The sequence below is a fragment of the Oncorhynchus keta genome, chromosome 10 (assembly GCF_023373465.1).
Source record: "Oncorhynchus keta strain PuntledgeMale-10-30-2019 chromosome 10, Oket_V2, whole genome shotgun sequence".
NCBI classification, from domain to species: domain Eukaryota; kingdom Metazoa; phylum Chordata; class Actinopteri; order Salmoniformes; family Salmonidae; genus Oncorhynchus; species Oncorhynchus keta.
In genome coordinates, this window is record NC_068430.1 from 18,336,050 (window position 1) to 18,818,171 (window position 482,122).

Sequence of the window (482,122 nt, forward strand, 5' to 3'; positions counted from 1 at the left end):
AACTAACACGTTAGTAAACCCGCTACAATCATGCAGTACAGTTTAGCAGTTACACCAGCGGGCTCCGGTGGCAATACATTTATAAAATCAAAAGCTTAACTTGACTTGGAAGAGTTCCAGTGGTGGATAGCCATAGCCACCTAGCTAACCTAGCACCCCTTTCTCATTGAGCTGTGTGTTGGAGTAGGCTAAAAAAGTGAAGAAAGAAATACAACTAAATATAGCTACCTCTCTCTCTTGCTTCTCCTTCACTTTGGAAGAAATTGATTTGTTCAAAACTTTATTTCTCTCTTTGAAAAACCCCCTCAGCATATGTTATGCACTGCAGTGCTAGCAAGCTGTAGCTTATGTTTTCAGTACTAGATTCATACTCTGATCCTTTGATTTGGTGGACAACATGTCAGTTCATGCTGCAAGAGCTCTGATAGGTAGGAAGACATCCTCCGGAAGTTGTCATAATTACTGTGTAAGTCTACGGAAGGGGGTGAGAACCATGAGCCTCCTAAGTTTTGTATTGAAGACAATCTACCCAGAATTAAAGTCAATGTACCCAACAGTTGTCACAGTGACATTCTATTGAAATGGATACTTGCATACTACCCTGCATGAATCTGCAGATAGCTAACCAACCAGGTTCTATGTTAGCTAGCTGACATTCGGCTACAACTCACAAAGCAAATGGCTCTGAGATATGAATAATAAGATCATACTCATAACATTAGCTAGCGAGCCAGCTAGCTAACAGTACACTTTAACTTGAAATGAAAATGACTTTCTGTTGGTTTACCGTGTAATATCTGTAAACGTAGCTAGCTGGACTATCTTATCCGTATACGTAATGGATGGACGCCTCTTCCTGTCACGGATGCAATGGTTGCCCTTAGTTTGAAGATGTAATCCGGAGACAGGTGTTTTCTCCATCTCCTTAGCTATCATACTCTAATTCCACTGATTTCAAAACTCGGTCCAGAAGGTGGAGAGCAACGCTTATGCAGTTCTACTACTCGATACATTTAAAAAAAGCCACGTTAGACAGGATTACCTGCACATACTGACCAACTCAAATAGACAGAAGCGTGCTATATGGCAGACCAATCTGAACTCATCTCTTGGCATGTCCAGCTCGCTCATTAGCTCAGCCAATCATGGCTAGCGGGAAGGTTGCTGACTTTTTCTGTGGCTAAACCAACTAGGCTCTTAATTTAAAACCTCTAGGGTACGGGGCAGCATTCTGAATTTTGGATGAAAAGCATGCCCAAATTAAACTGCCTGCTACTCAGGCCCAGAAGATATGATATGCATATAACTGGTAGATTTGGATAGAAAACACTGCGAAAACCTGAGAAAAATCCATTCAGGAAGTATTTTATTTGTTGGTTTTGTAGTTTTCTATTCAATGCCATTACAGTATCCATTGACTTAGGACTCCATTTGCAGTTCCTATGCCTTCCACTAGATGTCAAAATCAAATCAAAATCAAATCAAATTTTATTTATATAGCCCTTCGTACATCAGCTGATATCTCAAAGTGCTGTACAGAAACCCAGCCTAAAACCCCAAACAGCAAGCAATGCAGGTGTAGAAGCACGGTGGCTAGGAAAAACTCCCTAGAAAGGCCAAAACCTAGGAAGAAACCTAGAGAGGAACCAGGCTATGTGGGGTGGCCAGTCCTCTTCTGGCTGTGCCGGGTGGAGATTATAACAGAACATGGCCAAGATGTTCAAATGTTCATAAATGACCAGCATGGTCGAATAATAACAAGGCAGAACAGTTGAAACTGGAGCAGCAGCACAGTCAGGTGGACTGGGGACAGCAAGGAGTCATCATGTCAGGTAGTCCTGGGGCATGGTCCTAGGGCTCAGGTCAGTTGAAACTGGAGCAGCAGCATGGCCAGGTGGACTGGGGACAGCAAGGAGTCATCATGTCAGGTAGTCCTGGGGCATGGTCCTAGGGCTCAACATTCTTTAGAAATTGTTTCAGGCTTGTATTCTTATAAATGAGGGAGTAAGACCAGTCTGAATGAGTGGACCCTGACGTGTCACAGAGCTTTTTCATGTGCAATCCCGAGAGAGTGCATTTCTTGTTTACCTTTTATATTGACAACGTTATTGTCCGGTTGAAATATTATAGATAATTTAGGCTAAAAACAACCTGAGGATTGAATATAAACATCGTTTGACATGTTTCTATGAACTTTACGGATACAATTTGGATTTTTTGTCTGCCTGTTTTGACTGCGTTTGAGCCTGTGGATTATTGAAGAAAACGCGCAAACAAAACTGGGGTTTTTGGATATAAAGAGACATTATCGAACAAAAGGAACATTTATTGAGTAAATTAAGGTCTTCTGAGTGCCACCATATGAAGATCATTAAAGGTAAGGGATTAATTTGATCTCTATTTCTGATTTTTGTAACGCTTCTGCTTGGCTGGTACCTGGGCTATGTTCTCAAATAATCGTAAGGTATGCTTTCGCCGTAAAAGCATTTTAAAAATCTGACACCGTGGTTGGATTCACAAGAAGATCATCTTTAAACCTATCTAAAATATGTTTTGTTTTCTGAATTTTTCTAAATGAGTATTTGTGTATTTGAATTTGACGCTCTGAAATCTCACTGGATGTTGGCCAGATGGGACGCTAGAGAGGTTAAAAATTAAATTCATATTTACAGATGGCATACAAGAAGGCACATGAAAGTTCACATGTTCCAGAAGGCATTTCTGCCCAAAAACGCATTTTGATTTAAAAAGAAAAGTTGTAGTGATCCGCGACATATGCCTAGTTTCCTGAATTGGGTCACATTTGTAAAAGGAAAAAATACTATTGAATTCATTTTATAATAAGGCTGTATATAGGGCAGCAGCCTCTAAGGTGCAGGGTTGAGTAGCCGGCTGGTAGCTGGCTAGTGATGGCTATTTAATAGTCTGATGGTCTTGAGATAGAAGCTGTTTTTTAGTCTCTCGGCCCCAGCTTTGATGCACCTGTACTAACCTCGCCTTCTAGATGATAGTGGGGTGAACAGGCCGTGGCTCTGGTGGTTGTTGTCCTTGATTATCTTTTGGCCTTCCTGTGACATTGGGTGCTGTAGGTGTCCTGGAAGGCAGGCAGTGAGCCCCCGGTGATGTGTTGGGCAGACCGCAACACCATCTGGAGAGCCCTGCGGTTGCTAGTTGTCCTCCGGCTACACTATAGTAATAGGCTACTGTATACCTTCATTGCAAACAGTGTGTTTTAATCAATTATTTGGTTACATTAATATATTTAGTATAGTTTTATCTAAAAATAACTTTTTCAATGTTGCACTATTGAAAAAAAAGTAATTCAATAAGGATGGTCCTACCCCTTCTCTGACGATCCTCCAGTAACCTCAGGGATTCAGTGATGTTAATTGGTAGAAGAGTTGAGTAGTTGTGTGTAGCTCAGTGCAGCCAGTGAGATCACTGCAGAATGTGTTTTCCTGTTGTCGGTCTCTGATGTACATTCATAGGCCTATACACTTCAGCAGTCCCTGTGACCTCAGCACCGTTTCATCCTTCCGCTGTGAAAAACATCAGATTTAATTAGCCTGTCAGGAGAAGAGCAAGTTTAAATCGGTGCTCATGTAAACTGGGACATTTGATTAGTGTCACGTTTGTTTATATTTAAGATGATGGAGAGTTATCACAAGGGCCAGCCTCTACAGTTGCTCTACATTTTAGCAGACGCTCTTATCCAGAGGGACTTAGAAGTTGAGTTCAAACGTTCTCATACTTTTTTCATAGTGGTCCACTGTGGGAATCAAACCCACAACAAATAAAGGACATTTTTCAAGGGGTTGATATATTTTTCACATGTGAAAATCAAGTCTGACATTTTAAAGTAGAAATGACTAACTTCAGAAGCCTTTTTAAACCTCAAATACACAACACGTTTTTAACCCTCCTGCTGTGTTTCGGTCGATTTGGACCGATTTACAAGTTCTCTCTGAAAAATGTAGTTAATTTAATCTGATTGTCATAAGGTTCCATGACTTAACATTTTGGGTGTTTTATTTAACTTTTGTACACCTGTGGTGTTCCCGGTCAAAAATGACCGGTCATTAGAAATGAATGGGTGAGACTACACTTAGTGTATGAAATTGAGTTCAGGCAAATTCCCATTCCTCATTGAGCACACGTATACACACACACCTCACTTCCCTTCTTGGCTTCCATGGCAACCCCCAGGGGAACCTTTACCCAATAGAATCTTTCCCCCACTGGAACCACAATCACAACATTGTTTCAATAATATCTAGAACTTTTCTCGCAGCTCCGGTATGTAAAGCTTTTTGAGGCCTTGCTCACAATACATTCTGTGGCAACACTGCGTGCCGGAGGGAAGGCAGGTGTGCGTAATGCTGGGGAGCCTGGCGCTCGCCAGGGAGGGGGGGGCTGGAGCAGGTGTGACAGTAGGCCTGTAGGGAAGATAGGCCATATGGAGATGTTCATATTGAAACATATTATATATTTTTTAAGTTCCTAACTTGTTTGGTAAGATTAGTACAGATTTTCTCAGGGGAACCCACATGGGGCCTGACTCCAAGTTTGGGAACCACTCTACTAACCTCTCCCCCTGCTTGCTTCCTCTCTCTGTCTCCTCTCTCGGTCTCCTCTGCTTCCTCCTGCATGCCTGCAGCCTGCCTCAGCCTCACCACTGAGAGCCACATGCTCACATCACTGTCTCCCAGTAGCTCTCTGCAGGAGTCACAGGACAATTTTAAAATGGCCTTTTGTCTGACATCTAGCAAACACACTGTCAGCAGCGTCTCTAGTGGCCTACCTTAGCGGACTGTGAGCTGGGGTAGTTCATATCACATCTCAGGTCCGTGCTGCATGAGGGGGGAGTTAGCTGTTTGAGAGAGTGGTGAATGTGCTGCTAAAAAGGCAAATCTGGGGACGCAGGCTAATATAACAAACAAACCACTGTTTATGATTCCACTGGTTCGCAAAGAAGTTGGCGCGATTAAGCTCCGTCAGATCAAAAATATAAGCTTCCTGAGCTTTGATCAATGCTGGGAGCAATATTTAGATATTGATTTTCTTTATTGTGTACAAAATATATATTTCTGTTATTATTTTTTTCAAATTAGAAAAATAACTAAGGTCCAGACCTCTGTTTTCATATGTAGTTACGGCCATAACTTAGATATATAGGCAATGTACGGGATTATTTACAAGATAACCAAGGCCAATGTATGTGTGAATGACAGTCTCATGTAATCTCTCTTTTGTATGTAGTGTGTGACTGTGAGATGGGTGAGGTGTCTGCAGCCTGTTATTACACCACAGTGCTACTTCACCCCTGATGCCTGACACAAAGATATCTCCTCTATCATGATGATGGTCATGAGCACAGCAACAAACAGTATCTCAAATCAAATCAAATGTATTTATATAGCCCTTCGTACATCAGCTGATATCTCAAAGTGCTGTACAGAAACCCAGCCTAAAACCCCAAACAGCAAGCAATGCAGGTGTTGAACCACGTTGGCTAGGAAAAACTCCCTAGAAAGGCCAAAACCAAGGAAGAAACCTAGAGAGGAACCAGGCTATGAGGGATGGTCAGTCCTCTTCTGGCTGTGCCGGTTGGAGATTATAACAGAACATGGCCAAGATGTTCAAATGTTCATAAATGACCAGCATGGTCAGATAATAGGTCTGGGACAGGTAGCACGTCCGGTGAACAGGTCAGGATTCCATAGCCGCAGGCAGAACAGTTGAAAATAGAGCAGCAGCACGGCCAGGTGGACTGGGGACAGTAAGGAGTCATCATGCCAGGTAGTCCTGAGGCATGGTCCTAGGGCCCAGGTCCTCCGAGAGAGATGAAGAAAGAGAGCATTAGAGAGAGCATACTTAAATTTACAGAGGACACCGAATAGAGACAGGAGATGTACTCCAGATATAACAAACTGATCCTAGCCCCCAGACACATAAACTACTGCAGCATAAATACTTGAGGCTGAGACAGGAGGGGTCAGGAGACGCTGTGGCCCCATCCGATGATACCCTCGGACAGGGCCAGACAGGAAGGATATAACCCCACCCACTTTTCCAAAGCATAGCCCCCACACCACTAGAGGGATATCTTCAACCACCAACTTACCAGCCTGAGACAAGGCCGAGTATAGCCCACAAAGATCTCCGCCACGGCACAACCCAAGGGGGGGCGCCAACCCAGATAGGAAGATCACATCAGTGACTCAACCCACTCAAGTGACGCACCCCTCCTAGGGACGGCATGAAAGAGCACCAGTAAGCCAGTGACTCAGCCCCTGTAATAGGGTTAGAGGCAGAGAATCCCAGTGGAAAGCGGGGAACCGGCCAGGCAGAGACAGCAAGGGCGGTTCGTTGCTCCAGAGCCTTTCCACTCACCTTCACACTCCTGGGCCAGACTACACTCAATCATATGACCCACTGAAGAAATTAGTCTTCAGTAAAGACTTAAAGGTTGAGACCGAGTTTGCGTCTCTCACATGGGTAGGCAGACCATTCCATAAAAATAGAGCTCTATAGGAGAAAGCCCTGCCTCCAGCTGTTTGCTTAGAAATTCTAAGGACAATTAGGAGGTCTGTGTCTTGTGACCGTAGCGTACGTGTAGGTATGTACGGCAGGACCAAATCAGAGAGATAGGTAGGAGCAAGCCCATGTAATGATTTGTAGGTTAGCAGTAAAACCTTGAAATCAGCCCTTGCCTTGACAGGAAGCCAGTTTAGGGAGGCTAGCACTGGAGTAATATGATCAAATATTTTGGTTCTAGTCAGGATTCTAGCAGCTGTATTTAGCACTAACTGAAGTTTATTTAGTGCTTTATCCGGGTAGCCGGAAAGTAGAGCATTGCAGTAGTCTAACCTAGAAGTAACAAAAGCATGGATTAATTTTTCTGCATCATTTTTGGACAGAAAGTTTCTGATTTTTGCAGTGTTACGTAGATGGAAAAAAGCTGTCCTTGAAACAATCTTGATATGTTCGTCAAAAGAGAGATCAGGGTCCAGAGTAACGCCGAGGTCCTTCACAGTTTTATTTGAGACGACTGTGCAACCATTAAGATTAATTGTCAGATTCAACAGAAGATATTTTTGTTTCTTGGGACCTAGAACACTCATCTCTGTTTTGACTGAGTTTAAAAGTAGAAGGTTTGCAGCCATCCACTTCCTTATGTCTGAAACACAGGCTTCTAGCGAGGGCAATTTTGGGGCTTCACCATGTTTCATTGAAATGTACAGCTGTGTGTCATTCACATAGCAGTGAAAGTTAACATTATGTTTTCGAATGACATCCCCAAGAGGTCATTGACCAAATACTTATTTTCCATCATAATTTGCAAATAAATTCATAAAAGATCCGACAATGTGATTTTCTGGATTTTCTTTTGTCATTTTGTCTGTCATGTACCTATGATGAAAATTACAAGCCTCTCTCATCTTTTTAAGTGGGAGAACTTGCACAATTGGTGGCTGACTAAATACTCCCCCCCCACTGTATAGTGAAAACAATAGTGATCCTAAAACAGAACCTTGAGAAACACCAACATTTACAGTTGATTTGTCAGAGGACAAACCATTCACAGAGACAAACTGATATCTTTCCAACAGATAAGATTTAAACCAGGCCAGAACTTGTCCGTGCAGACCAATTTGGGTTTCCAATCTCTCCAAAAGAATGTGGTGATCGATGGTATCAAAAGCAGCACTAAGGTCTAGGTGCACGAGGACAAATGCAGAGCCTCGGTCTGATGCCATTAAAAGGTAATTTACCACCTTCACAAGTGCAGTCTCAGTGCTATGATGGGGTCTAAAACCAGACAGAAGCATTTCGTATACATTGTTTGTCTTCAAGGCTGCGCAACAGCCTTTTCTAAAAATTTTGAGAGAAATGGAAGATTCGTTATAGGCCAATAGTTTTTAATATTTTCTGGGTCAAAGTTTTGGCTTTTTCAAGAGAGGCTTTATTACTGCCACTTTTAGTGAGTTTGGTACACATCCGTTGGATAGAGAGCCGTTTATTATGTTCAACATAGGAGGGCCAAGCACAGGAAGCAGCTCTTTCAGTAGTTTAGTTGGAATAGGGTCCAGATTGCAGCTTGAAGTTTTAGAGGCCATGATTATTTTCATCATTGTGTCAAGAGATATAATACTAAAATACTTGAGTGTCTCTTTTGATCCTAGGTCCTGGCAGAGTTGTGCAGACTCAGGACAACTGAGCTTTGAAGGAATACGCAGATTTAAAGAGGAGTCTGCAATTTGCTTTCTAATAATCATGATCTTTTCCTCAAAGAAGTTCATGAATTTATTACTGCTGAAGTGAAAGCCATCCTCACTTGGGGAATGCTGCTTTTTAGTTAGCTTTGTGGTAGTATCAAAAATGCATTTCGTATTGTTCTTATTTTCCTCAATTAAGTTAGAAAAATAGGATGATCGAGCAGCAGTAAGGGCTCTTCGATACTGCACGGTACTGTCTTTCCAAGCTAGTCGGAAGACTTCCAGGTTGGTGTGACGCCATTTCCGTTCCTATTTTCTGGAAGCTGTATATGGCCCAGGAGGCCTGTAAACAGTAGCTATCAAAAGTGATTGAGTAGGCTGCATAGATTTCATGACTAGAAGCTCAAAAGACGAAAACGTCATTTTTTGTTTTTGTAAATTGAAATTTGCTATCGTAAATGTTAGCAACACCTCCGCTTTTGCGGGATGCATGGGGGATATGGTCACTAGCGTAACCAGGAGGTGAGGCCTCATTTAACACAGTAAATTCATCAGGCTTAAGCCATGTTTCAGTCAGGCCAATCACATCAAGATTATGATCAGTGATTAGTTCATTGTGCAGAAAACAGTTTTCAACCAGCGATTGAGTTGTGAGACTGCTGTAGAGCTCATCACTCCCCCTAACTGGGAGGAGACCAGAGACAATTACTCGATGCCGACACATCTTTCTAGCTGATTTACACGCTGACGCTATGTTGCACTTGGTGACCTCTGACTGTTTCATCCTAACATCGTTGGTGCCGACGTGGATAACAATATCTCTATACTCTCTACACTCGCCAGTTTTAGCTTTAGCCAGCACCATCTTCAGATTAGCCTTAACGTCGGTAGCCCTGCCCCCTGGTAAACAGTGTATGATCGCTGGATGATTCGTTTAAAGTCTAATACTGCGGGTAATGGAGTCGCCAATGACTAGGGTTTTCAATTTGTCAGAGCTAATGGTGGGAAGCTTCGGCGTCTCAGACCCCATAACGGGAGGAGTAGAGACAAGAGAAGGCTCGGCCTCAGACTCCTACTCTCTGCTTATTGGGGAAAACCGGTTGAAAGTTTCTGTCGGCTGAATGAGCGACACCGGTTGAGCATTCCTACAGTATTTCCCTCCAGAAACCATGAGAAAGTTGTCCGGCTGCGGGGACCGTGCGAGGGGATTTATACTAACATTACTATCTGTACTTACTGGTGGCACAGACGCTGTTTCATCCTTTCCTACAATGAAATGACCCTTACCTAACGATTGCGTCTGAAGCTGGGCTTGCAACACAGCTATCCTCGCCGTAAGGCGATCGTTCTCCTGTATATTATGAGTACAGCGACTGCAATTAGAAGGCATCATGTTAATGTTACTACTTAGCTTCGGCTGTTGGAGGTCCTGACGAACCACGTTCAGATAAAGCGTCCAGAGTGAAAAGGTTGAATGAAAAAAAGTTGAGTGAGGGAAAAACCCAAAATATAAACGGTAATTAATAAGTAAAAACCGTAAAGTTGTCAGGTAGCAAAGTAAGGTTGGCAACAAAATGCACAGCAACACGTAAACAAGTCTGCAAGTTGTGACCGGAAATGGCATCAACTGAAGCCAAGATACTTAGCTGTATCTCTATGGACTCCGCTACATTCTCTACTCTGCTCTTTCTCCCTTCAGACAAAATTACAATGCCAACCCACTGGGCACAGACGTCAATTCAATGACTATTACATGTTGGTTAAATGTAATTTTATTGAAGTGACGTGGAAACAATGTTGATTCAACCAACGGGTGCCCACTGGGAACTTTGGTCCTGGAATACTCAAATGGGTTAGCAGTGTTTTCAGAAAGTATTCAGACAATTTACATTTTTTTCGATTTTGTTACATTACAGCCTTATTCTAAAATTGATTAAATTATTTTTTCCCCTCATCAATCTACACACAATACCCCATAATGATGAAGCAAAAACGTTATTTTTTTGTTGCTAATTTATAAGAATAATGAATGAAAATATTTCATTTACATAAGTATTCAGACCCTTTACTGAGTAATTGTTGAAGCACCTTTGGCAGCAATTACAGCATCAAGTTTTCTTGGGTATGACACTACAAGCTTGTCACACCTGTATTTGGGGAGTTTCTCCCATTGTTCTCTGCAGATCCTCTCAAGCTCTGTCAGGTTGGATGGGGAGCGTTGCTGCACAGCTATTTTCAGGTCTCTACAGAGATGTTTGATCGGGTTCAAGTTTGGGCTCTGGCTGGGCCACTCAAGGACATTCTGAGACTTGTACCTAAACCACGGCTGCATTGTCTTTCATGTGTGTTTTGATTCGTTGTCCTGTTGGAAGGTGAACCATCGCCCCAGTCTGAGGTCCTGAGCGGTCTGGAGCAGGTTTTCATCAAGGATCTCATTGTACTTTGCTCCATTCATCTTTTCCTCGATATTGACTAGTCTCCCAGTCCCTGCTGCTGAAAAACATCACCACAGCATGATGCTGCCACCACCATGCTTCACCGTAGGGATGGTGCCAGGTGTCCTCCAGACGTGATGCTTGTCAAACTGCAGCAACCTTGTACTTGTTCATATTAATTATATTTAGGCTAGATTCGGAGGAGGATTTACTCTACCCAGACACAACAACTGATAAACAATAGAACTCACAGGGCTGAGCTTGCTTTATGCATGTTTGCATAATGCAGGCCTATGCAACTGTAGGCTTTATATAAAATGTGCTCACTTCTGTCATCACTATGTTGATTTGATTAATTCCAGTTAATCATTTTGGATTGAAAGCGTATAGGCAGCCTAGCCAGCCCAATTCTAAATATAAACCAAATTTAATCACATTCACATTTTCTCATGACCCACAAATGGACTATAAATACATAACGTTACCAATTAGTTACCCTGATCAAATGGACGGCGCACATAGGCTGTATGCATCTGCTCTTGTTAGTAGCCTTCAGACAAAAAAATGGTCTCGTTTTCATCCCATACAGCATGTCAGATCTCTAATGTTTAGGTGTAGCCTAGGCTGCTACAACATTTATGTAATGAGTTTTTGCTTGTGTCTTTCTAGAGTGATTATGTGTTATCATCATTGATAAATAAATTCCCGGAGGAAAGTGGAAAGCCTACTTGAGCGCGCACAAAGAAATGCACTACGTCAACCTCTCTCTTCAATCTAACTTTTAATGGATGGCGCGATGGAAGCTATAAAATCATTCTGAATTGATTTCGACATCCCAGAAAAGACAGTAGTAGAAAGTTCCATATGTTCAGCAAGTAAAGCATCGTAATGTGCAAGAACCTTCCCTCTCGTTGTGTCCCCTAAAAGCCAATTATTGCATGCCCTAAAACACAGTGGTGTTGATAAGCCTCTTGAGAACATCCCTGTTTCTTCTTACTTTCTTGTTGTGCTGCGCAGTTTGAATACGTAGACCTCATGATCGATGTGGCTTTTCTCCAGAAGCTTGCATTTGATGTGGGCATTTATATGCTCCCTGCTTTTGTTTTGTTGTTTAGGGGTTCTTCAATAAAAAGTCAACTAAATTTGCGGCAGCATTGGCAGCGACGGGGGCACACTCGAGCTGATAGCTAGCCAGCTACTGCACTTTCTACTAAAGTTAGCAAGGCAAGTTGAAATAAATTGCACTAACTGGATACAAAAATAAAGTTATGAAAACAATGTATAATCTACCTCCTCCGTCTCCTGTAATTTGAATAAACTAATTTCAACTGAATAATATCCCAAAAATGCTCAACTATCACTTTTCAACCTCTATCCAATAATGTCACCAACTCACCAAGCTTCTCAACACATAGAAATATGCTCTGCAGCACAACCCCAATACAACACAGTAGGTTTATTCTCTGATCCTAATCCTATGATTGGATGGACAACATGTCAGTTTTTTATTTATTTAACTAGGCAAGTCGGTTAAGAACAAATTTTATTTACAGTGACGGCCTACCCCAGCCCAACCTGGACGACGCTGGGCCAATTGTACACCGTACACTCCCAATCACAGCCAGATGTGATGCAGCCTGGATTCAAACCAGGGACTGCAGTGATGCCTCTTGCACTGGGATGCAGTGCCTTAGACTGCTGCGCCACTCGCAAGTCCCTTTTCATACTGAAAAAGCTTTGATTGGTTGGAGGACGTCCTCCAGAAGTGGTCATAATTACAATGTAGGTCTATGGAAGGGGGCGAGGCCTACCCAGAGGAGGACAGAAGCTAGCTGTCCTCCGGCTACACCATGGTGCTACCCCAGAGAGTGCTGTTGAAGTTACTATAGACCTTCATTGCAAAATAATGTGCTTTAATCAATTATTTGGTGACATATTCATATATTTAGTCTAGTTTTATCTAAAAAGGATAATTTTTTTAGTGTTTCACAATTTTTATTTGTATGAAATTTCACTGAGGATGGTCCTCCCCTTCCTCCTCTGATGAGCCTCCAAGCGGGCTGTCATGTGCCTTTTACTGAGAAGTGGCTTCCGTCTAGCCACTCTAACATAAAGGCTTGATTGGTGGAGTGCTGCAGAGATGGTTGTCCTTCTGGGAGGTTCTCCTATCTCCACAGAGAAACTCTAGAGCTCTGTCAGTGACCATTGGGTTCTTGGTCACCTCCCTGACCAAGGCCCTTCTCCCCCGACTGCTCAGTTTGGCCGGACGGCCAGCTCTAGGAGGAGTGTTGGTGGTTCCAAACTTCTTCCATTTAAGAATTATGGAGGCCACTGTGTTCTTGGGGACCTTTAATGCTGCAGACATTTTTTGCTACCATTCCCCAGATCTGTACCTCAACACAATCCTATCTCGGAGCTCTATGGCTTGGTTTTTGCTCTGACATGCACTGTCAACTGTGGGACCTTTTTTAGACAGGCGTGTGGCTTTCCAAATCATGTTCAATCAATTGAATTTATCACAGGTGGACTCCAATAAAGTTGTAGAAACATTTAAAGGACGATCGATGGAAACAGGATGCACCGGAGCTAAATATCATAGCAAAGGGTCTGAATACTTATGTAAATAAGGTATTTCTGTTTTTATTTGAATACATTTGCAAACATTTTGAAAAAAAAAAACGGTTTTTGCTTTATCATTATGGGGTATTGTGTGTAGATGGATGAGGATATATATATTTTTTAATCAATTTTAGAATAAGGCAGTAACGTAACAAAATGTTGAAAAAGGGATGGGGTCTGAATAATTTCCTAATGCACTGTATAATTGACTTTAATATAACAATAGGTGTGAGTGCCTCGCCGTTATAACTCATTAAAACTCACATGCTTCTTATGATCTATAATCCAGAACAGACACCCCCGTCCAGGGTAAAGTTTCATGATTCCATTTCAGGCATTTTGTTCCTCATAAACGGGGAGATTTTACTGGGGCTATTAGAGCTGAGGTTAAGTGTCTTGGTCAGGAGCAGGTCAATGCTGAACCACTGAGGACGTCAGCCCGTAACCATTATATAACATTCTCTTGAACATGTAGGCTTCACTAAAACTCTGTTAAAGGATTACTGAAAGAGAGTGATGTGATTTGATAACAGTGTGCGTGGCAATCCTGATTGAGCAGTAGACTAACACTAATGTTTTTAAATAACTTCTCCTCTGCACTTCATATCAACTCAAAACTGAAACGGGTGAAATTATTTGATAACATTATTGTAGTTTAATTGTGTGACTTTGACAATTCTCATGTGTATAGCAGTCAATGATTAGGGGAGTTGTTTGTGTTGTTGTGCTCACCGATGCACTCAGGTTGTTATAAGCAGTTGGAGAAAACAGAGCTCTCAGTTCTCCTCAGCACCTGCATGCAGAGCTAATATAAACCACTCAGTCATGTAGAGAGCACACTCAGTCATGTCGAGAGCCCACACAGTGTCGTGTTATGAGTGGCACCCTATGGATGAATCACTGCAGGCTTTACTAACTGTAATATCTAGTAATTGGTAGTTAAGTCAGTTAGTGTAGATACGTAAGTACTAGTAGTCTTTAGGTCAGGTGAATTTCCCCTATACATTGTAAAGCCCTTTGATCAACTCAAAAAGTTAAGGGCAATTCCACATATACAGAGTGATGCTGAGACTCAGAATTTTCACTTTAAAATGTCACATAAAAACCAATTGCAAACCAATCACTGGAAAGGTAAACAAACCATACAAATGTGTCATGGACTTCACCAGTGACATTATCAGATCCCGATTCATGCTGAATGCGGAACGAAAGAGAGTTCGGTTTGTTTTTGAAGGTTTCTGAAAAACTTTTCTTGAAAAATGTTTGTTTACTAGTCTACAGTTTTACCTGCCTACCTATTTAGCCTCAGTTGCTGGGACTGCTACTATATGTCCCAGGATACTGCCAAACTGCAAAGTCTGAAGAGCTACTGCTTGGTGAAGCAGCTAGCCTAGCTGCTAGCTATCAAGCTAGCCAGGTTTCCTTGACTGTTTGAACATAGCCCGCAACGCGGTTAGCCTTTGTGACTGGGACCACGGATAGTCCCGGGCTTGTGGCTGTTTAAATCCCTGCTGTTTGTTGCTGTTTCCATCAGCCCTGCCAGCTCTGCTGGCTGGAATTGTGTGGAGTACCAGCGTTAGCCTATGTTGCTACCATGACAAAGATCAAAGCCGGTGAGAGTACCATCGAAGACAATGGTGTCTCTCTTTCACAAGTGAAGGATCTTATAAAACAAACAAAAAGAGTTCTACAAAAAAATAGCTTCAAGTGTTGTGCCCAAATACTGGTAGAGTCAACTAAAGAATGAACCATCTGACCAGAGAGGTCCAGGACCTGAAGAATAGTTTGCAGTGCTCCCAGGGTCAGCTCACTGAATTTCAACCGGATAACAGCAAGATGACAGCAATCTGTAAGTCATTTAGAAAGGACATCAGTTCTGTATGTGAATCCATGATAACACTGACAGAGAAATCAGATTATCTCAAGGGGCAATCAAGGCAGAACAACATTGTTGTGGACAGAATTGCAGAATCTCCACATGTGACCTGCACAGAGCCAGAGGACAAAGTGAGGTAAATGATCACTGATGAACTGAAGATTAACCACAGGACAATTGAGGTGGAGCGTGCCCACAGGACTGGAAAAACCCACCACCGGTCCAGGTGACAGGCTCAGGCAGATAGTGGTCAAGTTCCTAATGTTCAAAGACAAGGTAGCTATTCTGGAAAGAGCCAAGAACTTGAGAGGAATGCACATATTCCTCAATGAGGACTATCCTGAAGCTGTGTGGCAGAGGAGGAAAGAAATGTGCCAGAGCGCGTGGGAACATTGCTTACATCCGCTATGACAGGCTCATTGTCCACTCTCCCACCCTAAAGCCTGGAAGGGATGAGGTAGCCAAGCCTGTGGGTTCACAGCATCAACCCCGCAGCACATACACACTTACACAAACCAACTGGTTGATGGACTGCTGAATGTTTTTTCTTGCTTTGTTTGTTCTTTTCCATATTAGGTCTATCTCTGATAAGCTACCCAGGAAAGGGTTAAATAGCCCAGGAGAGGACCAAAGCGCAGCGTTGTTAGTGTTCATCTTATTTAATAATAATCCAAACTGAACACTTCAAATTACAAAACAACAAAGTGAAAATCGAAACAGTTCTGTCTGGTGCAGACACACAAAGACTGAAAATAACCACCCACAAAACACAATGGAAAACAGGCTACCTAAATATGGTTCTCAATCAGGGATAACGATAGACAGCTGCCTCTGATTGAGAACCATATCAGGCCAAACACAGAAATAGAAAATATAGAAAAAACTAACATAGACTTCCCACCCCAACTCACGCCCTGACCGTACTAGATAAAGACAAAAACAAAGGAATAAAGGTCAGAACGTGACAGTTGCCTTAGAAATAAGGTTCATGAAATCAATAACTTGTTAACATCAGACAACATTCACATATTAGCCATTTCTGAGACTCAATTAGATCATTCATTATTTGATGATACAACAGTACCAATACAAGGATATAACATCTATAGAAGAGACAAGAATTCCTATGGGGAGGTGTTGCTGTATATATTCAGAGCCATATCCCTGTAATGCTTAGATAAGATCTCATGTAATGTGTTATTGAAGTGTTGTGGTTGCAGGTTCACCTGCCTCCTCCAAAGCCTATTATTTTAGGGTTTCTTTAGGGTTTCTTTAGGTCACCAAGTGCTAACAGTCAGTATCTAAATAAAGTGTGTGAAATGGTTGACAACAGAGTAGTCTATGTTCTGCATGACCTGAACATTGACTGCTACGCAACTAGTTGTCCTCTCAAGAGGAAGCTTCTTACTGTGACTAAGGCCTGTAATATGACCCAGGTTATCACTCAACTAACTAGAGTGCGTACCAATAGTAATTTATAGGAGATCATAGAAAAGGTTTTCTCTGGACTCTTTTGTTGAAGATGTAAACAACAATATTTTGGTCTGATGTGTATGAGGAAGTGAATCCAGATGCAGAACTGAAACTTTTTGTAAAATTATTCATGCCAATTGTTGACAAGCATGCACCTGTTAAGAAATGTACTGTGAGATCTGAGCCTTCTGTATTGATGATGAATTGAAACATGTTATGGTTCAAAGAAATTATGGAAAAGAGGTGGCAAAGAAGTCAAGCTGCTCAGCTGATTGGTTCACAGACTGTAAATTGATTTATAACAAAACCTTTCGATATTGCCAATCGTTTCAATGACTATTTCACTAGTAAAGTGGAATGACTCTGAAGTGAAACAATAACATTGAACAGTGAACCATTGTATTTTAAAAATAAAATATCTAATAATGAAAGAGAAGTATTGCAGTTTTGCAGTTTTAATTTGGTTTAGTTTGTTTGGGAGAGGTGGATAAACTATTGTTATCCATCAATAATGATAAGCCACCAGGTGTAGACAACCATGATGGGAAACTATTCAGAATGGTAGCAGACTGTATTGACACCCCTATTTGCTACATACAGTGCCTTACAAAAGTAATCATCCCCCTTGGCTTTTTTCCCTTTTTTTGTTGCATTACAACCAGGTCATTTCAATTGATTTTTATTTGGATTTTATGTAATGGGACATATTCAAAATAGTCCAAATTGAAATGAAAAAAATTACTAAAAAAAAAAAAAAAAAAAAAGAAAAGTGGTGTGTGCATATCTATTCACCCCCTTTTCTATGAAGACACCCTAAATACGATCTGGTGCAACCAATTACCTTCAGAAGTCACATAATTAGTTAAATAAAGTCCACTTGTGTGCATTCTAAGTGTCACATGATCTCTCACATGATCTCAGTATATATACACCTGTTCTGAAAGGCCCCAGAGTCTGCAACACCACTGAACAAGGAGCACCACCAAGCAAGCGGCACCATGAAGACCAGGGAGCTCTCCAAACAGGTCAGGGACAAAGTTATGGAGAAGTACAGATCAGGGTTGAGTTATAAAAAAAGATCAGAAACTTTGAACATCCCAGGGTGCACAATTAAATCCATTATTAAAAAATGGAAAGAATATGGCACCACAACAAACTTGCCAAGAGAGGTCCGCCCACCAAACCTCACGGACCAGGCAAGGAGGACATTAATCAGAGAGGCAACAAAGAGACCAAAGATAACCCTGAAGGAGCTGCAAAATTCCACGGCAGAGATTTAAGTATCTGTCCATAGGACCACTTTAAGCCGTGCTCTCCACAGTTGGGCTTTACAGAAAAATGGCCAGAAAAAAGCCATTGCTTAACCTCTTGCTCCTACCTGACACGCAGGCGTCCCATCTAGACATCTGGAAATGCAAATGCGCTACGCTAAATGCTAATAGTACTAGTTAAAACTCAAACGTTCATTAAAATACACATGCAGGGTATTGAATTAAAGCTACACTTGTTGTGAATCCAGGCAACAAGTCAGATTTTTAAAATGCTTTTCGGCGAAAGCATGAGAAGCTATTATCAGATAGCATGTAACACCCCAAAAGACCCGCAGGGGACGTAAACAAAATAATTAGCATAGTCGTCGCTACACAAACCGCACAAATAAAATATAAAACATTCATTACCTTTGACCATCTTCTTTGTTGGCATTCCTAGATGTCCCATAATCACTATTGGGTCTTTTTTTCGATTAAATCGGTCCATATATAGCCTAGATATCGATCTATGAAGACTGTGTGATAAACGGAAAAAAATTGCGTCTTATAACGTAACGTAATTTTTTAAAATTAAAAAAGTCAACGATAAACTTTCACAAAACACTTCGAAATACTTTTGTAATGCAACTTTAGGTATTAGTACACGTTAACCTCTTCAGACTCTAGGGGCAGTATTTCATTTTTGGATAAAAAGACGTGCCCGTTTTAAGCTCAATATTTTGTCACGAAAAGATGCTCGACTATGCATGGAATTGATAGCTTTGGAAAGAAAACACTCTGACGTTTCCAGAACTGCAAAGATTTTCACTGTGAGTGCCCTAGAACAAAAGCTTCAGGCAAAACCAAGATGTTTCTGCAACCAGGAAATGAACAGGATTTCTGAGGCTATGTTTTGCATTATCTCCTTATATGGCTGTGAATGCGACAGGAATGAGCCTACCCTTTCTATCGTTTCCCCAAGGGGTCTGGAGCATTGTGACGTATTTGCAGGCATATCATTGGAAGATTGACCATATGAGACTACATTTGCCAAGTGTCCGCACGGTGTCCTGCGTGGAAATTGGTGCGCAAAACTCAGCTGCTGGTATTTTTCCATGGGATTCTGAGAAAAACCATGCTTCCACGAACGACATATCAATGAAGAGATATTTGACAAAACACCTTGAGGATTGATTCAAACAACGTTTGCCATGTTTCGGTCGATATTATGGAGTTAATTCGGAAAAAAGTTCGACGTTTAGGTGACTGAATTTTCGGTTCGTTTGGTAGCCAAATGTGTAGTCACAAAACGGAGCGATTTGTCCTACACAAAGAATCTTTCAGGAAAAACTGGACATCTGCTATGTAACTGAGAGTCTCCTCATTGAAACATCTGAAGTTCTTCAAAGGTAAATTATTTTATTTGATTCCTTTGCTGGTTTTTGTGAATATGTTGCGTGCTAAATGCTACGCTAAATGCTAAGCTAGCCATCAACACTCTTACACAAATGATTGATTTTCTATGGTTCAAAAGCATATTTTGAAAATCTGAGATGACAGTGTTGTTAAGAAAAGGCTAAGCTTGAGAGCAGGCATATTTATTTCATTTCATTTGCGATTTTTATAAATCGTTAACGTTGCGTTATGCTAATGAGCTTGAGGCTGTAGTCACGATACCGGATCCGAGATGGCTCGGCGCAAGAGGTTAACTTCTTGCGCGACCCATCCCGGATCCGGGATCATGACTATGGCTCAAGCTCATTACCATAACGCAAAATGCAAAAAGATATTCTTAGAAATATTTAACATCCACACATTAACCTGTTAAGTCGACCCTCTACTTTTTTGAACATTCTGTTAAAAATCGCGCAACATTTCAGCGCCCTGCTACTCAGGCCAGGAATATAGTATATGCATATGATTAGTATGTGTGGATAGAAAACACTCAGACGTTTATAAAACTGGTTAAATCACGGCTGTGACTATAACAGAACGTGCGTTTCATCGAACAGTGCAGGAATATCTGATCACTGAAAATGGAAAAAAATATCCATCCAAGGAATTGTTCAAAGTGAATCGAATTAAATGAGGCCGAGGTTGCAGTGCCTACAGCTTCCACACGTTGTCTAGAGTCTTGTCATTTGATTCGCAATTGATTCTTGGTCTAACCGAATCAAGGGAATCGATTCCCTCCGGTCTCCGACCGGATGTTTTGGTCGAGCTCTCTCCAAGACATTTTTTCGAAACAGACACCTATAGAATAGACATCGCCTCCTGATGAATTTTATCGCCTATTAACGTGTACTAATACCTAAAGTTGCATTACAAAAGTATTTCGAAGTGTTTTGTGAAAGTTTATCGTCGACTTTTTGAATTTTAAAAAATGAAGTTACGTTGTGAAACGCTATTTTTTTCCGTTTATCACACAGTCTTCATAGATCGATATCTAGGCTATATATGGACCGATTTAATCGAAAAAAAAGACCCAATAGTGATTATGGGACATCTAGGAGTGCCAACAAAGAAGATGGTCAAAGGTAATGAATGTTTTATATTTTATTTATGCGGTTTGTGTAGCGACGACTATGCTAATTATTTTGTTTACGTCCCCTGCGGGTCTTTTGGGGTGTTACATGCTATCAGATAATAGCTTCTCATGCTTTTGCCGAAAAGCATTTTAAAAATCTGACTTGTTGCCTGGATTCACAACGAGTGTAGCTTTAATTCAATACCCTGCATGTGTATTTTAATGAACGTTTGAGTTTTAACTAGTACTATTAGCATTTAGCGTAGCGCATTTGCATTTCCAGAGCTCTAGATGGGACGCCTGCGTGCCAGGTAGGACCAAGAGGTTAACAAGTCCAATAGCTCAAATGAAAGATAAACACCTTGTTCATCTACCCAGCAAGTCAGATTTTTAAAATGTTTTACGGCGAAAACATAGCACGTATTTATATTAGACCACCACCGAAACAAAAGACGAGAGGCAGCCATTTTGTCCCAGAAAATATAAAATTATAAAAGCAGGATTAAAAAATAAATCATTCATTAACCTTTTGAAAATCTTCATCAGATGACAGTAATAGTACATGTTACACAATACATTTTTTTTTTCAATAATATGCCATTTATATCCATAAATCTCTGTTTACAATGATGACATTTTCAAAAAATGCTACTCAAATGTCCGGAGAAATGATGATAGCTCCGACAGATAACGTCAGATAACAAGCAATAAACATGACTAAATATACATGTTCTACATATAGTTACAAAGATACACTTCTTCTTAATGCAACCGCTGTATTACTTTTATTTTTAACGTTACAGAATTCGTTCACTAGGTGTCACGGTTTTCATATGGTGAAGGAGAGTCGGACCAAACTGCAGCGTGTCGATTGCGATTGTTTATTTAAACAACGTAAACACGAATAAACACAAACTCTACAAAACAATAAACGTAGTGAAAACCGAAACAGCCTTAACTGGTGCAAACTAACAAGGACATCAAGACACTCAGGACAATCACCCACAATACAACCAAAGAATATGGCTGCCTAAATATGGTTCCCAATCAGAGACAACGATAAACACCTGCCTCTGATTGAGAACCACTTCAGACAGCCATAGACTCTCCTAGAACACCCCACTAAGCTACAATCCAACTAAGCTACACTCCACATACAAAAACCCATGTCACACCCTGGCCTGACCAAATACATAAAGAAAAACACAAAATACTTCGACCAGGGCGTGACACTAGGCTATACTATGAGTCGGCGCTCAGATATTAACAGTATGTCTCCTCTACGTTTGGAGTCCACAGAAACCCAAAATAACCACATAAATATTCCCTTACCTTTGATGTTCTTCGATCAGAAGACGTAGAAGGAGTCATACTTACCCAATACATCGTTTGGTTTCACATTGTGTGTCTCTGTATTAGCATATGCTAACAGCTTCAGCTGAAATGCACCCAAAATGACTTCTGGTCCCGCACTCTTGCGCATCAAAACTTCAAATTTACATATTATATGTCGACTAAACTGGTCAAACTATGTGCAGAATCGAGCTTCATGATGTTTTTAACATGTAAAACAATGATCAGCGCGAACAGACAAACCGCCTTCAATTGGTGTTTCTTGGAAAAGAATGTGCCCCAAATCGGCCGCGCGCAATAGAGTGCATGTATTTGAGAGTGACCCGAACATTTTCGCCCGCCAAACGACGAGGGCTCGCGAGATTCTCACAATGAACGCGCCATTTGAAAGCAGGCATCGCGCTGAACACATACATACTGTTCCCAGATCGGTAGCTGCCTGGGAAGGGTGGGGGCGATGACGTCAAAGTTGACCCAACTTTTCTCTTGACAAGAGAGAGTTTGGGAGAAAGGCTGCCCTGAGAGTTCTGCTTTACATACAGACATAATTTAAACGGTTTTAGAAACTTTAGAGTGTTTTCTATTCAATAATAATTATTATATGCATATATTAGCAATTTTGGGGAAAAATATTTTCAGTTTACTATGGGCACGCACTTCCTCCAAAGGGGGCAGTATTGAGCCCTAGTCTTAAGAGGTTAATAAGCGACCAAATTGATCACGAGGCGATGTATATTCTTTAGCTGTCCGTCTGGAAATAATGTCCGGATAAATCTCAACCAAAATATCCGGTCGGAGACCGGAAGAACTGCGCTGCCTTGCGTCTGTTTGACCAAGAAACAAATAGTAGGCAAATGACAAGACTCTAGACATCGTGTGGAAGCTGTAGGTATTGCAACCTCAGCCCCATTAAATGTGGTTCACTTTTGCGCATGGATATATTTTTCCATTTTCAGTGATCAGATTTTCCTGCACTTTTCGATGAAACGCACGTTCTGTTATAGTCACAGCCGTGATTTAACCAGTTTTATAAACGTCTGAGTGTTTTCTATCCACACATACTAATCATATGCATATACTATATTCCTGGCATGAGCAGCAGGGCGCTGAAATGTTGCGCGATTTTTAACAGAATGTTCGAAAAAGTAGGGGGTAGGAGTAACAGGTTAATAAGCAAACACGTTTGGTGTTCACCAAAAGGCATTTGGGAGACTCTCCAAACATATGGAAGAAGGTATTCTGGTCAGATAAGACTAAAATGGAGCTGTTTGCCATCAAGGAAAACGCTATGTCTGGCGTAAACCCAACACCTCTCATCACCCCGAGAACACCGTCTTTCATCACGGTTTTGGACTGGGAAATTGAAGGAATGATGGATGGCGCTAAAAGGGAAATTCTCAAAGGAAACCTGTTTCAGTCTTCCAGAGATTTGAGACTGTGACGGAGGTTCACCTTCCAGCAGGACAGTGACACTAAGCATACTGCTAAAGCAACATTTGAATGGTTTAAGGCAGGGGTGTCAAAGTCAAATGGACGGAGGGCCAAATAAAAAATTTAGCTACAAGCCGAGGGCCGGACTGTTCGAATGTTCATTGAAATTTTTTTAAATGACGCATATAGTCTAGTGAACCTAATTGAACCTACTGAAAACCTAACAAATATATTCCAATATGATCAGATAAATAAAGCAATATTTTCTTATGGCTCTGTCAGTAATCTTTAATTTTCAACAGACACAAAAGACAAATTTCCTTTATATAAAAATCCCCATAACATGAACATTAAATGAAAGAAACCGGTATTCAAGGCACCATCAGTAGCCTATATTTTCTATTTTAGCAAAAGTGGGCTAAATTTACTTCAAAGAAAAAAACAATAATAGCAATTTTCTATCATCCACTCAACTGAAATATTTTTAAAATATAATTGGATTGAAATACAATAAAATAAAGTGCAAAAATCTATTAATCAAAAACAACACTTTGTTTAAGGAGAAGTAACATGCAGTGAAAACAAATATTAAACTTTAACTTTTAAACTTGAACTGAGTAAAAACTCTAAATATGTGATTGCACAGTAATGTTCACTTGTTTGAGGTTGAGGGTGATACTTGGTGGTGTCCCATCTTTTCCACAAGTTCATCAATGTTCGGGGTAAGGCTCTGAGCTGAGGAAATCCTCAGAATTGAGTGGAGGTGTTCAGCAGTAAGTCGACTTCTGTGTGATGTTTTGTTCAAGTTCATCAAAGAAAACAGTTGTTCACACAGGTATGTGCTGCCAAACATAGACAACGTTTGAGCAGCCTGGATGCGCAGCTGGGGCATTGTGTCGGGAGGAAACGGGCGAACTCCGCAGCACCCACTGCCGCATATTTTGCCCTCAGTGCATCATTGCATTGGAGGTCAATCAACTCCATTTGGAGGTTTGGTGGTGAGCTTTCCACGTCAACAGCAAATGGGTTACCGAGCAGTTCCAACCTGCTTTTTTGTGCTTCAAAGTCAGCAAATCGGCGTCGAAAGTCAGCGGCAAGCATACCTATTTTATCAGCCAACTGTGCGCTCGGGAACGCACTGGTAGAGAGCTTCTCTTTCATGGTCTGGCAGCTGGGAAAGTGGCTCAAATTTTCTTTCTGCATCTGCGTCTCCCACAGAGTCAGTTTGGTTTTAAATGCCTTCACTGTACTGTACATATCAGAGATGACACGATCCCGACCCTGCAGCTGCAAGTTCATTGCATTCAGATGACTCGTAATGTCACACAGAAAAGCCATTTCACACAGAAACATTTCGTCTCGGAGTTGTGTTGTGTCTTTCCCTTTGCTGTCCAAGAACAGACAAATCTCCTCACAAAGCTCGAAACATCTTTGAAGCACCTTTCCCTGGCTTAGCCATCGCACCTCTGTGTGATAAGGCAAATCACCATGCTCCGTTTCTAACTCCGTCAGAAATGCCTTGAACTGGCGGTGATTCAAACCTTTGGCTCTGATAAAGTTAACTGTGCGCGTGATGATGCTCATTACATGCTCCATTTTCAAGGCTTTACCGCACAACGCTTCCTGGTGTATGATACAATGATAAGCTGTCAGCTCACCTGTCGCGTTTTCCTCTTGCATCTTTTCCCGTATCTTCGCCACCAGTCCGCTCCTGTGTCCACACATCGCAGGTGCTCCGTCGGTTGTCAAACCCACGAGTTTTTCCCAAGGCAGCTCCATCTCATTTACACATCTTGACACCTCTTCATACAAATCATGCCCCGTAGTTGTGCCATGCATAGGACGTAAAGCCAAAACTCCTCTGTCACGCTTAGGCTGGAGTCCACTCCGCGGATGAAAATTGACAACTGGGCAATGTCAGAAATGTCGGTGCTCTCATCCACAGCCAAGGAATATGCAATGAAATCTTTTCCCTTTTTCACAAGCTGCTCTTTTAGATTGATGGACAACTGGTCTACTCTCTCGGCAATGGTGTTTCTGCTCAGACTCACATTTAAAAAGAGTTGCCTTTTTCTGGGCAAACTTCGTCACAAACTTTAATCATGCAGTTTTTGATGAAATCCCCTCCGTAAATGGCCGGGCTGATTTAGCGATCTCTTCTGCCAAAATAAAACTGGCCTTGACAGCAGCCTGGCCTTGTGATTTGGCTTTTTTGAACAGAGCCTGTCGAGATTTGAGGCCTCGTTTTAATTCCTCTGCCTTTTGTAGCCTTTGTTCCATGTCCATATTCTTGTTTTTGTCCGCGTGTTTCGTTTCATAATGTCGTCTCAGATTATACTCTTTCAGTACCGCCACACTTTCTCCACACAGAAGACACACAGGTTTTCCAGCTACCTCCGTGAACAAATACTCCGACTCCCACCTTGTTTGAAACCCCGGTTCTCAGTGTCCACCTTCCGTTTTGCCATTTTTGATGGGTATCTGAAAGTTAATTTTACTGTGATGCTGACAACTGCTGTGCCAATAAATATTGAAATGAAGCAGCCTACTGCTCGGTGCGTCACCGTTGCATTGTGGGAAATGTAGTATTGGTGCGTGTAAAAGATCTGCGGGCTGCCGGCTTGCTGCGGTCTGCGGGCCGGTTCTAATAATAAATCAAGATCATCCCAGGGGCCGTAAAAAACCTTCTCGCGGGCCGGATGTGGCCCGCGGGCCTTGACTCTGACATATGTGGTTTAAGGGGAAACATTTAAATGTCATGGAATGGCCTAGTCAAAGCCCAGACCTCAATCCAATTGAGAATCTGTGGTGTGACTGATTGCTGTACACCAGCGGAACCTATCCAACTTGAAGGAGCTGGAGCAGTTTTGCCTTGAAGAATGGGCAAAAATGTCAGTGGCTAGATGTGCCAAGCTTATAGAGGCATACCCCAAGAGACTTGCAGCTGTAATTGCTGCAAAAGGTGGCTCTACAAAGTATTGCCTTTGGGGGGGTGAATAGTTATGCAAGCTCAAGTTTTCAGTTTTTTTGTCTTATTTCTTGTTTATTTCACAATAAAACATATTTTGCATCTTCAAAGTGGTATGCATGTTGTGTAAATCAAATGATACAAACCTCCCAAAAATGTATTTTAATTCCAGGTTGTAAGGCAACAAAATAGGAAAAATGTCAAGGGGGGTGAATACTTTCGCAAGCCACTGTACAGTATTTAACCAAAGCCTAAAGGAGTGTGTCTGTCCACAGGTGTGGAAGGAAGCTAAAGTAATTCCACTGCCTAATCATAGTAAAGCCCCCTTTGCTGGCTCTAACAGCAGCCCAATCAGTTTGCTGCCTGTTCTCAGTAAACTGAGAGACTTGTGTTTGACCAAATACAATGCTATTTTTCAGAGAACAACTACTGACTTTCAGCATGTATATGGAGAAGGGCACTCAACTTGTACTGCACTGACTCAGATGACAGATGACTGTCCTTGTCTATCAGTGTATGAGTGTTTTGTTATTTGTCATGTTTTGTGTTTTATGTGGACCCCAGGAAAAATAGCTGCTTCTTGAGCAAAGCTAATGGGGATCGGAATAAACCAATAATAAAGCAATGAACTCTATGCACAAGGACTTCTTTTAATGATTTCCAATTAAATGTTACAAAAACACATTTACGTGAAGAACAGTGCAGATGCAATGTTTGTTGACAAAATGCGGCACAAACAGCACAGCCCGTCATTCTGTTACCGAACTTTGCAACAAAAAATCACATTGTTGTCATTTAAGCTCAACGTCTCAAAACAGGTAATAAACATTTGTTGTCATTTAAACTCAACATCTGAAAACAGTTTTCGCATGTGAAACTGCAAATTTTACGTGTTTTCTTTGTAATGGCTGTTTTTCAAGTAAATGTTTTTTTGTTAAAAATATATTGGATATCGTTATAAGTAGTCCTTGTGCATAGAGTTGTATGTTTTGTTTAACTTTGCAATCATTGGTTTTTGATTGGCATGCACTTTAAAGTGAAAAATCGGAGTCTCTCAGCCTCACGCTTTTAAGGTGGAATTGCCCTTATATATATCTAATCCATTATTAGTATTAATTGTATAGTTCCACAGTTTGAGAGCCTCCCATTTGTTCTGCTCTGCACACAGATATGTATGTGATTCTCTGTGATACATTGATTCTTAACATGAAAAAAGCCAAAGGGTCCTTGATAATTATGAATCATGATGTTGAAGCGTAGCCCTATGGTACCAGTCTGCTGATAAATATGCCTGGTGTTTTTTGTTTTGTTTAAGACTACCAATAATCACTCTGTGTGATGCTGATTTATCCCACTGCAGTAAAAGGTTAAACAAGACACTGGTTTACTGGATTGACAGTAAGTCTTCAACAGTTAGCTCTTAGGCTCGGTAGTAAAGGCATTGACTGGGTAACTCTAAGTTAGGCCTCTCTGTGCTTAGATGCCAGTCACATTGAGCTCCCTGTTCAGCCCCTTTACTAGCTCCCTGTCACTGACACCAATATCACACAGAGTCCCTTTAATTTCTTCTCAGCGATGCTCTGATCCTAATAAGGAGATGAATGGCTCTATACACACAGGAGAGTGAGTCGAGCTGGAACTGGACCCATGCCCACTTCTAGCTTCTCCATCTAAAATCCTGTCTCTCTCCCCCCAGAGCCTCTCCTCTCAGACTTTCCCAGCTTCTCCCCCAGCCTCTCCCAGCCTTAGCCTCTCTGCTCCCAGCTCTCTCGGTAGAATGACCAGGTCCCATGTGGCTGGACTCAGGATGTAATAACTAGGGACATTAATGTAGCCTGACAAGGAAGGAGAGAGGACAGAGAGGGCGATAGGAGAGGGACTAACTAATATCGCCACAAACACTTGTCCCCCATCACTCCCTGACTTTCTCCTTCCCAGGCAGACGGAACAAAACATGCTAAATGGTACCATTTGACAGAGAAAGCCGAGACTCTTTTTCTGCTAAAACGGCTCTTTAGTGACTGTCAGCAAATGACAAGCTTCATGTAAGAAGTCATTGTTTTCATGTTTCCAAGAAAATGGGATAGAGTTCACTGTGACAATATTTTCATTTGTCAGTAGAGCATGTGCCAATCAGGGATAGGATGTCCCAAGGCAAGCCTGTTCAACTGTCTCCCTCATACAGAAGAGTGCTCTTCTCTTTGTTGAATGTTTTATACGCTTTAGCTCTTTGTCTCTCTTAGTTGACATCTTAATTTCTTTTCATTTAAGATGCATTTGAAGAATGTGTGCGTGTGTGTGCGCACACTTATAGACTTGCCAATGTGTGAAGTCTTAAATTATCTTTGAATGTGCCAGAAAGGAGAGGTGTGGAAAGGAGAGGTGTGCCAGATGAACACATTCATAGCAAGGGAAGTGTTGACTCATTGTATGAGTACAATGGCAACACAGCAGAGAATGATACAACACTGTACACACAGAAAGAGTTAATATACTGTACTGTACTGTACTTTTGAGCTTTTCAGATTAGGTTCAAATAGTATTTATTGACACTTCTTGTTCTTCTGGTATTTTCACTTTTTAGAGGACAAAACTGTAAGCCTTCATACCTACATGTCTATTGGCTATTGTTGTATACAAAAATGAAAATCCTTAATTCCCTCACACTCTGTGGTATGTTTTGTTATATTCTGGTTTTTCATCTCTATGGATTAGTCTAACATGCCATCGGCCCGAGCCTCACATGTCCTTCTCATTTGTACTCTTCAGAAGAGGTCCTTGAATACAGTAGTATACTGTACCATCAGGCTGGCAGACTGAATGTGTAGATCTTCTACTATTGAGTTGGTGAAGCTAATATAAGTGGACAGGCACCTTTAACTCCAGACCACAGACCAGCAATTAATTCCATTCCCAGCCAAGACAACAGGGAGGCAGTCCTCCTGTGTGCTGTTTGTTTTTAGTGTTGGACTCAATGTAGCTTAAGGCTCCAACTGCCAGTGGGTATGTATGCAGATGCTTGAGTAAACACCTGTCTGTGGCCACTGCCTCCGTCTAAACTCATAGATGCTAGATTCTGTCAACAATGGAGTAGTTACTGGTTTAGCCAGTAGACTACATGTATTTGTGATTCCTGGGAAATTATGTTGTGGCCATAAAGATCATCAAGGACAACAACCACCCGAGCCACTGCCTGTTCACCCCGCTATCATCCAGAAGGCGAGGTCAGTACAGGTGCATCAAAGCTGGGACAGAGAGACTGAAAAACAGCTTCTATCTCAAGGCCATCAGACTGTTAAACAGCCACCACTAACATTGATTGGCTGCTGCCAACACACTGACTCAACTCCAGCCACTTTAATAATGGGAATTGATGGGAAATGATGTAAAAATATATCACTAGCCACTTTAAACAATGCTACCTAATATAATGTTTACATACCCTACATTATTCATCTCATATGTATATACTGTACTCTATATCATCTACTGCATCTTTATGTAATACATGTATCACTAGCCACTTTAACTATGCCATTTTGTTTTACATACTCATCTCATATGTATATACTGCACTCAATACCATCTACTGTATCTTGCCTATGCCGCTCTGTACCATCACTCACTCATATATCTTTATGTACATATTCTTATCCCCTTACACTTGTGTCTATAAGGTAGTAGTTTTGGAATTGTTAGCTAGATTACTTGTTGGTTATTACTGCATTGTCGGAACTAGAAGCACAAGCATTTCGCTACACTCGCATTAACATCTGCTAACCATGTGTATGTGACAAATAACATTTGATTTGATTTTGATTTGTATTGATTGAGTGTACAGATGTAGGATATGAATATGAGCCAGTTTGTTACAGCAGGAAAACAATCCCACAGAAGCAGGAAATGTGAATTAGTATGTGGATTATATATATGTGGATTATAATGAATGCACATTTTTGTAGGGGTTGATACATTTTTTGTAAAGGAAAATCCATTTCAAAGTGGAAATTGCAAACTTCGGAAGCCATTTTAAACATCAAATACACTACACGTTTTACATTTCATGCATTGCTGGAAAGTTCTCCTGCGAAAGGGTGATCTACAGCAAGGCCTTTGATCTCACACCATTGCAATGAAACACCTTTAGAAACTATGTGTCCGACCAGAGATCATGCCATGGATTTGTAACTTCCATTCCAGGTGTAGCCAGGGGATAAGATACCATGAGACTCTATCCCAGGCCCAAGATCAATCCTGTGGCGTCCCCCAGGGCACACAGTTCGGTCCAATTGTATTTTTGGCTCACGTCAATGGTGCATCAGAGGGTACCCTATCCAACTCCTGGGCCTTTGTCATTGACCTAAACCTCATCGAATCAAGACCAATATGTGACACTTCTACCATACAGCAGGACCTCAACCAACTAGCCGACTGGTCAGAACAAAACAAGATGAAGCTCAAACCGACAAAGTACAAAGTCATGTACACCTGTTTCAACCACAATCATGACCCACCTCAGCCATTATCCATCTCCGGACACACATTTGAGGTGGTGTCCTGCGCCAAAGCGCTCATTGTGACATTCCAAGGCAACCTAAAATGGGACACACATCTCAGACATTACTAGGGCTGTTGCGGTGACCGTATTACCGCCACACCGGCGGTCACGAGTCATGAAGACAGTCAATTTCCACGTGACTTTTTAGTCATGGTAATTAGGCTTCTCCAAAATCTGATGCTGCTGATGTTCATTAGTAACCTAGCAAACTTGCTAACTGCCTGGTACTCAGCACTCTAATGTCCCTCTAATCGCTCTGACATCAATGCAAATGTATTTGAAAATCTAATCAAACACTTAATGAGAGCCCATGCTTTGTGTACACTAGGCCCACTATATTTTTTTCTCAACTTTCCTAATATTAACCACATTGTTTATCTTTACAACAGTATTATAGCCTACCTGGCTTGCATGAAAATAAACCACAAGGAAAAGTGTCCTCCATTTGCTATTTAAGTGCATAGATTACATGTATTTTATCCCACTGCCCTTTTTGAGACAAGTGCATGATAATGGTCCATTCTAAATCAAAACAGATTTCCCACATATATTATTTAGTATATGTGAAGACAAGATTAAATCAAGAATAGTCTGATGGGTGACAATATTAGCCTATCACTTGTGAATTATACATTATCACTTGTGAATGATGCCCAGCATAAGAAACTACCTTTTTTTGCAACTGCTTCTAATCATAGTTTCACACCTCATGTAGCCTAGCCCATAGGCCTATATGTTTTGATAAGGTCTGTATCACAACTAGAGTGGCCAATAACTTCTTACAATTAAGCACATTAATCCACTTTACAAGGGGTTTAGAGCCTGACTGGCATACATAAGCAGCGCATATGTTTCAAGATTGGGGAAGACAATTTTCACAATAAAAATGCACCTTACATGCATAATCAAATCAAATCAAAATTAAATGTATTTATATAGCCCTTCGTACATCAGCTGATATCTCAAAGTGCTGTACAGAAACCCAGCCTAAAACCCCAAACAGCAAGCAATGCAGGTGTTGAAGCACGTTGGCTAGGAAACACTCCCTAGAAAGGCCAAAACCTAGGAAGAAACCTAGAGAGGAACCAGGCTATGAGGGGTGGCCAGTCCTCTTCTGGCTGTGCCAGGTGGAGATTATAACAGAACATGGCCAAGATGTTTAAACAAGATGTTTTAGCTATTATACTCTAATTCCAATGTGCATTCCATTGATCAATCCTCCAGAAAGTGGAGAGCAACACCTTTGCAGTTCTACTATGTGATATATTTAAACAAAAAGCTGCAGTAGAAAGAATTACCTACACATACTGACCAGCTCATGTTATAGACAGAAGCGTACTACATGGCAGGCCAATCCAAACTCATTTCGCGCCATGTCCAGCCCATTCATTATCTCAGCCAATCATGGCTAGAGGGAAGGTTAGGCTTGTAATTTAACAATTTTATTCATATTTACAGATGGCATACAAGTATGTTAATAAGGCACATGAAAGTTCACATGTCCCAGAAAGCTTTTCTTCCCAAAAAAATGCATTTTGATTAAAAAAACTAAAAAAACATTCAAATGCCATTCTTGTGAAGTAGTGACGTGCAACATATGCCTAGTTTCCTGAAACAAGTCACATATTGTCTGCTGGAAGGCTGACCTAGTCAGCCATAAGATCCTCCATTTCAAACAGCTTGCCTTTATGGATTCTTCATTCAGCTGATGGTGGAACACACACAAAAACATGCGCACACACAAACTCACATGTATTCGTGCATGCATTCACGCGCACACACACACACACACACACACACACACACACACACACACACACACACACACACACACACACACACACACACACACACACACACACACACACACACACACACACACACACACACACACACACACACACACACACACACCACCCTCCTAATAGCCTCAGGATGAGCGTTGGATGACTGTGTCAGCACCACCATACTGCTCATGTCAGTCTCTTCACCATTGGGAACGCTGTGAGCTATGATCACTGCTGCCATTAGATGGATGGAGGGTGCGTGGATCTCATTACACACAAGTCTCTCCCTCTTTCTTTCACTGTCCCTCTTCCTATTTTCTTGGTCTTATCTTCTGAATTAATGCTGATCAGATGGTTTCTCTGTCTCCAAGCTACTCCCTGGCCAAGCCTATGGGCCTGTGCAGAAGTGTGAGCATGTGTTTGTGTTGTGTGTGTGTTTGTGTGTATATCTCAGTGTGTGTTTGTGTTTGTCCAGTGGTACTCTTTCCCCTTCACGGACAAGGCCAACAGGACAATTAGCCTTTCACCTGATGTGCAGCGCCAGCACAACCGGATCCTTTTATCCCAAGGGGCAGGCAACGAGTCGTCCCACTGAAAGAGAGAGAGGGACAGAGAAAGAGAAAGAGAAAAAGAAAATGAAAGGTGTGTTTGTTTTGGTTGATAGTTGCCCTTTCTGGTTCCATGTGTTTCAGTGTGTCACAGGGATGTACAATAGTCCTTTGTTCCCAGGTGTTCCCTGTGCTGCCTGCCCTGCTGTTACAGCTCTGACTGAGGAGTGCTGCAATAAGAGGTCATGTTCAGAGGTGTGTGTGTGTGCAGTGTTTTCCACTGGCGCCGGCTGTCGGCTATACCGCGCCCTCTCACTAGAAGGAACGATATGCATCGAATAGCGATCTATTGATAGGACAGGCGCCTGTTAGTTACAAAATGAGCGATGACAGGGAAACCCTGTTGATGCTTCTTCGTCTATGTGAGTCAATTTGCATGTCCCGTATAATGTGGTGACGATGAGTCGAAATCCACTTAGCCTATTGTTTTCTGGCACACTCATTTATTTTATTTAGCGTGTTTCATATGCAGCCATGAAGAGCTGACGCATAGGCTTACCCGATGACCAAACCGGCGCCACACGTGTGTCCGCGTGCGCATGTTGAGTTTATCTAGCCCCATCAGACACGTTCATGACACGCAGCTGTGAACCAACTGTGAACCAACTATATTAATTTGGGGAGAGGTCGAAACACATATGAAACATTCATGGACATTTAGCTAGCTTGCTGTTGCTAGATAATTTGTCCTGGAAGATAAACATTGTTGTTATTTTACCTGAAATGCATATGGTCCTATTTCTGCTGGATCTTTGTAGAATATTTACCCATTTTGAGTCACACAAAATCATGTGTACTCCGACTATTAATCCACAGATAAAAGGGGAAACCTGGTTAGTTTTATTTAGTTTTCTTTGCTTAAACTCTCCTTGCTCATTTTTCTTCTTCCACCACCACCTGGACTGGAGTGTGGACCTCATTCATCTTTCAATATATGCTCGTAAATGGGAGATGCGGGACTTGCAGCACGCCAAGTGTCTACGCAGACGTGCGCCTGGCTACGCAGACGCCCTTTGATGCGGGCAAACAGTTTAGATTAAATTATTGAATAACATGTATGTGTACATTTATTTTGTAATGCTCGTGCACACAATGCGGGCGGTCTGGTCAGCGTGTTATTGTGCTTTGATTGAAGGCAAGCTTGACTAATTTAGAAATTGTGTCGAACTGACTGAATAAAGTCAATCTCATATATCCTTGCCATTCATAAATCATACAACGTAGTGATATGGCCATGGTATCGCACCGGGACAAGTAAAGTAAAGATTTAACTGATGTCGTTGTCTCTTCTCTTAACACATATGAACCTAAAACTTAATTGAGCATTGGTTCTGTTTATTGTAGACCAATTTTTCGATTTGAAAAAGTACCCATCACACAATCTGTGTGATTTTCAACTTAACTTAACGTGACATTTAAAAAAAATATATATAATTTTGGCTAATTACTTCATTTTTCTGTATTAATAGAATTCACGATTTGAAAAATAAACATAACTGTGGCTATTCATATCTTGTAGTAAAATATAAAGAAAACGAGGACAGGTTAAATGTAAACAAATATTTAATGTTCTCTTACTTACAAAATAGCATCACAGTGCTTGAGGCGTCACTACAGACCCGGTTTCGATCCCAGGCTGTGTCACAACTGGCCGTGACTGAGAGTTCCATAGGGCACTGCACAATTGGCCGAGCAACGTCCGCTCTAGCGACTCCTTGTGGCGTGTGTGTGTATGTGTGTGTGTGTGTGAAGGAGCTGCAATAGAGGTTCAATTATTGACCTATCATCATTAATATAATATTTTATTTACAATTACGAATAAAACTTACGGGTACTTTTTCTTTTCTTGTTTTTGGCAAAAAGTAAACATCTAGAGAGTCTCTGTATTGCCCAACCCCCCCTCCTTGCGAGTGAGGAGTGCCGGTGGAGCATCATGTCTCAGTTTCTAAAGAAAAATCTAGCTTCCAAAAACGAAAAAGAAATTTAAAGAAGACAGGACAGAGAAAAGAAAGAGCGTCAGTATGTCACACAATTTTTCACAAAGGAAGGTGGGTGTAGTCCGTGAGAGGTGGAAGTTAACCTGCTAGCTTAGTCCATAGAAAAATAGGCAACTTTTGCTCCCCTAACATTAGTTACTTAATATCTATACAAAAAATTCAGAGTGTTTACATTTCGCTCCTCTTTTAGCCGTCATTTAATCAATGCAGGCAAACTTTTATCAAGCTATTCATGCTAATTGGGTGTCTGGTGCCAGGCGCAACAGATGCAGCTTCAGGCTCAGCAGCCCTGTCTCCTCATACCCCTGAACCAGCCCCGTCTCCCCATCCCCATACCCCTGAACCAGCCCCGTCTCCCCATCTCCATACCCCTGAACCAGCCCTACTCCCAACTGAAGGAGGTGAGCAGCATTGTGTTGAATGACATGTCATTTGGCATAATTGTAAGTACTGCAATGCATTGAGGACAGGGATGTGATTCTCCAGTCAGGAAAAATCTCCCTTGACACAGAGGCAGCCAATATCAGAGCCTTAAAGGAAGAGATGCAGGCTCTTAGAGATGGATGGGAGTCTCCTGTCTGAGGCATCGCTGATTGCTACGCAAATGGATGTTGCACTGCAATTTAGCAAGGAACACAGCCACCAGAGGAAAGGGAAGAGATTCCATGATGAGACTTTTCAAGAGGAGACAGCTCAGGACAGTGCAGCAATGGTGTTTCGGAACAGTGTTTTTTACTGCTATTGACAACATCATAAGTGACTTGGACACTAGGTTCCACACCACTGCACAAATGGTAGAATAATTTTCTGCTGTTCTGAAAGTTGGGCAGATTAGTGAGGATAAAGTCCCTTCTGTGTGCCAACCACTGATCATGAACTATTCCAGAGATCTTACACCTGAGTTTCAAAATGAAGTATGACACCTGAACACTGTATATGCTGCCACTTTCCCCCCTAACTTGTCCTCTCTTGGTCTTCTGAATGCAATTTGTAAGATGCAGCTGCAAAGCATTTTTGGAGAAGTGTGCATTGCTTTACGTATATTTTGCACACTGCCTGTGACTGTTGCTGGTGGTGAGGGATCTTTCAGTAAGATAAAACTGATAAATAAAACTATTTGAAGTCCACTATGTCCCAGGACAGGCTTTGCAGTCTTGCCATACTGTCCATTGAAAGTCAGTTAGCTAGAAAACTGGACTTCAAAGACTTGATCAGTGACTTTGCTAGCAAGAAGGCTCGGCGCTGGGCTCTTGGTGGGTAAGGCTGAGCAAGGGCCAGTGAATACTGTTAAATGTCATGGCTGTGGATATTGGATCGCTACGCACATGATGACCACAGACTGAGAACAAGATATATCTCAAAGTAATGGCTGGATTGCCATAAAATTTGTGGTGCACAGTCAAGACCCCAAGTGGAAGAAACCTATTGATTTGGTGACCTCATGACCTTTCCTCTAGCGCCACCATCAGGCCTTTTCATTTACATTTTGTTTTCCATTTTCCATTTCCACTTTTATAGCTGCTTATTTTCTAGTTGGTATGTATACTTAGTTCCAGAATCTGCTGCTGATTTTATTATTTTGTTTGTTATATCATTCTATAGATGATAATGTTAATTTATTTTAATTGAAGAGGTTAATGTATATTTAAGTTATATTTATTTTAAATTGTTCATTAATGTTAAGAGAATTTTCCAAGCAAGAATTTTACCATGAATATTACATTTACACTGTAAAAGATGGCCTTTAGCACATTTCTTATAGGGGGTATCAGTCTTGCATCAAATAGTGAATTCCACTGTATGCAGAATCTTGCATGCATGTCTGCACAGTGTTATATTTTCACAGCTTACTGTCAGTAAGTATAGTATAGTATAGTAAATATTGGACTACAAGAGAGTTGCAAGCCTGCAAGGGTAGAGTTATTTAAAGCTTTGAATGGGTCGATTGGGTTCTGGAGGTGTGTGGTTACAGCAATTGGGCAGGGTTGGTGTGGCCTGTGGTGGTGGTGCCCAATGTGATATATTTTCATGGGGCCCAAAATCCCTGCACCCTTGCATACACGGGCCTTACCTGAGACATGCATCACACACAGCCTTTAGTTATAATTATGCATGTTTCTTATTGAAAAACAGCCTGTTAAATATCAGAGATGATTAAAGCAAACAGAAACTCAGTCCTGTAAGCAAGGAGATAGTTAATAATAATAATATATTAATATATGCCATTTAGCAGACACTTTTATCCAAAGCAACTTACAGTCATGTGTGCATACATTCTACGTATGGGTGGTCCCGGGAATCGAACCCACTACCCTGGCGTTACAAGCGCCATGCTCTACCAACTGAGCTACAGAAGGACCATGACGATGCAGGACGGTATGGAGAGAAGTGGCAAATCACATCCACCACACAAACCCACAACTCATTTGTGTATCCTCTGACATACTGTATCTTAGTAGGATGAAATAGTAACTACCATCAATCTGAATGTGGATCATCACTACTCTACACACATAAAAAAGCATTTTGTGAACTAACACTCGCACTTGACTTTTTCTACCTCTTAGTTGATAGCTACTTTATTGAGAAAGAATGTACTTACTATGACTGTGATATGTGATTTTCTCACCTAGGTATCTTAAGATGAATTCACTAACTGTAAGTTGCTCTGGAGAAGAGCGTCTGCTAAATGACTAAAATATGTAAATACGATATGAGAGATCAGAACATTGGAAACCCTAGCGTGACTTGACTAGCAGTTTGTGCCCCCGAGTCAGGTCTTGGATAATTTAGTAGAACCTTAGTGAGAGGCATTATGGGTAGCATGTTGGCCATGACTTCACCCCCGCCCGTCCTCCCTACCCTCCCTCCCTCCTCTCTCCTCCACCCTCCAATCTGACTGTGAATCATCCCTCATTCAGATCAGATTGATGGTTTTATAACTGACAGCATTTCACTAAGGGTTCCAATTACCTGGGAATCAGGGCCGGCATACTAAACAGGCAGGTATATGTGAGAGGGTTGTCTGCTATCGATTCCCTCTGCTCTGATCTGACAAGCAGCCCATGTAGGGAAGGGGGAAGGTTGCGCCGATGGCCATACTGATATGCAGGATCAGGATTAGTGAGTTTTAAGTTGTATTGGGGCACTGTGAGTGGTGTATTAGGGTTGGTCCTCCCCTGCCTGTATGCGTGTGTGTACGTGTGTGTGTGTATGTGGGCTAAACTGCTATAAACTGAACCAAACAGGTTTATTTTGGAGCTGGTTTGGTGTGTGTGTAGTCTGTCTCTTACTGCACAGTTGGTCTGGAGGGGAGGGGATGGTCTGGATGAAGGTCTGGAGAGACAAGGTCAGCCAGGCTATCACTAAGGCCCCTGGGGTGGAGGTACTGTTCCATGAGTAGCACTTTGTGGAACAGCTTGTTGGCTGTGAAGCAGTCAGCTCCCTATTCTGCCGGAGAGCTCACACACACACGTATCAATACACACACACACACACACACAGGCCCTTTGCCGCAGTGACGCATACCCCCAGTGGAAGGAGAGGTGCAGACCATGAGATGAGCCTCCACACACTTTCTCTCTCTCTCTCTCTCTCTCACTTATAAACACACAACAGTGTGTGTGTGTGTGTGTGTGTGTGTGTGTGTGTGTGTGTGTGTGTGTGTGTGTGTGTGTGTGTGTGTGTGTGTGTGTGTGTGTGTGTGTGTGTGTGTGTGTGTACATGGTGCCTGTTTTAGAGTTCGGCTGCACTCACTGTTTGTGTACATTTGAGAGCTCCCATGTGAGAAGCTGCAGTACTGTAGGTGTGAGTCTGTTGAGAGGCTGTGAATATGCTGGCTGGCCCAGTGTGAACTATATGACTCAATCTCAGTGTGAGATTGTTATGCAACAGCGAAACCTTCAGTATGGTCTGTATTTATCTTTGTCTTTGCGCATGGATTCGTGTAGCCTATCTGGACAGCTTTGGTTTGTGTGTGGGGGTGTTTGAGTGAAACAGAAAGACATGGTCTCCTGCTTAATAAGGACATGATTAGGAGGGAGCTGGCTGGCACTTGTGCAAAATATGTGTGAGTTCAGTCAGTCACTGCTGTGAGAACAGGGTGGGCTCTGAGTCTAGGGAATAGGGCCTGCTCTACGTTAACACACCAACACACAGAGCCAGTGGATATACTGTAAGCTAGTAGAGTGTACACATCTTTCACACTGCAGGGGATGAATGTCAATAAAAGTACAATCACTTGTATTTATACATGTTACACAGCTAGCTCAAGGACACCTGCCTCGTTTCACCATGCTGCTGCTTCTAGTGATGGATTTTTACTTGTCTAATGTTAGATACTGCTGTGAGATACTGCTGTGAGATACTGCTGTGACATACTACTGTGAGATACTACTGTGAGATACTACTGTGAGATGCCGGCAGCTGTAGTGGAGAGTATTATTTTCCCATGGCACAGTGCTGTTGTTATTAGGCAAACATCAATGAAAACAAAACATATTTCGGTACATTTTTTGTTATTCTCATTCTGTTGAAACGTTTTACAGTTTAAAAACATTTCTTCAGGAGTTTTTCTAGAATACATAATTCTATTATGGTTAGACATGAATGTAAAGTACGGTATATGGCTTTGGTAAGACTGAATGTACACATTGTAGTAAACTAAAACTGAAACTAAAACTAATCATGAAAAAACTATTTAGTAAACTGAAATAAAATAATTAACAAACCCTTTTGAAAAACTAAAACTACACTGAAACTATTGTCTTTGACTAAAATAAAATACAAACCATCATGAATTATGTTCAGTTTCTGTTTTTTTGTGGGGCAGAAATTAAATGTGGAGTGTTTCTTTTTATGGGGCTTTCAAGCTTCTGATGGGTCACATTGAGATTGACTGTATAATTTAATGGTAGATTCAGCGGGAAGATGTTGCCATGAGCAGCACCACAGATATTGGGAGCATTTGAGTGGTAAAGCTAAAGAAACCGGCCTGACGAAAGTCGAGGAGTGAAGTCGGGGCGGTGCATCTGCGACCACTAATGTGGTTTTCCAACAGCAAGGCTCAGTTCAACATGGCAGTTTTGCCATTGTTTATAAAAATAAATAAATGATAATGTCGAAATAAACATGTCTCCAACCCCCATATAACACACTCACTAACAGAAATCATAATATAATATTGTGTCTGTACACATTGTACAATCATTTAGTGAGAGAGAGCCTCAAATATCACATTTATTTGCATATATCTACTGCACACATAAATCACAGCAAATTTGTTCCTGTTTCATTCATGTCTCTGGTCACGTTCGCGTGCGTCAAACAAAAACACCCTAATGATTGGTTGACAATAGAGCCTCCCAAGTCGGTCAGTTTTTATCCCCAAAATGCAACAAACTTTGAAAGGTGTTAGTCACCAACTTAACAAAAGTGATCAGCTCAAACCCGCCTATTGAGAAGAGCATGATGCAAGACTTTGCTGCATGGGAGTTTAGCCTCGTGATTAAGCGCTCCAGCTTGTTGTTGAAGTTGACCCACTGCTACAGTTTAACAAATAGTCAAGGGGATCTGAAAACTAACTGAAACTAAACTGAATTTCAAATAAAAATCTTCAAACTAAATAGAAATAAAAACGAATATAAAAACAAATCTATATTAACCTTGATGTACCGTATAGGGCTTTGTAGAAAGCTATTATGTAGTCTGAACTTAATTTAACCTTTCAAAAAAAGACTCACAAGCTCTTGCAGTTTAATTACAGTTGCTTAAAGGGGAACAGCACCCGCTGATTAGGCCTAATTTTTTGGCTTGCTCTTCAAGAAATGCTGGCGGCTATGACCGAAGCCAAACGGGAGTTGGGGGTGTGGTTTGATGTGTGTGTTTGTTGGGTGTGTCCTTGCCTCCACCAAGACACACCCATCTGTCAGAACCTTTTCCCCCACTCAATCACAACAAACAAACCTCCTGTAGGTTGAGTTCAAAAACTACAGGCAGATAGATGTATGGGTGATATGCCGGAGGAAGCTTTGAATAGGTTAGTAACCTACAGAGTAATATGAGAAAAATGGAATGGCTGAATTTATGTTGATATTTTAAACTACGTGTTTTGATAACTTTCAAATGTAGTAACAGGTCCATGTAGTAACAGATACATGTGCACCTTTCACATGTCATTGTCATTCCCAGACAATACAGATACTGTGCCTATTGGCATTTTGTCTGGTGGGAATGGGGCTACCTTGGCAAACATGTCAGAGTGGTCATACCTTCCTGTGTGGTGTCCGGTATACAACAGTAGTTCTCTGATCCTGGTGCAGAATACACAGGATTTCTCCGTCCCAGTATTGACTGATAGCATTCAATTCAATAATAAAAAAAGACAATACAAGTGAAAGTTGTGTCTAGTCAAATGTTTATGCCTTGTGCCAGGTCTCTCCCTATTCACAGACGTCAGTATCAAGTTTGTCTGTCGGTCAGGACTCCATCACATCATCTTGCAAGTGCTGGCTCAATAGATGCATCTGTGAACACATACGCACATGCTCACTGTTCTATTACCAATGGCAGTTAGGATAGGTGATAGCTGATAAACAAACATATACTATGTTGAAGTTTGAACAGGTCAGACTAAACCTACTCAATTCTGGTCTCCCCATCGACGACCATTGGTGAGCAGGCTAGAGGTGAGGCTGGAGGTAAGGTCTTTGCCAGAGCCCCATTGATGGGCATGGCAGCTTAGATCGTCTCCTGGTCCCTCATCAAAGATACTGGTTGGTCTCACACACAAACACACACTCAGAGCACTGATTACATTATCAATGGTAGTTATGATTAGCATGGTGGAACCAACCTGGTCACTGCATTCACCTTTCTATTTCACTTCAGATATCATGATGTGTGAAGTGAAATAGGTAAACTCAGCAATCAGGCTGGTGTCACCAGGCTAGGCTATATGAAGTAAATTGGGACAAAACTTAAAACTGTCACCAACTTGATTCAAGTGTCCTCTCTGTTCCATTTATAGCCAAGTGGTAAATTGCATTTTGTTATAAAGAAAAGACAAAGCTTTTAGATAATGCAAATCTGAACCAAAATTACTACTACGTGTATCTGCTTGGCTTGTTAATTAACCTACTAGTTTATCAAACCGGGTATTTTTTGTGCAACTTTTCACATAACACACATTACTGTTGTTGACGAAGCTGTCTGTGTCATAAGGGCAGTAACTCGGGTCAAGCTAAATCCAGGTTGTCACTAGTTACCACAGCCACAAAGTCATACAAGCTGCATATTTCTACAATTTCTCTTCTTAAAATGTGATTTCAAGGGTTCCTAACCTTAAACCTTTAGACCAAAAAGGACATTTTTGTTTTTATATATTTTTTTTACGATATAGTTCATTTAGACTTTGTGGCTCTGGTGGACACCCTAATTATATGCTTTACAGATGTAGACTGATTGTACCTCCAGATTGGATTAGATGATTCAGGCTGGTGACGCCGTTACGGTCTGTTGCTCCTATTTCACTGTGTTTTCTGACTCAGACATAGAGTTAGATAACATCATAACTGCATCCATTATTTTGTTTCGCCCTAGACAATACACTTGAATGACCTACGAACTAATTTGCAAATCTGACTTGTAGGCTAATATTAGCTAGCCTGTAGCTAGATAGCTAGCCTGCCTTGGTAGTATCATCAAATGATAACTTTACATAACCAGCAGTATGTAAACAATACACAATATATAAACAATACACAAACTTATATGAGCTACAACCTAACTAATTTGTAATGATGTAGCTATAGCTAGTTAAGTTATCTAGCTAGCTAGCTATGCTAACGATAGCTCAAATGTTAGTTAGCCTGCCTCGCTTTATCAAAAGATAGCTACCTACATAACCAGCAATAACGTTAGCTGTACCTATTTCACTGGTCATCCCCAAAGCCAACAGCTCTTTGGCCACCTTTCCTTCCAGTTCTCTGCTGCCAATGACAGGAATGAATTACAAAAATCACTGAAACTGGAGACTTATATCTCCCTCTCTAACTTTAAGGATCAGCTGTCAGAGCAGCTTACCGATCACTGTACCTGTACACAGCCAATCTGTAAATAGCACACCCAACTACCTCATCCCCATATTGTTATTTATCTTCTTGCTCTTTTGTACCCCAGTATCTCTACTTGCACATCCGCATCTGCACATCTATCACTCCAGTATTAATGCTAAATTGTAATTATTTTGCCTCTATGGCCTATTTATTGCCTTACCTCCCTACTCTTCTACATTTGCACACACTGTACACACTGTTCTAATGTGTTATTGATTGTACCTTTGTTTATGTGTAACTCTGTGTTGTTGTTTTTTTCGCACAGCTTTGCTTTATCTTGGCATGGTCAGCTTTGGCCTTTTATCTTGGCCAGGTTAAATAAAGGTGTTCTCAACTGCAGGTTGTAAATGAAAAAAGGTGTTCTTGGCCTTGGTTAAATAAAGGTGTTCTCAACTGGCTACCTGGTTAAATAAAGGTGTTCTCAACTGGCCTACCTGGTTAAATAAAGGTGTTCTCAACTGGCCTACCTGGTTAAATAAAGGTGTTCTCAACTGGCCTACCTGGTTAAATAAAGGTGTTCTCAACTGGCCTACCTGGTTAAATAAAGGTGAAATAAAAATGTAAAAAAATAAAACATTTACGTCACTTTTGTTTTGAGCCGATTTCGTCGTGGGCTTTGAACGGAGCACCTGGCTCATGCCCGGGAGGCAGCCCGATTCCAAAACAAGTAAGGAAGACAATGAAAACATTGAGATATTCAATAACATTCTGTATATATGTTTTCACATAGAACCCTTGCAATATTAACAGGCACAGAATGACTAACCAGATAAAACAATACTGTTACCTGTGTTTCCTCTAGTCACATCAATTGAATGAGAACGCATGCAATGACTAAGTAGTGCACGATATAGGTAATAGACTGTGACCTTTGTAGTGAGAGTGTGATTTGAAACTGGAACTTTGAGTTAGGTTGCCCTTCTGCAACATTACCATAGCTCTGAGACAGATAGAAGGAGTCAAGTCAGTGGAGGTTGCTGAGGGGAGGACGGCTCATAACCATGGCTGGAATGGAGTGAATGGAATGTTATCGAAAACGTGGTTTTCATGTGTTTGATACCATTCCATTTACTCCATTTCACCCATTCCACTCCATTCCAGACATTATTATGAGCCGTCCTCCCCTCAGCAGCCTCCAATGAGTCAAGTGTAGTGCACTATATAGGGACTAGAATGGGATTTAAGAAAGTTATCTTGAGCTTGCACCCTTCTGTAACATTACCATAGCCCTGAGACAAAGAGGAGGAGTCAAGTGCTGCTGACCTTGTTTTCACCTGCTGTTTCCTCTGAGCTCCCAGCATGCCGCAGTAATGAGAAGCCCAATGGCTGTGATTATTCATGTGAGCTTCAACCTGCGCAGAGGTCACAAGCATGCCACATGAGCGTGCAATAGTAAGCAGAGGAGTCGTTGGGTAACAACCAGAGCTAAGCTGTGAATTTGCTCAAGCTTCTTTTGCAGTCAAGTACTTAAAGTGATGCTCCACAGCTTCTGTATCATTTCACTCACAAGCCAAAACCATACCCTGAAAATTGTGCACAATTGTGTACTATTTCACCCGTTTCGTATGACATGTTACGTCCTGCACATTTTGTATTTTTTTGTTGCAATTTGTATGATATGTTCCGAATTTGTAAGTGCTTAAGAACCCAGACTACATCTTTAACACAGTTAAACACAGAGGAGGTAAGACATCAGTTACAGAGACAGGCATCCACTGTGTTATAATAACAACGTCATGAGTATCCACGAGCCACAACGCAATTTACTATTGTACTCATAGGACTCATACACAGTGTGGACTGCATGGGCCTCTATGAAGCTCTGGCAGTGGACAATCAACATGTAAAAGCTTTGGAAATGCTTTACCACGGAAGTGTAGCCTTCAGTGTGACCACAATAGCAGGCAAAGCCTGGCCTGGTTGAGCACAGATCTGAATGTTCTTCAGCCAACTCGTTTGTCATGTGTTGTTATGACTGACAATACAAAATGATGGAGCAGAGGAGTTGGCTAAAGCACAAGTTACAGTACCAGGCTAGGAAAAGCCAATGATGAACAGACAGATGGAAATACTACGCTTTGTAAATATATTTGTTACAGTCTTCTTTCTTTGGGCCTTTTCCCTCACTAGGCTCTTTGTCTCTGAGCCTCAGTAGTCATGTCTAGTACAGTTCCTCCCTGGATGTAAGTATGCCTGTTAGCTGTGAAAAACAAAGACTTGATCCAGCATGATTCCTCATAAACTTGCATGGCTTTGTACAGTATGACATGAGTGATGTATACAGTATAATTTGATGTCCACTTGGAACTCAGTTAGTCCGTTACATTTAAAGAACATTTTCATATTCTCACATCTATATATACTGCCGACAACCGTAAGGCTCTCCAGAGGGTAGTGAGATCTGCACAACGCATCACCGGGGGCAAACTACCTGCCCTCCAGGACATCTACACCACCCGATGTCACAGGAAAGCCATAAAGATCATCAAAGACAACAACCACCCGAGCCACTGCCTGTTCACCCCGCTATTATCCAGAAGGCGAGGTCGGTACAGGTGCATCAAAGCAGGGACCGAGAGACTGAAAAACAGCTTCTATCTCAAGGCCATCAGACTGTTAACTTCTTGCGTCGAGCCATCCCGGATCCGGGATCATGAATACAGCCTCAAGCTCATTACCATAACGCAACGTTAACTATTCATGAAAATCGCAAATGAAATGAAATTAATCTGTTTGCTCTCAAGCTTAGCCTTTTGTTAACAAAACATTCAATAAATCATTTACCTTTGAAGAACTTCGGATGTTTTCAATGAGGAGACTCTCAGTTAGATAGCAAATGTTCAGTTTTCCTGAAAGATTAGTTGTGCACGAGAAATTGGTCCGTTTTCTGCGTCATGTTTGGCTACCAAAAAAAAACGAAAATTCATTCATCCAAACGCCAAACTTTCTTCCACATTAACTCCATAATATCGACTGAAACATGGTAAACGTTGTTTAGAATCAATCTTCAAGGTGTTTTTCACATATCTCTTCATGATATATCATTCCTGGAAGTCTCCTCTCTGTCCCAATCACATGGATGAATGCGAGCAGCTTGGAGATTACGCAACAATTTCAACAAAGGACACTGGGCAGACCCCTGGTAAATGTAGTCTCTTATGGCCAATCTTCCAATGATATGCCTACAAATACATCACAATGCTGCAGATAACTTGGAGAAACAATAGAAAGGGCAGGCTAATTCGTGGCGCTTTCACAGCCATATAAGGAGACAATGGAAAACAGAGCCTCAAAAATCCTGCTCATTTCCTGTTTGAAGTTGCATCTTGGTTTCGCCTGTAAGATCAGTTCTGGGGCACCCACAGATAATATCTTTGCAGTTTTGAAAACGTCAGAGTGTTTTCTTTCCAAATCTGGCAATTATATGCATAGTCAAGCGTCTTTTTGTGACAAAATATTGCGCTTAAAACGGGCACGTTTTTTCATCCAATAATGAAATAGCGCCCCCCTAGCTTCAACTGGTTTTAAACAGCCACCACTGACATTGAATGGCTGCTGCCAACATACTGACGCAACTCCATTCACTTTAATAATGGAAAAATGTATGTAAAAAATGTATCACTAGCCACTTTAAACAATGCCACTTAATATAATGTTTACATACCCTACATTACTCATCTCATATGTACATTCCGACAATGCAGTAATAACCAACGAGTAATCTAACCTAACAATTTCATAACAAGTACCTTATACACACAAGTGTAAAGGGATGAAGAATATGTACATAAAAATACACTGCTCAAAAAAATAAAGGGAACACTAAAATAACACACCCTAGATCTGAATGAATGAAATATTCTTATAAAAATTTTTTTTTTTACATAGTTGAATGTGCTGACAACAAAATCACACAAAAATTATCAATGGAAATCAAATTTATCAACCCATGGAGGTCTGGATTTGGAGTCACACTCAAAATTAAAGTGGAAAACCACACTACAGGCTGATCCAACTTTGATGTAATGTCCTTAAAACAAGTCAAAATGAGGCTCAGTAGTGTGTGTGGCCTCCACATGCCTGTATGACCTCCCTACAACGCCTGGGCATGCTCCTGATGAGGTGGCGGATGGTCTCCTGAGGGATCTCCTCCCACACCTGGACTAAAGCATCCGCCAACTCCTGGACAGTCTGTGGTGCAACGTGGCGTTGGTGGATGGAGCGAGACATGATGTCTCAGATGTGCTCAATTGAAATGCCACCCCACACCATGACTGACCCACCGCCAAACCGGTAATGCTGGAGGATGTTGCAGGCAGCAGAACGTTCTCCACGGCGTCTCCAGACTCTGTCGTTTGAGCAGATACATGCACATTTGTGGCCTGCTGGAGGTCATTTTCCAGGGCTCTGGCAGTGCTCCTCCTGCTCCTCCTTGCACAAAGGCAGGTAGCGGTCCTGCTGCTGGGTTGTTGAAGTGGTCTGTGGTCACCCACCTGCAGAACCACTCCTTTATTGGGGGTGTCTTTCTAATTGCCTATAATTTCCACCTGTTGTCTATTCCATTTGCACAACAGCATGTGCACTTTATTGTCAATCAGTGTTGCTTCCTAAGTGGACAGTTTGATTTCACAGAAGTGTCATTGACTTGGAGTTACATTGTGTTGTTTAAGTGTTCCCTTTATTTTTTGGAGCAGTGTATATGAATGAGTGATGGTACAGAACGGCATAGGCAAGATGCAGTAGATGGTATCGAGTACAGTATATACATATGAGATGAGTAATGTAAGGCATGTAAACATAGAAAAGTGGCATTGTTTAAAGTGGCTAGTGATACATGTATTACATCAAGATGGCATCTTGCATTAACATCAGCTAATCACGTGTATGTGACAAAATACAATTTGATTTGATTTGTGTGTGCATGTGTGTGTGTGTGTGTGTGTGTGTGTGTGTGTGTGCTCCTTCCCTCCGACTCGTCTCTGTGGCAGTGACCTTGTGTCATAAACGCTTGATTCCACTAACAGATTGCATCACAGATGTCACATAGTGCTGGGGGCTGCAGAGATTGGCTAACCAGGTTTCTTCAGGAGTAAGAGATAGGTGAGAGGAGTTGGGCACACTTTGTGAAAGTGAGAGATTGATAGAAAAAACAGTGTTGCGCTGCAAATCTCCTCCAGGAAAAAACAACAGCCAAACCTTCCCTGTTATTTCTATTACAACGAGTGAGCATTTATCTGGATGTGTTTCAATCAATGATCATCCCCAGGTCTGAAGTGAATATACTTTGTTTCTGGTGGAACCGAGCATGTACCATGTATTATGTCTGATTAGATTCAGCTGCTTCTCCTGGGTTATGACTTTTACACCCTGTTGGAATGGTGCCTCAGATGTAAGACTGTAACATACTCTATGACTGATCTGGTTTGGTCATGAATGATTCCTTAGGGTGAAATATATTTCAGAGCTCAGAGATAATTCAACTTGAACCCTACTCTACATTTTAAAAGTTTTGGGTCTCTGTTCATATTTTTGTGGGTTTCTGTATGTGTGTGTGTTTATGTGTGCGTGTGAGCAAACGACTCAAGTGTGTGTCTGTGCATGCATGCTTGCCTTGTAGCCGCTGCCTTGTAGCCGCTGCCTTGTAGCCGCTGCCTTGTGTCCCCTGCTGATAAACTTGCCAACACAAAGGTAATATAAATGCTAAGCATGAGATGGCTGGTTTTAGTTCCTGATGTACTGATGATTTCTCTTTGTCAAGTGACTCTGGTGTGCAGCCTTAGCACATGATAATTACAATGTCACCCCAAAGTGCTTCACTGTTATTATTTGCGGTAGTGCAATGCGGTGCAGCTGCAGAGATGTGCCTCTATCAGCTGCTTGCTGTAATTGAGCTGTCAACAGATAGCTAACTGCTCATTATTCCAGCCCTATCAGATCGCAAAGGGCACCAAGCTTAACCAGCTTAACCAGCATCACCACACCTCCTTCCACCCAGGCCCAGTCTCACTGTCCTCATCTGCAGTCAAGGTCACACCCACCACAGAGAAGCACCATTTGTACAACATGCAGACTAGTACAATTGCTCTCACACGGTTGGATCGGACTCTTCTGACAAATCTGTTGTACACTCAGTGAATGAGGGTATGAGATCTTAGGACACATCCATCCGTCCAGGATCACAGAGTTTTTAATTAGTCAAATGGACAGGTTGGTTTCTTCCTCAGCCCAGAGACCAGCTCTTTATCCCTGTACTGCTGGCTATGTGCCACCCCTCTACAGCCCCCCACACAAAGAAACCCATATGGCATGGCCCTGTGCCACTCTCGGCCTGCCTGCCCGAGCACTAGGGCAACATGCTCTAAATGGGCTGTGTGTGTGTTGTACGTATCTATGCGTGAGTGAGTGGTGTGTGTGTATATGTGTGTTTGAGAGAGAGAGACTGAGTGAGTGAGTGTGTGTGGTTAGTGCTTCAGGCTCATAGGGATAATCTTGTGATAATCTTGTGATTTGTTGCAAAGAAGAGTTGAGAGCTCTCTCCCCTGCCATAGAGGCTCCTCCCCTCTGTCCTCCTCTCTTCTCTTCGCCTTCCGTCTGCTTGCCTTCCCACTGTGCTCTGGTTATGTCAGCCAGCATGAAGCTCCTCACCCACAGCACCCTGCAGTATTTTGCATGCTGATGGAAGAATGGCTGTAGATCGGTATGCCATATACACTGAGTATACAAAACATGCTTTTTCCATAACATAGACTGACCAGGTGAATCCAGGTGAAAGCTATGATCCCTTATTGAGTTCACCTGTTAAATCCACTTCAATCAGTGTAGATGAAGGGGAGGAGACAAGTTAAAGAAGGATTTTTAAGCCTTGAGCCTATTGAGACCTGAATTGTGTAGGTGTGCCATGCAACTCAATATTAGGAAGGTGTTCCTAATGTTTGGTATTCATAGGTCGTACCTCCGTCACTCAGTCTCGTCATGCCATTTTTATGAACGCTCTCCGCTTTCTACCGGTGGCACAATAGTGGTGCACTAATATTGGGATAAGCCCAGCCATTCTGGACGGAGGCTAACAACTGCTTAGTTTAAATGACATTATAGTGCCTGGAAATACGAAGTGACAAGTAGTCAAAAATATATAGCAATGCTAATGTTGACCTCCCCCCAATCTTAGCTAACTTGCTAACGTTATACAGTATCTAAAGTCAATCTAGTGACATAAAAATTATAACAAAAGGTTATACAAAACAAAAAATTCCTACAAAAGGTTTTCCTACTTTTGAATGGCATTGTATTTCCAAGCCACTGTAATGCACTTTTGATGACATCTTCATCAGCACTCATTAACTATGCATTGAGTAGAATGCTCAGTCGGGCATCAATACAAAACGAACGTTCAAAACAATATTGTGACAAAACATGCAACCCATGAATACTCAGTGTATACCTTCTATAATGTTGGTAACTGTGATAAGGGAATGTGATGTGGAACTGTGCCAAAATATATTTGGTGTGTTGACTGCTCTCCCTGGGTGTTCTGGGAAATGCTTAGCTGGGGCTGTATGGAGAGAAATAGGGGGAGGCACACTCACACATACACTCACACACAAATCAAAGTTTATTGGTTGCGTACACAGATTCACAGATGTTATGGCAGGTGCAGCGAAACGCTTGTGTTTCTAGCTCCAACAGTCCAGTAATACCTAACAACTACCACTGTCCTGCTGTTGCCTGCTGTTGCTTTGTGTCACAACTTCCGCCGGAGTTGGCTCCCCTTCCTGTTCGGGCGGTGCTCGGCGGTCGTCGTCACCGGCCTACTAGCCGCCACCAATCCCTTTTCCTTTTTCTGTTTGTTTTGTCTTATTAGTTTCACCTGTGTCCTATTATTTTTCCTGATGGGCTTCCTTATGCTAGTAAACCTGCCCGTGTTTTGTGCGGGATTATTCTTGTGTTACGTGTTGTGTTGTTGGGTGTGTTCGTGGTCTGGACCGGGTACCCTGTGTTTTGGGCATTGCTTTTTGGTGCCATATTAAAGTCCACTTCTCCCTTTGGAACTCTCTGCTCCCTGTGCCTGATTCTTACCTCACACACCTAGTCCCTCGTGACACTTTGTCTGGATTCTGGATGACTCAGTGGCGTATGGCGATTCGCAGCAACTTCATACAAGTTTTTTAGCTAATCTCACGATTAGCTATAATAATTATAGCTAATCTCATGAATATGTTGCTTTTTTAAAGCTAATTTCCTGAAATTCGACACATATTGCCATGGGGCAGAGAGAATACATTTCAGTTTTATAGCTAATCTCATTTTTTTCTTCACATTTCCATTATTGAAGCTAATTTCCTGTGCAATTCTGTACATATTGCCATGTGGCCAAGGCTCTAAAGTGCAACCAAATATTTAGCTGTGCGACCAGCAGTTTATTTTGGGTGCAAAATAAACTGCTGGTCGCTTAGTGTGTCGTTGATAAGTGTGTGCTGATACTGACAGGATCAAAAGAAGGGGAGCGCAACACTCGGATCAAGTTTCTCCATTCAAATCTTTCCTTTAACATTCAATTTATTTCACAATACTGATGATAGATCAGCGCTTAGAGAGATATTACTGCCTACAGCTGCAAATATTGACAATCTAATAACTTTACCAGCATATCCAAACATTTTGGGGGCTTCTTCAGGAGATCAAGGATCATTGCAAAAAAATAATGATAGATCTCTTGCACATCTTCATCACAAACCTGACGTTTTTAAGAGACGGTGTACAATTTTCTATTTAATGCATCTTAATATGAAAATAGTGCTTTTACACAATGAAGAAACCTTATATTCCACAAATGACTTTGCAATTTCAATGACAGTATAAACATTTTAGCTTTCCTAATAAACATGTCTTTACAGTGTTACATATTAGTTTCTAGGCCACAACATGTGCTTCAAAAATAGTTAGAAGTGCCCCCCACGCCTTGCAGAGGCTGCAGGGGTGTGTGGTACGCCAGTGGGATGACACTTTGTGTTGTTGTGGCTAGCTAGTGAGAGCTCTAGGTCAGCAGCATCCACTGAGCCAGCAAGCCATTTATCCTCTCCTTCTGTGAATTTTCTATTACTCCACACACAGCAGGAAATGCAGCATGCCCACCCCAGGTTTCTGCTATACAGTGTGGTGTGTGTGTGAGTGTGTCGTGGGGTACTGGCAGGAGTCAGCTGCCTCTGGGCAGCAGCAGGATGGCAGTCAGTTTGTGCCTAGATGGCACTCCTACACCAACCGTCCCAATGGACCCATGTGTCTGCACTGCAGATTTCCCAATCTGAGCATAGTGCACCGTCATTCTGATGGTGCACATATGCAAATGTGTACCCATTCACTTTGGCACAAAACGTTTCGATTCCGGCGATCAAGGCTAAATGAGTTCCGCTGCACCATCTCTGCACTTATTTTTAAAAAATATATTACTGTCATAGAAAAATCAGACAGTTTATATTTTTATTTTGTTTATGCATCCCCTTACAAAACAACCCTGATCAATAGAAGTTTTTGTCCACTTAAAAGTAATCTTACTAAAACAAAGTCAAGTGAAAAACACTGTCCTCTCTAATTTCCTTTGATATGCTAAGGTTGTGTTGCTGTGATGAATGATGTCAATGCTACATTGATCCCTTAACTAAATTCCCCAGTCAACCGTTTCTGATGCTTGACCCGATATGCTCTAGGATGTATCAGCAATCCCACAATAACTCCTGTGTATCGACCCCTGATCTGCCTTGATCCCTGAGATACATACAGTAAAAACATGTCCCTGTAACTTAAGCCGGCCAGTGAGGAGATGAAATGTGCTGTGAGGCTTCTGACACCCACCATTTTCACCTTGATGTATGTCTCTCACTAAATCTTCTAGGGTTGAAAGGAAATGGGAAAAGACATCTTGGAGGTGACCATCTATCAACAGCAGCAGCAGCTCTGGTCTGAGAGAGAAGCGCCAAGCTCTTCCGCAACTAGTGGAGCATGTTAGCTCATATTAGACCCAGTATGGAAAGCTCCTTGTAGGCACACAACATTAGCTTTCACAAGGACATGGATTATGCAATATATTAGCATAGAAACACATTAATTGTTGGGAGTAGGCCATTTAAATCACAGTTAAAACATAATTTATGTGACCCTTGCCTACCTGTGGAGATATCCTCTGTTAAAAAAAGTGGAGATAATCTGAGCTGTGAACTAGCCAGGCTAACAGTGTTGGAAGGAAACAATGTTGGCATTGTTTCATTGCTCACAGCAGGGTCATGAGAGGAGGCTTGGATTTCATAACAAGCATTTGTATCGTAGCGGGAAATGTTTTTTAACCATAATGTCATTAAGGCCCAGGTAGTCGATACATGGATGCAGGGTCTTGTCTTTCTTCTCCACAAAGAAGAACCCTGCGCTGGCGGGGGAGGCAGATGGGCGCATAATCCCTGCAGCGAGGGAGTCCTCAATGTACCCTTCCATCGCTTTGGTCTCCGGACCCGACAGGGAATAAAGTGCCCAGGAGAATGTTGATTGCATAGTCGTAGGGCCAATGCGGAGGAAGAGATATGGCACTGGCAGAGTTGAAAACCTTCCGTATGTCCTGGCACTCCATGGGAACGGTTGAGAGATCCGAGGCTTTACCCAAGCCCGCCGAGAGACGTCCTGGGGCAGGTTGCACTGACTTCAGACAATGTTCATGGCAAAATGGACTCCAACCCATGATGGAACCTGTAGCCCAGCGGGTTAGGGGGTTGTGCCTCTGGAGCCATGAAAACCCCAAAACCATGGGTACATGAGGAGACACCAGAAGTAGAAACTGCATAGCCTCACTGTGGTTGCCTGACACTCTCGCAGGTTGATAGGAACCATATTGTGGGTGACTCTGCCAATAGAGCACCCATCCAGTACTCTGACGTCCATACGGATGGAAAGGGGTTGAGCGGAGATACCCAGCTCCGACACCAGGGTAGTGTCCATAAAGCTCTCGTCGGCCCCAGAGTCATTGAGCACTCGGATGAATTTGGACTGGTCTCCCGAAAACAGGGTAGCATAGAGGGGGTTATGAGTAGTGAGAGATTGGAAACTCCCCGTACGCTCACAAGTGCACTCGTACTTACTGATGAACCTGGTCTTTTAATGGGCAGGTAGATAAGAAATGTCCCATAGCTCCACAATACAGACAGATCTTGGTGTTCAGTCTACGTAAGCGCTCAGCAGGAGAAAATCTATCCCCGCCCAGTTGCTTGGGCTCCGGAGGAGGCGAGTCGACAGACTAGGGGATCTCAGAGGGAACTCGGGTGACACCGGATTCTCTCAGAAATGCAGACTTCAGGGATTTCAGGTATTCTTCGGAGGGGAGGTGGAATCCGAGAATGAGTGAGGGCGACAGGGAACAGATCCCCTCTTCCTCCTACGTTCACGTAGCCGCCCATCGATCCGGATGGTCAAGGCTATGAGAGAGTCAAGGTCTATGGGCAGCTCCCGGGCTGCGAGCTTGTCTTTAAATCACCTCCGCTAATCTGTAAAGGAACATGTCGAACAGGGCTTCTCAGCCGCCAACAGGAACTCTCAGCCGCCAACAGGTGAAAATCACACACTTTTCGTACCTTTGCTCTAAAATTCCACCAGACTGAAGCAAACAATGGACTGTTGATCTCACACCACCGTAGCCCAGGCAAGGGCACTCCCGGACATCAGAATTATCAAGTACGCTATCTTCAAGCGGTCCGAGGGAACGAAGAAGGCTGCAGCTCGAAGATGAGGGAGCACCGGGAGAGAAAATCCCAGCCGGTTCTAGAATCTCCAGCGTATCGCTCTGAGGAGTTAAGCGAGGTTCTCGGCACACCGGCGTAGGCTGGGAAGAAGTACCGCTAGTGGCGGGATTGCTGAGAGTCTGGGGGATTAGTGTTGTGGAATTTGTCTAGCAATGTATTGAACACATGGTCATGGCGTTCTGTCAAGGTATGGAGTCCCTCCATAAGGTAATGCAGTAACTCCTACTGTCTTCCAATTGTGGCTCCTTGGGAGGAGACAGCGTTGCGGAGATGGTCCGAGTCTGCTGTGTCAGTCATGGACAGTTCGTATTATCACTGATCAGGCTAAGAGCAAATTACAGTGCATTCATCTTAAGATAGATGGGGCGGCAGGGTAGCCTAAATAGCTCACTAGCTTTAAGCACCAACTGTCAGAGCAGTTCACAGATTACTGCACCTGTACATAGCCCACCTATAATTTAGCCCAAACAGCTACCTCTTTCCCAACTGTATTTAATTTATTTATTTATTTTGCTCCTTTGCACCCCATTATTTTTATTTCTACTTTGCACATTCTTCCATTGCAAAACTACCATTCCAGTGTTTTACTTGCTATATTGTATTTACTTTTCCACCATGGCCTTTTTTGCCTTTACCTCCCTTCTTACCTCATTTGCTCACATTGTATATAAACTTGTTTATACTGTATTATTGACTGTATGTTTGTTTTACTCCATGTGTAACTCTGTGTCGTTGTATCTGTCGAACTGCTTTGCTTTATCTTGGACAGGTCGCAATTGTAAATGAGAACTTGTTCTCAACTTGCCTACCTGGTTAAATAAAGGTGAAATAAAAAAAAATGAAAAAAAATGTGGAAGACACATTTCAGTTGAATACATTCAGTTGTACAACTGACTAGGTATCCCCCTTTCCTCTGTCGACAGCCGTCAGCAGGAGCTCAGAGGAGTTGCAGGAAGTATTTACTGATGGGAGAGAGGGGGAGGGCCACAGAGGTGTAAGAGTTGGAATTTGCTCAGGGCCGGGGAACAGCGGAAGCACAATAGCTCAGAACACACATGACGGCACCTTGTATCTCAGAACAATGCCTCAGGCAGTGTTTGAATACATTCCATCAGTGTTGAAATGGGTCCGTTAGAATGCACTGTGTAGTATGTGTGTGATGATCAGAGAAATGTTAGTTACTGTGAGTTACATTTGATACGTTACGGTGAGTTACATTTGATAGAGAAAGTTACTGTGAGTTACAGTTGATAGAGAGTTACTGTGAGTTACAGTTGATAGAGAGTTACTGTTAGTTACAGTTGAGAGCCCTGAGGCTATACAGCTTCTTCAAGAAATCAATATGAATGTGGTCATGCCTCTAAATTAAGTCATGGTGCTGTGTGTGTGTGTGTGTGTGTGTGTGTGTGTGTGTGTGTGTGTGTGTGTGTGTGTGTGTGTGTGTGTGTGTGTGTGTGTGTGTGTGTGTGTGTGTGTGTGTGTGTGTGTGTGTGTGTGGAGATGGATATGAGCTGGCATCAGGTGAGGTGACAGGTTGGTAGTCTCAAAACCCAACTCTAAGCAACACAGTGACTAGCATCTGGTTTCACTGATGGACTGTTGTGGCATAGATGAAGTATCACTGCCTACTTCGATAAGGAGGGGGGTGAATCAGGGGACTCTCTCAATAAATCACAAGGTAGACATGCCAGAACGTTACAACTCAAAACCAAAGTTTTAGTTAAGTTAGTATGTAGACCCGTCCCACTGGGCAAAAACTCTTTGAAACAACATTGTTTCCATGTCATTTCAATGTGATGATGTTGAATCAACGTGGAAAACGAATTGGATTTGCAAAATCATCAACGTAGGGAATTTAATATTAATAATATTTTAATATTTTTACCTAAATCCAATGACATGGTAACATTTTTTTTGAGTTCATCCAAATGTCAATCTAAACTAGATGTTGAAATGATGTCCGTGCCCAGTGGGTAGTCACTGTGTAGCCTAGGGTCAGGTTTTTTGAGACTAACAGGTTGGAAGGCCAGGCAGAGCTGGGGCTGTGTGTGAGAGAGTAAATGCTTTAACTCTGAGAGGAGCTGAGACCTGGCATGGGACGTCTCTCTCTGTCCTAAACCATCAAATCACACACACAGCAAGCATCAAGCTCAAATGTACTACATTAGATGGGGAATGGGGTGTAATCCTTTCAGATGTACCTCCAGTCTCTTCTCTTTCTATGCAGTGATGCTTTATCTTTTGATCTGCCTCTGTGATACAATTACTGTGTGTTCTGGCTCCCCATCTCTCTTCCTCGCCTCTTCTCTCAGCATGCCAATATAGGTTTTAAATAAATAATTATTTCACTTGATTGCAATGACCTGACATTGAAATAGCAGATCAGGCAAGCTAGCTTTAACCTTCCCAATTCTTGCGTGTGCTAATGAGAGAATTAAGGAGGCAGGGGTTCACGTGAGAGAAATGATCATTTATTCCCTCATTTCTAAACCAGTTCCTCCTCTACACCATGCAGCTACAGCATGGAAATGGACAAAGGTGATTATTCATTGACGACCACTGAGAAGAATGGATTTGCAATGGGATTTGAGGGGAGAATTGGCCAGCCACTTGTAACAGCCCTCCCACTGCAGATGACTGTGTCTTGGCAGGTTCTACCTTGGTCAGGAAAGAGATGAAACAGTGGAGCAGGTTGTCAGTGCCAGTGAATGACTCCCAGCGGTTGGTCCACAGTGGGAGGGATGTACTGTGTGTGTGGCTAGGCCCAAGTCCTGTTGTCAGCCTGGCGTCTAGACAAAGCAGATTGTTGGTCCCCTTGGTAAGGGAGCTGTGTGGTCCTGACAGAGCAGAATAACACTAATGTTTGGCATTCCTTTCTGTCGTAGACTAATCCCTATTTCCCCTACCTATCTTTTAAATCAGCTTTCTCCCTCTTTCCTCATTTCTTATTTTCATCCTTCCTCTTGATCCCTCCACCCTCTTCCCTGCCTCTTCCGCTGGCCTCCCATCCTTCTTTCTTCCTCCATCTCTTGTCTCCCCTCAACGGACAGCGCCATCACATACACTGCGCCGGAGGAGAAATGGTGTTACCATGGCAACTGAGACTCTGAACTGAGCCTCTCTCTCTCTCTATCTCTCTCTCGCTCTCTCTCTCTCCTGTGTAAAGAGAGAAAGAACGGGCCCCAATACACAATTATGACAGCATGCTGAATATCTTAAATACTCTATTGGGTAATATATAAGAATGTGCTTCTCTTTTTAATGAATAATTACAAGATACTGTACATCTAACCATTCAATTGCTGATTAGAGACAAATATAGCCTACATACAGTATTGTATAGAAACACATGGGCTCCCGCGTGGTGCAGTGGTCTAAGGCACTGCATCTCAGTGCTAGAGGTATCACTACAGACCCTGGTTCGATTCAAGGCTGTATCACAACAGGTCGTGATTGGGAGTCCCATAGGGTGGCACACAATTGGCCCAGCGTCGTCCGAGTTAGGGTTTGACCGAGGTAGGCTGTCATTGTAAATAAGAACTTGTTCTTAACTGAATTGCCTGGTTAAATAAAAATACAAATAATAAATAAACATGCCAGTGTGCTGCTTGTGGGGGTAGATGAACAGGTGTTCTCCTCTGCAGAGATCCTGGTGCTGCATGTTTCCCAGACAGGGCTGTTATATGGTTAATGGGTGTGACAGGAAATGAATGTGCACCAATGTGTTCTGAGGGCTCCTCTGTGACATCAGCCAGGGTTCATTTAGTAATTTATCTGAATCCATAAAAGATCTCCGGATAGGAGACCCAATTAGACCTGAGGAATGAGGCGGTTGGCGATGACAATGCAATAAGAATGTGTATGTGTGTGTGTATTCAATGCACTGTAACTCTTACCCAATCAGAGTAAAGCAGTGCCATATTGGATTGCATAGCTCCTTAAATCATGCAGGGCCAATACACAGCTAGTTATTGATCTGGCCAAGAGGCTAGGTGTGGTTGTCATACGTTAGTGGATGGGAATTAACATGGAGTGGTTGTATGCTTGTTAATGCTGTATGTGGGATGGAACTAACAGTGGTAGTTTGAGCAACCAGGAAGATATTCTGGCTGAGGTGAAGATGGGAGCTAAGTTGGTGCATGGCTTTCAAACTGGTGTCTTTGTTGTCAGATGCATGTGAACAACTCCAAAGCCAATGTACACACGTTCACATGGTTCCCTCAACCCAACCACAGCTGTAGTTGAATCCCTCATGTCATGTACCACATAGGGATGTTCAGAGGAGATGTTGGCATGTGTCTGAATTGTAGAAATGTATGAGATGTGCCACATGGGGGAAAGACGGAGACCCACATTGTTTGATTTGTGAGATTCCCCTGTAGCACTGAGATTCTGAGAATTGACAGTGAGGTGGTGATAGATAGATGATGTTAAAGACACACACGACTGTTTACATTGGAACAGTATCCACATAGGAAGTTACGGCTGCACCGTGTGTGTGTGTGTGTGTGTGTGTGTGTGTGTGTGTGTGTGTGTGTGTGTGTGTGTGTGTGTGTGTGTGTGTGTGTGTGTGTGTGTGTGGGGGGGTTCTTTGCAGTAATTTCCGTGATTCAGCCACAGAGGGGAAATTGATTTAGCAGCGTAGCCCAGAGACTCAGCTGGATCAGACAGCAAGGGACAATTAGCCCCCGGTGCAGAGCAGTCACACACCACTCACAGTCACACACACTGCCAATTTGTCCCACAGAAGGGGAATTAATGCCTGTCAATTCCATGTGATTGTAAGTGATGACACAGAGGAGGATTGCCTGTCACGGTTGTCTCTTCATTCTACTTTAAGCACGCTGCTGCATGGACTGTATGTCACAATCTTAAACCTTCAGCCTCTGTCTGTTCCTCTAACCCTGAGAGAAGTGGTCATATGTTTCGGTTATTGTCCACTGGGGATGTTGACAGCAGCCCACTCGCTCAGCCTACAGTACCTTACCCACAGTGCATTATGGTGATGGGATTTGTGCCGTGAGGGCAGCAGGACCGCAGGGGTCAGATAGAGATTGGATTAGAGACAAGTTTTTCTGAGTTGTGTGTGACACTGAATATAACTGGCATCAGATTGGCTTATGGTGGCCCCAGCAGGGTTGGCTCGTTTGGGGATACTGCCATCGTGGATGGGTAATCTTTTACTTGATAGAGTGTCAGTGGAAAATGCGTCCCTGTGTCAGATGCCTGTCTAAATGTGTATACCCTGACAGAGTGTAGTTATGGGGGAGGACTAATTGGTATACTGGGAGTTGCCATCCACACCCTCACCTTCCTGGATTAACAGCCACAACCTATCCCATCCCTCTGGCATCCCAAATAACAACTATGTTACTATATATGTTACTATAGATATAGATACAGTGCATTCGGAAGTATTCAGACCCCTTGACTTTTTCCACATATTGTTACGTAACAGCCTTATTCTAAAATTGATTAAATAGATTTTTCCCCTCATCAATCTACAAACGATACCCCATAACGACAAAACAAAAACAGGTTTTTAGACATGATTGAAAATGTATTTAAAGTAAAAACATGAAATATCACATTTACATAAGTACTCAGACCTTTTACTCAGTACTTTGTTGTGAGCACCTCTCCAGAAATGTTCGATCTGGTTCAAGTCCGGGCTCTGGCTGGGCCACTCAGGGACATTCAGAGACTTGTCCCAAAGCCACTCCTGCGTTGTCTTGGCTGTGTGCTTAGGGTCATTGTCATGTTGGAAGGTGAACCTTTGCCCCAGTCTGAGGTCCTGAGCGCTCTGGAGTAGGTTTTCATCAAGGATCTCGCTGTACTTTTCTCTGTTCATCGTTCCGTCAATCCTGACTAGTCTCCCAGTGTCTGCCGCTGAAAAACAGCCCTTCTCCCCGATTGCTCAATTTGGCTGGGCGGCCATCTCTAGAAAGAGTCTTGGTGGTTGCAAACTTCTTCCATTTAAGAATGATGGAGGCCACTATGTTCTTGGGGACTTTCAATGCTGCAGAAACGTTTTGGTAACCTTCCCCAGATCTGTGCCTCGGCACAATCCTGTCTCTGAGCTCTAAGGACAATTCCTTCGACCTCATGGCTTGTTGTTTTCTCTGACATGCACTGTCAACTGTGGGGCCTTATACAGATAGGTGTATGCCTTCCAAAATCATGTCCAGTCAATTGAATTTACCACAGGTGGACTCCAATGCAGTTGTAGAAGGTCTCAAGGATGATCAATGGAAACAGGAGTCACCTGAGCTCAATTTCAAGTCTCATAGCAAAGGGTCTGAATACCTACGTAAATAAAATATTTCTGTTTTTTATTTTTTATATATTTGCAAAAATGTCTAAAAATCTGTTTTCGCTTTGTCATTATAGGGTATTGTGTGTAGATTGATGAGGAAAAAATACAATTGACTAAATTTTGAATAAGGCTGTAGCATAGCAAAATGTAGAAAAAGTCAAGGGGCCTGAATACTTTCCAAATGCATCGTATCTTATCAATTCTATATGTATTTCTATGTGACTTACTTTTACTTCATATTTTTATTATTTTATGATTATGATTTACTCATTATGATTGGGTAATTACCACTATTACTCTATGGAGAGGATTTCTCACTATTCATTCTATATGCTCAGAATCATAATGCTGTTGAACTGACCAGTGACTATCAGAGCTCATAATATTCAGTCCATGATCTTGCCTGCAGCTAAATTAATTACAGGACCATCTCTGTGATTATCGTCTCGAACGGCTGAAGTGCTGCTTGCTTAAATAAAATATGGATTGTCTGATTTGAGAGATTCCTGAAATAAAGTGAGTGTCCTTGACGACAAGGCGGTTTTCAGTGACCAGTCATCACAGGAAGCAGAACTAACAGTGATGCTGTGCTCCTGGCAGTAGATTCTTATTGAATGAGGTTGGGGTTCTTTCACTGCTACCACATGCAGTACTGGTTATCTGTCACACACTCTGTGATTGCTGTATATGGCTCTGGAGGCAAGGGAATAACTGCTACCACAAGAGATGAATCACATTAACATATGCTATTTTGAAATGTAATCTTGCTATGTCATGCCTTGCCATCACTACTGCCTGAGGAGTACCTCGTTGGTATTGGCACCATCTTGGCACCACCTACTGTTTAGCAAACTCTCTTTTTGTATCATGCAGGCCACTTTACTTTCATATTGATAAGACTAAGGATTAGACTAAAACGTTTTTTTTGTGTGTGTTATTTCCCCCCAGGTTAAAGAGAGGTTGCTATGCCAACAGAGCTCGGCTCTGAGTCACAGGTGAAGAAGGCAGCCGAAGAGTCCTCCTGGCAGAAGGGGGCAGCAACAGGCATGCAGGACTCGGCTTTAGACGCAAACATGGCCAAACAGGTAGGAGAGCAGAGGAAGTTCAATCTATACCACAATTAGGGCCTTGTGTTTTTCTTGGTTAGATCACACACAATCTCGTCCTACATCAACCATTGACAGATATTTGCACATGTTTAGTGGCCATAATTATAATAGACATCCATTTATTGTCAATTTCACCTGTGACTATGACTGTCCCTATGTAAAGGACCAGGACTCCAAACTGATCGACGACCACAGGGAAATAGACAACGTGTCAGAAAAGACCACCCCAAGCAAGACCCCCAAGTCCCCCCAGAAGACTTCCAAACAGCCAAAGACTGTTCCCTTCAAGGTCACCCTACTGGACACCTCTGACTATGAGGCAGGAATTGAGGTAAGCATGGATAAAGGGAAGAATTTCATCCCTGAACAGAACCATGTTGGAGGTTACGTCCAGAATGGGTTTGAATGAATCAGTCAAAAAATATAACAGTGAGAAATGTTCCTCTAATTGTATTATTTTTATCCTTTTGGCTCCACCAGCAGATGCAACTAGTTCCTTTACTTTGGAACACTGTGTCTTTTTTGTGTTTACTGTATGTTATGAAGCTGCTGAGTGCAGATAAGGCCGTTATAAAGCAGATGAAAGAGAGGGCGTCATGCGTGGTGTAATGGTGTGTGTGGTGTAGCACTTCCACTGTGAAGCTCTCCACACGGAAAGGCCAATGCAAGGTTACACATTCTCTGCCACAGACACAGATTCCAGTCATTAGAATAAGCGACACATAGAATATAGTGGAGGAAAAGCAGGCTCACCCGCTTACAATGCCTGGTATCACAGCACCATCACCAAACAGGACACGTCTTCACGATGGTAGGGAGTGCTTCATGGTGGTAGGCAATGCTTCGTGATGGTAGGGAATGCTTCATGGTGGTAGGCAATGCTTCGTGATGGGAGGGAATGCTCACTGTATTCAGTTAGAAAATGGGTCAAGAGAAGAATCCTTTGTTGAAGGAGTGATGTGTGAACTCTTAGAGATGGAGAAACCTGTATTTATTGGCAAGAGCACTATACTGTTGCTGTCTCGTGTCTTCTAATGGTAGCTAGTAATGCATATACTGTATGGCTTTATCACCATGCTTCAGAGGGACTGTTTTGTGATGCATAACAAGGATTAAGTGTCTGTCTGTCTGTCTGTCTGTCTGTCTGTCTGTCTGTCTGTCTGTCTGTCTGTCTGTCTGTCTGTCTGTCTGTCTGTCTGTCTGTCTGTCTGTCTGTCTGTCTGTCTGTCTGTGTCTCCCTCCCTCCCTGTGTCTTTGGGATGGTGGATGTAAGTCTCCTCTCCCTCGCCAATCTGTGTTATCCTGGCAGGCTGTGCCACGCTCCTCTTCCATAGCCCCTCCTAAACATAGCTAGATATGGGCGATTCCAGCATTATGGATGTTCCATTTGCATGCAAAATCACAACTTGAATTTCTCACAGAATGAACAAACAAAATATAAATTAAACTTTTTGTTGGGAGTGTATACCCAACTTTACTATTTTGTGATTTGTTTGATGTTTATCTTAACCTTTTTGCACAAAATGTAGACACTATAACTATTATCGACCAGAACAAATGAGAATGGCAGTTACTGACCTCAATTCCGGCTTCAACTTTGACTTTATTGCCCTAGGCTCATTGCCTAATTCCGACCCAGGTTTTGGGCTATCTAAGAGGAAACGCCAGCAAAAAAGAGGCAGGAGAGGGGGAGCCCTGCCGAGATTAAGGCGAAGGGAAAACCGGCCACCTCTTCTCTCAGTTCTATTGGCCAAAGTGCAGTCTTTTCATAATTCAAATGGATTAACGCCGATCGCGGATTTGCTATCAATGGGACTCTCGTTACTGCAATATTCTCTGCTTTTCTGAAACATAACTTTCGGACAAGAAACCCCCCATGGCTATCCAACTCAAAGGATTCAAGGAAATGGTGTGCTGACTAGCACAGTGGAAGTCTCGACTCATTGTTCACCCGTCTTGGAATACCTGATGGTCAAATGCCAACTCTTCTACCTCCCGAGAGAGTTTCTGTTATCGTGACTGCTGTATATATTCCATCTCAAGACAAGAAAATTAACAAGATGGCACTTAACGAACTGTACGAGGCTATAAACAAGCATGAACCCATGCACCTGGAGGCTGCTTTCCTTTTAATTCCCCATCATTAAGTCACATAATGCCCAACACATCAACACATCTCCTTCTCCACTGTGGGCGATCAAGTCCTAGACCACTGTTACGCTATCCACAAGCAAGCAAACAAGGCCCTCTCTCATCCCCCCTTCTTGCAAATTAGATCATGACTATATACTCCTGCTTCCTGTCTACAAGCAAAAGCTCAAACAGGAAGTACCCATGACATGCTCCGTTGCTCCGATATGGTCCTCTGAATCGGAGGATATGCTACAAGACTGCTTTCCTAGCGCTGACTGGAATATGTTCAGGGACTCCGCCGATAGCATTGATGAGCTAACCACGTCCATCACTGGCTTCATTTGGAAATACATTGCCATCATTGTCCCCACAGTGAAGGATCACTGCTTCCCCAATCAAAAGCCCTGGATTAACACAGAGGTTGGTGCTAAGCCTAAGGACAGGGCTACCGCAGCCAACCACAAGGCTAAGGCTGGGGGCACAAACAAGCACAATAAGAACCATCAAACAAGCAAAATTACAATATAGGAACAAGGTGGAATCCTATTACAGGCTCCGCTGCCCGCCGAATGTGGCAGGGACTACAGTCCATTACGGATTACAAAGGAAGACCTAGCCATGATCTGCCCCGACGTACTCAATGCATTTTATGCACACTTTGACAAAAACAACACAGGGCCGTACATGAGGGCCCCCTCTGACGCAGGGGTGATCTCGCTCTCTGAGGCCAACTTGAGGTAAGGTTTTTAATCAGGTCAACACTCGTAAGGCCACGGGCTGAACGGTATTCCAGGGCGCGTTCTCAGAGAATGCGCAGAACAGCCGGCAGGCATATTCACATTAATTTTCAACCGCTCCTTGTCCGAGTCTGTAATCCATACATTTGTCAAGCTGACCACCATCATTCATGTTCCCAAGAGCTCTAAGGCTACCTTCCACAATGACTAGCACCCTGTAGCACTCACATCTGTAATCATGAAGTGCTTTGAAAGGCTGGTTATGACACACATCATCCCAGACACATCATCAATTGCACTCCACACTGCCATTACACACCTAGATAAGACAAATACCTATGTGAAGCATTGGATTCACCATAGTCCCCTCTAAGCTCGTCACCAAGCTTGGGACCCTGTCTGTGTAGTGCGTGCGTCTGTCTAGCACTCTGTGTGTAGCCATTTGATATGATAACCATTTTGTGGGTGACACAAGTACTTTCCCCAAAACCTTCTCAATTAAAAGTTAACTGCAAAGTAGGCTTACCTGGCAGAATAATATCATGAGTAAATATATCATGTGTATCTATTATTTGCTGTATGCAAACTTTGCCATGAAATGAGCAGCAGCAGTACAGAGCCATCGCTAGACCGGCACATTAGACAGCACATTTCTCACTCGCCAGATGGCAATTAAAGGAGAATTACACTCAAATATAAAAATGTGTTATTTTATTTCAGACCTTTATTTCAGGTTTAAGCATTGACATGGACTCAGAACATCCAATGTCTTTGTTTCTCTATGAACAATTGTAATTGTAAATCTAAATCAGGAAATATTAAACTGAGAACATATTTTTGGAAAATATAAAACATAATTTGGAGAGAAAAAATCGTAGATTGATAAGTTTGTTTATGAACCATTATTTTACCAGGTATATTGACAGAAAATATAGAGCACTACTTTAAGAGTTGCAGGGGACAGGAGAAGAGAAGAATGTGCCTATTTGAAAGCCAGAAAAGTAGCTCTCATGCTAAAAAGGTTAAAGACTAGTCACCCAAGACAAAGACGGTTCTCTCTGCTTCCGCATAACAAGTGGTACCAGAGCATCAAGTCTGACACCAACTGGCTCCTGAACAGCTTCTATCCTCAAGCCACAAGACTGCTAAATTGCTAACAAAATGGCTACATGGGCTATCTGCATTGACCGTTCGATTGTATTTTTATTTATGCACACTCAACACACACTGAAACTCCAACACACACACATTATGTTATTCTATCCTCATGGGGATCTAAACTGTATTTCCATTCAAAATACTATTTTTCCTTCACCTAACCCGTAACCCAAACCCTAAACCTAACTCCTAAACCTAACCTCTAACCCCTTAGCCTAACCCTAATTGTAACCCTAACCCTAAATCTAACCCCTAAGCTTAAAATAGCCTTTGTCCTCATGGGGATGTGGGAAATGTCCCCACAACAGAGAATTTTCCTTGTTTTACTATCCTTAGGTACCCACAAGGATAGAAGGACCAACCCACACACAACGCGCACACACATTCATACTAACTCTACACACACACACACATGCAATTATTATACAGTATACACGGCTGCTACTCTGTTTATCATGTATCCTGATGCCTAGTCACCTTACCCCTATGCATATCTAACCCTACCACTCCAGTATCCCTACATTTACATTACATTACATTTAAGTCATTTAGCAGACGCTCTTATCCAGAGCGACTTACAAACTTACAAATCTTTTTAGGGGGGGGGGGGTGAGAAGGATTACTTACCCTTACTTACCCTATCCTAGGTATTCCTTGAAGAGGTGGGGTTTCAGGTGTCTCCGGAAGGTGGTGATTGACTCCGCTGTCCTGGCGTCGTGAGGGAGTTTGTTCCACCATTGGGGGGCCAGAGCAGCGAACAGTTTTGACTGGGCTGAGCGGGAACTGTACTTCCTCAGTGGTAGGGAGGCGAGCAGGCCAGAGGTGGATGAACGCAGTGCCCTTGTTTGGGTGTAGGGCCTGATCAGAGCCTGGAGGTACTGAGGTGCCGTTCCCCTCACAGCTCCGTAGGCAAGCACCATGGTCTTGTAGCGGATGCAAGCTTCAACTGGAAGCCAGTGGAGAGAGCGGAGGAGCGGGGTGACGTGAGAGAACTTGGGAAGGTTGAACACCAGACGGGCTGCGGCGTTCTGGATGAGTTGTAGGGGTTTAATGGCACAGGCAGGGAGCCCAGCCAACAGCGAGTTGCAGTAATCAAGACGGGAGATGACAAGTGCCTGGATTAGGACCTGCGCCGCTTCCTGTGTGAGGCAGGGTCGTACTCTGCGGATGTTGTAGAGCATGAACCTACAGGAACGGGACACCGCCTTGATGTTAGTTGAGAACGACAGGGTGTTGTCCAGGATCACGCCAAGGTTCTTAGCGCTCTGGGAGGAGGACACAATGGAGTTGTCAACCGTGATGGCGAGATCATGGAACGGGCAGTCCTTCCCCGGGAGGAAGAGGAGCTCCGTCTTGCTGAGGTTCAGCTTGAGGTGGTGATCCGTCATCCACACTGATATGTCTGCCAGACATGCAGAGATGCGATTCGCCACCTGGTCATCAGAAGGGGGAAAGGAGAAGATTAATTGTGTGTCGTCTGCATAGCAATGATAGGAGAGACCATGTGAGGTTATGACAGAGCCAAGTGACTTGGTGTATAGCGAGAATAAGAGAGGGCCTAGAACAGAGCCCTGGGGACACCAGTGGTGAGAGCGCGTGGTGAGGAGACAGATTCTCGCCACGCCACCTGGTAGGAGCGACCTGTCAGGTAGGACGCAATCCAAGCGTGGGCCGCGCCAGAGATGCCCAACTCGGAGAGGGTGGAGAGGAGGATCTGATGGTTCACAGTATCGAAGGCAGCCGATAGGTCTAGAAGGATGAGAGCAGAGGAGAGAGAGTTAGCTTTAGCAGTGCGGAGCGCCTCCGTGATACAGAGAAGAGCAGTCTCAGTTGAATGACTAGTCTTGAAACCTGACTGATTTGGATCAAGAAGGTCATTCTGAGAGAGATAGCGGTAGAGCTGGCCAAGGACGGCACGCTCAAGAGTTTTGGAGAGAAAAGAGAGAAGGGATACTGGTCTGTAGTTGTTGACATCGGAGGGATCGAGTGTAGGTTTTTTCAGAAGGGGTGCAACTCTCGCTCTCTTGAAGACGGGAGGGACGTAGCCAGCGGTCAGGGATGAGTTGATGAGCGAGGTGAGGTAAGGGAGAAGGTCTCCGGAAATGGTCTGGAGAAGAGAGGAGGGGATAGGGTCAAGCGGGCAGGTTGTTGGGCGGCCGGCCGTCACAAGACGCGAGATTTCATCTGGAGAGAGAGGGGAGAAAGAGGTCAGAGCATAGGGTAGGGCAGTGTGAGCAGAACCAGCGGTGTCGTTTGACTTAGCAAACGAGGATCGGATGTCGTCGACCTTCTTTTCAAAATGGTTGACGAAGTCATCTGCAGAGAGGGAGGAGGGGGGATCAGGAGGGAGGAGAAGGTGGCAAAGAGCTTCCTAGGGTTAGAGGCAGATGCTTGGAATTTAGAATGGTAGAAAGTGGCTTTAGCAGCAGAGACAGAGGAGGAAAATGTAGAGAGGAGGGAGTGAAAGGATGCCAGGTCCGCAGGGGAGGCGAGTTTTCCTCCATTTCCGCTCGGCTGCCCGGAGCCCTGTTCTCTGAGCTCGCTATGAGTCGTCGAGCCACGGAGCGGGAGGGAGGACCGAGCCGGCCTGGAGGATAGGGGACATAGAGAGTCAAAGGATGCAGTAAGGGAGGAGAGGAGGGTTGAGGAGGCAGAATCAGGAGATAGGTTGGAGAAAGTTTGAGCAGAGGGAAGAGATGATAGGATGGAAGAGGAGAGAGTAGCGGGGGAGAGAGAGCGAAGGTTGGGACGGCGCGATACCATCCGAGTAGGGGCAGTGTGGGAAGTGTTGGATGAGAGCGAGAGGGAAAAGGATACAAGGTAGTGGTCGGAGACTTGGAGGGGAGTTGCAATGAGGTTAGTGGAAGAACAGCATCTAGTAAAGATGAGGTCAAGCGCATTGCCTGCCTTGTGAGTAGGGGGAAGGTGAGAGGGTGAGGTCAAAAGAGGAGAGGAGTGGAAAGAAGGAGGCAGAGAGGAATGAGTCAAAGGTAGACGTGGGGAGGTTAAAGTCGCCCAGAACTGTGAGAGGTGAGCCGTCCTCAGGAAAGGAGCTTATCAAGGCATCAAGCTCATTGATGAACTCTCCGAGGAACCTGGAGGGCGATAAATGATAAGGATGTTAAGCTTGAAAGGGCTGGTAACTGTGACAGCATGGAATTCAAAGGAGGCGATAGACAGATGGGTAAGGGGAGAAAGAGAGAAAGACCACTTGGGAGAGATGAGGATCCCGGTGCCACCACCCCGCTGACCAGAAGCTCTCGGGGTGTGCGAGAACACGTGGGCGGACGAGGAGAGAGCAGTAGGAGTAGCAGTGTTATCTGTGGTGATCCATGTTTCCGTCAGTGCCAAGAAGTCAAGGGACTGGAGGGAGGCATAGGCTGAGATGAACTCTGCCTTGTTGGCCGCAGATCGGCAGTTCCAGAGGCTACCGGAGACCTGGAACTCCACGTGGGTCGTACGCGCTGGGACTACCAGATTAGGGTGGCCGCGACCACGCGGTGTGGAGCGTTTGTATGGTCTGTGCAGAGAGGAGAGAACAGGGATAGACAGACACATAGTTGACAGGCTACAGAAAAGGCTACGCTAATGCAAGGAGATTGGAATGACAAGTGGACTACACGTCTCGAATGTTCAGAAAGTTAAGCTTACGTAGCAAGAATCTTATTGACTAAAATGATTAAAATGATACAGTACTGCTAAAGTAGGCTAGCTGGCAGTAGCTGCGTTGTTGACACTACACTAATCAAGTCGTTCCGTTGAGCTGGCTAGCTAGCAGTGTTGTCTACGTTACGTTGCGTTAAAAGAACGACAATAGCTGGCTAGCTAACCTAGGAAATCGCTCTAGACTACACAATTATCTTTGAAACAAAGACGGCTATGTAACTAGCTATGTAGCTAGCTACGATCAAACAAATCAAACCGTTGTACTGTAATGAAATGAAATGAAAATGTGATACTACCTGACCGGTGATTGAATTCGAATCAGTAGACGTGTGGTGACGTTGGCTAGCTGTTAGCTGTTAGCTGTTGGCTAGCTAGCAGAGTCTCCTACGTTAAGGATGACAAATAGCTGGCTAGCGAACCTCAGTGAATTAAGATAATCACTCCAAGACTACACACACTAAACTACACAATTATCTTGGAAACAAAGACAGCTATGTAGCTAGCTAACACTAAACTAATCAAGTCGTTCAGTTGAGTGAATAGCACTACAGTGATGCTAATCTGTGTGCGTTAGCTAGCGTTTGCTAGCTCCTGGGCGAATAGCAGTGAAGGCTACGTTAGGGCGACGAAATACGATAATTATGCAATTATCTCTGATACAAGGACGGCTATGTAGCTAGCTAAGAAGAATTGCTAAGATTAGACAAATCAACCGTTGTACTATAATGAAATGTAATGAAAAAGTTATACAACCTGCAGAGCGAAGTGCGAATGCGACCGCTCGCTCCAACCCGGAAGTACCTACACATTGAAATATGTTCTTGACCCTGTATACAATATAACTGACTTACATTCTCGTGCTCTTTTTTTATTTATATTTCTAGTGTTTTCGTTCTACTTGACTTAAAAATGTTATAGTAAAAATCTAATTACATTTTATTATCACATACACACGGTTAGCAGATGTTAATGCGAGTGTAGCGAAATGCTTGTGCTTCTTGTTCACAAATTAACAACAACAACTACCTTATACACACAAATACACACACATGTAAAGGGATGAATAAGAAAATGTACATATAAATATATGGATGAGCGATGGTGTCACGCCCTGACCTTAGAGATCCCTTTTATGTGTTTATTTTGGTTCGGTCAGGGCGTGGGTTGGGGTGGGCATTCTATGTTTTGTGTTCTGTGTTTTCTCTTTCTGTGTGTTTGGTACTTAGGTAGCCTTTTCCCACCTGTGTTTTGTGGGTAGTAATTTTATGTTTTGTGTGTCTGCACCAGACAGAACTGTTTCGTTTGGTCCGCTTCGTTATTTTTTTGTTCTAGTGTTCAGTTTTATTAAAAATCATGAACATGTACCATGCTGCACCTTGGTCCTCTTCTTAAAACAGCCGTTACAGATGGAGTGCGGTATAGGCAAGATGCAGTAGATGGTGTAGAATACAGTGTATACATATGAGATGAGTAATGTAGAATATGTAAACATTATTAAAACTTCTTATGGATGGGGGCAGTATTGAGTAGCTTGGGTGAATAAGGTGCCCAGAGGTGCCCAGAGTAAACTGCCTGCTACTCAATCCCAGAAGCTAAGATATGCATATTATTAGTATATTTGGATAGCAAACACTCTGAAGTCTCTGTTTGAATTATGTCTGTCAGTATAACATAACTTATATGGCAGGCAAAAACCTGAGAAAAAATCCAACCAGGAAGTGGGAAATCTGAGGTTTGTAGGTTTTCAACTCATTGCCTATTGAAGATACAGTGGGATATTGGTCACATTGCACTTCCTAAGGCTTCCACTAGATGTCAACAGTCTTCAGAACCTTGTTTGATGCTTCTACTGTGAAGTGGGAGCGAATGAGAGGGGAATGAGTCAGAGGTCTGCCAGAGAGCCACGAGCTGGCCACGCTCGTTCACGTGAGAGTTAGCTTGAGTTCCATTGCAATTCTGAAGACAAAGGAATTCTCCGGTTGGAACATTATTGAAGATTTATGATAAAAACATCCTAAAGATTGATTCTATACATCGTTTGACGTTTCTACGAATTGTAACGGAACTTTTGGACTTTTCGTCTGCTCCTAGTGATCACGCGTCATGAATTTGGATTACTGTACTAAATGCGCAAACAAAAAGGAGGAGGAAGCAGAGGAGACAGAGAGAGGAGACAGAGAGAGGAAGCAAGCAGAGGGAGAGGTTAGTAGAGTGGTTCCCAAACTTGGAGTCAGGCCACATGTGGGTTCCCCTGAGAAAATCTGTACTAATCTTACCAAACAAGTTAGGAACTTAAAAAATGTATAATATGTTTTAATATGAACATCTCCATATGGCCTATCTTCCCTACAGGCCTACTGTCACACCTGCTCCAGCTCCCCCTCCCTGGCGAGCGCCAGGCTCCCCAGCATTACGCACACCTGCCTTCCCTCCGGCACGCACATCAGCGATTATTGGATTATTACCTCCCCTATATCTGTTTGGTTCCCCACTCCAGCATTGATTGTCATATGTCCTTGTATACCCGTGTGCTGACGCTGTTACTGTCTTGTTTAATGTCTGTTCCTGATTAAATGTCTCGGTTGTTGTTGTACTGATCACCTGTAGGGTAAGTAAGGGTAAGTAATCCTTCTCACCCCCCCTTCTCACCCCCCAACAAGATTTAGATGCAAGTGGCTGTTCCACTGGTTGTCATAAGGTGTATGCACCAATTTGTAAGTCGCTCTGGATAAGAGCGTCTGCTAAATGACTTAAATGTAATGTAAATGTAGGTTTCGGTCGGGGATTCTGTAAGGTCCTGGGTGTCGTGAGGGTGAAATCAGGCGCAGGAAAGCAGAGTTCAATAAAGTGCTTCTTTAATGCACACACGGTGAACTACGGTCACCCCACTTTCGGGTGCTCAAACAAAATGCCCGAGACACAGGGAACGAAAACAGTCTAGCACAAACTACACGAACACGTACATCAAATGTAAACACCAGGGTTACAATAATCAACCCCGCACAAAGAACCAGGCAGGCCGGCTGACTAATAAAGCCTCACTAATTGCAACTAACTCAAAACAGGTGTACTCAATAAACACATAAGGAGGGGGAGAAAATAATCAGTGGCAGCTAGTAGGCCGGTGACGACGACCGCCGAGCGCCACCCGTACGGGAAGGGGAGCCGCCTTCGGTCAGAGTCGTGACACGACCCTTGTACAGTGAGGCAAAAAAGTATTTAGTCAGACACCAATTGTGCAAGTTCTCCCACTTAAAAAGATGAGAGAGGCCTGTAATTTTCATCATAGGTACACTTCAGCTATGACAGACAAAATGAGGGAAAAAAATCCAGAAAATCACATTGTAGGATTTTTAATGAATTTATTTGCAAATTATGGTGGAAAATAAGTATTTGGTCAATAACAGAAGTTTATCTCAATACTTTGTTATATACCCTTTGTTGGCAATGACAGAGGTTAAACGTTTTCTGTAAGTTTTCACAAGGTTTTCACCTGTAGAGCCTCCACTGTAGAGCCTCCAGCCCTGCTCAATATGCCTTAGCGAGCCCTTTTGTTACACCCCCCACACATGCGGTGACGCACCTATCTTAAATGATGCCTCAAAACCTCTCTCATCGTCACTCAATGCCGAGGCTTACCTCGACTGTACTCACATCCTACCATACCCTTGTCTGTCCACTATGCCTTGAATCTATTCTTCCGCGTCCAGAAACCTGCTCCTTTTACTTTCTGTTCCTGAACGCACTAGATGACCAGTTCCTTTATCCGTACTCTTCTCCTAGGCCCTGCAACACCCAGCATCACTCTCATTCCCCAGGCACTCACGTTTGTTGACTTCTGTAACCGTAAAAGCATTGGTTTCATGCATGTTGACCTCCCTAAGTTTTTTATTCACTGCTTTAGCACACTCCGACAACCCGGATACCCTAGCCGTGTCTGAATCCTGGCTTAGGAAGGCCACCAAAAACCTGATATTTCCATCCCAAACTATAACATTTTCCGTCAAGATAGAACTGCCAAAGGGGGCGTAGTTGCAATCTACTGCAGAGATAGCCTGCAGAGTTCTGTCATACTATCCATGTCTGTGCCAAAACAATTTGAGCTTCTACTTTAAAAATCCACCTTTCCAGAAACAAGTCTCTCACCGTTGCCGCTTGTATAGACTCCTTTCAGCACCCAGCTGTGCCCTGGACACCATATGTGAATTGATCGCCCCCCATCTATCTTCAGAGTTCGTACTGTTAGGTGACCTAAACTGGGAAATGCTTACACCCTGGCTGTCCTACAATCTAAGCTAGATGCCCTCAATCTCACACAAATGATCAAGGAACCCACCAGGTACAACCCTAAATCTGTAACCTTGGGCACCCTCTAAGATATCATCCTGACCAACTTGCCCTCTAAATATACCTCTGCTATCTTCAACCAGGATCTCAGCGAGCACTGCCTCATTGCGTGGGTGCGTAATGGGTCCGCGGTCAAACGAACACCCATCATCACTGTCAAATGCTCCCTAAAACGGCCTCCCGGGTGGCGCAGTGGTTAAGGGCGCTGTACTGCAGCGCCAGCTGTGCCACCAGAGACTCTGGGTTCGTGCCCAGGCTCTGTCGTAACCAGCCGCGACCGGGTGGTCCGTGGGGCGAAGCACAATTGGCCTAGCGTCGTCCGGGTTAGGGAGGATTTGGCCGGTAGGGATATCCTTGTTTCATCGCACACCAGCGACTCCTGTGGCGGCCCGGGCGCAGTGCGCGCTAACCAAGGTTGGCAGGGGCACGGTGTTTCCTCCGACACATTGGTGCGGCTGGCATCCGGGTTGGATGTGCGCTGTGTTAAGAAGCGCACATCCATTGGTTGGGTTGTGTATCGGAGGACGCTTGACTTTCGACCTTCGTCTCTCCTGAGCCCGTACGGGAGTTGTAGCGATGATACAAGATAGTAGCTACTAACAATTGGATACCACGAAATTGGGGAGATAAAGGGGTAAAATAAAAAATAAAAAAAAAGCTCCCCAAAACACTTCATCGAGCATGCCGGGTATCCTGGAAAGATATTGACCTCATCCCGTCAGTAGAGGATGCCTGGTTGCTTTCCTCTCCATCTTAAATAAGCATGCCCCGTTCAAAAAATGTATAAAGATAGCCCTTGGTTCACCCCAGACTTGACTGCCCTTGAACAGCACAGAAACAGCACAGAAACATCCAAACATGCATTCGCATCGAAAAACCCCCGTGATATGCAACTGTTCAGGGAAGTCAGGAACCAATATATAGTCAGTTAGGAAAGCCAAGGCTAGCCTTTTCAAACAGAAATTTGCTTCTTGTAGCACTGATTCCAAAAAGTTTTGGGACACTGTAAAGTCCATGGAGAATAAGAGCACCTCCTCCCAGCTGCCCACTGCACTGAGGCTAGGAAACACTGTCACCGCCAATAAATCTACGATAATCAATCATTTCAATCAGCATTTTCCACAGCTGGCCATGCTTTCCACCTGGCTACCTCTACCCTGGCCAAAATCTCAGCACCCCTGCAGCAACTTGTCCAACACCCCCCCCCCCCCTAAAAAACCCTACAAATCGGCTGGGCTAGACATTCTGGACCCCCTCTTTCTAAAATTATCCGCCAAACCTCTCTTCCATATCGCCTGACATCCCCAAAGATTGGAAAGTTGCCGCGGTCATCCCCTCTTCAAAGGGGGAGACACTCTAGACCCAAAATATTAAAGAACTATATCCATCTTGCCCTACTTTTCTAAAATCTTCGAAAGCCAAGTTAATAAACAGATCACCAACCATTTTGAATCGCACCGTACCTTCTCCACTATGCAATCTGGTTTCCGAATTGGTCATGGGTGCACCTCAGCCATGCTCAAGGTCCTAAACGATATTATAACTACCATAGAAAAAATACAGTACTGTGAAGCCATCTTCATCGACCTGGCCAAGGCTTTTGACTCTGTGAACCACCACATTATTATCGGCAGACTCAATAGCCTTGGCTTCTCAAATGACTGCCTTGCCTGGTTCACCAACTACTTCTCAGAAAGAGTTCAGTCTGTCAAATCGGAGGGCCTGTTGTACGGACCACTGGCAGTCTCTATGGGGGTGCCACAGGGTGCAATTCTAGGGCCGACTCTTTTCTCTGTATATATCAATGATGTCAATCTTACTGCTGGTGATTATCTGATCCACCTATGCAGACGACACCATTCTGTAAACACCTGGCCCTTCTTTGGACACTGTACCAAAAAAACCTCAAAACGAGCTTCAACGCCATACGACACTCCTTCCGTGGCCTCCAACTGCTTATAAATGCTAGTAAAACTAAATGCATGCTCTTCAACTGATTGCTGCCCACACCATCCCGCCCGACTAGCATCACTACTCTGGACGGTTCTCACCTAGAATATGTGGACAACTACAAATACTTAGGTGTCTGGTTAGACTGTAAACTCTCCTTCCATTCTCACATTAAGCATCTGCAATACAAAATTACATCTAGAATCGGCTTCCTATTTCGCAACAAAGCCTCCTTCACTCATGCTGCCAAACACACCCTCGTAAAACTGACTAGCCTACAGATCCTTGATTTCGGTGATGTAATTTACAAAATAGCCCACAACAATCTACTCAGCATGCTGGATGTAGTCTATCACAGTGCCATTTGTTTTGTCACCAAAGTCCCATATACTACCCACCACTGCGACCTGTATGCTCTTGTTGGCTGGCCCTCGCTACATATTCTTCACCAAACCAACTGGCTCCAGGTCATATATAAGTCTTTGCTAGGTAAAACCCCACCTTATCTCAGCTCACTGGTCACCATAGCAACACCCACCCATAGCACGCGCTCCAGCAGTTATATTTCACTGGTCATCCCCAAAGCCAACACTTCCTTTGGCCGCCTTTCCTTCCAGTTCTCTGCTGCCAATGACTGGAATGAATTGCAGTGCAGTGCCACTGAAGCTGGAGACATATCTCCCTCTCTAACTTTAAGCATCAGCTGTCAAGCAGCTTACCGATCACTGTACCTGTACATAGCCAATCTTTAAATAGCACACCCAACTACCTCATCCCTATATTATTACTTATCCTCTTGCTCTTTTGTACCCCAGTATCTCTACTTGCACATCACCATCTGCACATCTATCACTCCAGTATTAATGCTAAATTGTTATTATTTTCGCCTCTATGGCCTATTTATTGCCTACCTCCCTAGTCTTCTACATTTGCACACACTGTACATAGACTTTTCTATTGTGTTATTGACTGTACATTTTTTTATGTGTAACTCTGTGTTGTTTTTGTCGCACTGCTTTGCTTTATCTTGGCCAGGTCGCAGTTGTAAATGAGAACTTGTTCTCAACTGGCCTACCTGGTTAAATAAAGATGAAATAAAAAAATTCTAAAATTCACCACGATGTCTGTGTGGGTGGACCATTTCAGTTTGTCTGTGATTTGTACGCAGAGGAACTTAAAACTTTCTACCTACTCCATTACTGTCCCGTCGATCTGGATCGGGGAGTGCTCCCTCTGCTGTTTCCTGAAGTCCACGATCATCTCCTTTGTTTTGTTGATGTTGAGTGAGAGGTTATTTTCCTGACACCACATTCCCAGGGCCCTCACCTCCTCCCTGTAGATTCGTCGTTGTTGGTAATCAGGCCTACCACTGTAGTATCATCTGCAAACTTGATGATTGAGATGGAAGCGTGCATGGCTACGCAGACATGGGTGAACAGGGAGTACAGGAGAGGGCTGAGAACGCACCCTTGTGGGGCCTCAGTGTTGCGGATCAGCGGGTGGAGATGTTGTTTTCTACCTTCACCACCTGGGCATGGCCCGTCAAAGTCCAGGGCCCAGTTGAACAGACCCAGGGTCTCGGGCTTAATGACGAGTTTGGAGTGCACTATGGTGTTAAATGCTGAGCTGTAGCAAATGAACAGCGTTTTTACATACTGTAGGTATTCTTCTTGTCCAGATGGGATAGGGCAGTGTACAGTGTGATGGCAATTGCATCGTCAGTGGACCTATTGGGGCGGTAAGCAAATTGGAGTGGGTCTAGGGTTTCAGGTAGGGTGGAGGTGATATGATCCTTGACTAGTCTCTGAAAGCACTTTATGATGACAGAAGTGAGCGCAAAGGGGCGATAGTCATTTAGTTCAGTTTGCGCGAATGCTACCATCAATCCACGGTTTCTGGTTAGGGAAGGTGTTAATGGTCACATAGGGAACGACATCTCCGATGCACTTGCTAATAAACTTGCTCACCTAGTCAGCGTAGTCAGAATTTGCTTGGAAGATAATGCGGTCGGCATTTTATTGTAAGGAATTCTAGGTCGGGTGAACAAAAAGACTTGAGTTCTTGTATGTTGTTGAGATTACACCATGAGTCATTAATCATAAAGGCATACACCCATGCCCTTCTTTTTACCAGAGAGATGTTTGTTTCTGTCGGCGAGATGCGTGAAGAAACCGGGTGGCTGTACGGACTCTGACAACATATCCAGAGTGATCCATGTTTCCGTGAAGGCAACTCGTGCTCTAATTACGTCCACCTTGTTATCTAGAGCTTGTACATTGGCGAGAAATATGCGCGGAAGAGGTGGATGGTGTGCTCGCCTTCTGAGTCTGACCAGTAGGCTGCTCCATCTGCCTCTGGGATAAGATTGCATGGCCAGGGTGACCTTGTTGTTTTGGGTCGGCCGCTGGGATAAGATTGCATGTCTAGGGTTGTGGTCCGAACAAACGATCTGCTTCGGGAAAGTTGTATTCCTGGTCTTAATGATGGTACGTTGACATCGCTTTTATATCCAAAAGTTCTTCCCAGTTGTATGTAATAACACTTGAGATTTTCTAGGCTAACAATGTCAGAAATAACACATAAAAAAAACAAATAACTGCATACTTTTCTAAGGACCTGAAGCAAGGCAACCATCTGTGTCGGCACCATCTAGCTGTTTATTATCAACCAGTACTACTGATATTGAAGACTGCATTGTTGGGAAAGAGCAAGCAAAGAAGGCATTTTTTCCCAACAAAAGGCACGTTATTACAGACAGACATAGTCCTCAGCACCAGCCCTCCACCAGACGATCCCGCAGGTGAAGCCGGATCTGGAGGTCCTGGGTTGTGGTTTGCAGTTGTAAGGCCGGTTGGATGTACTGTCTAATTCTCTAAAACTACATTTGAGGCAGTTTATGGTTGAGAAATGAACATTCACTTCTCTGGCAAAAGCTCTTTTGGACATTCCTGCAGTCAGCATGCCAATTGCGCTTTTTGTGCATATGGAACATTTCTGGGATATTTTATTTCAGCTCATGAAATATGGGGCCAACACTTCACATGTTGTGTTTATATTTTTGTTCAGTATATATTATCAAAAGCTAAGGCTTGGCTGAAAGCCTCCTGATATATATATATGCAACATAACAGAGCAAAAATATTGTACAATTTGAGGGTAAAATGACATCCCTCTTCTGCCCAATAAAATCCCTCAACAAAACCCAGTGACAGAACAATGGGAAATCTATACTCATTCAATTTTGCAACCCAGGTGCAGTAAAGTAGAAATTAGAATATTGTGTTATTGTGAGCTGCCCTTAGGATACTTCTGGTATGTGAGTGTGTTTCTGATATTATAATATCTAGAACATTTCCCTTGCTTTTATCAATCTTTCTCAAAATAAAATGTCACAATTTTTTCAATTTCAAATACTCTCAAGCAACTCAAGCTGTTCTCAGCACTGGAAATAAAACTCCACATTATGATTCTCAAAGCCTTTATGCAAAGAAGTATCATTTGCTTCCTTTTGTACTTCCACTCATTGCTACAAAATGATGTACAAATCAACCCTCTCGTTTTACTCATCCCTGCTGCTGCTGCTGCAGTACAACGTTTATCCTCACCTCACTCCTGGCCTCCCACCGAACCCCTTCCTGTGTTTAATTGGTGGGTTGGAACGTCAGGCCTGCCATATCAAACCTCCTCCATGCTCCAGGAGTTGATAATAATAGCGTTGAGGGAAGGCAGGCACCCCTTTGTGACAATTCTCACTGGAGGAGTTGCCCCATCCAAGGGTTAATTAGCCTGTCTTGTCATGGCTGCTTGGCTCTGGCTCCCAAGGGGCCACAGTGGAGAGAGGGGAGACGGGGCTACGCACTCCCACACTTCTCTCACCCCTTCCTCCAGTTCCCTGGTGTATACTCTACCAGGTCATGCATGGATGAGCTGCACTCTGTTATTGTGCAGAATGGAGCTATTTTGGGAGCCATATATTTTTTTAAATGCTCTGTGACTCTGACAATGAGTTTGTTTGTACACTTTGCAATGGTTTAAGTGTGTTACTTGTGTTTATTTTGAGAGAAAACGGTTGTCATTTGCTGTGAAAGTGCTCAAAGTGGAGTTAAATGAATTGCACTGTTAAAGGGAGTGTCCATGGAGAAACGCCTCAATGCCTTCGTCACTGCATATTATGATCCTAAACATGCCCATACATACTGTATCTTTAAAGGTCCAATGCAGCCATTCTTTAAAATATCAATATCAAATCATTTCTGGGTAACAATTAGGTACCTTACTGGGATTGTTTTCAATTAAAATGGACAAAAATAATAATTTCTCAAGCAAGAATTTTGCTAGGACTGTCTGGGAGTGGTCTGAGTGGGAAGGGTAAATCCAAAAACGAACTGTTGGCAGAAAGGTTTACAGCTCTCTTTCTTATTGGTCTATTAACAAATTTACCTCCTGGTGATGAAATTTCAGGTGTTCTTTTCAAATAGGTTACACTAAAATGGCATCATTATTTTCACAATTTTACAGTATTATTCCAACCTCATAATGGAAAAATATATAAAACACAGGAAAATCACGTTTTCCTGTGAAACTGGGCTTGCACTGGGCTTTTAATAGCTCATGCTAAAGCCATACAGTCCACTCCATACAGACCCCACAACCACATCCATGTCTTCTCTCCACAACCATGGGGACTGTGGTGAGTGACAGTAAGAGTTCATAAGTGCTTCCAGAGTCTTTCCCCACCATCTCTTCAACCGTAATGAGCCAAAGGAGACACTCCCTCCAGTTCTGGCCTTGAGATATAAAGGAACAAAAAAAGAGAGGGAGGGAGCATACATCTGCATCTGTTTCCCTGGCAACGACTTGCTCTGTCTACCTGCCACCACGGAAACCAGGCTCTAGGGAAAGCAAGCAGTGAGCAGCACAGAAGCTTGCTCCCTGGAGAGCAGCACACACAGTTCACACACACACACAGCTCGCTGGCTATGACCCCAAGGTAAAAGCGTGTGTGTATCTGTGTGTGTGTGTGCAGCAGCACCCATAGTCTGAACTCTGGGATCTACAGACCAGGGTACCATGCTACTGTGCTGGTTTCAGAGTGATGTTTTGTTATGTACGAATGTGTATTTGAAATGACACACAATCGTTTTTCCCTATTTTTGTTCAAGTTACTTGAAGGTATAACATCGCTAGAATGATTTGCGAAAGTGCCGCCCCATCAGTCAACTCTCTTGGCGAGAATTTCTTTGGACATTTGAGTAACTTCACAACTATCTTCACACGTATTCTGTCTTTCCTTCCCAGGAATGTGATCAGAAAGTAAATCATTTGGATACAGTTATATGAGTGACATTCGACAATCCACTGTTTGTTCGGACCACGTATCATGCTGGAAGCAATCTTACTCTAAAATTCTGTTTTCATTTTCCAAGTCAAGTATTTGATGAATTCTGACTGTAACACAGCACTCAAGGGAATATCTGTTATAGTCTGTAGACAACATTAGATAGTAGCTGGTGTCAAGATGGCTTCCTTTTCTGGTTGGGGATGATGTTGGGGAGAGACACATTCTGTTGTGTTGATACGTTTGAAGTTACATGACACTCTAATAAACGTAATTCCAGTAATAAAAATGTGTGCATGTCAACAAAACAGCAAAAATTGACCATGGTAGTACAATGAAAAAAATAACCCCTAACCCTAACCCATAACCCTAACCCTAACCCTATTTTTTTGGTCACGACCATAGCAGGAAACCCTATTTTTTTGGTCACTACCATAGCAGGAAAATACCATGGTACTGTTGCAATACCATGATATTTTCCTGCCATGGTACTGACCAAAAAACATGATAGTACCATGGTTGTTCTTTCATTGTACTACCATGGCAGGGAAATACCATGGTATTTGCACCGGTACCATAGTATTTTCCTGCCAAGGCAGTGACCAAAAACCAAAAACAAGCTAGCTTGACTGGCACTAACTTTAGCCGACGTTAGGCTCTATGCTAACAGACTTTTATAAATTATTTCATTACACTCCGCGTAACTGGGTGTTTCACATCCTATGCTTTACAATTGCTCACCGTGATGATAATGTTTAAAATATTACATTTATCTGGTGCTTCTCTCTTCAGTTGGCTCTCTCATTCAACTGACTCATTTACTAGGCAGGTTAGCGTGAGAGTGAGAGCACGTGATGCAACCACTAGAGCGAGCAGCTCCCTCTGTGGGCCGAAACAAGCGCAACACCCCTTGACTATAAATACAGTATATGATTACAAAATACCAAGGATTAGGCAGCCATATATTTTACATTCTCCCACATTTTAGTTTGGCAAAAAAGGGAACCCAAAGATGAGCAAAAAAACGGTACTATTAATACAGAAAGCATTACCCCTATTTCCCTTTTTCTTTGATGTTACAGACACATTTGGACCAACAGTACTAGCCTGCCTCTGACTTTATCAAAAACTTTCCTATACTGGTATATAAATTCATCAATATAATACCGACCAAACTCTTTTGACCTTGTTTTTATTTATTTCATGTATTATACTGCCATTGTGCTATGGTAACAGACAATTAATAAGGATGGTACCATATGATAATTATTGGTACCATTTATCATAATTGTGAGTTACCGTGGTATAATGTAGGATGCCGGTTAAAACCATGGTATTTCCAGGATCCACGTCTACCGTGTTATGAATGATGCAATACCATGGTATTATTTAGGTGCATGGCAGTAACATCATAATTGAAAGCTAAAACCATGGTACATTTCCATGATTCAGATTTATACCATGGTATAAATGATTCAGTACCATGGTAATATATAGGTATAATGGCAGTACCATTGTAGTACCATCATGATTCAGACTATACCATGGTATAAATTATGCAGTACCATGGTAATATTTAGGTATAAGGGCAGTACCATTGTAGTACCATAATGATTCAGACTATACCATGGTATAAGTGAAATGACCATAGTAGTACCATGGTATGAATGAAAGTACCATAGTAGTACCATGGTATATTTTTGTAAGGTGTGCCGTAATGCTTTAATTAGTGAGGCCAGGTCACATGGTCAGAAATGACCTGACCCTTGATTAAATAACACTTTATTTGTGGCACGTGTGTTTGTGTGTGTGTTTCTGCAGAAGCACTGCAAAGGACAGGCCTTGCTGGACATGGTGTGTGAGCACCTCAACCTGCTGGAGAAGGACTACTTTGGCCTGATGTACAGCGATGCAGAAAGCCAAAAGGTCAGTGCTTTGTCATGGAGATGCTGTGACCATTAATTTACCACTCCTGATCCTTTTTCCTCCTTTCCTCCCCTGCTCTCTTTATCCCCCATTCTTACTTCTTCCTCTTATGAAATACTGTATTCAGAAAAATCATAATAACAGATGACATAGCTGGAGGAGGAAACATGGCACCCTAAACTGGCGATGGTGAAAACATGGCACTCTAAACTCCTTAGAAAACATTTGCACACTTCATCATCATAGCCTACATTAGAAAGGCTGACTAGTGCTCCTCTGATGTCTGTTGACTCTCCAAACGACACCAGGAAGGGTAATTGTACTAGAATGGATGTAATTAGTTATTACGCCACTGGCTAAGATTTGGCACTGAGACAGAACTGAATGGTCATGACAGGGTTGTTTTGAGGATGTGTGTTTTGGGTTTACCTTACCTCTGTACACCTCAACCACAGGCAAAGTATGTAATGCAGGCCCAGCTCCACGAGGGGGAAAAGAGGGCCTAGCCCCCTCAATTAAAACTTATGCCACCTCAGTTTAAGTTTTATGTCCCTATATAAACATAGCAAAAAAGACCAAATGATTGAGTGACAAGGTTGTTGCAAAATCTGTTGAGGAGGAGAGGGTTGAGGAGGTAGGCTTGAAGTGCTGGACATCTTATTATGACATGAATTATCTGAATTAAGTTCACAGAATTATACCTAGGAGTAACAGCTTCTATTAAGGAACTTTTCATGTCTTTTGAGCTAGCTAGCTAACAAGCTTGTGTGCACAGCTGCACCAGAATTAAAAACACGTCTTACCTTTTTGTAGTTGATAAATCCAACATAAAACGTGATAACTAGGCCTATAGTATCCTTAACTAGTGTTGAAAATATTAATCCATTCACTATCTTCTGAATCATGCTTGTAACGTCAGTACAGTAGTCTATGCTTTGGAGGAGGGAGGGGCAGATGGCCTAAACACAGCTGGCAGGCTGAAAATAAGTTTCTCAGTGACAATCAAAGCTTTGCATAGGCGCTTTGTTTGGTTTCTTTGTGGGACTAGAAAAAAAGGCCTCGAACATAATATAATGTTACTAATCCCATACGTAGAATGTATGCACACATGACTGTAAGTCGCTTTGGATAAAAGCGTCTGCTAAATGGCATATATATATATATATATATATAATATATATATATATATATATAATCAGTTCCCATTTTTAAAAATAACGGTTCTGTTCCGGAACAGTTTTGATGACTTTCATTTCTGTTTCTGTTCCTTGAAAAACGTTGTTATTTTACGGTTTTTGGTTCTGTTCCATGAACCGGTTCCAACTCCTGGGTATTAGCCTTAGCCTATTTACCAAGCTTGAACCAGGTAATCTGCCATGATGGATATCGGAAATTGGCTTCGCCAAAGTACCCAAACAAAGCCAAAAGGAGAAGGAGAGCAATGAGCAGCAGCAGCAACAGCATCAAACCACCATGATGCCTGCTGAGCTCCAGCTAGCTCCACGTGCAGATCCTCCCCACCCTTCCACAAGCACCATTAGGATAATGGCTTCACATCCCCCTCCAGCGACTGTTTCTGATGATTTTGAAACAGAGGAGCCAGCCCAGGTTAAATCAAATCAAATTGTATTTGTCACATACACGTGTTTAGCAGATGTTATTGCGGGTGTAGTGAAATGCTTGTGTTTGTAGCTCCAACAGTGCAGTAATATCTAACAAGTAATATCTAACAATTTCACAAATATACACACACATCTAAAGGTAAAGGTATGGAATTAAGAATATATAAATATTTGGGGGAGCAATGTCAGAGCGGCACACACTAAGATAGAATAGGTAGAATAGGATAGAATACAGTATAAATATGAAATGAGTAACGCAAAATATGTAAACATTATTAAAGTGACTAGTGTTCTATTTTAAAGTGGCCAGTCTATGTTTATAGGGCAGCAGCCTCTAATGTGCTAGTGATGGCTATTTAACAGTCTGATGGCCTTGAGATAGAAGCTGTTTTTCAGTCTCTCGGTCCCAGCTTTGATGCACCTGTAGGGACCTTGGCTTCTGGATGAAAGCGGGGTGAACAGATAGTGGCTCGGGTGGTTGTTGTCCTTGATGATCTTTTTGGCCTTCCTGTGACATCGGTTGCTGTAGATGTCCTGGAGGGCAGGTACTTTGCCCCCAGTGATCCGTTGGGCAGACCGCACCACTCTCTGGAGAGCCCTGAGGTAACGGGCGGTGCAGGTGCCATACCAGGCGGTGATACAGCCCAACAGGATACTCTCAATTGTGCATCTGTAAAAGTTGAGGGTTTTAGGTGCCAATCCAAGTTCCGTCAGCCTCCTGAGGTTGAAGAGGCGCTGTTGCACCTTCTTCACCACACTGTCTGTGTGGGTGGACCATTTCAGTTCGTCCGTGATGTGTACGCTGAGGAACTTGAAGCTTTCCACCTTCTCCACTGCGGTCTTCTCGATGTGGATAGGGGGGCATGGGTGAACAGGGAGTAAGTACAGGAGGGGGCTGAGCACGCATTGTTGGCCCCAGTGTTGAGGATCAGCGAAGTGGAGGTGTTGTTTCCTACCTTCACCACCTTGGGGGCGACCCGTCAAGAAGTCCAGGACCCAGTTGCACAGGGTGGGGTTCAGACCCAGGACCTTGAGCTTAATGATGAGCTTGGAGGGTACTATGGTGTTGAATTCTTATTTATAGTCAATGAACAGCATTCTTACATAGTTATTCCTCTTGTCCAGATGGGATAGGGCAGTGCGATTGCAACTGCATCGTCTGTGGATCTAACGGGGCGGTAAGCAAATTGAAGTGGGTCTAGGGTGTCAGGTAGGGTAGAGGTGATATGAGCCTTGACTAGTCTCTCAAAGTACTTCGTGATGATAGAAGTGAGAGCTACGGGGCAATGGTCATTTAGTTCAGTTACCTTTCTTTCTTGGGTACAGGAACAATGGTGGACATCTTGAAGCATGTGGGGACAGCAGACTGGGATAGAGAGAGATTGAATATGTCAGTGACTCTCAGCCCTGAGATATGTGATTAAAATGTCCTTCCCAGCTAGCACATTCCATGGTTCATTTGAATTTGTTTGAATGTACGTTTTTGGATTCCCATTTGTTTTTGGAATGAAGTCATAAGTTTCCTTTCCGGTAAAACGTAACGTTTTTTTTAGATGTTCTGAAAACAGAAGTGAACATTTTGTCTGTTCTGGGAACGTACAATTTTAGGTTGCAGCGACACTGCTAGCTCAGGTTAATTGTTTTGAACTCCAAGCACAGATAAGATACATGGAAATGTATTTGATTTGCTTAGGCATAAATCATACAATATATTGTGGCACAATAAATCACTGAGATGCACAAGGCCATCAGACTGTTAAACAGCCACCACTAACATTGAGTGGCTGCTGCCAACACACTGACTCAAATCCAGCCACTTTAATAATGGAAATTGATGTAAAAATATATCACTAGCCACTTTAAACAATGCTACTTAACATAATGTTTACATACCCTACAATTCTCATCTCATATGTATATGTATATACTGTACTCTATATCATCTACTGCATCTTTATGTCATAAATGTATCACTAGCCACTTTAAACTATGCCACTTTGTTTACATACCCTACATTAATCATCTCATATGTATATACTGTACTCGATACCATCTACTGCATCTTGCCTATGCCGTTCTGTACCATCACTCATTCATATATCTTTATGTACATGTTCTTTCTCCCTTTACACTTGTGTGTATAAGGTAGTAGGGTTGGAATTGTTAGGTTAGATTACTCATTGCTTATTACTGCATTGTCAGAACTAGAAGCACAAGCATTTTGCATTAACATCTGCTAACCATGTGTATGTGGCAAATAAAATTGGATTTGAGATTCAAGGATGGAGATAGCATGCCGTGTTTTTTTATATTCACACAAAGCTGTTCATTTTAGTCTATTTAAACAGACCCAATTTCAAAGGAAACAAGCACTCATTAAGATCAGGTGTGGCCAACAAAACTAAACGCAATAAGATAGAGGGTGTTTAGTTGATGCTGAAAAGGGAATGTACTGTATATGTTTTTACATAACATTCTTAGAATGTTCTTTGGATGTTACTATAGTTTTCTTGTGATATTTTATGGAAAGTTTTCTTAATGTTCTTGGAACAATTTGAGAACATGACTTTAAATGGAACCATGAGGGAACTTGTAGGAAACGTTACTCTGAAGTACACCAGTTGAATTATTTTATATATACAGTGCCTTGTATATACTCCGACCTTGCTGGGGATCCAGAGAAACAGTATTGCACCAGTGCCTAGAACCATTACCAAAAATGTAATTCAAGGTGACTATGTTTGAACTTTTAGGAAACGTTCTGTTAAAGTAATGTTCTGTAAAATAATGTTATTTTGTCAATTTCCTTAGATGCACTATGCAGAAATCCTTTGCCGTTTCCTGGTTGCAAATATTCTATTAGTTTGCCTAATTCCAGGTTATGTGACAAAACAAGGAAGCATAGTGTAGATAATTATTTTACCATCTAAACTGCTGTGAAGTACCTGTTCCATAACCAAAAAGATTGTATTTTCAGTCTTTTGACGCCAAAACGAAACTTAAGAATGGGAAGCATAGAAATAGCGCACATAGAACAGATCTACCTTTTCTTAGACTTCCTTTCAATGGGAATGACAGCCCTATAACACTCTGTTATTCAGTTTTATACACAAGACAACACAAAACAATATATATACTCAACTAGAAAATTATACTCAATTAGAAAAAATACTACAAAAAAATTGCTTTAAAAAGATACCATACTTTAGAGAAGTTTAACACACTGGGAAGAAGGCTACACAAGTTAAAGGGCAATCTGTAGTACAGGGACAGAGCAAACACCTCACCATTGTTCCTGTAAACAGTCAAGTGATAGGGGTGGAGAAATGCAAACACTCACAGACTGTCATGGAAAACCCACCGACCATCCACTGGACCAAAAATAACGTTTACAATGTTTTAAAAGAAGAAAAAATATAAAATAATTGTATGTAAGCGTGAACAAAATGTTTTTTTTAAAACAGAGCAAAACAAGCTCACATTATAGTCTCTGACCGGGCAAGATGAACAAGGCATCCGCAGGTCACAATCAATAAGTACATCATCAACCTTAATGCCCCACCCCGCCCCCCCAAAAAAACCCAGAACGAAATGCTCATCCAAACCTTAAGTCACAGGGGAGTCAAATACAGACTTATTTTTGTTTTAATATGAATGCCATCACTGGATGGACTGTTTAAAGTAAAACCGGAATGGAGCCCAAGCTTCATAAAACAGTTTGGGGTTCCCACGTGTATTGAATAGAATTTTTTCTAGTTTCAGAGAGCACAACACATCTCTCACCCACTTTTTATAAGATGGGGGAGCTGCCATCTTCCAGTTCTGTAGTATTAGCCGTCTAGCTAAAAGTGTTGTATAAGCAACAGTGTCCAACTGGATTCTTGACAGGGGGGTACCCATGGGCAGTACTCCAAAAAGGGCTGTAAGGGGAGACGGATCTATAACAGTGTCATATATGTCAGAGAAACATTTAAATATTAATTCCCAGAAACCTGACAGTTTATGACAGCCCCAAAACATATGCAAAAGTGTGGCTGGTTCCGTTTTACATCTGACACTGAGATTGATCCAAACTCTTTAAGAACAGATAAGGCAGTTGGCAATGAGGTATCAGGGTTAGAGATAAACAAAAGGAGGTTGTCAGCATATAGCGAGACTTTCTGCTCTAAGCCCGTCCTGATTATACCTTGAATGGCATCATTAGAGCATAGTCCAATGGCGAGAGGCTCGATTGCCAAAGCAAACAACAGGGGGGAGAGTGGACAACCCTGTCCGGATCCGTGGTGCAAGGGAAAATTGTACGGACAAGTTGTTAGTCCGTACCAAAGCCATGGGGGAAAAAATAAAGAATCTTTATCCACGCAATGAATTTGGGGCCAAATCTATAAAGGGCAGCTGTTAGGTAGTCCCACTCAACACGGTGAAAAGCTTTTTCTGCATCAAGTGAGACCACCATCTCTGGGTCCCCCGATGCTGGGGAGTACAGTATATTCATAAGGCGTCTAATATTGAAAAACAAATGCCTATTTCTCACAAAGCCAGTCTGGTCAGAGTGTATTACTTGGTGCAGCGAACCTTCCATACAGATGGCTGACAGCTTGGCTAGGATTTTGTAAGTTTAAAAGCAAGATTGGGCGATAGGATCCACATTCCAGGGGGTCTTTGTTTTTCTTTAATAGTAATGAAATTGAAGCCTGTGAAAGACTAGGCGGTAGCTTTGAGGTATTAAGGCACTCTGCAAATAATCGAGAAGAGAATGGGCAAAGCAGACCAGAAAACGTCCTGTAAAATTTGGTTGGAAAACCGTCCAGACCCGGTAATTTACCACTTTTCATTGCGGACACTGCTGTTGCAATCTCCTCCAGTGTAAATTCTTCTTCTAGACAGTCATGGGTGTCTGTATCAATTGAAGGCATATTCAAGCCATTAAAGAATCAATCAATCAGCAAAGGGTCTTGAGGATATTCAGAGGTGTATAGCGAAGAGTAAAATTGTTTCAATTGATCATTGATCTCTTTATGTATAAATGTGATGGCAACAGACAGGGTCCTTATTTGTGGGATTAAACATGAGGCCTCAGATTTACGGATCTGATGTGCAAGGTGGTTACTGGCCTTGTCGCCTTGTTGATACACTCTGTATTGAGCTCGCAAGAGTAACTGTTCAGCTTGCCTGGTAGAAAGCTCATCAAATTCAGATTGGAGTAGTTGTGCACTCGAAGAATTATGTCACGGGGCCTCTCACCGTCCCGGGGCTTTGGGAGCAGCGACCGGTGGGCACAATCAATCAGGGGCTTCTCATCTAAGGCAAGAACATCCTTCAGCAGCCCAGAAATGAAATCCATGGCGCGAGGCATTTCTGCAGACTCTTCGACCGATACCAGTCTCAGATTATTGTGGTGAGAGAATCCCTCTAAACTCATACAACTCTCCTGCACCTTTTTGAAATCCACAGCCAGGCGTTTCACGTCAGACTCCAGGGAGGTGAATAAGTTGGAGACATTGGTAGCGGAGATCTCCAGTGCTGCAATCGTTGTAGTGTGCAACTCTGTTGTTGTTTTGAGTGATGTGATTGCTGGCACTGTCTCGTTCCACAGGATGGTTAGATCTACTTTTAAAGTAACAGAAACCTGTATTCGGGCCTCAATCGTTGCAACTACCTCCGTTTTCATTTCAACTGTCTCAGAGCGTAGTAGTTTGATGGCCTCGAGAATGTTCATTTCAGCGCCACCAGGCCAACCCCCGGGTAAAGTGTGAGTCCCCGGGCCCTCAGACTCGGGAGAGGGCGGTGATGAGAGTGGGTCTTGTGGGCTGGGTTTTCTCAAAGTCATTGAAAGCAAAGTAGTCTTGGTTTTTATGGAAAGGTATCACCAAACTAATATTTGAAAATAAATACGGTCCTGCTGCAAAATGTACATAAACTCTCACCAAGCTCTAAGAAACATGGTTTCAGCTTTAAATGTGCTGAGAATGTTCCAAAGCCAAGTAACTATCCTGAAACCATTCCCAGGGCGTTATGGGAAGATTGTATGCAAAATAACCCTAGGATAACCAGGCTCTCACCAAGCTCTAAGAAACATAGTTCTCAGACACTCCTCTCTGCCTCTCTTTGAGAATATTATCTCCACACCATTTGGGAGAACATTAATTGTGTTTATGATTGCTTTGTGAACTATGCCTGCAGTCTCCTTTAGCAGAACAGTGAGAACAGTTGTTATTACTAATGGAGTGCTCTACAGAGAGGAGACAAAAGACCCAGGGCCTTTTTCGTAATTGAGTGGTCTTTGGCCCAGGCCGACGTTAGATAGATTCTTGAGGATAATAAATTACTGCTGCTTATTAATGTGTTTAGCACGCTGATTTAACACTGGAGGACCAAAGCTTTTCTCTGCCCTAGTACCCCAATGGTTGAACCAGCTTCCCCCTGATGCTAGGACAGCGGGGGTCCCTGACAATTTTTTGAAAACGTCCGAAACCCTCAAATGTCTGAAACACTTAAGAGAGTATCTGAAATAAGACATGTCAGTCTAGTCATGTCATTCCCTTCCTTTTCCTACTAGCTCTGACTTTGCTGATATATTGAGGAAAATGTACAGTCGTGGCCAAAAGTTTTGAGAATTACACAAATATTAATTTTCACAAAGTCTGCTGCCTCAGTTTGTATGATGGCATTTTGCATATACTCCAGAATGTTATGAAGAGTGATCAGATGAACTGCAATTAATTGCAAAGTCCCTCTTTGCCATGCAAATCCCCCCAAAATATTTCCACTGCATTACAGCCCTGCCACAAAAGGACCAGCTGACATCATGTCAGTGATTCTCTCATTAACACAGGTATGAGTGTTGACGAGGACAAGGCTGGAGATCACTTTGTCATGCTGATTGAGTTTGAATAACAGACTGGAAGCTTCAAAAGGAGGGTGGTGCTTAGAATCATTGTTCTTCCTCTGTCAACCATGGTTACCTGAAAGGAAACACGTGCATTCGTCATGGCTTTGCACAAAAAGGGCTTCACAGGCAAGGATATTGCTGCCAGTAAGATTGCACCTAAATCAACCATTTATCAGATCATCAAGAACTTCAAGGAAAGCAGTTCAATTGTTGTGAAGAAGGCTTCAGGGTGCCCAATAAAGTCCAGCAAGCACCAGGACCATCTCCTAAAGTTGATTCACCTGCGGGATTGGGGCACCACCAGTACAGAGCTTGCTCAGGAATGGCAGCAGGCAGGTGTGAGTGCATCTGTACGCACAGTGAGGTGAAGACTTTTGGAGGATGGCCTGGTGTCAAGAAGGGCAACAAAGAAGCCACTTCTCTCCAGGAAAAACATCAGGGACAGACTGATATTCTGCAAAAGGTACAGGGATTGGACTGCTGAGGACTGGGGTAAAGTCATTTTTTCTCAATTGTTTGGGGCATCCGGAAAAAAGCTTGTCTGGAGAAGACAAGGTGAGCGCTACCATCAGTCCTGTGTCATGCCAACAGTAAAGCATCTTGAGACCATTTATGCATGGGGTTGCTTCTCAGCCAAGGGAGTGGGCTCACTCACATTTTTGCATAAGAACACAGCCATGAATAAGAATGGTACCAACACATCCTCAGAGAGCAACTTCTCCCAACCATCCAGGAACAGTTTGGTGACGAACAATGCCTTTTCCAGCATGATGGAGCACCTTGCCATAAGGCAAAAGTAATAACTAAGTGGCTCGGGGAACAAAACATCAATATTTTGTGTCCATGACCAGGAAACTCCCCAGACCTTAATCCCACTGAGAACTTGTGGTCAATCGTCAAGAGGTGTGTAGACAAACAAACCCTACAAATTCTGACAAACTCCAAGCATTGATTATGCAAGAATGGGCTGCCATCAGTCAGGATGTGGCCCAGAAGTTAATTGACAGCATGCCAGGGCGGATTGCAGAGGTCTTGAAAAAGAAGGGTCAATACTGCAAATATTGACTCTTTGCATCAACTTCATGTAATTGTCAATAAAAGCCTTTGACACTTATGAAATGCTTGTAATTATTTTTCAGTATTCCATAGTAACATCTGACAAAAATATCTAAAGACACTGAGGCAGCAGACTTTGTGAAAATTAATATTAGTTTCATTCTCAATAAGTTTGGCCACGACTGTAATTACTACGACTAAGATATGTGGTTTACTCACCTAGCCATCTTAAGATGAATGCACTCTAATTCGCTCTGGAGAAGAGCATCTGCTAAATTACTAAAATGTAAATGGACCTCACCCGGGGTGTGTGTGTGTGTGTGTGTGTGTGTGTGTGTGTGTGTGTGTGTGTGTGTGTGTGTGTGTGTGTGTGTGTGTGTGTGTGTGTGTGTGTGTGTGTGTGTGTGTGTGTGTGTGTGTGTGTGTGTGTGTGTGTGTGTGTGTGTGTGAGTGAGAGAGAGAGAAAGAGAGTTTGTGGTTGGATCTCAGTTTATTAGTGTCTATTTTTCATGCTGTGTGTTCTGAAGTTGTCAGGAACACTTGTGGGTTTCCAAAGAAGATGTTGGAGACTGCTGTGCTGTTTCAACCTTTTCCACTCCTGATTTCACTCTGGCAGAAGTGAGAGTGACTGCCAAAAAAGCTTTCAGCCTTACTCAGCAGCTGGGATGTGCCACTCAGGTTCGGGATGCTGGGAAGCTCACTGTTTGTGGTTCGGCATATGGCTGCCTGCGTTATTAACCATGCGATAGGCTTATTTACTCTTCCTGTCCAACTACATTAACAGTACACATTGTCAAAGGGCAGGGAATGATCTGAGAGATTTCACAAGGTAAACGAGGGTGTGCGTTGAAGGAGGACGTTTTTTAGCACAAGGCAGCAGGAGGAGTGTCAGAAACAGCGCCTCTCATGCTGAATGATGTCATTGTACAGATCTGGTGTGATACAAGCTGATAGGATATTAACTGGCCGGTGGTCATTTACTGTCACAATGGGCAAACAGATGCTGGGCCTGCCACTCTCATCTCCTCATGCTGAAAGTCTCAATGGGGGAGGGTTCCTCCTGCATCCCTCTCCTCCTCTTTCTATTGAACCATATGCAAATGCTTTCACTAGAATCACCATCTGCAATTAGAATTGCAGGGTGAATGAGTGTGTGGCAACAGGGTGTGCATTAGCCACTTCTCTCACAGATCCCTGGGAATTCTTTCTGTCTCTCCTATATGTCTTTCAGAATTGGTTGGACCCCTCCAAGGAGATCAAGAAGCAGATGCGCAGTGAGTATCCTCGGCCCACACGCAGCACACACATCATGGTTCGATTCCTGAATGCTGATTGGCTGAAAGCTGTGGTATATCAGACCGTATACAGTCGGAATGACAAAATGATGCTATTTACTGGTCTAATTACGTTGGTAACCAATTTATAACAGCTATAAGGCACATCGCGTTTGTGGTATATGGCCATTATACCATGGCTACGGGCTGCATCCAGGCACCTGTTGCGTCGTACCTAAGAACAGCCCTTACTTAGCCTTGGAATAATGACCATATACTGACACCTCTCCTGGCCTTATTGCTTAATTATATACTGTTTGTATATAGAATCTGCTAAATACTTACACAGTAGAATCAGAAGCTTTAGTCCCATTATGCAAGATGATATAATGAGTTTGTTTAACACAAGTGTATTACTATGCTGCTGCTGGAGAATGTTCACACAAATAGATCTTTATTGGGACACATGTTATGGTGATTTTATGACTATGTCATACATGTGACCCCACTCTCTGAGGGTGTCTCAGGGGGAGTTGGGATACGCACATTTCCAATTCCCACATGTGTTTTAATACACACTTGTACATGTGTGAAATAGGACAAATATAAGCACCCTCCTAATTATTACTATTATTATGGTTGTTATTATTACTACTGTTATTATTGCATGTGTGTCACTCACACCTTTGTGATACATGTCCAGTCCACATGGGGAGTAAACTCATCACATCTCCTGTGTCGCTCCTCAGCTGCTCCCTGGCACTTTGCTTTCTCTGTCAAGTTCTACCCTCCAGACCCCTCCCAGTTGACAGAGGACATCACCAGGTACTGTTGTACAGCAGAGCAGTGTGAAGAGGCCCCCATAGCATTCTCACATACTGTTTTTATATACACACACACATATTGTACATACATATAAACTGGCAGCACCTAAAGTCTCTCATAATTATCAGTTCTCACATTGAACTATCTCTGTCAAACAACAAACGTTTCTACAGAAATACTTTTTACGATTGTAATCATTTACAGGGCATATTTCACTGCAACGGATTCAAAAACATACTCTATTTACAGGTTTAGCTACATTTGGAGTTCCACTGGCTGTTATGGATTAACTCCTCAACATTCTCATTGGAGCTTGCCTTTGGTGACAACTTATTTGAACTAGTCCCTCTCGCCTTGTCTCCCCCACACTCTCTCTCTCTCTCTTTTATGACAGGTACTACCTGTGTCTTCAGCTGAGAGATGACATGTTGTCAGGCCGTCTGCCCTGCTCCTTCGTGACCCACGCCCTGCTGGGTTCCTACGCCGTGCAGGCTGAGCTGGGAGACTATGACACCGATGACCACGGTCCCGACTACGTCAGCGACTTCCGCTTCGCACCCAATCAGACGCGAGAGCTGGAGGAGAGGGTCATGGAGCTCCATCGTAACTACAGGTAGGAGTTATGGTCAGGGTCAAGAGTATCTTCTGACCACCAGAAAAATGATAGGGCCGTGACTATGGTCACATGATCAGAATAAATGCTCTTGGCCCAGTTAGATTTATTTCAGTTGCATGTTTGTAGTAAATCCATTTTGGTTACATCCAGTGGTGTAGTGGTGCCTGGAGAAATGGGATTACTCAGATCAAATGGCCCGTCTGGCAAAGGAAAGGGCCCTGTTTCAAAATTCTATGTTTTCCTATAGTTTTTTTCAGGTTTAATAAAAAAAATAAAAAAATAAAAATATGATGTCATTCGTCCACAACAATGCTCTTAAACAATATCAGGAAAACATTTTTGATGTTTGGGAATTTTTGAGGGGGAGGGTGTAGTTGCCCTTTAATTCAGTTATGCACCTATCAAGAGACAGTTTGGCTAGCGGTGTTTCTATAGGCCAACTGTACAACAATGTTGCCCTACAGAGTACATGCGATGGCAGAGTTTGAAAAACAAGCGCCCTCCCATTGATACAAATCATCACGATATCATTCTGCCAGGAGACGTTCTTTGCAGTTAGCATTTAATTGGGAAGGTTTTTTGGGAAAGCCTTTAGAAATATTCATTCAAACAGAGCATGTTGACTGAATTGCACATCGCAAAGATTTAACTAAGTATAACAGGTAGAAAATAGCTGTTTTGGTAGGGTTTTTTTCCTCAGATAACAACCAGAGCTGCGTCTCTACTGTCCAACACATTTAACCTCACCACAGTACTTAGTATTAGTGGCATCTTTCCTAATAGCATAGGGTGAAACGTTAAAAAAATAACTCACTCAGATTATGTGGTTAATAGCATGGAGCATCCACCTGCAATACATCCCAATACCTAAGACAGGTTAGGCCCCCTACCCCAAGGCAGTACTAAAGAAAATACAATTCTGCTTTAAAATAATGAAAATATATTGTCTGTTTTAGGCAACAACAAAACAGGCACAATTTCACAGTTCACAGAATAGCCTACTGTAATCTACCTCACCTGCATGTGTAGCCTAGCTTGAAGACAACCATTGAAAACATAGCAATACAACCTAGCAGTCGTATGGCATTTATCTCAGATATCACAATAACAAACAAATAAACAAACAAAAAATAAAGAATGACACCTGTTACTATGTTCATGGAGTCTGTATGAGGGCTGGCAGGGACTAAAACAATAGAAGTAGTCTGCAACGTTGTCACGGTAATATTCTTCTCCTTTGAATGGCCAATTAGGCATGAATGTTCACATTAACAAATCAAATCAAATCAAATCAAAGTTTATTTGTCACGTGCGCTGAATACAACCTTACAGTGAAATGCTTACTTACAGGCTCTAACCAATAGTGCAAAAAAGGTATTAGGTGAACAATAGGTAGGTAAAGAAATAAAACAACAGTAGTGAGGCTATAAAAGTAGCGAGGCTACATACAGACACCGGTTAGTCAGGCTGATTGAGGTAGTATGTACATGTAGATATGGTTAAAGTGACTATGCATATATGACGAACAAAGAGTAGCAGTAGCATAAAAAAAGGTGTTGGCGGGTGGGACACAATGCATATAGCCGGGTTAGCCACTGTGCGGGAGCACTGGTTGGTCGGCCCAGTTGAGGTAGTATGTACATTAATGTATAGTTAAAGTGACTATTCATATATGATAAACAGAGAGTAGCAGCAGCGTAAAAAGAGGGGTTGGGGGGGGCACACAATGCAAATAGTCCGGGTAGCCATTTGATTACTCTGTTCAGGAGTCTTATGGCTTCGGGGTAAAAATGTTGAGAAGCCTTTTTGTCCTAGACTTGGCACTCCGGTACTGCTTACCATGCGGTAGTAGAGAGAACAGTCTATGACTGGGGTGGCTGGGGTTTTTAACAATTTTTAGGGCCTTCCTTTGACACCGCCTGGTGTAGAGGTCCTGGATGGCAGGCAGCTTGGCCCCAGTGATGTACTGGGCCGTACGCACTACCCTCTGTAGTGCCTTGCGGTCAGACGCCGAGTAGTTGCCGTAGCAGGCAGTGATGGAACCAGTCAGGCTGCTCTTGATGTTGTAGCTGTAGAACCTTTTGAGGATCTCAGGACCCATGCCAAATCTTTTTAGTTACCTGAGGGGGAATAGGCTTTGTCGTGCCCTCTTCATGACTGTCTTGGTGTGTTTGGACCAACAGTGTCCCTTCTTATACTTGCACTACTATGTAACTTTAGTGTCCTCTTCTTTCAAAAAACATAAACAGAAAGGTCAATCACTTTCACAGAAATCTTTTATAACAAAATTACTTCAACTCACAGCTGTTATTAACAATTCCTTGATGTCCATCACTCCGATGGGTAACTAGCTACAGTAACATCATTCTGGCTGGTAGCTAGCTCCATCGATTGAAAAAATAAATATATATTTATATACATATTTTTATTTCACCTTCATTTAACCAGGTAGGCCAGCTGAGAACAAGTTCTCATTTACAACTGCTACCTGGCCGAGATAAAGCCTAGCAGTGCGTCAAAAACAACAACACAAAGTTACACGTTGAATAAACAGTCAATAACACAATGTACAAGTCTATGGCAATAAATTTGCCATAGAGGTGAAATAATTACAATTTACACTGGAGTGGTAGATGTGCAGATGATGATGTGCAAGTAGAGATACTGGGGAGCAAAAAAAACAAAAAATAATATGGGATGAGGCAGTTGGGTAGGCTATTTACAGATGGGCTGTGTACAGGTACAGTGATCGGTAAATATTTATATTTAACTAGGCAAGTCAGTTAAGAACAATTTTTTTATTTTCAATGACGGCCTAGGAACAGTGGGTTAACTGCCTGTTCAGGGGCAGAATGACAGATTTGTACCTTGTCAGCTCAGGGGTTTGAACTTGCAACCTTCCGGTTGCTGGTCCAACACTCAAACCACTAGGCTACCCTGCCGCCCCAAATATATTGATTGCAATTGTTCCCGAATGACTGAGCGTTCATGTGCAAAGGATCAGCATTTAAATTATTATAATTATCAACTGTTTGTTGTCTTATCTCAGTCGACCCCCATTTCCCTTTTGTACACCAAACAGCCGCGATGCCAGTTTATCCCACTAGGGAAACTCCGTTATCATTTCCTTGTAACTATCTACTGTTTGTTTATGCATTTCTATGAATTACTTAGTTTGTAAATAAATTATTTTAAGACAATTGATGCATGGATGACTCATAGTGAAGACTGGGTTCATGCAGATAACCAACAATTTACAATGTTTGGAATGAGACTAACGTGAGGTAAATAATTAATTAATCAGAAGACTATTGATCAGATATGAAAATATCTGAAAAGTTATATATTAGGAAAATTATAACTTTGTAATCTGAATATTTTCTTTGGTGCCCCGACTTCCTAGTTAATTACTGTTACATAATTAATCAGTTTAATAGCGTAATACTAATTACAGAGAATCTTTGATGAAAACTAAAAGTATTTTAATGATAGTAAAGACACGACAGAGGCTTTGTTGCAAAATAGGAAGCTGATTCTAGATGTCATTTTGTATTGGAGATGCCTCTGAAAGGAAAATTTACAGTCTAACCAGACACCTAGGTATTTGTAGTTGTCCACATGTTCTAAGTCAGAACCGTCCAGAGTTGTGATGCTAGTCGGACGGGCGGGTGCGGGGCAGCAATCGGTTGAAGAGCATGCACTTAGTTTTACTTGCATTTAAAAGCAGTTGGAGGCTACGGAAGGAGAGTTGTATGGCAGTGAAGCTTGTTTGGAGTTTTGTTAACACAGTGTCCAAAGAGGGGTCAGATGTATACAGAATGGTGTCGTCTGCGTAGAGGTGGATCAGATAATCACCAGCAGCAAGAGCGACATCATTGATATATACAGAGAAAAGAGTCAGCCCGAGAATGGAACCCTGTGGCACCCTCATAGAGACTGCCAGTGGTCCGGACAACAGGCCCTCCGATTTGACACACTGAAGGAGTTGGTGAACCAGGCGAGGCAGTCATTTGAGAGCTGTTGATTGTGGTGATTGACAGAGTTGAAAGCTTTGGCCAGGTCGATGAAGACGGCTGCACATTACTGTCTTTTATCGATGGCGGTTATGATATAGTTTAGGACCTTGAGCGTGGCTGAGGTGCACCCATGACCAGCTCGGAAACCAGATTGAATAGTGGAAAAGGTATGGTGGGATTCGACGTGGTCATTGATCTGTTTGTTAACAGATCTGTTTGGCTTCCTAGATTTTAGAAAGGCAGGGCAGGATGGCTATAGGTCTATAACAGTTTGGGTCTAGAGTGTCTCCCCCTTTGAAGAGGGGGATGACCGCGGCAGCTTTCCAATCTTTGGGGATCTCAGATGATACGAAAGAGAGGTTGAACAGGCTAGTAATAGGGGTTGCAACAATTATGGCAGATAATTTTAGAAAGAGAGGGTCCAGATTGTATAGCCCAGCTGATTTGTAGGGATCCAGCTTTTGCAGCTCTTTCAGAACATCAGCTGTCTGGATTTGGGTGAAGGAGAAGTGGGGGGGGGGCTTGGGTAATTCTCTGCGGGGGTGCAGAGCTGTTGGCCGGGGTAAGGGTAGCCAGGTGGAAGGCATGGCCAGCCGTAAAAGAAATTCTTGTTGAAATTATCGATTATCGCGGATTTATCGGTGGTGACAGTGTTTCCTAGCCTCAGTGCAGTGGGCAGCTGGGAGGAGGTGCTCTTATTCTCCAGGGACTTTACAGTGTCCCAGAACTTTTTGGAAAAGATCTGTTTGAAAAAGCTAGCCTTAGCATTCTTAACTGACTGTCTATATTGGTTCCTGACTTCCCTTAACAGTTGCAAATCACAGGGGCTATTCGATGCAAATGCAATACGCCACAGGATGTTTTTGTACTGGTCAAGGGCAGTCAAGTCTGGGGTGCACCAAGGGCTATATCTGTTCTTAGTTCTGCATTTTTTGAACAGGGCATGCTTATTTAAGATGGTGAGAAAAACACTTCTAAAGAGCAACCAGGCATCCTCTACTGACAGGATGAGGTCAATATTCTTCCTGGATACCCGGGCCAGGTTGATTAGAAAGGCCTGCTCGCTGAAGGGTTTTAGGGTGCGTTTGAAAGTGATGAGGCATGGTCGTTTGACCGTGGACCCATTACGGATGCAGGCAATGAGGCAGTGATCGCTGAGATCCTGGTTGAAGACAGCAGAGGTGTATATAGAGGGAAAGTTGGTTAGGATGATATCTATGAGGGTGCCCATGGTTACAGATTTAGGATTGTACCTGGAAGGTTTCTTTGTAAATTTGTGTGAGATTGAGGGCATCTAGCTTAGATTGTAGGACGGCCGGGGTGTTAAGCATATCCCCGTTTAGGTCACCTAACAGTACGAACTCTGAAGATAGATGGGGGGTAATCAATTCACATATGGTGTCCAGGGCACAGCTGGGGGCTGAGGGTGTCTATAACAAGCGGCAATGGTGAGATACTTATTTCTGGAAAGGTGGATTTTTTAAAGTAGAAGCTCGAATAGTTTGGGCACAGACCTGGATAGTATGAGAGAACTCTGCAGGCTATCTCTGCAGTAGATTGCATCTCCGCCCCCTTTGGCCGTTCAATCTTGTCGGAAAATGTTGTAGTTGGGGATGGATTTTGGTGGCCTTCCTAAGCCAGGAGGAGGCATCTGATGTTAACATGCATGAAACCAAGGCTTTTATGGTTACATAAGTCAACAAGTGAGAGCGCCTGGGGAATAGGTGTGGTGCTGGGGGCTACAGGACCTGGGTTCACCTCTACATCCCCGGAGGAACAGAGGAGGAGTAGGATAAGAGTACGGCTACAGGCTATAAGAACTGGTCGTCTAGTGCTTTTGGAACAGAGAATAAAAGGAGCAGATTTCTGTGCGTGATAGAATAGATTCAGAGCATGATGTACAGACAAGGGTATGGTAGGATGTGAGTACAGTCGAGGTAAACCTCGGCATTGAGTGACGATGAGAGCGGTTGCGTCTCAGGAGGCACCATTTAAGCCAGGTGAGGTCTCCTCCGCATGTGTGGAGGGTGGGACAAAAGAGCTATCTCAGGCATTTATGGCGGGGTAGGGGGCTCTTCAGTGAAATAAAACAATAATAACTAACGTTAACAGCAGTAGACAAGGCATATTGACATTAGGGAGAGGCATGTGTAGCCAACGTTAATCCCGAAGGCGAAATGACTTGGTGGTATGGAACAATCATTTTCCAGAACTCCAGCACGTCCTATTTCTGCAACGATACTCCAACTGAAGTTACTTTCTGAATTCAGCTTCTGTATACTTGTTATGATTCTCTCACTTTCTCCTCCTTTTGCAACACACTTGCCTGTGCACTCCCTCGCTCCACCTCTACCCAGGACCATTTTAGAGCCGGCCGTGACGTCTTCTGGCTCATAGTAGTCTTGTAAAGTCCAGAACAGCAAAGCCATATTCCTAGACTCCGCCACACAGGACTCGGACCAAACCTTTTCAATACCTGCTTTTCATACCCATTGTTGCCTTTGTTAGCATTTACTGGTAGATATCATACATTGAAATGTCTTTCCTTCCCTTCATTACCAACTACCGATGTCGTTCTTCTGTGAGCTGCTCCATGTGCCCACCAGTTGAGAGCTGCGCACTGCGCCTGACAGATGGTGTTCCGCTGAAATTACTAGGCTATGTGTGCGACTTGCATGAATATATTTCATGTACTTTGCATTTGTGTAGGTTACTTTGTGCATGATTTCTCTATTGTTCTACAGTACATCATTGATACAGCGTATACCTCCACTATACTACTTTGATGCGCATCAGTGGGGATTAAGAAGTGAGTATACGCAATGACCACTGAGTGGGTATAGAGCATATACCTGCATAATAGTCCCCACTACGTTACTGGTTTCATCTCCATCTCTCATTCATATGGAAACATTGGAGCCTGTTGAAACAGCTCTACTCATACAGTGTCCAACAACACATCATACATATGTTGACAAATGCCACCACATTGCCCTGGCATCTGTCATGGCTGTCTACATGGAGGCCTTGCCAACACTATCAACACTTCCCCAGTCTCAGGGTCTCCTCCCTCCTTGTCCAGGCATGGCAACAGCTCTTGGCTCTTGGCCAAAGGTGGAGGAAGAGACATGGGAATGGATATATCAGGCCTACCACTCTAAAATATTAAATGTGTTCTCCTGTGTGAGTAGATGTATTTTTGTTTCAGGGGTATGACGCCAGCTGACGCAGAAATCAACTTCCTAGAAAATGCTAAGAAGCTATCCATGTATGGGGTGGATCTCCATCATGCCAAGGTATTCTGTTACATTAGCCTGATCACTAGATATTGACTTTGATTTCGGACTTTTGAAAAGGCCCTGAGAACGTTGATATAGGCCTGGGCGGAAATTTACTGCGCGCAAATTCATGATGCTCAGAGCCAGAGCGAGCTGCTTAGAACACTGCTCCACCGCAGTTCACAATGTTCTAGCAAGCCGTGAGATTACTTGATGATACTTTGAGTTGTTTCTGTTTTAACCCTGTAACCACGTGGATTTAAGGCTGTAACTACGTGGAATTAAGGCTGTATCCACATGGAATTAAGGCTGTAACCACATGGAATTAAGGCTGTATCCACATGGAATTAAGGCTGAAACCACATGGAATTAATGTGTAAAACATAGATGTTAATCCAGTTTCAAACTATGCGATTTTATTGGTTACACAGGACATTTTGTGCATCTATGTTCCTATGTGACTGTGCAGGATGATTTATTTGACCCTATACACCAACATATTACTTTATTTCCTCTCCTTCCCTCTCTTCTTCCTCTCTTTTCATCATCCTCTACTCTACCATGCTGGTGCTTGGCTGCTCCAGGATTCAGAAGGGATTGACATCATGCTGGGCGTATGTGCCAACGGCCTCCTGATATACCGCGACCGCCTGAGGATCAACCGCTTCGCCTGGCCAAAGATTCTCAAGATATCCTACAAGAGGAGTAACTTCTATATCAAGATCCGGCCCGGAGAGGTAAGCTGAACCAAATGAGAGAATGGCTGCACTGTAGTTGAGGTTTTACCACCTTACAAAATTATGCGTTGAGAAATGTATGCACTCCATTTCTGTTATAACTGGAAATACGACCAGCTAAAGACAGTGTGGAAGCTGATGTGTGACCAGAGAACTAACCACGTGGAAATAAATCAACTTCCTGGAAAATGTTATTTGGACCATTGCTCTGGAACAAGCTGGACTTATCTACATGACAGCTAGCTAGCATTTCCGCCTTCAAAAGAGCAGTACACATAGTTGTAATGTGTGCTTGGATTTGTATGTATGCTACCGCGTGTGATGTGTATGCTGTGATTTTAGATGTGCTTGTGAATGTATGCCAATGGGTATGCTGTATATGTTTTATTGATTCTATGGAAGCCAGGACTCCCTGGAAAACAGTGGCAAGTATTACTGAGTGGACTATCCTGGCTAAATAAATGCAAATTAAAAATCGTATTCCCCCCACAATTTTGCTGCTCCACAGGCTTAGAATCTATAGCCTGCCTCTCTCTCCAAGTCCCTGTTCAGTTCTTGCAGCGCTGCAGCCTCAACCTCTGCAGCCTACTGAGCTGAGCCCCAGCCCAGTGTGACAGGCTGTCTGGCCAGGCCTTCTGAAGTGACAGAGCCCCATAGTGAGCCAGTGGAAGAGAGGGATAAAGGGAGCTTTTAACACAGCCAGTGCAGCTGCAGCAGCACCCAGAATATAGGGATGAAAAGTATAATATAGAGCCATGAAATGCCACCCTCATGTTTGTCCCTGCTGTCTGAAAACTGCAGTTTCTTAGTCCTTTGCTCAGCTCAGTGCAGGAATCTGTCTGGTGGTCACAGGGCTGTAATTTCAGGGAGAGCAGATTACTGTAATCTTAGAAAAAAGTGTACCAAAGGGGTTATTCAACTGTCCCAATAAGATAACTATTTTTGGTTCCAAGTAGAACCATGTTGGGTTCCATGAACCCTCTTTAGAAAGGTTTCTACATGGAACCAAAAAGGGTTATTCAAAGGGTTCTCCTATGGGGACAGCCAACGAACCCTTAAAGGTTCTAGATAGCACCTTTTTTTTCTAAGAGTGTCGTGTGCATTCTTGGGAGTGTTAACCGTCCGGGGATTTACAGTAGTGAATAGTTTCACACGCCGTCTTTTTGCTTAGAGCTCATTGCATCTCCTGAGTGACAAGCGGGCCGATTCAGCAAATGTAGTTGAACAGCATATAACTTAAAATTGTGACAGTTTGGAATATGAAATAAAGTGATGATGCATGTCAAGGTTATTTTTAAGAATGTATCATGTCATTCAAAACTGCTGTCACTCCCTCATACTCAAATCTATGTAACCACAGTAAACAACTGCCCATCCCTCCCCCTTTTCCTCTGTTTCTGTCTCCCTCTCTGAAACCAGTACGAGCAGTTTGAGAGCACTATTGGCTTCAAGCTTCCAAACCACCGGGCGGCTAAGAGACTGTGGAAGGTCTGCATCGAGCACCACACCTTCTTCAGGTATCTTTTCTCCTTCAAGGAGTAGGACTCTATTATGTTACACCTAGCAAGCCATTTCTCCTCAAGTCCTCTTCATCTTAGGCAGCCAAATATAGCTACCATCTCACCACTCACATCCCTCCTGTCCACATCCCTCAGTAGCTTCTTCCCAGCAGCCTACAGCACCTGCTGTATCCGGCTACAGGGGAAGCTCAGGAGTGATTAGAGCACAGCTCTGATCAGGGCTCCGTCTCCCTATAGGCACCATCCACAGCAGCATTTTATTCCACAGCAGCCAGCACTACACTGAGGTTCAGGGTGTTTCCCTCTCTGTTTCCTCCTCATGTTACTTTGTATCTCTGGTGCTTCTCTACTCCTGTTACCTCAGGCTTTGAGGAATTCACTGTAAGGGGAATAGGGAACCACATACAGTAGTATAGAGCAATGTTTTCAACACTGCAACAGTGCAAAGATCAGAGTCCAATGTTCTCAGCATTTTACAAAGTTATTTATTACATCCAGTAACTAATCTCATACTAACATCTGGTCTTTCTCTCAATCGTATTGCTGTAAAGCAAGGATGGGGAATTTCTCTTTCCCCAGTATTTTAAGTTAACCCTTGTTGTTTTTATATTGTTGCAACCAAAATGCCAGGTAATCTTCAGGTTAAAGTCCCCAGAATTAGGGCTGATGAATTCCTCTCTATCTGTGGACTATACACCTCCAGGTTAGTGTCTCCAGAGCCTCCTCCTAAGGGCTTCTTGGTGATGGGCTCTAAGTTTCGATACAGTGGGCGAACCCAGGCCCAGACACGGCAGGCCAGCGCTCTCATAGACCGGCCAGCGCCACACTTTGAACGCTCCACCAGCAAGAGGTACCTGCTGTCCCGCAGTCTGGACGGAGGTAGGTACCATAGTGGTGTTCCTCAGGGGCTACTCACACAATGAACAATTGTGAAAATATTGAATGATACATTAGTGGCTATGGGATATTTTTTCATACCTAAAGACAGTGTCTTAAGATGTACTGTAGATGTGGCCATATACTTACTGTATGTATATCTAATGCTGGACTGTTCTCTCGTAATAAAACAGTCCCACTGTGCCTTGGTGTAACTAGCAGAGTTCTCCCGGCCAGTGTCGGCCATGTGTGAAAACCAGGATGGTCTGTCCCAGCACAGTGGCAGTGAACACCCCCACCTCCACAGCCCCTCTGGGGACGAACAGGAGACAGAACTGGAACCACCCAGTTTGGAGCAGGACCAAGAGGAGGATCAGGATGAGGAACAGGATCTAGAGGAATACCACGACCAAGAGGAGGATGAGGATGGTGTCCCCACCCCCAGCAAGAAGAAGGAGATCAAGGTACTGTTAGGGTTATCACGTTACTGTTAGGGTTAGGGTTATCAAGTTACTGTTACTGTTAGGGTAAGGGTTAGGGCAGTATTTCCCAAACTCGGTCCTCGGGACATAAGGGGAGCAAGTTTTGGTTTTTGCCCCGAACACTACACAGCTGATCTAAATGATTGAAGCTTGATGATTAGTTGATTATTTTAAATCAGCTGTGTGTAGTACTAGGGCAAAAAACAAACAAATAATGCACCCTTTGGGGTCCTGAGGACTGAGTTTGGGAAACCCTGGGTTAGGGCAAGGTACTGTTAGGCAGATGGGAGGAAGCCTTTAGAGGGTAGCTATATGACTTAAGATACTATGGTGGTCATATTTGGTTCAGAGGGTAAATGGCCCAACCTAGCCTGGTTGATTGATCTGTATGTGCTTTATCCAACTCCAAAAACATTCCCTAGGCTACATGACAGAGGAGTTGGATAAAACACAAACGGATTTGTGGACCCAGGCTCAGCCTACTTGTTTCTCAGAATCAAAAACATTAACATTTGATGGGAAGCGCCACTCTAGGATGGAAATAGGCTATAAGTAAGGATACAACGCAGTATAAGTAGGATGATACCTATGGAAGCTTAGAGAGCCACACATCTTGTGTGGATATGATGTTTGTGTCAGGGTGGAGGTGTCCGTCAGTGCAGATTGTCAGATGGCAGTGACTGCAGCGGTACTGCTGGTGCTAGTGTGTACCGCTGGAACTTTGGGTACCACTGTGACATTCTCTGCTGAGGTTTAAAGCTAAAGATTTAAAGCAAAATGAACTCTGCTCCCTCTATGCCACTCAGAGGCTAACCAGTATAGCTCACTATCATCACTAACTGCTGTATCGAACCTTCGCTTATCTCTCATGCCAAGCCAACCTAACTTCTCCTGCTGCTGTTCTTTCTTGCTCTCTCTCCCTGTCATTCACTAATATGCTCTCTCTCTCTTTAACCCTCGCTGGCAAAAGGAGGATGCTGGGTCCCCACTTGACAATATACAGGAGGTATTTGGTGTCTGGTGGCCTGTCTGTCTCTCTGTCAGTCTGTCTGTCTGTCAGTCTGTCTGTCTGTCAGTCTGTGAGATGGCCCTATGCTTACCAGTCTTTTTGTGTTCAGTAATCCCACATATTAGTGATAAACTAGCAGTATGCCTAATTGACATACAGTGAGTAATCTTCTGCACCATCATATCTTTGTTTGCACCCAAAGTATTACATTGAAGCTGCAAAGCATTAATTTGATGCTGTTCATTGGAGAGCCAATATTTTAAGGGCTGTCAAATGAACACGTTAATAACGGGTTAAGGCATGACATGCTTATCGGAGGTAAATATTTTTGATGCAATTAATCGTGTCTCCATTTCACCGCACGGAACATTTTAAGCGCAGAACACAACACGGAACACAGCTACAGTCTTAGCTTGCACCTTTACATGGCTGAAGACCGTGGGCCTCCAGGCAAAATGATGCCAAATATCACCAGAGCTATGTTTTTCTTTCTGCCTGAAATTGGTGCGTGTGTCGTAGCCCATTTTAAATTACTTGCGAGACAATTTATATTTTATTGATATATTTTATTTATTGTTTAACTATCTAGTCATGTTAACTAGCTAGCTAGGAACCTGATAACTTGACCCACTGACTAGGCTATTCACAAAATGTAGATGGCACAGGAAGAACTGAAAAGGAATATGCCACTAAAAGAGATGCTTCAAAGTTAGGCTGCATTTGCAAGAGTGGGCATGTATGACTGTGTGTGTGTATGTGTGAAAGAGGATGTGTGTGAGAATGGGAGTATGTGAAAGAGAGATGTGAGGGAGAGTGTGTAGGCCTATATCAAATCAAATTTTATTAGTCACATGCGCCGAATACAACAGGTGTAAACCTTACAGTGAAATACTTACTTACGAGCCCCCAACTGAAAATATACGAATAAGAATAAGAGATAAAAGTAACACGTAATTGAAGAGGAGCAGTAAAAAATAACAATATACGTATACAGGGGGGCGGTACAGAGTCAATGTGTGGGAGCACCGGTTAGTTGAGGTAGTATGTACATGTAGGTAGTTAATTAAAGTTATTTAAAGTGACTATGCATAGATGACAACAGAGAGTGGCAGTGGTGTGGAGAGAGGAGGGTGAGGGCAATGTGAATAGTCTGGGTAGCCATTTGACTAGATTTTCAGGAGTCTTATGGCTTAGGGGCAAAAGCTGTTGAGAAGCCTCTTGGACCTAGACTTGGCACTCTGGTACCTCTTGCCGTGTGGTAGCAGAGAGAACAGTCTATGACTAGGGTGGCTGGAGTCGTTGACAATTGTTAGGGCCTTCCTCTGACACTGCCTGGTATAGAGGTCCTGGATGGCAGGAAGCTTGGCCCCAGTGATTTACATTTACATTTAAGTCATTTAGCAGACGCTCTTATCCAGAGCGACTTACAAATTGGTGCATTCACCTTATGAGAACCAGTGGAACAGCCACTTTACAATAGTGCATCTAAATCTTTTAAGGGGGGGGGGGTGAGAAGGATTACTTTATCCTATCCTAGGTATTCCTTAAAGAGGTGGGGTTTCAGGTGTCTCCGGAAGGTGGTGATTGACTCCGCTGTCCTGGCGTCGTGAGGGAGTTTGTTCCACCATTGAGGGGCCAGAGCAGCGAACAGTTTTGACTGGGCTGAGCGGGAACTGTACTTCCTCAGTGGTAGGGAGGCGAGCAGGCCAGAGGTGGATGAACGCAGTGCCCTTGTTTGGGTGTAGGGCCTGATCAGAGCCTGGAGGTACTGAGGTGCCGTTCCCCTCACAGCTCCGTAGGCAAGCACCATGGTCTTGTAGCGGATGCGAGCTTCAACTGGAAGCCAGTGGAGAGAGCGGAGGAGCGGGGTGACGTGAGAGAACTTGGGAAGGTTGAACACCAGACGGGCTGCGGCGTTCTGGATGAGTTGTAGGGGTTTAATGGCACAGGCAGGGAGCCCAGCCAACAGCGAGTTGCAGTAATCCAGACGGGAGATGACAAGTGCCTAGATTAGGACCTGCGCCGCTTCCTGTGTGAGGCAGGGTCGTACTCTGCGGATGTTGTAGAGCATGAACCTACAGGAACGGGCCACCGCCTTGATGTTAGTTGAGAACGACAGGGTGTTGTCCAGGATCACGCCAAGGTTCTTAGCGCTCTGGGAGGAGGACACAATGGAGTTGTCAACCGTGATGGCGAGATCATGGAACGGGCAGTCCTTCCCCGGGAGGAAGAGCAGCTTCGTCTTGCCGAGGTTCAGCTTGAGGTGGTGATCCGTCATCCACACTGATATGTCTGCCAGACATGCAGAGATGCGATTCGCCACCTGGTCATCAGAAGGGGGAAAGGAGAAGATTAATTGTGTGTCGTCTGCATAGCAATGATAGGAGAGACCATGTGAGGTTATGACAGAGCCAAGTGACTTGGTGTATAGCGAGAATAAGAGAGGGCCTAGAACAGAGCCCTGGGGGACACCAGTGGTGAGAGCGCGTGGTGAGGAGACAGATTCTCGCCACGCCACCTGGTAGGAGCGACCTGTCAGGTAGGACGCAATCCAAGCGTGGGCCGCGCCGGAGATGCCCAACTCAGAGAGGGTGGAGAGGAGGATCTGATGGTTCACAGTATCGAAGGCAGGCGATAGGTCTAGAAGGATGAGAGCAGAGGAGAGAGAGTTAGCTTTAGCAGTGCGGAGCGCCTCCGTGATACAGAGAAGAGCAGTCTCAGTTGAATGACTAGTCTTGAAACCTGACTGATTTGGATCAAGAAGGTCATTCTGAGAGAGATAGCGGGAGAGCTGGCCAAGGACGGCACGTTCAAGAGTTTTGGAGAGAAAAGAAAGAAGGGATACTGGTCTGTAGTTGTTGACATCGGAGGGATCGAGTGTAGGTTTTTTCAGAAGGGGTGCAACTCTCGCTCTCTTGAAGACGGAAGGGACGTAGCCAGCACTCAGGGATGAGTTGATGAGCGAGGTGAGGTAAGGGAGAAGGTCTCCGGAAATGGTCTGGAGAAGAGAGGAGGGGATAGGGTCAAGCAGGCAGGTTGTTGGGCGGCCGGCCGTCACAAGACGCGAGATTCCATCTGGAGAGAGAGGGGAGAAAGAGGTCAGAGCACAGGTTAGGGCAGTGTGAGCAGAACCAGCGGTGTCGTTTGACTTAGCAAACGAGGATCGGATGTCGTCGACCTTCTTATCAAAATGGTTGACGAAGTCATCTGCAGAGAGGGAGGAGGGGGGGGGGGATTCAGGAGGGAGGAGAAGGTGGCAAAGAGCTTCCTAGGGTTAGAGGCAGATGCTTGGAATTTAGAGTGGTAGAAAGTGGCTTTAGCAGCAGAGACAGAGGAGGAAAATGTAGAGAGGAGGGAGTGAAAGGATGCCAGGTCCGCAGGGAGGCGAGTTTTCCTCCATTTCCGCTCGGCTGCCCGGAGCCCACCCTCTGTAGTGCCTTGCGGTCGGAGACCGAGCAGTTGCCATACCAGGCAGTGATGCAACCAGTCAGGATGGTGCAGATATAGAACCTTTTGAGGATCTGAGGACCCATGCCAAATCTTTTCAGTCTCCTGAGGGGGAATAGGTTTTGTCGTGCCTGCTTCACGACTGTCATGGTGTGTTTGGACCATGTTAGTTTGTTGGTGGTGTGGACACCAAGGAATTTGAAGTCAACAACCTGCTTCACTGCGGCCCTGTCGATGAGAATGGGGGCGTGCTCGGTCCTCTTTTTCCTGTAGTCCACAATCATCTCCTTTGTCTTGGTCACGTTGAGGGAAAGGTTGTTGTCCTGGCACCACATGGCCAGGTCTCTGACCTTCTCCCTGTAGGCTGTCTCGTTGTTGTCGGTGATCAGGCCTACCACTGTTGTGTCATCAAATTTAATGATGGTGTTGGAGTCGTGCCTGACCGTGCAGTCATGAGCGAACAGGGAGTACAGGAGGGGGCTGAGCACTCACCCCTGAGGGGCCCCTGTGTTGAGGATCAGCGTGGCAGATGTGTTGTTACCTACCCTTACCACCTGGGGGCGGCCCGTCAGGGAGTCCAGGATCCAGTTCCAGAGGGAGGTGTTTAGTCCCAGGGTTCTTAGCTTATTGATGAGCTTTGAGGGCACTATGGTGTTGAACGCTGAGCTGTAGTCAATGAATAGCAATATGGATTTCTTATAAGCTTCCAGGTAAGAGTCCCGCTTCTTGAAAGCAGCAGCTCCAGCCTTTAGCTCAGTGTGGATGCTGCCTGTAATCCATGGTTTCTGGTTTCTGGGTATGTACGTACGGTCACTGTGGGGAGAACGTCGTCGATGCACTTATTGATAAAGCCAATGACAGATGTGGTATACTCCTCAATGCATTGGAGGAATCCCGGAACATATTCCAGTCTCTGCTAGCAAAACAGTCCTGTAGCTTAGCATCTGCTTCATCTGACCATTTTTTTTATCGATCTCGTCACTGGTGCATCCTGCTTTAATTTTTGCTCGTAAAGGGGAATCAGGAGGATAGAATTATGGTCAGATTTGCCAAATGGAGGGCGAGGGAGAGCTTTGTATACATCTCTGTGTGTGGAGTATTGGTGGTCCAGAGTTATTTTCCCTATGGTTGCACATTTAACATGGTGATACAAATTAGGGAAAACTGATTTAAGTTTCCCTGCATTCAAGTCCCCGGCTACTAAGAGCGCTGTCTCTGGGTGAGCGTTTTCTTGTTTGCTTATGGCAGAATACAGCTCATTCAATGATATCTTAGTGCCAGCCTCTGACTGTGGTGGTGTGTAAACAATTACAAAGAATATAGATGAAAACTCTCTCGGTAGGTAATGTGGTCTGCAGCTTATCATGAGAAACTCTACCTCAGGCGAGCAATAGCTTGAGACTTCCTTAGATATCGTGCACCAGCTGTTGTTTACAAAAATACATTGTCTTACCAGATGCCGCTGTTCTATCCTGCTGGTACATCTGATCACCAGCCAGCTGTATGTTGATATTGTTGTCATTCAACCACGACTCCATGAAACATAAGATGTTACAGTTTTTAATGTCCCGTTGTTAGTTTAACCTTCCCAAAAACGAGTTATTTTTATTGTCCAAAGATTGCATGTTTGAGAGCAGAATTGAGGGGAGTGGGGGTTTATTCGATCGCCTCCTACTCCTCAGAAGGCAGTCCGCCCTCCGGCCTCTCTTTCTCCGCCTCCTCTTCATGCAGATCACGGGGGTCGGTGCCTGTTCCCGAGGGAGCCGTATATCCTCTGCCTCGGGCTCGTCAGAGTCGTGAAAGAAGAAAAAGGATTCTGCTAGTCCGTGGTGAGTAATCGCAGTCCTGATGGCTTTTCGGTCATAAGAGACGGTAGAAGCAACAATATGTATAAAAATACCTTTAAAAATCAAATCAAATCAAATGTATTTATAGAGCCCTTCGTACATCAGCTGATATCTCAAAGTGCTGTACAGAAACCCAGCCTAAAACCCCAAACAGTAAGCAATGCAGGTGTAGAAGCACGGTGGCTAGGAAAAACTCCCTAGAATTGCCAAAACCTAGGAAGAAACCTAGAGAGGAACCAGACTATGAGGGGTGGCCAGTACTCTTCTGGCTGTGCCGGGTGGAGATTATAACAGAACATGGCCAAGATGTTCAAATGTTCATAAATGACCAGCATGCTCAAATAATAATAATCACAGTAGTTGTCGAGCATGCAGCAAGTCAGCACCTCAGGAGTAAATGTCAGTTGGCGTTTCATAGCCGATCATTAAGAGTATCTTTACCACTCCTGCTGTCTCTAGAGAGTTGAAATCAGCATGTCAGGGACAGGTAGCACATCCGGTGAACAGATCAGGATTCCATAGCCGCAGGCAGAACAGTTGAAACTGGAGCAGCAGCACGGCCAGGTGGACTGGGGACAGCAAGGAGTCATCATTGCAAACTGACCCTAGCCCCCCGACACATAAACTACTGCAGCATAAATACTGGAGGCTGAGACAGGAGGGTCAGGAGACACTGTGGCCCCATCCGATGATACCCCCGGACAGAGCCAAACAGGAAGGATATAACCCCACCCACTTTGCCAAAGCAGAGCCCCCACACCACTAGAGGGATATCTTCAACCACCAACTTACCATCCTGAGACAAGGCGGAGTATAGCCCACAAAGATCTCCGCCACGGCACAACCCAAGAGGGGGCGCCAACCCAGACAGGAAGATCACATCAGTGACTCAACCCACTCAAGTGACGCACCCCTCCTAGGGAGGGCATGAAAGAGCACCAGTAAGCCAATGACTCAGCCCCTGTAATAGGGTTAGAGGCAGAGAATCCCAGTGGAAAGAGGGGAATCAGCCAGGCAGAGACAGCAAGGGCAGTTCATTGCTCCAGAGCCTTTCTGTTCACCTTCACACTCCTGGGCCAGAAGAAAAAGTTACAAACAACGCAGATAAACAAACAAAAACACACAATCGGTGTATATATACAGTGGTTACAGTGTTTTCATAACATTGTGGGACAAGTGTAAAAGCTCTTTGTTCTTTGCATTCATAGAGCCAGTTCTTTTTTCTCCTATAGTCACACTCGTTTAGAATGCCTGAAGTTTTAACAAATAAAATGTTAATTGTCACTTGCGCCGAATAGAACGGGTGCGGACTTTACCGTGACATGCTTACTTACGAGCCCTTTCCCAACAATGCAGAATTAAAAAGTAAGAACAATTTGCAAAACACAATAAAATAACAATAGCATATACAATGAGGACCGGTACTAGGGTTTCAGTGGCGGGAACCCGGTTACCGAGAATTAACGCCCCAAATCAACCTGGTTACCGAGAATTAACACCCCAAATCACTCCTTTTACTCGGGATAAAAAACTGTGAGAAACCGGTGAATTATAATAAATCATGTATATGAAGAGCATGGCGTGAAATGGAACTGTTAAATTATATGTGATGTCTATATCTGGCTTCTTTAAGGCTTGCATGATGAATCATCAATTCTCAGCGTGGGGACAGACAGGCCATCTCAGTATGGGGCACAGTTCACAATGCATGTCGACCTGTCATCTCTTCATGGTAACTTCTTTTCTTGTGACAGGTAGGCCTAAATTTAGCAACATAGCCTATACTACAGTAATATAAAGACTGACTAAATTACCCATCTTAATCTGTATTTCGGAGGTCATCTGATTATTTTATTGAAAATATATATATTTTTTATTGCAGCAGTGGAGTTTTAAAACAGCCTATCACTCGAGTATCTTGCTTTAAATCGTTTCTTTAACTCTCGCAGTTCAGTCGTTCTCACTCTCCATCAACTCCATTCAAATTGCATCCAAAATAGATAATAATTTTCTGGATTGATATATATAGCCCTATATACAGATGTCCTAGACTACCTCTTTCAGGTAATACATTCAAGGCAGTATTAGCTTTATATTTAGCTAACTAATGATTTGTTATGCATAATAAGCTTCTATTTTATAGCCACTGTCTCTTGCTCAATACGCACACACCTGTGCTCCAATGGCTTCTCTCCTTAAAAAACGCTCCTTAGCACTTGGACTAGAATAGCTTGCTGAACATATATATTTTTTTGCATTTATTATACCAATAGACTATTTGAAGTGTGTTAAATACGGCAGCCAATAGAACTCATGGGTAGTTTGAAGTGCGAACACGCAATGGCGGTAGGCTGTAGCAGTTACTCAGCTAGCAATGAGGAATCGGACCAGAAGCGGCCCTTTTCAGGGGCCGGAGCTAATTGAATCGGCCAGGAGTTGGGTGTCATACTTGGTGCAGAATGAATATGAATGACCCCCCAGAATCGGACCAATTAAATTGGGCGGTTTCCGGTACATCGGAATGTTTCTGTCTACCGGAATTCAGCCGACTTACCAGAAACCCCCTAGAAGCGGCCCGATGCAATTTTAAATAATTGTAGACAAGATTACCGATTTAGTCATTTTAATATTACTATTATACATTTTAAACATACAAATTATACCCATCCACAAAATGTTTTTATCTATTTATTCATTTTATTTTTTTAATTTTACCCCCTTTTCTCCCCAATTTTCGTAGTATCCAATTATTAGTAGTTACTATCTTGTCTCATCGCTACAACTCCCGTACGGGCTCTGGAGAGACGAAGGTCGAAAGTCATGCGTCCTCCGAAACACAACCCAACCAAGCCACACTGCTTTTTAACACAGCGCACATCCAACCCGGAAGCCAGCCGCACCAATGTGTCGGAGGAAACACCGTGCACCTGGCGACCTTGGTTAGCGTGCACTGCGCCCGGCCCGCCACAGGAGTCGCTGGTGCGCGATGAGAAAAGGATATCCCTACCGGCCAAACCCTCCCTAACCCGGACGTCGCTAGGCTTCTGGTGTCTCTGGTGGCACAGTCTCTGGTGGCACAGCTAGTGCTGCGATGCAGTGCCCTAGTAGGCCCACAAAATGTTTTTATAATATTTTTTACCCCCTTTTCATCATATCCAATTGTCTTGTCCCATTGCTGCAACTCCCATACGGCCTCGGGAGAGGCGAAGGTCAAGAGCCGTGCATCCTCCGAAACACAATCCCACCAAGCCGCACTGCTTCTTGACACAATGCATGCTTAACCAGCCCCACCAATGTTTTGGAGGAAACACCGTACACCTGGTGACAGTGTCAGCATGCATGCACCTGGCCCGCCACAGGAGTCGCTACAGTGCGTTTGGACAAGGACATCCCAGCCAGCCAAACCCTCCCTAACCCAGACGATGCTGGGCCAATTGTACGTCGCCTCATGGGTCCCCCAGTCGCGGCCAGCATGGCTATTGAACCAGCATCTGTAGCAACGCAGTTTGAACAGTATGCAGTGTCTTAGACCGCTGCGCCACTCGGGAGGCCCTATCCACAAATGTTTTAATGCTTATTAATTTCCTTGCGGCTCATATCAAAATGCTAAAATACTACTAATACTAAAACTTAATTCTTTATTTTTTGATCACAGAAACAATGAGAAAATATGGAAAAATAAATAATAAAATGTTAATTACAGTGGGACAAAAAAATATTTAGTCAGCCACCAATTGTGCAAGTTCTCCGACTTAAAAAGATGAGAGAGGCCTGTAGTTTTCATCAGGTACACTTCAACTATGACAGACAAAATGAGGATTTGTAGGATTTTTAATGAATTTATTTGCAAATTATGGTGGAAAATAAGTATTTGGTCACCTACAAACAAGCAAGATTTCTGGCTCTCACAGACCTGTAACTTCTTCTTTAAGAGGCTCCTCTGTCCTCCACTTGTTACCTGTATTAATGGCACCTGTTTGAACTTGTTATCAGTATAAAACACACCTGTCCACAACCTCAAACAGTCACACTCCAAACTCCACTATGGCCAAGACCAAAGAGCCGTCAAAGGACACCAGAAGCAAAATTGTAGACCTGCACCAGGCTGGGAAGACTGAATCTGCAATAGGTAAGCAGCTTGGTTTGAAGAAATCAACAGTGGGAGCAATTATTAGGAAATGGAAGACATACAAGACCACTGATTATCTCCCTTGATCTGGGGCTCCACGCAAGTTCACAAGAATGGTGAGCAAAAATCCCAGAACCACACGGGGGGACCTAGTGAATGACCTGCAGAGAGCTGGGACCAAAGTAACAAAGCCTACCATCAGTAACACACTACGCCGCCAGGGACTCAAATTCTGCAGTGCCAGACGTGTCCCTCTGCTTAAGCCAGTACATGTCCAAGCCCGTCTGAAGTTTGCTAGAGAGCATTTGGATGATCCATAAGAAGATTGGGAGAATGTCATATGGTCAGATGAAACCAAAATAGATAAAAACTCAACTCGTCATGTTTGGAGGACAAAGAATGCTGAGTTGCATCCAAAGAACACCATACCTACTGTGAGGCATAGGGGTGGAAACATCATGCTTTGGGGCTGTTTTTCTGCAAAGGGACCAGGACGACTGATGCGTGCAAAGGAAAGAATGAATGGGGCCATGTATCGTGAGATTTTGAGTGAAAACCTCCTTCCATCAGCAAGGGCATTGAAGATGAAACGTGGCTGGGTCTTTCAGCATGACAATGATCCCAAACACACCGCCCAGGCAAGGAAGGAGTGGCTTCGTAAGAAGCATTTCAAGGTCCTGGAGTGGCCTAGCCAGTCTCCATATCTCAACCCCATAGACAATCTTTGGAGGGAGTTGAAAGTCCGTGTTGCCCAGCAACAGCCCCAAAACATCACTGCTCTAGAAGAGATCTGCATTAGAGGAATGGGCCAAAAAACCAGCAACAGTGTGTGAAAACCTTGTGAAGACTTACAGAAAACGTTTGACCTCTGTCATTGCCAACAAAGGGTATATAACAAAGTATTGTGATAAACTTATGTTATAAATTCATTAAAAATCCTACAATGTGATTTTCTGGATTTTTTTCCCTCATTTTGTCTGTCATAGTTGAAGTGTACCTATGATGAAAATTACAGGCCTCTCTCATCTTTTTAAGTGGGAGAACTTGCACAATTGGTGGCTGACTAAATACTTTTTTGCCCACTGTATATAAAGCAGCCCGCGTACATTTACATTTACATTTAAGTCATTTAGCAGACGCTCTTATCCAGAGCGACTTACAAATTGGTGCATTACCTTATGACATCCAGTGGAACAGCCACTTTACAGTACTCATCTGCCAGAGAATAGCCCCAATCGGCCCGAGCCCCAAGTACTACATTTTGGCCAGATACCTCACACTGGAATCGTCCCGAGCTCAATCCCCACACCCTAGCCATAAGTAATACTGCCGAAGGCGGCCCACTCCCACTCAGCTGAGTGCCCCGACTCTCAGCCGGAGTCTGCCAAGATCCACTGTGCTACCTGGGTATTTATTCAAACCCATAACCGTTCAGTCTTCGTGAAGAGAAGTGAAAGCCTTCTGCATCTCTTTTTTAGTCATATATTATTCAAGGATTTCATTAGAATGATGAAGATAAGGACAACAAAACGTATTTCATTTAACTGTGGAAGGAATGAACAAACAATAGAGAAAGAAGAGGTAGGCAAATAACATTAGGAGAAATATTATGAAAGGTATAAATGTCTCGGCCAACTAATTATAAAAATAGGCTCTATTATATTTCAAAATTAAAATCTAATTTGCTAGCCTATACTTGTAACTTTGTAGGCTGCATGTGCTGCACCAGAATCACATGTTCTCTCCCTGCTTCATCATGGTTTGAATGATGTGCTTAATTCCAGTCCATATAATACAGTATAATACAGTACAGTAATACAGTTCCTCTCAAAAAGATTAGCCTACTGGAGCTTGAACCCTAACCGGTAACGAGTCAATGTGCTGGGTCCGAGGTAATTGAAGGAATTTAGGTAATATTTACATGTAGGTAGGGTTAAAATGGACTAGGCAATCAGGATAAATAATTAACAGAGTAGCAGCAGCTTATGTGAACAGTGTGTGCGTGTGTGCGTGCGTGCGTGTGTGTGCGTGTGTGCGTCTGTGCGTGCGTGTGTGCGTGTGTGCGTGTGTGTGTGTGTGTGTGTGTGTGTGTGTGTGTGTGTGTGTGTGTGTGTGTGTGTGTGTGTGTGTGTGTGTGTGTGTGTGTGTGTGTGTGTGTGTGTGTGTGTGTGTGTGTGGCATCAATATGCATGTGTGTCTGAGTGTATGTAGTCGTATGTCGTCTGTGTGTGTACAGTGAATTCGGAAAGTATTCAGACCCCTTTATTTTTTCCCACAGTTTGTTACATTACAGCATTATTCTAAAATGGATTAAATAACTTTTTTCCTCATTAATGTACACACAATAACCCATAATGACAAAGCCGAAACATGTTTTTAGATATGTTTGCAAATGTTATAAAAATGTAAAACTAAGTTGTTTAGGTGCCTTTTGGCAAACTCCTAGCGGGCTGTCATGTGCCTTTCACTGAGGAGTGTCTTCCGTCTGGCCACTCTACCATAAAAGCCTGATTGGTGGAGTGCTGCAGAAATCTCGAGCTAAGTCAGAGTGACCAATCAGGTTCTTGGTCACCTCCCCGACCAAGGCCGTTCTCCTTGGTCGGGAGTGGCTAGAGTTGAGTCAGTATGTTGGCAGCAGTCACTCTATGTTAGTGATGGCTGTTTAACAGTCTGATGGCCTTGAGACAGAAGCTGTTTTTCAGTCTCTCCGTCCCTACTTTGATGCACCTGTACTGACCTCGCCTTCTGGATGATAGTGGTGTGAACAGGCAGTGGCTCGGGTGGTTGTTGTCCTTGATGATCTTTTTGGCCTTCCTGTGACATCGGGTGGTGTAGGTGTCCTGGAGGGCAGATAGTTTGCCCCTGGTGATGGGTTGTGCAGACCTCACTACCCTCTGGAGAGCCTTATGGTTATGGGCAGAGCAGTTGCCATACCAGGCTGTGATACAGCCAGACAGGATGCTCTCGATTGTGCATCTGTAAAAGTTTGTGGGTGTTTTTGGTGACAAGCCGACTTTCTTCAGCCTCCAGAGGTTGAAGAGGCACTGCTGCGCCTTCTTCACCACACTGTCTGTGTGGGTGGACCATTTCAGTTTGTCCGTGATGTGTATGCCGAGGAACTTAAAACTTTCCACCCTCTCCACTACTGTCCCGTCGATGTGGATAGGGGGATGCTCCCTCTGCTGTTTCCTGAAGTCCACGATCATCTCCTTTGTTTTGTTGACATTGAGTGTGAGGTTATTTTCCTGACCAGGGCGGGGTCGAGACCCAGGGTCTCGAGCTTAATGACGAGTTTGGAGGGTACTATGGTGTTAAATGCTGAGCTGTAGTCGATGAACAGCATTCTTACATAGGTATTCCTCTTGTCCAGATGGGTTAGTGTGCAGTGTGATTGCGATTGCGTCGTCTGTGGACCTATTGTGGCGGTAAGCAAATTGGAATGGGTCTAGGGTGTCAGGTAGGGTGGAGGTGATATGGTCCTTGACTAGTCTCTCAAAGCACTTCATGATGACGGAAGTGAGTGCTATGGGGCGGTAGTCATTTAGCTCAGTTACCTTAGCTTTCTTGGGAACAGGAACAATGGTGGCCCTCTTGAAGCATGTGGGAACAGCAGACTGAAATAAGGATTGATTGAATATGTTCGTAAACACACCAGCCAGCTGGTCTGCGCATGCTCTGAGGACACGGCTGGGGATCCCGTCTGGGCCTGCAGCCCTGCGAGGGTTAACATGTTTAAATGTTTTAAGCGAGCAAAGACGCTTTCTGGGAGCAAGACATCGTGGTCCGCGATGGGGCTGGTTTTTCTTTTGTAGTCTGTGATTGACTGTAGACCCTGCCACATACCTCTCGTGTCTGAGCTGTTTAATTGCGACTCTACTTTGTCTCTATACTGACGCTTTGCTTGTTTGATTGCCTTGCGGAAGGAATAGCTACACTGTTTGTATTCGGTCATGTTTCCGGTTACCTTGCCCTGATTAAAAGCAGTGGTTTGGCTCTCAGTTCTGCGCAAATGCTGCCATCAATCCACGGTTTCTGGTTGGTGAAGGTTTTAATAGACGCTGTGGGTACAACATCACCGATGCACTTGCTAATAAACTTGCTCACCAAATCACCGTATTCATCAATGTTGTTGTTTGACGCAATGCGGAATATATCCCAGCCCACGTGGTTGAAGCAATCTTGAAGCGTGGAATCCGATAGGTCGGACCAGCGTTGAACAGACCTGAGCGCGGGTGCTTCCTGTTTTAGTTTCTGTCTATAGGCTGGGAGCAACAAAATGGAGTCGTGGTCAGCTTTTCCGAAAGGAGGGCGGGGGAGTGCCTTATATGCGTTGCGGAAGTTATAGTAACAATGATCTAGGGTTTTGCCAGCCCGGGTTGCGAAATCGATTTGCTGATAGAATTTAGGGAGCCTTGTTTTCAAATTATTTAAATCCCCAACTACAATAAATGCAGCCTCAGGATATGTGGTTTCCAGTTTACATAGAGTCAAATTAAGTTATTTCAGGGCTGCCGATGTGTCGGCTTGGGGGGAATATAAACGACTGTGCTTATAATCGAGAAGAATTATCTTTGTAGATAATGCGGTCGGCATTTGATTGTGAGGAATTCTAAGTCAGGTGAACAGAAGGACTTGAGTTCCTGTATGTTGTTATGATCACACCACGTCTCGTTAATCATAAGGCATACACCTCCGTCCTTCTTCTTACCAGAGAGATGCTTGTTTCTGTCGGCGCAATGCATGAAGTAACCAGGTGGCTGTACCGACTCCGATAGTGTGGTTTGAGTGAGCCATGTTTCCGTGAAATAAAGAATGTTACAGTCTCTGATGTCTCTCTGGAAGGCAACTCTTGCTCGGATTTCGTCTACCTTGTTGTCAAGAGACTGGATATTGGCGAGTAGTATGCTTGGGAGCGGTGCGCGATGTGCCCGTCTACCGAGCCTGACCAGAAGACCGCTCCGTCTGCCCCTTCTGCGTCGCCATTGTTTTGGGTCGCCGGCTGGGACCCGATCCATTGTCCTGGGTGGTGGGCCAAACAGAGGATCTGCTTCGGGAAAGTCGTATTCCTGGTCGTAATGTTGGTGAGTTGACGTTGCTCTTATATCCAATAGTTCCTCCCGACTGTATGTAATAAAACCTAAGATTTCTTGGGGTAACAATGTAAGAAATAACACATTGAAAAACGAAATACTGCATAGTTTCCTAGGCCATCTCTTTGTCGGCGCCGGAAGACTGGACAGATGGCTGACAGCGTGTATGGCGTCGTGTGGATAAGCAGTTTGCTAATGTCAACATTGTGAACCGCGTGCCCCATGGTGGCAGTGGGGTTATGGTATGGGCCGGCATAAGCTACTGACAAAAAACACAATTGCATTTTATCGATGGCAATTTGAATGCACAGAGATACAGTGATGAAATCCAGAGGCCCATTGTCGTGCCATTCACCCTCCGCCATCACCTCATGTTTCAGCATGATAATTACACAATTCCTGGAACCTGAATATGTTCTTCCATGGCCTGCATACTCACCAGACATGTCACCCATTGAGCATGTTTGGGATGCTCTGGATCGACGTGTACCACAGTGTGTTCCAGTTCCCCCCAATATCCAGCAACTTCACACAGACATTGAAGAGGATTGGGACAACATTCCAAAGGCCACAATCAACAGCTAGATCAACTCTATGCAAAGGAGATTTTTCGCGCTGCAATGAGGAAAATGATGGTCACATCAGATACTGACTGGCTTTCTGATCTATTCCCTCGCCTTATTTTTTTAAGGTATCTGTGACCGCAGATGCATATCTGTATTCCCAGTCATGTGAAATCCATAGATTAGAACCCAATGAATTTATTAAAATTGATGAACTGTAGCTCAGTAGAATCTTTGAAATTGTTTCATGTTGTGTTTATATTTTTGTTCAGTGGAAAATAATGTAACAGGTGAAATGAAGAATGTGATCTGCTTTATTTTCTAACGTATTGCACAAGTTGCCTGCACGTATTTACATAAAAAGTAGCTACAAATACAACAATTTGTTGAAAAACTATCCTGTGGCTATTTCCAAATACCCAGGTATGTGGTACATACAGTATACCGCCCGGGCTTACAAAACAATACACACAAATAAAGAAAATAAAGAAATCAAGATATATCAGAACCAGCAATTTCAGAGTCCGGAATATACACTGAGTATTGTGTTGCACCCCCCCCCATCCCTCCCCACACACACTATTGTGTCAAGTTGACTAGATATCCTTTGGGTGGTGGCCCATTCTTGAGCAAATCTGAGCAAATGCAAAAATTAACTAATGCCTTTAACTCCATTAATTAGTTGTATCGTTTGACAGCCCTAAATATTTTACTTCCTTCTAGAATGAACTACGGTTTTGGTGAAGCTGTATATTGAGTTGTTATTTTGTCTTTTATTTTTAGCATGAAGTAGTACTCCAAATCTAATAGACATAATGACAAAATCCCCCAATGATCATTCAACCATCAGAGCAAGAGCTTGACTATACGGATTTTTACAGGCACTCCAATCTGAAAATCTGAAGTCAGCCTGCATGGTTGCGTGTGTGTGTGTTCCTGGTGTGTGCTTGTGTGTTTGTGTGTACAGCTATTCCTTGGCTGTGTCCAATTAGGGTTGTTCAGTCTGTCTGCCTGCCTCCTTGACTCAGTCTCCGCTCTTCCTCTGTCTCTGCATCCTCCCCCACTCCCCTTACCCCAATCCACCCCTCCCCATTCACCCCTGTCCCTGCTTCTGCCCCAACTCTGCCATCTCAGTTGGACCAGGAGACAACCCTTCGACACAAGGAGGTATAGCTCATTGTGCTGATCTGTCCAGAGTTGGAGTCAGTTCCACATCTATTCCTGTCTATTTCTTTCGCAGTTCAAAACAGTTCCGCAATTGACTGGAATTCAGATGGAATTGCCTTCAACCCTGGTTCTGTCCCAGTGCTTTGTGACCCACTCAACTGAACAAGTGGCTTCAACCAAAACATCTAGGAAAGCTCATGACACTCATTGCAGACTATTGAACAACATAGAACATTACAATGTATATGTATTTTAGGATTAGGATAGTCCACTGAAGCTCCATTTCCTCTTTAAGTGCCTGCATCATCAATGCAATGTCCCTATTGTTGTATGGAGATGCAACACAGATTGCTCTGGATTGTCAAGGATACTGAACAACATTCACTTAAACCAGCCTCAGTGTGAATAACAGCATTCACTTAAGTCAGCCTTCAATTGATGTAATGTATGATGTATGCAGCTACAGTAGTCAATGAAAATGAATACTAGACAACAGAGAACTAGCTAGCTATTCACTAAATGTATATATTAGCACATTCAGAGTCGTTTTCATTTGGTGTTTGTTTCCTCCTAATAAACATCCAAATCAATAATACTTTCATTGGCAAAGGGTTTTAATAGAATCCCAAATGCCATATTCATCCATTGACAAAATACTGAATGGAATAGAAATGCAATCACATTCGCAGCCCACAAACACTTGATCCATGTGCTGAATCGCTGAGCATTAAGACACATTAGTGTAAGTCATTGTGTTTGTGTCTTTTCCTGTGCGCTGCTTACGATATTAATGTCACAGTGATATATTATTTCAGATCATGTTTTGTTCGTCCACGCATAATGCTATTTCATTTAGTTTGTCTGTGATTACTGCAGTTGTAATTTATATGATGTCATACTAATGCATATTACTCTATCCTCCTCCTCCTTCTCCTTTCCCTGCCCTCTCTCATTCTCTCTATCTATCCCTTTATTCTGTACAGTTTTTGGATAAGTCAGAGGATGTCTTACTGAAGCACCAGGCCAGTATCAATGAGCTGAAGAGAGCCCTGAGGGAGCCCAACAGCAAGCTGATGAACCGTGAGAAGCGTCTGTCAGGGACGTCACCTGGCGGAACACCCGAGAAGAAGGCTGTGAGTGTGGGATGAGGGTGGTGAGGACCTGGGGTCCACTGGAGCATGGGTGGCAGTTGAGATTCATAACCTTTAACCTATGTACCACCTCTCCACTGTATGTCATGAATATATCACTGATAATGCCATACTACTCCTGTTTAAACTGCCCTGACATCTGACAGTGAGTCTGTGTATGACAACATTGACATTCCAGTCTTGCATTAAGTTTCCTAGCACCTCATACCTTTGACTCCCCTTGAACCCAGTAGGCTTGGAGATCAAGACTGGAGAACAGTCACTACTCTGGCTTTATGTTTGTGTGCTTTGTCGTCTATTGGAATATTGTTAACCTGAATATTTACAGTCTGATATTAAACCAAGAACTGTATTTTTGACCGTGACTTTTGAGGACAATAATATTTCTTCAAGGTATTGTAGGTGGTTATTTATTGGAAATATATACTGCTGCAGACTCAGATTATTGGATAGCGTGATGGTATTGCAAAAAGAGATCATAAGAACACATTTAATTAGAAAAATAACCTGGAAAAATTGTCCTACATTTATCATTAGAGATATCTCAGTTGTATTTAAAGATACAACTCTCTCTCTCAAGTTATTGCAGAAAGTGATTCTGCAATAACTTGAAGAGATTATGTGAGGCCCTCGAGCAACAATCATCTCTAGCGTCTTCCCACCTTGATTGCCTGACAGTTAAAATGCTTCCCTTTGTGTCAGAACACAAACGCCATGCTCTTTTGATCACTTTCACATTGTGATTGTACTGTTAAAATATAGTACGAAGATAATATTCTCCAGTCTAGCTCTGTCAATGCAGTCTGTTACCAGGTATTTTCGTAGTCTACGGAAGCTTTCTCATCTGCTGTCTGAGAACAATCGGATTATAGCCGTGGAGAATATCATCAGACATCCTTGAAGACATGACAACTCGATCTGTCATGTACTTAAGTAGATCTGAGGGAGAGATGCTAAAGTCCTGAATGAATAATGGCAAAGTGTGGCCTGAGAAAATCCCACTTCTCAGAGAGATCCAGAGGAAATCATAAAGCCTTTGATGTAGTTGCAAATGTTATTTTTGCATTGAAAATACCTCCTAATTTGCTTATGCAGATTTGGCAGCCGCAGGTGGAAGCTAACTAGGCCCACGTTGCTCTTTTGCAATAATCTCATAATTCGATTCAAGATTTCATCTTGATTGGCTCATATATTTTAACTCGGACTTCAATTCAGGAGAGACGTACAGTATGTTTGGAAAGTCCCTTGTCTCCATTGAATCAATATTTCTTCCCCATTTCTACCTGTCTCTTTCCTTGAACCATTTTCCCCACTTGCATGAAATTACCAACATTTAAATAGTATGCTTTGCCAAATAACCATACAGTTGGTTTCTCTCCTTGTCACAAGAGTGACAGAGTTAGGGCTCCTCTAATAGCTGTTCTCCTCCCTCTCTCTTCCCCCTCCACCCCTCTTCTGGTGGGAAACGCTCGGCACCCCATCAGGTGGTGGGCAAGGAACTAGTAAACAGCTTCTCTGTAGAGGGCTTCGTCCAGAAGACTGTGGTGACTTCCCCAGAGGTTTCCCTTCTCTTCCTCCTCCTTTGTCTTCTAATGTCTGCCTTGTAACATACTGACTGTACTGTAGTTGGCCATTTATCTGTAATGAAACTGAGGCCCGGTACCATTTTATAGACATACTGCACACTCAGCTACAGCTGATATCTCTTGCATCCTGTTTTATTTGATCTGCTGCAGTCATTGTGTTTGAGAAAATCTTTAAGAAATGCAATAACCCACATATAGGCCTACATTTGGATGCAAATGTAAACATTTCTATGTATGATTGCAGCAATTGTGGCGGAATAGATTGAGAGGAATGTAGAGGTTCTGTTTGTACTATGAAAACACATTACTGTACTGTAGCTGTTAACCTAAATTATGTTACAGTTCAGTTGCTGCCTCTAACTGTGTTTAATCTGTATCAACATGTAGGGCTCTGAGGAGTGGGTATTGATTGAGAAACAAAATACTCACCAACACGACTATAACTGGAAGGCAGAAGAACAGAACGAAGCTTCCACCTCGCCTCCCCCATTATTCCCTGATTCCTCTTGGGAAAGAAAGAAAGAATTGGAAAAAGACATAGAAGTGGCCAAGATGATTCATATTGAGGTTACAGGGGAGGATGGGCAAGAAATGATAACAGATGTTGATAACTTTCCATTGTCCAAAGCCACAAGGGAAGCCCAGGATGAATGTTCTGAACCACGGTTGACTAGCAACAGCCGGTTCGTGGTGGAATTAGCTGAAACCACAGAATCTTCTGAAGAGGATTCACAGTGGAAAGTACCTCCAGCAGAACACTCTGGTGCAAAGAATGACATATTCCCAGTGTCAGACCCAGTCTCAACCCAAGCCCCAGCCCCAGTCCCATTCCGAGACTCTAAGAAGGATCATCAACCCAACAGACACAGAAAAAAGAAGAGACCTAATAGTTTAAACCTGGGATTGTCAACAGAATTCATCTATGAGAAAGAGGGCGATGTTTCAAACGCTGAAGAAGACAATGGGGGATCAGACTGGGAGGATAGTCCAACAGAGAAGACAAAGGTGGGACAAATAGATCACCCTGTGTCCAGAGAGGAGCCAGACGACCAGTGTTGGGTGACGAGTCCACTGATGAAAGATGATGAGAGATCACCAGAGGCAAAATGGAAGGAGACAGTGGTGTCTGCATATGAAGATAAGAAGAAGGAGCACAATACATCAATAGGAGAAGACAAGGCAACTCAGGGAAGTGTTGTGGATGATCCTGCAGTGTGTGATGGAAGAGACCAGGTTAAGCACTTCATCACTGAGGTCCAGCCAGCAGATGAAGGGCTGGGCTCTGTCAATGGTCCTGGGAAAACAGAATGTGATAGTTTAGCAGAACAGGTTAGAGAACCGGTTAAAGGGTTTCATCTCACAGAGAGGTGCATGACTGACAATAGAGAACACATAGAAGAGGTCAAGTTGAGGGAGGTCAAGACACACAAGAGACAAGCCAGTAACTCTGGGGGGGAGGAAGTGGAAGGCCTCACATCAGAGGTCAGGGGTCAGAGAAGGTCTTTACAGACACTATCAGGCAGCAGTCAGTCAGAAATCACCAGGATCGTTCCGCTCAAACCTGAAAGATCAAAGAGCTTAGCATGCAAAGATGAGCAGGACAGAGAGAGTCAGGAGTCAGAGTCTGAGCTGAGTAGTGTTTTTAGAAGAGAGTACAGATGGTCAGGGGGTTCATCAGAGGGACATTCAGACATCAACTGGAACAACGAGTCCACCTTCTATCAAACACCCACCCTGCCTACGTCATTCATCTCAACCGACGTTAGTCCAGCAAGACGGACCCACTCCCCGACTACCACACATAGAGACACCCCACAGGAACAGGGCAGCTTCTGGGGTCTGGAAGGCTTGGCAAGAGTTGAGGCTAAAACTGAAGAGCTGTTTCAGCAACAGAGCAGAGCTGACCGTGATGATCACTTTCAGACGTCATTCGTCTCAACCAATGCTAGTCCAGCAAGACGGACCCACTCCCCGACTACCACACACAGAGACGCCCCACAGGAACAGGGCAGCTTCTGGGGTCTGGAAGGCTTGGCAAGAGTCGAGGCTAAAACTGAAGAGCTGGTTCATCAACAGAGCAGTGCTGCCTGTGATGATCCCTTTCAGGCTGCTAGAGAAGCCATAGAGAGTCATCAGTTTCTCAGCTTCAAGGTTTCAGCCTCAGCGCTCCCCAGGACAGTTCCTCCTGCCCCTCCAGTTAAAACACAGAAGGCCAGAGAGTCTGGACTCATACTCCGGAACATCAACCGCAATATTAGCAGGGAGCCTGGCCTGGACGCAACCAAGAAGAGACACTCGGTAACTCTGCTTGCCATCTGCTTTTCAGTCATTTGGAAACAAAAAGCATCGCATGAGCTTCAGACAGAGTCGCACAGTCCCATTTTCTTATTTTCCTGTTTTCATTGACTTGAATATACATACATGTAACTTACGTGCCTGTATATGAAGAAGGGGGGTGGAGTTTTACTTTTGACACACTTGTTTTGGCTGTGTCTGATTGGCTGATTCAGCCAACAACGCATTTTGTCTGCTATGAGTTTGGACCCTCTCCCTTTCGGCCTCTCCATTTATCCCCCCTCCTCCTCTCTGCCTCTCTGCCTCCCTCCACCCTTATTTGTATACTTCACAGCAAACCGGAAACACAACTGCTTGTAAATCTGTAGCAATCACTACAGAGCTGTGGTAAAGATTGTCAAAAAGACAAAAACAACCTTTCATGCTTTGGCTCATGTCTTCTATCCCCCCTCTCTTCACAGGGCGGCGCACAATTGGCCAAGCGTCGTCTGGGTTAGGGTTTGGCCGTCATTGTAAATTAGAATTTGTTCTTTAACTGACTTGCCTAGTTAAATAAAGGTTAAATAAAAAATAAGAAACATTTGAACCTTGATTTTCCTTCCAATTATCCCTGTAGCAAGTCTCCTCTTTTGCAGAGAGTTGCAAGGAAACAAAGGGTTTTGCATATTGCCATGGAGATGTTTTTGCACTTCTCTTCCATGCTGTTTCCAAGCTGACATGTGGAGGAAGGCATGGACTTCAGACATGGTTTCATACATGTTTTACAGCTCAATTGACTGTGACAGGATCCGTGTGAGGGAATGAAAGAAGCGTGTCATTATCTCCCATAAAGGCACTATATGCTACAGATATGCTCATCCGTCAAATGCCGACCATTCATCTCCTGACGTCATGGATACTTGTTATAATAAGTCACATATGATACCAACTCAGTAGTTTGCGTCATGTCATGTAGATGAGAAAATAGTTTGTCATTTGACATGTGATTTCAAATGATCAACTTCATTAACATGAATTTGAATGACATGAGCATTGAGCTAAATGTGGCTTACAGTACCTTATTGGGGGATGATTATTTAAAAAACAGATCAAATGCTTTACAAGGATCACACGTTGGATGCTATAATGCTTTCTTGTAAAGCAAAAGAACCCACACAGACTGTGAAGAAAGAGGCAGGAAACAAGCTGTCCAACAGCAATGCCCAGGCTGCTGTACCCACACAGACAGACCAGCTATCAGTAAGAGATGTCGCCACGTTCATTTTACAGGTCGTGTTATTAGGAGTTTGCACGTATTTGGCAGTGAAATCCTTTAACATTAGGCTTCGGACCTTACAGCTTAAATACTTTTCAGTCTTTCATCTGCGTCTAGGTCATGGACACATTGGCACGGCCATGTATGGAAAGAGGTGTGAGATCACTTTGTGAGCTGCCCCACCCAAAAAGTGAAAAACAGCATGTGAGAGCACCATCCGTTCTGTATACTGGTTGTGCAAAAACAGAATGGGCTTCCAAACATGTCATTAAATCATAGTAATCATAGTACAGCTGCTTACTTTTACCTCCAAAACCGCCTTTGATGTCATTGAAACCAAACCCCATTCTTTGGCCATTTGAACATTTGAGCCTCATAAAAAAAATCAGTCTGTGTGGTTTGCAGCATTCTCTGATTCTGTCCTTGGCCAATGATTGGCTTTTGCGATGCTGCTATGGCTCCTCTATACTACCATATCTTACAACCTGTCCATAATACATTCTGTATGACACTCTAGTTTTTACTAATTCAATCCAGGATAACTGGTTTTACCTGGTGGATTCTTCAAGGTTTTGCTCATTTCGAATAGAAGGCAGTGAAATCAGGAAATAAACTAAAATTACAATTCAATGGCATTTATTTTCAATGACTTCTCAATAAATGTAGAAGCTATTTATTTCAAAAGGTTTTACATTTCTGAATTTTAAATTCAAACCACTTCCTGAATTGGCTACCTTCAATTTGAATTGAGCCCAACCCTTGGGTTAATTTCTCTTGTCCAAACTGGTAGTAAGCATACCTGTTTTCTGTACTCATTAAATAATGGAAGGGGGAGGGGACTCCCCTTCTGTGTTAGAACCGTATTGTACTGTTGTTCTTATGGTTTGTTAGTAGAAACCCAGTCTCTCTACTGATGCTTACACTCTTAGAAATAAAGATGCTACATAGAACTTAAAAAGCTTCTTCGGCTGTCCCCATAGGAGAACCCTTTGAAGAACCCTTTTTGGTTCCAGGCAGAACCGTTGGGTTCCATCCAGAACCCTTTCCACACAGGGTTTTACATGGAACCCAAAGGGGTTCTACTTGGAACCAGAATATGTTATCCTTGGGGGACTGCCCTTTTAGAACCTTTTTTTCTAAGATCGTAGTAGTCTGTCTCTCCAGCTTGGACTAACCTCTGGCTGTTCTCTCTGTTCCTCTGCTCTCTCTGTTCCTCTGCTTTCTCTCTTCCTCTGCTCTCTCTCTTCCTCTGCTCTCTCTTCCTCTGCTCTCTCTCTTCCTCTGCTTTCTCTCTTCCTCTGCTTTCTCTCTTCCTCTGCTTTCTCTCTTCCTCTGCTTTCTCTCTTCCTCTGCTCTCTCTCTTCCTCTGCTCTCTCTTCCTCTGCTCTCTCTCTTCCTCTGCTCTCTCTCTTCCTCTGCTCTCTCTCTCTTCCTCTGCTCACTCTCTTCCTCTGCTCTCTCTCTTCCTCTGCTTTCTCTCTTCCTCTGCTTTCTCTCTTCCTCTGCTCTCTTCCTCTGCTCTCTCTCTTCCTCTGCTCTCTCTCTTCCTCTGCTTTCGCTCTTCCTCTGCTTTCTCTCTTCCTCTGCTCTCTCTCTTCCTCTGCTCTCTCTCTTCCTCTGCTCTCCCTTTGCAGGAGCCACTCTCCACTCCTGTCATCTATGAAGATACAGTAGATGATGCCAAGGTCACTTAACATAATGAATTTAACCATATGCCTCCCCACATTCCCACTTTTGCACTGTTCTCTCTTGTGATAGTACAGTCTCCCTACAGTCATCCTTGGGTATCTCTATGCCTGCTGCCCATATAACAGAGGCTGAACCGTGACTATGCCACGGGCATTTACCCTCCACTAAATTCCTGCCTGTAAGGCTTCCCCATTCATCTTCTCTCTTCTCCATATTGGTCAATACTATGTGTAACAAATTGCGTGCCCGGAGAAGACAACGTTTTAATGGTCTTGTATGCATGTATTGCATGTACTGTATAATGGCCTTGAGCAAAGATCCTACATGAATACTTCTACACACCCCCAGGAGACATATTTACTTCCAGAGGATCATTTGTCTCCTGTCATCATCATTATCTTCACCTCTTTCATGGCCAATCCCTGCCCTGAGCAACTGCTAGACTGGCCCTGTGTTGTGACAGCCATCTTTGTGTAATCCCCTCTCTCACCCAGAGGGAACCCTGGGAGAGGAGGCCTCGGCCGGGCTCCGCCTCGGAGGACCACGAACGTGACACTGTGGTCTGCATGAAAGAGACCCACCTGGGCATCGAGAGGAAGTGCTCCAGCATGACGGTCAGCTCCACGTCCAGCCTGGAGGCTGAGGTGGACTTCACCGTCATCATGGACCTCCATACGGGCGTGGAGGAGTTCTCCAAGAGCATGTCTAAGCTGGGGGAGCGGCTGCCCGAGGTGGGCCAGGACGACTTTGAGGAGACCTCCAGGTTCTATTCAGCCCGTCTCATGGTCTCCCATGACATGTCCCCTGTAGAGGAGATGCCTCCTGTGCACAATGAGGTAGACACAGGCATACTGTACCCCATCCCTGATCATTGCAACTCTTTGCTTCAAAAGGCCGGAACTGCCCTACCGCCCTACTATGCCTGCCACCTTTTCTGTTGGACCATTTTCAGTTACCATTTTGTTACTTTTTGTCAATGTTTTAACTTTCAGGTTTATAAAATTACAAAATCATTTTATCCATTTGCTTCTGATGTTTTTTTTATTTTCCTATGGTTTATCCATGTTTTTTAAATTCCTTTTCCTATGGTTTATCCATGTTTTTTAAATTCATTTTCCTATGGTTTTTCCATGTTTTTAAAATTCATTTTCCTATGGTTTATCCATGTTTTTAAAATTCATTTTCCTATGTTTTTTCCATGTTTTTAAAATTCATTTTCCTATGTTTTTTCCATGTTTTTTTATTCATTTTCCTATGTTTTATCCATGTTTTTTATTCATTTTCCTATGGTTTATCCATGTTTTTAAAATTCATTTTCCTATGTTTTTTCCATGTTTTTTATTCATTTTCCTATGATTTATCCATGTTTTTAAAATTCATTTTCCTATGTTTTTTCCATGTTTTTTATTCATTTTCCTATGATTTATCCATGTTTTTAAAATTCATTTTCCTATGTTTTTTCCATGTTTTTTATTCATTTTCCTATGATTTATCCATGTTTTTAAAATTCATTTTCCTATGTTTTTTCCATGTTTTTTATTCATTTTTCTATGGTTTATCCATGTTTTTAAAATTCATTTTCCTATGTTTTTTCCATGTTTTTATTCATTTTCCTATGGTTTATCCATGTTTTTTATTCATTTTCCTATGGTTTATCCATGTTTTTAAAATTCATTTTCCTATGTTTTTTCCATGTTTTTTATTCATTTTCCTATGGTTTATCCATGTTTTTAAAATTCATTTTCCTATGGTTTTTCCATGTTTTTAAAATTCATTTTCCTATGGTTTATCCATGTTTTTTAAATTAATTTTCCTATGTTTTTTCCATGTTTTTTATTCATTTTCCTATGGTGTATCCATGTTTTTTATTCATTTTCCTATGGTTTATCCATTTTTTTAAAATTCATTTTCCTATGTTTTTTCCATGTTTTTTATTCATTTTCCTATGGTTTATCCATGTTTTTAAAATTCATTTTCCTATGTTTTTTCCATGTTTTTAAAATTCATTTTCCTATGTTTTTTCCATGTTTTTTATTCATTTTCCTATGTTTTTTCCATGTTTTTTATTCATTTTCCTATGATTTATCCATGTTTTTAAAATTCATTTTCCTATGTTTTTTCCATGTTTTTTATTCATTTTCCTATGGTTTATCCATGTTTTTAAAATTCATTTTCCTATGTTTTTTTCCATGTTTTTTATTCATTTTCCTATGATTTATCCATGTTTTTAAAATTCATTTTCCTATGTTTTTTCCATGTTTTTTATTCATTTTCCTATGGTTTATCCATGTTTTTAAAATTCATTTTCCTATGTTTTTTCCATGTTTTTATTCATTTTCCTATGGTTTATCCATCTTTTTTATTCATTTTCCTATGGTTTATCCATGTTTTTAAAATTCATTTTCCTATGTTTTTTCCATGTTTTTTATTCATTTTCCTATGGTTTATCCATGTTTTTAAAATTCATTTTCCTATGTTTTTTCCATGTTTTTATTCATTTTCTTATGGTTTATCCATGTTTTTAAAATTCATTTTCCTATGTTTTTTCCATGTTTTTTATTCATTTTCCTATGGTTTATCCATGTTTTTAAAATTCATTTTCCTATGGTTTATCCATGTTTTTTATTCATTTTCCTATGATTTATCCATGTTTTTTATTCATTTTCCTATGTTTTTTCCATGTATGTTTTTATTCATTTTCCTATGGTTTATCCATGTTTTTTATTCATTTTCCTATGGTTTATCCATGTTTTTAAAATTCATTTTCCTATGTTTTTTCCATGTTTTTTATTCATTTTCCTATGGTTTATCCATGTTTTTAAAATTCATTTTCCTATGTTTTTTCCATGTTTTTATTCATTTTCTTATGGTTTATCCATGTTTTTAAAATTCATTTTCCTATGTTTTTTCCATGTTTTTTATTCATTTTCCTATGGTTTATCCATGTTTTTAAAATTCATTTTCCTATGGTTTATCCATGTTTTTTATTCATTTTCCTATGATTTATCCATGTTTTTTATTCATTTTCCTATGGTTTATCCATGTTTTTATTCATTTTCCTATGATTTATCCATGTTTTTTATTCTTTTTCCTATGGTTTATCCATGTTTTTAAAATTCATTTTCCTATGTTTTTTCCATGTTTTTTATTCATTTTCCTATGGTTTATCTATGTTTTTAAAATTCATTTTCCTATGGTTTATCCATGTTTTTAAAATTCATTTTCCTATGGTTTATCCATGTTTTTAAAATTCATTTTCCTATGGTTTATCCATGTTTTTTATTCATTTTCCTATGGTTTATCCATGTTTTTAAAATTCATTTTCCTATGGTTTATCCATGTTTTTTATTCATTTTCCTATGGTTTATCCATGTTTTTAAAATTCATTTTCCTATGGTTTATCCATGTTTTTTATTCATTTTCCTATGGTTTATCCATGTTTTTAAAATTCATTTTCCTATGGTTTATCCATGTTTTTTATTCATTTTCCTATGGTTTATCCATGTTTTTAAAATTCATTTTCCTATGTTTTTTCCATGTTTTTTATTCATTTTCCTATGTTTTATCCATGTTTTTTATTCATTTTCCTATGTTTTATCCATGTTTTTTATTCATTTTCCTATGGTTTATCCATGTTTTTTATTCATTTTCCTATGTTTTATCCATGTTTTTTTATTCATCTTCCTATGGTTTATCCATGTTTTTAAAATTAATTTTCCTATGGTTTATCCTTGTTTTTAAAATTCATTTTCCTATGTTTTTTCCATGTTTTTTATTCATTTTCCTATGGTTTATCCATGTTTTTTTATTCATTTTCCTATGGTTTATCCATGTTTTTAAAATTAATTTTCCTATGGTTTATCCATGTTTTTAAAATTCATTTTCCTATGTTTTTTCCATGTTTTTTATTCATTTTCCTATGTTTTATCCATGTTTTTTATTCATTTTCCTATGGTTTATCCATGTTTTTTATTCATTTTCATATGGTTTATCCATGTTTTTATTATTTTCCTATAGTTTATCCATGTTTTTATTCATTTTCCTATGGTTTATCCATGTTTTTATTATTTTCCTATGGTTTATCCATGTTTTTTATTCATTTTCCTATGTTTTATCCATGTTTTTTATTCATTTTCCTATGTTTTATCCATGTTTTTTATTCATTTTCCTATGGTTTATCCATGTTTTTTATTCATTTTCCTATGGTTTATCCATGTTTTTAAAATTCATTTTCCTACGGTTTATCCATGTTTTTAAAATTCATTTTCCTATGATTTATCCATGTTTTTTATTCATTTTCCTATGGTTTATCCATGTTTTTTATTCATTTTCCTATGGTTTATCCATGTTTTTAAAATTCATTTTCCTATGTTTTTTCCATGTTTTTTATTCATTTTCCTATGGTTTATCCATGTTTTTAAAATTAATTTTCCTATGTTTTTTCCATGTTTTTTATTCATTTTCCTATGGTTTATCCATGTTTTTAAAATTCATTTTCCTATGGTTTATCCATGTTTTTAAAATTCATTTTCCTATGGTTTATCCATGTTTTTAAAATTCATTTTCCTATGGTTTATCCATGTTTTTAAAATTCATTTTCCTATGTTTTTTCCATGTTTTTTATTCATTTTCCTATGTTTTATCCATGTTTTTTATTCATTTTCCTATGGTTTATCCATGTTTTTTATTCATTTTCCTATGGTTTATCCATGTTTTTATTATTTTCCTATGGTTTATCCATGTTTTTTATTCATTTTCCTATGTTTTATCCATGTTTTTTATTCATTTTCCTATGTTTTATCCATGTTTTTTATTCATTTTCCTATGGTTTATCCATGTTTTTTATTCATTTTCCTATGGTTTATCCATGTTTTTAAAATTCATTTTCCTACGGTTTATCCATATTTTTAAAATTCATTTTCCTATGATTTATCCATGTTTTTTATTCATTTTCCTATGGTTTATCCATGTTTTTTATTCATTTTCCTATGGTTTATCCATGTTTTTAAAATTCATTTTCCTATGTTTTTTCCATGTTTTTTATTCATTTTCCTATGGTTTATCCATGTTTTTAAAATTCATTTTCCTATGTTTTTTTCCATGTTTTTTATTCATTTTCCTATGGTTTATCCATGTTTTTAAAATTCATTTTCCTATGGTTTATCCATGTTTTTAAAATTAATTTTCCTATGGTTTATCCATGTTTTTAAAATTCATTTTCCTATGGTTTATCCATGTTTTTAAAATTCATTTTCCTATGTTTTTTCCATGTTTTTTATTCATTTTCCTATGGTTTAGCCATGTTTTTTATTCATTTTCCTATGGTTTATCCATGTTATTATTCATTTTTCTATGGTTTATCCATGTTTTTAAAATAGATTTTCCTATGTTTTTTCCATGTTTTTTATTCATTTTCCTATGTTTTTTCCATGTTTTTTATTCATTTTCCTATGGTTTATCCATGTTTTTAAAATTAATTTTCCTATGGTTTATCCATGTTTTTAAAATTCATTTTCCTATGGTTTATCCATGTTTTTAAAATTAATTTTCCTATGTTTTTTCCATGTTTTTTATTCATTTTCCTATGGTTTATCCATGTTATTATTCATTTTTCTATGGTTTATCCATGTTTTTAAAATTCATTTTCCTATGTTTTTTTCCATGTTTTTATTCATTTTCCTATGGTTTATCCATGTTTTTATTCATTTTCCTATGGTTTATCCATGTTTTTAAAATTCATTTTCCTATGTTTTTTCCATGTTTTTTATTCATTTTCCTATGGTTTATCCATGTTATTATTCATTTTTCTATGGTTTATCCATGTTTTTAAAATTAATTTTCCTATGTTTTTTCCATGTTTTTATTCATTTTCCTATGGTTTATCCATGTTTTTATTCATTTTCCTATGGTTTATCCATGTTTTTATTCATTTTCCTATGGTTTATCCATGTTTTTATTCACTTTCCTATGTTTTTTCCATGTTTTTTATTCATTTTCCTATGGTTTATCCATGTTTTTATTCATTTTCCTATGGTTTATCCATGTTTTTATTCATTTTCCTATGGTTTATCCATGTTTTTATTATTTTCCTATGGTTTATCCATGTTTTTTATTCATTTTCCTATGTTTTTTCCATGTTTTTTATTCATTTTCCTATGGTTTATCCATTTGCTTCTGCTGTTTTTTTTGCTTTAGATTATTGTGCAATTTGTATGTTTCCTTGTATTTTCCCTTCCATTGTCAATCATGCTTTCTTTACTGAATGTTTGGTCTAAGTTATATAAGTAAGTTATATACAATCACCAATTGATACAGTAGTATGGGCATACTTGTATTGTTTCATTGTCTGTTTGAAAAGTATTGTAATCTTTGAATAATAAATGTGTTGTAATTGACCTAAGGATAAGCATTTTCAGTACCATGTTGAAGCCAGCACGTATTTGACAGAATATACCGTACTCAGACATCTGTTTTGACCATGTCAATTAGATCATCTGATGGATTTTCATGTGTCTCAAAGTCATTCAGCAACCCAAAATGCTTCCCATTATTGACCCCCAACACATTTTGGGGGTCAATTTCAGGCCATTTGTTGACAGTTGTTTTACTGCCAGGGAATATTGATGAAGTTAGACCAGAGACATTATATTGTTCTCTATTTACATAGTCTCACTGTACCTTTCTGTCTCACCCTGCTGCAGCCCCCAGTAGCCAGGAAAGACCCCAGTGCTGTTAGCGCTGCCCAGATGCTGAGGGAGGCCGACGCCAAGATGGAGACACACACCAATGGGTCAGAGGTCACCAGCACCAACATCATGGACATGTCAGAGCAGGTATACTACATCAGGCCATGCCTATGGACTCACATCTGTCCCCTGTGTTTGGTGGATGATTCAGCCTGGTACAGTAGTCTCATCTGTTTGTGCTCCAGCCAAGACCTCTGCCAACAAACACGACAGAGGAGTTTGCTAAAGCACAGATCTACTTTCAGTGCTGTGCTAGTGCATACTAATTAGGGTACATACTAATAAGGGTGCATACTACTGAAGGTGCAAACTAATGATCAAATGTAGCAGAGGGGTCTAAATTGTTTGAACAAAACATGTGTGAAATGATCTTGAGCAGGAAATTAAAACATTTAGTGAATATGACAACAGTAGGACCATTATCTAGTCATTTTGACCCCATCAATCTGCCATTTGGTTTGGTATTTTTGTCGTTTAAAAAGGAGTAGCCTATATCCATTTATGTATACGGCCGAGGCAGGCGCCAGAGCAAATCAGTTTTTTTCACGGCACCTGTTCAGTGCAGGTGTAGGTTCAGGTTGAGGCTCAGAATCAGAAGAAAACTCATCAGAGATGTCATCATAATTTATTTCTTCCATATCATTGGAGTCATTTTCATTCAAAATGATATGTACTCTATCGGTCTGCTCTGGCCTACTTGGAAAACACATCCAGAGCTTGCGTAATTTACAATGGCAAAAAGACCATGGACAACGCTAACGAGTGCATCCATTCGTCTTGGTCTTCTTGCAGTTTGTAAATTATGCAAGCTCTCAATGTGTACTCCAAGTAGGCCAGAGTAGACTGATAGAGTACATACCATTTTGAGATTATAATTAGAATAGATCAATACAATAAAATGGCCCGCACGGTTCTTCATTCACAATAAGTGATTACATAATTGTGCATCGTTGCTTCCCCTTGCTCATCAACTCTTCCATTCTCCCTCATCATACTTTAGCATACTTTATTTATTTCATCTGTTATTATATGTGTGAAATTAGTTTCTGTAACGGCGTTCGTCTGTTGAAGGAGAGTCGGACCAAAATTTAGCGTGGTGGTTACTCATGTTCTTTAATGAAGAATAGTGATACATGAAATAACTAATAAATACAAAGCAACAAACGGAACGTGAAAACCTATACAGCCTGTCTGGTGAACACTAACACGGAGACAGGAACAATCACCCACGAAATACACAGTGAAACCCCGGCTACCTAAATATGGTTCCCAATCAGAGACAACGAGAATCACCTGACTCTGAATGAGAACCGCCTCAGGCAGCCAAACCTATGCTACATCCCTACTCAGCCGCAATCCCAATGCCTACAAAACCCCAATACGAAATACAACAAACTAAACCCATGTCACACCCTGGCCTGACCAAATATATAACGAAAACACAAAATACTATGACCAAGGCGTGACAGTTTCAGTATAGTTTAGGTTCTTGGTCAAATAAATTATCAATATTTTAATATTTTATTTACAGTGGGGCAAAAAAGTATTTAGTCAGCCACCAATTGTGCAAGTTCTCCCACTTAAAAAGATGAGATAGGCCTGTAATTTTCATCATTCATCAACTATAATGGACAAAATGAGAAACAAATTCCAGAAAATCACATTGTAGGATTTTTAATGAATGTATTTGCAAATTATGGTGGAAAATAAGTATTTGGTCACCTACAAACAAGCAAGATTTCTGGCTCTCACAGACCTGTAACTTCTTCTTTAAGAGGCTCTGTCCTCCACTTGTTATCTGTATTAATGGCACCTGTTTGAACTTGTTATCAGTATAAAAGACACCTGTCCACAACCTCAAACAGTCACACTCCAAACTCCACTATGGCCAAGACCAAAGAGCTGTCAAAGGACACCAGAAACAACATTGTAGACTTGCACCAGGCTGGGAAGACTATCTGCAATAGGTAAGCAGCTTGGTTTGAAGAAATCAACAGTGGGAGCAATTATTAGGAAATGGAAGACATACAAGACCACTGATAATCTCCCTCGATCTGGGGCTCCACGCAAGATCTCACCCCGTGGGGTCAAAATGATCACAAGAACGGTGAGCAAAAATCCCAGAACCACACGGGGGGACCTAGTGAATGACCTGCAGAAAGCTGGGACCAAAGAAACAAAGCCTACCATCAGTAACACACTACGCCGCCAGGGACCCAAATCCTGCAGTACCAGACGTGTGCCCCTGCTTAAGCCAGTACATGTCCAGGCCCATCTGAAGTTTGCTAGAGAGCATTTGGATGATCCAGTAGAAGATTGGGAGAATGTCATATGGTCAGATGAAACCAAAATATAACTTTTTGGTAAAAACTCAACTTGTCGTGTTTGGAGGACGAAGAATGCTGAGTTGCATCCAAAGAACACCATACCTACTGTGAAGCATGGGGGTGGAAACATCATGCTTTGGGGCTGTTTTTCTGCAAAGGGACCGGGACGACTGATCCGTGTAAAGGAAAGAATGAATGGGGCCATGTATTGTGTGATTTTGAGTGAAAACCTTGAAGATGAAACGTGGCTGGGTCTTTCAGCATAACAATGATCCCAAACACACCGCCCGGGCAATGAAGGAGTGGCTTCGTAAGAAGCATTTCAAGGTCCTGTAGTTGCCTTGCCAGTCTCCAGATCTCAACCCCATAGAAAATCTTTGGAGGGAGTTTAAAGTCCGTGTTGCACAGCAACAGCCCCAAAACAACACTGCTCTAGAGGAGATCTGCATAGAGGAATGGGCCAAAATACAAGCAACAGTGTGTGAAAACTTTGTGAAGACTTACAGAAAACGTTTGACCTCTATCATTTCCAACAAAGGGTATATAACAAAGTATTGAGATAACCTTAAGTGGGAGAACTTGCACAATTGGTGGCTGACTAAATACTTTTTTGCCCCACTGTATATGGGCACGGAGGTACGGCAGGGTGAGCCAGGAGGTATGCTAGGGCAGGCCCCCTAAGGCCTGTACTAAACGCCGGCCCTGAGTCTATGGTATAGCCTAATATATATTAGTCTTATTCTCTTCATATCTCTGCAGATGTTGATTAGACTGAGTGCCTTATTCTCACAACCACAATGACATAATTGCATCATTATGGAGGGATTAAAGTATTGACAGGAAATTAACGAGAATGATGAAAGAATGCGGGAGTTCCATTTCTCTGCAGTCTGAGTAAGAAGCTGTGGCAGCCCCAACAGGTGCCTGATTAAAATGTAATTAGTGCCTCTCTGGTGTGCCATTCATCTAATGATGAGGATGAGCTGTGTCAGTGATCTGGAGAGGGTGCCTTTGAAGTGGAAACTCAAGTCAACATTTTTACTTCTCAGTGAAAGACATGCTAAGCATGGAAATAGAATGTCTAGAATAGGTGGATAGTCTAATAGATAACAGATGGATATTTATATGGTGTAGTTCTTGATTTGTAATAAGCCACGACACGTGTGTGTGTGTGTGTGTGTGTGTGTGTGTGTGTGTGTGTGTGTGTGTGTGTGTGTGTGTGTGTGTGTGTGTGTGTGTGTGTGTGTGTGTGTGTGTGTGTGTGTGTGTGTGTGTGTGTGTGTGTGTGCAGCAAATGGAGACTGACATCAACTGTAATGACACTAAGGTCTCCAGCAGCACTGACGTGGCTCAACCACCAGAGGGAGTCCTGGTATGTGTCAGTTTCTCTTGACAACAGCTGAAAGGCTGAACGCTATGCTATGCTTGCTCTGGCTGCAGTCTGATTTTCTGCTGTACATTCTCACCCCTTCTCTCTGAACCGCACACTCATTAACTCCCTGATGGATTTGACTGGAGCTGGACTGGTGTAATTATTGTGGTCATGGGGGATAAGGGTATAGAGAATCTCTCTAATCTGCCATTACAGGTTTTGCATGTGCAAATAATGGGCTGCAAGTTTAGAGAGTATATTTAACCAGATTGTGGCCGGATTGTTTCGTTTTCTGCCTTGATATGATATTGCCTCAAAATATTTGCATGCACATCCTTTTAAAATAAGCTTGTTAAAATGAAGACTTCTCCCATGTTCTCAACTATGCAGGGCTCTTTAGTTTATATCAGACTGATACCCTATAATTGGCTTGTGTTGTCTATGATACTTAAAGGGGCAATCTGCAGTTGCGACATTCATTTTTGGACTTATAAATTAATGATATGTACCCATTGATTCTTGAAGAATGTAACTTATAAATGCCTCATGAGCTTAGTTCAACTGTCATACCCCACCAGAACCCCAAATATAAGCTTGTTTTACTCCAATGTTGGTAAATAAAGTAAATATAAACAAACACTATATAGCCTGACGTCAACTGTAATGACACTAAGGTCTCCAGCAGCACTGACGTGGCTCAGAACATGGTTAAAACGATCATGTTCATATCATGCATCCAATGCTCTGTCTATGGATTTGAGAGTGGTTACATTTCTCCAGCTCCATCCATCAGCTTTTTCCTAAACAGAACCAAGGCAGAACACTTTGGTATTGTTCAGCTGCTGATTGCCACTTTAATATTTCAATGAACTCCAATTTATATCACAGTGCCAGCAAACATGCTGTTTTGATAATGGCAGGAGGATCTGTTGAGTTGAACCTCACTAGTTGGTACATAACCATGTTGATACCATACTTCTGTAGGGCGGCAGGTAGCCTATCGGTTAAGAACGTTGGGCCAGTAACCGAATTCCCTAGCCGACGAGGTCAGAAATCTGTCGTTGTGCCCTTGAGCAAGGCACATAAATCTAATTGCTCCTGTAAATCGCTCTGTATAAGAGCATCTGCTAAATGACTCAAATTGAAAATGTAAGTGGTTATGCTACACTTTTGCTTGGCTGCCTATTGGTTTATAACTTGCTTATAGGTTCATCCTAATACCTTGCTTCTGATTCCCTACGGTCAGGTTGAGGACTGTATGTCCCCATATGGACACATTGCTCTTCTACCTGATCAGTTTAATCTGCATGAACATGATGACTTCATCCCTTCATCCTTGTGACATTTCCTCTCCTCCCTCTCTTCATCCCAGAACCAGAACCAGGGAGTTGGCAGTAGGAAGGAGGCTCCTCTCCCTATTAAAGAAAATTGCTCCCCTGTAAGTACCTAGTTCACCTCACCATCCATCCCCTCCCCTCACTCAATAGACTGACTATTACTGTCCTACAGTATGGCAGAGCACAGCATGGCCCCAATGTAGCGATTGATTTATTGAGCGAGAGGTGGGAAAAGATGCAGTTGTATTTTGGCTGGACTAGAACCAGCAACATCGTTTTTGTGTGTCTGTGTCTGTTCCTGAATTAAATTGGGAATACAGATGTGGGGAGCCCTATTTAGAGGGGTAAGGGTTTAGCCAGGGTTGAACATAAAGCTAGGGTTAGATTATACCAAGATGTGTATGTTTAGTGTTATATCTGGTCTATGCCATGTCCCTCACTGTATTGCAGTGTATATCTGTGTAAATCAGACATGAAAGAAACATAGAATATAATCTAAGATTAGAGTTCTGAATAGGGTTAGGGTTGAGCTAGGTTGTAGACATGAAGCTAGGGTTAGGCCGGGTTAGGGTAATGGTTACTCCTGTAAGTACAATTTATTACCTTTTTAAGGTTAGTGTTTGGGGTTTGTACTCTTATCCTTTCTATTCTACTCCTCTTTGGACCAGTAAGATGACGGAGCTCAGCCCAGGGTAACTCTGTAACTCTGTCCCCCAAAAATGTGTGTCTCAGTGTTTGAAGCAGCTGTGCTTATAATGAAAGTGACCTCTTCCTCCTAATGACAATGCTGCAGGTGAAGGCAGGCACCCTGGGGAGAGAGGCTGTAGAGTCCCCCCTGAATGTCACCACTGACAACATCACAACTCAAGTTACCAAGGTAACCCCCCCCTGTCTCATTTCCGCCCTTTAAAAATATAAAATAATTGACACTACTGAATATGTAACTTCATTTAAAAAACATTTTACCTTTTCTCCCCAATTTCATTGTATTCAATTGTTAGTTGTTACTATCTTGTCTCATTGCTGCAACTCCCCGTATGGGCTTGGGAGAGACGAATGTCGAAATCCATGCGTCCTCAACCCAACCAAGCCGCACTGCTTCTTAATACAGCGCGCATCCAACCCGGAAGCCAGCCGCATCAATGTATTGGAGGAGACACATTGGTGGATATCCTTGTCTCATTGCACACTAGTGACCCCTGTGGTAGGCCGGGTGCAGTGCGCACTAACCAGGTCGCCAGGTGCACGATGAGACAAGGATATCCCTACCGGCCAAGCCCCTCCCTAACCCGGACGATGCTAGGCCAATTGTGCGTTGACCTCCCGGTCTCGGCCGGCTACGACAGAGCCTGGACTCAAACCCAGAGTCTCTGGTGGTACAGCTAACACTGCGATGCAGTGCCCTAGACCACTGCGCCACCTGGGAGGCCTCCCAATATGTAACTTTTGGGGCAACCAAATTCACGTAGAAATGTGAGTTATAGATCTATCATTCTACAGTTGAAGTCAGAATTTTACATACACTTAGGTTGGAGTCATTAAAACGAGTTTTTCAACCACTCCACAAATTTCTTGTTTAACAAACTATAGTTTTGGCAAGTCGGTTAGGACATCTACTTTGTGCATTGCACAAGTAATTTTTCAAACAATTGTTTACAGACAGATCATACCGCTCAGGAAGGAGACACATTAAGTGTCCTAGAGATTAACGTACTTTGGTGTGAAAAGTGCAAATCAATCCCAGAACAACAGCAAAGGACCTTGTGAAGATGTTGGAGGAAACGGGTACAAAAGTATCTATATCCACAGTAAAACGAGTCCTATATCGACATGAATTCACTGATAATTTCACTGTATCACAATTCCAGTGGGTCAGAAGTTTACATACACTAAGTTGAAGGTGCCTTTAAACGACTTGGAAATTTCCAGAAAATTATGTCATGGCTTTAGAATAATAATATAATAATATATGCCATTTAGCAGACGCTTTTATCCAAAGCGACTTACAGTCATGTGTGCATACATTCTACGTATGGGTGGTCCCGGGAATCGAACCCACTACCCTGGCGTTACAAGCGCCATGCCCTACCAAGGAGGCTTTGTTGCGAAATAGAAAGCCGATTCTAGATTTGATTTTGGATTGGAGATGTTTGATATGAGTCTGGAAGGAGAGTTTACAGTCTAGCCAGACACCTAGGTACTTATAGATGTCGGAACTATCCAGGGTGGTGATGCTAGTCGGGCGTGCGGGTGCAGGCATTTGGTTTTACTAGCGTTTAAGAGCAGTTGAAGGCCAAGGAAGGAGTGTTGTATGGCATTGAAGCTCGTTTGGAGGTTAGATAGCACAGTGTCCTAGGAAGGGCCAGAAGTATACAGAATCGTGTCGTCTGCGTAGAGGTGGATCAGGGAATCGCCCGCAGCAAGAGCAGAATCATTGATATATAGAGAGAAAAGAGTCGGCCCGAGAATTGAACCCTGTGGCACCCCCATAGAGACTGCCAGAGGACCGGACAACATGCCCTCCGATTTGACACACTGAACTCTGTCTGCAAGGTAGTTGGTGAACCAGGCAAGGCAGTCATTAGAAAAACCGAGGCTACTGAGTCTGCCGATAAGAATATGGTGATTGACAGAGTCGAAAGCCTTGGCCAGGTCGATGAAGATGGCTGCACAGTACTGTCTTTTATCGATGGCGGTTATGATATCGTTTAGTACCTAAACCGGCTCGTGACCGGCTAGGAAACCAGAATGCACAGCGGAGAAGGTACGGTGGGATTCGAGATGGTCAGTGCTCTGTTTGTTGATTTGGCTTTCGAAGACCTTAGATAGGCAGGGCAGGATGGATATAGGTCTGTAACAGTTTGGGTCCAGGGTGTCTCCCCCTTTGAAGAGGGGGATGACCACGGCAGCTTTCCAGTCCAACTGATTTGTACGGGTCCAGGTTTTGCAGCTCTTTCAGAACATCTGCTCTCTGGATTTGGGTAAAGGAGAAGCTGGGGAGGCTTGGGCGAGTTGCTGCGCGCTGGGGGGTGGAGCTGTTGGCCTAGGTTGGAGTAGCCAGGAGGAAGGCATGGCCAGCCGTTGAGAAATGCTTGTTGAAGTTTTCCATCATCATGGATTTATCGGTGGTGACCGTGTTACCTAGCCTCAGTGCAGTGGGCAGCTGGGAGGAGGTGCTCTTGTTCTCCAGGGACTTTACAGTGTCCCAGAACTTTTTGGAGTTAGAGCTACAGGATGCAAATTTCTGCTTGAAAAAGCTGGCCTTTGCTTTCCTGACTTCCCTGAACAGTTGCATATAGCGGGGACTATTCGATGCTATTGCAGTCCGCCACAGAATGTTTTTGTGCTGGTCGAGGGCAGTCAGGTCTGGAGTGAACCAGGGGCTAAATCTGTTCTTAGTTCTCCATTTTTTGAACGGAGCATGCTTATATAAGATGGTGAGAAAGTTACTTTTAAAGAATGACCAGGCATCCTCAACTGACGGGATGAGGTCAATATCCTTCCAGGATACCCGGGCCAGGTCGATTAGAAAGGCCTGCTCGCAGAAGTGTTTGACAGTGATTAGGGGTGGTCGTTTGACTGTGGACCCGTAACGGATACAGGCAATGAGGCAGTAATTGCTGAGATCCTGATTGAAGACAGCAGAGGTGTATTTGGAGGGCAAGTTGGTCAGGAAACGTCTATGAGGGTGCCCTTGTTTACAGATTTAGGGTTGTACGTGGTGGGTTCCTTGATGATTTGTGTGAGATTGAGGGCATCTAGTTTAGATTGTAGGACTGCCAGGGTGTTAAGCATATTCCAGTTTAGGTCACCTAACAGAACAAACTCTGAAGCTAGACGGGGGGCGATCAATTCACCAATGGTGTCCAGGGCACAGCTGGGAGCTAAGGGGGGTCGGTAGCAGGCGGCAACAGTGAGAGACTTATTTCTGGAGAGATTCATTTTTAAAATTAGAATATGGACTTGGTCTTTTCCCAAATAGGGCTATCTTCTGTATACCACCCCTACCTTGTCACAACACAACTGATTGGCTGAAGCGCATTAAGAAGGAAAGAAATTTCACAAATGAACGTTTAACAAGGCACACCTGTTCATTGAAATGCATTCCAGGTGACTACCTCATGAAGCTGGTTGAGAGAATGCCAAGCATGTACAAAGCTCTCATCAAGGCAAAGGGTGGCTACTTTGAAGAATCTTAAATGTAAAACACATTTTGAGTTGTTTAACACTTTTTTTTGGTTACAACATGATTCCATATGTATTATTTCATGGTTTTGATGTCTTCACTATTATTCTACAATGTAGAAATTAGTAAATATAAAGAAAATCCCTTGAATGAGTAGGTGTGACCAAACCTTTGACTGGTACTGTGTGTCACAGTGGTTTAGACTGTACATTGATTCTCTGCACAACACTAGCATATTTTGTCACATAAACTGAAATTGAGCGAATTATTCGAGTTTTAGCAACCAATGGCAGAGTGATTTCAGCATAGTGCAACTTTAATAGTCTATACATGATTGAGCTATGACATGAATTATCTGATCTGTAGCTTGATCTGTAGCTGTTGTTGAATGGACATGTGTGTGTTGTGTTTCAGACAGTGAAAGGTGGCTACTCCGAGACCAGGATTGAAAAAAGGATCATCATCACAGGAGATGATGACGTGGACCAACATCAGGTGAGTCAAAATCAAATGTTATTTGTCACATGCGGCAAATACAGCAGGTGTTTCACCTTACAGTGAAAGGCTTACTTACAGGCCCTTAACCAACAATGCAGTTTTAAAAAATCCTATAAAAAATAAGAATAAGAAATAAAATTAACAAATAATTTAGAGCAGCAGTAAAATAAAAATAGCGAGGCTATATACAGGGGGTACCAGTACAGAGTCAATGTGCGGGGGCACCGGTTAGTCAAGGTAATTGAGGTAGTATGTACATGTACAGTTGAAATCGGAAGTTTACATTCACCTTAGCCAAATACATTTAAACTCAGTTTTTCACAATTCCTTACATTTAATCCTAGTAAAAAATGCCCTGTCTTAGGTCAGTTAGGATCACCATTTTATTTTAAGAATGTGAAATGTCAGAATAATAGTAGAGAGAATTATTTATTTAAGCTTTTATTGCTTTCATCACATTCCCAGTGGGTCAGAAGTTTACATACACTCAATTAGTATTTGGTAGCATTGCCTATAAATTGTTTAACTTGGGCCAAATGTTTCGGGTAGCCTTGACCAAAAAATGACGATCTTTGTCCCCATGTGAAGTTGCAAACCGTAGTCTGGCTTTTTTTTATGGCAGTTTTGGAGCAGTGGTTTCTTCCTTGCTTCCTCCTTGCCTTTCAGGTTGTCGTTATAGGACTCGTTTTACTGTGGATATAGATACTTTTGTACCTGTTTCCTCCTGCATCTTCACAATGTCCTTTGCTGTTGTTCTGGGATTGATTTACACTTTTCGCACCAAAGTTTGTTCATCTCTAGGAGACAGAATGCGTCTCCTTCCTGAGCGGTATGACAGCTGCGTGGTCCCATGGTGTTTATACTTGCGTACTATTGTTTGTACAGATGAACGTGGTACCTTCAGGCGTTTGGAAATTGCTCCCAAGGATGAACCAGACTTGTGGAGGTCTACAGTGTTTTTTTTCTTTTAATTTTCCCATGATTTCAAGCAAAGAGGCACTGAGTTTGAAGGTAGGCCTTGAAAGACATCCACAGGTACACCTCCAATTAACTCAAATGATGTCAATTTTCTGGAATTTTCCAAGCGGTTTAAAGGCACAGTCAACGTAGTATATGTAAACTTCTGACCCACTGGAATTGTGATACACTGAATTATAAGTGAAATAATCTGTCTGTAAACAATTGTTGAAAAATTACTTGTGCAATTCACAAAATAGATGTCCTAACCGACTTGCCAAAACTATAGTTTGTTAACAAGAAATTTGTGGAGTGGTTGAAAAACTAGTTTTAATGACTCCAACCTAAGTGTATGTAAAATTCCGACTTCAACTGTAAGTAGAATGATAGATCTATAACTCACATTTCTATGCAAATTTGGTTGCCCCAAAGGTTACATATTGGGGGGCCTCCTGGGTGGCGCAGTGGTCTAGGGCACAAAGTAGATGTCCTAACCGACTTGCCGAAACTATAGTTTGTTTTACAATAAATTTGTGGAGTGGTTGAAAACCAGTTTTAATGACTCTAACCTAAGTGTATGTGAACTTCCTACTTCAACTGTAGGTAGAGTTATTAAAGTGACTATGCATAGATAATAACAGAAAGTAGCAGCAGCGTAAAGGTGTGTGGGGGGTCAATGCAAATAGTCTGATTAGATGTTCAGAAGACTTATGGCTTGGGGGTAGAAGCTGTTTAGAAGCCTCTTGGACCTACACTTGGTGTTCCGGTACTGCTTGCCATGCGGTAGTTGAAAGAACAGTCTATGACTTGGGTTGGCTGCAGTCTTTGATCATTTTTAGGGCCTTCCTCTAACACTGCCTGGTATAGAGGTCCTGGATGGCAGGAAACTTGGCCCCAGTGATGTACTGGGCCGTACGCACTACACTCTGTAGTGCCTTGCGGTCGGAGCCCGAGTAATTGCCTTATACCAGGCAGTGATGCAATCAGTCAGGATACTCTCGATGGTGCACCTTTTGAGGATCTGAGGACCCATGCCAAATCTTTTCAGTCTCCTGAGGGGAATAGGTTTTGCTGTGCACTCTTGTTTGAATTAGTTTGTTTGTGATGTGGACACCAAGGAACTTGAAGCTCACAACTTGCTCCACTACAGCCCCTTCGATGAGAATGGGGGCGTGCTCGGTCCTCCTTTTCCTGTAGTCCACAAATCGTTTAATTTGTCTCGATCACGTTGAGAGAGAGGTTGTTGTCCTGGCACCACACCCCCTCCCTATGATCAGGCCTATCACTGTTGTGTTATTATTATATCATCTGCAAACTTAATGATGGTGTTGGAGTTGTCCTTGGCCGTGCAGTCATGAGTGAACAAGGAGTACAGGAGTGGACTGAGCACGCACCCCTGATGGGCCCCCGTGTTAAGGATCAGCGTGGAGGATGTATTGTTACCTACCCTTACCACCTGGGGACTGCCCGTCAGGAAGTCCAGGATCCCGTTGCAGAGGGAGGTGTTTAGTCCCAGGGACTTTAGCTTAGTGATGAGCTTAGAGGGATGCTGATGTTGAATGCTGAGCTGTAGTCAGTGAATAGCATTCTCACTTAAGTGTTCCTTTTGTCCAGGTGTGAAAGGGCAGTATGGAGTGCAATAGAGATTGCATCATTTGTGGATCTGTTAGGCCAGTGTGCAAATTGGTGTGGGGCTAGGGTTTCTGGGATAATGGTGTTCATGTAAGCTCTTCATCGCTTTGAGTGCTATGGGTCGGTAGTCATTTATGCAGGTTACCTTAGTGTTCTTGGGCACAGGGACTATGTTGGTCTGCTTGAAACATGTTGGTTTTACAGACTCTGACAGGGAGAGGTTGAAAATGTCAGTGAAGACACTTGCCAGTTGGTCTGCTCATGTTCGGAGTACAGGTCCTGGTAATCTGTCTGGCCTTGTCAATGTTGACCTGTTTAAAGGTCTTACTCACATCGGCTGCAGAGAGGTTGTGATCACACAGTCGTCCGGAACAGCTAATGCTCTCATGCATGTTTCAGTGTTACTTGCCTCGAAACGAGCATAGAAGTAATTTAGCTCATCTGGTTGGTCGTGTAACTGGGCAGCTCTTGGCTGTGCTTCCCTTTGTAGTATGTAATAGTTTGCAAGCCATTACTGAGTGATAATACTGTTGTAATACATTGTAAGGAGTCTTTGATGACACTCAAATACACTAATATTGTTGATTGCAAATTAATATGGTCCATTAATGTGAACTGTGGCCTTTGTCACACAGGCCCTTGCGATGGCGATACAGGAGGCCAAGCAGCAACACCCTGACATGCTGGTGACAAAAGCAGTGGTTGTCAGGGAAACAGAGTCTCCCACTGAGGAGCAACATAGGACATCTGAGGTACGTACAGAGCTGCATGTAAACATCACTGTCATGACACCATAGTATATTGCCTCAATAAGTAGAGATAGTGATAGAGTAGAGATAGTGATTTAGAGAGAGTGTGTTTGTGTATGTGTTTGTGTATGTACTGTGTGTGTGTGTTTGTGTCTGTACTGTGTGTGTGTTTGTACTGTACTTTGTGTGTGTGTGTGTGTGTGTGTGTGTGCGTGTGTGTGTGTGTGTGTGTGTGTGTGTGTGTGTGTGTGTGTGTGTGTGTGTGTGTGTGTGTGTGTGTGTGTGTGTGTGTGTGTGTGTCTGTACTGTGTGTGTGTTTGTGTCTGTGTGTTTGTGTCTGTACTGTGTCTGTGTGTTGTGTGTGTGTGTGTGTGTGTGTGTGTGTGTGTGTGTGTGTGTGTGTGTGTGTGTGTGTGTGTGTGTGTGTGTGTGTGTGTGTGTGTGTGTGTGTGTGTGTGTGTGTGTACTGTGTGGGTGTGTGTGTCTGTACTGTGTGGGTGTGTGTGTCTGTACTGTGTCTGTGTGTTTGTGTCTGTACTGTGTCTGTGTGTTTGTGTCTGTACTGTGTGTGTGTGTCTGTACTGTGTGTGTGTTTGTGTCTGTACTGTGTGTGTGTGTTTGTACTGTACTTTGTGTGTGTGTGTGTTTGTGTCTGTCCTTTGTGTGTGTGTGTGTGTTTGTGTCTGTCCTGTGTGTGTGTTTGTGTCTGTACTGTGTGTGTGTGTTTGTGTCTGTACTGTGTGTGTGTGTGTGTGTGTGTGTCTGTACTGTGTGTGTCTGTACTGTGTCTGTGTGTTTGTGTCTGTACAGTGTGTGTGTGTGTTTGTGTCTGTACTGGGTGTGTGTTTGTGTCTGTACTGTGTGTGTGTGTGTGTGTGTCTGTACTGTGTGTGTGTGTTTGTGTCTGTACTGTGTGTGTGTGTGTTTGTGTCTGTACTAGGTGTGTGTTTGTGTCTGTACTGTGTGTGTGTGTGTGTGTGTCTGTACTGTGTGTGTTTGCCTGGAAACCCTATGTTGAATTACATTAAATCAGCCAGAAATTAGCATTTGATTCAGCATTTGAAATTAGCATTTGAAAGTCCTCTCACAATCTCTACAAGCCAGAATCTTGAATAAAATATTTTAACTTACTTTACCGTTTGCCCTTGGGTTGGTCCTTCTGGCGCTAGGAATGTGAGACAATATAATTACATCAACTTTTCAAAGTTGTTGTTAATAAGTAGAGATAGTAATAAGCAGAGATAGTGATAATGTGTTCAGATTCCTATCGCCTGAAGCATGTGCAGGACCATGTAAACACGTGGACTAGCTAGGCAAGTATGCATGCATATTCTGCACCCGGTTCAGGTGATTGAAATCTGAACGCACTACCAGCACTTTGAAAAGTAGATGTAATTATACTTTCCTGTGGATACATTGTCTCTCATTCCTACCTTCAAAAGGACCAACCATAAGGACAATCGGTAGAGTAAGTAGAATTCAATGCAATTCAACATCAGGCTTTGTGTGTGTGTGTGTGTGTGTGTGTGTGTGTGTGTGTGTGTGTGTGTGTGTGTGTGTGTGTGTGTGTGTGTGTGTGTGTGTGTGTGTGTGTGTGTGTGTGTGTGTGTGTGTGTGTGTGTGTGTGTGTGTGTGTGTGTGTGTGTGTGTGTTTTATAGGTTATTAGTTGGCTTTAGATATGTCATGTTATTAAAAACATCTTGTTTATCCCATTGGTTTCAGTCTGTTTCACAGGGCTGTCTGTTGCTTTCTCTCTGTTTCAGTCCTGATCGCTCATAGTGGTTCCTGGGAGTGGGGACAGGAAATTACTTGATCCTCCCGTCATCTCCATGACCCCCCCCACGCCAACGCCGCAAGAGGGCTACAGCAACCTGCCCACAATGTATACTACAATACAACAGACCGACCGCGCTCCCAGAAACAATCCCTGTCTCCTCTACAACACAATATGCCTCCTCTCCTGTCCCTTTAACCAAAACCGACTGTGACGCCGCCTCTGACCCACGCTCAACCCCCCCCCCCCAACCCCTCTTCCTCTGGGAAATTCCCTTTTCCCTGGGATTTTTAGAACATGACCGTTCTCACAAATCTGAGAAATAGACTGCAGTGTTTATATCTCCCCAAGAGGTCTGACAGGAATTGGGCTAATATGTGTTGCCCCATGTTTAGCCATGGGATCTGTGAGAGATCAATATGGTGGTTCTGGTGTTCTACACCCCCAGACAGACTGTACATGTACGAACATAATGACATGTTAACGATTCATCACCCTTGATCAATGTAGTTCAATTAAATGATTAGTGATGAGGAAGTAATCCATCTTGAGTTAAATCAGATCAACCTTCCCCCAGAACACATTGACTTACCTGTGACTACTGGTCATTTATTCGCCAGGAAGTCAATAATAGTCCAACCTTCAAAATTGCTCTCAGAAATGGTCACCATGGCGATGCCTGCTCAGTGCTGACATCATGCATGTAGCATGGGGATCGGGAATGGAGTGTGAGGAGAGGGGGTTGGGGGAGGGCTGCTCTGCAGGGGCCTGTGGGATGGCTAGCCTTTAATGCTTGTTGTCACCAGTGTGACACATATATAAAACAGCTGTCTTACTAGCTTTTTAAACATTTGTAACAATAGAAGAATCCAATTTAAAGTCCAGTGTTTGCTTGTTTAAGAAATAAATCAAATAAATGTATCGATTAGCTTCTCATACTCACATGCATGGTTCTACATAGTTGAGGTAATGAACGATGCGATACCGACCTGTCTAGGAACAGACGTCCACAGGAAGTGGTCATGATGGCAGAACATTCAGACAAATCTATATCTGAAAGATTCTGTGGAATATACTTCTGCAATGTCTAGACACTGCATGTCAACCAAAGCTGATGGGACTATACTGATAGGAGAGTCAACTGAAGGAATACGTGGACAGACACTTCTACAACATCAAGAGACTATGAGTTGGGACTCCGCTTAGCATTCAGGGTATACTACTTATATAGGCTCTGACTGTCGTTCTCTGGCTAACAACAAACAGAATCCCCCCCACTCTCCTCATCATGTTCTCCTTCCTTCGTCCTGCTGTTATAAATTCAGTCTAAAACGCTGGTAATGTAGGGCAAAAGTCAAATCACACCCTATTCACCATGTAGTGCACTACTTTAGACAAAATTAGTACACTCTACTGGGAAAAGGTTGTCATTTGAGACAAAGCCATAGTAGGACTCTTGAAGCAAAATGAGCGCTTTTCATTTAAAGTTTCTAATTATTTTATGAAATGTGAGGATATGTTTAAAAAAAGCTCTTACTTATTTATAAGAATGGTGGTGAATGTGTTTTTTTTCCTTCCCTAAAAAGTATGTGTGTACCCTCACAGACAAAGTTTGGATTCTTAAAGTGACAAGTTTAAGCCCAAACTCCATCCTCTTGGATAGTTAGACAGGAGATGAACCAGAACAGTTGGAATCTCTTTTATGTTCCAGAACAGCAAGCAATGCCTCCATAACCCTGCCTGGCTTAACCTTGTATACACATAGAAAAAAGGGTTATTTGGCTGTCCCCATAGGAACACCCTTTTTGGTTCCAGGTTCCATCCTTTTTGGTTCCTCTTTTGAAAGGGTTCTACATGGAACCAAAAGTGTTCTTACCTGAAACCAAAAAGGGTTCTTCAAAGGGTTCTTTTATGGGGACAGCCGAAAAAACACTTTTAGGTCCTAGATGGCATCTTTTTTTCTAAGCGTGTACATGTTCATAAATACTCTCTGCATAATATCCTCTTAAGCTATGCTGAACTGCTGAATATACACCAACCAGTCAGTCCGTTCAGTTTGAGAAAAAAAAAAACAATGCTGGAACAAACTGTTGAATTGACATACTATGCATTGTTCCCTGTGTGGACTAACTATGAAACATAACTGAGGATAACCAGATTCATTTTTGGAGCGTCGATCTGCGCTTATCATCTCCGATGTGATATTAATTAATTACAGCGGTCAATTTTTAACTGCTTGTGAGACTTGCAATAATTGTCTCTCTGTAGCCACCTGATGCTATTGTAATCCATTATCAGTCTACTTAAAGGAGAAAACTGTGAACTGTCTGCATATGAAAAGTATTACCAAAATGTTCCAAGATGGAGTTGAAACTAGAAGTTGAGCTCATCCACACGGAGTCTCCGTGGCTTTGTCACCGTGCTTGTCAAAACGACTCCACTCTCACTACACCCTGAAGTAACAGAGGGGATCCCTTGGACGTTGTCTTACCTGCTGTAGAGTTGTCTTTGTGAAACAGACAGTCTCAACACGTCTTTTGTATATTTTATTTCATTTTATCTGGTCAAATGACACTGGATTGTTGTTTAGGCACTTGCTTGTGGTGATAGGCAGCGACGATATTGTTAGAAGTGTGTGGTGTCGCTATATTGGACACACACCTCTCAAAATGCTATATAGACAATAAGAAAGAAGTTGCCCTTGTAAAGCTGATGTGCTGTTTTTTAAGGGTGGGAGTCATATTGTATGCAAATGAACATAAATACTTCTATGTGTGCATATAATTACAAATATACCGGAAGAGTGGGATGAAGTTGTGCTGATTTCATAATAGAGGATTAACAAATGTTCTATGTTAAGACTGCAGACCACTTGTGCGGTCTTATACAGTGCAATGGTTATACTGATGATGGGTGCCTTACTGTTGGATTCACCGCCACTGGAAACCATGTAATTGATTATTTTGTCTACATGTGATCTACTGACATTTCAGCCATCCACTCTCCATGTGGTGAGGTCTCGCCTCTTCCGGAGCCCTGGATGACATCACCTTTACTGTCAAAGGTGTGGGCCGTTTGCAGTCTCTTTACCTGCTCATTAATGTCCCATATAAGGATTGGGCAATACTTATGATAAGCTATGCTACTCGTTCAGTGGTAGGAATAATAAGAATTGGAACTAAAATCCATTGAAGAGCAGAAAGATTACAAACACAAGGCCTAATAGGACAGAACAACTATGAGTGGCTGATTCCATAGACTCTCGTGAAGCACTATCCGTTCCACTCTTCCTCTTCCATCCTTCAATTCACCTCAACCTTTTGCTCTTCATTCCCAAGTGTGTGGTGGTGTGTGTTTGCTGTATTTGCATTCAATTTAAATGGAAAACATACATAAATAAATGTCTCATTGCGATTCACATTGTCTCTGTAATTTCATGATGAAGACAAATACTGCAAGATGTGAAAACAGGTAAAGGTCTTGAGACTGTAAGCACAGTACATTTCATTTGTTTAGTATCCTGCATTGCCATCTTGTGGCTCTTAACAGAATTGGAATTGATAATAAGATTACAGTAGTATAACATTCCATTGAGTATAATCATCAATATCCTCAAATTAAGATATTAATTCAAATGGTTATTGCTCTACCTTATTACTGCCAAGTGCCAATTTATATTTTCTTCTCATTTTGAACATTTTGACTGTCACTGGATATCTCGAAATGAAGCATGCGGCACTCCCTAGTGGATTCATGGTGAATGACAAAATTATTAATACAGATTACAGTACATTGAATAAGCATAGAGAAATAAATCCATTGAATTTCACTCACTTCTATAAATCAATAAACTTTATTCAATAACACAGTATAAACAAACAACAGCAAAAAAAACAGAACTTGACATGGAGTAAATGGATAGTTGTACTGGTAAATCCCAAAGGGTGTAGGCCTACAGGAGGACATACCTGTCTGAGACAGAAGCCCAGACATAGTGGGTTAACGGGTAGAGATGCACAAACCTGCTCTCTTTGCGTGGTCTCAAGCCATTCAGTCAGTTAGCAGATGTACAGAAAAGGGCAAACACATTCATGCTAAGCGACATTTAGCTACTGTATGAAACATTTGTGCTATTACATAAAAACCAAGTTAATCAGCTCTTTAGAAAGGTTTTCATTGTATACAAATGATCTGAAGTGTACAAAAAAGTATATTACACATTTCTCGATGCATGATTCCTGCCTAAACTTCCCTTTGAACGTACTACAAACTACCTGCACTTTTGACTTCTTCACTGGACTACAAGCTACATACGCAATGTACTGTACCAGTTTCAAACAGCATCAGAAGACTATGGGAAAGGAAAGGATCATCAGCAGCATTTGTCTTTTTGTAAGGATGCAGTCAGTGAACCCACTAAAATGTCCCAAGCTTCCCACGTTGCCCTTAAACCATACTGAACAGCACCATGCTGTTGAAACACACCACTCCTTCATATAGAATGACAAGAGCCAGGAGGTTTTCCTGGCGAGGCCACAGGGTCAGGAAAAAACCCTGGCCCTAACTATAATATATAACTAGGACAAGGAGATTTTCTTGACTACATAACTTGGCCCTAAGAATGACCATAGGAATATACATTGGATGGTAATAACTCAAACCCCTACAACCTGTCTATTGATGCAGTGTGAAGCTACACATCACACAGCACCTGTATAACAGACTTCTAGGTTTCTAATAGTTATTGATATATATATATATATAAGTTTAAGGCTCTTTAAGGACCTGAGGGTTTTGAACATATGATGAGGCACACACAAGGCAAAGAATAGAATAGCTACAGAGTAGACACACGGTTAAATGAGAGGATGAATAGAATAGCTACAGAGTAGACATACGGCTTATCAGAGGATGAATAGAATAGCTACAGAGTAGACACACGGTTAAATGAGAGGATGAATAGAATAGCTACAGAGTAGACATACGGCTTATCAGAGGATGAATAGAATAGCTACAGAGTAGACACACGGCTAACTGAGAGGATGAATAGAATATCTACAGAGTAGACACACGGCCAACTGAGAGGATGAATAGAATAGCTACAGAGTAGACACACGGCTAACTGAGAGGATGAGATAGAATAGCTACAGAGTAGACACACGGCTAACTGAGAGGATGAATAGAATAGCTACAGAGTAGACACACGGCTAACTGAGAGGATGAATAGAATAGCTACAGAGTAGACACACGGCTAACTGAGAGGATGAATAGAATAGCTACAGAGTAGACACACAGCTAACTGAGAGGATGAATAGAATAGCTACAGAGTAGACACACGGCTAACTGAGAGGATGAATAGAATAGCTACAGAGTAGACACACGGCTAACTGGGAGGATGAATAGAATATCTACAGAGTAGACACACGGCTAACTTAGAGGATGAATAGAATAGCTACAGAGTAGACACACGGCCAACTGAGAGGATGAATAGAATTGCTACAGAGTAGACACACGGCCAACTGAGAGGATGAATAGAATAGCTACAGAGTAGACACACGGCTAACTGAGAGGATGAGATAGAATAGCTACAGAGTAGACACACGGCTAACTGAGAGGATGAATAGAATAGCTACAGAGTAGACACACGGCTAACTGAGAGGATGAATAGAATAGCTACAGAGTAGACACACAGCTAACTGAGAGGATGAATAGAATAGCTACAGAGTAGACACACGGCTAACTGGGAGGATGAATAGAATAGCTACAGAGTAGACACACGGCTAACTGAGAGGATGAATAGAATAGCTACAGAGTAGACACACGGCTAACTGAGAGGATGAATAGAATAGCTACAGAGTAGACACACGGCTAACTGAGCAGATGAGATAGACAGCCATATGAGGGTCCAGTCACCAGTGCAATTAAATGGCCAAGGTTGAGGAACCTGTGGAAGATGGGACTTCAAAGCAGTGAGAGTGAATAAAGTCACTCTCATCCTTTAACATAATGTCACATTTTTCCTTCAGGCATCAGTGCAATGTTTTATGGAGTAATAAAAAAATTGTTAGCAATACACACATCATTTCAGTGTTAAGTGTCTTTGCTTGACATGAAACCACTGTTTTTTTGACCAGAAAATGCTCTTCACTTTAGACAACAAAAGTGCTCTTTCCAACAAACTGAAAACTTTAAAAATGTATCTGTAAGTAAGTATGGGCATACACTGAACTCCACTCAACCTTGCCTTTTCTAAAAAGCCCAGACTAATTATGAATTGGTTTCAAAATAAATCTATAAAAGCTAGACATATCATACAAAAGATGCATATAAGACATTTTAATGAAAGCTGCTTTGGTAACAACAGAGTCAAGACATCGGTGGATTTCCTGTTCTCGCCGGCCGGCAGGGTGTTGAAAGCGGGGCCCTTTCTCTCCTTCTCATCTCAATGACTTTGCTTTCCAACGCTGCTCGTCCTCCTGCCTCTAAAACCTAAATGAATGGATCTAGTTACACCAGACGGAGGGTGTTTGTGTTCCGTTCCATTGTTGAGTTGCCTCCACATCAGATGCAATGTTCACTGGGAGCGCTTTGTCATAACGATGTTCGCGCTGTGAAAGACAATGCTATTGTACTGAGGGCTGATAAAGTAGAGACCTTGGTCGCCGAGCCAATTGCATTGGGACCTGAAAAACATGAAAATAAATGGGCTTTGTTAGTCTGTCCGTTTACGCATAAAAAGACAAGCAGCCTAGTTGGCAATTCATTGTTGAAGGCTTTTTGTGCTATTACATGCTTTGGTGATCAAACCTTGGGCATATTTACATACATTTCTGAATACAAAAATGTATTTAGGCCAGGATTCAATCCGATCGCGCTTTGTCAGCTATCCACCTTTTAAAGGCAATGTTCCCGCGATCATATTGAATCCTGCCTGACTAGATGTTGTGTGTGTACCAAATAGTCCCCACACTATCTGTTCCTTTTGAAGGCTGAGGGACACAAAACATTCAGGTCCCTAGTCATGACAATAAACCAGTATTGGCAATAGCTCTAAGCAACACCATTGAGATCATTGAAGTGTGAGGGAGCAGTCCACTATTGACTGACCTGGTATTCTGGGGATGGTGATCTGTCTGCTACTGCTACCCTCTCCTCCTTCCCCAAATGGTTTGATCTGGATGAAGTACTCCTCATTCATAGGCAGGGAGAGCTCCACCGTTGTTGTGTTGGTTTCCATGACACTAGGGCGGCTGTGTCGGTTACGCTTGTAGAGCACCTAGAGACGGACCACACAGGTAAAAGGTCACTGGGAGAAACCATGACAACAGGGACTATTTCTAACTAAATCATTGTAGTCAATGCTTCGGTTTCCACTAGATAGCACGAACACAAAGTCAAATTTGAAAGGTCACCTAGGAGAAACCATGGCAACCAGCACTATTCCTAACTAAATCAATCAAGCACTATTCCTAACTAAACTAAGTCAGGGCTTAGGTTTTCACTAGATAGCACAGCCACAAAATTGAAATTGAAATCAGATAAATTGTGGAAGCAGGGTTTATGACTTTGTGGCTGTGTTAACCAGTGACGACAAAATGGTTCCTTACTTTGTAGCCAGTGACCTCTGACTCATTTTCCAGGGCCTTGACTTGCTCCCAGTTCAGGATTATCTTGGAATTCAATGTGTTCCACATCACTTTCACCGGGGGCTGGCTGGGCGCTGAGGGACACAGACACATGTAGATGAAGATCACATGATCTCCAATAAGTCAGTGGAAACAACCTCTCTAAGGCAGGGTTGATGCTTACGTGGTTTCTTGGTGGTGACATTGACAGTGACACTAGGAGGCCCAGCCCCGGCCGTGTTGTATGCTCTCACTGTGACGTAGTAAGTGTTACTTCCTCTCACCCCTCGGATAATGGCTGACGTCTGGTTCCCTACCGTCCTCTGGACACTGGCTGCCTCCTCCTTCTCTCTCTTCTCCCAGTACCTCAACTGAGACCAGACAGACAGAGGATAACCAGGGACATTAATGCAGACACTAGTCTGACAGGACAACTGTAAACTGGAACTACAGTTTTTCATTGTATGGTGTCACCTCATACAATGTCGTCTTTCCATGGGTAAGGTGCTTTGGTTCTGGTTACTTAGCTCATGAAGTGAGAGAGTGTTTAAATTGCGTGGTCACAAAGAAATCACCATGTGTAAAATGTCCCAGCACTCAAGTTGACTGATTTTCAGATTTTCTGTGACACCCGAATGTCCAGGCTGAAATAGCTGGCACGGTTGACAGGACAAATATAATTTGTCTTACCTCACAGGAACAGTTTGCTCAGGCCCACTTCCTTGGTTACTTTAATTGGTCAACAATTCATAATTCCAGTACTTTATGCATCCCATGAATGAAAATAGGCAATTTGTTTATATACTGTAAAAGCATTTGAAAAGTGAGCTGACAAAGCCAACCTACAATACTGTGTGGTTTATAGGCTAAACATCCCCCATGTCTCCTGACGCATTGCATCACAAGACTGTTCGAATAATCAGTATAGTTAGCAACGACAGACAGACAGACAGACAGACAGACAGACAGACAGACAGACAGACAGACAGACAGACAGACAGACAGACAGACAGACAGACAAGGCTGGATGGACCATTACACATAACAAGCTATTAGATCTGAGATGCCCAATGTGCATGAGCTTTGCCCTACCACCTGCCAAGTGCTCTTTTTCCCCATTTTGGTTGGTTGCACCTGTTGGTCTGCCCAGTACAGAGCTCGCACGTGCCCTGTTGTGTCTGTTTCCCAGTCTGCCCTGTTTGGAGATTGCACACACTCGGTAAGCAAATATAAATGGCTTGAGAAGCGGTCACCGGTCGAGTGTGTGTAGAAAGTTATAACAGTACTGCCACAGCAGCGGCAGCATAAGATTTGATTAACACTTGATAACACTTGATTTACATCATCATCAATATTCGGTCAGGTTGGTTGATACGCGCAGCAGACAGAGGCAGAAAGACAGAGAGGAACGGCTGCATCTATGACCCTCTGACCCAACTCCATCTCTTCTTCAATCAGGAGGTGCACGTGTGTCTGGGCAGCAGCAACACTGGTAGTGTCGACCAGGGCTCTCCAACCCTGTTCCTGGAGAGCTATCGTCCTGTAGGCTTTAGCTCCACCTCTAATTTAGTCCACCTGATTCTAATAATTACAGTAGCTGGTTGATAAGCTGAATAAGGTTCATTACAACTGGGGTTGAATTGAAAACCTTACAGGAAAGTAACTCTCCAGGAACAGGGTTGAAGAGCCCTGGTTTAGACTAGCTAACCACCATATATAAAATATACACACAAGCCACTAGCCAGCTAGCCATATATCATGAGTTAGACGATTATTCATATTATAAGTTAAATAAAAGCATTGAAGATAAATCACAGTCAACAAAACAATTATCATCAACAATTAGCTGATAGCCCACCATCTTTTCCCCATGTCAGTCATGTCTTTCGGAGGCACTGTAACTTTCTAATGAAAGTAGCTTCTTTTTTCAAGTCGGTGGGGAGGGGTGGCACCCTTTATTTATGCTCCTGCCCCTGAAAGTTCTGTGCACAGCCCTGCAAACACACACACACACACACACACACACACACACACACACACACACACACACACACACACACACACACACACACACACACACACACACACACACACACACACACACACACACACACACACACACACACACACACACACACACACACACACACACACAGGTAGAGAGAAACAGGGAAGAACTTGACTTACCTCATAGCCTAGAACTCTTCTCTTACTGGTGTTCCAAGGCAGGGCTTTCCATGAAACCTCAATCTCAGACGCAGACAGACTCTTGGCACGGATCCTGGTGGGCGCTCTGCCAGGCTCTGGGTTAATGAAAAACATACTTTTAATTCGTTTTAAAGTATTTCAGGCTTTGATGACCCTTAAAGTGGGTCCATCTCTTTCATCAGCGGTACAGAGAGAGAACCAGAACCAGCAGCAACAGTAGGAACCAACCAACTGCAGATGTAGATAGAAGTGCAGGGGTGTTAAAAGATAACTGTAATGACCGGGAATAAACAATCCAGAGACGCCTCTCCATTGGCCTTTAAACACACTGCTGCTCCTCTGCGTCTCAGACGGACATGACATTATTCTTTACCAACCTTCCTCTGCAGAGTAGATGGTGATGACAGGTCCGAAAGGGCCTTCCCCCTCGTTGTTGTACACTCCAACCTTCACTTGGAAGGGGGAGAAGGGCTGGATGCTCTCGTTCTTAAAGACATATTTGGAGGCTTCTGATGAGGGCACGGCAGCCTGCATCCAGCCTGTGGCTCCGGACGGTCTGAAGGCCACCACATAGCCAAACCCTCCTCCGTTCTGCAGCTCCTCAGGAACAGGCTGCAAGAAAACACACACACACATTGAAGCTGGTGCACAAGTAGTGAACACACACAGCCGTCCATAATAACACGCCCTCAGCATGACAGCTTGTTAAGACATATTTCATATATTTCTGGGGACTGACTTTTATTGTTTAAGTCAACACTCCTCTAAAGATGGTTATATACATTTTATTTTACAACGCTTGGGAAAAGAAAGACATTGACTGAGAGTCATATCTATTGTGTAGTATGTAGAACTGTGTTAGAACTTTGTTAATGTCGAAGTTAAACTTGAATTTAACTCTCAAATTGAAACCAGCATTCAATAGCCATTCAGCAAAACTTTCACAACAGTGGATGATTTTCAAGCAGCTGGAATAAATATGAGTCTTCAAAACGGGACTGATTAAGAAGGAAGCTTCATATAAAAAAAGATAAGTCAAACAAAATCTTTGAAAAGTTGCTTGTGACTTTGTGAAGAACCATTCTGTTTAATTATATTATTAAAACCTCAAAGGCATTTTTCTCTCCCTAGGGTGACAGCAGCAGTTATTGCTTCTCTGTTCTTAAAAATGAAATGCCATACTTTAAGCCTGCCTGCTGTTATTAATGCAACAACGGCCCGATTCCTTAGAGAATCATGACGTCTGGCTTCCCCTCCAAGTGTGAGGGAGTACGGAAGCAGGCGGCTTGCTTACCTCCCAAGTGATGACTAATTCTGAGCGACTGCCTCCACCTCCACTCACATTAGCTGGTGGGACCTTCGGAGCTGGGGAAACAGAGGGTCATTTTTATCCTGCTCAAGTCAGTTGACACCAGCCATCAATGATAACATGATAATAACACATTCGGATAAGATTTTTTTTACATTGAAATAGCTTTCCACCATACCAGACCAACTAAATGGCAAGTAGACTCACATAAGAAACACAGAAAACAAACATGCAGAATTGAAGGGATCCATGAAAACAGTACATACATGTCTCCTTTGTCCTTGCTTGTTTGGATGGTTTGCTGGGCTCCCCGGTCCCAATGGCGTTGCTTGCCAGGACTCTGAACTCATATTCCACCCAGGGGCTCAGGTCTATTACTGTAGCTGTCAGACTGCGGCCCCCCACCACCTCAGGAACTGGCACAAAACAAAACAGCCCCCTCCCCTCAGAATGAAACAGGTAGCAGGAAAGTGTCCTCTAGGCTGACAGGCCCACTGAGCACACTCCACAGGTGCAGGGGACTAATCAGTCAGAAGGACACATGTTGTACTCACACGCACACGTACACACACACACACACATCTCAAGGGTGGAGTTCACTTGGTTTCCCTGTTTGCTCATACTTAGAGCTCTGTTTGTCTGGATCATAAAGGCAACTCTCCAAACTAACAGGTTTCTGCACAAAATAATTAGAACAGTACCAACCATGTAACTTTATTTAACTAGACAAGTCAGCTAAGATCAAATTCTTATTTACAATGAGGACCTACCGGGGAACAGTGGCTGCCTTGTTCAGGGGCAGAACAACAGATTTTTACGTTCTCAGCTCAGGGATTCGATCCAGCAATCTTTCGTTTCCTTCCCAAAGCTCTAACCACTAGGCTACCTGTCTCCCCCCTCTAACCACTAGGCTACCTGTCTCCCCCCTCTAACCACTAGGCTACCTGCCTTTAACCACTAGGCTACCTTCCACCCCCCTCTAACCACAAGGCTACATGCCACCCCCTCTAACCACTAGGCTACCTGCCTCCCCCCTCTAACCTCTAGGTTACCTGCCTCTAACCATTAGGCTCCCTGCCGCCCCCCTCTAACCACTAGCCTACCTGCCGCACCAGCACCATGCATGCCTACACCCTGTTCTATTGTAGATGATATAGTAGAACTGGGTGATATGAACCTACACCCTGTTCTATTGTAGATGATATAGTAGAACTGGGTGATATGGACCTACACCCTGTTCTATTGAAGATGATATAGTAGAACTGGGTGATATGGACCTACACCCTGTTCTATTGTAGATGATATAGTAGAACTGGGTGATATGGACCAATATTGCTATAAATTACCTGAATTGAAGTAATAATGATAAATAGAACGATAAGTGCACCACAGTTTTTTAAAATGATCCTTTAAACTCCTACTATTGTTGTAGCCATCAATTGTCCCATTAAATATCACCCATTAGCAAACTTATTTCATTTCAACTTCACATTTCTCTAGTATAGGCTACTTATTGTAATGAACGATATCAGCAAAATGCCTGCGATGAGTGATCGGTATGGATCTTTTTTTGTTTATCGTCCCAGCTCTACGATATAGAATCCGGCATCCAAACTTTCGTATGGGGCACTTTTCTATGCTATCAAATAGCTCCCTTCACTGTAAGTCAGAAATGTATCCACGTTTCAAAAAACCCTGCAGTCAAGTAAAACTGCAGTCAACCCGGTCACTGAACAATCGAGTGCCATTTTGCATCAAAGTAAAATCACTCACAGGCCTATATATATTCTCACAGGGGAGAAGAGAAAATGGAGATCAGACCCCTATATAACACTTTGATGAGGCAATGGCTGGTTGGAGAGCCTACCTGTGGTGACAGCCTGCCAGCCCAGGGAGAAGGGTGTCCTGGCCTGGATAGTGTATGTGGTAATTGGACTGTGATTATCAGGCCCCGGTCTCCAGGAGAGAGAGGCTGTGGTGTCACTGATTTCTTCTACATGGATGCTGGTAGGTGGGCCTGGGGGACCTGCAGATATGGGGCACAGCCAGGCAGGGAGCCAGAGAGAGGGGGTTGGTCAGAGAGAGGGGTGGGGGAATAGAGAGGGAGGGAGAGACAGTGAGGAAAGGGAAAGAGAGAGAGGCAGAGAGAGAGTGTGTGTGAGAGCGAGAGAGATATCGAGAGAGAGCGACCAAGAGCGAGAGAGAGCGCAAGAGAGAGAAAGAGCGAGAGAGAGAGTGAGACAGAGAGAGAGAGCGAGAGAGAGCGAGAGAGCGCGAGAGAGAGAAAGAGCGAGAGAGAGCGCAAGAGAGAGAAAGAGCGAGAGAGAGAGTGAGACAGAGAGAGAGAGCGAGAGAGAGCGAGAGAGCGCGAGAGAGAGAAAGAGCGAGAGAGACAGAGCGGATTGTGATAAAGGCAGAGCAGGGAACAGTGGTGTCCTGATCACTGTCCACCTTCAGCAGTGGGAGTACAGCTGGCAAAATCAGTTTGGTGAGCAAACCGCAGGGAGCCTTTGTATCTCATTAAATTCAATGATATTTTCTCAACCTAAAGAGAGAGAGACACATCTCAATCTGACCATCTTTTCAACTGATCAGAGTACAATGCCTTCACGTCACAATTAGAGGCATAAACAGAGAATAAAGAAGAGAATAAACACATACTGCGTTATGTTTCACCAGAGGATTTTAGCTCCACGGATACATTGTTAGTCGGTATTAGTGATTTAAATACTTGGATGGCTCACAACTTCATCCAGCTAAATCAAGACAAGACCGAGGTACTTATTGTGGGAGTCAAAGCACAGAGAGAGCATCTAGCCGCACATTTTAATTCAGGGGCAATGAACATTGCTAAGGTGTGGCCGTTTCTCTCTCAGGCTGATACAGCGAGACTCATCTATGCTTTTATTACAAGCAGGCATGACTACTGTAATGCTCTCCTGTCTGGTCCCAAGAAAGCCATTGGTCAACTGAAAAATACATACAGAATGTTGCAGCATGGGTACTGACCAAGACCAGATGGAGAGAACAAATTAGTTTTAGAATGAATTTCAAGTTTCTTCTTTTGGTTTTTAAATCCATTCATGATTGTGCACCCCAATACATGTCAGAGATGCTTTTAAGTTATGTACCCAGTAGGTATGTTGCCATGGATAACTGAACCAATAAAGTGATCCAAAACTATTTGAGTGGGAGAGTTGCCTAGCAAATTGCATTTTCTATTGCTATGACCTTCAATTATCTTTCAAGGACACGAGGATGGCTTTTCACTGACTTTCCAACATAGAATGGCTTCTGTGAGGTTTACAAGGTTTTTCCTTGACAGTGTTAACATTTGCTTGATGCTTTATCATACTAAACAAGCATTTATAACATAATTAGTAAATACCAATCATTGATAGCATAAATAAAAGTATCTTTCATGAAATATTGCTTGTCCTGTATAGACACCTCGGACCACCAGGTCTGCTGCGATGGAGATACTGTCCACCTTGGTCTGCACTGCACAGGTGTACTTCCCTGCGTGTCTCAGCTGGATGTTCCGAATCATGATGTCCCCAGCGGAATGCTGCTAACATGCAACACAAACATGAACAAATAGGCACACAAACGCACACACACACACACACACACACACACACACACACACACACACACACACACACACACACACACACACACACACACACACACACACACACACACACACACACACACACACACACAATGATTAATATACTGTAGTAACATTTTAATATATGTAATTCAAATACATCAAATATGCGGATTTGACAACAATATGTGAGCAGAAAAAAATATTTGAAAAACCTATTCAGGGTCTTCGTATGCTTATTATTGTATTATAATTCTAGGGTTTAAACTATTATGTTTTTACAGGTTCTAAAAGGGTGATGGGCATTCCTATAATTGTGAGACAGGCAGAATACTTACATTTAATCATAATAATTACACAAATGTATTCATACAAATGTGCTGATTTTAGCTGTAGAAGAGTGGCCTCATTATTTCAATGTTCAAGCAAAGCTTAATAGTCTAAGTTCTCAAGTTCTTTTCATTTTGTTTCTAATCCCACTATCATTTAATCAGCCCACCACTGAGTGGAGTCAGGACCAGTGTTAAATTGGATGTGGCAAGAGCTGCTGTATCATCACAGGGATCCATGACGTTTCAATGAAACAGAGTACCAATGTATTTAACTCCAGAGATAGTGTCATTTATCGTGGTGTCATTTATCATGGCAAAAGGAAAACGCAATTTAGATTTTAAAATATAATAAAAAACATGACAACCTGACCATATACTGTACATGTCTCCACTAATCACTTCTGGAACAATGTTTATCATCACTCTTCTTCAGGCAGGGGAGCTAAACAAGGCTATTTGAAGGGTTTTGTTGTTACCGTAAAATGTAAATGAAAGAAGGGAAGAGTTTTGAGCCTGGTAGGTTTTTCGGGAGCGGTGGGGAATATGTAATGTATATGTCATTTCAAAATAAACTAGGTGCAGCACATTTTCAGCCCATTAATACACATGATCCAGACATTCTCTACACTGCACTCCCTTCTCTTCATTGACCTCACTTATACTAAAGGAAGGGAAATAGTATCAATGTTCCAATGTATCACCAGCTTCACCCTTTGACCTTTCTCAGTGACATTTCTGAAGGGGGTTGAAAAATATCTCTCTTTAATTACAATTATTTCCTTTTTTTCATGGGAGAGCAGTGGCATAAATAAAATATAAGCAATCTCCAACACAGTGTAGTAAAGATGTGTGTTTCTTCCTATTCATTATGCATTGCAGTGCTCCTGACAAGCATGGTGTAAAAGCGTGGTACTCGGCACCATTTCTCAGACATGACACTTTGATTATAAATGGGAGCCTTTTGATGGCCCCGCAGGTTCTTAGAACCGGGAGGGAATATTCAGAGGCTTATGCACTTACACCGCCCACTTTTTCAAAGTATCCGCCGTGGTTGCCAAAGTGGATCAGCTGCTCGTTGAAGAACCAGGTGAACATGAGCTTCAGAGACGGGTCATGAGTCACCTGACACGGCAGCACGATGCTCTCTCCTACAGTCACGTCCAGTGTGGACGGTGCCGTTGTGATAATGGTCGGCTCTGGAAAACAGCACACACACTACTGTTAGTGTGAATGAAACAAAAACAACAAGCATTACATGATGGAGTACTATGTGAATTCCCCAAGCTAAGAACACTGTAAACGATTATTCCAAATGTTTTGCAAAAGGAAATGTTCTAATAACTTACATGTTTTTTAAATGACTAATTCAATGAACAGATGGCCACATGTGGAAGTAAAAACACACTAACCCAGGACAAAAAACTACTGTCATTACCAGAGTTAATCAGTTTTAGCCAGCCAGAGGTTACAGTGTGGGAACTAATGGCTTGTCTCCCTGTACAGATGTAGGACTTCATTTGATCCCCCTGATGCAGTTGAACTTTCCAGAAAAGCAGGACATGTAAAACTTGTAGTGTATTTGAGGTTTAAAAAGATTTCTGAAGTTTGTCATTTCCACCTGATATTCCCTTATGGAAAATGCATCAACCCCTACACAAATGACCATTAATTATAATACACATTCTCTGTTGCTTCATTATTATTTTCCTGCTGTAGTAAACTGGCTCAAGTTAAGATCCTAAATATGTAACTATATGTTAACTTGAGCCAGTGTACTATATATATATATATATGTCACTGTGAGCTCAGCCTTCAGTTAGTAGGTAAGGTAACTCCCCCATCTGCAGATTGCAGTGCAGAACCCCAGACTGCTGCAGCCAGTCAAAGAACAATAAACACAAGTAGGGCTCCTCCTTCACAACACATTCTCTATTCAAGTCTCTGCATGCATGTGGTGTGTTGCTGTTGTTTCACTGGGGAATTAGACAGCATCCCTCATCTCCAGCATGAGTGTGAGCAGAGACAAGGAGGATAGGAGCACGAGAGCAGAATGATCAGAGAAATAGGAGCCGCTTTGTTCTGATGCTGTACGATGCTTGTCTCCCTCTTGGGGGTGCTGTGAGTACTCGGTTGAAATATCCACTGAGCGCCGACTAAATTAACCACGGAAAATGATCCCTGGACAGGCAGCCATAGATTCCTGCAGAAAATGCCGGCAGTGCAGTCGTCATCCAGAGTAAATTCGATACCTGCATTGTGTTTCCTTTATGTGATTTATCTAGTCTCTTTCTATTATCAGAGCAGAGTGATATCAGCTGGTAGGTTTGGTTAGACTACAATGTGATGGTGTTTTAAAGGCTCAGCCCTATTCCAGGGAAGATGAAATGTGGGGCTATCACGTGACACAGTCAGACCCTTACAAAAGGGACATTTGCAGAGAGAACACATTTATTAAATGTCCATCAATGCCAAAAGGGTTGAAAGGGAGAAAAAAGGAGACAAATCTACGCCTCCTCTTTCCCGACAGGTCCCTTGGGAGAACATGGCAAGAGGAGCGTCAATGTTTTTTGGTTCCTTACAGTAATGCCAATGGGCTTTTTTACAGTCTTCTGATCACATGTTTTTTGCACTCTTCTCAGTAAGGTATCCTTATCACGTTTTTTTTGTTGTACCAATTTATACGCCTAATGACATGTCAATGTCAAGCCGAAGTGCTGAGAACATACAGGTGAAACGTCCAATGCAAACAGACACAGCAGCCTCTCCCCTAATGTGACAGCAGGTGTTCTAAAAAATAATGGGGCCAGATGTATGGTCATGCCTAGTTAGCTCTGAGGCTGACCAGAGCAATTCATTCACTGTAAAGATGGGAAAACTTCTCCTATTACTCAACTCAATCATCATTTGCGACAGGTCGTATGGATAACCCTGGTTGGTTACATGACCTCAGCTGACTGAGCAGAGCTCTCCAGCATCATTTGATTGATATCTATATTGTATAATGCCTTGTTACCTGCTGTATAAAAGTGAGGAGAGTACCCATCTCACTAAGCAGGGTCAATCAGAGACAAGACAGAAAGCTTGTAACCACCCCGACAGATAGACAGATAGATCTCACTACTCCGGGGACGGTGGGGAGGTGGAGCAGCAGAAAAACCGGAGGCAGAAATGGCATAGTAATAATGTTAAAGGGGGGAGAGCAAGGCAAGAGAGAGAAAGCTGGGCTGTTTACAGTGTGAATTAATGTGGGCTCCATCCTCTCCGGTCTCTGTGGCTCGCGGCTGACACGCTTCACTCTGCCAGTGCCTCTGCCCAGCCGCTGCTCATCTCACAAACAGCCAGTCATACATGAATAATGCTCTCCGATGAAACTGTAGATACTGTCACTGAGGAAGAGACGCCCCATCAACCCCTGTGGAGACTCCTCCCCAAGTTGAATGGCCTTAGGTGGGGTGTGTAAATGTGTACTCCTCTCTGGTGTACATATTCTTAAGGCCCTCCGCTTAAGGGTGGCTGTGTGCACTTGAATAATGCATTAGGAGCATTCCAGAGTCACGTGGTTGAGGAGTCTTCAGATATAACAGGCAGAGCGAGGCAAGACCTTCCAAGCTCAGAGCCACACGGCTGCTCCCCGGTGAAGAGGGCTCAAAGAAATACAAACACCATGTGTAAAGGGTTTTCACTGGGAGGTCACAGGGCCTTTGTTAACATACCAACCTGTTTGAATAGGTGAGGGCTACACAAAGTATCTTTGAACAGAACGAGCTGGCGCTCATAGTACCAACCTATATGACCTGAGTAGTACTTTGGTTCCTCGTTATTGTCCCTATGCATTCCATAATGTCCCTCAATACTTCAGAATAAAGTATACTGTAAATAACTAACTTCTTATAGGGTGTCTGCAAGAGATAAATTGTTCAAACCCAATCTTAATTTCCCAGCCTTTTAGATCAAGGAAACACATTGGAAGTCCTTTATCATGCTGAGCAAAACAAATTCTTCCAAAGCCATTCAACATGAATACTCCACATTTTCCTCAAGACACAAAAATGATTCTCTCAAGGACAAACCTCAATGGAGCATTGGTTGGTGAGCAAACTTTGTGTAAATAATGAGACATATTCTAGTGAGCTGCTCTCAATACTCTATTCATACTGTCTATAATAGTACATTTGTAGCTAACTACTTATAAGATATTGGGTTATATTAACATTTTACATAAATGTTCCTTCGGCTTCAACAAGGCATCAATAACCACAGTCTGAATCTCTGACTCATTGCAGATTAATAGCTTGTGCAGTCGAAACACCTTACAGAAGTCAGTCTGAAATCTATATGTTTTTTGGATAATTTTCTTCTGCCCACAACCCTTGAAAGAGCACCACATAAATCGTCCAGACAACTTATCTTCTGTCCTGCACCTACGAAAAATCACACCACTGGTAAGTGACAAAAGCAATGACCACTGCCACCTCTCTGAATTGAGTTTTAGACTTTTGTGATAACCTGCTGATCCAAGCAATCCTTTTTAAAGCACAACACAAGACAGAAAGACACCTTCAAATGTTATTGGAGAGGTGACATGATGACAGAAAAACACATTGTTGAAAAAGAAACATGCTGAATAATCTCATATACTACTGAGTCTCTGCATTATTTCTCAGACAAAGTAATATAAGATGAATTGCCATCTCAGACATCCACAAACTCAATGTTGAGGAGTTTTGAGGCCATTGATCAGCTGTACCGTTACTAATTGCATGATTCCATCTCCACTGTGATCAATATTCCGAGAGTCCATTTCCTAATCAAGACTGATGAACGTGGTTAATATCCCCTCAGTGTTGAACTAACGGGGACATGAACAGGGTTCATCTGTTTTGACTCCTCCTATGCTGTTGTCTAGGTGGTTTATTCACATCCACAATAAATGAATGCATTGTGACACGTATTTCTCAGTATCCATATAGCCACAGTCAATTTGAATATCTCCTATAAGAGATGCTCTCGCTGCAGAAATTCCCCCAACAAAACAGGTTTCCAATTCTCAATGAAATAGTGCATGTAAATGACCCTGTCCCATTTTCCCTACAGTATCGATTGTGACAGAAAGGCTCAAGATCATATAGGAGAACATTTGTACATCAGCCCCAGAATGCAGCTGTCACATACAGTACTTACTGTATGATGACAGAAAGTAAACCATCAACTTAAGCTCATATATTGCCTTTCATGTGAATAATTAAGAGGATAACAGCTGGGCCTATTTACAGAGCAAAGATACACACAATAATATTTCTTTAGAGTCAGGTTAAAAACTCATAGATGGGTCATCAACCTGAACCCAGAATGACAGTTACATGCTTTCAGAGCCCCTCCCTCTCTCTGCACAGTGAACTGTTGGGGGGAACCTCCATGTTCATTCACAGTGGGTGATAAATGGTTAAAGGGGCTCTGTAGAGTGTTAATAAATAACGCTCAACTCTTTATGTCAAATAGAGTGTCATGCTGTAGATTGAACAGCAATGCACTGTACTGTACATAGCCATTTATCCAGGTGGGAATACTGATATGTTTTCATTTCTTCACTTTAATTTAAGCAGGGTCATTCCAGTTTTCTGTGGTAGCAGATGATTATAGAGATGAAACGAGCAGGGCATGCAGTGAATGAGGCATGCAGTGAATGAGACATGCAGTGAATGAGGCATGCAGTGAATGAGGCATGCAGTGAATGAGGCATGCAGTGAATGAGGCATGCAGTGAATGAGGCATCAGCAGAAAGCTATCCGTGGCAAGGTGCACTTGAAGCTCTCTCTCCACATCCTTGACGGCTGACTTTCTAGCATTTATAATATATGAAATATGTCTTTCATTATTAATCAGGAGAGTAAACAGTGATGGGCTGTTCGCTCTTTTAGAAGTGCTCTTTTTGGGAACCGAATCACATCGGTGAAAGAACCGTTCATTTGGCTCCCTGATTTGCATACAGCTACTACTGCTTGTTGAGCTTCAAACAACAATTATCTGCAAATAAGTTACAAAATAATTATCTGAAGATGGTAAATGCTCACTGCAGAAACAATAAATAGTTGGAAGAGCAGTGAGTCATGTTTTAAATTGTAATGTGCATATCACATCTGGCATAATGGTAGCCTACTTTTTGGGCTTTAGATTAGAGATTAGCACATTTTTCATGGTTCAATGTTGTTTTGTTTGCGAGCTAAATTATGCATCTCTTTTATTTGGAAAGCCCATCACTAGTGGACATGCTGTAATATGCATTATCTGCAGGTACTATCAGTGCTTCATTTTATAGCTAGAGGACTCCCGAAGTATAATTTGTGTCTAAATCTGTTGTCATCTATTATTTATTTTTTTGCTAGCTTGGGCCATCTACACTACTTGACCTGCTCGTTGAACATCTCATTCCAATATCATGGGCATTAAAATGGAGTTGGTCCCCGCTTTGCTGCTATAACAGCCTCCACTCTTCTGGGAAGGCTTTCCATTAGATGTTGGAACATTGCTGCGGGTTCTTGCTTCCATTCATACACAAGAGCATTAGTGAGGTCAGGCACTGATGTTGGGCGAATAGGTCTGGCTCGCAGTCGGCGTTCTAATTCATAATAAAGGTGTTCAATGGGGTTGAGGTCAGGGCTCTGTGCAGGCCAGTCATGTTCTTCCACACCGATCTCAACAAACCATTTTGTCTCTTGTATAATATATTCTACACATTAGTTTATACTGGATTAAGCATTCATTTTTCTTAAGTGCAATTTCATTAGTTATGATTCCAACTTTCCATCCATATTGTGCCAACATTAGTTCTTTCTAATTCTTGGTTCCAATAGTTAAGAGATTGTCAGATGGATATGCTTTCTGCAATCTGCAAAGTTGTATATATCTTCCCTATCACATGAACATCCTTTTCTGACTCAAATAAGATTATCTTAAGGTTGTCCAAGATTTTGTGATATGTAACTTTTAAGTTTCATATATTCGAAGCTTCATTGGTCAGTCCAAAATGACTTTTTAATTCTGTCAAATACATGTATTTCCTGTTACCAAGTAATTTACGGTTTCTATGCCTCATCTTTACTACAGGCTGTTCACCTACTAATCTCACCGCTACCCCCCCCTGGGTCTCTGATCACTACTTTGTTTCCTTTTTTCTGTCTCCCTCTCCTCCAACCAACCCTAGCCACTCAGCCCCTACCCAGATGGTCATGCTCAGTGGCAATCTTCGCTCTCTTTCTCCCACTACTCTATCCTCTTCACTCCCTTCTGCTAAATCCTTCCTCCTCCCATCTCCGGATTCTGCCTTTTCGACCCTACTCTCCTGCCTTTCTGCATCCTATGACTTGCAAAGTCTCCTTTCCTCTTGGCCGGCTCGGCCCTTCCCTCCTTCTAAGTGGCTGAATCACTTATTGCGAGCTTACAGAACAGGGCTATGGGCAGCTGAGCAAAAATGGAGGAAAACTAAACTTCCGGACAACCTATCATCCTTTCATTCCCTTTTATTCCTATGTAACCCATCCCCTCCTCCCTTCTCCAGATCTCTGGAGACCTCCCATTCCTCACTTCCTTCCTCAACTCAACCCTGACCCCTGGCTGCATCTCTTCAAACTTAAAAATGGCCAGAGTTCCTTGCCTCCTAAAGAAACCAATACTTGACCCCTCTGATGTCAAAGACAGACCAGTATCTCTTTCTTTTATTTCCAAAACACTTGAGTGTGCTGTCTTTAACCAACTCTCTCGCAATATTTCTCCGAATTATCTTCTTGACGCTAACCAGTGAGGCTTCAAGACTGGTCACTCAACCAAGACTGCTCTCCTCTGTGTCAGGGAGGCTCTCCTCACTGCTAAAGCTTACTCTCTCTCCTCTGTTCTCATCCTCCTAGATCTATCTGCCACCTTTGACACCGTGAAACCATCAGATCTTTCTCTCCATCTGTGTCTGCACCACGTACTTACACTACTGGTGTCCCCCAGGGCTCAGTTCTAGGCCCTCTCCTCCTCTCTGTATACACCAAGTCACTCGGCTCCCTCATATCCTCACATAGTCTCTCCTAACCTTGCTATGCTGATGGCACGTAACAACTTTTCTCCTTACCCCCTTCTGACACCCAGGTGGCAACACGCATCTCTGTGTGCCTGGCAGATATCTCAGCACGGATATCCGCCCAACACCTCAAGCTCAACCTAGAGAAGACGGAGCTGCTCTTCCTCCCGGGGAAGGCCTGCCCACTCCAAGGCCTCTCCATTACGGTTGACAACTCCACAGTGTCCCCCTCCTAGACCCTGGACAACACCCTGTCATTCTCTGCAAACATCAAAGCAGTGACTCGCTCCTGCAGGTTCATGCTCTACAACAGTGATCACAAACATTTTCTGAGTCAAGATCACTTGAGTAGTCAAAAAGCAAGCCCAAATCTACTGCTCAGATCTTTTAATAAACATTACTTAAATGTAACATTAACCTAAAAAAACACAGTTGTGTAGGAATTAGGTTTGTTTAGTAGGCCTAATACATTATTACAGCATATTGGCTATATGTTTATACTGCCAATATTGTTCTTCTCAGACCATATTATACTTCAAAATGATTTTTCCCAGTCAGATCTCGTTTTTCCCCCCTCAGTTCTCAGTTGTAATGAACGCACTAAAATCAGAGATTTCCGGGTTCCCAGTTGTTTTGAACACAGCACTATTCTCAGTAGAGGGAGAGAGTAGCAGATGGTCCACCTCTCATGGTCCCTGCTCTCTCCTTCCTTTCCTCTGGTGAGACTGACCAGAGAGAGGGGACACCATCTTCTACCTGCTCTCTCCTTCCTTTCCTCTGGTGAGACTGACCAGAGAGAGGGGACACCATCTTCTACCTGCTCTCTCCTTCCTTTCCTCCGGTGAGACTGACCAGAGAGAGGGGACACCATCTTCTACCTGGTCTCTCCTTCCTTTCCTCCGGTCAGACTGACCAGAGAGAGGGGACACCATCTTCTACCTGCTCTCTCCTTCCTTTCCTCCGGTGAGACTGACCAGAGAGAGGGGACACCATCTTCTACCTGCTCTCTCCTTCCTTTCCTCCGGTGAGACTGACCAGAGAGAGGGGACACCATCTTCTACCTGATGGCGAAACTCAAGTCGCACCTCATCTGCCTCATGCACAAATTCATGTTGTTCCTTTTACCAGAGAAAATGAAATATTCATTGATATTAAAATAGACACGCCAAGCTGCTAATAATAATACAAATGCAGGGCTATCGATACACTTGGCTACTCATTCATTGCAGATGCAGTGCAAGTGGAAGTTGGGAGAAGCACGTTTAGTTTTGAAATAGTGTTGAATAAAAACAGTGTTGACAGTTCTGAATAAAAAGACACAAACTCACTCATAAAAACAACAGCTCTTTTCTGTATTCTTTGTATATCTCTCATCACGGTTTTAAAAGTCATGAAATCTCACATAGTGTCAAACTTCACTGTCGCATAGTCGTGGAATCGAGCTACCCGATCTCCCTGTCCGCCGGGGAGGCGGAGTATGTGTTTTTAGACAAATTAAATGGTTAAACTGGGAACACTTTGCCTACCCGGTGCGCAGGGCTTCTGAATTAAGTGGTTGATTGGATGTTGTAGTTCTCGCATGTCACCCCACTGCTCTGCACATTCCATTGGCTTCCAGTCGAAGCTTGAATCCACTACAAGACCATGGTACTTGCTTACAGAGCAGCAAGAAGAGCTGCCCCTCCCTACCTTCAGGCTATGCTCAAACCCTACACCCCGACACGAGCACTCCATTCTGCCACCTCTGATCTCTTGTGAACTAACACTCACACTTAACTCCCCCCCTTACTAGCTCTGACTTTGCTGAAAGCTACATTATTGAGGAAAAATGTACTGAATATGAATGTGATATGTGTTTGTCCCACCTAGCTACAGTATCTTAAGATGAATGCAACTGTACATCACTCTGGATAAGAGCTTCTGCTAAATGACAAATGTAAAGGTAAAATGTATCAGGACACCTCACTTATGCAGTTACAATCTACAGTATAGGATAAGCTGTTTTCAATAGAACAACATCAATCATGAAATAATTGCACCTATGAGATTTGTTAGGGGCCACAAAAGGTGACCGATCAGTGTTTCTATGGCAACCATTTTGCAATGATAAAACGCAAGGGAATTCCAAAAGGTATTTCAACCGAGCACCTTTTAACTCTGCATTTCAAGGGACTTTGGAGATCGCTTAGTTGTAGAGGGAGGAAAATTCAATGGACCCTTGAACAAACATGACACAGTACTCCACAGCAGCGACTTAGTCTTCTATGCTACTGTAACATTACACTTTAAAGGGAGACAAAACTTATAGCATTTCTCATCGCACTGTCACATGCGTTAAAAGCCTCTCTGTATTATTGAGATATCAAGACTCATCCCATCCCCTAGTGCCTTCAATAGTACCATTCAGGATCAGCAATATACTGAGCTGACGTCAAGGGGTGGGAGTGTGTGTTTTACCAAGTGTTTTACCATTCGTTTTCATTCAATAATGAAAACGTTTGTCTTTCACTCAGACCATCCGATTTCTGTCTCAGCATCACGGTCAAATGTTTAAATGACACTAAACGTTCAATCTCAAATAGACCTTAGACAAATACATTTAAAATAAGTTTCACAACTCCTGACATTTAATCCTAGTAAGAATCCCCTGTCTTAGGTCAGTTAGGATCAACACTTTATTTTATGTGAAATGTCAGAATAATAGTAGAGAGAATGATTTATTTCAGTGTTTATTTCTTTCAGCACATTCCCAGTGGGTCAGAAGTTTACATACACTCAATAAGTATTTAGTAGCATTGCATTTAAATTGTTTAACTTGGGTCAAATGTTTTGGGTAGCCTTCCGCAAGTTAACAACAATAAGTTGGGTGAATCTTCACCCATTCCTCCTGACAGAGCTGGTGTAAATGAGTCAGGTTTGTAGGCCTCCTTGCTCTGTAAACTCCTTCCAGACTCATAATAACTTCTTATGGCTGGGGGCAGTATTGAGTAGCTTGGATGATTAAGGTTCCCAGAGGTGCCCAGAATAAACTGCCTGCACCTCAGTCCCAGTTGCTAATATATGCATATAATTAGTATATTTGGATAGAAAACACTCTGAAGCTTCTAAAACTGTTTGAATTATGTCTGTGAGTATAACAGACCTCATATGGCAGGCAAAAACCTGAGAAAAAATCCAACCAGGAAGTGGGAAATCTGAGGTTGGTCGATTTTCAACTCAGCCCCTATTGAAGATACAGTGGGATATTGGTCATGTTGCACTTCCCAAGGCTTCCACTAGATGTCAGCCTTCTTTAGAAACTTGTTTGATGCTTCTACTATGAAGGGGGGCTGAATGAGAGGGGAATGAGTCAGAGGTCTGCCAGCAGTCACGCGCTGGTCACGCGCATTTCACGAGAGGTATCTCCCGTTCCTTTGCTTTTCTGAAGACAAAGGAATTCTCCGTTTGGACTATTATTGAAGATTTATGTTAAAAACATCCTAAAGATTGATTCCATACATCGTTTGACAAGTTTCTACGGACTGTAAAGGAACTTTTGGACATTTCGTCTGCAACTAGTGAACGCGCTTTGTGAGTTTTGATTTGTTTACCAAACGCGCTAACAAAAGTAGCTATTTGGACATAAATGATGGACATTATCGAACAAATCAAACATTTATTGTCGAACTGGGATTCCTGGGAGTGCATTCTGATGAAGATCATCAAAGGTAAGTTAATATTTATAATGTTATTTCTGACTGCTGTTGACTCCAACATGGCAGATATATGTATTTGTTGTCTGAGCACCGTACTCAGATTATTGCATGGTTTGCTTTTTCCGTAAAGCTTTTTGGAAATCTGACACAGCGGTTGCATTAAGGAGAAGTGTATCTAAAGTTCCATGCATAACACTTCTATTGTCATCAACATTTATAATGAGTATTTCCGTAAATTGATGTGGATCTCTGAAAAATCCCTGGATGCTTTTAGAACTACTGAACATAACACGCCAATGTATACTGAGATTCTTTGATATAAATATGAACTTTATCAAACAAAACAAACATGTATTGTGTAACATGAAGTCCTATGAGTGTCAGCTGATGAAGATCATCAAAGGTTAGTGATTATTTATTCTCCGTTTCTGTTTTTGTGACTCCTCTCTCCTCATATCTTATATTCTTGGCATGAGTATGAGGAAGTTGAAATTGGGCACGCTATTTGTCCAAAAGTTAAAATGCTGCCCCCTATACCTTAAGACGTTAAAAAGGTGGCAACCCTACTTTCCAATTCCAACCTAAATAAATACAAAGAGACAGAAAGATCTACAGCATAATAAAGATACAGCTGGCTGTCATTAACACTTGTTTTATTCCAATAATAAATTGTAATATTAATGTACAATGAGATCAACATCAGACACTTTGGACTGTGAATCAGGCCTAACTGACAACTTTTTATCCTTGGGAACAAAGCAGTGGAAAGGGGGATTAATAGCAAAAACATTATAGACAAGCAAAACACACCACCAACAAGGAAAGCAATCATATCACAACCCAACTGAACCAAAAAAACAAAGAAAAAAGATCAGAAATACTCCAAGCAATGAAAAACAGGTGAGAATACCACTGCCCCCTTACAGCAGCAGGACAGAAAAAACAGCAGCATGCACAAAACAAAGCCTCCCAATTCACAACACCTAACACCCGTCTCTCATTCATTTTTAATGAAGTATAATAAGTTCCAGCAACAGAGCAGAAACCCGATCTTCGGTCCCACAGGGTGACTCCTTCAGATGATCTCACAAACACTGCTCTCCTTTTAATCCCTTCTACTCTTTCTTTATACTGTACCGAGAACCTGTTTGGTCTGAAGGTCTGTAGACAGGGCTGAATATTCACTACAGTACATGGCGAGGGCAACAGTGCAATCTCCAACTCTGTTTCTTAATGAGCGTTCAGCGCAAAAACCCATTGAAATCGTCATTCATGTTTAGAGGACAAAAGCTTAGGGACTGTACTCATCTCAGAACCCAGAACCACATCTCCTTTGAACAGTCTGTCGCAAGAAAGGTTCACTAGTTGCATCCTATGAGAAATCACAGCCTTATTTAAAGACTCCATAAGCCCATACAGTATAATAAAATTACAAATAGGCTTACCTTTGACCATGAGAGTCCCGGAGCTGCTTGCCACTCCAAACTGGTTTCTTGCCACACACGTGTAAAGGCCTGCATCTGGTCTGGTTGAATTCTGTATCCGGAGGTTTCCGTTATCCAGAATGGAAACTCTGCAAGCAGAAAAAGCAGAACGATTATGTAACAGATACATTTTATGTTCATTGCATTACCACAATTCTTTCCCACATGTATTGCAGTCTGTGAATTTGTCAAAAAAATGTAAGTACACTTTTTGCATTGTTCGTCATGCATGGGCATTCCTTGGAGAGAAAGGCAATTAGTCTAGCAGTGCACTATCTTCAGAAATGGTATATCAATAGCATTGGTTTGATTTGCTTCTTTCTATTCTAACAGGTGTTAGATAAACATACATTTGAAGTGGGAAGTTTACATACGCCGTAGCCAAATACATTTAAACTCAGTTTTCACAACTCCTGACATTTAATCCTAGTAAAAATTCCATGTCTTAGGTCAGTTAGGATCACCACTTTATTTTAAGAATGTGAAATGTCAGAATAATAGTAGAGAGAATTATTTATTTCAGATTGTATTTCTTTCAGCACATTCCCAGTGGGTCAGAAGTTTACATACACTCAATAAGTATTTCGTAGCATTGCCTTTAAATTGTTTAACTTGGGTCAAACATTTCGGGCAGCCTTTACATAAGCTTCCCACAATAAGTTGGGTGAATTTTGGCCCATTCCTCCTGACAGAGCTGGTTTGTAGGCCTCCTTGCTCGCACACGCCTTTTCAGTTCTGCCCACACATTTTCTACAGGATTGAGGTCAGGGCTTTGTGATGGCCACTCCAATACCTTGACTTTGTCCTTAAGCTATTTTGCCACAACCTTGAAAGTATGCTTGGGGTCATTGTCCATTTGGAAGACCCGTTTTCGACCAAGCTTCAACTTCCTGACTGATGTCTTGAGATATTGCTTCAATATATTCACATAATTTTCCTTCCTAAAGATGCCATCTATTTTGGAAAGTGTACCAGTCCCTCCTGCAGCAAAGCACCCCCACATGATGCTGCCACCCCCGTGCTTCATGGTTGAGGTGGTGTTCTTCGGCTTGCAAGTCTCCCTCTTTTTCCTCCAAACATGACGATGGTCATTATGGCCAAAAAGTTATATTTTTGTTTAATCTTTGTCCCCATGTGCAGTTGCTTCATTATGGCGGTTTTTGAGCAGTGGCTCCTGCTGAGCGGATTTTCAGGTTATGTCGATATAGGACTCGTTTTACTGTGGATATAGATACTTTTGTACCCGTTTCCTCCAACATCTTCACAAGGTCCATTGCTGTTGTTCTGGGATTGATTTGCACTTTTCGCACCAAAGTACGTTAATCTCGAGGACACTTAATGTGTCTCCTTCCTGAGCGGTATGATCTGTCTGTAAACAATTGTTAGAAAAATTACTTGTGTCATGCACAAAGTAGATGTCCTAACCCACTTTTCAAAACTACAGTTTGTTAACAAGAAATTTGTGGAGTGGTTAAAAAACGAGTTTTAATAACTCCACCCTAAGTATATGTAAACTTCAACTTCAACTGCAAATATCTATATCATGCATTGACTGGAAATAACACAATTTAAATGTAAATATATAATCATTAAATATATCATAATTGTTCTCTCCGGCTGGAGCAGTCTACTATTTTGAATTAACCAATAAATTAAATCAAATCAATCAATCAATCATCAATAAACTCCCACTATTGGTCTTCTTGTATGTCTAGGTGTCACTCAAAGAAATCATCAAAACTACGAATAAGACAATCGAAATGTAACTATGGTGACTGAGAAAGTTCTCAAACATTTCTAATTGTGCTTTGTTCTTTTATAAGTGATAAAATGAGACAACGTGTTCAAACAGCTGATTTATGACTTAATATGGAACAGGCCAACACTAGTCACTTTAAACAATGTCACTTTAAATAATGCCACTTTAATAATGTTTACATATCTTACATTACTCATATCACATGTACATACTGTATTTCATGCAGTCTACTGCACCTTGTCTATGCCGCTCAGCCATCGCTCAATCATATACTTACATGTACACATTCTCATTCACCCCTTTAGATTTGTGTGTATTAGGTAGTTGTTGGGGAATTGTTGTATTACTTGTTAGATATTACTGCATTGTCGGAACTAGAAGCACAAGCATTTCGCTACACTCGCATTAACATCTGATAATCATGTGTATGTGACCAATAAAATTTGATTTGAACAATCACTTCATATCTCTATGGCCTTTACACAATGGCCACTTGTACTACGAATGGTTAATGATTCTTAACCAAACTCCAGATTTTCCGAAATAAGAGGCAACAAAAATTAAATAGTGAACTTGGAAGCAGGGCAGTGTCGGAAAAATGGAAAGACCAATTTATTAAACTGTGGTGGATTCTAATTATCTGAAACTCTGCTGAATCTGCAGACTGTATATATATATATATATATATATATAATTAAAAAAACATAGTCCCCTATTGTAAAGCAGACAAGAAAAATGGTATGTGGTCTTTGCATTGTGATACGCTGTGTTTTATAAGAGACAGTGTAAATCAAACTGTCATCCACAGCTCTGTGTAATAGCAGGTCATGTATTAGAACTCTGGAAATTGCTCAGTGAGTGAAGCCTCTTTTCTAAGATGCTCTGATTACATGAGGTGAAAGATGTTTTGAATTTGTGTTGATAAACACCACACTCAAATGTTTGTTTCAACCTATTTAAAGTAAAACGATTAAGGCAAGAAACAGTAAAATAACATGTTTTGAATTGAGATAATACGTATCTTAATGACTGAATGTGTTTCACTCACCCTGACTACTTCACCTGACAAAGCACTTTAAATGACCCACTATCTTGTTAATTTACTATAATCAAGTGAGAGAATCACTATCTGATCTATACCGCTCTATAATGGATAGGTGAAGAAGGACATACACATGACGAAAGTGAAAGTACTGCAGCAGTCACAGCACTACCATACAATGTATTTAATTCATACAGCACCTCATTGTTCAGTTGTAAGAACTGAACAATGAGGTTGCTAAAATTAGAAGTGTCTTAGTGGCTGGTCTAGGAAGATGCCCTGATCTTTGGATAGCTGTGTCAAGAAAAATAACAATTGTAGTGCACATCAACGTTGGTATAGTTCTGGTAAACAAAGAGACTGAGTAAATAGGGCAACAACACATTGTTTTAACTAGATCAAGCTCCGACCTGATTTAAGACTACATCTCCAGCACATGGCTCACAGTAATGCCTCATATAACTCAATACCTGCATTTGTGTGCTTGGCTCTATATATTTCCACAATCCCCATATCCCCTGGGACAAAGGGACGAGTGCATATTATGAGAGACGCTCTACAGAGAGAATACAAGTGGGACTATACACAAACACTATGCCTCATAGTATGCCTCTCTTACTGCAAGATACATCTCTTGACGGACTTTCTCCTCGGTCACACACTGAAATGTCTGTACACTGTGTCCTTACGGCTTGTTATCAGACTGACTCATTGACTGACATTACATGAATGGGAAAGGCATTATTAGTAGACCTTGAAGTTGGCTTTGAAGCTGGTGTTAGAGGAGCTGAGGTAAACTACAAGTCAAGTAAGGGAAGTCTTCCAGTTGTACTCCTCCTCTCCCTCGTGAATCAACCTCTAGATAACATGTCTGTCTGATCTGCCCACGGTCTCAGGAGAGCCTTCCTCCCTTCCCACCTTCCTCCCTGAATGAGAGGATGGTGCGGAGGAGGATGTATCAATAATTCACAGGTTAGATGAACACAAGTGCTACTCTTTTCATCTCAGCCTCACACAAAGTTAATGGCTGCCGTTATAAACCTTTCCGAAGAAGAGAGACAATTATTTCCAACAAGATGGGAAAAGCCCCCCAAAACTACTCATGTTATAAAAACAATAAAAAACAAAAATCATGTACTGGGGAAGTAACAGGGAAAGAGACTGGACAGTGTTCATCTTTAATGTCCTGTAAGAAGATGAAAGACGAATAACATCAGTCGTAGAGAAACCATTGCTCCTACTACTGTTTATTGCAAATTGCAGGAAACTGTAACTATGGTCCAAAGTAAAAATAACAACACTTCTTTTTTGACATTCTCTTTGAGACATCACCGCTACGACTGAAGACTAAATTACGGTCCGTGAGACAGAAGCTTTCAGCTGACAGTACTTGTAAAACAAGCTTTGTTTTTACTACCTCCTAATTCAAGGACATTTTGCATTTCCATTTGTGTCATTTAGCAGACGCTCTTATCCAGAGCGAATTAAAGAGGCAGTTTGAGTTAAGTGCCTTGCTCAAGGGCACCGGCAGATTTTTCATCTAGTCGGCCACAAGGACATTGCCCTTTGATTTTAGACAAACAGCAATTTGATGTGGACAATTGTCTGTACTGTAAAAAAAAAAGAAAAGAAATGAAAAGCACATATGTATTGTGCAAAGGAAGTGCTAGAATGCTAGATGTGTGTTGGATGATTTCATGACAAAACCATTAACCAGAAATGATTAAAAATGATGGTGGCAGCACTACACTGAAATGAAGAGAGTGTTTCATGTTGGGTTTGATGCACACAAACAGTTAGAATTGCTGATGATGTCAATATTGGCATAACAGAAATATAACGAATTTACCGAATGTCCTAATAGGTGCATATATGAAGGTAGCATTGGTAAACACCACCATTCACAAATACACAAACACACCCTCGCCATCTCAGAGCCCGATTGAACGGGTGACTGTATGGTCTCTGTGTGCTCTTCATTAGCAGAGTAAATAAAACAGGACTGTAAAAATTGGGGTTAAGATTCTATCAGTAGAATTACTCAGCCATGAGGCCATGTGAAAAAAAGGCTTCACAAAATAATGAACCTCGGCTAAGGTGCGTTACACTCAGGAGTGATTGTAGAGATGCAATACACACACTAATACTCATTTCTCCTCATCTGGTTTAGTCCAACCACCACTCGCGCCATGCAATTTCCAAACACAAGCCTCATCCACCATTCATCCGGCACATTAAATAGTATTTCAGGGCATGGGTTTCACTGTGTCTGCCACTATAGCTGTGTGCACCCTGTATTTAGTTTACAGATAAGGAGAGATATGCATTAAAGAATGTTGCTTGTCCTGGTCCACGCTGACCTACCTGCAGGTGGTGTTGGTAATCATGATTGTATCAAAGCGTCAGTGGTAGTAACACTGCTCCAGGGGAGAATAGGAAAGGCTTGGATGAGGTGTCTACGGGGGCAAAGGCTAGGTCACCCTATCCTCTGAACGGGACAAAAGGTTGGACCCAACTCTGAAGTGTACGGAGGGAAAAGTCTGACATCCCAAGATAAACGGACAGTCTGTCTCTCCCCAGGTTCCCCACAGAGCTCTGTGTTTGAGAGGAATGGCCTTGGCAGACATTTAAATCAAGTCAAACTGCACAGATTTGACAAAGCAAAACCACAGCTGGAGTGTATGGTGCAGAATGCACTATGTAGTTCATCTGAATGGGGAAGGTTCTGAGAAGTCTATTTTCACAGTTCCATCAAGACAAATCCGGAGTGCGTACCACTGCTTCCCATGTTGTCAACCCCAAGGTTAACAGGCATTACAATCCACAATAATATGTGTGACAATGAGGTGGTTTTTTTCATCACTTAGACAACAAACCAATTGCCTGATGTTGGTAAAATAGGGACACCTGGGCATTTACCTGGGACAATTCTCCAATAGCACTGTATTTGATATAGATGTTTGACTTACGCAGGATTGTCCCAATACCTTGTAGCTTGCCACATGCATTATTAGTTCTACCAAATTATTCAGGAATTTATGTTATGATAGAAAGTGAACTCGAACGTGTAACGGTTTTCGTCCTCCTCTTCTGTGGAGGAGTAGGAAGGATCGGACCAATACGCAGCGTGGTAAGTGTTCGTCATATTTTTAATCAAAACTGACCACTACACAAACTGAAAACAAACAGTTCTGTGTGGAAAACACAGACACAGAAAACAATCACCCACAACCAAAATGGGGAAAACAGGCTACCTAAGTATGATTCTTAATCAGAAACAACGATCGACAGCTGCCTCTGATTGAGAATCATACCAGGCCAAACACAGAAATACAACATAGAAAAACGAACAGACTACCCACCCCAACTCACGCCCTGACCAAACTAATACAAAGACATAATAAAGGAACTAAGGTCAGAACGTGACAGAACGTCACTCAAACTTCAAAGCCTACACATTTCTTAAATAGAAGAAAGTTGGAATTGTTGCACTACTTATCAACAATAATGATGTGATGAACAGAGCAGTACGTCATGAAGAGTGATGCTGAGAATAACAGCCATGAATAAAACACAATGCTTGGAAGTGCCTCAAGCCACTGTTAAAAGGCCTACCCTATAGAGATCCTTTGCCTACGTCAATCAGAGTAGAATAACAGTATGAGGAGTGCATCTGGAGCCAGGGTTACACAGAGCTCTAGCTGAGTGTACACGTCTGACAGAAGGAAGAAGTATGATTGACAGTAAGTAAGGACTCATTCCCCTTGACACAGTACAGATGACTTACCCTGCAACTAGCAGAATGCAATGAGTGGGTTCTTTTTTATTTTTTCAGTTACATTAAAATGGAGGAAGAAAGAAAGAGTGAGTGCAGGCTATACGTTAAATTACATTTCATTTCAGTTTTCACTGGGTTGACCCTTGTCTCCAGGGTACTCTGTAGCATTAAGGTTTCCATGGAAATACACAGCTTTCTGAAAACACAGCCAGGGGACAGTGGTGTTAGCTTGAAAAAGAAGCAATAATCTCTACTTTGTGAAACAAATACACTGCAGTGCCAAAAGCTCCCTCTGACACCACCTTCACATAAAATGAGACATGACAAGTGATTCCACATGGAGCTGACAAACACGTTTTCATGGCGAATGCAACCTAGGCCTGCTATAGTAACATGCCATAATTCATAGGCCTTTCTAAGATAATACTTTTACATGTTTTGGTATAATCATTGACAATCATTGTTTTAAACTATGCCAGCTGGAACATATACCTTATACCAAAAGCATGGGAAATCACACACTTTATAGTCAAACTCTACAGAAGAGAAGTACACAAGAAAAACTTTATTCTACAGCACATACTGTCCCCGGGCATAAAGTCTGTTTACTTGTTATCAGCCCCCTCCTCATAATGAAACTATACCAATGCAATCTGAATGAAAAAAAAAACACTTTCTAAGGAATTAGTGTGTGTTGGAATTAAACACTGTGCAGAGCACACTGCTTATTACAGGTAGCTGTCTTAATCAAACCTCCTGATTTAGATTGTCTTAATTCCCGGCTGTGGAACAGGAGAACAGGATGGGATTGTGTGTGTAATTGCATTGAAAGGAGAGGAGTGTATATCTGTCTGGTCCACAGAGGGCCATGTGGATGTGCTGCTACAGCTACATGATCCTTCCTCTAATCACAAATTGCCCTCAGAGTTTATTTCCTTCCACTGATATTCATCTCCTCCTCATGCGCTGGCTGAGGTATCCTTCAGGAATTAAAGAGCACTCACACACGTGTTCCAAAGAAATTGTCGGAGGAACCAAGATGGATTACTTGTGCTGTGCTGGCGGATTCTCTCTTTGAAAAATGATATCAGCAGCAGTCTCTCCCAGATAAAAAAAATAATCCCAGAGAGGAGAACATAGGACGTAGACAGGTAAAGAGGGTTTTGACCTAATCTCAGCAAACATCTTTAAATTCACTTTTGCTCCAGGTCGAGATTTATTTGGGTTAAGCCGATCAACTATTTTTGCTTGAGCTTGTTTTACAAGCCTTACAAGAAAGGGAACAAGAGTTCCGCTAACTAGATATGGTACAGTTGGTTGAACTAGTGCAAATAATCAGAAATAGCTTGATCATTAAGGGTCAAATCAAATAACTGAAGTATGCGAGTGCATCTCATGTTTATACATACACCTTTCACTGACATCAATGAACATGATAAGCTAATAAAAATAGTTAATCGATTTTTATACTCATTATAATAGTCTGTAAATATGAAATCATCCATGATCAATTTGATGTGTGTCTTATTAATTTACTTTTTGGCAAATTAAATCATCAATACACATGAATCCTCTACACAATAGCACTGTACATATTGATAGATCAAGCAAAGGTCAGCTGTTAAAATGATTTAAGACACATTTAAGCAGTGATAAAAGCCACAACATAATTTAGGGGAAAATCAAGGCTGTACAGGGGACAGTATATGTGTGTGTCTGTGTTAGCATGTGCTCCTGTCAGTGTGTCCATGCATCTGTGTGTGTGTGCAATTGAACATGTTTGTTTGTGCGCGTGTGTGTACTCCGGCAGAGCGGTAATCCTAGGCCTGTTCTCGTCCTCAGGTGGGAGGGCCACTCCCCTTCATGTGACATTCCCAGCCCTGCCAACATCAGACTGACTCTGAAGAGGGAGGCAAACGCTAAATGAGCATGAGCACCATCAGCTGCCCACACAACCTATCAAGTGGTGTGTCTCCCTTCAAAGTGAGATACATTTCTTTGGCTGCAGAACCTCTCAAAATTTTGTTCGGAACATGGCGTGGTACAGACACCTCCACAGAGCTCCAGATCCTCACTTTATCCAAGCAGATGTCCAATTAGAATCAATCAAGGACACTTAATCATGTCTGAGAACTGACTGAGTGCAGAATCGTTGATACTAAGTCTATGTAAGTAAATGCATCACAAGCTTCCTCAGCGGATGCTAATAAAAATGTGCTGATACTTGTTCCACGTTTGGTTTCCTTCCTGACATTGATTCATTCTGGAGTGTGTCTGGCATAGCAGATGGGGTGTGTGAATTGGAGTTCACTCTGGCAGACATTTATGCGAGAGCCATCTCCATGTCCTCCTTCTTTGTAGGTAGAGATATCGATGGGTCATAAGCATGGCTACATCTGAGGCCATCTCACTCCCGTCCTTGTCTCCCTCAATACGACGGAGTCAACACCCTGATGCAGAAATTCCTGCTGTGCCTTTTACTTCCACCACTCAACCCATTATCCACTCTACAGGGATGTAGGGAGTATATTTGCAAGTAGAGCCCATTGTATGTTAAACACCCCCAGCCAGGCATCAAAGCCTGACAGCCATCAATTACGTGATAAAGAAAGAGTGGGAGGAAACAACTAACTCAGACCAAGTCCTAAGACAGACGAATCACAACGCACTTCTTTAAAGTGAACAGAGCATTCAATATGACCTTGTTCTATACTGTCGGAAGGTAGAATAATTACATCTGGCCTTTTATTTAAAAGCCCAAGGGCTATATACAGTATAATAAAGGTCAATGTTATAAGAAAAGATTTAAAGTGAGGCTAATTTATAAAAGAAGATGTCATGCAGAGAAGACCTTGAAAGTTAACTTCATTTACTGTATCATTATTCCTTAATTTGATAAACCTGTCATGTGTTATTCTTAACTGGCACTAACCTCCTTCCGTACACAACATCAAAACTAATACAGAGCCACAGAACAGATCTCACCATGGCAATAAAACCCCTGTGGTTCAAAGCCAATGTGTTACAGCATCGGAGCACACCAAAGCACGCTGGTACAGTATATCTGTACCACCAAAACATCTGAAGTGTCCACTCACATATCAGTCCACAAACTGTTGACACAAAGTTGGAATCATCTAGAATGTCATTCTATCCTGTAGCTTTAAGATTCCTCTCTACTGGAACTAAGGGGCCTAGCCTAAACCATGAAAAACATCCCCAGACCATTATTCCTCATTACAGTTGGCACTGTGCATTGGGGCAGGTAGCGTTCTCCTGGCCTACGCCAAACCCAGATTAGTCAGATGCAGAAGCGTGATTCATCACTCCAGAGAACACATTTCCTTTGCTACAGAGTCCAATGGCGGCGAGCTTTACACCACTCCAACCGATGCTTGGCATTGAGCATGGTGATTGTCACGTAGAGTAGGCCAGAAGGCTAAACTGGATAACCTAACCTCTATCAAAATAAAAAGATGGCGGAACCGCAAAAGTTCTTCTGTGCAAAGGTGTTTATTTACAAGTGATTCCGGAACAAAAAAACAACAGTACTGCCATCAACGTCTACCTTATGGGACAGCTTAAAAACAATGTTGCCCCATCCACAGCTCAATCCAAAAATGCCCTCCCCATGACTGAAAGAGAGGCTCCTTTTGTAGGGCTAGCCCCTCCCCTCAGAACAATTAACCCTGGTTAATTAATCAATTAACAATACAAACCTACATTTTCCATGAACTAAACATACTAAAGGATATACATTGCAACACGGTTTTAAACAATATCACAACATAACATTTACAACATTACATCACTACTGACAATATCTTTCAATATGCCCATATGCATTAATGAGCCATTTAGGACAGGCACTATAAAGCCAACCCAATTCCCTTAGCTCGGGTCCTTTTCCAGCATACCCGGAAGCTACAGAGATGGAGAGAGAGGAACAGAACAAACAAACAATGCGCTCATCCACAACATTGATAAGTATAATAATTATTGTATCTCTCAAATATGAACATTGACCAGTGTGAAATGCATGCACCAAGACAGAAGTTAATTTGTGTGTCGACCCACATTGTTAACTTATCTTATAATGGCGCAGGGAGGAGTGATGAATATGTGTGTGTATATGTGTGTGCGTTAAAGAACCAAATGCTGCCCGCGGCCAGTGACGGACTTCTACGTCACAGTGATCTTAGGCTTGTGTGCTGCTGCTCGGCCATGAAAACCCATTTCATGAAGCTTCCGATGAACAGTTATTGTGCTGAAGTTGCTTCCAGAGGCAGTTTGGAACTTTGTAGTGGGTTGTAGTGAGCGAGCCTACAAGACGAGCTAAACGCCTCTTATGCTCGCTTCAAATCAAGCAACACTGAAGCATGCAGGAGAGCACCAGCTGTTCCGAACGACTGTATGATAGTGCTCTCGGTAGAGGACCAACTGGCAAGTGTCTTCACTGACATTTTCAACCTCTCCCTGACCGAGTCTGCAATAAATACAATAACTCCCACCATTGTCCCTGTGCTCAAGGAAGCGAAGGTAACCTGCCTAAATGATTACCGGCCGTAGCACTCACGTCGGTAGCCATGAAGTGCTTTCAAAGAATGGTCATGGCTCACATTAGCAGCATCATACCAGATATCCACTCCAATTCTCATACCACCCAAATAGATCCACAAGTAACACAATCTCAATCACACTGCTCTTTCCCACCTGGACAAAAATAACACCTATGTGAGAATGCTGTTCATTGACTACAGCTCAGCGTTCAACACCATAATGCCCACAAAGCTCATCACTAAGCTAAGGACCCTTTGGGGAGGCAGCGTAGCCTAGTGGTTAGAGTGTTGGACTATCCCCGAGCTGACAAGGTACAAATCTGTCGTTCTGCCCCTGAACAATTCAGTCAACCCACTGTTCCTAGGCCATCATTGAAAATAAGAATTTGTTCTTAACTGACTTGCCTAGTCAAATAGAGGTAAAATATATACATTGCCTTGCGAAAGTATTCATCCCCCTTGAACTTTGCGACCTTTTACCACATTTCAGGCTTCAAACATAAAGATATAAAACTGTATTTTTTTGTGAAGAATCAACAACAAGTGGGACACAATCATGAAGTGGAACGACATTTATTGGATATTTAAAACTTTTTATCAAATGAAAAACTGAAAAATTGGGCGTGCAAAATTATTCAGCCCCCTTAAGTTAATACTTTGTAGTGCCACCTTTTGCTGCGATTACAGCTGTAAGTCACTTGGGGTATGTCTCTATCAGTTTTGCACATCGAGAGACTGACATTTTTTCCCATTCCTCCTTGCAAAACAGCTCGAGCTCAGTGAGGTTGGATGGAGAGCATTTGTGAACAGCAGTTTTCAGTTCTTTCCACAGATTCTCGATTGGATTCAGGTCTGGACTTTGACTTGGCCATTCTAACACCTGGATATGTTTATTTGAACCATTCCATTGTAGATTTTGCTTTATGTTTTGGATCATTGTCTTGTTGGAAGACAAATCTCCGTCCCAGTCTCAGGTCTTTTGCAGACTCCATCAGGTTTTCTTCCAGAATGGTCCTGTATTTGGCTCCATCCATCTTCCCATCAATGTTAACCATCTTCCCTGTCCCTTCTGAAGAAAAGCAGGCCCAAACCATGATGCTGCCACCACCATGTTTGACAGTGGGGATGGTGAGTTCAGGGTGATGAGCTGTGTTGCTTTTTCGCCATACATAACGTTTTGCATTGTTGCCAAAAAGTTCAATTTTGGTTTCATCTGACCAGAGCACCTTCTTCCACATGTTTGGTGTGTCTCCCAGGTGGCTTGTGGCAAACTTTAAATGACACTTTTTATGGATATCTTTAAGAAATGGCTTTCTTCTTGCCACTCTTCCATAAAGGCCAGATTTGTGCAATATACGACTGATTGTTGTCCTATGGACAGAGTCTCCCACCTCAGCTGTAGATCTCTGCAGTTCATCCAGAGTGATCATGGGCCTCTTGGCTGCATCTCTGATCAGTCTTCTCCTTCTATGAGCTGAAAGTTTAGAGGGACGGCCAGGTCTTGGTAGATTTGCAGTGGTCTGATACTCCTTCCTTTTCAATATTATCGCTTGCACAGTGCTCCTTGGGATGTTTAAAGCTTGGGAAATATTTTTGTATCCAAATCCGGCTTTAAACCTCTTCACAACAGTATCTCGGACCTGCCTGGTGTGTTCCTTGTTCTTCATGATGCTCTCTGCGCTTTTAACGGACCTCTGAGACTATCACAGTGCAGGTGCATTTATACGGAGACTTGATTACACACAGGTGGATTGTATTTATCATCATTAGTCATTTAGGTCAACATTGGATCATTCAGAGATCCTCACTGAACTTCTGGAGAGAGTTTGCTGCACTGAAAGTAAAGGGGCTGAATAATTTTGCACGCCCAATTTTTCAGTTTCTGATTTGTTAAAAAAGTTTGAAATATCCAATAAATGTTGTTCCACTTCATGATTGTTTCCCACTTGTTGTTGATTCTTCACAAAAAAATACAGTTTTATATCTTTATGTTTGAAGCCTGAAATGTGGCAAAAGGTCGCAAAGTTCAAGGGGGCCGAATACTTTCGCAAGGCACTGTATTTTTTAAATCATGGACTTCCTGACTTCCTGACGGGCCGCCCCCACGTGGTAAGGGTAGGCAACAACATGTCTGCCACGCTGATCCTCAACACTGGGGCCCCTTAGGGGTGCGTGCTCAGTCCCCTCCTGTACTCCCTGTTCACCCACGACTGCGTGGCCAAACACGACTCCAACACCATCATTAAGTTTGCTGACGACACAACACTGGTTTTCGGTGTCAGAGGAAGGCCCCAAAAATGGTCAAGACTCCAGTCACCCAAGTCATAGACTGTTCCGGCAAGCGGTACCGAAGCGCCAAGTCTATGACAAAAAAAGGCTCCTTAAGTTAATAACCTCTTAAGACGAGGCCTCAATACTGCCCCCTTTGGAGGAAGTGCGTGCCCATAGTAAACTGAAAATATTTTTTCCCAAAATTGCTAATATATGCATATAATAATTATTATTGAATAGAAAACACTCTAAAGTTTCTAAAACCGTTTAAATTATGTCTGTATGTAAAGCAGAACTCTCAGGGCAGCCTTTCTCCCAAACTCTCTCTTGTCAAGAGAAAAGTTGGGTCAACTTTGACGTCATCGCCCCCACCCTTCCCAGGCAGCTACCGATCTGGGAACAGTATGTATGTGTTCAGCGAGATGCCTGCTTTCAAATGGCGCGTTCATTGTGAGAATCCCGCGAGCCCTCGTCGTTTGGCGGGCGAAAATATTTGTGTCACTCTCAAATACATGCACTCTATTGCGCGCGGCCGATTTGGGGCACGTTCTTTTCCAAGTAACAGCAATTGAAGGCGGTTTGTCTGTTCGCGCTGATCATTGTTTTACATGTTAAAACATCATAAAGCTCGATTCTGCACATAGTTTGACCAGTTTAGTCGACATATAATATGTAAATTTGAATTTGAAGTTTTGATGCAAGAGTGCGGGACCAGAAGTCATTTTGGGTGCATTTCAGCTGAAGCTGTTAGCATATGCTAATACAGAGACACACAACGTGAAACCAAACGATGTATTGGGTAAGTATGACTCCTTCTACGTCTTCTGATCGAAGAACATCAAAGGTAAGGGAATATTTACGTGGTTATTTTGGGTTTCTGTGGACTCCAAACGTAGAGGAGACATACTGCTAATATCTGAGCGCCGTCTCATTGTATAGCCAGTGAACGAATTCTGTAACGTTAAAAATAAATGTAATACAGAGGTTGCATTAAGAAGAAGGGTATCTTTGTAACTATATGTAGAACATGTATATTTAGTCATGTTTATTGCTTGTTATCTGACGTTATCTGTCGGAGCTATCATAATTTCTCCGGACATTTGAGTAGCATTTTTTGAAATGTCGTCATTGTAAACAGAGATTTATGGATATAAATGGCATATTATTGAAAAAAATACATGTATTGTGTAACATGTACTATTAATGTCATCTGATGAAGATTTTCAAAAGGTTAGTGAATGATTTATTTTTTAATCCTGCTTTTATAATTTTATATTTTCTGGGATAAAATGGCTGCCTCTCGTCTTTTGTTTCGGTGGTGGTCTAATATAAATATGTGCTATGTTTTCGCTGTAAAACATTTTAGAAATCTGACTTGCTGGGTAGATGAACAAGGTGTTTATCTTTCATTTGAGCTATTGGACTTGTTAATGTGTGGAGGTTAAATATTTCTAAGAATATTTTTTTGCATTTTGCGTTATGGTAATGAGCTTGAGCCGTAGTCACGATCCCGGATCCGGGATGGGTCGCCGCAAGAAGTTAAAACCTGTTTGGGATAGGTGGCAGCATTTTCACTTTGGATGAATTGCGTGCCCATAGTGAAATGCCTCCTACTCTGTCTCATATGCTAATATATGCATATTATTATTACTACTCCAAACAGGAAGTTGAAGTTGATTTTCAACTCATCGCCTATTCACATCCAAATAAGATATGGATCTGTTCGCACTTTCTACGCCTTCCACTAGATGTCAACAGTCAGTAGAACGTGGAATGAAGACTCTAGTGTGATGTAGGACCGGATGGGAGGGGAATAAGTCACTGGTCTGGCAGAATGCCAGTTCCTGGTTATGCTCAGTAGTCATTATATGCCTTGAGTTCCATTACTGTGGAGACAAAACGAATGCTCCGGTTGGAACGTTATTGAATATATATGATAATAACATCCTGAATCCTGAAGATTGATTCTCTACTTAGTTTGACCAGTTTATTCGACCTGGAATATAACTTTTTGAAGTTTTGTGAACTAAACCTGCTAGCAAATGTAGCTAATTGGAGACTAGTAATGGACATTATGGAACAAAACAACGATTTATTGCGGAACTAGGATTCCTTGCACTGCATTCTGATGAAAGATCATCAAAGGTAAGGGAATATTTATGATGTAAATTTCATATTTCTTTTGACCGCCAACATGGTGGAGAAATATATTTACTTCTGAGCGCCGTCTCAGATTATTGCATGTTATGCTTTTTTCGTAACGTTTAAAAAATATATGACAGAGCGGTTGCATTAAGAACCCATGTACCTTTAATTATATGTAAAACATGTATCTTTCGTCAAAGTTATATTTCTGTTATCTGAAGCATTTCTGAACATGGCGCCAATGTAAACCGTGATTTGTGGATATAAATATGCATATTATCTAACAAAACATAAATGTATTGTGTAACATGATGTCATATAAGTGTCAACTGATGAAGATTATCAAAGGTTAGTGATTAATTTTATCTCTAATTCTGCATTTGTGACTATCTTTGGCTGGGAAAAATGGCTGTGTTACTTTTTATTATTTTCTACTCTAGTTAATTTGGTAAATATTTTCTTAACTCTTTCTTGAACTGCATTGGAGGTTAAAGGCTTGTAAGTACGTATTTCACGGTAAGGTCACCTGTTGTATTCTGCGCATGTGACAAATAAAGTTTGATTTGATTTACAGGACGCACTACACGCTTCAGCACTCAGCGGCCCCATTCTGTGAGCTTTTGTGGCCTACCACTTTGCGGCTGAGCCGTTGTTGCTCCTAGATGTTTCCACTTCACGATAACAACACTTACAGTTGACTGGGGCAGCTCTAGCAGGGCAGAAATTTGACATACTGACATGTTGGGAAGGTTGGCCTCCAATGACAGCGCCATGTTGAAAGTTACTGAGCTGTACTGCCAATGTTTGTCTATGGAGATTGCATGGCTGTGCGCAAAATTTTATACACCTTTCAGCAACAGGTGTGGCTGAAATAGCCCGAATCCACTCATTTGAAGGGGTGTCCACATACTTTTGTATACAGTATATAGTGTATTTGTTCGAGTGCCCCTGTCGCATAAGATAACTCCAAACAGGTCTTTGAAAGACTGCCTTTAATTCAGAGAGAAGAGAAAAGGGGAAAACAGAATGCCAGTACATCCAGCGGGCGGGCAGGCAGGCAGGCAGACGGTGGCCACTCATTCAGAGACAGTTGATTGTGTGGGTCTGGTGTGAGGGGCCAAATTTTTTTTCTCTCTCTCTTCCAATCCAGTGGTGACATATTGAAATGGGATATTTTTATACAGCGGTCCATTGCCTGACACGGCCCACTTATACACTCATCGGCAAGACCCTTCTCTGCGTTCTCAGCTGCTTTGTTCCAGCTGATGTCATCTAAACCGGGTCCCTGCAGGGTTGTCTGGGAGAGATAAGACCCCCCCCCAACACCCACCTCTGCTGGTTTCCTGCAGAAAAAAGGGTTGCTGCTAAGAAGATGGATTACCCAGCTGGTGACACTGGCTCCCCTCCCTCTAAAGCCACAGTGGAGCACTAACACAATTAAGCCAATTAATTTTGAACAACAAGGGGTTTTCAACCCCCCCCCCTTGATTATGCATGCTCCTGAGCAAGTGTTCCACCACATTCTGCTCACACATTATTTAGATAAAACAATGGGATTATTAATTATTCTCAAGTGCAGTAATTGTGCAAATGGTATAGTTGACCAGGGACAGACAAAGCAAGGCAGTGGTGGTCCACTCGATTACATGGTGATATGTCGTGAATTTTTGAGAGAGAGAGATTTATATTGCTGTTCATTTTTCTATTGCTTATTTCACTTTTGTTAATTATCTATTTCAAACATATGTTTCCCATGCCAATAAAGCCCTTAAATCTTAAATCGAAATTTGAGAGAGAGAGTGTGTAATGTATAATGTTCTCATAACACAAAAACTGTGCAGTTGTGCTGATGAAAATACAATGTTTTAATGTATAAAATATTTGCCTGATGTTGTAATAGCGTTCCCAGAACATATGTCTGATCTTTAAAAGGTTCCCATAATGCTTTATTGGTTTTTAGGAACATTCTGATGATAACATTGTGGGGACATCACAAAAGATAAACTGTCCAGTTGTGCAGATGATTAAACAATTTAATTTAGTGTACATTCACCTTCACTTACAAGACCGTTTTCAGAAAATGTTTTTTTTATTATGTTCATAAAACATTTCTTTAACCTCTCTAGGGTAGGGGGCAGCATTCTGAATTTTGTATGAAAAGCATGCCCAAATTAAACCGCCTGCTACTCGGGCCCAGAAGATATAATATGCATATAACTGGTAGATTTGGATAGAAATAAAGTTTCCAAAACTGTTAAAATCATGTCTGTGAGTATAACAGAACTGATTTGGCAGGAGAAATTTGGCAAGAGAAAACCATTCAGGAAGTATTTTTTTGTTGGTTTTGTGGTTCTCTCTTCAATGCCATTACAGTATCAATTGACTTAGGACTCAATTTGCAGTTCCTATGCCTTCCACTAGATGTCAGCAGTCTTTAGAAATTGTTTCAGGCTTGTATTCTTATAAATGAGGGAAGACCCGTCTGAATGAGTGGACCCTGACGTCTCACAGAGATTTTTCATGCGCAATCCTGAGAGAGTGCATTTCTTGTTTACCTTTTATATTGACAACGTTATTGTCCGGTTGAAATATTATAGACCATTTAGGCTAAAAATAACCTGAGCATTGAATATAAACATTGTTTGACATGTTTCTCTGAACTTTACGGATACAATTTAGATTTTTTTGTCTGCCTGTTTTGACTGCGTTAGAGCCTGTGGATTACTGAAGAAAACGCGTGAACAAAACGGGGGTTTTTGGATATAAAGAGACTTTATCGAACAGAACATTTATTGAGTAAATGAACGTCTTCTGAGTGCCACCATATGAAGATCAAAGGTAAGGGATTAATTTTATCTCTATTTCTGAGTTTTGTAACGCTTCTGCTTGGCTGGTTACTGTTTGTTATAATTTGTCAACTGGGCTACGTTCTTCGCTAGGTATGTTCTGGGCTAGGTATGCTTTCTCCGAAAAGCATTTAAAAAATCTGACACCGTGGTTGGATTAACAAGAAGTTAATCTTTAAACCTATGTAAAATATGTTATGTTTTCTGAATTTTTATAATGAGTATTTCTGTATTTGAATTTGGCGCTCTGCAATCTCACTGGATGTTGGCCAGATGGGACGCTAGCGTCCCACATACTATAGAGAGGTTAAGTTGTGGGAACAACAAGAGCTAATTTACAAAAACACAAAAACTGTCCAGTTGTGCTGACATGCAGATAATGTTTGTATCAGGGTGCACAAAACATTGCTTTGATGGTGCAAGAATGTTGACAGAACAGTCTTTGAGTTCTTTAAAGAATCATAGAACGTAACATTAGGTTGTGGGAACAGTGTGGGTACATTGCAAGAGATATGTTCCCAAAGCACAAAATATGCTCAGTTGTGATGACATTCATACAGCGTTTAAGTTAGGTTGAACAGAACATTCCCTTAATGTTGTAAGAATGTTTACAGAACACCTGGTCTAAGTTCTTTAAAGGTTCCCAGAACATTTACGTTTTGGGAGTTGTCTGGGATGTTGCAAGAATATTCTTGTGATATTCACATATTGTACTGAAGAGGTTGTGCATAACATTCCCACAATGTAGCACAATTTCCAAGTCAGTTTTCATAGCAGTTTAACATACTATTCCATTGAGGTTCACACAATATACATTTGACCTTGACTTGGGAGGTCCACAGAACATTTCAAGAACATTTAGAAAATTGTGTATTTAAGTTTACATAATAGTACCACAACATTTTCAGCATGCACATTTCCAGTTCCTTAAAGCATAATGCAGATTGGAATACATCCCCCACTATGTTTCTCTCCATATTTAATGGTCATTCACATTTGAGGATTGTATTGTAGGCCCACTAAAAAAGTTATATAGACAATCATTTAATTTAATTCATAGGACCTTTTAACAAAATTGTAATCATACAAACACAACCATATAAAGATATATATTTTGGGGAGCAGACAAACAAGCTCCCTTTAAATGCCTTAGAGTAAAAAATAATCTCAGATCTTGTTATGATAAGAAATCAGGTCTGGGCCATGGCTAGAAAAACTGACTCTGTAGCCAATTATATACTTTTAACTACGGAATGTATTCTAAATGTACACCAGTCAAGTTTCAGAACACGCCAAAGCACCATCTCCACTACTTCTTTGGTTTTAAATGATGGTCTAAATGATGACCCAAACACAGTGTGTATTTTCTGGACATAACAAAGGGTGTCCCACAGGGATGGATTCTTGGTCTGGTTCATTTCACTATTTACATGAACAATATTGGTTTATCTGTAAAAAAAGAAAGATGCTATTTCCCCCACAGCTGACCAGGCTCTGTCAGTGCTGCCAGGCTCTGTCAGTGCTCTGTCAGTGCTTCAGTCTGACTTTAATGCCCTGCAGAAAGCCTTTGTTGAACTGGAATTAGTACTTAATGCAGGTAAAATCCAAGTGTATGTTATTTTCCAAATCACTTAAAAATGTATCTGATGATTTATGCCTACGTACTTTGGATGGGGCCCTCATTGATTGGTGTCCCTGCCTATTACTATCTGGGCATCTGGATTGCTGAAAAAAACATATACTTTAAAAAGCATGTTGATGCGTTAGTTAAGAAATTAAGAATTAAAATAGTATTCTACTATAGGAACAGACCCTGTCTTTCGTTAAATAGCAGAAATCAAATAATTCAGTCAACATTCATTCCGGTTATCGACTGCCACTGCATTGAAGCCATTGGACACCGTTTATCAACACGCTTTGCACTTTATTACAGCCGATAGGTTCAGGACACACCATTGCACATTGTATCAGAATGTGGGCTGGCCCTCCTTGAAGTCTGATGGATTGCTTTTGATGTATTATGTAATTGATGTGTATATAGATATGTATAGTGTAATTGATGTGTATATAGATATGTATAGTGTAATTGATGTGTATATAGAAATGTATAGTGTAATTGATGTGTATATAGATATGTATAGTGTAATTGATGTGTATATAGAAATGTATAGTGTAACTTATGTGTATATAGATATGTATTATGGAATTGTTGTTTATTGGTGTGTTCATGCAGGGCCTCTCTGCGAAAGAGACTGATCTCAGCATAACTTCATGCTTCAATAAAGGTAAAAAAAAATAATCAAAATAAATATTAACAATCTGCACGTGGGGTTGGAACATGCAATCTTCAGCCAGATCATTAACGCTCTGCACCACAAGGGGACAGCTGTGGTATTGCAGTTTTTCAGTCTATGTACATAGGGTAATATGGTCAATCAGGACACAGAACACAGTTTCTGAGTTATTACAATGCTATGTATCTTTTCAGAATGTGTATTGCATGCATTTGTATCTGTGTTTCGATTGAAATTGAGAAAGGGTCAAATTGTTTCATTATTTAGTTTGAAGGTTCTGAGTCTATATTTCAGAAGCATGCGATTACACAATAATACAACTTATTTAAATTAAAATTTATAAATATCGACCCAACTTAAATAACATTTCATAAGTCTTTCAATATGTGATGAACATTTTTAAAAAATCATAAAATGCAGTGTTACAAGTATAATCAAAATTTGGTGGTGGCTTATATTTGTCCTATTTCACACATGCACAAGTGTGTACTATACACATGTGGACTCAAACTGGTGACATTTCGGTTACTGGCCCAATGCTCTAAACACTAGTTTACCTACCAGAAATTATGGTTGGAGGATTTCGGATTTCCTGCTTATTGCCTCCTGATTCTGGGAATCTTCCGAATTCTGCAACCCTAGTCCTAATTAACCATTCATTTCCCTATCTATATAGATTGGAAACAAATGTGTAATACCACAGCTGTGGTATTGGATGTTGGATGTTTGTATGTTTGTATGATTAATTGCTACTCAAATGATCTCTGAATGATCTCTGAATGAAATTAAATGCAAGGTTTGTCTATATCATATTGTAGTGGGTCTACAATATAATCCTCAAATGAGAATTATTAATAAATATGGAGAAGAATACAAAAGGCATATATTCCGATATGTTTTAAATAACTAGAAATGTGCATGCTGAGAGTATTGTAGTAACATTAGGTCAAACTTAAATATAAAGCATGAAACCCCCCCGAGAATCTGACTGCCGATAGGTACAGCACTTATCACAGAAGGAGGTCGTTCCTTCTCTTGCTAGAACAAAGGGTGTACGTCCCTGTAGAACGCAATGCTCAGCAACTTGACTTTGAGTCAATCAGAGAGCATGAACCTCCAAGTGGGGGAGCCGACAGGAGTGACAAGAAAATGGAAGCATCATAATTGTCATCATAATTGTTCTAACTAAAACAATAAAGCTGCATAATAACTATTTTTTCTAGAGCAATTCTTTACATATTTTATATCTTTCTAATGAGTTGTGCTTGAAGGATGTTTTTGTTAGATTTGATAATGTGCACTAGCTTATTAGTAAGCTAGCTAGCTAACGTTAGCTTGCTAACTGAGCAAGGCAGTCACACACACCCTATTCGTTTGATATGAAACGAATAGGGTGGTAAGTGCAACACAATGCACACAACATACATGCTTTACCAAGCTAGCCATCTGGCCACTGTGGCTAGTAACGTTATATTTCAATCAGAATGGATTTGTTTCCATGAAACAGCTGCCTGTGGCTGGCTTCCGAGAGTCAATGCAGTGTATTTACATTTACATTACCTAGCTAGTACAACAGCTAGCGAATGATGCTAACCATTTAGCTAATGTTAGCCAGCTTGCAAAAAAAGTAACTATGGAGCTGTATGTGATTATGGAGAGTGAATTAAATGTTTTCCTTTTCATCTTGCTAGCTAGTTATCTAGTTGTGGTCATCTGGCTAGTAGTACCATTAGCGCAGCTAGTTAGCCAACATTGACTAGGCCATAAAGAAACACACACACATGCATTACCAAACAATGTTACTGCCACCTTCTTGTATTTTAACAAGGCTGAGTGGCTGATGACATCAAGGTCTTTGCTGTGGGATCACAAAAGAGATTGACTGGCGACACTCTGTTCAGAGGTGCTAAGTACTGTTGGCAGGCAAATGTTTGACAATCCTACTGGTGTGTCTGACCTTTAACATTTTCAAAATGTTCTTGAAATATTCTGAGGACCTCAAAGACACGGTATAATTTATAATGTGTGAACATCAATGGAATATGATGTTAAACTTAAAATACATTTAGGGGAAATTGTGGAACATTGTGCAAAATTTTGGGAATGTTCGGTGCAACCTCTTACGTACAATATGTGAATATCACAAGAATATTCTTGCAACATTCCAGACAACTTTCATAACTTAATTAAATGTTCTGGGAACCTTTAAAGAACTTTGAATGTTGACAAAAACACATAGTCTAAGGGAATGTCCTGTGCAACCAAACTTTATCATTGTATGAATGTCATCACAACTGAGCATATTTTGTGCTTGTAATCTCTTGTAATGTAATCACACTGTTACCACAACCTAATTAAATGTTCTGGGAACCTTTAAAGAACTCAGAAAGGCTGTGCTGTCAACATTCTTGCAACATCAAAGGAACATTTTGTGCACCCTGATACAAACATTCTCTAAATGTCAACACAACTGGAACAATTTTGTGTTTTGGGAACCTTTCTCTCATATCTCTGTCATATCCCCACAATGTTCACGCAACCTAAAGAAATGTTGTATGAACATTTAAAGAGCATACATGTGTTCTAGGAACATTCTTGTAACATCAGGTTAATGTTTTTTGCACCCCAAAATAATCCTTGTATAATCATCTGCACAACTGAACAGTTAATATTTTGTTCCCACCAGGCCTTTTGGGAACATTTAAAAATACTAAATGTGTTCTGAGAACATTCTTGCAACATAAGGTGAATGTTTTATAAAAACATTGTCTCTCTGTTCATACTGTAGGCGCCACTGGACATTTTTCTGTGTTATGAGAACATTTGCCACAACCGAACAAATGTTCTAAATCAAATTAAAATCAAATCAAATGTATTTGTCACATACACATGGTTAGCAGATGTTAATGCGAGTGTAGTGAAATGCTTGTGCTTCTAGTTCCGACAATGCAGTAATAACCTAATCTAACCTAACAATTCCAAAACTATCACCTTATACACACAAGTGGAAAGGGGTAAAGAATATGTACATAAAGATATATGAATGAGTGATGGTACAGAACAGCATAGGCAAGATGCAGTATATGGTATTGAGTACAGTATATACATATACATATGAGATGAGTAATGTAGCATATGTAAACAAAAGTGGCATAGTTTAAAGTGGCTAGTGATACATGTATTACATAAAGATGCAGTAGATGATATAGAGTACAGTATATACATATACATATGAGATGAGTAATGTAGGGTATGTAAACATTATATTAAGTAGCATTGTTTAAAGTGGCTAGTGATATATTTTACATAAATGTCCATCAATTCCCATTATGAAAGTGGCTGGAGTTGAGTCAGTGTGTTGGCAGCAGCCACTCAATGTTAGTGGTGGCTGTTTAATAACAGTCTGATGGCCTTGAGATAGAAGCTGTTTTTCAGTCTCTCGATCCCTGCTTTAATGCACCTGTACTGACCTCGCTTTCTGGATGATAGCGGGGTGAACAGGCAGTGGCTCGGGTGGTTGTTGTCCTTGATGATCTTTATGGCCTTCCTGTGACATCGAGTGGTGTAGGTGTCCTGGAGTGCAGGTAGTTTCCCCCCGGTGATGCATTGTGCAGACCTCACTACCCCCTGGAGAGCCTTACGGTTGTGGGGGAGCAGCTGCCGTACCAGGCAGTGATACGGCCCGACAAGATTCTCTCGATTGTGCATCTGTAGAAGTTTGTGAGTGCTTTTGGTGATAAGGTGCTGCGCCTTCTTCACGACGCTGTCTGTGTGGGTGGACCAATTCAGTTTGTCCGTGATATGTACGCCGAGGAACTTAAAACTTACTACCCTCTCCACTACTGTCCCATTGATGTGGGTAGGGAGGTGCTCCCTCTGCTGTTTCCTGAAGTCCACAATCATCTCCTTTGTTTTGTTGACGTTGAGTGTGAGGTTATTTTCCTGACACCACACTCCGAGGGCCCTCACCTCCTCCCTGTAGGCCATCTCGTCGTTGTTGGTAATCAAGCCTACCACTGTAGTGTCGTCCGCAAACTTGATGATTGAGTTGTAGGCGTGCATGGCCACGCAGTTGTGGGTGAACAGGGAGTACAGGAGAGGGCTCAGAACGCACCCTTGTGGGGCCCCAGTGTTGAGGATCAGCGGGGTGGAGATGTTGTTACCTACCCTCACCACCTGGGGGCGGCCCGTCAGGAAGTCCAGTACCCAGTTGCACAGGGCGGGGTCGAGACCCAGGGTCTCGAGCTTGATGACGAGTTTGGAGGGTAATATGGTGTTAAATGCTGAGCTGTAGTCGATGAACAGCATTCTCACATAGGTATTCCTCTTGTCCAGATGGGTTAGGGCAGTGTGCAGTGTGGTTGAGATTGCATCGTCTGTGGACCTATTTGGGCGGGAAGCAAATTGGAGTGGGTCTCGGGTGTCAGGTAGGCTGGAGGTGATATGGTCCTTGACTAGTCTCTCAAAGCACTTCATGATGACGGAAGTGAGTGTTACGGGGCGGTAGTCGTTTAGCTCACTTACCTTAGCTTTCTTGGAAAGATGTTTGTTTCTGTCGGCGCGAAGCGTGAAGAAACCAGCTGGCTGCACCGATTCCGTTGTCACGCCCTGACCGTAGATTGCTTCGTATGTTTCTATTTTTAGTTTGGTCAGGGTTTGATGTGGGTGGGTATTCTATGTTGTATGTCTAGGTGTTGTGTTTCTATGTTTAGGCCTGGTATGGTTCCCAATCAGAGGCAGCTGGTTATCGTTGTCTCTGATTGAGAACCATACTTAGGCAGCCTGTTTTCCCACTATGGGTGTGGGTAGTTGTTTTCTGTATTTGTGTGTCTGCACCAGGCAGAACTGTTTCGTTTGTTCCGCCTTGTTGTTTTTTTGTTCTTGTGTTCAGTTTCTTTATTAAATTTACCATGAACATGTACCATGCTGCACCATGCTGGGAACATTTGAGTGAATGTGAAGAGAACATTCCAAAGATATTTTATTAGAAAAAAAATGTCAAACCCTAATTTCAATTTAATGGGAATCTTAGCTAATGTTCTGGGAATGTTCCCAGTTTGCTGGGTCAACATATTCTATGCCTCACACATACTGTATTTTCCGTACCGTGAAAAGTAACATGGGAGGGTTCCACCTATTGACAATGCATCCTGACAAGATTTTATCCTGCACAATACAACCTGGGACAGACACGAGCAAACTTGTGACCTGCACATTTTTCTTTTTAATTACCTCCGTGTCAAAAGCACACCAGGTGGTCTGCGCTGAATACCATTTACAAAGTAAAAGCATGACAATTTACTTTTCAAGTTCAAAAAGTCCCAGGACTCCACTAGAATACAGATCTAGAGATATTGTAATATAATTTCCTCCATGACTAGCACAATATTTTGAAAGATTGTGTTTATGACATTAAGGGCACTGGTCCAGGTTTAATAATCCACATTTGCCTTGGTTTCCAGCAATTCCCTATCAGAACATTAAAATACCATACAGTATGTGAGTTCAGGTAGGCGTCAGCGCTACAGCAAACGAACAGTATATCTCAACTGTCTATCTACTTGTAACAAGCTCATAGTTACACAAAGGGAAACAAACAAGGACCGACAAACCAGCAGGGAAGAACAGGGGAACATGGCAACATCCATCCATTCAAGCCTAATAGAGCCACTGATATTGAATTAATCATCCCATGGAAACATATACTGTACCAGTGTCACAGTGGTGCAAAATACCAAATCAATCAACAACAAAACTCTCCGTTCCAAACATATCCATACACTACAAGCAGGACATTAAATCAAAATGATCAGTTACTGTAGCTCAGGGAATATCTGTGTTAGAAACCATGAAAAAGGAAAAGCATAGTCTATCGCTATCGAAACAGTTCTATCAGGATTCAAACTGTCAGTTTAACAGGGGATGACAAAACAGTAGAATAGAAAAATACATATTTTATTAATAAAACTTGATGCGTTTCAGCATTTCAGCCTTGATCCGTCAGCTTGGGAGACAGCATCATGTACGTAGGTACACAGTGTAGCTGAAGGGCACCAGCAGAGTAACCACTATGCAAATGCAGGATTCTTTGTTTGACAAGCAACAACACCTCTTTGTGTATATGTAAACCATGACGAGTCGTACCAGACACTGTGCACACAGTCCTGCTGCCAGAGTCGTGCCACCAAAGTGGTGTAGCAGCTGTGTCACCGAATGGGTCACCCCTGTCTGGATCAGCACTGTCTGACTGACCCCTGACGCCACCCAGCCACACCCCTCACCCACACACACACACAGCTCTCCTGTCACTGTTAGCAGTAGGCTGGCTTAACAATTTTGCTCAGAAAAGCGTGGATATATGTCAGCAGACAGTGGCTGGTATGGTCGCCCACACCCTCCCACAGAGGGCGAAAAGTGCTTGATTAGCACCCAGACTCTGCACAGCGAGTGGCATGTCGGGTGACTCCAAGTACTGGCCAAACCAATTTTACTTTCAGTCCTCACATTGGTTTGTTTGTGCAGATGTCTAAAGTGTGATTAAACCAGGAGTTATGTGTCTGGGATATGACTGGAATGAGTGGGAACCTTTACTGAATATAGGCCTATAGGAATCTACATCGAATGCAGGTACTGTAGGTAAACAGACAGATATGATACTTCATATATTTCTCCAGATGCACTTTCAACCCAAAGCTGGAGATAAATGTTAACAGTCAGAGAGATTCTGTAACAGTGAGGAATAGAATCAATATGACCAGAGAAATAATATCAAGTTACAAAGCCTGACCATACAATAATCATAGCCAGGGGTGTCTGGCATTAGCTCTTTATCAATACTACAACAACCGTTCCTCCAGGGTACCATACCTGAACAAATCCTACAACAACAGTTCCTCCAGGGTACCATACCTGAACAAATCCTACAACAACCGTTCCTCCAGGGTACCATACCTGAACAAATCCTACAACAACAGTTCCTCCAGGGTACCATACCTGAACAAATCCTACAACAACAGTTCCTCCAGGGTACCATACCTGAACAAATCCTACAACAACAGTTCCTCCAGGGTACCATACCTGAACAAATTCTACAACAACAGTTCCTCCAGGGTACCATACCTGAACAAATCCTACAACAACCGTTCCTCCAGGATACCATACCTGAACAAATCCTACAACAACCGTTCCTCCAGGGTACCATACCTGAACAAATCCTACAACAACCCCAGTGCTTAGGAAAATCAACCCCTCCACAGAGAGAGCGATCAGACAATAAAGAGAGAGATTGTTACATTACCTGTGGCTCTCTCGAAGAGCCTCGCTGCCCTTCCTCCAGGAGATCACGCCCCAGGGGGACATCTTGGGCCGGCACTCGATCAGCACGTCTCCTCCCTCCTTCACCATGGTGGGGCTCCTCAGCTGGTTCTGGGAGAAATCTGGGGCAACAGCTGAAACAAGACATGCATGTTAAAAACCCTTCGCTGCCCTTTTACTTTCCTATATCTAACTTTCAACATGCATTACATGAGCGTAAAGCCATGAGTTTATCACATGAACTGAACTAGGAAAACCTCAGGGCCTTAGTATAGTGGGCCCAGAGTCGTTCCCGGTGATGTCGCGTTGTCCCCCCAAAAATATATATATTCAGCAAGGGAAAATGACACTCCCGATTGGCAAGGCCTGGAGATAGTCATTGGGAGTATTTAAATTGAATTTCCTTGACTCCTCATGTCCTCTCTCCTTGCCAACTTCTTAAAACCAATTGGAGGAGAAGGTCAGAAGGGAGGGACCTCTGTCTTTATCAGCCAACAGGTTTCAACCATGTACACCTCAACATTCCTGTACTTCATATACAGTATAACCACGTACAGGTGAGGTGAGGAGAGAGGACATGAGGAGCCAAGCAAATGCAAGTGAGATTCTCCCATTGCCATTGGCCATAGCTAGAGGAGGTCTCAGCCAGGGTAGAAAAGGATAAAAGAGATATATAACCTCTCCACTCCAGCATGTAAGGAATAGAAAAGGCAGATACTGAAAATGCACAAAACTAAAATAATAATGAAATTGAATGTTATCTGTATAACCCCTAAATGGTTTAATAACAGTAGCATGGATAAATCATGGATATTTTAAACACATCCTCACATGACTGCTGTGTACTTCAAAGTGAGGCATGTACTGTGTGTGTGATGTTGAGCAGAAATGTCAGGGAAGGTAGGAGACTGCTACACTGCACTCATTAATTAACGGAATCATTTTCTCTGCAAAGAAAAACAAAGAAAAAATGTCATGTCCTTCAGTTTTTCAGCTCGATTTAGTTCTACCATGATCATTTCCTTTTCACTCCTGGATCATCCCTCCCTGTGCTTTTATAAAGCACTTCAATTAGTGCATTTCTGCCAGGGTCTGTCAATTATATTTTTTACCTCCTCCAAGTTCAATTTAACCTGGGCTCATTGGCTGTGTTTGATCTAATTTCAATCAATGACAAAACAATGTTCAAGCTTCATGGGAGATGGGTTGGGGAGTGAGAGCTGGAGGCCATCCCTGACATGACTCACAGGGTAGAAGGGTGGGACTGGGGAGAGTGGCATGGTCATACATCAATAGCACTCCAGTGCATTCATCCTGTAATTTATGGTTTTTAATTAGGGGGAAATCACAGAGATGCTGGAGGTCACACTACAGTGGTAGGGAATGGAAAACAAATGTCGCAAATAACACTAAAACATGCACACGACAAACAAACGTGCATACTGTACTACATTCTTTGGAAAAAAAGGTGCTACCTTCATATGTCCCCACAGGAGAACCCTTTGAAGAACCCTTTTTGGTTGCCAGGTAGAACCCTTTCTTGAACCCTTGGAACCAAAAAGGGTTCAACCTGGAACCAAAAAGGGTTCTCCTATGGAGACAGCCGAAGAACCCCTTTGGATCACTATTTCCTAAGAGTGTACATAAAATATATTCAGTCAGGCAGGCAGGCACACCAACACACATCCAGTCTTGTATTGCCTTACCAATGACTCTGAGCTCTGCATTGGAGTATACCTCCCCATGTTTGTTTCCAGCCACACATTGATACATTCCAATGTCGGACAGTGTCAGCCGGCTGATTGACAACGCTCCATTGGCAACTTGTATGCGCTCCTATAAACAGAGAGACAGAGACATGCCCTTTGATATACCTTATTCTGATTGCTAATTTGCATAAAAGCATGCAGCCAATGTGCCAGTGAATTATAGTGTGGCAGTGACGGACGTGGCAATGAATCTAGGTTTTCATCACTAATGGAGGGAAAGGGCAGGGTGGAAGGAGGCAGGCTACCAGAAAATGACCCTAATCAATCTGCATGTTTATGAGAGTGATATAAAACCATTCCCAATGTATATCACTGGCTTCACCACTGGGCCAGTTTCCCCTTCAGCACAAGGACTGGATGTGAGGAATAGGAATCTTAACATCAGAGCTATACAGTATTGTGAAAATTGGTTTCCTGATAGGTATTCCCTATACATACTAAGTACTGTACGCTGTTATGTACACTTCAGATCACACACTGTACTGGGCCACCGTTGCCCCCGTGGTGAAGATATACTTCTGTTGTGACTAGCCCATCAAAATAGACAGGCTTATTAGCCCAGATGGGCTTAATGCACTCAAACCCAGACACTTAGCTACTTTATCTTCAAGGTAGGTTTACATTCATGAACTTAAGTACAAATATATATCTTTATTACGAGAACGGCATAAAACCGACAACAGTTTTTAGGGAAGGAATTTTGGCAGAGCACTTTGTGACATTTCTACAGAGTTCTGCCTTCTGCCCTTCATCTCCCCTGTTTTCCAGAGGCTCACCCTTAATGTCATTAGAGCACATTTCCATAGGGGTGTCGACTCGGCTCAGCTTAGGTTTGGCACAGCCGTGACTCCAGGCAGTCTGACGGGATTAAGGTACTGTCATATGAAAAGAGGAGCTGTCCTCATTGAAACATCAGTAGCTAAGCCCGTGTTTGAGCAGGTTGCGTTGTGAATTCCCATAATGCTCAGTGGCTCATAGCTCGTCGGATGCACCATGGTAAACGTGCCTGCTGGCAAGAGTGGCAGAATGGTGGTGGCGTAAATCAGTCAGTGCGTAGAAATCACTCTGTTTACGGGCTGCTATTAATTAAGCATGACGTTCCTCTTACATCAGCAGTTTTCCATGCCGGGACCTTGGGGGACCATCTGCATGCCTTATGCTGAATGGAAGTGATTGGCAATGTTATTGCCAACGCAACCAGGTTTCTTCATTTTATATAGGACAGTATAAACAACAAGCCACTTGTTTCAATTAATGTCACAAACAAATTAATGTAATGGTTGTTTTTGAGATACCTTGATTTTCTTGTTTTTGATTATCGTCCCTCTCGGCAGGTATGAGAAATGCATTAACATTATTGACAGTATCTATCATAACTATTCATAGTCTACTGTGTACCCATGCACTTTAGCTCCGGACAAAACTTGACAACGGACAAAAAGTTATTTGCAAAAATGAAGGTAATATCATAAGCCATTGCAGTCAGCTCCTATGTCCAAATGAGCAGAACAAGCAGAAAAGGTCCATATTGATTTACTGTAATGAATCACACCAAATGGTATATCCTCCCCTTTCCTGCCCTCCCTCCATGAATGACCTTTAGTTATCAGATTGATGAAGCTGCACTGGTTGCTGGTGACATTTAAAACAATGTAACACTTCTGCTTGATTAATCTAATTATCCAAGTGCATTACTAATCCTCCCATTTATGTCCATATTAAGGAAACCCTAGTCCATGAGAATGAACACATCGATGTGTCTCACCTTTTATAACAGATACACTCAGAGGCTTCAGATAAACTCAGAGGCATCAGATACAGATGGTCCCCAAATCTGTACATTTGAACTAGTGTTGGAATTATATGTTACACTCTTTGGAAAAAAGGTGCTATCTAGAACCTTAAAGTGTTCTTCGGCCGTCCCCATAGGAGAACCCTTTGAAGAACCCTTTTTAGTTCATATCAAATCAAATCAAATTTTATTTGTCACATACACATGATTAGCAGATGTTAATGCGAGTGTAGCGAAATGCTTGTGCTTCTAGTTCCGACAATGCGGTAATAACCAACGAGTAATCAAGCTAACAATTCCAAAACTACTACCTTATACACACAAGTGTGAAGGGATAAAGAATATGTACATAAAGATATATGAATGAGTGATGGTACAGAGCGGCATAGGCAAGATGCAGTAGATGGTATCGAGTACAGTATATACATATGAGATGAGTATGTAAACAAAGTGGCATAGTTTAAAGTGGCTAGTGATACACGTATTACATAAAGATGCAGTAGATGATATACAGTACAGTATATACGTATACATATGAGATAAATAATGTAGGGTATGTAAACATTATATTAAGTAGCATTGTTTAAAGTGGCTAGTTATATATTTTACATGAATTCCCATCAATTCCCATTATTAAAGTGGCTGGAGTTGAGTCAGCAGCAACCACTCAATGTTAGTGGTGGCTGTTTAACAGTCTGATGGCCTTGAGATAGAAGCTGTTTTTCAGTCTCTCGGTCCCAGCTTTGATGCACCTGTACTGACCTCGCCTTCTGGATGATAGCGGGGTGAACAGGCAGTGGCTTGGGTGGTTGTTGTCCTTGATGATCTTTATGGCCTTCCTGTGACATCGAGTGGTGTAGGTGTCCTGGAGGGCAGGTAGTTTGCCCCCCGTGATGCGTTGTGCAGACCTCACTACCCTCTGGAGAGCCTTACGGTTGTGGGCGGAGCAGTTGCCGTACCAGGTGGTGATACAGCCCGACAGGATGCTCTCGATTGTGCATCTGTAGAAGTTTGTGAGTGCTTTTGGTGACAAGCCAAATTTCTTCAGCCTCCTGAAGTTGAAGAGGCGCTGCTGCGGCTTCTTCACGATGCTGTCTGTGTGGTTGGACCAATTCAGTTTGGTCCTTCTCCACTACTCCACTACTGTTCCATCGATGTGGATAGGGGGGTGTTCCCTGTTTCCTGAAGTCCACAATAATCTCCTTAGTTTTGTTGACGTTGAGTGTGAGGTTATTTTCCTGACACCACACTCCGAGGGCCCTCACCTCCTCCCTGTAGGCCGTTTCGTCGTTGTTGGTAATCAAGTCTACCACTGTTGTGTCGTCCGCAAACTTGATGATTGAGTTGGAGGCGTGCGTGGCCACGCAGTCGTGGGTGTACAGGGAGTACAGTAGAGGGCTCAGAACGCACCCTTGTGGGGCCCCAGTGTTGAGGATCAGCGGGGTGGAGATGTTGTTACCTACCCTCACCACCTGGGGGCGGGCTTTCAGGAAGTCCAGTACCCAGTTGCACAGGGCGGGGTGGAGACCCAGGGTCTCAAGCTTGATGATGATTTTGGAGGGTACTATGGTGTTGAATGCAGAGCTGTAGTCGATGAACAGCATTCTCACATAGGTATTTCTCTTGTCCAGATGGGTTAGGGCAGTGTGCAGTGTGGTTGAGATTGCATCGTCTGTGGACCTAAGTGAAGTGAGTGCTACGGGGCGGGGCGGTAGTCGTTTAGCTCAGTTACCTTAGCTTTCTTGGGAACAGGAACAATGGTGGCCCTCTTGAAGCATGTGGGAACAGCAGACTGGGATAGGGATTGATTGAATATGTCCGTAAACACACCAGCCAGCTGGTCTGCGCATGCTCTGAGGGCGCGGCTGGGGATGCCGTCTGGGTCTGCAGTCTTGCGAGGGTTAACACGTTTAAATGTTTTACTCACCTCGGCTGCAGTGAAGGAGAGTCCGCATGTTTTGGTTGCGGGCCGTGTCAGTGGCACTGTATTGTCCTCAAAGCGGGCAAAAAAGTTATTTAGTCTGCCTGGGAGCAAGACATCCTTGTCCGTGACTGGGCTGGTTTTCTTTTTGTAATCCGTGATTGACTGTAGACCCGGCCACATACCTCTTGTGTCTGAGCCGTTGAATTATGATTCTACTTTGTCTCTATACTGACACTTAGCTTGTTTGATTGCCTTGCGGAGGGAATAGCTACACTGTTTGTATTTGGTCATGTTTCCGGTCACCTTGCCCTAATTAAAAGCAGTGGTTCGCGCTTTCAGTTTCACGCGAATGCTGCCATCAATCCACGGTTTCTGGTTTGGGAATGTTTTAATCATTGCTATGGGAACGACATCTTCAACGCACGTTCTAATGAACTCGCTCACCGAATCAGCGTATTTGTCAATGTTGTTTGTTTGACGCAATACGAAACATATCCCAGTCCACGTGATGGAAGCAGTCTTGGAGCGTGGAATCAGATTGGTCGGACTAGCGTTGAACAGACCTCAGCGTGGGAGCTTCTTGTTTTAGCTTCTGTCTGTAGGCAGGGAGCAACAAAATGGAGTCGTGGTCAGCTTTTCCGAAAGGAGGGCGGGGGAGGGCCTTATATGAATCGCAGAAGTTAGAATAGCAATGATCCAAGGTTTTACCAGCCCTGGTTGCGCAATCGATATGCTGATACAATTTAGGGAGTCTTGTTTTCAGATTAGCCTTGTTAAAATCCCCAGCTACAATGAATGCAGCCTCAGGATATGTGGATTCCAGTTTGCAGAGTCAAATAAAGTTTGTTCAGAGTCATCGATGTGTCTGCTTGGGGGGGAATATATACGGCTGTGATTATAATCGAAGAGAATTCCCTTGGTAGATAATGCGGTCAACATTTGATTGTGAGGAATTCTAAATCAGGTGAACAGAAGGACTTGAGTTCCTGTATGTTGTTGTGACCACACCACGTCTCGTTAACCATAAAGCATACGCAGGTTGAACCCCTTTGGTTCCAGGTTGAATCCTTTAGGGTTCCATGTTGAACCCTTTCTACAGAGGGTTGAACATTGTACACAAAAGGGTTCTCCTATGGGGACAGCCGAAGAACCCTATTGTAACCCTTTTTTCTAAAAGTGTATGGAAATAAAAAACAACTTTGAGTAAAACAATCCCTCAAACAGATGGGGGTAAATTTGATCTAATCCTTTCTTTCAACAAGCGATAGAACAATGCAAACCATTTCAGTAGACCTTGTAAAGGTTTTTAATAAAATGTGATGCAATGACTAGACAGATTGTTAATTATGCACAGCTGAAGGCAACCCTAATCGGGCTTTATGGGCAAAGGAGAGAGACAGAGCCTGCTGCTGCTGTTTGGAGCACTGCCTCTGGTAACAATAAAACAGGCCTGCGTCTCACATTTCTCCTGCATATATAACATCGACGGAATGATCGATACCCTCTGTTTTGTTTGTGACCATTTTGCATAATGAAGAAAATTTACATAAAGTCTGTTTACTTTTTAGTCCAAGCTGTGCCTGAGTGCTCACCATCAATCTCCAGCAAATATACTGGCCACGTACTGTAGCACAGGGGACCTATCGCACTCCCATTCAGGTATATTGAATCATATTTCCACAAAGCCGTAATAGATACTCCACTCTGACCCTGCACTTTTATAAGCTGAACAAATAACCTTGCAGTTGCAGTCTACACTGTACAGTATCTACTGTAGGTGTTCAGCTCTCATTATTGTGTTCATTATGGGTAATCTGAGAGAGGCACGTGGCTATAGTACAGTAGGTATAGGATGCACAATAGTCAATGTGTTTTTATAAAATGGGTTGTTTGGATCCTGGATGCTGATTGGTTGATAGCAGGGAGTCACAATCACAATGCCTGTCGTGGAAATTCTTACACAGGGACACTCAAAGTTTAAATAAATCATTGTTTACTTGTCAGCGAGCTGGAGAGGTTCCAACCAACTCAATGCACCATAGTACACATGTCAATCAGGAGCTCTGCTTGGGCAGACCCAGCAGTTGTCTTATATACAGCTATACACAAACAAGTTATATTTGCATGATTTAGCATAATTAATTAATCATTACCGTTTTGTTTCATTCATGTGACCAACCAATACTGTTTCATAATGTGACAGACCAACACCTCACGAGGCTTCTCCTCTCTAAGCTGAGACCTTGAAACTGAGATATCTTTAATTTGTTCTCAAAACATGGTTTGGCTGGGCGTATTGCCAAATTGTAGCTACTGATAAGAGGAGGATTTGTTCAGTCAACCACCTCCATGAGCACAGCAATTGGTTTATAGAACAGCACATGAATAGAAGACAGAAATCAGTTATAAGAAAAGCACAAACATAAACATGTCCCTTACATGCCCATGAACAGTTCCATTAGATGTATCAATGTGCATCCACTGTCAAACAGACCAGCCAGTCAGTTTACTGTATAAACTTAATCTCCCCTGGAAAAAAACGTCTAGACATATTTCCCCAAGCTACTAGCCTGCATTTGGTTTGTTAGAGTGAGGGTTAATATAAGCTGTGTGCCTATCCAATCTTGTTTTTGCGATCTCCACTGTGCCATGCATTTGAACGTGGCAATACTGACAGCTTCTCTGATCCAGGCAAATTCATTTATCAGGATCATTATAATGGATATATCCAAAGAATTGGCTATAGAAACAAAGGTAAAACAAACAAAAACGCACATAGTTTGCTGTCATTTCAGCTGCTTAATGTGATTGTGTGACAGCTTTAGTTGGCTAGCTAGCAAAGGAGAAGAAACGTTAGCTTAGCTATCCTCAATAGCTATAGTATTAACTCAACAATCAGTTGGTTGTTGCCTATTTATACATTATTTATTAAATAATTATTTATTGAAGTTCTTGTCTCTCGTCATCATTGAACCTCTGCTAGAGCTACATGCCAATAACTTGTTTACATGGAAATGAAAAGAATGACCAACTAGGTCAAAACATGAGAATAGAATTAACAACTAGCCTGTTTTGTTAGCGTCTTCAGAACCTCAGCACTAACAACTGACTTTTGCTCTGACTATATCATCTGGTGGAAAGACTAAATAAAATAAATTGACTCATTAAAAAATTTTTTTTAATGAAAATATGTTGTTAATATAACATAAAAAAAAAAAAATATATATATATATATATATATATATATATATAAAAGCAATAATACAATTGAACCCCCTTAGTTGGGAGCTATCACACAATAATCCCCGGGTTCTCATGCCTTATTGCTTAAATAACTGGCTAGCTACAGTCGATCTAGGATGCACAAAAGTCACTGTGTTTAAGGGGCTCTTCTCCTTTTTCTCCATTGGTGGTACAGGAGTAATGACTTCACTCTAAGAAGAGAGATTTTACTAGAAGATTACGACGCTCTAAGACCAGCATAAAATTGTAGACACTTAACAAACCAGAGCCAAGCAGACACTTTCAGGATAATCAAAATCCTGTTAGATAAGTGTTGTTCTGGGGAACTGAACAGTTTAAAGCCATGCACTAAAGGAATAAAGGTGATATCTAGCCAAATTGTGTTTAGATCTTTTCCTTTTTACAACGAAGTAAACCATGGACCCATATACTAGGAAAGCAGGCTGAACAAGCCAAGTGGGTGCACACTGCTTTTGCAAGGTTTATAACAGTAATTTAAGTTCATAAAACTATCTGCAGTGAAATGAGAATGGTGTCTGTTGTGCATGATGCCTTTCTATCTGAACACACTAACGTTGCATCCGCCTGAATCAGCACAAATTCTGAGCATCTATACATTAGGTAAAGAGATAAATCAAACTCGAGAAAAACAATGGGGCAGCAGGGTAGCCTAGTGGTTAGAGTGTTGGACTAGTAACCGGAAGGTTGCAAGTTCAAATCCCCGAGCTGACAAGGTCCAAATCTGTCAAACCCTGAACAGGCAGTTAACCCACTGTTCCTAGGCCGTCATTGAAAATAAGAATTTGTTCTTAACTGACTTGCCTAGTAAAATGGAAATGCCATGGAAACAAGATGCCGTGGGGGAAACACCCCAAATCTCCTCATTGCCCCCCAGCAAAAAAAAAATGTGCCTACATTTACGCTATTGTTTCAATGTTTATTTCACACTATGTTGAGGTAAAAGTCGGAGTATAATGCTTGTATAGATGTCAACTCCAATACATGTTCATGTCATCGTCACCTACACACTGCATTACAGTTAAAAATGACTTTCTTTATGCTAGCTATACTACCAGCATATTCAAACGGGTGTTAGCATTTAGCAGTCACTTCTTCCATACCTGAAAAGGGACAAATTCTAAATGTTATGCATTGGATTTTAGCAAACACATTGTGGGCCTGTTACAATATTTCAATCATGACGGATTTGACGAATATCCACTTTGTTAGAACAGATTGGTTGAATGTGCACCAATCCAGCATCCTTCTTCTATCCCCCACTGTCTGCATTCCATTGACCTCTTTAATGCATCTATACTGTACACTTCACTCCATATAGGTCTCACCTCCAGTGACTCCAGGTTCTCTCCGTTCTTCATCCACCTATAGGAGGGCTTGGGCTTCCCAGTGGCCTTGCATTCCCACACCAGAGAGTCGTCAATGGGCTTCTGCACATCCTCAGGTTTCTCTATCAGATGTGGAGGGGCTGCAGGGTCAAAAAAACATTGTGGTGAATTAGAACATACTCACACAGATAATATATCTTACAGGTAGACTATACTCCTTATATTTCTAAAATAATGTACAGGATTTTGAAATTATACAATATATATAATTATACTGATCCTATACTAAGATACATTTGTGTTATCTATTTCAGTAGCACATACAAATGTAGGATCTTAATTTGTAACAGTAATTTTCTACAGCAGGAAAATAATCCTGAAGCAACTGGAATTCTGAATTATTATGTGGATTATAATTATAGACATGTTTGTAGGTCTTGATACATTTTTCAAGTCTGAAATTTCAAAGTGGAAATGACAAATTACAGAAGCCTTTTTAAACCTCAAATACACAACACATTATACATTTCCTGCTATGCAGGAAAGTTCTCCTACAACAGTGATCAAATGAAGATCCTACATCTGTATAATGAACCTAACACTTGGATAGTAATGCACCATTTACTCCATCTGCTGTATTTTTAGGTTCCTCTACTTACGTCCAAGCATAAGATCAATTTGCATTGCATTGACCTTATGCTTAAACAGAAGTACAACCTAAAAATACAGCAGATGGGGTAAATGGTACATGACTATCCAAGTGTTAGGTTTATTAATACAAGCCAGATGTATTAGTGTGTCCATGGGTGGAAAAAAAGGTGGCATCTAGAACAAAAAAGGGCTCCTTGGCTGTCCCCATAGGAGAACACTTTAACTGTCCCCATAGGTGAACCCTCTGAAGAAGCCTTTTCTGTTCCAGATAGAACACTTTTGTGTTCCATGAGGTACCCTTTCAACAGAGACCCAAAAGAGCTCTACTTGGAACCAAAAAGGGTTTTCCTATGGGGACAGCCACAAAATCCTCTTGGAACACTTTTTTACAAGAGTATACAGTACAGTGCCATAAAATACCTCTCCCAAAACCATTGAAGTAAATGATGGTGCAATTATACAGGAGATGCATTGATTCCTACTCTAACTTCCAAGTAACTCATGACTGGTTAACGAATTAGTGAGGAGCAAAATGAGGAATATAAACCTCCAGATTTACTATCCTCATAACTATCCATGTTGTGGATGATGCTATAATCCTCTATCACACCAGGCCATTGTCACACCATACGTTTCCATTACACAGAACCTAAATAATGCCATACTGCCCGACTGACCTGTGAGGTGATTTATCTGTAATAGTACATACAAATCCAACTCTAATTGTGTTCCTGCTTCAGCTCAGCTTGCTTTCAACAATTTCAAGATGACACAGTGAGGAATCCAATAGTAATTGCAAATGTATCCCTATCCCTTCTGTGTGTATTTGTGATGCATGTGTGTGTGAGAGCAAAAATAGAGAGAGGGAAAGAAATGTCTGTGGGTCTCTGTGTGTGGCTGGGTATTAAGAGGGTAGCCAGTGTGAGATAGCAGAAAGAGAGAGAGGGGTACTTTGAGACTCCATTATCACCAGTCATTCAGCATCACATCCATGCCAGTGCAATCTAACAGAGGATCCTCGTGGCCATGCTCCAACCTCTCCACCCCCCACGACCCCATTGTTGTTGTTGTTGTTTTTATCCTTGTCAGGGCCGCTCACTCCATCCCTCACCCACTGTGAACGTATCGACTCTCAGTCAAAGATCACAAAATGAAAACAGGCAGCCCATCCCTGGCTGCATCAGGCCCGGTGTGCACACAATCAGCCAAAACATTTCAAATCAACCGGCTAAAGCAAAGAGGGAGATTGGGGATAGGCAAAAGGGGAATCAGAGAAAAGGACTTAGGACAAAGTTTTTACGTGCATTATCTTGAGATACTACTTATTGTAGGAAAGTATGAAATAAACTGCAGTGGCATATGCATATTTAGTTGTATTAATCTCCAGAGTAGGCAACCTTTTAGAATGCAAATGATCCATGATCATTAGTCGCTGTGTTTTGATTTAATACTCATAATCATTATACCTGGCAAATATCGACATGTCAAAATGATCTCTCCAATCAAGAGTAAGACAATAGAGATGCATTTAAATGTAGCTTTGACTAACATTTATTTTTTATTTTTTTTATTTCACCTTTATTTAACCAGGTAGGCAAGTTGAGAACAAGTTCTCATTTACAATTGCGACCTGGCCAAGATAAAGCAAAGCAGTTCGACAGATACAACGACACAGAGTTACACATGGAGTAAAACAAACATACAGTCAATAATACAGTATAAACAAGTCTATATACAATGTGAGCAAATGAGGTGAGAAGGGAGGTAAAGGCAAAAAAGGCCATGGTGGCAAAGTAAATACAATATAGCAAGTAAAACACTGGAATGGTAGTTTTGCAATGGAAGAATGTGCAAAGTAGAAATAAAAATAATGGGGTGCAAAGGAGCAAAATAAATAAATAAATTAAATACAGTTGGGAAAGAGGTAGTTGATTGGGCTCAATTATAGGTGGGCTATGTACAGGTGCAGTAATCTGTGAGCTGCTCTGACAGTTGGTGCTTAAAGCTAGTGAGGGAGATAAGTGTTTCCAGTTTCAGAGATTTTTGTAGTTCGTTCCAGTCATTGGCAGCAGAGAACTGGAAGGAGAGGCGGCCAAAGAAAGAATTGGTTTTGGGCGTGACTAGAGATATACCTGCTGGAGCATGTGCTACAGGTGGGAGATGCTATGGTGACCAGCGAGCTGAGATAAGGGGGGACTTTACCTAGCAGGGTCTTGTAGATGACATGGAGCCAGTGGGTTTGGCGACGAGTATGAAGCGAGGGCCAGCCAACGAGAGCGTACAGGTCGCAATGGTGGGTAGTATATGGGGCTTTGGTGACAAAACGGATTGCACTGTGATAGACTGCATCCAATTTGTTGAGTAGGGTATTGGAGGCTATTTTGTAAATGACATCGCCAAAGTCGAGGATTGGTAGGATGGTCAGTTTTACAAGGGTATGTTTGGCAGCATGAGTGAAGGATGCTTTGTTGCGAAATAGGAAGCCAATTCTAGATTTAACTTTGGATTGGAGATGTTTGATATGGGTCTGGAAGGAGAGTTTACAGTCTAACCAGACACCTAAGTATTTGTAGTTGTCCACGTATTCTAAGTCAGAGCCGTCCAGAGTAGTGATGTTGGACAGGCGGGTAGGTGAAGGTAGCGATCGGTTGAAGAGCATGCATTTAGTTTTACTTGTATTTAAGAGCAATTGGAGGCCACGGAAGGAGAGTTGTATGGCATTGAAGCTTGCCTGGAGGGTTGTTAACACAGTGTCCAAAGAAGGGCCGGAAGTATACAGAATGGTGTCGTCTGCGTAGAGGTGGATCAGAGACTCACCAGCAGCAAGAGCGACCTCATTGATGTATACAGAGAAGAGAGTCGGTCCAAGAATTGAACCCTGTGGCACCCCCATAGAGACTGCCAGAGGTCCGGACAGCAGACCCTCCGATTTGACACACTGAACTCTATCAGAGAAGTAGTTGGTGAACCAGGCGAGGCAATCATTTGAGAAACTAAGGCTGCCTAGTCTGCCGATGAGGATGTGGTGATTGACAGAGTCGACAGCCTTGGCCAGATCAATGAATACGGCTGCACAGTAATGTTTCTTATCGATGGCGGTTAAGATATCGTTTAGGACCTTGAGCGTGGCTGAGGTGCACCCATGACCAGCTCTGAAACCAGATTGCATAGCAGAGAACGCATGGTGAGATTCGAAATGGTCGGTAATCTGTTTGTTGACTTGGCTTTCGAAGACCTTAGAAAGGCATGGTAGGATAGATATAGGTCTGTAGCAGTTTGGGTCAAGAGTGTCCCCCCCTTTGAAGAGGGGGATGACCGCAGCTGCTTTCCAATCTTTGGGAATCTCAGACGACACGAAAGAGAGGTTGAACAGGCTAGTAATAGGGGTGGCAACAATTTCGGCAGATAATTTTAGAAAGAAAGGATCCAGATTGTCTAGCCCGGCTGATTTGTAGTGGTCCTGATTTTGCAGATTTTTTCAGAACATCAGCTGAATGGATTTGGGAGAAGGAGAAATGGGGAAGGCTTGGGCGAGTTGCTGTTGGGGGTGCAGTGCTGTTGACCGGGGTAGGAGTAGCCAGGTGGAAAGCATGGCCAGCCGTAGAAAAATTCTTATTGAAATTCTCAATTATGGTGGATTTATCAGTGGTGACAGTGTTTCCTATCTTCAGTGCAGTGGGCAGCTGGGAGGAGGTGTTCTTATTCTCCATGGACTTTACAGTGTCCCAGAACTTTTTTGAGTTAGTGTTGCAGGAAGCAAATTTCTGCTTGTTAAAGCTAGCCTTGGCTTTTCTAACTGCCTGTGTATAATGGTTTCTCGCTTCCCTGAACAGCTGCATATCACGGGGGCTGTTCGATGCTAATGCAGAACGCCATAGGATGTTTTTGTGTTGGTTAAGGGCAGTCAGGTCTGGGGAGAACCAAGGGCTATATCTGTTCCTGGTTCTAAATTTCTTGAATGGGGCATGTTTATTTAAGATGGTTCGGAAGGCATTTAAAAAAAATATCCAGGCATCCTCTACTGACGGGATGAGATCAATATCCTTCCAGGATACCCCGGCCAGGTCGATTAGAAAGGCCTGCTCGCTGAAGTGTTTCAGGGAGCGTTTTACAGTGATGAGTGGAGTTCGTTTGACCGCTGACCCATTACGGATGCAGGCAATGAGGCAGTGATCGCTGAGATCTCGGTTGAAGACAGCAGAGGTGTATTTAGAGGGGAAGTTGGTTAGGATGATATCTATGAGGGTGCCCGTGTTTAAGGCTTTGGGGAGGTACCTGGTTGGTTCATTGATAATTTGTGTGAGATTGAGGGCATCAAGTTTAGATTGTAGGATGGCTGGGGTGTTAAGCATGTTCCAGTTTAGGTCGCCTAGCAGCACGAGCTCTGAAGATAGATGGGGGGCAATCAGTTCACATATGGTGTTCAGAGCAGAGCTGGGGGCAGAGGGTGGTCTATAGCAGGCGGCAACGGTGAGAGACTTGTTTTTAGAGAGGTGGATTTTTAAAAGTAGAAGTTTAAATTGTTTGGGTACAGACCTGGATAGTAGGACAGAACTCTGCAGGCTATCTTTGCAGTAGATTGCAACACCGCCCCCTTTGGCAGTTCTATCTTGTCTGAAAATGTTGTAGTTTGGAATTAAAATTTCAGAATTTTTGGTGGTCTTCCTAAGCCAGGATTCAGACACAGCTAGCACATCCGGGTTGGCAGAGTGTGCTAAAGCAGTGAATAGAACAAACTTAGGGAGGAGGCTTCTAATGTTAACATGCATGAAACCAAGGCTATTACGGTTACAGAAGTCGTCAAAAGAGAGCGCCTGGGGAATAGGAGTGGAGCTAGGCACTGCAGGGCCTGGATTCACCTCTACATCGCCAGAGGAACATAGGAGGAGTAGAATAAGGGTGCGGCTAAAAGCAATAAGAATTGGTTGTCTAGAACGTCTGGAACAGAGAGTAAAAGGAGGTTTCTGGGGGCGATAAAATAGCATCAAGGTATAATGTACAGACAAAGGTATGGTAGGATATGAATACAGTGGAGGTAAACCTAGGTATTGAGTGATGAAGAGAGAGATATTGTCTCTAGAAACATCATTGAATCCAGGAGATGTCATTGCATGTGTGGGTGGTGGAACTAATAGGTTGGATAAGGTATAGTGAGCAGGACTAGAGGCTCTACAGTGAAATAAGCCAATAAACACTAACCAGAACAGCAATGGACAAGACACATTGACATTAAGGAGAGGCATGCTTAGTCGAGTGATCAAAAGGGTCCAGTGAGTGGAGCGGTTGGTTGGGGGTCACTGTGATTTAGACAGCTAGCCAGGCCATCGGTAGCAAGCTAGCATAGGATGGAGGTCTGTTATTAGCCACCTCTTGCATTCCGTCAGTAGATTAGTGGGGTTCCGTGTGGTAGAGTTGATTAATCCAAATCACACAACAACAACAAAAATAAAAACAATAGATATAGTTATAAAGACCCAAGAAGAAAACATAATAATAATAAAAATAAATAAATTGTCCGATTGTCTATTCAGATAGCAGCCGGTAAGACAACTAACGGTTAGCAGGCCGCAGATGGGCTTTCAGGTAACGTTGCGACGGTGGAGCCAGCCGGATCTCCTTCGGGTAGATAACGTCGGCAGTCCAGTTGTGAAGGGCCGGTGGGGCTCCGCGTAGGCAGTAAAACGGGTCCGGATAGGTGACTGCAGCCCCGGAGTGATTGATGGAACTCAGGAGTGATTGACGGAGCTGGCTAGCTCCGGAATAATTGATGTTTGCTCCGGAATCGACGAAAGCCACACACACACACACGGATAGCAGCTAGCTAGCTGTGAGATCCGGGTATGAATGTCCAGAGAGCAGTTGAAATCCAGGGACATGGAGAGAAAAATTGGTCCGGTATGTTCCGTTCCGAGCCGCGCTGCGCCGTACAAAACTGGCGATAGATTTTCGAGCTAAAGGATAGCTGATTACCACAAACCGTGGTTAGCTGAATACTAACGATTTGCCAGTAAAGAAGCTAACTAGCTTCTGAACTAGCTTCTGATTAGCTTCTGGCTTGCTCCTGGCTAGCTTCTGGCTAGTTTCTGGCTCGCTTCTTGGAATTTCTGGCTAGCTTCTTGGAGGATTACAGATTTGAGGTAAATAATACTTTTTTATAAATATAAATTGGTAAGGCATGAAATAATTATTATCATTTACCTTGTAAAAACACAAGATGTGCAAGACCCAGAAGAACCCAATTAAAGCATTAGCATATAACTGCTAAGAAACTCTCAAATAATGCCTTCATCTCTTTTCTAGGCAGAAAGCTGATGCTTTCACAGCTTTGTGGCTGCAGGTTGTACTGATGTACACAAGATACATTTTTCCATTCCATGATTCTGACACACTGCTGACGAATGTCTCAAAAGCTTAATTCAAGCAGACTTAAAAATAAGATTACGGATGTGTATCAACCTGGCAGAGAGTTGGAGAGAGACAGAGAGAGACACTTTTTACTTTTTGTCTTTCTTTAATGAAACATTCTCATTTCATTAAAACCTCACCCCCCCCCCCTTAAAATAAAACACCAAAAATATATCCTGTACTGCGTACATGTGTACCATACTCACTTTTCCCTCTTCCACACGATACAAAACCACACCACACATCACAATAACCCCCACAAAAATCACCACTTCTACAACCGTATATCCCAGCTATACAGACAGCACCCTCAACACATCTCCTTATCATTTTATAGAACTCAAATTCGACCCTAAAGCGCAGACCATCCCATTAAACAATAGTAAAGGGTTTGTTATCCCCCATACCTTTGACCATGTTCCTCCTTGTTATCCAAATAACCAACTTTGCCTGAGCAAACAGAAAATTCAACAACAAACATTTGGCCTTTTCCTTATTTGAATACCTGTACCCCATTATAAACATCCCAACAGTAAAAACTACCCCCAACCTCTCACACAGACACAGACATTCCAACAGAGACATTAATGGCATTAACCTGGCGCACACAGAAAACACATGAAGCACAGTTTCTCTCATAACACAGAAAGGACTCCCCTGCCCGACTCCCGGTTCAATCTGTGCCAACCAGCTGTTAGTGGCCAGGGCTCCATGTAGAACCCTCCACTGGAGGTCCCCTGACCTCTATGGTGCTGGGGGTTTGTAGAGCCCCCACCATCTAAAACCCACCATACTCTCCTCCCCACATACCCCCTGCCACTGATGTTCCTTCACTCCTGTTAGGCTCCTAATGTTCCTCACCTTAATGCAGAGGTTGTAGAGGGCTTTACCCTCCCCCCTCAAACTCCCCCAGACTCGGAATGTTAAAATCTAACAAGTCCTCCAGACCCCTTTGCCAGTCCCCAGTCTCTGCCATCACATGCAGTGGCGGAAACAATGGTGGCCCCTCCCCCTTTGGCTGCTTGAACATCCCCCTTACCGGCTCAGACAGTGCCTCCTGGACCTCCTCCAGGAATCTCTCCAACAGCCTAAGATACGTTATTCCTGTTTGTTGTGCCAGGACTTCCGGAGTTTTCCACCCCTCCTCTCCCATCAGTCACAGGTCACCCAGCCTTAGTAAGCCCGCTGCCATCATTTGCCTCTGCAGGGTGGCCGACTGAACCGATTTCAAAGGGATGGCTGGGTTGTGGAAGATAGGCTCCTCCCACATCCACACCCACAGCCCAGGCTCCAAACCCCCTTCTCATGTGGGCCTTAGCAGCTGCCAGGCCCTCAGAGTAAAAATCAGAGAGAACTGCTGTACTCAGCCTCTCCAGCCTCATGAGGAACAGCTGCCGGTCCAACCCTAATCCGCCAGCTCTTCTCAGCAGTGCGCATGCGGGTTCCCTCAAGCCAACATTAGTGTGGTACAGCAGTCTCTGTGCCGCCTTTAGTAGGAATGCAGCCATCCTGCTCTCCAGTTCCACCAGGCCCTGTCCTCCTTCATGGATGGTAATGTACACCACTGCCGCCCTCAGCCAGTGATGGACCGACCAGAAAAAGTCCACCAGCTTGCGAGGGGGGGGGTGAGGACAGGAAGTTGTCACCAGGTTGTTGATTATCAGCAACCTCCCTCCTTATGGCACTTGGGGCTGGAGCCACCTCCACCTGGCCAGTCTTGACACCACTGCCTACGACAGAGCTTTGCTTTTGCAGTTTACCTTAGTTGACGAAGCTCCTTTGTACACCTTCAGACTGGTCTCTTAATGCCTGCATATCTTGCCCATCCCTGACCATCACAGAAATGTCATCTGCATACACTGACACTGCCATGCCTGTCACCACACCCATTCCTGTACAACACACTCCCTGCAGTTTCCGGCGTAGCAGGCCCAAAAAAGGCTTAATGGCTTAATAGTGTATAATAATAATAATATATAATAATAATAATAGTGTATATAACTGCCCCGATAGAGGGCATCCTTGTCTAATGCCCTGTCTCACCCAGATTGGCCTACTGAGCCCCCCTCCCACCTTGACCATACATGACGCCCCAGCGTACAACAGCTTCTCACAGGTCAAAAAACTCAGACGCATTCAATCAACACGCAATAGAAGTCTAGTCCAATTATTCCCCAGAATTGTTTATAAAACTCCACTGGGAGTCCATTGACCCCTGGTGCACGACTGGGGGACATCTGGGTTATGGCCTCTGCCAGTTCATGGGACACCAGAGGAATGTCCAATTCATCCCTCTGTGTCAGAGAGAGCTTAGGGAGTTCTACAAACAAGACCTGAGCACACATAGGATCACACATTTCTGCCCTATACAACTCAGTATAAAACTCCACCGTTCGCTAACACATCTCACCCACCACAGAGGTCACCCGCCCATCAGACAGCCGTAGACAATGCATACCCTTGGCTTCACCGCTCTGTCTTTCCAAACCAAAGGAGGAAGAGCTGGGAGTATCCATCTCCTTGAGCATGGAGAACCTAGCTCTTACAAGTGCTCCCTTTGCTTTAACCTGTTGAGTGTAGGGGGCAGTATTTTGATGTTTGGATGAAAAACATACCCAAATCAAACTATTTCTCAGGCCCAGAATCTAGAATATGCATATAATTGTCAGATTAGGATAGAAAACCCTCTAATATCCAACCCGGAAGTGCTGTTTTTCCTGAAAGCTCTCTGTTCCATTGCCTGCCTTCGCTCCATTTAAAGAGATATCAACCAGATTCCTTTTCCAATGGCTTCCACGTGTTGTGAACAGTTTTTAGACATAGTTTCAGGCTTTTATTTAGAAAAAAGAGCGAGAAAGAACACATCGCGTCATTGTATGGCTGGGTGCCAGCAGCGTTTTGCATGCGCAACAGCTTGAAGCAGACATTTTCTCTCTCTCTCCTATTGAAGAAGGTACAGTCCAGTTGAAATATTATCCATGATATATTGTAAAAACAACCTGAGTATTGATAATAATAAACATTTGACATGTTTCTACGAACTTTACGGATACTATTTGGAATTTTCGTCTGCCCGGTCGTGACCGCTCGAGCATGTGGATTTCTGAACATAACGCGCCAACCAAATGGAGGTATTTTGGAGATAAAAATAATCTTAATGGAACAAAAGGACCATTTATTGTGTAACTGTGAGTCTTGTGAGTGCAAACATCCGAAGATCATCAAAGGTAAGCGATTCATTGTATTGCTTTTCTGACTTTTGTGACCAATCTACTTGGCTGCTAGTTGTTTCTAATGTTTTGACTGCTGAGAGAGATGTCCTTACATAAACGCTTGGTATGCTTTCGCCCAAAAGCTTTTTTTAAATCTGACACGCCAGGTGGATTAACAACAAGCTAAGCTGTGTTTTGCTATATTGCACTTGTGATTTCATGACAATTAAATATTTTTAGTAATTTAATTTGAATTTGGCGCTCTGCAATTCAGCGGATGTTGACGAAAATGATCCCGGTAACGGGGTGGGTGCATCAAGAAGTTAACAGACTGATTGCCTTGAGATAGAAGCTGTTTTTCAGTCTCTTGGTTCCAGCTTTGATGCACCTGTACTGACCTCGCCTTCTGGATGATCTGTAAAAGTTTGTGAGGGTTTTAGGTGCCAAGCCAAATTTCTTCAGCCTCTTGAGGTTGAAGAGGTGCTGTTGCACCTTCTTCACCACACTGTCTGTGTGGAAGGGCCATTTCAGATTGTCAGTGATGTGTACGCCGAGGAACTTGAAGCTCTCCACCTTCTCTACTGAGGTCGTATCGATGTGGATAGGGGGGTGCTCCCTCTGCTGTTTCCTGAAGTCCACAATCATCTCCTTTGTTTTGTTGACATTGAGTAAGAGGTTATTTTCCTGGCACCTCACTCCCAGAGCCCTCACCTCCTCCCTGTAGGCTGTGTCGGCATTGATGTTAATCAAGCCTACTAATGTTGTGTCGTCTGCAAACTTGATGTTTGAGTTGGAGGCGTGATTTGAAATGCAATCATGGGTGAACAGGGAGTACAGGAGGGGGCTGAGCAAGCACCCTTGTGGGGGCACAGTGGTGAGGATCAGCGAAGTGGATCAGCGAAGTGGAGGTGTTGTTTCCTACCTTCACCACCTGGGGGCAGCCCGTTGCACAGGACGGGGTTCAGACCCAGGGCCTAGAGCTTAATGATGAGCTAGGAGGGTACTAGGGTGTTGAAAGCTGAGCTATAGTCAATGAACAGCATTCTTATTCATCTTGTCCAGATGGGACAGGGCAATGTGCAGTGCGATGATGATTGCATCGTCTGTGGATCTATTGGGGCGGTAAGCACATTGAAGTGGGTCTAGAGTGACAGGTAAGGTAGAGGTGATATGATCATTGACTAGTCTTTCAAAGCACTTCATGATGACAGAAGTTCTGACGTGGAAACTCTGACGAAGGCCATGTGGGGACATCAGACTGGGATAGGGAGAGATTGAATATGTCTGTAAATATTTTGGCCATAATGACCATCGTTATGTTTGGAGGAAAAAGGGGGAGGCTTGCAAGCCGAAGAACACCATCCCAACGGTGAAGCACAGAGGTGGCAGCATCATGTTCTCGGGGTGCTTTGCTGCAGGAGGGACTGGTGCACTTCACAAAATAGATGGCGACATGAGGAAGCAAAATTATGTGGATATATTGAAGCAACATCTCAAAACATCAGTTATAGTTTGGTCGCAAATTGATCTTCCAAATGGACACTGACCCCAAGCATACTTCCAAAGTTGTGGCCAAATGGCTTAAGGACAACCAAGTCAAGGTATTGCAGTGGCCACCACAAAGCCCTGACTTCAATCCTATAGAACATTTGTGGGAAGAACTGAAAAAGCGTGTGCGAGCAAGGAGGCCTACAAATCTGACTCAGTTATACCAGCTGTTAGGAGGAATGGGCCAAAATTCACCCAATTTATTCTGGGAAGCTTGTGGAAGTTAAACAATTTAAAGCCAATGCTACCAAATACTAATTGAGTGTATGCTAACTTCTCACCCACTGGGAATGTCAATGAAAGAAATAAAAGCTGAAATAAATAATTCTCTCAACTATTATTCTGACATTTCACATTCTTAAAATAAAGTGGTGATCCTAGCTGACCAAAGACAGGGAATAGGGAATGTTTACTAGGATTAAATGTCAGGAATTGTGAAAAACTGAGTTTAAATGTATTGGGCTAAATTGTATGTAAACTTTCAACTTGTGTTGGGATGTTTACTTCTCCAAACATCCACTAGGTCGAACTGATTAATGATGTCCCTTAACACTCCCACTGATATTGAATGAGGCTCTTCCCCATTTCTGTCTTTCGTAAAATCCATTTTACAGTTCCAGTCCCCGCCGACCACCAGCATTTCCTCAGGCGCTACCTGTGAGAGTTCCTGTCTAAGACTCCCAAATATAATCCCTCTCTCTCTCCCCATGTTAGGTGCATACACATGTATAAAGACAAAACAATATTGTTAATTTCTGATTTTACAGCAAGCAGCACACACCACCTTTGAGGAGCACATTTTTACAGACAGACCCAGTACAAAAAGGACTGCCACCCTTGCACTAAAATTTGCCCCATGGCTCAACACGCTTGCTCCTTTCCACAAGAGCCTCCAATCGACTTCATTCACCACATCACTATGCGTCTCCTGCAGAAACAACAGTACTTTTTTTGTTTTACATATTCACCCAACACACTCCTCTTTCCCGTATCTCTGGCGCCATTTATATTGAGCGAGCCTACCCGAAGTGTCTCCATCAGAAGTGGGAGAAAAGCCAGCAAAGAAAGAGACCAATAACAAAGCTCAAAAATCCCCAGTGCCAGAAAGAAACTATTAATCTAAACAGTGTCTGAAGGTTGACCCTTACGCACTGTTGTGACCCACTTCCAACCTAAACCGTTTCCTGGGTGAGAGGACACCATGCCCCTCATTTTTCATAGTATGTACTGATCTTACAAACTTTCTCGGATCAGAAAAAAAAGCCTCAAGATTAACTTTTTTCCCCTTGGTCTCATTCCGGAACCTTGTCAGTTCTCTCAATGTGTACTTTGACCCCTTTGCTTGACTGGCTGTCAGCTCTGGACCCATTGAAGAAAAAAAACCTCATCATTCTTTTCCTCAGACTCACTTTCCTCCTCATCTCCATCTCCCATCCTGACCACCTGCCCTTCCTCTCTGGTCAGGGCATCCCCCCCAGCACCAGGCAAAGGTTCCATGGTGCCTTTGATCACACCAGCCTCTCCCCTCCCACCTCCTTCTTCTCCCCCTTCTCCACACTTCCCCACTATACTCTCCTCATCCACTAGCATAACCTGACGAGGCCCAGCCTCATCCACATCACCCTCCATAGCATGACTAGGCCCAGTCTCACCTACACCACCATCCATAGCATGACTAGACCCAGCCTCAGCGACCCACCATCCATAGCATGACTAGACCCAGCCTCAGCTACACCACCATCCATAGCATGACTAGACGCAGCCTCATCTACCCCACCATCCATAGCATGATTAGATTCAGCCTCCACTACACCACCATCCATAGCATGACTAGACCCAGCCTCATCTACCCCACCATCCATAGCATGATTAGATCCAGCCTCCACTACACCACCATCCATAGCATGACTAGACCCAGCCTCAGCTACACCACCATCCATTGCATAACTAGACCCGGGCCTCAGCTACCCCACCACCCATAGCATGATTAGATCCAGCCTCCACTACACCACCATCCATAGCATGACTAGATCCAGCCTCCACTACACCACCATCCATAGCATGACTAGATCCAGCCTCAGCTACCCCACCATCCATAGCATGACTAGATCCAGCCTCAGCTACACCACCATCCATAGCATGACTAGATCCAGCCTCAGCTACACCACCATCCATAGCATGACTAGATCCAGCCTCCACTACACCACCATCCATAGCATGACTAGTCCCAGCCTCAGCTGTCTGCAGCTCATTGTCCCCTGCACGTTGACCTCGATTAGAACCCCTCCCCATGCCTCACTTTAAAATGCACATTTAGCTGTTGCTCATTGTTTTCAGAAACATAAACACTTGCCTCCGGAATGAAACAACGTGCTTAACGGCATTTGCCTGAAAACCTCCCAACAGTACACGAAAACCGCTAGCAAACTTACCGAACGACTCAGCTCTTTCCTGATTTGATCATCCGTAAAATACGGAGGCAAATTTGCAACTACCACCCTTGTCGAAGGGGTAGAAAGAGGCGAAATTGGCACCAACACGCCCCTTACAAATATACCACTAGCAATTAGCCTACCAACCAAATGTTCCCTTTTCATGAACACAAACACAGCTTTGTTCATTCCGGAAGCGGAATGTATAAATTCAGCTCCTACCTGTTCACTGACTGTGAGCAGAACCTCCTCTACTTTAACTCCGTTCTCAGGAATGCACCTGAATCCATGCCGTATCGACAGCGTCTCCTCCACGCTAGGCTGAGAAGCCATCGCACACACCACACCTTCCAAACCCCAGGAAACTAACAATGTCCTCTTCCACCCTAACTTTGAAAAAACCTGTGGATACCGCTAAAACAAAGTGCATTAACCCAAGATAATTAATTAGAACTGAGCCCTTCAGACTAAACACTCAAACTCCAAAAAACGTCCAGCATGCACTGCAAGAGATAGAGAGAGAAAGCACATTGAAATAGGGCAGACCTGCTGCTAATATGGTCAACCTATCCCCTGTAGCTCACAGCCAGAGCAACACTGCAGGGAGCTTGGAGGCAGGCACGTTGTAAATAATGCCAAATTGTTTAATGCACAGAAAGAGTTATTCCTGACAGCTGACAGAGCCTGACTTACACATCACAGGGGCATAGAGATGGGAAACCAATTGAAGGAGAGATATTCAGTTGAATTTGGAAGAAAATCAAGAGATCATAAATATTTACCCGCACGGAAATAGATGGCCTGCATAGAAGTATGTATGTTAGTTATCACCTGCTGTGCTCAGTTTAAAAAAAAACGTTGTTTTGCAATCCCTATAACTATACTGTATATCGTTGCTGCTACAAAAGCGAACATACTTTCATATAATTAGTCCAGACGGCCATCTTTCTTTAGAGTATTTTCCAGCATTTATTTGTGACTGATGCACATTGTGGAATATAAACAATGAAACAACAAGTGTAATAAAAAATGCAGGGAGCCAGACAAGCTATTCTTGTAAATGGGCCATTAGGCATGCAGCGGAGAACGACCCCAGAAGGCAGAGGTAAATCTCAGTGGTGAGGATAGCCTACAGGTACTTACTTAATAAAAGGACGTCTTGTATGAAGAATGCAATCGTATGACTAATAGAGAACAACGGAAGGTCGCAACCCTTCATTTGACTAGACTCCACTCTGACACTGACAGAGCCTTGAGACTGCCTGCTGTGTTATTAGAGGTTAAAATACGGTCTAATGCTGGGGCCAATAGTGACAATAATATTGGTCCTAACAGGGGGAAAAAAATCATTTAGCTAAACTATTTTATTTTTCTCTCAGCTTGAAACATCCTGAATAGACAGTGATGTTTTTGATGATTTTATCTCAATAACCAAGAGAAAGGTTCAATGATAATACAAATAATACATGCATGGGTGACAATGACAGCAAATCCAAAACAGAAATATTCAGCCGCAGGGAATCAGTTGAAGATCTACTTTATTAATTAGAGGATATCACCAGAATACTATCTGAATGAAACAGACAAGAATACAACTAATAACACTAACAAATACATTTCACAACTACTCTTCCTCATCTTCATCCAGATGCTGCACTGCGGATTATTCCGATGGCGTATGTGGCCCTGGTCTAAGTATAGTACATTTAACAGCTTTGATCTCCAGTCAAGTTGGATGTCAATCACAATGCCATCTGGTGGAGACCAATACAAGTCCCACGCACAAGGTCACATCCAAGGTCTCCTCCTCATCCACATCATCATTGCTTTAATCTGGATCAAAATATTATGGGCATCATGGCCTTAATCATTTGGGATGCTCTGTTAAAACAATGCTCCCCCGTGCAAAATGGCCACAGTTGATTACCGATGGCTGTGTTTTAAACCCAGTTAGGTCTCCCTTAGATGCATTTCAATCTGAGCGAAGCTGACACATGCAGCCTTCACTGGTTCAAATACTTATGTGGTTCAGGATCACCTACCGTAGAATGAGAGCTTTCCTTTTACAGTGTTCTTCCCCCTGGAGTTCTCTGCCACACACTCATATGTGCCAGCGTCTTCCTGCTGGAAATAAGGGATTTCCAGGACGCCGCTGGCTTTCCTCACGTCCACTTTCCTAGAAAAGGGGATTCCGTCCACTCTACTCCAGTTTACAGAGGGGACAGGGCTGGAGTAAAGAGGAATGGAAAGAGAAACCTTGTAGCATGTTCATATTACAAACACAAATCATTTGTAATATTACAACCTCACCACAATACTTAACCGAGATGGATTCAATTGATCAGACAAAAAAAACTGGCATGTAGGTAATACACAATTCAGCTAATGTACCAGGAGTCACAGCCCCAACTCTACGAGAAATCTCAGATGTCCAGCACAGCTTCAATCAGAGGAGGGTTGGAGGCATGCAGTGATACATGAAAAATATATCGCAGTTTGTTAATAACTTTTATGCTTTTCATGTATTTGTGTGCCTGTTTAACCAAGCCCAGAGTCCACTTACTTTCCTAATGCAAAACATTCCAGTTTCACTGTCAATCCTTTGGCTACATGGACAATCTCTGGAAACTGAACTTCGATCTTCGGCTCGTATTCACCCATTATACCTGAGGAGGAGTAATTCACAACCAATTATAAGAAAGCAAAAAACAACAACACAGATAATATGATATGTCATTATGTCCGTTGTGTCTACATATGTCCTATAAGCGATTACAATCATACACCTGAGAAGTGGTTCTTTTGGAAAACCAATAACAGGTTCTCATTGTTGCTGGTATTCTCTATCTGCAAATCACATTTCCAGAGGTTTCTCAGCCCAAATGGGCTCTTGAAATGGGAGAAACAAGCCAATTTCATCTCCTTGATATTGTGAAGCACGGTTCCCTGACTGACTGTGAAAGCTCATTTAGATCTGTATCTCCATTGTCTAATACAGCCAGGTAGCCAAGGCCCTATCAGCCATAGTAAATGAGACAGCTGGATGAGGCTCTAATCAGTGATGTAGTCAAGTCACTAAACCTTGAGTCCGAGTTGAGTGCCAAGTCCCTACACTATTAGAAAAAAGGGTTCCAAATGGGTTCTTTGTGGATTAATAGGGTTATACCAAGAACCATTTTCATCTGAAGAAACCTTTTTGGAAGACGATGGTTCTTTGTAAGGCAAGCTCACTGGGCACAGATGTCAATTCAACATCTAATTTTGATTTAAATTTGTTGAGTTTTTAACTAACCTGAATTCAATGTGAAATCAACAACCAAAAATCACCATGTCATTGGATTTAGGTTAAAAGTTGGGTGAAATAAATTCCATTACTGAGAGATGAATTCACCTTTCAGCAGGACAATAACCTAAAACACAAGGCCAAATCTACACAGAAGTTGATTACCCAGAAGATAGTGATTGTTCCTGAGTGGCCAAGTTACAGTTTTGACTTAAATCTGCTTTAAAATCTATGGCAAGACTTGAAAGTGGTGTTTAGCAATGATCAACAACCAATTTGACAAAGCTTGAAGAATTTTGAAAAGAATAATGGACAGATGTTTCACAATCCAGGTGTGGAAATCTCTTAGAGACTTACCCAGAAATATTCAAAGCTGTAATTGCTCCCAAAGGTGATTCTAACACATATTGACTCAGGGGGTTGAATACGTATCTAACAAAGATATATTAGTCCTTTATTTTTTATATATATATATATTTATTAATGTTACATTTTTCTTCCACTATGACATTACTGACTATTTTGTGTTAATCATTGCTTTAAAAAAAAAAAAAAAATGGAATCATTTTAATCCCACCTTGTCAAAACGAAATGTGGAAAAAGTGAAGGGGCACTGTATGTGTGGGAATACTTTGGAACAGATTTTCTAAATTAAAATCACTTGGAGCTGATTTACGGGAGTTTTTACACTCTTTTTTGGGGCTCAGAACACTTTGGGGTCAAAAACACTTGACCCAAATTCAGCACAGAGGCCACCAGTTGGGAAACCCTGCTTTAGAGGATAAAAGGGTTTTTGGTAAAACCCTTCATAGAGGGTTCTAGATAGAACTATTGACAGTTTTTTTACTGTAAATGTGCACAACTGAGCACGGGGACAAGTACATTAGAGTGCCTCACAAGTCCTCAACTGGCAGCTTCATTAAGTAGTACACGCAAAACACCAGTCTCAACATCAACGGTGAAGAGGCGACTCTGGGATGCTGGCCTTCTAGGCAGAGTTGCAAAGAAAAAGCCATATCACTGTCAAGTGTTTGTGTTCTTTTGCACATCTTAATCTTTTATTTTTATTGGCCAGTCTGAGATAATATTTAATGAAGAAGCCAGTTGAGGACTTGTGAGGGGTCAAACTAGACACTCTAATGTACTTGTCCTCTTGCTCAATCTGTAGGTAGGCAGCCGCCTTTCTGTGCTAGTGGTGGCTGTTTAACAATCTGATGGCCTTGAGATATAAGCTATTTTTCAATCTCTCTGTCCCAGCTTTGATGCACCTGTACTGACCTCGCCTTCTGGATGGAAGTGGGGTGAACAGGCAGTGGCTCGGGTGGTTATTGTCCTTGATGATCTTTCTTGCTTTCTTGTGACATTGGGTGTTGTAGGTGTCCTAGAGGGCAGGTAGTTTGCCACCGGTGATGCTTTGTGCAGACCGCACCACCCTCTGGAGAGCCTTGCGGTTGTGGGCGGTGCAGTTGCCGTACCAGGCGGCAATACAGCCTGACAGGATCCTCTCAATTGTGCACCTGTAATGGTTAGTGAGCGTTTTCGGTGACAAGCCACATTTTTTCAGCCTTCTTCACCACACTGTCTGTGTGGTTGGACCATTTCAATTTGTCGATGATATGTACACAGAGGAACTTAAAAGGAACCTTCTCCACTGCTGTTGTGTCGATGTGGATAGGGGGGTGCTCCCTCTTCTGTTTCCTGAATTCCCCAATCATCTCTTTTGTTTTGCTGACATTGAGTGAGAGGTTATTTTTCTGACACCACACTCTGAGGGCACTCACCTCCTCCCTGTAGGCTGTCTCGTCATTGTTGGTAATCAAGCTAACCACTGTTGTGTCATCTGCTAACTTGGTGATTGAGTTGGAGGCGTGCATGGCCATGCTGTCATTGATCAACAGGGAGTACAGGAGGGGGCTGAGAACACCCACCTGTGGGGTCCCAGTGTTGAGGATCAGCAGATTGGAGATGTTGTTTCCTACCTTCACCACCTGGGGGCAGCCCGTCAAGAAGTCCAGGACCCAGTTGCACAGGGCGGAGTCGAGACCCAGGAGTTTGGGTATACACTATAGTGTGGAATGCTAACCTGTAGTCAATGAACAGCATTTGTACATTTGTACATTTGTACATTCCTCTTGTCCAGATGGGATAGGGCAGTGTGCAGTGTGATTTCATTGTCTGTGGAAATATTCGATCGGTAAGCAAATTGAAGTGGGTCTAGCGTGACAGGTAGGGTGGAGGTGATATGATCCTTGACTAGTCTCTCAAAGCACTTCATGATGACAGAAGTGAGTGCTACGGGGCGATAGTAATTTAGTTCAGTTACCTTAGCTTTCTTGAGAAGAGGAACAATGTTTGCCATCTTGAAACATGTGGTATTATTTCATGATAGGTCGGCTGACTACACATAAATGTTTCCCCTGATTCAACCAATTATAGTTGTCTTCATGACCATATTTAATAGGGAGGGTTAATTTACTCATGATCATATCTAAGAGGGATGAATAATTAGCAGTGGTAGTTTTCATGCTAACATACTGAATGTAACACGTGGGTTATGAACCGGGGTCTCCCACAGGATCAACCAACATATTAGCCCATTAGACCAAGATGAAATTCCCTCATGGGCCGAGGGCCGATGCTGGTTTTTGATGTTTGCAGGCGGGTTACATCATCCTGTGACCATGACCAACTCATGTCCGGTACATGTACTTGCGCCTGACATATCAGCTAGATATAACGATTAGAAAAATATATCTGATATTTGTTAAAAGGACTCTTCTGGTTTCAGATTGAGGCCTAAACAGTTGGAGTAAAATATCTACTCATGGCCATGCAAGAAAGCTTTGTCAAAGGCTCTCCAATGAAAATGTATTTTGTCTGAGTGATCTAATTGTTGGCTTTCTCTAACTAATGTTTAACACTATGCAGAGATACAATTATTCATATACTGTATTTTATGATGTATTAATGGTATAGTAGTGTAGTTAATATTACTGACATTTCACCTACTGATTGTGAACAAATTACACTATTCTAATGTGATAGTATTGCACACATTACACAGCACAACAGCCAGAAAATGAACATATGAAATAGCAATATACTGTTTTGATAGGGTGTAAGTGGTTGTCGTAGAACTGGATCTCACCATCACTGCGGAGCACCAAAGGCGTGGGCGGGCCCTGGACTCTGGTTTTGGTGACAGTATTGGTCACCACACAGGTGTAGTTGCCCACATCAGAAGGCTCCACTTTAGCGATGTATAGATTGCCCGTCTCCTGGGAGATAAAGCGTCGTGTGTCCTGCTTCACAAACGAGGGATACTCATTAAAAATCCAGGAGAATGTCAGATCTGTGGAGAAAGGAGAAGAATTGTGTGAGATCAAATACAACTAAAATTACACCAGGGTTTCAGGGTCACGCTGACTCTCCTTATTAGAATAATAACACGGGAGAATAGGGAGAATACCAGTTTTGTCTGGTTGGAATTGATTTGGTGGAGTAGCAGGTGTGTAGGGTTGTTTGATTCTTCACCCTCCAAAGGGGTTGCAGAATCATCACAGAGCTACATGCTAGGGTGAAAATTAATGATGGTCTGAGTGTGATGAGTTAGGAGGTGCTCTAATTATCTGGACACATTTCAAAATGAATATTGTTTGTGTGGCAGGGTTTCTTTGATAAAAAAAAAATATTGCATTTTGACAAAATCAGAGGACATTTTGTAGATAATACAAGGCCTTGAGATTGGCTGAAGGTTTTATTTCACAGAGAAAACAAACTTTAAACATTCTAAGTTGTTAAGAATGACCGACCAAGTTCGGGTTTGGTTTTTCTAGCACACAGTTGGACAGCAGAGTAACATGACCAAAAATAATGGTTTTATTGATGCAAAAGTGCGAGAAAACAAATTCATTTGGGGAATGCGTAAGGGATAGGCCTACTTTCTAAGGGACGATGGGCTTGAGCTCAGATCGTCACAAAATACTGGGTTAATTGTATTGTAAGTAAATGTTAAAATAACTCTCACCATGATGGTAAAAATAACAATACAACAATCATACCCTGATGAAGACAGCTTGTCTGTCGAAACATTTCTTATTCGGTTATTCAATTATTGCATCTGAGCTCCTAGAGTGGGTTGCTCTACTTTTATTTTTCAAATGTTCTACTCCGCTCGCCAGCACCTCGACTAAACAGGTGTGCATTACATTCGCCTCCACAAAATTAACAATACAACATATAGTATACAGTACATTTGTAGGATCACAGGACAAGGCAGGATCTCAGATCTGCTATGATTCACAGGATAACGAGCATCATGTTGGCTGGTAACTGTCAGGTGGGTCTCTCCAGTCATTTTCTTACTGTAAATGTCAGCATCTTTTTAATGTCACATCTTTTGTGGTTTGAGTCTTTCAAAAAGAACAAAACACACATTTTGAAGAGTAACCTTTGAAATAAACACTTTGTTTGGCTATTTGTCTGGTGATTCAGTAACTTTATGTGCCCAGAGACTTTGGTTCCTTAGGCCAAAATGATTCACAGAGGAGTACATTTAAAATTTAAAAAATCATTTGTATGCGTGACTGAGGCAACTGAAATACTGTACATTCTTGAAAAACCTTTCCCATTCTGCATCTTTTGTAGTGCTTTGTGTTAATCCAAGCTCACTGTTTGAACGTTTCATAAGCACCACCAGCATAATCATCATTATCACCACCATCATCATCATCGTCGTTGTCGTCGTCGTTAGCGTCATCATCATCACCATCATCATGTAATTTAAAAGGTATAGAAAATCAGTGGTGATCCCATCTGCATTGCTTGCTGTCTGCTTTCCTTGCTGTTTGGGGTTTTAGGCTGGGTTTCTGTATTGTATCTGCTGATGTAAAAAGGGCTTCATAAATACATTTGATTACACAAGCAGTACCCTACAGCTAAACCATACTTCTAGGTTTCGATCTACTGCAAAGAACAAATGATAGACAGAGCCAGTGTAAAACGCATTGTGATTCGTGACAGTTTGATCTCAGCTGGGGTACTTATCAAGAACACTGCTTTCAGGGTCATGTTGTTTTTTTCTGTTGCCGAGCTCTCGTTTGAAGCTTTCAGGGACAAATGATTATTTCTGAATGTTCTGACATTCTAATCAGTGGAGGGCGGCCTGAGTTTTCCAGGCCTTCTAATTGACAGGCACGTACCTTTTCCCGCTGAGCCTAATCAAACCCATTCACTTGTTAGCTGCTTGGTAATTAAACAAAACAGTCTTGAAGGATTCCTCCTTTACCCTTTCTATCTGCCTGGTCATTTATCACAGCAGGCTTCAATGCATGATGCAGCTCACTCACTGTTAGGAGCAGGTATAGGCTACAGCATGAATCAGAGCAGGCCAATCAGCCTCTTCAGAAGTGTATTTTGGCAGAGTCCTGAGGGTATTAGAACACAGAAGGTGATGGCACAGCAAGCGGAGAGGAGGGGAAAGGACAACAGAGACATGGAACATTCTGCTCTCCAAGGCAGGACAAGGCATATTGTTTTGGCTCGTTTCCTCTCCAGTGCTCATGGGTTGTGCTTGCACCTGCTCACACAAGTGTTTACTACTCATAAGTTTAATGGTGACTACAGTATGGGATAATAAATAATGGCAAGAAAATATAATGATAATGCAGTGTTGAACAAGGCTAGGAAACATGACTGAAATATATTCAGTTATGTTACTCACCAGCACTACCAGCATTACCAGCATTACCACCAGGAATACAACTTTCCAGAATCGGATCCTTTATTTCTCACCCTGCAGAGCAATTGAACTGAATCCAGAGGCCGACCAAAAACACAGCCGGCGGAGGAGAGGTACTCGGAGTAGTCTTCTAGTCCGACTTCGGAGGCGCACACACCATCCACCGCTTCCAAGTATATTACTCGCTTATGTTCAATCTCTGGGTAATAAAGTTGACGAGCTCAGGGTGAGGATTTCCTTCTAGAGAGACATCAGGAATTGTAACATACTCTGTTTCATGGAAACATGGCTCTCTCAGGAAATACTGTCTGAGTCCGTCCTGCCAGTTGGGTTCTCAGATCATCGTGCAGGCAGGGATAAATATCTCTCCGGACGGGAGATGGTAACTATAATCCGTTACGTTACCAGCAAAAATATTGTAATCAGATTACCGATACTTTCGAAAAACTAGATGATTACTTTAAGGATTCATCTATAATTCAGAAAGCATGTTTGCAATTTGTTTTGGACACTTTTCTGTTTTCTCAATGACATTCAAATCAGCATCGGAAAAAGGCGAAAGTTTAAGTTTGTTCCACCTGAGCAAGTCTAACCACAAGTCAGAGACCACTATGATGACACACCAAATGTATATTTGATAGATCGCGGGAAAAGAGCAGGAATAGGCTTTTGTAGGTTACTGTCCAAGCTATGTCTTCCAATGGTGCGACTGCTGCTGGAATCCAAAGATTATCCTACTTGAATAAATGCTTGGAGTTAAGGATGACAGCAGTGATGTAGTCTACGGCAATACGGATATCACTTATTATTGATATTTACATAGCGCATTCATGTGAATCTAGCTATTTGCGCCTTACAGATTGTGGTTGTTGTGGATGGCTGTTCACAAATCTAAATGTGTATTTGAACCCAATAATGCTGCTTTCTCATCTAGCTATTTGCGCCTTACAGATTGTGGTTGTTGTGGATGGCTGTTCACAAATCTAAATGTGTATTTGAACCCAATAATGTTTGAATTCTAGATGTCTAAACTGCCTATCAATCATCAATGAAAAATGCACTGTTCCAACAGCTGCATAGTGCGGATCCAAGCATATTGAATTAAAGTGGGGCTTTTATTGCTCAATCTAATTCATGCTGATAAAAATAATCCATTGACTAATGCTCCAACTTGCACACTTTTGATGGATTTAAAGGGGCAATCTGTAGGTGCTACATCCATTTTTGGATTTATAAATTATATATATTTTTTTACATTTTTAAATTTTACCTTTATTTAACCAGGCAAGTCAGTTAAGAACATATTCTTATTTTCAATGACGGCCTGGGAACAGTGGGTTAACTGCCTGTTCAGGGGCAGAACGACAGCTCGGGGGTTTGAACTCGCAACCTTCCAGTTACTAGTCCAACGCTCTAACCACTAGGCTACGCTGCCGCCCCATATACAGTACCAATCAAAAGTTTGGGAACACCTACTCAAGGGCTTTTCTTTATTTTGTAGAATAATTGTGAAGACATCAAAACTATGAAATAACACATAAGGAATAATGTAGTAAGCAAAAAAGTGTTAAATAAATCTAAATATATTTTATTGTAGACAGCTTTGCACACTCTTGGTAAAGCATGCCATTCCATGAGCGCAGCATTTATTTTTAAACTCGAATCAATGAGCCCAATCAGTCCTCCGTGACAACAAAATCATAAACAACAGAATAGGGCTGGCCAATAAGTCCTTAGTTCTGGGGTCATTCTCAGGTAAAACAAATTGGCTAATCTATACTTCCATATTTCCAAGTCCTATTCTTGAAGATCAAGGGGTATAACATTTTTTGGAATGACTGGAATTCTGATAGACTTAATTTATACATATTATACTTAATAATACATAATTTAATCGTATTATTATATGTAGTAGAAAGCGATGGATTAGAATAAGCCTACATAACCAACCCATAAAGTAACATTTAAAATCAATATATGGCCAGCTATGTAAACTTTAACATTGATTTTATCCTGCAACAGTTGCCGTTCAATTGGTAACATACATTTTCATCTTCTTCTAATGCCTCTTAAAGGGAAGGTAATCTAAAAGTAACGGAATGTAATCAGATTACGTTACTGAGTTTGGGTAATCCAAAAGGTACATTACTGATTACAATGTCAGGCAGGTAACTTGTAACTGTAATGGATTACATTCAGAAAGTAACCTAGCCAACCCTGCTCTCCGGGAAGAAGAAGGGTAGGGGTGTATGTTTCATGCTTAATGACTCGTTTTGTTCATCTGACCTAGAACACCTCACAATCAAATGTCGACCGTATCATCTACCAAGAGAATTCCCTTCGGTTATAGTCACAGCCATGTATATCCCCCCTCAAACTGATATCACTAAGAACTTCACTGGACTTTATGCTAAATGGAAACCACATATGCTGAGGCCACATTTACAATAGCTGGGGATTTTAACTAAGCAAATTTGGGAGAAAGGCTACCGAATTTTATCAACACATGGACTGTAGTACTCGCGCTGCTAAAACACTCGACCACTGCTACTCCAACTTTCGGGGTGCCTACAACCCTCCCCGTCCTCCTTTTGGCAAATCTGACCACGACTCCATTTTGCTATTCCCTTCCTATAGGCAGAAACTCAAAAAGGCAGTACCCGTGCTAAGGACTATTCAACGCTGGTCAGACCAATAGGAATCTACACTTCAAGATTGTTTTGATCACGGGGACTGGGATATGTTTCGGGTAGCCTCGGATAATAACATTGATGAACATACTGATTTGGTGACTGAGTTTATCAGGAAATGTATAGGAGATGTTGTACTTGTGTTGTTGAACCTACCCCAACCAGAAACCATGGATAGATGGCCGCATTTGCGCAAAACTGAGAGCGCAAACCACCGCATTTAACCATGGCAAGGTGACTTTGTGTATGGAAGAATACAAACAGTGCAAGGCAATCAAACAAGCAAAACGTCGGTATAGAGTCGCAATTCAACGGCTCAGACACCAGACGTATGTGACAGGGTCTACAGACAATCATGGACTACAAAAGGAAAACCAGCAACGTCGCGGACACTGACATCTTGTTTCCGGAACAAGCTAAACATCTTATTTGCCCGCTTTGAGGATAACACAGTGCCACCGACGCGGCCCTCTACCAAGGACTGTGGGATCTCCTTCTCTGTGGCCAATGTGAGCAAGACATTTAATAATTTTAACCCTCGAAAGGCTGCCGGCACAGACGGCATATCTAACCGCGTCCTCAGAGCATGTGCAGACCAGCTGACTGGTGTGTTTACAGACATATTCAACCCCCAGTTCGCTGATCCTCAGCACTGTGCCCCCACAAGGGTGCGTGCTCAGCCCCCTCCTGTACTCCCTGTTCACCCATGACTGCATGGGTGTGGATTTCCATTGTCAAATCACGCCTCCAACTCAATCATCAAGTTTGCAGACGACACAACATTAGTAGGCTTGATTAACAACAATGACAAGACAGCCTACAGGGAGCAGGTGAGGGCTCTGGGAGTGTGGTGCCAGGAAAATAAACCTCTTACTCAATGTAAACAAAACAAAGGAGATGATTGTGGACTTCAGGAAACAGCAGAGGGAACACCCCCTATCCACATCGACACGACCTCAGTGGAGAAGGTGGAGAGCTTCAAGTTCCTCGACAGTGTGTTGAAGAAGGCACAACAGCACCTCTTCAACCTAAGGAGGCTGTAGAAATTTGACTTGGCACCTAAAACCCTCACAAACTTTTACAGATGCACAATTTTACAGATGCACTGCCCGCAACTGCAGGGCTTTTCAGAGGGTGGTGTGGTCTGCCCAATGCATCTCCGGGGCCAAACTACCTGCCCTCCAGGACACCTACAGCACCTGATGTCACAGGAAGGCCAAAACAATCATCAAGGACAACCACACTAGCCACTGCTTGTTCACCCCGCTACCATCCAGAAGGCGAGGTCAGTACAGATCCATCAAAGCTGGAACCAAGAGACTGAAAAACAGCTTCTATCTCAAGGCCATCAGTCTGTTATGTAAGGACATCTCTCTCAGCAGACAAAACGTTACAAACAGCTAGCAGCCAAGTAGATTGGTTACGAAAGTCAGAAAAGCAATAAAATTAATCGCTTACCTTCGATGATCTTCGTATGTTTGCACTCACGAGACTCCCAGTTACACAATAAATGTTCATTTTGTTCCATAAAGTTTATTTCTATATCCAAAATACCTCCATTTGGTTGGAGTGTTTATGTTCAGAAATCCACAGGCTCGAGTGGTCACGACCCGGCAGACAAAGATTCCAAATAGTATCCAAACGTTTTTATAATCAATCCTCAGGTTGTTTTTAAAATATATAAAGGATAATATTTCAACCGGGACTGTAGCTTCTTCAATAGGAGAGAGAGAGAAAATGTCTGCTCCAAGCTGTAGCGCATGTAAAACGCTGCTGGCACCCAGCCATCCAATGACGCGATGTGACCTTTCTCGCTCATTTTTCAAAATAAAAGCCTGAAACTATGGCTAAAGACTGTTCACACCATGGGGAAGCCAGAGGAAATTGAATCTGGTTGATATTCCTTTAAATGGAGCGAAGGCAGGCAATGGAAGAGAGAGCTTTCAGGAAAAACAGCACTTCCGTTTGGATTTTCCTCAGGTTTTCGCCTGCAATATGAGTTCTGTTATACTCACAGACAATATTTTGACAGTTTTGGAAACTTTAGTGTTTTCTATCCTAATCTGACAATTATATGCATGTTCTAGATCCTGGGCCTGAGAAATAGGCAGTTTAATTCGGTACGTTTTTCATCCAAACATCAAAATACTGCCCCCTACACTCAACAGGTTAAATAGCACATTAAAGGCTGCTGCCTATATACATAAACTTGAAATCACTGGCCACTTTAATAAATGGAAAACTTGTCAATTTAATAATTTTTTACATATTTTGCAATACTCCTCTCATATGTATATAATGTATTCTATTATATTCTACTCTATCTTAGTCTACGCCTCTCTGACATTGCTCGTTCATAAATTTATATTTTCTTAATTCCATTCCTTTCCTTAGATTTGTTTGTATTGGGTATACAGTATGGTGTGAAATTGTTCGATATTACTTGTTAGATATTACTGCACTGTCAGAGCTAGAAGCACAAGCATTTTTCCCTACACCCACAATAACATCTTCTAGACACGTGTATGTGACCAATAAAATTTGATAGATAATGGATTTCCATTAAAAATCCTATTTTCCCTAACTCCTTAACCCTAAACCTAACCCTTAACCAAAACCCTAACTCTAACCCTAACCCTGATTTGTGAGCATAAAATTGCCTTTTTCCTTGTGGGGACTGGCAAAATGTTGCTACTTGTCAGACTTGTCCATATTTTACTATCCTCATGAGGACTTTAGGTCCCCACAAGGGATAGACTTCTGGTCCCCACAAGGATAGTAACACCAAACACACATGCTAATATAATGTGCGACTTAGTATTTTTATACATGACCCTAAGCATGATGGGATGTTAATTGTTTAATTAACTCAGCAACAACAACTGTGTGGAAGCACCTTTCAATATACTTTCGATCCCTAATTTACTCAAGTGTTTCCTTTATTTAGACAGTTACCTATAGATAAAGCATTCTGTAGCGTGTGGGCATATTCTAAGAGATGATACATTTGAGAAGAGAGGAGTTTCCACTTTGAGGAGTCCCCCGAGGGGCTTGAGAGATGCTGACAAATTATGGTGCTGTGTGTATCTAGACTGCTGGGCTTGCACAATACTTTGGAGAAGTCACAATGAAATGAAGAGATCTGCAAAAACAGAGACCAACAAGTATATCGTAAATAATCTGTGAAAATGTAAAAATTATGTAAGAAGGCATAATAAAATCTGTCATACTTTGAGACAACACAGCTGTGTCGTAAGCCTCCAATACAGAGCACAGCATACAATTAATTATTGTCACACTCAGGGAAAATAACATACTGTATGACTGAAGGAGGATTTTTTCGTAGGATTTTGTAGGATTTTTTATGAATTTATTTGCAAATTATGGTGGAAAATAAGTAAGCTCTCACAGACCTGTAACTTCTTCTTTAAGAGGCTCCTCTGTCCACCACTCGTTACCTGTATTAATGGCACCTGTTTGAACTTGTTATCAGTATAAAAGACACCTGTCCACAACCTCAAACAGTCACACTCCAAACTCCACTATGGCCAAGACCAAAGAGCTGTCAAAGGACACCAGAAACAAAATTGTAGACCTGCACCAGGCTGGGAAGACTGAATCTGCAATAGGTAAGCAGCTTGGTTTGAAGAAATCAACTGTGGGAGCAATTATTAGGAAATGGAAGACATACAAGACCACAAATAATTTCCCTCGATCTGGGGCTCCATGCAAGATCTCGCCCCGTGGGGTCAAAATGAACACAAGAACGGTGAGCCAAAATCCCAGAACCACACGGGGAGACCTAGTGAATGACATGCAGAGCGCTGGGACCAAAGTAACAAAGCCTACCATCAGTAACACACTACGCCGCCAGGGACCCAAATCCTGCAGTGCCAGACGTGTCCCCCTGCTTCAGCCAGTACATGTCCAGGCCCGAGAGCATTTGGATGATCCAGAAGAAGATTGGGAGAATGTCATATGTTCAGATGAAATCAAAATAGAACTTTTTGGTAAAAACTCAACTCGCCGTGTTTGGAGGACAAAGAATGCTGAGTTGCATCCAAAGAACACCATACCTACTGTGAAGCATGGGGGTGGAAACATCATGCTTTGGGTCTGTTTCTCTGCAAAGGGACCAGGAAGACTGATCCGTGTAAAGGAAAGAATGAATGGGGCCATGTATCGTGAGATTTTGAGTGAAAACCTCCTTCCATCAGCAAGGTCATTGAAGATGAAACGTGGCTGGGTCTTTCAGCATGACAATGATCCCAAACACACCGCCCGGGTAAGAAGCATTTCAAGGTCCTGGAGTGGGCTAGCCAGTCTCCAGATCTCAACCCCATAGAACATCTTTGGAGGGAGTTGAAAGTCCGTGTTGCCCAGCAACAGCCCCAAAACATCACTGCTCTAGAGGAGATCTGCATGGAGGAATGGGCCAAAATACCAGCAACAGTGTGTGAAAACCTTGTGGAGACTTACAGAAAATGTTTAACCTCTGTCATTGCCAACAAAGGGTATATAACAAAGTATTGAGATAAACTTTTGTTATTGACCAAATACTTATTTTCCACCATAATTTGCAAATTAATTAATTAAAAATCCTACAATGTGATTTTCTGGATTTATTTTTTTCGTTTTGTCTGTCATTGTTGAAGTGTACCTATGATGAAAATTACATGGCAAAATCTTGCTTGTTTGTAGGTGACCAAATACTTATTTTCCACCATAATTTGCAAATAAATTCATTAAAAATCCTACAAAATGTGATTTTCTGGATTTTTTAAAAATAATTTTGTCTCATAGTTGAAGTGTACCTTCAATGATGAAAATTACAGGCCTCTCTCATCTTTTTAAGTGGGAGAACTTGCACAATTGGAGTACTTTTTTTTGCCCCACTGTATCTCATTTACATAAGAATTCACACCCTTTGTAGAAGCACCTTTGACAGTGATTACAGCTGTGATTCTTTCTGGGTAAGTCTCTAATGAGGTTTCCACACCTGGATTGTGAAACATTTGCCCATTATTCTTTTCAAAATTCTTCAAGCTCTGTCAAATTGTTTGTTGACAATTGCTAGACAACCAATTTCAGGCCTTGCCATACATTTTCAAGCAGATTTAAGTCAAAACTGTAACTCGGACACTCAGGAATATTCACTGTCTTCTTGGTAAGTAACTACAGTGTCTGGTGGAAAGCCGACTGAACCAGGGTTTTCTGTAGGATTTTGCCTGTACTTAGCTCCAGTCCTTAACGATTACAAGTATAACCATGATGCAGCCACCAGTATGCTTGAAATAATGGAGAGTTGTACTCAGTAATGTGCTAATTTGCCCCAAACATAACACATTGTATTTGGGACAAAAAGTGAATTGCTTTGCCACATTTTATTCAGTATTATTTTAGTGCCTTGTTGCAAACAGGAATATTTGGAATATGTTTATTCTGTACAGGCTTCCTTCTTTTCACTCTGTCAATTGGGTTAGTATTGTGGAGTAACTACAACATTGTTGATCCATCCTTGGTTCTCTCTTGCCACAGGAATTGAACTCTGTAACTGTTTAAAGTCACCATTGGCCTCATGGTGAAATCCCTGAGCGGTTTCCTTCCTCTCCGGCAACTGAGTTTGGAAGGATGGCTGTATCTTTGTATTGACTGGGTGTATTATACACCATCCAAAGTGTAATTAATAACTTCACCATGCTGACTGGAATATTCAATGTCTGCTTTTTATTTTAATTTTACCAATGGGTGCCCTTCTTTGCAAGGCATTGGAAAACCTCCCTGGTCTTTGTGGTTGAATCTGTGTCTGAAATTCATTGCTCAACAGATAATTGTATGTGTAGGGTACAGAAATGACGTAGTCATTAAAAAAGTATGTTAAACACAATTATTGTAGACAGAGTGAGTCCATGCCATTTATTAAATGAATTGTTACTCCTGAACTTATTTAGTCTTGCCATAACAAAAGGGTTGAATACTTATCGGCTCAAGACATTTTAGCTTTTAATATGTAATTAATTAGCAACAATTAAAATCAAACATTATTCCACTTTGACATTATGGGGTAAGGTCAGTGACAAATTTTTTTTTAAATTTAAATCTAAATTTAATCCATTTTAAATTCAGGCTGTAACAACAAAATGTGAAAGAAATCAAGGGGTATGAATACTTTCTGAAGGCACTGTACTAGCACATCCAATCACATGGCATAATTGGGCATCTCTAAATTCTTCCCAAAACACAAAAATCACAATGAAAAAAATATATATAATATGTTGATTCATCATCAAAGTGCTAGTGCAATGGTGTAATTATTCCCTTCAATGGGCATCCAGATTATAGAATATAAATAGTGCTTAATGACAAATGATTGGATATGCTTACACACACATTGCTTTATTTGTGTATTGCTTACACATGCCATCCTTTATGTGTGTATTATTGTCAGTGTTCTGAGCCAACAATTAAAAGCCAACCAACCTCTTGGCTTTGTTCAGAGTAATATCTACACACTGCAAGACGGCAGGCCTCTGCACATTCTACACTGAACCCAGTTGTAGAGCCCCCTGGGATCCCCCTGTGGAGTCAGCGTGCTATAAAAACAATATATATTCATCTAAACATAGGGAATAATTAAGACACGGGTGAACAACATGTGCAGTGTAGGCCTGCATCAACAGACAAAACAACCCATCTATCATTACAATAGAGTTGCTAAGGTGTATTATAAGGACATATCAGTTAATCAGATACTGAGATTCTGAGTTATGAGCTCTATCAATGTTAATACTGCCGTGTTAATTCTGAGGAGGGGGGAGTTGTGTTTGTATCTTCATCATGCATTATCAGTGTCAATGCTTTAAATTAATATTAATCATACATGTAAAGTTTACTGTGACAACAATATGCATTTTTAATTACCGTGCTACAAAAACAGGCAAGAGCATCCTGGCGTGAACGATGAACAAACTTTAAACAAAGAGGTTACTAATAGCCATGTTCAAAGTTTAATATATCCACAGATGCAAGGAGGATGCGATACGTGTGGAGCTGTTGGATAACCCATGGAGGGGTTATCCAACAGTCAATGTCCACTGATTCATAGAACTAGGGTCTCCTCCAATAGACTGCCGGTCCGCACTGCTGAAAACAAAGAAAAACACCCCCTGAAAGTACGCCACTCAAATTGTGTTAAAGTGCAGTGCTCCCAAGTTTGCTCCAGGCTACAAAAATGATCCTCCTCCCTACATTCTGTTCATGTACATGAGTAGACAGAGTGCACATGCCCTGTGTTCTCAAAGCCTGGGGTCTTAGGACAAAATGAACCAGGGGATACACAATGCAGCATCCCTTTTCTTAGTGGATGCGCACAAGTGATTTCAGTCTTGAGTGCCGCTAAAAGGTCTCTCTCCATTAGAAAATGGAGGTCAGCTGCATCCGGTCCAGGACTAAACACAGTAGTTGAGTAATACAAAGACCAAGGCTAGGTCACACAGGCAGCCCATTAATCTAGTGTGTTTTAAGAGAGAGCGGAAGTGACAGCCTTTCAGCCTCTCTGGCTTCTCTGACTGTGGGAGCCCGGGTGAAGATCATTTGACTCTCCACTGCCCATTTCTGGAAACACTAGCAGCACATTCAGCAAACAGAGAGTATCGTAACATCATCATTAAAAGACCATTTCAACAATGCTAATAATGTAATGTGTCTGCTCCAAATCACTGTGTTTTCTTACATGATTACAACACATCCCCAGCCTGTTCCCAATACTAGAACATTGGCCTGTCAAAACAGGAAGTGCATCAGTAGAGACACATGCTTCAAGAGGGCCACCATTGTTCCTGTTCCCAAGAAAGCTAAGGTAACTGAGCTAAACGACTACCGCCCCGTAGCACTCACTTCCGTCATCATGAAGTGCTTTGAGAGACTAGTCAAGGACCATATCACCTCCACCCTACCTGACACCCTAGACCCACTCCAATTTGCTTACCGCCCAAATAGGTCCACAGACGATGCAATCTCAACCACACTGTACACTGCCCTAACCCATCTGGACAAGAGGAATACCTATGTGAGAATGCTGTTCATCGACTACAGCTCGGCATTCAACACCATAGTACCCTCCAAGCTCGTCATCAAGCTCGAGACCCTGGGTCTCGACCCCGCCCTGTGCAACTGGGTACCGGACTTCCTGACGGGCCGCCCCCAGGGGGCGGGGGTAGGCAACAACATCTCCACCCCGCTGATCCTCAACACTGGGGCCCCACAAGGGTGCGTTCTGAGCCCTCTCCTGTACTCCCTGTTCACCCACGACTGCGTGGCCACGCACGCCTCCAACTCAATCATCAAGTTTGCGGACGACACAACAGTGGTAGGCTTGATTACCAACAACGACGAGTTGGCCTACAGGGAGGAGGTGAGGGCCCTCGGAGTGTGGTGTCAGGAAAATAACCTCACACTCAACGTCAACAAAACTAAGGAGATGATTGTGGACTTCAGGAAACAGCAGAGGGAACACCCCCCTATCCACATCGATGGAACAGTAGTGGAGAGGGTAGTAAGTTTTAAGTTCCTCGGCATACACATCACAGACAAACTGAATTGGTCCACTCACACACACAGCATCGTGAAGAAGGCGCAGCAGCGCCTCTTCAACCTCAGGAGACTGAAGAAATTTGGCTTGTCACCAAAAGCACTCACAAACTTCTACAGATGCACAATCGAGAGCATCCTGGCGGGCTGTATCACCGCTTGGTACGGCAACTGCTCCGCCCACAACCGTAAGGCTCTCCAGAGGGTAGTGAGGTCTGCACAACGCATCACCGGGGGCAAACTACCTGCGCTCCAGGACACCTACACCACCCGGTTTTACAGGAAGGTCATAAAGATCATCAAGGACAACAACCACCCGAGCCACTGCCTGTTCACCCCGCTATCATCCAGAAGGCGAGGTCAGTACAGGTGCATCAAAGCTGGGACCGAGAGACTGAAAAACAGCTTCTATCTCAAGGCCATCAGACTGTTAAACAGCCACCACTAACATTGAGTGGCTGCTGCCAACACACTGTTTCAACTCCAGCCACTTTAATAATGGGAATTGATGGGAAATTATGTAAAATATATCACTAGCCACTTTAAACAATGCTACCTAATATAATGTTTACATACCCTACATTATTCATCTCATATGTATACGTATATACTGTACTCTATATCATCTACTGCATCCTTATGTAATACATGTATCACTAGCCACTTTAACTATGCCACTTTGTTTACATACTCATCTCATATGTATATACTGTACTCGATACCATCTACTGTATCTTGCCTATGCTGCTCTGTACCATCACTCATTCATATATCTTTATGTACATATTCTTTATCCCCTTACACTGTGTATAAGTAGTAGTTTTGGAATTGTTAGTTAGATTACTTGTTGGTTATTACTGCATTGTCGGAACAAGCACAAGCATTTTGCTACACTCGCATTAACATCTGCTAACCATGTGTATGTGAAATTTGATTTGATTTGACAGGCAGCTCCAAACTCAGCCTGTGTGCAGCTCTGCCTATGCTTGAATCTGGCTTGGCAGGCTGTGTCGTTCCTGATCTGCACCCACCCGTCTCGCTGCCTGTCTCTCTTCTGCTGACGAGCAGGAGCAGGTGGGCTCTGGATGCAGACATTGACCTTCGGCAAAAAAGAACAGCCAATGTCAAAATATCATTGTTATTCTATAATGTCGCAAAATTGGTAATGATAATGTTAATTTAAATGACCACTTCAATCCATACCACAAGATCCACAAATGAAATTTGATGCTTCTGATTTAAAACCACATCAGCAAAGTATTAGTCTGTGTTATTGAACCTCAGTGTCTTTGACATAAAAGCATACTGATACTGCAAAAATATCAGATATATATTTTAAATTACAAGATCACTTATAAGCAAATGACTCGAAGATGTAGGTTGATAAGATATGTTTGGCCATTGGCTGCCCATCTCATTATGTCCTGGGCTAGACAGGCCTGAGTGTATGATGAGCAAATATAATGTAGATGTTAAATAGATCAGAAGCATAGTGATGACATATTTAGATATGAGAAATATTATAGCAAAAGCATAAAATATTTAGATCAGAGAATATTATTACAAAATCTTAAAAGATTTAGATCTAAGGAATTTTATTGCAAAAACATACAAAAACCCTGGGATGTATAATTGTTTATAAAGTGGTTGGTTTTGAGCCCTGAATGCTGAATGGCTGAAAGCTGTGGTATATCAGGCCATATACCACAGATTATTTTTACTGCTCTAATTACATTGGTAACCAGCTTATAATAGCAATAAGGCACTTCGGGGGTTTGTGATATATAGCCGATATTTGTATTTGTATTTATTAGGGATCCCCATTAGCTGCTACCTTTGCAAAGGGCTGTGTTCAAGCTGCGTTGCTTCGTCCTTAAGAACATCCCTTAGCTGTGGTATATTGGCCATATACCACGCCCCCTCGGGCCTTATAGCTTAAGGAGTTATTAATCATATCGAGAGCTTCCACTTAATCAAAGCTTTTCCAATACTGAACTGCAAACAAACTGGCCAAATCTGAAGGCACATAAAGTAATAGATTGGAGACACAAGGAATCCAATGTGTTCCTGCCTCACCTACTTTCTAGGCTGCTACTGTACACCACAACATTTAATAAAACACTATGCACCACACAGAAAAGCAATGAGTGAAAGCAGTGCACTCCAATAAAATTAAAAGCACAGGAATCATGATGGGCTCTATAATTTGTTTTATTTGTTATTTTATTTAACCTTTATTTAACCAGGTAGGCCAGTTGAGAACAAGTTATCATTTACAACTGTGACCTGGCCAAGTTACAGGAAAGTAGTGAGACAAAAACAACAACACAGAGTTACACGTAAATAAATGTACAGTCAATAACACAATAGAAAATAAAAATAGAAAAATATATGTAAAGTGTGTGCAAATGTAGAAGAGTAGGGAGGTAGGCAAAAAATAGGCCATAGATGTGAAATAATTACAATTTAGCATTATTACTGGAGTGATAGATGATGTGCAAGTAGAGATACTGGGGTGCAAAAGAGCAAGAGGGTTAGTAATAATATGGGGATGAGGAAGTTGGGTGTGCTATATACAGATTGGCTGTGTACAGGTACAGTGATCGGTAAGCTGCTCTGACAGCTGATGCTGAAAGTTAGAGAGAGAGAAATAAGTCTCCAGCTTCAGTGATTTTTGCAATTCGTTCCAGTCATTGGCAGCAGAAAACTGGAAGGAAAGGCAGCCAAAGGAAGTCTTGGCTTTGGTGATGACCAGTGCAATATACCTGCTGGAGCGCGTGCTACGGGTGGGTGTTGTTATGGTGACCAGTGAGCTGAGATAAGGCAGGGCTTGACCTAGCAAAGACTTGTAGATGACCTGGAGCCAGTGGGTTGGGAGATGGGTATGTAGTGAGGGCCAGCCAAAGATAGCATACAGGTCGCAGTGGTAGGTAGTATATGGGGCTTTGGTGACAAAATGGATGGCACTGTGATAGACTACATCCAGTTTGCTGAGTAGAGTGTTGGAGGCTATTTTGTAAATGACATCACCGAAGTCAAGGATCGGTAGGATAGTCACTGTTACGAGGGTATGTTTGGTAGCATGAGCGAAGGAGGCTTTGCAGCGAAATAGGAAGCCGATTCTAGATTTAATTTTGGATTGAAGATGCTTAATGTGAGTCTGGAAGGAGAGTTTACAGTCTAACCAGACACCTAGGTATTTGTAGTTGTCCACATATTCTAGGTCAGAACCATCCAGAGTAACGATGCTAGTCGGGCGGGATGGTACGGCCAGAAATCGGTTGAAGAGCATGCACTTAGTTTTACTAGCATTTAAAAGCAGTTGGAGGCCACAGAAGGAATGTTGTTTGGCATTGAAGCTGGTTTGGAGGTTTGTTAGCACAATGTCCAAAGAAGGGCCAGATGTATACAGAATGGTGTCGTCTGTCGTCTGTGGTGGACCAGAGAATGACCAGCAGCAAGAGCAACATGTTTAATATATACAGAGAAAAGAGTTGGCCCGAGAATTGAGCCCTGTGGCACCCTCATAGAGACTGACAGAGATCCGGACAACAGGCCCTCCGATTTGACACACTGAACTCTGTGAAGAAGTTGGTGGACCAGGCGAGACAGTCATTTGAGAAACCAAGGCTGTTGAGTCTGCCAATAAGAATGTGGTGATTGACAGAGTTGAAAGCCTTTGCAAGGTAGATGAAGACGGCTGCACAGTACTGTCTTTTTTTTTTTTTGGCGGTTATGATATCATTTAGGACCTTGATCGTGGCTGAGCTGCACCCATGACCAGCTCGGAAACCAGATTGCATAGCGGAGAAGGTACGTGGGATTCGAAATGGTCGGTGATCTGTTTGTCAACTTGGCTTTCGAAGATTTTAGAAAGGCAGGGCAGGATGGCTACAGGTCTATAACAGTTTGGGTCTAGAGTGTCTCCCCCTTTGAAGATGGGGATGACCGCGGCAGCTTTCCAATCTTTGGGGATCTCAGACGATACAAAATTCATAGTAATAGGGGTTGCAATCATTTCGGAGGATACTTTTATAAAGAGAGGGTCCAGGTTGTCTAGCAGAGATGATTTGTAGGGATCCAGATTTTGCAGCTCTTTCAGAACATCAGCTGTCTGGATTTGGGTAAAGGAGAAGTGGGGGAGGGGGTATTGGGCAAGTTGCTGCAGGGGGTGCTGAGATGTTGGGGCAGCCAGGTGGAAAGCATGGTCAGCCGTAGAAAAATGCTTATTGAAATTATTAATTATAGTAGATTTATCGGTGGTGACAGTGTTTCCTAGCCACAGTGTAGTGGGAAGCTGGGAGGAGGTGCTCTTATTCTCCATGGACTACTTTCCAGTGTCCCAAAAAATGTGGGAATTAGTGCTACAGGAACCAAAATTTCTGTTTGAAAAAGCTAGCTTTAGCTTTCCTAACTGACTGAGTATATTGGTTCCGGACTTCCCTGAAAAGTTGCATACCGTGGGGGCTATTCGATGCTAATGCAGAACGCCACAGGATGTTTTTGTGCTGGTCAAGGGCAGTCAAGTCTGGGGTGAACCAAGGGCTATATCTGTTCTTAGTTCTACATTTTATGAATGGGGTATGCTTATTTAAGATGGAAAGGAAAGCACTTTTGAAGAGCAACCAGGTATCCTCTACTTATAGGATGAGGTCATTATCCTTCCAGGATACCCGGGACAGGTCGATTAGAAAGGCCTGCTCACTGAAGTGTATTAGGGAGTATTTGACAGTAATGAGGGGTGGTCGTTTGACCCATTACGCACAAGGGCAATGAGGCAGTGATCGCTGAGGTCCTGATTGAAGACAGCAGAGGTGTATTTAGAGTGCAAGTTGGTCAGGATGATATCTAAGAGGGTGCCTATGATTACGGATATAGGGTTGTACTTAAACCCTAAATCCATGTTCATTGATAATTTGTGTGAGATTGGGGGCAAATCTTAGATTGTAGGATAGCTGGGGTGTTAAGCATGTCCCAGTTTAGGTCACCTAACAGTACAAACTCTGAAGATAGACAGGGGGCGATCGATTCACTTAAGGTGTCCAGGGCACTGCTTGGGGCTGAAGGGGGTCTATAACAAGCGGCAACGGTGAGAGACTTGTTTCTGGAAAGGTGGATTTTTAAAAGTAGAAGCTCGAAATGTTTTGGCATAAACCTGGATAGTATGACAGAACTCTGCAGTAGATTGAAACTCCACCCCCTTTGGCAGTTCTAACTTGTCGGAAAATGTTATAAATAGGGATGAAAATTTCAGGATTTTTGGTGGACTTCCTAAGCCAGGATTCAGACATGGCAAGGACATCAGGGTTGGCGGAGTGTGCTAAAGCAGTGAATAAAACAAACTTAGGGATGAGGCTTCTAATGTTAACATGCATGAAACCAAGGTTTTTACGGTTACAGAAGTCAACAAATGAGAGCGCCTGGGAAATGGGAGTGATGCTGGGGGTTGCAGGGCCTGGGTTAACCTCTACATCACCAGAGGAACAGAGGAGGAGTAGGATGAGAGTACCGCTAAAGGCTAAAAGAACTGGTCGTCTAGTGCGTTCGGAACAGAGAGTAAAATGAGCTGATTTCTGGGCTCAGAAGAATATATTCAAGGCAACATTTACAGACAAGAGTATGGTAGGATGTGAGTACAGTGGAGGTAAGCCTAGGCATTGAGTGATGATGAGAGAGGTTTTGTCTCTAGAGATACCATTTAAGCATACTTCCGGCGCCGACAGAGATGGCCGCCTCGCTTCGCTTTCCTAGGAAACTATGCAGTTGTTTTTTTTTTTTACGTGTTATTTCTTACATTAGTACCCCAGGTCATCTTAGGTTTCATTACATACAGTCGAGAAGAACTACTGAATATAAGATCAGCATCAACTCACCATCAGTACGACCAAGAATATGAGTTTCGCAACGCAGATCCTGTGTTCTGCCTTTCAACCAGGACAACGGAATGGATCCCATGCGGCGACCCAAAAAAACAACTCCATAAAAGAGGGAAACGAGGCGGTCTTCTGGTCAGACTCCGGAGACGGGCACATCGTGCACCACTCCCTAGCATTCTTCTCGCCAATGTCCAGTTTCTTGACAACAAGGTTGATGAAATCCGAGCAAGGGTAGCATTCCAGAGGGACATCAGAGACTGTAACGTTCTTTGCTTCACGGAAACACGGCTCACTGGAGAGACGCTATCGGAGGCGGTGCAGCCAGCGGGTTTCTCCACGCATCGCGCCGACAGAAACAAACATCTTTCTAGTAAGAAGAGGGGCGGGGGCGTATGCCTTATGGCTAAGGAGACATGGTGTGATCAAAGAAACATACAGGAACTCAAATCCTTCTGTTCACCTGATTTAGAATTCCTCACAATCAAATGTCGACCGCATTATCTACCAAGAGAATTCTCTTCGATTATAATCACAGCCGTATATATTCCCCCCCAAGCAGACACATCGATGGCTCTGAACGAACTTTATTTGACTCTTTGCAAACTGGAATCCATTTATCCGGAGGCTGCATTCATTGTAGCTGGGGATTTTAACAAGGCTAATCTGAAAACAAGACTCCCCAAATTTTATCAGCATATCGATTGCACAACCAGGGGTGGAAAAACCTTGGATCATTGTTACTCTAACTTCCGCGACGCATATAAGGCCCTGCCCCGCCCTCCTTTCGGAAAAGCTGACCACGACTCCATTTTGTTGATCCCTGCCTATAGACAGAAACTAAAACAAGAAGCTCCCACGCTGAGGTCTGTCCAACGCTAGTCCGACCAAGCTGATTCCACACTCCAAGACTGCTTCCATCACGTGGACTGGGATATGTTTCGTATTGCGTCAGATAACAACATTGACGAATACGCTGATTCGGTGTGCGAGTTCATCAGAACGTGCGTTGAAGATGACGTTCCCATAGCAACGATTAAAACATTCCCTAACCAGAAACCGTGGATTGGCAGCATTTGCGTGAAACTGAAAGCGCGAACCACTGCTTTTAATCAGGGCAAGGTGACTGGTGTAACGATCTGAGTGTAATGGGTGAGGAGTCAAGCGCAGGAAGCAGAGAGTTCAGGTGAGTGCTATTTTAATGCACCGACAAACGGCGAACATAAGCCAACCCTCACGAACACACAGGGCGTAATGAACACACAAATGCCCCCAAACAGGGGGACTTAAACGGTCTAGGGAAAACCCACAAAATGGGAAAAACACAAAACCCATAGACATGCACACAAGTACACTAAAACAGATGTTCACAATAATTAATCCCGCACAAGGAACTCTGCGGGCCGGCTGACTAATAAAGCCTACTACCTAATTCAAAACAGGTGCACTCAATCAACACATAAGGAGGGGGAGGAAATAATCAGTAGCAGCTAGTAGGCCGGCGACGACGACCGCCGAGCGCCACCCGAACGGGAAGGGGAGTGTCCTTCGGTCGGAGTCGTGACAGTACCCCCCTTGACGCGTGGCTCCCGCAGCGCGCCGACATCGGCTTCGAGGTCGACCCGGAGGACGAGGCGCAGGGCGATCCGGATGGAGGCGATGGAAATCCCTCAACATTGACGGATCCAAAATGTCCCTGGTGGGTACCCAGCACCTCTCCTCCGGACCGTACCCCTCCCAGTCCACGAGGTACTGCAGGCCCCTCACCCGGCGTCTCGAGTCCAGAATGGCCCGTATCGTATACGCCAGGGACCCCTCGATGTCCAGAGGGGGAGGAGGGACCTCCAGTACCTCACCGTCCTGTAGGGGACCAGCTACCACCGGCCTGAGGATAGACACATGAAACGAGGGGTTAATACGATAATAGGAAGGGAGTTGTAATCGATAACACACCTCGTTTATTCTCCTCAGGACTTTGAACGGCCCTACACACTGCGGCCCAAGCTTCCGGCAGGGCACGCGGAGGGGTAGGTTTCGGGTCGAGAGCCAGACCCTGTCCCCTGGTACAAACACGGGGGCCTCACTGCGGTGGCGGTCAGCACTCCTTTTCTGCCGTACACTAGCCTGTTGAAGGGATTCCTGGACGGCCCTCCGGGTCTCTTTGGAGCGCTGCACCCATTCCTCCACCGCAGGAGCCTCGGTCTGGCTCGGATGCCACGGTGCCAGGACCGGCTGGTACCCCAACACACACTGAAAGGGGGACACATTAGTAGAGGAGTGGCGTAGTGAGTTCTGGGCCATTTCAGCCCAGGGGATGTATGTCGCCCACTCCCCTGGCCGGTCCTGGCAGTACAACCGCAGAAACCTACCCACCTCCTGGTTTACTCTCTCCACCTGCCCATTACTTTCGGGGTGATAACCGGAGGTCAGGCTGACCGAGACCCCCAGACGCTCCATGAACGCCCTCCATACTCGGGACGTGAACTGGGGGCCCCGATCAGAAACGATGTCCTCCGGCACCCCATAGTGCCGGAAGACGTGGGTGAATAATGCCTCCGCGGTCTGTAGGGCTGTTGGGATACCGGGCAATGGGAGGAGACGGCAGGACTTAGAGAACCGATCCACAATCACCAGAACCGTGGTGTTGCCCTGAGACGGAGGAAGGTCGGTCAGGAAATCTACCGATAGATGTGACCATGGCCGTTGTGGAACGGGGAGGGGTTGTAACTTCCCTCTAGGAAGGTGCCTAGGAGCCTTACTCTGGGCGCATACCGAACAGGAGGAGACATAAACCTTAACGTCCCTAGCCAAGGTAGGCCACCAATACCTCCCCCGAAGGCTCCCCACTGTCCTCCTCACCCCAGGGTGACCCGAGGAGGGTAGGACGTGAGCCCACCGAATCATTTGGTCCCGAACACCAAGCGGCACGTACCTCCGCCCCGCCGGACACTGAGGAGGCGCGGGTTCAGCCCGTAACGCCCGCTCGATGTCCGAGTCCACCTCCCATACCACCGGTGCCATCAGCTTTGAGGCCGGAAGGATGGGAGTAGGTTCGGTGGACCTATCCTCCGTGTCGTAAAGGCGGGACAGTGCGTCCTCCTTCACATTCTGGGAGCCCGGTCTATATGATAAAGTGAACCGGAATCGAGTGAAAAACATGGCCCACCTTGCCTGCCGCGGGTTCAGTCTCCTAGCTGCCCGAATATACTCCAGATTTTGATGGTCGGTCCAGATGAGAAAGGGGTGCTTAGCCCCCTCAAGCCAGTGTCTCCACACCTTCAGAGCCCTGACCACCGCTAACAACTCCCGGTCCCCCACATCATAGTTACGCTCCACTGGGCTGAGCTTACTCGAGAAGAAAGCGCAGGAGCGGAGTTTTGGTGGCGTACCCGAGCGCTGTGATAGCACGGCACCCACCCCAGCCTCGGACGCGTCCACCTCCACTATGAATGCTAGAGAGGGGTCCGGATGCGCCAACAGGGGTGCATCCGTGAACAGCGCCCTCAACCTGTTGAAAGCTCTGTCCGCCTCTGCTGACCATCGCAACCGCACCGGGCCCCCCTTTAGCAGTGAGGTAATTGGAGCCGCTACCTGGCCAAAACCCCGGATAAACCTCCGGTAGTAGTTGGCAAAACACAAAAACCGCTGCACCTCTTTTACCGTGGTTGGAGTCGGCCAATTACGCACGGCCTTACTGCGGTCACCCTCCATCTCCACCCACGAGGTGGAAATGCGATAACCCAGAAAGGAGACGGCTCGTTTGGAGAACACACACTTCTCAGCCTTGACGTATAGGTCATGCTCCAGCAGTCTACCAAGCACCTTGCGTACCAGAGACACATGCGCAACGTGAGTGGCTGAGTAGATCAGAATGTCATCGATATAAACAACCACTCCCTGCCCGTGCAGGTCCCTGAGAATATCGTCTACAAAGGTTTGAAAAATGGCTGGAGCATTTTTTAACCCATACGGCATGACACAGTACTCATAGTGGCCCGATGTGGTACTAAATGCGGTTTTCCACTCGTCTCCCTTCCGAATACGCACCAGGCTATACGCGCTCCTGAGATCCAATTTTGTGAAGAACTGCGCTCCCTGAAAGGATTCCACTGCCGTAGCAATGAGAGGTAGTGGGTAGCTGAACCCCACTGTGATGGCATTTAGACCTCTATAATCAATACACGGACGCAATCCTCCCTCCTTCTTCTTCACAAAAAAGAAACTCGAGGAGACGGGTGAAATGGAGGACCGAATGTACCCCTGTCCCAGAGACTCCGTGATTTACATTTTACATCTAAGTCATTTAGCAGACGCTCTTATCCAGAGCGACTTACAAATTGGTGCATTCACCTTATGACATCCAGTGGAACAGCCACTTTACAATAGTGCATCTAAATCTTTTAAGGGGGTGAGAAGGATTACTTTATCCTATCCTAGGTATTCCTTAAAGAGGTGGGGTTTCAGGTGTCTCCGGAAGGTGGTGATTGACTCCGCTGTCCTGGCGTCGTGAGGGAGTTTGTTCCACCATTGGGGGCCAGAGCAGCGAACAGTTTTGACTGGGCTGAGCGGGAACTGTACTTCCTCAGTGGTAGGGAGGCGAGCAGGCCAGAGGTGGATGAACGCAGTGCCCTTGTTTGGGTGTAGGGCCTGATCAGAGCCTGGAGGTACTGAGGTGCCGTTCCCCTCACAGCTCCGTAGGCAAGCACCATGGTCTTGTAGCGGATGCAAGCTTCAACTGGAAGCCAGTGGAGAGAGCGGAGGAGCGGGGTGACGTGAGAGAACTTGGGAAGGTTGAACACCAGACGGGCTGCGGTGTTCTGGATGAGTTGTAGGGGTTTAATGGCACAGGCAGGGAGCCCAGCCAACAGCGAGTTGCAGTAATCCAGGCGGGAGATGACAAGTGCCTGGATTAGGACCTGCGCCGCTTCCTGTGTGAGGCAGGGTCGTACTCTGCGGATGTTGTAGAGCATGAACCTACAGGAACGGGCCACCGCCTTGATGTTAGTTGAGAACGACAGGGTGTTGTCCAGGATCACGCCAAGGTTCTTAGCGCTCTGGGAGGAGGACACAATGGAGTTGTCAACCGTGATGGCGAGATCATGGAACGGGCAGTCCTTCCCTGGGAGGAAGAGCAGCTCCGTCTTGCTGAGGTTCAGCTTGAGGTGGTGATCCGTCATCCACACTGATATGTCTGCCAGACATGCAGAGATGCGATTCGCCACCTGGTCATCAGAAGGGGGAAAGGAGAAGATTAATTGTGTGTCGTCTGCATAGCAATGATAGGAGAGACCATGTGAGGTTATGACAGAGCCAAGTGACTTGGTGTATAGCGAGAATAGGACAGGGCCTAGAACAGAGCCCTGGGGGACACCAATGGTGAGAGCGCGTGGTGAGGAGACAGATTCTCGCCACGCCACCTGGTAGGAGTGACCTGTCAGGTAGGACGCAATCCAAGCGTGGGCCGCGCCGGAGATGCCCAACTCGGAGAGGGTGGAGAGGAGGATCTGATGGTTCACAGTATCGAAGGCAGCCGATAGGTCTAGAAGGATGAGAGCAGAGGAGAGAGAGTTAGCTTTAGCAGTGCGGAGCGCCTCCGTGATACAGAGAAGAGCAGTCTCAGTTGAATGACTAGTCTTGAAACCTGACTGATTTGGATCAAGAAGGTCATTCTGAGAGAGATAGCGGGAGAGCTGGCCAAGGACGGCACGTTCAAGAGTTTTGGAGAGAAAAGAAAGAAGGGATACTGGTCTGTAGTTGTTGACATCGGAGGGATCGAGTGTAGGTTTTTTCAGAAGGGGTGCAACTCTCGCTCTCTTGAAGACGGGAGGGACGTAGCCAGCGGTCAGGGATGAGTTGATGAGCGAGGTGAGGTAAGGGAGAAGGTCTCCGGAAATGGTCTGGAGAAGAGAGGAGGGGATAGGGTCAGGGGGCAGGTTGTTGGGCCGCCGGCCGTCACAAGATGCGAGATTTCATCTGGAGAGAGGGGAGAAAGAGGTCAGAGCACAGGGTAGGGCAGTGTGAGCAGAACCAGCGGTGTCGTTCGACTTAGCAAACGAGGATCGGATGTCGTCGACCTTCTTTTCAAAATGGTTGACGAAGTCATCTGCAGAGAGGGAGGAGGGGGGATATATGTCTCCATGGCCAACGTCTCCTCTTGGGACAATGGGTACACGTGACTCTTGGGAAGCGCAGCGTTACCCTGGAGATCTATTGCACAATCCCTTCCCGGTCGATGTGGTGGTAATTTAGTCGCCTTCTTTTTACTAAAAGCAATTGCCAAATCGGCATACTCGGGGGGAATGCTCACTGTGGGACCCTGGTCTGGACTTTCCACCGAGGTGGCACCGACGGAAACTCCCAGACACCTTCCAGAACACTCCTCTGACCACCCCTGGAGAACCCCCTGTTTCCATAAAATTTTAGGATTGTGCCGGGCCAGCCAGGGAATCCCTAACACCACTGGAAACGCAGGCGAATCAATAATATAGAGACTGATACGCTCCTTATGAATCCCCTGCGTTACCATGTCCAGTGGGATCGTGGTCTCCCTGACCACCCCTGACCCTAATGGCCGGCTATCTAGGGAGTGCACGGGAAAGGGAGAATCTATCGGCACAAGCGGAACACCTAATTTAATAGCAAGTCCGCGATCCATAAAGTTCCCAGCTTCGCCTGAATCGACTAGCGCCCTATGCTGGGAAGAGGGAAAAAATGTAAGAAAAAAAATCAAGACAAACATGTGACCAACAGGGGGTTCTGGGTGAGTTTGGTGCTGACTCACCTGGGGTGATCGAGAAATGTTCCGCCTGCCATCTCGACTCCCAGACGGACCCCCCCAGCACCGATCGGCCGTGTGTCCTCTCCGACCACAGTTGGTGCAGAGGGAGCCTCCTCCTCCGGTACCCCTCGGCAAAGCCCCTCCCAACTCCATCGAAACAGGAGTGGAGGTGCTGGGTGGTGGAACACACAGGACCCTCTCTCGAACGCCCGCGGGCAGCCAGCAGATTGTCCAGTCAGATGGACATGTCAATTAGCTCATCCAATGAAAGAGCGGTGTCCCGACACGCTAGCTCCCTGCGGAAGTCCTCCCGGAGACTACACCTGTAGTGGTAGATAAGGGCCCTGTCGTTCCACCCGGATCCTGCTGCCAAGGTACGGAACTCCAATGCGTAATCCTGGGCGCTCCTTTTCTCCTGCCGAAGATGGAATAGTCGTTCTCCCGCCGCTCGGCCATCTGGAGGATGGTCAAACACGGCGCGGAAGCGGCGAGAAAACTCGGGGTAGTGCTCCTTAGCTGAGTCTGGGCCATTCCAAACTGCATTTGCCCACTCCAGAGCACGACCCGTGAGGCAGGAGATGAGGACATTCACCCTCTCCGCTCCCGAGGGAGTAGGTCTGACGGTGGCCAGGTACAGTTCTAGCTGGAGTAAGAACCCCTGGCACCCTGCTGCCGCTCCATCATAGACCCTCGGGAGCGTAAGACGGAGGGTGCTGGAGTCGGGAGATGGGGAGTTCTGAGGAGGGAGGGCCGAAGGTGGAGAGTGGAGACCGCTTCTCTTCCATCGGTCCATTCTCTCCATCACCAGATCCATCGCCGTTCCGATCCAATGGAGAACGGTGGTGTGATGTAGAACCCTCTCTTCAATCGATGGGAGGGGAGTGGCTGTTGCTCCTGCTGACTCCATTCCAGTGGTGCGGGATTCTGTAACGATCTGAGTGTAATGGGTGAGGAGTCAAGCGCAGGAAGCAGAGAGTTCAGGTGAGTGCTATTTTAATGCACCGACAAACGGCGAACATAAGCCAACCCTCACGAACACACAGGGCGTAATGAACACACAAATGCCCCCAAACAGGGGGACTTAAACGGTCTAGGGAAAACCCACAAAATGTGAAAAACACAAAACCCATAGACGTGCACACAAGTACACTAAAACAGATGGTCACAATAATTAATCCCGCACAAGGAACTCTGCGGGCCGGCTGACTAATAAAGCCTACTACCTAATTCAAAACAGGTGCACTCAATCAACACATAAGGAGGGGGAGGAAATAATCAGTAGCAGCTAGTAGGCCGGCGACGACGACCGCCGAGCGCCACCCGAACGGGAAGGGGAGTGTCCTTCGGTCGGAGTCGTGACAACTGGTAACATGACCGAATACAAACAGTGCAGCTATTCCCTCCGCAAGGCTATCAAACAAGCTAAGCGTCAGTATAGAGACAAAGTAGAATCTCAATTCAACGGCTCAGACACGAGGTATGTGGCAGGGTCTACAGTCAATCACGGACAACAAGAAGAAAACCAGCCCAGTCACGGACCAGGATGTCTTGCTCCCAGGCAGACTAAATAACTTTTTTGCCCGCTTTGAGGACAATACAGTGCCACTGACACGGCCTGCAAAGAAAACATGCGGACTCTCCTTCACTGCAGCCGAGGTGAGTAAGACATTTAAACGTGTTAACCCTCGCAAGCCTGCAGGCCCAGACGGCATCCCCAGCCGCGCCCTCAGAGCATGCGCAGACCAGCTGGCCGGTATGTTTACGGACATATTCAATCAATCCCTATACCAGTCTGCTGTTCCCACATGCTTCAAGAGGGCCACCATTGTTCCTGTTCCCAAGAAAGCTAAGGTAACTGAAGTGCTTTGAGAGACTAGTCAAGGACCATATCACCTCCACCCTCTACCTGACACCCTAGACCCAATCCAATTTGCTTACCGCCCAAATAGGTCCACAGACGATGCAATCTCAACCACACTGCACACTGCCCTAACCCATCTGGACAAGAGGAATACCTATGTGAGAATGCTGTTCATCGACTACAGCTCGGCATTCAACACCATAGTACCCTCCAAGCTCGTCATCAAGCTCGAGACCCTGGGTCTCGACCCCCGCCCTGTGCAACTGGGTACTGGACTTCCTGACGGGCCGCCCCCAGGTGGTGAGGGTAGGCAACAACATCTCCACCCCGCTGATCCTCAACACTGGGGCCCCACAAGGGTGCGTTCTGAGCCCTCTCCTGTACTCCCTGTTCACCCACGATTGCGTGGCCACGCACGCCTCCAACTCAATCATCAAGTTTGCGGACGACACAACAGTGGAAGGCTTGATTTCCAACAACGACGAGACGGCCTACAGGGAGGAGGCGAGGGCCCTCGGAGTGTGGTGTCAGGAAAATAACCTCACACTCAACGTCAACAAAACTAAGGAGATGATTGTGGACTTCAGGAAACAGCAGAGGTAACACCCCCCTATCCACATCGATGGAACAGTAGTGGAGAGGGTAGTAAGTTTTAAGTTCCTCGGCATACACATCACAGACAAACTGAATTGGTCCACTCCCACAGACAGCATCGTGAAGAAGGCGCAGCAGCGCCTCTTCAACCTCAGGAGGCTGAAGAAAGCACTCACAAACTTCTACAGATGCATCCTGGCGGGCTGTATCACCGCCTGGTACGGCAACTGCTCCGCCCACAACCGTAAGGCTCTCCAGAGTGTAGTGAGGTCTGCACAACGAATCACCGGGGGCAAACTACCTGCCCTCCAGGACACCTACACCACCCAATGTTACAGGAAGGCCATAAAGATCATCAAGGACAACAACCACCCGAGCCACTGCCTGTTCACCCCGCTATCATCCAGAAGGCAAGGTCAGTACAGGTGCATCAAAGCTGGGACCGAGAGACTGAAAAACAGCTTCTATCTCAAGGCCATCAGACTGTTAAACAGCCACCACTAACATTGAGTGGCTGCTGCCAACACACTGACACCGACTCAACTCCAGCCACTTTAATAATGGGAATTGATGGGAAATTATGTAAAATATATCACTAACCACTTTAAACAATGCTACCTAATATAATGTTACATACCCTACATTATTCATCTCATATGCATACGTATATACTGTACTCTATATCATCTACTGCATCCTTATGTAATACATGTATCACTAGCCACTTTAACTATGCCACTTTGTTTACATACTCATCTCATATGTATATACTGTACTCGATACCATCTACTGTATCTTGCCTATGCTGCTCTGTACCATCACTCATTCATATATCTATATGTACATATTCTTTATCCCCTTACACTGTGTATAAGACAGTGATCCAAGATTTTGAATTGTTAGTTAGATTACTTGTTGGTTATTACTGCATTGTCGGAACTAGAAGCACAAGCATTTCGCTACACTCGCATTAACATCTGCTAACCATGTGTATGTGACAAATAAAATTTGATTTGATTTGGGTGGAACAAAGGGCTAGCTAAGGCATATTGTGCAGGGCTGGAAGCTCTGCAGCGAAATAAGACAAAAATCACTAACCAAAACAGCAGTAGACAAGGCATATTGACATTAGGGAGAGGCATGTGTAGCAAAGTTATCATAGGCACGGCGATTCTGACAGCTAGCAGGCCGGGGCTAGCAGGCTAGCAGATGGGCCTCAGGGGTACGTCGCAATGGAAGAGCCTGTTGAAACCCCCACGGACGGTTACGTCGGCAGACCAGTCGTGATGGATCGGCGGGTCTCCGTGTCGGAGGCAAAGGGTCCAGGCTAATTGGCAAAAGAGGTATTGAAGCCCAGGAATTTTCTGATGGATCTCTTCGGCTAGCTGGGAGATGGGCCTAGCTCGAGGCTAGCTCCAGGCTAACTGGTGCTTGCTTCGGGACAGAGACGTTAGCCAGGAGTAGCTACTCGGGATAGCAGCTAGCTAGCTGCGATGATCCGAAGTAAAGGTTCAGAGCTTGCGGTAGGAATCCGGAGATGTGGTAGAGAAAAAGTAGTCCAATATGTTCTGGGATGATATCGCGCTGTGCAGACTGGCAGGAATTGACCGGGCTGAGGCTGGCAGATGTTCGCGTTAACAGTGATGACAGCTAGCAGTGGCTAACTGACTACTTGCTAGTAGCTAGTTAGCTGGCTAGCTTCTTTATAATACATTGAGTTACAGAATATGCAGTACATGATTAATGTTATGCCCCACCGAAACTGTTTGAAAACACTGGTTCAGATAGTGCCTCGTCCATGGTTTCTATGCCAAGGATAAAAAAACATGGCTGCACCCTATCCTTTTGTCATATACACTTGAGGTCAATCAATATAAATGAGAGGGATTTGTGTACAATGCACATCTGAGAAAAAAAGACAGTATATCAATGCAATCATTCCAAGGAGTCAAGGAAACATCCATCTATTGTTTAGATTGTACCATAACCACTCTTCCAGACAGCCAACTCTACATCAATCTCTTAGTTTATTAAATAAAGCGACCATTAAGGAAAGCAATATTATAATCATACATGCAGCTACAATTTCACTTAAGCAATATTTTCTATACCTTTGAATAAAGACGTAGAAAATGTATCATACACAAGCCTAAATAATCTTACACGAGAAGGAAAAACACATTGCAGTTGAGTTAATATTCTTTGCAACACTGAAAGCTGAAATGTTGTCATCGTCATGGTTAGCAACAACACCGTATTCAGTGCAGAGGCACAAGCCTGCTACCCAAGCTTGGTGTTGAAAACACAACACAACTGAGCTGTGTGTTGTTTTCCAGGATTGTTATTTTCTCCTTGCAGAGCAGATGACATGTAATGTATTCCTCAAGGGATGAAATCCCCACTGGCATTGAGGGATTTGTGTTTATGTACTGGGGCACGGGAGACTGGGGACATGACGTGTGACTGGTGTCCAGCAGAGAGGAACGAGGTGCTTACACACAGCCAACTAGATAGCATAGCAGAAAAGGCACCTAGAATACACTCCCCCCATACACACCAGACAACGACAACAACAACTCAATGCTACTTACTGCACACTCTGAGAAGCAAAGCTTGTGTCATTCACGGTTCCCTCGAATATGACATGTGTTTGTGTATTCCCATCCACACTGGCAATGGGCCTCTACTATAGGTCTTTCTATAAACTAAGGTGTCAGTGAGGATTTCCCTACGCTGGACAACTTGTTACACCTGTTGATAAGTCATTAATAAAAAATCAGCACTTTTTTTGTCATTACATTAAGATATAAAGGGGGAAACATAGCTATATACAATCTAATTCACAAGTTGATTTAAAAGCTGTTTAACCCTTTCTCATGGTTGACAGATTTTTCCAAAATTGTGTGTGACAAAAAACATTATTTTTCTGTCCTTGCATTAATGGCAGTGTAAGTTGTCATTATATCATCTATTAAGTATTGATCGGTTAAATTAGACATTGAACTTGAACCCTGTAAGAACCTGGATCTAGCTGTCGGACAGTTTTTTGTATAGAGATCTAAGAAATGCAGTGTAACTACGTAACATTTAGTGTCTCCTTATGTTACAGGTTGAAAGCAGTTTTTAAGAACAGTCAAATCCCCAAAAGGTGGTTTCTTCAATAATTATGCATAATACTTGTTGGGTGCTCATTTGGTGTCACACTGTTTATTTGCGCCGTGATATTTTCACAATCCTCATCTGATCAAGGAAGGAATTTTCTGAGTGACGAACAGCTGTTGTGATAGTGCATGCGATTCGATTTGATTTGATTTGATGCACCAACAACCCAAGTGCTGGAAAAAAGGTGTTCGTGAGGAATGTCCAGAATATTTTCAATCGTTACACCAGTGAAGACAGTTGTGCCTAGATCAATGTTGGATATAATATCCCTAACGAATTGATGTTGATCATCTGTTGTAGTCTGCTTGATTTACAGCAGGGTCGTATTAGATTTAACCGAAAAAACATCAAGGTAATGAGTTAATATTTTCATGTGTTTTTGTGCCTCGGATTGGACACCGAGTCTACTGTGTGCAATTGTGTAGAATAGACTATTGTGCAACACCAAACGCTATTCCTATAAACTATTCTAAATATAATGACAATAATTTACATAGTTTAGTGGGCATCTTCACATCATGATCTGGTAATGAAATAACATGACAAATACATTTTGCTTTCCATGTTAAACCTGTAATTTGAAACAATAAAAGGGGTTTGAAGTAGCCTACTTGAACTTGAATTTGGAGCTCAGAAAATCAAGTACTAGAATAGGCCTACCTTGAAAATCAGACATTTCCTCAATTTGGTGCTTGAATTATTGTATTAAGTCATTGTAATTATTGTAGCCAGTTAATAAGTTCTCTTGCATCCTTATATTTATTTTTGATTACATTTTGTGTGAGTTATGTGGCCACTTTCAATTGTTTCAATTGTTGAGCCACTCTGTTGCGGTAAAAACCTGTGGGGTTACTTTTAGCATGACAGCATCTAATGCTGGCTTCAACTTGGCTTTTCATACAAATCCGTCCGTTACAAAAGGAAACTGGTTTTTGGTAACTTTCTCATTATAAAAACAGCGATGGTGAGATTCAAATCTGAGAGGCTACAGAATAGGCTACAGAATAATTTGTATATCAATGCATTGGCAAGGCCAAAAAGATTCATTATTCTTAAAGTGCTAATGGCCTACTTTAAAAAAAAACATTTTTTGCATGTTTGTTCTTTTTTTTGGGGGTCTATATTAGGCCCTATACGTACAATCATATACAGTGAGTTATACAACTGTATAACATTAAGGACAATTATAATTAAGGGCTTGAAAAAGTCCCTGAAAGTCCTTGAATTTACCTTGCCAATGTTTGTATGAACCCTGCTTAAAGGATGTATAGTCCTAGACCTATGTTGTTGTGCAGGTGGAGTTACAGTATTTGCATATATTCCTCTAAGTACACACGTGGAACTATATACAAATACTTTATCAAGAGAGTGCAGTAGCACTGTCTCTGTATGTCTAGTAATGGAGAACAATACAATTATTGCAACATGTCTTGTAGTGTATGTCTGTATGAAAGACTTTTCCTTGTACTTGATTTTCATCTTGGAAAGGTCAATAACACCATCACAGGAAACGCATGCATCTCACCTGTAAGTGTCATTAGTATGGTAGGACGATGCTATTGCAGTGCTATTGCAAATGGCTGTGGCAAATTACATTCTGTGGGTATTGATCCTCTGGCAATAGCCAGGGTGTAAAAAATGTGTTTCAATACAATATTTAAGAGTTAACAAGTCAGGAGTTTATTTATGGAGATGATAAAATGTGCCATCCACTGATCAGATTATACATAAGCCCTGACAGCAAAAACCCTCTGAAATACAGTCACAGATGACCTGTAAATGCATTTCAGTAAACATTCTGCTGGTGTGTACGTCGCTAACCCACAAGCTGTAGGGCACACACACACACACACACACACACACACACACACACACACACACACACACACACACACACACACACACACACACACACACACACACACACACACACACACACACACACACACACACACACACACACACACACACACACTCCCTCGCTCCCTTGCCAGTAGATCGTATAGCTCAATCTGCATTTTTGAGCCCACTAAGTATGCACTCTCCAGCACAGGGAGCTTGTGGACAGCTGTCTGCTACTTATGGGTCCCCTGACAGGCACTCTGGCAGGCAGAGGCTCAGCAGAGCCCTGGGGATACACTGGCACTGAGGGTCCTCAAGGCTGGTACCCATGGCCTGGCCCACCAACATACGGTAATGAATAAGGCAAAGGAATAAGGCTGGAATTCTCATCTAATACTGCACCACCCACATACAGGATTTGTGAGATACAGTGTGGCATGATAACAGATTGTTCTCATCATCACATGTCATAGGTTGTCACCATCTTGAAGAGATGAGTGACATACAATGTAATTGCTAATTATTTGATGGATCCAGGGTTCGTACTAACCATTACATCACATTGGTGTGGCATCACCTCAGTATGCACTCATGGCTTGCCTACATTCTATATACAGGTGTTCTATCTTAATATGGCCAGTTTCTCACAGCAAGAAAATAATCCTGCAGCAATAGGAAATGTGGATTATAATGAATGGACATTTTTGTAGGGGTTGATGCATTTTTAGTTAGGATAAATCAAGTTTGACATTTATAGTGGAAATTACACATTTTAGAAGCATTTTTAAACTTTAAATACACTACAATTGGAACAAAAGAGTGATCAAGTTAAGATAGCACATCTGTTTTCAACAGAGTCTTTCCATGATCTCCATTCCGTGTATTCATGAGCTACTACAGTCGGTGCCTCTCGTTTTATTATTACACCACAAAGACAGCAACATAATACAACTTAGAAGTACAAAGTCTTCCTTCTGTACAAACCCAGCACATCAGCTAAGTGGCAAGGACCCCGCAAAGACACTCACGATAACTGACTGCGCCAGCACAGGGAAATACTCTGAGGCATACTATTTTGTTTTGTTCCTAGCATATGACAGACACTAACTTTGAAATGAATTTTATCTGATCTTCAAGGACAACAGTGGAAAACCTTGCATGAACAAACAATGGAAACCTATATTCCATGAAGAAATGTTCACTATCTTTGAGATGAAATATCACCTTCGAGTTCAGTATAACTGTATGCTTTCTGAAACAACATTGTGACAATAAAACTGATGTTCCACTTCTCATTACTAAGAAGACAAGTAACTCACAGAGAAACATTTTTAATTGACAGGCTGAGATGGTACCGTGCATCGGTAGTGAGTCACAAGCCTCGAAGTGGCCTCTATTAGATGTACGAACATGTCTGACGAGTTTGAAATGTTTTCTCTCCTGTCTTTGATAAGAAGTAATAGGTTTATTAAAACACAAACTAAAGTGTAGATGTCATCCCCGAACAGGGTCTTTCAACCAGCAGCCAGCCATCCACTGAATACATTAGATATTGAATTATCAACACTGAAAATATGAGGGTAGATCAAGTTACTATTAACAATGCCTGTATTTATAGATGGAGGACTATGATAAATGTTAGTGGGAAGGGTTGAATCCTAACTTGTTTCAGGCAGTTTTCTGCACCTTTGTTTCAGCTTAGACACATTGGCACCAAAATATGAAAAATGCACATCTGAAATTCTAATTGGCCATGGAGCCTGTCAAGCATTTGTTAGGAAGAATCCCAACAGGCTACAAACTACAAATTGCTACTTTTTAAAAATCTCAAATAATTCCTCTGCAACCGCCGCCTATGCTTAGGGACTGTACAACTGAAAATCAGACCTCTCTGAAATGAAAATGGATAGCCATCACTTCAGTAAAATATATGATTGAAAAGAAAAATAGTGACCCACCGTATACCCAAAACAATCATTAAAACATAAAGTGGACAGCAGAGAACAAGCCTACCATTTAATCTCACGCCTAGGACAGAGTAGAGTATAAGATATACTGTTCTTTGTTTTGTGAGCATTACATGGCAAAGTAGCCAGAAGGTTGTGGATTCGCAGACCCCCGTGGACAGGTGGGGGGGGGGGGATTATCTCCTTTATAATAAAAGCACTGCATGAATCTATCATCTTATTAGCAGCCAGAGAAAAAAAATGCCTTTTATAAACACATTTCATGCAATTCTCCTTCACATGACTGGAGACAAGCAGAATCTGTGGGTAAAATCACTTGGGCAGCCAGAAACCAAATCTATATTACAACCTATGTGCTGTATTAATTGTGATTTTGCTCTATAACCTATTAGTTCATATGCCTTGCGACCGTGATATATAGGCTTGAAGGCCATGACAATAAGTAGTCACAGTGGCAGAATAAATTCAACCACACCGTTTCATCACAAAACCAGAGAGCAACCTCTGTCCAGTGAAGTCCACAAAGCATATTGCATGTAACAAACAGTTACATGACCTACAGAATGGTCAAGCAAGTTAATGTTTTCAACATTTTTGGACCACTGAACAACTATTGATTTAGAACCACTCAGAGTTACCGCAAGTCGTAAAGAAAAAAGGAGCTGCGTCCACTATTTCAGGACCATTTCAACTTCAACATCCTCAAATCACCTATGCTTAAGTCTAATACAGTGACAACTAAAATATACCAAAAATAATTTAGTCCTATAAACATGAGCTAAATATGATGTGGCTGTCCATGTTTCTGATTTTGTGTGCGTGTGCATTCATGCATGTAGAAAAAACATGCTGAATACCCTACTTGTAGAGAAATGACAATGCCATCTTCCTCTCGTTCATGTTGATGAAACGGTCTGTCACTCTGTCATACAGTACACACTTTTATTTTTTGTTGGCTACCTGGCTGAAATGCTGGCTCGCCAGCCTAACTTAATTTCATGGGTAACGTTAGCTAGTTAACATTAGCCTTCTACATCTAGCTACATAGGCACTGTAGATGGATAGCCAAAGATTGTTTTAGGGCGCCCTATTGACGCAGCGGTCTAAGGCACTAAATCTCAGGGCTAGAGGCATCACTACAGACCCCGGTTTGATCTTTGGCTGTATCACAACCGACCGTGATCGGGAGTCCCATAGGGCGGCGCACAATTGGCCCAGCGTTATCCAGGTTAGGGCAGGGTTTGGCTGGTGTAGGCCGTCATTGTAAAATAAGAATTAGTCCTTAACTGACTTGCCAGGTTAAATAAAAATAAATCAAACATAAACATATTAAACATCTATCCTCACAGGCCAGGGGCACAATGTATGAACTAACGGTTGGATCAGAATTGCTGTTGTCCAAATCCCCATTTCCATCCATGGCTAATTTAGGAAAGTGCCAATTTTATCTAGATAGCTAGCCACCGGAGGACAACAACACAACAAGATGCAAATGTAAAATGTCTTCTCGATGCGATTAGATAGGAGTGACGCCAAATCCAAACTGGCTTCCATTGACACTTTGTTGGGGTGCGCCAGGACCATTCACAGCTGAGCTCACTCAGTTGAGCTCAATGCTGATTGGCTATTATTATCTACTTTTTTTATCAAGGGAGGCCAAATGCTATCTGGCTTCCCTTGCATTCAATACTACCGCTGGCAACAATGTCATACTTTTTTGGACCAGACAGCATGAGATAGACGACATCATTAAACTAGGACGGTGAATCTTTCTAATAAGTTTGGTTTTAATATTTTTCATAATTTCATTTATCTGCTTCTTTAAAAAATAATAATAATCATAAATAAATGTAAAATGTAACGATATCATAAAATCTGCAGAATAAAAAGAAAACACATTACTGTTGAACCAGCCTTCGTTATAGTAGGCCTAGGGGTAAGGGTAGTTACGGAGGCCTTGGGTTTTAACCATATCAAACTTAAAACAAGCAATTGTTACAGAAAAATAACTTCTAAATACAAAGTGCATGGACACAAGTAGCCTACATCATGGAGGCTGTTTTATGTACATGCAGAACAGGAGCTGTATTTTATATATATTTATTTATTTAACTAGGCAAATATTCATATTCATATATTTACAATGACGGCCTACCAAAAGGCAAAAGGCCTCCTGCGGGGACGGGGGCTGGGATTAAAAATAAATAGAAATGAAATAGAAATATAGGACAAAACACATCACGAGAACAGAGACAACACAACATCACATAAAGAGAGACCTAAGATAACAACATAGCATGGCAGCAACAGATGACAACACAGCATGGTACTGTAGCAACACTACATGACAACAACATGGTACTACAGCAACACAACATGGCAGCAGAACAACATGGTAGCAGCACAAAACAGGGTACAAACATTATTGGGGACATACAACAGCACAAAGGCCACAAAGGTAGAGGCAACTATACATCACGCAAAGCTCCACAACTGTCAGTAAGAGTGTCCATGATTGAGATTAAGACATTGAGATAAAACTGTCCAGTTTTGAGTATTTATTGCAGCTCGTTCCAGTCGCTAGCTGCAGCAAACTGAAAAGACGAGCGACCCAAGGATGTGTGTGCTTTGGGGACCTTTAACCGAATGTGACTGGCAGAACGGGTGTTGTATTTGGAGGGAGTGAGGCCTGCCTAAAATATTTAGATAAAAAGGGAATGTCAGCTCCCTGTTTTGCTCCTCTCAAAATGTATCTTTTAATAATTGGTGATTAAGATTTATTTTCAGTCTCATGAGCCAGACCGTTTCTATGTGTACAGGCACCAAAAGCACATTACTTTCCGCTGTCAAAATTCATGCCATAACCAACAGCTAAAACCAGAGTTTGTCTTAAATATCCCTACTAACGCTGCCTAAAATGAGTACTTTCAATCATGTTTTTAAGGACACACCTCAAATATTTCCACCCCTCCAATCTAAACGCAAGCAAGCTGATGTAAGAAAGGTCTAAGGCACTGATATGCAGTGCTTGAGGTGTCACCCCTGACCTGGGTTCGATCCCAGGCTGTGTTGCAACTGGTCCCATATGGCGGCACACAATTGTCGAAGTTAGGAGAGGGTTTGGCTTGGAGGGCTTTAATTGGCATATTGCGCTCTAGTGACTCCTTGTGGTGGGGCGGGCACCTGCAGGCTGACTTGGTTGTCAGTTGAATGGTGTTTCCTCCGGAACATGGCGGGTCATGTTTCGGGAAGACGCATGACTCGACTTTCGTCTCTCCCAAGCTTGTTGGGGAGTTGAGGCGACAAGACAAGATCGTAATTGGATCGCAATTGGATATCATGAAAAAGGGGGTACAATACGAAAAAAAGAAGACAAATTACCAATCCAAAAGTTTAAAAATAGCTTAACAGGGACAAAGGTGACAGCCAAAATGATAGCGCATAAGTGATTGGAAATCTGTGGATACCCTATTTTTACAGATGTGTTGTCACGTTCTGTCCATCGTTCGTATGTGTTTTCCTTGTTTTAGTGTTGGTCAGGACGTGAGCTGGGTGGGCATTCTATGTTGTGTGTCTGGTTTGTCTATTTCTATGTTTGGCCTGATATGGTTCTCAATCAGAGGCAGGTGTTAGTCATTGTCTCTGATTGGGAACCATATTTAGGTAGCCTGTTTTGTGTTGGGTTTTGTGGGTGATTGTTCCTGTCTCTGTGTTTGCACCAGATAGGACTGTTTAGGTTTTCACTTTTCTTGTTTTGTATAGTCTGTTCATGTATAGTCGTCTTTATTAAAAACCTGAATAACCACCACGCTGCATTTTGGTCCGCCTCTCTTTCACCAGAAAACCCTTACATGTGTGCCTACAGTAGCAGTTAATGCTTATAGTCATAGCAAGAGAAAATGCAATTGTTTTCTCATGTAGGTAGCTTCTGAATAAGTAACACCAGAGACCCTTTTCAGCTATAGGGAATACAAAGTTATTTTGAGTATTATTATCACCTCTGAGTATTATTCACTTCCTCAGAAGTGGTGAGAACTAAAGCAATTCATTTTCTCCTTTGACCTGTTAACAACTGATGAACATCTGTGTGACATCAAATAGAAAACACAACAGAAGCAACATGCTGTATGCTTCACTATGGAAACTAGACACAAATTCAATTTGCTTTTAAAAAGTAATGAATTACACTGTTTCATCATGTAAGGATATTCAGTAGAACTGAAAAATTACAATTCTCAGTTCTGAAGCGCTTATAGTGTGAAAGAAACTAACATCAACCAATGGTAATTTGATGAGAAAACATGTTTTGGATATGAAGCTAATAAAGTGCTTATAATTGAGAAACACTGTCAACACCAGGAATAAGCTGCAAATACACATTCTACTCTCTTAATGAATACAATGTAATCACACTGATATAGGAAATTATAAAATATAAATAATATATTCAACTTAGCAGACACTTATATCCAAAGTGACTTATAGTTGTGTATGTGTGCATACCACAGCTGGCTGGTGGCACCTTTAATTGGGGAGGACAGGCTCATTGTAATGGCTGGAAGGAAATTAATGGAACGGTATCAAACACATGGTTTTAATATCTTTTAATACCATGCAATTCACTCTATTCCAGCATTATTATGAGCTGTCCTCCCCTCACCACCCTCCTGTGGTGCTTACATTTTACGTAATCAAACTCACTATCCTGACGTTGCAAGTCCCATACTCTTCCAAGTGAGCTACAGAGGACCATGGAAGGCACAGATAGGGTGAGGCCTGAGAGGCACTCACATAAATCCAATAAATGAGAAGGAGAGGTGGGACTTCAAGGCTGTTAGGGAGAGAAAACAGAACTCCCTACAGAGAAGAATGGCTTGATCCCCCATGGTTAGCAGAAGAAGATAATGTTTGAGCTACAGTATCTATTGGATACCGGGAAAGATCTGTTGGAGATCACTTGGCCCCCCACAGAGGCTGGTGATGAGGGTGTTGGTTGAACTTAGTGAGCTATAGGCTAGTGGCACACAAATACCTGTCTCTCCAGAGGGCAGTTTGGCAAGCTAACACTTGCTGACGGTCTTAGAACCATGAGAAAGAGTAAGATAAGCAGCTGCAGCAGCTGAAAGCTGCAGAGAGGAGAAGCCTGTCTGGAAACCCCACTCTCCATTTCTGATGCCTCAGCCTTAGACATTTCTGAAAACAGCTGTTTTAAAAGTTTAAATGTGTTCGAGAGAGAGAGAGAGAGAGAGAGAGAGGGTATAGCCTGACAAGTGGGTGAAATAGCATTGCTCAGTTATCACTGCAAAGAGTCTGTGTTTGCTGTCTTACCTCCAGAGTGAGATGGGGGACCACACAACAGCACCACCCCCTGTCCCTCGCGAACTGACACTGAGTTTCTTCGGTGGGTCTTGAAGTTCCCCAAGTCTGAAAAACAATAGGTATTATGTAAAACCCCCTGTTGGATTGTGGCCCAACAAATCTTTGATAGTTTGTAAGATAAAACCGAGGGAAAAATAACATGTTTGTGCAGAGCAAGAAAACAGAGCCTACAAATTAGAGGGAAATCAAAAGAGGAAAGACTGACTCTTTTATTCAAAATTGAAAATCTCATCTTTGCTGCAGCTGTGCTGTGCATCCAACTTATCGAAAGTAAACATTGGTCAGAAAGAAAAGTGGTGAGAAGTGTATTTAGCTGGAGATGAATAGTCACAATGGAAATCCTTGTGAGCATTGTCTTGTGCAGTAAGTATACACATTTGGGGGTGGTAAACAACCTTAAGCTGAAAAAAAAGATACCTTAATAGAAAAAGAGTCAAGTAAAAGTGAAAGTAACCCAGTAAAATATTACTTGAGTAAATGTCTAAAAGTATCTGGTTTTAAGTGTACTTATTAAAACCTGTTGTGACTAGGGGGCAGTATTTTAATTTTTGGAAAAATAACGTTCCCAAAGTAAATGGGATATTTTGTCAGGACAAGATGCTAAAATACGCATATTAATTGACAGCTTAGGATACAAAACACTCTAAAGTTTCCAAAACTGTAAAAAATATTGTATGAGAGTATAACAGAACTGATATTGCAGGTGAAAAAATCCAATCCGGAAGTGACTCATGTTTTGAATGCTCTGCGTTCCGATGCGTCCCTATTGAGCAGTGAATGGGCTATCAACCAGATGACTTTTTCTACGTATTCCCCAAGGTGTCTACAGCATTGTGACGTAGTGTCATGCCTTTATGTTGAAGAATAAGCGTAAGCGGCTACATTGCGCAAGCGGTCACCTGATGGCTCTCAGAGTGATTATTACGTAAAATACAGAGGTAGCCATTTTTCCTCTCGCTCCTACTGAAAAAACAATTGTCCCGGTGGATATATTATCGAATAGATATTTGAAAAACACCTTGAGGATTGATTATAAACAACATTTGCCATGTTTCTGTCGATATTATGGAGCTAATCTTTCGGCGTTGTCGTGACCGCAATTTCTGGTCGATTTCTCAGCCAAACATGAAGAACAAACGGAGCTATTTCGCCTTCAAAAATAATATTTTTGGAAAAAAGGAACATTTGCTATCTAACGGGGAGTCTTGTGAGTGAAAACATCCGAAGCTCATCAAAGGTAAAAGATTTAATTTGATTGCTTTTCTGATTTTCGTGACCAAGTTACCTGCTGCTAGCTGGACATAATGCTATGCTAGGCTATCGATAAACTTACACAAATGCTTGTTTTGCTTTGGCTGTAAAGCATATTTTGAAAATCTGAGATGACAGGGTGATTAACAAATCACTTGTGATTTTCATGAATAGGAATATTTTCTAGTAATATTTATGTCCGTTGCGTTATGCTAATTTGTGTCAGATGATGACAACGATGCCGTTCATGGCATGGGAGTTACAACAAGTTAACAGAAAATTCCACCCGAAAACTATATTTTGGTATTTGTTATATTAGTCCCAAAATGTTTTGCTCGTCAGCAATCGAGTTTTCAAGACATGTAGCTTCCAAAATACAAAAATCATCCCCATATGATGCTGCAAAACGCATCATACAGCAATGATGTCTGTATTTTCCTTACATTTTCCTTACATTTTCAAGTACAGTCATACTTGAGTCGAAGTACAAAGTGAAAGTACATGCCATTCATCAAATTCCTTATATTAAGCAAACCAGACATAACGATTTCCTTTTTATTTGCGGACAGACAGAGCAAAGTCAGTATTATTTTTAGTGAGTCTGCCAGATCAGAGACAGTAGGGAGGACAACTGGTTAAATTGATAGGTGCGTGAATTGGACTAAAATTCTGTTCTGCATGAGGAGGATGTAACAAGTACTTTTTGGTGTCAGGGAAAATGTATGTGAGTAAAAAGTACATGCGTTCTTTAGGAATGTAGTGGACTAAAATTAGAAGTTGTCAAAAATAAAAAATAAATGTTAAGTACAGATACCACCCAAAAACGACTTAAGGAGTAGTACTTTAAAGTATTTTTACTTAAGTAATTTACACCACTGCTGTTTACTGAGGGATCCCAAGTCTCAATGTGAGAATATTGTCACCAATAATGCCAAGTGAACAGAAAGCTGATGAAAACTACCATTTGTCTAAAGATGGAAGCCAACATGTCTATCTTCCAAACATTATGAACACTGCACACAGTAAGCATTCTAAATTCACACGATTAAGGAATAACATCTTATCAAAACCCATCATTTTAATGACTCCATTAATCAATACAATTGAGGGAGAAAGAAAGGAGTGTCATTGGGCTGAAACCAAGTTTGATTTCATCAGAAAATCCTCAAACACAAAGAATAATCTATCTATGAAGCCACCCATTGCAGTAAAATGCATTTGTCTAGGGCAAAGCTGAACAGATTGAAACATTTCAGTGCTGTGAAAGCTTTTACGTTGAAGATGATTATTACTGCTTCATGCAGTAAAAGTAATTCTTGTACTACATATTAGATATTTAATAGTTTCAAGTTTTAATTTCACATGCACAAGTACAGTGAAATGCCTTTCTTGCAAACTCAAAACCCAACAATGCAATAATCAATTATAATGTAATACTAGAAAAACAGACGAGAAATAAGACGAAAGGGTATCAAACAGTATATACAACACTGTGCAACCATGTAGGAATCACTACCACATGAGAATGTTATCACCACTAGATTAGATCATTGTAGCACGGCTGAGCCAGACGGAAAAATATCACAGCTGAGGCAGACGGCAAAATAACTGTGATCATGTAATTTTACATCTGAAATTATGAACTCATAGTCCCCAAACATTAAAAAGTCGATATTGGACCCAAAGTGTTGTGGATAAAACCAATAAGGCCCAAATCAATATGGGGCTCCAGTAGGCAGAAAGTATTTTTCTTAGCCCAAGTCACACATGAAGGATTTTAATGGCTCCAGTGGTTATCAGGTTGCCATTGTGGGTTTTTTCATCACTCTTACTACCGCAAACATTACAAAGCAATTTCAAAATGGCTTAGAAACTAAAATTACCTTTTTATTGAAACTAATTTATGCTTGACAATTGATGGAAAACAATAACAGGTCACAACAGCTTCCTGCAATTCTCCCTGCTATTGTTGCCCAGCAGATCTGTGTAAAGGTAATTCGGGGAGCACAGAACAGTCTTCATGGATGAGTGTGTAGAGGAGTCTCGGGTGGGAGCTGGATAAATACATTGCAATAGGAACTTCTCAATGCCTTTCAAGAGGTTGTAAGCAGTGATTCAATTTGGAATAATGCCACAGCTACCACAGACATGAAAGGAGCAGCTCCACAAAACAGATACATTAGTTTGGAGAAATAAAAGCTGCACAGACAGGTACTGTAGATATCTCACAAAGACAAAACAGCAACAGCGAGCTTGTGGACAAGTAACTTTTGAGTTAATTACCTCAATACAAGATAAAATATCTTGGTAATATTTGTTGTTGTTATTGTAGTGTACTGAATGTTGCATTTTGTTTATATGTGATGACACAGTATTGATAAAATTAAGTTGAAATGACTTGTTTGAGTTGATTTACCTAACCCAGAAAATGCATTTACTTGTTTTGAGTTGATTTAGTTTACCCAGAAACTGCATCAAGATCATTTGTCTTGGATTAAGATATTCTGATTTGTTTCAAGCCTTTTATTACTGTAGGTTAAAATAAGCTAAATGATCTGGAGTCTTATCAAGGCAAATTATCTCAGTGCACTGGCAGATAATTTAGCTTATTTTAACCTACAAAAAGGCTTGATACAAGTCAGAATATCTTAATACAAGACAAAGGCATTTTCAGGGTAAGCTAAATCAACAAAAAACAAGTAATTTTGACTGAATTATCTCAATACAAGATAAACAGAAATCTAGGTGAAGTCTACAGTAGGTAAGATTTTCATTTTTTTTGCAGTGTGGTAACTTACTGCAAGTGGCTAAAATGAAGCCTGTCTACATAAAAATGGCCAAATTTAGAAAGACAGCTGGTGACACAAAATACATTCATACTGTATCTTTCTACCACTGGGAACAAAGAGACATTTATTTGATAACGGGTGCAGATTTAAGAGCACATATTGTTCCAATTGGATTAATTAACCTTAATTAACCTCTGTAATATGCTCCATATTGTCATGTCACCTCGAGCATCAATGCTGGAATGAAAGCTCTCTCTTTCCAGGGCGACTTGATGGAAAGTCCTGAGCATCTCTCTCAGCAACCAACCAAACCTGCTTTCAAACTAGATTGCTGTTAGTTCTGCTCCAGGAGCAGATTTAAATGTAAAATTACTGGGCTCACTGATTTATTAAGAGGACTATAAGGTCAGCTAATATATGTCATACTGGTTATGGGACAAGTCGATTAGGAGGCAGGCTTTAATTATTTCTTCAAACATAAATCTCCTCTTAACCCAGGAACACACTTTTGCTAATAGCTATTTGAGACTCTTAAGCTCTATTAAGAAAAGCAATTCTTTGCAATTTCTCACAGATGAATGTGAGATTTGGCAATTAAGAGTCAATTAGCTTTATGCATCTACCTCAGCAATTTAACTGATCTCTAAAAAAAGAGAGATGATTTTCTGATACCATTGAACCGCAGACTGATAGAAATAAGTAGAAAGTTAATTCCATTTGTGAATAATTGATGTTGAATAGTATTCTGAACACATTTGTCTACATCCAAATTGGTTTCATGTGCTATGGCAGTTCAAATTTCACAATGATATTCTAGACAGTTTTACAGGTAAAAGAGAATATGATATAAAACATGAATCTCTGACTGACTGTTTGGGCTTATTGTCTGCAAGTGAACTCCTCATTTGGTAAGTCTAGACTCCTTGACTTTTCTCTATCAAAACACAGTTTTAATGAATGGCTTGCAGATGTCCCGTACATGTGGGCCCATGGAGGTAATTCTTTGTCTATAGTGGTCCAATTTGGGAACCAGGGGATTGGTAACAAAAGGTTTGGAGTGACACTGCCACCCTCTTTCATCTCAACACAGGATGGGGTGCTAGATAAAAGCCCCAGAGAGCCTAGGAAATAGAGAGCCTGAAGGAACAAAGTGGACAAAAGCATTGGACATCTAAGGTGCTGAGTAAATTTTACAAAGTATATTTTTGGGCATTATTTAGGATAAAAGCCGTTGTAGTAACACGAAGCGGTACTGGGGCCACTTCACTGCCAGTGCAGGAGGCTATGTTTGATCATCCCGATAAAATACACATGCACACACCCATGTGCGCGCAGCCCCCCCCAAACACACACACACACATAGAGAGAGAGATAATGATAGCGCTAAAATCAAACTGTGCCCCCTCCCGTCCTAAAATCAGAAGCAGAGCAAACAAACCATTGTTGCAAAAAGGTCCTGAAGATCCCAGCCAAAATACTTATTAAGGAATGATACAGCCAATGCCTCAAGAAGAGCCTGTAAGGTCAGAGGGGACAGTGCTGGAGACTTGACCAAATGCATGCTCCTCTGAGCACACATCTGTGCACATGGGCACTTTTTGTTCAAAAGAAAGCATGAAAGCATGCAGTCAGCCTTCAAGAGATATGCCTAATAATTCTCATCTCAGTCGCAAGAAAAGAGGCAGGCCTTGTAAATGTTGGTATTGAACTACTCTTCCTAAGATTTATTGAGAAATTAAGGTAAAGTAATATACACTGAGTGTACAAAACATTCGGAACCCCCTTCCCAATGTTGAGTTGCAACCCTTTTGCCCCCAGAACAGCCTCAATTCGTCGGGGCATGCACTCTACAAGGTGTCAAAATCATTCCACAGGGATGCTGGCCCATGTTTACTCCAATGCTTTCCACAGTTGTGTCAAGTTGGCTGGATATCCTTTGGGTGGTGGACCATTCTTGATACACAGGAAACTGTTGAGCGTGAAAAACCTAGCAGTGTTGCAGTACTTGACACACTCAAACCGGTGCACCTGGCAGCTACTACCATACCCATTCAAAGGCACCTAAATATTTTGTCTTGCATATTCACCCCCAATGGCACACATACACAAAACCCTCAAGTAAGCATTTCATTTCACAGGGGAGTTAATTTCGCTTGAAAGATAGATTCATCTTTTCACGCTTAACTTACTGTAACTGGGGTTAACTGTGGCTGACATTACATCATAACGTAGGTTTAAAAAGCGTAAGTTCAAATGTACAGTAATGAAAGTAATTTACTTTAATTTTGTTCTTATCATAGAAGAACCATTTAAAGCCACAAAGGGGAGACAAGCACATGACATCGGATGCAATTGCATACAGTCTATGCAGGTAAAAAAGTTCTAAAGCCAGAATATAGCTGGTAGCTATTTACACTTAATTAACTCAGTTTACCGTACTCCCTCTATTCACATTATCACAACAGCTGGAGAGTAGTGTTCAGGAAATATTTGCATTTAAACGAGGGATTCATGTAAATCCTTCAGGAGTTACGGGAATTTTACACCATGTTTAGCAACTCTAGTAGGATTCTCAAATCTCTGGATGCGGGGGGCTCGTATAAAAGATGAAAAAACGGAAGTTAAAAAACAGCACATCTGTCTGCATAATTGCACATGCTCTGTGAGAGCAATACAGCTGTACTCTTTGAGTACAAACTAAAAACGACTGAGGACTGTATTGTGGCAAAATGTATACAGTATGTATAAAAATGTCTGCACTAACATAGTTTTAATCTGGACCCACATTTCCATATTCATTTACAACAAATACATCCCATAGCTTATTATTGGTAAATCTTTGGTCTAACTCTGTAGTCAAACAATAATACACTGTAGAACAATGTATCACATTAAAATCATGACCTTTGAGGTGGCACCTCTGTGACTCAGAAACATTGTATATACAAGCTATTCATCCATATGAATTATGGGTGTGCATCTTCTACATAATCACTGATAAAGAATCAATAGAAATAATAATCAAGGGAAGACGGTATTGAGTGAGAGAGCGGCCCTCTAATCCATCAGTTAGCCATGCGTCAGGCAGCAGACAGGGCCAACTCCTCACTGGCAGCACCACCATCCATCACAAGTTCATGGGAGGAAGGGTAACGTCAGATTATTTGGAGCACTGCTACTCAGGGGGGTAACATTGACAATCCTGGAAAATATCTAGAGGAACAAAACTTTCACCAACTGAAGAATATGTACATATACCTATTCAGAGTGCCGATTGTTGTCCATATTGAAATTCAAAAGCTGGGTGTTGGTTGGTTGTAATTCAAATCAAATCAAATGTTATTGGTTGCGTACACATATTTTGCAGATCTTATCACAGGTGTTGTGAAATGCTTATGTTCCTAGCTCCAAAAGTGCAGTAAACAATACACATGGGGCATTACTAGAGAAAAAAGGATATCTAAGCAGTGGTGTAAAGTACTAGAGTAAAAATACTTTAAAGTACTACTTACGTCATTTTTTGGGGTATCTGTACTTGACTTAACTATTTATATTTTGGACTAATTGTACTTTAAATTCACTACATTCCTAAAGAAAATATTGTATAGGATTTTTTCCACAAGGTACTCGTTACATTTTGAATACTTCGCAGGACAGGAACCTATGACAGTTGGGTACTTTTTCCACCACTGTATCTAAGCATGACCGCCAAATCTCTTACATGTAAGCAGACGCAGATGATATAACACAGGGATGGGCAACTTTGATGTCGGTGGGGGCAACAAAAAATCTGAACTCATCATGACGGGCTCGCGGGTCTGCTTACCCAAATTCATGCTCACACATGCAGTCAGAGCCTAGCTTAGCCTTTTGGGGGACCTAAGTGAAAACAAATGATGTCTTTTGCCATGGGGGTGTAGAGAAAATGTTGCAATTTTACAATTCTACAAATTTTGTCATGGGGCGGAGAGAAAAATGTGCAGTTTTACAGCTGATTTCCTACAATTCTATTCATTTTGCCATAGGGTGGAGAGAAATGTTTGCAGTTTTTAATTTGATATTTGAGTGAGAGTCACTAATAACATCAATGGTGTACTACCCATTTGGTAATTCGACCATGACTACTACAAGTTTAGATAGCTGGCTAGACTAACTTACCAATCTAAAAAATGGTAGTTGACATAGGCTAATTGAGTGACTCTCAGTGACTGACATAACAATTGAGAGAAAACTGCTGATGCACAACCAAATGTCAAAATTGCATCTTCTGTATTCTTCTAAATCTCAACAGTAAGTTGAGACCCCGACTGAGTTCCTAAAATTATTATTATTTTATTATTATTATTTTTTTGGGGGGGGTTGATCCGTAGGCAGCCCGCCGTAAAAGATATTCCATTTATTTCTGACAGCTCTTTCCCTGTCCCCACTGTCACTTCAAGTTCATAGACAGGGAAATGAGCAGATGGAAAACTAGCCATCAGTATAAACTAAAGTGAGCAACAGTTCCAACGTCAGAGGATTTGTATCCACAGAGCAAACAGATTGAACATTACATCAACCAGGACAAGTCTATCCTGAGAGTGAGAGGTTGTGAGGAATAAATGACAAATCCCATGAATATTGAGACAGAATGAAATAAACATGAGAGTTGTTGTACCAAATGGAAAAGCAGTCCTAGAGGGAGAATAACTATCCACAGTGTTGAAAGGGCCCGGGTGACATGGACATGATATACAGTACAGAGTTTGAGAGATTGCTATTCATTTATAAATAATGTAGAAAACCTTCTTCTTCTTATCTATTGATTCTTGACATTCTTAAAATATTTGTACTTTTAGCCATTGAGACCTTGATAAACCCAAGGAAATGTATCACAACACCAACAAAGTATTGCAAAAATAAATCACAGTACACAAGAAACATGATTAAGACACTATGCATGAGTTTTACTATCAATGCCTATTTCAATAAAAAAATACTTTCTATACCCAGAACCCAATTACTGAAATAGGAGGCAGAGCTTGTTCTTCAGACACCATCAGCGCGTCCATTATGAAAATTATCTATTTCCTACGGATCTTACTGAAAAGGCTTTCGGTATCTATGCAATTAAAGCAAGCCAATTCAAGAGGAAAGGCAGAGAAAATCATATCTCCTTAAAGTACTTTGGGACCATTTGATGTTCACTGTTTTTTAATCCTTTTTAAACTGAACAAAAATATAATCGCAACATGTAAAGAGTTGGACCCATGTTCATGAGCTGAAATAAAGGATCCCAGAAATGTTCCATGTACGCACAAAAAACGTATTTCTATCAAATGTTGTGCAAGCATTTCTCCTTTTCCTAGATAATCCATCCACCTGACAGGTGTGGCATATCAAGAAGCTGATGAAACAGCATTATCCTTACACAGGTGCACCTTGTTAATATAAAATTACACTAAAATGTGCAGTTCATTTCTCTACCATAAGCCTTCACCAACATTGTTGAGAGAATTTGGCAGTACGTCCAACCCGGCCTCACAACCGCAGGCCATGTGTAACCACTCCATCCCAGGATGTTCACGTCCGACTTTTTCACCTGTGGGATCATCTGAGACCAGCCACCCAGACAGCTGATGAAACTATTGGTACAAACTAAGAATTTATGCACAAACTGTTAGAAACCGTCTCAGGGAAGTTCATCTCTGTGCTCGTCGTCCCCACCAGGGTCTTGACCTGACTGCAGTTCGGCGTCATAAACAACTTCTGTGGGCAAATGCTCACCTTTGATGGACACTGGCACACTGGAGAAATCTTCTCTTCACAGATGAATCCCGGTTTCATCTGTACCGGGCAGATGGCAGACAGCATGTATGGTGTCACATGGGCGAGCGTTTTGCTGATGCCAACATTGTGAACAGAGCAGGCATAAGCTACGGACTACGAAAACAATTGCATTTTATCGATGGCATTTTGAATGCACAGAGATACTGTGATGAGATCGCGAGGCTATTCGTTGTGCCATTCATCGGCACACTCGCCTAATGTTTCAGCATGACAATGCACGGCCCCATGTCGAAAGGATTTGTACACAATTCCTGGAAGCTGAAAATGTCCCAGTCCTTCCATGGCCTGCATACTCACCGGACATGTCACCCATTGAGCATGTTAGGGATGCTCTGGATCAATGTGTACAACAGCGTGTTCCAGTACACGCCAATATCCAGCAACTTCCCCCAGCCATTGAAGAGGATAAGTCGCTCTGGATAAGAGCGTCTGCTAAATGACTTAAATGTAAATGTAAAACAACATTCCACACGCCACAATCAACAACCTGATCAACTTTATGAGAAGGAGATCTGCTGCGCTGCATGAGGCAAATGGTGGTCACACCACATGATTTCTGATCCATGCGCCTAGCTTTTTTAAAGGTATCTGTGGCCAATAGATGCATATCTGTATTGCCAGTGAAGTGAAATCCATAGATTAGGGCCTAATGAATTCATTTAAATTGACTGATTTCCTGATATGAACTGTAACTCAGTAAAATCTTTGAAATTGTTGCATGTTGTGTTTATATTTTTGTTCAGTGTATTATCTCAACTCTACAAGGTCAAGCTCCAGCAAATTCATCACAGAGAACATTTTCAAACACATAAATAGCCAACTTTCATTACGCTTCTCTGGAAGAAGATGGTATTGATTGATGCATACTGCCATCGAATGTATTTTAAGAGCATTATTTTAAGAGCTGACAGAATGTATTATTGATTGAGCTGAACTGGGCTGCACCACTTAAGAGCATTAAATATTGTATGCATGTTACAGTGAAAAGATGGTTCAAATTTCACTGTGAAATACCATTCAAAGATTGAATCTGAATCAACATAAAACCATTTTCAAGGTCAAGAACAGACAACATGGAAACAGGTAAGAAATGAACTCATGGATTATTAATATGATGTATAGTATATTTGTCCTGCAGGCATAACAGGGCCAAATCCATCAATAATCACTCATATCTAAAGTATTTATGAGATCAATAAACAGTGTATTAAATGTCCTCTTCTCCAATGGAATTAATTTAATGTATCAATGCTTTCTGCTCTAATTTTACAATCAAATCTTTCAATGTTGACATGAACCACATATTCTAACAGATTGAAAGATCCACTCTCTAATAATATCAACTGCCCTTTAAAGTATTGTCTTGAACCCGCACCATTCAATCATCATGTGGAGTTATTTAATCTATACCAAGAGTAATAAAGAAGACAGATGACAGTCACAGATGCAGGTCCTTACTATGTGACAACATCCCAAGACTTTAAGGTCAGGCCCGGACAATTGATGGAACTGTCACTGTTTCGCCTTATAGTGACAGTGGAGATCCCTACAGAATCGGATTACTCTTGCTCCGGAGTGAGACTGGGCCCGGCCAGGGGGACAAAATAAATGGCCTGTGAGGGATGGGGCGGCCTTGTTCCCACTGTGGGGCATCAGAACTGAATCTGAAGAAGCCATCATTCACTTCACTGTCCATGTCGTCATTTTAGGATGTCCAATAACTGGAGAAGCAGCAAGGAGTATTGACTTCCTCTTACTCAAAAGGAAAACAGTTAAATTGAGACCTTAGTCTGTCAGTTATGTGCAGAAATTCTGCTATCTTTATTCACATTTGAGTCATTTAGCAGACATTTGCATCCAGAGTGACTTGCTGTAGTGAGTGCATACATGTTCGTACTAGTCCCACATGGGAATCAAACCCACAACCCTTAGTGGTGCAAGTTCCATGCTCTACCAACAGCCACATGGGACCATTTATCCTCTTCTACTCAGGTATGTCAGTTATAATGTCCAAGAAAAATAATAATATAAATATATACTGCTTTATCTTATCTTTATCTTATTCTTCTATTCCCATTACTTTCACATGCTGAGAGAAGATGATTTCTGTTCGGTTTTTGTACTCACTATGACATTACATTTGCTCAATATACTTTAACTGAACATCTTTGAAAGTATGTCCTGTATTATCAAGACAGTATGTGGTAGTGTAGGCATTTATTGTTATTTATTTTGAGTTGAAGCTTGAGGAAAGTGATGAAGAGGTATTTTTATGCGTTGGAGTTGTAGTTTCATGTATTAGCTCTATCAGGATTAAGATCCTGAGTGTTGAGTCACAGCACTAGCAAATGCTGCTCCCCAAGGAGACGCTTCCATGTTGATTGCTTTATCAGACGGGACACAAGACACTATGACAAGTCCCACTGACATATATTTTCTGTCACATGCCTTCACACTGCTGGCTAGTACAGTATGATCAGAGAGGGAATAAAATATTAGTTAGTGACTTACATGCAAAGGTTAGACTGGCCTCTCGGCTCACGATGGTCCCAAAAGAGTTGGAGGCGAGGCACTGATATGTTCCAGCATCTTGGTCTTTGTTTAAATGGCTGATTCGGAGGTTGCCTCCAGACAGGCTATAGTGTGAGCCTGATTTGGGAGTGATCGCGGTGCCATTCAGTTTCCACCTAAAAACAAAATGAAAAGCAGTCAGATCCAGATCCACTATTAACTTCAATCTATTGTAGATCATGTACTGTACCTTTATGGAAATATGAGATTCTGACAAAAACCTCAAAGAAGGCAAATGCTGATTTTACCTTAATTTGAGTAGTAAAGGATCAAGAGAGCCCTCAAACCATGCCCCACAGTATAGCGTTAATCTAAGTAGTGAACTACACTGACGGCCGACACAGCACAGAGCAGAAAATACCTCACTCACCAAGAATACACAGCCTCTGTGGCCATCCATCTTGCTAGACACCAAGTCAAACAGCATAAATATGCAGATTAATCATTACGCTGCAACAAATAGAAATAATGGCTAGCACACTGCATTCTGCACTTTTGCATTCTACACCAGGCTATGAGATTATAATTGGTGTTAGAGGTGATCAGTGAATGATATAATTCACCTATGAAGGCAGCAGATTCCTCAATCCCTCCACATAGAGCAGAAAGGTGGTTACGATACCAAACTAAATTTCACAGATGAGTAAGCATTAGGGTTGAATGGAGGGAACCCGGTTACTGAGATTTACCTGGATTTACCACCCAAAACCACTCCCTTTTCCAGGGATAAATAACTCAGAGAAACCGGTAAATTATAATACATTATTTATATGAACAGCATGGCGTGAAATGGAACTGTGAAATAATGTGCAGTGTCTAAATCTGGCTTCTCTACGGCCTCTGCAGGGTGGGGACAGACAGCCTATCTCAGTATGGAGCGCAGTTCACAATCTATGTAGACCTACAGTATCATCTCATCATCATCATCATCATCATCATCATCATCATTTTTCTTGTGACAGATAGGCCTAAATTTGCTGCAGCATAGCTACAGTAATATAAAGACCAAATTTACCCATCTCCATCTGGCTTTTATTTTTAATTGTAAAGATTTTTTTTTTATTGCAGCTCCAGAGTTTTAAAACAGCCTATGACTGAAATATCGTTGCTTTAAACCAGCACGTCTTTTTCTCTCTCCATCAACTCAATTCCAATTGATAACCCTGTTCTAGATTGATATAAAGCCCTATATAGATGTATTAGTCTACCTCTTTCAGGTAATATATTCAATGCAGTATTAGACTTTGTTTTACGGATACAGGTATCCTGTGTGTGTATCCTGTGTGTGTATTTCTTTTCTCTCCTTCTCCCCTCACAGGTGGCATTCATCATTCCCCAATCAGTCATCAATCAGTCGATAATTAGAAGACACACCTCCTCTGTTTCCATTACCCCATCACATTCCCTTTCCCTTGGTTTAAAAACCCTGTCTGTTGTTTGCTCTAGAGAGCAATCTCTCTGTCAATGCCATCTGTCTGTAGATCTCTTGTTTGGTTTTTGCAACTACATGTCACTTTGTCCCCACCTGTGAGTATTGGGTTTTGTTATGGTGTTTGTTTGATGGTGGGAAAAGGGGGTACCAAGATAAGTTGCCCATGAGCATACATTACCCGTACGAATACTTTGTATAAAAACACTAGTTAGAACTGGGCGGACCACCCCCTGTATTTTTGGTTAGTTAGCTGTTGGTGAAGTAGGCTAGTTTAGGTATGTTTTTGGATACTTATTTCTTTCCTTGGGTCCAGCTCAGCCCCTTTTCTTACTGGTCTGTTACCACCCCCCCCCTAGACTGTCGGGCCAAAAGGGATTCGTAACAACTTATATTTAGCTAATTAATGATGGCTTATAGCCTCTGTCTCTTGTGCAATATGTACGCACCTGTGCTCTGCTAGCCTCCTTAGCTCTTGGCGTCCCATGTAGGAAAAGCTAGACTAGAACAGCTTGCTGGACATAATGTTTTGGGCATTTCTTATACCAATAGACTATTCGAAGAGTGATTCAAGCTCTTGTTTTGAGTTATTTATTCAGATTCATAACCATTCAATCTCTGTGCAGAGGAGTGAAAGCCTTCTGCATTTAATTCTAGTCCTATATTATTCAAGGATGTCATTAGCATGATGAAGATAAGGACAACAAAACGTATTTCGTTTAACTCTTGAACGAGAGGAAGGCATGACCAAACAATAGAGAAAGTTGAGGTAGGCTAATAAAATTAGGGGAAACATTATGAAATGTATATATGCGTCCCACCTACTAATTATACAAATAGGCCCTATTATATTTCAACATTAATCTAATTCGCTAGGCTATACTTGTAACTTTGTAGGCTGCATGTGCTGCATGGTCTCACTTCTTTATCATGATTTGAACGATGTTCATAAATCCAATCCATATAATAGTGTAATTAAGTTTACACTCAAAGATTATCCTACTGTAGCTAGTTTCATTTATTTACCCAAGAGAGCACATAGCTAGCTACATCTATGGGATTGTGTTTTTTTTTGTCGTATGTAATGTTGAGTTGCCTATAAAATGTATTGGATAAAGGCACAATCATTTGGACTTTTTTGGGCTTGGGTTCAGGAAATGTCTTTAAGGCTCATAAAATGTATTTAATGTATGCCTCATCAGACTCAAGTAGCATCAGGCTTGAATTTTTGATCAAAACTCTAATCTAATCCAGACAAAGACCTATTTATATACTTTATAATGCTTTTGAATGACAATTCAAGGTTTTGGCGGGAAATAGCGGGTTACCCGGGAGAAGTTATTTATTCTCGGGAAGGGACATTTGTAAAATATCAGGAAAATATTCAACCGTACAAACTATGATAGGTATTAAGCACTTTATTGGGATATGGACGATGCAGACCATGATTAGGGTCCAGAGCAATTAATTGCTGATTATTTATTTGGAGTAAAGATGATAATTGATTGGCTTTATGGATTCTAAACAGCTCAACAAATAGTGACTTTGTCAAAGCATTCGTGAGATTATCCTTATCAGGTTGGTGTAGCTCTGCTTGACTAGATTTAAGGTGTTTTATTGTACGATTCACCTTAGAGAAGGCATAATAATAAAGGGACAAATGTAAAAGGTTAATGACAGATCAAAAGCAAAATACATTCAATCTTTGTTCTCTTTCATCTACCATTTAGACAACTACCAACCATATCAAGCATTTGAATAGAAACTGGGCCTGAGGGTTATCTCTCTCAGGGCTTCATTATAGAGAGGGAAGAATAACTCAGATCCATACACGGTGTTCTTGTGCTATGGCAATTATGACTGGAATAAAGAGGCTAAATATCATTCCTTAAGCAAAAGGGAACATGTAGTTCAAACTAAAAATATATGATTACAAACAGTTCACGGTGGCTTTGTTCTCACAGAATACAATATGCCTTTAAATACATAGTGCTTATGGGGGTAGCACCATGTACAAACAACCTCTTTAACTACTTTACAAGCTGGTACTGTAGACACTGTAGATATATAATAGTTCAGTGATACATCACCATGCCTACTCCAAACCAGCCTTACACAACGTACACAAGTCTGGTCTCCAGTGCCTCATTACTCTACACTACAGTATGGTAAAGGTCCTCACCGACCGTCTCATAAGGCAACTCAAGCCATTCGCTTACTTCCAATGCAAGAAAAACAAAAACAGCAATATTTTACTGCACAGTAGTGAGTCTACTCTAACTACTCATGCTTTCAGAAAGAGAATCTGCAATTGATAAAATGAGAAAAGCCTCTAACATGATCTGTTATCTCAGAGAAGTGGTACTCATCAGCTCGCATACCAGGCTGTTTCTGTGTTAGAAAAAAATGTTAGTCCATTAAAAATGAAAGCAGTCTGCCTATTCAAAGTTGTTATTATTCTTCAACAGAGAGTGATTCAATAGAGCCAATATTGAATATCACATTCCTGCAAGTTCTGGATGAGAGAAGACAGAGCTTTGACTGATATGGTAATACTGAGAAAACAAAAAACGCCACTTCCCTTTAGGCCAACATCGGAGTATATTAAGCTGAACAAGGAGCTTTCTGAGGGAAGGAATAAGTGAGTTAGGTCAATATACTAAGATGAAAATCCATTGTCTTGCCACTAGATATTGACCTGACAATGACTGTTGTATTGAATTGAGATGGCTAATATCATGGCTATTATACAGTGAGCAATAAATTAAACCAAGTACATGTTGCAGATAATCTAATAATCTAATAGACTATTAATCATTCTAGAGGGGGACACTGGTTTTAGCAGCTCTGTTAAGCACATGCTTTATGCAATCATGTCCCAGTAGGCCATCCATACAGTGCAATAATATCATGCCATCTGGCTTATGAGTTTGTAGAATGTTACACGGTCTGTTCCTTTCCTTTATCCTTCCGCCTGGCGCTTTAATTTTTGGGAAAACCAAATAGACCCAGTGCCACAGAACAAAGACTCTTTTATCCAGAGTAAATACTCTGTTTTAAGCTTTATGCTTGTAGGGACAGACCGTTTTAAAGCATATAAGAGGATGAGCCACATTTAATGCCCAACCTCTGAGGTCAGCCTGTCACAGTATACGATTGTGTGATGTGCAGTTAATGAACTTTGAAGATGATTTAGTCTGCAGCTTCCCTCAGGAAGATCGTCTTAGAAGGCAGGCAGGCAGCCCATCCAGGGCCAGGCTCTGTGCTCTGACAGGACTGTATAGTGACCTTGACAGGAAACAGCTGATTAGGTCATCCTTTAAACTGGCTCAATCCCAAGTGTTAAATGTACCAATCCTTCTAAATCTCACCCCAGCAATTTCATTGAGCAAACATGATTGATTTGAACCTTGTAGTTGCCAGAGATACAACACACAACATTTTCGATAGACTAATGAACCGTGCAGAGAGGAAAAGAGTCACTGGCCATGTGTGAATATCCACACTTGCATCCTAAATGGTATGCCGTTTGGGTCTACAAAAAAATAGTTTAATAGTGTTTGACATTTGGAAAATCAAGTATGCTTCAAATGCCTGGATGTCTTCCTCATTTCGGCTTTGACGACAGCTGACCAATTAGATACACAGTAGGGATGAGGCGTACCCCAATTTGGGAATACCTGTACTAGATGAAGATCCTAAATGAGAATAACATCCTGGCATTTAAACCCCACTCGAGTTTCAAAATTTCACATACTATTAACATTTATTTTCACATGATGAGAATGCGTCATGCGTGATTGCATTGTTTCCCATTATTTGTTGATTTCGGGAAGTGGCGCAATGCCATCGATCAGGGTACGCCAAATAAAAATTAGATTTTTTCTTTTTTTCTCCAAAGGGGCTATACATTTTTCTTTTCTTCACATTTTCAAACAGTCCATTTATATTTTCCAATGGGGCTATACACTTGGATGAGATTTTTTTCTGCCTGAGTAGCCCCATTTCACTGCCAAAAATAATACTAAACCATCTAGTGTTCAGCGAAATAACAACACAATGTTAAATACAGGAAGCGGTCTGTATGTAGCCAAACGTAGCTGCTGCTCATTCCGTTGCTCATTGCTCATTCAAATGTATAAATGGTAAAAATAAGGCCATAGAGACACATACCAGCTCTACTGGTAGTACTGCTACTACCAGCAGTATTACAGCTGCACCTGTCGATGACACAAGTTGTTCTGCTTCCACGAGCACATCCAATGCTAGCATCAGTAATTCTACATTTGTTGTTATCCCAGCTAGGATGAACACTGACACTTGTGAATCTGATGCACCTGAAGAGCTACTGCCACCTTACCCGGGAAAGCACCGAACAAAATACAAATGAGAACTACATTGATTTGGGGTTCACTTATATTGGGAGTAGTGCCTTTTCTCAGCCAGATTGTACAAAAGTACTTATAACACAATCTTAACTCAATGAAACCTTCACTCTTGAGCAGAGATTTAGAAACAAAACATGGCAATTTGAAAAATAAGCCACAGGAGTTTTTTGAACGCTAATTAAGACAACTTTCGTGTAGTCAGACATGTATAAAAGCAACAGATACCATTAATAATAAGGTTCGAGAAGGATCTTATATGGTGAGCTACTGAGTGGCTAGGACAGGCAAGCCCCATGCTATTGTGGAGGACTTAATTCTTCCTGCTGCAGCGGATATGGCTGGGACAATGTTGGGGTAAAAGGCCAAAAAAACTATACAGACAATGTCTTCATCAAACACTGTTTCACAACGCATCAGTGACATGGAAGGATATGTTTTGAAACAATGACTGCTTTGCATATGTAACCGGTGTGAAATGGCTAGCTAGTTAGTGGGGTGTGCACTAATAGCGTTTCAATCAGTGATGTCACTCACTCTGAGACCTTGAAGTAGTTGTTTGCCTTGCTCTGCAAGGGCCGTGGCTTTTGTGTAGTGATGGGTAACGGTGCCACGAGGGTGGCTGTTGTCGATGTATGCAGAGCGTCCCTGGTTCGAGCCCATGTTGGGGCGAGGTGAGGGACGGAAGCTACACTGTTACACATACAAGCCAGTGAATTATATGCGTTACAGACTTGGCGGGCCTGGCACAGCTCCTGGTATATGTCCTATAGTAGATGGGGAGTCAATTAAGGAAGTCATCCTCTTGTGCAAACCACTGGAAACCAGAACAACAGGCGAGGATATTTTTGAAGTACCAGACAGCTTTGTGACATCAAACAGACTTTGGTGGTCAAGATGTGTTGGTATCTGTACTGATGGCGTAAAAGCCATAACAGAGAGACATAGTGGAGTGGTAACGTGTGCGCAAGCAGTTTCTCCCGATGTCACTTGGGCACACTGCAGCGTCCACCGAGAGGCTCTTGCTGCCAAGGGAATGCCTGACAACTTGAAATACATTTTGGATACTACAGTGAAAATGGTTAACTTTGACAAAGCAAGGACCCTGAACTCGTGTATTTTCTGCACTGCAAATGATCTGGGCAGTGACCATGTAACGCTTTTACAACATACAGAAGTGTGCTGGTTATCAAGGGGAAAGTATTGACATGTTTTTAAATTGAGAGGCGAGCTTAAGGTTTTCTTTACTGACCATCAATTTCACTTGTCTGACTGCTTGCATGATGACAAGTTACTCACACAACTGGCCTTTCTGGGTGATGTTTTTAATCGCCTGAATTATCTGAATCTAGGATTAGAGGGACTCTCCGCAACTATATTCAATGTGCGGGACAAAATTGAGGCTATGATTAACCTGTTACTCCTACCCCCTACTTTTTCGAACATTCTGTTAAAAATCGCGCAACATTTCAGTGCCCTGCTGCTCATGCCAGGAATATAGTATATGCATATGATTAGTATGTGTGGATAGAAAACACTCAGATGTTTATAAAACTGGTTAAGTCACGGCTGTGACTATAACAGAACGTGCGTTTCATCGAAAAGCGCAGGAAAATCTGATCACTGAAAATGGAAATATATATCCATCCGCCACTTCAACCCATTGATAAAGGCGAACCACAATAAATGGGGCTGAGGTTGCAATACCTACAGCTTCCACACGATGTCAACAGTCTTGTCATTTGCCTAGGCTTTGTTTCTTGGTCAAACAAAGAAGAGACAAGCCATTTGTTCAAGTCTCTGACCGGATATTTTGGTTGAGATTTACCCGACATTATTTCCAGACGGACAGCTAAAGAATATACTTCGCCTCGTGATCAATTTGATCGCTTATTAACGTTTACTAATACCTAAAGTTGCATTACAAAAGTATTTCGAAGTGTTTTGTGAAAGTTTATCGTCGAAATTTTTAATTTTAAAAAATTACGTTACGTTATAAGACGCTATTTTTTCCGTTTATCACACAGTCTTCATAGATCGATATCTAGGCTATATATGGACCGATTTAATTAAAAAAAGACCCAATAGTGATTATGGGACATCTAGGAGTGCCAACAAAGAAGATGGTCAAAGGTAATGAATGTTTTATATTTTATTTGTGCGGTTTGTGTAGCGACGACTATGCTAATTATTTTGTTTACGTCCCCTGCGGGTCTTTTGGGGTGTTACAAGCTATCAGATAATAGCTTCTCATGCTTTCGCCGAAAAGCATTTAAAAAATCTGACTTGTTGCCTGGATTCACAACGAGTGTAGCTTTAATTCAATACCCTGCATGTGTATTTTAATGAACGTTTGAGTTTTAACTAGTACTATTAGCATTTAGCGTAGCGCATTTGCATTTCCAGATTGTCTAGATGGGACGCCTGCGTGTCAGGTAGGAGCAAGAAGTTAAGAAGTTGGAGCTCTTCTGTGTCTGAAAATGAAATCAAGCTTACGGACAATGTCAAATGTGATATAGCGAAGCACCTCAATGAGTTGGGTGTGCAAGTACGCAGGTACTTTCCCAAAACGGACGACACAAACAACTTGATTTGTTATCCCTTTTATGCCCTGCCTCCAGTCCACTTACCGATATCTGAACGAAGCCACTGCCAGATTTCTGAATTGGGCTGCGCTCCGAGTATCCTGCCTTGGCAAATCACACTGTTAAGACACTGACACCCTTTGCAACCACGTACATATGTGAGAGGTGATTCTCGGCCCCCACTAGCATGGAAACTAAATGCAGGCATAGACTGTGTGGAAAATGATTTAAGACTGAGACTCTCCCCAATATGGAATGGAAAGGTAGCCTAGTGGTTAGAGCGTTGGGCTAGTAACCGGAAAGAAGTAACCGCAAGTTCAAATCCCCGAGCTGACAAGGTACAAATCTGTCGTTCTGCCCCTGAACAGGCAGTTAACTCACTGTTCCTAGGCTGTCATTGAAAATAAGAATCTGTTCATAACTGACTTGCCTAGTTAAATAAAGGTACATAAAAAATATAAAAAATACAAGCCAACATTGCAGAGTTACATGCATCCTTTCAAGCACACTCTTCTCATTAACCTGTGGTTAGTTATTCACAATTTTCAAATAATGAACGGTTTTATATGTAAGATGGTAAAATAAAGAGCAAAATTATTGCTTATTATAATATTATTATTTGTGCCCTCGTCCTATAAGAGTTCTTTGTCACTTCTCACGAGCCGGGTTGTGACGACAACTCATACTTACGTTTAATAAATGTATTGTATAGTGTGTGTGTGGAGACTTACAATGATGGGAGAAAAAAAAATGTTTGAGTGCGCTGACCTTGTTGCTAGAGGGGGTACACAGCTGGAGGTTGAATGTTTGAAGGAACCACTGATCTAGTAGAATTTGATGCACACTTTTCCACAATGCATTGGAAGAGGTGGGCTGAGAATGATAGGCCCTAGTTTTCTTCAAGTAGCCAACAACAAATATACACTACTTAATTGGGAAGATGCCCGAAGCTTCTGCGGTGGTGTGGAAATGTAGGATAACAAGGCGATGACTGAGATGGGAGCATCGGGACGAGCTCTTGGGAAACTTTGCAGAATTTATTTTTTATGTACTTTTTTTTATTTTTTATTTTTTTACATTATTAGCTCAGGAAATGTTTTGTGTCATTACATACAGCCAGGAAGAACAATTGGATATTATAGCTGCGGTAACTCACCAGAACTACCAGCACATCGACTAGGAATATGACTTCCCTGGAGGAGATCCTTTGTTCACTCTTCCCAGAGCAATTTAATGTATTCCAGAGGCCGACCCAAAACATCGCCGGAAGGAGAGGCAATCGAGGAGGCCTATTGGCTAGACTTAGGAGGCGCGCATACCAACCACCGGTCCGAGTATATTACTTGCTAATGTTCAGTCTTTGGATGACAAAGTTGATGAGCTTAGAGCAAGGATTTCTTTCCAGAGAGACATCAGGGCCTGGAACAAACTGTTTCATGGAAACATGGCTCTCTCTCGAGATACTCTGTCGGAGTTGGTAAATCCAGCAGGATTGTCAGTACATCTCGCAGACAGGAATATATATCGCTCCGGGAAGCAGAAGGGCGGGGGGTGTATTTCATGTTTAATGACTCATGGTGTAATTCTTGGAACATATAGGAAGTCCTTTTGTTCAACTGACCTAGAATACCTCACAATTAAATGCCGACCATATTATCTCCCAAGAAAATTCTACGGCATTGCCCCAGCCGTTTACATCCCCCCTCAAGCCGATACCACGACGGCCCTCAGAGCTTCACTGGACTTCATGCAAACTGGAAACCAAATATCATGAGGCTGCATTTATTGTAGCTGGAGATTTTAACCTCTAGTGACACCCCATCCCGGATCCGGGAGCGTAATCATCGACTGACACTAATTCGCATAACGCAACGGACATAAATATTACTAGAAAATATTCCTATTCATGAAAATCACAAGTGAAATATATTGAGACACTGCTTAGCCTTTTGTTAATCACCCTGTCATCTCAGATTTTCAAAATATGCTTTACAGCCAAAGCAAGACAAGCATTTGTGTTTGATAGCCTAGCATAGCATTATGTCCAACTCGCAGCAGGTAACTTGGTCACAAATCAGAAAAGCAATCAAATTAAATCGTTTACCTTTGATGAGCTTCGAATGTTTTCACTCACAAGACTCTCAGTTAGATAGCCAATGTTCCTTTTTTCCAAATATATGCTTTTTGTAGGCGAAATAGCTCCATTTGTTCTTCACGTTTGGCTGAGAAATCGACCGGAAATGTAGGTCACGACAATGCCGTCGTTGGCTCTATAATATCGGCAGAAACATGGCAAACGTTGTTTATAATCAATCGTCAAGGTGTTTTTCAAATATCTATTCGATAATATATCCACCGGGACAATTGTTTTTTCAGTAGGACCGATTTGGAAAAATGGCTACCTCCTGTATTTTACGCGAGAATCACTGAGCCATCAGGTGACCACTTACACAATGTAGCCACTTATGGGTATTCTTCAACATAAAGGCGGAGAACTACGTCACAATGTTGTAGACACCTTGGGGAATTTTCATGAATAGGAAGATTGTCTAGGAAGATTTATGTCCATTGTGTTATGCTAATTAGTGTCAGATGATGATAACGGTCCCGTTCACTGGCTGGGCGTCACTAAAGGTTAACAAAGCAAATTTGAGGACAAGGCTGCCAAAGTTCTATCAACATATCAATATCGAGGCCCTTCCCTGCCCTCCTTTCGGCAAATCTGACCACGACTCCATCTTGCTCCTCCCATCCTATAGGCAGAAACTCAAACAAGAAGTACCCGTGCTAAAAACTACTCAATGCAGGTCAGACCAATCGGAATCCACGCTTCAGGATTGTTTTGTTCACGTGGACTGGGATATGTTCTGGGTAGCCTGTGAAAATAATACAGTATGTATGTAATGCTGTTCATTGACTATAGCTTAGCATTCAACACCATCGTACCCTAAAAGCTCCTCATTGGGCTTGAGGCCCTGGGTCTGAACCCATCCTGTGCAACTGGGTCCTAGAATTCCTTACGGGCCACCCCCAGGTGTTGAAGGTAGGAAACATAACCTCCACTCCACTGATCCTCAACACTGGGGCCACACAAGGGTGCATGCTCAGCCCCATCCTATACTCCCTGTTCACCCATGACTGCATGGCCAAGCACGCCTCCAACTCAATCATCAATTTGCAGATGACACAATAGTACTAAGCATGATTAGCAATGATGACGAGACAGCCTACAGAGAGGAGGTGAAGGCTCTGGGAGTGTGGTGCCTGGAAAACCATCTCTCACTCAACGTCAACAAAACATAGGAGATGATTGTGGACTTCAGGAAACAGCAGAGGGTGCACACCCCTAACTACATTGACGGGACTGCAGTGGAGAACCGACAAACTTAAATGGACCACACACACAGATACAGTGCCTTGCGAAAGTATTCGGCCCCCTTGAACTTTGCGACCTTTTGCCACATTTCAGGCTTCAAACATGAAGATATAAAACTGTATTTTTTTGTGAAGAATCAACAACAAGTGGGACACAATCATGAAGTGGAACGACATTTTATTGGATATTTCAAACTTTTCTTAACAAATCAAAAACTGAAAAATTGGGCGTGCAAAATTATTCAGCCCCCTTAAGTTAATACTTTGTAGCGCCACCTTTTGCTGCGATTACAGCTGTAAGTCGCTTGGGGTATGTCTATCAGTTTTGCACATCGAGAGACTGACATTTTTTCCCATTCCTCCTTGCAAAACAGCTCGAGCTCAGTGAGGTTGGATGGAGAGCATTTGAACAGCAGTTTTCAGTTCTTTCCACAGATTCTCGATTGGATTCATGTCTGGACTTTGACTCGGCCATTCTAACACCTGGATATGTTTATTTTTGAACCATTCCATTGTAGATTTTGCTTTATGTTTTGGATCATTGTCTTGTTGGAAGACAAATCTCCATCCCAGTCTCAGGTCTTTTGCAGACTCCATTCTTCCAGAATGGTCCTGTATTTGGCTCCATCCATCTTCCCATCAATTTTAACCATCTTCCCTGTCCCTGCTGAAGAAAAGCAGGCCCAAACCATGATGCTGCCACCACCATGTTTGACAGTGGGGATGGTGTGTTCATGGTGATGAGCTGTGTTGCTTTTACGCCAAACATAACGTTTTGCATTGTTGCCAAAAAGTTCAATTTTGGTTTCATCTGACCAGAGCACCTTCCACATGTTTGGTGTGCCTCCCAGGTGGCTTGTGGCAAACTTTAAACAACACTTTTTATGGATATCTTTAAGAAATGGCTTTCTTCCATAAAGGCCAGATTTGTGCAATATACGACTGATTGTTGTCCTATGGACAGAGTCTCCCACCTCAGCTGTAGATCTCTGCAGTTCATCCAGAGTGATCATGGGCCTCTTGGCTGCATCTCTGATCAGTCTTCTCCTTGTATGAGCTGAAAGTTTAGAGGGACGGCCAGGTCTTGGTAGACTTGTAGTGGTCTGATACTCCTTCCATTTCAATATTATCGCTTGCACAGTGCTCCTTGGGATGTTTAAAGCTGGGGAAATCTTTTTGTATCCAAATCCGGCTTTAAACTTCTTCACAACAGTATCTCGGACCTGCCTGGTGTGTTCCTTGTTCTTCATGATGCTCTCTGCGCTTTTAACGGACCTCTGAGACTATCACAGTGCAGGTGCATTTATACGGAGACTTGATTACACACAGGTGGATTGTATTTATCATCATTAGTCATTTAGGTCAACATTGGATCATTCAGAGATCCTCACTGAACTTCTGGAGAGTTTTCTGCACTGAAAGTAAAGGGGCTGAATAATTTTGCACGCCCAATTTTTCAGTTTTTGATTTGTTAAAGTTTGAAACATCCAATAAATGTCGTTCCACTTCATGATTGTGTCCCACTTGTTGATTCTTCACAAAAAAATAGTTTTATATCTTTATGTTTGAAGCCTGAAGTGTGGCAAAAGGTCGCAAAGTTCAAGGGGGCCGAATACTTTCGCAAGGTCACTGTAAGTGTGGTGAAGAAGGTGCAAAAAAGACTCTTCAACCTCAGGAGGCTAAAGAAATTTGCTTGTCCAACTTCAAACTTTTACAGATGCACAACTGAAAGCATCCTGTCGGGCAGTATCCCCGCTTGGTAACGGCAACTGCACCACCTGCAAGGCTCTCCAGAGGGTGTTGTGGTCTGCATTACCGGGGGCAAACTACCCGCGCTCCAGGATACCTACAGCACCCAATGTCACAGGAAGGTTAAAAAGATCAAGGAAATCAACCACCCGAGCCACTGCCTGTTCACCCTGGTATCATCCAGAAGGTGAGGTCAGTACAGATACATCAAAGCTTGGACCGAGAGACTAAAAATCAGCTTCTATCTCAAGGCCATCAGACTCTCAATGGCCACTTTAAGGAATGGAACACTAGGCACTAATAATGTTTACATATCTGGCATTACCGTTCTCCTATGTATAAACTGTATTATATACTATTCCACAGTATTTTAGTCACTTATTAATAATGTTTACACATCTTGCATTACTAATCTCATATGTATTCTTTACTATTCTAAGGTATCTTAGTCACTTAATAATGTTTACATATCTGTCATTACTCATCTCATATGAATATACTGTATTCTATACTATTCTACTATTCTTCTGCTCTGACATCGCTCGACCATATATGTATATAGTCTTAATTCATTGCTACTTAGATTTATGTATATTGTGTAATTTGTTCGAGATTACTAGTTAGATATTACTGCACTGTCGGAGCTAGAGCACAAGCATTTGGCTACACCTGCAATAACATCTGCTAATCACGTGTATGTGACAATCAGATTTGTTTTGATTTAAGTATTTTTTTTTTTTCTCCTTACAATGATCATGAGTATTGCATAGCTGGCTAAATCTTTGAAAACAGTTTTTACATATTTTTTTAACATGTTTTCTCACTGAAAAGTGTTTCTTGTCCTCTTGGCCTTCATCAGAGCTTTTAAACTAAATACTAAACCATATTTTGATTTCTGATTGTGTCGGTACCAGTACTCGGGATGTGGCTGCGTTACTGATGTCATGTTAATCAGGCCTTTTGATTTGAGCGGATTGTTTTAGGCTAGACTACCTACTCAATTATTTAATGTATGGATCAAGCCCTAGCAGTCATTCTGATCTCGTTCCCAAATGATCAGCGCTTTAGTTTATTATAAATTTGCAATGTACCCAAACTGTCAGTTTTTCTGCGCAATAACCTTTTGATTTGAACATTTGAAAAGTTTTGGTGTGTGTACTAGGCTATTTGTTTTAATTTATATATGAGTTACAGTACTGGTTTCACTAACTATGTTAAAATGGAACCAAATTATCTGTTTCGGTCTTCAGGGCTTTTTAAATAGGATTGATGGGCTATATGGTCTACTACAGTATAGGTCGAATGTGATAGTCTGCCTATAACCAGCCTGAGTAGACCTATAAAAATCCACCTGCACTCGGCCTTGCTTCACACTACTGCGTTGCGGCCGTGACATACTGCATACTTTTTACTAAACAGTACGGGCTAAATAGAATGTGACGATGAGTAAATAGTATGCAGTTATGCAGTTTAAGTATGTAGTATGGGTATTAAGATACGACCACTCTCTTTGGGCCTCTGTCTTCACAATACGTGTGAACCATATAACGCATAACCAGATCCACACTTTGAATTTCCCAAAATAGGAAATATAATGTTCCATACTATATTTTGAGTAGAATTAATGTTTTTATCCTTAATGAATCCATAATTCCAATGAGATTTCAATAGAAGGCGAAGATGGCGCAATAGAGGCCTCTACCCGCTGTTCTATTGTCGAATGTGCAATCGCTGGAAAATAAACTGGACAAGCTCCGTTCGAGACCACCTTATCAACATTAAGAACTATACTATGCTTCTAGTTGGTCTAATTGGTTTTTCTATGCATTGACAGGACAGAGTGTCATAGTCCGGTAAGATCAGGGGTGGTGGGGCAGTAATAAAGCCTCTCTTGAAAAAGCCAAACCTTGACCTAGAAAATCTAAAAACCTATAGGCCTATATCAAATTTTCCATTCCTCTCTAATAGAAAAGCTGTTGCGCAGCAACTCACTGCCTTCATGAAGACTAACAATGTATATACGAAATGCTTCAGTCTGGTTTTAGACCCCATCATAGCACTGAGACTGCACTTATGAAGGTGGTAAATTACCTTTTAGCATCTGAGCATCTGTCCTCATGCTCCTAGACCTTAGTGTTGCTTTTGATATCATCGATCACCACTCTAATTCGGAGAGATTGGAAACCCAAATTGGTTCCACACGGACAAGTTCTGGCCTGGATTAGATTTTATCTGTCTGAACAATGTCAGTTTTTCTCTGAATGGTTTGTCCTCTGACAAATCAACTGTTCCTTAAGGTTCTGTTTTAGGACCACTATTGTTTTCACTATATATTTTACCTCTTGGGGATGTCATTCGAAAACATAATGTTAACTTTCACTGCTATGCAGATAACACACAGCTGTACATTTCAATGAAACATGGTGAAGCTCCAAAATTGCCCTCGCTAGAAGCCTGTGTTTCAGACATAAGGAAGTGGATGGCTGCAAACCTTCTACTTTTAAACTGGGACAAAACAGAGATGCTTGTTCTAGGTCCCAAGAAACAAAGAGATCTTCTGTTGAATCTGACAATTAATCTTGATGGTTGTACAGTATCAAATAAAACTGTGAAGGACCTCGGAGTTACTCTGGACCCTGATCTCTCTTTTGACGAACATATCAAGACTGTTTCAAGGACAGCTTTTTCCATCTACGTAAATGATGCAGAAAAGTTAATCCATGCTTTTGTTACTTCTAGGTTAGACTACTGCAATGCTCTACTTTCCGTCTAACCAGATAAAGCACTAAATACATTTCAGTTAGTGCTAAATACGGCTGCTAGAATCCTGACTAGCAACAAAAAATGTGATCATATTACTCCAGTGCTAGCCTCCCTACACTGGCTTCCTGTTAAGGCAAGGGCTGATTTCAAGGTTTTAAAGCATTACATGAGCTTGCGCCTATCTTTCCAATTTGGTCCTGCTGTACATACGTACGCTACGGTCACAAGACGCAGGCCTCCGAATTGTCCCTAGAATTTCTAAGCAAACAGCTGGAGGCAGGGCTTTCTCTTATAGAGCTCCATTTTTATGGAATGGTCTGCCTACCCATGTGAGAGATGCAGACTCTGTCTCAACCTTTATGTCTTTACTGAAGACTCATTTGTTCAGTGGGTCATATGATTGAGTGTAGTCTGGCCCAGGAGTGTGAAGGTGAACGGAAAGGCTCTGGAGCAACGAACCGCCCTTGCTGTCTCTGCCTGGCCATTCCCCTCTCTCCACTGGGATTCTCTGCCTCCAACCCTATTACAGGGGCTGAGTCACTGGCTTACTGGTGCTCTTCCATGCCGTCTCTAGGAGGGGTGCGTCACTTGAGTGGGTTGAGTCACTGACGTGATCTTCCTGTCTGGGTTGCCCCCCCCTTGTGGGCTATACTCTGCCTTACCTCAGGATGGTAAGTTGGTGGTTGAAGATATCCCTGGGTGGGGTTATATCCTGTCTGTTTGGCCCTGTCCGGGGGCATCATCGGATGGGGCCACAGTGTCTCCTGATGCCTCCAGTATTTGTGCTGCAGTAGTTTGTGTCGGGGGGCTAGGGTCAGTTTGTTATATCTGGAGTACGTGTCCTGTGTGAATTTAAGTATGCTCTCTCTAATTCTCTCTTTCTCTCTCTTAGAGGACCTGAGCCCCAGGACCATGCCTCAGGACTACCTGGCATGATGACTCCTTGCTGTCGCCAGTCCACCTGGCCGTGCTGCTGCTCCAGTTTCCAGTTTCTACTGCCTGTGGAACCCTGACCTGTTCACCGGAAGTGCTACCCGTCCCAAACCTGCTGTTTTCAACTCTCTAGACAGCAGGAGCGGTAGAGATACTCTTAATGATCGGCTATGAAAATCCAACTGACATTTACTCCTGAGGTGCTGACTTGCTGCACCCTCGACAACTACTGTGATTATTATTATTTGACCATGCTGGTCATTTATGAACATTTGAACATATTGGCCATGTTCTGTTATAATCTCCACTCCACACAGTCAGAAGAGTACTACCCCTCATAGCCTGGTTCCTCTCTAGGTTTCTTCCTAGGTTTTGGCCTTTCTAGGGAGTTTTTCCTAGCCACCGTGCTTCTACACCTGCATTGCTTGCTGTTTGGGGTTTTAGTACAGCACTTTGAGATATCATCTGATGTAAGGGCTATATAAATACATTTGATTTGGTGGTGTGGGTCTCTTTATTAACTATAGCTGGTGCGCAATCTCTAATATTAAGGAAGTCTCAAGGTTCTGCTTACCTGAGTTTGAATACCACACGATAAGCTGTAGACCACACTATTTACTATTTTTTTTATAGCTGTCTTCACCACCACAAACCGATGCTGGCACTAAGACCTCACTCAACGAGCTGTATAGGGCCATAAGCAAACAAGTAAATGCTCCTCCAGAGGTGGCGCTCCCAGTGGCCAGTGATTTTACTGCAGGAAATCTGAAATCCATTCTCTCTCATTTCACTTTGCCATTTCTTCAAACAATCATCTTTATTCAATATCGATTAATTATTGCAATAATAAGGCTGGTTGACCCCACACCCTTGAGTGTTAGACCGAGAAACCTAACCTTGACACAAATGCGGAGTACTATATATATCTGACACTAACAATGCTCAGTCATGGTTGGTTCAACCCCTCCCATGCAGACTAAGGAGCATCATAAGCCACATCCTGTTCTTATCTGCACGAGGTTGTTGTCTTAACCCCACCTTGGCTTAGTTTCCCAGTTGCAAGGATGATTCTGAGACCCAGAGATTGTTATAAACTCCTAAGCTGTCCGTAGTAAAATGCATTCTTGTCTATGTAATGCAGTCTTTAACTCATTTGTCAGCTTAAGCCATCTCTGGTGACCTTATGCCCAGATTAGCTGCAGAGAACTAGAGTGGAGACCATAAAAACACAGATACTAGCAGGACAGACATGTCTTAATATTAGTTAAATATTAATTGTTAACCATTAATATCAAATAAGTCAGGGTAAATACATCCTTTTTCTCTGATATTCCACAGACAGAGACGCATAAAAAGCTCTCCCCCGCCCCCCATTTGGCATTCGGACCATAACTCTATCCTCTTAATTCCTGCTTACAAGCGAATAACTCAAATAGGATGTACCAGTGACGCGCTCAATACGGAAGTGGTACAATGAAGTGGATACTAACCTACAAGACTGTTCGCTAGTGTAAGAATATTTTGAAGATGAATACACAATGCAGAGGATGAGAGATCAAGAGTACTAACGGTCAATAGGGAATTCTAAATTAAAATAGTTGCTTTTCAGTTCAACATCTGTTAGGAATGTCAGTCCTTAACTTATAGCTATCATTGGTCCAATCAGAAATTGAATACTTGTTTTTTGGCCATTGGCCCAGTTTTATTGTAAGGAATTATAATTGGTCAACCACAGGCTAGGGCTGGGTAAAAAAACTACAACCTGTCCCATTGTTCGGTGGAGAGAACCACAGGAGAGAACCTCAGGAGAGAATCACTGAGGACAGGGGAGCATGAACATCTACGTCCCCGCATGATTCGTCCTCTTTGAATAAGAATAAACCTATTTCCTCCCCTTGATTTGCTTTGGGGTCTGTGGTATTGAAGAGTAACATCAACTGCTAACACTAGCACAGACTGGAATATGTTCCGGGATTCATCCGATGGCATTGAGGAGTTTAGCACATCAGTTACTGGATTCATTAATAAATGCATCAATGACGTTGTCCCCACAGGGACCATGTATACATATCCCAACCAGAAGCCATGGATGACAGGCAACATCCGCATTGAGCTAAAGGCTAAAGCTGCCACTTTCAAGGAGCAGGACATTAATCCGGACGCTTATAACAAATCCCACTACACCATCAAACAGGAAAAGCGTCAATACAGGACTAAGATTTAATCCTACTTCAGCGGCTCTGATGCTCGTCGGATGTGGCAGGGCTTGCAAACTATCATGGATTACAAAGGGAAACCCAGACGAGAGCTGCCCAGTGAAGTGAGCCTACCAAGTGACCTAAATGCCTTCTATTGTCGCTTCGAGGCAAGCAACATTGAACCATGCGTGAGAGGACCAGCTCTTCTGGACGTCTGTATGATCACGCTCTCCGTAGCCGATGTGTGTATGATTACCAGGACACGTACTCAGAGCATGTGCAAACCATTTGGCAATTGTCTTCACGGACATTTTCAATCGCTCTCTGACCCGGACTGTAATGTTTCAAGCAAAACATCATTGTCCCTGTGCTTGAGAATTCCAAGATAACCTGGTAACCTGTCTAAATGACTACTGTCCTGTTGCATTCACCCCTGAAGCCATGAAATGCTTTGAAAGGCTGGTCATGGCTCACATCAACACCATCATCCCCGAAACCCTCGACCCACTACAATTTGCATACCGCAACAGATCCACAGATTGCACTCCACACTGCCCTTTCCCACCTGGAAAAAAGGTACACCTACGTGAGAATGCTGTTCATTTACGACAACTCAGCGTTCGACACCATAGTGCCTTACAAGCTTATCCCTGAGCCAAAGACCCTGGGACAACACCTCCCTCTGCAACTGGATCCTGGACTTCCTGACGGTCCGCCCCCAGCTGGTGAGGGTAGGCAACAACACTTCCGCCACACTGAACCTCAACAGGGGGGCCCCTCAGGGGGGCGTGCTCAGTCCCCTCCTGTGCTCCCTGTTCCCCCATGATTGCGTGGCCGCACACGACTCCAACACCTTTATTAAATTTGCATACGACATGACAGTGGTAGGCCAGAGACATGGAAGTGTGGTGCCAGGACAACAACCTCTTCCTCAACGTGGGCAAGACAAAGAACCTTATTGTGGACTACAGGAAACGAAGGGCTGAACATGCCCCATTCACATCGACGTGGCTGAAGTAGAGTGGGTCGAGAGCTTCAAGTTCCTTGGTGTCCACAGCACTCTAAGGACCTATCATGGTCCAAACACACAAACACAATCATGAAGAGGACACAACAACACCTCTTCCTCCTCATTAGGCTGAAAAGATGTGTCATGGGCCCACAGATCCTCAAAATGTTCTACAGCTGTACCATTGAGAGCATATTGACTGGTTGCATCACCGTTTGGTATGGCAACTGCTCGGCATCTGACTGCAAGGTGCTACAGAGGATAGTGCGTATGACCCAGTACATCACTGGGTCCAAACTCCCTTATCTCCAGGACCTCTATACCAGGCGTTGTCTGAAGAATGCCCTAGAAATTGTCAGACTCCAGCCACCCAAGTCGTAGACTGTTCTCTCTGCCACCGCACGTCAGGCGGTAACAGAGTGCCAAGTCTGTGACCAAAACGCACGTAAAAATATTCTAAACACAAGCCACAAGATTGCTGAACAGTTAATCAAATGGCTACCCAGACAATTTACATTGACCCTCTCTATTTATCTTAATTGTTTTGCACTGAATCCCTTGCACCGGCTCTATGCACACTCACTAGACTCACACATACTACACTGACACTCCAACACACACACATACATACACACACATACACACATACATACACACACATACACACACACACACACACATACACACACACACACACACACACACACACACACACACACACACACACACACACACACACACACACACACACACACACACACACACACACACACACACACACACACACACACACACACACACACACTTCACATACGCTGCTGCTATTCTGTTTATTATATATCCTGATTGCCTCACTTTTACCCCTACCCACACGTACATACTATATTACCTCAATCACCTCAACTACCTCGTACCCCTGCACATACTGGTACTCCTTGTATATAGCCTCATTATTGTTTTTATTGTGTTACTATTTCCGTTTTTATTTATCAAATAGCTGTCACTTTTTAACTCTGCACTGTTGGGAATGGGCTCGTAAGTAAGCATTTCAATGTAAAGTCTACACCTGTTGTATTCAGCGCCTGTGACCAAAAACCTTTGATTTGAATCCAGGTGAAAGCTATGATCCCTTATTGTCAATTGTTAAATGCTCTTCAATCAGTGTAGATGAAGGGGAGGAAAAAGGTTAAAGAATGATTTTTAAGCCTTGAGACATGGATTGTATGCCATTTAGAGTGCGAATGGGCAAGAAAAAAGATTTAAGTGCATTTGAACTGGGTATGGTAGTAGGTGCCAAGCGCACCAGTTTGAGTGTCAAGAACTGCAACGCTGCTGTATTGTTCACACTCAAGAACAGTTTCCCATGTGTATCAGGAATGGTCCACCACCCAAAGGAAATCCAGCCAACTTAACTCAACTGTGGGAAGCATTGGAGTCAACATGGGCAAGCATCACTGTGGAACGCCTTCTCAAATTAAGGCTGATGGCAAAAAGGGGGTGCAACTCATTATTTGGAAGGTGTTCCTAATGTTTCTTACACTCAGTGTATACTCACCGATAAAGGGGAGATGGGCTTCCCTGGGCCTCACAGCTGAACACCACGTCTCTGTTGTTTTCCTGGGAGTCAACAGGAAACACAATGCTGCCAGGCTGCTTGGTGAACACTGGTCTCTGCAGGACACTGCTCTCTATAGGGGACACACAGTCAGGACAAAACAACACTCAGCTTACACGCAGACTCAGACATCAAACCTGCTTGAAAAACAGACAATTAGTCAGAGGCAGAAAACAGGCCAGCCCTGGTAAAACCATTAGAGGGCCAAACCCCAAGCAGACAAAACATATAAATGAATTCTGCCTGTCACAGCACCGTGGCAGAGAAAAGAGTTATTGGAGGTGAGACGTGTCTTCAAAAGCTATTTAGGCAGTAATAGGATAGCTACTGATTTATACCGAACAACAGTCGGGGACACATTTTCATTTGCCTTTTGTCAACTTGAGTCCTATTTTCCAAGAGTGCTATTGGAGTAGTTGTGTCCCTGTTGACGTTTAAGCATTTAGTTGTGCAGTTAGCCTTCCTTGGCTGTGGTTTGTATTCTCTCACTAAAATGACACACAGAATGGAAATCTCCATTACTCCATGGGCAGCTGGGAATCCAATGTGCATGACTTCACACAGCCTTTAGTGTCATTAAAGCCATGGGATAAAGAATAAGTGACTGCATTTGCAACTATTCTTACCTTTGGCCGAGAATGGCTGCGTTTACACAGGCAGCCCAATTGTGATCTCTTTTACACAAACTGGTTGTTTGACCAATCACATTTCACATCAGAGCTGATCTGATTGGTCAAAAGACCAATTAGTGAAGAAAAAATCTGAATTTGGCTGCCCGTCTAAACGCAGCCAATGTGATTAGATGTGATTCAAGGGTTATACACCACATTACCCTTCCAATGTCCAGCCATTTTCACTATAGGCTGCAGTAAGCAGCAGACATACTGTAACAAGATACTTCAAGATATGACTGTGGATTGCCTGTGGAGTCATTTTGAAACAACAAACAAAATCAGAATGTATTTAACACCTGCCTGTGGCTAACTTGGCTAAAATATACTAATGGCAGATTCCTGAATTGTTTAAAACATCAAAGGTCAGTGTTCTTATTGGCATGCGGTAGGGGTGTATATTGCCATGTACAATGGAGAACCAGGCCACTTATTTTGTGTCCGGAATAGAAAAGCTTTTCAGCAGCAGGGTGTATCGATGCTACATTGTGCAGTACATAACAAAACCACTCAAAACACGACAATTTGCATTATTCAATGCAATGTTTAAATAAACAATAACAGCCAAAATACCTTACGGGTGGAATGATTTCCTGTGTTTGTGACCGTAGCTTTTGTGCTACCCTCTCAAATTGCACAATTTGTTCAATGACATGCTTCAGATATCCTGTGAGCAGTCATTCAGATATTTTTTGGGGAAAGATGAACTGTGTTTTCCCGAGAACTTTGCATTGTTAATGAACACATTATTTTGTTGTTACGTGTTTGGGATCTTCTCTAAGGTACCTCCCCTGAGGAAAAAATGAAAAACATGCTGGAGATGTGACGTGACTGATAAGGTAATGTGACAAAATGCATTTCAAAACAAAAACCCTAACTACAATACAGTTCCCCCTGCAAACCTAAAATATTTTCTTCCTGTTTTCAAACTATGCCTGTTGCAAAAACGATTTGGCAAAATAATGTACGAAAATTCAACGACTGAAGATAGCTTGCAATAAGTTACCTCAAGTCTAAACTCATATCACCTATGCAACAGATTTGACAGTCAGAATGGGGTATGGTTCTGTAGTAGGTGCCAGGTGCACCAGTTTGTGTCAAAAACAGTTCCCCATGTGTATCAAGAATGGTCCACCACCCAAAATACATCCAAAAAAACTTGACACAACTGTGGGAAGCATTGGAGTCAACACTGGAACAGCATCCATGTGAAATGCTTTCCACACCTTGTAGAGTCCATGCATTGATGAATTGAGGCTGTTCTGAGGGCAAAAGGGGGTGGATTGTACAACTTAATATTAGGAAAGTGTTTGTAATGTTTCCTCCAAACATAACGATGGTCATTACGGTCAGTGTATAGTGAACTGTACATCATATTCTACAGTACAGGTAAAAATAACTCACAATTAAAACCGAATATGTTCATGGAACACATGCAGCTATCTTTCCTGTACTCCCTTTTGACCTCACATACCGTACCCAAGACACACGAGACTGTAAAAAATATATAAAGTCAGAAGTTTACATACACCTTAGCCAAATACATTTGAACTAAGGTTTTTCACAAATCCTGATATTTGATCCTAGTAAAAATTCAGTCTTAGGTCAGTTAGGATCACCACTTTATTTTATTTTAAGAATGTGAAATGTCAGAATATTAGTAGACAGGATGATTTATTTAAGATTTTATTTCTTTCATCACATTCCCAGTGGGTCAAAAGTTTGCATAAACTTAATTAGTATTTGGTAGCATTGCCTTTAAAATGTTTAGCTTGGGTCAATCATTTTGGGTAGCCTTCCACAAGCTTCCCACAATAAGTTGGGTGAATTTTGGCCCATTCCTCCTGACAGAGCTGGTGTAAACTGAGTCAGGTTTGTAGGCCTCTTTGCTAGCACACACTTTTTCAGTTCTGCCCACAACTTTTCTATAGGATTGAGGTCAGGGCTTTGTGATGGCCACTCCAATACCTTGACTTTGTTGTCCTTAAGCCATTTTGCCACAACTTTGGAAGTATGCTTGGGGTCGTTGTTCATTTGGAAGACCCATTTGCGACCAAGCTTTAACTTCCTGACTGATGTCTTGAGATGTTGCTTCAATATATCCACATAATTTTGTTTCCTCATGATTCCATCTATTTTTGAAGTGCATCAGTCCCTCCTGCAGCAAAGCACCAGCACGACATGATGCTCCCACCCCCGTGCTTCACGTTTGGGATGGTATTCTTTGGATTGCAAGCCTCCCACTTTTTCTTCCAAACATAACGATGATCATTATGGCCAAACAGTTCTATTTTTGTATCACAAAGACCTGACCTCAATCCTGTAGAAAAGTTCTGGGCAGAACTGAAAAAGCGTGTGTGAGAAAGGAGGCCTACAAACCTGACTCAGTTACACCAGCTCTGTAAGGAGGAATGGGCCACAATTCACCCAACTTATTGTGGGAAGCTTGTGGAAGTGAAACTGAAACGTTTGACCCAAGTTAAACAATTTAAAGGCAATGGTAACAAATACTAATTGAGTGTATGTACACTTCTGACCCACTGAGAATGTGATGAAAGAAATAAAATATGAAATAAATAATTATCTACTATTATTCTGACATTTCACATTCTTAAAATAAAGTGGTGATCCTAACTGACCTAAGACATTGAATTTTTACTAGGATTAAATGTCAGGAATTGTGAAAAACTTAGTTTAAATATATTTGGCTAAGGTGTATGTAAGCTTCCGATTTCAAATGTATATATATTTCCCAGCACAAGATTATAGCTTCATACATCTGCATGATATGTGGCAGAGGAAACTTGTCAGGTGAAAGCACCCGGGTATACTGCCTCTGGGTGCTACAGCGCTCTGAATTCCCACCAGGCTCAAATTGGTGACTGCATTTATTATTGTGATATTCACACATGCTTCCCCAATTCTCATGCAAAATGCAGGTTATAAGAGAGAGATAGGGTTTTCATACCTTTTCATCTAATTTTAATGTGGTCATACTCAGGTTCCTTAACAAAATTCCCATTGAGAGAGTAAGGTTTGAAATTTATAGATAATAAAAATATATTATTTATCCAGGTTAGTCTCATCCAGGTTAGACAGCAGCAGCATTATTGTTTAATGGAGAATACATTGGAGAGTGGACATGTCTAGACAGAGGTCATAAACCCTATTCCAAAAAGATAAATTAATATAATTTTAATTTTGTGTGATTACTATTGCCATCTGCAATAAGACCAAGCCAATTTGATTCACCCACTGATTATAGGATGACCTTGATGGACTTTAAATGGACATTAACTTTTATTCTCAGAATGATAATTTTCTTTCCAGATGAAAAAAATAAACAAACTAATTTGTTCCTGATTCAATGAATAATATAACTGAATTCAACAGACCCCACTGAAAAGAGGATTTTATTAATCAAATAAATATGTGCCTTTTTCAGTAATTAATTTCTAGTGTCTCTCGAGATTCCCTTTAACTTACTGTAGGCACAATGGCAAGACAAACTGAACATGGATAATCAAAACATTTTGCAACCAGTGAGAGCTGTTAAGCAGATTGAAAATGCTCTATGAAGGGCTTGGCTGCTTCCAGACTGCTGTCTGTTCTCACTCTGTAAATAATGTGCAGTACGAAAATGATGTGTGTGTGTCTGTGTGAATGTGTTTGTGTGTGTGTGTGTGTGTGTGTGTGTGGCGTCAATATGCATGTGTGTGTGTTTGTGTGTGTGCGTGTACAAGTGTGTGACTAGCACATCAAGATGCCTTATCTTTACCTATAGCCTCATGAAGTGATGCATATTGCATATCATTGAGTGTTAAAGCACTGTGTTTGTGCAAAGCAGGATGAAAATAAAATTCATGACTCATTTCACAACCCTTCAACAGGTATGTGAAGACTGGTTTATTATCTTACAAGAACGTAGGCTTATGTGGTATTTGAATGGGTTTATACAGTGCATTCGGAAAGTATTCAGAACACTTGCCTTTTACACATTTTGTTATGTTACAGCCTTATTATAAAATGGATTAAATAAATGTTTTTCCTCATCAATCTATACACAATAGCCCATAGCAACAAACCACCCTAAGCACACAGCCAAGACAATGCAGGAGTGGCTTCGGGACAAAATCTGTGAATGTCCAGCCAGAGCCTGGACTTTAACCCGATCTAACATCTCTGGAGAGACCTGAAAATGTCTGTGCAGCGATGCTCCCCATCCAGCCTGACAGAGCTTGAGAGGATCTGCAGAGAAGAATGGGAGAAACTCCCCAAATACAGGTGTGCCAAGCTTGTAGCGTCATACACAATAAGAATTGAGGCTGTAATCGCTGCCAAAGCTGCTTCATCAAAGTACTGAGTCAAGGGTTTGAATACTTAAAATAAAAATAAACATTTACAGAAATGTCTAAAAACCTGTTTTTGTTTTGTCATTATAGGGTACTGTGTGTGGATTGGAGAGGAAAATGAGATATCATCAATTTTAGAATAAGGCTGTAACGTAACAAAATGTGGAAAAAGTCAAGGGGTCTGAACTTTCTGAATGCACTGTATACACTACATGACTAAAAGTATGTGGACACCTGCTCGATGAACATCTCATTCCAAAATCATGGATATTAATATGGAGTTGGTCCCCCTTTTGCTGCTTTAACAGCCTCCACTCTTCTGGGGTGGTTTTCCACTAGATGTTGGAACATTGCAGCGGGGACTTCCATTCAGCCACAAGAGCATTTGTGAGGTCGGGCAATGATGTTGGGTGATTAGGCCTGGCTCACAGTCGGCGTTCCAATCCATCCCAAGGGTGTTCAATGGGGTTGAGGTCAGGGCTCTGTGCAGGCCAGTCAAGTTCTTCCACACCGATCTTGACAAACCATTTATGTATGGAGCTCGCTTTGTGCACGGGGGGATTTTCATGCTGAAACACGCTTGCCACACAGTTGGAAGCACAAAATCATCTAGAACGTAATTGTATGCTGTAGCAATAAGATTTCCCTTCACTGGAACTAAGGGGCCTAGCCCAAACCATGAAAGACAGCCCCAGACCATTATTCCTCCTTCACCAAACTTTACAGTTGCCACTATGCATTGGTGCAGGTAGTGTTCTCCTGGCATCCGCCAAACCTAGATTTGTCTGTTGGACTGCCCAATGGTGAAGAGTGATTAATCACTCCAAAGAACACATCCAAAGAACACATTTCCACTGCTCCAATGGCAGCGAGGTTTACACCACTCTAGCCAATGCTTGGCATTGTGCATGGGGATCTTAGGCTTGTGTGCGACTGCTCTGCCATGGAAACCCATTTTATAAAGCTCCCGGCGAACATTTCTTGTGCTGACGTTGCATCCAGAGGTTAGTTTGGAACTCGGTAGTGAATTGTTGAAACCGAGGACAGATTATTTTTACGTGCCACGTGCTTCAGCACTCGGCGGTCCCTCTCTGTGAGCTTGTGTGGCCTACCACTTTGCAGCTGAGCAGTTGTTGCTCCTAGACGTTTCCACTTAACAAAAACAGCACTTAGAGTTGATCAAGGCAGCTCTTGCAGGGCAGAAATTTGACTGACTTGTTGGAAAGGTAGCATCCTATGACAGTGCCACATTGAAAGTCACTGAGCTCTTCAATAAGGCAATTCTACTGCCAATGTTTGTCCATGGAGATTTCATGGCTATGTGCACGATTTGATACACCTGTCAGTAACGGGGGTTGCTGAAAAAGCCGAATCCACTAATTTGAAGGGGTGTCCACATACCTTTTGTGTGTATATATATATATAGTGTATCTAGTTGATGTGTGTGAATATTTGTGTGTGTGCACCAGAATTCTTCTTTTCCATCTTACTGGAACAAACAATATAATTTCAGTAGAGGGTGTCTGTGATAAAGAATAAAAGATCAAACATCTTGTTTGCTTGCCCCCGCTGCATTGAGGTTGAGCTGGCATAATTGGACTTGTTTTCTTTCCACTCATAGAGACAGAGTCCTTGCTGGTTAGACTGAAGTCACCAGGGATGTGACAGACACGTGTGTAATTTAGTCTCAGGTCCACAATGCCTACTTCCCTTGATGGATGATGTAACAACAGCACAGACTGGATAATACATATTATATCATAAAGCTACTGTACAGGTTGGGGGGAGGTCGAAGACGCCGACAGAATGTTCGACCAACAGGCAATTGACAAAACATTCAAGGTGTGCACTACAGTACGTGCATAGAATTGCTGTTCTCATCTTTGCATATTCTAGTTGCGCATATATGAGGTGGTGGACTTGAGGACAGTGGACATACATTATTTAATTCCCTTAGTCACAGACAACTTTTACTAACACAACTGTATTATGCCAAGTATAGTTGCTACATCACCAGCCTGCACTTGCCTTGGCTTAATATATTGGTCAACTTTGAACCAGCTTGCATTAGACAAAGTTCCACCATGGCAACTACTAGGCAGTCATGCAGGAGGAACAAACAAACCACCATGCATGAGTCACAGTGACTTGCTTACTCATAACAATGAGTAAGACATGAGGAATCCAAAGAAATTGTAAAAAGCCACCCACGGACCCCCCACAATAATCCCACCCTGACAACGAGTATATGCTATCAGTCATCTATGTCTGACATGTACTATAGAGCTGTGGCTCGGAGTATTGTTTCTTCATCCAATGTAATGTATTCTCAGTGAATTTAGTGATGTTTATTCCCCTTTTTCATAGAAATGTATCACTGAAGTTGTTAGGTTAATGTCCCATCCTACATCCTGATATTACCCGGTTCTGACCATTAGATGGTGGTGTTCCTACTATTAGCAGATTTTTAAAAGAATCCCCCACCCTCAATTTTAAAGGGACACCTCACCCAAATTCCAAAATGTCCTTAACCTGTAAGCAGTTTATCGATCAAGGTATGACAGAAACCCATCTGTTGGTTGTCTTTACCTGGCCACTGTTTCAAACACAAGTGGTTGGTGGCACCTTAATTGGGGAGAACGGGCTCATGGTAATGGCTGGAGCGGAATCAGTGAAATGGTATTAAATAGATCAAAAACATGCTTTTCAGGGGGGAAAGAGATCTAAGGTGGCAGAACAGAGTGCTTGGTTTGGTGTGTAGGGCTTGAGCATAGCCTTAAGGTAGTGAAGGGCAGTTCCTCTTGCTGTTCCATACAGTGGTTGCTCCTCTAAAGGTTTTGCAATTATGCTGCATCATTTAGAGGTAATTTGTGGTTTAGTACGGTACCCTGCGTCACTACTTCATTGCTCCAGACCAGCGCAAGGTGGAGTTAGAGCTCTGATTATGCTTTTGGGTCCCAAGGAGCTACTGTGTCTCTGTAGTACTGTAGCCTACTCCCGACATTGTATAGTTCCTAAGTTGCGTAGCGGTCTAACACACTGCATCGCACTGCAAGCTGTGTTGCTACAGATGCTGGTTCAATACCTGTGCCGGCCTCGCCTGGGAGACCCATAGGGTTTTGGTTTCTCTCCCTCTAAAAACAGAAATAAATAACAAACTGGCTTTATTCACAAATTAGTAACAATGTCTCATCCCATGTACAAGAATGTGCTTTTTCTCGCTCATTTTACATTGTTTGAAAACAAAATAATCCTCAAAATATTGTTATTTTTGAAACAAAGCAATTATTATTATTAATTTAGAATTATATAAGAGCCCCTTGGACATTCTCACAGATATGTTATTAACCATGTTATTAGCAGGACAATATATATTGGTCATATTGGTCGTGGCTCCCGAGTGGCGCACAATGGGATTGCCTTGCAGTTCTCCAGCTGTATCCACTAAAATAGTGGTGGGTGCGCGAGGTTCAAGGCACGAGGGCAGGGGGCACGGGGCACAGGATAGACTGCAGAGCCGCACACGGAGGACTGACCTAGCCCATGGGAAAGGGAGGAGGAGGAAGGGTGAATGGGGAGGGGGGGATGGACCCCCACCCTGCCACACTGGGTAGCACAGAGCAACATTTTAAGGGGCATTGCACTAATAATGGCACTGACTAGGGAAATGTTCCCACTGTTCTTAGTGCCAGTCTGCACGTTCAAACTAAAACAATGTAACTAATAATGGCATCTTTATGCTTTCGTTAATAAAATAGTTTAAAAAATACTCATTCAAAATGCCAATGTTTATATAGTTATGGATCCATAACGAATTACTATGGGAATAAATATCACTGAATAACAGAAATATTGTAATAAAGTTGTCTAATGAAGGTAAACAAACTGTTGCTAATTGGAAAATACTCTCTTTCTGACGGGCCGCCCCCAGGTGGTGAGGGTAGGAAACAACATCTCCACCCCACTGATCCTCAACACTGGGGGTCCACAAGGGTGCGTTCTTAGCCTCTCCTGTACTCCTTGTTCACCCATGACTGCGTAGCCATGCACGCTTCTAACTCAATCATCAAGTTTGCAGATGATACTACAGTGGTAGGCTTGATTACCAACAACGACGAGACGGCCTACAGGGAGGAGGTGAGGGCCCTCGGAGTGTGGTGTCAGGAAAATAACCTCACACTCAACGTCAACAAAACAAAGGAGATGATTGTGGACTTCAGGAAACAGCAGAGGGAGCACCCCCCTATCCACATCGACGGGACAGTTGTGGAGAAGATGGAAAGTTAAGTTCCTCGGCGTACACATCACGGACTAACTGAAATGGTCCACCCACACAGACAGTGTGGTGAAGAAGGCTGGCTGAAGAAATTTGGTTACCAAAAACACTCACAAACATTTACAGATGCACAATCGAGAGCATCCTGTCGGGCTGTATCACCACTTGGTACGCCAACTGCTCCGCCCATAACCGCAAGGCTCTCCAGAGGGTAGTGAGGTCTGCACAACGCATCACTGGGGGCAAACTACCTGCCCTCCAGGACACCTACACCACCCGATGTCACAGGAGGGCCAAAAAGATCATCAAGGACAACAACCACCCGAGCCATTGCCTGTTCACCCCGCTACCATCCAGAAGGCGAGGTCAGTACAGGTGCATCAAAGCTGGGACCAAGAGACTGAAAAATATCTTCTATCTCAAGGCCATCAGACTGTTAAACAGCCATCAATAACAGCTGCCAACATACTGACTCAAATCTCTAGCCACTTTAATAATAAAAATTGGATGTAATAAATGTATCAATAGTCACTTTAAACAATGACACTTTATATAATGTTTACATACCCTACATTACTCATCGCATATGTATATACTATACTCTATACCATCTACTGCATCTTGCCTATGCCGTTTGGCCATCGCTCATCCATATATTTATATGTACATATTCTTATTTATTACTTTACACTTGTGTGTTTAAGGTAGTTGTTAATTTATTTTTATTTCAACTTTATTTAACCAGGTAGGCTAGTTGAGATCAAGTTCTCAGTTACAATTGCGACCTGGCCAAGATAAAGCAAAGCAGTGCAACACAAACAACAATACAGAGTTACACATGGAATAAACAAACATACAGTCAATAATACAATAGAAAAAGTCTATATACAGTGTGTGCAAATGAGGTAGGATAACGGAGGTAAGGCAATAAATAGGCCATAGTGGCAAAATAATTACAAATGAGCAATTAAACACTGGCGTGATAGATGTGCAGAATATGAGTGTACAAGTAGAGATACTGGGGTGCAAAGGAGCAAAATAAATAAAATAGATAACAGTATGGGGATGAGGTAGTTGGATGGGCTAATTACAGGTGGGCTATGTACAGGTGCAGTGATCTATGAGCTGCTCTGACAACTGGTGCTTAAAGCTAGTGAGGGAGATATCAGTCTCCAGCTTCAGTGATTTTTGCAGATTAGATTACTTGTTAGATATTACAGCATGGTCGGAACTAGAAGCACAAGCATTTCGCTACACTCGCAATAACATCTGCTAACCATGTGTATGTGACCAATAAAATGTAATTAGATTTGATTTATTAGCAAGTAGCTGGACGATAGACCTGCCTAGAAGGAAGGTAGGAGGAGATTTATATCATTCTATTTCTTAGTCAGGTTGGCTGTGATTGGTTGAAATTTCAGTTTAATCCACTGTGATTGGTTGCAATTTCAGTATAAGTACAAATTCTTATTTGGAAGGAAAGCCTACTCTTTCCTCCCCGTCAGGGAATTGAACCCCAGTGTCCCACGTGCCCGCACAAAATGAGGAATCTTTAGCTAAATAGCCCAGTACTGTAGCATACTCCCGACCGTCACATTGTACAGTGCCATATTTTCCGTTCCATCCTATTTATTTTATTATTTCACCTTTATTTAACCAGGTAGGCCAGTTGAAAACAAGTTCTCATTTACAACTGCGACCTGGCCAAGATAATGCAAAGCAGTGCGACACAAACAACAACACAAAGTTCCACATGAAATAAAGAAATGTACAGTCAATAACACAAAAGAAAAAGTATATATAGAGTGTGTGCAAATGGTGTGAGGAGGAAAGGCAATAAATAGGCAATAGTAGCGAAGTAATTACAATTTAGCAAATTAACATTGGAGTGATAGATGTGCAGATGGTGATGTGCAAGTGGAAACACTGGTGTGCAAAAGAGCAAAAAAGTAAATAAACACATTATGGGAATGAGGTAGGTAGATTGGATGGGCTATTTACAGATGGGCTGTGTACAGCAGCAGCGATCGGTAAGATGCTCAGATAGCTGATGCTTAAAATTAGTGAGGGAGATATAAATCTCCAACTTCAGCGATTTTTGCAATTCGTTCCAGTCATTGGCAGCAAAGAACTGAGAGGAAAGGTGGTGACCAGTGAGCTGAGATAAGGCAGAGCTTTACCTAGCAAAGACTTATAGATTACCTGGAGCCAGTGGGTCTGGCGACGAATATGTAGCGAGGACCAACAGACGAGAGCATACAGGTCACAGTGGTGGGTGGTATAAGTGGCTTTGGTGACAAAACGGATGGCACTGTGATAGACTGCATCCAGTTTGCTGAGTAGAGTGTTGGAGGCTAATTTGTAAATGACAATGCCAAAGTCGAGGATCGGTAGAATAGTCAGTTTTACGAGGGTATGTTTGGCAGCGTGAGTGCAGGATGCTTTGTAGCGAAATAAGAAGCCGATTCTAGATTTAATTTTGAGTCTGGAAGGAGAGTTTACAGTCTTTCCAGAAACCTAGGTATTTGTAGTTGTCCACATATTCTAAGTCAGAACCGTCCAGAGTCGTCAGGCAGCTGGGTGGGTGCAGGCAGTGATCGGTTAGCAGTGTCCAAAGAAGGGCCAGATGTATAGAGAATGGTGTAGTCTGCGTAGAGGTGGATCAGGGAATCACCCGCAGCAAGAGCGACATCATTGATATATACAGAGAAAAGATCATTGAACCCTGTGACACCCCCATAGAGACTGCCAGAGGTCCGGACAACAGGCCCTTCGATTTGACACACTGAACTCTATCTGAGAAGTAGTTGGTGAACCAGGCAAGGCAGTCGTTTGAGAAACCAAGGCTGTTGAGTCTGCTGATAAGAATACGGTGATTGACAGAGTCGAAAGCCTTGGCCAGGCTGATGTAGACGGCTGTCTTATATCAATGGTGGTTTTGATATCGTTTAGTACCTTGAGCGTGGCTGAGGTGCACCCGTGACCAGCTCGTAAACCGGATTGCACAGTGGAGAAGGTAAGGTGGGATTTGAAAAGGTCAGTGGGTTTTGAAGACTAGAAAGGCAGGGCAGGATGGATATAGGTCTGTAACAGTTTGGGTCTAGAGTGTCAACCCTGATTCCTGTTAGAAAAAAGTTTGGTTCAAATCAGATGTTATGTACTATATTTATTGAATATCACATGAATCCTCTAAATTAAAATGCCCAATTTGGGTACAATCAATTAGCTTAATTTCTAAGAGATCAAATTATATTTCAACAAAATAATGTGTCAAGAATGCTAATCTTATCTGTTCCTAACAACAACAAAAAAATGCCAATCCCCTTTCTTGTGCTTTTTGAGGTGGAACGACCCTTATGCGATTTAATAATATATGCCATTTAGCAGACGCTTTTATCCAAAGCGACTTACAGTCATGTGTGCATACATTCTACGTATGGGTGGTCCTGGGATTTAATAAACATTGACATGAACGTAGTATAGCAAAGTTTTAATTCAACTTCACATCTTTAGAGTGATGATAAACGGGAAGAGCCAGATATGTTATTCTGGGACTGGTGCACACGCCCTTTGGGAGACAGGAACTGTAACCAGTGCCATTCAGCACATCCTGCCAGTGCCCCTGCCTCTAAGCTGTTCTGCTGGGAGCAGCACTGATCAATGTTCCCTCACAGCCACTCAATTAGCGTCACAGACTCATTAAAAAGACTGGAAGCTGTCAGAAAAAGAGAAGAAGAATGCCATGGATCTACAGTTTCACCTGCGCTGTTTTCTCCAGGTGTGAGAGTGACAATTGCATTAATCATTCATTTTCACTGAGGTTGTTTAATTGTAAGCCTTTCAGGAAAACACATTTGTAACTGTGAACCCACACATATTGAATCATGGTGGAGAATAAATAAAGGGGAGCATGTGGCTAACCAGTCTGATTTCCTAGATTACATGAATAAAACATTTATTGATATGCATATCAAAAGAAAGTGTTGACAAAGCAAAACAAAGTGGAGAAAAAGCTGAGCAAAAAAAAGAAGGACAACGAGGAGCTCCTTGCATCTGGTCTGAATCCCTAACATCACCAATTAGCAGGGGCTTGGCTGTGTGACCGTCTGGGGAGCACCTCCTTCTTCATCCTGCCACACAAAGAATAATTGCTTCTCCAGAGGAGGAGCAGGTGAGTGCACCTGGAGAGGCAGGCAGGCAGGCACGCTCCCCGTTACTGAGACCCCATGTTAGATTTAATCAACAGGACCTGAGCTCTCACTAATACTATCATCAACGAGATATCCTGGCTAATGAATACCTTAATGGAGTAGAACCATAGCCATGTATAAGGAGGAACATTGATGAGAGTCAGTTTGGAAGGGCATATTATCCTAGAGGAAGTCTAAAAATACAAAAATAAATGGATTACTTGGTTCAGTGTAGTCCGTCACAATATGAAAGGAGAGAGGGCTATATTCACTCAAAAAAGAGAGCTGCCTACATCCACAGTGCTACATTATTCTATTACTGGTAAGGGATTGACACTAGTCCACCTCGCATCCAACAGATTGTAATGAAGCATGAACAGCTGTGCTGGTTAGGAGGTCCATCCAGACTGACACCCAGGGGCCATGGGCCACAGAGTCTAACCAGCAGCAGTATCTCTCAGCTGGCCTGGCCTTGTACCAGGGGGTAGGAAGCTATAGAAGCTGCACACACAGCAGAATAAATGACAGAGGTCAATGTTCAGCCTTCCATTGTGAAACTGCCTGGAGAGTATGCCTTTCCAGTGGACTTTTAATATCCAACCGGACCATCTGACATGCACGGCAGTCGAGGCACAAGCACAAGTAACTACGTCCTTCATGGCAGTGGACAAGAGCAGAGAGAAGCACAGTATGAATTTCGCAATGGCCATAACAAAAGTACAGTACCAAGTCCAGTTTAACAGTATCACATACTGTTAAGTGCCTTCAGAAAATATTCACACCGATTGACTTTATCCACATTTTGTTGTGTTACAGCCTGAAATTAAAATGGATTCAATTTAGTTTTGTTTGTATCTGGCTTGCACACAGTAACCCATAACTTCAAAGGGGAATTATGTTTTTTGACATTTTAGCAAATGAATTAGAAATGAAAAGCTGAAATGTCTTGAGTAAATAAGTACTCAACACATTTGTAATGGCAAGCCTAAATAAGTTCAGGAGTACACTCTCCATATTTTCATATGCTTGTAATCGTTATGGACTGGGGAGTTTTTCAGAATAATAAATACATGGAATGGAGAAAAACTTGGTTCAGTCTGCTTTCCACCGGACACCGGGAGATGAATTTACCTTTCAGCAGGATAATAACAAAAAACACAAGGTAAAATCTACACTGGAGTTTCTTACCAAGAAGACAGTGAATGTTTCTGAGTGCCAGAGTTCGAGGTTTGACATAAATTTGCTTGAAATCTATGGCAATACCTGAAAATGGTCGTCTAGCAATGATCAACCACCAATTTGTCAGAACTTGAAGAATTTTGAAAAGAAAAATGGGCAAATGTTGAACAATCCAGGTGTGGAAAATCTTTAAAGACTTACCCAGAAAGACTCACAGCTTTAATCGCTGCCAATGGTGACTCTAACATGTATTGACTCAGGGGATTGAATACTTATCTAATAAAGGTATGCACTATACAGTCGTGGCCAAAAGTTTTGAGAATGACACAAATATTAATTTTCACAAAGTTTTCTGCTTCAGTGTCTTTACATATTTTTGTCAGATGTTACTATGGAATACTGAAGTATAATTACAAGCATTTCATAGGTGTCACAGGCTTTTATGGACAATTACATGAAGTTGATGCAAAGAGTCAATATTTGCAGTGTTGACCCTTCTTTTTCAAGACCTCTGCAATCCGCCCTGGCATGCTGTCAATTAACTTCTGGGCCTCATTCTGACTGATGGCAGCCGATTCTTGCATAATCAATGCTTGGAGCCTGTCAGAATTTGTGGGGTTTTGTTTGTCTACACACCTCTTGACGATTGACCACAAGTTCTCAATAGGATTAAGGTCTGGGGTGTTTCCTGGCCATGGACCCAAAATATAGATGTTTTGTTCCCTGACCCAATTAGTTATCACTTTTGCCTTATGGCAAGGTGCTCCATTAGCTGGAAAAGGCATTGGTCATCACCAAACTGTTCCTGGATGGTTGGGAGAAGCTCTCGGGGATGTGTTGGTACCATTCTTATTCATGGCTGTGTTCTTAGGCAAAATTGTGAGTGAGCCCACTCCCTTGGCTGAGAAGCAACCACACACATGAATGGTTTCAGGATGCTTTACTGTTGGCATGACACAGGACCGATTGTAGCGTTCACCTTGTCTTCTCCTGACAAGCTTTTTTCCAGACGCACCAAACAATCAGAAAGGGGATTCATCAGAGAAAATGACTTTACCCCAGTCCTCAGCAATCCAATCCCTGTACCTTTCGCAGAATATCAGTCTGTCCCTGATGTTTTTCCTGGAGAGAAGTGGCTTCTTTGCTGCCTTTCTTGTGAAAGTTCATATTTGTGTCATTCTCAAAACTTTTGGCCACGAATGTATATATAAAAGTATGTGAACATCCCTTCAAATTAGTTGTTTCGGCTATTTCAGCCAGCAAAAATCTCCTTCCAGACTCACATTAAGCATCTCCAATCCAAAATTAAATCTAGAATCAGATTCCTATTTCGCAGCAAAGCATCCTTCAATCATACTGCCAAACATACCCTCGTAAAACTGACCATCCTACCGATCCTCGACTTCGGCGATGTCATCAACAAAATAGCTTCCAACACTCTACTCAACAAATTGGATGCAGTCTATCACAGTGCCATCCGTTTTGTGACCAAAGCCCCATACACTACCCGCCACTGCGACCTGTATGCTCTCGTTGGCTGGCCCTCGCTTCATACTCATCGCCAAACCCACTGGCTCCAGGTCATCTACAAGTCTTTGCTAGGTAAAGCTCTGCCTTATCTCAGCTCACTGGTCACCATAGCAGCACCCTCCCGTAGCACGCGCTCCAGTAAGTATATCTCACTGGTCACCCCCAAAGCCAATTCTTTCTTTGGCCGCCTTTCCTTCCAGTTCTCTGCTGCCAATGACTGGAACGAACTGCAAAAATCACTGAAGCGGGAGATTCATATCTCCCTCATTAGTTTTAAGCACCAGCTGTCAGAACAGCTCATAGATCACTACACCTGTACATAGCCCATCTGTAAATAGCCCATCCAACTACCTCATCTCCATACTGTATTTATTTATTTGCACCCTCGACAACTACTGTGATTATTATTATTTGACCATGTTGGTAATTTATGAACATTTGAACATCTTGGCCATGTTCTGTTATAATCTCCACCCAGCACAGCCAGAAAGGGACTGGCCATCCCTCGTAGCCTGGTTCCTCGCTAGGTTCCTTCCTAGGTTTTGGCCTTTCTAGGGAGTTTTTCCTAGACACCGTGCATCTACACCGACATTGCTTGCTGTTTGGGATTTTAGGATGGGTTTCTGTACAGCACTTTGAAATATAAACTGATGTAAGAAGAGCTATATAAATACATTTGATTTAATTTGATATTTATCTTGCTCCTTTGCACCCCAGTATCTCTACTTGCACATTCATCTTCTGCACATCTATCACTACAGTTTTTAATTGATATATTGTAATTACTTCACCACCATGGCCTATTTATTGCCTTACCTCCTTATCTTACCTCCTTTGACCACACTGTATATGAGTTTGAGTTTGAGTTTGAGTTTTTTTTTACAGGGACAGTGCACATTAATCAACGTTTCAGTAAAAGTGCAAGCAAGACATAGCATACAGACAGAGCAACATAGGACAATAGTATATAGATATATTTTTCTACTGTATTATTGACTGTATGTTTGGCAAGGGGGCGGCAGGGTAGCCTAGTGGTTAGAGCGTTGGACTAGTAACCGGAAGGTTGCAAGTTCAAACCCCCGAGCTGACAAGGTACATAATCTGTCGTTCTGCCCCTGAACAGGCAGTCACTGTTCCTAGGCCGTCATTGAAAATAAGAATTTGTTCCTAACTGACTTGCCTAGTTCAATAAAGTTAAAATAAAATTCCATGTGTAACTCGTTGTTGTATGTGTCGAACTGCTTTGCTTTATCTTGGCCAGGTCGCAGTTGTAAATGAGAACTTGTTCTCAACTAGCCTACCTGGTTAAATAAAGATTAAATAAATGGAGCCCCATTTAGCTGCTGCCAAGGCAGAATCTCCTTGGGTCCAGCAAAATTAAGGCAGAAGGTATCACAATTGTCAAAAAAAATTACACCCACAGAGCTGCGATAAGTCCCGTTGCCAGTTATGGAGGGATAAAAGTCTGTTGGTGTCAAGTAGAGACCCAATCAGTTGTTTAAAATCCATCTTCAGCTGTCCCTTAATAATATGATTTGACCCCACATGAACCTTGACAGTGTCAGCCCCCGGTGACTGACTCACAGCCTCAGGAAACAACCTGGCGGTATCCTAAACTTTTGCCCCAGGTAAAACTATATGCCTCAGCATTGAACTCCCTATCACAATCGCCATAATGATCCGGCCTCTGCCGTGTCTCGAAGCAGGTTGCGAGGCCAGAGAAGAGAAGAGGTCTGCTGAGACGCCGGCTGTGTGCAGGCCACAACAGCCAAAAGGGACAGAGCTCTCATCCAGAGACCACGGCCCAGCGGAGGGGGGCCGCGGAGGTCCAGGCTGTGCCCGGGCAGTTGATTGACTAGGACACGGAGAGGTAGCTGGAGGGGCATCCACACCCATGGAGGGAACACTTAAGCCCCTGGCAGAAGACAGCTGGAACAGGGGCTCAAAGCGATTTGAAAATCTTAAGTCCGATCGCGGGGGAAGAAGGTAGGCACGCTGAAAATGATTCTTCTCCTTATTTCTGGATTTGAAATGCATCCATTTACGCTCACCTGGAGTCGAACAATGAGCAGCCATTTCTGGTTCAAGCTATTAGAGGGGTGCAGTGGCGGAAATTGATCATCGTCCAGAAAGGTCCCATTATGATCCACTTGGATGGTTTAATAGGAAGCTGTTACGATCGTCGTAATGAGCGGACCAATACGCAGCGTGATTGAACATTCACATCTTTATTACGGTGAAACTTAAAACAAAAATCAATAAACCAATAACGAAACGTGAAAGTAGTGGTGCACATGCATAAACACAAAACAATATCCCACAAACACAGGTGGGACAAATGGCTACCTAAATATGGTCCCCAATTAGAGGCAACGATTAACAGCTGCCTCTAATTGGGAACCATACAAAACACCAACATAGAAATATTGAGCGAGAACACCCCCTAGTCACACCCTGACCTACTACACCATAGAGAACCAAGGGCTCTCTATGGTCAGGGCGTGACAGAAGCATTTTAAAATGCTGATAGTCTCATAGAATCCTTTTTCAGTTCAAAATGTATTTCTTCATGAAGAGCAATACTCCTTTCTTTAGTTGCATCACGTTCATTACATTTTTCACAAATGACAACAATGAACATGTCGCAGATTATACATTTAATAGCACGCGAGTCCCCAGCAGATTCAAATGTGTTTTCACTGCTGCAAACCAACAGTCCAAGGAACAAACATTTCCCTGCTCCACCGGGGACTTAGATGCTCCGTCCATGTCCGCGGATGCCCACAACAGCCCCCCGTACAACTGTGTTGTTGTCTGTCTCTCCTTGAATGTGAGAGCGAGAAAGAAGCGCAGTGGGGCGAGTAATGTCTGGGTCGGATATCAGTGGCAGGTCGCCGGCTGTTCCTTGCTACGCACCGGCCTGGATGCATGTTAGTGTAGCCTCTCAGAGCTGTGTCAGGCATGTCCCCAATGTTTTGGATGACTCATATCTGAGACATATCTGGCTAGTTGTTCTGTATAGACACATAAAACTCCCATCCACAGACTAAGATCACCATGCGCAATGCCAAGCGTCGGCTAGAATGGTGTAAACCTCGCTGCCATTGGACTCTGGAGCAGTGGACACGCGTTCTCTGGAGTGATGAATCTGGGTTTGGCAGATGCCTGGAGAACTTTACCTGCCCCCGCGCATAGTGCCAATTGTACAGTTTGGTGAAGGAGGAATAATGGTCTGGGGCTGTTTTTCATGGTTTTGGTATCAGCATACAATGATATTCTAGACGATTCTGTGCTTTCGACTTCATGGCAACAATTTGGGGAAAGCCCTTTCTTGTTTCAGCATTGCAATGTGTTAAAACGGCCAGCTTCAGTCAGCTGATTCTAGCCATGCCTTCTGGTTAGTTCTAGTCGGGCAGCATAGTCTCCCATTCAGAGGACCCCCACTTTTGTTAGTGTCTTATTGGTCAAGGTCATGCCAAATACTTATCAACACATCTGCTACAGCTTGTCAGTGTCCTTGAATCCCCGGACTTCAGTTTAAGTTAGTCTATGACCCCAACATGCTGTGTGGTCAGAAACGTGCTTTCCCCATCCCGATGAGCGCTTCCACAGTTTTCTCTCCAGCGGAACTTTTCCTCCTATGGACTGAATCCCTGTATGGCTGATGTTTAATTAACCACATAGTTAACGTCAGTTCTCAATGGACTAATTCTCAGTTAACTGAACCATGAGTGGTCAGATGTGTGTGTGAATGCGGACATCTTCTTCCGTTAAACTCCCCTTAACCTGGACATCCGCCTCATCCTTGGTTTCTTAAGGTTAAGGCCTAAGGTTTCTTATTATATTCGATTCTATACAACCCTACCTCTATTTTTCACAATGTCCCCGTTCACAAAGTGAGGTCCATACAGAAATGGTTGATTGAGATCGGTGTGGAAGAACTTGACTGGCCTGCACAGAGCCCTAACCTCAATCCCGTCAAACACCTTTGGGATGAATTGGAACACTGACTGCGATCCAAGCCTAATCACCCAACATCAGTGCCGACCTCACTAATGCTCATGTGGCTGAATGGAAGCAAGTCCCCGCAGCAATGCTACAACATCTAGTGGAAAGCCTTCCCAGAAGAGTGTAGGCTGTTATAGCAGCAAAGGTGGGACCAACTCTATTAATGCCCATGATTTTGGAATGAGATGTTCGACAATCAGGTGTCCACATACCTTTGGTCATGTAGTGTATTAGTGTTTAATTTTTCATATTTGTTTTTACAAATGTTAGAATTTTTATTCCACTTTGACAATAGTGTATTTTGTGTAGATCCTTGACAAAAGAATTACAACTAAATCTGTTTTAATCCCACTGTAAAAGTCAAGGGGTGTGAATACTTTCTGATGGCACTGTAAGCCATGCTATACACATCAGTATTAGCCATCACAAATGATTCCATCACAGGTGTAAAATGTTCATGGAAGCTACAGTAGTACACAATTTAAAACATAATGCATGTACAAACAGCATTTTTTGAATGTATTCATTGTGCTTCAGAACAGATATGCACATTCACTGAGCCCAGGTGATGGAGGACTTCTTCTACATGTCTCACAACATGTCTCTCAAATGTTTTATTAATGACCTTGAAATCTTAAATCCCAGTCCAATGTTTACCACACGCATATTCAAACTTTAGACACTCACCAGAAAGAGTAACCAAAGATAACAGATATTATTCAACAGGACTGTATATGACTCTCACTTGTTTTTTGAAAACTCAGTTTCCCCAAGATGCGCATTTTCTCGATCTATAAAACCTTGGCCTGAGCCAGAATATCTACCGCTATGAATAAACCAATGAGCTGAATATTTAGTGCATATTGTGTCCTCAAAGCTATGTCTTGAAGAGTTTTCAGAATCCACCCTATCCTTCCATGTTCCCACCTGCCATGCAACATTTAGGGTTGCCTTTGACCGCCCAAGACTGTCTGGTGGCAATGCTGAAAAGCATCACTCCAGACCAGCTGAATCAAGTGTTTTCTAGCAGCTACTGGACTTCTGAGCTTCTGCATAGGAGTTAATTTATAGAGATACTGTCCTCTTTTCCTCCTCTCTCCTCCGTGGAGATAATACCAGATACAGGTGTGCCAGATACCCTGCTGGAACAAGTGAAACAGGTACACCGGCTACATGATCTTTCAAGGGAATGTATTTCTCCATGCTCTGGGAACCCAAGTGGATGTCTAGGTGAGCCTCAAAGGAAAAAGGCAATGTTAAGATACTTCATACAGTATATGGGGTCAAGGAATTGAGAAATCTGCCCATATCTTTCATGCTTCAACTGAGCTATTAGAAACATTTGTTCTCTCCTGTGCTTGAGTAGTTCAGTAGGACAGGGGAATATTCACACTCCCGTAGATGGGACACAGACATAGGAAATACATTTACAGGTAAAACCCCATTCAGACTTGTTCACTGATATAGTGAAAGTTATCTAAAAAATGAACCCATTTGAAAGCCATTGCACTTGAAAACAAATATTCCATAATTAGAGACTCTCAGATGACAATGCCTTTTCATTCTGAAACTAGTTGTTCACAAATTGATTAGCATTATTAATGGAAATATTTTATGTAACATCAATCTAACATGGACTTGAGAACACTTGAATAAGATATTGATAAATTTGGATATTGGTTATTGGCAGGAAGCAGCCCAATATTGTTTGTACCACAATGCATATTTGGAGATGAATAGGATATGCAGTATACAGGAAAGCACTGCTACAAACTGCATCAGAACATTTTGGAAGCCAAACCATTGTCACACTGACAATCAACAGCCAGGAATGCTAATACAGAACCAGTAAAAACAGTACCTCATCATAACACTGAGGTGACAATAGATATCCATTTGCTTCCATGAGTGACATCGATTTCCATGTCACAGATGTGGTGGTGATCCATTTACATGGTACATGGAAATTCATGTTTGCCTACTTTGTTCCATCCATTGGTCCTTCCATCTCTAAACACAAACCACACCCCATAGCACTGTTGCAAATTCACGTAGAATAATGAGTTATAGATGTGTCATTCTCATTGAAAGAAACTCTAAGAAGTGGTAGATCTGTTCTATGTTTTATTTATTTTTTATTTCACCTTTATGTAACCAGGTAGGCTAGTTGAGAACAAGTTCTCATTTACAACTGCGACCTGGCCAAGAAAAAAGCAAAGCAGTTCGACACAAACAACAACACAGAGTTACACATGGAATGTGGTATGTGCGCTATTTCTATGCTTCCCGTTCTTAAGTTTAGTTTTTGCATCTTTTACATTCAGTTTTCTACACCAGCTTCAAAAAGCTGAAAATACAATATTTTGGGTTATGGAAAATATATTTCACAGCGGTTTAGGTAGTACAATTGTTCTCTCCACAATGACTGTTTGTTTTGTCACATACACTGAAATTGGGCAAACTATTACAACTTTAGCAACCAGGAAATGGCAGAGCGGTTTCTTTATATTGCACTTTTAATAGCTCAATCAGTGAGAGAAGAGCATGGCCGCTCACCACATCAATTGTAGGCCAATTTCAGGGCCAGTTGACAAAGGTATCCCACCTAAAATGACTTTAATTTGTAATAGATATGAGTATTGCTTTCTCTTCTTCTGTCTTTAGAGAGATCAATGTGTTTAATAGAATAATAATGCTATAACTCACGTTTTTGATTAGCCGATCATTAGGAAGCTAAATGCTTTTTTCCTTGAGATAATACTGGAGCTTTTGCCTGACCTGCTAGGGGGGAAAAAAACTATAATTAATTTCATGAGATTCTCACTAATGGGCAAGATGCTAAGTGTTAATTACTTTAAATAGGTTTTCAGTTGCATAGACACATTGCAGAGAAAGCAATTTCCATAAAATTGACTACTTGTGATAGTATGGCGTTCTGTTGGCACTAATATCCCTCCATATAGTCTTATTTTGTAAACATTTAGGAACGGATTTATACATTTCTAAACTGAAAGTAAAGTTAAGAGCAATTCAATGAATCCTTAGATATACACACATGTCTGGGCATGTGAATAGGTTTTGATTTAGAGGTGATTGTGACTAAAAAATCTATTAAGATTTCTATTAGAGATATATGTTGAGAACAAAAAAACTCAATTTCCATGCAATGTAAAGTGATAAGGGTTATGAAGCGCCTGCTGCGTGGGACCCAATGCAAGGGAAAGATAAGGACACTAACAGAGTGTATACATACACCATTATGCCCCCTTCTCAATGTTGGGTTAGGAGAGTAACCAGAGCAAGCTATTTACTGCTATATCGGTATACTTATTCACAACAGCAGCAGCACTCTTACAGCAGCAGCACTCTTACATAAACATGAAATAGTTTTATGAAAATTGTCTTTGTCTATATGCCAAGTACTGGGTTTGCTTTACAAGCCATGAATAACTTGGTCAAATGACTGTTGTGGCACCCTGCTGTTTAATTTCTTGCCTGAAAAAGTTGAGTATGAACCATGAAAATAAAATGAAGTGAGGTTGATAAAAACTACAACTACAAGTTAATATAAGACCTCAATAGCTGAATGATGCATTGTAAAGTGACTTTGTAAAATCAAATTCATGCATTTGCAGTGGGCTTGTATTGCCTGTGGACGTTTATACAGTATACAGTGGCAAGAAAAATATGTGAACCATTTGGTATTACCTGGATTTCTGCATATATTGGTCATAACATTTGATCTGATCTTCATCTAAGTTATAACAATAGACAAACACAGTGTGCTTAAGCTAATAACACACAAATTATTGTATTGTCTTGTCTATATTGAATACATCATTTACATTTTCACAGTGTAGGCTAATGACTTCTCCAAAAGATAATTGGAGTCAGGAGTCAGCTAACCTGGAGTCCAATCAATGAGACAAGATTGGAGATCTTGGCTAGAGCTGCCTAGCCCTATAAAAAACACTCACAAAATTCGAGTTAGCTATTCACAAGAAGCTTTGCCTGATGTGAACCGTGCCTCGAACAAAAGATATCTCAGAAGACTCAATTGTTGACTTGCTGGAAAGGGTTACAAATGTATATCTAAAAGCCTTGATGCTCATCAGTACATGGTAAGACAAATTGTCTATAAATGGAGAAAGCTCAGCACTGTTTCTAGACACCCTAGGAGTGGCCATAAGGGAAAGATGCCTGCAAGAGCACAGCGCAGAATGCTCAATGAGGTTAAGAAGAATCCTAGAGTGTCAGCTAAAGATTTACAGACATTTCTGGAACATGTTAACATCTCTGTTGACAAGTCTACGATACGTAAAACACTAAACTAGAATGGTGTTCATAGGAGAACACAACGGAACACCACTGCTGCCCAAAATAAACATTTGCTGCACGTCTGAAGTTTGCAAAAGTGCACCTGGATTTTCCACAGCGCTACTGGCAAAATATTCTGTGGACAGATGAAACTACAGTTGAGTTGTTTGCAAGGAACACACAACACTATGTGTGGAAAAAAAGGCACAGCACACCAACATCAAAAACTTATCCCAACTGTAAAGTATGATGGGGGAGCATCATGGTTTGGGGCTGCTTTGCTGCCTCGGGGCCTGGACCGCTTGCTATCATCGACAGAAAAATGAATTCCCAAGTTTATCAAGCCATTTTGCAGGAGAATGTTAGGCTATCTGTCTGCCAATTGAAGCTCAACAGAAGTTGGGTGATGCAACAGGACAACGACCCAAAACACAGAAGTAAATCAACAACAGAATGGCTTCAATAGAAGAAAATACGCCTTCTGGTGTGGCCCAGTCAGAGTCCTGACCTCAACCCAATTGAGATGCTGTGGCATGACCTCAAGAGAGCAGTTCACACCAGACATTCCAAGAATATTGCTGAACTGAAACATTTTTGAAAAGAGGAATGGTCAAAAATTCTTCGAGACCGTTGAGCAGGTCTGACTACAGAAAACGTTTGGTTGAGGTTATTCCTGGAAAAGGAAGGTCAACCAGTTATTAAATCCAAGGGTTCACATACTTTTCCCACCCTGCACTGAGAATGTTTACACAGTGTGTTCAATAAAGACATGAAAATGTATAATTGTTTGTGTGTTATTAAACAGACTGTGTTTGTCTATTGTTGTGACTTAGATGAAGATCAGATCAAATTTTATGACCATTGACTGCATAAATCCAGGTAATTCCAAAGGGTTCACATACATTTTCTTGCCATTGTATAACACATATTGTATTGTACTCTGCATGGCCTCTCCTGATAACATTTGTACTAAGCTGCTGTTCCTGTACAGTAAACACCAGGATGTACGGAACAGCTGGTGTCTTTCCCTCTGTCCTTCTGATTCATGTCTATATACCTTTCATGTTCTGTCCTTCAAGATCTTGAAAACAACTTCTTCCGTCCTATTGAAATCCCAGAAAAAAAGATGAACCGAAAATTAATCTTTGAAGGGAGTCATGCAACCTTGAATCACCAACATGCCTTTTAGGATATGCACATAATGTTAGTGGCTTCTTTAAATATAAAGTGCATTCGCAAATTATTCAGACCCATTCACTTTTTGCACATTTAGTTACGTTACAGCCTTATTTTAAAATTGATTCAATTAAAATAATTGCTCATTAATCTACACACAATACCCTATTTTTGTATGCAAATTTATAAAAAATGAAAACCTGAAAAATTAAAATTACATAAGTATTCAGACCCATTGCTATGAGTCTCAAAATTGAGCTCAGGTGCATTCTCTTTCCATTGATCAGCCTTGAGATGTTTCTACAACTTGACTGGAGTCCACCTGTGGTAAATTCAATTGATTGGACATGATTTGGAAAGGCACACACCTGCCTATATAAAGGTCCCACAGTTGACAGTGCACGTCAGAAACCAAGCCATGAGGTCGAAAGAATTGTAAAGTAGAGCTCCGAGATAGGGTTGTATTAAGGCACAAATCTGGGGAAGGCTACCAAAATATTTCTGCAGGATTGACAGTCCCCAAGAGCATTATGGCCTCCATCATTCTTAAATTGATGAAGTTTGGAACCAGCAAGACTCCTCCTAGAGCTGGCTGCCTGGCCAAACTGAGCAATCAGGGGAGAAGGGCCTTAGTCAGGGAGGTGAACAAGAACTCGATAGTCACTCTGACAGAGCTCCAGAGTTCATCTGTGGGGATGGAAGAACCTTCCAGAAGGACAACCATCTCTGCAGGACTCCACCAACCAGGCATTTTACAGTAGAGTGGCCAGATGGAAGCCACTCCTCAGTAAGAGGCACATGACAGCCCGCTTGGATTTTGCCAGAAGGCACATTAAGGACTCTCAGACTATAAGAAGCAAGATTCTCTGGTCTGATGAAAACAAGACTGATGTCTTTGGCCTGAATGTGAAGAGTCACGTCTGGAGGAAACCTGGCACCATCCCTACAGTGAAGCATAGTGGTGGTCGCATCATGCTATGGAGATGTTTTTCAGCGGCAGGGACATCGAGATTAGTCAGGATCAAGGAAAAGATGAAAGTACAGAGAGATCCTTGATGAAAACATGCTATAGAGCATTCAGGACCTCATACTGGGGCGAAGGTTCACTTTCCAACAGGACAACGACTCTGAGCACACAGCCAAGACAATGCAGGAGTGACTTCTGGACCAGTCTTTAAATGTCCATGAGTGGCTCAGACAGATCCCAGACTTGAAACCCATTCAACCTGACAGAGCTTGAGAGGATCTGTAGAGAAGAATGGGAGAAACTCCCCAAATACAGGTGTGCCAAGCCTGTAGCGTCATACCCAAGAAGACTTGAGGCTGTAATAGCTGCCAGAGGTGAGTGCCAAAATGTATTTATTTATTTTCTTTATGGGGTATTTTGTGTAGATTGAGAATTGTGTGTAGATTGACGAAGGGGAAAAAACGATTTAATACATTAAGATTAAGGCTGTAACGTAACAAAGTGGAAAAAGCCAAGGAGTGTGAATACTTTCCGAATGCACTGTAGGTTAAACAAATCAAAATGTATTTTATATTTGAGATTCTTCAAAGTAGCCACCCTTCTCCTTGATGACAGCTTTGCACACTCTTAGCATTCTCTCAACCAGCTTCATGAGGTAATCACCTGGAAGGCATTTCAATTAACAGGTGTGCCTTGTTAAAAGTAGATTTGTGGAATTTCTTTCCTTCTTAATGCGTTTGAGCCAATCAGTTGTGTTGTGACAAGGTAGAGGTGGTATACAGACGATAGCCCTATTTGGTAAAAGACCAAGTCCATATTATGGAAATAACAGCTCCATATTATTGCTTACCCTCTTGCTCTTATGCACCCCAGTATCTCTACTTGCATCATCCGCACATGTATCACTCCAGTATTAATGCTAAATTGTCATTAATTTCACCTCTCGGGCCTATTTATTGCCTACCTCCCTACTCTTCTACATTTGCACACACTTTACATAGATTTTTCAATTTTATTTTATTTTGTGTTATTGGCTGTGCATTTGTTTGTGCAACTCTGTGTTGTTTTTGTCGCACTGCTTTACATTATCTTGGCCAGGTCACAGTTGTAAATGAGAATTGTTCTCAACTGGCCTACCTCGTTAAATAAAGGTGAAAAAAAAGAAAAAAAAGAAACACGATCAATGGACATTAAAATCTGTCCAAATTCGAGATTTTTTGGTTTCAACTGCTGTGTCTTTCTGAGATGCAGAGTAAATGAACGGATGATCTCTGCATGTGTGGTTCTCACTGTGATGCATGGAGGAGGTGTGATGGTGTGGGGGTGCTTTGCTGGTGACACTGTCAGTGATTTATTTGGAATTCATGGCACACTTAACCAGCATTGCTACCACAGCATTCTGCAGTGATACACCATCTCATCTGGTTTGCGCTTAGTGGGACTACTATTTGTTTTTCAACAGGACAATGACCCAACACACCTCCAGGCTGTGTAAGGGCTATTTGACCAAGAATGAGAGTGATGGAGTGCTGCATCAGATAACCTGACCTCCACAATCACCCCACCTGGTGTGGGATGAGTTGGACCGCAGAGGGAAGGAAAAGCAGCCAACAAGTGCTCAGCATATGTGGGAACTCCTTCCAGGTGAAGCTGGTTGAGAGAATTCCAAGTGTACAAAGCTGTCATCAAGGCAATGAGTGCCTACTTTGAAGAATCTAAAATCTAAAATATATTTGATGTTTTTAACACTTTTTTGGTCAATACATGATTCCATATGTGTTATTTCATAGTTTTGATGCCTTCACTACTTTTTTACACATAGGCACAGTTGAGAAAGCATAAAAGAGCAAGCAAAGCTGATGCAACATCCTCATTCTGAGAAGTGATCAGGAATATCAGGCATCATTTTAGCATTGCTTTTGCGAAAAGCAGCAGATACATTCATGCCTGGAAAGGATTATTTTGTTCCATGTTCTTTCCTGGATTCTAATAATGTCGTTCCCAGAAACCTTTGCCCGAATATGCAAAGACTCTATTGGACCAACGGGTCAAACTTGGCTTTTGTTAGCCAATACAGAGAGCCGGGAGAAACTCCAGATACATAGGCATTGACTTAGTCAGCTTAATCTACCAACCAATTATCTCCCACAACACTTTTCCTCTAACCCTCCCCTGTACGCTAGCACAACACAAGCACAAGCCTTGCAGTCATGTGATTCACAAAAATGTAATGATGACAAATACTTTATTCAGTAAGGTCACTCCCATAGAATTCTATGGTCACTCCCACTAACGGCAACTTTGAGCGGTTGATATCCCAGTCCTATATGCGCTGTGCGCAATAGCCATTGGACAATATTAGGGTTCTAACAACAGGGGATTTCCACAGAGACAGGAATAAAACTACAGTAATGTCCCTGGAGATGCGAAGGTTATCTCACTCACCATTTAACCATAGAGAACTCCTTTGTGTGCACAATGTCTCTTTAATGTAACTTTTTCATTTACAAGGCACTGGAACCTTTGTAAAATGTTGAGGCCACATGGAGTACAATATGTTTTATTCTCCACGAGCACAGTAATCATCTCAGGTGTGGAAATCAAATGGTTCTGCGACAGGCAGCAAAACTGAGGGCTGAGTTCATAAGTGCCATTAGTGCTGCTTAGCATAACTGTGCTAAGGGTCTAAAGTAAAGGATGAATTAAAGTAAGGGCATGTGTCATCATCATAGTGGAGCAAGCAGGAGTAACAGGCAGGGCATCAGGATTCTGAGCGTGTCCTGGGGAAGAGTGTGGCGCTACGGTGGGCTAATCAGACGCTAACAGGGAGGCTGAGAGTGACGCGTAGGCAGGGGAAACAGGAGGCAGCACTGTTGAGGCACAATAGCAGAACAAAAGAACACGCCTAGCAGGGGACAGAGATCATTACAGCCCCCTCAACACATTTGGTGCATTCTGACTGTGAATCCTTGCCTTTTCAGTGGTAACCTTCCCTTTCACTGGCATTCGCCACGTTGCTTGACCTTTTCAGTCAGTTTCACAAGCTGCATTCAGACAGCTACTGCACATAATGAAAGACAAGTGCCTTACAGTACATGGCAAACTGGGATCACGCCTTTCCAAGATAAAGAATAACTATATAACCTGATCTCACCTAGGAGAAATTCAACATGGATAAAATGCCATGTGCTTGTTATACCGAAAGGACAATTACCATTAAAGACAAAATTAGAGTTATAATACTACATTTGGAATTTTTGCCCACAGTGGTCTTGTAAATTCGAACAACAGTTCAAGTTTTCCTTTGGTTGACATAATTACAATACAGTATAGTTTATGTGATGGTCCTCAAAGACAAACACATCAAGGGCAAAAACTGTTTCTCTCACAGATCATCAATTCTTGCCAAAGAGGCAGTGGCTCTGCTAGCTTTACTCTATGAGTACTGTGCTGGCAACAAACTGCGCTTATAAGATGCTGGTAAATCAACCAGTGCCAACGCCTGAGTGATGCTGAGTGACCACCAGAGTCAGATTTGAATGATATTATAAGAACCAAAAACAAGTATGCAGTCTGCACCCAATGGGCACATACTGGATACATCAATGTTGTTTCCATGTCATTGCAATGAAATGACTTTGAACCAACATGGAATAGTTGTTGAATTGATGTGTGTGCCCAGTGGGCAGAGTCCTTTACAATCAAAACCCAACTCCTAATCATGAAAATAAGAAAGGTTTGCTATTTTTTTTAAAGTCTAGTGTTGGACTGAGTAATGCATGGGAGGGTATACTAGAGCCAGAGCATAATGCTTCATCAGCCTCTTGATTAAACACTCAGAAATCCAACTGTGGTTCACTGTTGACCCCACCAATTTGTAAGAAAGACAAATTAAAGCCCTCCATCAAAATGTGATCAATGCTGGAGAGCCCTGGGAGGGACAACGGGCACCCATTGTATAATGAAGCTATAATTCAGTTTTACTGTACATGAATGTCGGATATTCCAAAACCCACAATAAGGATTTCTGTGTGATTCATGTTCCCCTGTTATACTGTATATCAATTAGAGAGTAAGTATTACTGTGTTTCTTTCAATGCAGCTTTAAAGGCAGAGAGAGAAATTAGAACTACTCCCCATGAGACTATATTTCCCCCTGAAAGATTTTCAATGGCACTGTGGACAGTGATGACGGGGTTCAAGGGGGTTATTATAATACCGCTTCTGATTATTGTATTACGTTTGATGTAGGGATTAATTCAATTAACAAAAACACACTTCCATTATGGATAAGCATGGATGAAAGGATGGGTTATTTCATGTTCATAGCATCTTTAATCTTCACAAGAACTAACCAACGTCTTTCATACACTGTGCACTGACTTAACCGTCAAGTGTGTGCACTTTAAAAAATGTCCCCATCCACAACGCAGACGTCAGCAACAACCTTAGATCGTTAACCCCTAATTATTATATAACCTAAATAACTTGCATCTGGCATAAAAACAGATAATGACAGGAGTTACAAAACAATGAAACTTTGATATCAATGTTAATGCTATCAATGACCTTTTATCTATACTTAACCTAATTATGTATATTTTGCCAGAATCGGAGGAGAGCTTATCTGTTCAACAAACCAAATTATTTCAAATAGAGTTACTGCTATAGAGGCAATCATTCGATCATGACAATAGAAGTCCAAATCTTCTATTTTAATCTGTTGTCAAATACTTCAACTTTATGCCCTTGACTCTGCAGTAAATTCTACAGCTTAAGCATAGTGCAGTGTTTTTTTTCTATAATAAACAAAATATGACACCTCTCATCAAAATATGACTTAGTATCAATAATATGACACTGTGAATCAATGATATGACACTGTGAATCAATGATATGACACTGTGAATCAATGATATGACACTGTGAATCAATGATATGACACTGATATTGGGCCTTGATCGTTTTCTGATTACCATCCTCCATTGTCCAGTCGTTATATAATATATTTTCTGAAAGCCTAGTTTATACATTTTTTAAATTTAACTAGAACAAATTCTTATTTACAATGACAGCCTACCGGGGAACAGTGGTTTAACTGCCTTGTTCAGGGGCAGAATGACAGATTTTTACCTTGTCACCTCAGGGATTTGACCCAGCAACCTTTCAGTTAGTGGCCCAAAACTCTAACCACTAGGCCTGCCACCCCAAAAGTATACCGTATCTATGCACACCAAAGAAACCAATATAAACCATTCAACCTTGACATGAGGTAATGATTTCAGGTTCCATAATTCCCCTTATGTTCAGGGGGTGAGAGAAGGTATTTGAGTACTCACAGGAGGGCTTCCATGATGGGAAGTGTTCTTTGTAAGGCCTTATTCCCTTAGTGTACAATATATTGGTCCACAATAGACATTCAACTTTTTATTTTTGTTATGTATTTTTTTAGAGTCAATATTTGTATTTATTATATTTTGGGGCCCATCTCTTCGGAAGACAAAAATAAACATTATTTTCCCCACTTTTTATTTTGTAGTTACATGTACAGTGCCTTCGGAAACTATTCAGAACCCTTGACTTTTTCCACATTTTGTTACGATACTGTCTTGTTCTAAAAAATATATATATATTTTTTAAATCTTCTCCTCATAAATCTACACACAATAGGCCATAATGACAAACCAAAAACAAGTTTTAATACATTTTTGCTCATTTATTAAAAATAAACTAATAAAATATCACATTTACAGAAGTATTCAGACCGTTTACTCAGTCCTTTGTTGAAGCACCTATGGCATTGATTACAGCATAGAGTCTTCTTGGGTATGATGCTACAAGCTTGGCACACCTGTATTTGGGGAGCTCTGTCAGGATGGATGGGGAGTGTTACTGCACAGCTGCACAGCTAGCACACATTTTGTTATGTTACAGCATTATTCTAAAATTGATTTAATAATTTCCCCCCCTCTACACACAATACCCCATAATGACAAAGACCCTTTTCTCAGTACTTTGTTGAAGGACCTTTGGCAGCGATTACAGCCGAGGTTTCTTGGATATGAAGCTACAAGCATGGCAAACCTGTATTTGTGGAGTTTTTCCCATTTTTCTCTTCAGATCCTCTCAGATGTTGGATTGGGTTCAAGTCCAAGCTCTGGGTGTGCCACTCAAGGACATCCAGACACTTGTCCCGAAGCCACACCTGTGTTGTCTTGGCTGTGTGCTTAGGGTTGTTTTCCTGTTGGAATGTGAACGTTCGCCCAAGTTGGAGGTCCTGAGCACACTGGAGCAGGATTTCACTAAGGATTTCTCTCTACTTTGCTCCGTTCATCTTTCCCTCAATCCTGAATAGTCTCCTAGTCCCTGCTGCTGGAAAACACCCCCACAGCATGATGCTGCCACCACCATGCTTCACCGTAGGGATATATATATGATATATATATGCCATTTAGCAGACGCTTTTATCCAAAGCGACTTACAGTCATGTGTGCATACATTCTACGTATGGGTGGTCCCGGGAATCGAACCCACTACCCTGGCGTTACAAGCGCCATGCTCTACCAACTGAGCTACAGAAGGACTTCTTCCATTTAAGAAGGGTGTATAGAAAGTACTTAAACATGATACATTGCATTTTCAGTTCTATAACTATTATAGAACATGAGATTATAAACCCAACCCTCAGCTCTCAGTCTATCCCACCTATCTCCCTAAACCGCCCTCTTATGTTTTCAATGTGCCATATATTATTAAATTGTGCTGTGATGTTTCACATGCATTTCTAATCGCATAGTATCTACAGATTGTAAGTTAAAGATGAATACAGTTTAAGTCGGAAGTTTACTTACACTTAGTTGACTGTGCCTTAAACAGCTTGGAAAATTCCAGAAAATTATGTCATGGCTTTAGAAGCATCTGATAGGCTAAATTACATAATTTGAGTCAATTTCAGGTGCACCTGTGGATGTATTTCAAGGCCTACCTTCAAACTCTGTGCCTCTTTGCTTGACATCATGGGACAATCAAAATAAATCAGCCAAGACCTCAGAAAATAATTGAAGACCTTCACAAGTCTGGTTCATCCTTGGGAGCAATTTCCAAATACCTGAAGGTACCACGTTCATCTGTACAAACAATAGCATGCAAGTATAAACACCATAGGACCATGCAGCCGTCATGCCGCTCAGGAAGGAGACGTGTTCTGTCTCCTAGAGATGAATGTACTTTTGTGCAAAAAGTGCAAATCAATCCCAGAACAACAGCAAAGGACCTTGTGAAGAAACTGGAGGAAACAGGTACAAAAGTGTCTATATCCACAGTAAAATGAGTCCTATATCGACATAACCTGAAAGGCCGCACAGCAAGGAAGAAGCCACTGCTCCAAAGCCGCCACAAAAAAGCCAGACTACGGTTTGCCACTGCACATGGGGAAAAATATCAAACTTTTTGGAGAAATGTCCTCTGGTCCAATGAAACAAAAATATAACTGTTTGGCCATAATGACCATCGTTATGTTCGGAGGAAAAAGGGGGAGGCTTGCAAGCCGAAGAACACCATCCCAACCGTAAAGCACGGGGGTGGCAGCATCATGTTCTGGGGGTGCTTTGCTTCAGGAGGGACTGGTGCGCTTCACAAAATAGATGGCGTCATGAGGAAGCAAAATTATGTGGATATATTGAAGCAACATCTCAAGATATCAGTCAGGAAGTTAAAGCTGGGTTGCATATGGATATTCCAAATAAACAATGACGCCAAGCATACTTCCAAAGTTGTGGAAAAATGGCTTAAGGACAACAAAGTCAAGGTATTGGAGTGGCCATCGCAAAGCCCTGACCTCAATCCTATAGAACATTTGTGATTGAGTGTATGTAAACTTTTGACCCACTGGGAATGTGATGAAATAAATAAAATATGAAATAATTCACTGTACTATTATTCTGAAATTTCACATTTCTTAAAATAAAGTGGTGATCCTAACTGACAGGGAATTTTTATTATGATTAAATGTCAGGAATTGTGAAAAACTGAGTTTAAATGTATTTGGCTAAGGTGTATGTAAACTTCTGATTTCAACTGTATTTTTACTAAAAGTATTATTATTATTGATTGATTGACTTGGATTACCAAATCTCCCAACAGTGCTATTTGCAGGGTACATTTTTCAATAAATGTTGCTGCACTGTCAGAACTAGAAGCACAAGCATTTCCTTATCACCGCAATAGGATCTGCTAAACACGTGTATGTGACAAATAACATTTTATTTGATTTGGATTTTTCAGCCATTTTTGAACCAATGACCAACCTGTGTCATTGTAGCACAATCTGCAGTGCTGAGATGGTTGTACGCCCCATATACAGTGGGGCAAAAAAAGTATTTAGTCAGCCACCAATTGTGCAAGTTCTCCCACTTAAAAAGATGAGAGAGGTTATCAGTATAACAGACACCTGTACTATACTTATTTTCCACCATAATTTGCAAATAAATTCATTAAAAATCCTACAATGTGATTTTCTGGATTTTTTTTCTCATTTTGTCTGTCAGCCTCACGTATGTATATCTCACTAGGTCTGGATTTTTAAGCCTCCATATATTCACTAGTTCTAACGTGTCCATGATATTCGTAATTTCACAAAGTGCATGTAGTGTGATTTCCTTTGAAATCCATTGGGGTACTTAAAACTGTATTATAATCTCCCACCATAATAATAGTGTCATTTGTTGCTTTTGAGTTCCATAGATTAGTATATACAGAAAAATAAAGGGAACACTTAAACACAATGTAACTCCAAGTCAATCACACTTCTGTGAAATCAAACTGTCCACTTAGGAAGCAACACTGATTGACAATAAATGTCACATGCTGTTGTGCAAATGGAATAGACAACAGGTGGAAATTATAGGCAATTAGCAAGACACCCCCAATAAAGGAGTGGTTCTGCAGGTGGTAACCACAGACCACTTCTCAGTTCATATGCTTCCTGGCTGATGTTTTGGTCACTTTTGAATGCTGGCGGTGCTTTCACTGTAGTGGTAGCATGAGACGGAGTCTACAACCCAAACAAGTGGCTCAGGTAGTGCAGCTCATCCAGGATGGCACATCAATGCGAGCTGTGGCAAGAAGATTTGCTGTGTCAGGCAGCGTAGTGTCCAGAGCATGGAGGCGCTACCTGGAGACAGGCCAGTACATCAGGAGAAGTGGAGGAGGCCGTAGGAGGGCAACAACCCAGTAGCAGGACCGCTACCTCCGCCTTTGTGCAAGGAGGAGCAGGAGGAGCACTGCCAGAGCACTGCAAAATGACCTCCAGCAGGCCACAAATGTGCATGTGTCTGCTCAAATGGTCAGAAACAGACTCCATGAGGGTGGTATGAGGGCCCGACGTCCACAGGTGGGAGTTGGGCTTATACAGCCCAACACCGTGCAGGACGTTTGGCATTTGCCAGAGAACACCAAGATTGTCAAATTCGCCACTGGCGCACTGTGCTCTTCACAGATGAAAGCTCTTCACACTGAACACGTGACAGACGTGACAGAGTCTGGAGACGCCGTGGAGAACGTTCTGCTGCCTGCAACATCCACCGGTTTGGCGGTGGGTCAGTCATGGTGTGGGGTGGCATTTCTTTGGGGGGCCGCACAGCCCTCCATGTGCTCGCCAGAGGTAGCCTGACTGCCATTAGGTGTCGAGATGAGATCCTCAGACCCCTTGTGAGACCATATGCTGGTGCGGTTGGCCCTGGGTTCCTCCTAATGCAAGACAATGCTAGACCTTATGTGGCTGGAGTGTGTCAGCAGTTCCTGCAAGAGGAAGGCATTGATGCTATGGACTGGCCCGCCCGTTCCCCAGACCTGAATCCAATTGAGCACATCTGGGACATCATGTCTCGCTCCATCCACCAACGCCACGTTGCACCACAGACTGTCCAGGAGTTGGCGGATGCTTTAGTCCAGGTCTGGGAGGAGATCCCTCATGAGACTATCCACCACCTCATCAGGAGCATGCCCAGGCGTTGTAGGGAGGTCATACAGGCACGTGGAGGCCACACACACTACTGAGCCTCATTTTGACTTGTTTTAAGGACATTACATCAAAGTTGGATCAGCCTGTAGTGTGGTTTTCCACTTTCATTTTGAGTGTCACTCCAAATCCAGACCTCCACGGGTTGATACATTTGATTTCCATTGATAATTTTTGTGTGATTTTGTTGTCAGCACATTCAACTATGTAAAGAATAAGGATTTAATAAGAATATTTCATTCATTCAGATCTAGGATGTGTTATTTTAGTGTTCCCTTTATTTTTTTGAGCAGTGTATATTTTCAAATAAGTCCTTCATCATTATTTGGACCATATAGATTAATTAGCCAGAACCGTTTATTGTCCAATAGCATATTTAAAAGGGATATACCTTCCTTGCAGATCTGTTTGGACAGTTTGCACATTCGGATCGAAATTGTTATTAGTTAATATCATCACCCCTTTTGAGTTTCTTTGCCCAAGGTGAACTCTTTGCCCAAGGTGAGTTTCTTTGCCCAAGGTGAGTTTCTTTGCCCAAGGTGAGTTTCTTTGCCCAAGGTGAGTTTCTTTACCCAAGGTGAGTTTCTTTGCCCAAGGTGAGTTTCTTTGCCCAAGGTGAGTTTCTTTGCCCAAGGTGAGTTTCTTTACCCAAGGTGAGTTTCTTTGCCCAAGGTGATTTTCTTTACCCAAGGTGAGTTTCTTTGCCCAAGGTGAGTTTCTTTGCCCACGGTGAGTTTCTTTGCCCACGGTGAGTTTCTTTGCCCAAGGTGCGTTTCTTTGCCCAAGGTGCGTTTCTTTGCCCAAGGTGAGTTTCTTTGCCCAGTCCATGGTGCAGTGTTAGTTACCACAGAATAAATGTCATTGCCATTTTTTCCTCTAATGATTAAATCTCACACTGATTTGCAATCATTGCATCCAATTTAATATTTTCATTTTTAGTTTCATGTCTGCAACACAATCTCCTCCTTTATATTCATAGTGATTAAACTAACTTCAGTCAACCTTTACTGACTGACACCCCTTCCATACAATTATTTACTTTAACAACAAACCCCTTTCATATTAAATACATTTAGGAACCTCATTATTTGTATTGTAATGTAACAAAAATTATGATTTATGTTTGCCTGTGGCAGGTTTAACTTGAGTTAGCTTCATTCTAAAACTATGGATTTCACACTGCAACCTGCCCTAAATACATAAGAATAAGGACACAAAACTTCACAAAAATAGCTCTTGTGTGCATCAAAAGTTCTTAATAAGGTACGTTACCTGCCAGGCACCCCATAAGTGACTTCAGCACCAGCAGTTTCCATAGCAACATCATCGTCAGATTTCTGGGGTCAAAGTAGACTCACATCCAATCACAAATGTATGGAATCCTTTTGGTACCTTTCTGGGTCTTCACTCTGTATAACAAGAGACAGGTGAAATGAATTCCATGATAAGATACAAAGACAGTCCTTTATTAGCACTTGAGAAAAGTACTATCTACGGCATATTGGTTAAACATTAAAGCTGAAATCCTTAATTGAAACAATTACAAATTACCTGGAGAAATGTAACCACTCGTAAATTCAAAGTGAGCTATGTGTGCAAGGATTGAAGGCAGTTCTACGGTAAAAGAGTGACTTTGAATTTGCAATCATTGGTTTTTGTTTGATATCAAAAGTATAGTTTTAACTATGTTTTAAGGCTATACAGTGTTTGTTTACATTTACTTTGTTTACAATCGTTGGCATAAAACAAGCTTATATTTTGGGTTCTAATGTGTAACAAAGGTTGAACTCAGCTCATGAGGCATTTCTATGTTATATTCTTCAAGAATGAATAGGTACAGTATATATCATTAACTTATAAGACCTATAATGAATGTAACAACTAAGTATTTGTTGGGGTAGCCTAGTGGTTAGAGCATTGGGCTAGTAACCAGAAAGTTGCAAGTTCAAATCCCCAACCTGACAAGGTACACATCTGTAGTTCAAGGCAGTTAAACGAGTGTTCCTAGGCTGTCATTGAAAGTAAGAATTTGTTCTTAATTGCCTAGTTAAATAAAGGTAAAATAATCTATCTTCAAAGGAATATGATGGCATGCCTCGCTTCTGATGACATGTCAAGGACTAGGGCAATGCTTTCCAAACTGTTAACCTTCACAGCCTACTGTAGACCGTCATTCGGTTAGATTCTAAAAAATGATGAATGTATCAGAAATTAACCTAGCTATTACAGTGAAATAATACCATGCCACTGTTTGAGGAGAGTGCACAGTTATGAACTTGGAAATTGATTAATTAGGCACATTTGGACAGTCTTAATACACCATTTCGAACAGAAACACAATGGTTAATTGAATCAGTCTAAAACCTTGCACATACACATGCTGCCATGTGGCCAAAATCTAAATTGCGCCTAACCTGGAATAGTACATTATGGCCTTTTTCCTTGCATTTCAAAGATGATGGGGCACATTTTTTTGTTTACAAAAAATATATATATATTTTGTATTATCTTTAACCAGATCTAATGTGTTATATTATCCTACATTAATTTCACATTTCCACAAACGAATATGCATATCCTTGCTTCAGGTCCTGAGCTACAGGAGGTTATATTTGGGTATGTCATTTTAGCCAAAAATTGAAAAAAGGAAGCCTTGAATGTGAACAAAGACATTACTTTGAAAGTATACATCAATTAGGGAATTAGATGATTGAGTTAAAAAACTGACTCTATATTCTCTTTCACCCCCCAAAAAAACCATTACATGTACAATGTAACTCTCAATGCACAGACTGTCATTAAAAAAATACAGTACTCCTTTTTTCTCCCTCCCAAAGTCAGGCTGGAGCCTGTTCTAATTTCCTGAAAAGCTACAGAGGCAAAAAAAAAAAAGCAAAAATAGCACAGATTTCATGTTTGGCGCAAAGTAATTACGAGTGACATGCATTCCCATACCCATGAAAAATACAGTTCCAGACACACCTATTGTTAAGCCTATTTTGGTAGCTCCTTCTTGAACATACAGTGGCACATATATACTAAATAATACCAATTCACTTCTACGTTCATAAACGTTGCATGCCACAGCAGGAGATGAGGTGTAAAAAAACATGTCAGTGATCCCAGTGTCAGATGTGTTTAATTCCCCAGCAGAAATACCGGGGGTATCGCCATGGAATCTGCACCCAAACCTGAAGAGCCAGCATTGTTTCAGAGGGATAGTAATTATCTGAGGGCTCCAGGCCATCAATGTAAAGAGCAGAAGAGAAGGGGGGCTGCAGGGGATAAACATAAAATCAATGCCATCCAGAGACAGTGTCCCATGGCAGTACTTTTACAACATTAGCTTACTGTAACCTGCTGCCCTACAGACAATATAATGCTTACTCATTTTACATCAGGACAGGAAACTGCATTCTATGTTTGGTCGGAAAGTAGTGTATGGTGAACTTTGAAACGTGGTCATTTTGTTATTGTCAGTCTTTGAATAAGTATTTCATATCGTTTGTTGAAAGACAAATATGATCCAATTAGGATTTATTCATAAACTGACACAACTAATTGCTGTATTGTTTAAATTTGAATGACACATTTCCCTCTCATCTCCTCTGCTCAAGTCCAACCCCCAAAAACAACACGTTTTTGGAGAGGACAGAATAATATGTGTACATCTCAAAATGAGTGATTGTTCAAAGTAACTCAAATGAAAAAATAAACTTATAAGATAGTTCCTATTTTCAGGGTCTCTCAAAGGTTTGCACGGACTTTGTCAACAGCTAACTGTTTCACGTGCTGATGTTTGAGCCTTTGTTATTTCCTCAAGTGACAAAGGTATATCTAAATCAGTGATGGACTATTATCTACTTGTCCTCTGTGACTGAGAGTTCTGTCATCACAGGCCCCAATTCAATCAATTATAAACAAATGTAAAACCGCACTGAGGGTTATCTCAGAATGTTTACACTGTCTCAGAGATGTTCCTCTTAAGGACCTTGTCATTGCATAAAAAGTGCCAAATTGGGATAGATATGGGTTTCAGTAGCAGGGAGAGGAAGTAGAGATGTAAATGAAACAGAATAGGGGTAGGCAGTTGGATGTACAGTATGCAGCTTGCCACAGAGTCTGAGAGAACAACACAGAATAAGTCTGAGGCAAATGTCAGAAGCTGCCTCTGGAAAAGCTGTGTACACTCGTTACAAAGGCAATACAGCAAAATGACGAGCTAAGTAATGCAATGTACAATTTGCAAAGCTTCTCTAGAAAACAAGCTGCAATGATCCCATGTCCCCTAGGTAAATACATGTTTATTCATGGTTCTAGTATATAATAACAACCCACACCATCCCATTACACCGCAAACAGGCTCTTGTTGGCTTTTCACTATCTAAATAGAGGCAGAAGCAGTATTGAAAGTCTTCTTCAGTTCTTGCTTACTGAATTGTAATGCTACATTTCAAAGACACGCGTGAGCAATGCAATAATCATAGGTTCCAAAACACTAGGAGCAAGAAATCAATATGAGACCAGAATATTGTATTTTCTTCACGTTCAGAAAAATATGGACTGAAACTTAAGCCTGGATTTGTCAGTGGGTCACATTTAATATCTTATCTTTATTTCAATCAGCGTCCTCTAATCAATCCCTCTCCCTGCGAGGTTCAAGCTATATTTCATCACTTTGCATATTGACAAGATGTATTTCCTTTACAACAGCTGGATGAACTGGTTGCAAAATCTGCCATTTATTTGGACCACCTCAATCACACACCATAACTTTATGAAGACGTAGTGTTACTTCCATAAACCCATTCTTCAATAAAAGAGTTAGGTACTGTATCTCACTATGGGAAACACGTTGGGTATGACCAAGCACAGAAGCTCCAATGACACCACATATGTCAAAGAAAGACAGGTCCCAGAAGTGACAGGGGAGCTCCGCCTCCCTCATATAACCCACTGCAGAACCTAGACATGACATTCTCGTTCTCTTCCACATGAAAACCACATTAGAAGCTGTCCTCAGCAAGTCTGGATTATCAGTCTCCTAATCAACATTTCACCACAAACATTACAAATGAATGACACACGCACCATTTAATGATGTACTATGCAGAAATTGGTCCGCCATTTCCTGGTTTCTAAAATTCGAATAGTTCGCTTAATTCAGTTTATGCGACAAAACAAGCAAGTATAGTGTAGATAATCATTGTACCATCTAAATTGCTTGAAATATATGTTCCATAATAAAAATATATTATTTTCAGCTGTTTGAACCGGGTGTACAAAACCGAAAGTAAAAGACGCAAAAACAAAACTTAAGAATGGGAAGCATAGAAATAGTGTACATAGAACAGATCTACCGCTTCTTAGACTTGCTTTCAACGAGAATGACAGCTCTATAACAGAAAAAGTTACATATTGCAGCTTTAAATATCTTTGTAACCTGGGGGCTGTCCTATGAGAGGCTTTTCTTGTTGGGTAATGTCCTTAATTTGTGTGGCAGACATGACATGATAGTGTATCAAATGATGTGTGCTGAGCAATGGAGATCAGATAACTGACCATTGATTAGCCTTCCTGAATGATGTATACTGTACCTATAGTTCACAGGATACATACATCATAGCATATGCCTATGGTGATATCTTATTATGGTAATAATAGCACAGACCTCTGAGACAAAGGTAGGCTCAACATTGACAATAAATTATGCCTCAACAGAGTTAAGTGAATGAGAGAATGAGCTATTACATAAGCTATTGTATAATGATCAGATATTGTATTTTACTGCACTTGTAATGCTTGAGTAATGACTACTGGTGTCCTAATTAATCACAAACCATATGAACTTCAACAGTGATAAAGGTTTTTACAGACTTGGTCAACCAGACATTTCTCTACCATGGGTTTTCAACTTGGATGTCTTTCTCTCATTGTCCTGCCACAAGCAGTCTATTCCTTGAATAGAAAGGTACACGGGGTATCAAGAGCCCGTTCATTAATGGGAACAGAAACATTCAAAACTGTTGTAAGGAAGAACACACAATAGCTACCTAGGGCTTCAACTTCCCAAAATACATAGCCTTACATTGTCCTTCTTAGCAGCCAGATTACAACCTCTCCCTCAACGTGACAAAGAGAAAGGACATGATTGTGGACTACAGGAAAAAGAAGACCGAGCACACCCCCATTCTTATCTACGGGGTGTCAGTGGAGCAGGTTGAGCGCTTCAAGTTCCTTGGTGTCCACATCACCAACAAACATACATGGTCCAAGCACACCAAGACAGTCGTGAAGAGGGCACGACAAAACCTATTCCCCCTCAGGAGACTGAAAATATTTGGCATTGGTCCTCAGATTCTCAAAAGGTTCTACAGCTGCACCATTGAGAGCATGGTCCCATCACTGTCTGGTATGACAACTGCTCGGCCTCCGACCGCAAGGCACTACAGAGGGAAGTGCAAATGGCCCAGTACATCACTGGGGCCAAGCTTCCTGCCATCCAGGACCTCTATACCAGGCAGTGTCAGAGGAAGATCCTAAAAATTGTCCTAGTCATAGACTGTTCTCTCTTCTACCGCACGGCAAGTGGTACAGGAGCGCCAAGTCTAGGTCCAAGAGGCTTCTAAACAGCTTCTATCCCCAAGCCATAAGACTCCTGACACCTAATCAAATGGCTACCCAGACTATTTGCATTGCCCCCCCTCTCCCCCTCTTTTACACCCCTGCTATTCTCTGTTTTTATCTTCTATGCATAGTCAATTTAATAACTCTACCTTCATGTACATATTACCTCAACGAATCGGCAGCCCCGCACATTGACTCTGTACCAGTACTCCCCTGTATATAGTCTCCCTATTGTTATTTTACTGCTGCTCTTTAAATTACTTGTTACTTTTATCTCTTATTCTTATCTGGGGTTTTTTACAACTGCATTGTTGGTTAGGAGGTCGTAAGTAAGCATTTCACTGTAAAATCTACAAATGTTGTATTCGGTGCATGTGACTAATACAATTTGATTTGATTTGGTTCTTTGTATGTAACCTTCTTGTCTGAAACACTTATTGTCTGTAAGAATCCCATTATACTCTGCTCTACTCTGTCTGGACACAGTGCATTGCCTTAGCTTGACTTTTTGTATAACCACCATAATGAACATCAGAATAGAGGAGCAGACAGCCTTGAGCTGAAACACAGCACACAAATCCCTTTCTTATAAAGCTGTGCAACCTCTGCCAGCTTGGAGCACAATAAACAGAGAAACTACTATAACACTGCTCAACTATCAAGATGTCCAAGAGTTCTGTTGCTGACACAATTGCTGTACTGTTTGGAGGTACAGGAAATTATTCACGAAGCCTGTTCTGATCCTCATTTAGAAGTAAGTTGATCAAAAAACATTCCAGTAATATTCACAATAATATTTATTGAATATACAGAAGTATTGACTAGAACTACAAGCTACAAGTATCAACCAGTAGTATTAATCACTTCTGAAAGTGAAATCTACGAGAATATCTGTAGAGTGGTCCCATCTGTATGTGCTTTAGTAGCCAACTCCCCTGACTATCTTTGTCATGTCATGTTATGCCATGTTATGCCATATATATGGCATGAAGGCCACAGTCAGAGGGATTGGCTGAAGCACTAACATACCTGAGACTGGGCTAGAACATCAGTGCCTCATATTACTAACAGAATGGTATCTACTCCTGATAAAAGCACCAGCTGAAACACAGTGGGTGTTATCAGTGGTGACTAGATGTTGGCAGTGGACAATTAAATTAACTGCCAAGTGAAAATCTCATTTAGAAAAATGTATATTCTGTTAAAGATGCACTATGCAGAAATTGCTCAGACATTTCTGAGTCAAAAATTCTAACAGTTCAACTAATTTCAGTTTATGTAATAAAACAAGCAACTATAGTGTAGAGAACCATTGCAGCATATGAAACGCTGTGAAATATATTTTCCATAACCCAAAATATTTTATTTTCCACTGTTTGAAGCTGGTGTACAAAACTAAAAGTAAAAGACGCAATAAACTCAATTTAAGAACAGAAAGCATAGAAATATCACACATAGATCAGACCTACTGCTTCATAGATTTGCTTTCAATGAGAATGACAGCCCTAAAACACACATTTCTATATGAATTTGGTCGAGTCGACATCTATAACTCATGTCCAAATAATGTTGTTTACTCGTCCTATACTTGTATTTGTGGCCAAAGCATAAATGGTAGGAAAAACACTTTAAAAAAACCCTCTTTAAACTTATTTCAGCAGACTGTTTAAAAAATACTTGCTATTTCCTCATAGAACATGGGTTATCTCACTGAGGAGGATGAGCTGGTCTAGAGGAGGATGAACTGGCCAATCAGTGGCCTACTTGCATGAATATGTTTAATGACCGTTATATGCCCACACCATTCCAACACAGAACAGCTGCTATTTAACATAATGAAATTACAATTTTTGGTAAGGTAAACTATTTCACTCATGTTCTAAGTAAATATAGGTCATATTTCACAGAAAGCTGGAAACACTGGGCAGTTACTTTAAGTCACGTAGATCATCCAGGGGAGTGATATAACCGGCTCCATCACTAATACATCAGTATGTCTCTCAAACCTATGCTCACTGGGCTGTCCCGCACAAGCCACATTACAATATAATGTGTTTCCTCCTTATTAAACCCAATGGAAGCTGAACAACTTGAGTCGTGTGCAGTAATTTAACTCCATATAATGAGGTCAAATTATGCAGCATTACCCTTTCTGTGGGTTCAAGAATACAGCATCAACATCAATATGAGGTTAACGGAGGTTTGAAATCAATTAATTTTTCAAACTAGAAAATGCCAAAGCCTTGTAACCACCAAGCCCCCACCAACCCTCTCCCTCAACTATACTTGAATTCCCTCGCAGACGAGACAGTAAAAAAAAAGGCTATTTCACACTATGACAATTGTCCCAGATTCACATGGATAAATAAATAATAGAAATAATAAAATAGTTGCATTCATAAGAAAACTGAATCAAACCCAAGGTTCATCTGCACAGTATATAACTCACCTGCCATACAGTATATGGATATTTCCATTGATAAAGTGAATGAATATGAAACAGACTCTTCGGATTATTCAAGATGGGTTAAATAGCTGACCTTTTTAATATGTCCAGCACAGAGTAGAATTTTTATAACCTGCTGTGATTTCTGTGTATTTGACTGCAAATACTTGATGCTGCGTTGCTTTGTACATTTGTAAGGCCGACGAGATAATGCTGCATGCTGCATAGTAGTTTTTATAAACACTAAGCCATTCTGGTTGCCTACTTCCCTTGAATGCAGCGGTCAATTATTTAACCTCAGGAGTCATATTTTTAGCCTTTCTAGAAAGCATAGCGTGTCCACCAGTGTTATCCTCCTGGATAGCATTTCAACACTGAAGAAACGTGTTCATATCATTCTTTGCCTTTGATGCCCTTTCTGTTGACTTCCTGTCAAACACCCAGGTAATTTCCCATGTTTGAAATGCACCAGAATGAATAAGAACTTCCCTCATCTCTTAATTGCAGCACTAGGAGGTCAGTATTTTTCTATTTGCATGTACTGTAAATGTCATGAATTTCCCTGAAAACATTAGCCAAGACATTTCCCCTTATATGAGCAACAGGGGACATTTTACTATCTGTGTAAATGCAAGAAGTACACAAATAGTACTCATGCTGAACAGTGTGTCATACCTCTACCAAAAAACATGTTTTTTGCTCTGAATATTCATAATTGAACAAATAGAGCCATCAGCACACCAATGTCGCTCTTGCTGCTGGAGATTCCCTGATCCACCTCTACGCAGACTACACCATTCTGTATACATCTGGCTCTTCTTCGGACACTGTGTTAACTAACCTCCAATGGAGCGTCAATGCCATACAACACTCCTTCCATGGCCTCCAACTGCTCTTAAACGATAATAAAACCATATGCATGCTTTTCAACTGTTCACTGCCCGCACCCACCCACCCGACGAGCATCACTACTCTGGACGGTTCTGACTTAGAATATGTGGACAACTACAAATACCTAGCTGTCTGGCTAGACTGTAAACTGTCCTTCCAGACTCATATTAAACATCTCCAATCCAAAATTAAATCTAGAATCGGCTTTTATTTCGCAACAATGCCTCCTTTACTCACGCCACCAAACATACCCTCGTAAAACTGACTATCCTACCGATCCTCGACTTTGGCGATGTCATTTACAAAATAGCTTCCAATACTCTAGTCAGCAAACTGGATGTCGTCTCTCACAGTGCCATCCGTTTTGTCACCAAAGCCCGTTATACCACCCAACACTGCGACCTGTATGCTCTAGTCTGCTGGCCCTCGCTACATATTCGTCGCCAGACCCACTGGCTCCAGGTCATCTATAAGTCTATGCTAGGTAAATCTCCACTCACTGGTCATGATAACAACACCCACCCGTAGCACGCGCTCCATCAGGTATATCTCACTGGTCAACCCCAAAGCAAACACCTCCTTTGACCGCCTTTCGTTCCAGTTCTCTGCTGCCAATGACTGGAACGAATTGCCAAGATCGCTGAAGCTGGAGACTTATATTTCCCTCACTAACTTTAAACATCAGCTATCTGAGCAGCTAACCGATCGCTGCAGCTGTACATTGCCCACCTGTAAATAGCCCACCCAATCTACCTACCTCATCCCCATATGGTTTTTAATTTACTTTTCAGCACACCAGTATTTCTACTTGCACACCATCATCTGTTCATCTATCACTCCAGAAGTAATTTGCTAAATTGTAATTACTTCGCTACTATGTCCTATTTATTGCCTTACCTCGTCACGCCATTTGCACACACTGTATATAGACTTCCTTTTTTCCCTCTATTGTGTTATTGACTGTACGCTTCTTTATGTACGCTTCCATGTGTAACTCTGTGTTGTTGTTTGTGTCGCACTGGTTTGTTTTATCTTGGTGAAATAATATTTGTGTTTTTTTTATAAAAAATGTAAATACACATGCAGGCTTCTGATACAACATGCTATTCAACATGCTATTCAACATGCTATTCATAGGATGAATACTAGCACTCCATGTTCTATGAATGCTATATTATATTTTTCTAAAGTCTACAGAATGCAGACTGTTTTGAATCAGGATATAAAATTTGCCTTGCATTTTTGTTTCCAGTCCAACTTGTTTTACAAGATCGTATTCTATCGAATTCATTCCACCAGAAACCATAAAACGGATAGTAAAGCAGGATGGAGCCATTACTGGAAGCTCTCCGTTTTGCAAACTCAAACCCCCATTTTCTATTTTGCGATTCTTTTTTCGATACATTTTACTCTATTTTCACTAAATTAATCCGCTATCATTTATTACAACCGTCAAGAACTTTTGAACATCAGATAGGCGGTTACTTAAGTAAATTCCGTCTTCAACTTTGACTCATCTGCCCCGGGCCCTTTCTGTAATTCTGACCCAAATTTCAGGCTACCCAAGAGGAAACTCTGGCGTTACAGAGGCAAGAGTGGAGTGGGGGGTTCCTTCCGAGATTAAGGCAAAGGGAATACCGGCCACCTCTTCCCTCCATTCTACTGGCCACTTGATAATAAGATGGATGACCTCCCATCGTTGATTTTCTACCAACAGGGCTCTCAAAACATGGCCCTGAAACATGGCTCTTGGACAAGATAGTCTCCATTCACCATACGGAAAGGACAGTGGAGTCAGGGAATCAGGAGGGGTTTTCCTCTTCATCAACAACAACTGGTGTGCTGACTCGAGCGCTGTGCAAGTGACAACCCATTGTTCATCCGTATTGACCTCATGGTCAAATGCCAACACTTCTACCTCCCAAGGGAGTTTTCAGCTGTTATCGTGAGTGTTGGATACATTCCACCTCAGGACAAGAACATTAACTGCATCAACTTAATAATCTGTATGTGGCTAAAAACAAGCAGGCTGCTTTTCTGGTTGCCGGCAATTTTAAATCCGTGCCATTAAGACACGTGATGCCCAACTTCCATCAACAAGTCTCCTTCGCCACTAGGGGTGATGAAGTCATAATCTGCCCAATGAAGCCACTCTACCGGATGAACTCAATTGTTTTATGCACGCTTCGACAATAACAACATCGTGCCAGACGTGAGGGCCATCACCGACCCAGAGAACTCTGTGTGATCTCCCCAAGGCCGACATGCGTATGGTCTTTAATCAGGTTATGGTACCGATGCTATTCCAGGGCGCATTCTCAAAGCATGTACAGAACAGCTGGCAGGCATATTCACGCTAATTTTCAACCTCTCCTTGTCCCAGTCGATGTTCTCCACATGTTTTAAGACGACCACCATCATTCCTGTTCCCAAGATCTCTAAGGTTTAATGTAACAATCACTACCGCCCTGTAGCACTTATATCTTTAAAAGACGGGTTATGGCACACATCAACTACATCATCCCAGACACCCTAGACCAGCATTTCCCAAACTCCGTCCTCGAGACACCAAAGGGTGCAGGTTTGTCCTAGCACTACACAGCCGATTCAAATAAACAACTAATCATCAAGCTTTTCTTATTTGAATCAGCTGTGCAGTGTAAGGGCAAAAACCAAAACGTGCACCCCTTGGGGTCCTGAGGACTGCTCTCGACCCACTCCAATTTGCATACCGCAATCTCAATTGCACTCCACACTACCCTCACCCACCTAGATAAGAGGAATAGCTATGTGAGAATACTGTTAATCGACTACAGCTCAACCTTCAACACCATTGTCCCCTCCAAGCTCATCACCAAGCTTAGGAACCTTGGGAATGAATACCTCCTTCTGCAACATGATCCTGGACTTTCGGACGGGCTGACCTTAGGAGTTGAGGGTAGGCTATATCACCATGCTGACGCTCAACACGGGGTCTCCACAGAGGTGTGTGCTTAGTCCCCTCCTGTACTGACTGTTCACTCATGACTGTGTGGCCATGCACAACTCCAACACCATCATCAAGTTTGCTGACAACACGACAGTTGTGACACAGCCTACAGGGAGAAGGTCTGTGGCCTGTCAGTGTGATCCGAAACACAACTTCTCCCTCAACGCCAGCAAGACCAAGGAGCTGATCGTTGACTACAGGAAACTGGGGGAGTGGGCGAGCACGCCCCCATCCACATCGACGGGGATGAAGTGGAGCGGATCGAAGGCTTCAAGTTCCTCAGTGTCCAAATCACTAAGGACTTAAAATGGTCCACACACATGCGCACACTCCTTCCCATCTTTAGGTTGAAAAGGGTTGGCATGGACCCTCAAATCCTAAAAGGGTCTACAGCTGTACCACTGAGAGCAGCTTAACTGGCTGTATCACTGCTTGGTATGGCATGGTGCTACAGAGGGTGGTGTGGACAGCCCAGTACATCACTGGGGCCGAGCCCTGCCATCCAGGAACTCTATATGGAGGAGGTCAGAGAACTGGCAGTGTGGTGCCAGACCAACAACCTCTCCTTCAACGTGACCAAGACTATGGAGATAATTGTGTACTACTGGGAAAGGATGGCCAAGCACGCCTCCATTCACATCAACAGGGCTGTAGTGGAGCAGGTCAAGAGCTTCAAGTTCCTAGGTGTCCACATCTCTAACATACTATCAGGGTCCAAACACACCAAGACAGTCGTGAAGAAGACACAACAATGTCTATGCCCCCTCAGGAGACTGAAAAGATTTAGCATGTGTCCTCAGATCATTTCTATATTTGCACCATTGAGAGCATGGTGCATAATGCTTACTATGGCAACTGCTCTGCATCCAACCCCTGGCGCAACAGAGGGTAGTGCATATGGCCCAGTACATCAATGGGGTCAAGCTTTCTGCCATACAGGACCTCTATACCAGGCGGTGTCAGATAAAGGCCCTAAAAATTGTCAAAGACTCCAGCCACCCAAGTCATAGACTGTTCTCTCTGTTACCACATGCCAAGCGGTACCGGAGCGCCAAATCTAGGTCCAAAAGGATCCTTAACAGTTTCTACCCCCAAACTATAAGACTGCTAAACAGCTAATCAAATGGCTTCCCTGACTATTTGCATTAACCTCCTGTTTAATGCTGTTGCTGTTTATTATCTATACATAGTAACTTTACCTGTACCTACATGTACATTTTACCTCAATTACTCCGACTAACCTGTACCCCTGCACATTGACTTGGTACCGGTACCCCCTGTATTAGAGGTCGACCGAACATGATTTTTCAACGCCGATACCAATTATTGGAGGACCAAAAAATGCAGATACCGATTAATCGGACGATTTTATATATGTATATATATATATATATTTGTAATAATGACAATTACAACAATACTGAATGAACACTTTTATTTTAACTTAATATAATACATCAATAAACTTAATCTAGTCTCAAATAAATGATGAAACATGTTCAATTTGGTTTAAATAATGCAAAAACAAAGTGTTGGAGAAGAAAGTCAAAGTGCAATATGTGACATATAAAAAAGCTAACGTTTAAGTTCCTTGCTCAGAACATGAGAACATATGGAAGCTGGTGGTTCCTTTTAACATGAGTCTTCAATATTCCCAGGTAAGAAGTTTTAGGTTGTAGTTATTATAGGGATTACAGGACTATTTCTCTCTATACCATTTGTGTTTCATATACCTTTGACTATTGGATATTCTTATAGGCACTATAGTATTGCCAGCCTAATCTCGGGAGTTGATAGGCTTCAAGTCATGAACAGTGCAATGCTTGAAGCACACCGAAGAGCTGCTGGGAAATGCAGGAAAGTGCTGTTTGAATGAATGCTTATGAGCCTGCTGCTGCCTACCAGAGCTCAGTCAGACTGCTCTATCAAATATCAAATCATAGACTTAATTATAATATAATAACACACAGAAATAAAAGTCATAGGTCATTAATATGGTCAAATCTGGAAACGATCATTTCGAAAACAAAACGTTTATTCTTACAGTGAAATACGGAACTGTTCCGTATTTTATCTAACGGGTGGCATCCCTAAGTCTAAATATTGCTGTTACCTTGCACAACCTTCAATGGTATGTCATAATTATGTACAATTCTGGCAAATTAATTACGGTCTTTGTTAGGAAAAAATGGTCTTCACACAGTTCGCAACAAGCCAGGTGACCCAAACTGCTGCATATACCCTGACTCTGCTTGCACAGAACGCAAGAGAAGTGACACAATTTAGTTAAACACACCCTAGTTAAAATAAATTCATGTTAACAGGCAATATTAACTAAATATGCAGGTTTAAAAATATATACTCGTGTACTGATTTTAAAGAAAGGCATTGATGTTTATGGTTAAGTACACATTGGTTGTCACGCCTTGGTCTTAGTATTTTGTGTTTTCTTTATTTATTTGGTCAGGCCAGGGTGTGACATGGGTTATTGTGGTGTGTTTTTTGTCTTGGGGTTTTGTGGGGTGTCTAATTAGTCTATGGCTGCCTGAGGCGGTTCTCAATCAGAGTCAGGTGATTATCGTTGTCTCTGATTGGGAGCCATATTTAGGCAGCCATATTCTGTGAGTGTTTTCGTGGGTGATTGTGTCTATCTCTATGTTAGTTGTCACCAGATAGGCTCAGTCACTTTGGTTTTTCTTTTTTCCTTGTTTTGGAAGAGAAGAGAAAGAGCGCCATTCTCCTTGCGGAGATGGTGCTAAATACATCAACACGGTCGGTCCCTGGGATTGGGCTGGTCAACACGATTCGGTTTGCTTGGAAAGAAAAGGAGTTGGAGCCTTTAGGACGGGAAACTTTTGGAAGGATAATATTGATGGGGATTCTAAAGCTGACGGTGAAGGACGTGTTTTGTTTCCAAGGCAACTCGTTGGAGAGAGCATACGACGTGGCACTATATACAGAGGAGAAACACGATGATATCCTGAGAAGGGCAAGAGCAGTGGGAGGTGAGAGGCCGATGAGCCACTATGAAATAACAAGCCTGGCGAAGAATAACTTTAGGGTTGTAACTGTCAACATTTACAACCCTTACGTTAAGGACGAAGAGGTGAGGGCTTTTCTGGGGAGATACATGGATAACGTCTCCTCAGCAAAGCACCTCAAAGACTCCCTTGGGTTTTGGAATGGGAGGAGAGGCTTCCAGGCCCTCCTCAGAGAGGACCCAAAGGGACATGGTGGCTACCTCCATCCTCCTGCTATGTTCTGACTAGGGGCTGACAGGGGGACGTTGTTTTATGCACGTCAGCCCTCATTTTGCAGGCGCTGTATGGACTACGGACACATATTCGCCTCGTGCAGCACAAGAAAATGCAGATTTTGTGGATCTGAGGAACACGAGGCGAGGGATTGTGACAAGCCTAAGACGTGCCATGGGTGTGGCTCGTCAGCACACCTGTGGCGGGGGTGCCCGGCCCGTCAGAGGTCATATGCGTCTGCGGCTGGGGGGGGACCAGGAAAAGCGGCGGAAGAAGGCAACCGAGTGGAGGAGCATGAGAGAGAAGAAAGCGAGGGAGGAGTGGTGGAGAAGGAGACGGTGGAAGAGCAAGTGGACTGGGGGGAAAGTGCCCTGGTGGAAGAGATGAGGGGTATGGTGGAGGAGCTGGCGGGGGGGAGGGTGGTATCTCTCCACTGCCGCCATCACCAAAGAAGAGAATGAAGAGGAGGGTGCGATTGGCCGACAGTGAGAGGGAGGGGATGGCCAAGAGAGTGATGGGGGTGGGAGAAACCTCTGGGTTGCTGCTGGTTTCCCCAGGCCCTCAACTTCTGTTGGGTGGGGACACACCTAACAAGACTCAGGACTGGGTACAGGAGGAGGTGGGGAGTTTTTTGTTTGGGGACTCAGCCTCCCCGATTTTTTTTCCAAACCAGCTGCAGCACTGGGGAGGGGGAGGAGTGTGGGGGTAGACCCAGGGTGCAGGGCACCCCGGAGGCAAACACTATTCCTGCATCCTGGGTTGGTGAGATGGAGGAAGAGGGGGGGATGTCGGGAGTACGGATGGAGCATCGGGTGAGTCTCCTGTTTTTGTTTTTTTCTGTCTGGGTTTAGAATTTGAGTGTATTATATGTTTTTATTTTATTTTTTCATGGGGTCTAATTTTACTTTTGTTAGTTTAAATGTAAGGGGTTTAAGGGATTTTGTTAAGAGGAGGGCGGTTTTTAGTTATTTGGAGGGTGTGCGGTTTGATTCTTGTTTTTTACAGGAGGTTCACCTGAGGGATGGAGGGGATGTTAGTAGGTTTAAGAGGGAGTGGGACAAGGGGGAGTCGGTTTGGGGTATTGGGGGGGTGCACTCATCGGGGTAGGGATTTTGTGTGGGCACAGGGAGGTAAAAGTGGAGGATTCATTTGTGGTAATGCAGGGGAGGGTTATAGGGGTGGATGTCACAATAAGGGATTGTACATTTAGATTAGTGGTGGTGTATGGGCAATAGGTGGTGGCAGACAGGAGGGAGATGGTTGACTGTCTGACGCCCCTGTGTGTCACAAATAGGAAATTAGTGATAGGGGGGATTTTAATACAGATTTAGGAATAGGGGGGGATAGCAGTGCAGGCGCCATTGCCGGGTTAATGGCTTGCTTGCCATGGTCTGGTAGATGATGGTCTGCACACTACTCCGAAAATGGCCGGTCCTACATGGCGCAACTCCAGGGGGGTTGAGCGGAGGCTCGACTATATTTTTGTACCCAGGTCTTTGGGTAAGTTGTCTGGGCGGCTGTTGCCTGTTTTCTTTTCGGATCATGACGGGGTGCTCCTGCAGGTGGGGTCGCCAGACTGCCTCTTTGGTAGGGGGTACTGGAAGTTAGATCGGGATGTGCTGGAGGAGCAGGCTTTTGTTGACGGGTTTTATGGTTTCTTTTGGAGGCTTGAAGGCCTCCGGTCCATGTGCGAGGGGATGTTAGAGTGGTGGGAATTAGTTAAGGTGAGGAGGCTTTTATAATAGGGTATTGCAAGAGGAAAAAAAGGGAGGAGAGGAGGGAGGTGGATCGTATCCAAAGGTTAATTGAACTCGAGTACGAGGCAGGCAACCTCGGCGGGTCGTTTGACTGGGAGAGATCCGCAACCCTAAAGGCGCAGCTCAGGGAGTGGCAGGAGCGAAAGGCTCGAGCTTTCCTGGAGCGTGCACATAGTGGCTTTCTAGAACATAATGAGACTTGTTCTGCTATGTTCTTTAAGTCGGTTAGGGCCAGACAGAGTAGGAAGGTAATGCATGGCGTTAGGGAAGAAAATGGTAGTATAGTTAGAGAACCAGAGGATATGGTCAGGGTGACAACTGATCATTTCCAAGTTTTATTTAAGGAAAGGCAAATAGATGTAGAGCAGGGAAATGTGTTTTTAGAACACTTGTCCAGGCGGTTGCCGGAGGACATTAGAGAAGTGATGGAGGCTCAGATCTCACTAGAAGAGGTTGAGAGCGCTCTTAGGAGGATGGGAAAAGGGAAGGTGCCTGGGATGGATGGGCTGCCGGCTGAGTTTTATCTCAAGTTTTGGGGTATACTTGGACCAGTGGTCCTCGAAGTCTTGAAGGCCATCCTTGAGACGGGGGTCCCGGGGGGATCAATGGCTGTTGGTGTGCTGTCACTTTTATATAAGAAGGGGGAAGTAACAGACCTTGGCAACTGGCGGCCGTTGACCATGCTGTGTGTAGATTACAAGCTACTTGCAAAGGTTTTAGCAGACCGGTTGCGCACAGCCCTTCCCTACGTCGTCCATGAGGATCAGACGTGCGGGGTAGAGGGCCGCTCTATTAGATGGAACCTTCAGTTAATCAGGGACTCCATCGCTTGGGTTGAGGATAGAGGACTGCCTTTAATGGTAGCAGCGCTAGATCAGGCGAAAGCCTTTGATCTCGTGAATAGATCCTTTTTATTCAGAGTGTTAGGTCGATTAGGATTTGGGGAGAAGTTCATAGGATGGATTCGTACATTATATGTCGGAGCGGGGTGCAGAGTTAGTGTAAATAGTCACTTGGGTGACGTTTTTGACCTCTCGTCTGGGGTCAGGCAGGGGTGCCCACTCTCGGCTCTTCGTTCTGTACATGGAGCCTCTGGGGGCTGCCATTAGGGCAGACACAAGGGTGTAAGGCTTGTTGATCCCTGGAAGTGGTGGGCTGCGTGTTAAAATGACGCAGTACGCCGACGACACTTCCTTGCTGCTGTGCAAGGACTCGTGCCTGACAAGGTCCTCTTGTGGCAGGGAGGAGATTGTGCGCCATGTCTTTAGGGACTGTGCCTTTGCCTGAGTAGTATGGGCTAGTGCATGGGTGTTGTTAGGTTTGGTAAGGGGGGATTTTGTATTGACGTGGGCCAGGTTAGAGAGAGGTGTAGGGAGAGCGAGAAGGACGGATAGGGACAGGTTTCTGCTCTGGCTTCTCATGAGTCTCTTTAAACGGGGGCTGTGGGAAGCCAGGCAGAACATGGTGAAGACAGGGAGAGACTGGGGGGTGGAAGGGATAGTGAGGAGGGTGGAAGGAGATTTGAGGGGGATGATGAAGAGGGAGGAGAGGAAGTGGGGGCAGCATGCTGCTCGGGAGAGGTGGAAGGGGGGTTTGGACTGGGTGTCATTTAGATTTGTAAGGGGATAGATTAGGGACGGGGAGATAGGGAAAAGTATTTTGTAGGGTGACGGGGAGGGAAGATGCTCCCCTGAGGTTTTGTTTGGGGTTTATGTTTAGTTAAATTAGTTTAATTAAAATATCATTATTTGAGTATGTATGAAAATTATGAGTTGTAAAGAATGAATGGTATTGAAGATAATAAATTATTTTTTTATAAAAAAAAATAAAAAAATAGGGCTGTTTCGGTTTTCACTTTTCATTATTTTTTGTAGTTTCCGCTTGTATTGTTTTTTCCTTCATTAAAATTATATCATGAATCATCATCACGCTGCATTTTGGTCCGATCCTTGTTCTACCTCTTCATCAGAGGAGATAGAAGAACGCCGTTACATTGGTGCAACGACAGTGTTTTTTTTCGCAAATGCGCTTGTTAAATCATCACCCGTTTGGCGAAGTAAGCTATGATTCGAAGATAAATTAACAGGCAGGGCATAGATTATATGCAACGCAGGACAAGCTAGATAAACTGGTAATATACATTTACATTTATGTATGTATTAATGTATGTATTAATGTAAATGTAAATGTAATATCATCAACCATGTGTAGTGTACTAGTGATTATGTTAAGAATGATTGTTTTTTAAAAGAGAAGTTTAATGTTAGCTAGCAACTTACCTTGACTCCTTGCTGCACTCGCGTAACAGGTAGTCAGCCTGCCACATGAATACATCTGTTGAAAAGTGTAGACCAGGACAGAGGGTCCTTGTACTTCAGCTTAAGCATTGAGCTCGTCGAACTGTCACTATTCTTGAATAAGTAAGAATAGAACAAAAAGCATTTTTCTAGCATAATGAACTGCAATAGCTCTTCGTTTTACTCTAATACTGTATCCCAGATAGTGACACTACAATGGCCCGTCTGCAGCCCACAGCTAGCACTACTTGTACTTAGAAATTGAATAAATGATACGTGTATGTGAATCTATTTCAAACGTGACAAATCATCCCTATCTCCTAATGCATCTGTCTGCACTCTCCTATTTTTTCCTTCATAAAAGGTCAAAAACCTAAAAAAAAGGCAATTAGTGTTAAAGGCTTTTTATTCGCTGAGAGGCATTTGATCAGCTATAAGAAATCAGTCCATAGCTGGAGGTGTTGTGGTCTCACAGACCGTAGATTGGATTTCAATAAAACAAATCTCCTATTCTCACAAGATGGTAAATCATGGCTGCCACCTTTTACTTCCTGCCTTTAGGGAATAGAAAAGAAGAATTCTGTCCAGATCTTTCCATAAAAGTATTGTCTGAATTGAAGTGTGGCTTTAGCAAGCTTTCAAGTTGGTAGTATAGTGTGTAAATGTGTAATGTAATTACATAGTTATTAAGGTTATCTAAATATCCAATATGTATACATTTGTAAGTAGATAAAGTGAGATTGTTAATACGTTTCACTTCTGTACAGTAGTTACACCATGACAGCTTCTACATCAAGGCAGTTCCATCTCCTGCTGCATCATTCATTTAGGGAACACCCTAGCTCTATTTCACTCATTTTGCAACAATTCTGTGCTTTAGCTATGTTTGAAAACATATTACATTAGTTAAATGTGGGTTTTTGGCTTAGAAGCACAACAATCCTTGGTGTACGGTACAAACTGTGTTGTGTCTGCATCGTTTCCTTACTCAAACATGGTACGACACGGTCCCACCCTGGGAAAAGCTTTAATTGCAGGCTTAATAAGAGCAACACCACCCAACAACCAGCTTGTAGAAATATCTGAGCATTGGGACTATTGCATTATTAACTATGCTTTATGTGAGGGCTGCTAACAACTGCTTTCCAAGCAATCAAAGCAAGAGGTCAGGTTTCTGTTTCTTCCTCAGAATCCACTTCAATTGAAGACATGACGAGGGAATTCTTTAAAAAAAAATCTTTCAACACTTTGTTTTTGCTATACCACAGGGGGAAATTCTTAGATTTTTGCAAGTGTTTTTTAGAGCAATATGGCACCCCATAGAGTGAGGCTGTAAGGTGTGTGAGCCTTCTTTCCCCCACCATTTATTACAATACAAACACACTCAATGAAAAAAACTCACGCCCCAGAGTGCATTGTTATTTTCTTTTCACATAGCTGAGATTAAAGAAAAGTTGGATGAAATGGTATCACTAGATGACTCAACAGAAAGTCACAATGTGCTGGCACTGTAGACACAACAACAAGTTATGGTTTCAAGTTTAAAGTCATGTGCACAAGTACAGTGAAATTCCTTTCTTGCGAGCTCTAAACCCTACAATGTAGTAATCAATATCAATATAATACAAGGTGGAACGAAAACACATAAGAAATTAAAATAAGATTAAAGAAGAACATGAGAAAGTAATTAATCATACTATGTATAGGGTCAGTGGGTTCCAGTACTATATTTACAATGTGCAGGGAGACTGGAGTGAGAAAGGTAGATATGTACAGTCTAGGAGTAGGGCGACTAGGCATCAGGATATATGATAAACAGAGTAGCAGCAGCATATATGATAATTTTGTGTGCGTCTGTGTAGAGTCAGTATAAATGTATGTGCATTTAATGTGTGTGTGAGCAAATGATGAAGTCTGTGTTTGTGTGGGTGTGTTGGAGTATCAGTGTGCGTAGTGTGGAGGGCCCTGTGAGTGTGCATAGAAAGAGAAATTAAATGAAATACAAGGCAAAACTCAGAAAGTCTGTGTAGCCATTTTGTTAGCCATTTAGTTATCTATTTACAGTGCATTCGGAAAGAATTCAGACCCCTTGACTTCTTACCCATTTAGTTACATTGCAGCCTTATTCAAAAATGTATTAAATTCATTTGTTTCCTCATCAATCTACACACATTACCCCATAACGTCAAAGCGAAAACATGTTTTTAGACATTTTTGTAACTGTATAAACAAATCCAAAACGGAAGTATTTACGTAAGTTATTATTTACATAAGTATTCTGACCTTTTGCTATAAGACTCTCGAAATTCAGCTCAGCTGAATCCTGTTTCCATTAACCATCCTTGAGATGTTTCTACAACTTGATTGGAGTCCACCTGTGGTAAATTCAATTGATTGGACATGATTTGGAACAGTACACACCTGTCTATATAAGGTCCCACAGTTGACAGTGCATGTCAGAGAAGAAAAACTAGCCTCAGAGCGTCACAGAGTTCTGGAACCATCGTGATTTCCATTTATTTTTTATTTTACCTTTATTTAACTAGGCAAGTCAGTTAAGAACAAATTCTCATTTACAATGGCAGCCTAGGAACCGTGGGTAAACTGCCGAACTCACAGATTTTTTTACCATGTCAGCTCGGAGATTTGATCGAGCAACCTTTCAGTTACTGGCCCAATGCTCTAACCACTGGGCTACCTGCCGCCCCACAATACAGAATAAGGCTGTAATGTAACAAAATGTGGAAAAAGTCAAGGGGTCTGAATACTTTCCCAATGACAATGTATTCCTTTTGTCCAGGTGGATGCTGGCAGTGTGGAGTGGATCTGTTGGGGTGGTATGTGAATTGGAGTGGGTCCAGAGTGTCTGGGATAATATATGCCATTTAGCAGACGCTTTTATCCAAAGCGACTTACAGTCATGTGTGCATACATTCTACGTATGGGTGGTCCCGGGAATCGAACCCACTACCCTGGCGTTACAAGCGCCATGCTCTACCAACTGAGCTACAGAAGGACCATGATGGTGTTGATGTGAGCCATGAACAGCCTTTCAAAGCATTTCATGGCTATAAATGTGACTGATACGGAATGAACAAACAATGTGGCTCCTCAGTGAGCAGAGAACTAGAAAACACCTTGATATCACACAGGAGGGGTATCAACCGCTGTCTGTGCACTGGCAAAGTAGTATCAGGGGCCTGCAGCAACCTCCTCATCCATAATGACGTTATGAAGAATCACACAGCACTGTTTACTTTAAAAACCAACAGAGAACAACAATAAAGCAGGGACTATTCCAGCAGTGCTAAAGAACTGACACAAAACATTTGTCTTTATTTGCTGCTCTTTGCCCTAGTGTTCTTAAAAGTGTCAGTGTGGTGAAAACCTCAGAGGCAAGACCCTTGGACTGCACAGTTTTGTCATAATGACGCTCCATAGAAAAAATCTCAGACTTTGAATACAACTCCGTAGTCAACAACTAGTGAGGCCTGCCTGATAGTGCTGCCAAACCATCCGTATTTGTCAGTAGGGACTGTGCAGAGATGAGTGGTGTGCTGGACTATGGCATTTTCTAAGCTCTAAAGACAACAAGTGATGGTATTTCTGTACCTGATTGAATGTATGCAAAATTATATAATCTCCTGCCACAGTAATGGGCCTGCTTTCATTCATATACTATACTTACTAAGAAACAAGGTATATGGAGGCAAATGAAAGCTTCCCAGCATGCAGAGACTTCACACTGATTTTATTTAACTAGTGCCTTACAGCACAGTGCCACTCGGGAGGCCATAGTGAAGTGCGTTACTGCCACAGAACAGTAACGCACTTCACTGTGCCTCTCTACCAGGGCCTTTGGGTGCCTGTCATGCCAAATAGTGTCCACCTGCCATAAAGTGTCCCCACCCTGCGTCACAATGGGATTCGATGAGCTCTAGCTTCAGTTACTAGGGCTATTGCTAGAACTTTGAAAAATTCTGACCCGTCTATGTAATGAACCTAAGCTGCTGGATTGTCTCTATTTTACATAAAAGGACAGAGGACGCGGGCAGTTCTAGTTCTATTTCACCTCATAAACGCTCCATTGGGCCGTGCAAATATATTACCTCAGAGTCGCTCTCCAAGGACGGTGTTTTTGACAGACACTACCTGCTGACTACCTACTGCTTCAGAAGACCGAAAAGACAGAGAAGAGAAAACTATTTATTTTCCATATGCAGTATGTGTTTTATATTTGAAAATATTGAAGCGGTTTTAGTTTGATTTGAAATTGACAATGCCAGCTAGTTATTTACCTCAGCCTGCCTAGTCAGCTAGCCAGACAGCTTTATTTAGCTAACATTAGCTAGCTCAATGGCATCCCTCGAGGGGATTTTCTTTCATCTTTCCAACCAGGCGAAGTACCATGAAGGAAAGACTGTTCTATTCAAGGGGGGGCAGATACAGCTACAATTCAGGGTAACGTTAACTTCTTCGATATAGGGGGCGCTCTTTTAATTTTTGGATAAAAAAATGTTCCCGTTTTAAACAAGATATTTTTTCACAAAAAGATGATCCACAATGCATATAATTGACAGCTTTGGAAAGAAAACACAGTTTCCAAAACTGCAAAGATATTATCTGTGAGTGCCACAGAACTGATGCCACAGGCGAAACCAAGATGAAATTTCAAACAGGAAGTGCCCCAGATTCTGAAGGCGCTGTGTTCCAATGTCTCCTTATATGGCTCAGAATGTGCCAGGTATGAGCTTACACTTTCTGTCGTTTCCCCAAGGTGTCTGCAGCATTGTTACATATTTGGAGGCATATCATTGGAAGATTGACCATTTTAGAACAAAAATGTTGCCTGCTGAATGCTAGGCTTAATGCTATGCTAGCTATCAATACTCTTACACAGATGCTTGTGTAGCTATGGTTGAAAAGCATATTTTGAAAATCTGAGATGACAGTGTTGTTAATAAAAGGCTAAGCTTGTGAGTGAATATATTTCTTTCATTTCATTTGCGATTTTCATGAATAGTTAACGTTGCGTTATGGTAATGAGCTTGAGGCTATGATTACGCTCCCGGATACGGGATTGCTCGACGTAAGAAGTAGTTAGATCACTGGAAAGATTTATTGTACAACCATTTTACATGTTGCATTCAGTTATAATGTATGTCTATGTCATATTGAAGTATTTAGCTATAAGTTTACCCTGATCAACCAAATGGATCGGGGTAAGCAATTATGGTAACTCCAGCTGCACTTAGCTAGGTGTCTTTGAGAGAGAGACAGAGCGAGTGAGAGGAAGAAAGAGAGGAAGAAAGTGAGAGAGGGAGAGAGAAATAGAGAGAGAAAGACAGCAGTGCAAATTCACACTGAATATACCAAACATTAGAAACATCTTCTTGTAAGTGCTTGTAAGTAAGCATTTCACGGTAAGGTCTACACCGGTTGTATTCGCCGCATATGACAAATACAATTTGATTTGAAATGTATTATATTTCGTTTTTTTTTTGCATTTGTATATTTGTTTCTGTGAGTTCAATGAGCCTGCTTGCTGGTAAATATTTGAAACGTGTTCAAAATGTCTGTAAATGTGTACATTTGCATAGTAAATATATTTATTGCAAGTAAAAATGTAAATTGACTGTAATTGCCAGTTCCTTACTACTGGCCCATTCTCCTAGCCATTAATCTTTGTAATGCAAAATTCCAATTAGAACTTTAGGCCAGGGTTCGTTTGGAATTTGACATTGGTTTCTGGTGAGTGTTTAAATATGTGGACATTCTAGATTTGCATAAGTAATATGGCAGAAGTGGCCATTACACAACAGGGTGGAGTCATCACATTATCGAATATAGAGCCTCACAGTGGAGGTGTCATAATACCCATCAAATCTAGCGGTCAAAAGATATTTGTTACGTGACTCTCCGGCAATAATTACATTTGGAGGATTGTAAATTAACTTCTAAGGGGAATTTTTCGTTAGGGCAAATCTGATCTGTGAGAATATCTAAGGGTCTAAATTAATTAATAAAATAATAATACTCGCTTTGTTTAAAAATAACAATATTTTGGAGATTATTTTGTTTTCAAATAACCTAAAGTGAAAAAGCTCTGTAAGACATATTATATATCAGGGTTAGTCAACTAGGTTTGGCCTCGGGCCAAATTGTTTCTGAGCCAATAGTCGGCGGGCCAGAACATAAGTATTTAATATTAGCACAATTAATTGGCCTATACTACAATATGTTTAACACATATGCTTAAGTGACAACAAAATAATCATTTTGATCTGATTTACTTAAATAAAATCACTATGTCTCTATTCAATTATTATTTTTGTCTATTTCTTTGTGCGTTGATTGGTGGGGGAAAACAGGTCTACGGTACGTAGCCTACTGTAGGCTACACTACTTTTTTTGAAGTCAACATTTGTTCAGAATAATTTGCTTGATAGCAAGATAAAATGTCACTCTCAAAAAGAATCAAGAAGAAAAGTGGATAACGAAAATCAAAGTTTCTGAGAAGAATGTACAGAGAGATATGCTTTCACATAAGTCAATCGAGGACTGCCTGCACATCAAAATCACATCTATCCATCAAACCCGACATCCACAAGATTGTGTCCGAGGGGAAATGCAACTTTTCTCATTAAATAAGTAACTTAGTCGTCTATATGTCGTCTATATGACTGTATTTAGTCAATTCTAATATTATTGTGATAGGTTATCCAGGGATATTTACATCTCAAGCTGACAGTATGTTCTTTAAATAATTGCTTTATGTAGGATGCTACATTTTTGACCAGTTGCAATTGTAAGTAGGCCTAATAAGAAAAATCCTACTTCTATTAGGCTGTTAAACCTCATAGCCTACCTCAGCCAGTTAAGTTATTTTATATAGGTCTAGGCTCAGAAGAAATAGACTCCAATTAAGCCCTCTTGTTGTTTGTAAAGACAAATGAAAGATCAAGATTAATGTTGAATTGAATTGCTCGACTGGTGTACATGGACGACACTGGGCCAATTGTGCGTTGACTCATGTGTCTCCCAGTCGCGGCCGGCACGGGTATCGAACCACCATCTGTAGCATCTGTAGCAACGCAGAGAATGCATTTGACTGTTTGGGCTTTCAGGAGGAACGGAAAATTGAGTGTCAATTCATAAACCATGTGGCATGGAATCGCTTCCCAACTATTTTGCTATCTACAGTTGAAGTCTGAATTTTACATACACTTAGGTTGGAGTCATTAAAACTCGGTATCAAACACTCCACAAATTTCTTGTTAACCTCTCTAGGGTAGGGGGCAGCATTCGGAATTTTGGATGAAAAGCATGCCCAAATTAAACCGCCTGCTACTCGGGCCCAGAAGATATGAAATGCATAGAATTGGTAGATTTTGATAGAAAACACTCTAAAGTTTCCAAAACTGTTAAAATAGTGTCTGTGAGTGTAACAGAACTGATGTGGCAGGCGAAAACCTGAGAACCTTATTTTTTGTTTTGTAGTTTTCTATTCAATGCCATTACAGTATCCATTGACTTAGGACTCAATTTGCAGTTCCTATGCCTTCCATTAGATGTCAACAGTCTTTAGAAATGGTTTCAGCCTTGTATTCTTATAAATGAGGGAGTAAGACCAGTCTGAATGTGTGGACCCTGACGTGTCACAGAGCTTTTTCATGCGCAATCCTGAGAGAGTGCATTTCTTGTTCACCTTTTATATTGACAACGTTATTGTCCGGTTGAAATATTATAGATCATTTAGGCTAAAAACAACCTTAGGATTGAATATAAGCATCGTTTGACATGTTTCTATGAACTTTACGGATACAATTTGGATTTTTTTTGTCTGCCTGTTCTGACTGCATTTGAGTCTGTGGATTACTGAAGAAAACGCGCAAACAAAACTGAGGTTTTTGGATATAAAGAGACTTTATCGAACAAAGGGAACATTTATTGAGTAAATGAATGTCTTCTGAGTGCCACCATATGAAGATCCTCAAAGGTAAGGGATTCATTTTATCTCTATTTCTGAGTTTTGTAACGCTTCTGCTTGGCTGGTTATTGTTTGTAATAATTTGTCAACTGGGCTATGTTCTGGGCAAGGTATAGTTTTGCCGAAAAGCATTTTATAAATCTGACACCGTGTTTGGATTAACGAGAAGTTAATCTTTAAACCCATGTAAAATATGTTTTGTTTTCTGAATTTTTATAATGGGCATTTCTGTATTTGAATTTGGCGCTCTGCTATCTCACTGGATGCTGGCCAGATGGAAGGCTAGCGTCCCACATACCCTAGAGAGGTTAAGTGTATTTTTAGCTGGAGTTTTTCCTCACTGTAGGCTACTACTTTTACACTTTTAGTCTTAAAATCTTTGGTTGTATACTACACTACTCACTCTGTTTAGCACATGACCTCACATGTGAATCCTTAAAGAGAAGTATGTGGATAAGGCTTAAGAGGGTGTGAACGATGCTGGAGGGGTGTAGACAAAGAAGAGCTCTGAAGTATGTGTACCAAAACATTCAAGGGCCATTTTCTCAAAAGTGGGTTTACAAGTCTATCAACTTTCAAAGCAAAATGATTTTCCCATTGTTCCTCAACTGTAGTTTGTTTTTGTTTTTTTTTTTTGGGGGGGTAAATTCTGGCGAATATATATTGATAAAAGTCTACTTGTCCAAGAGAGATTTACACGGTTATCAAAACGTCAGGCCAGGGTAAGCCTACGTGAAACACCGCCCTTGTTTTAAGTGATCCTAAAATTCCTCATGGGAAAAATATATGGTGGAACACCAATTGGAACCATTTCCTTGTTTGACTGCTAGGATTTATAGGTATTATGACTCCTACTGTGGTACTCTATTTGAGGGGGGGAGATCCCTAATCAACACAAATACACCTATCCAAGCCCCATAAGGTCATACACTGAAAAAATAGAGTAGGGGGTGAGAGGGTTTATAAAAAAATATATATATATCTTTGCTTGTACCTTGATGTGTTGAGAGGGCTTTCAGCTAAAACCAGGCACATGTTAGTGAAAATTAAGTAACCCTTGTGTTTGCTTTTTCATCCCGCCACCCCTGCCTCATCCCCTCTTCCCTTTCCTCTGCCTTTGATCTCCAGGGTTTATGCTATGTTCCAAGAAGGAGGCTTGGCGACAAGACGACGACAGCTTGCGCAAAAAACCCTTTCGAGACTGGCTGCCTATTGAGGACAAGTGACAGGAAGAACTAGCCGCTGCATCTCCTGTCTCTTGATTCTGCCTCTTCCCTCTCTCCTCAGCCTTTAACTCTTTCTATTTTCTCCCACCAGATGAAATTCTGCATCTATTGACGTCTTCCCTTCTCCATCTCTGAAGACCTCCTCCCATTCCTTACCACCCTAATCAATTGCAGATTTACAGCTATTTTCCTGCAATTCTACCCATTTTGCCATGGGGTGGAGATAATTATTTAGCCATTTTAAATCAAATTTCCTGCAATTCTACACATTTTGTAATGACTTATGCCATGTTAATGTGATATCAGAGTTAGAATGACCATCAAAATCAATAGGGGTCCCTGAGCACGTGCCCTGCATGCCAGTCGGTATTCGGACATGATTGCTACAAGTTTAGATAGCTGGCGAGACTAACTAACAATCAAAAAATGGTTAGCTGACATGGCTAATTGAGTGACTGGCAGTAACTGATTTTAATTGCACCTGGTGTATTCTACTACTCTTACTCTGAATAGTAAGTTGACCCCCCCCACAAAAAAAGTATGTTGGGTCGGGAGCCCCCTAGCGGCTGGGGGTCCTAAGCGACCGCTTATGTCACTTATACCTGGAACTGGCGCTGCTCTCTACTGGGAAGGGTGATGTGAGGGAATTACATAATATTGAGAAAGGTTTCTTTCATGGTGTGATGATAATGTCTGGTGTGATGATAACGAACAAAATTACAATTTCAGCACGTTATCAAGCGTGAATTTAGGAAAATGTCTAAAAATCGATTTTATTTCAACATGGTGACTGATCTCTAAACCGTATTTATACGTCTGATTGAGTGGGGGGAGGGGATTTTTGCCAATACTATACGGTTACTGATTAAGAAGGACAGACACATTTGGCTTAACTGAATCCTGCTCCAATAAGAGAGAAAATGCTGAAGAGTTCCTTGCACGTGAAACAGGCACAATGCCTCTCTTTTGGACTGAGATAGTTTGATAGGAACTCATCTTAATGTACACGCACTTCAGTCGCTTGTTCGGAACACCATTTTTTTACAGCAGCGTTACACAATTTACATGGATTTGAAAGGCTACTATGGAAAACAGAGAATTGACCACTTTTCTTTAACACGTTTTCCTGGAGAGAGAACATTTTTTATACTGTACATGAAATAGAAATACACCAGATGACACATGTTCTCAATACTTCTACCAGCAGGAACTATCCAATGAAATGTTGCTAACTGTAACTATCCTAAAATTGTTTTAATGTCACTTATGCACTACATCCCTTCTGACAGTCTGTTGGCCTGAAGGCATTTTTTTCTATTTCCTGCAAAGCTGCATCTGCCAGGGCACTCTCTAGTCCATCAAGAAACCACCACGCACGCATGTCTAAGAGACTGTCACTGGAATGTGTGTCAATAATTAACACACACGTATAAACCAACCAACCATGGGTCTATAGAAAATCCTATATGCCAGATAGCTAAGTCATTCCAAGTCTGGTTTGTCTCTGCAGGGTGCCTGTTGAGTCCATTGAAATGCATGGTGCATGTCAGGTAGGTGATTACTTTCATCAGAAATGCACAAGGGAGGAGGAAGTGGTGAAGATTTACAACATGGGACTGTATGGCCAACTAGTTCTTGTTATTGTGGAAATGTCCTCAATAATGTCCATATGAAGCGTGAGGGGACAGTGGATCCATTCATAGCTATCAGACAAACCCTGTGGCAATTTTCAGCACAGCGTCATCTATATCAATCATCTAAATTAACAATCTCCCACAACAAATCAGATATCCCATCTTATCATACATTCCACAGTCAGAGCACACCTTACCAGCAACTCACATTAACTCACAGAGGAGAGGACTCTGGCAGCCATGGAAAAGGCAGATACACTATTACCACTAGCATGATACAAACAACACATTTGGTCATCCAGTAATAATTATTTAATGTAAGAGCAGACTAAGTGAGAGTATGCAGACTCATCTGCTAGCCCCCATCTAGATCAGATCAGATAAGGGCACTGGGCAACAGTAGCAGAGTACCATGAGGCTGATGGACAGATGTTAGGATTAGTCCTGTGTTGATCACTAGGAAATTAGTTTGACTGGTGGCCAGTGGCGTAGTGCTGCTGGAGCGCACCAGAGTGAATCTCTGCCACTTCTCAGAATGGTGCTTGTTTAATAAAGTTTAGATGAAAGATGAATCAATGTCTTGCTAAATCACTTACTGATTCATTAGTATTCTACATAGGCCTAACATACCGAATATAATACTAACATAATGTTACTGTTTGACAAAAAACACCACTTAATTTCTTATGAAATTGTAGGATAGTTCTGCTGAATGGTCGCATCTCATGCAACCTTAACTCAACAGCGTGCGTTCACTACTAGGCTAAATGTGTGTTTTGATTGAAACAACATACAGGTAGGCTTGTTAAAACCATCTGCTCTAAAATTAGCTGAAACAGTAGATACTTATATCATTATGAAAACTAGATGCATATTCCCATAAAACTGATTGAGATCAAATGGTTGGCATGCAGATGCAGATTGGACGTTTCACCCATAAAATGTGATGAATTATCATTCACAATTGACAATGAAGATGGCCTAATTTGGTGTTTGAAGGTAATATAAACATATAGTTTTATTTGAGGCAATATAGGCTACAGTATGTGTAACCATAGGCAGACTTGCATTAGGAGGATACATTTTATGCATATTTTAAAACAATATTATTCAATAAACTACCTGTAGGTACCAATTTGGATTGACAAAATGATGACTACATAATAATAAAAAATGTTTTGCTCCAGAATAATAATAGAAAATAGCACTACATCACTGGTGGTGGCTGAAGATAACTAATGTAGGAAGGATGATATTTAGGATATTGATATTAACTATATTGATATGTATTTACATTTCCTGACTAAACCTATGCATACTTGCAAAAAGTGTACTTGTATAGCCTGTACGTGATAGAAAGAATGTAGAATATAATATTTTCTGGAATATTTATGCTTGGCTAGACATAGGACACTATGACCGCAGTTGGTCGTCAACTACATAATCAACAAATCCGGCATGGATTATGATAGGGAGTCGACGCAAGGGATTAGGCACCAAACATCTGCACGCACTAATCAGTGTGGTGGGACACAGCTACTGAATTTGTAGCCTACTTCTAGCATAATAGCACCCTAACAAAATCAACACTCGGGCAAATCAGATCACTATACCGTAACTCCAAGTGGGTTATGCACGCGTGAAATGCACGGGGGACCCTGTTTACTGACGTAAAATAAAGCCTACTCAAATGATGTAAATATGGGATAACACTAGTAGGCTATAGGCTATGAGTATTGACGCTAAAGTTACAGAGGTTCCTTTTTACCTGCAGTGTGGGCTGTAAACCTACAATGGACTAGCCTGCTATAGTTTCGGGACACTGGTTGAACAAGTCCACTTGAATGAAATACAATTTCAAACAGGCTAAAGCAAATAAATAAACAAACTACGTTGTCAATAGAGTCTGTTCGAGTAGTTTACGACAATACACCAATAACAGGCTAATAATAATCGAATAATGACAATAATAATAGCCTACTAATAGCCTACTAAATACGAATAGGCCCTTTAAATAATAATAATAATGATAGGCTAATAATAACAATAATAATAAATACTCTTACCGTATGTGTAATTATCCTTGCAATTAGTATTTCATTGAAATAATCCGTGTTGTGATACTCCTAACAAAATTCTGTACACAGACATCACTGTGTTGAATCGTGGCAATGCTGTTGGTGAGTGAGTTGGGCGGCTATGCACAATTAATATTGGTCCATCACTAGAGTGCAAAATGTATTGTATCACCGACCGAATACATTCTAATAGTAACCTACTCTATGAATGTCGCTTTCGTTGTTTGCAATATAATTAAATAGTGCACAGTTTAGCAGTTTGCTTTACGGAGCTCCCCGCGACTGTTGATAACTAAAGACGTACTTACAGTGATGCACCAGTTTCCCTCCCCTACCGGGAGTAGAGCAAGCACACGAGCTGTCTCTCGGCGAGGCTCTCAGTCACCGCACCAAGCATCCAAGCGGCACAGACCCTTCTGGGTAGTCTAAGTGGTCTTTCAGTTGGGCTCTAATACAAAACAACTATGCGAGCTGTAAAGCAGCCCAATTCAACATTACCCGGCAAGTATCGTAAAATACTATGTTTCCCATTGATTAGAAATGCAGCGTCATCCCATCAACGCATGAATAATTCTACCTTCTCCTACAGCGGCGTGCGCTGGCACGAGAGGGACACCTCCCACATATTTAGGACTTGTCTTGAGAAAATATCTGGTACAATAACTTTAAAGTTCGCTGGCATCATTATAAAACAGTAGTCTAACTAGATATAGGCCTATTAACAGGAATGTGATAGCTAGGCAACCCTAATAGATGAAACGAAAAACAAGTGTCTATTCAAATGTTTCAAATGTATTCTGGCTTCCAAAGACTACCAACAAAATGATAATAATTGTTCATTTAAACCGTGTCTGAGAGCTTTTTAAAACATATTTTTCCATACAATATTTTCTGTATTGTCTGAAACTAGCAAGCAGACAGGTAATAACCAGAGGTTTATCCTTTTAGAGGCAAGGTTTCGTGTACTCACTCTAAATGGATCAGCCTGTAACCCCGAGAAGACTACACCCAGAATGCATTAGCTGATCAAGTATTTATCTCTTCTTAATGAGATCACATCTCACCATTCGGATATTGCATTTTCCATTCAATACAATGACATTCCACTAAATTAAGCAGAATTGGCCAATGTTAATAAATGAGACAGTCAATGAGACAGTTTAAAGGATATAGGGCTGTACCTTGGGAGCAGGGGGTCCATGAGGTCAGTTGGAGAACCTTAAACCTTTACATCTACATCTTAATCAATTAACTGATTCTATCAACATCCACTACCAGTTGAATGCTCTAGTGCCACTCCTTAGACGCATCTCTCTCTCTTTCTCTCTCTCTCTCTCTCTCTCTCTCTCTCTCTCTCTCTCTCTCTCTCTCTCTCTCTCTCTCTCTCACCCTCTGTGTGTGTGTGTGTGTGTGTGTGTGTGTGTGTGTGTGTGTGTGTGTGTGTGTGTGTGTGTGTGTGTGTGTGTGTGTGTGTGTGTGTGTGTGTGTGTGTGTGTGTGTGTGTGTGTGTGTGTGTGTGTGTGTGTGTTTACGAAGCTAATAACAAAACATCATCCTCTTGGGAACATAAAACAATCCACTAGGTGGCAACAAACTTTCAAGTGAGTTGTCAAAATAAGCCCCTTTGTGCCAGAGGTAATTGTCAGCAGCCTACCATAATGACATTTGAATTCAATTGTTGTTTATTTATTTCCACCTAGACGTACATGCACTATATTATTGACTTATTCATTCATATAGAGTAAGAATGTTCTTAAAACATTTCAAAATGCTGTCTGTCTGTCTGTCTGTCTGTCTGTCTGTCTGTCTGTCTGTCTGTCTGTCTGTCTGTCTGTCTGTCTGTCTGTCTGTCTGTCTGTCTGTCTGTCTGTCTGTCTGTCTGTCTGTCTGTCTGTCTGTCTGTCTAGCTCTATACCTATATCCATTGTGCTGTAGATGTATGAATTGAATTAAACGCATAAGTCTGGTTATCCTAATTAATTCAACATTTGATCTCTTACTTTTCAATTATCCTCATAGAAGTGTTAATTATAGTAAGTGGGATTTAAGAAAATCTTCTCCTTTTAAAATAGTCAATGGAAAAAAGCCAATAATTAAGGAGAAGTAGATAATATTCCCAGTGAGCATTGCAAAGAAGTTGGTATGGAAAAGAGCTTCAGTACAGAAGACAGAGAGAACTGAGAACAATGACCATAACTAACATAGTTCTTATTTTCTGTTTGCCAACATATTTAACTATAATATTATATGATTTGACTTTTTCAGATGATTTTAGTTGTTTTCCATATGCTTGTGCATCTATGTTTTTATTTCCCTGTTGAGCTGTAAACAATGTCTTTGTTTGTTTTCACTCTGAGCTTGGTAATGACTGCCTTGCCAAGACATTTAACCCCCAGACTTCTGTTTTCTTGCTAAAGATAGAGAACTCTCTGAACCAAGAAATAGAGCCAGTTATACTCCACAAATGGAAGAGCTTTTTCACCAGAATAAATACTTTAGATTTGATTATTAAGTACAGTACTAATCGATGGAAGCATCAGGTATGTGCTAAACTATCTAGACTGACACATTATGAAGGCACAGCATTATCTGTACCCAAGGGGTAGTTAATTAAGCTGAGCTGTTGTTGATTTGGGGTGAGGGCTCTGCCTCTCCTGTTATGACTTACTGTATAGATATACTGTAACATAGCATACTTACTGACTGTATGCCATAGAGGATTGACACTAGATAATTATGTTAGAAACCCTGACACAGCCTCCTGAGTGGTGCAGTGGGTCAAAGCACTGCATCACAGTGCTTGAGGCGTCACTACAGACCCAGGTTTGATCCTGGGCTGTGTTACAGCCGGCCGTGACTGCGAGATCCATGAGGCGGTGCACAATTGGTCCGGGTTAGGGGAGGGGTTGGCCGGCCGGGATTTCCTTGTCCGATCGCACTCTAGCAACTCCTCAGGCCGGGCGCCTGCAAGCTGATTGCGGTCGCCAGCTGGACAGCATTTCCTCTGACATGTTAGTGTGGGTGGTTAAGCGAGCAGTAAGGCTTGGCAGGGTCGTGTTTTGGAGGACGCATGGCTATCGACCTTCGCCTCTCCCGAGTCCGTAGGGGAGTTGCAGCGATGGAACAAGACTGTATGCAAGCAAAATAGAAGCAACTATTATGAAAATGGCATCTCACAGTACAGCTGCTCTGATATATCAAGCTATTTTGCTGTGAGATATCACATCCAGGGTTGGGTGAAACCCAAGTGTGAACAAGCGAGCTCTCATTGAAATGTCTAAGAAAGGATAAAAGCATCCCATTCCAGCCTCTGAACCACAGAGCAACACATGAGATAGAGCAGAGCTGTCATCCTCATTAGCTAGGGTCTCATTAGTCAAGCTGCATTTATCCAGCCATGCGCAGGAAGTCCTAGTTTATCAGGCCTTTTTATCGATGGATATGGGGTCATTACTAGGAATGGACAATATTTCCTGTCCAGTCATAATTAAGTCATGGTGCTACATTCATTCAACAGTAAGGTTATAGCTTGACAGACACAGCTGATAAAAGCCTTCTGGAAAGACTGGGGTGGGGTTGGGCTTGGCTGTATTGTTACAACACTACTTCTCCTTTTAACAATATCACATCCCACTGGGCACAGATTCAACATCTATTTCACATTGGTTCAATGTCAATTTGATTGAAATTACATAGAAAGAACATTATTTCAACCAGTGTGTGCCCAGTGGTATATACAGTGAGCTTCTTGTTTAGGTTTTGTACTCTAGCACTTTGGATTTGAAATGATACAATGACTACGAGGTTAATGTGCAGACTGCCAGCTTTGATTTGAGGGTATTTTCACCCATATCGGGCGAACCCTTTAGATATTGCAGCACTTTTGTTCATAGCCCCCCAACCAATAAGATTGGAACAAATTCACTTATGTGTTAAAGTAGTCAAAAGTTTAGTATTTGGTCCCATATTCCTAGCACGCAATGATTACATCAAGCTTGTGACTCTACAAACTTGTTGGATGCATTTGCTGCTTGTTTGGGTTGTGTTTCAGATTATTTTGTGCCCAATAGAAATTAATGGTAAATAATGCATTGTGGCATTTTCACTTTTATTGGAAATAAAAATATAATATTTTTCTAAACACTTCTACATTAATGTGGATGCTACCATCATTACGGATAGTCCTGAATGAATCATGAGTAATGGTGAGTGACAAAGTTACAGATGCGCAAATATCATACCCCCGAGACATGCTAACCTCTCACCATTACAATAACAGGGGAGGTTAGTATTTTTTGAGGGGTAGGGTCTTTATACCTCTAACTTTCTCACTCATCATTATTCCCGATTCATTCAGGATTATCTGTAATCATGGTAGCATTCACATTAATGTGGAAGTGTTTAGAAACATATTATTTTCTTATTTACAATTAAAGTGACTCCAAAAATGACACAATACATGATTTACCATTCACTTCTATTGCCCACAAAATAAACTCCCACCGTTGGAGTTTAGGGGACAGTGGTGGCGGCTGGGGTTGGGTGGGGGGTGAGGGGTGAGGGGGGATTAGGGTACATGGGGGGTGCATGTATATTAATGAGGACTATGTCACCAGCAACTCAGTATTTAAGCAAATGTTGTCTGTCTGGCATTGCTGTCACCTTGTTTTGGTCGTTAAATGGCCGGGCCACCATAAGGTGCTCGGTAGATTTAACGAGAAATACTCCTACGAAGATGAGAAATCTTGAAAAAGGCAAGTTTAAAGGTGCTGCACAGGATATTTTTTGAAATTGTTCATTGTAATTTCAGAAAATGTCCATAATATATCAGCAGTAATAGTAGAATGATAGTTTTTTTTACAGTATTACTTACCTGCCAGTGTTGTGATTGGCTGTGTTATTCGCCTATTGATTTCTGTTGTCAAAATGGGGAAGCTGTTTTGACCTTGTGGCTGTGTTATATATGTGAAATCAGGTCATGGGGCCAATGTAGAAATCACTAATTTCCTGGTTGCTAAAATTCTACACTGTTCGTTCAATTTCAATTTATGTGAGAAGACAAGCACTGAATAGTGTAGAGAATCATTGTACCATCTAAATGGCTGTGAAATATATTTTCAATAACAAACAAAAAAAGTTTTTACAGTCGTTTGAAACTGGTGGACCACAACCAAATGTAAAAGGCTCAAGCATTACGTGGAAATGGGATGCGGGGGAGGGGTAGATTTGTTTTGAATGCTGCCTAGTCCTGTTGCAATTCACCTAGCTTCCACATAGGAGAGACATTCTGATAAATTCTAGGTGTAGCACCTTTAAGGGTTCTTATGTTGTATGTTGACATCTTTAGTACAACTACTTACATTGGATATATGCTGAATGCTTCAGTGGATACCTACCGGTCCTCCTGATAATTTACAAAACAGTTGTGAGCCTCAAGTCACTGGACAAAATAAACCTACAGAGATAGTCTCCTAAATCTGTTCTGTGTGTAACATATAAATGCTGCTGCTGAAGATAATAAACAGAAGAGACAGTTAAATCTCTATTTATCCCTCGATGGGAGAAATAACCTTGTTTTATGGGCTGTGCCTCAATGCAGAAAATTAGTTCCTGAAAAAATGTGTTTCTTTATAGGGTGACATGACCCCATGTGACCAATATTACCCACTATACCCTGTAGAATATTTTTATTGGCACACACCCAATAAATTATTAGGGTGGACAATACTCTTGTTCACAGAGACAAAAATCTGTTTGTCTCTGTTCGAGTTGAAGCTTTGTCCCTGTCTAGGTGTTCACTCAGTGAACGTAAAGAGAGAATACAAATAATTTTTGGGGCAAATCCACAACACTGTTCTATTTTCTGAGGATTATACAGAAGCTTAAGCACACAAAACAATCTACCATAGAGCCAATCAAGCATGTCTGTCGACCTCAGTCCAGTCTCACAGGCTTTAATCTGTTGAACCACAGCACACTTGAAGAGGCAGAACAAAACCCTCTAGGTCATGCCAGAGGCTCTATACAACATGCGTTCGTCCTTGAACAGGATTCAAGGCGTTTAACCTGGGAGCTGAGCAAACAGATGGCATTTGGACTTCCGCTATATTATTATCTATTCTGGCATTGATTGCATGAGAGTTGGCACTGTCTCATACGTCTAGACTTCACTCCTAGAGATATAATGGGGAACATTACTCATATGGATGTACCATGTGAGACAGTAAATGGCAGCTTGAGAGAGGAAAAAATAAAAAGCCTTGCTCGAACGATATGAGAGTAAAAAGTCAGACACAGTAAAGATACTTTCTTCTTAAAGCTAGAATCCGTAATTGAAACCATAACAAAGTGGGTCACCCCCCCTGTTTTTGTAAAAAGCTGAGGGATGGGCCTGGGAAAATGTAAGAATTCTCAAATTCATAGACAGAGCTTTGGATGCAAGTACTGACCATCCATGATAATAAAACAGTTTTAACCATGTTTTGAGGCTATACAGTTTTTATATTGACATTATTTAAAAACATTGGAGTAAAACAAGCTTATATTTTGGGTTCTGATGGGGTACCACAGTTGAACTAAGCTCCTGAGGCGTTTATACGTTATATTCTTCAAGAATCAATAGATATATTGTTAATGTATAAGTTTAAAAAAATGTATGTAGCAACTAAGGATTCTAGCTAGCTTCAAGTGAACTTGTCAGTCATATCCATTAAAAGGTTTTGCTATCAATTTAGACACCAAAGAGGAAAGCTAGGCATCTAAATTAAAAGTAGACATGATTGGTTAAATGTTGAACGTATATGGACTCTTGAAGTACTTGAAACAAGCTTCTTGAGATACTGCTGCCATATAATTATTGCATTGTTCAAAGTATGTACAGAACCAGTCAAAAGTTTGAACACTACTTATTCAAGGGTTTATCTTTATTTGTTTACTATGTTCTACATTGTAGAATAATATTGAAGACATCAAAACTATCAAAATAACAAACATGGAATCATGTAGTAACCAAAAAAGTGTATATATTTCAAAATATATTTTATATTTGAAATTCTTCAAAGTAGCCACCCTTTGCCTTGATGACAGCTTTGCAAACTTTTGGCATTATCTCAACCAGCTTCAGGAGGAATGCTTTTCCAACAGTCCTGAAGGAGTTCCCACATATGCTGAGCACTTGTTGGCTGCTTTTCCTTCACTCTGCGGTCCAACTTATCCCAAACCATCTCAATTGGGTTGAGGTCAGGTGATTGTAGAGGCCAGGTCTGTCACGGTTGTTGTAAGAACTGGACTAAGGCGCAGCGTACGTAGAGTTCCAAATTTGTATTATCAAGTGAAACTTAAGCAAAAACAAAACAATAAACAAACAATGAAACGTGACTATGTGGTGCACATGCACAAACACAAAATAATATCCCACAAACACAGGTGAAAAAAATAGCTACTTAAATATGATCCCCAATTAGAGACAACGATTACCAGCTACCTCTAATTGGGAATCATACAAAACACCAACATAAAAAAATAAACTAGAACACAACATAGAAATAATAAACTACAATACCCCCTAGTCACACCCTGACCTACTACACCATAGAGAAACAATGGCTCTCTATGGTCAGGGCGTGACAAGGTCATTTGATGCAGCACTCCATCACTCTCCTTCTTGGTCAATCAGCCCTTACACAGCTTGGAGGTTTGTTGGGTCATTGTCCAGTTGAAAAACAAATTATAGTCCCAGCAAACCAGATGGGATGGCGTTTCACTGCAGAATGCTGTGGTAGCCATGCTGGTTAAGTGTGCCAAGAATTCTAAATAAATCACTGAGAGTGTCACCAGCAAAGCATCCCCACACCATCACACCTCCTCCTCCATGCTTCACGGTGGGAACCACACATACAGAGATTATCTGTTCACTTACTCTGTGTCTCACAGACACAGAGGTTGCTCCAATGGACAGATTTCCACCAGTAAAATGTCCATTGCTCATTGTTGGCCCAAGCAATTCTCTTCTTCTTATTGGTGTCCTTTGGAAGTGGTTTCTTTGCAGCAATTTGACCATGAAGGCCTAATTCCCTTAGTCTCCTCTGAACAGTTGATGTTGAGATGTGTCTTTTACTTGAACTCTGTGAAGCATTTATTTGGGCTGCAATCTGAGGTGCAGTTAACTCTAATGAACTTATCCTCTGTAGCGGTTCTCATGAAAGCCAGTTTCATCATAGCCTTTGATGGTTTTTTCGACTGCACTTGAAGAACCTTCTTGAAGTTTTCCGGATTGACTGACCTTCATGTAATGATGGACGATTGTTTCTCTTTGCTTCTTTGAGGTGTTCTTGCCATAATATGTACTTGGTATTTTACCAAATAGGACTATCTTCTGTATACCACCCCCACCTTGTCACAACACAACTGATTGTCTCAAACGCGCTAAGAAGGAAATAAATTGTTAATTGAAATTCATTACAGGTGACTTTGTTATTTAACTAGGCAAGTCAGTTAAGAACAAATTCTTATTTTCAATGACGGCCTAGGAACAGTGGGTTAACTGCCTTGCTCAGGAGCATAACGACAGATTTGTACCTTGTCAGCTCGGGGATTTGAACTTGCAACCTTTCGGTTTGTAGCCCGATGCTCTAACCACTAGCCGCCCCCAACTACCTCATGAAGCTAGTTGAGAGAATGCCAACAGTATGCAAAGCTGTCATCAAGGCAAGGTGGCTTCTTTGAAGAAAATCAAATATAAAATATATTATGATTTGTTTAACACTTGTTTGGTTACTACATGATTCCATATGTGTTATTTCATCATTTTGATGTCTTCAGTATTATTCTACAGTTTAGAAAATATAAAAATAAAGAAAAACCCTGGAATGAGTAGGTATTTCCAGACTTTTAGCTGGTACTGTACATTATTGAAAGAGTAGAACATTTAGGAAAATGTACTAAATGAATGAAATGATCAGTTAATGACATTTTATTTAATTCTAATAGTGATCTCACCATGGATAATGGCCCTCAAATGATGCTTTGGTGCTTGCCATGTTAAAAAGCATGTCTATAAATGGGAGAACAGAGAAGAAATAACACCCAAATAGATATCTGAATGAGAATCAGATGTCTACTTATGCCCAACAGAATAACAATAATTGAATAGCCTTTTCATCTTACTGACAACTGACCCAAGCCGAGTTGTGTTGCACTGGCCTGGTTATGCATCCACCATAGTTGCTGGAACTGTGCTGGAAAGGACCATTTGAAAGTGAAATGTCAACGCTACCACTATACGGTGTGGGAAGAATTTTGCCCCTTATCAAAAAGGACAGAACACAATTAGCTTTTCCTGTCTCTCATCACTATTGTTTCTAAGAGCTGCAAAAAAACAAGTTCTAATAACAGCATGAGAGCTTTGTTATCTGTGATATACTATGATCATTTCTTCTTCCTTTCCCCAATAAACACATTTGGAAAAGGATGTTACGGCCTATAAAGCTTTTTTGTTATGTTCTATAATTTCTCATTAACTCAAGGATAAACTGAGATATTACAGACACATAATTAGAGAGAAACTCATGCAGAGGCTGCACAGGTCACAGTGTACCTCATAATTATAGCCAATGTGCTGCATACTGTATGTACAAATGAACATTCTAATGAATTACTAGTCAAAGCACAATTGTACAAGTTGTGCAGTATCTTTCCAGTAAGGATGTTTGAGTAAAAAACATGGAACACTTTTTTAAGATAAAGCCTCCAACCCGTAGAGCTGGAGAAAAGACAGCAGGATATATCCTGGATAAACCCATGTCGCTCCAGTGAATACAGTGATGGTTTTTCAAGATCGGGAAAAGATCATAAACAGTGGCAGAAAGTAGGTGGTAGGAAAAAAAGGTACTGTGTTAAGGAGCGCTTCCCCATCGCCCTCGAGTGACGCGCTGATCTTCATTTCCCTGCTCACTGTAGCACATCTCATCTCATCAGGCCCTTCCAGGTGCAGCCTCTTGAGCAGTCCCTCCCCGAGCTGCCTGACGGAGCTGGCTGGCGGAGGACATGCTAACAAGGGTATGTGGAGGTTATGTGTGCTAATGCTCACAGAGTACACAGGGGACATTCTGTGACGTGGGGCCTGGCTAAATCTCAGGAGTGTATCCACTGAAGTGCATATGATCACAACGGTCTTTGTTCAAACACAAACTGAATTGGCAGGAAGCTGGCTACACTTTACCTGTAAGAAAATTATTCAGATTTAATTGCCCTAGAGCCCATTGCCAGGTATCAAATAGCGGTGTAATGTTAATTAAAACGCTAATTCAGCTGAAAAACTGTCATTTGTAAGTCAACCCACTGATGAACAAGCAATACACTATTGAACAGGCAGACAGCAGCTAAATAGGAGTGCATTATTTGTCTGTGCACCACTCGGCTTCATTAAAAAGTAATTGGGCATATGCAGAACCTTTGTAATCAGTCTTCAGGGAAATTCCTCATTGAGGTCGTCAGAGTTGGATTGCCACTACCACGGAAATAACCATATCATACTATACCACACCATCATATCATTCATTACCTGATACAGGATCTTAATTTTATCAATCTTCTAAAGTTTGTAATTTCCACATTGACATTTCAGACTTGATTGGCGCAAAAAAATATGATCAACCCCTACACAAATAGTCACTAATTATAATCCACATAATCATTCATATTCATAGTTACTACATTATTATTTTCCTGCTGTAGCAAACAGGCTCAAATTAAGATCCAACATCTGTATACCATAGCACAACATGACATATGCTTTACATCCTCAGGAATAATCTGGTCAAATAAAATTCAGGTCTTCTGATCAATTCCAACAGAGTGCTTTTGAGAGTGAAATTAACAGAAGCTTTTAACTAAGAGTGTACGTCATTGTTTGTTTGTGTGTGTTCTGGTGTTTTTACAGTATAGCCTTCTTCATGATAAGGGTAGACATTTGTAGAACTAAAATAGATTTGGACAGTTAATTGGATCGCAGTTTGTTGAATATTTATTACAGAGTAATTCACACATTTCTTAATTTACCCTAGTGTACTTCTATCTTCTTGTTGTATATATACTGATTTAGAAAATGCATATTATTAAAATTAAAACTTGCTTTTATATAAAAATGAACTAATTGAATCTGTTAAATGTAAAAATGCTAACTAGCATTCTCCACTTAGTCTCATCATTTAAATTCTTATTTTTTTTATCACACAATTTCAACAACTATATGTGATTCATGCCTGTTGAGATGATATCTTTTAAAGTGAATTAGTACCTCTGTTGTAATCTGAAGTAGGTTTATACACAGGCAGTTTTTGACCGAAACTCATATGAAAATAACATTTAATTGTACATATGGATGTCCCTTTGGAAGTTATCACAACCGGACATGACTGGGAGCCCATAGAGTGGTGCATAATTAGCCCAGCATCGTCTGGTTTAGGGTTTGGCTGGGGTGGGCTGTCATTGTAAATAACAATTTGTTCTTAACTGACTTTTCCAGTTAAATAAAGATTATACATATAGTATAATGAATGATACCTGCATTATTTTATGTCTGTGATATTGTGTTTTGCTGTTGTTGCTCTAAATCCAATGCAAGGCAGTCAATTCAGCCACGGCTGATTGACGAGTTCAAACGTACTGGATATGCAATCTCTATTCAGATTTTCCTGTACTTGTAAATATTGAAATAATTATAGGCTTACACTTTCCAATGGTGGACACATTCTAGTACACTGTGTGTCCATGGGTAAATAGAATTAAAGAGGACTTTGTGATTGCTGAACTCAGAATCTCAAAGTGACTTCATCTGCTTTTAAAGAAGTGCTTGATCATAAATGGAAAACCACTGGTAAAATTCAGTTGGCATCTACATAAGTGTTTGTTCTGTAAGCCTTATTTGCTTATTCAACACAGACTGCTAGTGAAAGCTCTTCTTAGGCCCCTTGGATTGGTCCATTTATTTATGGGCTGACCCCCAGACAATATCAAAATGACAGATGCTAATATTGAATGCATTAACAGTCAGTTCATAATTTCAATAAATTATAGTGAGATCATGCAGTCTTTTGTTTCATGACCATGTCGAAAGTATACTTACTAATCGAACACGTGTCATAATAAATGCTAACACGTGTCATAATAAATGCTAACACGTGTCATAATAAATGCGAACACATGTCATAATCAATGCTAACATGTGTCTTAATCAATGCTGATGAACCCTAACTATCATCTGTCACAACTTTGTCATCCGATTGTCTGGGAAAAGACTCAACACTTTGTTTGTCTAACATGCTAACCACACAGCATCATACAGGATTGTCTGGGAAAAGACAACACCTTGTTTGTCTATCATGCTAACCACACAGCATCATACAGGATTGTCTGGGAAAAGACAACACCTTGTTTGTCTATCATGCTAACCACACAGCATCATACAGGATTGTCTGGGAAAAGACAACACCTTGTTTGTCTATCATGCTAACCACACAGCATCATACAGTGCATTTTTGTGGGGATACAAACTAGATATTATTAACTCACTAAGGAGACTAAATGACTCAAACAAAATGCAAACTTCAGTCCGTTCCAACATCTACCCTGGTTTTCTGCTTTCTCATTCTACTCAATGGGACTGATAAGAGGGGAAATGCCTGTTCAGCCTCAGCACAAAATGCTGCTAATGGTCTTAGATCATGTTCCCTCACAGACATGCCATGCATTAAGTGCTAAATGTTAGGAATTGCATTACAGCAGCTTGTAAGATTAAGAGTGATAAGGTAGAGGCAATTCCACGATAACAGAGGGATGTTGAGACCATTGATTGCAAAGTTTAACTAACCATAAACCTATATGCAGATGTCTACTTTTATAAATTGCCAATGAACATTTGACTAAAACATATTAACTTGAGGAACAGTACAGATGCAAAGTTTGGTAACAGAATGACAGGGAAATCTCCCTCAGGTTTTTATCTGACCATGTTTACCTAAAACCGTTTACTGCAGTGGGCTAAATCAGGGTCACACAGACTGATTATTGGTAATATTAAACAAATCTACACTGGGAAAAAATGTTTACGCAACATATAAAGTGTTGGTACTATGTATTATGAGCTGAAATAAAAGATCCCAGACATTTTTTATATGCACAAAAGCTTATTTCTCGCAAATATTGTGTACAAATTTGATTACATCTCTGTCAGTGAGTACTTCTCCTTTGCCAAGGTAATCCATCCACCTGATAGGTGCGGCATAGCAAGAAGCAGCATGATCATTGTCCCCAGCAATAAAAGGCCACTCTAAAATGTGCCATTTTGTCACACAACACCACAGATGTAGAATGCAATTAGCAGGCAGAATGCCCACCAGAGCTGTTGCCAGATAATTCAATGTACCATAAACTGCCTCCAATGTCATTTTTGAGAATTTGCCAGTACATCCAACCAGCCTCTAAATCACATGTATGATGCTTTTTAATTTTTAAGGAGGCAAGTCAGTTAAGAACAAATTCTTATTTACAACAACAGCCTAGGAACAGTGGGTTAACTGCCTTGTTCAGGGGCAGAAGGACAGATGTATACCTTTTCAGCTCAGAGATTCGATCTTGCAACCTTTCAGTTACTGGCCCAACACTCTAACCACCAGGCTACCTGCTTCTACCTGCTGGTGTTCGGGCAATTGGTTTGCTGATGTCAACATTGTGAACAGAGTGCCCCATGGTGGCAGTGGGGTTAAAGTATGGGCAGGCATAACCTACGGACAGCGAACACAATTGCATTTCATCGATGGCAATTTGAATGTACAGAGATACCGTGACGAGATTCATTCGCCGCCATCACCTCATGTTTCAGCATGATAATGCACAGCCGCATGTCGCAAGGATCTGTGCACAATTCCTGGAAGCTGAATATGTCCCAGTTCTTCCATGGCCTGCATACTCACCAAACATGTCACCACCCATTGAACATGTCTGGGATGCTCTGGATCGACATGTACAACAGCGTGTTGCAGTTCCCGCCAATATCCAACAACTTCACACAGCCATTGAAGAGGAGTGGGACATCATTCCACAGGCTCTAATCAACAGCCTGAGCAACTCTTATGAGAAGGAGATTATTCCATTTGCATGAGGCAAATGGTGGTCACACCAGACACGGACTGGTTTTCTGATCCTCGCCCATACTTTTTTTTAAGGCATCTGTGACCAACAGATGCATATCTGTTTCCCAGTCATGTGAAATCCATGTTTAAATAATGTTTACATACTGCTTTACTCATCTCGTATTCTATTCTATTGTATTTTAGTCAAAGCCACTATATTGCTCTAACATTTATATATTTCTTAATTCCATTCTTTTACTTTTAGATTTTAGATTTGTTGTAAATCGTTTTTAGATACTACTGCTCTGTTGGAGCTAGGAACACAAGCATTTCGCTACACCTGCAATAACATCTGCTAAATATGTGTATGTGACCAATAAAATGTGATTTGATTTGATTTAATACATTTGTTTCAATTGACTGATTTCCTTAAAATCTTTGAAATTGTTGTATGTTGCATTTATATTTTTGTTGAGTGTAAGTACCTTACTGTTATTGTTTTCAATTAAAATAGTCTAAAAGAAACAACAAATAACTTTTTAGCAAATCATATAGTTTGGACTGTCTAGGAGTGGTATGAGTGGTATGGTCTATATTTCAGTACCGTACAACACAGTACAGTATAGCATAGTAAAGTATAGTACTGTAGAGCACAGTACAGTAATGAAAACAAAAGTAGAGTAGAGTACAGTTCAGTATAGTACAGCACATACCATTAGAGTAGAGAATAATTAATTATACTATACTCTACTCATCTGTGCTCTACTGTACTCGAATGTACTGAACTATACTATGCGATTTTTGTATTGGTTTTCCATTAACATTCATACAATTCCATGTGAATTCACAATGCAGAATATGGTCCTATTGCATATTGTGGTCCTAATGCGCATGGCCGCTAGGGGGCAATGACATTCTATCTACCGCAGTCAAAGGCTGAATCTCAAATGGAACACTTAGCCCCTAAGCCCTTTATCGAGTGACCGCTTGGTGACATGTTCGATAGTGATCATTCGAGTCTGAAAGTCTTTTGGCCAAAATTAACATGATCCATTCGCTATTAAACACGGGTACTGGGGCAGACACGGACATACACATACTCTGATAGACAGTCAAAAATATATTAAAACAAAACCATGTGCAAGTACATGCTCACTTGTGATTTCTCAGCTGATGTAGCTTGTTGAAGCAAGCTAGTTATCTTTACTGACAAATACAGGGATGACATTTTAGCTAGCTAGCTAAGGATGTTGAGCACTGTATGGATAAACAGCGTGTAGCTTGTCACTTGTACCCAGGAATTAATTTTATAAATACAGTACCAGTTAAGGTTTGGACTCCCCTACTCATGCCAGGGTTATATTTTTTTCTTCTACATTGTAGAATAATAGTGAAGACATCAAACGATGAAATAACACATATGGAATCATGTAGTAACCACATTTTTTTAAACAAATCAAAATATATTTGCCTTGATGAGAGCTTTGCACACTCTTGGCATTCTCTCAACCATCTCAACCACTCTTGGCATTCTCTCATTCATTAGGAATGCTTTTCCAAAAGTCCTGAAGGAGTTCCCACATATGCTGAGCACTTGTTGGCTGCTTTTCCTTCTGCAATTCATTTCAATTAACAGGTGTGCCTTGTTAAAGGTTCATTTGTGGAATTTCTGTCCTTGTTAATGTGTTTGAGCCAATCAGTTGTGTTGTGACAAGGTAGGGGAGGTATACAGAAGATAGCCCTATTTGGTAAAAGTACATATTATGGCAAGAACGGCTTAAATAAGCAAAAAGAAATGACAGTCCATCTTTAACTTCAAGACACAAAGGTCAGTCAATCCAGAACATTTCAAGAACTTTGAAAGTTTCTTCAAGTGCAGTCGCAAAAACAATCAAGTGTTATGATGGAACTGGCTCTCATGAGGACTGCCACAGGAAAGGAAGACCCAGAGTTACCTCTGCTGCAGATGATACATTCATTAGCGTTACCAGCCTCAGAAATTGTAGCCCAAATAAATGCTTCACAGAGTTCAAGTAACAGACACATCTCAACATCAACCGTTCAGAGCAGACTGCGTGAATCAGGCCTTCGTGGTCGAATTGCTGTAAAGAAACCACTACTAAAAGACACCAGTAATAAGAAGAGACTTGTTTGGGCCAAGAAACACGTGCAATGGACATTAGACCGGTGGAAATCTGTCCTTTGGTCTGATGAGTCCAAATTTAAGATTTTTGGTTCCAACCGCCGTGTCTTTGTGAGACGCAGAGTAGGTGAACGGATTATCTCCGCATGTGTGATTCTCACCGTGAAGCAAGGAGGAGGAGGTGTGATGGTGTAGGGGTGTTTGCTGGTGAAACTGTCAATTATTTATTTAGAATTCAAGGCACACTTAACCAGCATGGCTACCACATTATTCTGCAGCGATATGCCCTCTCATCTGGTTTGCGTTTTAGTGGGACTATAATTAGTTTTTGAACCGGACAATGACTCAACACACCTCTAGTCTGTATAACTGCTAATTGACAAAGAAGGAGGGTTGCATCAGATGACCTGCCTCCACAATCACCCGACCTCAAACCAATTGAGATGGTTTGGGATTAGTTGGACCGCAGAGTGAAGGAAAAGCAGCCAGCATACATGCGAACCCCTTCAAGACTGTTGGAAAAGCATTCTTGGTGAAGCTGGTTGAGATAATGGCAAGAGTGTGCAAAGCTGTCATCGAGGCAAAGGATGGATACTATGAAGAAACTAAAATACACTTTTTTGGTTACCACGTAAATACATATGTGTTACTTCATTGTTTTGATGTCTTCACTATTATTCTACAATGTAGAAAACAGTAAAAATAAAGAAAAACCCTTGAATGAGCAGGTGTGTCCAAACGTTTGACTGGTACTGTGCAGACGAAGTCGGAAGTTTACGTACACCTTAGCCAGATTTGTTATTTTAAGTTATTAAATACTTTTTGGTTTAGAGACGCAGCATATTTGGGCGGCAGGGTAGCCTAGTGTTTAGAGTGTTGGACTAGTAACCGAAAGGTTGCAAGTTTGAATCCCCGAGCTGATAAGGTAGAAATCTATCATTCTGCCCCTGAACAATGCAGTTAACCCACTGTTCCTAGGCTGTCATTGAAAATAAGAATTTGTTCTCAACTGACTTGCCTTGTTAAATAAAGGTCATAAATAAAAATATTATGCACATGTGCAGCAAAGGCTGTTTTTATTTTAATATGTTAAAATGCTATATACAGCATCCTATGTATATATTAGTGGACATTATAAAGGACCATATTTAAAAAAAACAAAAAAACAATGGCAGTTTGGGTTGAAGTTGCACATTTATTTTTGTAAAATCAAATTGGAAATGTCTGGCCCGCGAATTTGCTGTTTTTTCAATATGGCCTATGAGCTGCTTGAGTTTGACACATCTGAGCTAGCGTATCTATTAATGTAGCTATTTATTTATCAAGCTAAAAACACAGAGCCTAACGTTAGCTACAGTTGAAGTCGGAAGTTTACATAGACCTTAGCCAAATACATTTAAACTCAGTTTTTCATAATTCTTGACATTTAATCCTAGTAAAAATGCCCTGTTTTTGGTCAGTTAGGATCACCACTTTATTTTAAGAATGTGAAATGTCAGAATAATAGTAGAGAGAATGATTTATTTCAGCTCTTGTTTCTTTCATCACATTCCCAGTGGGTCAGAAGTTTACATACACTCAATTAGTATTTGGTAGCGTTGTCTTTAAATTGTTTAACTTGGGTCAAACTTTTCGGGTAGCCTTCCACAAGCTTCCCACAATAAGTCCATTTCTCCTGACAAAGTTAGTTTAACTATGTCCGCTTTGTAGGGGAGGCTTGAGGTCAGGGCTTGGTGATGGCCACTCCAATACCTTGACTTTGTTGTCCTTAATCCATTTTGCCACAACTTTGGAAGTATACTTGTGGTCATTGTCCATTTGGAAGACCCATTTGCGACCAAGCTTTAACTTCCCAACTGATGTCTTGAGATGTTGCTTCAATAAATCCACGTAATATTCTTGCCTCATGATGCCATCTATTTTGTGACATGCACCAGTCCCTCATGCAGCAAAGCACCCCCACAACATGATGCTGCAACCCCCGTGCTTCACAGTTGGGATCGTATTCTTTGGTTTGGAGGCCTCCCCCTTTTTCCTCCAAACATAACGATGGTCATTACGGCCAAACAGTTATATTTTTGTTTCATCAGACCAGAGGCCATTTCTCCAAAAAGTACGATCTTTTTCCCCATGTGCAGTTGCAAACCATAGTCTGGCTTTTTGATGGTGGTTTTGGAGCAGTGGCTTCTTCCTTGCTGAGCGGCTTTTCAGGTTATGTCGATATAGGACTCGTTTTACTGTGGATATAGATACTTTTGTACCTTTTTGCTCCAGCATCTCCACACGGGCCTTTGCAGTTGTTCTGGGATTGATTTGCACTTTTCACACCAAAGTACATTCATCTCGAGGAGACAGAATGCGTCTCCTTCCTGAGCGGTATGACGACTGCGTGGTCCCATGGTGTTTATACTTGCGTACTATTGTTTGGATGAACAGACGAACATGGTACCTTCAGGCGTTTGGAAATTGCTCCCAAGGATGAACCAGACTTGTGGTGGTCTACAATTATTTTTAGGTCTTGGATGATTTCTTTTGATATTCCTATGATGTCAAGCAAAGAGGCACTGAGTTTGAAGGTTGGCCTTGAAATACATCCACAGTTACACCTCCAATTGACTCAAATGATGTCAATTGGCATATCAGAAGCTTCTAAAGCCATGACATAATTTTCTGGAATTTTCCAAGCTGTTTAAAGGCACAGTCAACTTAGTGTATGTAAACTTTTGACTCACTGGAATTGTGATACAGTGAATTACAAGTGAAATAATCTGTCTGTACAGTTGTTGGAAAAATGACTTGTGTCATGCACAAAGTAGATGTCCTAACCAACATGCCAAAACTATAGTTGGTTAACAAGAAACTTGTGGAGTGGTTGACAACGAGTTTTAATGACTCCAACCTAAGTGTATGTAAACTTCCCACTTCAACGGTATATAATATACTAGGCGGGGAAGGCAGGAGGAGAGGAAGGCCCAAAAAATTGTTAAGGATTCTAGTCACACAAGTCATAGACTGTTCTCTCTGCTTTACGCATGGCAATCGGTACCGGAGCTCCAAGTCTAGGTCCAAAAGGCTCCTTAACAGTTTCTTCCCCCAAGCCATAAGACTGCTGAACAATTTATCAAATGGCCACACAGACTATTTGCATTGACACCCCCCCAACTTTATTTTGACACTACTGCTACTCGCTGTTTATTATCTATGATTAGTCATTAGTTATCTCGAATACCCCCGCACATTGACTCGGTACCGGTACCCCTTGTATATAGCCTCATTATTGTTGTTTTATTGTGTTACTTTTTTTTGTACAGATTTTCTTAACTCTATTTTCTTAAATCTGCATTTTAAGGGCTCGTAATTAAGCATTTCACGGTAATGTCTACACCTGTTGTATTCGGTGCATGTAACAAATAACATTTTACCCTTATAACGGTTATGGATACATTTTTCCACAGACAAAGACTTAAAGATATTAGATAAAACATTTCTGCATGTTAAATGGTTGTCAGTAAAGCGAGAGAGACATTATTTTTAATAAGAATGGCCACTCTGCATCCTCTTCCCTGTTTGTCAGCTCTGAACACATTATAACCCACAATATTAATATCAGTGTCCATATTGTCCCCAGAGATCCAAGTTTGGATCAATACCAGAATGTCTGGATTCGTCTGCATAGCCCAGCTCTTGATGTAATCCAGTTTAGGAAGTAAACGCTCAATGTTCAGATCTAAGTCCTTTACCATTTTTAAAGTCACATGGAGTTTCCAACTCAAACAAGCTACATGCAATAGGCGGTTGAAGGCCCTGTCTGCTGGTTGATATTGATATCGTTGGTATGGCTATAAGATTGCATAGAACTGCACCATTTGGTCTATCCCTATTAGTAATAGAGGAAGGAGTAGAAATTGGAATTACTTTTCCAAGGTTAGCACCATAGAGCATGAGGCCGCAGGGAATGTCAATATGGGGAACTCTCAGAGTAACCAATGATTGAATGTTATAAACTGACTTACATGGGCTTTGGTTGCTATCGTGCAACAGCCAAAGCCCTCTACGTGATTTGAAAACCGAGGTGGTATTCAAGTTTATGGGATTCACATTTGAGTTAAAAGCACTGGGTGAGCAGACCACAGTGGGCTTCTCTTTTGAGCTAACAATAGCAGATCTAAGAGTGAAGTTGAAACGAATGGGTACAAGATAACAACTGACAACACCCCTGGCAGTATAGACAACAGTACAATGATAACGCTTAGAAAGGATGGGAGGTATTACCTGAGTGGGGCTTGGTCTGTCTCTGAGTCAATATTTCACTCTTCACGTTGCATTGAAATGTGAGAGAGGTTCCAGTCTCCTAGATGATTTGGGTGGAGTCCATCATCTATGCAGAGCATCTTCTGTTTCCAAAAATTGTTGAAATTATCAATAAAAGTTATGCCAACAGAGTGGCAATAGTCTTTAAGCCAGATATGAAGAGCTAAGAACCTGCTGAACCTTTCGCAGCCTTGACACAACTACGGCACTGGACCAAAGATAAACGTTTGCTTATCATAGACTTTCAGGGTGTTGGTCAGCTCTATAAAATTCTCTTTCATTATCTCTGATTTACCTTTTTTTGATATAATTTGATCCCACATGCACGACAACAGCAGCAGCCCTTGGCTGACGATGTAGGATGGATGGAAGAAATGATTACCCACTGCAGCCAATTCAACTGCAGTCATTCTTTTACTAACAGTGTCTTCGGACAGTATTCAGGCCCCTTGACCTTTTACACATTTTGTTACATTACAGGCTTATTCAAAAATGTATTAAATAAATTAAAACAAATATGCAATCTACATTACAATACCCGATGACAAAGCAAAAACAGTAAAACACTTTTTTGCAAATGTATAAAAAACAAACAAACAGAAATACCTTATTTACATCAGTATTCAGACCCTTTGCTATGAGACTTGAAATTGAGCTCAGGTGTATCCTGTTTCCATTGATCATCCATTAGATGTTTCTAGAATTTGATTGGAGTCCACCTGTGGTAAATTCATTTGATTGGACATGAGTTGGAAAGGCACACACCTGTCTACATAAGGTCCCACAGTTGGCAGTGCATGTCAGAGCAAAAACCAAGCCTTGAGGTCAAAGGAATTGTCAATAGAACTCAGACAGGATTGTGTCAAGGCACAAATCTGGAAAAGGGTACCAAAACATTTCTGCAGCATTGAAGGTCCCCAAGAACACAGTTTGGAACCCCCAAGACTCTTCGTAGAGGTGGCCGCCCGGCCAAACTGAGCAATCAGGGGAGAAGGGCCTTGGTTAGGGAGGTGACCAAGAACCTGATGAGTTCCTCTGTGGAGAAACGTCCAGAAGGACAACCATCTCTGAAGCACTCCACCAATAAGACCTTTATGGTAGAGTGGCCAGACAGAATCCACTCCTCAGTAAAAGTTACATGACAGCCAGCTTGGAGTTTGCCAAAAGGTGCCTAAAGATTCTCAGACCACGAGAAACAAGATTCTCTGGTCTAATTTCTCTTTGGCCTGAATGCCAAGCGTCACGTCTGGAGGAAACCTGGCAACATCGCTACGGTGAAGCATGGTGGTAGCAGCAGCATCATGCTGTGGGGATGTCTTTCAGTGTTAGGGACTGGGAGGCTAGTCAGGATCGAGGCAAAGATGAACTGAGCAAAGTACAAAGAGATCCTTGATGAAAACCTGCTCCAGAGTGCTCAGGACCTCAGACTGGGGCGAAGGTTCACCTTCCAACAGGACAATGACCCTAAGTACACAGTCAAGACAATGCAGGAGTGGCTTCGGGACGAGTCTCTGAATGTCCTTCAGTGGCCCAGCCAGAGCCCGGACTTGAACCCAATCGAACATCTCTGGAGAGACATGAACATTGCTGTGCAGCGACACTCCCCATCCAACCTGACAGAGATTGAGAGGACCTGCAATGAAAAATGGGAGAAAATCCCCAAATACAGGTCTGCCAAGCTTGTAGCGTCATATCCATGAAGACTCAAGGCTGTAATCGCTTCCAAAGGTGCGTCAACAAAGTACTGAGTAAAGGGTCTGAATAGTTATGTAAATGTGATATTTCAGTTGTTGTTTTTTGCAAAAAAATATAATTTTTATTTTATTTGTCATAATGGGGTGCTGTGTGTAGATTGATGAGGGGAAAAACAATTAAATCAATTATAGAATAAGGCTGCAATGTAACAAAATGTGGAAAAAGTCAAGGGGTCTGAATACTTTCTGAATGGACTGTTTTGGTCACTGTTACTGATTCGGTAACAGAGTGACGCATATTAATCACGTGTTTTAATTGTTATCCGTGAAAACACTATACCTAATTGGTAACTAATACATTTACTCATTAATTTTGTGAACTTTCATAATCCTCGCCATTGAGGGAGAGAAATGAGAAAATATCTTAAAGATGTTTTTTTTAAGATACTAGGCACTATTTCTTAAACTTACAGAAGGCAAATAATTTCCGTAAAACTAAATGTAAATGTTTATATTAGTTGTCAGGGGCCTTTATTGTGTTTTGATTTATTTCTAATACATTTTAAGACTTGTTCTAGTTGATGGTTTTAAGACCCTTTTCTGTGTGACGAGAAATCACAGCCTTTGCCAATTCCTAATTGCTAGGATTGAAAATTATTGAAAAACATATCTATGCCTTCATTTCCCAAAAATAGAGACTCTTAGCTCTCATTTGACACCAAATTTGACATGTTCCTATAAACTTCACATGTTGGTGCTCATGGGCCCTTTTACATGGAAATTACCAAAGCTGTTATTCCAACCCTCATGGCTCACCAGCAGACATGGCTTTCTGCCAATGAATTATTCATAGGGCCAAATCATCATCCGCCAAAGATAAAGGCCCTAAAACCTCTCCTCATGTGTATTGATTTCGGGACACTACTTAGGGGCTATGTTCTTTTCACTACTTAGGGGCTATGTTCCTTCCACTACTTAGGGGCTATGTTGTATGCTACGTAGGAGCTATGTAGGGATTATATATGGCTGAATCGTGTTCGATATAATGGTCAATGGAATCTGAAACTATGGAACGAGTCACAAACAAATCTGAGATTTGAAACACTTCTCAATCACTTTCCCCAAATGTCAAGGACAGACGTAATGTGACAGAATGCAAAGTTTATTTTAGTCACCCCTGCATGGTGAACCGAAGTGAATGTGGAATATACTCTATCTTTGAATAAAAGCTACCAAAACACTTGCTGTGAGTAGTCTTTATGAATGTTCTGGAATTGTTACTGTTTGATTGCCACTATCCAGCACTTTTCTAGCTGGGACTTATTTCCAGACTAAATGGGAGTCCAAATGGACCATTTCAAACACTTTCTACACATATCAAAACATCTCAGAGTATCACCTTTTCATTTCCAGCATCTTATTGAAGGCATCGCTTTAAAGGCTACTATTTAGCATTTGCTTAAAAGATAAGTTTGATAAAACAACATTTAGTATTCACTGAGGAACAGACTAAGCCTGAATACTTAATGTCTTACTACAGGTAACACTTTATAACAGCTTTTATTCCTAATAAGTTTATTTTATTTTTATTTAACCTTTATTTAACCAGGAAGGGCTCATTGAGATTTGAAATCTCTTTTTCAATAGCGTCCTGGCCAAGATAGGCAGCACCAGGTCATTACAAAAATTACAGACAAACAACATGAAAAACTACAAGTAATCTAGTAAAACACCATAGAATTCACAAGAGTATAACAAAATCAAAAACAGCAAATTAAAAACATTGACAGGTCAGGGAATCAGTCTCAAGATCATTCATCAGTGATTTAAAAATACCAATCGGGACAAGTTCTCCCAGGTTAAAAGTATTTTGTAAGGCGTTCCAAGACGATGGCGCAGAGTACACAAAAGCCCATTTGGAACAGTTAGCAGGATAAAGTCCAGCGAACGAAGAGAGTACCCACCACATTTCTGAACAATAAAAATGCCCAAATAAAAAGGTTGTAAATCCAAAATGTCTTTGTAAATAAAAGTATACCAGTGCCTGAGCCGACGAGTGACTAGCCAACCCTGGTATACAAAGTGCAGTGGTGCATAAGTGTTTTGCAGTTTAAAATAAATCTCAAAGTGCCATGGTAAAGGGTGTCAATTGATCTCAAACATAAAATATCCCCATAGTCTAGTAAAGGCATACAGTAAATGTAGCTGATACTAGCCTCCTTCTGGCTTCAAAAGAAAAACAGGCCTTATTCCTAAAATAAAATCGATCTCAAACATAAAATATCCCCATAGTCTAGTAAAGGCATACAGTAAATGTAGCTGATACCAGCCTCCTTCTGGCTTCAAAAGAAAAACAGGCCTTATTCCTAAAATAAAATCCCAATTTCAGCTTAAATTTTTTTGTAAGTTGTTGAATATGCAATTTAAAAGAGAGGCCGTCATCAATTAAAATTCCAAGATATTTATATGAGGTTACAACCTCAATCTCCTTGCACAGATGGGTAGTAATAGGTGAAAGGTTCAGAGGTATATTTCTTGCTTTAGAAAACACTAAACATTAGTTTAGTTTTGTCAGTATTGAGGATTAGCTTCAATTGACACAACGTATGTTGAATAGTATTAAAAGCATTTTGCAAGTTCTGGAAAGCTTTTGTAAGAGACGAGGCACAACAGTAAATAACAGTATCATCAGCATAAAAATGAAGTTTTGCATTTTGATCATTTTTTGTCTAAATAATTTATATAAATAAGGAATAAGAGAGGACCAAGTACAGAACCTTGGGGCACACCATTAAAGACAGACAATTTAACAGACATAAGCCCATCAAATTGAATGCACTGAGTTCTATCAGACAGATAGTTAGCAAACCATGCAACTGCATGCTCTGAGAGACCTACACTCGACAATCTCTGCCTTAGTATAGCATGATCAGCTGTATCAAAAGCCTTAGAGAGACCAATAAAAAGTGAGACAGTGCTGTTTTTTGTCAAGGGCTTCAGTGATATCATTTAAAACCTTCACGGCTGCTGTAATTGTGCAATGCTTCTTCCTGAAGCCTGATTGGTACATTGATAAAATATAGTTAGTAAATAAAAACTCTTTTAGCTGTTCACTCACCAGGTTTTCAAGTATTTTCACCAGGGGTGCCAGCTTTAAGATTTGCCTATAATTATTTAAAAGAGTTTTTAAAAGTGGTAGGACATATCTGATTTACAGATTTTGGAAATGTCATTACATTCCAGGGTTAAATTGTAAGTGGTTCAACTATTAAATCAGCTGCCAGATTTAAAAAGCAGGGATCCAAAAGATCATGACCTGCAGGCTTTCTCTGATCTAAGGATTTCAGGGCTTTATGTACCTCCTGCACTGAGAATGTCAAAAAGCTAAAAGTTTGACCAGCTCTCACTGGTTCATCCATACAGGGTGGTACAGAGACAAAGGACACTGAATCAAACAGCCAACCAAGTGGATGACTATTGGTGCATTCGGAACCCCAGTCCACAGAAAACACAAAACATGACAAGTAACAAAACACTGATACACTGATAGACAAGGACAGACACACTGTCAGGTCTACTCCTGCTCCTCCCCTCCAGTTTTCGACTATCCCGGGATTACTAACCACTGGTCCTGGTATTCATCATTAACCGCACCTGGTATTCATCATCATGCACACCTGCGCTTCATCATTAGGCACACCTGGACTCCATCACTTCACTGATTACCTCCCCTATTTGTGTCACCGACTTAGTTCCATTCCCCAGGCAGGATTGACTATGTGTTTCATGACTATACGCGTTACTTATATTGGTCTCTGGTCTGTTTATTATGAGGCTCACCACCTGCACTTGCTTTCCGACTCTTTCCGACTCCCAGCGTATATGTTACACACACAAAATTAAAATAGAAAGATACACAAACAATACAACAACAACCAAAAATAAATCATAATAATATAATAATAGTACAAACAATACAACTAAAAAACAAACAAAAAAATACAACTAAAAAATTGTGTTTTTCTGTGTGAAGTGGGGACTGTGAGTGGACACATGTTTGTGTGTCCCCTCAGTCCCCGCCATTCCATGATATATTGTTTAAACTTTTTGATAAAGTTTTTTTTGCTGTTTGCTTGAGTAATTGGAGATGGAAGGGAGTTCCATGCAGTCATGGCTCTGTGTAATACTGTAATACTCCTGTGAATTATTTTTGAACTTGGAGACCGTGAAGAGACCCCTTGTGGAATGTCTTGTGGGGCAGGTATGGGTGTCTGAGCTGAATATTATTTGATTATGCAGACAATCTGGAATATTCATTACAGTATTTCTCATAAAAACTACAAGAGAAGCAGTTAATCTCTTGTCAACTCTCAACCAAGAAAGACTGACATGCATGTTGTTGATGTTAGTTTGTATGTGCAGTTCAGGGCAAGGCGTACTGCTCTCCATTGAGCCAACTGCAGCTTTGCCAGGTCTTTACTTGCTCCACATGATCATATTATCGGACAGTAATCAAGAGCCTGAAAAACTACTGAAGTACAGTGGATTTTTGTGTTAAAAACGCAGAACATCTTTTTATAACAGACATACCCCTCCTCATCTTCACAACAACTTTGTCAATATGACTTGACCATGAAAATGTACAAGCCAATGTAATACCTAGGAGTTTAGCTTGTTCAACTCCAGCTACATTTTCGGTCTTAGAGAATGTTTTCAACCAAATACAATGCTTTTAGTTTTAAATATATTTAAGACCAGTTTATTATAAATCACCTAGAACATATCGTAACTGCTAACTGCTACACACAGCCTACATCATTGTCACCATATTAATATCATATTCAACATAGCTACTAGAATTAACACATTAGTAAACCCGCTACAATCATGGAGTACAGTGTGAAGCAAGCAGTTTAGCATTTACACCGGCGTGCCTCGGTGGCAATAAACGGATACAACCAAAAGCTTACCTTGACTTGGAATAGTTCCAGTGTTAAACAGCCATAGCCAGCTAGCTAACATAGCATCCCTCTCTGTTTGAGCTGGGTGTTTGAGTAGGCTAAACTAGCTAGCTGCATTCGCTATCTAAGTAAGTAAAAAAAGAAGAAACGGTTTAAACATTGTCTTTCTCTCTCTTTGAGTCAACTACTCACCACATTTTATGCATTGCAACGCTACCTAGCTGTAGATTGTGCTTTCAGTACTAGATTCATTCTCTGATCCTTTGATTGGGTGGACAACATGTCAGTTCATGCTGCAAGATAGGTTGGAGGATGTACTCCAGAAGTTGTCATAATTACTGTGTATGTCTATGGAAGGGGGTGAGAACCACAAGCCTCCTAAGTTTTGTATTGTAGTCAATGTACAGAGAGGAGGGAAACTAGCTGTCCTCCTGCTACACCATGGTGCTACCCTACAGATTGCTGCGGAGACTACTGTTGACCTTCATTGTAAAACAGTGTTTTAATCCATTATTTGGTGACGTGAATATCTTTAGTATAGATTCATCTAAAAAGCATAACTTTAATGTTTCACAATTTTAATTTTTCTGAAATTCACTGAGGATGGTCCTCCCCTTCCTCCTCCGAGGAGCCTCCACTTATGTGGATACATTAGAATATGCACTGAGTATACAAAACATTAAGGACACCTCTTTCCATGACCTTGTGAATCCAAGTGAAAGCTGTGATCCCTTATTGATGTTACTTGTTAAATCCACTTCAACCTGTATAGAGATGAGATCTACAGCTCATATATTGTTTGAACATGACTTTAAAATGTAAGCCTGTGCAACATTAACCTATTAAAAACAGTACTGTAGCAATGAGGTTTTTTGCAGTAAGCCAAAGACCTAATACATTATTACCGCATATTGGCTTTGCTTGAATTGCCCTACCAATGCATTGTTTTTTGGACCATTTTTAAAATTATATTTAAACATTTTCGGTAATCTATATGATCACACTGGTAAAAGATCAGATGATGTATTACTTGTGAGGCACATCTGAGTGAGCATACATTTAAATCATTCGCTTTCTATTTTTATTTTACTAGGCTGATGGCGCCTGCATCTGATGGCCAGTCTCAGCGGAGGGAGAGAGCAGCAGACTGAGGGTCCGCCTCTCACCGCCCCTCCTATCTTCCTTTCCTTCATCGACACTGACCAAAAAGGGACACCGTCTTCGAGCAAAACTTGAGTCACACTGCATTTTCTTCCTCATGCAAAAATGTATATTGTTACTCCTATGAACAGACAAAGTGAAAAATTCCTTGATATTAAAAAATACTCAAGCTTCTAATTACAACAAAGCAATCCTATCGATACACTTTCCTACTCATTCAGTACAGCTGCAGTGCTGGTTGTAGCGTGAGTGGAAGTAGGAAGAATGCATATTTTATGGCGTATACAAGTGTTGAATAAAAAGTGTTGAAAGTGCTGAGTAAGAACTTAAACATGAACTCACTCGTAAAAACAGCAGATCTTTGCTGAAAGTCTCTTTCTAGTCATGGTTTTACAAGTTTTGAAATCTCACAGTATCAACTTTGCTGTTTTTTTGTTTGTTTTTTACAACTGCTACATTACTGCAGATAAATCTGAACAATCCAATTGGCCAGTGGAAGGCAGACTTGTTTGTACCTTCAGACACATGAAATGGTTCTAAATTGGAACATTCACTTACCTGTCACGCAGGGCAGCTTAATTCGGTGAACCTACTGCCATAAAAAAATCGCAAAGCTTTATCTGTGTTTTTTTTACAGAAATGTTTAGCAATCGACTAGAAATGCCTTGTGGGTCGACCAGTCGCAATCGACTGGTCGATCTCCAAGGCATTTTTAGTCATTTGTCAAACACTGGCTTGGAGGGCTATTGGATTTGATATGCTCATGATCCCCACTTTGGTTTTAAGCAGCTCTTACTTTATATTAACTACTGTATCCATGAACATTTGTATAAACTGTCTTAAAAAAACAATAGATAAATAGCAGAATAGCATCTAATGTAGGCCTATTGTTGTGCTGGGCTGAAAACAGCATGTGTAGTAAGTCCATTTAGTACAGTTTAATAAGTTATGAAATGAACATCTCTTTGGGCCTCCTCATGGTTCTTATAGACTGGGCTGTTTACACAGTCATTACATAATGTACCAGCTTTCAAAGGAACATGTTTATGATAATGGACAAACAGTGAAATGAGAAATCATACAGACAAATTAAGGAATCATATTTTTGTAATGATAATTGCCTCACCTTCAGTACTTCTGAATATGTAGTTTCATTTTTCTAATTCCATTTTTAGCTTTTTAACAATGATTGTATGTTGGTTATTATCAAATCAAATTCATAGGCTGCACATATTGTCCCTGATGTCATTAAAAATCACCAACTTTTTAATGGGACGTGTTTCCCTAATCCCTCAGAGGAGGCATTATGGCAATGCAGATGCCTCGGAGCACAGGACCACTGACAATGAGCTGTTCGTGTTAGATAAGCATCACGCCAGCTCAAAGAGAACCTTCCCTTCCCAAATCAAATCAAATTTTATTGGTCACATACACATGGTTAGCAGATGTTAATGCGACTGTAGCGAAATGCTTGCGCTTCTAGTTCTTTTAGATGCCAAGCCAATTTCCTCAGCCTCCTGAGGTTGAAGAGGGACTGTTGCGCCTTCTTCACCACACTGTCTGTGTGAGAGGACCATTTCAGTGCTAATGACGTATATGCCGAGGAACTTAAAACTTTCCACCTTCTCCACAAATGTTCTGTCGATGTGGTTAGGGGGTTGCTCCCTCTGCTCTTTCCTGAAGTCCACAATCCTCTCCTTCGTTTTATTGACATTGAATGAGAGGTTGTTTTCACACCACACTCCGAGTGCCCTCACCTCCTCCGTGTAGGCTGTCTTGTCGTTGTAGGCAATCAAGCCCACTACTGTTATGTCGTCTGCAAACTTGATGATTGAGTTGGAGGCATGCATGACCACGCAGTCATGGGTGAACAGGGAGTGCAGAAGGGGGCTGAGCACGCACCCTTGTGGGGCCCCAGTGTTGATTATCAGCAAAGTGGAGATGTTGTTTCCTACTTTCACCAGCTGGGGGTGGCCCGTCAGAAAATCCAGGACCCAATTGCACAGGGCGGGGTTGAGACCCAGGGCCTCGAGCTTAGTGTTGAGCTTGACGAACAGCAACAGCATTTTTACATAGGTATTCCTCTTGTCCAGATGGAATAAGGCAGTGTGATGGTGATTGCATCGTTTGTGGACCTATTGGGGTGGTATGCTAATTGAAGTGGGTCTACGGTGGCAGGTAACGTGGAGGTGATATGATCCTTGACTAGTCTCTCAAAGCACTTCATGATGACTGAACTGAGTACTGCGGGCAATAGTCATTTAGTTCAGTTAGGTACAGGGACAATGGTGGCCATCTTGATGCATGTCGGGACAGCAGACTGAGATAGGGAGAGGTTGAATATGTCCGTAGACACACCAGCCAGCTGGTCTGCGCATGCTCTGAGGACGCGGCTAGGGATGCCGTCTGGGCTGGGAGCCTTGCGAGTGTTAATATGTTTAAAATGTGTCCCTCACGTCGGCCACGGAGAAGGAGGGGGGGGGGGCGCAGTTCTTGGTAGCGGGCCGCATCGGTGGCGCTGTATTACCCTCAAAGCGGGCAAAGATGTCGGTGTCTGTGACGTTGCTGGTTTTCTTTTTGTAGTCCGTGATTTCCTGTAGACCCTGCCACGTACGTCTCATGTCTGAGCCGCTGAATTTTGACTCCACCTTTTTCCCTTATACTGACATTTCACTTGTTTGATTGCTTTGCAGAGTGAATAACTACATTGTTTATATTCTGCAATTTTCCCGGTCATCATTACATGGTTTAAAGCGGTGGTTTGTGCTTTCAGTTTTGCTCAAATGCCGCCATCTATCCATGGTTTCTGGTTAGGGTAGGTTTTAATAGTCACAGTGGGTACAACATCTCCAATGCACTTCCTTATAAACTCACTCACCGAATCAGCAAATAAATCAATGTTATTCTCTGAGGCTGCCTGGATCATTTCCCAGTCTGTGTGATCAAAACAATCTTGAAGTGTGGATTCCTATTGGTCAGACCAGCGTTGAATAGTTCTTGTCATGGTCACATCCTGTTTGAGCTTGTGCCTATAGGACGGTAGTAGCAAAATGGAGTCGTGGTCGAAAATTCCGAAAGGGGGGGCAGGGGAGGGCCTTGTATGCATCTCAGAAGTTAGAGTAGCAGTGATCCAGTGTATTGCCTGCACGAGTGCTAGAATCAATATGCTGGTAGAATTTAGGTAGCCTTGTTCTCAAATTTGCTTTGTTATAATCCCCAGCTTCAATAAATGCTCCCTCAGGATATATGGAATCCAGTTTGCATAGAGTCCAGTGAAGTTTCTTGAGTGCCGTCGTGGTATCGGCTTGAGGGGGGATATACATGGCTGTGACAATCACTGATGACAATTATTTTGGAAGATAATATGGTCGGCATTTGATGTGTTATCATATAATATGGTCCTTCTGTGGCTCAGTTGGTAGAGCATGGCGCTTGTAACGCCAGGGTAGTGGGTTCGTTTCCCGGGACCACCCATACGTAGAATGTATGCACACATGACTGTAAGTCGCTTTGGATAAAAGCGTCAGCTAAATGGCATATATTATTATTATATTATTATTATATAAGACTCGCATTGGTGTATGTAATGTACAGTATATCACAAAAGTGAGTACACCCCTCACATTTTTGTAAACATTTGAGTATATCTTTTCATGTGACAACACTGAAGAAATTACACTTTAATACAATGTAAAGTAGTGAGTGTACAGGTTGTATAACAGTGTAAATTTGCTGTCCCCTCAAAATAACTCAACACACAGCCATTAATGTCTAAACCGCTGGCAACAGAAGTGAGTACACCCCTAAGTGAAAATGTCCAAATTGGGCCCAATTAGCCATTTTCCCTCCCCGGTGTCATGTGACTCGTTAGTGTTACAAGGTCTATGGTGTGAATATATCACTTTTGTGATATACTGTGTGTTTGAATCATCAAAAAGGTATATATATATATATATATATAGTGTATATTCTTTGTATACAGTACATTTATCGTCTTGCCACTGTAAAACACATTGTAACCGGAAATCTTTGAGAAATGGTCATTACTGGTTATGATTGGTTTACGGGATCATCAAGCCCCAGGTACAGAGTGCATTGTGACAGTCAACATGCATGAATGAACCCTACATCATGTTATTGGTGCTCATGGGAGCTGAATTTTCCACCTGATTTTCATGTTCTAAGAGGCTGCTCCTTTTAACTTAACCTTACAATGAGCTGGAGGATACTGTGGATAGGGGATGAAGAGTAAAGTAAAGATGAATGATATGATATCGCTTTCCTTAGGAGTGAATAACACTTTTTCTGCCTTTGTGGAGAAAGATGAATCATATCTTGGATAGCCCATATATGGGTAATGCCACTGCCATTAAAGAGTCCAGAACTTTGAAAGACATTTGCATTAGTGATGTCATGTTACAACTTTAAGACAGGTTATCAAGAACGTCCAAGCCATATCTCAATTGACATTCGTTCTTAAAAGGTAGAGTAGGAAAATACTTAAGAGGGTTGTCATAAGAATGTATATAAAGGGAATTCAAAGTAAATTCTCCAATTTCTTTTACAATTTGTTATGTGATAGCTGTATCTGAGAATGCACATGCTGCCATTTCACCTCAGGAAACTACACAAGCTGGTCCGCAGATTGCCGCTTAGGCCAGTCACCACAGAGAAGACTCTTGTCCTTCATTCTCCCTTCCTGTCAAGCATGGTGAGCAAAATTGACTTTTTGCAAATTATTTGGCACACCAATCACCACTCTCCCTCAGTGGACAGCTCCACAGAATGTACACTCGCTGCCAAAGACAGTCTGCGGGAAAGCAGGGCAAACATCTCTGGTATGGGACAGAATCTCACAGAGGAGCAACAGCACCTCTCATGCTTTCAATTTTGACATTTACACATCTCAGTTTAACAGAAAACAACTTCCACTTGATTCAGGAGATTACAGTGTGTCAAATACGAGTACAGTAATGCTACAGAAATCTATATAACAGTACTGTGTCCCAAATGTCAAGTAAACAATATTTGATTATGAAAGTAGAGTAGTTAAAGGATGAGTGTTTTTCTCTTGTCTTTGTTGACCTTTTTACCTTTGTGTTTAATTTGTAAGATTGGACCATTCTGTGATGAACGGGAGGATAGTATAGTGAGCACTCACACTCTCTGTGTGGCAACGCAGGGGTTTTCAAAGACCCTCAAAATGCTTACACGGAGATGGCTCCGAGTTTTAATCTTATCAGCCATGACAAGTGGTCATCAAGGCCCATTGCACTTGTGGTTGCCAGGGGCTGTTCCATGGAGGCAATTTAATGTACAAATCCTACACACTAAGGCAGGGGTGTCAAACTCATTTTGATCCAGGGGCCGCATTCGGTCTTCAACAAGGTATGAAGGGCTGCACTGAAAATGTGTTATATTTCCTCATCTTCAAAAGCTTTCATTTCTGTGATTATTAGTGCACTGGACACAGTCAAGAAACTGAATGAATGTACACTTAAACCACCGCAGGCCGGATTGGACTCCCTCAAGTCTGTTCAACGCTGGTCCGACCAATCTGATTCCACACTCCAAGACTGCTTCCATCACGTGGACTGGGATATGTTTCGTATTGCTTCAAATAACAACATTGACGAATACGCTGATTCAGTGAGCGAGTTCATTAGAACGTGCGTTGAAGATGTCGTTCCCATAGCAACGATTAAAACATTCCCAAACCAGAAACCGTGGATTGATGGCAGCATTCGCGTGAAACTGAAAGCGCGAACCACTGCTTTTAATCAGGGCAAGGTGACCGGAAACATGACCAAATACAAACAGTGTAGCTATTCCCTCCGCAAGGCAATCAAACAAGCTAAGCGTCAGTATAGAGACAAAATAGAATCTCAATTCAACGGCTCAGACACAAGAGGTATGTGGCAGGGTCTACAGTCAATCACGGATTACAAAAAGAAAACCAGCCCCGTCACGGACCAGGATGTCTTGCTCCCAGGCAGACTAAATAACTTTTTTGCCCGCTTTGAGGACAATACAGTGCCACTGACACGGCCCGCAACCAAAACATGCGGACTCTCCTTCACTGCAGCCGACGTGAGGAAAACGTTGAAACGTGTCAACCCTCGCAAGGCTGCAGGCCCAGACGGCATCCCCAGCCGCGCCCTCAGAGCATGCGCAGACCAGCTGGCTGGTGTGTTTACGGACATATTCAATCAATCCCTATCCCAGTCTGTTGTTCACACATGCTTCAAGAGGGCCACCATTGTTCCTGTTCCCAAGAAAGCTAGGGTAAATGAGCTAAACGACTACTGCCCCGTAGCACTCACTTCCGTCATCATGAAGTGCTTTGAGAGACTAGTCAAAGACCATATCACCTCCACCCTACCTGACAAATAGGTCCACAGACGATGCAATCTCAACCACACTGCACACTGCCCTAACCCATCTGGACAAGAGGAATACCTATGTGAAAATGCTGTTCATCGACTACAGCTCGGCATTTAACACCATAGTGCCCTCCAAGCTCGTCATCAAGCTTGAGACCCTGGGTCTCGAACCCGCCCTGTGCAACTGGGTACTGGGCTTCCTGACGGGCCGCCCCCAGGTGGTGAGGGTAGGCAACAACATCTCCACCCCGCTGATCCTCAACACTGGGGCACCACAAGGGTGCGTTCTGAGCCCTCTCCTGTACTCCCTGTTCACCCACGACTGCGTGGCCACGCATGCCTCCAACTCAATCATCAAGTTTGCGGGCGACACAACAGTGGTAGGCTTGATTACCAACAACGATGAGACGGCCTACAGGGAGGAGGTGAGTGCCCTCGGAGTGTGGTGTCAGGAAAATAACCTCTCACTCAACGTCAACAAAACTAAGGAGATGATTATGGACTTCAGGAAACAGCAGAGGGAACACCCCCCTATCCACATCGATGGAACAGTAGTAGAGAGGGTAGAAAGTTTTAAGTTCCTCGGCGTACACATCACAAACAAACTGAATTGGTCCACCCACACAGACAGCATCGTGAAGAAGGCGCAGCAGCGCTTCTTCAACCTCAGGAGGCTGAAGAAATTCGGCTTGTCACCAAAAGCACTCACAAACTTCTACAGATGCACAATCGAGAGCATCCTGTTGGGCTGTATCACCGCCTGGTACGGCAACTGCTCCGCCCACAACCGTAAGGCTCTCCAGAGGGTAGTGAGGTCTGTACAACGCATCGTCGGGGGCAAACTACCTGCCCTCCAGGACACCTACACCACCCGATGTCGCAGGAAGGCCATAAAGATCATCAAGAACAACAACCACCCGAGCCACTGCCTGTTCACCCCGCTATCATCCAGAAGGCAAGGTCAGTACAGGTGCATCAAAGCTGGGACCGAGAGACTGAAAAACAGCTTCTATCTCAAGGCCATCAGACTGTTAAACAGCCACCACTAACAGTGAGTGGCTGCTGCCAACACACTGACTCAACTCCAGCCACTTTAATAATGGGAATTGATGGGAAATGATGTAAAATATATCACTAGCCACTTTAAACAATGCTACCTAATATAATGTTTACATACCCTGCATTTTTCATCTCATATGTATACGTATATACTGTACTCTATATCATCTACTGCATCTTTATGTAATACATGTATCACTAGCCACTTTAACTATGCCACTTTGTTTACATACTCATCTCATATGTATATACTGTACTCGATACCATCTACTGTATCTTGCCTATGCCGATCTGTACCATCACTCATTCATATATCTTTATGTACGTATTCGTTATCCCCTTACACTTGTGTCGAAAAGGTAGTAGTTTTGGAATTGTTAGCTAGATTACTTGTTGGTTATTACTGCATTGTCGGAACTAGAAGCACAAGCATTTCGCTACACTCGCATTAACATCAGCTAACCACGTGTATGTGACAAATAATTGATTTGATAACAGACAATAACACTGGTCCTTTCAGTCAGTTGTTGAGTGAATGCAAGCCATTCTGTATCCATGCAACATATTATGTTCTGAGGAATCACGAATGATTGACATTTCAACTAAATGTGTCAAATGTAATATTAAAAGTATGACCCTCAGGTTATATAATTTAGATATTTATTGGCCATTCACTGACAACACATATGCAATAAATGCATTTTCATAGATAGCATTATATGATACAGATATAATACAAAATCAATACATAATAGGAAACAAGATAAGAAAGCATAACAGTCTATGAGTGAGCTGTGTTTGTGCTGTCTTCACTCTTCTGGATTCCCTAAACGTGTCCCTCAGAGGGAGAAGTGACAGCTGAGATTTAAATGGAGTTTATGTCAGATCTACTTGAAGGTTATCTCTTTCCACTAATCTGATGAGATTCACATTCCTCCCTTCCCCCATCTTATCGCCTCATTCCTACAGCAGCAGGTGCTGTCAACCCAGTTTCCTCTCTCCAGTGTCAGACGTCATTTTCAGGTAGGTGTCCATTTCTGTCTGATATCAGTCAGAGCCTACAGCACACTCATATTAATGCAATTTGGATCTGACTCCACAAGGCTCCATGAGCCAAAATATATGATAGGACATTTATCCTATTTGACCTGAGAATCCCTTTGGAATGGTGATGTTTTCATCAAAATGTGTTTTTGCAATGTGTGAAAAAACACTGATCTATAAGTGCTAGCTAGGCAATAGAGGTAATAAAAGATTGCTAAGTAATAACCAAATCAAATGGGTGTGCAGGAATAGAATGCACAATCAATGCAGTAGTTACCAAATATACATTGTTGTGAGGTAGGCCCTCTTGATGGATGTTCATTGTGGAGGCAGACCAGGACTGTTGATCACCTAAAAATAAAAACATTATTGAGAGTTTGTGGTCTGTTTCCAAATCATGCATTGGTTTGTGATATAGCAAAGGAGAAGATCAGTGCCCATTTTAGCATGTACAGTTGAAGTCGGAAGTTAACATACACCTTAGCCAAATACATTTAAACTCAGTTTCACAATTCCTGACATTTAATCCTAGTAAAAATTCCCTGTCTTAGGTCAGCTAAGATCACCACTTTATTTTAAGAATGTGAAATGTCAGAATAATAGTAGAGATAATTATTTATTTCATCTTTTATTTCTTTCATCACATTCCCAGTTGGTCAGAAGTTTACATACACTCAATTAGTATTTGGTAGCATTGCCTTTAAATGGTTTAACTTGGGTCAAACGTTTTGGGTAGCCTTCCACAAGCTTCCCACAATAAGTTGGGTTTATTTTGGCCCATTCCTCCTGACAGAGCTGGTGTAACTGAATCAGGTTTGTAGGCCTCCTTGCTCGCACACGCTTTTTCAGTTCTGCCCACTAATGTTCTGTAGGATTGAGGTCGGGGCTTTGTGATGGCCCCTCCAATAACCTTGACTTGTTGTCCTTAAGCCATTTTGCCCCAGATTTGGAAGTATGCTTGTGGTCATTGTCCATTTGCGAGACCCATTTGTGACCAAACTTTAACTTCCTGGCTGATGTCTTAAGTTGTTGCTTCAATATATCAACATTAATTTTTGTTTCCTCATGATGCCATCTATTTTGTGAAGTGCACCAGTCCATTCTGCAGCAAAGCACCCCCCACTGCATGATGCTGCCACCTACGTGCTTCACGGTTGGGATGATGTTCTACGGCTTGCAAGCCTCCCCCTATTTCCTCCAAACATAACGATGGTCATTATGGCCAAACAGTTCTATTTTTGTTTCATCAGACTAGAGAATGTTTCTCCAAAAAGTATGATCCTTGTCCCCATGTGCAGTTGCATACCGAAGTCTGGATTTTTATGGCAGTTTTGGAGCACTGGCTTCTTCCTTGCTGAGCGGCCTTTCAGGTTATGTTGATATAAGACTCGTTTTACTGTGGATATAGGTACTTTACTTTGTACCTGTTTCCTCCAGAATCTTCACAATGTCCTTTGCTGTTGTTCTTGGATTGATTTGCATTTTTCGCACCAAAGTATTTACATTTCTAGGAGACAGAACGCGTCTCCTTCCTGAGTGGTATGACGGCTGCGTGGTCCCATGGTGTTTATACTTGCGTACTATTGTTTGTACAGATGAACGTGGTACCTTCAGACGTTTGGAAATGACTCCCAAGGATGACCCAGACTTGTGGAGGTCTACAATTTATTTTCTAAGGTCTTGGCTGATTTTGTTTTGATTTTGCCATGATGTCAAGCAAAGAGGCACTGAGTTTGAAGGTAGGCCTTGAAATACATCCACAGTTACACCTCCAGTTGACTCAAATGATGTCAGTTATGTCAATTCCCACTGGAATTGTGATACAATGAATTATAAGTGAAATAATCTGTCTGTAAACAATTGTTGGAAAGTTTACTTGTGTCATGCACAATGTAGATGCCCTAAACGACTTGCCAAAACTATAGTTTGTTTAGTACAGGTGCATCAAAGGTGGGACCGAGACTTAAAAACAGCTTCTATCTCAAGGCCATCAGACTGTTAAACAGCCATCACTAACACAGAGCGGCTGCTGTCTATATACAGAATCGGCCACTTTAATAATGTTTACATATCTGGCATTACTCATCTCATATGTATATACTGTTTTTATATACTATTCTATTGTATCTTAGTCCATTCCACGCTGACATCGCTAATCCATATGTATATATATTGGCTTAATATTGGCTTAATTCAACCCTACTTAGATTGATGTGTATTGGGTATATGTAATTTGTTAGATAGTACTGCACTGTCTGAGCTAGAAGCACAAGCATTTCCCTACACCCGTAATAACATCTACTAATGTATGTGACCAATAAAATTTGATTTGATTGAAAAGGATTGTCAAATTGATTCATAATGATGACTACTTGTCTAACTTGCTAGCTAAGATTTTGAAACACAAGTAGTGTTGACATGATCAGTCCAATCAAAGCTTCAGTACAATGTGATTTGATGTAATTTTATCTGTGGCCAATGACCTTGAGCCTTCTTGGATGGGAACTTCTAATGTAAGTCTATGGCGCATCCAAGTAGCTTGAATTTTCTAGCTCACCCTGTATCAGGAATCAAGGTAAGACCCAGAAACAGTCATGTCGAATTGACAATGGTTTAATATTCCAACAGGGATAGGCAATAGACTGGTCAAGGCAGGCAGTGGTCAGTAAACCAGAGGTGGGGCAATGGTACAGGTCTGCAGACCCGACTCAGGGTCAGGCAGAGTGGTCAGGCAGGCGGGCTCAGAGTTGGGACAGGCAAGGGTCAAAACCAGGAGGGCGAGAAAAAGGAGAGACTGGAAAAAGCAGAAAACACTGGTTGACTTGACACCAAGATGAACTGGCAACAGACAAGGGCGGTGGAGACAATCACAAGGACAGATGAAACAGATCAGGGTGTGACAGTAACCCCCCTCCTCTAGGGGTGCCACCTGCCGTCCTACCTGGGCGCATACCTGGTTGACCAGGATGAAAATCCATGATGAGGCCTGGGTCCAGGACGTCCCTTGTGGGGACCCAGCACCTCTCCTCCGGGCCATAACCCTCCCAGTCAACCAGGAACTGGAATCCCCTGCCCTGAGGTCGAACCTTCAGGAGACGCCTCACCCTCACCGGTTGGCCATCGATGAGACGGGGGAAAGGTGTGGACCTGGAAACAGGAGACAAAGGGATGTGAGACATAGGCTTGACTCTGGACAGGTGAAAGGTTGGATGTATACAAAGGGTACGGGTCTGTCTGTTGCCTGTCTCGTTGGTGTCAGTCATTGGCAAACTTGATGATGGTGTTGGAGTCATGCCTGGCCGGCCAGTCATGAGTGAACAGGGAGTACAGGAGGGGACTGAGCACACACCCCTGATGGGCCCCAGTGTTGAGGATCAGCGTGGCGGATGTGTTGTTACCTACCCTTACCACCGGGGGCGACCCGTCAGGTGGTCCAGGATCCAGTTGCAGAGGGAGGTGTTTAGTCCCAGGGTCCTTAGTTTATTGATGAGCTTTGAGGGCACTATGGTGTTGAACGCTGAGCCATAGTCACTGATTAGCATTCTCACATAGGTATTATTTTTGTCCAGGTGGGAAACGGCAGTGTGGAGTGCAATAATGGCCAAATTACGTGCTAAATTCAGTATTAACGGTTTGCAGGAAATATCTGCAAGAAGAAATGTTCAGAGTTCAGTGTAAAAACACGCTTCATTTAAAGAGGCTTTGTACAAGATATGCTCCTTCTTCCTATACAGGTATCATTCGCTTCATTCCACCATCTGCACTCTACTTGGCATTTATGTTGTTATTTTTCATTTTTCCTATTTAAAACACAGATGGGTCTTAATCAACTCAGAGCTTTTTGTCTTCAAGCATTCCTCTGGGCTTTTGAGCTAAAGAGCTAATATAAACGTTACTTAATTTCCTTTTTATAAAATGGCGTTGGATTACTGGTAAAAACCAGGCTGCAGGTAGCCTAGTGGTTAGAACATTGGGCCAGTAACCGAAAGGTTTCTGGCTTGAATACTTGAGCCGTCAAGGTGAAAAATCTTTCGATCTGCACTATCTGGTGCATATAGTATGACAATAAATAATAACTAAAAACATATTATTATCTGGCCTCTACATTGTGTGCTGCAACATAGGTCCGGCATGTGAGTTCTGGCCCCTAAGTTTGCGGAGTGGTTAGCATTGAACCTCTGGATATTTCCAGCCAACTCAGGAAATGATTCTGTTGTTTCACAACCCAAGAGGGAATTTAATGTGGACAAAAAAGGCCTGCATCTAATTCAGTAAAGTGTTCAGGTTCATTAAATGCATCACTCACAGAGCGCTTCAATGCTAAAAGCTCTTGGTCAGCGATAAGTGGATGGACATCTTAAGGTCACAAATATAGTATAACAGGGAAGTCTAGCTGTCTATAAGGCATATTAGTCATGCTAATGGACATTTTTTATGCATTGTAATGGTTCAGAAAGGAAGTGCAAGAGGTCTACATTTTACACATGCAGCACTTGTTTGGCAACACAAAATCTACATTTTGCTCTCCTCACTGATATTCAATTAACTGCATTTACATTTACATTTAAGTCATTTAGCAGACGCTCTTCAGACAAGACATCTTTTTACCTGGCACCATGTAGGTTAAATTACCTGTGAATCTGCTGTGTGGATATAGGCTCTTATCTTATATTGAATATGTTGGAAGGGAGCAGCAGCATGGTCTTGGCATCTAGTGTTCAATGGTGTGGCGCATCTTGAAGCCAGAGGCTCGCTGCATCACTGACAATCGTCAATGCACCCCCCCCAACCTCCCCTCCTACCCCCCACCCCTCTTACCAGGTCAGCTCACAGCCTGGTCCACAGTTCCAGCTATGCAGGCTTCCTTACCATTACATTTCAGCTGTTGCCATTTTATTATTCATGTTAAGCATGAAAGAAGTGTGAGAGTAATAATAAAAACACTAGCTGTTATTTTCATAGGATTACACTTTTATTTGTGAAAGTGTTACTGTATAGCTTTCATACTGCCTGTAATGAAAACACAGCCAGAACCAGGCAAGCGTCCATGAATGAATGAATGAATGAATGAATGAATCAATCAATCAATCAATCAATCAATCAATCAATCAATCAATCAATCAATTAATTCAAAGACAGATTTAATGAGATAAATCCTTTCATATCGTCAAGACAAACTTTAGATTGAATTTGGGTCTCTGTTCAATAAAAAAATATGTCCACTGAAACCATTAGGAAGATCAATAACAATCTGCAGCTTTGTGCTTATTGATTGGCATTCAATCTAGAGGGAAATTGCTCCTTGATCTAAATTAATCTAACTTCACTAATAACATGTTACAGATTGATTTGCCAGACATCAGGACTATTAAACTAAGCCTTGTTGATTAAAGGGCATATGAAGTTTGCAAGATTAAATAGTGCCAGATAACAGATAATAGATCTGAAATTAACTGTAACGTCCTCAATTTCTATCCTTGATATTAAGCACTCATCAGAACATTCACACTGTCACAGCATACAGCTCACTGCCAGTATTGTAAATTCCTCAGCTTTAAATAGTGTGTCAGTACCTGTTTTCAAAATGGTCAATCAATGAGTTAGTGTAAAATACTTTAATACTGCATTACTGCAACGATTTTAATGAACAAAAGAATGATTACTTTGACAGTCACTACGGTTCATTCATCTATTTGACATCAGCAAAGGCTCAGAAATTCTTGGCTTTTCTCTCTAAGCTTAATAGGAGATCCCTGAAGTGCATCTTTCTGGAATTAATATTTAAACTTCCTCCAGACACTAAGACTACAGTACATGCTTATTATAGCACCATAATCAATATTTAATATTCATGGTAATACCATTGTCCGTGTTACATGATGTAATATTTGTTCCTAGAAAGAGCCCTCTGGCTAAAATCATGACACTCTATTCCCATTTGAATGTATATATATATATGCCATTTAGCTGACGCTTTTATCCAAAGCGACTTACAGTCATGTGTGCATACATTCTACGGGGTGGTCCCGGGAATCGAACCCACTACCCTGGCGTTACAAGCGCCATGCTCTACCAACTGAGCTACAGAAGGACCATGAATGGGTAAAACTTTTGCGCAGTATCAGAACGTGTATATCATTCTATTTAGAAGTTATGAAATAAATATTGTTAGATTTTCATCTTGTTGGTTGCTCAAGGTGGTTTTCATTTTGGGTTTTGTTTTTACCTTTATAATCCAACACAACCTCTAAGACAAACGGAGAGAACTGTAGTAACGGCAAGCACCATAAATTACGGAGTGTGTTGCCCTTTTAATTATGGGGTGTGTTGTCGTCTGTAGATGACGGAGTGTGTTTGTCTGTTAGAGTAGATGTCAGTCAAACCAAAGATTTATATTACTAACCCGATATAGACCACAGCCTGTCATTTTCAATGGGAAATTAATCATGGTGGGCAGAGCCAAGCACAAGCTAGTGAGATCTTATTGGTGCGTTCTAGCATTTACTTGCATATTTCCGTTAAGGAAAGCCTACTCTGTGCAGTGCTTGTGCAGTGCTTGTGCAGTGCTTGTGCAGTGCTTGTGCAGTGCTTGTGCAGTGCTTGTGCAGTGCTTGTGCACAATTCGCCATTGCACTCCTTCTAAAAAAAGTAATTACATTTTTTTTTGGCAAAGGCAAAAGTCACAAAATGCAGTCCACTCTGTTACAGATTCTAGTTTTAGAAACAGAAAACTGTATGGAGATCAAATATTTCATTGATGAGAAAATTTGCAGAATGTTGGCCATCTCACTCTATCTTCTCCCATCGCTGGCCACTAGGCTTCCTCTCATCACCATATTTGGTAATGAGTGGAAACGCCAACCAGATGCTTCACATTTATAAATCTGGTGAAATATCTGGCTCATCTGTGGTCAAGCTGCACAAAAATGAAACCTATACTAACCTCAACTGTTAATTTTAGGCAAAGATTATGGATATACTGACAAGATACACATCTCTCCGCCGTAACAATGGGAGTCGTTGTCCACAAAGTGGAACAGCAGGCTGTCTAGCTCCCACCTATCCTTTCTTTGGATTGGTGGATACATCTCATCATTGCAATATTTTTTAAATATGCGATGAGGGTTGTGGACGTCAATCGCCGGTATTCAATGGAGAGAGAAGCTATTCTACCAGACACATGATATGAATATGCATAGTCAATACGAGACAACTCCGATATAAAGTGTTTTTTCTCAAAGTTGCCAGGATGTCACGTGTCCTGTGGCGACCCGTCATACATGACAGGTGGGGTAGCCTGCACCTGCTTGGATCCCCACTTGTTTAGCTAAAAATATATATATCATTTTTGTTCACTGTTTTGCATTTTATTTTGGCATTAATACATGTCACATATCAGTTTGCAAACAATGTAACACAAAAAAAGTGTATTTATTTAACTAGGCAAGTCAGTTAAGAACAAATTATTATTTACAATGATGGCCTACAGGCAACCAGTGGAAAATACAGAGCTTAGGGGTTGGTAACGTTCTCTAGTTGCGCCATAATTGATTCAGTGTTCTGTCACTCATGGGGACACTACGTCATTGCAAAATCTGCAGGGAGAGCTAGACAATTCAAGCCTCTTGTGTGCTGCCATAGATTTACATTAGAAGTGCCCGTCCAAGAAGACTCAAGGTCATTGGCCACAGATAAAATTACATCAAATCACATTTTACCATAGCTTTGATTGGACTGAACATCATACTTTCAAAATCTAAGCTAGCAAGCTAGACAAGCAGTCATAATCATGAATCAAGTTGACAATCTACTGGCAAATCCTTTTCAATCCTTGTCATATAAAGAGAAATTGTATATCAAATGTATCAGTGCTCATTGGTCATTGGACATAAACATTAATTGCAAATCCAACAATGAGTGGTATGGAAGGAATCTGTGGCTAACTTCAAGCTATGCAAAGCAATCACTAGTCTGCTATTCAGTGGAGACGGTGTGTGGTCCAAGTCTGGGTTTAAGGGTCTCTTTTCCAAACTTAAAAGGATTAACATTCACTCGCAATACACCACTGGCCAGAAAAGGTTGAATACGTTGGAAAATCAGGAGCTCCAAAATAATAATAATAAAGCTGTATACAAACATGGTCTCTTTTTTGCTTTGGATAAAAGCGTCTGCTAAATGGCATATATTATTTGCTTTCTTGTGAAAGGCAGCTCTGCCGCATTCAAAAAACTGGAAACTCAAAACTGGTAAATCTCAGACTTCAGTGAGTTCAAGACTATTTGGAACTCAGAAAAAACAAGCTCTGACTGGGAAACTAAGTTTTGAACGGTCATCCAACTTGGTATTCCAAGTCGGAACTCTGACCTCTTTCTAGAGCTCCGACCTGAAGATCACTGACATCATGATTCAACCTTGTTTTTTTCAGAGTTCCCAGTTGTCTTGAAAGCACCATAAATCCAGAGAATGTGAGACTTTGATGACAAAGTTTGATTACCAAATGTACCCACAAAAAGGACCAATGCCACCTTCCTGTTCGAGCACAGCACAACAAGGTGGGTACAAGCCCCACCAAGATTTACATGCTAAAGTCGCCACCGCATGTGTCCTACTTAAATCTGTACACTCATACAGATTTATGTTTTTGTTGACCAAATTCGACACTCTTTTGACCTCCATACAAATATTCCTTGCTTGGTTGTTGAAACAACGAAAGACACCTGCTGGAGGGAAACTTGGACCCATCCACAAAATAAAAAATTCTGTTGGTGTCAGCTCCATACACCTGGTAAAGCAGACATACCCACCTCAAACCGGGCGTGAAACTGCATATAAACTCTTATTCCATAAATTAACTTGAAATGCTTTCCGCCGACTTGGGCCTCTGTCTTCCTCACAAACTAGCACAGTGGATCTAGGCTGATTCTGGCTGAGAGTCGGGGAACTCGGCTGAGAGTCAGCTTGGCTGACGTCATGTGGGCCGATTCTGGGCCGCCTTCGACAGTATTACTTATGGCTAGGATGCAGGGATTGAGTTCGGGCCGATTCCGGTGTGAGTTATCTGGCCCAAATGTATTACTTGGGGCTCGGGCCGATTGGCGCTATTCTCTGGCAGATGATTACACTTTATATAAATAACATTTCATTATTTATTTATTTTATTTATTATTTATTTTTCCACATTTTCTGTGATTACAAAATTAAATTCTTTAAGAGTCCTGTTTAAGTAGTATTTTAGTATTTTGATACTTTGTGAAAGGCAATCAATAAGCATGAAAAACCTTGTGGCTGGAGCCTACCAAGTGGCGCAGCAGTCCTTGCTCCTTGCTCGCACATGCTTTTTCAGTTCTGCCCACACATATTCTACAGGATTGAGGTCAGGGCTTTGTGATGGCTATTCCAATACCTTGCCTTTGTTGTCCTTAAGCCATTTGGCCACAACTTTGGAAGTATGCTTGGGGTCATTGTGTATTTGGAAGACCCATTTGTGGCCAAGCTTAACTTCCTGACTGATGTCTTGAGATGTTGCTTCAAAATATCCACAACATTTTGAAGAAGACATCTATTTTGTGAAGTGCATCAGTCCCTCATGCAGCAAAGCACCCCCACAACATGATGCTGCCACCCCCGTGCTTCACGGTTGGGATGATGTTCTTTGGCTTGCAAGCCTCCCCCTTTTTCCTCCAAACATAACGATGATCATTGTGGCCAAACAGTATTTTTGTTTCATCAGACCAGAGGACATTTCTCCAAAAAGTACAAACTTTGTCCCCATGTGCAGTTGCTAACCATAGTCTGGCTTTTTATGGAGCAGTGGCTTCGTCCTTGCTGAGCGGCCTTTCAGGTTATGTCGATATTGGACTCGTTTTACTGTGGATATAGGTACTTTTGTACCTGTTTCCTCTAGCATCTTCACAAGGTCCTTTGCTGTTGTTCTGGGATTGATTTGCACTTTTCGCACCAAAGTACGTTAATCTCTAGGAGACAGAATGCGTCTCCATCCTGAGCGGTATGACGGCTGCATGGTGTTTATACTTGCGTACTATTGTTTGTACAGATGAACGTGGTACCTTCAGACATTTGGAAATTGCTCCCAAGGATGAACCAGACTTGTGGTGGTCTACAATTATTTTTAGGTCTTGGATGATTTCTTTTGATATTCCTATGATGTCAAGCAAAGGGGCACTGAGTTTGAAGGTTGGCCTTGAAATACATCCACAGGTACACCTCCAATTGACTCAAATGATGTCAATTAGCCTATCAGAAGCTTCTAAAGCCATGACATAATTTTCTGGAATTTTCCAAGCTGTTTAATAGCACAGTCAACTTAGTGTATGTAAACTTCTGACCCACTGGAATTGTGATACAGGGAATTAAACGTGAAAAAATCGGTCTGTAAACAATTGTTGGAAAAATTACTTGTGTCATGCACAACGTAGATGTCCTAACCGACTTACCAAAACTATAATATGTTAACAAGAAATTTGTGGAGTGATTGAAAAACTAGTTTTAATGACTCCAACCTAAGTGCACGTAAACTTCCGACTTCAACTGTAACTAGCTAGCTGCTGGGATGTCAAGTCATTGGAAGAGTGGGTGAGTAACCACATTTTTCCCCCTCAACGTTTTTCAGTGGCGACAGCTAGAGATGTTGGTGTCATTTGGGTATCTAGCAAGAAATGTGAATTCCTTTGCTAGCTAGCTATGCTGAACGACTGTTATCCACAGTTAACACATCTCTTAATTGTCAATAAAATGCATTTGTCATTGATCAAATGGGTGGGAAGGCAGGCAAATGCCCATTCAGTTGTTAATTTGTTTGTTGGGACAAGCATGCATTGGCAGGCAAACTGCATAAGGACAAGCAGGCTACTATGGACCATCGTTTATCAGTGCAATATGGACGGCCAATTAGCTGAAAAAGTTTGAGAGGTTTTATCTAATAATGTTCCCTTCTTAGATTTTTGCTCATCTCGTTCTGTCTAGCATTAGTTGTTGATCTTGTTTTTGTTGATGTGCATAGGCAACCAACTGAGCGAGCAAGAGCCTACCTTTTCATGGCTGTTTGATCAATAGGACCGTGAATTTCCCAAATGTAAGAGGACTCCCGTGGTACAGTATTTACATATTTCCAGAAATCCATTCAGGTGGCTTTTGGCGAATGTGTTCTAATGATCTAAAGTCGCGCTGTTGCTACTGCCTGTAAACACACAGACCAGTTCAAAGTGAATGATGGCATACCCGCTTATTTGCATATAGCACTGTAGCTCTGATTGGCTATGGTGCACCTGTCTGCGGAGACTCCGGTCCACGACAAGACCTATGTTTTTATTAGGTTTTATTCACTGCAGTGTCTATAGTTTGGGCTCCTGAGTGGCGCAGAGGTCTTGCATCTCAGTGCAAGTGGTGTCACTACCGTCCCTGGTTCAAATCCAGGCTGTATCACTTCTGGCCGTTATTGGGAGTCCCATATGGCGGCGTGCAATTGATATGTGTTCGTCATTGTAAATAAGAATTTGTTCTTAACTGACTTGCCTAGTTAAATAAAGGTTAAATCTAAAAAAAAATGTTTTAATTGTCCAAACACACGTGCTCTTTCCCACTCTATATTGCTATAAATGTTCACAAATGCCTTACAAATGTCATTCCCAAACATTCTATGAGTTTATGAAGATGTGAAAATTACCAAATCTATGCATTCGCTTGTCAGAACATTTTAAAAAAGGTGTCATGTTCTTCCTGGAGGTGTATATGAACAGATTTGAATGTTGCTAAAATGCTGTCAATTCAACTTTAATGGACCAACAGAGAAGACATTGTGTTCCCAGACACTTCCTCCCAAATGCGCAAAGAGTCTGGTGGACCAACGTGTCAAACAAGACCAGGAGAAACTCACAGCACATAGGCATCGGCCTAATCGGCTTAATTTACAAACCAATCATCTCCCACAACACCTCCCCCCGTTCGCTAGCACACCACAAGCATAGAGCCACGCCTCGCAGTTGTGGGATTCGATAACATTTTATGACAAATTCTTTACTCAGTAAGGTCATTCCCATAGAATTCTATGGTCACTCCCACTAAGGCCAACTTTGAATTGTTGATGTAACAGGCTTATATGAGCTGTGCGCAATAGCCTTTGGAGAAGGTTATATAAAGGTCAACGTGGCTTGAATTAACACAACACAGAAGTAAAATTGTATCTAAATATTCTTCTTAGGCCTGTTAGTAATATGTAATTAGGTTAATTAAGTATATGCAATTATTCTGCCTAGGAACAAAGACAAAAGGGCAAAAGCATCATAGGCTGAAAATATAAATATTTTTTTCATTCATGTTTTGGCATGTTATCAGCTTGGACACTAATTGAAAATGTATGCGAGGAAGCACGTATGTCAGAAACAACATGATCATTTACTGTACTTTTATCAGCTTATTTGGAAAGTTTTCAATTGATAAAGTTTCTCGATTTCTACAATTGAAATACAAAACATGCATTTATATTAGTCCCTCCGCTTCCATTAGTCCCTCCGCAAACACACACATGCAAACACAGAAATGTAAACACCCTTAAACTTGGCTGGTCCCAATGGTACATATAGGATAAGCAACAGAGAAATTCTATCATCAAAATACATTTATTCAATATTAATTTAGCTTGTAATTGCTGTTTCAACATGCTGCATTTACAATATCTCAGCAGATCCAAGCCACAGTTAAACACGGTGTCAGGTATATCCTAAGCATGGAAGAGACAGGGAAGACACTAATGTCACCTGTCTATACTAGAATAGAGTTTGAAGGGGATTGGCTAATGTAGAATTCTCAAATGGAGAGGTTGGGGCCACAGGGCCTACCTTAACCCTCATCTCCTTCTGATGACCAGGATCCAGTCCTGCTGGCAGCTGTATTACCTGCATTAGCACCAAAATGAAGCTCCGACCACCGAGCTGTCGGATTGCCCAAGGTGCCTTTGCACGCTCCCTAAAAGAGTAGCGAGGCTAATAACAGGTCAGTACTACAGTGACATGAGGCTGGCCGAACCGTAGATTGCCTGTGAGATTAGGCCGAGGCGACAGGGGCACATCCCTGCCAGAGAACCGAGGCTAAAGCCTCATGATGGAGGACTTGTCAGGGCAGGGCAGAGGATTCATAATGAAGCTCCTGACAATACACTGTCTGACAGTCAATGAGCCAGAGTCAGTCAAAGGAGCTCCACTGGAAGAGACAGCATGCAAGCAGGTGCTGCCTGGGCCACTGTACTTTATTTGAGCTAAAGAACAATCATACCAAAAAGGTATTAGGTTAGCTGGTGTATGGAACTAGTCATTGGCCTAGAGCCCATTGACTCAATACTAATCTGATAATTCTGAGGTAGTCGATGTAAACTCATCAGTATATCTCTAAGAAACATTTGAACATTAAAATAAACATATGCCTTCAGTACCTGACAGTTCACTAGTGGTGCTATTAGGTCTACCCAGTTTTATAGATTTATATACCTTCCTGCCATATTGGGGCTGACATTTCATTCACCTAAAATCTGATGTTTTTAATATCCTTACAAATAAAGCACACTAGGGTCCTATTATTGACATATCTGCTCAAATTGGCAGGAGAAAGTGACATATCATCTTCACTTGTCCGTTTTTGACACGGGAACATGCAACGGAAATATTCATGTCTAGCCTGTGAAACAGCATCCGTAGTTCACAGCTCTTCCCTGATGTTTTACTTTAAAATGCCTTGACATTCATAATGAGTTGACATTCAAATACCCTGTGTAGCTTTCACTCATTACGGCCAGTGCAAGTGGACTACCTGGTGAGTATGCGTTCCTCTAATCTAATCGGGTCCCTGGAGACATGCTGCTATTGTGTGGAAATCATTAGAGTACCTCTCCATTGACATTTATACTGATGTTATCGAATCAAACCAAGTCACACCTTATTCCATAATCCCAAGACTGGGTAAGTGGAAAATTAACCAGGAGATATGAGTGCTTTTTAATTCACCTGTACACTCAGGTCAGTTCAGTTGTGGTCCTTCTGTGGCACAGTTGGTAGAGCATGGCGCTTGTAACGCCAGGGTAGTGGGTTCGATTCCCGGGACAACCCATACGTAGAATGTATGCACACATGACTGTAAGTCGCTTTGGATAAAAGCGTCTGCTAAATGGCATATATTATTATATTATATTCCTCCTTGTATTTTTGTTGTACTTTGGTCATTAATTGCTCTGGTGTGGTGGGGAACTATCCATCCACTGTGCCTTCTCAAGTGATTTGATATTGCTTTGAGGTAACAAAGTAGTTGTCTAAGTTATTGACCGTGTTAAAACAAAAAGGGCTTTAGGATTGCTACCAGAGTCCCCATCATCTATTATGACAAGGAAACATGGATAAAGTTACTTTTTTATTGAAAGGATATACCTTTCATAGTACTGCGTCATGTCAATCAAATACATTACCTAATGTCTGGGATTAATACTTTGAGCCTTTATTGTCCTTTATGCAAAAAAAATGTATCTATACAAATACATAAAGCTCATATTTCCTTTCCTTTGTAATTCTAATGTCCATTTCCTTCCTCACAAAAACAATCTTAAAAACTAACAGTACTGTAGGTTGTTAAAATGCAAAGGAATCCCCCATTTCCCACTGAGAACTTATTGGAGCGTGTCCCTGTAGCTGGCAGAATGTAATAATAAGTGGGCTATGATGCTATATACTAATCAGTTGACAGTAAGCCTGGGAGAGGCTGAGACGGGGAGAGGAAATGTGCAATGAGCAGGTCTATGTCAATCTCTGGAGACTCAGGGACAGGGATGGTGGGTCCCCTGAGGAAGCAGGAGAGGCAGGCTGTGGAGGCCTCAACCGTTGAGAAATTGAGACATTACTTGAAACTCAGGGACATGGGTGGTGGGTCCCCTGAGGAAGCAGGAGAGGGAGGCTGTTTGAGGCCTCAACCAGTAAGAAATTGAGACATGACTTTATTTCTCAGAATACGTTATTTTATCTAAGGAGCGGAGAGTTGTTTTAACCTTTTACTGTAGCAGGCTACTGTGAATCACACAGATCTAAATAAATCTACTTTGGAACAAAAGTATACACTTCACACACATGGTTATAGGCTTAAAAAAAGAAAACACCTGTACCATGTCAGCTACAGACATTAGTTCACCTTTGAATAAGAGAAGTGGGCGGCCCCGGTGCTCAGTTGTGCACTGGGGTTTCCCACTCCTCTTTCTATTCTGGTTAGAGCCAGTTTGTGCTGTTCTGAGAAGGCAGTAGTGCACAGCGTTGTATGAGATCTTCAGTTTCTTGGCAATTTCTCGCATGGAATAGCCTTAATTTCTCAGAACAAAAATATACTGACAAGTTTCAGAAGAAAGTTCTTTGTTTCTGTCCATTTTGAGCCTGTAATCGAAACCACAAATGCTGATGCTCCAGATACTCAACTAGTATAAAGAAGGACAGTTTTATTGCTTCTTTAATTAGGACAACAGTTTTCAGCTGTGCTAACATAATTGCAAAATGTTTTTTTAATGATAAATTAGCCTTTTAAAGTGATAAACATGGATTAGTTAACACAACGTGCCATTGGAAAACAGGAGTGATGGTTGGTGACAATAGGCCTCTCTACACCTTTGTAGATATATATATATATATATTTTATCAGCTGTTTCCAGCTACAATAGTCATTTTCAACATCAACAATGTCTACAATGTATTTCTGATCAATATGTGGTTATTTAAAAAAAATGTTTTGCTTTTCTTTCAAAAACAATACATTTCTTTCAAAAACAATACATTTCTAAGTGACCCCAAACTTTTGAACGGTAGTGTACATCACAAATGACTGAAATTTATAACAAAACCATTTGACATAGACACAGGGTTTCATCAGGTTTTTATGAAATAATGTTTACTAATTATAAAAGTATGAAAAATATAACTCAAATTTCACCCATGAAGCCAAGGAGGGGGCTTTTGTTCATTGACTGCAGGGAAGGGCTACACACCCTTTGATGGTATGGCCTGGAAAACATTCTCCTTCCCATTGAGCACTGACATGGACAACAAAAAGACCATGCTGCCACAAGCATTCTGTTCCATGAAAGCACACTTACCACAACATCTCTAGATGCAGTTATGTAAAACACTGAGGGGTTTAAGTACCCTACTGTAACGTGGAGTTCTTGTAAAGTAGGAAAATTAAGAGATACACAGCAATGCATGCATTGAAAAATACAGTACAGTGCTTTTTCCTGCTTCAGTGAAGCAGTGTGAAAACAAACAAGTGTGAAAACCTTTTGTCTTGTACCTTGGAATTGGATGATAAAATATGCTGTCACACTAAGAGGGTGCTGTGTTCTCAGAAGTTGTTAGTTCAATGATATCAGAGGGCACAACAAAAATGCATGTGAAGGATAAGAATTTAATATGCTGTGATGATAATTCATGCTGGTTTCATGGATGGTGCAAGCAATTCTATCTACGTTTGATGTTGTGCTCCAGGTGATTCTTCCCTCTCAATGACAGAATGTTATTATACATTTGTGCACAGAACAGAAGGGCAGGGCTGATTGTCCGTAATCTTTAATATAGGTGAAGCCTATATCTGATGGATGGCTCGACTCCATTGCCCTAGAGATGTCACTACAGGGACAGCTAGGCAAAGGCTCAAGTTCAAAAACAAAGGTTAAATTCCTAATGTGTTGAGATTTATCACAGCCAAGAGCAAGCAAGGCTGTATCTCCCTGGAGCCATTTCTACATACTGTAGGTTTGTGTTCGTGTGAGAGAGAGAGGGGAATATGCAGCACGCAGCCATGTCAGCTCTTTAAAGCTAGTTACAGAGCAGAGGTGAAATGTGCACCACTAGCAGATTCCCTCTGCACTTGATCAAACAGACACACAAACATGTCATATGGGGTCTCAAGGTGATAACAGAATTTGATAAGTATTGATTGACCCAAGGTAATGTTCCTCACTCTTACTGTACAGTACATCAAGAATCTTTGACACTACTGTCATTTGCTTGAGATAAGGTTATCAGTCATGAAACAGAAAGAAAAAAAGGGAAACTGAAAAGATTTTTCATCTTTGTCAAATTGAGAACAGTGACATTGCGTTCTGTCCAAATCAAAACAAAGAAAAGTGTCACGTGCCAAATACCTTACCGTGAAATGCTAACTTATAAGCCCTTAACAAACAATGCAGTTAAGTTTAGAAAATATTTGCTAAACTAAAAAATTAAATAACAAGCAACACAATAAAATAACAATAACGGGGCTATATACAGGGGATACCGGTACCAAGTCACTGTGCAGGGCTACGGGTTAGTTGAGGTAATTTGTACATGTAGGTAGAGGTAAAGTGACTCTGCATAGATAATAAACAGAGAGTAGCAGCAGTGCAAAAACAAAGGGGGGGCATTTGATTAATTGTTCAGCAGTCTTATGGCTTGGGGGTAGAAGCTGTTAAGGAGCCTTTTGGACCTAAACTCGGCGCTCCGGTACCGCTTGCTAGCAGAGAGAACAGTCTATGACTTGGGCGACTGGGGTCTTTGACAATTCAGCCAGGACATGTCTGCGAAAGCTGGCGTTTGGCTTCAGGTAACACAGTTTGGAACAACTCTCTGGTATCATGCTTGTATTACACCATTGTTTTCTCCTTCTTCCCCCACCCTAGACATGTACTGCAAAAACTATGCAAACCCCTCTAAAGAGACCACCCTTTCCATATTCTTACCCAGTAACGAGGCACTATGCTCGGCTATGCCTTTGAGCTAGAGATTTCCCTGGCCTCTCACAAATGCGATGCCACCCTTTAAACATTCCAGTCATGGTTCAACAAGGTGCCTGCTGTCAATTTTATTTATAAACCTCCCTGCCCTAGTCTCTCATTCAGACAGGCGCTCTACCACCTCCCATCCACCTCTTATACACAGACATGGAGAGGAGCAGACACCACCCACAAAATATTCTCCAAGGTAAATGGTATACATTGCTCAAAACAGCACTAAATGCAATCAATGGGCAAATAAATACAAGCCTCAGCATTAACACAGCAGCACAACACAAACCGTAGTGTTTAGGTGTATACAAATGTCACAATATGTCCAGACAGCACATTAAATGAAATATATTTTTTCAGAGAGCCACGCTCCAGGATTTACCTCCTGTTTCTCTACGCCCTTGCATCGCCGATAATGCAACAGACACTCAGGCTGTGAGGGCTTGATGGCTCAACGGGCGCGAGTCAGATCTCTCTGACAATAGGCTCTGATAGTCGCAAGCCCAAATTATGGTTCTCTCCATGGGGTTGTCTGCAGAGAAGCCCTGATGAAAGAGCCACCCTGAAGAATGCCAGAGGAGTAGTCACACACTGTATCACTGTGACATAATGAACACAATTGCATGCACCCCCCATAAATGTAGAGCTTCCATTTTGCATGAAAAATGAAAATCGTCAACTTAATACGCACATGTATAATACTCATGTAGCGAATGACAAATTGTTCCATATATTCTCCCGTTGTTGAATCTATTAGATGTTCCAAACAGCAGGCCCACATCCATGAGGCATTATAGAGCTGTATATCTGTGTGAAAAATGTGTCCGCTGGGTTGGTGGATTGAGCTGTGATGCTTGAAGAGGACTGGTGCTGCTGTTGACAGAGCTGCTTCTTAACCCACCAGCAACCTGCTACCATGTTTCCAATGCAATAGAGCCACCACAAGCCCACTATCCTCCTTTTACACTACGAAGGACTACAGTACATCCATCAGAAAAAGTCTGATTAAAGACATCTACAGACATATTATACCACCATGGTCTTAAAACCTCTAGGTTAGGGGGTGGTATTTTCACGTCCTGATAAAAAGCGTGCCCAAAGTAAACTGCCTGATACTCAGGCCCAGAAGTTTCTACAACTGTTTGAATGATGTCTGTGAGTAGAACTTGTTTGGCAGGTGAAACCCCAAGGACAAACCATCCAGGATTTTTCTTTTGAGGTCATTCTATTTTAAATGGGATTTATATGGGAATCTAGATTTCTAAGGCACTTGCTTGCAGTTCCTATCGCTTCCACTGGATGTCAAGAGTCTTTAGAAATTGGTTGATGTTTTTCCTTTGTGAAATGAAGAAGTAGGGCAGTTCAGAACGAGGGTCGAGTGAAGTGTACTGTTTGTTAGAGGCGTGTGACCTTAAAGCTTGCTCTACTTTGTTTTTATCCGCTATTGAGCGCAGTTTATCACGTCTTAAATTTGATTGATTATTTATGTTAAAAAAATACCTAAAGTTGTATTAGGAAAGTTGTTTGAAATGTTTGGACAAAGATTACAGGTAACTTATTCAATATTTTGTAGTCATGTTGCACGAGTTGGTACCGGTGTTTTTCTGGATCAAACACGCCAAGTAAATGGGCATTTTGGATATATAACGATGGAATTAATCAAACAAAAGGACCATTTGTGATGTTTATGGGACATATTGGAGTGCCAACAGAAGAAGCTCGTCAAAGTAAGGCATGAATTATATGGTTATTTCTGAGTTTCGTGTCGCGCCTGGCGGGTTGAATTATGATTGTCTGTGTTTGTTTGAGGGGGGCTGTCCACAGATAATATCATGGTTTGCTTTCACCGTAAAGTCTTTTTGAAATCTGACACGTTGGCTGGATTAACAACAGGTGTAGCTTTAATTTGTTGTATTGCATGTGTGATTTCATGAAAGTTTAATATGTATAGTAATTTATTTTGAATTTGGCGCTCTGCCATTTCACCGGGTGTTGGAAAATTGATCCCGTTAACGGGATTTGATCCATAAGAAGACATCCTGGACATCCTGGAATAAAATCAAAGGTAAGTGCATTGACCAATGCTGTAAATAAATAAAAACATATTCTATTGGAATATTTCAAGTTTAGAAATTCTGCAGGACACATCTGTCAAATAGCATTAGCTGCACATTAGTTTAGTGAGGAATTAGCTATTGATGACTCTAAGGTAAAGACAAGACATGCACATGTTGACCCTGGTATGGGCTGGATGCTACTGCCGTCAACTAATATTTGGTTTGGCCAGGTAGATTCTTGAAACATTGATGTCTTCTAGGTTTCAAAATCATAAGTAAACTTACAGTAACAAGGCTGTCTTTCCGTATGAATATTGGGTCCCAGGCTCTGACTACTCCAGCCTGCTGACAGGCTCAACTATATCCTAGAAGACGTACTGTACATGGAGGACTACACTGAGATGTGACTATTGTGGGTGATGCCTGTCTACCGCTCCTATAAACTATTTATATGTATATAAATTGGACTATAAAGAGACATTCCTGGCATCACAAATCCAATTTTACCCAACCCTTTTCTCTGATTTGTCAGTGGACTGCAGATTGAACAAAATAGCTGTGACTTGGTTGGATGTATTTGCTCATCGATGCTTCAACAGCATTTCCTGGCTTCCCAGATGACTGCTCTTCTGTTGCCCAGAGGAAGATTGTCAAACGCAAATGCTTCTAACTGTAAACCAAGAAGTAAGACAATTTTTGTATTGGTGTCACTAATATATCACACAAAGGGTCAAAATTGTTTTTTAATTTAAAAAGACAGCTGCATTCAAATAACAGGGGTTTAAGGAAGAATAGAGAAATCAATGTAGTTCAAAAAGGGAATGCACTCACAGCACTCCATAATAATAGCCTATTAATGCCTCAATGTCTTTGCAAGTTAATGAGACATGAAATACTATTTTCGATATTTAGAATGTCAGTGCTGCATGCTCTATCTTATTTTCATGGAAGGCAGGAAGTGCAGTGATTTAAGAACCGTCATGCAGTTCTCTGTGTGAGATGATGAGACTAATCCAGAACTATCCAATCAAATGACACTTTTCGGTCAAGTCATTTTTCAGTGTCACATTCCTTTATATTTGATCCATGGGGTAAGCATGTCCCATTGGCATCATCTATCATCATCAAGTCTGGCAACAAGGCTCTCCTGACCCCTGGGATGTCACTCTCTGGAGACGGATGCCTCTAAGGAGCACATGTCAATAAAAGAAAATAAAGTATAACACTCACTTTTATTCCAATTTCAATCAACCACAATGACACACACACACACACACACACACACACACACACACACACACACACACACACACACACACACACACACACACACACACACACACACACACACACACACACACACACACACACACACACACACACACACACACACAAACAGCACTGTCTGCACTAATGTCCCAATGATGCATTGAGGCTTCAGGCAGTCTGGTTTTGTGTAGTTCTCTCAGCTTCTGAACTGGCAACTGCCTCCCTTTTCAAGGATTATTTCAGGAAATAGCTGTCCTTTCCAGCCTAGTTATCCATATGAAGGATTTCAAAATGGCGGTTACACCTCTTAGTCCAGTCCCTGCGCCAGGTTGGTTAAAACATGAGCCAAGTCTCAAAGTGACCTTTTGGATGAGATAGGTTCTCTATCAAGCAGTGCAAACATGATTCTGAAAACTCATAGTAACATGTACAATAGTGTCATGCAGCAGCCCTTCCAGATCAGCAACACAAAATAGTTTATGATATTCTACTCAAGGCAATTTAGAATACGTCCCGGAGCCCTATTCAATCAAAACCAGTGAACGGTTTTCTGCACCAATAACAACATTCCTCTTGTGCAGTGATAGTATACACTGGCTATACCAAACATTAGGAACCCCTTCCCACAGCATTGCAGTTCTTGACACACTCAAACCGGTGTGCCTGTCACCTACTACCGTTCCCCGTTAAAAGGCATTTAAATATTTTGTCTTGCCCATTCACCCTCTGAATGGCACACATACACAATCCATGTCTCAATTGTCTCAAGGCTTAAAATTCATTTTTAAACCTGTCTCGTCCCCTTCATCTACACAGATTGAAGTGGATTTAACAAGTGACATCAATAAGAGATCATAGCGTTCACCTGGATTCACCTAGTCAGTCTAAGTCATGGAAAAAGCAGGTGTTCTTAATGTTTTGTATACTCAGTCTATATTTGAGTCCTGTCCAGCAACATCAGTGAAACAAAATAATTATCATGTAAAAACAGCTTTGTTTTTAGTGCTCTAATTAGTGGCTAAATTAAAAGATGTATCTGAAATGTGACAGCTATTTGTCTACCTGACTTGAGTGTCTCTATATTTAGATATGTAGTTAAACAACTGAAGACCAGGAAGAAATGGAAAACAACAGCAAAGAACATCTGAGCTTTTCATATAAATGTCTCCCTAAAATAAGGAGAAAACAAGACATGCAGCAGATTTTCTACTGTTTGTGATCACCGGGGGTCAACCACTGTACAGGCACTGAGGATGGCTATATTAATGGAGGTCATTCCACGGGGGCACACACTCCATTAGACACAATTTTCCTTGGAACCAGACTTTGCCCGCAGGAGCATGGGAAAAATTGGAACAAATGAGCATACTGTTCTTCAGAGAGTTTACTGTGATTTGGGAAAACTGGGATCATTACATCAAATCAGATCTGTGTTTACACACTGTCGTGTATTATTTCCCTCTTGCCAGCAATAACAAGGACTAATTGCCAAGTTGCCAACAACATGTCTTTCATCTCTTGGTGGGTTCTACTCAATTACTCAATTCTCTCAAAGTAGTAAGCCAAATTTTTTTCTTTACGTCTATAATAAATATTCTAATTTCAGAATAACATTTTAAGTGATATAACATAATGTATTGTATTATCATTTGTGAACACCTGTTAACACCCAATATATGTGTGTAATGGTATGATATGCATTGTGACAATAGGTCAAATGTATCATATATCTTGTTTTTTTGCCTTAAAATGTATCACTCAATGTTCTTCCAAATAGACTGGAGCCCCTTCCTTGCCTCGAACATTATACAAGCATCAAAACCGACTTTTACTGCTTCTTGTCTTCATAGTGTAAAATACTCTTCTTTTTACAGCCTAGCCTTTTGTAACCTGTTAATGTCTCACTCTTTATGTAGAACACTGTGAGAATATGTTTGCAATGAGAAGTGGTTGAAAAAGATTGTTATTATCACTAAGCTGCTGCATGACACACTGATCCTTAGCACACCTGCTTTCCTCAATTAAAGCTACAGTGAACGTGCTGTCGGTTTCACTCTTACTACACTGTTCCTCTTCACCTTCAGAGTTCATGGAGGCTAATGGAAGCAGCTCATAACAGATCCATGCCTCCCTCACCTTTATGGGTAAATTCACTCATTTATTTTCACCATATGGTTGGTTGCTGCATCCCTGAAGACCCGTTTAAATAGACCTCTCTGCACAAAGGCTGGGATTTAGCCACAGTCTCTTGGCAGATGTCTCTGACAAAATGTTTAATTTCTCTTGTTAAGGTCAGAACAGTAAGAGAAGACAGTCATCACAAAGGGACTACATGTTTTTGTAATTTCAGCAATATTCTCAGGTACTTTGATTGTTGATCAGCGATTAAAAACAAAACTAAATGTAGGATAGTTTGAGGTTGCGCATATTGATTTATTTAAAGTTTTTTTGTTTGCTGCTCCACACTTTATGTGACTCACCACCCGGATTGACTCACCACCCGGATTGACTCACCACCTTGATTCGGTCTTATGTAGCAACATTATTTAAACATTTTTTTTACATGATATAAAAGTATAGACTCAGAGCGACAAAATGGTATATCAAACACTGCATTTGAAAGTTGATCCACTTGTAATCTCACTTTTGAGAAAATGCCTTTGAATGTTTTGCTATCTAATGAAGAGCCCTTTGTTTTCTGCACCCATTCAGCATCGTTTACACCCTCATCCTAAGCTGTAGCCCCACCCATCTCGTTTCACTCTCGAAGCGCAGACTTGATGCTCTGGCCGATGATGTGTTTACCTCTGGATGACATGAAAACAGCCTAACCAGCTCTGCTGGCAACAAATTCAGTACACTTTTTGCAGACGTTTACTGACACTGGCCATAGTGAACAGGTGTTGTACACACGTCATGTAACATTAGCTAACGAGCCAGCAAGTTAAACAACAAACAGTGCCAACAATGCCACAGTGCTGGGAGCTAACCAATCATGGTCAATGTTAGTTAGCTAACATTAACCTCTAACTAGAACAGCACACGGCTCTGGGAAACATCTAATAACATCAGCAAGGGAGCTATTGATACAGACTGATACTATTTCCATTCATGAATTTGTTGATTAAAACTAAATTAAATCAAAAATAACAAGTAATCCTGTTTCAGAATTAACGCTAAAGTTAAGCTAAAGAAATATGAATGCTTACTTGTTTATCCTTGTATTTGTAGATTAGTTTTTAATGTTTCATGTGTGTGTTTGAGAGCTCTGTGTTGTGGTTCATGCCAACCTGTAATTTGGGAAAGGATAATTGGTGAACATTGAAACGTATAATGAAATGTTCCATGGTGAAACGCATTATGGTTTTTAAACACCTCATTCCCTGTCGTGGCCAGACAGTGGACGGTTGGGCTTCGTGTTTTACAGGGGATGATGATATCTATGGTTGGCATACCAATAACAAACATCTATTCAATCGTTCTCCTCTTTCTCAACTTGAGTAGTCAACAGTTTATAAATTACTCACACAAGTAATTTCATTGTGAGATTAATAATTTGAAATGAATCTCTAACAAACATTCTCCTGATTTACCTCCATTTAATAGTTAGTTCCATTTATCCTTGTAGGACCCCGCCAACATTTAAAAAGGTTTCTTCATGTTACAAAAATATCAAGTTTAAAACTCCACAGACTCATTCTCAGCAATGCTTTAGCTTTGGAAGCTGAGGGGCACATAGTCATGTCAATAATTATACTGTTCAAGTCGGAAGTTTACATACATTTAAACTCCGTTTTTCACAATTCCTGACATGGAATCCTCAGAATAATTACCTGTCTTAGGTCAGCCAAGATCTCCACTTTATTTTAAGAATGTGAAATGTCAGAATAATAGTAGAGAGAATGATTTATTTTAGCTTTCATTTCTTTCATCACATTCCCAGTTGGTCAGAAGTTTACATGCACTCAATTAGTATTTGGTAGCATTGCCTTTAAATTGTTTAACTTGTGTCAAACGTTTCAGGTAGCCTTCCATAAGCTTTCCACAATAAATTTGGTGAATTCTGACCCATTCCTCCTGACAGAGCTGGTGTAACTGAGTCAGGTATGTAGGCCTCCCTGCTCTCACACACTTTTTCAGTTCTGCCCACACATTGTCTATGGGATTGAGGTCAGGGCTTTGTGATGGCCACTCCAATAGCTTGACTTTGTTGACCGTAAGCCATTTTGCCACAACTTTGGAAGTATGCTTGCGGTCATTGTTCATTTGGAAGACCCATTTGTGACCAAGCTTAACTTCCTGACTGATGTCTTGAGATGTTGCTTCAACATATCCACATAAGGTTTGTTCCTCATGAATCCATCTATTTTGTGAAGTGTACCAGTCCATTATGCTGCAAAGCACCCCCACAACATGATGCTGCCACCCCCGTGCTTCACAGTTGGGATGTGTTCTTCAGCTTGCAAGCCTCCCCCTTTTTCCTCCAAACCTAACAGTGGTCATTATGGCCAAACAGTTCTTTTTTTGTTTCATCAGACCAGAGGACATTTTTCCAAAAAGTATGATCTTTGGCCCCTTGTGCAGTTGAAAACTGAAGTCTGGCTTTTTTATGGCAGTTTTGGAGGAGTGGCTTCTTCCTTGCTGAGCAGCCTTTCAGGTTATGTCAAAATAGGACTTATTTTACTGTTTTACTTATTTTCCAGCATCTTCACAGAGCAGACTCAGACCAAGAAACAGGGATGAATGAACCAATATATTTATTGTAACACAGGGAGAGATGAAGTGCAGATCCAGGGAAGCTCGGATGAGTTGTACGAAACCAGATGTGGAGGCTGTGGTTGGAGTAAGCTGGGTTGGGACAGGGTAAACAGGTCCGGAGGGAAATCCAAGGGAGTGATGTTGAGTTGAATCCAGAACAGGGTAGCAGGGTGGTGAGATGTGGAACAGGAGACCAGAAAAAGAGTCAATGCGGCGAAACTGCAGTGAGAGGAGAAACAGTGTGAAGCAAGGAAACAGGCACAGCATCTTAAATAATAACAAATAGCTAGAAGCATGACTGACTGAACAGAGATTACAATGTGGCAGAGTGGAAGGACTGAGTATTTGTAGAGGTCTTGATTATGGAATGGGTTGCAGTTGGTGGGGAACTGCTCTGACTCCAGCACACCTGTCTCCAAACACACAATCACACACACAGTGAGAGAGGGAGAGAGAACTGGGGGAATGGCTGCAGGTCAAGGAGAAACACCATATGTCTACTAGGGGGTGTGGCAGGAGCAGATGTGACAGTACCCCCCTCCACTTGGTGCACGACCCGGCTTTTCAGGTTGTGACCCGGCTCTTCCAGAACGTGACGACAGCACACCCAGCAGCGCTCCTCAGACCCGTATCCCTCCCAGTCCACCAGATACTGCCAACCGCGACCCCAACGGCGTACATCCAAAAGCCGCCGTACGGTACAGGCGGGATGGTCATCGATGAGCCGAGGGGGAGGAGGAGCAGCTGCAGGGGAGGACAGGGGACTGGAGCAGACTGGTTTGATCAAAGACACATGGAAGGTGGTGAGTCTCTGATCCACCTTTTGGCCCTGAGTGTAGACTGGAGCTGAAGTACGGCGACGGTTAGCTTGGGATTGGGTCCTGATGGAGCCGCAAAGAAGAGCAGTCTGGGCCCTCTTCCAGGTGCGATGACAACGGCGCATGTGGTCCTGGAACGAGTGCACCACTACCTTGACCTCTTGGGCAGGGAACAAGGGGGGTTGATAACCCAGGGTGACATACCTGACGAGGCGTTGATGAGGGTATTGTGGGCATATTCCACCCAGGCTAAGTGGGCACTCCAGGAGGAAGGGTTAGCTGAAGTCACACAGGATAGGGCATGAAACTCACATTTCTCAGCTTTAACAAAAAGTTTATTCTCCAACAGCCTTTGGAGGACTTGGTGAACATGTTTCGAAGGGTTAAAAAGGTCAGAACTTTTCAAAACTTCATATGTGTGATTAGGCAACCCTCATGAACTGTAAATCAGTCATGTCTCCCATAAAATTTCCAAGAAAAACTCACTCACACACACACAGCTAGGACGGAGGGACATAGTGTGGCGCTTAGAGACAGTCAGAGCCTGCAATAGTTACCTTTGTTCGAATTATTAAAGAACTGTCAAACCTAGAGTTCTGAAACCTAGAGTTCAGGTCGATAGTGCGTGGTGAGTTATGTGGCTCTCGAAAGTTCTCAGACCGAGAAACAGCCTCGTACATTTGCAATAACTTCAATTCATTTTGACCATTACAAAAATTACGACATTTAGAAAAGTCCCAGAGTCGCAAGACTAAGTGCATTGAAACCGGCCCCAACGTTTCTGTCCAATAGCTCGTTCAAGGACCCTGTAGCAAGGCATGGAAAAAAGTGGATTTTCAGCACCAATTAAGGTCGTTGCTCGGGCACCGAATGACCTATCGAGCCAAAACTCGGGATTCGGAGTCGCCTCACATAGGTCTACAGATAGTTTATTTTATTTATTTTTTTATTTTTTTATTTCACCTTTATTTAACCAGGTAGGCTAGTTGAGAACAAGTTCTCATTTGCAACTGCGACCTGGCCAAGATAAAGCATAGCAGTGTGAACAGACAACACAGAGTTACACATGGAGTAAACAATTAACAAGTCAGTGTCAGAACTGGACCCGCAGCTAGAACGTAACTATGTTTTATGTTTTTATTATGTTTTAAACTGAAGGCACTGTGAATTATGGGTCTGCTCTGAAATATGTGATAGTTGGCTTCTAAACGAGTTGGAAAAAGTGGGTTTGGTGTCAGATGGTATCATTTTGGTGTCCGAATGATACCTAATTGACTGATGGACACTGACTTGCTAGTTGACTTTTGTACATGTGCAATATGTTTAAACAGTGATGTACCATCACCAAAATGACATTCTGAAATCAACAATAAAAATGGCATCGCCATAGTCTCCAGGCCATGCCAAGTTCAACGAGACGTCCCGCTTGATCGTAGCTCGCTCTGAGTGCAGCAACCGTGAAAAAAGCAGGCCCAAAATGAAGCCTGGCCCTAAATTTCAGGGGCTTTTGGGGGACAGCAGCGGAACCGTTAGGTTTAGAAGGACAATTCAACGACAGGAATGTTCCTAAGGTCATCCCGATCTATGCAAGCCTAACATTGACCGTGTGGCACTAACCCTTAACCTCTTGCTCCTACCTGACACGCAGGCGTCCCATCTAGACATCTGGAAATGCAAATGCGCTACGCTAAATGCTAATAGTACTAGTTAAAACTCAAACGTTCATTAAAATACACATGCAGGGTATTGAATTAAAGCTACACTCGTTGTGAATCCAGGCAACAAGGCAGATTTTTAAAATGCTTTTTGGCGAAAGCATGAGAAGCTATTATCTGATTGCATGTAACACCCCAAAAGACCCGCAGGGGACGTAAACAAAATAATTAGCATAGTCATCGCTACACAAACCGCACAAATAAAATATAAAACATTCATTACCTTTGACCATCTTCTTTGTTGGCACTCCTAGATGTCCCATAATCACTATTGTGTCTTTTTTTTTTCGATTAAATCGGTCCATATATAGCCTAGATATCGATCTATGAAGACTGTGTGATAAACAAAAAAAATTGCGTCTTATAACATAACGTCATTTTATTAATTAAAAAAGTTGACGATAAACTTTCACAAAACACTTCGAAATACTTTTGTAATGCAACGTTAAGTATTAGTACACGTTAATAAGCGACCAAATTGATCACGAGGCGATGTATATTCTTTAGCTGTCCGTCTGGAAAAAATGTCCGGGTAAATCTCAACCAAAATATCCTGTCGGGGACCTGAACAAATGGCTTGTCTCTTCTTCGTTTGACCAAGAAACAAAGCCTAGGCAAATGACAAGACTGTTGACATTGTGTGGAAGCTGTAAGTATTGCAACCTCAGCCCCATTTATTGTGGTTCGCCTTTATCAATGGGTTGAAGTGGCGGATGGATATATATTTCCATTTTCAGTGATCAGATTTTCCTGCGCTTTTCGATGAAACGCACGTTCTGTTATAGTCACAGCCGTGATTTAACCAGTTTTATAAACGTCTGAGTGTTTTCTATCCACACATACTAATCATATGCATATACTATATTCCTGGCCTGAGCAGCAGCAGCAGCGCGATTTTTAACCGAATGTACGAAAAAGTAGGGGGTAGGAGTAACAGGTTAACAGTAAAAACAGGGTTTTTTCATCTCACAGATTATAATGACTTCTCTCCCCATAGGAATGAATACATTGCCTGCAACCTGAAGCCTATGTGAGTTATGAAGGCCTTATGAACCTGTCTTCGATGACAATCCATCAGGCCACTACAAGGTCTACCTGTGTTGATTCTAAGCTTCCTGGAGCAACCAGAAGTGGTTAAATTCACCCAAAATGTGTTGTGATGTACATAACCTGCAAATGTGAAAATGATTGCATTCAACCCTGTGTAGATCAGACAATTCTTAACATAAAGACTTTAAACTCAGGATTCTGTAAGAGCCTACCCCAAGGAGGATATGTGTTCACGTTCAGTTTCCTGTGCCAACCGGAAGTGCCTTAAAATGGTGTAATGGGTGCTGTTTCGGAAGGGTTGAAAAGGTCAGATCTTTTCAAAACTTCATATGTGTGACTAGGCAACCCTCATGAACTGTAAATCAGTCATTTCTCCCAACAAATGTCAAAGAAAAACCTTGCACACACACACACACGCACACACACACACACACACACACACACACACACACACACACACACACACACACACACACACACACACACACACACACACACACACACATACATACATACATACATACATACATACATACATACATACATACATACATACATACACACACACACACACACACACACACACACACACACACACATAAAGGATGGAGTGACACAGTGCGTGGCTTAAAGACACACAGAGCCTGCAATGGCATTACCATAATCTCACGGCCGTGCCGAGTTCAATGAGATGCCCCGCTTGACCGTAGCTTGCTCGGTCTAAGCGCAGCGACCATGAGAAAAAGTAGGCCCAAATTAAGCCTGGCCCTAAATTTCAATTGCTTATGGGTGACAGCGAGAGAACCATTAGGGTGAGAAGCACAATTTGACCTCAGGTACATTCCTGAGGTCCTCCCGATCTGTGCAACCCTAACCTTGACCGTATGGCATTAACCCATAACAGTTAATATAAGGTGTTACATCAAACAGTTTGCTTGGACTTCTCTACCCATAGAAATACATTGCCTGCACCCCTAAATTCAACCTGAAGCCTAAGTAGGTTATTAATGCCTTATGAACTTGTCTTTGATGACAACTCATCAGGCCACTATGAGGTCTACCTGTTTCGATTCTAAGCTTCCTGAAGCAACCGGAAGTGATTAAATTCACCCTAAATGTGTTTTGATATACATAACCTGCAATTGTGAAAATCACTGCATTCAACCCTGTGTAGATCAGTCAATTCTTAACATAAAGACTTTCTGCAACACAAACTCAAAAACGTTCTGGGACACTGTAAAGTCCATGGAGAATAAGAACACCTCCTCCCAGCTGCCCACTGCTCTGAGGCTAGGAAACACTCTCACCACCGATAAATCTACTATAATTGAGAATTTCAATAAGCCTTTTTCTACGGCTGGCCATGCTTTCCACCTGGCTACCCCTACCCCGGTCCACAGCACTGCACCCCCCACAGCAACTCGCCCAAGCCTTCCCCATTTCTCCCAAATACAGTCAGCTGATGTTCTGAAAGAGCTGCAAAATCTGGACCCCTTCAAATCAGCCGGCTAGACAATCTGGACACTTTCAAGCAAAACTTTTCTGCCAAAATTGTTGCCACCCTTATTACTAGCCTGTTCAACCTCTCTTTCGTGTCGTCTGAGATTCCCAAAGATTGGAAAGCAGCTGCAGTCATCCCCCTCTTCAAAGGGGGGACACACTCTTGACCCAAACTGCTACAGACCTATATCTATCCTACCCTGCCTTTCTAAGGTCTTCGAAAGCCAAGTCAACAAACAGATTACCCACCATTTCGATCCCACCATACCTTCTCCGCTATGCAATCTGGTTTCAGAGCTGGTCATGGGTGCACCTCAGCCACGCTCAAGGTCCTAAACAATATCTTAACCGCCATCGATAAGAAACAATACTGTGCGGCCATATTCATTGACCTGGCCAAGGCTTTCGACTCTGTCATTCACCACCTCCTCATCGGCAGACTCGATAGCCTTGGTTTCTCAAATAATTGCCTGTGTCAAATCGGAGGGCCTGTTGTCCGGGCCTCTGGCAGTCTCTATGCCATACAACTCTCCTTCCGTGGCCTCCAATTGCTCTTAAATACAAGTAAAACTAAACGCATGCTATTCAACCAATCGCTGCCTGCACCTGCCCGCCCGTCCAACATCACTACTCTGGATGGTTCTGACTTAGAATATGTGGACAACTACAAATACCTAGGTGTCTGGTTAGACTGTAAACTCTCCTTCCAGACTCACATCAAACATCTCTAATCCAAAGTTAAATCTAGAATTGGCTTCCTATTTCGCAAAAAAGCATCCTTCACTCATGCTGCCAAACATACCCTTGTAAAACTGACCATCCTACCGATCCTCGACTTCGACGATGTCATTTACAAAATAGCCTCCTACTCAATAAATTGGATGCAGTCTATCACAGTGCCATCCGTTTTGTCACCAAAGCCCCATATACTACCCACCACTGCGACCTGTACCCTCTTGTTGGCTGGCCCTCGCTTCATACTCGTCGCCAAACCCACTGGCTCCAGGTCATCTACAAGACCCTGCTAGGTAAAGTCCCCCCTTATCTCAGCTCGCTGGTCACCATAGCATCTCCCACCTGTAGCACACGCTCCAGCAGGTATATCTCTCTGGTCACCCCCAAAACCAATTTTTCCTTTGGCCGCCTTCCAGTTCTCTGCTGCCAATGACTGGAACGAACTACAAAAATCTCTGAAACTGGAAACAATTATCTCCCTCACTAGCTTTAAGCACCAGCTGTCAGAGCAGCTCACAGATTACTGCACCTGTACATAGCCCATCTACAAATTAGCCCAAACAACAGCCTCTCCCCCTTCTGTATTTATTTATTTATTTTGCTCCTTTGCACCCCATTATTTATGTCTACCTTTCATGTTCTTCCACTGCAAATCTACCATTCCAGTGTTTTACTTGCTATATTGTATTTACTTCGCCACCATGGCCTTGCCTTTACCTCCCTTATCTCACCTCATCTGCTCACATTGTATATAGACTTATTTTTCTACTGTATTATTGACTGTATGTTTGTTTTACTCCATGTGTAACTCTGTGTTGTATGTGTCGAACTGCTTTGCTTTATCTTGGCCAGGTCGCAATTGTAAATGAGAACTTGTTCTCAACTTGCCTACCTGGTTAAATAAAGGTTAAATAAATAAAAAATATTAACTATTCACCCTGCTGGTATTCATACTAACTAACCATCCTGCTGGTATTCATACTAACTATTCACCCTGCTGGTATTCATACTAACTAATCACCCTGCTGGTATTCATACTAACTAACCATCCTGCTGGTATTCATACTAACTAATCACCCTGCTGGTATTCATACTTACTAACAATTCTGCTGGTATTCATACTAACTAATCACCCTGCTGGTATTCATACTAACTAATCACCCTGCTGGTATTCATACTAACGAATCACCCTGCTGGTATTCATACTAACTAACCATCCTGCTGGTATTCATACTAACTAATCACCCTGCTGGTATTCATACTAACTAATCACCCTGCTGGTATTCATACTAACTAATCACCCTGCTGGTTTTCATACTAACTCATCACCCTGCTGGTATTCATACTAACTAATCACCCTGCTGGTTTTCATACTAAATCATCACCCTGCTGGTAATCGTACTAGTTCATCACCCTGCTGAATATCATAATAACTAATCACCCTGCTGGTATTCATACTAATTAATCAGCCTGCTGGTATTCATACTAAGCAATCGCCCTGCTGGTATTCATACTAACTAACCATCCTGCTGGTATTCATGTTTGTGAGTTATACTCATGAGCACAATATAAGTTTTTTGGGGATTAAACAAATCATCCTAATTCCAGGCCAAACAAGTAAATCGCGTGTACTCTAGCCTCCAATGCATTCTGTCAGCAATGGACAACTGTAGTTCAATAGTCCCATAATCAATCAATGACAGCAAATACAGGATTGTTTAATGAAGAATTGCTTGAAGAATAGCTTTAAGAAATTATGCTTTATTGTCAGACAGTAGCTATAATCTGTATGAATCTGGGTACATATTGTTCACTAAACATTGATTTCCCAGGAAACCATCTGGTTTTCAAGAAACCAGACATTCAATAATGGCTGATTTGAACCCACTTGCCTCGTTCTTTTAAAGAGTAGCCAGGTGCTCCCAAGAGATAATGTTTGCTATCATCAAGGACTTACAGACCTCTTATCCGTTTTGTTATAATAACATGATTACTTTAATCAGCCTTGCATGGTTTTGTCACAGCCACAGAATACTTTAGCTGAGTTTGTCATTAAGGGCCTCAGCAGTTTTCCTTAGGTCTCGGGAAATGACAGATTAATCCCCTCCCCATTAGACTGTTTGGTTCATGATAGAGAATATGTGCTGTACATGGCCTTCTTACACATACATAGCGGCATTTTAGAAAGAAAGGGACTCTCCAATATACTCTGTTTTATGACCATTGATTTGCACAAATCCAATTTTCACCGGTAGAATATTGACCTCTTTTGAGCTCTGATACTGATTACGTTGATTCTTCTACTCGACTACAGTACTACTAAATGGTATTAACATAGACTAAATTAATGTACACAATGGGTTACTTCAAATGGCTGGACATGATAAACTCACAGTTGCTGATCAATAATTTATAGGAGAGAAGAGAGGATACTCCTGATGCACATGGCAGTGTGGAGAAAGCCCAGGGTTATTGACAAACCTGCATTAATGGGCTGAAAGGCAAGAGGATGTTTGACAGAGGAGAACATATGAGGAAACATTGTTGTTCTTGCAGATTGCTCAAATGGTGACGGACTGAAGCTCAATTGTTGAAGAGAAAATTGCCTTTAAATGACAAGTGGAGAGAAGTGTGTATCTACTGCAATTAGAATTTATATGAATATTTTTGACAGAGGTTTGATCAACACAATTGTAAGAATTTGCATGGGATTGAGTCTGGATCGACCCTCTTCAGTGTGTGTCCGATCTTTTTATTGTTTTTCTCAACCGCCTAAGATCGATGTCCGCTTCCACGCAGAAATCTAATTAGCATAATACAAAAATGGCCATAAAAATCTATCAGTTTAAGCTAGAGATATATTTGTATTTGATGCATCTCAATCCACCCGCATCCACCGATGTCGTACTACCGCATCAGGTGTGAAAGGTGACAGAGCCAGAGCAGTTTGGTCAGACCATGAGACATCCCGAAAATCAGTCTTCTCACAAAATAATCTGTAGCGTCCGAACGGTTTGCAAAAGGTGTCAAACTATTACGACCCCTCCATGAAAAGATGACTCTCACAAACTAATAGCAGTAAGGCCCTTTTTTCCCCATCAGCAGGGCTTCAAATCTTAAGGGTTAAACCAAATAAAATGAGCAGCTGTTGTAATAGCGCCAATATTTTTCTGCAATTTGTCCATTTTTGCTGGATAGCTAAAGATGGCTATGCAGCTGTCTGGCATTAGACTCAAAATGTCAGGATGGATGAAAAAGGCAAACATGGTAGAAGTCAATATAACATCATGACACTATGATCCATCTGGGTCATAAACTCCAATCGGATACTTTTGATCTCATCAGAGACATGTCGATCAACACTGCCATTGTTTGATCCTGACATAATTAGATGAAAATCAAATCCCTGAGTCTATGGAATGTCATGTTTTGTGAGAGAATACTGTCAGTGAACTAGATTTCTACTGTAATAAATTATGCTGGGAGAACACAAAACAGGTTGATTTGGCTCAAGTTCAATGCCTTAAACAGATTTTTTATGCTGACCTACGTGTTCATATGTCTGTTCATGAGAGATAAAAGCACACCTTCAAAGTCAAGTAAAAAACAATTAATAGAAATCATAGAAACATCATGTTCACGTCTGAAACATCTTGATCCAAATTGAATTACATGTGTGTTGAATAAAATGTCATACCTCTTTCATTTGCATGCCTCCGAGTAGGGACTGAAATCAAAAGACCGATCTCTCTACGGACTGATATTCGAAGGCCCTGACCCAATTATTTTTCTCTACCACATAATCAGAGTTTCTTCACAGGCAGATTTCACAAGTTCCACATTTTTCATATTATATTTTTCTAATGGGTGATTATGATGTTCCTGCAGATGGTAGTCTTGTATGTCACCTCTATTAGTTTAAACAAATATTAAGCAAATATTAATTGCACAAGATACAAGATATACCTTTAGAATAATGCCATACTAAAGCACACCATGTGAAAACTGTTTTCTAGCTAGCATGGTCTCGCACACACAAGTCACTGTCTGGGAATGATGCAGTGACGTACAGTCAGGGTAGGCAGGGTAGGCAGTGCTTACTCTGTGATAATGTATAATAAAAAAAAAAAAGAAAAGTCAGATAAATACAATTACATAAACTCAGCAAAAAAAAAAACGTTTTTCATGACCCTGTCTTCCAAAGATACTTCGGTGCCGACAGAGATGGCCGCCTGGCTTCGCGTTCCTAGGAAACTATGCAGTATTTAGTTTTTTTAGTGGATCCTGTGTTCTGCCTTCCACCCAGGACAATGGATCGGATTCCAGCCGGCAACCCAAAACAATGACGACATAGAAGGGGCAAAAGAAGCGGTCTTCTGGTCAGGCCCTGGAGACGGGCACATCGTGCACCACTCCCTAGCATACTACTCGCCAATGTCCAGTGTTTTGACAACAAGGTTGATGAAATCGGAGCAAGGGTAGCATTCTAGAGAGACATAAGAGACTGTAATGTTCTTTGCTTCACGGAAACATGGCTCCTTCGAGAGACTCTATCCGAGTAGGTGCAGCCAGCTGGTTACTCCAACCATCGCGCCGACAGAAACAAGCATCTTTCTGGTAAGAAGAGGGGCGGGGGGGTATGCCTTATGATTAACGAGACGTGGTGTGATCATAACAACATACAGGAACTCAAGTCCTTCTGTTCACCTGACTTAGAATTCCTCACAATCAAATGTCGACCGCATTATCTACCAAGGGAATTCTCTTTGAATATAATCACAGCTGTATATATTCCCCCCAAGCAGACACATCGATGGCCCTGAACATACTTTATTTGACTCTATGTAAACTGGAAACCACATATCCTGAGGCTGCATTCATGGTAGCTGGGGATTTTAAAAAGCCTAATCTGAAAACAAGACTCCCTAAATTCTATCAGCATATCGATTGTGCAACCAGCGCTGGTAAAACCCTGGATCATTGTTATTCTAACTTCCGCGACGCATATAAGGCCCCCCCCCGCCCTCCTTTCGGAAAAGCTGACCACGACTCCATTTTGTTGCTTCCAGCCGACAGACAGAGACAAAAACAAGAAGCTCCCACACTCAGGTCTGTTCAACGCTGTTCCGGCAAATCTGATTCCACGCCTCAAGACTGCTTCGATCACGTGGATTGGGAAAGGTTCCGCATTGCGTCCAACAACAACATTGACGAATACGCTAATTCGGTGAGCGAGTTCCTTAGAAAGTGCATCGACGATGTTATACCCACAGCAACGATTAAAACATTCCCAAACCAGAAACCGTGGATTGATGGCAGCATTCGTGCGAAACTGAAAGCGCGAACCACTGCTTTTAACCAGGGTAAGGTGACCGGAAACATGACAGAATGCAAACAGTGCAGCTATTCCCTCCGCAAGGCAATCAATCAAGCTAAGCATCAGTATAGAGACAAAGTAGAGTTACAATTCAACGGCTCAGACATGAGAGGCAGGGTCTACAGTGAATCACGGACTACAAAAGAAAAACCAGCCCTGTCGCGTTCCAGGATGTCTTGCTCCCAGACAGACTAAATAACTTTTTTGCTCACTTTGAGGACAATACAGTGCCACAAGACACGGCCCGCTACCAAAACCTGCGGACTCTCCTTCACTGCAGCCTACGTGAGTAAAACATTTAAACGTGTTAACCCTCGCAAGGCTGCAGGCCCAGACGGCATCCCCAGCCGCGTCCTCAGACCATGCGCAGACCAGCTGGCTGGTGTGTTTACGGACATATTCAATCAATCCTTATCCCAGTCTGCTGTTCCCACATGCTTCAAGAGGGCCACCATTGTTCCTGTTCCCAAGAATGCTAAGGTAACTGAGCTAAACGACAACCACCCCGTAGCACTCACTTCTGTCAGCATGAAGTGCTTTGAGAAACTAGTCAAGGACCATATCACCTCCACCCTACCTGACACCCAATTTGCTTACTGCCCCAATAGGTCCACAGACGACGCAATCGCAACCACACTGCACACTGCCCTAACCCATCTGGACAAGAGGAATACCTATGTGAGAATGCTGTTCATCGACTACAGCTCAGCATTTAACACCATAGTACCCTCCAAACTCGTGATCAAGATCGAGACGCCGGGTCTCGACCCCGCCCTGTGCAACTGGATACTGGACTTCCTGACGGGCCACCCCCAGGTCTAGCCCCAGGTCAACTGCCCGGCACCCTCCACAGCAACGCACCAAAGCCCCCACCATTTCTCCTTTACCCAAATCCAGATAGCCGATGTTCTGAAAGAGCTGCAAAATCTGGACCCCTACAAATCAGCTGGGCTAGACAATCTGGACCCTCTCTTTCTAAAATTATCTGCCGAAATTTTTGCAACCCCTATTACTTGCCTGTTCAACCTCTCTTTCGTATCATCTGAGATTCACAAAGATTGGAAAGCTGCCGCGGTCATCCCCCTCTTCAAAGGGGGTGACACTCTAGACCCAAACTGCTACAGACCTATATCTATCCTACCCTGTCTTTCTAAGGTCTTCAAAATCCAATCCACCTCAGCCACGCTCAAGGTTCTAAACAACATCATAACTGCCATCAATAAGAGACATTACTGTGCAGCCATATTCATCGACCTGGCCAAGGCTTTCGACAAAATTCTTATTGGCAGACTCGACAGCCTTGGTTTCTCAAATGATTGCCTCGCCTGGTTTACCAACTACTTCTCTGATAGAGTTCAGTGAGTCAAATCGGAGGGCCTGTTGTCTGGACCTCTGACAGTCTCTATGGGTGTGCCACAGGGTTAAATTCTCGGGCCTACTTCTGTATACATCAATGATGTTGCTCTTGCTGCTGGTGATTCTCTGATCCACCTCTACGCAGACGACACCATTCTGTATACCTCTGGCCCCTCCTTGGACACTGTGTTAACTAACCTCCAGACGAGCTTCAATGCTATACAACTCTCCTTCCGTGGCCTCCAAATGCTCTTAAACGCAAGTAAAAAGAAATGAATGCTTTTCAATCGGGTGTCTGGTTAGACTGTAAACTCTACTTCCAGACTCACATTTAGCCTAGTGTTTAGAGCGTTGGACTAGTAACTGAAAGGTTGCAAGTTCAAATCCCCGAGCTGACAAGGTCCAAATCTGTCGTTCTGCCCCTGAACAGGCAGTTAACCCACTGTTCCTAGGCCGTCATTGAAAATAAGAACCGACTTGCCTAGTAAAATAAAGGTCAAATTAAATATTCAATTAAAAAGATTAAGCATCTCCAATCCAAAATTAAATCTAGAATTCCTATATTGCAACAAATCACTCATGCTGCCCAACATACCCTCGTAAAACTGACCATCCTACCTATCCACGACTTTGGTGATGTCATCTGTAAAATAGCCTCCAACACTCTACTCAACAAACGGGATGCAGTCTATCACAGTGCCATCCGTTTTGTCACCAAAGCCCCATACACTACTCACCATTGCGACCTGTACGCGACCTCTCGTTGGTTGGCCCTCACTTCATACTCGTCACCAAACCCACTGGCTACAGGTTATCTACAAGTCTCTGCTAGGTAAAGCCCCGCCGCTCACTGGTCACCATAGCAGCACCCACTCGTAGCACGCGTCCAGCAGGCATATCTCACTGGTCACCCCCAAAGCCAATTCCTTCTTTGGTCGTCTTTCCTTCCAGTTCTCTGCTGCCCATGACTGGAACGAATTGCAAAACTCTCTGAAGCTGGAGACTCACATCTCCCTCACTAGCTTTAAGCACCAGCTGTCAGAGCAGTTTACAGATCACTGCACCTGTACTTAGCCTATCTGTAAACAGCCCATCTATCTACCTACCTCATCCCCATACTGGTATTTATTTATTTATTCAGCTCCTTTGCACCCCAGTATCTCTACCTACACAATCATCTTCTGCCGATCTACCATTCCAGTGTTAAATTGCTATATTGTAATTACTTCGCCACCATGGCCTATTTATTTCCTTAACTTACCTCATTTGCACTCACTGTATATAGACTTTTTAAAAATGTTCTACTGTATTATTGACTGTATATTTTGTTTATTCCATGTGTAACTCTGTGTTGTTGTATGTGTCGAATTGCTACGTTTTATCTTGGCCAGGTCGCAGTTGCAAATGAGAACTTGTTCTCAAATAGCCTACCTGGTTAAGTAAAGGTGAACTAAAAAAATAAAAAAACAACGTTTACATACCCTACATTACTCATCTCATATGTATATGTATATACTGTACTGTATATCATCTACTGCATCTTTATGTAATACATATATCACTTGCCACTTTAAACTATGCCACTTTGTTTACATACCCTATATTACTCATCTCATATGTATAAACTGTACTCAATACCATCTACTGCATCTTGCCTATGCCGTTCTGTACCATCACTCATTCATATATCTTTATGAACATATTCTTTATCCCTTTACACTTGTGTGTATAAGGTAGTAGTTGTGGAATTGTTAGGTAGATTACTCGTTGGTTATTACGGCATTGTCGAAACTTGAAGCACAAGCATTTCGCTACACTTGCATTAACATCTGCTAACCATGTGTGTGACAAATAAAATTGATTTGAAACTGTAAATAACTTCACAGATATTCATTGTAAAGGTTTAAACACTGTTTCCCATGCTTGTTCAATGAACAATTAATGAACATCCACCTGTGGAATAGTCGTTTAGACACTAACAGCTTACAGACGGTAGGCAATTAAGGTCACAGTTCTCAAAACTTATGACACTAAAGAGGCCTTTCTACTTACTCTGAAAAACACCAGAAGAAATATGCCCAGGGTCCCTGCTCATCTGCGTGAACGTGCCTTAGGCATGCTGCAAGGAGGCCTGAGGACCGCAGATGTGGCCAGGGCAATACATTTCAATGTCCGTACTGTGAGACACCTAAGACAGCGCTACAGGGAGACAGGACGGACAGCAGACCATGTGTAACAACACCTGCACAGGATCGGTACATCCAAACATCGGATGTACAGAGTGTCAGTCATGGTCAGGGGCGGTGTGTCACAGCATCATCGGACTGAGCTTGTAGTCATTGCAGGCAATCTCCACACTGTGCATTACAGAGAAGACATCCTCCTCCCTCATGTGCTACCTTTCCTGCAGGCTCATCCTGACATGACCCTCCAGCATGACAATGCCACCAGCCACACTGCTCGTTCTGTGCGTGATTTCCTTCAAGACAGGAATGTCAGTGTTCTGCCATGGCCAGTGAAGAGCCCAGATCTCAATCCCATTGAGCACATCTCTGGGACCATTCCCCCCAGATATGTCCGGGAACTTGCAGGTGCCTTGGTGGAAGAGTGCGGTTTAGTACTTAATGCAGCTGGTGGCCACACCAGATTCTGACTGTTACTTTGATTTTGACCCTCCCTTTGTTCAGGGACACATTATTACATTTATTTTAGTCACATGTCTGTGGAACTTGTTCAGTTTATCTCTCAGTTGTTGAATGTTACATTTATACAAATATTTACACGTCAAGTTTGCTGAAAATAAATGCAGTTGACAGTGAGAGGACGTTTGTAACGGCGTTCTTCGTTTGTCAAAAGAGAGTCGGACCGAAATGCGGCGTGGTGGTTACTCATGTCTTTAATGAAGAAAAACGGAACGATACATGAAATAACTAATAAATACAAAAACAACAAACGGAACGTGAAACCTATTACAGCCTATTTGGTGAACACTACACAGAGACAGGAACAATCACCCACGAAATACAAAGTGAAACCCAGGCTACCTAAATACGGTTCCCCATCAGAGACAACAAGAATCACCTGACTCTGATTGAGAACCGCCTCAGGCAGCCAAGCCTATACTAGACACACCCCTAATCAACCACAATCCCAATGCCTACAAAAACCCCAATACGACAATACAATAACCCCATGTCACACCCTGGCCTGAACAAATAATTAAAGAAAACACAAAATACTAAGATCGAGGCGTGACAACGTTTCTTTTTTTGCTGAGTTTATAATATTTTTTTTATTTTTTGTTATCTAATGTTTTTTTAGCAATGATTCTGGTGGTTTTCATTCTCAAAATCTGAAAAGTTACAAAAATGGCATGAAACCTCAGGAAAGGCACCAGGGTATGCATGCCTTCCTACCCAATATCCCCATCCATTCAAATCAATAACGCGGGCAGCGATTCCTGACTCCAGTCACCTTTAATCGACAGGGCCAGCATAGACCTCGCTGCTTTTCCTAGCTGACATTTGTTGCATTGAGTGGATTTCATATTTTCGCATGCATATTGCCTAAACATGTTGTGTGGGTATTGCCTAGGGCAAGCTGTGCACATTTGGGCGGGTCTACATAATTTGGCGCTCACCTCCCTTGAACTGAACAGACTTGAAGCTATCTGACAAATGGACACTATAGTATACTGCACCTCAACAATTTTCCAAGTAGGAATAATGTTCAAAGAGTGGATGGAATGTCAGCTACAATAAAGGCTAAAGGAGAATTTAGCTTTAAAAATATATATAAACTCAAATCAAATAAATCAAATAACATTTTATTAGTCACATGCGCCGAATACAAGAGGTGTAGACATTACAGTGAAATGCTTACTTATGAGCCCGTAACCAACAATGCAGTTGTAAAAGTAATACAGATAAGAATAAGAGATAAAAGTAACAAGTAATTAAAGAGCAGCAGGGAAATAACAATATATACCCCGCCCCCTCATCAAGACGCAGCTGTCTCCAATTACCCATTCCTTCAGAAGCTATATAAAAGCCAGTGTTCTGTTCAGGAGGGAGAGATTTGCTGGGAGGTCATTGCAGAGATTTTGCTAGATAGATTTGCTAGATAGATTTGCTAGATAGATTTGCTAGATAGATTTGCTAGATAGATTTGCTAGATAGATTTGCTAGATAGATTTGCTAGAGGTTATTGCAGAGATTTTGGTAGAGATTTTGCTAGAGGTTGATTTTGCTGGGAGTTCATTGCTGAGAGTTGGTATGTTTTGTGAGTTTGTTGCTCAGATAGAACTTATTTGATGTCCTTTGTTTCTTAGTTTGTTTGTGAAAATGGTTTAATATTCTGTTTCATTTGTTCCCAGGGGAGAAGGGGAAGGCACCTAGGGAGTGCTTAGGCAAGAGGCCCGCGGGCATACATATACCCGTAGCATATTCGCTGTCTAGGCACACTAGGTAAGACATTTACATTTTACATTTACATTTAAGTCATTTAGCAGACGCTCTTATCCAGAGCGACTTACAAATTGGTGCATTCACCTTATGACATCCAGTGGAACAGCCACTTTACAATAGTGCATCTAAATCTTTTAGGGGGGGTGAGAAGGATTACTTATCCTATCCTAGGTATTCCTTAAAGAGGTGGGGTTTCAGGTGTCTCCGGAAGGTGGTGATTGACTCCGCTGTCCTGGCGTCGTGAGGGAGTTTGTTCCACCATTGGGGGGCCAGAGCAGCGAACAGTTTTGATTGGGCTGAGCGGGAACTGTACTTCCTCAGTGGTAGGGAGGCGAGCAGGCCAGAGGTGGATGAACGCAGTGCCCTTGTTTGGGTGTAGGACCTGGGCGGACCACCCCCTGTATTTTGGTTAGGGCACCAGGTGGTGCTAAATTAGGTAAGTAGTGGGTAGGCAGGTAAGATAGGAGAGGGGGCTTTGAGATTTACTTTCTTCGCTTTGGTTCCGTCCAGCCCCTTTTCCCCATATTACCGTGTAAAGGAATAAAGTCCTTGTAAACGGTACCACATTCTGCCTGTTATCATTCTTACTTGCACCTACAGTCCATACCTTTTTCACTTCACGGAGAGTTTAGTTGTAGCAGGGTGTTGCGTTCCCTCTTCATAGAGGCATGCGTAACAGTCATCAAGGTATGCACTACAATTTGGAACGCCAGCTAATACAGAGTTAACCAGTCGTTGGAAAGTGGCTGGTGCATTTCACATCCCAAAAGCCATGACTGAGTACTGTAGGAAGTTGTCTGGGGTAACAAAGGCAGAAATCTCAGAAGCACGTGAAGTTAACGGAACCTGCCAGTAACCTTTTAAGAGGTCCAACTTAGTTACATACTTAGCAGCACCAATAGTGTCGATACAGTCGTCCAGTCTGGGTAACCGGTATGAATCTGGCATTGTAACAGAATTTACTTTCCGATAATCCGTACATAACCTGGACGTACCATCAGGTTTAGGAACCAGAATGCAAGGAGAATTACAAGGGTGTGAACTTTGCTTAGCCAGGTCATTCTCCAACAAATATCTCACCTCATCCCTCATTATCTTCCTCTTGGAAGCGTTGATATGATATGGGTGTTGCTTGATAGGTGTAGCATTTCCAACATTAATGTCATGTTCCAACACGTTTGTGTGTGTAGGAACATCATTAAAGAGACATGGAAAACTGTGTAGTAGTATCATAATATCGTTGGCCTGTCCGTCCGTTAAATGAACCGGACCTGACTGGATAGACAGCAACATTTCTGAGGTGGGCAATCTAACACACTGCTGTTGAGTATTGCGCAACTCCAATCCATCAACATCATCAATAGGACATTCCACTATCATAGCAGTAGTAGCAGAGGAGACAGCAGTACCTTCCAGTTCATATAACTGTGTGATGGGTCGGGTGTAGTATGCTTTCAACATGTTAATGTGACACACACGAGATTGGCGTTCTATCAGGACTTTGAAGCACATAGTCAGTTTCACTTATTTTATTTTCAATTAAATAAGGACTAGAGAAATGAGCTGACAGTGAAGATCCTGGAACAGGCAATAACACCAGTACTTGGTCACCTGGCTTTAGTGGATGAGAAACAGCCTCTTTATCATAGTGTCTTTTCATGCTTCTTTGTGAGGAAGACAGAGATTCCTTTGCGAGAGCACAAGCTTGCTGTAGGCGCTCACGAAAGCGACTAACGTAGTCCAACACATTCTCATCTCTTGTACACAACTCTTAGGACAAGAACTGTTCTTTAAGGACTTTCATTGGTCCTCTCACTGTGTGACCAAACAGTAGTTCAGCCGGGCTGAAACCTAGGGACTCCTGCACAGTTTCACGAGCAGCAAACAAAACTAGATGAACTCCCTCATCCCAATCTTTATCAGATTCCAAACAGTATTTACGTAGCATAGACTTCAGTGTCTGATGCCATCTTTCAAGCGCACCCTGAGACTCTGGGTGATATGCGCTTGCCATACGGTGCGTTATTGACAAGGATATTAACACCTGCTTGAAGAGCATGGATAGGAAATTGGTACCTTGATCACTTTGTACCACCTTAGGTAACCCGAATATCGTGAAGAATTTAATTAAGGCTTTACTCACTACCGGGGCTGTAATCCTTCGCAGAGGAATGGCCTCGGGGTATCTTGTAGTCATACACATAATCGTTAACAGAAACTGGTTACCCGATTTTGTCTTCGGTAACAATCAACCACCACATGTTCGAATAGTTCACCCATGACAGGTATGGGACTAAGAGGAGCGGGAGGAATAACCTGATTTGGTTTTCCTGTTATGTGTGGCATGTCCTACAGAACTGAGCCACATCTTGTTTTAAACCCGGCCAAAAGAAATGTCGAAGGATCCGATCATAAGTCTTTGTGATTCCTAAATGACCAGACCACTGGTGATCATGAGCAAGGGATAACACATTTTGTCTCAAGCCTGTAGGAATCACTATTTGGTAAACAGCATTCCAATCTCCACGTGCGTCAACATGGGATTTCCATTTACACATGAGGAGATTACCATCAATGAAGTAAACCACGTTCTTCTTCTTTACAGCTTCCAATGAGACAACACTAGAAAAACATTTAGCAAGCTTGTCATACTTTTGGTTAGCAATCAGCTGCTCATGAGTGACTGGTAACTGTATTGCATCAGCAATAAGTTCAACAGCAGGAAGCAATCATAAATCATATGTCGCACTTTATGACAATAGAAACAGGGACGCTCATTCTTCTGGCGTGCTTGATATACTCCTGGCCGACTAGGGCTAAAGGTAGGCAACTCAGTGGTTCTACTCTCAGTATGAGCCGAAAACACACTCTTGTGCGTCAACACAAACTCGTCTGCCAACACAGACGCTTCTGCCAGGGAGGATACTTTCTGTTCGTTTAGGTAAACTACAATGCGTTCGGGAAAACCATTTTTAAACTCTTCCAACAAGATTAACTCCCGGAGAGAGTGGAAATCAGTTACCTTACTAGCAGCATGCCGGTAGCACTGACAAAACCTCTTGGGCTTTACCAGTTAATTTACACTAAAGTAATAGACACCATAGCTCTTCAGGCCATTTCAATGCTACGGCTATACGCTCAAATACACAAAAATAGGAGTCAACCTCCGACTCTCTGAACAAAGGTACTAAGGCAATCTGCCTACTAATGTCAAACGTGTTTGAGGACACAGCTGGTGAGGACGACTCACTAACAGTCACAGCAGGACCGGAGGCTAGCCTCCCTGTCTCTGCCTCCAGCTCCAACTGGCGCATTTTGAACTCCATCTGACGTTGTTCTTTATCTGCCTAAATTTTACACATCTCCAAATGCCGTTCTCTTTCTGCCTCAATTTTACTCAATCTCCAACTGGAGAGTCTCTCACCTAATTTGGGCTCTCTCTTCCACCTCCAGCTGGAACTGTGTTGAACGGACATCCCTCCTGGTATCACCGGTTGACAGTGGGGAGAGTGGATCGAAACGGGGCAATGTGGCTGGAGCTTTAGCCTCGCCCTCATTCTCAGACACTGACGGGCTTACAGGAGCAGCAACATCCGCTACAGGAGTAGTAGGCTCAGGCAGCGGTAACAAAAGCACCTGCTCTTCCAACAATACATTTAACACCAGCTTTTTAACCTCCAACTAACTACACTCTGCGGAATCGATATAGAATAATGGTCAGCCAATGTCATTAAATAAACTCTACGACATTTGTCAAAAACCTCCCATGAAGGGTTATCTAAAAAGGATTTTAAATCAAATGTAGCCATTTTGGACTACCACGCAAGAACCAAAAAAGCAAACACTAATGCTACATCAGCTATGACGCTCAACACTGAACTATACCACTACAACAATCTGCATGAGCGGCATGGGTGTCAGTAATGACAAAACCCGGACGAGCCCCCACTTATGTTATGAATCCCTTTTGGCCCGACAATTTAGGGGAGATGTTAACGAGACCCGTAACATAACTCATGCACATTATAATAGTGAAAAGTAAAAGTGAGAACGAAATAACCACAGACAACTAAATTACCGTCAAACACATGATTTATTAGAAAACACATGGTAATGGGGGGGCAGGAAAAGGGGCTGAGCTGGACCCAAGGAAAGAAACAATAAGCATCCAAAACACCCCTAAGCTAGACTAGCCTATTTTAACAACAGCTAACTAACTAACCAAAAATACAGTGGGTGGTCCGCCCAGTTCTAACTAGTGTATTTAACAAACGTTTACCTACGGGTAATGTATGCCCATGGGCGACTTGTCTTGGTTCCCCCTTTTCCCACCAGCAAACAAACACAAACACCATAACCAAAAACAAAACTCACAGGTTAGGACAAAGTGATATGGAGGTGCTCAAACAAAAGATAGCTCAATACATAAAGAGAGACATATGGGAGAGGGTGAAACAGAGTGATCTACAGACAAAGGGCATTTACAGAGAGATTGAGCTCTAGAGCAAACAACTGACAGGGTTGTTAAACCAATGGAAAGGAACTGTGATTGGGTAGGAAACAGGAGGAGGTGTGTCTTCTGATTGATGATTGATTGGTGACTGATTGGGGAGTGATGATTTTCACCTGTGAGGGGAGAAGGAGAGAAAAGATCACAGGATACATACACACACACACCCACAGGATACCTGTATCGTACAGGGAAAGGGACATCCACAAGAACAATGGGGATCCCTAAACTTTACCTTTGAAGAACTTCGGATGTTTTCAATGAGGAGACTCTCAGATAGCAAATGTTCAGTTTTTCCTGAAAGATTATTTGTGTCGCTTAATCGCTCCGTTTTGTTCATCACGTTTGGGTAAGGAAAAAAAAACAAAAACAAAAATTAAGTCATTAAAACGCAAACTTTTTTCCAAATTAACTCCATAATATTGACAGAAACATGGCAAACGTTGTTTAGAATCAATCCTCAAGGTGTTTTTCACATATCTATCGATGATAAATCATTCGTGGCAGTTTGGTTTCTCCTCTGAAGAAATGGAACGCGCATGGACCTGGAGATTACGCAATAATTTCGACGCAGGACACCGGGCGGACACCTGGTAAATGTAGTCTCTTATGGTCAATATTCCAATGATATGCCTACAAATACGTCACAATGCTGCAGACACCTTGGGGAAACGACAGAAAGTGCAGGCTCATTCCTGGCGTATTCACAGCCATATAAGGAGACATTAGAACACAGCGCCTTCAGAATCTGGGGCATTTCCTGTATGAAATTTCATCTTGGTTTCGCCTGTAGCATTAGTTCTGGGGCACTCACAGATAATATCTTTGCAGTTTTGGAAACGTCAGAGTTTTTTCTTTCCAAAGCTGTCAATTACATGCATAGTCAAGTATATTTTCGTGACAAAATATCTTGTTTAAAACGGGAACGTTTTTTATCCAAAAATTAAAACAGCGCCCCCTATCTCGAAGAAGTTAAATACATAACAAATAATGAATTGGATTGGAACCAGGTGTGTAGAAAGACAAGACAAAACCAATGGAAAATGAAAAATGGATCAATGATGGCTAGAAGACCGGTGATGTCGACCACCGAGCACCGACCGAACAAGGAGAGGCATCGACTTCGGCAGAAGTCGTGACAAGGACAGGAAAATGGTCCAATTCATGCACTTATCAAGAGAGCATCCCTTGCCATCTCTACTGCCTCTAATCTGATGGATGTACTCAACACTAATGCTTTGTTCATTTGTAAAGGATGCTGTGTTGGAGTGTTGGAGTGTGCCCCTGGCTATCTGTAAATAAATAAAAAGCAAGAAAATGGTGCCATCTGGTTTGCTTAATATAAGCAATTTGAAATGAGCTATGCTTTTACTTTTGATACTTAAGTATATTTAAAACCAAATACTTTTTGACTTTTACTCAAGTAGTATTTTACTGTGTGAGCTGATCTTTATTCTTACTCTATGACAATTGGGTACTTTTTCCACCACTGCTGAGCAGTGTGTAATTTTGTCGGATGATATGAAATATACTGCCATTAGAGACAATAGCTTGTGTATCTGAGGCACATTGATATTTACATTTGGTGAAAATTGTTTGTCAATTTCTGTTAGACTATGTCACTCTGGTTGTTGTAGCTATCTTTTGTATGGTGAACTTGAGCTTCATCAAGATTTACTTTGAGGGGAAATCTGGCTTTGAAAATAGCCCTGTGCTTACCCAGCCACCAACCTCACCGTACGTCACTGGATAGATATTTATCAGTCTTTATTTTCCATATTTATCAGTCCAAGCTCACTAGTGGCCTTCCATGTGGACCTGGGGAGAACGCTTTGCAGGCCTGTCAGCTGTCCTGTGGTGTTCGGAGAGGTCTCATTGCTTTTTTAATTCTCAGCCAATCTTCTGTCCATCACACCACTTTATCCCTTCTTTAGAGCTCAGTGCCGGTCCAAACATTGTCACTTTCTAACATGTCTCAGCCTACACCTCAGCAATAACAGAATATGTCAGCACAACTTTACTCAAATTAAACAGGGATGTTCAGCCAATCAGATTCATTGTGGATTTAAGTCATTTTTCCATGCAGTATGGGACTAAATTCTGAAGTGAAAATACAAATTTACATATGAGCCATGAATACAGATTTTTTTGTTTTTGTTTGGAATGCCACGTGAGATGTGGTCAAAAGTAAGATTCTAACACTATAGGAACAAGTGATTTTGGAAGTTACAAATCCACATTAAAGCTGAAGACCTTAATTGAGACAATAACAAAGCATACACCCCGGATGGGCCCAGAGAAATGTAACACTCTTAAATTCACAGACAGAGCTATGGATGCAAGACTGACGATCCATGATAAAAAAAATAAAAAAGTTTTAACCATCTTTTGAGGCTATGCAGTGTTTGTTTGGGCTCTGATGAGGTACGACAGTTTAACTAAGCTTATGAGGCAAGTCCAATAATTCAAGAAGCAATGGATATATCACTAAAAGTAAAAACTTTAACACATGTTTTTCTCGGTTTTCTAGCTTAAAACCACTTGCTCCTACCCGACACGCAGGCGTCCCATCTAGACATCTGGAAATGCAAATGCGCTACGCTACATGCTAATAGCACTCGTTAAAACTCGAACGTTCATTAAAATACACATGCAGGGTACTGAATTAAAGCTACACTCGTTGTGAATCCAGGCAACAAGTCAGATTTTTAAAATGCTTTTCGGCGAAAGCATGAGAAGCTATTATCTGATAGCATGAAACACCCCTAAAGACCCGCAGGGGACGTAAACAAAATAATTAGCATAGTCGGCGCTACACAAAACGCACAAATAAAATATAAAACATTCATTACCTTTGACCATCTTCTTTGTTGGCACTCCAAGATGTCCCATAAACATCACTATTGGGTCTTTTTTCCGATTAAATCGGTCCATATATAGCCTAGATATCGATCTATGAAGTCTGTGATCAAGGAAAAAAATAGCGCTTTATAACGTAACGTCATTTTTTTTTATTAAAAAAGACTACGATAAACTTTCACAAAACACTTCGAAATACTTTTGTAATGCAACTTTAGGTATTAGTAAACGTTAATAAGCGATCAAATTGATCACGAGGCGATGTATATTCTATAGCTGTACGTACTGGAAATAATGTCAGGGTAAATCTCAACCAAAATATCCGGTCGGAGACCGGAAGAAAGGCGCTACCTTGTGCCCGTTTGACCAAGAAATAAATCGTAGGCAAATGACAAGACTGTTGACATCGTGTGGAAGCTGTAGGTATTGCAACCTCGGCCCCATTTAATGTGGTTCACATTCAAAACTTGGTTCTAGTGGCGCATGGATATATTTTCGCATTTTCAGTGATCAGATTTTCCTGCGCTTTTCGATGAAATGCACGTTCTGTTATAGTCACAGCCGTGATTTAACCAGTTTTATAAACGTCTGAGTGTTTTCTATCCACACATACTAATCATATGCATATAATATATTCCTGGCATGAGTAGCAGGGCGCTGAAATGTTGCGCGATTTTTAACAGAATGTTCGAAAAAGTAGGGGGTAACAGGTTAAAAATAAATACATTTTGGAGACACTTTAAATGTATGTAGCTCCTCAGTGACACGTTATAGAACAGCAGCATGAAGGAGTTGCATATAAGCACAATCTTTCTTTGAACTGGAACACCCATTGTGCATACTGTGTTGAATATTGCCTATGGTGCCAATAATACACTATTGTAACATGTCAATTGCATTGTAAAGTACAGGAAAGATAAACAAAATGCATGAGTTGTGTTTCAGCCATTGAAAATCATCCCATGGTAATTTCTGATTTCTTCTCTGGCTAGAAATGTTATTTATCTTCATTTTAACATTCCACCCTTGGTCAATTAGTTGTATTGGTCACCAGACTTGATCCTCAGCAGTGAGTTAAATGAATGCGTTGCCACGGCCTTACTAATGTCAGATGACTTGTCAATAAACTAAAAGCGTGTTTAGGTTTATTAAATGAACTGTTAATTCATCTTTGAGTTTCAAGTTATAATCCAACAACTTTGGTATGCTTGCCATACCTGAGACTAGAGGTCGACCAATTAATCGGAATGACTGAGGGCCTATTTCAGGTTTTCATAAAAATTGGAAATAGGTATTTCTGGACACCGATTTATTTTTTAAAATATATATTTGTTTTACACCTTTATATAATCTTTATTTAACTAAGCAAGTCAGGCCTCCCGGGTGGTTCAGTGGCTAAGGGTGCTGTACTGCAGAGCCAGCTGTGCCACCAGAGATTCTGGGTTTCTACCTTTGATTTTACTTGGCAGGTCATTTTAGAACAAATTCTTATTTTCAATGACAGCCTAGGAACAGTGGGTTAACTGCCTGTTCAGGGGCAGAACGACAGATTTGTACCTTGTCAGCTCGGGGATTTGAACTTGCAACCTTTCAGTTCCTTCTGTAGCTCAGTTGGTAGAGCATGGCGCTTGTAATGCCAGGGTAGTGGGTTCGATTCCCGGGACCACCCATACGTAGAATGTATGCACACATGACTGTAAGTCGCTTTGGATAAAAGCGTCTGCTAAATGGCATATAATACTAGACCAACGATCTAACCACTAGGCTACCCTGCCGCCCAGGCTCTGTTTGGGCTGCCTAATTTGGCAGAATATTACATAATTATGACATAACATTGAAGGTTGTGCAATATAACAGGAATATTTAGACTTATGGATGCCACCCGTTAGATAAAATACGGAAGGATTCCGTATTTCACTGAAAATACAGAACCGAGATGATAGTTTCCGGTTTCGACCATATTAATGACCTAATGCTTGTTTTTCTCTGTGTTATTATGTTATAACTAAGTCTATGATTTGATAGAGCAGTCTGACTGAGCGGTGGTAGGCACCAGCAGGCTCGTAAGCATTCATTCAAACTGCACTTCCGTACATTTTGCCAGCAGTTCTTCGTGGCTGTTGATGATGTGTTCCTGGTTTGAGCCCAGGTAGGAGCGAGGAGAGGGACGGAAGCTATACTGTTACACTGTCAATACTAAAGTGCCTATAAGAACATTCAATAGTCAAAGGTTAATGAAATACAAATGGTATAGAGATAAATAGTCCTATAATTCCTATAATAACTACAACCTAAAACTTCTTACCTGGGAATATTGAAGACTCATGTTAAAAGGAACCACCAGCTTTCATATGTTCTCATGTTCTGAGCAAGGAACTTAAACGTTAGCTTTCTGACATGGCACATTTTGCACTTTGTTTTTCCATTATTTAAACCAAATTCAACGTTTCATTATTTATTTGAGGCTAAATTGATTTTATTGATGTATTATATTAAGTTAAAATAAGTGTTCATTCAGTTTTCAGTAATTGTCATTATTACAAATAAATAAAAAAATTGACAGATTAATCAGTATCGGCTTTTTTTGGTCTTCCAATAATCGGCGTATCGGTATCGGCATTGAAAAATCATAATCGGCCGACCTCTACCTGAGACGGTAGAGAAAGCGTGACACCCCACTTTCAGGTCTGGGTGCAGCCACTCTGGTCTACTTATTGACATCTCACTGGTCATCTTTTTCTGTAGCAGGTAGGGAGAGCGTGGAAGGGACAATAAGTAGACCAGACCCATCGCTCTCACTTGGGAAAGCATGCTCACGTGAGAGAGGGAATGCCCAATTACACACAAAGGAACCTTGTCCATTTTTTCCAACTGTTAATAACTGCCTGATTAAGGCATCTTCATTCATCCACCATACTTGAGCAGCTCTACTTCCAGGTCACCTTTGCCAATATGTGACCAGTGACCCATGACCCATAAAGTGCCCTCTACTGTAGGATACAACATAATAATAATAATGATAATAATGCTAATAATAATACATGGGACTCATATAGCGCTTGTCTAGTACCCCAAGTGGAATATACAAAGATAGCCAACACAACTACGTACCTAGGCCAAAATTATTCCTGTAATCGGGAAGGCTGTCTTTGGCCAATATTAAGTCAATGAGCTCCCAGAAGTATATAATCCATTTTTTGAATGATACAGGTTCTTATGAGATTTCCATGAAAAGGGGATTAGTTACAATCCATGAGTCTAGCTCTGGTTATACCAATTACTTTACATATTTAAGTCTGAGTTTCCCTCTTACAGAGCAGCCAGCTTAAAGTCAAACAAAATGAAAGTTTTGGAAAAATGTTAATGACTTAAAAGTAGACTTTGAGTGATGTTAGTTTCCAAAACACATTTACTTATCCACATGTAAGACAGGAACATATGTCTGAAGCATGACAAGGTGCATTGTAATATGATTTAGAATTGTAGTTAGTTATGAAATCCATTTTAGCACAGTCTCCTCCCCAACTTAAAATGTCTGTGGAGCACCACGTTACAAAGGTAGATGTTACACCCAGAGTAAAAAAGGTGGCTTGAAATTAACCATGAATGATATTTGCACTCCAATCAGTTTAGCATATTTTAATTACTGCAAATGTCAAGTGGCCCTGGATTTGATCCCAACAGGCTCAACTCCAAATGGGAAGACCAAGAATAGACTTATAAATGTTTCGGACATCATTTATAGTTTAGTTTGTCAAGTTCTCTCCTTGTCAAGCCAACAGTTGTAGTTTCCAAAAGCCTAAACATGTTAATACAAATCACTTTTTTTTGTTCTAATATATAAATGTTCTTATGTATTATCCATGATGAAGTAAAATAAAATATCCTTAAGTTCTGGTGATGGGCATTAAATAGAAGTAATCACTTTATGGTCATATCTTATATGGCCCACAAAAGCTACCTCCAGGGATGCATATCTATGTAAACCAAATATTCCATTGTACCATAAATGTACATAAATGTATACCATAAATGTCCACTGTGTTTATATGTACCGTAGAGACATTCTGTGTACCTCTTTGAGGCTTGGTGTAATTACACACTGTTTCTACACATTACAAAAATGACCTCCACTCAGTAATCTGTTAGGGCTCAGTGTTATTCGTGATCCTTGTGACGTCCCTACCTTAACCATAACCATAACCATAACCCTTACCTAAACCTAACCTTAACCATTTTAAATGTCAAATTCAATGGGGTAGTGACCTCCCAAAGATCCCGGATATCACATACCAATCTGTTATACAATGTATTCGTTTTACAAATCTATCCAACTCTTGCAAAAAACATTTTTTTTTAACTGTGCACCTCTATGCAAATCTACTACGGTCTACTGTATGCAAAAATCCCTTGATACGATTCTCATTATTACTGTCTGTATTGTTTTATGCAGTATCCCGTTGATATGAAAAGCATTGCTTTATAATATGGAGTAACCTTCTATTCTGTCTGCTATCTGGAACAGTGTTGCATGAACATTCTACCCCTGTCCTCATTCTGTATGTCTGTGAAGAAAAAAAGATGATTAAACACGATCTTAAAATAGAATGTGAAGACACCTGTTTCAACAACTACGTTTTTATAGGGTTACTTTACATGTGATTATTATTCATGGTTTTCTCTGAGCCTTACAAAGTAAGAAACACTAGTAAAATACTTTTTTAGCTAAAGCACGGATAGAGAGCAGAATCAGAACGCAGGCATCGAACTATCAAAATCTCTATCTATCAACCCTACAGAGCTGACCTTACAGATTGACTTGAAAATATGCACACCTCCCATTCTGCCAATGGCTCCACATTCCTCTATTTGTGATAACTCTTAAGTTGATTTGGTAGTGCACACACATACACCCATAGACACATAGACAAACAGTACATCCAATCCAATACAAACATACAGTAGGGTATACATTGTCCTGAACTGAACATGCTAAGTCCACATATAGTGTCTGACACACTTAAAACATTTGATCTCGCTGTCAGTAAGGTGATGCTTTCCCTTTGAGTACTAATCCGGTTTAAAATGAAGATTATGACTCTGTCATAGCTCCCAGTCCTGAGACCAGCTTTATCAGTACTGCACCTTGACTATTCATGTGAATTTGCAGGCCAAGTAGCTCAAGGTGCTACTTTGCAGATTGAGTGCTTTAACCTGGATCTTAAAACTCTGGGCCCAGCATCTTTTTGAGCCTGAAAAAAATGCTTGCAGATGTTACGTTTCAACTTGAGGTCAAGTCTTGTTTATTTACATAATTCTAAAATAGCTTAATTTCTTTATTAATGGTCCAATGTTGCCGTTTTTATCTCAATATCAAATCATTTCTGGGTTACAATTATATATGGGTAACAATTATATACCTTACTGTGATTGTTTTTTATTAAAATGCCAAAACTCCATCTCACCAAAACAGGCTGAAATTTCAGGCAGCTCTTACACTAAAAGGGCATTATCATAATTTCCATAATTTCACAGTATTATTCCAACATCATAGTATGGAAATATACACTTAGTGTTCAAAACATTAGGAAGACCTGCTCTTTCCATGACATAGGTGAATCCAGGTGAAAGCTATGATCCCTCCTTATTGATGTCACTTGTTAAATCCACTTCAATCAGTGCAGATGAAGGGGAGGAGACAGGTTAAAGAATAATTTTTAAGCCTTGAGACAAACGAGATATGGATTGTGTATGTGTGCCATTCAGAGGGTGAATGGGCAAGACAAAATATTTAAGTGCCTTTGAATGGGGTATGGTAGTAGGAGCCAGACACACCAGTTTGAGTATGTCAAACACTGCAAAGCTGCTGGGTTTTTCCCGCTCAACAGTTTCCCGTGTGTATCAAGAGTGGTCCACCACCCAAAGGACATCCAGCCAACTTGACACAACTATGGGAAGCATTGGTTTTATACATTCTAATCAATTCCATACAATTATATGTTTCAGGGCGGAATATTGTAATCATTCAATTAACAGATAATACTCAACTAACAATTAAACATGGGTCACCATACCTGTGGAATGCTTTCGGCACCTTGTCGTTTTTGCCCAGACGAATTGAGATTGTTCTGAGGGCAGAACAGGGTGCAACTCAATATTAGGAAGGTGTTCCTAATGTTTTGTACACTCAGTGTATCTATAAAATACAGGACATCACATTTTCTTTACTGTACTGGGCCTTTAATCACTGATTTCGATATTCAACACACCTCGACAATTCAAAATGTATTTTTCAACATCCACATTTTTTATTTCAACCTCGACAAACTCATTCTATCACCGACATTATTGCAATTCCAGGGAGTTCCTTTAAACCTTGACCCTCCTTTGTGTGTATGCAGTGACCTTTCACCACCTCTGTGGGAAATCTGGGCCAAATGTTCTCTGGCTCTGCTGCATAAGATCCATTACATGGCCTTAGGAGGGGCTATCTATTCTGTCCCTACTTGAATTAACTGATCTCTATCTAACATATATTTAAGTATTGTCAAGAATAAGACTGATGTGTGTATGATTTAAGACTGACAGTGGATGGTGAGGGGCTGGGCATGACTGGGCTGTGAAGGCCAGTAGAAAATGGTGCAGAAATCACAAATGTCACAGATCATAATTGTTATATAATCTGACAACATGCAGTTCCTTATAAAACTATATATTATTCATCCAGATAGTTTTTTGATGTATTAACATAAGTAATGGGGTGATAAATATGTGTGTGATTGATTGATGGGAATTATTGGTATATTGAAAATGTCTACTTTCCCCATTCACTGTTACCTGTATATCATTCATCTCTCCCCTCAATCCGCTTACATCAGACTTATTCTCTCAAATATGACAGTAAAGATGACACTGATATACTTCAACTCTGTCAGAGTGAGGAATATAACTCCACCTGGAGGTCGAGATCATATCTCTTCACAGTTAATGTTACTGTGAGAAATACAATGCTGTCTGTACCTTCAAAAATGTGTATGTCACTCTCAGGCTACGAATAACGAATAATCACAATATGGCATCTGTAATATTCAATCACAGTTCATGATCGATATTTTGATGGTGTAATGAAAAATAATCTGTTAAAAGAGACCTTAGTTCTCCGTGCTTTATTTGAGACACCTTGTGCAACATAAAGTGACATATAGGACATTGCACCTTTATTTAACCAGGTTAGTACCCTGGATCTACTTTCATTCCTACAATACACCTGCTTCTGTTTTCAGACAGCCTGGTGTCGGCTATGAAATCCCTGGGTTCTCCTCAAGAGTTAGAGCAGGTATCAGGAGATTAATGTCCATGTCCAGACACTTACCTGTCAGCCAACATGACAAGATTATTCCTGTGTGTGGCTGGCTGGAATACACTTACAGTACTTTGCTATGGCATAGACGTCACACAGTCTTCATGTCACGCCTCTTCTTGGAAATGTCGTCTGTCATATGATACACAGTGCTTTGTAAAAATATAATATATTTAGGTCAGCAAATCATATATATCTAAAACGTTACCTATCACACTATGAAGAATATCCTGTGTGTGAGCAGGTCAATTTGTCGCTGTTAATGTTCACGTGTAACATAGTAAGAAGGAAATATAACAATATCAGATATCAGCGTTCCAATATCATGTATACAACATGATGCATTGATTTGGCAGAAAGAAACAACAAATTAAACAATATTTAGCTGGATTCAAAATGGAACTGTGGATTCTCTTTGACACCCGCTATTCCTATTACCTGTGTATTTGCCATTCTAATTGCCTGCTGCAAATCCATTTGTTTTCGTAGACAATCTTTGTTCTCTCTGAAAAAAAATGTGGAGAGCCGTCAATCATGCAGGTTAGTGTTTTTCGTCATGAATGTTGTTCTGGAGGCAGCTCTGCAGAGTGGTCACTAGTTGGCACAGTTACAAAGTTATAAAATAAGATTTTAAACCTAACCCTAACCACATTGCTAACCCTAACCTTGAATTAAAATTAAAAAGCACATTTTTGTTTATGATTCTTTACAACATAGGCCATATTGACTTTGCAGCTGGCCCATCTGGCAGAAATCGCTCAGTTCTGCCTCCAGAACAAGATTCATGACAAAGTCAACCTACTTCAATCATATCATAGTAGTAGTGTTCAATAGAGTTCATACATGAGCATTTCAAAGCTTGATTTTCCTTTCTCACAAGTAATCTAAAACTATCTGGAAAATAATCTGTCATTTCTGTATTCATGAGCTATTGATAATTAACAATCAGTATGCAAAAGGCCTTGAGATCGTCTCCAGGCAACCATATAGATCTGAAGCCTACGATACACATATTGATTGGTTTCATGTGGGGAAGGTACATCCACACACTACCCATACATTCAGCAGTATTGAGCTGCTTACAAATACCACCCTGGGATGGCATGAAGAGAGACATTATTTTCTCTTGTTAGAAAGGTTGTTATATTCTCCATAGACATAGCACAA

General features: G+C 41.9%; 2 protein-coding genes and 1 long non-coding RNA gene across 15 annotated transcripts in view; 1 reads left to right on the forward strand and 2 right to left on the reverse strand.

Moving 5' to 3' along the window:
- LOC127932158 (uncharacterized) overlaps positions 1 to 8,120 on the reverse strand; it is a 9,476-nt gene extending 1,356 nt beyond the window's left edge. Inside the window, exons 1-3 of the long non-coding RNA XR_008144397.1 lie at positions 3,342 to 8,120; positions 2,993 to 3,211; positions 1 to 1,899 (exon numbers count right to left, since the gene is read on the reverse strand). The exon at positions 1 to 1,899 is cut by the window's left edge and continues 1,356 nt beyond it. This is a non-coding gene — a long non-coding RNA (uncharacterized LOC127932158). The remainder of the gene's footprint in view (positions 1,900 to 2,992; positions 3,212 to 3,341) is intronic.
- Positions 8,121 to 28,591: 20,471 nt separating this feature from the next.
- Positions 28,592 to 157,091, forward strand: LOC118388330 (band 4.1-like protein 1). 11 transcript variants are annotated; one of them, XM_052526614.1, is made up of 26 exons: positions 28,592 to 33,138; positions 62,257 to 62,393; positions 62,581 to 62,748; positions 83,568 to 83,672; positions 94,474 to 94,516; positions 95,266 to 95,341; positions 95,736 to 95,954; positions 103,182 to 103,269; positions 103,836 to 103,988; positions 105,408 to 105,505; positions 106,212 to 106,387; positions 106,604 to 106,848; positions 107,837 to 107,872; positions 124,086 to 124,118; positions 125,102 to 125,251; positions 126,754 to 126,828; positions 127,243 to 129,153; positions 132,040 to 132,090; positions 132,589 to 132,930; positions 138,796 to 138,927; positions 142,495 to 142,539; positions 143,912 to 143,977; positions 144,670 to 144,753; positions 148,477 to 148,557; positions 151,785 to 151,901; positions 153,663 to 157,091. In XM_052526614.1, exons 2-26 carry the CDS (start codon positions 62,274 to 62,276, stop codon positions 153,666 to 153,668), a joined length of 4,620 nt encoding a protein of 1,539 aa, XP_052382574.1. In that variant the 5' UTR covers positions 28,592 to 33,138; positions 62,257 to 62,273; the 3' UTR covers positions 153,669 to 157,091. The 11 variants fall into 11 exon arrangements, with proteins under 11 accessions (XP_052382574.1, XP_052382577.1, XP_052382572.1 ...); XM_052526612.1 differs by having other exon boundaries at positions 28,594 to 33,138; positions 106,622 to 106,848; positions 142,459 to 142,539; XM_052526611.1 differs by having other exon boundaries at positions 28,594 to 33,138; positions 83,571 to 83,672; positions 142,459 to 142,539.
- A 416-nt stretch (positions 157,092 to 157,507) lies between these two features.
- LOC118389632 (contactin-4-like) lies at positions 157,508 to 387,019 on the reverse strand. 3 transcript variants are annotated; one of them, XM_052526622.1, is made up of 23 exons: positions 386,752 to 387,019; positions 354,527 to 354,663; positions 316,511 to 316,643; positions 294,470 to 294,645; positions 282,039 to 282,134; positions 240,763 to 240,966; positions 236,895 to 236,997; positions 236,374 to 236,558; positions 220,084 to 220,223; positions 211,716 to 211,845; positions 209,993 to 210,143; positions 181,963 to 182,090; positions 169,781 to 169,956; positions 168,266 to 168,383; positions 166,683 to 166,841; positions 165,082 to 165,231; positions 164,801 to 164,871; positions 163,884 to 164,118; positions 163,486 to 163,601; positions 161,483 to 161,669; positions 161,281 to 161,393; positions 160,781 to 160,949; positions 157,508 to 160,356 (listed from the first exon to the last, which is right to left on the reverse strand). In XM_052526622.1, the coding sequence occupies exons 2-23, from the start codon at positions 354,579 to 354,581 to the stop codon at positions 160,265 to 160,267; spliced, it is 3,087 nt and encodes a 1,028-aa protein (XP_052382582.1). In that variant the 5' UTR covers positions 354,582 to 354,663; positions 386,752 to 387,019; the 3' UTR covers positions 157,508 to 160,264. The 3 variants fall into 3 exon arrangements, with proteins under 3 accessions (XP_052382582.1, XP_052382580.1, XP_052382581.1); XM_052526620.1 differs by having other exon boundaries at positions 168,266 to 168,386; XM_052526621.1 differs by lacking the exon at positions 386,752 to 387,019 and adding an exon at positions 386,432 to 386,735 and having other exon boundaries at positions 168,266 to 168,386.
- Between the last annotated feature and the right edge of the window lie 95,103 nt (positions 387,020 to 482,122).

Excerpts from the sequence above, each read along its gene's own strand:
- LOC118388330 (XM_052526609.1), top strand. The coding sequence starts at position 62,274 with ATGCCAACAGAGCTCGGCTCTGAGTCACAGGTGAAGAAGGCAGCCGAA. Across the intron at positions 107,873-124,085 it reads CACTTGACAATATACAGGAG|TTGGACCAGGAGACAACCCT; the intron begins GTATTTGGTGTC and ends CTGCCATCTCAG. Across the intron at positions 132,091-132,588 it reads ATACAGTAGATGATGCCAAG|AGGGAACCCTGGGAGAGGAG; the intron begins GTCACTTAACAT and ends TCTCTCACCCAG.
- LOC118389632 (XM_052526620.1), bottom strand. The coding sequence starts at position 354,581 with ATGATGTTGCTATGGAAACTGCTGGTGCTGAAGTCACTTATGGGGTGC. Across the intron at positions 236,559-236,894 it reads GAATGTTTTGCATTAGGAAA|CCCTGTCCCCTCTGTAAACT; the intron begins GTAAGTGGACTC and ends TCTTTACTCCAG. Across the intron at positions 163,602-163,883 it reads CATCTACTCTGCAGAGGAAG|AGCCTGGCAGAGCGCCCACC; the intron begins GTTGGTAAAGAA and ends TCATTAACCCAG.